Raw genomic sequence first — 460,816 nt, forward strand, 5'->3', positions numbered from 1 at the left:
CGAGATATCCCTCCTGCATCTCTCTAAGAGTGTTAAGACGTTTGCAAAAGGCATGCCATACCTTTATACTTTTTATGTGACCCTCTGCATGTGACTCTTTAGAGTTATTGTCCTAGTGATGTCAGGCACATGATAATTATCGTTTTATCTCTTGTATGATGATGGTCAGATAATTACAGAAGGGCCAAAGATTCATTCCCACCATATTGTTTAATAAGAGATGGACTCGTCTAGCTATTAGAGCTGTTTCTTTGTTAAAATGATGAAGATGTGGCCATTCCCAGCCTGACGGCTTGCATGCTGCTCCTGGAATGTGCCCCTTAATTTTCATTCCACACTCCGCCCCCTCCACCCGACAAACTGGAGTCAGATACTGTACATTAATACAGCCAAAGAGCAGCATAACTTAGTTGTATCATTGCACCTGGTTGAAGTCACCTTGTGTAAAGGCATTTTATCATTGCAAACTCTTGAGATTACCCACAAGCTGATTGATGACAGACACACACAATCGGAGCAGCACCACTGCTTCATCATATGACCCCCCCCCTTGCATGATGGGTAAACGGGACCAGCTATCCCATTTTTATATATGATTCAGTAAGGCCAGCCCCACCATCTCGTAAATCAAGAGATTTGGCATATAAATCTGAAGTTGCCATTTTTTTCAAACACAGCCAATCCAGGCATCGTATTTTATAAAAAGTACCTCTGCGTGCCTCCAAATAGCAAGGCAGCACAAACCTGCAGCACTTACAGGAGAACACTGTTGGAGTGGGGTGACTGGGCACTGGGGTGAGGAGCGAGCCACGGTTGCTACTCCAGCCACCTCTGGAAATTCCCGAACATAATTCAGAAACAACCCTCATTTAATCACTTTTTTTTTTTTTTTTTTTTTAAATGATCCATATTCATGCCATTTTAAGATACATTCATCTTTTTGGTGCTTTTAAATGATATTACAATATGTTAGGCAGCGATTAAACAAAAAGAAAGGATCCCCCCTCGATACTCAGTATGGGGAAAATTTGAAAAGCTACGCACGGGCATCCATGTGTGCGCGCTACCTGGCACGCACACATGGACGCCGGATTTTATAACGTGTGCGCATGTTATAAAATCGAGTCGGCGCGCACAAGGGGGTGCACACTAGCGCATCTTGCATGTGCCAACGCCCGCAGCCTTCACCCGTTCCCTCCCCCCTACTCTATCCTTCCTACCCCTTCCCCTAACCTTTCCTCCCCCTAGCCCTATCCTAACCCTCCCCCGACCTTTATTTTATCTCTTGCACCTGCAAGCTGCGCGCGCTGGCAGCCTGCCGGCACACGATCCTCCGACGCAGCAGCAAATGGTCAGAGACTGAGAGCGCTGATTATTATGTATCCCTGATGGGGGAGAACTGTTATTTAGCCCCGAGTTGTTTTTCCACAGGACAAGGCTAAAGTCCCTGCTCAGCCCATTAGACTTCCAGGAAGAGATGGACAGAAAGAATTCAGCTCGGCCAGACACAAGGCAGACTCTTTCTGGAAGATTTCCCTCTGCGGTTTCAAAACTGCATAAGCAGAACAGCCACAGACGATTTCACTCTCTGATGTCTTATTGAGTTTTCCCAGATGTCTAGAATTGACGTAATATTCCTCCTAAATGTCAGGCATTTGGATAATAAAAGAAGAAAGAATGGTTATTCCACAAACAAAATAAGGTCCTCACATTTTTTTCTTCCATTCCATGTAAACCGCCTTCCCGGCGATAGTTATCTCTGTTAATTGTGAACCGGAGTGATATGTATTGTATACAGGAACTTCCGGTATATAAAACCAAAAATAAATAAATAAATACATCTTGACGTGGATCCTCTTCTTTAAGTCACAGTAAAGACTATCTTTGATTTGAACACCCACTTAAGACTCCAGTGTTTTCATTGAGAGCTTTTCCCCAATGTGGACTTAACAGGGAATGGATAGACCCTTTTGTGATTTCTGGTTTCTCCCTATGGTGATAATTTTGGATTCCCTGCGCTTATTTTTCACTCTCTGGCACCTCCTGGAACTGTGTGATAGAGAGTGTAAAGTGGGCACAGATGGGCGGATTGGCCTATCCGGGGATCAGGCATCCCCCGGGTGGGCCGGTCGTGGTCTGCCGAGTGCAGCCGTGACGGAGCCGCGCTCAGCAGACCACAAGGTGTCTCCTGGGCGGCGAATCCCTGGGCCGGTCTTCATCGGGAATCCGCTGCTGGGCACAGAGAGAGTGGTAGAAGGTGCCAGGGGCCACAGAAGAGAAGTCTTCCTCCCCGTCCAGACCCGAACCTGGATCCGTAGCACCCCTAATCTAGAATAAAGCACTGAAACGGGGCCGGCCTCATTCTGCCTTAAACTTAATTTTGATCTGCTAACAGCTTCCTGGAGCATCCTCTAGCTCCACTGCTATTTGTAAGGAGAAATAACTGATCGCACCACTCATGCTTTTATAAACTTCTCTCGTATCCTCTGTCGTGTCTTCTCCAAGCTGAAGAGCCCTAACCTGTTTAGCCTTTCTTCATAAGGAGCCGTTCCATCCCCTTTATCCTTTCTGTTGCCCTTTGTTAGTTATGCTGAGCTCAGCAGCTTAGTGATGCATCATTCTTGAGCTGATGATGTCATCGGCGCCACAGGTTCTCCATGTGGTCGGCCATAGCTGTAGTTTTAAATGATTGCAGAAAGTTAAAATTTAGCAGTGACTTGGCCTCGGAAGAAAATTATAAATTGGAATAAGAGCTTGTTTTAAAGCTCTCGTTAAAGGCTTTCCAGAAACGGCCCTGTGGGGTTGCAAGAATTAATGGATTCGGTGTCCGGACTTTCTTTTAAAATGTGTCCCATAGGCTACGATGGTGTTTGTCAAAAGATCAGATGCAACACTTGTTTAAAAGATTTTTCTGTGGAAAAGAGAGAGAATTTAAAATCAGATCAATTAAACCAAATAATATTACGGTGGTCACTGGGAAGTAGTGGATTATATATATATATATGCACACTTTCTGAGATGAAATGCACATTACATACAGTATGGCTTTTTTCCTAGGCATTATTCTAAACTTTTTCCAGGGAACACCCCCTAAAAAAGAAATCAGCAGAAAATCCACAGCGCTGAAGCAAACAAGTGCTGATGATTTGCTTTTTTCAGTAAATAAATTCACAATTTCTAGGATCTCAGTACTTGAATATCCAGTGTGGGGGGGGGGGGGTCTCTAGTTCCAGAAAAGAGGTTGCATTGGCAAAGCTATGCATGGGGGTTTCAGTACTGGAATAGCAGGGGTTGCTGAAGGACAGGACTGAGGTGCATAGATACAGCTGCATGAGAAGTGTGGCACAATGGTACTTGGAACTGCCTTAATGGGAGGGTTTCTTCTCGGAGCTGCCCCAGCTTTTCTTTTTCAGATGCCCCTAAGCTGTGTGCCCCCTTGCATTATAGTCCCCACTGTCTTGGAGATAGCACAATGTCTGCTGCCCCCATCAGCAAAAGCTCGCCATCCATCCTCCCCTGTTTAGTATTCCTGTTTTTTCCCCCCTGATTTCATTACCTGAGCGCTAGCAGATGGCACTGCTGACTGAAGCAGTTTTAATTCTAACACTCCCCCCCTTCCCAATTACCTTCCAGGGGGGACCGCTTGTGTAAAATTTGAAAATAATGAGGGAAATGAGAAAACGCAATTACTAATTTCCGGCTGGAGCTCGGGAATGGTTCACCGCCTCCCCCTTAGCACGAGGCTGCTGCACCCTCCAGTCTTTGCTTAGAGGATGCATTTGGTTAGCTGCCAGAGGAGGACTGTGCAGTCATTCCAGACAGAGAGAGAGAGAATTGGGCAGGTGACAAGGATCATTATCTTTATAATAAGAACATGCCCTACTGGGTCAGACCAAGGGTCCATCAAACCCAGCATCCTGTTTCCAACAGTGGCCAATCCAGGTCATAAGAACCTGGCAAGTACCCAAAAACTAGGTCTATTCCATGTTACCATTGCTAGTAATAGCAGTGGCTGATTTCTAAGTCAACTTAATTAATAGCAGGTAATGGACTTCTCCTCCAAGAACTTATCCAATCCTTTTTTAAACACAGCTACACTAACTGCTCTAACCACATCCTCTGGCAACAAATTCCAGAGTTTAATTGTGCGTTGAGTAAATGTGCCCCATGCTAACTTCATGGAGTGCCCCCTAGTCTTTCTACTATCCGAAAGAGTAAATAACCGATTCACATCTACCCGTTCGAGACCTCTCATGATTTTAAACACCTCTATCATGTCCCCCCCTCAGCCATCTCTTCTTCAAGCTGAAAAGTCCTAACTTCTTTAGTGTTTCCTCATAGGGGAGCTGTTCCATTCCCCTTATCATTTTGGTTGCCCTTCTCTGTACCTTCTCCATCGCAATTATATCTTTTTTTCAGATGCGGCGACCAGAATTGTACACAGTATTCAAGGTGCGGTCTCACCAGGAAGAGATACAGAGGCATTATGACATTTTCCGTTTTATTCACCATTCCTTTTCTAATAATTCCCAACATTCTGTTTGCTTTTTTGACTGCCGCAGCACACTGAACCGACGATTTCAATGTATTATCCACTATGACACCTAGATCTCTTTCTTGGGTAGGTTCCATATTAGGTGCTACTAACTGTGTAATTATGGCATGGGTTATTTTCCCTATATGCATCACCTTGCACTTATCCACATTAAATTTCATCTGCCATTTTGATGCCCAATTTTCCAGTCTCACATGGTCTTCCTGCAATTTATCATAATCTGCTTGTGATTTAACTACTCTGAACAATTTTGTATCATCTGCAAATCTGATTACCTCACTCGTCATATTTCTTTCCAGATCATTTATAAATATATTGAAAAGTAAGGATCCTAATATAGATCCCTGAGGCACTCCACTGCCCACTCCCACTGAGAAAATTGTCCATTTAATCCTACTCTGTTTCCTGTCTTTTAGCCACTTTGTAATCGCCACCTATCCCATGACTTTTTACTCTTCCTAAAAGCCTCTCATGAGGAACTTTGTCAAATGCCTTCTGAAAATCTAAGTACACTACATCTACCGCTGGAACACTACACTAAGTACTCTACATCTACCCACTGGAACACGTCAGACAAGCTAAAGGATCTGCATTTAAAATCTCTCCCTCTCACACAGGTACCTTCTGTTTCTTGCTGCTTCCACTGCTCTCCAAGCCGGGGCTCAGGGCTTGGATTGAGTTCCCCTGCACTCAGCCCTCCGACCGAGACCGCTCCTTCCCTCCAGCACGAGGCTGCTAACCCCTCCCCCGCTGGAACACGTCAGACAAGCTAAAGGATCTGCATTTAAAATCTCTCACTCTCACACAGGCGTCGCACGCCTAAGGAGCGCGACCAAGGAGCTTGCCCCTTAGTGTGCCCATCGTCGTCCGCCCCAGAACTGACGGCAAGATCTGCTTAGACTGACCGGATGCCTCGCAAACCTGATGCACTCTTCCTAACTGTAATTATATTGGCATGCTATGCTCATATTCATTCCTTGATAAGCTGTGCTACTGTCTCACACTGCATTATATTGTATCATTTGCATTGCATTGCACTGTTTTGTACCAGCCTGCTAACATTGCTAATTTCTCCACCCCGCTCCTCACCACACACCTCCCCATACATTCCCTGGCCATCCAGGCCCTGCTCTAATCTGCCATGCCCCCTCATTCGGCCTCCAATTGCCTCTCATATCCCAACCCCCGTATACATCACCCATCACATAGAACACCTCGCTTCCTTCTAGTGGATCCCCCAGCCCAGCGCAAATCCCTCCTGCCTATCCCCCTCTCTCCATTAACACAAATTCTAGGACTCACCACTTTATCCCTAGTCCTCTTTAATGCACAGTCCTTCTCCAAAAATACACACATCCTAGATGACCTCCTCCTAGACTGCAAACCTGATATCTGCGCAGTCACGGAAACCTGGCTCAAGGATACGGACACAGTAATCCTAAACCAACTCCCCACCCAATCCTATGACATATTCTCCATTCCTAGACCCAGAAAAAAAGGTGGAGGCATCCTCCTAGCCACCAAAAAGAACCTCATACTCAAACCACTGAGCATCAGTACCCCACCCAAATACAAAATTGGTCTGTTTAAATCCCTGGAACTCCAAATCTGCCTTGTCTATTCCCCCCTGGGCCTTCTGGAACGCAACCCCCTCCCCCTTATAGAAGTTATATCCGACAACATTAACCTCGAAAAACCCGCCATCCTACTAGGAGATTTCAATATCCACGTGGACTCCACACCACTCTCCCTCTCATGTGAATCATTCCTTGCTGCCCTTCAGGCCATAGGCTTCACTCAAATCATCTCCGCCCCCACACATAAAGCTGGGCACACCCTGGACCTTATTTCATTAATACCTGCATCCACGCACCAGCCCCCGCCGACTGTACTCCAGTTCCCTGGTCAGACCACTCGCTCATCGAGACTCAGCTCACTATAAACTCCCCCACTTCCTGCAACCATCCTCAAAATAACTCCTTCTCCTTCAGAAAATCCTGCCCCTCTGAGGTGCTTACCTCCGCACTTACCGAATCCCTAACCAAACTAGACTGCTCTTCCCCCGAAGCTGCCCTCAGCTCGTGGAGCAACCTCACCCTCGACATAGCCAATAAACTATGTCCTCTCATCACTCGCAAGCAACACCATACACCCTCAAACAAAAAACCATGGTACACCGCAGAATTGCACCAAATGAAACACAACCTCAGACTGAAAGAGAGAATCTGGCGTAAAGACTCAACCCAGCAGCACGCCACCTCTTACAAATTCTCCCTACACACCTACCGCATCTCTATTCAAAAAACCAAACGTGACCACTACGCCGCCAAAATACATCATTACATGTACAATCCCAAAGCCCTTTTCTCATATGTTGCCTCCCTCACCAAATCTAACCCCCCCCTCCCATCGCTGACAATGAAGCCAACACAAAATGTGAGGAACTCGCCCTCTTTTTCCATAACAAAATAACAAACATCCTCCTCAGATTCACCCTCACAGCCCCCCCCCCCCCATGTCTCCTAACTACCTCACCACTCCCAACACCATACTAGACTCTATCGACCTCACATCCTCCAAGGAAATCGAGTCTATCCTAAAAAAAAATCAAGCCAGCTTCACACCCCTCTGATATTATCCTCACTAAAACCCTTCTAACCATTCCCAATACCATTGCCAAACCCCTAGCAGACATCATTAACTCCTCCCTCTCCACTGGTACAGTCCCTGATTCCTTAAAACCGCAGTTGTCAAACCCCTGATCAAAAAACCCTCTCTAGACCCCAAAGATCCGGCCAACTACTGACCCGTTTCAAATCTCTCCCTTATCGCCAAAATCATGGAAAAGGTGATGGACTACCTTGAAGATAACAACATCCTTCACCCATCTCTATTTGGCTTTCGCAGGAACTTGAGCACCGAAACACTACTACTCTCCCTCACTGACGCCCTCCTCACAGGCCTGGAACAAGGTCATAGCTTCATCATTGCCTACCTTGACATATCCGCGGCCTTCGACACGATTAGCCACAACATGCTCATCTCCCGTCTAATCGACATTGGCATCTCCGGCACAGCTCTCCTCTGGTTCAAATCCTACCTGGCTAACAGACACTTCTCAGTCAAACTAGGCAACTCAGAATCCACACACTTCCCCCTCACACAAGGTGTCCCCCAAGGCTCCTCCCTCTCCTCCACCCTATTTAACATTTACCTCCTGCCACTCTGTCAGTTACTATCTGAACTCGGCCTCAAATTCTACCTCTATGCAGATGATGTTCAAATCATCATACCAATACAAGAATCCTTATCCACCACTCTAAAATATTGGGAGAAATGCCTCACATCCATCAACTCCCTACTCACCAATTTACACCTTGCCCTTAATTCCTCAAAAACTGAACTCCTCCTCATCCTCATCCACAACCACCAAACTCACAAACTCCCATCTCCCAACGACTCTGCTGCCAGTACCTTCGCCTCACAGCTTCTTGTACGAAACCTAGGTGTGCTAATTGATCCGCACCTAAACCTAAAAAAATACATCAACTCCGTCCTAAAAGAAGGCTTCTATAAGCTCAATGTCTTAAAAAAGCTCAGACCTCTACTCCATACTCACGACCTCAAAACAGTCATCCAAGCCACCCTAGTTTCCAAACTGGACTACTGCAACTCACTGTACCTAGGCCTCCCCTACTCCCCTATCAAACCCCTTCAGATGTTACAGAACACCACTGCCAGAATAATCATGAACGCATGCAAATCAGACCACATAATCCCCCTCCTAAAAGACCTCCACTGGCTCCCCATCCCATCACGCATCCTATTCAAGACCCTTACCATCATACACAAATCCATCCACAAAAGCAACTCCTCCTGGCTCAGCGAACCCTTCAGATTCACACACTCCTCCCGCCCAACCAGAACAAACCGTAAAAGTACACTACACATCCCACCCCTCAAAAAAGCCCACCTCACATCAACAAGGGACCGTGCCCTATCAATAGCAGGCCCCACTCACTGGAATGCGCTACCGACAAACCTCCGCCTCGAGCCCTGCCCATACAAATTCAGGAAAATGCTGAAAACTTGACTTTTCCACCAGGCATATCCTGACTAGTTCCCTTTACCACTGCCACCTTCACCTCCTCACCTTGCAATTAACCCTCACCGCCCTTAGCACTATGTTAATATGTAAATATCTTTAACGCTTTAGTTTCAACTTTTCAGGCTCACATATATAAAACCACCTTCTAGCTGCAGTTCCTTTGTTGCAATTTGTTACTTTTGTTGCTCCCCTTTCCCCTTTCCCCCTTCCCTGTTTTTTGTATTTTCCACCTTTTGTTCAGATGTAAACCGATATGATGTGCCCTCTAATGTCGGTATAAAAAAGCTGTTAAATAAATAATAAATAAATACCGGTTCACCTTTATCCACATGTTTATTAACTCCTTCAAAAAAGTGAAGCAGATTTGTGAGGCAAGACTTGCCTTGGGTAAAGCCATGCTGACTTTGTTCCATTAAACCATGTCTTTCTCTATGTTCTGTGATTTTGATGTTTAGAACACTTTCCACTATTTTTCCTGGCACTGAAGTCAGGCTAACCGGTCTGTAGTTTCCTGGATCGCCCCTGGAGCCTTTTTAAATATTATGGTTACATTAGCTATCCTCCAGTCTTCAGGTACAATGGATGATTTTAATGATAGGTTACAAATTTTTACTAATAGGTCTGAAATTTCATTTTTTAGTTCCTTCAGAACCCTGGGGTGTATACCATCTGGTCCAGGTGATTTACTACTCTTCAGTTTATCAATCAGGCCTACCACATCTTCTAGGTTCTTCGTGATTTGGTTCAGTCCATCTGAATCATTACCCATGAAAACCTTCGCCGGAATGGGTATCTCCCTAACATACTCTTTAATAAACACCGAAGCAAAGAAATCATTTAATCTTTCTGCGATGGTCTTATCTTCTCTAAGTGCCCCTTTAACCCCTCGATCATCTAACGGTCCAACTGACTCCCTCCCAGGCTTTCTGCTTCGAATATATTTTAAAAGGTTTTTACTGTGAGTTTTTGCCTCTTCAGCCAACTTCTTTTCAAATTCTCTCTTAGCCTGTCTTATCAACGTCTTACATTTAACTTGCCAACGTTTATGCATTATCCTATTTTCTTCTGTTGGATCCTTCTTCCAATTTTTGAATGAAGATCTTTTGGCTAAAATAGCTTCTTTCACCTCCCATTTTAACCATGCCGTAATCACTTCCACCTTTCTTAATGTGTGGAATACATCTGGACTGTGCTTCTGGGATGGTATTTTTTAACAATAACAACACCTCTTGCACACTTTTTACTTTTGTAGCTGCTCCTTTCAGTTTTTTCTAACTATTTTTCTCATTTTATCAAAGTTTCCCTTTTGAAAGTTTAGTACGAGAGCCGTGGATTTGCTTACTGTCCCCCTTCCAGTCATTAATTCAAATTTGATCCCCGCCTCGACCAAATTCAAATTTGATCCCCGCCTTGACCCTTTTAACCTCTACCTTAAGGAAACATTAAGATCAAACAACTTTAGCTAATTTTACCCGCTAAATTTTACCCGCTAAATTAGCTTCCTTGCAAAACAATTGTTTATAGTTGCCTGTTCACATTTCCTTCAAAAGCGTTATCTTAATCGAATTTCTTCTACTTTCAATTGTCCTGAATTACTCTCCCTGTTCATTGTAACTTTCATTCTTATAATTTATGGTTTTCCCCTGGTTTTGATGTAAACCGGTACAATAAGACATGGTCTTGAGCATCGGTATATTAAAATAATTTAAATAAATAAATAAATTATGATCACTATTGCCAAGTGGCCCCACCATTGTTACCTCTCTCACCAAATCCTGTGCTCCACTGAGAATTAGATATAAAATTGCTCCCTCTCTCGTCGGTTCCTGAACCAATTGCACCATAAAGCTATCATTTATTCCATCCAGGAACTGTCTCTCTCTAGCATGTCCTGATGATACATTTACCCAGTCAATATTGGGGTAATTGAAGTCTCCCATTATTACCACACTACCAATTTGGTTAGCTTTCCTAATTTCTCTTAGCATTTCACCATCTTGACCAGGAGGACGGTAGTATACTCCTATCGCTATAGTCTTCCCCGATACACCAAGGGATTTCTACCCATAAAGATTCAATTGTGCATTTAGTCTCATGCAAGATGTTTATCCTGTTGGACTCTATGCCATCCCGGACATAAAGCGCTACACCTCCTCCCGACTGCTCCTCTCTGTCATTGCGATATAATTTGTACTCCGGTATAGCACTGTCCCATTGGTTATCCTCTTTCCACCATGTCTCTGAGATGCCAGTTAAGTCTATGTCATCATTCACTGCTATACATTCTAATTCTCCCATCTTACTTCTTAGACTTCTGTCAGCATACAAACATTTCAAAGTTTGTTTTTTGTTTGTATTTTCATTCTGCTTTTTAATTGATAGGGATAAGTTAGAATTTTTTAGCTCAGGTGAGCTTTTAGTTACAGGCACTTGGACTACTTTTCTTATTATTGGAACATCACTGTCAGGATGCCCTAACTCTAATGCATCACTAGTATCCTTTGAAGATACCTCTCTCCGAACCATGCGCTGCTAAGCGACTGTCTGCTTTCCTCTATGTTCTATATGGGATGAACTGCAGACAACCTGCAGCCAAACGTGTACACCAATAGAATGGAGGCCCAGGGAGACTCACAACTGATCGTATGTCCTCACCAAACAGTAATTGCACATCTTCTCCCTTTTTGTATGAGATATTGAGAATCTAGAAACCTACCTACAGACTTTGAGCTCCAGACAAATGTTTGAGGAACAGGATGAATAGATGTAAAGCAAGCATTAAAATATGAGAGCTCCTGGGACAAGCACAGAAGATCATTAGAAATGGGGAAGTGAGGATGAAGGCGGAGGCTGGATGAGGCCTTCAGTACTGAGACAGGTCAGGGATCAGACAGAATGGGATGTGCTTGGCAGGTGTCATCTGCCACTGCTTCTTCCAGTCTTCAGTTCTTTCCACATCAAGAGCTTTCTTGTGTTCCCAAGCAGGATTTATTTTAAATCTGAGTTTCTTTGGGGGTTTATTTCAAGCACAGAATTCACAACAGGCAGGTTTCCTTCACAACAGGGATTCTGAACATAAATGCACACTCCCTTAGGGCATGGAGCCAGGAACATTCTGGGTCTCTTTAGTTAAGAGCCGGCCACAGTAATGGTTTGGATATAGCAGGCTAAACAAATAATTAACAAGTCCAGTTCAGTTCAAGCAGGAATAAACAGGCATTGAAATAGCACAAGTGTGAAACTTGTGAGCAGCTGCACCAATCATCACAGCTTCAACCCTGGTTAAAATCAGAAAAAATAAAAAAAACAGAAAAACTTATAAGTCAGGTAGCAAAGCAGGAGGCCAGGCAAGCTTTGAGGTTCTGTGGAGCCTTTGTGTTGCTGTGCCTGGGGCTAAGTAGTCCTTTATGTGTTGGGTAGACTTTGTAGAGCAGCAGCATGGGGCTAGACAGCCTTTGAGATCCTAAGTAGTCTTTATGGAACTATAGTATGAGGGCAAGACAGTTTTCCATAGGCTCTGTAAAGCTTGGCAACCATCAAATTACAGAGGAGCAAGGAATTGATTCCTCGGCTCCCGACGCAGTCTGGTTCTTTGAGGGGGAGGGGGGAATAGTTAAAGCCCCCCCCCCCCCCCCCCCATCAGGTTCAATCCCAGGTCTCTTCTCTTGCATAATTTAGGTTTACCAGCACTATCCAGGGGACAGGGCCCCAGTCTCTCAGCAAACCTAATTCAAGGCTGGCTCCCCTCTAACAAATCTCACCTTTGAAAAGTTTCTTTAACTCTCTTTCGGTGTAATATCGACATCTATCCTATTTCTTGATCTACCAACCTTTCACGGTCATACTTGATATAACTGACTTGGCATGTTTTTACATCAGTACTATAGGCCGACATGTATATAGTTACTGGTTACAATCCGAAATGTCTAGTTACTTGTAAACATGTTTTTCATTCGAATGTGTTATATGTAATGATTTGTTTAGAATGTAAACCGGAGTGAAGGCATCTTGCTATACTTCGGTATAAAAAAAGAGTCTAAATATATAAATAAAATAAATAAAGTCAGCTTAAGGAATTTTTTGAGATCTGCAGAGCTGTGCAAGAGGTTTCTACCATAAGGACCACACCTGCAAAGGGGGCATGTGCGGTCTCAACAGGAAAACATTTTTGTGGGTCCTTTAGAGTTTTTGTAGGCTGTGATTCTTTTTAAACAGTGGCCAGTGTGACACCTTCTAATCAAATAAAGAATGAAACTGCTATTAATTAATAAGCAATAGTAGCTTGAGATTTACTTAATGTTTGGGTACTTTCCAGGTATGTGTGACTTGGACTGGCCACTGTTGGAAACAGGATGCTGGGTCTGATGGACCCTTGGTCTGACCCAGTATGGCATGTTCTTATAGACCATTGGGATCTCTAATTTGTAGAGAGAAAACATTGACATGAAAAATATGACACTACAAATTTATCTGGTTATCCCCATCATGCCAAAAAAAAAAAAAAAAAAGACATTCCAAAAACAATAAGTGAGCTGGGAAAAAAAACTATACAGATAATACGGATATCAGCAAGCTGGGATTAGTGCAGGGCCTCTTTATGTAGAACATAGAAGATACCCAGTCCTCTCAATCATCCACCCTAAGAAACTATAGCATTTCAAAACATAGCCTTTTTTTGTATTTTTAAATTAATCAAAATGCAGGTAAAAATATTAGAGCAAAATGATGTCCTAAAAAAAGCAAAGAATGACCAAACAGCCCCGACATCAGCTGATATTTCAGAAATGAACCCTGGTTCAGCAAGTACTTATCGCTTATATAGTGATACTCAAAACAGATCGGCAGATTCAGGTTGAAAAACGAGCTTCTGAATGACTAGAACAGAGGCCATTTAAACCATCTTCAAAACAGCAACTGATGTCACTCCAAACCCAGAACTAAAACATCAAAAAAGTTAAAAAAAAAAAAAAAAGACAGTGAAGTCAAATGATCAGATAAAGAGATACAATCAAAAGGTATAAAAGTAAATGAAATGAAAACCAGTCAATATCTAAAATGAGAAAAAAACTAATTAAAGGAAAACAGACAATTCAGTCTCAGATTTAAGTCCGTCTGAATCTAATCTTTATCTAATCTTTTTAAAGATTATGTTTCTAACAGGATGTTGCATTCAGCTAATAAAAAATGTCTTGATATGGCAACAGCAAAGTATATACATTTTTAGGATACTAACCAACAGGAATTATGTACTGGGGGTGTTGTGCTGTGGAACAGCTTAACTGAGGAGGTGCTAGAAAGAACTGATTTTAAACTTTTGAAAGACAATAAAAGCAGCTTTATTTAGAAAAGTATTTTTGTAAACTAATTTTTGTAACTATTTTATTTTGTTGATTGTGGTATATTTTGTTTTATGTTATTGTTTTATGTTTACTTTGTAATCCAACTACCATGACACACAGTTACTATAGTTAGAATAGAAATATTTTAACTAAATAAAATAAATAAGGTTTTTAAGTGAGATAACTAGATGGAGTGGTTAGAGCAGAGGGCTACAAACCAGGGAAACTAGCATTCAAAACCCAGTGCAACTCCTTGTGTGCTTGGACAACTTGCTTTACCCTCCATTATCTCGGGTACAATTTAGATTATAAACCCTCTGAGGACAGGAAAATACTTACAGCACCTGAATGTAATCTACTTTGAAGTGCTAAAAAATGGAATATATAAACAAAAGGATTCAGCATTACTCGGTCTGAAGAAGATCACGAAAAATCACCACCACACCAAGACTTACAAGGCACCTCAAGGACACAAAAGAGCAGATGTAGGACATAGAGGAGAGAAATCTGAAGGTACCAGGGTGTCACAAAGATTAGTCCCACAAGTAAAAGTAATACAGGAGACATCACAGAAAGCGGCATGTAGTAGCAAAATGTGCCAGTGGCAACACATAGATTTAAAAATGTCCTGGGCAAAGGGAAAGAAAGACAACCAGAAGTGAGGCATTCTCTGCAGAGAAGGATGGTAGAAAAAGCTATGCTCTTGTCAGTGAAACATGCTCATACACATGCTTTTCTTACACAGGTAACGTTGTGCCAAAAATCTGAAATTTAAAATCTGAGAAATTTGAACAAATGCACCATAATCGGGGAAAAATTGACTGATAGGTAAATTTGTCTTGAAGTTATGGGGGTGTGCGCTGTCAAAATTAAGATAGCTATTGTAGTCTGTCAGTTTCAGTATAGAAAAAAAGACAAAATGTCCTGCACTTTTTCTGATAGTTAAATCCAAAAAGATGATTTGTAATGAATGAGCAGTGGTACAGAAGCTTAAGTTGGTACCCAACGAGTTGAGACAAGAAACAAACTGTTCAAACTGGACATGCGAGCCATTCCAAAGAATGAACATGTCATCAATGTAACAATCCAAATATGGATGATCGTGTTGCCAGGTAGCCTCAAAAAAGCCCATATTTAAATTAGCAAGGTTGGGCACCACTGTGGCACCCATTGTGGTCCCATGCATCTGCTGATAGAATTGTAATCAAATTTGCAGATGATACAAAATTGTTTAGAGTAGTTAAATCACAAGCAGATTGTGATAAATTGCAGGCAGACCTTGCAAGACTGGAAAATTGGGCATCGAAATGGCAGATGAAATTTAATGTGGATAAGTGCAAGGTGATGCATACAGGGAAAAATAACCCATGCTATAATTACACAATGTTGGGTTCCATATTAGGTGCTACAACCCAAGAAAGAGATCTAGGCGTCATAGTGGATAACACATTGAAATCGTCGGTTCAGTGTGCTGCGGCAGTCAAACAAGCAAACAGAATGTTAGGAATTATTAGAAAGGGAATGATGAATAAAACGGAAAATGTCATAATGCCTCTGTATCGTTCCATGGTGAGACCCCCAGCTTGAATACTGTGTACAATTTGTTATGACTGTCGCTGCCCGACATCTCCACTCAGCCCTCCTTACCTCTCTGGCGACGACTCCTGCGGTTGACGGACATTTGGCTGCCGCGGCGTCTGCCTGCCGTCCTCTCCGGCATCCCCCGGTCCGGCTTGGGCGCTGCCTCCCGCCATGCTGTCCAGTTGCCTTGGGCGCTCGCGCAGCGTGGCCCTGCTTCAAGTACCTTCTTTGGCACGAACCTCAGGAGCGTCCCCCTGTGATGACATCACGCATCCCGGATACAAATAGCCTATGCGATTGCTAGCTGTCGAGTTAGCAAAGGTTTCCTAACGGATGGGATTCGCTCTCCGTACCTTGCTACTCTGCCTCCACTATTGGACTACTCTATTTGGAGTACCCGCTCCTTGGGGGCCTCTCTCTTCTCTTTCAGGTCACTGTCTGGAACCGGTACTCGCTCCTCGAGGGCCCATGTTCCTGGACTCGCTACCTGGACTTCTCTTCTGCCTGGAAGACACTGCTGCCTATACCATCAGTGAAGTTACCATCTGTGTCTCTGAGCTGTTCCCTGGAACCAGGTACTTGCTCCTCGAGGGCCTGCCTGTACTTCAGCTCCTGTGCTCCATACTGTGTGAGTACTATACCAACGAGGCTCTATTCCTGAACCCTGCATATATTGCTTTTACTCACGATCTCAGTTTCTCTCCACTACAGCACAGCCATTGTGGAATCGCTGTTCCAGAGCCTGAGGGACCTCAAGCCCAGCCGGGCTACATTCCTGCTCACTACCACCTCCTCTGGTGGCTCCTCAATACTGTTTAATAAAAGATCTAACTGTGTGTGTCCTAAAGCTGAGCCTGACCTGTCGCCCCTCACAGGACTTCCCCCCGTGGGCGTGGTCAGCAGCCACAGAGTCCAGGGGTCCACCCAAATCCTTACAAACAATAACACAATTCTGGTCGCCACATCTCAAAAAAGATATAATTGCAATGGAGAAGGTACAGAGAAGGGCGACCAAAATGATAAGGGGAATGGAACAGCTCCCCTATGAGGAAAGACTAAAGAGGTTAGGACTTTTCAGCTTGGAGAAGAGACGACTGAGGGGGGATATGATAGAGGTGTTTAAAATCATGAGAGGTCTAGAACGGGTAGATGTGAATCGGTTATTTACTCTTTCAGATAGTAGAAGGACTAGGGGGCACTCCATGAAGTTAGCATGGGGCACATTTAAAACTAATCGGAGAAAGTTCTTCTTCACTCAACGCACAATTAAACTCTGGAGTTTGTTGCCAGAGGATGTGGTTAGTTCAGTTAGTGTAGCTGTGTTTAAAAAAGGATTGGATAAGTTCTTGAAGGAGAAGTCCATTACCTGCTATTAATTAAGTTGACTTAGAAAATAGCAACAGTAACATGGAATAGACTTAGTTTTTGGGTACTTGCCAGGTTCTTATGGCCTGGATTGGCCACTGTTGGAAACAGGATGCTGGGCTTGATGGACCCCTTGGTCTGACCCAGTATGGCATGTTCTTAGGGTTCATTCCCAAAACATCAGCTGATGTCGGGGCTATGTTTGTTCATTCTTTGCTTTTTTTTTTATACAAGAATTGTATGCCTTATCATTTTGCTCTAATATTTTTACCTGCATTTTGATTAATTAAAAAATACAAAACAAGGCTATGTTTTGAAACTCTATAGTTTCTTAGAGTGGATGATTGAGAGGTCTGGATATCTTCTATGTTCTGCATAAAGAGGACCTGCACTAACCCCAGCTTGCTGACACCCGTGTTATCTGTATAGCTTTTTCACCAGCTCACTTATGTTTTTGGAGTGACTCTTTTCTTTGGCTACTGTTTGGTGACCACTTTTTTTAGGCTTTAGTGAGGTTATTTCCATGATGCAACAGAAAGCATTCATGGTCCATTAATCTCCCCCTCGGGGTCCCTTTTTTTTCTTCTTGGATGGAATGTGAACTTCCCTGGGCAAACTGCAAAGAGTCCACCCATCACCTTAGGGCGGAGCTTCCCAAACCTGTCCTGAGGACCTCACAGCCAGTTGGGTTTTCAGAATATCCACAATGAATATGCGTGAGATACAGGTGCACATACTGAGTCTGCATGATATACAAATTTATCTCACGCATATTCATTGTGGTTGTGGGTTCCCCAGGACACCCTGGGATTTGCTGATGGATCCTGAGCTCTCCAGTTCGCTTCTCTTCTCTCTTATTGTTCCTCCTCAGCACCTCCTCCTTTACTTTCTCTGGGCAAGCACCACCTCCTCTCTCCACCCAAGCGGGATACCAAATGTATTCCAGTCCTTCTCCAACTCTTTCCCAAATGGTTAACTGAGGCTCTCGGACTGAAGGGATGACTGAAACATTTTTCAAAACCTCTCTTTTCTCTATAGGGTAAGAAGGGTGGGTAAAAGTCCCCCCCCCCCCCCCACCCCACCCCAACAAAAATGACACAATCAGTAAACATCTTAAAAAAAAGAGATGTCACCAGTCTCTGGATATGAGCTGGAAATAAATCTCTTAACTGAGTAAGCCAAGGCTTTCAGCCTGTGCTATGCAAACCTAAGAAACTGAAAGGAAAAACTGAGATCCTTTCAACTCCAAACTAAAAAAAAAAAATTCATACAGACACTAGGAGTCGCCATTATATAAAAATAGGAATAATCGATTGCAGTTACCTCCCATGGAGGTGTTTCTCTCATCTACACTGCATGGCCTATCCACTAGACCATAGTAGGGATCCCAATGGGGCCCTATACATAGAAAACATCCCTACATACCCTCCCCAAACCTGCCACCCACCCATGAGCAACTGCAAGACACGCATCTTTAGGTTTTTCTAAAAACCCCACTCTGAAAAAATGACAAGAGGCGGGTGGCACCTTATAGACTAACCAATTTATTGAGGCATGAGCTTTCCAGGACGGTCACTGCATCTGAGGAAGTGGACTCTGACCTTGAAAGCTCATGCTTCAAAAAGTTGGTTAGTGTTTAAGGTGCCACCCGCCTCTTGTCACTAACACGGCTATCCCTCTGAAGATCTGAACCATTATCTGATATCTTGGTATGAACGCCTTTATGTCTGCTGATTTTGTACTTTGCACTATCATGTATATAGTTATAGTTATATTCCATAGCATCTACCCATTGATGCCTGTTATATGTAAGGGCTCCTCCCATAAATTATTTATTTGTTGCCTAGTTCATCATATTATATTATGTTATCTGTTATATGTACGGGCACTGCCCAATGGTTTTTTGTTCACTGTGAACCGATACGATGTGCGAACGGATATCGGTATAAAAGAAATGTTAAATAAATAAAAATAAATAAATTATGTATGAGTTGATAATTATTCAGCCACTAATTTAGTCAGAATAGCACAGAATTATCATTTGTTTCTGTCCCACTATATTCTCCACGTTAAACGCACTATATATGCACTATATATGCATTTATATGGTATAAAGAGAAGCCCATCTGCAATGTGGAACTTGCACTAATATTAGTCAGGTTTGTGTCTTGTGATTCAGTCAAAGCGTGCGTGAGTACATTATGGCAAATTTGTTTATAATTGAATGGAGATAAACTGAGTTCTGGAAGCAGGGCATGACTTTGAACGGTAAGTAGGAAAAGACAGAGACTTCAGAACTGGTGGTACCAGCCTGATTTCGGATGAGAAAGCACCCAGGGGAATAAGTCTTGAGACTGAATTATTATTTCTGGTTCACAATGGTTCACATCAGACCTTGGACGGTAACTTTTAAACAGGTGCGCGGGTGCACATGTGCGTGCGGTCGTCGGCCCATGCCCAGGGATATGACCATTTGATAATATATGCGCGTATATGCATTTGTGTTATAAAATAACCTGAGCACGCGCACATGTGCGTTCAGTTTTAAGTGGACATGTGCCTATGCACTCAAATACCACTTCTGCCTCGTAAGTGGGAGAATTTTAAAAGACGTTGCCTTGACAACAACATTATCAGTTTTATCATTTCATTCCCGGCTTGCCCAGTAAGGAATAGGACTTCTAAATCCTCCTAGTTTAATAGCTTCCGTTCTCCCCTTTTAGCTCCGACCCTTAAAACCCCGACAATCTATCAATTTATCTTAATGTTATTACTTACAGGTCTTCCATAGCAGAAGTAAAGTTACGCAGCAGGGGACCCCGGCGTGCGCCTGTGCGCAGAAGTATTTACGAATCCAGGAACACCCACTCCCCGCCCCTTTTTTGGAAAGTTTCATTTGTGCGCGCAGAGAGAGATGCACGTGAACTCAGGCGGCTTTTAAATCTGGCGCGCACCAGCCCAACATATTCACTCATCTCCCAGTTTTGGCACGCATCGGGCTTTTAAAATTCACCTTTTACTGGAGAGGTTTGAGTGCTACTAGGATGAGGCTTCATGCGCAGGCAATTGAGTTTTGACAAGTGGTGCTCATGAGAGGCAGGATGGTGACTATTAAAAAGTCTGCACGGTTTAATGACCACAGTACATCAACTTGTTACAAGTAAGCTTGATTACTGTAATAGCGTATACCAGAGTCTTTGAGGGCCACAGACCGGTCTGGTTTTCAGGACATCCCTAATGAATATGCATGAAACAGATTTGCATATAACTGAGGCAGAGTGCATGCAAATCTCTCTGATGCATATTCATTAGAGACATCCTGAAACCCCACTGGTTTGTGGCCCTGGAGGACCAGAATTGCCCCCATCCCTGGTTTATCTGAACTTTGCTTGCATTGCTTGAAATTGATTTGGATCAATCGCAGCCCAGTTAATAGTGGGTGCCAAAAGATGTGGCCATATCTCCCCAATCCTTGGCAGCTCGCACTGGTTGCCTATTGGTGATCATATATGGTTTCAAATTCTCTCAGTGACATTCAAATGTCTACATTGAGGTTTTGCTGGCCTATTTAGCAAAGCTGGTAAAGCCGCATAATCCCGTCAGGACTTTGCTTTCCTTTCATAAAGCCCTCCTGGAGCTGCCCGGTCTTAGTGAAGCAGGCTGATTGGTTGCTTGGCCTACGGGATGCAGTCTCTTTGGTTACCACTGGATGTGAGACTGGAAGCTATTTAAAATTTAGAAAGCAGGTGGTGGCTCACACAAATAGGATGAATCCGTCCGATTGCTAGGTGGTGTTTTATTTACTGGACAATATAGTGCTTTGTGCTGAGAGAGAAGGGGATGATGTGGTTTTACTTCACGGGGTTTTTTGAATTGTGAAATATAGTTCATATTTTACTGTGACTAGGAATTGTGGGGGGGGGGGGGGGGTCTCTTTCTTCTTTATTGAACCGCGCTTTGATGTCAGTATGGATGTGATGAGTTTAGTAAATAAGTATTTCTGGGGTGGGGAGGAAGTGATAGGAGGGAGAAGGATGATGGTTATTGTGGGTTTAGAGAGCGCGAGGTGAGGAGAGATAGGAGGGGTGGGGGCAGGGCGATACTTATTACTGTGGGTGGAGAGGATACAGGATGAGGAATCCTGGTATCCTGAGATCTCTCAGAGGGGGGCTGTGTGCCTGCTGCTGAAGCATTCATCAAGGAAGGGCTTTGGGATCCTGCTTCTATGGACGATGCTATAGAAATCCCACCTGCTCATCCTTTTCTCTCCAGCCTCTCTAGTCACCTGTTAAACCCTTGTATCCCTGGACAACCTTTTGTCTTTCTTTCCTCAAACAGGACCCTTGTGAAAACAGCAATGATGTGTGTGGGATCTTTCTAACCCAAGTACGTCTGCCACCACCCTCATGACGTAGGGAAAGGTAAGAAGTGTTTAACCGCCCTGCTGCATGCTGGGAAGCCTTCTTGTTAAGCGATAGTATTTAGCGCTGCCACAGGAATGGTAAGTCAGAGACTGTGCCTCAGGGATGGGGGTGCCTGGATTTGTAAGCACGGAGACGTTACTGCAGAGGGTGTGAGTAAACCATTAGGCTACCTCTCCCATTAACCAGCATCTCATTTATTATTTATTAATTAAAACATTTATATGCCGCATTATCCTCAATTCTAAGCAGCTTACAGCTTTGCCTACTTAGTTAAGCATTAAAATGAACAAAGGGCACAGTAAAAAGAAAATAAGGATAAAACAAAATAAAAGCTACAGCGTAACCATGAGACGATGCAGGAGTAGACTTAACATCTCCTCTCATCTCTCATTCTGACCCACTTTCATCTGACGGTGAAGAACAGGGAATTTTTATGCCTCAGATGTTTCAAAAGTCTCCAGAGCCCTCGGTTCCACACATTAAAAGCCAAACCGAATCGCACGTAGCATTTCTTCACATAAGAGCGAGTGCAGTGGGAGACTTCAATTACCCGAGTATTGATTTGGATGAATGTCGCATCAGGACACGCTAGGGATGCCGTCAATGACTGCTTCATGCAGCAGTTGGGTCATCGAACCAACGAAAGGGAAAACGCAGGGCCCGGTGCAAGAGAAAAAGGTGGTGGATCTGGTTGGAAACGGTGACCATAATGTAATAAAGTTTGACATAATCACTAGAGGGTGAATACTAAGGAAACGTCCTGCAGCAGCATTTAACTATAAAAAGGGAGATTTTGATAAAATGAGGAAGTTTGTTAGAAAGAAACTGAAAGCAATCCAGAAGGTTAAAAACTTGCAAGAGGCATGGGTGCTGTTTAAAACTACCATCCTTGATGCCCAGACAAAATATATTCCATGCATTAAAAAAGGCCGAAGGGAAACCAGACGACTGCCAGCGTGGTTTAATAGTGAGGTGAAAGAGGCAATTAAAGCCAAAAGGGCATCATTCAAAAAATGGAAAACAGACCCAAATGAGGAAAGTAGGGAAGAGCATAAGCAAGGGCAAGTTAGATGTAAAAAAAGTAATTAAGCAGGCTAAGAGAGAATTTGAAAAGAAGCTTGCCAGAGAGGTAAAAGCAAGTAATAAAACCTTTTGCAAGTACATTTGAAGTAAAAAGCCTGTGAGGGAATTAGTTGGGCTGCCAGATGACTGAAGGATTAAAAGAGGTGGTCAGGGAGGATAAGCAATTTGCAGAAAAATGAATCATTTGCCTCTGTTTTACTGAGGAGGATGTCGGGGGTGGGGGGGGGAGGTCATACCCCACACTGGAAACATTTTTTGATGGTGATGACTCTGAGAAAATAGATGGATTCACTGTGAAACTGAAGGATGTAATAACTCTGATAGAATAAAGATTAACAAATCAACGGGACCAGATGGCATTCACTCCAGAAGTCTGATGGAACTAAAAAATGAAATTACAGACCTATTGTTTAAAACAGCCAAGATACCAGAAGACTGGAGGGTGACTAATATGACACCAGTTTTTAAAAAGGGTTCCAGGGATGATCCAGGAATCTATAGACTGATGAGGCTGATTTCTGTGAAGGGCAAACTGATTGAAACTATTCTTAAAAATAAAATTACGGAACACACAAATAGACGTGGTTTAATGGGGGAGAGTCAACATGGTTTTTGCAAAGGGAAGTCTTGCCTTACCAATTTACAAGATTTCTTTTGAGGATGTAAATAAACATGCAGACAAAAGTGAGCGGTTGATATAGGGGCGTAACCCTTTAAAACCCCTCCTGTGCGCACCGAGTCTATTTTACATAGGCTCGGCGACGTGTGCATGTCCCGGGACTTTGAAAAGGGGGCGGGGAGCTGATCTGGGGCGGTCCGGGGGCGGGACCGAGGCCTCCAGCACGGCTGCCGTGCTGAGGGAATCGCGTGCCGGCAGCCAGCCGGCGCGTGCAAGTTACGCTTGCCTAAATAGGACAACAAAGGTAGGGGGGGATTTAGGTAGGGCTGGGGGGCAGGTTAGATAGGGGAAGGGAGGGGAAAGTGGGGGGGGAGCGGAAGGAAAGTTCCCTCCGAGGGAACAGGGAAAGCCATCGGGGCTCCCGTAGGGCTCGGCGCACGCGAGGTGCACAAGTGTGCACCCCCTTGCGCGCGCTGACCCTGGATTTTATAACATGCGCGCGGCTTCGTGCGCATGTTATAAAATCGGACGTAGATTTGTGCGTGCCGGGTTGCGCGCACAAATCTACGCACTCGGGTAATTCTGAATATCCGGCCCATGGTGTATTTGGATTTTCAGAATGCATTTGACAAAATCCCTCACAAAATATTACTCATGAAATTGGAAGGTCCTACTGTGGATTGGTAACTGGATGAAAGAAAGGAAACAGTTTTCCAAATGGAGAAAGGATGTTGTTGGAGTGCCCCAGGGGTCTGTTACTGGGACTTGTGCTGTTTAGCATATTCATAAATGATCTGGAGAAAAGAACAAGGAGTGAGGTGACCAAATTTTCAGGAGACACAAAATTGTTCTAAGTCGTTAAAATGGGAGCAGATTGTGAAGAACTACAGAAGGACCTTGTGAGACTGGGAGACTGGGCTTCTAAATGGCAGATGCAAATTTATGGGGACGAGTGCAAAATAATGCACGAAGGGAAAAATAATCCCAACTGCAAGTTTATGATGCTGGGTTGTGGGTTAGGAGACACCAGCCAGGAAGGGCCAGCGGAAGGATTAGGTGATGTCCCGGGGGGGGGGGGGGGGGGAGCAGCTGCAGCACGCAGCCAGAGCAGAAATACCCTATCTCACAGAAAAAACAGAGATAAAGAGCACAGAATGAAACTCTGCCTGGGAAGGTAGAAACGCAAGCCCACTCTGAGGCGAGCAGTGTCTCAGCTGAGCGCATTAGCACAAAACAGTGCGAGCCAAGGAGGACGGGGCAGAGCTGAACCTCGCGGCCACAGACCTTCCTCACCTGCCACCCCTCCTCTGCTAGGCCCAGACCTGCTGCCGGCCAAGCGAGCCTTTGTCTTGTCCAAGCTGGCTGCAGGGCTCACAGCGTACACCCAGACCGGGCCACACGAACGGGGGGGGGGAGCATGACAGGGTGGCAGGAGCAAGGCAGAAGGTTCACCTACAGCACCTAATTCCCTTGTACCAGCCCTGCACCCAGGAAAAGGACCTCAGAGTCTTTGTGGACTATATCTTGAAATCTCCGGCTCAGTGGGTGGTGGCAGACAAAAAAGCAAATAGAGTGTTAGGAATTAGTGGGAAAGGAATAGAACACAAAACTGAGAACATCACAATGCCCTTGTATAGATCCATGGGGTGACTGCACCTTGAGTGTTGTTTGCAGTTCTGGTTGCTCCAGCTCAAAAAAGACTCAGATGGTAACTTTTAAACAGATGCACATGTATGCGCGAATTCCAGCTTGCTCCAAAGGACATGGCCATTTTATAACATATGCGTATGTATGCATGCATGTTATAAAATAGGCTGTATGCGCATACATGTGCGCAGAACTTTATATGGATGTGCAGATATACGTGCATATGCCGTCTCTACCACGTAAGTGAGGGGATTTTCGTAGACATGCGTGCCGATGCAATTCCCAGTTTCCCCAATTCGCCCAGGTAAAGGATAGGACTTCCTAACCCCCATAATTAGCCTCCCTTTTAGCCCTGACCCTTAAAACCCCTCTGAGAGGCCCAGTATTTTTGGTTTTAGGACTTACACGTTATCCATAGCAGAAGTAAAGCTACAGCGGTAGGAACACCCACCCCCTTTTTCGGGAAAAAAATAATTGTATTGGGAGATAACGCGCGTAGATTGGTGCCTTTTAAAATCCGTGCAGCGCGCCAACCCAACTTCTGTGCGTGTCTCCCGGCTTTGGTGCGCGCTGGGCTTTTAAAATTCACCCTATAGTGGACACAGAAAAGGCACAGAGAAGGGTGAGAAAAATGATAAAGCTTCCTTATTGAGAGAGGCTAAACAGATTAGGGCTCTTTAGCTTGGAAAAGAGATGACTGAGAGGAGATATCATTGAGATTTTATAAAATCATAAGTGGGACGGAAAGGGTAAATAGGGAACAGTTATTTATCCTTTCGGACCAGGAGACACTTCCCTGAAGCTAGCAACCAGCAAATTTAAAACAAATCCTAGGAAGTATTTTTCCACTCAGCGCACAATCAAGCTGTGCAATCTGTTGCCGAAGGACATGATCAAGGCAACTAACATAGCGGGGTTCAAGAGAAGATTGGACAAATTCCTGAAGGAAAAATTCATAACCAGTTATTAGCCAGGCCTTTTATCGCTGGGAACAAAATGTAAGAAATAGATCAACTATTGGGGATCTGACGGGTATTTGTGACCCAGAATGGCCACTGTAGGAGATAGAATTCTGGGCTCAATGGACCTTGGTCTGACCCTTCATGGTACGACATTAGCCCCCAGTAACTTGCTTTGGGACAGCAGCGTCTGGAAATGAGTTGTGTCTGTTTTGCCTGTATCCGTGTGTATGCGTTGATGTGGATTGTGTCTGTTTTGCCTGTATCCGTGTGAAGGCGTTGATGTGGATTGTGTCTGTTTTGCCTGTATCCGTGTGTAGGCGTTGATGTGGATTGTGTCTGTTTTGCCTGTTTTGGTGCATTCTTGTTGATGTAGGATTCGATCTGTTCTGCCTGACAGATCCACTTTCCGTTGCTTTCTCTTGGATTTTGAGGATGAAGGCCTTTCTCCATCATCTCATTAAATGTTGTGTGGATTACTGATTGCCAACTCATATTTTACTTCCAGTGGTGTTAACAGAGAGTCTTTCACTGATCACTTTATCGTAACTAGTTGCTAAAGTTCCTCCTCCTGTATTTAGTTTTCATACTGTGCATTTGGAGTTCTGTATGATATTATTTCTAATGCCCAGCATATAAGTGTAGCATAAAGCCAGCCACAGTGCAGAAGGCACAGAACAGCAGGTCGCGGCCCCTCAGTGATCGGTGACATCAGCGTCCAGTGAGCATTATTCAGCTTTCTCTGTCTTTAGAAGCTCTCCTCTGGATCTCATGATCCCACCATAGCCCATTAACCCAGAGTCAGTGGCTCAATACAGCTACTTTCTCAGTGATGGCACGCTGACCTAGGAATCCAGCTGTTACCTGACCCCGGGTACATGAGAAAGAAGCGTTCTGTGAGCCGAACAGGGAAGGAAGGAGGTGACTGCAGGCAGAGACAGACATGCGAGAGAACTTGTACCCAGGGTGAACTGTTTATAAAGCCATTCAGAGCTTAACAGGCTGCGAAGCGGCAGACCTGTGCAAAAGCAAGGGACCAGCATCCGAGGAAGGGGGTGTAAGAAATGAATACATCATGTCTGGGCTCGGTGAGCTGCAGGGAAAAAGATCTGGATGTGCGACCCCAGGCAGAGAGCTGGGTGAACCAAGGAATGTGACAACGGGCAGACATCCTAACACTTGTGAAGGGGACCGGGAGGAGAAAAAGAAATGATGGAGAGGGGCAGAGCCAGTGCAATGGTATTAGGTGCCCTAAGCAAACCTTCAGACATGAACACAAACACTCCCCCCCCCCTGGGATTTTGATAATTAAACTCAATAATCGTTATCATCCCATTATCAACCCCTCAGAATGATCCTGTGAAACTGCGTAAAGGGATCTGTTTTCAGCCACTGTCCAGCCAGGAACGTTAGCTGGATATTCAGTGGCAGTGCTGAATATACCCAATTATCTTAAAGACAGCCAGATATCTTTATCCGGCTAACTTTAAGACCGCTCTATGGCATGACCAGAGTTAGCTGGCTAACTTACCAGGATAATTTAACTTCGCCCTAAAACACCCCCAGAATGCCTCCAGGTTATCCGGCCAAGCAGTCAAGCAGTGGGGATTTTCAAATCCCATTTGTCCAGCGAAATCCACACTTAGCCAGACAAATGTCGCTGAATAGTGGCCTCAAGACTTTCAAATATTAAGCTATTTACACACATACACGCACACACATATATTCATTTTTCATCCCAATTACTGCATCTGGGCTGAGATATTGAAGGGGGTTCTCTCACATTGCTTGGCTGATGAAGCAGAATTGCTTTGTCATTAATATGACTGAGACTGAAGCCGTGCTCCTGAGCTCATTTCCTTCTGTGGCTGCCCCCAACTGATCTCTTACAATGGTCCTGGCAATTCCATTTTTTTTTTGCCAGTTAAGAAATCGTGGCATAATTTATGAATCAGATTTATCTTTCCATTCTCACATCAACAGTGTCATAAGATCTTCTTTTTATAAATTATGAGATCCACAGACACAGTCCGGCTAGCAAAGTGAAACCACAGTATTGAATCTAGCCGGCTATCTTAAAGTTAGCCAGCTAACAATAGCCGCCTAATTTTAGATCAGCACTTTGGCTGATTAGACTTAGCCAGCTAAGTCATCCGCTAACTCTGAATATTGGAGTTAGCTGGTTAACTTAACTGCCTAATTCAACTCCTTCCAGTTACGCCCCTGGAACGCTTCTAATTCAGCCGGCTAAATTCTAGCCACCTAACTTGTTAGGTGGCTAGAATTTAGCAAGATATGAGCCCAAATATTAAATTTAGCTGGCTAACTTCTGAGTTAAATCAAAAAGAGAACCAACAGGTTCATTCACTGTAAGGATCTATTTTTCTATTATATTAAATGTTATTATACTCTCCTTTTTTCGTATTTCATATACTAATTTTGATAACCTACACGTCAAATGGGATTCAATTATCCCAACACTCAAAAAAATCTTTTAGGGTGGTAGGTTGGGGTTTCATATAATCGTGTAGGCAACCCTGCCTCTTTCGAGCATGTTATAATCATAAACCTGCCAACCTCCTCCCGATGTTTTATGTATGTGTGTTCATGCAAACAAAATTTTTTTTGTGTATTTTTTATGTGTTAAACACTTTCTTAATTCATTCTTAATTCATACGAGGTGCGCGAGACATCCAGAAAAATGTGGTCTTTGATGATACTCCTGAAATACTATTAAAGTGTCACTTCACCACCATAAGATATATTGTAAATCTCTTCTATATGTTTGAAGACGTGCTCTTTCTACGTGATGAGAAACTTTTCTCTATCCATCTTATCACAGTTCAAAACATATATAGTCCCAACATGTACATGTTTCAGACGACCAGCGTCCTTCTTCAGGGGATATACCGGCAAGTGGTGTCCTTCGCTCTGTATGCAAAGATTACAGTGCTGACATTAAAGGGATGTTACTTCCCTTAGAATGTGCGATGAGGCTTCAGTCACAAAAATAGTTCCATGGTTGGTTCATCTTTTTCTGGATAACTTCAAAATATGCCGACATGAATGGCTGTCATCTTCAACTTCCCTCGTCTGGATGTCAACCGAACCTGTGTCCGGAAAGACTCCTTATATCCAATGCGCTATGCGCTGACGAAAACCAATCAGGTGGATTGGCACGTTCCTCTATCCTATGAGAGTTCTGCGGTGTTTTCCTTAAGGGGTCTGCAACCCCACCCACTTGTATGCGCTGTTATGCGTGCTTTGGACCTGATGGAGGACTGCCAAAAGCGATGGAATAGGAGGACCTTGCTGAAACAATCCTATAAGGCTTTTGTGTTTGATGTTAAACCGATCGGAAACATATATAATAATACTGTGGCCAATAGTGGCCAGATTTTCATTAACTTCTGAGTTAGCCAGCTAAATGCTTTTGAATATTAACCTCTACATCTGCTGGGAAGGTTAAAATCATTCTGCCTTTTACAATCCCTCATATTATCTAGGTTAGATTACCATAATACTGTTTATACTGGTTTGCTGACAAATACGGTTGGGGCAGTACAGATTATACAGCTGCTCATGTTCTTAGCAGCATTTCTCTGAGGGACCATACAACCCCTGTACTGCAATCTCTGCACTGGCTCCCTGTTGCTTGGCGCATAAAATATAAAATTGCTTCTATTATTCATTAGGCACTGAATAATGAGGCCCTATTATGTACATCAGGAGTGGCCAACTCCAGTCCTCAAGAGCCACAAACGGGTCTGGTTTTCAGGATATCCACAATAAATATGCATTAGATAGATTTGCATGTGCTGCCTCCATTGTATGCACATATATGATAGGAATGTGCATTCGACACATTCGTTTCGGTGGGTATGCACGTGGGAAATGGAGAGAATGCATTTTTAATAATGAGATACATGCATACTCTCCGTTTCCGACATATACTAGAATGTCAGCAAGGTATGCACATACCCGCCGAAACGGATGTAACGAATGCACATCCCTTACATATCTTATGCCTATTCATTGTTGATATCCTGAAAAACAGGCCTGTCTTTAGCTCTTGAGGACTGGAGTTGGCCATCCCTGATGTACATGATCTACCCTGATCATCTAATGGCCCACCTGCACCCTTCGAAACTGTAGTCAAAGGCATTATGACGTTTTATCGCTTAAATTATTTCATCTCAATGAAGCCCATGAGTGGGCATTCTCTGTCATGGGTCCTACATTATGAAATATGCTCCCTGTTCAACTTCATATTATTGAATGCAATGTTGTTTAAAAAGCATCTTAAAACCTATGTGCTTTAGCAGACATTCAATTTTTCAGCTGGTGTTATTGTCACTTTGTGAGATTAAATGTCATTTGGACATCCAACACTAATGGATGATCATGCCTTTTGTTTAATATTGTGTCTGTTTTAATTATGGATGTTTGTTCTGTAATTCATAGTGAACTTCGGAGTGTGCAAGAAATAAATGTTTTATTATTTCACACACACACACACACACACATATATATATATATATATATATATATGTATATATATATGATTCAGAAATCATGTTACAATGTCTGATGAATGTATCATCTGTGATTTTTGGGGGTAGGCTGCAACTAAAATCAAGACATTCATACATTTATAAATTAAAAGAAATCCATACCACACTGCTTAAGGGTAATCTCTGAAATGGTTGGCTGGGCTGAACTAGGATACTTCCCCTTACTGCTCATCATATAAAAAAAAAAAGAATTCAAATTCAGGTGTCACTTCAGTAACAGTGACACAAATTCCCTCCATTACCAGACACTTTGTGAAGCAACACAAAACCCTGCAAAAAAAAAAAAAAAAAGACACTCAGAACCTCTATAGCAAACCTGCCATACCAATGCAACACTATTGTTTTGCTGTGACTGCAGCTGCTCTATGTCCCCCTCAGAAGCTGCCATCCTAGGTGACCACTTAGTTTGCCTAATGGTTAAACCATCCCTGAGCAGGAAGGAGGTGGATTAAGGAAGGGATTGAGAAGATAACAGAGAGAGAAGGGAAAGAGTAGGGAAGAGAGAGGAAGAAAGGAGAAGGGGTGAGTGAGGGACAGAGTAACGAGGAGGAAGGGAAGTGAAGGAAAAAAAGAGATGTGAGACAGGACTAAATAAAGGAAGAAAGGTGATGGAAGAGGGAAGGAACAAGGAGGAGGGGGAGCATGGACACTGACATGAAATAACCTGGCAGAGGACCAGAGGGAAAGGAAAAAAAACAGAAAAATTTGCCGTTTTCTCTGAAGCGCAAGTAAATCCTCTCCCACTTTGGAGAGAGCAAAAAGCAAACAGATCACTGGCCGAGCGCGCTCCCTTCCTGTAAACAGAGCGCTCCGCTGCCAATCACACTCTGTGGCCGATCTCAGGGGAAGGGGGCCAGCTGCAATCTCACCGGTAAGAGTCACCAGCCAGTCCCAGGGAAGCAAAAGCAATTCTCATTAATAGCAGAAGGCAGGCAACGTCTGGTCTGCACCAAACAACTCAAGCAGGTGCGTAATCAGGGTCACCAAACAGCACCCACCCCCCAGTCCCTCGGTTTTATTCTGCTGGCACTAGCTCAGTGCTGTCCTTTAGCGAGTTAGAATTCGCATCTACTGTGTGTAAGCGGTGAAGGGAAAACCAGGACTGGTCCCCCCCCAAAAGGAGCCATTTAATAACTTTATGCATACAAGGCAACAAGATGCATCATCTCCGGGTAGGGTGGTGGGGGTGGGGGTAGGAGCAGACAGTAACTGGAGTATTACACACTGGGAACAGGAGATCAATCTGTGATCGGCTCCCTCTAGTGGTGGGTAGATGGAATTAGATATTAGTGTGGAAGAGACGCCCCGCTGACAGGAGGCTGGAACAGGTTATCGGTAGCAGGAGCTCCCTCTAGTGACCAGAGAATGGAACAGCATTTTGGTGTTGGTGGTGCCCCTCTACAGACCAGGCACTAGTACTGGATCTCAGGGTGTGAGGTGGTCCTCTACTGACCAGACACTGGAATAAGATAGCATGGTGTGAAGATCTCCCTCCAGTGACTAGAGGGAGAAGGGGGAAGAGAAAGAGGCTGAAACAAGATCTCAATGTGTGAGGAGCTCCCTCTGGTGACCAGAGAATGATGTAGGATCGGATCTCAAGGTATGTGGAACTCTCTCTACTGACCAAGACCCTGGAACAGGCTGCTGACTATCAAAGGGAGGTGGGTATAGAAGTTTCAGGTTATGTGCTGGAGGGAGTGCTCCCAGGAGACTCTCTTTAAATTGTGGACTGGCTAGATTTAAGCTTGCAATTCATTTGCCTGGTTATAGGCATGTCTATACTGAAGATCCATGCTAACTGAATAAATTCTTTAACCCAACCAAACTGTGCCTTTACAATCAACTCTTTTATAACCGGCTAAATTCATGCATTTAGGTGGGCAAATATAGCAGGTCAGAGAGGGAAATTTTCAAAAAAAATAGTGGTTTATTTATCTGATTCCAAAACATAACCATTTGAACCACTAACAAAGACAATGCTGTTTTAAGGAACAAGCTGCTGGGTTAGGACCTGAGGGGCGAGGTAAGGTTAATCAGGCTATGATTTTGGGCAGGGAGAAAAGTCTCTTGGACAGACTGCAGGAGGCAGATGTCAGAGGGACCAGAGACTCCCACAGGAGTCAGTGGCCTAACTGGATGGGGCCCAGATAAGCCGAGGTCTATCACCTAGGTGGGAAGAAACCCGTAAGTAGAGGGGAGGAGTGGCCTAGTGATTAGAGCAGTGGGCTACAAACCTGGAGACCTGGGTTCGAGTCCTACTTTACCCTCAATGCCTCAGGTACAAACTTAGATTGTAAGTCCTCTGGGGATAGGGAAATACCTACAGTACCTGAATGTAATCCGCTTTAAAGTGCAAGGAAGGGAACAGCTCTGCTGCCTGTGCATGGTTTCTTTTTTTTTTTTTTTACTGAGAGGAGAGAGAGAGCATGACACAAGAAAAGGGAACAAGTGCAAGAGGGTAGAAGAGAGAAGAATAAGAATCGAGGACTCAGGACAGGGATGCGAGAAGGATCGGGGGAGAAAGAAAGTGAAAGGCTCACAGCAAGGAAAACGAGATGGGATCAAAGAAAGGAAGAGACAGGTGAAAAGGTGGGTTACGAGAGGCACATAAAAGAAAAAATGAAGCAAAGATAAGAAGAATGGACTAAAGAAGGGGGAAGTAGAGATAAAGGGGGAGAACAGAAAGAACCATGGCAAGACCAAAGCAATGAGCTCAAACAGAAATGCCTTGAGGCTGACAGTCAGACATCTAGGGGCTAACTTCAGGAGTCAGGGGCGTAGACCTGGAAAATTGAAACCGTTCCCTATCCAAGGGCCTGAATTTAAGTGGAATAAGGAATAAATCCCTTCCTTCATTCACCTTTTCTAACTGCCCTGCTCAAGGCCAGACACATGAGAGATGCACATGTTCCTTAGAGAGGAATAGCAGTGCAGGCAAACAGACCTCCTATCTCAGGCACATTCATGGTGAATAACCTGCAAGCTCAGCTGACTGGGGGAGCCTCGAGGACTGGGCTGGGAATCACTGCATGCATGACACACGCACACTCTTACAACCGCAGAAACACAAAGGCCTGGCGTGACACCCACAGGCATCCAGCACACGTTCCTTGGATGGGAGACTTGACATCGCTGTTAACTCTGCGTGAGATTAAAAGCAAAGTTCAGAATGAAATGTCGGAGAAATGTCAGAAACGTGTTCAAGATCCAAGGTTGCAATCAGCAGTGGCGATTATAAAAAGCAACAGAAGAGAGGAGTAAATGGACAGCTTTATATTTCTATTACCCTTTACAGCATTGTGTGAGGGAAGCTTGTGCTACCGCTACCCATGCTGTACTTGTGCTGTGTGTGTGTGTGTGTAAGGGAATCTTGTGTTGCCACTACCCATGCTCTATCTGTGCTGTGTGTGTGTGTAAGGGAAGCTTACCCTTAACAGAAGGCATGGGGGTAACCTGTACAGAGTGGCAGTAACTGCCATAAGCAAACTGCTGGGCAACCAGAGAAGGCTAGTACTGACTTTCTGAGGCAGTGCCCTGAGGTTGCTGAGGTGGCATCTGGAGGTGTGCTGTAAGACTGGCTCTAAGGGGGAAGGCATGAGATCTCAGCAAACAAACTCCCAGAAAAGTAAAGCTATCAGAGTGATAGTGCAGGAGAGAACATGGATATAATAATATTCTGCCACCAGATATCTGCTATCAGTACGGAGGACTAAGAAAAATGACAATAAACTTGTCATGCAAAATGTATTGCTGAATTATTACTGAATTATTCCGCATGTCCTGTTATGAGAAAACAGGCATTATCAGTCTCTGATCAGAGATGACATTGATTGCTTATGTCTGCGCCAGACTCTAAGAGACCTTTGCAATATATCTTAACTTGCACATTAAGGCTGTTTTGCTGCACTAAAAACTGCATTGAATGGAGTAAAGCTTGACTAGGCAGGTTAAAGCCAAACCCCCCCCCCCCCCCCCCCCACACACACACACCCTACTCCCAACAGTGATCACACAAGGCCTTGTCACCAGAATACAGGGGTGGGGGGGGCCACAAGTTTCAAACTTTTCCATGGCTGCTTTCAGGGGTTAAATGCAAGCTGTGTCACCATAATGTTAAAACACCACAGGTGAGAATTACTGCTGCTTATTGGTTGTGTTTCTGGAGTACAGCACTATACCAGGATAGCTGAATGTTATCAGCCCCTTAAAAATCTGCTGTCAGGGAGGGAGGGTCAGGATTCTGGTTTCAATCTGACTTTGGACAGGAATCTTGTTGCTTGCCCAAGGCAGTAATCCCCCTTTTCATTTTCATCTGTCTGCTGCGCACTCATATTCTTATTTATTTATGTATTTATTTATTTATTTAAAAGTATTTACCTGCACCCTCCAAAGTTTGGGGCGGGTTACAATAATGGATTCATAATTGATTCAAGGACACACATTAAAACAATAAACAACAAAAGAGATATAAAAATAGTCTTTAAATTAAAATAACATAAAAATAGACAAAAAGTAAAAATGAAATAGATAAAAGAATATAGGAATTAGTAAGAAACCTGGAGGTTTATGTCTCGCTTAGGTCTGGAAATGCTTGCTTAAAAAGATGGTGCTTTAATGCTTTTTCAAAAATCCTTTATATTGCTTAAACATCCGAGGCTTTGTGGCATCGCGTTCCATAGGATCGGGCCTGCAACAGAGGAAGCGCACCGCTCGCGGGTCATAACTAGTCTGGGGGATTTTGGGCAAGGAATTTCTCCCTCCCTCTCTCCACCGAATCACAATACAGGATCCAGAATACAGCAGCCCTGAACTGCATCATCAGAAGGAGGGGGGGGGGGAGAGAGAGAGAGCATGTGGGCATATCCCACAGAGATCAGAGAGGTGGTGGGGAGGGAGGGCGGTGGAGTGAGTAGAGGGAAGTATCAAACCGCTTTCAGACAGCAAAGGGGTGGGCAGGGGGAATACGAGCAGGGTTTCCAGATAGCAGCGATATGGGGAGGGGGGAATATCAGCAGGGTTTCCAGATAGCAGAGATATGGGGAGGGGGGAATATCAGCAGGGTTTCCAGATAGCAGAGATTTGGGGAGGGGGGAGTATCAGCAGCATTTCCAGATAGCAGAGATATGGGGAGGGGGAATATCAGCAGGGTTTCCAGATAGCAGAGATATGGGGAGGGGGAATACGAGCAGGGTTTCCAGATAGCAGAGATATGGGGAGGGGGGAGTATCAGCAGCATTTCCAGATAGCAGAGATATGGGGAGGGGGAATATCAGCAGGGTTTCCAGATAGCAGAGATATGGGGAGGGGGAATACGAGCAGGGTTTCCAGATAGCAGCGATATGGGGAGGGGGGAATATCAGCAGCGTTTCCAGATAGCAGAGATTTGGGGAGGGGGGAGTATCAGCAGCATTTCCAGATAGCAGAGATATGGGGAGGGGGGAATATCAGCAGGGTTTCCAGATAGCAGAGATTTGGGGAGGGGGGAGTATCAGCAGCGTTTCCAGATAGCAGAGATATGGAGAGGGGGAAATATCAGCAGCGTTTCCAGATAGCAAAGATTTGGGGAGGGGGGAATATCAGCAGGGTTTCCAGATAGCAGAGATTTGGGGAGGGGGGAGTATCAGCAGCGTTTCCAGATAGCAGGGAGGGGGAGTATTGGCAGAGCCTCCAGAGTTCAACCCCAGTATACCCCAGTTTAGGAACGAGTTTCATCCCTGCCAAGGTATGCGCAGCACAAGCTCTTTTGGAGACAGTGCCCCAGAGAGGTGGGGGAGGGGGAGGATCAGCACAGCCGCTCCAAGCCATGAAAGGTTAATGTATACAACTATTTGGCAGATGAAATGTAATGTGATGCATGCAGGGAGCAATAACCCTAACGATATATACCCAATGCTGGATTCCAGAGTAGGAGTCGCCACCCGGGAAAAGGAGTCATTGTGGAAAATACATTGAAATCCTCAGCTCAGTGTGTGGTGGCAGTCAGAAAGGCACATTGAATGTTGGGAATTATTCAGAAAGGAACAGAGAACAAAACTGTGAATTTCCTAATGCCTCGGTGTAGATCATGGTGCAATTACACCAGTAATTACACCAGTAATTGCACCATGGTTGCCCCATCTCAAGGAAGACAGAGCGGACATAGAAAACATACATAGAAAGGCAACCAAAATGATAAAGGGATTGGAACATCTCTCCTATGAAGAAAAGCTAAACAGGTCAGGGCTCTTCAGTTTGGAGCTTTTAAAATCATGAGTGGGATGTAACCGATAAATAGGGAACTGTTATTTACCCTACGGCCCTATTTTTGCCACACTAGGCCTGCAGGTATCCTCTCCATCCTACCCTGCCCCATACACATGGGGGGCAGAGTACCATCACACCCGTGACCCATCCCACAGAGCACCCCCATATACACAATCCATCCCCCAAATGCAGCAGCATCTGCAGTGAGCAATGTGAATTCCCACACTTACTCTCCCCATCCCTTCCCTTCTCTTTGCCTGCTCCTCACCAGCCCTGCTGATATCCCTCACCCAACTGCCAAGCTCCTGCTGCTCTGCTCCCACCAGTCCCCACTGTCCATGTTCCCTGTAAAGTGTGTGTGTGTGTGTGCGCACGCACATGGATCGTGAAACGAGCGTGCACAGGAAAACATAGCACATACAAGGAAAGGAAAATAGAATGGCGCTTCAAAGCACACTGCGCAGAAATTGCTACACTGCTGCCTTGCACAGAAGAACTTTTTCGTGCATACAGCCCACAAAAGGTTAAAGGGAACATTGCACACAGTTGCACCTTTCACCAAATTTGGAAAGCACCAAAAACCCAGGTCAAAGGGGAGCCTGTGTCTGCTTGCTTTGGGGCCATGGCGCTGGGCCTATGGGCACCAAAATCCTAAATCTGGCCCTGAGTCCCACCCACAGTTTCATAGGATAATCCATATTCACACAGACACATATATATGTGCTGAGCCGTACACGGTCACACACAAACACACGATCCAATACATTTACCTACCCACTTACATGCATACACACACCCATACACATGTATGTAATGATCCGTGTGCATACATAGACAGAAATATACTGATTCACTGGTACACATTGTATCAGAGGCTTTCGCTTTTACTAGAGAAGGGGTAGGCAAATCCAGTCCTAGAGTGCCACAAACAAGTCTGGTTTTCAGGACATCCAAAATGAATATACATGAGGTTTATTTGCATATACTGCCCCCGTTGTATGCCAATCTACATATCTCATGCATATTCATTGTGAGTACCCTGAAAACCAGACCTGTTTGTGGCACTCCAGCACTAGAGTTGCCTATCCCTGCAGTAGCAGAATGTCCTAATTACGCAGAGGGACCTGGCCCATAATAACCCCCCCCCCCCCCCCCCCCCCCCCCCCCCCCCCCCCCCCCCCCCATATATTACTTGTCAGAGGTGCCCCTGAGCTGCTGTAGAGTTTGCTGGCAAGTCTTTAGCGAGATATTAATTGCAGTAATTATCAGCTGCGGGACACTGGGGAAGTTATAAATACGGTGTCCATTAGCTTAGCTGAAGAGTACAATTTAAAATGCAAATAACCTACCGCAGGAGCCATAGATCATTCCCTCCTGACAGCTGCACTGAGGACGAGGTGGAGAGTCCCCACTGAATTAACAGATGCCTGAAGTATCACGTTTCCAGCATGAAATGCACATACACATGCAAGCACAACATAGCTGCCAGCACTAGGGCTGCAGCAAGGGCTTGGGCACCCCCAATATTAAGCAGGCTCCTTTGCTGTGTCCAGGGAAGGGTAAATTGTGTCGTTAAGCACCCCCAGTCATTGGCTCCTATGCCTTAGGTAGAGTTTGCCCTACTGCAGTAGAAAGCAAAAATAAGCAGAGACAAGGGTCAGCCTGGAGGTCTTTATTTAATTGAACGTCAGGGTGGACCCAAGAGTGTGAGATGTTTGTGTGGGGCATGGGGAGAGTGGTGTCCCAAGACACAGAGGGCCCGGGTCACTCATTCACAATCATGGGTCCTTTAAGAGTGCAGTATCTAGAATAGGTTTTAAAAAATCTTCCAGTGAAAATGGAATAGAAATGGCTGAGTCTTCTTCAAATATGCATACACTGTAAGATGAAAGCAGGAGTCACCCTTTAGTTTCATGCAATAAAGAACTACATAGATTTTTCTTAGAAACTCCCTCTCTTCCCCTTCATTTTCTATTCTGTCAAACCTAGGGGTGTAACAGAGTTAAACAAAATAATAATTTATTGCTGGACCCCTGAAGAATGGTGCTGGGAAAGAGAGAAGCAGAGCTGCATTAGCTCTAACAGAGAGATCCTTTTTTTTTTTTTAATTAATTGCATGCTTGCTGACCTGTAAAGTGTTCTAAAGGAAGGAAAGGAAAGTAGAAAAGTAAAAGTGCAGTTGAGCTGAGCAGGTCTCCTGTTTTATTAGGGATGTGCATTTATTTCTTCCAATTTGGCGGTATGCACCTACCTTGCCGACTTTATAGTACACATGGGAAAACGGATAGCATGCATGTAGTTTCACATACTATCCATTTCCCCACATGTACTATAAAGTCAGCGAGGTACCTGTGTACCGCCAGATTGGAGAAAAGAAATGCACATTGCTTCTGCATGTGGAAAAAGAACAATTTGGAGCCAGATTGCAGAGATTTGGAGAGGACCAGAAGTATGCCTGTAGCTGCAGCTAGTGAGAAAAAGAAAAGTATTTTTTTTTGGTCAGAAAGTAAAAGAAATTATTTGCTGAAAGTCCTTAACCCTGACAGATGTGGGTTCAGCTCTACTAGGAAACCAGAACCTTTGAAGAAAAGGTAAGTAAAACAAAAAATTTGTGTGAAAGGAAATTTAAAGTTAAAGTTTACCAGCAGAGACATGTAGAAGTAGTAATCTGCTGTAGTTAAAACTTTAAGTGCAGAAAAGCTCGAATGGAATCTGTTTAGTTGTGAATTTGGAAATTAAATCTGATTCATTCAGTCAGAGGCTGGCATTAAAACCTGAAGCCGTAACCATTGACTGAAGGACAAGTGTCCTGGCAGAGTGAGCTGCGTTTGTAAAAGGGCAGACCTTTCTTTGACACCTGCACAGGGTTTGATGGGAACTGAATCTCCCAGTTAATAACGAGAAAATCTAAGGAAGATTTCTCTGCTAACTAAAATCCTTCTGTACTAGAGCTGAATGCCAGTATGCCTGACAGGCACGTAATCAGAGAAAAAAAGTACATTTGAGTAGCTGGCAACAATTAGATAGGGACCCACAATTTTCATTGTTAATTTTTTTATTAGCTAGTTCACAATCCAGTTTAGTGGGTCCAGCAAATGAGGCATAAGCATTCCTAGGTTCTGCTGGAAAGAAACTCACGTAAAGAGTAGATAGTCTCTCTTTTTGATTTGGTAAAGCTCAGGATAGTAGATGGTGAGGCCAGACACGGACACGGGGATCAGATGATGAAAGATTTCAAGAAGAAAAAAAAGCTTGCCAGTGCATAACAGCAGCAAAAGTAAGATCTATATCTTGCACACCTGTTACAAAGGCAGCACATTTCTGGCCAGAAACACAGAGAAGCACAGACAGAAATACTCAGGGACACACAGGAAGTGGTGCACAGAGTGAGGCTGAAGGAAAGACTGACAGAAATGTGTAGTGCCCTCACATCATGAGTACTGAAGATGTGATTTTCTGAGTAAGACTGAAGCCCACAAGAAACTGAGTGAAAATATTTTTGAGAAATGATTTGCACTGCAATTTTGTGTTTATCATTTGAACTGAAACTTATCTGATTTTTTTTGTTGTCGGTGAATCCATGTACCCTGCAAAGTAAAAGATAAGAAAGAAAATTAGTATTTGAAGTTCTTTGAAAAACCTGGACAGGGAAAAGAAAGTTAATAGTGAAGCTTGCTTGTTGAATATTTCACTGGAAGTTGATAAAGTGTGTTCCAAAAATACGTTTTCTTCATTTCCTGTTCTTTTCTTGAATAAATTCTATTGAATTTGAGACAAGATATTTGTTGTTGTTGTGAATTAAAACTTATTGTACTTCAGGATTTTATTATTGATTATTTTTCTACAACCAAATCTCGTGGCACTTACTTCTCTCCCCTACCTCTGAGGAAACCACTTGCATTGTTAATAAGCACAATTCGGAGGATAGGTGTTCTTTTTTTTGCGAGACTGCCATTGGCAGAAAAGAGAGAGAGAGAGGTTTGTTCCCTTTTTGCCCCATGACAGTTCTAAAGCTCTCCACCTTTCCTGTCCCACCCGTGCGGGTTACAGGAGAAAATCTGCCATAAGAATGGAAACAAGATAGCATAACAGATAATAAGTTGCACATGGATGTTTCTGACAAGACTTGCTATGCGTGTAAAAAACCAATTTCAGTATTCCCTGCTGTAGAGGAAATAAACCATCTCGAACTTCCTTTGAAGAAGGGGAAGTAAAGGAATGCATCAGATTATCTAATTGGAATATCTCCCATGAGATGCCGGAAACCTGAGCTCACAGCCCACAGCACTAGCTGGAGGCAAGCAAATGTGTACCAGAGCAAGTGGCACCCGAGGGGAAGTTGGAGAGGGGGGAGGGAACGTTTAGCTGGTGCCAGGAGCGACGGAGTGAAGCCCATGCACAGCCCCGGTGGAAATGACGCAAGACGATCGGTAGGTAGAAGAGGGAAGGAGAACAAGAAAGGGGAGAGAAAAGATGATGCAGCAGTGAAGGGAAAGGAGAGAAGAGAGGGCAGACATAAAAGGGAGTAGAGAGGAGAAAGGAGAGGGGGGAAGAGGAGAGAAGAGAGATGGAAGAGAAGTGGGAGGAAGGGAGGGAGAGAAGAACATTTTATTTTAAAATCTATGACCCACCAGTTCACACATACAAACATAAGAAGTGCCATGTAGTCACCTTATGTTTTTGAGATGTTTTGTGATCATTCTTTGTTGTAATGTTTTACGTTTTGTTAGGTACTGTTTTTATTTTATATATCTTAGTCTCACTTTTTACTATGTATTTATTTTATTAATATTATGTGTATATTTTTGTACACCACTTAGGCCTTTGGATTCAACAGGATATAAATGTTTTAAATAAATATAATGCTATGTGCCTTTGTCTCCTATAGAACATGTGTTGTGTAAACGTACATGCACTGATTTTGTTTGCATTACTTGCAATAGTAATGCATTGTGGGTTTTATTGTATTGTATGTTTTTATTTTCTGCTTCCCATCCCTGGGAGACCTTTCAGTTGTGGGGGATGTGTCACAAACGCCCATTCTAGATCCCACTGACTGAGAGGTGGAGTTATTTATATAACCCTCCCTGCCATAGCTGGTGGGGGGTTTACACTTTTAAATACTCACTTTCCTAGCAGAATTGATCCTGGCACCTCGGTAACCCAATCCCTCTGCAAGCTTAAGACAAAACCTGAGCTTCTCCTTATTTCGAGTCCTCACAGGCCAGCAGATGCAGCCTCTGCTATCAGGCCTCCCTCAGGGTTCAAGGGGGGTATTCTACAGATCTTTGGAATCTGCAGCTTCTTCCTGATTGCCCACGTGCCCTACACGAAAACTATTAGGTTCTCAGTCACTCTTGCCTATGATCCAGTATTGAATTCATGCCCCAACCTGTTTTTTGGGGAGTGGGGATGGAAGTACTGTTTCCTCTGATCTAGTATGTACCCGCTGGAAATCTCTAATCTTTAAGGATGCAACTTAGATTTTAGAAAAAATCAGTTTTAAAAATGGAGGTACATTTTTGCTCGGAGCACTGCCGAGGTCATGGCTGGGGGTCCAGAGGTGAGGAGATTTCACTGCTGCCCGGTTTTTTTTTGTTTTTTTTTGTGGCATAGTGAATGCCTGAGCTCATGTTCTGCTGCTGATTAAAGCAGGACAACATCAATCTGCTCTCCTGGGCTGCCTCCAATCAATACTGCCTATAATTTAATAATAAAGATGTTTTTAGCTGTCTGCATAACATAACTTAATTCCCTTTCTTCAAGCGAGACGGATGAAGGCTGCTGAGCTGGGGGAGGGGATACAGATGTAAAGCCTTCCCATTGATGTCTCGGCTCATTGAAGGGGGAATTGGGTTGCTACACTAGGCAGCTCTCAGGCCTTCCATACTACATGCACAGTGGCCGAATCCACACACTGTTCTAACAATGCACTCATTGGCACCAGCACAGTGGGTGCTTGAGCACCCACAAAACTGAGCAAACTCCTTCACTGTGGTTGGGGAAGGCTATTTTGTGCTGAGTTTAGCACCCCCAATCATTTTGAAAAGTTGGCTCCCATGAATGCGCTTCACTCCTACCTTGGATACTCCCCCTGTCGCCTACTGTTGTGGTACTGAGATCTTCCTGGCCAACGTACCTCAATCCTGACTACAGCACCTCCTACTATTCCAGTACTTAGATCTCCATGCACACCAATGCCAATGTCCCTCACTCCTGTCCTACAGCACAGTGGAGATTCCCCGCGGCTCTACCTCATTTGTGCTCTGCAGCACCCTCTGCTATTTCAGTTTGGAGGCCACCCTCCCAAAACACACACACACACACACACAGGCCGATGCAATACCGTGCGCTAGGTCTGGCGCACCGCATACCACGTGTTTTGAATGCACGTCCCTAGCCCCTATGCAATACGGGGATCAGCGCGTCCAATCGAGTGCATAGCTAATAGCGCTCACCACTTGCAAATTCCATGAGGATGAGGCTATTAGGTATTACGCCGCAAAGCCAAAAATTGCCGCGCGGCCAAGGCGCCCATTTTAACGAGGCAGATTTAACGCCTGCCCGGGGGCCAGCGTTAAGATATGCCACACATCAAGGGCTCCCTTAAAGACAAAATTCCTGCTTCCTGTGATTCCTCCTAATAGTTTCGGCGCAATACCAAGTAGGAGGAGCCACAGAAAGCGGAATCGTGTGTAAAAAAAAAAAAAAGTAATGGGGAAAAAAATTCTGGGCGCACGATATGAAAGCACAATATACACGTTCCAGGCTGTGTATATTGTCCCGGTAGCGGGAGAAAACGCTTGTATTGAGCGTTCGATTCCTAACCCGCACTGACAGCCACTTTCCTGGGCGCCCAATGCAAAAGAGGGCACTAGGGACGCACCAGTTCATTTTAATATTAAATCGCGCGCCCGGGAGAGGCGGATGGGCACACGTTAGGAGAGCGGGCGCTCAATCGCCAGCACCCGTTTTACACGCGCGCCGATAGTTGCATCGGCCTGACACATCTTTGCCAGGATGTCGCCCTCCGGCCCAGCGGTGAGCTCTGCTATTCCAGTGCCCGCCTCCTACAGAACAAACAGTGCTGCTTGCAGCGGGGTTGAGCCAGGATATCTCTGTGCAGTTTATCTCGAGCAGTGTATAAAATATTAGTTATATGGATGGACTTGCACAGTAGAAATGTACCGGAATGCAATATTACCCCCACCCCCTGCTCCTCCATCACTCTGACAGATGGAAAACAAATTGATGTATTTATAATCAAGTAGTTACCAATCAGCCCCTGAATGCAAATAATACATCTCAGGTGACAAAATCCCCATCTCTGGGGGCTCCCGGCCAGGAAAACAGCTCCATCATACGTTGGCGACAGCCTGCTTCCCAGCACTTACAAGGACTGACTCCAACCAACCAATACATTTTGTGCCGTTCTGAAGTGGATTTGCAAACCCCACTAACCCCCTCCACCTGCTTTTTCACCCTTCCCTCCCCCACCCAGTCCGCTCTCTGACGGGTCTGTTCTTCTAATTACCACAATGTAAAAACTCCTTTGGTGAGAGAGTGAGTTCCTGCAGGCAAAGAAATCACTTTCAAACGGGTAAAGGATTGGATTGCTTTTTGCCTGGAGCTGCCTCATTCATCAGCCAGGAGAGGGGATGGTAAGCATAGAGGCTGGGAGCAGAGGATGTTCATGCCAGGCTGGGCCTGCATTTAGAAGGGCTTCCAGGAGGCAGGTGAGACGGAGAGAGGAGGGGAAAGTCTGGCTCCCTTAATGGAGAAGCAATCCCAGGAAACACTGGCATGGTCGAATTTCTCATTAGGCACCTGCCTTGCCATGCCTCATGCCCTTCATGGGACGGGTCTGATAAGAGACAGGATCGCCCAGAGGAAGGAGGAGGCAGTGTGAAAATGTATAAAGAAATGTGGAATAAAGGCCAAAAAAAAGCCCAACAGCAATTATTTCAGTATAGAATAGTTTGCCTGCCTCAGGTGTTTATCTTAGGTTCCAAATACGACCGTCCCAATATTTAAACAAAATCACATTTAAGTCTCCAACAGGTCAACCGGCAATTCAGTACCGTAGGACAGGAGTAAAGTACATTGGCGTTTGCTGTGCATGGGGTCCAGGTACTGGAATAGGAGGGGATGCTGTAGGTCAGGATTGAGGTGCATTAGCAGAGTGTAGTATGGGGGTCTCAGTACTGGAACAGTAGGCAGGGGGTACTCCAAGGTAGGAGTGAAGTGCATTGTTAGAACTGTGTGTGGGATTCAGCCACTGGTGTGTGTAGTATGATAAGACCTGAGAGCTGCCATATTCAATTTAATCTGTCATTCAGAGGCCCAGTCTCCTAGTCTTGCAAGACCCTTCTGCAGTTCCTTGCAATCTGCTGCTGTTTTAACAACTTTGAATAATTTTGTGTCATTTGCCAATCTGATCACCTCACTTTAGGATTTTGTGTGATTAATCTTGAATTATCTTGGCAGAGACCAGGACTTTGCCACAGTTAGAACAAAGGTGAAAACTGATGGCTTAATTGCAGACATGGACTGGTTTCTCATGACATGTTCTTCCCTCAGCTGTACCTTTGATGGTTAGTTTAGGACCATTTTCAGTTGACAGCAGCTGTTTTCAGATCATCTTGATCTCATTTTCAGGATATACACTAGTGACAAGCGCCCAGATTGTCTGGTTCAGCAGGCAGATGCAGTTCCTCAGCTACAAATGGAACAGGTACCACTCTCCCTTGGGTCCTGCAGAACTTCATCACAGCTTCTCACTTTACTCCTCTTGAAACAATTGCTTTTATACCACTCTGATACCTTCCCTTATTGGACTGAATCACACCGTCACTCATACACTGGCACAGTCTGCCACGCGCTCCTCTTGACCCCTAAAGCTGGAAAATTCCACATTTTAACATATAGGCTGCATTCACTCTAAGCAATTTCTAATATCCACATGCCATCTAGTGGCCAGAGTGCCACACTACAACAGACAGACTGACTGACTGACCGACCGACACAAGTCTTTGCTATATGAACAGCGATATAGTAAATGACAACCATTTTCAAGGTTTGTTTTCCTCTTCACATACATTAAAGTTAGGGGTTCCCCAAGGATCTACCTTATCCCCTTTTCTTTTTAATTTGTTTCTTACCCCATTGGGTAATTTCATACGATCCTTTGGGTTTACCCCATTATTTATGTCGATGATATACAGATTTTGGCTCATTTTGGAAATTCACCCAAGGAGGTTGAAAGTAGATTGAACTCTTGTCTATGAAGTATTTCTCAATGATTTGTTGAAAACAAGTTGATTCTTAATTCTGAAAAGACTGAGTTTTATTGAAAATTGGATCTGGGGATATTCCAGTAGGTCTCTGCTTGAACAGATCACAATTAACATTGAAGGATCAGGTAAAATCTTTGGGGGTGATTTTGGATTCAGAATTTTGTTTGGAAAAACACATCTTGCATGTAATTCCTATCCCAGGTTGAAACTACTAAGGCAATTGAGACCATATCTGGGGCAAACAGCTCTTAAGGCAGTGGCTTTTGCCTTGGTTCTTTCACAATTGGACTATTGCAATGTGATATTTTTGAGATTGCAGGGAAAAGTGATTTGTAATTTACAACTTATTGAAAACACTGCTGCTGGAATTGTTATGGGAAAATCTCGGAGAAATTCAGCTAAACCGTTGTTATGAACATAAGAACATAAGAAATTGCCATACTGGGTCAGATTAAGGGTCCATCAAGCCCAGCATCCTGTTTCCAACAGAAGCCAAACCAGGCCACAAGAACCTGGCAATTACCCAAACACTAAGAAGATCCCATGCTATTGATGCCAGTAATAGCAGTGGCCATTTGCATTGGTTACCAATTGAGGCTAGATGCATGTTCAAAAATTTAGTGTTGGCATTTAAAATCCTAAATGGCTTAGGCTCTCCTTCTTTAAGGGGGTTTTCTACAATGGCATGTACCTAAAAGAAATGTACCTTCTTCCGGAAGACGATAGCGGCAACCCTCTTTAGTGAACAAATTTAAACATTCTCGCTTGGATGTTAGATCATTTTCTAATGCAATTCCAGATTTATGGAACAGGCTACCACTGGATGTGAGAGATGAGGAAAACTTATTAAGATTTCGGAAGAAATTAAAAACCTGGTTTATGTCTACTAATTGATTTACAACATTAATTGATTTGTTTGAGCTGTCTCATCGGGATGAAGTGATGGGGACAAGAGTTGGTAACGAACTGCTGCATTATATGTTTGTAAGTCATGGCATTTTAAGTTTTATGTTATGATTTTTATTATGTAATTGTAATTTTATGTGTTATTTTGTGTACATCGCTTTGGGCGATAATTTTTATCTGTAAAGCGAGTAATAAATGACAATAAATAAATAAAAACCAAAATGGTCTATCCCGTCTGCCCAGCAAGGTTGTTTAGGATAATAACTGCCCATCTGTGCAGAGTACCCCCACGCCTTCTTTTAAGTGTAAAAACTGCTGCTCCGTGCAGGTTACCCCCCAAGCAGAAATGTAAACGTTAGGTGTAACAGAGGTTACCTTATTTCTTCATTTCTATTCTCTAGCCTCTAGGGTTCTTCTATGTTTGTCCCATGTCTTTTTGAATTCCATTACCATTCTTGTCTTCACCACCTCTTCCTGGATTCCATGCATCCGCCATCCTTTCCATGAAGAAATATTTCATGACATTGTTTCCGAGTCTTCCCCCTTAGAGTTTCATATCGTGACCCCTAGTTTTACAACTTCCTTTCCACTGGAAACGTTTTGATTGTTGTGCATCATTAATTGTTTTCAGGTATTTGCTAGCCTGTATCATATCTCTTCTGTCTCTCCTCTCCCCCAAGGTATGCACATTTAGATCTCTCAGTCTCAATTATAAGTCTTCCTGTGCAGATTCTACACTGTTTTAGCTGCCTTTCTCTGGACCTTTTCCCTTCTGTCCTTATCCTTTTTGAGATATGGCCTCCAGAACTGAACACAGGACTCCAGATGAGGCCTCACAAAGGATCTGTACAGTGGCAATATCACCTCCTTTTCCCTGCTGGTTATGCCTCTCCACAGCCCAACATCCCTCTAGTCTTAGCCATCACTTTGTCACATTGCTTTGTTGCCTTCAGATCATCAGATACGATCACTCCGAAGTCTCTTTCCCAATCCATGCCCACCAGTCTTTCATCCCCCATCACATACAACTGCTTTGGATTGCCGCACCCCAAATGCATGACCTTGCACTTCTCGGCATTGGATCCCAGCTGCCAAATCTTCTACCACTCATCAAGTTTTCCTAGGTCACTTCTCATTCTCTCCACTCTAATGCAGATCTTGGTGTCATCCACAAAAAGAAAAGCTTTACCTTCTAATCCTGCCGCAATATCACTCACAGAGATATTGAACAGAACAGATCCTTGAGGAATTCCACTTATCACTCTTCTTTTTTCAAAGTGGTTTCCATTTACCATTGCACACTGACGTGTGTCAGGCAGCCAATTTGTAATCCATTCCACCACCTCGGGACTCACTCCCAGGCTTCTCATTTTATTTATGAGCTTCCTATGCAGGACCGTATCTTCCTTGATCCAGGTCTCTAGTCATACAATCAATTTGCTTGACAGGATTTTCCTCTGCTAAAACCATGTTGTCTCGGATCCTATAACCCATTGGATTAGAGATAGTTCATTATCCTTTCCTTTAGCAGTCTCTCCATTAATTTTCCCACCACCAAGGCATAGCTAACCGCCCTTTGGTTTCCAGCCTCTTACCTGCTACCACTTTTGTGGAAAGGACCACAACCTCCCTTCTCTAGTCCTGGGGCACTACTCCAGTCTCCAAGCATCTATTGAACAGGTTCTTCAGGGGACCCACCAGCCCTTCTTGGAGCTCCCAGAGTATCCTGGGATGTACCGGTATCTCATTCAGACCCATGGCCTTGTCCACTCTCACTTTTCCTAGCTCCTCTATAAATGAGGATGTAGCTACCCCATTCATCTGAACTCTTGCTAGCCAGGGAGGGCCCTTCTCCAATGCCTTCCTTAGTGAAAACCGAACCAAAGGATTTGTTTGATATTTCTGCTATATCTTCATCTTTTTCCACACCTTGCTCCTTGTCGCCTTTCAGTCTTACAATGCTACCTCTGGTCTTCCTCCTTTCGCTGATTTATCTGAAAAATGTTTTGTCACCACGCTTTATCTCTAAGACTAATGGGTTCCTGCAGGAAAGACAGGAAACAGAGAGTAGGATTAAATGGACAATTTTCTCAGTGGAAGGGAGTGGACAGTGGTGTGCCTCAGGGATCTGTATTGGGACCCTTACTGTTCAATATATTTATAAATGATCTGGAAAGAAATTCGACGAGTGAGATAATCAAATTTGCAGATGACACAAAATTGTCCAGGGTCGGCGCACACAAGGAGGTGCACACTTGTGCACCTTACGCGCACCGAGCCCTAGGGGAGCCCCAATGGCTTTCCCCATTCACTCGGAGCGGCCTCAGAGGGAACTTTCCTTCCGCCCTCCCCTCCCTAAAACCCCCCTCACCTTTGTTAAAGAAGTTAGGTTGCGCATGCCGGCCGAGTGCCGGTGCACGATCCCCTGACCTAGAGGCTCTACGGAGGCCTCTGGCCATGCCCCGCCCCTTTTTTCAAGCCCCAGGACATACGCACATCCCAGGGCTTGCGCGCGTCGCTGGGCCTATGCAAAATAGGCCCGGCACGCATAACCCCCCTGCTTGGCGCGCAGGACTTTTAAAATCTGACCCAGAGGCTTTTATGTTGGGAAGGATAAATAAGCCTTCTGACCTCCATCGCCCAGGTGCCCTATATTTTATGTCATTTTTTACCCTTTCAGACCAATGCAGGGAGGAGAATTTTAGAATCATTAGCAACTTTTTGGGAAGAGAGTAGTCTATTTTGGCAGCATGGGCTGTGTTGTAACCAAAAATGGAACCCGTTTGTTGGCGCTAATAATTAAAGGAGAGAGAGCAGCTTTTAAACTGGATAATGGGAGGGATATCCGACTGCTCACAGCAGTTGCTCAGGAGCACATAGTTCAGAGCAGGGTATCCAAAAAAGGGAAATTAGATTGTCCTGATAGGAAGTGGGAAAAGCTGATTCCAAATTACTTGAATCAGCTGCTGGTAAGCAGGTTGTGTAAAAGAATAAAATGAATACATTTAGATGTCTGTATGCAAATGCCAGAAGTCTAAACAATAAGATTGGAGAGTTAGAGTGTACAGCACTAGATGAAGATATTGATGTAATAGGCATCTCGGTGGAAAAAGGACAATTAATGGGACACAATATATGGAAATGACAGAGCAGATAGCAGTAGTGGCAGAAAGGTTCTATATGTTAAGGAGTCCATGGCAGCAAGCAGGTGTAGAACAGGTGAATAGAGAGAGGACATTTACAAGATGTGCATTTGTTTCTTCTACACGCATACCTCGCCATCTTTCCAGTACATGCGAAAAAATGGATATTATCCGTGTATTTTTAATAATGAGATGTGCATAATATCCTTTTTTTTTTTTTTTTGCGTGTACTAGAAAGTCTGTGAGGTACACGCGTACCCCGCCGAAACACAAGAAGCTAATGCACATCCCTATTATTTACCTTTTCAAATAGTATTAGGACTATTTTGTAAATCGTTGTGATCTTATTTTGGAACGACGATATATAAAACACCTAAATAAATAAATAAAGACTATGGGACAGGTCCATTAATACTTATTAGCCTGGAGGCCCGGGGCTAACCACCTACATCTGGGAATGAGCACCAGGAAGGTGATCCTCCGGGTACTTCCAAGTCTGACCCAGCCTGGCACTCGTGTTTTTCCTACTCCTCTTTCCCCTCAGCAGTTCCTGCATCTCTTGTTTATTGCCCCTGCTTCTCTCCACCCCACCCCATCCCTGAGCGAGGCGGGATAAGAAAGAATGCATCTGATGGAGGCCAGGGAAAATTACAGGATGCCAAGAGGTTCGCAGTGCCTGCGTGAGGTCCCTGTCTATGAAGGACGTACCCGATGCTGCTGTCCCTTTATCCAGGAGTTACAGCCATGGGATTGTGTTTTGCTGCTGCTCTGTATTCCGTCCCATGGAGCCCTGACGTTGTTCCCAAAGGAAGAGAGTTATGATAACAGCAGCTTGGTCAACAAACCTCCGATGGTGCCATCAATAAAAGCCATTATTAAACATCGCTCTCCGGGCTGGAGCTGGGTCTGAGGACGGCTTTGTTAAATAAACATGCTATTTCCCATATGTCCAAGCCAGATGGCTGCAGAAAGCAGAGCCAAATTCCAGTAGGGCTGTCTTATACTGTTCAAGATCTGCAGAATTTTAAAGCCTTAATCATGGCTGGAAGCTTTTTTTTTTTTAGCAGGAAGTTTGATTCTCCTTCTTTGGCAATGATCATAAGATAATTGTGTCCCCAACTGGAGGGGGAGAGAGGTGCAGAATCACATGGCAAAGTGTAACAACCCCCCCCCCCCCCCAGGGTTGCCGCCTCATCCCATCAATGGGAAAAATGAGAGCTACAAATTCATGCATGCACAGGGGCAAAACCAGGCCTGTTTGCTTGACCTGGGGTGAGACAGCAATTTTATTAAGCACCTCCCCGCACCCCATATTATGCAGGTTCTTCATCTCCACCAAAAGACCAAGAAGGGACGATTCTCGGCTCATGACTTAGACCTTGCACTTGAATCTTAGCCAAGAAGAGGCTGAGAAGTAATCATTTAATCATGACTGGAGTTTCGAAGAGACCTGCCTTTCCCACAGGCTATCAATTTCCTGGGCCTGTCGATACACAGTTTTAAAGGAGATTTGGATTTTTAGTAGGGATGTGCTTTTGTTTAAAACAAAATGGGAAATGTTAACGACATTTTCTATTTTGTTTTGTGTTTCATTTTGGAAATGAAACAACAGAAAAACTAACAAAACTTTACTTGTTTTTCATCTTGTTTCCTGCCTGTCCCACCTCCCCAAGTTTAAAAGTGAGTTGCAACAGACAGGGCTGCCCACTTTCTCCGCTTTGATTTGACCATTGAACTTTTGCACAAAACGTTAGACAGTTGACATCAGTCTGGGGGTTTAGGTTCCACAAAAGCTGAATATAACATTTTCTTGTATGCTGACAAAATTCTCATACCTGGCTGCACCCCATGAGTCATCTAAAGAGCTAGTGAAGATTCTGAAATCTTCGGGGACCGTGACAGTGTCCTAATTACAATTTTCTCTTTGGGCCTTGGACGATAATTCCTGATGGTCTGCCTGAATTGAAACTGGCCCACAGTGGGCTGCAAAATGACAATATCTGGGTTGAAAAGAACTTTTGTGGTCTACATATTTGTGCTAATTATTTCCTTGTAATAGGGATGTGCATTCGTCACATCCGTTTCGCGGTGTTGCACGTACCTCACTGAATTTCTAGTACACACAGGGAAACGGAGAGTATGCATGTATTTTTAATAATGAGAAAGTTGGCAAAAATACACGCATAACCACCAAAACAGATGTAACAAATGCACATCCCTACCCTATAATACAAAATGGGCCAGATATTCGTACCTACGCGCGGGCGTAGATTTGTGCGCGCAACCCGGCGAGCACAAATCTATGCCCGATTTTATAACGTTATAAAATCCGGGGTCAGTGCATGCAAAGGGGGTGCACACTTGTGCACCTTGCACGCGCCGAGCCATAGGGGAGCCCCGATGGCTTTCCTCGTTCCCTCCACCCCCAGCCCTACTTAAATCCCCCCCACCTTTATTTTTTTATTTACACCTGCCGGCCAAGTGCCGGCACGCGATCCCCAGGCCCAGCGGCAGTGGAGAGGCCTCTGGCCACGCCCTGTCCCCGGACCGCCCCGCTCACCCCCCCCCCCCCCCCCCCCCCATTTTATCAAGCCCCGGGACTTACACGCGTCCCGGGGCTTGCGCGCGTCGCTGGGCCTATGCAAAATAGGCTTGGCGCGTGCAGGAGCAGGTTTTCGGGGTTATGCATGTAATGTACGCGCATAACTCTTTTAAAATCCGCCCCTAAGATTTTAAATCTAGTCCAGTAAGATTATGGGCAACCAGTGTAGCTCAATCAAATATGGTAAAACAGAATCAAATTTCTTAGCTCCTAACAGTAATTTAACTGTAATATTCTGAATAAGTGGTAGCTGTATAAATAAACAAGTAGTGAACCTGGCAGATGGAGTAGGCCAGATTGTCACACTGAAGAGTAGCAAATCACCCGGACCAGGTGTCATGCACCCCAGGCTTCTGAAAGGACTCAAAAATGAAATGTCAGATCTATTACAAGTAATTAGTAACCTATCATTAAAATAATTGTACCTGAAGACTGGAAGGTGGCCAATGTAACCCCCAGATTGAAAAAAAGCTCCAGGTGATATGGGAAACCATAGACCAATGAGCCTGACTTCAGTGCCAGGAAAAATCATGGAAACTATTCTAAAAAAACAAGCTCACCCAACATATAAATAGACACGGTTTAATGGACACAGCCAGCATGGCTCACAAATCTGCTTTTTTTTTAAGGCGTTAATAAACATGTGGATAAAGGTGAGCTGGTAGATGTAGTGTATTTGGATTTTCATAAGGTGTTTGACAAAGTCCCTTGTGAAAGGCTCCTAAGAAAATTAATAAGTCATAGGATAGAAGGCGATCTACCTTTGTAGATTGCAAACTGATTAAAAGGAAACAGAATATGATTAAATGGTCAGCTTTCTCGGTGGAAAGAGGTAAACAATGGAGTGCATCAGGGATCTGTACTTGGACCAGCACTTTTTAATATATTTATAAATGATCTGGAAAAGGGAATGACGAGTAAAGTGATCAAATTTGCAGAGGACACAAAATTATGCAGAGTAATTAAATCACAAGCAGATAGTGATAAATTGCAGAAGGACCCTGCGAGACTGGAAGATTGGGCATCCAAATGGCAGATGAAATTTAATGTGGACAAATGCAAGGTGATGCATATAGGGAAAAATAACACATTTATTTATTTTTTATTTATTTGATGGGTTTTATATACCATCATTTGGTGTAGCCATCATAAAGGTTTAACAGATTTAAATACAGGTAAAATAAAACCTAATAAAGATAAAATACAATAAGATTCAAAATAAAAGAACAAGTTACAAAAAGATTCAATATAAACATTTAGGTACAAGTTACATATTAAAAGGCAAATAATATTAAAAAGCAATAAGTACTAAGCGAAATAAATATTAAAAAAGGTCTTGCAGTGTAAGAGTAGGAGGGAGGGGATGTGTAAGGGTCATGCTGTAGTTACATGATGTTAGGTCTTGAGTACTGTGTTCAATTCTGATATCCCATCTCAAAAAATATATAGATGCCCTGGAAAGTATATAGAGAAGGGCGACCAAAATGGTAAAGAGGATAGAACAGCTCCCCTATGAGGAATGGTTAAAGATGTTAGGGCTGTTCAACTTGGAGAAGAGACGGCTGTGGGGGAGATGATGGAGGTCTACAAAATCATAAATGGACTAGAACAGGTAACAGTGAATCGGTTGTTTATGCTTTCAGATAACAGAAGGACTAGGGGATACTCCATGAAGTTAGCAAGTAGCACATTTAAAACAAATCCCAGAAAATTATTTCATTCAACGCACAGTTAAGCTCTGGAATTTGTTGCCAGAGAATGCAGTTTAGGCAGTTTAGAAAAGGTTTGGACAAGTTCATGGAGGAGAAGTCCAAAAACTGCTATTAGTCAAGTTGATTTAGGGAATAGCCACTGCTATTACTGGCAATTGTAGTATGGGATCTATTTAATGTTTGGGTACTAGCCAGGTACTTGTATCCTGGATTGGCCACTGTTGGACCCTTGATCTGACCTAGTATGGCATGTTCTTATGTTCTTAATCCTTGATAAAGACATTACAGAGGTTGAGCCTTGAAAGGATAAGTGAATGGACCAGAGTTTGCAGGTCCTTCTTATTGAAATAATAATGGATCTGACATTAAAAAAAAATGCAAGTAGAAAAAAAACATTTAACTACTGCCAAAATGCGTTCATCCCTTTTTGAGGAGAATTAATGGAAATAATCCAATTATAGCTCTCACACTGAGAATATGGCAGGCAACGGGGATGTTTTGGGGTCTTTAAGCAGATAGACTGTTTTTTATTTCTCCACTGAAAAGTAACCCCAATATTGCCATCTGCTATCCTTTTAATCCCGGAATTGTTGGCCTAGTAAACTAAAAAGCTGAAAAATGTTTGGCAACTTTCTGATGACCAGCGCCTACATACTTTTGGCTCACTAGAGTTCAAGAATCTGCTGAGATAGAGGAGGAGTTGTCTTAGGAGCAGATGTCTGAGAAGCCCCAAGAAAAGGGCATTCTTGTCCCAAGAGCTGACCTGTTTGGGAGAGCAGGAGCCTGAGATGTATTTTTTTGTGCTTTTTTTGGACTTTGTGTTACTATTTGACGCACTACTCATTGGTGTATCATTTAGTGCAGACTTTGGTTTTCCTGCCATTAATACCAGTAATTTTTTATTTTTGAACAATGGTTTTGATGTCTGACTTGTTTTTCCTGGACTGGGTTGATGAGAGAAGAGCCCCAACGAGGAAAAACCCTGAGGGCCTTGAAAAATTGAATCTCTTCCAACTATGGAAGAACTCCAGGAGGTCACAGGGCCTGATGTAGGCCGTGAACCCCTGTGCCCTAGCCAGGATCAGGGCACATCTGCATTAGTATTCTTTATGGAGTATGGTAATGTAACATCTTGGGCAAGTACTCACAAGTATTGTGACGATTATGTGCTGTTGGATTCGTGTGCTGTGACAATGTACTGTCAATTTGTTCATGCCTGCACTAAACCTTTTAAAAGAGAAATGAACCACAAAATGTGTAAAACATACTCCCGTCCCCAATGGGGTTTCCGAAATATCTCTCTCACCCCTACTGCCCCTAAGTGGCTTCCCCCTGACGAAGAAGCAATTCGAATCTGGGCCTTGTTGGGGCATTCGTCGCCAATAGTCTCGTGAAAGTTCTTGGGATTGAAACATCAAAGTTAAGTTCCAGTCTGAATATTTTGGTGAACTGTGATCCTCTGTTATGCTTTTCATACATCTATATAATGATTTTTAAGTAAAAGCAAAAAAAAAGGAAGAAAAAAAAAATTTGAAGAAAATAAAAAGGACTATAGGGTGGACGGTGGTGCTCATGATTAAGAAAATGTAATAAGGTACACCCAGATGGTGCCCTATAAATTTTATGAAGCATCACTTACACTCTTTAAAAATTTATTTAAAAATGTATTCAAAAATTTATCTAACATTGTTTGGGTGTGAAAAGCATTTTTTCTTAAGAACATAACTTAGGGAACATGCCATACTGGGTCAGACCAAGGGTCCATCAAGCCCAGCATCCTGTTTCCAACAGTGGCCAAAACCAGGCCATAAGAACCTGGCAATTACCCAAACACTAAGAAGATCCCATGCTACTGATGCAATTAATAGCAGTGGCTGTTCCCTAAGTAAATTTGATTAATAGCAGTTAATGAACTTCTCCTCCAAGAACTTATCCAAACCTTTTTTCTTAAAACAAAGTTGCGGAGTTTTAAAGGAATACAGTTGGGAAAACAATGAATTGAAAAATATTAGTAATATTTAGATTTAATGAGTTTAGTGGTGTGGGTTTATGTGACGTGACCTTCCTCTGAAGTGGCAGAATAGGGGAGTTACGGTAGACATTCAGCTACCTCCTAAGGTTCCATTGCACAGGAAATGGGCCTTTTTAAACAGAAAGGAGGCACTGGTACAAGGGGACATGGGTTGAGGGTGAAAAGAGGTTGAATCAGGAGTAATCTAAGGAGATAATTTCTTTACAGAGAGGGTGGTGGATGCATGGAACAGCCTCGCATGGAGGTGGTAGAGACAAGGACAGTATCTGAACGCATGGGTTACGTGCGGAGGATCTCTGAGGGAGTGATAGGGATTGTAGAGCTAAGCAGTTGTTGTGGATGGACAAGACCGTACGGCTTTTTTTCTGCCGTCATGTTTCTATGATTCTGTGTTTCTTACCTTACCCCATAGCTGCGGTGCCCAAAGCGGGTAGGAGCGATCCGCCGTTGCTCTGTCCTCTGCTGGCAGCTGCAGGTTGAAACCAGGAGATTTTGCAGACAGACCACGCCATGAGGGAGGGACGGTTCCAGGATGGGCTAGCGATTTCTGTTGCATTTTTCTGATGAATCTGATTTATATTCTGCAGTTTAGTGTTAGGCTCGTATGTAACAGGCGCCAAGCGTGGGTTTGCCTGCGAAAAGGTGCGAGCAAACCGACATTACATTCATGATTTTAATTGTGAGGATATACAACGCAGAGAGGGCATTGCTGTGTCCTGGAGTCCTCAGACATTTAATGGGCAACCTCCAAGGCACTGCTCTAAGCAGTTCTGAAGAAAACCCTGGGAGAATTCTCATTAAAAATGAAATAAGAAAGAGAAACGGTGAGTCTGATTCATCTCCTTATCAGCTTCTCATTAGTTTCAGGTTTTCCTGGAGGCAACAGTCTGGACAGTGGTTACAGTTTCAGGGTTTAAGGAGAGAGAGAGAGAGAGAGAGAGCAAAGGAAGCCCTTCAGTTGCAGGAGACCTCCAGCGTTTGAGAGGTAAATGCAACAACATTCAGATCAGATAACCACACAAACCTTCTCTTGTGAACCAAGAGAAATCTGCCTGTCTCGGGGATCATCTTGCTTCAGACCTACCTTAAAAACAACCTGGATTATAGCCTGAGTTCCAGCAGCCACAAGAAAAGTTGCAAAAAAACTCAATTGAACGGTGCGATTCCACTAGGCGCTGTTACAGAGGGGCAGCCCACTACCATCGGGCACTTAAAGAAAACTACATCTTGTGAGAAAAAGACACAAAAAAATAGTAAAAATGAACTGAGATGTTAAAAGAGAAAATCAGCGATGTGAAGACTCGCCCCCCCCCCCCCGACGTCATGACGACCAGCCAGCGGCGACCCGATTAACAGCGCGATTACACCAGGCGTCGCGTGCCGGGCGTGACAAAGGGGTTTTCCCCTTTGTGCTCCCCTTCATGCTAACCTTTGTGCTCCTTCTAATATAATTATATTTATGTTTATGTTAATAATTTAACTTTTATTAATGTTATTTAGCTTTTTGCTTTGTTTAAAATTATTTCATTATTGACGTTTAAATGTATTAGACTAAGGAATGTTACTTCCTGCTCATTCTGTTTCATTGTAAACCGGTTTGATATGCATTTTATGCAGGAAAATCGGTATAAAAAAACTTTAAATAAATAAATAAATAAATCCAAACAATGCTGAAATCAGAAGCAGCTGAAAGTTCTTTTTAGAGTCTCAGAGTCCCTTTATGCAGAGTTGTTCTTCAGCTTAAGTCTTCTTAACTCACTTTGAAGCACCTTGCTTCCCCCACCCCCCACCCCGACTTTCTGCTGCTTAGGGCAAAGAAAAGGTAGAGTGCTTGCAATTCCACACCCGCCCAAGACAAATCTTCCCACTCGGTCCCTAAGTTAACCCTTTACCTTCTCTTCTATATGAGAATGCAGACTGGAAGCCCAGGCCAGACCATAGCTCCTCGGTGCCCTGCCCCCTCCCGGCTCCCTTCAAAACACAAAACGCCACTCTCTTCTTCCAAACCCCTTGAGATTTCCACATGACTCCTGGGGGGGGGGAGGGGGGGGGCTTGGTGGAAGCACCCTTTATACCTCCTGTTGTCCCATCCCCTTTGGGGGGAGAACCCTTCTATCAATCACCATCCAAACAAACTCCCCTCTGAATCTCCTACTGCTGGAAGATTCCTCCTTTGAAAGAATAGAGAGGCTGACTCTGTACTAATAAGGGCTAAGCAAAGATCTCTTCCCTGCCTCTTTTATCTTCTGGCCTTGTGTCTTTGATGGTAAACATTTTCCGAGTGGTTTTCCTTGCCCGGTACTCTATAGAATTTACCTCCTGTCCTACTCGGGGAAAAGTGCATACGAGCACAAGGCAACGAGACAGAAAGGGGCTGAATGAAGCCCTTATACAGCCCAGGTCCCAGCGCAAATCCTGCTTCCCTTCTTCAGGGGCGTAACCAGGGCCAGATTTAGGATTTTGCCGCCCTGACGCACAGAGGTGCAGTAGTGCCCCTTTCGAAGCTGTGCTAGCCCATGGCCCTAAAGCAGGAGACAGGCTCCTTTTTGGTCTGCATGTTTGGCCACCTTCAAAATTTGGTGCCCTGGGCAATTTCCTATGTTACCTATCCCTAAATTCGGGCCTGAACTTAATCCAGGTGGAACGAGCAGGGGCAACTGCCCTGGGGGGCAGCCCAGAAGGGAACATGGAGCTCTCCTTGCCGTCTGCCACCTGCCCCCGCCTTGCGGTTCTTAAGGTGGGAGAAGGAAGCCTGTGGTGAGAGAGAGGCAGGGCCTGTGGTGAGAGAGAGGCAGGGCCTGTAAGTGTGAAAGACCACAGTGGGGGTGGAGGCCAGAGCACCAGACACAAAAATCTCTCGTGCCACTGCTCCCACCTGCCATATTTACCTATCTGACTAACGCACTTGTCCCCAAACCTGTTCTATTGAGTCCCATAGCCAGTCCGGTTCACAGGATATCCACAGCGGATGTGGGTGAAATATATAACATGAGTAAGGGATCCCTGTCAGGTTTAACACCTTTTTTTTTTTTTTTTTAAGATGAGGGAGTACCTTCTAGGGGCCCTGAAGAGGTAGGAAGTGGGTAAAATAGAGGAACAGCAGGCAAAATTACAAAGGTAATATCCAAACATCTAAATAATCCTTGTCATGGCTGAAGATGGCACCAATCACCCAGGGAGCATAATATAAAATCACACCGAGGGCCCACTGTGTAGAAATCCCTGGCAAATATCTCCTGCTAGAAATATTAGACAGGTATAAGATTTATTAGACTATTAATTCAGGAGAAGAGAAATCATTTGTGCAGCTATCTAGAGAACAGACTGCAAAAAAAACAACCCCAAAATGAGAATGGTGGAGATCCTCGCAACGAAGAGCCTGTGGGCCACAGTCAGGTTCCAGGCACAACGGAGGTGCACGGGAAAGCAGAAAAAAAACAGCAGGGCTGTTTGCTTGTACGGCTGTGTAATATCACATCTTAGGCCTAAGGATTTCATTTCCTTCAACTTCTGGAAAGAGACTAAAGCCACAGGGAAAATAATTAGACCAGCAAATTGTACTGGCTGGAGGAGAAGAGGGTGAGAGGAAGTGTGCTAGGAGCATTGTAATATCTGACGGGGGAAGGTGACATTGTCCATAAGAGGGAAATTCAGGGGGTCATGAGGCAGAGGTAGCAGCAACCAGGCAAATCTGTCTACAATGCTTTCAGAAACGGAGACAGGAGCAGCACTATATGCAAAAAAACCCAAAACATTAAAGCAACTGAAATGCAGATAATACGGGGAAAGAAGTTGGCGTGCTGTGGGCTATCTTAGGGTGGGGGGGTGACCCTTTCATTTACCCTAGCGTGATCTGCAGACCTCCAGCACGTGCAGAAGGCACACGCATATTTCTGGGGTGAAAGGGGAGGCGTTACTGAGGGGAGCTCTGAATCGGAGCATCCCATCTGCAGAGTCACTTGGAAGTAGGCTGGGTCCGGCCCGCTAGTTCACTGGTAGTGCTCTGACTTGGGTCATCTCCTCCTCAGGCTGCCGGGATTGGGGATGCTGATGGAGGCAGCCTTCATTGCCCCTAGGAGTGGAAATGTAATGGGGGGAGGGGGGGGCGGAAGGGAGTTAGAGAATAAGAAGAGGAGGTAAAAGTATTGACAGTTGACAGTTGTGATTGCTCGCCTTAGATGTGGGCCAGTAGAGGATGCAGTGACAGTTTAAAGGTCTGCCAGCCTCCCATAACAAAATCCAGAGGTTTGTTTGGCCACCCTAGAGAAGGCTGAGCCAAGCCTGTGATTTTTTTTCCCTGTTGCATCACTGGACTTGTACTTTCTCTTGGAAAGGCAATCCTAATACACCATAAGGAGGGAAAGGGAAGGGAGTATACATAAATAGCACTGGACGGTTCTGGAAGCATAAGATTTCGGTCTCTATGTATATATGCAATTGCCTGGGGGGAGGGTCACAGTGTCGCTGGGGCAGCCTGCTCCCTGCTGCTCCTGTGTGGGTTGTGATTTAGAAGCAGGGGGCAGCAGTAAGACTCCACAGGATGGTGTGTGAGGTCTCCAGGGGCTCTTTCAGACGTACGCTTCCAGCAAAACTGCTCCAGAGATCGTGTTTTATGTGCATGTTTTATGAGCACAAATGGCAACCTCACTGCTTATAAAACAGCTAAAAGGGAATTACAGGGCCAGAAATGTACACTGTAGAAATAGAGAGACCTATGTGAGACTGCCATCAAGATCTGAGGTATAAACTATTTATGTGGCCGTAGTGTAGTTCCTCTGCCACCCTCGCAAACCTGCTTTGCAGCACCCCCTGCTCTGCCAGAACTGAGACCCCCCCCCCCTCACAGCTCTACCAGGGCACCTTAATCATGAGACCCCCCCACACACACCCTGCCCTGTCAATACACCTCATTCCTGCCCTGCTACGAGGAGGGGAGGGGGGGTGTTTGTGAGGAGACTATGATTGGAAGCGCAGTACATAGAAGCCTTGGGCATGGCTGCTGCTGAGAGCATGAAGGAAAGAGACAGTTTGCTGGATAATGTAGAAAACGCCCTAAAAGGACAGAAAAGAGAAAGCAAACAAAATGGCAAGCAAAGCAGAGCTAGATGTGTCCCGAGATGCTCCTATAGGGGCGAACCTCCGGCTACCTCTCTGACACACTCTGGATCTGTTAGCTCTGCTCTCCAGGATGGCACTGCCGCTTCCAACCTTCAGTCCTGCACAGTTCTCCGACCTGTTCTTTTGTTTTTCATCTTTCAGTTCCTCCTGCTCCTTTTGGGCTACCCACTTAATTGAAAGCAGCTACCTGGGGATTTATCCCCTATTTCCTATACTCTCCCTTCCCCAGGGTATCTAGTCTGGTCATTACAGTGATAGTGCTGGGCTGAATCTGGACACTAGGTGTCACCACTGTGCAATGACCGGGACTCCCAACCCCCAGAGTCAAACCGGGGAGAGGGAAACCTGAGCCGCACATTACTGAAGGATGACTGTAAGATGCTAGTAGCTAAGATCCTGCTAAGTGGTCTGTCCTCAGTGACTCCATCCCTCATCTCCCCAGAGCAGGCCTATGCTGTTAACTCATTGTGTCCCAAATTTTTTTAAGAAGCTATCCTCCAAAATAGGACACTGGGACATCATGGGTTAAAGTCAGGCAGATCACCAACTACCTGGCAGGGAGGAGAGGAATTCTCTTCTATTTTATTTATTTATTTATTTAAAAGTTTTTTCTATACCACCTATATAATATATAGGTCTAAGCGGTTTACAATGTTAAACATACATAATTAAAAATGACATCACAAGAGAATAAAAAATTAGAAAGCAATTAAAACAAATTAAATAAAAAGACTAATTCTGGATTAGGAAAAGGGCTTTGATCGAGTTGACTATAACTACCTGTCTGAGACATTGTGGCATTGCATAAGAAATTGCCATACTGAGTCAGACCAAGGGTCCATCACGCCCAGCATCCTGTTTCCAACAGAGGCCAATCCAGGCTACAAGTTCCCAAACACTAAGTAGATCCCATGCTCTTGAGGCCAGTAATAGCAGTAGCTATTCCCTAAGTCAGCTTGATTAATAGCAGTTCATGGACATCTATTCCAAGAACTTATCCAAACCTTTTTTAAAACCAGCTGCACTAACCACATCCTCTGGCAACAAATTCTATAGCTTAATTGTGCATTGAGTGAAAAAGAATTTTCTCTGATTAGTTTTAAATGTGCTACTTGCTAACTTCATGGAGTGCACCCTAGTCCTTCTATTATCACATATCATTATCACATTTACCCATTCTAGACCTCTTATGATCTTAAAGACCTCTATCATATTCCCCCCTCAGCCGTCTCTTCTCCAAGCTGAACAGCCCTAACCTCTTCAGCCTTTCCTCATAGGGGAGCTGTTCCATCCCCTTTATCATTTTGGTCGCCCTTCTCTGTACCTTCTCCATCGCAATTATGGATAAAGGTGATCCTCTATCAACTCACTATTATCCAACCTCCACCTTGCACTAAATGCAGCAAAAACTGAGATAATCATTATACCCAATCAACATGAACACACAGCTCTCACCTCCCTCCCTCTCCCCAACTCAACCCTATCCCCATCCCCTGCTGTGAGAGACCTGGGAATCGAACTGGACCAGCACCTCAACTGTAAACCACATATTAAGTCCGTGCTAAAGGGGGGGCTTTTACAAACTCCACATTCTTAAAAAGTTTAAGCCACTGCTGCATACACAGGATTTTCGCTTAGTCTTGCAGACTACCATACTTTCTAAATTGGATTACTGCAACTCCCTGCTCCTAGGCCTCCCATACTCTACCATTAAACCCCTACAAATCCTACAGAACGCCATGGCGAGAATCTTAACTGACACCCGTAAAAGAGAGCACATCACCCCCATACTAAAGGATCTGCACTGGCTACCCCATCGCTTTCCGCATCCAGTATAAAACCCTCACCATCCTCCACAACCTGCTTCATAAAAACAACTCCTGGCTCAAGGAAATGCCTCATTTCCGCTCAACTAATCGTCCAGCCAGATCCTCCCTTGCAGGCACCCTGCACACCCCATCCCTCAAAATCGCACACCTTCAAAAAAGGCATCAAGACCTGGCTTTTCAGACGGGCCTACCCTGACGTTAACCAAACCTAGACACCCCCAACGCCACCCAGAAATGTGCTGTAGGACTTGGAGCCTTATCTTCCCAACTATCCCCCTAAGCTGATGTAATTTAATGAAACGTTGTAAATAAGTTCCTTCTGCGGTTATGGTTTTTTGTTTCACATCTTCTTGTTCTTTCTGCCCTTTTTCTCCCTCTCTTCTTTCTCTCCCGAGCCCTTTTCCCCTTCTCGTCTGCTCCCGACCCCTACTCCCTGTTCATTGTAATTTCCTCCTTCACTGAGTTAATTGTAAACCGGCGTGATGTGTCCTACGAACGTCGGTATATTAAAAAGCTAATAAATAAATAAATAAATGATATATTTTTTGAGATGTGGCGACCAGAACTGTACACAGTACTCAAGGTGCGGTCTCACCATGGAGTGATACAGAAGCATTATAACATTTTCCATTTTCACCAGTATCTTCTGTTATGGTTTTGAGGTGTTGGAGTGGATTCTTGGGTACTGCGGAGATGGCCACTCCCACGGGGAGGAGCCCCTGAGGAACTACAGTACACGCAAACACAGAGATTTGTCTTTATTATACAGCTGGGTGATACCACCAGAGGTGGCAGTAGTGAGGTGATCCAGTAGTAGCAGTCCAGGGACCCTCGGCAGAGGAGACCCATCTCACAATGATAGATGTTAGCAGCACACGATAGTATAGGGAGCTCTGGTTGCAGCTTTGGTTGCAGCTTCCCAGTGCAGAGATGTAGATGAGACAGACTGATAAAGGTTAGATTACTCACTGACGGGTCGATACAGAAAGTTGGTAGCTGTATAGATGTAGAGCCCAGCAGGCAGAAGTAGTTGGATTACAGGCACCAGGGCAGGGAGAGCAGACCCTCAAGGAGCGAGTACCTGGAATCCCAGATAGGCACCTGAAACAAAGCAAAGGGCCCCCGAGGCGCGGGTACCCAGGTTAGATGAAATACCCCGAAGGGCAGAGAGAGCTTCCAGCGGCAGCACGGAAGCGGCAGAGTAGTTTAAACCGGAGGCGAATCCAATCCTTGCTAACTCGAATTGTTAGCAAATGAAGGGCAGGCTAAATACCCAGATGGCATGATGTCACTCGAGGGGGACGCCCCCAAGGTTCCCGCCATAACGTGGATAAAGACATGGGTGGCGTGCGCGAGTGCACCCTTTGAGGCCCTCAGGAGAAACATGGCAGATAGCTTTGCCATTGCCGTTCTGGGGACGCCGGAGAGAGTGGCATGCAGACGCGACGGTAGCTATCTTCCCAAGGGTAGCGGGGAGAGCAGAATGAAAGGTGAGGCACAGAGGTCGAAGCCATCTGAGACCGACAGACGCAACATCTTCCTAATAATTCCTGACATTCTGTTTGCTTTTTTGACAGCTGCAGCACACTGAGCCGACGATTTCAAAGTATTATCCACTATGACTCCTAGATCTTTTTCCTAGGTTGTAGCTCCTAATAAGGAACTAACATTGTGTAAATACGATATAGGTTATTTTTCCCTATATGCAAAACCTTGCACTTGTCCACATTAAATTTCATCTGCCATTTGGATGCCCAATCTTCCAGTCTCGCAAGGTTCTCCTGCAATTTATCACAATCCACTTGTGATTTAACTACTCTGAATAATTTTGCATCATCTGCAAATTTGATAACCTCACTCGGCGTATTCCTTTCCAGATCATTTATAAATATATTGAAAAGCACCTGAGCCACTCCACTGTTTAATCTTTTCCACTGAGAAAATTGACCATTTAATCCTACTTTCTGTTTCCTGTCTTTTAACCAGTTTGTAATCCACGAAAGGACATCGCCTCCTATCCCATGACTTTTCAGTTCTCTTAGAAGCCTCTCATGAGGGACTTTGGCTAATGCCTTCTAAAAATCTACATCTACAGGTTCACCTTTATCCACATATTTATTAACCACTTCAAGAAAATGAAGCAGGTTTGTGAGGCAAGACCTCCCTTGAGTAAATCCATGCTGACTGTGTTCCATTATACCGTGTCACATGCGTCACATGGTTGGTTGCCTTGTCTCTACCGCTCTGCATGTTGTTCTCTCCATTAATGGATGGAAGGGAGAGAGGTTTAGGATTCGGTTAGGAGTCACACATGGCTGCCCTCTTAGCGTTCTGCTTAATGTCTTTCCCACAAACACTTTATTGAGAGCAGTTCAGCTACCACTTAGTTATCCAGGTAAAACTGTTTGAAAGGCGTCCTCCCCATGTCCCAGTGGACGAGGTGGCATCACTATCACTTTCTAGGAGAGAGTTGTATGACATGACCTCATCCTTAGGAGTTCATTTCATGATGGCCTTGATTTGCCCCAGTGCCCATGAGAGAATTATGTAGAAGTTCTTCAAAGCTAGGGGCACTGCAGCGTCCCAACCTCTATGTGGGACTCCTGTGGCTGTTGATACTAGGGAAAGTCAGCTTCTGTGCTAACATAAAACTGAGAATGAAATCTTGGTAATTGGCCCCACCCTACATGTACTTGCCAGAAGTAAATGATGGAAAATTTTGCTTTCCAGCTACCCCTTTAGCAGTGCAGGATGGGAAGAGGCCACGGAACAATTGTCTGTATCCACACCTAACAACCACCCAAGTAAAACGTATTATATTGGACTGTGGTCCAGTAAACCTCTGCGAGTGTGCACCCTGCGGTTAATCGCCGTGGTAATAAAATCTAAAATATTGCCAGCAGGGTGTGCTCTGGCCCTGAAGAAAATCCACACTCCAACTAGTGAGGTGGTGTCCTTAGTCCTGCATATAAACTGAAAGGGAATATTGTCTCCCACAAACCTGGGGTAACCTCACAGCAGCAGTTTGATGGTAAAAGGGGAGCAATGTGCTGGAAATGACAAATCCCACCCCAACACACACACACACACTGCCCATCAAAAACGACAGGATTTAAGAGTTTGAAATGTCTACCCATTCCTTCTCTCTATAGGAAAGATTCACTCCATGAACTCAGAGCAGACAAAATTTCTCTGTGTGTGTGTGTGTGTGTGTGTGTGTGCGCGCATTTGCTCAGTGCTTAATCCTTTCTTGCCCACACCAGCACAATTAAATTTGCTCCTGGATTTCATCGGTGCTATGTCACCGTGCCATGATTTGTGTCTAGGAGGCCCCGGCATTTTGTCCTGCATGCATTAACAACTTGTCATGCATTCATACACATATTATAATGGAGGCAGCAGAGTGTGGGGATGCAGATAGTTCCAAGTCACCACTTCATAGACCGTTGCAGCCATCTAGAGCTGTCAGCCCCCACTGTGCCATGAATCAGCTCTGAATGTTGTTTTAGAGAGGTGGGGGCTATGGACATCACCCCCTTGTTCTTAGATTTTTCAGCCAGGAATGGGGAGGGGGGGGGGGTGAGACAAGCACCCACCATTTCCCGGGAATCCGTCTAATGATGGGAATGTTTCTCTTGATCCCCTGCTCGCTGTTGCAGTTGATTAAACCTGGCTCTTTGACCGCCCTCTGTAACAGGATGCCAGATCGTTTTTCCCTGCTTTATGTCTGTCCCGGAGGACTCCAGCTCATTAAATGCTTATTCCTGCTGTTAGCAGGGGGTGGGGGCAGCGCCCCCAGCTCCTGTAAGGTTTACTGATTGGCCTTTTAATAACAGCCTGTGCTCCTTCTTGGCGTACTGATGTGCCCTGGGACTCCGAGGGACATTTTTCTTGCACTAACAAAAGCCCTGTACTAACAGCCACAGCCAGCTTGGGGAATGGCTCACGGCATTAGAAGTGCAGGCCAGCCTCCGACCTTCTCCTCCCTGGAATCTGATTGCACTGAATGGAAAATCACTATAAGATTGATTCCTTCCCCTGGGTGGCATAAGCCACAACAGGAAATGACTAGGCTGGTAGAATTTTTTCAAGGTGTAAATAAACATGTAGATAAAGGTGAGCCGGTTGCTGCAGTGTATTTGGATTTTCAGATGTGTTTGACAAAGTCCCCCATGAGAGACTCCTCAGGAAATTGCAAAGAGCTGAGATGGGAGGCAGTGCTCTATTGTGGACTGGTAACTGGTTAAAAGGCCGGAAACAGAATAGTCAACTTTTCCAAGTAGAGTAAGGTCATTAGTGGAGTACCACAGGAATGGATACTGGGACTGGTGCTGTTTAATATATTCATAGATGACCTGGAAAAGGGAACGACGAGTGAGGTGATCAGATTTGCAGTTGACACAAAATAATTCAGCTTTGTTAAAATAGCAGCAGATTGCGAGGTATTGTAGAGAGACCTTGAGAGACCAGGAGACTGGGCAACTGAATGGCAAGTGAAATTTAATGTGGAAAAGAGCAAAGTGATGCACACAGGGAAAAATAATCCCAACTACAGTTATACGAGGCTAGGAGTCACTACCCAGGAAAAAGACTTTGGCGTCATTGTAGACGATGCGTTGAAGTCCACTGGTGGTCAGAAAAAGCAAATCGAATGTTAGGAATGATCGAAAAAGGAGTGGAGAATAAACAGAAAATATTACACTGCCTCTGTATCGAGCCATGGTGCGACTGCACCTTGAGTACTGTGTGCAGTTCTGGTCGCCCCATCTCAAGAAAGACATAGCGGAACCAGAAAAGGTGCCTAGGAGGGCGACAAAAATGATAAAGGGGAGGGAACATTTCTCCTAGGACGATGAGAGGCTACACAGGTTTAGGGTTCTTCAACTTGGAAAAGAGACAGCTGAGAGGGGACATGATAGAAGTTTATAAAATCATGAGTGGGGTGGACCGGGTAAATAAAGGATGGCAATTTACCCTTTCTAATAATACTAAAATGATGGGGCTCTCCATGAAACTAACATCCAGCAGATTCAAAATAGACTGTAGAAATAACTTTTTCACTCGGCGCACCATCAAGCTGTGGAATCTGTTGTCAGAGGACATGATCAAGGCGAATAGCATAATGGGGTTTAAAAGAGGTTTTGGCAAATTCCTGGAAGAAAAGTCCATAACGCATTATTAGCCAGGTAGACTAAAGATAGCTATTGCTATCCTTGGGAGTGACTAAGAGGAATTAGATCTACTTTATGGGATTTGCCAGGTACTTGTGACCTGGTCTCAGGGCCAGTGCTAGCTTTGTTGCTGCTCTGTGCAAAGAATTACGGTATTGCCCTCGCCCCCCCCCCCCCCGATTCATGCATTCTCTGTCCCAGGCCCATCATATAAAGCCCAGCTCCCTCCAGAAATCTATATTTTTAAAAATTGACACCCATCCTCTCCTCCACAGAACCCCTGGTCAAGGGAAAGGTATTACATACCCTAGCGAAGCCTTGCACACCCACACTCCCACACCCTCTATAGCTTCACAAAATGTAATTATGCACGTGTAACACATTTTACATGAAAAAGAACATTAAAAAGTAGAGTCTTCTGAGGCAAAAGATCACTTATAATATATATATTATATCTACATGCACTGCTGTGGTGCCAACCAGAAAACTCAGCAAAAAAGACACTTGAAACTCCCATGGAATTTATAATGGTACCTCAGAAAGCCATGAATAAACATAATTACCATTACAATGTAGTAAACCTCCCATGCCAAAACAATCCTAACTGCCAGCCCTCAAACAGTAGCAAACCTATCTATGAAAAGGCACCACTGCAAATATTACACCAGGCCCTTGAACACCAATACACCTCCTATTAGGAAAATAGAACAAGCCAGGCTGCTTAGATCCCTACACAGAAACTACATGCCAGCAAAACAGCTCACCTCAGTCACATATGCAGAATACAGACAGACCCTGGAAAAATACAGAATAAAGAGTCCAGAAAGAATAAATAAAAACGTGCTGAGAAGAGCTGAACTAGAACCCACAATGAGCCAGTCTCTATATGCAGAGCAACAATGGAAAAACAGAAACATTACCATTCTTCATAAAACATTAAATAATAAAATCAAGAAACAGAAAACATAATAGCAAAATCATATTCATAAAAAATAAATATTTCAAGCTAGTTAATGAATAGAATATCCTAAATTTCCCAAACATCAATACAATATTTTTAAAAATCCAATAATTAAAAATTTTAATATTTCCCAAAAAAACAATACAATATTTCAAAATAGCAAAAACATCAAATTACACCTAATAATTAAAACTAAAAAGGATTTTAAAATCTCCTGCTCTCTTTACCTGGATCTTTTGATTTCCAGTCACCCTGAGATTTTTGTGGATTCGGGGAGATAGGGCCACACAAGCTTTATCTTCTGTCTCTCTCTGACACTCACACACACACACAATAACACATTGATTCTCTCACACACTCCTTGTCTCATGTACATGCCTATGTTCTCACACATATGCCCTCTGTCCCTCACATATACATAATGTGTGTGTTCACATGCCTGGGAGAGCCTATGTGTGATAACATAGGCTCTCACAAGAGAACACACACACATACACATACACACAGGCACTCACAGATATACACACTAGCACCTAGGCTCTCACACAGCCACACACACACAAGCTTTCACCCAGACACACACATACATACAGGCTGTCACCCAGACACACACACACACACAGTCTCACACACAGACCTACACACATAGATAAGTTGTCACACAGACTCAGACACACACATACATGGCCTCCTGTTCTCTTCGGGCCTGGTGGGATGAGATCCACCATGGCCCCGCAGGCTCCTCTTCTCATCAGCCCCACCACAACCCCTGGCCTTCCTGCTCTTGGGGGGGGGGGGGGGGGTAGGGGCTGAAGCGTCAAAAGTTGTACCCTGCCGCACACACGACCTTTTATAGGGAACACTGCTCTATTGTCTCTCAGCGAAGCCTAGTTAGGGTTGCCAACTGGCCAGTATTGAACTGGTCTGGCCATTTTTTTCTGGCCAGGCTGGCTGCCAGCACAAGTTCAAAACTGGTACCATAAAAGCCGGATGTGAATTGCCATCCTCGCTGCTCACTGGCTGTGTTAAGGACGCACAGCCAGTGGGGCAGCACAGAAGGATCTACGGTCCAGACGGGGAGGCAAGAGGAAGCGAACACAGTGGAACGGCTCCGCAGCACTCTCTGCACATGCTATCTCTTGCCAGGGGGAGAAGCTATAGCTGCAGAGTAGCGGCTCTCTGTGCTCCTGGGATTTCAGGCGCTCCATTGTCGGGGGGGGGGGGGGGGTGTGAGGAAGAAAGGAAAGTAGCCATCCCCTCCTTCCAAGCACCAGGCAAGTGCCAACAGAATATTTCAAGCAGCACAGCCAGCAGCACTTCTATTTCACAGACACACCAGGGCACTTGGAAACAGTCAGCAGGATTTTATTAACTGTTCATCTGGTCAGAACAAATTAGAGGAAATTTAACTGACCCAGGCAGCTTGAGGAGGGAGAGAAAAAGAGGCCAGCAGAATATAGGATGGGGGAAGAGGGTGAATCAGCCACACAAATTATTCAAAATTGACTTAGAGCAACAAAATAATATTGTGCTCTGTGCAACAAGGAAAAAGCCTTCTCGTTGTTCATGGAAATAGGCTAGTGTGACTAACTCCCCCGCAGCTTGTACACTGGGAGGGTCCCCGCAAGCCTTCCAGGCCATGCACAGATGAAAGCCGGCTCAAAAGTGCACCCAAAGAAAATTCATTCTGAATTAGAAACAAGGAAAAAGTCCAGCAGAATACAGGCAATAGAAAAACTGTACAAAAATAATATGAGAATCTGTGGCACGGACTGTGATTCTTGACAGGTGAGATGAGGAAATGTACGCCGAGAGATGGGAGGAGATGGAGGGGGAATGATGGGGGGAGGGGTAGTGAAGAGGAGAGGGTGAATGCTTGGAGGTGCGTCCAATCATGAGAAGGGGAGAAGTGGTGAATGGAGTGCATTTGGATTTTCAGAAGGTATTTGATAAATTCCCTCATAATAGATTCCTCAGGAAACTGAAAAGTCAGTGGAATAGGAGGAGGGGTCCTATTGTGGATAGGTGACTAGTTAGAAGACAGGCAACAAAGAAAGGCCTTTTTTTTCCAGATGGAAATAGTTAAATAGTGGAGTTGCCTCAGGAATCTGTACTGGGACTGGTGCTTTTTTAACTTACTCAGTGATCTGGAAAAGGGAGCAATGAGAAAGTTGGTCAGTTTGCAGATGACACAAAAAAAGAACTGCAGAAGGACTTTCCCAGACTTGAAAACTCAGCGTCAAAATGGCAGATGAAATTTTAATGTGGCTAAGTGAAAAGTGATGTACACAGGGAACAATAATCCTAACTGTCGGTACACAGTGTTAGGGTCCATATTAGGAATCACCACCCAGGAAAATGATCTTGGAGTTAGTGTGGAAAATACATTGAAATCCTCAATTCAGTGTGCGATAAAAAGCAAATAAAACATTGAAAATTATTTGAAAAGGAATGGAGAATAGCTTATTGCCTCTGTATAGATCTATGGTGCAACTGCACCTGGAGTATTATATTCGGTTCTGGTCATCCCATCTCAAAAAGAGTGAAACTAGAAAAGATACAGAGAAGGGCAACAAAAATGATAAAGGGGATTGAACACTCCCTGTATGAAGAAAAGCTATAACAGGTTAGGGATCTTTAGCTTGGACTGAGAGGGGGTGAGATAGAGGCTTAACATCATGAGTGGGTGGAACAGATACGTAGGGAATGGTTATTTACTCTTTCAGACAGTATAAGGATTAGGGATGTGCATTCATTTCCTCCGATAAGGCAGTACATGGGTACTAAAAATAGGTGTTTATTGAGATTTTCACCTTGCAAGTTAAATTTTTTGGCACATTTTTAGGTAGATTCAATTTATCATAAATATTCACATGCTGGGTTGCATGGTATATGTATGTGGATAGGGTAGGGGTGGCGGGGTGTGTATGTGGCTGAGGGGATTGGAGTAAGAGTGTGGGGGGTATGGGTAGGGTAGGGTATGTGTATGTATGGCTAGACGCCATTAAGACACTGAAGAGGAGGCTCACCACACCAAAGTTAGTTTAAAAATATTTTTAAAAATATCTTGAAAGGAGTGATATCATCAATTTCGGGTTTCTGTAAAGGTAACCCCTGAAGAAGGATGCCATCCAAAACGTGTACAAGTCGGGTCGATTAACGCTGTATTAAGGAGGATTGGAGAAAATACATTGAAATATAAGGGAAATTCTCAAGCTAAGCATTGATATTATGGCGGTGTTTGAAATGCTTGGATGTCTTTTGCAGGACACAATATAAGTTAGACAAGAATAAATTGGACCCAGCACAAGCAAATTTTACTGTTGGTGATACTATCCCAATTAAATAAAAAAAACCAGGGTGGAGGTGGTGAGTTTATGATTATAATAACGATTATTATGAGGTAACCTGGATGGTCCCCGTTTAAATACTATATGAAACCACCACATTTCACCTCAAAAATGTATTTTTAATAAAAATGGCTTTTTGAAAAATTATGGGTGATCACGGCAGTACAATTTGAGTTACAAATAGGAGATATTGGGATTTGTATGATTGCATATTGGATGTTGAACCCATTACAGTGATTTTTTATATAAAAGTATACATTTGGCTAGAGGCATTGGTAGGATGTGGTGGCTGGAGGAGATGGAAGGGGGTGGTAGGAGTGTGGGGATAGGGGATGGCAGGTTGTTTGTGGCTAGTGACAATGTGTGTGTGTGTGTGGCTTCAGGGCTGGTGGCAAGCTGTGTATCCTCTCACACACTCCCTCTCATGCACACCCGGCTCTCTCTCATATGCACACATATCCTCACAGGCTCTCTCTCTCTCTCACACACACACACAAACACACACACTCAGGGCCTTCCCCTCTTTACAGGCTGTGGTGGGATTAGGTCTGCTGCGGTCCTGACAGGCTTCCGTTCGGGTCACTCTGATGACATCATCCATCCACTGCAGGATGCCTTTCCTTGACTACAGCAGCCGATGACATCAGAGAGCCTCCACGGTTAGCCTAGTTTTCGGGTTTTTCAGGTTAAAACCAAAAAACCCAATTTCCCTATCAGGGGTGTTTTCAGTTTTAACCGAAAATCAGAAGCCCTAATTATAATAAGGAGATCCATTCCATACTGCTCAGTCCCAGCTCCTACCAGTTAGTAATGACATTCCCCAAGCCCACCTGGCTAATAAGTGTTACTGGGCCTTTCCTCCAAAAATCTGTCCAAATCTTTTTTTTAAATCCAGTTATACTATGACTCTCTGGCAACAAATTCCACACCTTCATTGTGCATTGACTGAAAAAAAAATACTTAAATTTGTTTTAAATCTGCTACCAGTTAGTTTCATGGAGTCCTGGTACTATTTGAAAGGGTAAATAGCTATCCCCTATTTACTGGTTTCACATCACTCAAGTGTTTATTTATAAACTGGTGAGAAACAGTGTTGGAAAGGCAAGATTGTAAAAAAAAAAAAAAAAGTCCTGTACTCTTATTTCATCTAAAAGCATTACTACCCTACTATTTCCTGTTACCACTTAACCACAACTCTGTACTTTGCTACATTTAATAATGTAAATAACTGATGAAGAGAAGGCGATCCTGCCTCTGCCACCAGCTGCTTTCCATGGAGCAGCCCACAGTGCATGGTATGTCATAGCATACAACAGGGAAACCAGCGGGAGGGGGCCAGTGGATCCAGGTGTTAGTGAAATGAGGGGAAGGGGTAATCCTGACATTAGGGAGAGCAGGGGAGAGGGAGCAGGTGTACCTCGACATTAGGCGAACTAAGGGGAGAGGTAATCCCAGCAGGTAATCCCAGTGTTAGAGAGACCTTTGGCAAGGATCCCAGCTTTAGAGAAATTGGGGGTCAGGGCGATGGTAATCCCAGCATTAGGAACACCAGGGGGGATGCTAGTGTTAGGGCGACCAGGAGGAGGGGGTGGACGGCTCCAAATCTTAGGAAAACTGGGGGTGGGAAGGGTTATCCTACTGTTAGAGGGTCTGAGGGGTTGACCATGATTCTTGCTTTGCTCTGTAGCTCTGCTCTGGGACTGTGCCTTGTCAGTGATCAGATACAAGAATTGTTTATGGCATGTGTGACAGGCCTTCAGAAATGGAATAAATCACTCCTGGTCACCCAAGCAAAGCGTGTCGATTTCTGTGCTGCGTTTCTGTTGCTATGTGTGGCTTTCTGTCTCTTTCTGGCAATAGCTGATATATCTGTATTGATTTATTGAGCAGCCAGGCCCAGTTGTGAAACTCTGTTTAGTTCTCAGTAAAATGGACGAGTCAATGCGCCACCGTTCTCTGCTCATGAAGAAAGCAATGTGGTCCCTGCTCCCACAAGCATAGTCCACGGAAGCAGAAAGAGAGAACAGTGAAAGAACCAGTTTCTTCCCCTCATTGACCGTTGTCAGGTGTCCACCATTAAAACAAACTGGCATCTCTGTGCTGTGGGCGGCATCTTTTATTGGCCCGACAGAAGAACTATCAAAAGACAATGGTGGGTACAGCTTTTGAGACCACTCATGTCCCTTGTTTGGATGTCGGGGACTTATGTGGTCTCAAAAGTTCATGTCTAACATCATCACCGGATTATTTTTATGTTAAGCCAGCGAAAAAAAGGTATCACGGCCTGCAGCAACAGGAAAATAATTATTGGATTAAACTTGGAATGTGAAAAATCATATCTGGTTCTTTTGACTGAGCAGACCATTAATTTTCCTGGGCAAGTAGCCAGGGTATGGTGTACGGAGGAGTATAAGAAGAGCATTAATCTCTTACCCCCTCAACCATTATCTCATTTAAGGCGCTATCATCTTTCTCCCAGGCTTTGACCCACTCTCAATCATTTTAATACTGGTCTGGCCCAGCGTGCTGCAACCAATGGGCCATCAGAGACATGCCAACCTGTAGCTGTGGCTAGGGGCAGAGCCCAGAGCACATTACCAAGAAGCACCCCCCGTGCAAGACTAGCTGGAGGACCGAGGGGCCTGAGTGGCTCGTTCCATGTACGGATGACATGGCTTACCAAGTATATGTTAAATGAATTTTGCAGCCAAACTGAAAATACATTTTCCCCCTCCTTAAGTCAAGATTTCTTTTTGCAATATTTTAATATAAAGTTGAGCTAGCATGGAGGAAGTCAGCGTATTTAGCTTATTTCCTCTGCCCTGGAAGGCCCCCAGACCACCTCCGAGCTATGAAGATAAGTTTTATCTGGCTAACTATTTAGCTGAATATCTTGGAGGCGGTAAGGGCGTGGGAATTTTAACAGCCGGTGGCTCGTCCGGCTAAATCCTGAACTTAGCCAGACAAACTATTTGAATATTGAGCCTTTAATTTTTCACTTCAACAAAATCCCACTGAAAGAGCCGGACTTTTCCAGACCTTTGTGCATAACTGTAGCACGGTAGAAAGAAAAAGTAATTTGCTGTCTTTGAAGTATGCCAGTAATACCGTAAAGCATCAGTACTGAACACTGCAGGTCTTCGAGCCCTCAGTACGGCATAGTGACAGAACATAGACAATATTCCTGCATTCCTTCACAACACACATACGCTCAATTATTGCCCATTTTTGCCTCCACCACATACTCAGGCAGGCTGTTCCATGCATCTACCAACCTTCCTATAAAACACTTCTTCTGTGACTCCTGAGGCTACATCCTTCCCCTCCACTCCCCCCTTTTTAAGATGCATATAATGTACTTAGAGCATATAGCATAAACTATATGGCAGAAAATCCCTGTTCCAAAGAGTTTACAGTCTGGGTGAACTACAAATATGTAGCAGAGGGTACAGAGTGGATGGTGGTGATAAGAACTAGAATCTGGAATTGTAAGTTTCATGGCCTTCTGCTCTAAGTGTATCAGTGTTGCTGGCAATGTCTGAGCCCTGGAGACCATCTGCATTACATTAGAGCACCATTTATCCGAAGAGACATTACAGAAGCTCATGTGTGGATCTATAGGTAGTTCTTGCCTCCTGCCAGCAGGGTACCTCAGTGGACTATGTGTACTTGTAGCCTAGTCCTTCAGGCTCTATGGCTTGGAGGTCCTGCTGGCGGCCATGTTGTACCATCACTGCCACAATTATAAGCCAGCTTCATACTATGCTCAGTGCCAGAGCCTGGTGTTCCTAGTCTTAATCCCAGTACTGGTCTATATCTTGTTATTGCATTTTGCTCTTGTATCTTAGTCTTGACTTTAATCTTGTAGCCTAAACGTGAGGCCTTACATGCAGCTCTGGATTAACCATTAAGCAAAATAAGCACGTGCATAGGGCACCAAGAGAAGGGGGTGTTGAAAATTTGCATTTTTTTTCTGTGCCCCCTAGTTATAAGTAAATAATTTGCATATATTGCTTACTGCTATTTAGTGTTAAATAATTAAAAATAAGGTTCAGATTTAATATAGTTGTGGGGTCTGGCCTGGAAGAAACTGAATTTTTAATCTTTCATTTCGCTTTCAGCACTTATTGAGTCTCAATTCTTGTCATGGGGCACCATTTTTAGGCTATGCTTAGGGCATCAGTTGGCCTTAATCTGGCCTTGCTTATATAGATATTCTGTGTTCCTGCTTTGTTCCTTTGGTGATCCTGTCTAGTTTTACCAAGTGTTGGTGTATTTGTCTGTTCCTAATTGTTTGTCCTGTTTTTGTTTAGTGGATACCTATTTGAATCCTGTCCCCATGATGGTCCTGCCTTGCTCCTGAGATTGACTTCAAGTTTCCTGGGGCAGCATCTTCAAATATGTTTAATTTGCGCTTACCTTTACAGGGATGAACCTCATTTGTAAGCCAGTCTCTCAGGTTTACTGCTAATGCCCTTCTTAGTACTTGCATCATGCCAAAGAGAGCCTCCAGCTGGGGTTCACAGGGTGTAATGTTTATAGGCCACATATCAAGATGCACTTGAAAACTCTTCTTAATCAGGCCAGTGGCACCCAATATAATTGGAACTATTTCTCTATCTTTCTATCACCTTTTCTTGATCTCTAATTGAATCTCTTGGTACTTAAGGATCTTTGCTTTCTCCATAAAAGCCACAGCATAGTCGCTGGATACTGACACCTCTATCGGCAATGGGGTTCTTGCATTGATTTTCCTGTTGCTGGGAATAGGAATGTCCCAGGTGATCACAACTCCTTTATTTTCTTCTATGAGGGTTGTGCTCCCAGTGTTTGGTGCATCGATGTTATAATATGTGGTATCCCTATGTCACTCCATCCCTGCATAGAACCTACCGTCTATGAGCCTTCCATCCCTTTCAGTCCCTCCCAACCTGCAGGGTTTGGATTGAACGTCTCATCCTATCTGGGCCATTTTAGTGTTCCTTGGAGTCATTTTGATTTAGATTCAGAGCTGTAGATTTAGATTCAGGCTGTAGCTTTTCCGCTCTCTGGTGAGGCCTCCCGACCTCATCAGGATCTTTATAATTTTTAAGAGGATCCTCTCTGTGCACACCCTGCCAGAGGGTTCTCCTGTATTTAGTTGCAATGAGAGAATTTTTTTCCTGATTCCCTTTGGGCAAAAGGGCTCTCAACCCAGGGATCTGAATTCCTGTGAGCCCCTCTGCACCCTAGATGGGGCAAGCACCAGTGACAGATCCTCCTGAGTGACATTTTTGATGGCTAAGATGTATCCTGACTTTTTTTCCTGCTTAAACCTTGCACCCTTTGGAGAAGGCTCCCACTGGATACAAAGGACAAGGGCTAAAGACCTGTGAGCCTTCATCTACACTTTAGATGGGGTAAGCACCAGTGATGGTGAAGCAGCAGCCATCGAGAGATCTTTCAGGATGTTTTGTGGGAGGTTTTGTGACTCCTCCTCTCCACAGCGTTCCAGCGCTGACTTAGCCTGGTTCCCACGCTCTAAGGCTTTTCCTGCCAGAGAAGTCGCCAGTACCAACATCGAGGAGAAGGGACCGAGATTCTGGGAGTTCCCACTCGGATCTCCACCCCATGGGACCAGGTCAGGCTGGGTAACCTCGAATAAACCGGACTCAGCTAGGATTCCCTTTTGACCCGCTGGGAAAGCTTTTGTGCACTTTAAAAAAAAAAAAAGAAAATCACTGTGGGAAGCTTCGCCCAGATACCTGAGAGATAAAGGACACCTACCCAGAAGAGAAAAACACCTTTGCACATCAGTCAGCTGTAATTTCAACCTTATTGACAAATGGACTTAAAATAAAGTTTGCTGATTGGTAATAATGAAATTAAACACCCAGTGCCTTGTCCTGCCTGGTTTGTCCCAGCATCTTACACCCTGGGGTGCAGCAGCTAACACAACACAAGGAAAAACGCACCACCGTCTGGGCCATAAGCGAGAGCTCCCCCCTCCACAGAAAGAATCCACCCTGGGGAGGAAGAGAGTAAAGACATGGGAGAAAGAGAGTCGTGTATGGGAAGAGTGCTGGCCGTGAACCATCTTCACTGGTGCGTTTCTGCAAGCCCTGCCAGCCCCCAGCACCTCAGGGCTCAACCCGAGGAGACGGTGGCCCGCACAGGTAGAAGGTGCCCTGTACCTGTCCCGCTCCTGTTCTGAGGGGAGGGGTCGCAATACCAGCCGCTTGTCGTCAAGCTCGTTATCCATTAAAGAGTCCTGGTCCCCTGGTCCTGATCCATTAGTTAAAAAAAAAACTTTATCTGAAAATTGCTTATGCTTCATGTGATCGGCCATCTAAAATTCTTTAATCAGAAAGCTCTCATTATCTGGAATAATCGCGGTCCCCACCATTCCGGATAAACAGTGCTCTACAGTATCTTTGCTTCGTTAACTAAAGGCTCTCTAGCATCATCACTTACATAGAAACATAGAAATGACGGCAGAAGAAGACCAAACGGCCCATCCAGTCTGCCCAGCAAGCTACGCACTTTATCCTTTTTTTTTTTTCCTTTTTCTCTCTTCCACCTGTTACTATTGGCTTCCAGTACCCTCCAGCCCTAATTCCCCTCCACCCCACCACCAATGTAGAGAGCAGCGCCGGATCTGCATCCAAGTGAACATCCAGCTCAATTAGGGGTAGCAACCGCTGCAACCAGCAGGCCACACCCCTGCTCCATACTCTTACCCACCCCTGTTTTTTGTTTTTTTTTTGGAGATGGCAGCCCTCCATCCTTCCGCTCCGTGAAGGTGGAACACCAACCACTGGCCACTGGCATCCCGCTCCGTGAATGCCTCTGTGGCTACTGCCGCTCCGTGCAGTGTTTTGCTGCCTCCTCTTTATTCACATCCGAAGTGTTGAAAGGTTCACATCTCACTAAGAAATTTAAAAAAAACTCTCAATTAATTTCTCTAGGGTGGTAGACAGGGCTTGGCAAGAATGAAACTCTTGAGGGATAATGTGCCTGCACCAGGCTATGACCTTTCCGGAAGGGCTGTCTGGGCAGGGGGCGTTTTCATTATAATTAGTTCCCCCCCAAGAAAATAGTGTAAAGTCAGAAAAAGCTAAAATAAAGTCCCCGACCAGGAAACAAATGCTGTATCCTGCTGGTCTTGAAACACCAGGGCTGGCGGTTAGGATGCTTATAAATAAATAATAAGATGCCCAGCACTAGGAAGATAAATAACCATAAATAATAATAAAGCCTTCAAGATATTTGGAGACTTTGAGGTATAGAGAAGGATTTATGAGCCTGAAACTAGTAAAGAATGTACTCTGAAAATGATCACTCTCCTCACTCATCCTCTCTGGCTCCCCCCTACCTCCACCCTCCCCTGGCTGCTTCGGGCTTCCACTCTCTCTGGCTTTCCCCCACCCCTCCCAGGCCTCTATCCCTTACGCCCTGGCACATGGTGAGACAGCTGTGATCACTCATGCACAGCCATCATGCTATGCAAATAGGACAGGCAGGCAGGGCTGGGCTTCAGGCTTGTAACAACTCCAGAGATGTTACAGGTTTCGCAAAACTGCTAGAACTTTGGAAAGTGGGAGTTTCATAAAGCACTTTGTATTCCAAGAAACGCTGAAGCTGGGAAAACTATTACCAAGGTACGACCTGGAAAGAAGCGCGGGCAGCTGAGAAGCGGTTTTCCTGTTGGTTATTGTAGGGGGTGGTACTGGAAGAGCTCTTCCCCTGGTTAGAGGATAGGGAAGAGAGCACAAGGATGAAGGGACATGGAAGAAGGTCAGCATTTTAAAAATGTGGTCGTGTTTGATTATCATTTGGCTTTTGAAAAGGACAAGTAGCCATATGGCTACAGTGCAGCGACTGCGGCCTGGGCAGCTGCCATGGGCCACGTAGTCAGGAATGGAGCATTGTGGAGAGCAAGGAGTTAGTGAAAGCTGTGGAGACCCTCCATCCCTTGGGTTGAGAAATGTATCAGTGAGGGATTACGGATGGAGAGATTCACCCTACCAACACCCTTGGAGAGGCCACTGGAACCAAATGTCAGAGAAGGCCACAGATCAGAAGAGAAGTGGCTTATCTTGGCAGTGGGTACCGAAAGCAGCAATGGTGTAGGGTTAGGATTAGGCCCAAAGAGGTAGAATCTGTTACTGAAGGAGAGCAGGTTTTGCAGCCTGATCTGATGGCGGAAGCCAAGAATAAATTGGTCATATGGTCAAAGGCAAGGGTGTTGCAGCTGAATAGTCTGGATGCAAGGTTTTGCTTGTTTGCCCACTGGAGAGAGACTGCATCCCCAGAGCATCCGTAGGACTGGAGCTGATTCAGGATCAGGCTTAGGATTTTGAACTGAGAACAGACGCCCAGAAACAAGCCAGGGCTGTCACTTGTCTTCAGAGATCGATCCATTGTTTGTGCCATAAAGACTCTTATGTTTTCCTCTCTACTAGGGAAATGAATTTGTTTTCTATGGAAAAAAATCATAAAATTATTTAAAATGGTTCCATTCTTTCTTTTAATACTTTCCTTTGCCATTTCTTTGCTGTTTTGATAGTGACTTTGAAAAAATATTCCAGTATTTTGTTTCCACAGGAGATGTCATGGGAGCAGACAACTGTTTTTCCCCTTTGATTGCTTTGTCTTTTGCAGGCACAGATGCAAGCAGCAAATGTGTTGGAAGTTGGCCCTCCGGGGACCTGCATCTCATTCCAAACAGAAATGAACCAAGGAGGCGTGTAGGGAGAGTATGTAGGTGCAGATAATTAATTACTAAGTTAGTCATTTTTCATCCCATTCCAAAAAGGAACACCAGGAGGAGTGTGTGTGTGTGTGTGTGTGTGTATATGTGTGTGTGTGTGTATGTGTATGTGTGTGTGTGTATGTGTATATGTGTGTGTGTATGTGTGTGTATGTGTGTGTGTGTGTGTGCATGCATCTGGCCAGCAGCACCTGAAAGAAATCTGTTTTCATTGATCAAATGATGAAATACAAAGGTACTTTTCTGGGTGCTGAAGAATACTATTGTGTGATATCTATTCAAATGTATAATGTCTTCTATCTTTTTTGAGGGTGATCACTTACAGGCCGATACAGTACAGTGCGCTCCCGTGACTTTTACTGAATCGGCCTGATAGAGAGTCGCAATTTTTTTTACTGCCTGTCGGTGAGTTCACTGTTAAGAACAATATAAGAAGCACCACGTTGGGTCAGACCAAGGTCCATCGAGCCCAGCATCCCATCTCTGAACAGTGGCCAGTCCAGGGCACAAGTACCTGGCAGATCCCATAATGTAGATCTATTTCCAGTTACTCAATCCCAGGGATAGCAAAAGCTTTCTTTAATCTACTTGGCTAATAATGAATTATGGGCTTTTCCTCCAGGAATTCGTCTTAATTTCTTTTAAACCAGGCTATGCTAGTCACCTTGACCACATCCTCTGGCAACAGACTCCACAGCTTAATCGTGTGCTGAGTAAAAAAGTACTAGTGTTTGTTTAAATCTGCTGGTTGCTAGTTTCATGGAGTCTCCGCTAGCTTTAATATTTTTTGAAAGGGTAAACAGATGTCCTTTATTTACCCGTTCCACCCCATTCATGATTTTATAAACTTCTATCATGTCCCCTCTCAGCTGTCTCTTTTCCAAGTTGAAGAACCCTATGCCTGTGTAGCCTCTCATCGTCCTAGGAGAAATGTTCCCTCCTCTTTATCATTTTTGTCACCCTCCTATGCACCTTTTCTGGTTCCGCTATGCCTTTTCTTGAGATAGGGCGACCAGAACTGCACACAGTACTCAAGGTGTGGTTGCACCATGGCTCGATAGAGAGGCAAAATGATCATTTCCATTTCATTTTCCATTCCTTTTCAGCTTATTCCTAATATTCTATTTGCTTATTTGACTACCATTGTGCACTGAGCTGAGGATTTCAATGTATTGTCCCTAAGGTCTCCAAGGCCCTTTTCCTGGGTGGTGACTACCAATGAAGAGCCCAGCATCGTGTACCTGTAATTGGGAGTATTTTTCCCTATGTGCATCACTTTGCACTTTTCCATTAAATTTCAGCAGACATTCCCTCCTATACTATGACTTTTTAATTTTTTATGGAATCTCTCATGGGGGACTTTGTCAAATGCCTTCTGAAAATCCAAATACGCCGTATCCGTCAGTTCACCTTTATCTACATGTTTATTTATAATCTTCAAAAAAATCTAAAAGATTGGGAAGGCAAGACTTTGTCCCGGAGATCTAGGTTTGGCAAACAGGGTCGCCCCAGAGGTAGGCAGGATATACATTTTTAATGAAATAAATAAAATAAGTTGCGTACCTGAAGAGGTGAGGTGGAGACGCAGTAGCAAGGTCAGGAGCTGGAGAATTGCCAGGACAGGATTGCTGGAACTGGACACAAGCAGAGCAGTGAAGCGGAAGGTTTATGGGCAGGAGTGCAGGAATCTTGGAACAGGATACTTCAGCTAGGACAAGGCTTGGAAATCAGGAATCAAATAGGTAGCTCTTCCACAGGGCAGACACCAAAATGACTATTGAACCAGCACTGCATGCTGTCCGAGCATAGTTTATATACTGCTGAGAATATGGGGCACACCCAGCGCTTGTCCAATCAGAAGACTGCAGGGGCGTGTCTGACTCTCCCAGGAAACAGGACAAATGTACTGGAAGTCCTGGGATAGCCAACAGCCTTCGGAGCCTCATGGCAGGTTCACAATCTAGACATCCCAGGGTTGTGGGTTTAAATCCCATTGACCCTGACCCTCTCCCCCATTAAGCCATGTCTGTCTATATAGCCAGCGATTTTGTTTTTAAGAATGGCTTCTACTATTTTGCCCAGCACCAATGTCAGGCTCACCGCACCTTGAATGTCATGTGCACTCCATCTTAAAAAAGACTTAGCAGACATTGAAAAGGGACAGAGAAGGGCAACAAAAATGATAAAGGGGATGGAAAAGCTCCCTTATGGAGAAAGGCTGGACAGATTATGGCTCTTTAGCTTGGAAGAAAGACAACTGAGAGGGAAAGGAAAGACTAAGCCATGTATATTATTTCAATTTCTGACTCAAAACCTGATGTAAGAATTCATTGGACGCTAGGATCATGTATGAAGCAATAAAAGATTATATGGTAAGGCTGGCCTTCATTTGTCTGTGGCAGGAAAGAGGATGCTAAGTGAAAAATTCAGATCATACATCAGGCATTTAAATTATGGAGCAAGTGTGGCAGGAGGTGGCCAGCGAAATTGGCAGGTCACCCCCAAGCAAAATGGAAGTGGGAAGAGAAAGTAACAAAATCAATCACTTCAAAAAAGCAGAAAAGGTGACTAGGAAGAGCAGCTGGAAAGCTATGGCCATAAATTCTCATAGTCTGGACAAAGACCTGCAGGCCCTAATGGTGAAGGTGGACATTGTTGCTGTTACGGAGACATGGTTCACTGAGTATCATGATTGGGATACAGCCATCCCCGGCTATAACTTGTTAAGAAAGGACAGAGAGGACACGAAAGGTGGAGGAGTAGCTCTTTATGTCAAAAACAATATCCAAGCAACTGAATTGCATTATGGACCATTCTAAAAAAAGATGGTGCTTCCATTTTTACTGGTGTGATCTACAGGCCTCCGACTCATACAGAAGAACTGGACAACGATCTGATTGAAGACATCCAAAATGTGAGAAAGAAGATAGAAGTGTTGCTCGTTGGAGATTTTAATATGCTGGATGTGGATTGGAGTATCCCTTCTGCAGAATCTACAAGAAGTAGAGAGATAGTGAATGCCCTTCAAGAGGCTCTGTTCAAACAAATGGTAATGGAATCCATGAGGGAGAATGTGATACTCCATCTAGTTCTCACTAATAGTGATAATGTCTCTAATGTTCAGGTAGGAGCTCACCTGAGCACCAGTGATCATTAGACGGTATGGTTCTATATCTTGAATAGGACACGGAGAAGTCACACGAAGACCCACGTTTTGAATTTCACAAATACGGACTTTGTCAAAATGGGGACATACCTGAACGAAAAACTGGAAGTCTGTGAAAAAAAATGGAACAGTGGGCCAAATTAAAAGGAGTTATTACAAAGGCCACAAATCTATATGTTAGAAAGGTAAGAGGAAAAGGAAACTGATGTGGTTCACAAAGGAGGTGGCTGAAAAAATACAGGCAAAAAGAACAGTGTTCAAAAAGTATAAAGGATCTCAAAAAGAGGAATACTGGGAAGAATGCCTGATGAAGCTGAGAGAGACGAAGAAAGAAATCAGGAAAGCAATAGGTTAAGCAGAAGAAAGGATTGCCAAAGAGGTAAAGTGAGGTGACAAAACATTTTTCAGATATATCAGTGAAAGAAAGAAGGCCCAAAGTGGTATAGTGAAATTGAAAGGTGACGAGGAGCAATACATAGAGAGAGACAAAGAAATGGCAGAAATATTAAACAAATACTTCAGTTTGGTGTTCACTAAAGAAGACCCTGGAGAAGGACCGTTGCTGGCTGACAAGATTGTAGATAGGGATGGGGTTGGATGAAACTCCATTTTTAGAAGGGAATGTATGGGAAGAGCTAGGAAAACTGAAAGTGGACAAAGCCATGGAGTCGGATGAGGTACATCCCAGGATACCGAGGGAGCTCAGAAATGTGCTGGCAAGTCAGCTGAAAGATCTGTTCAATAGATTCCTGGAAATGGGAGTGGTGCCACAAGATTGGAGAAGAGCAGTAGTGGTCTCGCTTCACAAGAGCGTGGTAGCAGAGAGGAAGCTGGAAACTATAGGCCGGTTAGCCTCACCTTAGTGGTGGGAAAATTAAGGAAGGAAAGGACAGTGAACTATCTATAATCAGGAGGCCAGCGAAATTGGCAGGTCACCCCCAAGCCATCCCCTGGTCCAATCCATGCTGGACCTGAGGCAGCATGGATTCACCAGGGGAAGGTCCTGTCAGACAAATCTGATTGATTTTTTTGATTGGGTGACTAAACAATTGGATCAAGGAAGAGCATTTGATGTGAAGGCTTGTGAATAAAATGAGAAGCTTGGGATTGAGCGCCAAGGTGGTAGCATGGATTACAAACTGGTTGACTGATAGGAGACAGTATGTGATGGTAAATGGAACCTACTCTGAAGAGAGAACGGTGTTAAGTGGAGTGCCACAGGGGTCGGTGTCGGGACCGGTCCTGTTCAATATCTTTGAGAGCGACATTGCGGAAGGAATAGAAGGTAAGGTTTGTCTATTTGTGGACGTTACTAAGATCTGCAACAGTGTGGACACACCGGAAGGAGTAGAGAGAATAAAAAGTGATTTAAAAAAGCTAGTCATCTAGTGGTCCAACTGACCTCCATCACATGCTTTTTGCTTTCAATGTGGGGCAGATTTTATAAATCTGCGCACACGCGTACCTTTGTTCGCGCACCAGGCGTGAACAAGAGTACGCAGGATTTCAATAGATACGCGCGTATCCATTAAAATCCGGGGTCGGCGCGCACAAGCCTGCCCAAAATCGGCAGCCTGCGCACGCCGAGCCGCGCAGCCTGCCTCCGAGGCCGCTCCGAAATCGGAGCGGCCTCGGAGGGAACTTTCCTTCCATCCCCCCGCACCTTCCCTTCCCTTCCCCTACCTAACCCACCCCCCCCCCCCCCCGGCCCTATCTAAACCCACCCCCTACCTTTGTCGGCAAAGTTACGCCTGCCGGCTGTCGCGCTCCATGTTCCGGTCCGGGGGCTGGTCCGGAGGCCGCGGCCACGCCCCAGAATGCCCCTGGGCCGAAACCACGCCCGCGGCGCCACCCCCGAAACATCGTGTCACTCGCGACATGCCCCCGAAACGCCGCATCACTCCCGGCACGCCAACACGCCCCCGACACGCCCCTCCATGCAAGCCCCGAGACTTACGCGCATCCCGGGGCTTGCGCGCGCCGCCGAGCCTACGCAAAATAGACTCGGTGCGCGCAGCGGGGGTTTGGAGTAGGTTTTCGAGGGGTACGCGCGTATCTTACGCGCGTACCCCTTTGAAAATCTACCCCTGTACTTCAAAAAGATTTTATTAGTAGTTTTTGCCTCACTGGCAAGCTTCTCAAATGTTCTCAGCCTGTCTTGCTACTGTTTTACACCTGTCTTGCCAGTGCTCAGGCTCTTGTCTATTTTCATCATTTAGAAAGCTTTCCATTTTGCCATATTGAGCCTGTGGTTAGATTTTTGTGGAAGCAACCCTACTTTTTGTGTTTACATAGATTTTGCCATGTTAGAACCACTAATCCAGTTTGGACTGAGCCCTTTACCTGCACTTGGGTTTGCCTGAGGTGAAGGATGTCCACGTTTTTTTTCTACAATTGGCCACTATTTTCAAGAACAGTCCGGGCCACATCCCAATTCTAAATCCAGATTTATATCACTGATGGCAACTCAGCTTCAGTTTCATGAATGTACTTTCACAGAGCCAAGCAGGCCCAAATCTTGCCTAGAGTTTGGCCCCGGCCAGAAATTACAGGATTGTTCTGGGATTCATATATTTGTCTCCAAAATTCTAGGGATGCTGTGTTTTCTTGGTGGGCGTACTGTGCTTTCAGTTCCATCAGTTCCTCCTGAAACTGAGTCACACTGATAGGGCAGCTGCTTGATCATTTAGATGCATCCTGAGGGATGCACTCCAGAGGCAGCTGCAGAAACTTAAAGCATGATTCATACTCATCAAAATCCGTGAATCTCGTCCGAAAGGGGGACTTCCTTTCCTCCAAATAGCTCTGCAATTCTTCAAAATCTATGACTCCATTGAGTTCAGGGCAGTTCAGCAATGGGAAATGCTTTCATTAGTCTTCGGCAGCCACCTGCTCAATTCACAGGTCCAGTTGGAGTCAGAATACCTCCATTTCCTTAATTAAACAAAATCAGCAATGCTCTTGTTATTTTTTTTTTTCACTGCAGTTTCAAGTTCAGTGTGTTCAGATGTCTCGTCACATCAGTAAGAAAGTAAAACCTTGTGAACCACTGGGGTTCCAACAAGTTGGGTCTCTCAGAGCCCTTTAGTCAAAAACACCACAAAAAAAAAGTCCTTGATCTGAGGAAGCAGTTCAGTTTATCTTTTCAACAAGTTTCCATGACTTAGCCATCTGATTGCCTTAAAATAAATTAAATCTCCATACTCTGCTTCTCCTTCTTCCAAATGCCCTATAAACTGGCGATGGTTAAGGGCAAGAGCACGAAGAAATTTCACAGTCTTGATCGCTTCTTTCCATCACATCATGCAGTCTCGTCACACCTGGCTCGCAAAGTTCACAGCACAAACTTTGATGAATGATGCAATGGAAGCCGGACACAGTAACCTTCTCTCTCGACTGGAATAAACTGCTGAATCCTTCCATCGCAGGTGCCCCATCTGTGACATGCAAACTCAGCTTTTCCATTTTAGACCAAAATGACTTAAATTCTGTGCTGGTGGCTTCAAGTACATCACCACCTTGAGCGTGGTCTTTAAGTGGGGACAAGACCAGTAATTCTTCCTGTGCTTCAAAGTTTTCCGTGCCCTGCAATCCAGATGCATAGCTGTGCTGTGTCCATCATGTCTGTGGACTCATGAAGTGCCACACTAAATGCCAGGCAGAAGTTCAGTTCCTTTTTCGGTTGTTCTTCAAATCTACAATTGTTCTAGCTGCCGTTTGTTGGTTCAAGGCCATCATCTTTACTCTTTTGGTCAGTTTTGTTTTTTTTTTTCCTTTTCACTCATATCAAATGCAAGAGCTTCCAGTGCTGTTAACAGGGTTTCTTTCAACATTTCTGCATCCAAAAATGACTTCTTATCTTGCCAGGATCCAAGCACATCCAAGTGTGACAGTCTGAGTTATGTGACCTTCACCTATGAAAAACATCATTTCCCATTCGGAACTGATTCTGCGATTTTTCAGCTTGTAAGGTTTGTGTTGTCTTCTTTGGTGATTCATGACCACTGTTGGCATGTTGCTCAGTTATGTGGGATTCCTGGGGATTTGTTCTTTTTAGCCATTTATCCATCTTCAAAATACATGTCAAGCCCTGAATATAAGTGGGAAACCTGTTAGGTTACTAAAATAAAAAAAAAAAAAATCAGTCTTAGTAAAATAGTAAATAGTAAATGACAGCAGAAAAAGACACAAATGGCCCATCTAGTCTGCCTAGTAAGGGTTTTTAGGCTTGTAACTGCTACTTTGTGCAGATTACCCCCTCGCCTTCTGTTTAGAGTTGTAACTGCCTCTCCGTGCATGTTACCCTAGTGCTTCATTACCATCCTAGGGATCCTCTGTGTGTATGCCAGGTCTTCTTGGATTCTGGCACCAGCTTTTTCTCCATTGCCTCCACTGGGAGAGCATTCCAGATATCCACCACCCCTTTTTGTTAAAAAAAATATATATATATTTCCCAATGTTGGTCCCAAGTCTGCTCCTTTAGAGCCACATTGTATTATTTAAGAGCAATTTCAATTACCATTACTCTTCCCAAATTTTAATTATAAACACAATTATAATTACTTGGTCACAATCTCAGACTACAAATTTCAAATGAACGTGTGCTAGCTAGTTAGATATTTTTGCTAGAAATCTCAGGCGAGCCACACCCTGGAGTCAGGCAGGTTGCATTTGACCTATGGGCCACATGTTGGATGGCCCCCTGCCTGAGGTGAAGGTTGCCAGCCAGTTGGTGTTCGTGAGATGAAGTCACCACTTAGGGAGCTCACTGTTCAGCCACGGAGATGAATCTCTCTCTGTCCAGTGAAAAGATTACCCCGACCGCTCAGCCATCCTTCCTAGCAGCCAGAGAATGTGTTTCCTTCATTAATACTGGTTACATTTTATGTAACTCAAGTTGAGGTTACATTTATTAAGGCCAAATAAAGCTGATGTTTATACAGACAGGTCTCCATCCTTCTTTTATTCCAACGTATTGCTGTGGTACCAAAGACACCTGACATCCAGGAGAGGAGATTCATAAAGGATGGTAAATCTCAGAAATAAAGAGACAGTTGGGTGCTCAGCCCATGGATGTCCGAGAACAAGATGGAGCCAGCTAAGTCTAAGAGAGATGGGATGATAGGAGATGCAAAGCTGCATGGAAAGGATATTTTAAAGCAGGCACAGCCTCCAATCATGCCTCCATCTCCCTGCGAGCTCCTCTCCTTCCCAAGCAACAGATGGAAAGCTACGGCTTTATTACCATGCCAAGAAGGCACCAACCTGGGAGGTCAACTACTGATCCACAGGAGTGGCCGGGCATGCTGAGAGTGATCACCATCCAGAAAGTGGAGCAGGTAGGAGCTGCCAGGTCATGGTGCCACCTTCCATCAGCATCACACAGTTCTCATATCCACAAAGCAACTTCTCCCGGTCCGGCTCTCAGCAGTGCAACTGGAGACAAACTCTTCAGAAGCTCAGAGAGGAGAGGAATCATGCGGTGTCTCTGTAAAGCGTGACTGTGACCCTGCAGAGAGGGGTCAGGCGGCAGCCTAGACGGATCTATACTGCGCTGAATGTTTACCTCCTGCCGCCAATTCCACACAGAGACATTTCTCACCGCTCCGATGGCCCAATCTATTTGATTAGTATTATTTTCACATAAACAACGTGCATTTCCATAGAAACGCCGAAAACCACATTGCATTTAAGCTTAGAAAGCTTGGCTGACTTCCAGGAGAAAGAGACAAATCCTCTTCAGCTTCAGATGTACCCAAGTCTTCATTGGCCTTGAGAAATGAAGCCAAGAGGTTATAATAAGATAATTACTGCTGTGCCCAGAAAGTGAGGCCAATTTATTTGTGTCTATTGCTGGTAAAAATGAGTGTAGTAAGAGGGGCTACCAAGCAGGTGTCTCCCCTTCCTGCCTCCTCTCAGGTCATTCTTCCCTCTGTCTTCCCCTGGTCTCGCGGCTCATTCCCCCCCGCCCATCCTTCCCCCTCTCCGTCCCGCTGGCCTCTCAGATCATTCTGCTCTTCCTCTTTCTGCCTCCTCTCAGGTCATTCTTCCCTCTGTCTTCCCCTGGTCTCGCGGCTCATTCCCCCCCGCCCATCCTTCCCCCTCTCTGTCCCGCTAGCCTCTCAGATCATTCTGCTCTTCCTCTTTCTGCCTCCTTAGCCTTTCCACTCAATTTCCCCTCTGTCGTTTCAGAGAGACATTCCAGTCCCACTACAAAACCCATCACCACCTTCTGCGATCTACCCTTGCACCGTCCCTGCAGCTCTGCGGGGAAGGGATGTGCTTTACTACAATTTACACAGGCAGTCGGTAACACTTAGCCGTTTCCTTTGTACAGTACTGGGTACACAGTGCAGTGGAAAAAAATATATATAACTTAAAGGCCATTGAATTTAGACTGAAGTCTCCCAGCACTCAGGGTCAGCACAGAAAGGAGATCGGGGGTCTGGTTCCTCTGTCTTACTCACCCCCCCCCCCCTCCTCTTTCCCTCCCTCATGCCTGGCCCATCTCGTTTTTGTGCAGTTTATTGGTCAAATCTATTAATTCAGAAAACAGATCAAGCACCTGGATGCACAGCTGGAGTGGTCTGTTTCAGCAGCAGCCCCCCCCCCCCCCACCCTTCCCTAATCAATAGTCTCCACTCCAAGCCATCCACACAATTTACTGCTCTGAAGACATAAGAACGAAGCCACAGAGACAATTAATGACTGAGATACAAAGAGAAATTGTTTCTAATATTAAAATGATAGGCTTGGCACTATTAGTGGTGCAAATCCTGCTTTATGAAGGTTTTATTTATATTGATTTATCTCTGCAGCTGTCAGGGTGCCAGGAAGATAATGAAAGCTGGCAGCCCTCTCACCAGAGTTAAACACGTACACAGATTGATGAAGGGAAGAGGACGAGCACCACTGCTGGAAAGTAACTAGCAAAAAAAAAAGCATGTACTAAGATTGCTATCTCCTTCCCCCAGCATGTGGAGGTGTGTATGTGTGTCTTGCTCTGCTGCTGCCCTTGGTTAACCCGCTCTGCGGTGGGGCTGTGTGTATATGTGAGGGGGAATCTTGTTGCAGGTGCTGCATGCGCTGGTGGGGTTGTGTGTGTACGGAAACAAAGGTTAACAGTGTGTGTGTGTGTGTGTGTGCAAGTGGCCCTGCTGCTTTCGGTGCTGAAGTTGTTCTGCAGACAGCTAAAAGACCTAGAGGTCAATATTCAAAGTGTGTGTTCAGCATTATTTAACCGCGTAAGCATAGGGTGGATATGTACCCATGGTCAGCGGCCACCACTTAGCTGTACCAGTCTCTTGTATGGCTAAAATGTACGCACAAAACAAAGTGGGCAACCATTCGGCAGATCGTGACGGAGCAAGTTAAACGTATAACTGATAAGCCTAACTACCCATACTTGGGCGTATAAGTGTGCATCTAAGCATAGAGCAGGTCTAAGCTTAGCCGGGTAGACATATCCAGCAAAGCAGGCAACACTGAATACACATCGCCGTGCCACTGAATACACATCATAACTTAGTTTATTTATTTATTTATTTATTTAATGTCTTTTTTATACCGATAACCGTTCACACATCGTATCGGTTTACAGTTAAACAGGAACCATTGGGCAGAACCCTTACATATAACATTGCAAACAGGTTAACTTTTGGGCAGGGCCCTTACATAAAATTGAGAACAGCAAAATCACTATATACATATCACCAAAACTATATACAAAAGATAAGTACATAAATAGCCGAGTCAAAGTACAAAATCGATAGGCATACAACGTAATCCGAGAAATAAATCATAAGTCGCGTATCAGATTCTAGGAGAATCACTTATTTAATCAGTAAGGATTTATGTAATGGGAGGTGATGTGTGGTAAGCTTGCTGGAAGAGCCATGTTTTCAGTTTTTTTTTGAAAGTGGGTGTGTATGATTCCAGGCGTATATCAGGAGGCAGGGAGTTCCATATAGAGGGGCCGGCTAGGGAGAAAGCTCTGTTTATAGTGGACGATAATTTGAAAGATTTGATAGGTTGTGCACGTAGGGTTCCTTGGAGGGCAGTACGTGTGGGTCTGTTCGAGGTGCGGGGGAGGAGTGGGGGGTTAATCCAATTCAGGTTAGAGTTCAACAGACTTTTGTGGATGATGGAACAGGCTTTATAGAGAATTCGAGAGTGTATAGGGAGCCAATGAAGTTCGATGAGTGTGGGGGTGATGTGATCTCTTTTTTTCGTGTTTGATAGTATCCTGGCGGCAGCGTTTTGTAGTAGTTGTAGGGGTTTGATATGGGTAGCGGGGATGCCTAGAAAAAGTGCATTACAATAGTCTACCTTAGATAAAATGATAGACTGTAGTACAGTGCGGAAATCAGAAAAGTGTAGCAGTGGTTTGAGTTTTTTTATGGTTTGGAGCTTAAAGAAGCATTCCTTAATGATAGATTTAATGAAAGGTTTGAATGTAAGATGGTTATCAATGAAAACACCAAGGTTGCGAACGTGTGATGGGAAAGTTGTGGAAGAGTATGCAGGTGGGATGTCTGGGAGCGGTGGCCTGTTAGATATAATTAAAAGTTCAGTCTTGCTGGGGTTTAGCGCTAGTTGCATGTCATTTAGTAATTTGTTGATGGCTGAGAGACAGGATTCCCAGTTGCGAAGGGCAGTAAGGAGAGAGTCAGAGAATGGGAAAATAAGTTGCACATCGTCCGCATAAATAAAATGCTTGATGTGGAGGTTAGTGAGGAGGGTGGTAAGGGGGAGCATGTATATATTAAAGAGGGTGGAGGAGAGTGAAGAACCTTGGGGCACACCTTGGGGAAGACTGATGGGGTCAGATTCAGTTGGATAAGTTATATCCGGCTAAGTTACTTGCACGGCCAACTTTGAATATTGACCTCCTAATCTCTTTCCCCTTAGTCAGTTGCTTTGATCGGCACTTAACTACTTTAAAATGTTGGAAAAAAGAAAAAATTGCTTACATATAAAGGTTAACAAAGAGTTATAGGCGAGACCTTTTTATTGGACGTTGTGACAAACTTCCAAGAGCTGCACTCTCTTTGTCTGGTCACGAAGCTTTACTCTGATTTGGTGAAGGCGGCATGGCTCCTAAAAGCGTGTCAGAAATGTATTTTGACCAATACAAATGGTCTCTCCTATAGGCTGCTGGTTAACCTTTACTTCTACACATCTAAGTGGTTGGATATGGCAACCCCTCTTCCCTTTTGGGCTGCAGTGCTCACAGGCTGACTGAAAAAGGTGCTCCAGACAGCAGCTTGCTTCTCCACCACTTGCGACGCCCCTGATGACAAATAGAATACTGGTAAAAAAAAAAAAAAATTGTAATATAATAAATATGTAGTCTGTCACAAGAAGTAATGTGGTATCATTTATCTAAATTATTGTAGAGGTAGATGGTTATAAACATATTAGCTACTATAGAATGTTTCTGTCATTAAAACACATCTAATTAAGGACTTGAACTTATACACTGTGCATTCTCAATGCTATTCCACTGTAAATTTGAACACCGCTGTAACTTAGCTCAATTGCAATTTACTTGTCGTTAAATTCATGCAATCTACCTTGAGGCCATTCATGGTAAAAGGTTGACTATCAAATGTCTCTAACTACTGTAAATCAATAACTAAGAATTATATATATATAACTAAGTACCAGCATAGATGACAGCATTTGGCCCCACTCAGTTTGCCTGTTTTTCCTTGGCTATGCTGCAGTAGCTGTAGATATTTCCCAGCCATCAGCCCTACAACTTTGACCATCTGCAGGATATCGGCATATCATTCCTTATCCAAGTTAATTTTTCTTATGTGCAACTCTGCTCAGACTAGTGGAGGACCAAAGAGGAAAAGATACGTTTCCATGCTTAAACTAACACCTGCTCCTCCCAGCCAAGGCCAGCTTCTGAGATATGTGACCTGTGTGGCCTCACTGAGCGTATGCTCAAGGGGGCACCACTGCTCCCTCCCTCCTGCATCCTTTGAGGCTCAGAGAACACTGTGAAGGAGGAAGGAGGCTTCTGTCTGTAGTGGTAGGTGAAGGATCAACTTGCAAGGAGGAGGAGGGTCCTAGGGGAAGAGGCAGGGGGAAGTCTGGGCACTGGTAGGGGGAAAAGCAGCACAGAGGGCCTACTGGTGCTGGGCAGAGGTGAGGAACGTATTGGGAAGGGGGGAGATGGAGCCACTGTTGCAAGCAGCCTCAATCACCACTCAACACCACCGTATCTGCCTCATTGCAGTATCCCTCTGTTAGTATGTAGGGTCAGTGGGTATGTAGGGAATATACCCTCTGTTAGTATATAGGATATACAATAACTTGATCTGTAGGCAGTATAGTGGGTACATCCTATAGAAGGGAAATCATGTAATATGGAGTAAATTGCAGAGTACTATGTAGTGCAGATAATTCAGAATTTGGCAGCAAGTGCTTTCACTGGCTTGTACTGGTTTGATCACATAACTCCAATACTTTTTTTTTTGCTAAATTGGTTGCCAGTCAAATGGAGAATTATGTTTAAGATATTCACTGTGATTCACAGAGCTTTGAATAATGATGCCCCTTTATGCATTAGCTCTCTGTTAAAGATTTACAGTCCAGAGCATCGTCGGAGAGCTGCAGGACAGTGTTTGTTACATGTGAAGCTTGCTGAGTCCAGGGATCGCCCGTTTGCCATCTCAGGGCCGTTAATATGGAATGGCCTTCCAGAAACTGCGGAAAGAAGCTTGCTTTAAATCTTTTAGAAAGGAAACTGAAAACTTACCTTTTTGGCCAAGCTTTTCAGTGAACCTTGAAGGGCATGTTACACTTCTTTCTTGAAATTCTTATATGGAGATGAACTGATTTATATTTATTTATTATTTGATTTTTTTTCTATGTGTGATAGGCTTGTTCTGTTTTATTTGTATTTATGTATGTTGCCACGTAAGCCGCTTAGAATTGTGCCTAATGTGGCCTATAAAAGCTCTTGTCGACCATTGATCATTTGTCTATACAAAGCTGGACGGTAGGGGTTAACTGCAAACAAAAGGCTGTGAGTAGGGTTCAGGGCTCAGTGCTACCAGCCTAACACTGGCTTATGAAGGTTTTGTGACGGGGGGGGGGGGGGGGGGGGGGGGGGGGGTCTTTCATACCTCTGTCTATACCTATATATACCTTACCTTCAAGTTTATTCCTATACTTCTGTGACACAAATTGTAATGAGTATTTATTATAAATCTGATTGTAGTCGCCTTGAGACTAAAGGCAGCCTATCAAATGTATATGAATGAATAAACGGGTTATAGTGATGATGAGAATTGTAGCAGAGGGGTTTAGTATATGTCTTTAATGGAGTGCTGTGAGGGAAAACCACACAGGGGAGCTTCTTTTGGGGGTTAATATAAGGTGGGGCGCAGCGCCGGAAAGTGCTTTGCCTCTTTGCCACGGTCTTTTTGGGAATGGGGAGCTCCACAGCTTCTGGGATGGCGGCTGGTCTGCTCAGTCCAGCACGGGCCAGGCACGGGAGACCAGAAAAACCATTACTGGGGCTTCCGGGTGGCAACCTAGCAGGATTATGGAACCACAGCAGCCTTGTGGAAATCTTTTTGAAATACTTCTTTGCTACTTCTTTGGTTTTGTATAATAAAGTTTGTTATAACAACAATTTTTATATTGATTAACAAAATAGTGGTGATACTCCCTTAATTATAGGGTTTATTGGTATATATAGATATATTCCAACTGTCCCATTACAAAAGACATTACACCAAGAGAAAGTGAGTTAGAAAACTAGGACTGCATTAATGTTTTATGGTGGGATGGAGCTAGATTAGCATAATATGTGGGGTCTGCCTCATGGCACTCACCAAGGTGAGAATTAAGTTTGCAGTGCAATCCCCAGAGAAACCAGAGAGAGAGCAAAAGGAACAAGGTTTCTTATTTTACAGAGAGTATAACATCATGCTTTGAGCTTCTCGCCTATATGCATTATGAAGCCTGGAAAAGAAAATATTTAATCACCTGTGAATGCAGGGACAGGAAACCAGAATGACCAGCACGATGCAGGTTCTACTCCTACGTATCATCCATAACCTGTCAGAGCATGCACCCAAAACCCTGTAGTGATGCCAAGCAATGGAAAATGAATATCTCTCATCTTAAATAATTTTCCAAGAATTTGTCAATAAAAGTGACTCATCATCCAGCCCAGGATGATTTATATAAGTGTGCCCTGAAACCAGCTCTAAATGTTATTACACTGAAACAAGTCCTACCTCCCTATGAAGGCATGTGTCAGAACTTTCATAAGATTTTTCTTATGATAGGAAAATAGTTTTAGAGCAAGAGCTCATTGAAATAGAACATTTTTCAACCAGAAGAGGGGAGTTCTCATCAATTATTACTGCCACTAAAAGTTTTTCACTGTTGATAGTGGCGGCCCTTATGGCATCTGAAATCTACCTTGCTTATTTGCAGCTGTCATTTTGAATCTAAGCAAATTGGGTGCACTGGTGGTATCAGCATCTCATATAGGTGTCACTCATATACAGACAAACCAGGATGATCTTTTGAAATAGACCCAACAGAGTCTTCTTGCACAGTAACCATTTGAGAATCCAGAACTTCCAGTTTTTAAGACAAAACTGAAATCTGTTCTTGAGAACTCTATAATGCAACAGGAAAACCTTGTTGTTGAGTCATTAACTGACCCAGTTGTGAGGAACTTTTTGTGACAGCTTCCCATATTTTATCCAAAGGTAATAATAGGGGGTCTTAATGATTCAGCACTTCAGTTGGCTGAGCCCCTTCCAGAGATTGAATTAACCCAGTTGATGCCAAAGCAGAAACTTGAGTTCCACCCAGAGGAAGATCTTCCACTGGGTGAGTCTGGCTTCCACGGAGCCAGACTCACTCCCCCTCATGTGGGAGCTGCAGATGCTGACTCAGTTCGCCACGTGATGTCACATGGCTGCGATGAGAAGAAACACATTCACCACCGTCTATCGTCTGGATCCCCAGTTATGAATGAATGCGGTGTTGCTTCAGAGTCAAATATGCATCAGGGTCTGGAGCAGGTGAATGTGATCCTTCATCTAACAATTCACCCAATGTCCTGTCCGTGGAGCTCAGCAGAAGATCCTGAAGCTGAAGAATGTTTATCCATGGGGCCTGTTGGCAATTACACTGCCAAAATCTGTGGATAGGTACAAGCCTTGCCTTTCCTTTTTCACATCGAAGAAAAAATTACGAGGAAATGAAAGAATACAAACAAACTTATTGTAGCAGAAAGGAAGCCTTCAGAACAAGCAACTCAGCATGCAGCCATCTTGGTTCCCCCCCCCCCCCCCCACCACCACCACCTCCCCCAGGAAAAGATCAAAAGAATGGTAAAGACGTTTTGACAGATTAGCCTTGTATGTTTCATGAGAACCCAGAGAGCCTCCCTTCAGGTTCTGCTTTGTCCTGAAGTAGCAGCAGCAGTGATGGACGTTATATGGCATTGCCATATGTCCTCGTTTTATTGATAGTGTCTTGCTTTTGGCTTCTCTGTTTCATGTTGCTGGCTGACAGGGTCTCAGTTTAGCCATACAGCAGATGTGCAGTGAATCAGACTCTGACACATAGCTGGATGAGCCCCTCCAGAGCTGTCCCTGTTTGTGCCATTCTGGCTCAGTGGTACTGCCCTGCTGGCTCTTCAGTGCTGTTGCTAGCAGGGTGGCTAGGAAGGCCCCCCCCCCCCCTTCCTCCTCCATCTGTCTGTGTGCATGGAGATCTTTGGCTGAGGACTCAAGTGGTTCTTCCAGGTCAGAGTTGAACGGTTTAGGTCATTGGGAGCTTGCACTGTGGGCTGTCCTGTTCATCAGCGAGCAACATGGCTACTGATGTTTTTAACTGTGAACAGCAAAAGTACCTGCACATTGCAAAGAATGTGGACAGTAATAAATGCAGGCCTGGGGATGGGAGAGGGCTCGCAGCTCTAACAGACACTGAGGCACTAGTCAGGATCTGTCAAGTGAATCAATTACACCTGTACTGGGCCAGCGGAGATTGCAAACACTCAACTTCAATACAGACTGAGCTTGTAAGCACAAAGACATGTACTGAAAAGGGCAGAGACCAGAAGGAAGGCTATGAGGCTGAACAAGGAGCAGCACTGGGATATTAACAGCATCTTCACGTGCCAGTGCGCAGCTGCTGATGGGGAAACTCTAGTGTGAAAATGCCACCTGTGTCCAAGAGCCATTCCCGACATATGGAGGGGGAGGAGAGGAAGGGAGGAGAAACAGAAACCAGCAGGAACCAAGATATGCGCCTGCATCCGAAAAATAAACCCCCACCCCGTTAGAATGCTCACACCTCCTCCCCCTGATGTAAACGGAAAATGTGGTGTGGAGAGGAACCAAACAGAAATGTTATTGGAGGGACGCACATGCAAAGGAGAAGAGTGAGGAGAAGAGAAGGGGGAAATAGGGAGGAAGTAGTGAGGAAATGCTGGATGTAAGGCCTGGGGTTACCAAGGAAAGGGACAGCACATAGGCACAACTAACGAGGCTTTGCCTGAAACCACCTCTCCCCGTGATCTCTTTCTTCGGCCATGGGTAGCCCCGGAGCACCTCTCAACCCCCCGCTTCTTACAGTTAAAGCAGTGAATCAGTCGGCAGTCGCACTTCAGGATGGCTGCAGGCGTTCGGGAGGCTTGCTGGGGTTAGCGTTGGGCATGGCGCTGTGCCGGGCGCTGTGCACATGCGCAGAACTGTTCTAAGGGAAGACCTCGCAGGAACGCGACTCAGCTCCCACTCTTCGCACCATCAAGGTGAACCCAAAACGATCGAGTAGCCCATTTAGGCTCAAGACACTCAAAATGTGCTCACCGGTGCATAGAAGGGTTAGAGAATATGACAGAAACATTTAAATATTTGACAGGCTTCAATAAAAGTATGGGAAGGAGAAATTTTCCAAAGAAAAGGAAATTCAAGGACTGAGGTTCATGATGTGAAGTTGCAGGGAGGAAGGTCAAAGGAAACATGAGAAAACTCTTCTTTACCAAGACTGTACCGAGTCCGAACCCACTTAGGGCAGAGGCAGCATGGTAGAAAGGGCGGGTGGAGGATGAAAGGGTAACAGGCAGAAGGAATGAGGGAGGGGGTGGACTTGAGTGTTTGCTCTATCATAAAATGTTAAGGGTCAAAGAGGAAAGAAGACAGGCCAACGGGCAGAGGGTGGCAGTGCATGGCTGCATTTGGCTTCCACGAAGGCCGGGGTAACTCGCATGGAATTATAACCCTACCATCAAGAGACAAAAGGCACATGGATGCTTTTGGACAGCAGCCTCACCAGTTCTGGTGGCTGCATGGATTATTACAAAACTTGGTGGTAAGACATGGGAGAGGACCCCGGTTGTGGATTAAGTATGGGTCTTGTAAGAACCTAGCAGGAAGATGACGAGGCCTGGAGTAGGCTACCAGTAAATCTGGTGAAGGCTAAGCCCTGTAACAGAACTTAAACGTGCTTGGGACAGATAGAGAGCGTAGTGGTAGGAGCAGAGCTGAGAGTTTGGGTAAGATACATGGGGAGTCACTGGTGTTGGTCATAAGGATGGAAATATATTACTTGAAATGGTGGAGAACCAGAAAGGAAGGCAGCTGGGAAGATTGGATGGGCCATTTGGACTTTATCTTCCATCATTTACTATGTCATCATACCATCATACATAAAATACTTACACATACACCATACATCATACATATACCATCATACATAAAATACTAAACAATGAACATCAAGGATTAACTGGCTTAAACATAACCCCCCAGAATCCTCAAAGAAACCTACGTTCAAACAACTCAGGACGCTTAAATATCTCCACACCCCCCCCCCCCCATCAGAGATGCTCACTTGACAACAACCAGAGAAAGAGCTTTTTCCATTGCCTGCCCTAAAATTTGGAACTCCCTCCCAAAAGATCTGAGAACCCAGCCTAACCTCAAAACTTTCAAAAAAGACCTAAAAACATGGCTGTTTCACAAAGTCTACATTGACATTCAAACTTCTCATCATCCTAACACCCAAAGGAACTTCCAACCAAATCCACAAAATAACTTGTCTCCGACCAGCTCCAAACAAACCCTCCTCACTCAAAAATGATTCTCTTCTGGACTATAAATGATTAATCTTTTGTGTAATATGCATCCTGTTAAGAGAATTACAATTTGAATCTTGTAAACCGTAGTGATGGCTTCACCGAATGACGGTACATAAAACTCAACAAATAAATAAATAAATGTCCTGTTCTCGCTTAAAGCAGGACTAAAAGAGAATATTAAAAAAGAAACCTCAACTGTCCTGTGCAAAATAGGACCTCCCACTCCCCCTGCCCACTCTAGAGGTAGCACCCAAGTCAGAAACTCTCCTTGTCCAGCAAGATGGAAACTGCAAGAACAGATGGGTACCAGCTCTGGTTCGTGCAGGCTTCAATGGAGTTCACAGAAGACTGCAGCTGGCGTTTATGCCCATCTGCCCCCCCCCTCCCCTGCGCTAGAGGGGGGCTCAAGCCTTCTCTGAAACTACCTGGTCATTCCCAGCTGGGGCAGACGTTAAAACCCAGCAGTGGCCCAAAGTATCAATGGGAACTTGCAAGCTGGGAGCAGGATTAGGTTCCATTGACTGGGTCAGCGCCAGAAAACACCATTACAACGGCCACGGGTTGGGATTCCCGAGAGCAAGAGGGCCCCTGACCTCTGACCTGTCCAGGTGTACATCTGAAGGGAATGTGTGTGTGAGCTAGGAAACGGGAGCGGGAGAAGCTGACACGCCTGCTGTAAATTAACTTCCAAAGTTTTTCTGAACTAAATAAGGGGGGGAAAAAAGTTGTATGAAAGCTCGTGGAAAAAAAAAACCAAACAGTTTAACACTTGTCATGTCACATCACGAGCAGCTGCTGCAAGCACTACATACAAGCTCACGAAGCCCCCAGCAAAAAGAGGAACATTTATTAAATCAACATGCGAGCCTCGCTAATGAAGTGTTGCAGATAAATAAACGAGGATTTGCTGTATTAAGCATGCTGATGTGATGCTTAATTACCCCCACGACGCACTCTGCATGAATACTTCATACACTTACAGCTGACAGTAAATAATTCAGCAGCCATTTGTCAGTGGTAAGAGCAGTAACGGCTTCCCGTACAGGGGGTGTGGGGAAGCAGTTTTCATACCATGACCGGCCTCATAAATCCTTCACCTTTTCCTTTTCATTTATTTTTTAATGAAATAAGGTAATAAATTTAGTGAATTGCGTGCAAGATGAAAAGTCCCACAAGGACACATGAAAGTGCACCTAAATCCTGCCCTCCAGCATCCCGTACTGTTCCACCACCAAGACTTCATTTGTTCTCTCCAACTCCCCTCCCAAACTCTGCTAGTACACCTCAGTCCTGCCCTGCAGCACTTCATGCTCTTCCTGTACTGAGACCTCATTCCCCCTTCTCCCCCCCAGCTCTGGCAGTACACCTCAGTCCTGCCCTGCAGCACTTCATGCTCTTCCTGTACTGAGACCTCATTCCCCCTTCTCCCCCCCAGCTCTGGCAGTACACCTCAGACCTACCCTGCAGGTGCAGGTACAAGGGGGCATGGATGCTGCTGAGAGCATGAAGGAGCAGGGATGGATTTGGGCAGACACCGCCTGTAGGCACCGATTCAATTCCGGTGTCACGCCGCCCCCACACCTCACGTCGGGCAAACCCACTGAGCCCTGCGCCGTGACCCTCTGCACTCCCCACCCCAGGAACGTGATCCTCATGGCGCAGTGAGCCTGAGGGACTAAGCTTACGCTCAGAGGACCCTGCCCCCTATACAGACGTTCAGAGGGGTCAGGTAAGCGCAACTGTAGCCACCACGCTCATCGCACTTTGAGAATTGCCGCTGGAGGCAAGATCCAGGGGGAGGAGGAAGTGATGGCAGCAGCACCTGGGAAATGCACTTTCCAAGGTCTGGAGTTAGGACCCTGGGACAGCAAGGGAGGGCAGGAAATTTGCCACTCTAGGCACAAGCCTAGTAGGCTTGTGCATAAATCCAGGCCTGTGAAGGAGAGAGAATGCATGCTGGAGAGCAGAGAGATAACCCTGAAGAAACATAAGGAGAAAGCCAAGGACATGTCAACTTTCATTTTCAGATCTGTTTAAGCAAGAAAATCAGCCAAGAGCACAGCGAAGCACAGCAAGGTATGTGGTGAGATTCTCCTTTGTGGAGGATACTACCAGCCTTTCCTGGCAGAGAATATGAAGAGCTTGAAGTTTACCACCAGTATGCAAAGGCTCTAACCCTGGCGTCTCGCAAGCCACGTGAGTCTCTCTCTCTCTCTCTCTTTCCACTCTCCTCCCCAGAACTCGAGTCCTCTCTGTGCTGTCTGCGCATGGCGAGCCGCTCCCTTCTCAGCAGCCAGTGCACCGGTGGAAGATGTGTCAGACAGCTGCGGCCCGGGAGGTGGCTGCTGAGAAAGGAAAAGATCACCACCTTCAAAAGCTGCAAGCCATCTTTTCTGCCTCTACATTGGAGTGAGAGGAGGAAGTCAGCTCTTGCTTGTTCCAGGAATTGCTGCTATTGCCGCTGCAGCCAGTACCCTCCCTGACCAGAAGGCCCTGCGCCAGCCAGTGCTGTGCCTTACTCTGCAATCCCTGTGCCCTGGGCAGTTGGGGGGGGGGGGGGGAGAGGAGGATGATAGGGAAGAAAGGGAGGGCAGGGGAAACAGAAGGTGATACTGGGCAGAGTGTGGGGGAGGGAGAGAGGGAAGCAGGGATGATGATAGGGGGGCAACCAGGGTAATTCTGAACCTGCACAACATATGGGATCCTGCACCTACCCAGAGTAGGCAGAACCTGGTCTCGTGCCAGGCCCAACATCGGCCCTGCAGCAGTCCCGCCCCTTTCTCCTGCAGGGTTGGCGCCAGTGGAGGCTTCCACTTTTTAGCAATGGGGAAAAAAGGAAGCAAGTTCAGAAAGGTTCCAAGTTTTCGACCTGGCATGACCTGACAGAAAAGCATCACGGATTATTCCGTCTGTGTGGAATTTCCTGTGACTTCTGGTGTGCTGTCCTCAGAATATGACTGTGTTCCTAGACAGCCGGCTAACCTTTTTTTCCCCCAGCGTCAGATACCAGATAAAGTCAGTTCTTGATTCCCAAAACATTTATTAGAACAATGACGGATTCAGCCCTCACTGTGAATAAGAAGAGACCGTTACTGCTGTGCTATGTTCTCTCTCTGGATGCCCAGTTAGCTGAGAGAGGCAGCTGACAGAAGCTGTGGAGGAATGAGTGGTGAAAAACCGATGCTGTCTCAGGAGCTTGTAGAAGGATACAGAATGAGCTGTTAGCTTGTCTTCTCCTCAACTGAAAATCCTTCCAGGCAATAAGCTGTCCCAGGCTACTTTGGGTCAAGGGACCAACAGAAAAAAGAGGGGGGAAGACACAAGAGAGAGAGAGAGAGGGCAGAAGAGGAACAGATCCAATAGGAAGTTCAAAACATTCAAACAGCGGCTAACAATAACCAATCAAGATAAAGGACTTAGACCCTGCAGAAAATCTAAGCTAAGCAATATCACAAGGTGACACAGGGTGGCAGTGTAAAAAAGAAACATAAATACACTGTGGAAGCACAACATTTGTTCCTAGGGTGGCTCAATATCTGTGCTGACATAAGACTGAAAGTTAATGTTGACAATAATGATCCCCATCCTACAGGTGCATCCCAGAAGTAAATAATGAAACATTTGTCTTGTCAGTTGCCCATTAAACAGTGCAGTATGGGAAAAAGCCATGAAACTTATTTATTATCTATGGACCAACCACCCAAGTAAAATGTATTGTATTGGTCTAGGGGTCCAGTAAGCCCCACGGTTAACTACTGTTGTTGTAAAATATAAAAGATGGCTAGCCAGGTGTTCTCTGAAAATCCACGCTCTGATTAGTAAGGTGGGATTTTCAATCATGAATACAATTTGAGAATGCAGAAATTCTGAAAGGGAATATCTGCATTCTAGGGTAACCTCACAGCAGCATGTGTTGGTGATAATGACTCCAGGCTTTCGTTTCTTTATCTACCATTTGCAAATGTTATAATGTGTTGGTAATGATGACTCCAGGTTGCTTTCTCCTTATGTGTATTTTGTAAATGATGTAAATATGTAAATATTCTGCTGCCTTTCCATAAACTAGAAATATCCTGCTATTCCAGTTTTAGAAACTACCCTTTCCAGCTCTATCAATGCCTGCCGTGATCTGCTCTTGCTTCTATTTCAAATCTCCTGGCAACAGAAGCAAGAATGTAATAGTCTCAAAGCACTAACTGCCCCATTGCTTTTAATCCTGACACTTTTACTTCCTGAGTAATGCACGGAGCTCTGGCCAAGACAGAGTGTGCGCTCCATGTACAGCTGAAATTACCTCCCCAATATTTTCCCCCACTTATTCTCCTCTTCCCTGTTTTTGGTGGGTAACGTCCCATCTGCCGCAGCAGAGTTCCCAGGTCCCCCACCCTCCGTGCTTTATATAAAGGATAAGTAATACAAACAAAACCAAGCCAGAGTCAAACCCGTAACAAAATTACTGCAACGTTTTTACCTGATGAGCAGCCTTCCTGATAATTCAGACAATGCTGCTTGAATGGCCATAGACGCTTTATCCCCAATGTCAATGTACCAGTGCCTCAGACCGTAAAAGTCGGTGTTGGCTGTCTTCGGAATCCAACATCCGTTTTTTCCCCCCGCCCCACCATCAAAACAGAGAGCAGTGTTGCAGTCGTATCAAAATCAAGGCTAATTGGTTAAGTGTAGCAGTCCCCCAATTCCTTCTGGTTAAGTGTACTAACTACTACTTTTCAGAGAGAACTGTGATTACTCTCTCCTTGCAATAAACTGCATTATTCTATTCTCTGGTTTTCTCTTATAGGAGACGCAAAGTTTACCTCTTTGAAGGTTGAACATCCTTGCCGTATTAAAATGCCTCTTCCCAACTCAGCCCTTGCAGTAGCACCCAGTAGTTCAGTACCATAAACCACAGCTGCCTCAAACATGGAAACACGGACACCAAGTGTGGCAGGAAGGTGTTAGCACTGAGTGATGGGCTGGGCCTTTTCTTCTCCCAGGGCGTCGCGAATGAGGTCTGCACAGCATTCCCAGCCCCCCTTATAAGCAGTCCTTGCCAGACATTTGAACCCAGAATTTTGTATTTGCAGCATAAAGCATTAGTACCGAAGCAGGCCCTGCAAGTGCTATTTCCAATGTAGCTCTGAGTGGCATTGTAAGAGTGAGTGGCACTTGTTTCAGCTCTCCAGACTCAGGGGCTGAGTAACACTATAGACATTCTAACCTATTACCATATTACTGACCTTCCAATTGGCAGCACAGAATAGTCAGTAGGCTATCAGGAAGGTCTCATTTTCTAGGAATTTGGATAATAAAACCACAGAGTACTAATATTGACCTTAATTATAAAAGTAACATTGCTTGAAAAGAGAGAAATCATATAGAGAATGTAATACATTAACCCTAAGCAATATGTACTATGTATTTCCAGTCAATAGCAGGCTGATTTAGCCGTGCCGTGTGGGAGCGCATCGCGACCTTCATAGGCGGAGCTTCCCTCAATGAGTCACAGAACTTGAACTCTGTGCATCTGTGCAGTGTGTTCCCGCGTGAATCAGCCATCTCTCCCTCAGTTTCTTTTTTTCCGTGGGCCAAACGCACGTGGGCTTTTTCTCTCAGTGTAAAAATATTTTTCTCACCGTCTTTTTCGCAAATTTTTTCAGCGTTTTTTCTCACCAACATGGCACCTAAACCTTCCGGTTTCAAATATTGCTAATGCGGGAAAATTATGTCCATCACAGATGGACATAATTATTGTTATATTTGCCTCGGGCCCAATCACGACCAGGGATCCTGTCGTGATTGTGGACAGATGTCCCCCCGAGCTCGCTGACAACGAGCGGAACGCATGGACTGGCTCAGGGCATCGGGCTCGTATGCCCAAGCTCCGTCGACGCAGTCTTCGCCCGGCCGGGTGAAGAAACCAACGACGCACCAAAAGCAGGCCTCCTCCCTGGGACCATGGGAGAAGCCTCAAGACATGGCACAGTCGGGGCCCAGTTGTTATATGCCTACAGTGCCCAAACACTCGAAAAAGGGGTCGACTTTAGTTACCCCTGTCGAAAAACAAAGACTGCCTGCGTCGTCCGGATCACAGGGATCTGTCTCCGGCTCTTCGCACCATACGACATCGTTGCCGTTGGATAATATGGCGCATAATTGACATGCGAAGCACTTAACGCATGCCCCATCCACAATGCCATCGACGCATGTTGAACCGTCTACGCGCCTACGACGCATCATGCGGCACCCACGGTGCCATCGACGCATCATGCGCCATCTACGAAGCCATCAATGCATCATACGCCATCTACGACGCCATCGACACATCATGCGCAACCCAAGAAGTTATCGACGCAGCATGCGCAGTCTAAGAAATCATTGACACATATGGCGCCTCCCACAACACCATCGACGCAGGGAGCTCTTATGACGCCTTTAGGGCCACCACCTTCATTAAAACATAAAGAAAAGAGGCATCATCACACACATCTACAGAAACCAAGTAGTTCACACAGTCACCGTGGGCATACGCACAAGTCAATGTCAGCTTCAGTACATTCAGGTCACTCTTCGCATTCCAGAGTAACCCTTTCAGATGTGGATGTGGAGGATCTCTCTGATTCACCTTCTCTGTCCTCAAAGGCAAGTTCCATGTATTCTGATATGTCATCAGTTTCCAAACGGAGGAATCATTCCCCGATTCTACAAGAACCGTTACCTAAGAAACACAAACCTTCTCATGTGTTTCCACCCTTAAAAGTTGTATCTCCTGAAGACGTCTTACTACCAGCAGCACCTACTCGCCCACCTTCCGCAGCAGGACATCCTGTCATGCCGAGCGGAACTTTGGCATCAAAGGCAATGTCTCGAATCTCTCAAGCATTGTCTACATTTTTTGATGACCTAGAATCCTTGCAAGGAAATACTAATATTCCACCACAAGACTCTCCACCACCATCTTTGCCTCAAGAAACCTCTCCTGTAGAGGACCAGGTTCCTACAATACCTATGCCGGATCCGTCTTACAATCCGGAATCACCAATCACATCGGTCTCATCACCCAGCTCCTCAACGGGTCTACCCTCGGACCCGCCAGACACCCTACCAGAGCCCTACTCCCTGCTGGAGGACCTTACATATTCAAAATTTATTGAGAAAGTAGGGGCACTCCTAAATGTGGAAACTGGAAAAGTATCAGACCCCCGTTCTGAGACAGAATTTTGAAGATATTTGACATGCCTCATGAACCTACTGCTTTACCTCCGCATGCAGTTCTAGAGAATGTTCTTCAGAAAATGTGGGAAAAGCCGTTTACCACTGCTTCCACCTCTAGGAAAACGGATTTGAAATTCTGCATGAGGAACCCGCCAACATAAAACTCAGCCCAGCTTCCTCATAATTCAATAATTGTGGAATCCGCAATGTCTAAAACAAAGCGACCAAAACTTCACGCTAATACGCCGCCGGGTAAAGACAACAGGTATTTAGACGAATTTGGCCGGAAATCTTACCATTCAGCAATGTTGTCCTCCAAAATTAGTACTCATCAATTTTATATAACACAATATCTTTTTGAATCCTTACAAAAATTACAGCCTCTCTGCCTTGCAGATGACAGTTCTTTACCACAATCCTTTAACGATATAGAGGAAGGATTAAGACATTTATTGTGTTCCATCTATGAGAATTTTGAAACTTCTGCAAGAAACTCCTCGGCAGCGATTGCAGGTCGTCGCATAGCTTGGTTGCGCGCAAACGCTATACGGGACGATGTCCATGAAAAGTTGGCTGATATTCCCTGCAAAGCTCAGAACCTTTTCGGTGATCAATTTACAGAGACTGTTTCTAAGTTGAAAGAACAAAACTTAGCAGTACTGTCTCTCACAACACCTATGGAGTACCACTCTAACTCCAAAAGGTACAACCCAACTTATCAAAGGAAATCATATTCAAGAAGTCAATTTCACCCTTATCCCTCTATCCGACCGCAACCATTTGCACAACCAAGGTCATCTGCTTCACAATCTTCGCTTCCTCGACAACGTCCCCGTCAGTAACGACCAGCCAGGCAGGGCTCAACACCCCAGCAAAAACAGCCCCTGGCTTTTTGAAGTCGGTCCAGCCACCATCACTCCTACAGATTGGAGGATGCCTGCAGTACTATCAAAACATTTGGGAATCCATCAATTGCACTCACTAGACTGCAAGCGGGCCCTAGCGTATTATAAACGGAGAACAGATTCTAAGACTAGACCTTCTCAACTTTTCCTTTCCTTTAATCCTAATACGCCTGATCAACCAGTTTCAAAACGAAAAATAGCCAACTGGTTATCACAATGCATTCAGTTTTGTTACTCCAAACATTCCTTAAAACTACATACAAAACCTAAAGCACATCAGATTAGAGCCACAGCTACGTCTGTGGCCCACCTCAACAAGGTACCATTGTTGGACATTTGCAAAGCAGCGACTTGGTCTTCTTTACATACCTTCACTTTGCATTACTGTTTACAACAACAATCTGCTTCGGATGCTGCACTAGGTTCAGCAGTCTTGTCAAACCTCCAACACTGATAAGACTGTCCTGAACTTTCCAACCTCCAACACTGATAAGACTGTCCTGAACTTTCCAAAAACACTAGCAGGACACCATCAATAGCTTGGGGCTCCCATACAGCATGGCTAAATCAGCCTGCTATCGACGGGAAAAAGAAAGTTTGCTTACCATAAATAGTGTTTCCGTAGATAGCAAATGATTTAGCCATACGTTCCCGCTCTCCTCCCTAGACAGTTAAAAAAAAAAAAAAAAAAAAAAGAGAAGAAAAAGGACTTAATGACTTCGTTCTATCTTGGCTACAAAGAAATTGAGGAAAAGATGGCTGATTCGCGCAGGAGCATACCGCACAGATGCACAGAGTTCATCTGTGCGGTGACTCAATGTGGGAAGCTCCGCCTAAGAAGGTCGCGACGCATACCCTTACAGCATGGCTAAATCATCTGCTATCTACGGAAACACCGTTTACGGTAAGCAAACTTGCTTTTATTACTAGGGAGGAATGTGGAAATAATTTACAGGCAGAACTCAGACCTGGTGGATTTTCAACCTGTTTCTTCTGCTGATTGTACGGATTGCCTACAGGACTGTCTGTGCCTGAGTAAGCATGCAAAATTTGATATGTTTGATTTTTATTTCTCCAGATCTGATAAGATCCAAAGGAATTCTGATATCCTAGTTTAAAAGTGCTACTTTTTGCGGCATTTGCTTTTTCCACCCAAGGTAAATAAATCTTTCATTGCCATTGGCCCGTGGGAATTCCGCCACCCCCCGCACACAGTCAGTTGCCACTCGCTCCTTGGAGAGAATAAGTAGGGGTCGCTATGTGCTGGGAGGAACAGAAAGTGGCCCCCCAGGATCAGGCCTCGGGCTTAGACCAGACCCGCAGGCCCAAGCCTGCCGAGGACTGTCCCTGAGTTTTGGTCACCTCTCACACTTAATAATCACACAGACCGGTTACACAGTGCAGACATGCTGAGTGGATTTATAGGAGAGACAAGAAAGAAATCTTGTGCAGAACTGAAGAAAAAAAAACAATTAGAAGAGTATGGGGGGCTCTCTTTTTCTCAGATCGCCTCTCCCCCCGCACTCTGGGAATCGGTTTTATAGTGTGTAGGGGGAATTTTTGTGTTGAGCAGGAGGTTTCATTTATTTATTTATAAATGTACTGTATAGCTCCCCTATCTACAGTACTAGGCAGGTTACAAGAAACATGCCTTGTTATTCAAAATTAAGACATTTACAACTAAAAGCAATAAATACCATAACCAATAAGTGCATCAACCAGTAGATATAAATACTAAAATCGAACAAACATACTTCAAGTCAATAAATACAAGTATTAAAAGCAGACATGGAAGTTCCTGCTCATCATCGTGCAACCAACAGGGTTGAATGGCAGGTTCTTAAATTGCGTCCCCCGCCCCCCCCCCCCACTATGATACCGGTTCTTAGTCTCAGCTAAGAAGGACCTGCCCTCACCTCGCAGTTCAGACCCTATGATTGGATCTTAAAGAAAAACAAAGAAGGCCTGGAAAGACCAACGTAGAGGCTTGAAAAACCGAAGAGAGACTCTTTGTAGCGTAACTGGGCCTGCCCACTGTGCCCAGACCGGCTGTCTGTCCAGTGTCTGCTGCCGCTTATGGCACAGAGATCTTCTTTCCTGTTACTGCGCATCGTTTACTCTTTTGGTGCAGACTACAGGAACATCTGTCAGAAGCATCCAGGGCTGCAAAGCAGAGGCCAGGGAACAACTGGTGGCAGCTTACGCGTAGGATGTGGCCATTGAGTCAAACTTGCACAGCTGTTGAAGAAGCTAGCTGCAGACTAGCAGCAGAACAAGCTCCCTCTCCTTTTACCTAGGAGAAGCAGCAGAGCTCCAACTATAGCAAACACACTTCAGCCTTTAGCGGGCTTGTTTATCATGTGCTTATTACCATCCTTTCCAAGGGAATGTGCAAAGTGGGGTACAATAAGATAAAAATCTAAGAGAACATCTAAATCAATATAAACGTAAGATAAAAATAGAATAAAAAAAAAACTAATAAAACTTAGATAAGCTGGAAATTCAATCAGTAAGACCATAAAAATAAGTAAAATGTAATAAATCAGTGACATATTAAAATCAATCGGTAAAAGCCTTAATAAAAAGCCAGGTTTTAATAAGATATCAGACAACTAAAAGGGACTTTTCTGCTCTGGCCTGAACTGGAATAGAGCTATATAACTGTGGAGGTGCAGCTGTATAGTAAGGAGCCCTACCTACCTTACATCCTTTTGGAGTTTTCTGCCTAAAAACACTTTGAACCTTGACTAAGCAGGCATCTTTCTAACATGTTCCCTCCAGACCTCCCCTCCCCCACCAGAGAATGCCATAAGCATTACCGGGATGCAGAGTATGGATGGGGAGGCCCTCCCCTTCTCTCCCCCCCCCCCATGATTGAAATTGAAAAGATGATGGCGGGGGGGGGGGAGACTGAATGTACTTTGTGCTACACTGATGACGTCTCCACTCTTGCGCGGGCCGCACCAACTCCTGGACTACCGGCGGGACTACAACAGCAATGCATGGCTCCTCGAAGTTCAGGGCCCAGGGAGAAGTGGGTTCTAGGGGTGCCTTTGCAATTGTGCCTGTATTGGAGAGCAGTGAAGAGGCCTTTGGGCATGCCGTCCGTAAGTCATTATTCTTGCTTTCCTGGGTTTTTAGTTATAAGGAGCTTTATAATTAGTCATAAGTATTCTATGGCATTTCTGTGCACAGCCTTTGCTAGACAGAAAGACAGACGCTGCATAAAAGCACATGCTAGAAACTGCTGGTGTAACATGGAAAAGTGCTGCGCTATGGCCTATGTTTAAAGTATACCAAGGCCAGAGCTGGCATTCCAGCCAAACGGCAAGCTCAGCTTATACATTGATAGCATTTGCATATTTAATGAGAACATATTTACATAAAGCCACTTGAAATAATTGTTTTCTTAATTATAGCCAGTCATAGAAATATTTTGCCAGTTGTGTCCCTTGGTCTTTGGTTTAGGGGTTAGAGGTGTGAAGAGGTAAGAACCCTTTAAAATGCCTGGCATCAGTAAATAATCTCCGGTGTCCGCGCTTGGTGATCTGTGACTCTCTCTCCATATCTTCTCCTCAAGCTGCTGGCTCTGAGCATTTATTAAACCATAACAAGGGTAGTCACCCTGATCCTCCCTCCTCCCAAGGACACCCCTGCTATGAGGTGTGAAGCACCGACTGGGATCTGTGAATTCATTTGCCACAGGTCTGTGTAGAGATGATGCAGGATGACACATTTGCAAGCCTCTGCTAATCGGAAGCAAAATTAATGCCAGTACAGCGCAAGGTCGTGGGTCAAGTTTGAGGACCTAGAAGTGAGGAACTTGATAGCATGAGATAAGGCAGTGAGTTGCAAACACACTGAGCTTCCTCTAATTATCAGGAAGGATATCCACCATACACGGACATGCAAAGCCACAAAGTAATTCCTCCATGCTGTGATCAGTGCACATAGAAACAGAGAAACGACGGCAGAAAAGGACCAAATGGTCCACCCAGTCTGCCCAGCAAGCTTATGCCAGTATCTGCTTGCACTGTGCAGGTTACCCTCGTGCTTAGCAGTTTCCCAGACCCTAAACGTCAGGGTCCTCGGATGCTGCTTGAATCCAATTTCCCCCAACCCTTGCCAGGAAAGCAGAGAGCAATGATGGAGCTGCATAAAAAATATCAGGCTTTAGTGATTAAGGGTAGTAACCGCCGCACCAGCAAGTCACCCCCAGTTACCCCCATGCGCTCTTTTCTTCATTTCCATTCTCTAGCCTCTGGGGATCCACGGTGTTTATCCCATGCCCCTTTGAAGCCCTTGACTGTTTTCGTCTTCATGCTGTGAACGCCCACTTGTACTTTTATCTGCTCTGAGTGGAAAGATTTTCAGCCAGGGCAATCTATTTACTCAGCTAACAAATAAAAGAAATAGATCACTTTGAGGATTGCCCTCTATATCTTTAGCCCCTCCAACCCTCAGACTGGCGAGAACTCCCTGGAGGCCCATGCATGTCACTGGGGGAGGGGGTAGTGAAGGTGAAGAGGGAACAGGTTGGAAAGGCCACACTCCCAGAGGGAGTCCACATTACCCCCAGCGCTACAGCTCATCTGGTGTGACTGACGCTCCAGCAGCTAGCGCCCTATAACCTGCTAGGGACCTCTAAAGTTTTGTGCGCCACAGCGCCCTCTTGTGGCAGACCCATGTGGCCACAGCTTTCGCACCCCCTCTCTTGTATCGGCTCTCCCAGGCCGGCCTCAGGGTGCCTGTGACCAAGCAGAAGCTCCAGGTCTCTGACCAGCATTGCTGTCTTTCCTGGCACAGCGCCTCCATGCGGCACATACTTCACTGAAAAGAGTCACAGACGGCGAGGCAGAGAAGACCAGGACCATAAGGCATTCTCTTGCAGAAAGACTGCCTAAAAATGGTGGAAAAGCCCTGAAAAATAACAGGAATAACAAATGAATTCTAGGAAGGTTCCATTGCATTGCGGTCTGCTTTCAGAGCTCGGACTGGTTTATATTAAGGATGGCATCTCGGATCCCCGTAGTCTGAGACACACACGTTCCCCTGCATGCCCAGACCTGTTTGTCAGATTCTGTAATGTCCCCTTGTGGCTTGTAACGTCCGCGAGCATTCTCCACATTTCTTGCTGCTGCCTCTCTCCCTGGGGATTGGCTTGAAAACAAGACCCCATAGCACAAACACTGATGCGAAAAGTTTGCGAGCCTGACTTAGGCTACAAGCAGCTAAACAGCTGACAGCAAAATCCACCCATCATGCAGTGGAGAGGGAGCGACAGACAGCTTTTCCAGATTTAATGGGCAGGTCAGAACTGCACAGGAGAAGTCTGTTTGCTCTGTAGCCTGAAAAAGGTTCAGTGTTAATAAAACTCAAACATTGGATGCTTCTGTGCAGAACTGGGAAGCGTGCGCACAAGGTAAGGAAGGTGTGCAGTATTTGCACACTGCTGGGGCCTTCCCTGCCCAAATTCTCATGCTGGCCAAGCGCAGTGCCTGGGAACTCCCCACCATGGCTACAGAATAAATCTCCAGGCAAGTCCATGCCCTTCTCCCCTCTCCACATTCACTGCTTGTGACTATCCACGAGGATTCACCCAGATTACTCCCAAAAGTCCCAGGCGTCTGTTTTCACGTCTATACAACTTTGTATAAAACCATTATACATATCAATTTATTGCTTGAATCCCTTGTACATATCTTATCCCCTTGTGTCTGTTTTCACCCTCCCCCCGCCCCCCCCCCCCCTTTGTCATGACTACCCCTACCCCTCCCTCCCTAAGTTATTTAGTTTCTTGCTCTGTTACTGCATTAGTTTCTTGCTCTGTTACTGCATTTATGTTACATACTGTTACTTGTAAAGGCTTCTGCCTATATATCTTATGGTTGTAAGTTACTTGTAAACCGGCACGATGTGCAAACGGCTGTCGGTATATAAAATTAAATAAATAAATAAAATAAATAAAAATGCCCAGCAAAGCCCAAGATTCTCTGAAACTCACAGTCCCCACTCCCCATAGAATTCTCTAAAAAGTCAGAGACAGTGCCTGGCAACTCCTAACATTTAACAGGACTCCGATGACACTGCAGGTCTCTCGCCCTCACGGCTCGCTTACTCTTTCTGCCACGTCCCCGGAAAGAGACCGAGCAGTGGTGGAGGGCAGCGAGGGCTCGGAATCGGAATCCAGTAAGTACAAGGAGTGACCCTGCCTCTGGGGTCAATGCAATAAAGTGTGCCCAGCCTAGCACACAAGGTTAACAAGTCTAACCCCGATGCATTAAGGGGATCAGCGCGTCCAAAACACGCATCCAAAGACGTAGCTAATAGCACTCATCACATGTAAATACCATGTAGCTGAGGCTATTAGCTATTACCCCCTGATGCAAAACAATTGCCAGGCACCCAACTCACACTTTTCTGCCCTGGAGCTGATGTAAAGTCTTGCCACACACGACAAGGGCTCAACTAAAAAAACAAAAAAATACTGCTTTTCTGTGGCTCCTCCTACTTAGTACCGACATGATACTAAGTGGGAGGAGCCACAGAAAGTAGCATCATGAAAAAATAAAAAGGCTTGACAGAAAATAAAATTTCGGGGCGCACAATATACACCCACAATATACAAAGCCGTGTCTACTGTGTGTGTATATTGTGCCGGTAAATTAGCACCCGCAGATTAAAACAGATACTCGTACAGAGCTTCCGTTTTTGTAACCCACACACCGCCACGTCTCCTCGGTGCCCGATTCCAAGGACGTGCAAGGGTCGCACAACTGATTCCTAGCACCTCCTTTTTAGCGCAGCAGCTGATTTGATTATTGCATCGGGTACCCAGAAGAGGTGGATGCGCGTGCATTGAAAAAAAACGGGCGAGCAGTTTGGACGCACATTTTTATGTGCGTGATATTGCATCGGCCCCTCTGACTTTTTGAGAAGTCTTTGATGGTCCTAGGGAGGAGAGCGACTCCTGCACCTCCCCTCCCCCCCCCCCCATTGTCCTATCAGGCTTGGAACAGCGTCAGAAACAGGAGGCAGTGCTCCAGGAAACAATTACCAATGTGCAATGCATTTGGGTATTTCGTTTTTTTCTCCGTCAAGTTGAGTAATGGCCTCAGAGGGGTAAAGCTCTGGAGATTACAGAGGGAGCAATTATCGAACAGCGCATGTACTTTAGGTTAACTTTCAAGGACAAACAACACGGCTAGTTTCTTTTGGAAAATTAATGTGCAGCCTGCGCGTTAAAAGAGACTGCAGGCTTTGCACCTGCTCTTTTGTGTGGGAAGCTGACAGGTCAATGCAATAATCTGTGCATTAAGAAACTGCTTGCTGGATTTCAGCGCACGGTCTTAAAATTCAGATTAATGTATTTTTAACACCCCCCAATGCAGTAAGTTAATGCTATGGTAGTGCATCAGGAGTTTGTTTTTTTAAAAAAAAGCACATTTTGACTCGTTGGGGAGGGGACAGGGGAATCCCTTGAAACTATCACTGGGAGAGAGTACTAAGCCTGGCCAGATAGCCAGACAAGTCCATATTTATCCTCCAGCTTAACTCCAAGATAAAACAGATATTACTCGCTGGTAGAGGACTCTTCCTGAGAGGAAATTGTCCTTGTAGATAGCTGTGTCCATAATTCCCCTAGGGCTTTGTATAAGTGATTCTTAGTTACACCAGCATCCCTCTTATCAGGAGAGGCCTTTGTGGACTGGAAGACCCTCAGGCCCTAAGGGATATCCCCAGAACCAGGGACAGGTCTTCAAGACTTGGTCTTGCTCCCTTCCACGCTTAAGAGAGACTCTCTTCTCAGTCGGTATCTCAGACTTATATATCCATACAGCTCCACATGCTTACTTAAAGGAATAGAATAGTACTTGTGACCTGGCCTGGCCACTGTTGGAAACAGGATACTGGGCTTCATGGACCCTTGGTCTGACCCTGTATGGCAAGCCAAGCCTTATGTTCTTAAAGATTATCCACACAGAAAGATAAAATGATGGAAGTTGAGCAGTATAGATCAAGTGCGATAAGTTATACCTACAGGCTCCAAATCAAGACCGGAGCTACATACAGTAAGTGTTTTATGCCAGAGAAGGGCAATTTTTACCTGTATAATCACTTTCAAAATGATCCTCCCTGTATTCACCAGTTCTCAGCCACTCACCTCTCCAAAGCCCTGGAGACAGAATGTGCTCCAAGCCTCTCAGCCTTCCACTACCCTGGAGACAGAGAAAGAGTGAGTGCTTAGAATGCAAAAGGTGAGATTACTGTCTCATCCTCATCAAATGAATTAAAATACAGAGCAGAGGCTGAGTTACGTGGTAGCAAGCACCATGAATCAAATATCACAGCGTGAGATATTAGTGAAGGAAGGGTGTCAGCAAGCCGGTAAACTCTTGTAATCATTAATGACAACCGTTCTTCTCAATCATTCACTGGAAAGAGTCTATCAAGCACATTGTGAGACGTGCCAGTCTGAAATAAAGCAGCCTTTTTCAGATAAGTTCATTACTGAGTTTTGTCCCTGACACAGTTGGTTCAACGAAACATTAGCTAATGCTGGGACTTTTAAATGCGCTTAGAAACTTTATAAAAATGTGACTCTTTTGGGTGAATGATTGAGAAGACCGGTTGTCATTCATGCCTACAAGAGTTTACCGGCTTGCTGACATTTCACATTGTGATATTTGATTCATGGTGCTTGCTACCATATAACTCAGAGAGAAGGCACCAGCTCTCTCAGCCATTAACGCCTCTGGTAGCCCTAAGAGACAGAGTGTGCACCAGCTCTCTCAGCCACTCATCCCTCTGCAGCCCTGGAGACAGAGTGTGCAGCAGCTCTCAGATACTCATTTCATCTCCCACCCTTTCAACTATCCTAGTTCCCAAGTGCTGTTGTCTGATGCTAGCTTAAGACTTTCCCTGGCATCAACAGCTCTGTATTGCCCTCAGGGGACCATTTACTGAGAATGTAGATCCGAGAGCCACAATCCATTCATCTGCTGCTCCTCCAGCCTGCTGGAAAGGATGAGGCTTTAAACTCTGTCAGACATCTCTGCCCTATTTCCTAACTGCTCTAAGCATACTTACTGCCAGCTGCCTGGGAGCCCCCTGGCCACTAGGCCATAAATCATGGGTAGGAGTTGTAGCTAATAAGTGAATTTCCTCCGCAAGGCCTTGCCTCATGCATCGGAATATACAATACCAGGCAGGCACTGAAACCCAATAACTCCATGTCCATCAGCCAAATCCACTTCTCAGTGCAGGAGTGGGTAAGGCAGCGTCCCCACATCCTGACAGGCAGCCCCGACTCTATCAGCCCACATGGAGGACCTCATCATCCTCCATTTCTAAAAGTCACAATACAGAAAGGAGCCATTTTGAGGCAGGGCTGAAGACTGCACGGGTAAGTACGGATTCTGGCTTCTTCTTCTTGTGAACTCCTTTTACTGGATCTCACCAACATAAGAATTATCGAAAGATGTCATCCAGATTTCCACGAGCTTTCAAGATCACGTGCGAATTAAAACTGGGTACTTTATTTGTTTTGTCAATGCCAGCCCTAAACAACCCCGGACCTGGGGATCTAGGCTTTCCTGCCGTAAGCTAGGGCAGCCACCCTCACTTGTCCTAGCTCTGTCTCCCCCTAGACAAAAGAAAACCTGCCTGCAGGGCCTCAGGAAATGTGTTCAGCAAAACGTCCGTGCCCGTTTCCGACAAACGCACTCTGTCTGGCCTGTCCAGGCATGCACAGTCCTGTGTTGTTACTCCACGCTCGACTGCAAATCTTCCCAAACCTGCCAAGTTACTCTCTCCCTCCTACAGGCCAATGCAATAAAGTGCGCTCAGCACGTCCAGCACGCGGCTGGACGTGCGGTTTGGATGCGCTAGATTAACACCCAATGCAATAAGGGGATTAGCCCGTCCAAAACACGCGTCCAGACAAACGTGTAGCTAATAGCGCTCATCACATGTAAATGCCATGGAGATGAGGCTATTTGCTATTATTACCCTGATGCAAAAAAATAGCCGTGCGCCCAACGCGCGCTTTTTAACATGGCAGACTTAACGCCAGCGCCGGAGCTGGCGTTAAGTCTCGCCGCGTGTCAAGGGCTCAGCTAAAAAACAAAAAAGTACTGCTTTTCTGTGGTTCCTCCTACTTGGTATCGTCGCGATACTAAGATCTGCTCCTTGCAATGACCAAAAAAATATTAAAACATGAAAGGCTTGATGAAAAAAGAATAATATGGGGATGCACGATGTACACGCTCCAGCCCGGGTATATTGTGCCAGTAAATTATCTGTGGCGTCCGTTTTCCTAACCCGCACACAGCCACGTCTCCTGGGCGCCTGATGCTTTTGAGCTGTAGGAATGCACAATTTATCCCTAGTGCATCCTTTTTAGCATGGCAGCTCATTAGAACATATCACATCTCAAGCCCCGGAGAGGTAGATGTGCGCATGTTGAAAAAACAGGCTCCCAGTTTGGATGCTCGTGATCTGGCATCGGTCTCCTAGAGTTTAAGCTAGGGATGAGCAACTCTGGGCCTCAAGAGCCGCAAATGGGCCTGGGTTTCAGGATAGCCACGACGAATAGGCAGAAGTGATTTGACCTCAATGGAGGCAGCGCAGGAAAATCTCTCTCATGCATATTCATTATGGATATCCTGAAAACCAGACTCGTGTGCGCTTCCTGAGGAATGGAGTTGGCCACCCCTGATCTAAGCTCTTTTAAATCCAAGTTGTTCTTCCATTCTCACCTTACTATGATATTGGACGACATAGTCTTCACCATGGGGAATGTGAAGATAACCCATGCAATGGCTTCCTTAATCTGGAATATTAGCTCAGTACTCTTAAAAGCTGCCAAGTCATTGCCTTCTAAGAGGAAAATTTTGACTTTTCAAATGGCTTTAACCAAGCTGTTACACAAGTAAATCGTGGGCTGAAAATCCGTTGGTAAAAATATCCATTCGTCTCCGATTCCCAGACACACCAGAGATACGATGTGAGCACCTGTAAACTTTAGCATCCCCTTGTGGAGGAAAAACTGTCCAAAGTAGTGATTTTCTATCAAAAGGAGTGAGGGAACAGATTCTAAACCTCCAAAAAAAAAAAAAAAGCAACCGAAGTGTTCTTCTATAAAATCTGTTTTCGCCGCTTGGGAACATATCTCAGTCCCATCTGAGGGACTGTTTAGTGCCAGAGAGAACAATTTAAGTGACTCTAGCAAGAGATTTAGGTTATAGGGGACAAGCTCCGCATGAAGTCATGCAGGCAAGAGTCCTTTTGGGAGATCCAAATTGAGGAGAGAGCTAATATGCAGTTTTGAAAGTTTTCCTTATTTTTTTTTTTATAATATGTCTTTGGGTAATACCTATGTAGCCCTTTCACCCAAATGTGACCCTTAGCTATAACAGCAGGGGGCCCACTGTGACTCTAAATATTGAGGAGATCGGTGGTGAGACACCCCCGAGAATCAGTTGTTAGGCTGGAGATCTCCAGACCACAGGATATCACACAGAGCTGCAGGAGGAGCCTCTGGGCCTGTGACAGTGCCTGCTATTATTATGGGAGCTGTTTGCTAAGCTCCTTGATATTGAGAGCCTACCAGCAAAGCCCCTAGAAGGAATATGAGGAACTGTGCTAGAGGACAATCCCAATGTCCCAGCCTGGTATTGGAGGGATGTTTCCCTCTGATCCTGCACGGATCCAATATCCCAGACTGGTGTTAAGGTATACTCTTCCCTTTGATCCAGTTCTAACCCAAAGTCCAGCATGGTATTGTGGAGACTTTCCCCTCCGATCAAATACTGACCCAATCTCCTAGCATGGAGCCAAGGGGAACTCTTCCTTCTGAACCAGTATTGACCCAGTGTCCCAGCATGGTGTAATTTAAAAGAACATAAGGGACTTTTTCAGATAATCTAATAAGATCCAGCTTCTTTTATGCCAACCCTGTTTTACTTTTATAGTATTTTAAAACATTGTTAGATAACTTACACCTGAGCCACACAATACCAGTACAAACGATGAGTAGAAGGAGGATGAGCGATAAGCAGAGCATGTTTCATGATGCTGCCACTTTAAATCTGAAACAAAATTGTCAGCAATGAGAAGAGAGGTCTGGACATGAGATAGCCATAAGAAATGCTAATGACGACCTCAATTATTTACTTCTTTCTAGAGCAGGACTCAGCAGTGAGGCCTCGGGTGTTGGCGGTTAATATCGGAGAGTGAATAATTCATCGGCTAATGAACTCATTTCTCCATGCTAGAGGCAGAGCTCTCAATGTACTCTTTATCAGTAAGCACAGGCCTCCAAGTTCAGTGAGATCAGGCTGCCCCATCCTGAGGCTCGGTTTATTTAAACTCAAACGATGATGGGTCTTCACACCTGCCTGCTATCCTGATTCAGTTAAGCAGGGTCGGATTTACCTCTAGCGCACCCCAGTACATAGGAGTCGGGGGGGGATGGAAGGAGGGAAGGGTTACCTCTGCTCCACAGTCAATGGGTACATCCTTCTTCCTTCCTTCATGTGACCCTCTTTCATCTTGGATATGCCCCATGGAAGGTCAATGGAACAGATGCAATGTGCCCCTAGACAGATGCCTATTCAAAGTAAGGGAAAATCTGTCTCCAGTCTGTAATCAACCCTGAATTTATTTTACTTCCAGGATCACTGATTTTAGGATTTCCCTGTGTGTGCTCAGGCTTTGATTCCCCCATTTTTCTGCAATCAACCATCTCTCCTGTGCGTCCTTCCTCTCCCGCCATTTGCCCTGTGTATCTTGTCCCTCCCTCCCAATCTTTCATCTCTCCTCTGTATTGCTACCCTCCTTCCATCTTCCCATGTATCCCTCTTTCCTCTTCCATGTCCTCCATCCTCCCTTGGTATAGTTCCCTATACCTATCACCTTTTTTGTCTCTTCCCACACTCCATCATTCCTTTCTGCTCCTTCTACTAAGGCTGCTACCCTACCCCCAGCCTGATCTCACTGATAAAGAGTACATTGAGAGCTCTGCCTCTAGCATGGTTGGATTCAGGGCCTATGGTTGCTCAACCTCCCCTGAGATTACAACTGAACTGATCTGGCCTGGCCTAGTTCTCTACAGGTAAAAATACCAAGCAAGCATCCAATGTTTTGGGAAGGGGGGTGGCAGGGGAAAAGTGAATGTGAGCCAGAGGTTGCCGGGGGCTCTTTTGTCTGGTAAAAATGTTATTTTACTTATTTAATTTGGCTACCACCCTGTCACATAAGACTCTGAGCAGGTTTACAATGTGCATAATTAAATATCCCTTGTAACATAGCATGAACAAAAAATAGAAATTGGGTGATCTGCTGAAAAATGATTAGGAGAGGGGGGAAGTTACCTGCGGGAACAGACGCACATATGTGATGATTTTAAAAGATGAATTTTCCTGTAGGACATGAAGCTAAAAGAAAAACTGGCTATAAAATGAGAAAAACAAAAAAAAAAAAAGGATTTCCTTTGGTGTATGTGCTGCCTGCAGAGCAATTATTAAAGCTGCTTATCCAGGGAAAGTGACCTCGCTGAAACTGACCCTCCTCGGGCTGGCTGAAGAGTGCCCATGGAGCTCACTGGTGCATTATCAGCTGTTCCTTTGGGCGTGTTTAAGTCGGGGGAGTAAAGCAGCATGAGTGCTTGGCATTTTCAAAAGTGTGTGCACTATTTTCAAACATTCCCCCCTCCCCTCCCCACACACAGAAATAGCAGCTGCAAAGTCCCTGGATGCTTTCAGCGTGCACGCTTTACACAAGATCATTTTTCTAAGTACACGCAGTAAATGTTCCCGCGTATTTTGCAGTTATGTGGGCTACTCGAAATTGCCCCCCAGAGTTTTTAACTGACCAAAGACATTTGTTCGTCATTCTCGGCACTTCTTCAGAGGGTCTAGGCCGTCACTGTGCTTACCATACATCCCTCTGTTCCTTTGTAAACCCTTTTCTCAGGGCACACTCTTGAAACAGGCAAAGGGCCAAGCTGGCTGCAACTCCGGATCAGGATTCTCCAGTGAGGAGACTCCAGGCCCGGACTCTCTCAGTGAAAGAAGTCCATGTAAATGGTGTCGTTCCAAAACAAACCATGCATTTTCTGAAGACAAAATCCAAAAAGTTGCAGTAGTACAAAAATAGAGTGCAAACGATGAAATAAATCTTCCTATCCCACTTGAACGAGCAGAAATAGCTTGCTGGTACAGCAGAATCCTGAACAAGTTTCCTATGCCAGATGACTTGGATAGAAACCTTTTTCCTGGACTGCTGGCTGCAAGCCGGATCCCTCCTAGAACCTATTCCAAACAGGTGGAAAGAGCAACCCAGTCTCTCAAAAGGAAAAAAAAGAAGGCAAACTTCCTTCCCCTTGCTGGAGCCACACAGCCCTTTCTGCTTCTCCCTAGCCACTCATTGAGTCACCTTTACAGAATATCAAGACCCAGCCTGTAAGGGACGGATCCTGTCACTCACCTACCTCGGGAACCTCCCAACCTGGAAATTTCCACTTTTCACTCTATGATAAAGACTGGTAGGCTTCCATCTTGCAATATTTTACCAGCTTAGACCACGTCTGGCTTAGGTGGCTTGTGGCCAGCACGGCGGCTCAGTGACAATGCTGCTTGCTGTCATACAGAGGACCTAGGTTCAGGCCCTAGACCAGGTTCTCTGTTCCCCAAAATGAGAGCTGGGGGTGCCACACGAGTTGTGTTCTGAGCCCCTGTGGGAGGGAGTTCTACTTATCCCGCAATGGTGACATGTAACAGCTGGGATGTAGGGCCCATGATCCAGAAGGAGCCCTAGTGAATGGCCCTGGCCCATTGCTGCAATGACTGGGCTAGATGAGTTGGGAGGGGACAGGGAAAAAAAAAATCTCCGAGTTGAAATGAAGACTCGCACATTCCTGGCTCCAGTTCAGCTGGAAGCCCAAAAAGAGGAGCAATCTGCCTATTCCCCTCCCCTCCCTCCAAAAAAAAGACCATTGACGTATCCTTCAATACCTTGATTAGAGTCTGCACGATTTTAAATTTATTGTTAATCATTCTCAGCTTCTGCCTTCTGGTTCCCACCATTTTCATCTTGCCTGACTAGTCTCTCACATAAATCTCTCTGCTGTCCTATTGAATACTTAACCATGTTATCTTATGCTCCCCCTCCCCTAACCCTCTTACTGAATTATTAAAAATGCCTGGGGATACATCACTTTTGGTGACTAATGAGCAGGTCACACATTATTGAATTATCCCAGCGTTTGGCTTCGGGCCTCTGCTAAGGAGAGTGGCACAACGGGGGTAATGCTATTACTTAATAACGTGGAACAATAACCAATAAGCAGCCAGCAGGTACATGGTGGCTTGGGGCCAGGAAGCTTCCTCTGCCCTCCAGGAGATGATGATGATACCCTGTAGGGTTCTCTTCAGGGGTTCCTAGGGAGACAGGAGCCCTAATAAATCAATAGCTTCTACCATCTGGGGCTGTATGGAAGAATTAAGCTGTTTCTGCCCAGCAGACCCCAGCCAACAGTCAGATAGTAGGAAGGCGTAGTCTAGTGCTGTCAACCGCCTATGGAAGCAACGCAGCTTGAGTTTGCTGTGATAATGAGCTCCAGGGCTGGCATTCATTTTTGAGGGTTAAAATCATCGAATAAAGCAGCCAAGTTTGCAAGCCGGCACCAGAGGCCTGCAATTTTTGAAATCAATAAGAGGAGGAGAGGTAATTTTTTACCCTGAAGTCTGAGTAACTTAACCTTTCAGCCTCCTGTAGTGCACGTCAACCACTGTCAGTCCAGCACACCAGAGGGGAGGTGCAGGGGAGATATGATACAGACCTTCAGATGCCTGAAAGACGTTAATGATGCATGAACTTCAAACCTTTTCCGTTGGAAAGGAAACAGTAAAACTAGGGGTCAGGAAATGAAACTCCAGGTAGGGGCAACTCAGAACCAACGTCAGGAAATATTTCTTCACGGAGACGGTGGTGGATGCTTGGAATGCACTCCCGGAAGAGGTGGTGAGGACGAAAACAGTAAATGAATTCAAAAGGACATGGAATAGACACTGAGAATCCTTAAATGCTAGATGTTGGAAATGAAGAAAGAGGTGTATGGGGGTAACCTGCATGGAGCGTCAGTTACTACCTTTAACCAAAGGCATGCAGGTAACTGCACAGAACGGTAACTAATACCATGAGCAACGTGCTGGGCAGACTAAATGGCAGACTGTGTTGCTATGAGATTTGGTAGCCATATTGATCCTGGAGAAAAATATCTTCCTTCCAGACCTTTTCATTGAAGCCACATAAGAACTATTCAAAGGTGTTGGATGTGCATTTTGCAGATCGCAGAGTGTCTTCCTTCATTTGTTACTGCACACCCACTTTCCCAGCCTAGCCAAAGGCAACAACCCAAACTCGGAGCCTCCTCCCACGTTGAGCATCGGAAGAGCCATTTCATAGTGACACAGCCAGAGAGAGAGACAAATGCAACGGAATGCAGCAAGTTATCATTAATCCTGAAGCGTTTTTTCAAACAAGGTCACCAACTCCTGGGAGACAAATTAAAGAGCATTTCAGGTTATTTGGAAAGAATATCAGAGCCAGAGAGGCAACTCAATCACTAACGTAAGGAAGATATCTATTCAAGGCGGAAGCCCATCCATCCGCCTTGACAGCACCATATGTTCAGGGAACTGATGGAGGCTATGAGTCAAGAAGTGAGATTCAGAGGGAGATGGAAGGGAAAATGGGGGCAGGTGGATGGCCACCCACTGAGCTTGTAACAAAATCATAGCAGAAGATTCCCTGTAGGAATTTGTGGTGGGACAGCTCAGGGAAATTGCTTGTCAGACAAATGAAAGAGTCCTCAGTTTTTGCACGTGGGATGTATGAGATGTGTTGCGCTCCCGCCTCAGCCTGTTATGATGTCCCAATGTGGTGTTCAAACGGAAAGAATGGAAGGGCAGTGTAGGACGCAGCCTGGTAAATAAACTTCTTTCCCCAGGAAATAAGACCTGCGGCCAAGGGGAGGTCACAGAAGCCACAGCCACAACTGCAGCATTTTCTAACACCAGGGTTCTGACATTTCCACCACAGCCAGCCCTTATATACCATTCCCTTCAAGTATAATTCTTTCACCATTCCCTACAGTCAGCACTCCTCTGCCATTCCCTACATCCAGTGCCTGCCCCTCTGCCATTCCCTGCTGCCAGTGTTCCTCCACCATCCCCTGCTGCCAGTGCAATGTCAGGGCTCTCCCACCATTCCCTATGGCAGCACTCTTCCCTACATCATACTGTACAGCCAAGACTTCTCCACCAGTTCTTTCCTACCAGCAATCCTCCTCCATTCCCTACACTCAGGACTCCTCTGCTATTCCCTGCATCCAGTGCCCCTCTGCCATTCCCTGCTGCCAGTGTTCCTCCACCATTCCCTACAGTCAATGCCCCTCCCTCATACTCTACAGCCAGCGCTCCTTCCTTTCTGTAGTCTGTCCTATTTAATTCCTTCTTGCAGAAGATGCTTGTGGAAGAAGCACTTTGTTTTCCCATACAAGCAGCACAATCTTCTGCCTTGAACTTCCAAGTTAAAACTGCAGCTAGAATGGAGCAGAGATGGAGGCAGTCAGGCATCCTTTTAAGCTTAGCTGTTCTTCACTAGCCCTTTTGCTCTTACATTTCCTGACTCTTACTGAAATACTGCCAGAAAATATTCAGCATTGCTCTCGCTCCTTTTTTTTCCCTTTACCTCCTGCTCACATTTCCTTCACCTCCATAATAGACTCTTCCCTAATAACCGTCATAACTCAGCATGCAGCTCCTTCAGCCCAAGGAACTGACGACACCTTTAATATGGCTCGGGGATGCAGGGATGTAGTCACTGATACCGCAGGGTTACCAGCCTACAGTATCTTTTAGGCCACCACTAGCTGGGAGGTTAGGCATGCACCAGCTATTAAAATTCGTCCCAAGTGATTTGTGGCTCTGACAGGTTGAATTGTGGGTAAGCAGCAGTCCACAAGCTGCAAATTGCAACTCCAGCTCCTGGCAGACAGCACATTTGTCATGCCAGCCAGAAACCGCCGGTCCTGGATCATCCACCCTCAGATTACTGATGGTTTCTCCGGTGCTCCCATCATTTACGGAGAGCGGCACCTCCGCCTTCCTCCCCCGCTTTTTAATCTCCCTGGGTCGCCAGGTGCTCTGTCACTCCGCCGGCTTGTAAATCGGACCCTGTAATGCATCAAGCGCTGCGGCTGCCTATGAGTGACGGGCGCAGGGAGGGAGGGGGGGGGGAGTTGCTGCTCCACGCGGCCCTGGTGGGGAGGGCTCCTCTGGAAACGCAGCTCATGAATGCGTGCAGCTACGGTGTGGGGCACAGTTAGCAAATTAAGCTGGCGAGCGGGGCAGTGAGATGGAAATGCTCCCTGACAAACTCTAGTAAAGTGATCTTTCATGTATAACACAAGAAAATGCAGGTTTATATACAGTATGTTCTTCCAAATAAATGTATCCCAAACACTTTCCAGTCAGACAGCCCATATTATAGTATAGCTAAAATATATACCAAGCATGAAGCATGCTTGATACAGGTATGAGGACAGGGCTGAGAGATTGGGTAACAACATGGGGGGAATCGGTACTGGTTGGTGATTTAATGTTCGGGATCTTGTATACTCATTTACCCAGGATAGCGAAAGACCAGAGAGGGGAGACAACTCAACTGACATCAAGAAGAAATGGATTTCTCGCAGGTGGTCAAGCTTGTAGTACTGATGGCTGGGAGATAGCCTCACCTAGAGCTAATTCCATCTCCAAAACTGCGACAAAGCCAGGAAAGAAAACTCCCTTTAACCCTTGACTATATGAACCTGACTACTGGAACTTGATCATGAAGACCATAGCATTATCCACCACCGCTGAACTTTCTTCCTCGGAGACTCTCTGTGCCATGGCACTAGGTTCCGGCCCTCCCTAATCAATTGCACTATTGTATCTTTCAGTTACCCCGACTCCCTAAACCATTCCACTCCTTCTGCTCCCCTAAATGACCAATGTCATCCCCCTGAACCTCTAAGCAAATTATACATGTCCTCCTTCCTGTTTCCCTGTGTAGCCCGCGAAGACTGGGTCCCCCCACCTCCTGTCTGACCTGGCATTGCACTGAGCCAGAGAGCAGGAACGGCCAGGTCCAAACGGCCACGGAAGAAGCAGGAAAACACATCCTAGCCAGCAGCAGGAAGAGCACAGTGGCAGTAGGAATGGAGGCAGAAAGCTATAGACCGTAGGGATACTTTTTCAGTGTCTTAGCTGTTGGCAAGGGGAGCCAGGGCCAGTGTAATCTGAGAGGGGACAAGGGAAGGGGGTAGGGATTAGGCAGGGGAGGTTGGAGGTGGAGGAGTAATGGAACAGGTAAAGCATGGCAGCAGCAATAGAAGCTACACACACACATCTGCTCAGGCCGATGGGGCAGCAGGGAGGGAGTTTGGACGCCCCTGGTCAGCTGCAACATTGGAGGGGGACCACCCCTCCCTTATTTGGCCACAACAGTGAAGGGGGGACTCCCCAACCCAGCTATTTTATGTACTAGACCCCCCCCAAAAATGTGATGGAACTGCAGAAGTTCTTGGTCTTGCTTTCTTATTACAGTCATTTTATTCCTCAGCTCTCTACTTTGGTGGAGCTCCTTATGCAGCTGTTGCAGGTACAGGGCCCATTAAGAGCGGCCTTCAGCTTCTCAGGAATATTTTGAGAAAGCGAAAACCACTTGGAGCAGCCCTAGCCCCGATGCATCTGTCCCCTTCCTGGCCCATAGTGTTAGTGCAAGATGCTACCCAGGTGGAAGTGGGGGCCATGTTGGAGAAGATAGACCCATAGCCTAAGCTTCCTGGACTCCTTTTTTTTTCAGGAACAGAGCAGAACTGCTCTCAGCTGGAAAATGAAGCACGGGTGATTATGTTTGCAATAAAACATTTTCACCAATATGTGTATGGAAGAAGATTTGACTTATTGCACTGATCATAAATTGCTGTTTCCGATACTGGGTCCATTAACTTGCTGTGGTTCTGATCCAGTGATGGGCCTTACTGTTATCAGCATATAAATATACGCTGTGATATAGAACTTGCCAGTGAGGTTGTGTTGTCCTAGCTGCCTTTTCAACGGCATCCTGAGGAAACGTGAGGTATCAAGTCAGTCTGTCTCCAGCCCAACCCATGGTGTCCCTGTCAGCTGTCGCAGGAGTCAGACTCTATTACCTGGTTTCACACTAGCAGTTTCTGTTTTGGATTAAGCACAGGTAGTTCCCAGGGGAACTATTCTTGCTTCTCTGGCACCATAGGCAAGAGCTGCCATATTATCAGAATTGTGTGACTTGGGAGCAAAGAGTGGTCATGCCTGTTAGGCTGTGAGCTGTAGTACTGTAGCCACCGCATGAGGGCCATGGAAGAGTAGTGAGGAACAGAGCTCTGGCTCTGGTGGTTGAGGCTGGTGACGGGATGAGAGGCAGAGGAAAGTAGATGAAGCTTGTGGAGGGTGTAAGTATAGAGAATGGATAGGGTGGTCTAAGAGTTTTTGAAAAACAAGGGGAAGCATGAAAGACAGAATGGACATGGGAAGGGGTGAGAGTAGAAGATAGAAAAATGGTAGGTAGGTGAGAGATGAAAAAGGGGAGACTGAGGACTGGAGAATTAGAGAGGGAAAGAAGAGGGCTGAAATTTAGCTATGAATGGATAGAGAAAAGAGAGAAATAGAGAAAAAAGATGAAAGAGAAAGAGTGTCAGAGACAGATATAAGGAAGAAAGGGAAGAAAACAGGAGGAGAGAGAAGAAATGGAAACTGAAGAGATCCTGAAAAAGAATTTAGGAGAAGACAAAAAAAGAGACCAGGCCTAAAGAAACAAAGGTAGAAAAGAAACCATTTTATTTTCCGTTTCTAGAGAGAGCAATATGTCAGCAATGCGCATTTCTTACATCTTTGCTGGTGGAAATGCATTTCTCTTTCTGGTTTTCTTTTCCCATGTTGCACTGCTCATAGAGTTTAGCACCTTGAGGTTTCCATTTCAGCTTTTGTCTGCGTGTTCTTCTAATTTGTGGTGCTTTATTCTGTTTCAGGTAAGGGTCAGTCTGTGGTGAGAGATTCCTCTAGCACGAGGTGTCTGTGTAGAGATCTGTAGCTTGTTCTCTTTCCTCAATAGAGGTGTATTGGTATTCTAGGGCCTGTAGTAATATTTTTCGTGCTGCTCTTTCACAGGTAAGGTTGTTGCTGAGTGTGTTTTTGGCAGGGTTTTGTGGTGCATCACAATGTGCCTGGTAGTGGAGAGAGATTTTGTAGTCAATGAAATCTAGAACATATTTATTTATTTATTTTTAACTTTTATATACCGACATTCTTGCATTAAATGCAAATCATGCCGGTTTACAGTGAAACAGAAAAAGCAGGAAAAAATTCCTTAGTCAAATACAATGAAACAGCTTAGTTAACAAAGGAAACATAAATATAAATTTTTACATATACACAAAGGTTTGCACGAAGGGGTGCACAAAGGGGAGAGCCCCTTTGTTGCGCCCGTTCGGCGTGCGACGCCTGGTGTTGAGGCTGTCTTAACTGTCTGATGTTAGTGACGTCATGGGGGGGCAGGTCTAATGATCGCAGCACTTACATTTAGTTGAATATATTTAAAAAATGCTATAATTCAAAGAGAAAAGGGCATGACGATTTTAAGGCATGCACATTCCTTTTTCAGGATCTACTGCTTAACATGAAAGAGATCATTTTTGAAACAGAATCTGTTGGAGGTAGCTTGTACATTTTATAATTATTGTGTACCACTTAAAGATTTGTTTTTATAACAAACAGTATATCAAATTGAATGAATGGATAAATAATCAGTTGGGTAGAGATTAAAGGATCACATCCATACAGATCTATGGGTCACACTTTTGTGATCAGAGTCACATTTATGTCTACGTATATATTATAAATAAATAATAGTTTTTATAGTTTAAGTTCAAAAAAATGAAAAGAGCCTCCTAGCTCGTGTTATGTATAGAATGAGAGCACTCTTTTTTACTTGGCCATAGGTGCCCAATTTCCTGGCCACGGCGCAGCTTCTCAGCTCTTCTTCTAGCCGTTCCTCGTCCTTCCACCTATGTGTGGCTGGCCCTTCTTCAGCCCAGTCTAGGTCATTCACTCAGTACCCCAAACACCCTGACCACATGCTATAGGTGTCTGCTCCATCATACCCCTTTAGGGTATGTATACTTCTGTCTTTGAACCTTTGCAGACTCTTCTGGAGATGAGACCTCCATGGTGTGTTGAAAGCTCATTCTAATGCTGGTCAGTCTAAGGTTGCAATTCATCCCAGGCTGACCAAATAAGCTGATTCAATCCTGGTTTTGTTCCATTATGGGCATGGACCTGTCGTTATAAGGAAATCAACGGGAGAAGCAGAAGTGCCAACTCCATGCATGCACTGGGGCAAAAACCCTGGTGACATCCAGCAAAGAATACAGGTGAGCGAGAAGGACCATGATTATTTCTAGAATGAACGTCAGTATTTGCTTTCCTAACTTTGCTGGTTGCACATTAAAGTCCATTGGAGGAGATGCAGATGGTGTCTGGGCTTCAGCAGGTGCTGTTTGTTTTTTTTCGGGTTTTGGTTGCTAGTAGAACAGAAATGGATTATGCTTTTAATAAAATGATAAACGATTTGCCATACTTTGAACATAAATGTTGTATCAATAAGGCTGTTTGTAAACTCGGTGAGGACAAAAAATTGATTACACATCTGAAACAGACTCTCTACTGACAGCAGCATTTTATTATTAGAAGACTTTTATGAAACTTCTTTTGGAAAAGGATTTTTCAAAGTCAAGTCTCTCCCTTTCATTGCTCTCCCCCCCCCCCCTCCCCGTACTGCCCATTCTCTCACTCTGTGTCTTCCATCTTTGCCCTCCACCCAGTCTCTCTCTGTACCCACTTCCTTGTTTCTCTTCTTTTTACTGTCTTTTGCCGCCCCCTCTCTGCCTTTCCTAACTCTCTAGCTCTCTATTCCCCTCTCTGCCCCTTCTCTCCTTTCTCCCATCTCTTTATTCTCTCTACCCTGTCTCACCTCCATTCCCTTCTTTTGTTGCCCTCTTTGCCCCCTTCCTCGCCTTCTCTTATTTCTGCCATCTCGATATTCTCTTCTTCCTGTCTCTTTATTCTCCCTATCGTTTTATCCTCACCTATTTTCCTCTTCTTTCACACCATTTCTCTGTTCTCACCCTCCTTCCTTCCAGTCTCCCTTTTCTTCCCGTCTTGGTCTCTCTCAAAGATGCAGTAGTACCATTAAAGGAGCCTTAAAGCTGACATGCACAGGGAGGGAGATGATAAATCATTTATCGATTTATTTAAAATTCACTTTTAGCCTGCACTCTCCAAAGTTCAGGACAGGGTACAATAAAAACACACACAATAAAATAAAGCAAACTAAAAACACATTAATACGACCAAAATTGGGAACCAAGGTAACTCACTAATCAAAAATGATACTAAAAATTTAAGCTTGGTTCAGAGCAGTTAGAGAGAGACGGCAGAAGATGTTTCATATATCAGGTTGCTCGGGCAGTAGATCATTAAAGGCAACTGAAAATAGGAAGGTCTTTCTAAATTCTTTAGGAAGAGAGTACCAAGGGATGGGCTGTCGAGAAGGCCCTTTCTCTAGTAGAGTCAAGTCTGGCGTGTCGAGGATAATGGAATAGAGTGACAGGGGGTGTACAACTTTAAGGTAGGCATTGACCTAAGGGGATGTTCCATTCTGGAGCACGTTGTGAACGATGGCAATCATCTTGTAATGTATGCGCTGTCCTATTGGAAGCCATTGCAGTTGAAATAACCCCAGTTATCATGGAGGTTTGTACCTGTTAGGAGTTGAGCAGCAGAATTCTGGATAATTTGTAGGGCCCTGATAGTATTATTGGGCAAGCCAATATATAGAGCAATACAGTAATCCAGAGAGGAGAAGATAAGTGAGTGGAGAACAGCTCTGAAATTGTATGGGTTCATGAGGGTTTAATATGATGGCATGTGTTCAGTTTTACAAAAGAAAATTGTAGAACAGTGGAAACACGTGCTTTCATAGAGAGTAGTAGGCCAGTTGTAACTCCCAAGATTCCTTTACCTTCCCACCCTACAGGGAAGGTAGGGACTGCTAGGGAGGCAAATGATATAGGATTGGGGCTACTGGGGAGGTGAGAAGGGAGATGAAAACCCCTCCGCCCAAAACATCTGAAATACTGTATCCCGTGCTGGAGGCCACATCTCCAGAAAGATATAATATAGAGATGTCTTAAGAAGGGTTACCAAAATGATGCACAGTCTGCACCACAAGCCCTATAAAATGAGAGTTAGAGATTAAAATATGTGAACCCTACAGGAAAGAAGGGATATGACAGAAAAATTCAAATACCTCAAAGCTACAAATAACGTACAAAAGGCGCACATTTTTCAGTGGAGGAGTTCGTGATATGAAACGAGAGGTAGGTGAATTCAGCAATAACATGAGGAAATATTTCTTCACGGAAAGGGCGAGGGACGAATGGAATAATTTTCCAGGGGAGGGCAGAGAGGCAAAAACAGTAATGGACTTCAAGAAAGCCCAGGATGAGCACAGAGGATCCTTAGTTGCGGAAAAAGAGACCAAATGTAGTGGTTGAGCAGGGTCTGCAGCATGGCAATAGGAAAGGAGATTTGGGCAATGAGATGGGGCTTGCGGTCACAATCTGCTGCCATGGTCTACCTTTCTAATACTTAATGGCGAGGCAACACTTTGTAATTAGGAATTTGCTTAAAGCCTATCTTTTTGCCTTCTAAAGCTGGTGAGGTGAGAATCCAGCAGTTGGGAGTGAAGTCCCGAACAGCAGAAGGGGGGTGCGGGGGCACCTCTTAGAGTCAAGAATTCTTAGTAGTATTGAATGCATTTAAAAAGAGACCAATGTTCACACACCTGAACGAAACAGGAAAATGCACAGAGCCCTAAAAGCAATCAGAAATTAGGTTGAGGGGGGTTTTTTTAGCTTATCTGGAGGAGCCACTAATTTTAACTTTCTACATTCCTTATTTTAATCATTTTATTTGTTTTTATTTCTTTTAACTATTTTACAATAACCGTTTCTTTTATTTCTTTTAATTATTGATAGTTTAGGCTCTAACTGTTTATTATCTCTGTATTGGTTTATCTTATGTATTTCCTTTAAAAATTTGTAAACCGTTGTGATGGCTCATCTGAACGACGTTATAGAAAATCTGATAGATAAATAAATAAATAAATAAGTAGAACGTACTCCTGGAAGGGCCCAGCGTGTTCCAGAGCATAAGGGAGCCTGGTTTTACGAGAAACAGATTTTATCTGGGTAACGGCTTAGCTTCTTGAATAAAATGATTTGAAGAGCGTCTTCCCCAGAACTAGAAAGCTGTAAAAGAGATTTTAATTTAACTTCATCCCTTTGCCGTTTCCTTGCCAACCATTTTGCTTGCCTTAATTCTACATTCGAACATCCAACAGCTGTGCCATACCAGTTGTGTCCGGGGAAATAATGAAATCATTAAATAAAAGTCTGAGCCTCCTGGGCTGAGTGACCCAATTGCTTTAAATAACTCCAGGTTTGAATTAGAGAAGCAGTTAAGATTGTCTGAAGCCGGATAATATAATTGTGCGCGATAATCAGGCTGGCTGCTAATATATGGTCTCTGACCAGAAGTCTCCCTATTGCTACACGATCTGTCCATCCTTCTGTAAATATTTGGAAAACCGATTTTATTTCCAATTGCGAAATGCGGTCCTTACACTTTGCTTAAAGTTTTAATTCGCAATCCATTCCAGGGCGCTTCGCTGCAACAGTTCTTAAGTGCCTCTTCGACAAAACGAATTAAGCGCAAAGCACATGCAAGGACGGGTTTAGGAGACTGCAACATGGCCTGACAGAATCTTGGTACAAGTCAAGAGATTTTCAGACGTCACCGACCCAAATTACAAAATCCGGTTCTAGTGACTGTAAATGCACCCCCTTTGCTTCACTTGCTCTTGAACCAGAGTCTGTTTTACAAAGCTCCCCCAAGGGGATCGAGAAGTGCAGGAAATGTTAAGTAGCGCTGATCTGCCAGCCGCATGCTGGAAGCCCCATCTTGTAATGATCGGTCTTTTCTGATCAATTTTTCCTTCTCCAGGCCGTTTTTAGTCCTGATTGTCCAGAAAATGGGCGCCCCCCCCCCCCCCCCCCAGCACGGATGTGCGGGCATCGCAAATAACCGGGCGCCCGATACACCCGTGCGGGCGGCCCCTCCTGCCTCACCGATGGCTCGCCTCCGGTCAGAGGAGGGAAGGGTCCGACCCCCCTCCCCCGCCGCGTGGTGCTGGAATGGCGCCGGCATCGTGTTGCCAGCGCCGCGAGGTGCTGCGGCACAGTGGCGCCACCTATAACGTCACGCCGGCCGATTGACCCAGCGTCGGGAGCTGCAACGTCATCAGGACCCGCCCCCGATGCTGGAGCACCTGATTGGCCGGGGCAGCACACGACATGGCGTCATGGGAGGTGCTTGGCCAGCATCCCACCTGCTCCCGAGGTCCGGCCTCTTCCTCCTCGGCCCTGACCAGAGCTGTTTCCCCACCAGTTCCCCCCACCCTTGTGTAGACAGAGTTATCTGTTAGATAGCTGGGTTTACACTTATCTGGTAACTTGTCTCCTCAGCCACCAGGAGAGCATTTGTAAAAGCAGAAGCATCACAAGTAAGCTGGGAGGTGCCAATATGTACCTGGGAGGCCTAAGGGCCTTCCCTTGTTGTCACGGATGATCAATGTCGGGCCTCGATGGATCTAGGGCTGATACGAGGGGAGGGGCTCCTGTCAGGCTTGCTTTGTGGCGGCCGGGCCGAGATCCCCTTCGGCAAATGGGCGCCGGCAGGGGGCTTGCTTGTGGCGGTCCAAGCCGGGGATCCCAAACAGTGTTTGGCAGTCACAGCGCCTGTTCCAGGAGCCCGCTAGGGGCAGGACCCCGGGGCTCCGCGTGAGGGGAGATTAAAGAATCGGCACCTGCGCAGCCTCAATTTCCGTAAACATTATGGGCTGGACTCGGCGCCTGATTAGACTTCCCCTGTTAGGGATTCTAATAAGCGGCTGGGGCCTTTGCATCCAAGTTACGTGTCGTGTTTTCCTTGTGTGTAACTGGTGAGACCAGCTGGGGTGGGGGCAGATTGGAGCCCAAGAGTGGCCGGGCTGCACGGTTATAGTTTGTGTGCAACTTAGGAAGACATGAAAGCATACGATTTTCATGTAAAGAAACACAATGGTTTGCTACATTTTATTGACTCCGGACTATCTACAGTCGCTAAATTTAGGCGGCGATTAAAGCAAGGCATATAAAATAGCAGCAGGGTGCTTTTTGTCAGATTAACGTTCACGCTCCATTTAAATGGCCACTCAATCCTGAAACGCCATCACAGCACTGAGAGCCGCATTTAGCAACATCAGAGCTGCGCCGAGAATGTCATCAATTGACTGTGTGAAGGGTTGGCCCCGGGGCTTGGAGGCAAATGCCATGCAGAGGGACTGTGCGACTCAGGTCTTCCGCTTCCCAGGGCCAGCCAGGCCTGGAGATGCTGCAGAGGGGGTACTCACAGCCTCTGGAGGGGTACGGGAGTTATAGTCATCAGACAACAGCGACACCTAGTGGCCAGATTTAGGGCTCGTGATTGTAGGATTCCAGGAGTAGACCTCATATATCTACTATTAAAGAAAATTAAACCCTGGAGTCTTTTATGTCCATACTTATCATTCCTCTGATCATTCAGTAGCATTTCATATCTAATTTTGTATTGGAGGACTCGCATACTTTGCTGTGTTAGATGAGAAATGAGTGTCTAAAATACGATCCACTTCAAGCACCCAATTTAAAACTACGTTAAAGTTTCCAGTGTTAAGACTGCCTTCACATTCATCAGCTCCCCACTGAGCTATCTTCTGGCTTAATAACGTCTGCAAGAGATTTGATAAAACGTCCATTTTCCTGCATTTATTTCTGCTGTGCAGAGGACACAGCCTGATCAATACTTTTACCCGAATAAACCGGTTTTTTTTTTATTCATGCCAATTTACAAAACCTTGGTTGTGAAAATCACTGCGTTCATGTTTTAAGAGGCCTCCGTTCTTACCAATTGCTCTTTTCCCGAAACCTTTCCATTGGCACAGCTTTCTCTGCACATGAAAATGGCTGCAGCACGAATCTTTAGTGATTGTTCAAGCCACTTGTGTTGTTTTCAAGGCAATCTGAGGAAAAACTTTGCCACTTTCTGCGAAATAAGCTTTGTGAGTATTTTGAAAGTAGAGGCAGTTTTGGGATCATCACACACACACACACACACACACACACACACACCCCCTGCCCCCACTGCATGCAGGGACTTGTAGTACAATAGGGAAAGCAGAACTATAATTCCCATCATGCTGTGGGGTAAAATCAGGACAGGATCAACCTATCCTGAAAATCTGGAGCTAGTTAGCAACCCTACCCAGATCCCCACATACATTCATGCCTTTCAACTGGTTCTTCTGGTTTATGCGGTCTGCAGAGCTCTGCTCTGAACTATCATTTACGCCAGGGAAGATGTTTCTCAAAGCCATCGGCGAACTGTCCTCCCTCAGTGCAGCGTTCCCGGGGGGGAGAGAGATATAATGTGTGCAGATGGCATTTTCAAATCCCTGTGCGTTATTTTCCATGAAATCAAGGTGGCTCTTACTATACTGCTTCTCTGTCTAAATTTTTGATTATTTAGTTTTCTATTTTATTTTTATTTATATTATGAAACTATGTATTTACTTCCTTTTCTTTTTGGAAATGCAAATATTTTTAAATGAATATTTGTTAGCTAATGTAAACCGATTTGATATGTTCTCATGAAACATCGGTATTTAAAAGTTATTAAATAAATAAAGGTGGTGCAAAAGGTTGTGGGTACTTGACACCTGTGGCAAATCTCAGAATGAAAGCTCGTGCGCATAGGGTGCAAAGTCCGCGGGTAAAACGGACCCAGGGGCTTTGCCCCAGTGTGGAATGGGTTAAATTTTCCTCTCCCCCTCCCTCCCCCCATTAGTTGTTATTGCTGCTGCTGACTCCATCCCTGTCCTGCACACGCATGAACATTACATGCCTCGTGCACGTGTGCAAAGACATGAATGTGCAGAAAAAGACACGCACATGCACACAGGCACCCGCACACACAGATTGTATTTGTGCCTTTTCTAAACCCAGCTGTAAGAAACAGACTGCATCTTATTCGTAAATATGAAATCAAAATTTACAATGCAAAATAAAACGCTAGGAAGGCGCCGTAAACAGAAAATAAACAAAAGCTTAAAAAAAACAAAAAAAAAACCACACCGCTAGAGTGGCACACAAACAAATTAAAGCCAAATTTATGAGGGCTTTTATCCTTTTCTAAACGGCATGCAGTATTAATTAGGTTCTGTGGCAGAGTTTTAAGTGCCCGGGGGCCTTGCAGTCCAGTGAAAAAAGAATTAGAGAAAACGGTTCAAACTGCAGCCATCTTTAAGCGCCCTCTCCTGGTCTTCTATTCCTTCCCCCTTTCTTCTCTCTCTCAGATTCAGATTGCAGAAAACGTTTGGCCAGTTTGTACCCGTGTGGCCAAAGATTCAGTTGGTGGGGGCGACATCTTCAAAGTAACTTACACGGGTTAAAAAAAGCGTACGGCTAAAGGTCTCCTCCTCCTGCCGCAATGCCGCATCGAGGGGCCGATGCAATAAGACGCGCCCGTCTTCCTAACGTGCACGCCCTCCCTCAATTGCACGTGCACGCCCTCCCTCAATTGCACGTGCACCGCCCTCCCTCAATTGCACGTGCATCACCCTCCCTCAATTGCACGCGATCGCTCAGTACCAGCGTCCGTTTTTATCCCGCTTCTTCTGGCCAGTTCTGCTGAGGTCGCTGACCACGCCCATAGCTAATGGCCTCTTGCTATGGGCGTCTAAATTGTACGTCCAGAAGGATTTTTTTTTTAAATCAGGCTAATGTACATTTACTTTTCAAGACCACAAGCAGTAAATGCAAATGTCACAAGAATACTAAGTAGGAGGAACCACAGAGGATCGTATTTTTAAATTCTCCCGAGCCCTTGACTCACGGATTGACTTTACGCCACCTCCTGGACTGGAGTTAAATTTGCCATGTTAAAAAGTGTGCATTTTCTCATCGGGTGGGTGATAGCCTCATCTACATGGAATTTACATGTGATGGGCACTCATTTGTGTGGGCGCGTGTTTTGGACGTGCTAATCTCCCTATTGCATCGGGTGCTGGTCTAGCGCGTCCAGAACATGCGTCCGGTTCTGTATAAACCGGAATGTTAGGCTGGGCGCACTGCATTGCCTCGGCGCCTGAGAGAAGGCGTTCCCGGGGGGGGGGGGGGGGAGCATAAGTCGGGACGAGGAAAAATCTGCCTGTCGATGACAGTTTCAGCGCCTGGCACGCACTCTACTATTTTGTGCCCATGGTTGGTCTGAACGTGAAAGCATGCCTGCACTTTCATTTTTGAAAACTGGTACAAAGCAAAGCTTTTATGCGAGTCGACGCTCGTGTACCTGTGGATCGGAGGACGGTCAGGGTGGTTAAAGTGTGCCCGGGGATTTTGATTTTCAGATCTCCACCTGTACTCTTCCTGTAGACCTAGCCTGCCCAAAAAGCAAATGCAAAGTCCATGAGTACTTTCAGGGAGGAGGCACAGCCCTAGTGGTTAGAAACCCAGGGAAGACAGGGCTCATATCTCATTTCTACCATTGACACCCCTTCTGACCTTGGGCAAATCACTCGATCTCCCATTGCCTCAGGCACCCACTTAGACTTGGAAGCTCTTTTGGGCAGGGACTTATTTATAGCACTGCATACCTCCAAGAGCTAAGAAATTGCATAATATTATTGTTATGTCCAGAAAAATGGGGTCTGTACTAGAGAGCCCCTCTGGAATAGTGCTGGTTCAGCCTGTTCCTGCTGCTCCGTTGTTGTCTGGCCTGCTGGTATCACATCCTCTGCTATAGGCTCACTGAAAACCAGTTCCTCCAGCACAGTGCATACAGCCTGTATCTCCTGATACTCTGTAGAGAGAACCAGAGGCAGCAGATGGGATGATTTAGGTGCCATCTCAGCAGAGCAGGCATCCTGTGGAACACCATTCAGCCCTGTGCATCTGCCCTGTATCCCCAGGACTGCAAGCACTGTACAATGGCTGTCCCACTAGCAGTATATTGGGGTTGCAGCCAATCTCTTCTAACATAACCCTACTACAACACCCAATCGACCCTCCCTACTTCTCTACTCCCATCACAGGTCCCAAACTCCCAGGACCAAGGCTAGTAGGAAAAGATCAGACTTCCTTCAGAAAGAGTAAACCCATGTCCATCTTGACTCTGATTTATAAATAAAGAGTTAATAAAAAAAAAAGAAAGAAAGAAAGAAAGAGTTAAGCACTTGTCAGAGATGTTATGGAATTTATATATCCCTTTCCTGGTTACACAACCATGCAAAGTGGTGAACAATCAAAAATGCAAACAAAATACGTAATTATAAAATAAATAAAAACTGCAGAAAATAAAACATGAGGCAAGGAACTAATCACTAGCCTTACAAATATAATTACTCAATCAATCCCAGATTATTCACCCATATCAACAAAGAACCACATGTTTCTCCACAATTTCCTCCCATCCCTATTAAAATACTGTGCACAGAATCCAATTGTAAAATGCAGAGAATAAAAAAAAAAAAAAAAAAAAAGCAGTTATTCTGGCTCTTAAACCTTACCAAATCCTTTTCCAACCTGATACCTGCTGGCAAACTGTAGATGTGACCAAGTCTTAGCTGCTGACTCCTCAGGCGCCTCAGCGAGGGTGATCAGGTCCCCAGCCTTCCCGTGGATTCCTTGTCACAGAAAGTCGTACTTTTCAGCCACTCCAGCTGCATGTCATGATCCTCACCAGTAAAGTGTTGTCTGGTCAAGGCGAAAAGAGCACTGGCCAGCGTGGAGCCAGGATCTGTCCAGGCGGAGGGCTGGAGCTGTGGCTCCCTTGGTCAGCAGCTGAGAAAGTGCTTTCCTGCAGCCTCCAGCAAGCCCCTCGAAGCCCCGCCCCAGAGGATCCAGACTGGTCCTGTAGGCTTTCAACAGGGAATTGCTAGCAACACCGCAGATGAGTTGAGCTGTTGGACCCAGAGAGTCCTGTGAGTGCTCGATCCTTTGTATCTCTGTACCTGTTCCTGTAAGTAGAAGAATATTGTGGAAGTCTCATTCAAAGTATTGTGAAGTTCGTCTAACTGTGTCAAATACGTAGAAGACTGACATAATAGGATTGGCTGATCTAGACTGATTCTTGGACTGTGCTTAAGCGATCCCTATGTTATAGAGTCTTACTCTGCTGGTTTTTTATTCTGAATAAAACCCCTGCCTATACTTTAAAAGCTGGAGTGGGATCTTCAACTGGAGACATCTGCACTTTGGGGCAGAGGAAGCAGTCTGTAGCCTAATAAAGTCTCTTATCAACCCTGTAATTGTAGAAGACGGGTCGCATTAATTTCAGATGGGACTTGATCATTTATGGCTAAATCATGCTAAGCACGAGGCGCTGTTATATTACTTCATTCAAGGGAAATGTCCAGTTTTATTCATTGCAAGCTCTCCCCACTGCTGTTAGGTTTTTTTTTCTGAGCGCCCGAGAACTGACTTGGGAAAATTGTGCTTTGCTGAGAAATCAGCTTGCAAATTTAAATCAAGCTGCCAACTTAACAAATCCAGCGTTAATTCTGGAAAGTGGAAAGCTTGTTAAATCGATTAATAAACTGCAATCTGATGCCAAGGTTTCTTGGTAGGAAATATTTTTTTAATTTATTCTCCGACTGCAGTTTTTTATGCTCCTGTTTGTACCATTATTACTCTAATTCTGTTATAAATGATGCCATTTCTATTTGTGATTTGGCTATGCTGTTGCTTACACCGCTTGTATACTGGTGTACAGCAAAGGTATGCTCTACTTGGCTTAATTTAAATAATTATTTGTTTTTTAATTTTTAGTGGGAGGTTTAATCTTCCAGCTTTCGCTGTGGTCCTATAGAGGGTCATTTGCAAAGCATTTCCATGGGGTAAGAACATAAGAAATTGTCCATCAAGCCCAGCATCCTGTTTCCAACAGTGGCCAATCCAGGCCACAAGAACCTGGCAATTACCCAAACACTAAGAAGATCCCATGCTACTGTTGCTAGTAATAGCAGTGGCTATTCTCTAAGTCAACTTGATTAATAGCCATTAATGGACTTCTCCTCCAAGAACTTATCCAAACCTTTTTTAAACCCAGCTACACTAACTGCACTAACCACATCCTCTGGCAACAAATTCCAGAGCTTAATTGTGTGTTGAGTGAAAGAATTTTCTCAGATTAGTTTTAAATGTGCTACATGCTAACTTCATGGAGTGCCCCCTAGTCCTTCTATTATTCAAAAGAGAAAATAACCGATTCACATTTACCCGTACTAGACATCTTTAGTCTTTCCTCATAGGGGAGCCATTCCATGCCCTTTATCATTTTGGTTGCCCTTCTCTGTACTTTCTCCAGTGCAACTATATTTTTTGGGATGCAGCAACCAGAATTGCACTCAGTATTCAAGATGCGGTCTCACCATGGAACAATACACAGGCATTATGACATTTTCCGTTTTATTAACCATTCCCTTCCTAATAATACCTAACATTCTGTTTGCTTTTTTGACTGCTGCAGCAAACTGAGCTGGCGATTTTAAAGTATTATCCACTATGATGCCTAGATCTTTTTCCTGGGTGGTAGCTCCTAATATGGAACCTAACATCGTGTAACTACAGCAAGGGTTATTTTTCCCTATGTGCATCACCTTGCACTTGTCCACATTAAATTTCATCTGCCATTTGGATGCCCAATTTTCCAGTCTCACAAGGTCTTCCTGCAATTTATCACAATCTGCTTGTGATTTAACTACTCTGAATAATGTTGTATCATCTGCGATTACCTCACTCGTTGTGCTTTGTCCATGGAAATGGCTTATTATAAAACTGTCCGCCCAATGTGTCCTGTATGCGCGGAAATTTAGCAGGGCTGAGCGGGGGCTGAGCCAGGGAAGGGTTTGCACTTAACGTGCCAAACTGTTGAATTTTTCCAAAAATATTTTCCAGTGCACAAATTAGTAGGAGCAGCTGTGCTGGGGCAGTTTTGGCAGGATCATTTTCAAACCCCAAAAAAGCATGGCTGATCGGCACAGCCCCGTAACGGTCTGCTGATTGATCGATTTAGGGTGTGCGGCCCTTGCCAGCCTGCTGGGTTCCCAGAGATGGATTTAAGTACTTTTTGCTGCTTTCACACACCCCCACCTCCATAAGGAGCCCTTAAAGGGCTGTTCTCTGCTGAATGAGACTCAACAGATCTGAAAGGCAGCAAACCTTAGCCAGCCTGCTGCCCCTAAATGTTTGGTGCCTATTGACAAATCCAGGGCTAAGTGTTCCTCAGGTTGGGAATCGATACTGTTCAGGTCGGCTTTCACCCCGGCCTCTCCTGGCGCATGCTGAGGGAACAAATTAGTGGTTAAGTCTGAACAGAGGCTCCTCTGATTAGAGTGAGGCTGAAAGTGCCAAAGCTAATGCCTGTGCCTTCTCCTGGTTGTAACTGGTTATGGCTGGGTGAAGGTATTTCCTAAAGGGCAGAGGGCACAGTTGGATGTGAGTTTTGGTCGCACTAGACTAGCACCTGATGCAATAAGGAGATTAGCGCGTCCAGAACACGTGAACAAACAAATGCACGGCCGATAGTGACATGTAAATTCCATGCAGATGAGGGTCTTAGCTATCACCCCCCACGATGTAGAAAATTACCGAGCGCCCAACGCGCACTTTTTAATGCAGAAAATTTTAACTCCAGCCCCGGAGGTGGCGTAAAGTCAATCTGCAAGTCAAGGGCTCGTGAGAAATTAAAAAATACGGTCCTCTCTAGTTCCTGCTACTTAGTACCCTTGTGACACTTACATTTACTGCTTGTGTGTTGTTGAAAGATAAATGTATATTGGCTTGATTTAAAAAAAAAAAATTTCTTCTGGATGAACAATTTAGACGCCCATAAATCGGCCAGAAGCGGGATAAAAACAGACGCTCGTATTGAGCGCCCGTTGCAATTGTGGGCACCCAATTCATTTAAGCGCTAGGGATGCACGAGTCCCACCCCCCAGCACGACCCCTTTTTTACGCAGCCCCCTCATTTGAATACTGCATCGGGCGCCATGGGGATGTGGCGGCGTGCGCGTTAGGAAACCTTCTCAACGCGCGTCTTACTGCATCGGCTCCTTAGTGAGGGAGGCTTTGCTTGCTGCCCAGAGATTGAGAGAGCGTCCTAAGACTGTAAAATAATCTGACTAATGATCCTAGGGAGAGGCCAAAGATGAGTTGCATGCCGGACCTCCTGGTAAAACCCCTGGAGAACGCCTCATGAAGAAGGAGAGAGATGGAGGATATGAGAAAGATATCCAAATACCTCAAGGATATAAATGTACAAGATGTACATCGCTTTCAGAGGAAAGAATGCTCTGGAACACTTTGCAACTTGTAGTTAAGGAGGGAGCACAATATGTAAAATTCATGCAGATGGTTCTCCTTTTTAAAAGGGTTTAAAAAAAAAAACCAGCTAGAAGGCAAGAAGAAATTGTAGGCATCAGTAAAGAGATGACAGCAAATTACCCTGGCATAAGCAGATTTCTGTTCAGGGAGGTTTTCAAATGCCCGTTCTTAGCACTTCTGAGAGCACCTATCTCAGAAGGGGCTGGGTGGTACCCACCATGCCCTCTCCGAAGGCGAAGGTCCGTTCCTGCCACGATGGCCACAAAAACAAAGCCTGGTCCTGAAGGACCAAAAAAAAACAACCCACAGCTGAAAATCTCTCCAGTGCCGATAAAAAATAAAGGCAGCTGTCAACTCCCTCTTCCCTCCCCCCTCCTTTCCAGCATCTGCTTCCCCCCCCCCCCCCCATCACCGTAATTATTCCAAAAGACAATCAGTAATTAAGCCCAAACCGATGATGACAACTCAATCAAAGTTTTCTTGTTGGTTTCTTTTTAATGGAAGGTTTGGTGAGGGCGGCCTTCCTATCATCCCATCAGCAGAAACCCTTCCATCATGTTAAACCCTTGGGAGCACGTTTACCGAACAGAAAACACAATGTCGAACCGCTGCAGCAGTGTTATGTGAAGTCAGCGGATTACACTGACTCAATTCCCATGTAGAGGGGAACATCTGAGAGCTCCTGGGGCTCGAGTCCCCCCAGTCGGGCACCACCTGGTCCAGACACGACTGCTTCACCCATCGGAAGGGGCACCCCCTGCTGCCTCACCAGCAGGAAGTGCACTTGCGTGTCCCTGGTTGTGGTTCTTACCCCCAAAACATGAGAGGGTAACCGTAATCATATTATCAGTAGGAAGGATGAGATCTAATTAGTAATGACACACCAATTATTGATGGGCAGAGGGGGGGCACCGGATAAACCGCATGATTACTAGGTCCCTACTCTAAGGAACAAGTGCATTCGCTGGCTAGATTACAAAGTTTCCGGCTAACTTTACAGGGATGTTCACGGTTGAATATAGCTGGCTAGCTTAAAGATAGCCGGGTAACTTTAACTGGCTAACTTTAGGTCTACTCTTTGGCATGGCCAGAGTTAGTCAGATAACTTATTCTTATTAACTCTGCCCCGGAACACCCCTTGGTATGCCCCTACATTATCCGGCTACATTTTAGACTAAATGCCTCTGAATATTGACTTCAAGGGGGTTAAGTGGCTTGCTGAAGGTCACACGGTAACTGGCACCAGCATCTCACAGTTCCGTGTCCGTGAGAAATGGCAATAATTCTAGTCTCTGTATAATAAGGAGATTTTTATGCCTCTGTCGATACAGCATTTAAGATGTCTGCTGCAGCTGGCTAAACAAAGTTTAAGAACGGTTTAATTACTTATTATCTTAGGTTGTTGTTCTCCCTATTCAAACATGCAATGGAAATGCTGATCCCCCTAGCTGCTAGGGAAGAGGGAAATCCTCCGCAGCTCCCACAGCAGCAGTAACCACAGAGCTAGGAAGGCACCCAGCTGCACCCCACCTCCTTCATCAGCCCCTCACCCAGAAAGAAAGTGCCTGGAGGCTTTATCTGAGGGAGGGAAAGTAATGTTTCTGTTTCTGTTCTATTTCTCAGTTCCTGCACGCAGTGTTTTCTGTTGTGATGTGTGTGCCAGAAAAGATCTGAGTGATGAACTGTAAGTAATGGTGTTGTGTGTGGTACAAGAGAAGTTATAAGTGATCTATGTGTGGAGTAGGTTGTGTAATACGGATATGAATGAATGTAGTGCTGCTTCCTAGTGCTATGAGCACGAAGCATGGCCGAGTCATGCTTCACATTTATTTTTTTGATTCGCATTTATATGCCGCTGATACCGAGGCTTACAAAATAAGCCTACACAATAAAACACAGCATTTAAACAATAACTGTTCAGAATCACCGGATGTGCATTTTGATATCCATTCATGATCTAGACCCTTGGGAAAATGCTGTCTGAATGGCTAAATGAAAGGTGGCTATGTCAGTCTTGAATAAGTCACTTTATCTCCCATTTAAATTGTGAGCTCTTTGGCACAGGGATTGGTTGTACCTGTATGTGATTTGTTACATTGCATCTTGGTTTCAGGGTGCTGTATAAATGCTGAAATGCATAGAAAACAAGATTAGGAGAAGAAAGGTGCTATGAACGTTGCTTAGGATATTGTAGCATTAGGGAAGCCCAAAGCATTATTCCACAGGTGAGCGCTTCTGTCCTAGCTCGGAAAAGCAGTACTGGCCTTTTAAAGGTACCTTTTGCATGGGAAACTTTAGGGACTGAGAAAAACAGTTGTTGTAGCTGGGTTTCGTTTTAATTTTTGTTGTTGTTTGTGAGCATATTTTGGTTAGAATAAAAATGAGGGCTAGGTGAGGAATGATTTTCTATTATTTTCCTCAAGAAAATAGTTTTATAGTGTCAGAATCCAACCCATTGACATGAATGTGCCTCAGGTGGCTGCAGCAGCACTCAAGCCTGGAGTTACTCCTGCCATCACTGTCTGTGTGCGTCACAGACAGCACCAGGACAGCCACTCCGTGTGAACAAGTGACAATTCCATCAATCCCACACGCAGACAACGACAAAAGTAGTCACACTCTCACGCGAAGCTGTGCTACAGACAGGCAGTACCCAAATTCAAACATGTAGCCGGGCACAAACAGAGATCCAGGTTGGCATTCAAAAAAAAAAAAGCAAAATAAACTGTACACGCTGCTCTACAGAACATGATGTGCACAGCTGTCCCCCTGGTGTAAGGCATCCTCCTGCAGCAGCCCCCACCCTACTGTACCCCAACAAACATTGACACCACACCGCACTGGACTCAAAAGTTTCTGGGAAGTAAATAGGCTTCGGATTGTAATTGAATTGCTTTACTCCTCCACAGCTGACGGGGATACTTTGAGAAGTCATTGGGACAGTGACGGCTCATAAAAATAACTATCAGATGGGGCCCCCTGAAAACAATATGGCCGCCAAGGGAATCGGCAAGGAAGACACGGCAGAGGTGATGAAGAGCAGAATGACCATAGACTCAGATGACGTATCGATCAAAGCATTCAGGGAGATGAAAGGGGTGGGATGGGATGTACTAACAAGATTGTACAGAGCAATCTGGAAAGTAGGAAAAATGCCAAATGAGAGTAGGAAGAGTACGCTAGGAAAATTACAGAGGGATAATGCTGATGAGCCAAGAAATGAAGGGAGGAGATTACTGAAAAGAGGACAAGGAGCCTGGTAATGATCAGTGAAAAACTGTTCAGAGTCTGTCAAGGAAGGTCGACCACTGATGCAGTTTTTGTACTGAAGATTCTGCTGGAGAATTATAGAGAAAAGATGAAGGACCAGCACATGGTGGTTATTGATCTTGCCTACAAAACCGATTGATGGCACATGAGAAAGAGAGGTATACCAAAAATGTACATAATTATGGTGAAGGAAATAAACCAGGATTAGAAGATCTGGTCAAGAAGTGCTAATGGGACAAATTGTGGTATTTTGCAACAAAGCAGGTTTCTTAAAATTGACCCCAATCTGCCTAATTGCTGGGTTTCATGGGAAACTTGAGACTGACTCATGCTGGCATCAGACAGTCCTCTGTCTCCAGATGTGTCTACTCCTTCTTGGATGTCAGCATTACCTACATGCCTCTTGACATCCAGAGTAGTGTATTCAGCAGGAGGGATGCAAGGTGCAAAGAGACTTCTATGAAGCAGCTCACTTCCCCAATATTTATTCATTTTGATTTATATTCTGCCTTTCAGGCACTTCAAAATGGATTACATTTAGGGACTGTAGGTACACTACCTGAATGGTAGAATATACAACTAACTAAATAAATAATATGATGAGGGCTTTAACTTACACTCACATGAGCTTGGTTCTTCCAAAGGTCCAGGAAGTCACTCCCTTGGATATGCATATTGGTCATTACCATCACTGAGGGCTGTGGTGATCAAGTTCCCTGGATCCTGCCCACATATTAGGACAGAACCTTTTGTATGATTATGTCGGTAGTCAAGATTTTGAGATGGGGGTTCATCTAGGTAGGTGTGGGAATAAATGAGTTCTTTTTATGCCCTTATTGTTGTGTTTGTAGATAATAGTAACTGCCCATTATTGCTGTAGCTATTCAGTCCAGGATTAGACTCATTTACTCCCCTGCCCACTCTGAAGATCACTACATCAGTGCCCATGGGTTCACCAGGGCAATTGTTGAGTGCACTTCCATTGTTTGGACTCCCTTTCTGTGGTGCAGAATGTATTATATATCCTATTACAATATGCATGGGAGCTTTGACTTTATCCTTGTGACCCGCTGACAGAGCAGCATACACCTTTCGAATATTAAAGGAGAAGCGCCTACCAAATACAAATCCTACTTCATCTGTACTGATCAATTTAGGGAGAATATATTTCAATCTGTTGGCTAGAATGGCCCCGAAAATTTTAATGTCGAGATTTAGTAGGGATATGGGCCTATATGATGCCGGTAAAAGTGGATCTTTACCAGCTTTCGGGATTACTACTGTAACAGCTTCCTTTAGTGAGTCAGGCATACATCCATCATCACTCATTTTGAAATTCCCTCCCCCAATAATTTGTAGAAACACACATCAAGCCCATCAAGGCCAGGGGATTTACGAGAGGGTAGAGTCTTGACAGCTTCAAGAATTTCCGACCCTGTAAAAGGAGTAGTTTAATCTTTCAAGATCTTTGTGGTCTAGGGTCAGTATAGAGATATTATGAAAAAAGTCAACAATCTTATCCGAATCAATCGGGTCCCTTTTGTAAAGATTCCAATAAAAATCTACAAAGACTTATGAAATCTCTTTGGAGGTATGAAGTATGTCCCCTGCACTATTCCTCAGGGCACCTATAAATTTTGAAGTGCGCTGTTGGCGTACCACATTAGATATTATCCTGCCTGTTTTATTCGCGTAACAATAAAACTTAAAGTTAATGTTTTGAATCGATGTATATGCTCTTTGATGCAACAAGTCGTTCATAATTTTTGGAGCACCGTATATTTTTGCCTCAGCTGCACTGAGGGTTGAGCTTTCAAAGCTGCATTACAGTGACATTTGGGTTGCAAGATGGAGAATTTTGGCATTAATCTGTTTCCGTTTGGATTTCACATAACTAATTATTTCCCCACATAAGACTACCTTTGCAGTTTCCCAAAAAAGCACTGTGTTGATCATTAGTTTGTGCAATCACCTGCCATTTATCCCCCAGGAACTCAGAAAAGGAAGTATCTTGTGAAGTTCTGGTAACATACTCCACACTTTTAAGCAATTTTCTTTTTCTTTCTTTCTTTATTTTATTTAGCCATTTTATATACCATCGTTCCAAATAAAGATCACTACGGTTTACAACATGACAAGTACAATGAATTAATGAGGTCAGACAACATACAATTTAAAAATTAACATATACTTTGGATAAAGAATTTAGTTCAGGAGATAGGTTCTTTATGACTTTGTCCTTGAGGGTGCATGTTCTGTATTCAGGTGATTTTAAGTTAGGTTATAGGCATTTTGAAATAACCAAGTTTTTAGGTCACATTTGAATTTCTTTGTTTCTTGAGTCAGTCTTAGATACTTGGGTAGAGAGTTCCATAGCACTGGGCCTGCTATTGAGAACATGCGGTTTCTTATTTTTGTTAGGTGAGTATTCTGTAATGATGGCACAGCTAGAAGTCCTTTGTTTTGAGATCTTAAAGATCTCTGTGGCCTGTATGATTGTAGAACTACATCTACCAGAGTTAGAATGGATGGTGGAGTGTATTAATGTTAGGACTTTGTAGTTGATGAAGGATTGTACAGGTAGCCAATGAAGAGCTATCAGTGAATGTGATATGTGTTCGAATTTCCTTGAACCTGTTAAGAGTCTAGCTGCGACATTTTATAATAGTTGAAGGTTTTTTAGAAGACAGTTGGGAACTCTGAGTGGAAGTGAATTACAGTAGTTTAAGTTTGAGAAGATGAGGGTCTGCAGGACCGTGTGGAAATCTGTGTGAGTCAGCAATAGTTTCAGTCTATGTAATAAGTGCAGTTTGGTATATCCTGATTTGATTAATTTATTTATGTGCTTTTCCATTGATAGGTTATCATTAACCTAAGTCCCTTGCTTGGTCTGAGGGTGTGATGTTGAAGTTACCCATGTCAAGTGTTTGAGGAGTTGCTATAGGTAGATTTCTTCTCAGCAGAATGATTTCAGTTTTATTAGTGCTTAGAATTAGTTTAAGTTTGGATAGTTTATGTTGTATAGCCTTCATGTGTGTCGCTAGAGTTAGTCTTGCATTTTCAATAGATTTGGTGCATGGCATATAGAATTGAATGTCATCAGCATATAGGAAAAAGGCGATTCCTAGATCAGATAGAAGTCTTCTTAGAGGAAGCATATAGATTTTGAATAAAGTTGCCGAGAGAGCTGAAGCCTGGGGGACACCTGCGTCAATCTGGAAGGTGTCAGACATGTGGATGCCCAGTTTGACTTGGAATGACCCTTTTAATAGGAATGAGGAGAACTACTTCATTACATTGCCATCAATTCCGATTTTTCTCAACTGCTGGCATAGTAGGGTATGGTCAACGGTGTCAAAGGCTGCCAAAAGGTCAAGTAGTACCAGGAAATAGGACTCATCATCGTTAAATCCCCGTAATATGGGGTCCGTTAAGAGTACAAGTAAAGTCTTGGTTGAGTGATTTTTCCTGAACCCAAATTGGTTTAGATGTAGAATATGCTGGTCATCTAGTCTTCTAGTTGTGACAGTACTGTTTTTTCGAGAATCTTTGAGAGAAAGATCAGGTTGGATATTGGTCTATAATTTTCCCAACTGTCAGAACAGCTGGTATTATTTTTTAGTATAGGTTTTATCGCTGCTTGTTTTGCCATATCAGGGACAAAACCTTTTCAGAGTGATTGTTTGATTAAGGATGTGATTGTTGGGGTGATAAGAACATAAGAAAATGCCATACTGGGTCAGACCAAGGGTCCATCAAGCCCAGCATCCTGTTTCCAACAGTGGCCAATCCAGGCCATAAGAACCTGGCAAGCACTAATAAATAGTGCTATTTATTAGTTTTAGGGGGCTAAATGGAATGGGGTCATGTGGGTGATTTGCAGGTTTGATTTGTAGTTTAGATACTCTGTAGTTTAGATACTCTGTCAAAAGCAGTCCATTTGGTTGGTTCATATTTTTCTTCATCTTCTATGGTTGGTGAGCAGGTAGAGAATTTAGTTTTTAGTCTAATTATTTTTCTATAAAGTGAATGGCGTATTCATTGCAGGTTGTTGCTCAATTTAGAGGAAGATGGGTCCTTGATTAGGTGTTTAACGACATTGAAGAGTAATTTAGAGTTAAAAATTACCCATTGAATCTGTTTGGCATAGTATTCTTTTTTTGCTTTGTTGATTAGGAACCATTATTGAGAGAGGAGTGATCTCTATTTTCCAAGAGATTCTGAAGTTGGGCTTTTCCTCCAAAGTCTCTTGGATTTTCTCAAAGATTGTTTGGAACATCTTAATTCCTCATTGTACTATGGTTTCTTTTGCTTAGAGGTATATTGATCAAGTTGATTGTTTTTGTTTGTAATGGGCTTAGGTGATTGGCTATTTCTTTAACCATGATATCCCATGCTTCAAATGAAGCAGAGGCGTTGGCATAGTTGAAATTGATAAGTTTATTATTTAATGATTCTGCAAGTAGATCTGATTGTTATTTGTGTTTTGCTTATTTGAGTTGAGGAAGGTTATGTCTGCTTTTAGTAATTGGTGATCAGACCAAAGCAGTATAGCATCAGTTATTATCATACAATTGCTGCGATTGACAAATATGAGATCTAGAATATGACCTGCTTTATAAGTGGGTCTGGTTACGAATTGTGACCATCTGTCCAATTCACTATACAGAGAACAGCGCATAGTCTGATACCACCAGGTTTTTCTATAACAGATTTAGAAACTATGGGAAATAATTTTTCTGATAACAAGATGTGGTCTATACACGTGGAAGTAGAATGTGCCATTGCATGATGGGTGTAATCTTTTACGTAGAGGTTAAGCAATCGCCATATGTCTAGCATTCTTAAATGCTTACAGAGAAATGGTATTCCTTTACTGGAGGACATTGGGGCTTGAGAACTAATTGGGTATCGATCATTGCTGGAGTCAGCTATACAATTCAGATTCCCCCCCCCCCCCAAGAAAAATTGGGGCACTACTCACTTCCAATAATTTGTCTACTGTGGTAGAGAAAAAAAGCATGATCATAAGCTGAAGTGAGAATGACATCCTTCCCCATCAACGCACCTAGCAATATTATGTATTGTCCCCCAGGATCTTTAATTTCTTTTTCTAATCTAAAGTCTATGGCTTTATGTATGAGAATTGCAACCCGCAATGTTTAGAGGAGCCAGAGGCAGCAAAGCCTTATTTAAGATGCTCCTTATCAGGCATGTGCGTTTCTTGTAAACAAACAATCTCCCCATTATTAAGATGTAAAAGAATTTCCTCTCGCTTAACAGATGATCCTAGACCCACCACATTCCACGTAATCACTCTAAGGTTTCATGATATCCTGATAAGAGTATCTGTCTAAACCTATCATTAGGGAGACTACTTGTCCCAAAAGCAACCATCTTGGTTAGGTGAATCACTCTGTGTCATCTCGGAAAGATCCTAAATGACCCAGTATAAAAATCTTTGTTTCCTATGCGGCTCTAACCGGTCGTAAAAGCATCCTAGAGATAAAAATAATGTTTCAGAGTTTCACTAGTAAAGCGAAAAGCAAAATGAAACCGGTTGAGTCATGCGGCACAGTGAGCTTCATGGCGTGCCATCTGCTTTATGCCAGATATATCGGTCTTTCTCTGAGTAGAGATATATTTATCTCATTTGACTATTCCTGCTCATCAGAAGAAGCGGTGTGTTCTGGATAATAAACGCACGGAGGGAGAGCAGCCACACACCACCACCCGCCCTGGTATCGCTGCAGCCTGCAGCACTTAGTCTTACTTTTTCTTAATGATCCCAGGTTGTTAACATAATAAATGAATCAATAGCTTTCTTGGAAGATACATCTTACACTGTAACTACAATCTCAATACCACATCCAGGGTCGCCACGGGAGCACCTGTCAAAGACAAGGCCTCAGGGATAGGCACAGGGATACCCAGGCTCCCCCCGTCACCTCTAGGACTGCAGGCCTCAGGGGATAGACATAGGGTTACAGGGTCTGTCACTTCTAGGCTTGGATGACTTGAGGGTTGAGCGCAGGATATGGAGCTTTACACTGCTAGGATTGGAGGGCTCAGGGGACAGGCACAAGGATACAGAGCTTGTCACCTCATCAATACATATCCAGTTAATGGGTGCTCTCATACAGGCCGATACAGCTTTACCCCTTATTCAGTAAAGGGTAATAGCACGTCGAAAACGCGCGTCCAACCCCCCCCGAGACTAATAGCGCCCGCAACATGCAAATGCATGTTGATGGCCTATTAGTCATTCCCACACGATACAGAAAGTAAAATGTGCAGCCAAGCCGTACATTTTACTTTAAGAAATTAGCGCCTACCCAAAGGTAGGCGTTAATTTCTGCCGGTGCCGGGGAAGTGCACAGAAAAGCAGTAAAAACTGCTTTTCTGTACACCCTCCGACTTAATATCATGGTGATATCAAGTCAGAGGTCCCAAAAGTTAAAAAAAGTAAAAAAATAAAAAATTTAAAATGGGCCCGCAGCTCGCGGGTTGAAAACCGGACGCTCAATTTTGCCGGCGTCCGGTTTCCGAACCCGTGGCTGTCAGCGGGCTCGAGAACCGACGCCGGCAAAATCGAGCGTCGGCTGTCAAACCCGCTGACAGCCGCCGCTCCTGTCCGAAAAGAGGCGCTAGGGACTCGCTAGTGTCCCTAGCGCCTCTTTTTACCGCAGACCCTAATTTAAATAAATTAATTTACTGTGTCACGGGCACAGGAGAGCGGGCGCTCGCCTGCTCTCCCGCAATTTTTACTGTATCGGCCTGATAGTAAATAAAAACCAGAAAAGACATCCCTGGCCCGATTCACCACCACCATTAATCTTTGAAATACCTGCTATCAGACATCCTCCCCCTCCACTATATTTCTCCAAAAGGTGCCTTATAATGCAGCTGGCCCTCCCCCTTGTCCCACCCACCCACCCAGTACCTCTCTCGTGGCTCCTTTTCACGGCCGGACAGTTTTGCTGGAAGCGCCTGGGATCGCATCTTTCTGCCACCCTAGGCCAGCAAAAGGGGGCGAGCAACTCGTATTTTTTTTTTTAATTCTCCGGGGAGGAAGGGCTGCATTATAAGGGATCTTTTCGTTTGGCGGGAGGGGGACTCTAGCAGCAGGGATTTCAAAGATTAATGGTGGGAGCTGGGTGTATTATTACAGTGAAGCCGATAATAGGCCTGTTCCTTGGACTGCATTACCACGTCCGGGACAGTAATGCGCTTGTTCCTTTGGGGGGGTCTTATTACAGCAGGACAGTAACATGTCTGTCTCTTTGGATACAGAAACATAGAACGTATCCGAGTTTAACAAGATGAAGCTGGTTTTGAATTAATAGTTGTGTTTTTTTAATCAGTTTTGTCAGGCTGCGTAACATCCTGAGGCTTCTGCTGCCACGCAGAAAAGCTACATAAATATCTAATTAACTCTGAATCCCTCTCCTTGTGTACTGTATCTTTGGGGGCTTCTATGCTGGCTCCAGTAGCCAAAACTAGAAATAAGTAGCCCCAGGTTGAGAGGACCTTAGGCAGCATGCCATAGCTGTAAAGCTCACATACTGGAGTTGCTGCCCTGCACTGCCACAGACTCCCTGCTCGCTCAGGCTAAGGGCGCCATCCAGTGGAAGCAAAAGATAGTGCACGACAGATTAACTCATTGAATGTTGCAGATGCCACTTGCAAGGGCTTAGAATTTGACTGTTTTGCTAGTAAAATGTAGAATATTATGGCAGATAAAGACTTCCAAGCCATTCTGTTCTGCCCATTTTGCTTTCCTACTGCAATATTGCAGACCCTGCTTGATCTTTGCTTCTCCTCTTGTGTCTCCACAACTAAGGATCCTCTGTGCTTCCCCCAGGCTTAAAAAATCTGATTTTTTTTTCTCTCCCCTTCTTCCCCTGAGAGGCATGGAGCATCATTTCTGTGAAGAAGTATTTCCTTACCTTACTCTCGAGTTTACCCCCTCCAGCTTCATTATAACACCTTGGTCTAGATCTTTCTTTTAAGAATATAAGAAATTGTCATACTGGGTCAGGCTCTGCATCTTGTTTCCAACAGTGGCCAATTCAGGCTACAAGTACCTGGCAAGTACCCAAACACTAAGTAGATCTCTTGCTGCCGCTGCCAGCAATAGCAGTGCCTATTCCCTATTGATTAATGGCAGTTTATGTACTTCTCCTCCAGGAAAGTATCCAAACAAAATGCTTGCCTGTGATATATTAGTTATAGTTTTGATCAAACTTCCAGAGAGATCATTGTATTAGTCAGAAGTGGCAAAAAGAACCTGAGGCTGGTGGTACCTTATAAACTAAAAGATGTATTGAGGCATAAGCTTTCAAGGACAAAAGTCCATTTCCTCAGGTGCAACTGCCACCCTCCTCTATGTGATTTTGAGATATTTGCAGAGCTTTGTCATTTCCTCCTACCTTCTCTCCTCTAGGGTATACATACTTGCCATTAAATCTGAGCAGACAGGGCTTCGGGTGCAGACTTGACATCATTTGGTAGATCTTCTCTGGACTGAACACAATATTCCAGGTGAGGTCGCACGAATGACCTGTACAGAGGCATTATCACCTCCTTTTTTCTACTGGTTATCTCTTTCCCTGTGCACTCTTAACATTTCACTGGTTTATCCCACTGCCCTGTTTGGCAATCTTGAGATCATCAGGTATGATCACCCCGAGATCTCTCTCTTGTTTTGGTTACTCCAAAGGGAATTCTGCACCCATTGTGCAATGCAAAATGTGTGCAGAATTGCCCTGCCTTGCAGAGTTTTATAATTCTCCAAAAAAACATAAGCAGTCACCTGGGCCAACAAGATCCAAAGCAATCAAGCTCCTCACGCTTCATTCCTCCCCTTTCCCAAACCTGTCTCTTCCAGCCAGCCAGTCTCCTCCACTCTCAGTCTCTCCCGTGCTACCCCCGGAACAGCTGATCCCTTCTGGCTTGCCTGCCTCTCAGTGACTTTGAGCTGTGGCCTGCTTGGCCCCTCGTGCTGGTCTTGTGATCTCAGTCTCATGACTGCTACTCCTTCTCCTCATCTATAACCACCACCTCCCCTTCTTCCTAGCCCATGGATGAAGCCAACCAGAGGGAAATGTAAAACTATTTATTTATATCCCTCCTGTTTATCATCCTAAACTGGTTACAATAAAAGCACACAAAACTACATAAAGCAAACAAAAGACAAAAAAACAAGATGACAACTTTCCATGTTAGGTGAAGGATTATCATGTATTTATTAATTTTAAAGAAGAGGTTTCATGGCAGGGGGATCTAGGGGGGGTTGTTGTTTTTTGGTTAAACTTGGGTCCTGATTGAGCACTCTTACCCTATCCTTACATTCTTGCAGCCGATACTGGGCACACGGTAACAGACAGAAAAAAGGGCTGAATTAGCACAAGTCTGAAACTCGTGAGCGGTAGCGCCACGCATCGAGGCTTCAGCCCTGGCTACTGTCCTTTCGCGTACATGCAGTTCAGTCAACCTAAAGACTTGTTCTCTAAAGTTAGCTTGCAGCATTTCACCATTTTTTCATAATTTTGAGGTTCCCATACGATAATTCCGTACTCCAAATCTAGCAACCCCGCCTCTGTCTGAGAAAGTGCTAGAAGTCGCTAGCGGAGGACGGGGAGAGGAAATGGCAACGCAGCAGGTCCGGAGGGGGGAGGGGATCCCTGAGCAGGTTTCCGCCCACCTCGTGCTCTCTGGGGATGGCGAGAGCTGGGAGCTCGCCGTACGGCTCACGGCGACAGCGTCCTTCTGCGATCGATCCAGACCTCGTGCTCTGGCGCACGGCTCGCTTCGGAGCCCAAACCCCTTTCTGAGCATCGAAGCCAGCCTGGGCGCCTTTCCTGCAAGCCTCCTAAGTTTAGCCGCGTACCGGCGGGGGTAGCTTGTGAAGCTGCCTGCCTCTGCGCGGGACTTTTGCTTATTCCACATCTGCACCGTTGGGGCAGGCCGGGTCCTCCGGAAAGCGAGGAGACGTTTCCGTGCTGCTCAGCATTTGGGGTGCATAGCATAGAAATTCTGAAGGGGGGAGAAGCAAACTAACTTTACTTGGTTTTAAATTAAAGTGACTTTTATTTTCTAGAACTAACACGAATTGTCTGTCCAGTGATTTTGCTGGAGATAGAACTGATTTTGTTTGTTTAATCTGCCTTTCTTTGAATCCAGGTTGTCTGCCTGCCAGCAGGAGAGCAGCCTGGTGAGGTAGGAGGCCACACTGACCGCAGATAAAGATCTCAGGAGCCCTGCAGTCATTTGAAGCAAAAATGGGAAATGTTAACACAATTCCCCATTTTACTTCAGTTCATTTTGAAAAAGAAAACCACATTTTAATTTTTGCTGTTTTTAATTTACCATTGTTACTTATTTGACTATGTATGTTTTATTGTAAAATGCCTAGAATTGCAGATATGTGATAAATAAATCTATAACTTTTTTCATTCATTTAATTTTTTTTAAATATGGCTGCCAGTCTGATTTAAAAAAAAACCCCAAAAAACCCTTTCTTTACTCACCCTCTTACCCCTTAATTAAAAATGTCTTCCTGGGTAGGCGTGATCCCCAGTCGCTCCTGCCTGCCCACCGCTACCGGGGATTGCTCCTACACCCCATGAAGACATTTTCAGTTACAGGGTCAGCGGTTGGAGGGAAAGGGCCTAGGAGTGGGGTTTTTTGTTTGGCTAGGTGGGGTTCTGAGTAAGCCACTTCAATTTCAGCTGGAGCCAGAAGAATGGCAGAAACCAGCAGGAAACAACTATCAGGCACCCAACCCTTCTGCCTTCAACACTGGGAAGCCCACCTCTTCCTCATCCTGTTGCGATTGTGAGCAATGCCACCGCTGCCCACTGGCCTTCCAACAGCAGCATCCTCTCCTGTCAGTACGATGTGGGCCAAGTCCTGCAGGCTGCGAGGAGTTACTTTTCTTGTTGGATAATTTCTTTGCTGGATGGTTCGGGGTACCCTTCCCCCTTCTCTGATCCCTTCTCCCTCTCGTGAGCTTCCCTGTTCTGCTGACTGCTAAATTTAATCTTTCCTCCTCAAAACCCCCCTGCCCTTCCTCCTCCTGGCACAAACTCCGAGAAGTCCCAGGGAGCCATCCGATGCAAAATCCATTCTGAATGCAAGTCACAACTTAGCTCTCTCAGCAAATTGGACCAGGATTCCAGCCAAAGCTGGTGCAATCTGAGTTGGGTCAAGGCCATCCCTTAGAACCTTAATGAAAAGCTCTTCAGACCACACAAACTACACCGTCATCAGCTGTGTGACAGCGTGCGCCACCGCATCATAATTCCAGATCAGCAGTAACTGTCTTCACTCTACCGTTTCTCTTTCCTTGACGCAGCTGCTCAATCCCTCTTCATGCTCCACGCAAAGCTGGAGACTGTACCGGCATCCCTGATTTCTCTGTTTCTTTCTTCCCTGAATGCAGAGCTGAATTGCGTGCACAATTTAACCAAAACCATCCTAAGGAATTAGCTGCATTCTAGGATTGAATAAAATGGTGCGATTGTCACGTTTGCCCACTTGGAGATGTAGAAATAAAGGGCAATAAACAAACTGTCTTAGCAGGACTAGCCAGTCCTGTTGCTTCAGTTTCTATATCTTTGCTGATATATCGCAGAAGAAAGTCAAACCAAACCATAGCTACTAATAACAGAACACTCACAAAAATATAATTTGTATAGACATTGAATTCAATTGAATTTGTGGATTGAAACATTTATGGTCATTGGATGCCTTTTGCCAACTTTTTTTCACATTCAGCAGCAGCAGAGATAAGCAGCAAGAAGCAATAGGATTGGTCCATCCTGAGGTCTTCTGAGACCACCCCCATCCCCCAAATTTAAATAAAGGTGATGTCATTCCAGCGTGGCACATCACAGCACTATCTCCCTCAAAGTATCAATTGAATGAAAATTAAAAAGAAATGTACATAAAATGTCCTCTTTCTCATTGTATAAACCTTGATGGTGACCCTGATAGGGATTGAATGACTCACATCTGGGTCACAAATTCAAATCCAGGACAGGGCCTAGGGATTTCAAAAAGGTGGAATATTTGAAATGGATTGGTGGTCTCAGCCCAGTTCCGAGGGTCATATCTAAAGCATTCATACCGTGGGTTGTGTCAGAGTCCCAACACTTGGCCACTAATTTGAGACAAGGACACAAAGATTAAGATGCCAACCCAGTGATGTCCCCCTGCTGGCCAGTAAGAAAACAATGCCAGGTCCATGAGACATAAGGTTGTACTGGAACTCTGAACAGTCCCCTCTCTGCCCCACATACATCCCCCTCTTTCATCCTCTCCCTCGCAAACAAAACGGGCATTTTTCACCCAGCACACTACATAAGAGCTCTCCGGTAACACAGAGGTTAAAAAGAGGATTTGCAGAAGATTGTTGAAGACCATATAGGAAGAAAGAAAATACAAGGCTTTCTCCTGTAATTGAATTCAATCACAGACCCTCCTGGCTGAGATGATCCAGAGTGGAACTGACAGCCCACAATCAGTAAAGCATGGTCTAAACTGCCCTTTCCCAGACACAGCTGTGCATCCGAGGGGGCTTACAGAGTGTGTGACAGTGCTTAATGGGACGCAGACACATTTATAGTTTGCCAAGAGGGGTGGGAGGTGGCAATGGCGGTGTTTTATTTAAGTCTGGATGAAGTGTACAGACCTGGCCCTCTGCAGACTTGCAGCAGGCCACCGCTGACTGGTATTAAGCAGGGCATCGGAAGTCTGTCAGCGCTTTCACCTCCGCTGGGAAATAAAAGTTGGGAAGTTCTGGGTCCTGAAAGCTGGAATGGTACCTGATGATCAGAAATGGTTGGGAGCTGTATCAGACTTCACCTCCTTAACACTATCCCCAGCATGCGCCACACAATAGTTCCAGGGCAAGATGGCAGGTGCTCTCTGGATTAAAAAAAACTTTACTTTTAATGTCACTTGTTTTTGCTGACATCAAGCTGCTGTCCTACAAATTGCCTGAGTCCTCCTGGGAGTAGCCACAGATGTCATAAATAGCATTGCATCCACTTATAGAAACAGAAAAGGACCAAATGGTCCATCCAGGCTGACCAGCAAACTTACGGTAGTATCTGCTGTGGTGTGTAGGTTACCCCCATGCTTATCAGTTTCCCAGACTGCAAAATTCAGGGCCCTCGCTGGGTGCTGAGCCTAATTCTAAGTATCAGGCTTACAGGTTAAGGGTAGTAACAGCCACATCAGCAAGTTATCCCGATGCTTATTTGTTTCCCCAGACCGTAAAAGTCAGGGCCCTTGATTGCTGTCTGAATCCCAGTCCCCTTTTCCTCCTTGCCCCCTGCTGCTGAAGCAGAGAACAATGATGGAGTTGCATCAGCAGTATCAAGGCTTATTGGTTAAGGGTAGTAACCCCGCACCAGCAAATTACCCCCATGCGCTCTTTTCTTCATACCCATCCTCTAGCCTTTAGGGATCCACAGTATTTATCCCCTGCTCCTTTTCACTTTTTTTGACTTCACTACCTCTGGAAGGGAACTCCAGGTATCTACCACCCTCTCCATGAAGAAATATTTCCTAATGTTGGTTCTAAGTCGTCCTCCCTGGAATTTAATTTTGTGATTCCTAGTTCTACTGATTTCTTTCCAACAGAAAAGGTTTGTCGATTGTGCATCATTAAAACCTTTCAGGTATCTGAAGGTCTGTATCACATCTCCCCTGCACCTTCTCTCCTCCAGGGTGTACATATTTAGATCCTTCAACCTCTCCTCATAAGTCATTTGATGGAGACCCCTCACCATTTGGGTCGTCCTTATCTGGACTGCCTCCATCCTATCTCTGTCCCTTTTGAGATATGGGCTTCAGTTCTGAACACTTGTCTCTGATATGATGAATTTTGTGACATCATTGCCATCCACTGTAAGACAGCAGAGACAATAGAGGGGCAGGATGATCCTGGAACAGATTCAGTGTGAGATAGGGGGGGGGCAAGTGTGACTATAACAAATGCACTGTGAAGCAGTAGCATTGTATAATAGATTCAATGTGAGATAGCAAGGCCTATTGCTATGAGGGGGGGAATATAATATAATACAAATTGTATGACAGAGCAGGGACTGTAGGGGATAAGTATTCCGATAATATATACTCTGTGACACAGCAGGGACTGTAGGGGGCTGAATGTTCCTATAATTTATTACGACATAAATTTAATTTATGTGCCTGTATGTAAACTATTGTGATGGTATATAACTTAATGACGGTATAGAAAAGATTTTAAATAAATAAATAAATAAATAATATACACACCTTGATGGAGCAGGTACTGAATGAGGCTGAGTGTTCCCATAATATATACACCGTGATAGAGCAGGGACTGATGGGAGCTGAGTGTTCCCTTAGGGGGTAATTTTCAAAAGGAGTTACATGCGTAAATGTAGCTACTATTGTAGCAATTTTCAAAAGCCATTTACTCAAGTAAAGTGCACTTATGTGAGTAAATCCTATAGACAAGTCAATGGCATATATTGTAGCAATTTTCAAAAACCCACTTACTCAAGTAAAGTGAATTTACTCCAGTAAACCTGGTTTTTACTCGAGTAAATGCTTTTTAAAATCAGGCCCTTAATATATACACCATGACAGAGCAGGGACTGTAGGAGGCTGAGTGTTCCCGTAATATATACACCGTGACAGAGCAGGGACTGTAGGGAGCTGAGTGTTCCCGTAATATATACACCGTGACAGAGCAGGGACTGTAGGGAGCTGAGTGTTCCCTTAATATATACACAGTGACAGAGCAGGGACTGTAGGGGGCTGAGTGTTCCCGTAATATATACACCGTGACAGGGCAGGGACTGTAGGAGGCTGAGTGTTCCCGTAATATATACACCGTGACAGAGCAGGGACTGTAGGGAGCTGAGTGTTCCCGTAATATATACACCGTGACAGAGCAGGGACTGTAGGGAGCTGAGTGTTCCCTTAATATATACACAGTGACAGAGCAGGGACTGTAGGGGGCTAAGTGTCCTACAATTTTACACTGTGACAGAGCAGAGACTGTAGGAGGCTGAGTGTTCCCGTAATATATACACCGTGACAGGGCAGGGACTGTAGGGGGCTGAGTGTTCCCGTAATATATACACCGTGACAGGGCAGGGACTGTAGGGGGCTGAGTGTTCCCGTAATATATACACCGTGACAGGGCAGAGACTGTAGGGGGCTGAGTGTTCCTGTAATATATACACCGTGGGATCTGTGTGGAGGGCAAAATGTTCCTATAATACGTGTACTAAGGTAGCAGAAAGTGTAGAGAAGATTAGTGGATTTGAGTTTTCCTGTAAATAATTGTGTCTCTTCAGAGCGAGTGAATCACTTGTGCCTCTGATAACAGTAGTATGAGATGAAACAGATGATTGTGTTGTGTTCACTGATGTTTCTGGTGATTCTGTGATGTCTTGAGATGGATTAAGCCATCTCAAGTGTATATAGATTCCTTTCCAGGAAGAAGGACTTAACCCTTCCTTTCTGGAGCTGAACTGAGGATGGAACATCAATAGTTGTGGCAGGTAAAGGGGAAGACGTATGGAAACAAAAGTCAAGCATGAGAAAGATCCGCAAAGCAGAGAAGAAACAAATCTTACCAGATGTGGCAGCATTATTTTAGTCAAGAATGCATGACTGCAACACCACCCACCACCACCACCACCACCTCCAGAGAAATGCCTGGGACTGTATTCAAAATATTGCACCAAATGATGTCTCCCAGATTGGAAGCGAGAAAACAGGCCAATAACCTGACAGAAAACATATCATGGTCACTGTCAGGACAACTTTCCTGGAGATTGCAGATCTAGAATGCATACTTGAAACATGTTATTTAGCATTTAGGTAGAAGGCATATGCCGGAAGGAGTAGAGAGAATGAGATGTGATTTAAGAAAGCTTGCATAGTGGTCGAAGAGATGGCGGCTGGGATTCAATGCCAAGAAATGCAGAGTCATGCATCTTGGGTGCGGTAATCCAAAAGAGCTGTATGTGATGGGGAATGGAAGATTGAAATGCACGGACCAAGAGCAGGATCTTGGGGTGATAGCATCTGGGGATCTGAAGATGGTGAATCAATGTGACAAGGCGATATCTAAAGCCAGAAGAATGCTGGGCTGCATAGCGAGAGGAACAACCAGTAAGAAAAAGGAGGTGATGATCCCCTTGTACAAATCCTTAATGAGGCCTCACCTGGAGAACAATGTTCAGTTCAGGAGACCATATCTCAAAAGGGATAGAGACAAGATGGAGCTAGCCAAGAAAAGAGTGACCAAAATGTTGGGGGTCTCCATCAAATGACTTATGAGGAGAGGTTGAAGGATCTAAATAAGCATGCCCTGGAGGAGAGGAGGTGCAGGGGAGATATGATACAGACCTTCAGATACCTGAAAGGTTTTAATGATGCATGAACTTCAAACCTTTTCAGTTGGAAAGGAAACATTAGAACTAGGGGGGGGGGGGAGTGACTCAGAACCTTCAGGAAATATTTCTTCATGGAGAGGGTGGTGGATGCCCGGAATGCCCTTCTGGAGGAGGTGGTGAAGACAAAAACAGTCAAAGTATTCAAAGGTGCATGGGATAAACACTTTGGATCCCTAAATGCTAGAGGACAGAAATGAAGAAAAGAGTGTATGGGAGTAGCTCACTCAGTGTGACAGTTTCTACCCTTATCAGAAGCATGGGTATTACTACCCTCAACCAATAAGCCTTGATACATCTGACGCGATTGCAACATCGCTCTCTGCTTTGACGGCAAGGGAAAAAAGGGGAATTGGATTCGGGATGGCAACCAACAGGGTCACGACTTTTACGATCTGGGGGTACTGACATGCAAAAAGCACAGGACTGCTTCTATAGCCAAGTCCAAAAGCAAAGCAAGTCAGCATTGCCGGAATTTTCTGGAAGGCTCCTCACCCAGTAAAAATGTTGCTAGCAATAAGTTTTTATGGGTTTGACAATTGCTTGGTTTTTGATTGTAAATATTTCTACCTTTATCATAAGGATTGGGGGTAACTGCATGGACTACCCTTAAGAGAAACTGCGGGATTTCTCTGGTTTCTTTACAGATTGAGAAACCACGGTAGATATTACCATGAGAAACTTGCAGGGCAGACTGGATGGACCATTTGGTCCTTTTCTGTTGTCATTACTATGTTACTATGCTATGAAATGGCTTTACTTTGGGACTTTATAGACCAATACAATTTGCTAAAAATGATTACATGAGGGTATCAATGACAGCGTTTCTCTGGGAGTTGATGCTGTCTAAGGCATGTCAACAGAGCATTGCACTGCTTAACTGGGAATCAATGGATTGCCATTTTATTGCCAAGGGATATGTTTGTCTCCTGAGAGACAAAGCAGAGTCCCCTCTTCTTTGTAGGTGCTCTCTCTAAGGAGTCCAGATCAGCTCATTTCAGGTGCTCACTGCTTAGAGGGCAACTAAAAGGCATGAAAAACATTCAAGAGTTGAGAAGGACCTCCAAGATTCCACACTGAAAATGAGGGATCATCACAGGACTTAGTCTGGCTGTGTTTAAGGAAGAAGTAGAATTGAGCAACAATCAACTTGAACCATTTTACAAGTTAAGGTTGTAGTTGATGCACAGTGCTTCATTTAAGAGCCTGGATGAATGGCTGTATCTCAGACTAATGGGTTAAAATGTCAATAGGATGCCTAACTTGTGACATGGCTGCGTACTTCTTAACCCACACAAGCACAACCACTTTGCAAACATTGTGTTTGAAAAGCGCTGTATGGCTAAAAGTGTGTGCATATGCTTACATGTGTTCAATGGTGATGTAAAGTACAAGCGTTATCGACAGGCCTACAACACAAATGCATTTTGGAAAATGAAATGAATACGCATGATTTTATTTATTTATTTTATTTAAAAACTTTTATATACCGGTATTAGTATGCATACATCATACCGGTTTACAATGTAACTTTAAAGGTAGAAATTACAATGAACAGGGAGGGCGAACAAGGAGGAGTATACAAAGATTTCCAAATTTATCTGCAAAATACGCCTCTCCCCCCCCTCCCCTAAAATGCTTCTTTTATATGAAGTCCAACAGAAGTGCAATACTAAACTATGCACATACTTCCTGGCAGCTAAAAGTCCACTTAGCCAGCTATGGCTGATGGGGGGGGGGGGGGGGGGGGGGGGGGGGGTAACTGTATTTTGATCCATGTAAAAGAGACCTAAACCTTTCAGAATTTCACCTGATATGTTTACTTCCTGAGCCACACGTGTGATATGTTGCATAACAATGGGAGTGCTGTACTGTGTTTGGATCAGAGAGCAATGTTGTTGGTTTGTGACTCAGCATTTATTGTATTTAAAAAGATTTGTAGACTGCATGCTCCACACTTCGCAGCGGGTAACAGTCATACATACATAACAAAGTCTGAACACATCAAAGTACGAGCCTTCGAAGGCCACTGGTCTCTGGCTCTAGCTTCAGCAGCTGCGAGTGTACATTTTAAGAAGAAAATTCTGAGCCGATTTTAGCAGGTGCAAGCACCTGTGGACCAGATTCGGTCAGACCTTTTTTCAAAGAGGACTCACCCACATAAGACCACTTTGAAAATCCATGCAAGTTATGCATGGATTTGCCAGCTGAAAATGATGTGCGGTGTTTCAAAGTTCCCCCCACAATAGGTGCAATGTGGAATAGCCTGCCTAGCCTACTGGCATACCTTGAGCTAAATTTCAGAGAGAAACAGGACTTTGCACATGCTGTTTGTACAGGCAAAATAGCATGTGTGCATTTTAAATCCTCTCTCCTCCTCCCCTCTGGGGAATGCCTCTTTTTACAGCAATGAAAAGTTAACAGGCCATGAAAGCCTGCATCGCTTTTAGATTCTGTGAGGGCAACTTTCAGCCAGGTCAATCTACCTGAGTAAATACATGTCTGTTGCCTTTGAAAACTGTCCTCAGTAAATATGCATGAGATATATTTGCATAGTTCAGCCTAAGAGTGAAGTTAATATAAAATAATACACCTCATGCAAATTCATTGTGGATATCCTGAAATCAGACCACTGTGCACTGGGGTAAGAGGAAAGGGGTTGGTGAGTATAGGACCAGGTGCAAGCTGCCTATGGAGAAAAAGATTTAGCACCATGGACAGACCCCTTCAAGCTGCTGTTGCCAAAGGAGACACAGGGCAGGATTTGAAGAGGTACGCGCGGGCGTACATTTGTGCGTGCAACCCGGCGCGCACAAATGTACACCCGATTTTAAAACATGCATGCGCGGCCGTGCACATGTTTTAAAATCCAGGGAGCAGCCTCAGAGGGAACTTTCCTTCCCCCCCCCCCACCTTCCCCTACCTAACCCCCCCAGCCCTACCTAAACCCGCCCCCCCTTATCTTTATCTTATAAGTTGCGCCTGCCTCCGGGCAGGCATAGGTTGCGTGCGCCGGCCAACAGTCAGCCCGCGATCCATAGCGGCAAATGGCCGCTGTGTCTGGAGGATCTGGCCCCGCCCCTCCTACGCCCCGCCCCTTTTTTCAAGCCCTGGGACATACACGAGTCTCAGGGCTTGCACACATCACCGGGCCTATGCAAAATAGGCGCAGCGCGCGCAGGAGCAGGTTTTCGCGAAACCCTTTTAAAATCCACCCCACATGGAATTGTAAATTTGGTATTCAAAAAGAGACCTGTTATATGGATGTCAATAATCTGAGTGTACCTTCATACGATGCTGTAAAAAAAAAATACGGCTATCGTGACTGTGAAGCCTATGTGTAGGCTTTAAAAATCATTAGGTACCCCAGTGTTGGAATGCAAACTTTTGTAGTGCTCACTGTCCACTGTGCAATTGTTGCTGAAATGATCACGTGGATACTGTTGCAATATTCACTTATCTCAAAATTGTAGTCGGTCTTGCCTCAGCCGACATCCTGATGTTTCGGAGGCTGGCTCCTTCTTCAAGGGCTGGATATGTGCAAGAGAGACCACCTCTTGCACATATCCAGCCCTTGAAGAAGGAGCCAGCCTCCGAAACATCAGGATGTCGGCTGAGGCAAGACCGACTACAATTTTGAGATAAGTGAATATTGCAACAGTATCCACGTGATCATTTCAGCAACAATTGCACAGTGGACAGTGAGCACTACAAAAGTTTGCATTCCAACACTGGGGTACCTAATGATTTTTAAAGCCTACACATAGGCTTCACAGTCACGATAGCCGTATTTTTTTTTTACAGCATCGTATGAAGGTACACTCAGATTATTGACATCCATATAACAGGTCTCTTTTTGAATTCATAATTTTTTCATGTTATATTGTTTGGGGTTTATAAATTTAGCATTTATTGTAAATTTGGTGGCATTAAATGAAGAATTATTGAAGAGGACGTACTGAAAAGTGCTTTGGTAGCAGTGAAAATGGAATTCATGAAATGATCATTCTGGGGAAAGCACATTTTGGTAGCAGTGAAGGTGGGACTCATGAGGTTATGGTGCTGGGGAGAGCTCAATTTGCTGACAGTGAGTAGGAAGCCCATAAGAATATGTTTCTGCGGAAATTTCAGTTTGGTCACAGTGGGAGGGGGATCCATAAGGTTATGGTGCTGGGGAGCTTTCAACTTGGTGGCAGCAAGAAGCGACCTATGACGTTACAAGGATAGGTAGCTCTTAGTTTGGTGTTTGTTAGTAAGGAACCTATGAGTTTAATATGCTGGGTAGAGCTCAGACTGGTAGCAGTGAGAAGGGGATCCCATGATATTAAGGCGTTGGAGAGCTCTAAATTTGATGGAAGAGAGTGGGGGTCCCATGAGGTTAAGGTGCAGGGTGGAGCTTAGGTTGTGGCAGTGAGTGGGGGAACCATGAGGTTAAGATGCTGGGGATGGGGAAAGCTCTCAACTTGGTGGCAGTGATTAGGGAACCCATGACATTAGAGTGCCGGGGGGAGCTCAGTGCAGTGGAAGGGAGTGGAAGGCCCACGAGGATAAAGTGTTGAGGACAACTCAGCTTGGTGGCCAGTGATATTATGGCAATGAGGAGAGCTCTTAGCTAGTTGGTAGTGAGCGGGGAACCCATGAGATTATGGTGCTGGGGAAAGCTCAGTTTTTTTGCCTGCCTGTGTGAAACACTTACATAAAGCTTATTCCAAAATTCATTAGCAATAAATGCCAAACAGATGGCAAGTCTGACTGCTTTATAAGAGACAGAAATTGTTGAAACAACGAAGAGTGTGACTGTACTCTACTTAATACAAGAATTATTGCCAAACATGCTGTAAATTGCTCTTTAATTTCATAATTAATAATAGTAACTAGGAATTTACATGGCAGCTTGATATTAACATAAAATAAATATTGGAGGCAGCTGTTAATTACATGGAAAATACACAAGGATTGTCCATTGTGTAAAGGTTTTATTCTCAGTGATTATCAGTAAGGGGAGAAGTTCCGTGACTCATGAGCAGCATAGCTGCAAATTAGTTATACATAGCTCCTCCCTCCATGAGTGAGCTGTGAATAAACTCTTACAACTAATGGAAAAATCCCCACGTTCTGGGACTATACCATGCACTTTCAAATGCATCCAGAAGAGGAGGACTTGGAGACATCTTTAAATCCCCTTTGAAATGCATTGGAGAGAAGGAACTGAAAGGGAAAGGCAGGAGATTCAATGCTAGAAAGCTGACATATTTTGACCCATAAAGACATCTCCCCTCCCATACAGGCCTGGTTGGTTGGCAGTTCTAAATCTGAACAGACACTTAAGGGGTAATTTTCAAAAACCTGTGCATTGCTTGTGCATGAAAAATTGGGACGTAGGCATGTAAGCGGCTTTTGTGCAGACGCGGTACATTCTCTTAGGACAGGGACTGCGCAGGCACCGCCGTTGCCATGCGGCAAAGTGTGTGTGTACCGAGAGGGCATTGTGGGGAGGGGGCAGAAGGTACACGCACACTCGGGTAATTTCTAAGCAAACACGTGAATTTTCAAAAAGGAGTTAAGCGTGTAAATGTAACAGACTATCCCAGCAAACATCAAAAGCCAATTTACCTGCAGTTAAGTGCACTTAACTTGGGTAAACCCATTGGACAATTCAATGGCATATATTACAGCAATTTTCAAAAGCCCACTGACACAGGTGAAGTGCATTTATACATGTAAAACCCAGATTTAAGTGTTTAAAGGCTTTTGAAAATCCGGCCCAAAATGCATGCAAACCTTACCAAACATGCGTGGCACTTTTACATCTGCTAATTAAGTCGCGGTGATTAAATAGGACTTCTCCTTTCTTTACAGTTTCAGAGTGGTGGGTCTGGGATAAGTGGTGGTCAAGTGATGCTTGGACGTGAGTATTTTCATCAGCGAAGCTGGCGCATACATCCTGCAGCTTCACAAAACGCCTGCCTCCATGCATCAACTGAAGGTCGATACGTGCCCACGTTGCAACTATTGTGCGCGTAAGTTATATACATGTGCTTTTATAAAATAGGGATAAAAAACGTACGGGGTCCCACTTATGCACGTGGTTTTACAGACATTATGCAAATATATTTTCGACTCATGCGTGAATATGCCTTGGTGCTCTTTAAGAGACATTTCTACCAGTTTGTTATTGCTTTTATATGATGTGCTGAGCCTTTGTGCTCTGTTTCTATTTTATTTTCCCCCAGAATGTATCAGTTTTTACCATAATGAGAACAAACCTGATATTCACCTGGGAAAACGATGAGTCGTTTTTTTTTTTTCCATTGCTTTTGTGAAGAATGCTGAAAAATTCCTGGGTAACAAAAGAATAAAAAAACTGAGAATGAAGGTCCCTAATTGTAACTAATAATGATTAGTTTGAATCTTGAAGAAAGAACAGAAGCTGTTTTCAATGTTTAAATAATGGGTTGCTTATAGTATACCTCCACCTGCAACCTATGAGCCTGGTGGTATTGCTCTTTAAAATAAATGCAAGTCCAGATAAGAAAGTTATAAGGATGTATTTATTAATGTGCTGCTGACTCTCAGGCTATCTCTGAGATGTTGCAGGGTCCCTTTTAGTAATGTGTTGCAAACTTTTCACAATGGTCTCTGTATGTGGGAAAAGCTTGCAGCTTTATCATGTTGTAGCCTGCACCTGACCCTTTCTGCCTTCTCAGTTCATTCCAGTCTGTTGCCCACATGATAGATGTGAGCCAAGAAGTGAGAGTTAGGTGTAAATGCCAACTGACCTTAACTTTACCAATAGGTTAAATCTATTGCACTAATGAGCAATCAGCTCTTATTGCAAAGCCGTGGCTATAAGCAGTCCATTAACTTACCTTACCCCTTAGTCCATGGCAACAGTCACTTCTAGACTCACACTGGGGCATGTCTCTTTTTTCCTTTGCTCTCTTGGGAAGGATAATGTAGGAGAACTGAGATACTGCATTGTAGCAAGATGCAGGCCCCTGTGGCTTATTTTTTATGCTGGAAGTACAGACTACCTTTTACTGCTAGACCAGTAGACCTCAATGTGATTTGGGCTCCTAAAAGGCATATAGGGCCCTCGGTGAAGACAATCCTGCTTGCTGGTCATCTCTTCTCATTCTCTCCGTCATGCTGAAGATATAAGTGCAGACTTTATCTCTGTGATGGTCTAGGCAGCTGTTTTGGACTTGTGAGTGAAAAGCTGATAGAATTTCATGCTGGGGCTACTGAACACTTATTGGTGGGCTATACTAGAGAACAACCAGGGCTGCCTTTCCATTTATTGGGCTATCAAGCCTCAGAGAGGACTTGGCCATTGAACTGGGCTGCAACAATGAATTCCAGCTCAGACTTTGAAATACTATTCTCATAACAGCAAAATGTTCCTGTAACAGCAGGTTCTGTAAGTGAACTGTTAACAGAGAAGCAGAATGGTCTCATAGCAGGAGTTTCTGATAGGTGGAATATATAGCAGGAGTTGTGAAGTGCCGAGTGTTCTATCAAGCAGGCCTCCGGCAATAAAAGTCAATTTTTGAATATGAGGCCTTCGGGATGCGGACATGAGACTGTTCTGTGACTTACTGCTCAGAGATTGCCTGGGCTGCTGATGAAAGCTCCCTTCGGCACACACACTTGTGGCCGCAAAAGGTGAATAGGCGATTCTTTCAGGGGCTGCGACATTGTTATCTGATCATGTTACAATCCCCTGGCATACTCTTCCGGGGCTTCCCAGGCTCTGGTCATTTGAAGGGGAAATGAGTGGAGAATAAAACAGAAAATATCATCGTAATGCCTCTGTATCGATTCATGGTGCGACGCACCTTTACTGTGTGCAGTTCTGGTCACCCCATCTCAAAAAAAAAAAAAAAAAAGACATAGCAGAGCTTGAAAGGTGCAGAGAAGGGCAACCAAAATGATAAAAGAGATGGAATGGCTCCCCTATGAGGAAAGATTAAACAAGTTAGGGCTTTTTAGCCTGTAGAAGAGAAGGTTGAGACGAGATATGATAAGAGATCTACAAAATCATGAATGGTATGGAATGAGTAAATAGAGAACGGTTATTTACCTTTTCCAACAATACTAGAATTAACGGGTAGCACATTTAAAACAAACCAGAAAAGGTATTTTTTTACTCAGTGCACAAATTGTGGAATTTGTTGGCAGAGGATATGGTGAAAGCAGTTAGCATAGCTGGATTTTAAAAGTTCCTTGAGGAAAAGTCCATAAACCACAGTTAGCCAGGTAGCCCTGGGGAAGCCACTGCTTAGCCTGGTTACGACAAGGATTGACTTTGGGAGCCTCCTGGGTTGGCATTTCTTAAGTTCATAAAGGCACTATATGAACACTATCCCTTCTCCCCTCTCCCTTTAGAGCCGCTGCTCTCCATGCACCCCAGAAGTGACTTCATGACTGTTTCTGATGTGCAACAATTGGGACCAGTGACCGATGTTATCTAAAGGAAAATCCAAATTACTAACAAAACGCCTGCCTCCATGCATCAACTGAAGGTTGATAGGTGCCTACATTGCAACTATTGTGCCCATAAGTTATATACGTGTGCTTTTATAAAATTGGGATAAAAAAAATGTATGGGGGTCCCACGAATGCACGTAGTTTTACAGACGTTATGCAGATATATTTTCGACTTATGTGTGAATATGCCTTGATGCTAAGAGTGGTCTAAAAAAAACCCCCAAACTTGTAAATCATCCAGAACTGTTTCCCCAGCTCTTCTCCGACAGCACTGCCTCCCCCCTCCACACCTCCTCTCTGCTTCCGATACCAACTTTTCCAGTGCTCACTCACTGCACTCAGCTTTCTCTGCTTCTGTTGACAAAGTGCAATAAATACAAAGGGATCCTGGAAGCCCCTTAGTGACCAGAGCACTTGGAGGGCAGTAGTGAGGGGGGAAAGCGCCCTATCACTGCTCCAGGGAACTGAGATATTCACGACTGCGGCTTCTCCAAGGTGCCAGGTATTTACGAGCTTGTTTTCATCTTCAGCTACAGAACAGATTTCTCTCCTGCTAAAATACTGATCAGGAGTCCAGGAATGTGCAGGCAGATGCAACTGACAGGTCAACAAATTGGAATTTAATAAACTATTGACCTGTTTGTTCATTTCTCTCAATATTCCTTCTAAGCCCCCTTCCTCATTCCTCCCCCTCACAAACTCCCTCCGGCACTTCTACCTGTTAACTCTTTCCAGTGAAAATAGAAGTAAGGCATGGGTGAAGTGCCTCAACCTCTGACCTTTGGTGTTAATACAAACCCAGAATCAATCAGGCTAGTGATGCCACTCCCATGAGAATTTCTGCTCCAGGGTTGGAGCTTCGGGTTGTAGGTGACTGTCTGACAAAGCTTTCTCAGCGTTTCTCTGCTCACCCCCAGAAGTTATGAAATGCCCAGTCACAAGCTCCTTCTAGAGTAGACTTCGGAGCTCCAGGTCACTAGCCGAAGGCTTCAGCTAGTGAGCCCTAAGAGCTGCAGCACACCAGCCAAAGGCTCATTCCAAATCAAAGGAATATACATGTTTAAAAATAAAAATCTTGAGGCAATAGTTTAAAAGCAGGCCTGGATCAGCTGGGGGTTGTACAGTGGAGTCAGGTGCTTACCTTCCGAGTGTCTCCAAATCTCATTTGAGGTGAGAAATGGAAATGAACCCATTCCTAGCCCTGTTTGCCTCTATTACCAAGCCCTGGTTTTTGCGTTTTACTTGTAAAATTCACTGGTGATATCAACAATCACTCTTCTCCTTTCCATGGGACATGACACTAAAACGTTCTGAAAACTTCAACATGTCATATAAAGTTGCCAGCTATGCTCAGAGCAGGAGTGTCCAAGTATCCCTAGTCCAGATATCCCATCACTGAGCTCTCAGTGCAGGGCAGGAATGTCCAGGGAGATCTGCTGTAGGTATCCCGTCACTTATTCCCCAAAGCTTTGCCCAGTGAAGGGCAGAACTAGTTTGAGTACCCCTGCTCTAGGTATCCTGTCACGAAGTCCCCAGTGCTTCCCCCAGCCAGGGTCAGGAGGAGGTCCCATTTCCATGCGCATCATAGCTGGAAGAGCAGGCTGGGCTAGGGCCTGTCAGCAAAGATCAATGACTCCTGATAACACACTTGAGGGGAGCATATAAAGGCTTAACAGATCCATGACTGACACAGAAGGAAGAACAATACCTGACAGAGAGAAACCCAACTCCCAGACAAGTGACTTCTGCACCCTGTAAGTATTTGTATCCCTTTTTTCAGCATCTCCTACTGTGACTTCGTCATGCGCTATGCGTTGTAATCAGGAAGGTTGTCATTGATTCTGTCACAGTATCATACCAAATGTTGCAGAAAAAGATGAAATTGGCCCATTCGGTCTTCCCAGTTGAGATCCTTCCACTTGGGGTAGATGGGCATATAAATTTCCGTGTGCAGCTCAATGCCAAATCCCCTTCCCGCCGCCCTCTTATCTTTTACCCGACTTCCCAAGCTGACCCAGAATCCGTTAAGGAATTTGCCTCCATTGCTAGGCCACTTTAGGCCTTGCTATTTTCCTCTGTGATTCTTAAAAGACCGACACTAAATACAAAAGCCAGCTCCCTCACCACTTCTTACCACGAAGCTTCCCAACAATCCAGGCCTGACAAGTCTGGAATCAAATTCCAGCTCAGTTCTGATAAAAGAAAAAATGTCCCATCTTCACATAACCCCTGACTCTGCTGACTTTTTCCTGGAATGCGTGAGTGCTCTGTAAAGCACTTTAAGGAGGCATCCCTTACTTGTACAGTAGCCTAGGGTTAGCAGACCTCTGCACATGAGTTTCTGGCTTTATGCTGACAAGCTCTGTCTGTTGAAACTGCAATAAGCTTCCAGTGCACGTTATGGACATTGTTAATGATCCTTGTCCTTCCTCCTTTCATGTTGAAGAAGCATGGAAGCCCCTGGCAGCACAGAATCAAAGTTCCATAAGAAATGCCAGTGACTGCTGTGAGGACTAGTATCCTAATAGTAGCCAAATACAAAAACATCAGACTGCTGCTAAAGGAAAACTTTGATCCTTTTTTTTTTAATTGCATATTCAACTCTCTAAACCAGTGCTCACTGTGATGTCATCAAGAATTGTTAAAGCTGTTTTCCCATTGGTTAGAGACTCATGATGTAGGAGGCCCAGTTTCCCAGATCCAGTGGGAGCCTCCCACACAAGGAGTCAATCCACTGCTCTTCTGCAAACACCCAGCTTCCAGCAACTCTGACTGTACAGTTCTGTGTACACTGATGAGGCTTTTAAAATAATAATTACTGCTTTATGATTGCACAGTGCTGATAAGTGCCATTTGTGCTATACAGGTATCTACACTCTACAGTGCAGTGCACACAGATTGTGCTTTATAAGTGACTTAAGATGCCGAGTCCCTCCTGGGTTGGAGAGAAATGTGCGCTCTGTTGCACAGTGCCAGAGATTGTGCTTTATCTGTTAAGATTATATTAAAAAGGCAGGGCCCCTCTAGGTTGGCCAGAGATAATCTGTTCCCTCTTCTCCCTAGCTCAGGTCTCACCATGGTCTCCCAGAAGGTGGCAGCTCTTCTCCTAGTTGCGTATGTAATGGTGCTACTGGTGGAGCATTCCGAGGGATTTCTCTCCTTTGTATCTCACAACGATGCCACAAAGATGAAAGTAAGGGGGGACATGACATTTAAATCCTGGTGCCAAGTGGTCAAGTGAAAGGCTGGGGGAACAGGTGCACGGGATAGGGATAGGGATAGGACAAAGTTGGTTAGGAGGAATGATTGAATGGGAGAGTGGGAGAGAGTGAATGGGTTAGGGATAGGGCTAAACAGAGTGAGTTAGGGGGAGAGAGTCAGACTTGAATGTTTGGTGGTAAATAGGTTGGGGGCTGCATTAGGGTTAAGATTGGGGTTGTAGGGCTGGGTTAGCGTTAGTGGGATGGTTTAGAATTGTGATAAGGATTTTTGAGTAATGGGAGATAAATAAGCTCCATAATCAGTACTTAGTAGAGATGTGAATCGGAACTGAAATCGGATCCGATTCTGGTTCCGATTCACATCTATAGAGATGTGAATCGGAACTGAAATCGGATCCGATTCTGGTTCCGATTCACATCTCTAGTACTTAGTGCCTCACCCCCAATTTGTGCTCTGCACTCTGCTCACGTCTCGATGTAACTCTGCTGTTATGTGGTGTGGCTGTGCGACATTTCCTTTATCAGTATTGTTTTGTGTTATAGCTGAGATGACTTTTCTCTCTTTTGGGTTTGCTGTTATATAGAGTTACTGAATATATTTGCCGAATGGCTTGACACTATTTTATGTTTGTTGTTTATGACGTGGCTGAATGATTTATTTCTTTTGTTTGGATGTAGGGCAACTGCTTAAGTTCTTGAGAAATTTCCTGCTGCCATGAGGGCTCAAAAACAAATTAAGTGAATGCTAATTATTTAAATGAAGGGGCCGGTGAGCTTCTAAGTTCATATTCCCCTATGCAGAAAAGGACATAAACTTTCTCCTGGCCACAAAGTTGTGAGAAAGACTAACGCACCGCCCTTGCACAACAGACTTGTCACGCCAGCCTCTTCAGCAGTGGTCACCTAGCTGGTTACTCCTCCCTTTCCCAAACCGAACAAACCTCCTCAGACCCCAATTCTCCACCGTGACCCCCAACGCGGCAAGAGAGGCTGGGAGAGGAATAGGACTGCAAAGGCGCCTGGGAAGGGGTGAGAGAAGCTTTGGAGGTGATAAAGAGAGAGGGGCTGGGTGCTGGTGGGAAAAAGGGAGAGTGAAGGTGAGAGAGTGGCAGAGGCTGGTGAGAGGAGAAAGGGAGGAAAGAGAGAGACTGGTGGGGGAATTCTGAGCCAGAAACTTACAAATTCTGCATCTTTGTGTTGTGCACTATGGTGCTTGCAGTGGTTCTGTATAATGTTTCTCGCAATTTCTGCGGTTCCAGGAAAGGGAGAGGAACAGGATTCTGAAGAAATCGGTGAATTTACAACCACGCTCAGAAGGGGGGGATTACACGGACCTCGTGGACTATGATGGGGATGAAGCAGAAATCATTAAGGTACAACCTCCCCCACTACCATCACCACTGCCAAACTAGAGAAATAATGTAAATCATTGCTGCACAGACAGCACATTTAATATCTTTAATGGCTTCTCTGAGCAGGTCAGCAGTGTGCGTAAATAAAGGGGGTCAGGGAAGGAATGAAGAGGAACATTGGGTAGCTTTGTGCATAGCTGAGTATGTACAGCTCTGTGTAATTGCATGTCTCCCGATCTTGCACATCTACACAGCGCTGGCTGTGTTTAGCCTTACTCCATTACACACACCAAAGTGTCCATGTGCCCACTAGATATTAAAGCTAAGTTCCTGCTGTCCACCAGCTCTAAGTCTCTCCTTCCAACCTGCAAACACACAGGGTGCTGGTGATTGACTGCAGTCCCACCTGTTCTGTGCTGTTTGCTCCTTATCTGCATGTACAAGGTGCTGGCGCCTGCAGACACATCAGTCCACTGTTGTCTCTGCTCCTTCTCTGCACATCTCCTCTTCACATCTCTGGCTTTATTTCGTAGCTGTCTGCTCCCACAGAGTTTGGGATGAGATTGGACTCCAGACAACTGCAGAAGTACTGGCTTCTCCTGGAGATGCTGTTAAATGAAAAGATATCAGAGTCCCAGAAAGGTAAAAACCTTCAACCCTACACTCACTGACTGTTGTGGGGGTGGTTTAATGGTTTGAGTACAAAAGAGAATTCCTAGATCATGAGTTGATGACACCCATTTGCCATTCACCCTTTGTGTGACCTCGAACAAGTCACTTTTGGGAGTCCTATCTACTAAAGCATGTTATCTGATGGTTTTAATGTGTGTAGTAAATTCCACTTTAATGTACAATTTGCTAAAATAGTATGCAAAACATGGCCACACTCTCCAGTATCCCCTGCATCTCATATTAACTCACCTGGAGAAATGTGGCAAATTATCGTGGACTGCAGAGCATCCGGCATAGGTGGACAGTGGGTACCAAAGCAGGGCATCTGTGCCTGCCCCCATCCCTTCAATTCCTGAAGGTATCAATTCCAACCCCCCACCCAAGACAAACGCCCCACACCTTAACCCCACCCTGGCGACTCTGGGTCATCACAGTAGTAAACTACACCTCAACAGGTGTAGTTCAGTTTGCCTCGGCAATGGAGCCGAGATAAAATTAACTCCCACACATAAATATATAATAAATACTGCAGTAATGGCTAATGAGCCTTTTATCAAGTTATTTGCATATTTAGCATAGACAGCTGTGTTAAAAAATGTCCGCAATTCCTCTGTTTTTAATGCAGCCACCTTCTGGGTATGAGCAGGTTATCTGGTGCATGCATTAATGTGCATGTTTAGCTATACTATGGCCCAGGCCTTTCTCTTCGTTAGGAGTTGTCAAACAGATCAGAGACACAAAAACTTGGCAGCCAAGCTTTTCACCTCAGAGGTAGCTGCGTGCATCTTTCTGATGTCGAAATTTGTAAAGCTTACCGAGAACATGTTTACACGAAAGGAACTGTATAAAAATGAAGAACATTCATTGTTGCTTTGCTTTGTTTCTTGTTGTAGCTGACTGATGAGTGCTGGAGCTGACGAGAGACCTCCAGTAATCACCCCACCCTACGCTTAACAAAAACCTAGCCTATAAAGCATTTAAAAAGCAAAGAAAAACTACTAAAGAAAATGAATAAATACTTTGTGAGCTAATTTAAAAGAAAGAATATGTGTCTACAGAATGTGTTGTGTTACGTGCGGAATCTGCTGGGGCAGTGCGAATGGGGACTACTGACCTTGCACTGGGCATCCACAAGGCCTGGTATACTAAGGATTTTCTCCCCTTCCATGTCTATCGGGGAAAAATAATGCTCTCATGCCTACATTTCATCAGATTTTTAATTAAATTTAGGAACCTTACAGCTGAAAATCCACCCATATTTAGGTCCCTAAATGTATTCCTACAATTCATTTGCCTGATTTACTAAGGCTTTTCTTCCATTCTGTGCCTATGGGAAAAATGCTTAGTAAATGAGGATTAAATTAGGTTCCTAGTGCTGCAAATCAGTGCTAAACTCCTGACATTTTCTCCTGCCTTAACTCCGCCCCTGAAGCTACCCACTTTTAAGGCTCGTAAATGTTAGGTGTCTGGTGAAAATGGGCGCTAAATTATCCCTAGTTGGATTTCAATGGCTGATTTAGGTACCTAACTCCAAAAATCAGGCACCTAAACCTTTTGAAAATTGACTCCCTTAGTAAATCGGGACCACATTGTCATAGGTAATGTCAGCAGATTTCAGGGAATCTTGCCCCTACCATTCAGTAATACCCCAAGCACCTCATTTCCCTTCCACTATAGAGATGCTATGGTCCGCTGAGGTCTCGTTTAGGTAATGGAGGTGTCTTTACGTAAAAGTGATGTAAAGTCATCAGATACATGTCTCAGGGTAGGGCTGCTGCAGAGACTTTCAGATCTTCCCCCTGAAGTTCACCGGTCTCCTTCACAGAGAGGGGACTCCAGCAGCTGAGACATCTTCCCAATCTGTGCTGTGGGTGCAAATATCTGGGAACAAGAAAAGGATCCAGGGAATCTGATGGAGTGGCTTCATATCCCTGATTTACACCTTGGGATGGGAAGCATTAATCAATTGTCAAGCTAAAGAAATCAGTAATAGACTATTTTGTAGGAAAACTTATCAATAACTAGGAACTAATTGCTTTTTAAAAGTACTGCCTCTAATCTTGGGTGCTGAGTGACAGCAGACATCACCCAAGACCTCTGCAAGAGTAGCAGAGAATGCAGCTGCCTGTCTCGCTCACCCCTTATAGGCTAAAGGGGAACTCAGGAAAAGGGAAGGAAACTTATTTTACATCAGCAACAGAGGAAAATGGGAGCACAGGCAGAATAGGGGATGCCTCTTGGACAGTGACATGCTGAGGAGCTGGGTCCCCTTCATTGCTGAGATGTACTCCACATCAGCCTCTAAGAGTGGGCTCCCAGCGCATTTCATGGCACAGTCAGCACTTATGGTATTGACATCTGCCTGGATGCTGGGGTGGCGGATAACAGGTTCTGGGAAGCTTAAACCAAGCAAGCTTGCTTTCTGCCTGCTATGCAGCCCCGCTAGGGCTGCGGTGCTGCGAACTTCAGACACAGGATGATCTGGGGTGGGAGGGGAAAGAGGGGCTTGCAGCAACTTCATACAAAATTGGGGGCCTAACCTTTTATCCTCACAACTGAAAACACATAAACGGACAGATTATAAGGCAACCTGATAATGAAAGCATAAAGGGGGCAGGAACAGAGCTACAGAAACAAATATTCTAAGGAAGGTAAGTCGCACTACTGCTAGAAACAGTGCTGGGGCCTCCCTAATCCCTTGTTAACTAGCTTCCTAGTGACCGGTGCCACATAACTCTCCTATATCAAAATCCTCAGCCAAATTCCTCACAAATTGAAAGGATTTTAAGCCCAGCAAATCGCTCATGGTAGTGTCGATGTGTAGGTTGCAGGGTCTGTATGCTCACAGGTAGCAACTTTACGCCGTTTACCGCCCACAAGATTCCTCAGGACAGGAGGACCAAGCTCCAAACAGTTAAATGCAATATTTTGTGTCAGCTCACCTGCTTTGTAAAAGCTGCAGAACTCTCCTTTGGGGAAAAAGAGACTACAGACACAGCAAACACACACACGCAAACAAATAACCCAACAGCACGAACAAAACAGGCCATAAGGGACTTCCAGCACCAGCAAAATCCATTAGTTCTCTACCTCCAGACACCTTATTAAAAGCATTCGCAGCAAAGCCCATCAAACCAAAGCCCTGTGCAAACAGGAAGCATTTCATCCTGTGCAAAATAAGCGCACAGAGCACTCGCTCTGCAGCACATAGCAACTTCATATGGCACTGTCAAGGAGTTGTGTGCATAGTGCGGTGTACTTAGAGAGGTGCCAAACAGGTTGCACATGCAGTGTATGTGATACTAGTAACACTATTTATATTATATCCTGTACCTGTTAGCATCTGAAGTGTACAAAGTGAGATTTCAAAGAGATAAAGGAGTAATAAATTATCAAAAGTGGATGTTTTGGTGCAAACTCTGCCGGTACTTTTGGGTTTGGCACCAGTAATCAAAGCAAGACTACACTGGTAGTTTTTGCTTTGATTATTGCCCAAGGAAAAATTCTGCAGAGAATTGTGCCGGTTTCTCTGTGTAATCTTTCAGCACAAAACAGTGCACATAGACTTGAATAGTCACAACTATGCTTGCTGTTCAGTCCCCCGCCCCCAGACCTGCATCTGTGTTGTTCAACCATGCATGCACTATTATTATTTATTACTTGGATTTATATTCTGCCTTTTTGAATATGCAGTGCACTCAAGACAGATTACAACATATTAGAAAATATCTGCTAACAAATAGGTCATTTGTAGATTCACAACTTGCAGACAAGCAATATTTAAAGCCCCGATTTCTGAGGGTAAAATGTGTTTTTTAACCTTTGGAAAGGGATTGGGATATTGCCTTCAAAGTGACTTGCTCTGAGTCACACACACAGAACTAAAGCACAGGGAGCTAAAGGCGTTGGCGTACTAACCTGTGCTAAAAATCATCGTGTTAACACGTTACCTGCTGATTTTAACTCACAGCTGGTGCACCTGAAGAGGCACGTGTGGCAGTGTTAGCATGACAGTGTTAAAGAGAATGTGGCCAGGTTGGCCAGCTCAGTTTTTTCCCATGCTAACCGAAAAAAGGATGGTTAGTGCTGGGGAAGAACCCATCCAGGTCAAAATAGGGCCTTCTAAGCCCCCTCCCCCCATAGCCAAAATCGAGTTGAGGAGTAGCCAGCCTTGTGATTGGAGCAACAGGCTGAGAAGCAAGGCCACCAGGATTCAAATCCTGCTGCTCCCACGATACGTTTGTGAACTTGGGCAAGTCACTTCGCCCTCCATTGCCTCAAGTCCAACTGAGATTGCAAGTCCTCTTGGACAGGGAAATAAGCACAGTACCTTCAGCTCAGATTTGGAAAAGGCGGGCAATTACAAATCTAAAAATCCAAATCGAGGATGCGAGCCCTTTAACCACCCAAGCAACTCCAAAATGTGCAAGTGAAGTCTTCACGCCTGTCAGCAGCAGCACCAAATTCAAAATTGTGCTGCTTGTACCCTGACCCTTGGCATATGGCCAATGTGCCAGGAGAGTGGGGGATGGAAAAAAGGGGCTTGGCGCCCCAATTTTGTATTTGCGGAATTAATTTGAGAAGTTCAGAAAGTCCAAACTGGTCTTGGGAGAGGGGAGGGAAAGGGGGACTTGAAAGCCTCACTTTATCTTTAAGGGCTGGGGTGAGGGTCTAGGAGGCCCAATTTTGACTTTGGGGGGGAGGGGTGAGAACTCAAGTCCAATTTTCAATTCAAGCTGGTTGGTGGGGGAGAGGAGTGTCAGGGACCTAGATGCTTCCCTAAAATTGCTGGATAAACTATTCCTTCTGAAGTATATTTAACTTTTGGTGCACTAAACCTCAAAGGTATTAATGTTGGATAGTACATCTAGCATTAATATCCAATGAGGCTGTTTTAATATCTTTTTTTTTTTTTTGAGGGAGCAAAATTTGTCTGTGCACTAGCACTACCATCAGGGAACCAGCAGCACATACAAATATTGCACATTAACAAGCATAATATATAATGCTCACATTGGCACATGTTTAATATGGGCATTGATATTAATGCTCATTAGGACACATGGCCCAAACTGACTTCCCCAAGGTCACACATTGAGTTAGCGCAGAGCTGGGATTGAACTGGACTCTACAAAGTTCTCCTGACTCTTAGGTCAAGGTCCTGGCCTGCAGACCTCATTACCTATTTCAGCACTCTTAGGATTAAGAAAGATAGGAGAAGAGGTTTAATGGCTCTATCCAAAGGGGAGCATTTTCCTCTTTTATGGGCTATGTTAAAAAGCTGCTTTAAAGTAATATTCTTTCTGTGCAACAAACCGGAAATTCAATGAATACCTGATAAAAGTCAATCTGCAAAGCGTATCCTTCTGGGACACCAAATGTTATATGCAAATGAGCACTGGACTGCCAAATGAAGAATTTTTCAGTGCAGTAAACCGCAAGAGATTTCGTGGTGCAATGCAGGTTGGATAACAGGGTTTTGTATCATCCTGAATTTGTGTTTAAATGTTCCTCTGATGTTAAAAGTCACTACACAAAATTGAGACCTGACTGCACAATTACTTCCAGTTCAGATCTGCACAGATTGATACCACACAACTACTGCAGAGTGGCAACAGAATACCAAGCTCGGGATATGTTCTGTAACGGAGATCATCATTCATCTGGCATCACCAGATGATGACTGTGCTGGATAAAAGAAGGCTTTTTTCACAATCTTTTTATTAGGTTTTTGATTGTACAACAAATATACAGATAGTGCACATGATGCCATGTTACATAGCAACATATTAATGATGGCAGATAAAGACCAAATGGTCCATCCAGTCTATCCAGCAAGCTGCTTATGGTTGTAACTGCCGCTCTGTGCAGGATACCCCCAAGCCTTCTGTTAAGGGTAGTAACTGCCACTCTACGCAAGTTACCCCCATGCACCCTTTTCTTAATTTCCAAACTCTGGCCTCTAGGGATCTGCAGTGTTTATCCCATGCTCTTTTTTAATTCATTTACTGTTTTCGTTCTCACCTCTTCCAAGAGGGTATTCACCACCTTCTCTGTGAAGAAATATTTCCTAATGGTTCTTGAGACAGGTAATTGTCTGCAAAACATTGAACTGGTTTAATACACCCTTAAAGTGCAGAGACTCTTTTGTCTCCCTGGAAGTCCAGTGGCTTGGGTTCTGGATCACTCAACTCCAAGTTTGTGTCCAGTATGGTGCCTGTAAAAGCAATCAAAAGGTTGAAGGGATAGCTAAATGGAATTTCACCATCCCAGCTACCTTCCGGTCGATGTGGACAAGAGCTGGGCAGGAAAGGGAGAAGGGCGAAGAATCCAAAGGGGTGGTGTGCAGAGGTGAGGGGCAGGTTGTGACGGCAACTGCTAAATAAATAAACAGAAAGGGGAAAGACACAGCAGGGATGAAAAGATAAGAACCTGAAGCCATCAGAGGCTTCTCACTTATTTCCTTAGTCTTTCTTCCAATTCCTTTGGGTGCTCAGCTTCTTCATCCTAAGGCTAAACTTGTAAGTAGCTTCCACAAAGGTGAACCGGTATTTCTTACATACTATTATGTTTTCTACCCCCAAAACGCTCCCATTTTTTTGCCAGCCAACCTTGAGCTCCTGGGCCCTCTATTGTTTTCCTTTTTTTTCACAAGTTATCCTGGGCACCAGTGGTAGCTGGCGTTTCATGTTTGCGCCTAGGATCTGATTTGTCTCGTTGCCCTAATTAAAAAAAAAAGTTTGGGCACCACGTCTAGGTCTAGGCCTGTGATTCTTTTAGTCCAGCCCTTCATCTTTTGCCAGTAAGTCCGGTTTACAGGGCATTCCCACTACTTATAGGCGTCACCCTTTTTCCTGCACTCACAAGTAAGGAGGGTGAAGCGAATTGGGCTTATTCAAGTAGTGCAATTTCACCAATATTAGGCATGAATGGATTTTGTATTGGTGATTCCTTGCAGTTTGTCTTGAATGAGAGCCTGTAATTTAGTTTATGGATTTATCTGTATGGAGAAGAGAGAGAAAGTGTGTCCCACTGGGGATCTGAATGGTAGCTACACCGACCCCAAAACTCAACCATTCCCAGCTATGACCTTCCATAATCGACCTTACCAACATGGCGCCTCTCGGGTACCTGCTCTCCCGGACATGGCCGCCTCGCGCCACGCTGCGCGCAAAGCCCGGCGGAAGTTGGGATTACTTCCGGGTGAGTGGGTGGCCAGCCGTAGCTATGGAGGTACTGTCGGACGAGGAGCTGCGGCAGCAGTTGCGGGCTCTGGGTTCCTCGCCGGGACCCATTACCGCTAGTACCCGCAAGCTCTACCTGGGCAAGCTGCAGCGCCTGCGGGACGAGGCCCGGCCGCAGAGCCGAATCAGCGCCCTGCAGGGTCAGTCGCAGCCCGACGGCCGAGGCCTGTGCGAGAGGCCGTGGAAGAGCGAAGGAGCTTCGGAGGAGAGGCCGCGCTTCAGTAAAGAATTTGCCCGGGAGCGATCGTGGCAGAGGGAGGAAGATTCGCAGGAGGAGTCGTGGCAGAGGGAGGAAGATTCGCAGGAGCGGCCGTGGCTGAGCGGAGCGGCCTCTCGGGAGCGGGACCGGGTGAGAGAAAAAGATCCGCAGGAGCGGCCGTGGCTGAGCGAGGTGGCTGAGCGAGAGAGGCCGTGGAAGAGCGAAGAAGATTCGGAGAAGTGGCCGCAGCTCAGTCAAGGATTCTCCCGGGAGCGATCGTGTCAGAGGGAAGAAAATTCGCAGGAGCGCCAGTGGCTGAGCTCAGGAACCTCGCAGGAGCGCCAGTGGCTGAGCTCAGGAACCCCCCGCGAGCGGCCGGGGGTGAGCTCAGGAACCTCGCAGGAGCGGCCGTGGCTGAGCTCAGGAACCCCCCGCGAGCGGCCGTGGCTGAGCTCAGGAACCTCGCAGGAGCGGCCGTGGCTGAGCTCAGGAACCTCGCAGGAGCGGCCGTGGCTGAGCTCAGGAACCCCCCGCGAGCGGCCGGGGGTGAGCTCAGGAACCCCGCGGGAGCGGCCGTGGCTCACCAGTAGTCGCCGGGACAGTACCGAAAAGGCTAGAGCCGCAGAGCCTGGCCTTTTCTACTCGCTCTGGAAGAAGTGGGGAGGAATGGGGAAGTCGCACCCCGGTGTTCCCCGGCGCCTGGAGCTTTACCTCTCATGGTTCCTGTATAGCGCCACGCTGCTATTACTGCTTGTCTTCGTCGGCATCCTGTGGGTGAAGTTGGCTAGCAGCAGCTGGACAGAACCCAACTGTAAGTTTCTTTCTTGGCCCAGTATAAAGAGTACTGTATTTGGGTCTTGATATATACTGGAGAGTTGAAAGTTTCTAGCCTCTTGCTGAGCTGGTAGTGTGACGCTTAGGCTCCCAAATTAGCTATTTTCTGCCATGGGGAGGGGGAAAAGTTTGAAATGCTGTTTTTTTTTTTTTGAGGGGTGAGTTTAATGCTGTAATTTCTCTCTTGTGGTGTTACAAATGTTACGTTGCATTTGATGGATAAGAGTGCTGAAGGGCTAAGCAGTACGTTTTTGACTTTGGTGGTAAGCAACATCCCTGAGGCATCAACTATTAATTGGTCATATAGTACACCAATAAAACTGCACATTTAGAAATGCTCTGTAATCTTGTTTAATTTAAAAGGGATTTCAGAGGAAAATTATTTCCCTTGCGCTTTCCAATTTTGTGCAACAGTAACAGACACAGGTGTCTGGTGTTCCCTGGTTGGTTGACTGTCTACCATACCAACTGGTGATTAGGGTAAGTCTGAGTATTTGGCTGAGTAGCATAAAAAGATTTTGAGGTTGGATGTTAAAAAGACATTTTCAGGTCTTCACACTAGCCATAGGGCGGGTAATTTCCAAACATCCTGCATAATAGGCTGCCAATACGCTTGTTAGACCAATTTTCAAAGCGGTCCTGCACACACAAATTCTCACCAAATTTACCCTGCATAAGTTACCAGTGGCATAGCCACAGCTGATTTTTTTTTTTTGGGGGGGGGGGGGGGGGGGGGGCAGGGTTAACATGGGTGGGCAGTAGACATACAAGTCTGAGCCCTACCAACTGTAGTCTTATACATAAATAATGGCTTAGAGTGCATCTGACAGAATTTCTAAGTCCAACAGAGACAGAGGTCTACAAAATCATGAAAGGAATTGAACAAGTTAATGTAAATCAGTTATTTACTCTCTCGCAAGCTGATTCAGTACAGTGCGCTCAGGCTGAGCGCACAGTTAGCCCCCGTTTGGACGTGCGTTTTCGACACGCTATTATTACCCCTTATACTGTATGGGGTAATAGCGCGTGGAAAACGCACGTCCAACCCCCCCAAAACTAATAGCGCCTGCAACATGCAAATGCATGTTGATGGCTCATTAGTTAGTCCCGCGTGATACAGGAAGTAAAATGTGCACCCAAGCCGCACATTTTACTCTCAGAAATTAAAGCCTACCCAAAGGTGGGAGTTAATCTCGGCCGGCACCAGGAAAGTGTACAGAAAAGCAGAAAAAATGCTTTTCTGTACACCCTCCGACTTTATATAGCGATATTAAGTCAGAGGCCCCCAAAATAAAAAATCTGCCCGCGGGATGGAAAATGGACGCTCAATTTTGCCAGCGTCCGTTTTCCGAACCTGTGGCTGTCAGCGGGTTCCACAACCGACTCCGGTAAAATGAAGCATCAGCTGTCAAACCCGCTGATAGCCGCCGCTTCTGCCAATAAGGAGGCACTAGGGATGCGCTAGTGTCCTAGCGCCTCCTTATTACCGCGGGCCCTCATTTGCATACTGAATTGCGCGCCCAGGAGAAGGGGCCTGGGCACGAGTCAGGAGAGCGGGCACTTGCCTCGGAGCACCGGCTCTCCCGCATGGTTTACTGAATCAGCCTGTCAGTAGTAGAAGGACCAGGGGGCAATCCATGAAGTTAGCAAGTAGCTCAATTAAAACAAATCAAATTTTTTTTTTCACTTAGCACATAGTTAAGATCTGGAATTCATTGTCAAAGGATGTGGTTACAGCAGTCAGTGCCCAGAAGTCCCTTATGGCCTGTTTTGTTCGTGCTGTTGGGTTATTTGCGTGTGTGTGTTTGCTGTGTCTGTAGTCTCTTTTTCCCCAAAGGAGAGTTCTGTAGCTTTTACAAAGCAGGTGAGCTGACACAAAATATTGCATTTAACTGTTTGGAGCTTGGTCCTCCTGTCCTGAGGAATCTTGTGGGCGGTAAACGGCGTAAAGTTGCTACCTGTGAGCAAAGACAGCAAAATGCTGCAGGCAGGAAGGCGGCAGCTGGGTGCTCCCAGGACCCAGCAAATGCTGATGATGTCAGAGCCCTGGTGGGAGGGGACTAGGAAAGGGGAGGGCCAGAGTAGGTAGAGGAGGGTGAAGGAAGAGTGAGAGTGATGGGAGAAGGGAAGAGATGGAAGCAGTGGGAGAGTGAAAGGGGAGGGGGCTGAGAGTGAAAGGGGAGGAAGGAGAGGTGAGGTGAGGAGAGAAGAGTGCCAACCCTCCCTTACCAACTCCATTGTTCCCCATGCACACACTTCCTACTGTCCCCATCTCCACCGTGCCCAAACACCCACACATATACGTGCACCCTGCCTAGACAGACGCACGCACCCCATACACTCACACATGCAACTACCCTTCCACCCCAACACGCACACCCTCCCCCAATCCCCCCCACATGTGCACTCCCATCCCCCAACTCCTCCCACACAGAGACCTCCCCCTCTATTACCCCACATGCCTGGCCACTCCCCGACATGCACACAAAGCTGAAGTTATTCCCCCACACATTCCAGTCACTCACACCAAACCCATAACACATACACACAACCCACACCCCACATATGCAGGTGGAGGGCAAAGTTGTCATGGGGGACTGTGCACAGACCCACCCAGATCACTCATTCCCAGACCTGCACACACACCCAATTCATCCCTAAAAGCAATCACACCAGCCCCTTACACACACACACACACACAGGGAGGAGGGGGAATCTGTGGAGATTGCAAGGGGAAATGTCCAACACCCCCCCCCCCCACCCCCTCACTCTCACCTTCCCACAACACACACACATGGGGGAGGGGAAGAAAGTGCAAATGCACCCACATGCACACCCACAGGGGAGGAAAGGGAGAGTAGGTGGAAAATGGGAATGGGATCCCCTCCAAACACACACACTCTCCACTCAGCTCCTGATACCACAGCACTTCCAGACAGGTGAGGAGGAGAGGAATATGGGGAGAATGTAGAGAGGGCAATGGGGAAAAGTGCCCACACACCACGATGCGTGCCCAGGAGAGGGGCCTGGGCACGCGTCGGGAGAGCGGGCACTCGCCTCGGAGCACCGGCTCTCCCGCATGTTTTACTGAATCAGCCTGTCAGATAGTAGAAGGACCAGGGGGCACTCCATGAAGTTAGCAGGTAGCTCAATTAAAACAAATTTTTTTTTTCACTTAGCACATAGTTAAGATCTGGAATTCATTGCCAAAGGATGTGGTTACTGCAGTTAGTGTAACTGGGTTTAAAAAAGGTTTGGCTAGGTTCCTAAAGGAGAAGTCCATAAACTGCTATTAATTAATAAGCACCAGTAGTTGGTGATGTATTTAATGTTTGGGTACTTGCCAGGTACGTGTGACTTGGATTGGCCACTGTTGGAAACAGGATACTGGGCTTGATGGACCCTTGGACTGACCCAGTATGGCATATCTTATGTTCTTATGACACTCTGGCAGGTTACCCCGTGTTCTGTTAAGGGTAGTAACTGCTGCTCTGTACAGGTTACCTCCATACATTCTGATAAATGGATCTGAGTTGCTGTGGCCTTTGTTCTCAAAAGGAATTATGTGGATTCAGCTATATCAACCCAGTTCTGTTATGACAAACCCTTCAACTTGCTGATAATCTGAGGGCGGAACGTTTGTTTTAAAAAATAGGTATGTGAAAAAAATATAGAGAGAATGTTATTAAAATTTCTAGGGAAGGAACAGTTTTTCAACAAGACTGTTCTGTCATGTTTTGTTTATTAAATGCTTTGTTAGCTGCTGATAAAGAGCCTAGGTCTCTATAAATAGCCAGAGTTTGTGTGTAAGTTTGTGGGAGAGAAATTTCAGCCTGAAATATGGTGACCATGTTCTGCCTGATGGAGAATGTCAGTTATTTTAATAGGCGTGACTTGACATACAAATCTGTAAATAGGATGCATTTCAACTGGATGACATAAACTTCGGTGAATATCTGTAGTTTCCAAACATATTCCATGCTGAGCTTTCAGGATATCCCTAACAAATACACATGAAATGGTGAAAACCTGGCCATGTGGAGGTACCAGAGGTTTGGAACTATTGGTTTATACTATACAATCATGTACAAAATCCATGTAACATTTCTTTTTAGAACTGAAATATAAAGTCTTTTGTTTATCTGAGACAGGTCTCTGACAATATTTTCCTTTGTCTTTCAGCAAAGCAATTGCCAGTTGACTGTGAGAACAGAAAAGATTCTGTAAGTTTGTTTTCCAGATTTGCATATACACAAAAACCAATTATGAGTAAAAGGTGCATATTATGTTTGTGCATTACTGAGAAATCTGAAAATGTCAGAGGAAGCTGATCAGATGGCTGTAATAATAGTAATAAGCCAGGGCCCAGGTTCATTTTCTAGAGGTAGTGAGTATAGTAGAATAGGACACGCAGAAAGACAGGCATTTGTTTAATAAGAATATTTTAAAAGGTCTGGATGTATAGAGAACTGTGCAGCTGAAAGAGACCATGTGTATATGTATGTTGTCCCTGTTTTTCCTCTGCTAGAAGTCCTTGATCTCATTGTGTTAAGTTTTATGGTTCTTCATTTGCATCTGTCATTGAAGTGCTTTGTCCCTTTTGAAATGATTATACTTTTGGCCCACACCTACAGTGTGATTTTCAGGATGGAAAGCGATAATTATTTTCTTTAAAGTTTTTAAAGAAGTGACTTGAGCCACTGAGTCTGATAAGTAAGGGGCAGCTATAGTGCAGTATAATTTGGAAATTCACTGGGCCTAATCTTATCAAGTAAGCCAGGTATTGTGGCTGTGCCATGATCCTGACTCTGGCCAGTTGATCACTGGGCAACATAAAGACCAGCCAGTTGAGCAATCCTTCCACCTGCTTCCTGATTTGCCACACACAAATGTATCAGGTGTTAATAGCAGTCAGTAGTGGAGTGGATTAATACTTTCAACATTTGTTCCTGGCAGAAGTGCTAAAGAAAAATTAGTGATTGACACAGGATAATATTGCTCGAAGACTGAGGGTAATGTTATCTCGGAGGTCTTTCTTCCCTTTTAGGAGAAGGAATGTCCTAATGGTTCGAGCAACGAGCTGAGACAGTTCAAATCCCACTTCCGCCACTAACACTCCCTCTGACTTTGAGCAAGTCACTTTAACTCCCTTTGTCTTATGAATCCCCTTAGACTGTAAGGGACATTGTAGTTGATTCACCTATAAAGCTGTAAGCTGCCTTCAGCATCATTTGGAAAGGTGAGCTAAAAATCTGAAAAACAAAATGTTAAAATGATCTAGGTACATGTACCCAGGTAACTTTAAGACTGCTCTAAGGCAGTCCTAAATGTATCCAAATAACCTAGCCAGATAACACTGACTATCGATGTCACTTGGATAATTTATCCGGATAAGTTTGGCCTGCCCCAGAATACCCAGGGGCCTAGCTGGATAACTTAGGTACAGGTCAAAAAGGAGGTGAACTTAAAAACCCTTTGAATATGGACCTCTAAGCTTTTTTTCCCCCCATAGGCACAGAATCAGGCCAATGCAGTATAGTATGCACAGCTTTACACGTGATTGGACGCGCGTTTTGGATGTGCGTCCATAAGCCCTGATGCAATACGGAGATTAGCGCGTCCAAACCACCGTGAAGCTAATAGTGCTCATCACATGTAAACTACATGTAGATGAGACTTTTAGCTAATCCCCCCCCCCCCCCCCCCCCCCCATGATTCAAAACGTTTCCCACACAGCCAATGTGCTCATTGCAACACGGCACGTTTTATAGCAGCCCGGGGCTGGTGTAACGGTCTGCCGCGCTCAAGGGCTCATCGGAAAAAACAAAAAATCCTGCTTTCTGTGTTTCCTCCTCTTAGTATCATCAGGATACTAAGTAGAAGGAACCACTGAAAGCAGATCCAACTAAAAAAAAAAAAGTTTTGAATAAAAATTCTGGGTGCCCAATATACATGCACAAGATACATGGTTCAGGCCATATATCTTGTGCCGGTAGTAGGAGAAGATGGACCCTCGTATTGAGCATCCTTTTCCTAACCCGCGCTGACAGCCACCTCTCCTGGGCATCCGATGCCAAGGAGACACTAGGGATGCACAATTTTCCATAGCCACCTCCCTTTTAGCGTGACACCTGCCTCCCCTTATTTAAATATATCACGTGCCCAGGAGAGGTGGCTGGGCGCGCATTAGGAAAGCGGGCACTCGGCATTGAGCACCTGTTTTCTGCTCATCCATATTGCATCGGCCTGAATGTGAGGAATCAGGAATCAGGCCTTAAATAAACTTTAGTTCACGCAACAGTGAAAAGTTATGTGAAGACATGATGTCACTTCCTTTTCTGGAGACTGTTTTAAATGGTCTCAGAAAGCTAATGTATATTACTCACCATCAGAAAATTATCGGTGCCCCAATAATAATTTGTATACATTAAAAATATGATCCGCTGAGTAAAAAAAAAATAAAATATTTCCATGCTCTGAGGCCTGCATCCTTCCTCAAATCAGTGAAAGTGATATTGGACATAGCTCCCAATCTCTCCTCACCCTACTGATTTTGAAAGTAACATGCAGGCATCAGGTCTCCCTCCTATCCGGAACCCCGCAGACTGCTGGGAGCTCGGTATATTTGTACTGCCCCTGGCGATGGGAATAAAGCTCTTAATGGTGGCTGCACCGGTGGGAGCTGCTATTAGAAATGTAAGCTGTAAGGGCCATTTGTGCTTCCAGCCTAGATCACGTCACTGGAAAATCTAATTTTAGGGTTAGACTCCAGATTTACTTCCTTAATACTTTTAATGGGCTGTGGCTCTGAGCACCACCCAGTTCAACTCAAAATTCTCTGCTTAGTTTATCCCAAACAAGTCTACATTTGCTTGCAATGTTCACCTGCTTTTGTTTTATCTGAATTTTGGGAAAAACTAATTTGTCTCAGTTGTGATGTGAATGTTCACATTTGCTGTTACAGGTTAATTCCTCTTCCTTCTGCTCCTCCAATCCCGAGCCTATGGGTTACGTCCCCTCATCCGGCAGTAGGAGGCAGAGTTTGTTTTTTTGTGTGGTGTGTTTTTTTTGTGTTTTGTTTTTAACGTCATATATATATATATGTATGTCAAGCCTAGAACATCCCTAGCCAGTGTTCTGTGCCTCCAGCTACTGAATGGTCGGTTGAAGGTGGATTCATTCCAAGTCAAGGAAAATATTTGATTACTAGGGGCTGTGCCCTTGCTCGCGTCGCTCGCCAACCCTGCCAGTGGGTTCCATGTTTGTGTTTAGAGGGAAAATGCAAGCTGGATAGGGCAAGTGACTCATAATGAAAGGAAGGGTGGGGAGAGTGCAATAGAATTCTCCACCCTGCTCCTCCTTTTCCGTCCCTTGACTGTGAGTGCTTGGATGTTAAGAGAACCCCCAAAAAAGAGAGAGTGATAATTGTATGGCAGTGTCAAAAAGTAGGTTTTATTTATGACTCCCAGCAGCTAGATGTGACCATTATTGGTGTAGTGTACTTATCTGGGGGGGGGGGGGGGTACAGTGGTGAAGGGTGCATGTCAGAAGGCTTGCAGAGGGTGTGTGAAGGTGGGGGTGGGGTATACAGAGATGGATGAGGTACACGCATGTGGTGATGTAGGTGGTATGTGTTGTTGGGTTGGTGTAGGGGTGTGAGTGGAGTGGTGGTGTGTGGGCACTTTTCCCCATTGCACTCTCTACATTCTCCCCATATTCCTCTCCTCCTCACCCGTCTGGGAGTGCTGTGGTATCAGGAGCTGAGTGGGGAGTGTGTGTGTTTGGAGGGGATCCCATTCCCATTTTCCACCTACTCTCCCTTTCCTCCCCTGTGGGAGTGCATGTGGGTGCATTTGCACTTTCTTCCTCTCCCCTTCCCCCCCCCTCCCCCATGTGTGTGTGTTGTGGGCAGGTGAGAGTGAGGGGGGGGTGTTGGACATTTCCCCTTGCAATCTCCACAGATTCCCCCTCCTCCCTGTGTGTGTGTTTAAGGGGCTGGTGTGATTGCTTTTAGGGATGAATTGGGTGTGTGTGCAGGTCTGGGAATGAGTGATCTGGGTGGGTCTGTGCACAGTCCCCCATGACAACTTTGCCCTCCACCTGCATATGTGGGGTGTGGGTTGTGTGTATGTGTTATGGGTTTGGTGTGAGTGACTGGAATGTGTGGGGGAATAACTTCAGCTTTGTGTGCATGTCGGGGAGTGGCCGGGCATGTGGGGTGATAGAGGGGGAGGTCTCTGTGTGGGAGGTGATGGGGATGGGAGTGCACATGTGGGGGGGATTGGGGGAGGGTGTGCGTGTTGGGGTGGAAGGGTAGTTGCATGTGTGAGTGAATGGGGTGCGTGCGTCTGTCTAGGCAGGGTGCACGTATATGTGTGGGTGGAGGATGTGTGTGTGTGTGTATTTGGGCACGGTGGAGATGGGGACAGTAGGAGGTGTGTGCATGGGGAACAATGGAGTTGGTAAGGGAGGGTTGGCACTCTTCTCTCCTCACCTCACCTCTCCTTCCTCCCCTTTCACTCTCAGCCCCCTCCCCTTTCACTCTCCCACTGCTTCCATCCCTTCCCTTCTCCCATCACTCTCACTCTTCCTTCACCCTCCTCTACCTACTCTGGCCCTCCCCTTTCCTAGTCCCCTCCCACCAGGGCTCTGACATCATCAGCATGTGCTGGGTCCTGGGAGCACCCAGCTGCCGCCTTCCTGCCTGCAGCATTTTGCTGTCTTTGCTGTGCTGGTGAGGCTTGGGAATGCCCAACACCCTTCCTTTTGCTGGTGGGGTCCAGGAACTCGCACTGCTATTTTTCTCTTGCTACCTGCTTCGTTGCTGGCGCCACAGCTGCAGTGATTGGCCCTGCGCTGCCAGTGTCCTTGTCCCTTCCTCGCTACTTACAGCCCCTCCTCCTCTCTAACCCTGGAGGCAAAAGGAAGTGGGGAGAGTGGGCATCCCTGATTTCTACCCCTGCCCAGCAAACAAACTTTCCCCCATACCCCCATTGACCTTAGCAGAGGCCCAGCAGTGCGAGTTTTGAGTGGCAGTGCTTCAGCAGTGGCCTACATAAGCAAGCAGGTCGGGCCTCGGGGTTTTTCCAAGGAAATGGATCTGCTTATCACATGCACCAAGACATATCTGTTACAGATTGCAGGACAGAGGAATGTTCAAGCAGAGTTTCTCAGCCAAAATGTATTAGACCCTGGAGAGTGAGAATTGAGTCAGGAAACCTAGTATTAAATAGTATAAAGATGGGACCACATCAGATAGCGTCTAGGCAAGCAGACAGAGCAGGAAAATGAAGAGGTTCTGCAACCGACGCAGAGAGGTCAGCAGTGAAGCAATCGATGCTCTGCAGCAGAGTTGGTCAGGAGACGGTCTCTTGTTATCTGTTCCCTCCAGGGCCTAGAGAAGATAGAGAAAGAAGGAACAGAACTGGTCCTAAAGGCTCCAGGCTGCCCATGGAGGCCGTGGTGCACTGATCTAAAGAGACTGTTAGTACAGCAGCCTCTGCTTCATCAGGGTCCCACTGAATTGGAGGATCCGACTCGTTCTCGCTTTCGGCTTGGACTTTGAGAGGGCAAGGTTAGTTAAAAAAAGGTTCTTGTCCATCAGTAATTGGCACAGTGGAAATAATGTTTCTAACGTACATGGCCTACCTTTGAGACTCTTTGCAGATGGACTAATTTATCTCCCTGGCCTACACAAATTGGCGACGTTCTTTTCTTTTTGTAGAGAGGTCTTGATAAGGGATTGGCCTTAAACTCTCTTTAAAGGTACAATTTTTGTGGGAAGATAAAGGAGAGCCTTTTCTCAGCTGGGTAAAATGGATGCGGCCTCCAATTAGGACCATTTTCCCACAATGGAATTTAAACTTGGGTATTGCAAGCTTTAGCTAAGTCTCCTTTCGAGCCTTTAAGTCATTTGACTATAAAGGGTTTAACTTTAAAAACAGTTTTTCTCATAGCGATCATCTCTGCCAGACGTATTTCAGAATTGCAAGCCTTCTCTCTTTGAGATTCACACGAGATTTGGTCATTTTAAGACCGGTACCTTCCTTTCTTCCAAAGTATTCACTTTTCGTTTGAATCAAATAATAGTCTTCTCTGCATTTAACAAAGGGGAATGCAGGGCATTGCTGGAGCCTCTACGAGTTTTAGATGTAAGGAGATGTCGGGGGGTTTTTTTTTTTATCTTGAAAGAACTAAGGATTTTCGTTGATCGGAAAGATTTGTTCTCTTTGGTGCTCGAAAGGGAGAAGCTGCCAGGTGGATAAAGGACACTATTTCCTCAGCATATTTATTACAAAAAAACAAGCACCAGGAATCATTCAGGCCCATTCGATGAGGGGGTCAGTCGTCGTCCTGGGCTGAAAGAGGTACCGTGGACCTGGGTGAGATTTGCAAGGATGCCACCTGGGCACTTGAGGTCCATGTGTGCCACATTACAGGCTGGAGCTTCTCGCTAGACAGGATACCATGTTTGGTTCTTCGGCCTTAAAAGCGGGATTGTCCTCCACCCACCTTCCACAGGATGGGCTTTGGTACTTCCCATAGGCTTGGGTTTGGTGAGGAAGAGGAAGGAGAAATTGTCTTACCTGTTAATTTCCTTTCCTTTCCTTCTGCTACACCAGCCAAGAACCCCACCCTTCATAATAAAACCAGAAATTGGAAAATAAGTAGGAAGATGAGCTGCCTGAGTTAAGACTTGGCCCACTCTGTAACAGAGAGCGCATTGCTTTGAAGTAAGTGTGTGCTCAAGTTTGCCTCCCAGGCCCATGGGTATTGTTTTCTATAGGCAGTCAAGTTCCATGTACGATTGTTTGGGGCTGTTCTTGTTTGCTTTGACAGTATCCTGGCTGTGGATGTTCTGTTCATGACATACATACAAGGGGTATCATTAAAAACTGAAAAGACCTCTGCCTCCAGCTCCTGGGTGAGGGGACGTAACCTGCAGGCTCTTGACTGGTGGAGCAGAAGTAAAGGAAAGGAAACTAATAAGTAAGACGGTTTCTCCATGGCTGTGGTTCTGTCTAGCGTCAATGAACACGCAATTCTGTAACCAATCAGGTGAATGGATTTTAAAACAATTTCTTTCTTCCTTGTGTGTGACTTTTTATTTCAGTTCTGTCAAGTGGAACAGAAGAAAGTTGTAATGCAAATGTTGTCTGAATTGTATAACTTCCTGGCAGAGCAGGCAGGTGAGTTCCTTTCTGCACCAGAAGAGTGATCTTTACTTGCATTGGGAGGGAAGCTAGAAGGGGGACAGTGAGAGAGCTGGAACGGTGGGAGGGGGCTAGTGGAAGGGAAGAGGAGAGAGTGGGGAGCGGATGGGATGGGGGAAGTAGTGGGAGGGGAAGTGGCGTGAGGCTGGGAAGGAGATGGCGAGGAAGAGAACAGCAAGCATTGCTCACTGCTGCCTGTTAAGAAGATTTCTTGTAATTCTCTCCTTTTGTAGGTAGATTTGAGTGTGGAAATCACTTGCAGCTGAAGAGTAAATGTATTTCTGTGGCAGAAGCCAAGCAGCACGTAGTGGTAAGTTATAGCTGTCCTGTCCCCTCCACATCTGATGTGCATTGAAGGGAGAGATTGAGTCCATAACACCTGTCTTCAGTTTGGTCTTCCAAGTTCAGATCCTCTTCTAGGCAAAACTGGTTCATAATCCTTTCAGGTGCATAAAATGACCACAAGTGCAACTAGATACTTATTATTTTGTAGTACTGCGGATAAACATGTAAATATGATGTTACTAGGGTCCTCGCTCCCAACCCTGCCAGCGGGGGAGGGTACAAGAGTGGGGGGTGTGTAAGGTGAGGGGAGATGTGCAGATGTATGGCTGCCAGCACTTTTCCCCTATCTCCTCGCCCCGGGTGGTAGCAGTGTGTGTGAGATGTGTGTGTGTGTGAGTATTTGGAGGGGGTGGGGGTTTGGTGATAGTCATTTTGGGGGGGGGGGGGAGAAAGTTTGGCGGCATTGTTGGGGTGTGTGTGAGGGGCGGTTTGGTGGTGGTGCGGTGTGTGTGTGAGGGGTTTGGCAGTGATAATGCAGTACGCGTGGGGGGGAGTTGGCGGTGGTTTGTGTGGAAGGGTTTGGCAGTTGGAGGTGGTGGTGTGCGTAAGGAGGGGATTGGCAGCAGTGGTGGTGTGTGTGAGGGGGTTTGACGGTGATAGTAATGCAGTGTGAGTGTGGGGAGGTTGGCAGTGGTTGTGCATGGGGGGGAGTTGGTGGTTTGTGTGGGAGGGTTTGGCAGTTGGAGGTGGTGGTGTGCGTAAGGAGGGGATTGGCAGCAGTGGTGGTGTGTGTGAGGGGGTTTGACGGTGATAGTAATGCAGTGTGAGTGTGGGGAGGTTGGCAGTGGTTGTGCATGGGGGGGAGTTGGTGGTTTGTGTGGGAGGGTTTGGCAGTTGGAGGTGGTGGTGTGTAAGGAGGGGGATTGGCAGCAGTGGTGGTGTGTGTGAGGGGGATTGACGGTGATAGTAATGCAGTGTGAGTGTGGGGAGGTTGGCAGTGGTTGTGCATGGGGGGGAGTTGGTGGTTTGTGTGGGAGGGTTTGGCAGTTGGAGGTGGTGGTGTGCGTAAGGAGGGGATTGGCAGCAGTGGTGGTGTGTGTGAGGGGGTTTGACGGTGATAGTAATGCAGTGTGAGTGTGGGGAGGTTGGCAGTGGTTGTGCATGGGGGGGAGTTGGTGGTTTGTGTGGGAGGGTTTGGCAGTTGGAGGTGGTGGTGTGTAAGGAGGGGATTGGCAGCAGTGGTGGTGTGTGTGAGGGGGTTTGACGGTGATAGTAATGCAGTGTGAGTGTGGGGAGGTTGGCAGTGGTTGTGCATGGGGGGGAGTTGGTGGTTTGTGTGGGAGGGTTTGGCAGTTGGAGGTGGTGGTGTGTAAGGAGGGGATTGGCAGCAGTGGTGGTGTGTGTGAGGGGGTTTGACGGTGATAGTAATGCAGTGTGAGTGTGGGGAGGTTGGCAGTGGTTGTGCATGGGGGGGGGTTGGTGGTTTGTGTGGGAGGGTTTGGCAGTTGGAGGTGGTGGTGTGTAAGGAGGGGATTGGCAGCAGTGGTGGTGTGTGTGAGGGGGTTTGACGGTGATAGTAATGCAGTGTGAGTGTGGGGAGGTTGGCAGTGGTTGTGCATGGGGGGGAGTTGGTGGTTTGTGTGGGAGGGTTTGGCAGTTGGAGGAGGTGGGGTGTGTAAGGAGGGGGATTGGCAGCAGTGGTGGTGTGTGATGAGGGAGCTTGGTGGCAGTGTTGGGGTGGTGTCTCTGGGGTGTGGGGAAGGATTGATGATATGTGGGGTGTGTGTGTATGCGAGGGGAATGCAGAAGGTAGTGGTATGTGTGTGAAGGGGTGGTAGGGGGCAGGGGGTGGTGGGGTTTGCGTGTAAGGAAAGGGGATGGGGTGATAGGGTGGGAGGTTGGTAATCTGGAGGGTTGGTTTGTGTCTGCACTCCCTCAGTATTCCTATTTCTTCATCCCTTTCCAATCCAGTACTCCTTACTGACCTTCCACCCTCCGAATCCAGCTGCTCTCCACTTCTTTCTCCTCCCTCCCACCCCGGACTGCTTCCTTCTAGTCCCTCCGAGGCCAGTCCGGCAGCCAGTCGCGCTCCGCTCCCCCCTTCCCTCACGCCTTGGCTGCTTTCTGCCGCTCGTGCGGACAGAGAAATCCCCCAGCCCTGCTGCTCGGTTTACCTCTTCTGTTGCTACCGGTCATTTTCTCTCTCCTGCTGGTGGGACCCAGGGACAGAGAAACCCCACTTATTTTTTTTTCTTTTCCCTCTCTGGCCCTGCCTCTCTGTCTACAGTGGCAGCCCTGCCCCAGCAGCTGCGGGCAAAGGTCGCTGCACACACAAGCGCCGACTCGCTGTGGTGGTCACCCGGAGCCCCTCATATTCTAACAGAGAGAAATATGTTCAAACTTGATTCAGATCCGAATGATTCATATAGGACGGAGGGATCAGTAAGTTGTTTGCACTATGAAATTTTCCTCACACTGGTGATTTTTATGTCTAAAAGGGGTAAGGGTCTGGATCTTTGTGTGGGACAATTCCAGTAAAATCTAAATAGGGAAGATCAAAAAATCTAATGGAGTCCATGTTAAAAGCTTTTGCAAGCTTCACCTGCCTGCTTTATCTAGATAAGAACATAAGAATATGCCATACTGGGTCAGACCAAGGGTCCATCAAGCCCAGCATCCTGTTACCAAGAATCTGGCAAGTACCCAAAACTAAGTCTATTCCATGTTACCATTGCTAATGGCAGTGGCTATTCTCTAAGTGAACTTAATAGCAGGTAATGGACTTCTCCTCCAAGAACTTATCCAATCCTTTTTTAAACACAGCTCTATTAACTGCACTAACCACATCCTCTGGCAACAAATTCCAGAGTTTAATTGTGCGTTGAGTAAAAAAAAAACTTTCTCCGATTAGTTTTAAATGTGCCACATGCTAACTTCATGGAGTGCCCCCTAGTCTTTCTACTATCCGAAAGAGTAAATAACCGATTCACATCTACCCGTTCTAGACCTCTCATGATTTTAAACACCTCTATCATATCCACCCTCAGCCGTCTCTTCTCCAAGCTGAAAAGTCCTAACCTCTTTAGTCTTTCCTCATAGGGAAGCTGTTCCATTCCCCTTATCATTTTGGTAGCCCTTCTCTGTACCTTCTCCATCGCAACTATATTTGTTTTGAGATGTGTGACCAGAATTGTACACAGTATTCAAGGTGCGGTCTCACCATGGAGCGATACAGAGGCATTATGACATTTTCCGTTTTATTCACCATTCCCTTTCTAATAATTCCCAACATTCTGTTTGCTTTTTTGACTGCTGCAGCACACTGTACCGATGATTTCAATGTGTTATCCACTATGACGCCTAGATCTCTTTCTTGGGTTGTAGCACCTAATATGGAACCCAACATTGTGTAATCACAGTGGTGGGAACAGATAATCTGTGAGTTACTCAGCTGATCCTTACCAGAAACATTGCAGACACCATGCCGATACTTGAAAGCTATTAAAATGGCATCAGCAAGTGCCTCCTAGTGAAGGAGACATAAAAATAGGGTTCTGCGGTGTAATTATGATTGTTGTTGCTATTGTTTAATTTCTGTAGTGCTTTTATCCAAAGAGCTATGTGGTGAAATTAACAAGGAGTACGTAAAACAGAAAACAGATTTTTTTTTCCTAAGCTCTAATTATGTTCTTTCTGAGGGTAATTTCAGCAGGTGTCAGCTGGTACAGCCTGCGCCAATACTGGGATTAACATCTCTGCCCCTGCAGACAGTGCTCTCGGATCTGTACGGAAGACTGAACCGCGGTGCTGCGAGCCGCATAAATCCTCCGGACACTGGGGGCACAGGGGCATTGATCCACTGCTGGTGCAGAGGCTTTGTTTAAAAAAAAAAAAAAAAAGCTGCTTGTATTTGACCTCAATAGAATACAAAATCTAGGGGAAGACAAGTTATTTAAAAAAAAAAAATGCCAATAAGAGTGGGGCATGTCGAGGGTGATATCCGATTGCCTCCTTTGCACTGTAGATGTGCATTTGCCAGAAAACCAAAATACTTGCTGGAATCTTCAAAAATCAACCTTGTTTCTTGCCTCTACTTCCTGTTTTACTTTTAATCTGAAATCTTTCCTGTTTTATCCTAATATTTGTTACAATAAGGTTAGAATTACACTGCTCTTGTCCTCTCCCGCCCAGCTTTCTCTTCTCCCCCAGTAAAAAGAATGCTGCTCGCCTCAGCCCCTCCTCCCACCGCTGCCTCAGGGCAAGCTTTTGGGGCAGGATTGATGCCGGGTCGCTCCAGCACGGTGCTGGCTCAGCCACTGCTCCCCCTATGCTCCCGTGCCAGTCCGCACATGTACTGGAGGGAAACGGCACCCGCTAAGTGGCTCCAGACTGGACAGTACACACAAACAGGTCTGGCAAAAACATTGCGCACCAAACTGCCTTTTATGTAGACAGAGGGATGTATCATTTCCTGTGGAATAAACAATGCACTTTTTATTATGGCCACACCTTCCAAGGCCCACTCTTCAGCTGTTTGCGCTGTATTCATGCTTTACATGCATCAGTTTGGCATCTACCTGGACTGTGATAAAGATCTGTGCTTCACTTGTCCATGCTGTTTTCACACGTTACATGTATCTCGTGTATAATGCTTGCATGGGGCTGTGATGGAGATTAGCATAGTGACATCCAATTTACTTATATTCATGATGGGAGGAACTCTAAGAAACCGTTCCTCAGGACTAAAATGAAAACTTTCTTTTCAGCAAGGAAGAAAAGAAAGCGAGGAACTGCAGCCTTAGGTCGCATTTATAACACGCGCTCCTGCAGTTACACTTGCATGTTACAAACTGCAGTGAGAGCAGCACACTTTCTAAAATACCAGGTTCTACACATGCACATTTTTTAAATACAGGGATGTGCACATCCTTAACTTCTGCTTCTGCTCAGAAACTGGTATTTTAAAAAGCACTTACTTCCAAGCACCAGTTTGCTCAGCCCTCTACCGCGTGTCCCAGAACCCCAGGGAAGAGAGAAGTCAGATTTTATTTCCAGGACCAGAATAGCAGGTGTAAAAAATCTCCAAGCATGTTTGAGGTTTGCATATATTCTACTTCTAAAATCTGTGAACGGGCGCCCACTTTCCAACCCCGCCCCGGAATGCCGCCCTCTGTGCAGACATTTCATAGAAACATGACAGCAGAAAAAGTCCATATGGCCCATCCGCCCAATTAATTTAGCATTATAATTCTCATCACTCCCTCAGAGATCCCCCTGTATTTATCCCATGCTTCCTTGAATTCAGAGACTGCTTTTGTTTTCACTGCTTCCACTGGGGGGCTGTTCCACGCATTCACCACCCTCTCTGTAAAGAAATATTTACTAAGATTACTCCTGAGTCTTCCCGCTTTCAACCTCATGTCCATGACCCCTCGTCCTAGAGCCTCCTTTCCATTGAAAGGGGCTCACCCCTTGTGCATAGAAACCTTTGAGATATTCGAATGTCTCTATCGTATCTCCCCTATCTCCCCTTTCCTCTACATGTTTAGATCTTTAAGTCTATCCCCATATGCTTTAGAACAAAGAGCACTGACCATTTTAGTAGCCACTCTGGACCGACTCCATCCTGTTTATATCCTTCTGAAGGTGAGGACTCCAGTATTCCATGTGAGGTCTCACAAGGGACCTACACAGGGGCAGTATTACCTCCCTTTTTCTGCTGACCACTACTCTCCCTATGCCAGTGATGGCGAACTCTATTCCTCGAGTGCCACGAACAGGCCAGGTTTTCCGGATATCCACAATGAATATGCATGTGATTGCATAAAATGGAAGCAGTGCATGCAAATATTTCTCATGCATATTCATTGTAGATATCCTGAAAATCTGGCCTGTTTGTGGTATTCAAGGACTGGAGTTTGCCATCATTATCCTATGCAGTCCAGCATCTTTCTGGCTTTTACCATCACTTTATCCACCTATTTGGCCACCTAAAGATCATCAGATACAATCATCCTTTGTGCTTAAAGAATTTCACCTCCAATACTGTACCTTTCCCTTAGGTTTTTACATCCTAAATGCATTACTTTGCATTTTTTAGCATTAAATCTTAGCTGCCAGACTTTGACCATCCCTCAAGCTTTGCTAGATCCCTCCTCAAGTTTTCAACTCCTTTCTGGCTGTCCACCCTGTTACAGATTTTGGTATCATCTGCAAAAAGACAAACCTTTCCCAACAACTCTCACAAACATGTTGAAAAGAACCGGTCCAAGGACTGATTCCTGAGGCAGGTCACTAGTAACTCCTCCTCCCCCTCCTCAGACAAAACCCCATTTACCACTACCCTTTGTCGCCTCCCACTCAGTCATTCTAGGATCCATACCAAGGGTGCACAATTTAGTTACAAGTCTTCTATGCAGAACCACGACAAAGGCCTTTCTGAAATCCAAGTGCACTACATCTAGTGCTGTCCCTCGATCCAACTCTCTGGTCACCCAATCAAAGAAATTGATCAGATTCGTTTGACAAGATTTCCCTCTGGTAAAAACCATGCTGCCTCGAATCCTGCAATCCATGGGATTCCAGAATGTGCACCAGAGGTCAGACTGACCGGCCTGCAGTTCCCAGCCTCCTCCTTACTTCCACTTTTATGAACAGGATCCACATCCTCCCTTTTCCAGTCCCCCAGAACTACTCCAGACTCTAAAGAAGTATTGAAAGGGTCAGCCAGCGGAGCTGCCAGGACATCCTTTACTACCCTCTGATGAATCCCATCCGGCCCCATCGCCTTATCTACTTTAAGTTTAGTTAACTCTTCACGATCACACTGTTCTGAAAATCATTGAGGTTTACCTCACTTCCAATCTTATTTGTGTTTATTTTATGTGGTCCTGCTCCAGGCCTTTCCACAGTGAACACCAAATGGAAATATTTGTTAATTAATTTTGCTTTTTCCTGATCAGCCTCTCTACATATTCCTCCTCTTCACCTTTGAGTCTGACAATCCTATTTTTGCACTTCCTTGTAACAACATATCTGGGGGAAAAAAAATACATTCTTGTCCCCCGTTTTACTAGATTTGCTCTTTTTTTTTTTTTTCCATTGCATTCCTGACTACTTTCCCAGCTTCTCTTATCTTTTCCTGTCGTCTTCTTTCTGCGCTTTTGTAGTTTATGAACACTAACCTTTTCTCCCTTACCTTTTCAGATACTTCTTTAGAAAACCATGGCGGCCTCTTTTTTCCTCTTCCCTTTATTTACATACCTAACAAAAAGATGAGTTGCCCTTATGGTATCTCTTTTTAGTTTTGTCCACTCCCCTTCTAGTTCCCCCTAGATTTTCCCATCCAGCTAACGACTCCTTGAGGTACGCCCCCATTTTGAGAGAGTTAGTTTTTCTAAAGTCTAGGACCTCACCTTTGAGTGAACCTTCATCTCTTGCGTCCTAGTATTGAACCACACCACATGGCCTCAGAAGTAAGTGCGTACTTGCTGCCTTTTGAAAGTTCTCTTGGTTCTCACAAAGGCTACTTAAATGCGTATCAAACAGTTTCCAACAAGAGCCCTGAACCTGGTGGTCGGTGAAACAGATAAGTATGGGAAAATAAGTGTGGGAGCTTGCTGGGCAGACTAGATGGGCCGTTTGGTCTTTTTCTGCTGTCATTTCTATGTTTCTATGTCAAGGAAGTGACTGGTGTGTGTGTGTGAGGAAAACAGTCTGGTCATGGGGTCTAATTGGTATGTGTGTGTGTGTGTGTGTGTGTGTGTGGGTGTGTGAGTGACTGGTTGTGGGCCCTAAGGATGAGGACTGCGAGGACAGAGCTTCAGCAGTCACTGCTGCTTCTGGTGAGTGCTATAGGCCTGCAAGGGAAAGGAGTAGGAGAGTTGCTGGAGAGGGTAAGTAAAGGTGGCTTTTTAAGTTTATTTTTCTTGATGACTGCCATTTTAATTATTGGATATTATGTGATGTCTGCTGTTTTGAAATATTTTATTGATATTTGGACAATTTTTAATAATTTTTATGAGTTTTTAATTGTTGGATGTTATTCTGTTTATCAGCTGTTTTGTAACATTTATTAATTTAGCTTTACAATTATTTCTGTGTGGGGCTCTATAGCAGCTTGGCTTGTTCTGTTTTCCTAATAGGAAGTGTATTAGAGTTTAGGGCCTGGTTTAATATTTGTAGTGTTGCCTTTTCATAGATAGGGTTGTTACTGTTTGAGTGTGCGCCATAATGCAGGTGTAACTTTGTACGGATTAGTTTGTGTGCATTATTGCAGATCCTGGGACTGTGTTAGGTGCTATATTTCTCTTGCCATTTCTCCAGGTTTGCCCTGCATGCACATTGGCATTTTTTGTTTTCCATTCCAGTTTCTGTCTCCATATTTATAACTTGTGGTCTTTCTGTACTTGGTGAAGGTCAGCTTTGTTTGTTTGTCTGTCCGAGGTGAGGTATTTTACTAGCATGTAGGCATTTGTATCAATCTTATTTGTTGTATTTTCTCAATAGGACATGCATTAGTGGTAAATTACTGTCTTTTCATAAGGAAGTCTATTGTGCTTGCCAGTAGAGGGAGTTTGTTTTGCTTTTACTGAGATGTCGTCAGACCCAGAATATCTTTTTTTGTATAGTGAGTTGTATGGGTAATGCCCTAGTTCTGCTCTGCACCCATTGTTGGAGATTGAGGAGGTTCCTGAGGATGCAGAATGTATGTTTACATTTTGTCCCGTGACAGTCACATGTTCAGTGTGTCACGCATGAAGAACCATCTTTCAGGTGTGTCCCAGCCGAAAAAAGGTTGAGAACCACTGCTCCAGACTAAGAACATAAGAAATTGCCATGCTGTGTCAGACCAAGGGTCCATCAAGCCCAGCATCCTGTTTCCAACAGAGGCCGAATCTGGCAAGTACCTAAAACACTAAGAAGATCCCATGCTTCTGATGCAATTAATAGCAGTGACTATTACCTAAGTAAACTTGATTAATAGCAGTTAATGGACTTCTCCTCCAAGAACTTATCCAAACCTTTTTTGAACCCAGCTACACTAACTGCACTAACCACATCCTCTGGCAACAAATTCCAGAGCTTTATTGTGCGTTGAGTGAAAAAGAATTTTCTCCGATTAGTCTTAAATGTGTTACTTGCTAACTTCATGGAATGCCCCCTAGTCCTCCTATTATTCGAAAGTGTAAATAACCGAGTCACATCTACTCGTTCAAGACCTCTCATGATCTTAAAGACCTCTATCATATCCCCCCCTCAGCCGTCTCTTCTCCAAGCTGAACAGCCCTAACCTCTTCAGCCTTTCCTCATAGGGGAGCTGTTCCATCCCCTTTATCATTTTGGTCGCCCTTCTCTGTACTTTCTCCATCGCAATTATATCTTTTTTTGAGATGCGGCGACCAGAATTGTACACAGTATTCAAGGTGCGGTCTCACCACAGAGCGAGTCAGAGGTATTATGACATTTTCCGTTCTATTAACCAGTCCCTTCCTAATAATTTTTTTTTTTTTTTTTTTTTTTAAATGCATGGAAACCTGGAAATCTAATTTAAAAAAAAATGCAGAGGCCAACACTCTCCTTGGCAAAACGCCAAGATCATTCCTCGTACCTCACGGCTTCCTTCCTCCAGCCCAGGCTTCTGATGTGTGGCAGTGGCTGGCTCCCCCTTCTCTTGCTGCATGGCAGCTGCCTTTTCTGCCTCCCGGGTTCTCATCCAGTGACGGACTCTTTATTTCCATCTGCGGTAGCTGCCTCCCACCTCCTGTCTCGCAGAGAGAACAGGGAAAGAAGGATGCTGTAGCTCTACAGTTGTCTCGGTTTTTGTCATTTTCATGCTCTCGTAAGAGCTGTCCTCCAAATACAGTGGCTTGCAACGGTATTCGAGCCGCTAAAAAGTCATCAGATTTGTATGGATTACAAATGACACTTTGCATAGATTGTTCTAGACAGCATGTTTATTACAAACCAGTATGAATTTAAAGTAAATTTTCCAAGTCACAATTCATTATTTCTCTGCATTTTTTGTAAAATTAAATTCAAAACTGAAAAATGCTGCTTGCATAAGTATTCAACCCCTCCAGACTAGTACTTGGTAAATCCAAGGTTTGCTGCAATAAAAGCTTTGCCTGTTGGGGTACATTTCTACCAGCTTTGCACGGTGCTTGGGAGTGACTTTTGCCCATTCTTCCTGGCAGATTTGCTCCAGGTTGTTCAGATTGGTTGGATGATGCTTATGAAGTACAATTTTCAAATAGTGCCACAGGTCTCGGTTGGATTGAGCTCTGGACTTTGATTTGGCCATTGCAGAACAGTCACCTTTTTGTTGTTTAACCACGCCTGTGTTGCTTTGGCCTTGTGCTTGGGATCATTGTCCTGCTGAAAGGTGAACTTTCTCCTAAGTTTTATTTTTTTAGCAAACTGAAGTAGGTTGTCTTGCAGGACCTCCCTGTATGTTGCACCATCCATCTGCCCTTTAGTTTTAATAAGATGCCCGGGCTCCTCTGAGGAAAAACATCCCACATAATGCTGCCACCCCATACTTTACTATTGGGATTGTGTTTGCTGAGAAAGGGTGTGTTAGATTTGCACCACACATGTTTTGAATCTTAGCCAAAAATCTACATTTTTGTCTCATTGACCACAAAACATTATCCCACATTTTAGCTGGGTCACTCTGATACTTTCTGGCAAACACCAGACATGCTTTGATGTGGTTTGTCTTCAGTAATGTCTCCTTTCTAACCTCCCTCCCATGCAGGCCATGAGTGACTGGTGCACCTCCACTCCAGTCTCAGCCACTGAGCTCTGTAGCTCCTTCAAAGTGATTGTTGACCTCTCTGGCTTCCCTCACAGGTCTCCTCCTTGTTCTGATGCAGAGTTTTGAGGGACTGCCTTGTCTAGGCAGTGACCGGATTGTATGGTGCAGCTTCCATTTCCTCACAGTTGATCCAGCAGCGCTCACTGGGATATCCAAGCACTTGGATATTATTTTATAGCCTTTTCCTCTCTTGTGCATGTCGATAACTTTAATTTCCTTAGAATGCTCTTTGGTCTTCATTTTCACAGCTTTCCTTCAGATTCACAGTCTGACCAATAGTACTGGAATTAGGGGCTATTTTATTCAGAAAAGCTGTCCTTTTTTAATGATTCACAGGTAGATGCTAATTGTAAGCCAATAGTTATCTTCCGTCTGTGTGAACTTGGAGCTTCCACAGCACAGCACAATATCTTCCATCTGTGTGAACTTGGAGCTTCCACAGCACAGGGACTGAATACTTATGCAAGCAGCATTTTTCACTTTTGAAATTTATTCTACAAAAATTGCAGAGAAATAATGAATTGTGACTTTGAAAATGTACTTTAAGAGCATACTGGTTTGCAATAAACATGCTGTCTGGAGCAATCTGTGTAAGTGTCATTTGTAAGCCACACAAATCTGCTGACTTTTTAGGAGGTTGAATACTTTTGCAAGGCACTATATTTAATAGATTTGTTGGTGCTGTACAACCCATCTTGTATTTTATGTTCTCAACATGAGCTTTTGGTTCTCCCCTCACCAACTCAAAAACAGATAGGAGGCTACGCGGCAATCTGTTTTTAGCTCTTCCCCCCCCCCCCCCCCCCCCCCCGCAGATAAGCAGGCTGAATTAGCCATGCTGTGTGGGAGCGCCCCCTGGCGGCTCGAGGCGGGAAGCTCTCCAAGTGTGTATAGAGTTTTGCTCCTGCGCGGTGCCCCAGTGCAACTGCCTTCCCTGCTTCAGTTTTTGCCTTTCCCGTGCAGAAACAGGCACGGGATCTTCTCTTCTCATCTTTTTTTCCTTTTTTGTCCTCTTTTCACTTCGGTGATCCCCAAAATAGCACTTTTCAGTGCTGTTATGGGCCCCAGAACCCCGGGATTCAAATTTTGCCAATGTGGCAAGATGATGTCCATCACTGACGGACATAATTGCTGCAACTTGTGCCTGGGGCCAGAGCACGACCAGGCGTCCTGCGCAGGTTGCGGTCAGATGTCTCCTCGGGCCCAGCAGCAGAGGGCCATGAAAATAGCCCGACTTTGGGAGCAGGAACAGATGGGCTTCTATGCCCCTTCCCAGCAGTCCACCCAGTTCTGTCCAGCACGAGGGCCCAAACACTACGAAGAGAGAAAACGTTGGCAAAAAGGTGTTCCAAGGGTCCATGCTGACAGCCAGGATTCAACAACACAAATCCTACATAACTCAATATCTCTAGCAATGCCTTCAGGCACTTAAGGGCAGTGAGGAGCAAACTTCCGGGGATAACCAGCAAAGACAGACTATGACCAACCTTGAGGAGGGATTGAGGCCAGAGTCGTACACAGCACTCAAGGTGCGGTCTCACCATGGAGTGATCCCGAGGCATTATGACATTTTCCGTTTTATTCACCTAATAATTCCCAACATTCTGTTTGCTTTTTTGACAGCTGCAGCACACTGAGCTGAAGATTTCAATGTGTTATCCACTATGACTCCTAGATCTTTTTCCTGGGTGGTAGCTCCTAATATGGAACCTAACATCGTGTAACTACAGCAAGGGTTATTTTTCCCTATGTGCATCACCTTGCACTTGTCCACATTAAATTTCATCTGCCATTTGGATGCCCAATCTTCCAGTCTTGCAAGGTCCTCCTGCAAGACTGGAAGATTGCAGTCTGCTTGTGATTTAACCACTCTGAATAATTTTGTATCACTTGCAGATTTGATCAACTCACTCGTCTTATTCCTTTCCAGATCATTTATAAATATATTGAAAAGCACCGGTCCAGATCCCTGAGGCACTCCACTGTATGCCCTTTTCCACTGAGAAAATTGGCCATTTAATCCTACTCTCTGTTTCCTGTCTTACTGTTTACTTGTTTTAATTCATGGGGCTTTTTTGCTTTTTGTGTTTCCATGCCTGTTTGATAATTATATTGTATTTATAGAATTGGATTGTGTTAAATTTGGTTAATTATTTTATGCTGTTTGATTCGTACACCATTTTGATGTTCATATTCGATTAGTGGCATATTAAATAATACTTTATGCCATCAAAGTCCTACAGTGCCAGGCCTTTGATCATGATGTGAGCAGGGACAGCAGGTCAGTCAGTCTGTTTATTCAATTAAATAATTCAAGTGAAAGCAGGTAAAGCTTGTTTGTCAGTAGAGTTAGAGACCAGGCTCTAGATTAGAAGTTCGAATAGCAAAGCTGAACAGTGTCAAGTCTCTAAAATTTTTAAATCAGCAATGACAAATAGGCCTAAATGATGTCTAGAGGTTGAAATATCTGGGGGGGAAAGGGGGGGGGGGAAGAGAATGTTATGCAGTGCTTTCCGGTTCCCGTTCAACAAAGCAAATGCTTGGCTCCAGAAGACGAGATTGCTGAAGAAATTGCAAGAGTAAAGGAATGTACCTGTGTACATTTTGGGAACTGCCCAAAACCCAGAAATTTCTGGAGCCGGTCTATTTTATGCAGACCACTAGCCTTAGACCTCCGGGGTACACGTCTTTGACATCCTGCAGCTAACACTTTTTTACCAGGAAAGTACTGTCCTTAAGCCCCATGACTGTGGTTGCAAAAAAGTGCATCCCAGCTAAATGGCTTCACCAGGACGTACCTCAGTGGCAGTGCGGAGTGAGAAATCAGAGGAGGAGAATTTCATGGAGAAAAGTACTTTTCTTAGATAGCAAATATTTCCTGACGATAACAAGCATAAGTGTATAATCAATACAGAGATAGGAGTAATACAAGTCTGGCGTTGGCATGAGTCTTGTTAAATTTAAGTCATTCTGTTCCAAAGAGTTGAAATTTAAATTGAAAATGTATTGATTAGCTTTGCAATGGAGTAGAATATTAATGCATTGTTTGGGAAATGTCCATTTAGTACAGGAATTTGGTGCTTGTCTCTCTGAGAAGCAGAACTAAACCCATGCGGAGACCCTGACTTGGTGTCCCACGAACACCATGCTGGGACATTGGGTCCATACTGGCTCGGAGGGATGATCCACCAGCATAAAATTCCTGTAGCACTCAGTGTATTTTGGAGGTGTCTTATCCAAGTGCTAAGCAAGCCAACCCGCCTTCGCTTCTGAAATTCTTGGCATCAGAACTTAGCTAGTTTTACCATAAGATACACACCTAATTAAAAACAATGTGCAAAACAAATCTTAAAATATCTGAGAGTAAAGAAAAGGCCTAGAAATAGGACCATGGCAAGGGGGTAACTGGTAAATGCCCCATCCGTCATGCTTGTTTTCCTCTTGGAATAGTTTTGTGTGAAATGAATTGATGCGAATTGCAAAAGAAGCCTTAGAAAATAGTGCAGGAGGTTGATTGAAGAATGTGGACTGACATCCTGTCACACACAGACCCACAGCTGATATTCTCGTGCCTTCTCCCCCATAGAATGTCACTGGGCACCCGCCAGAGAAGTTCCAGGCAGCCCTGCAGTGGATAATTAGCAGTGACAAGGACCTGGGGATCTGGTGAGTGCTTGTTGACAGGGAGCTATGCAAATGCGGCTTTTACTGATTCTCTGCAATTTGCCATCAACTGCTGAGAGCTGCAGTTTGAACTTTTGTAAATATTGGTGTTCTGATGTTGGCAGACAGTGTAAAGCAGCAGGGGGTACAGGGTTGCTGGTTAGAATATTTAGCTGAGAAAGCTAGCTAGCAACTGCAAATGTGTGGTAATAAGATTTTGTGGCAGGATTTCTGTACTGCTGTGGGTGCAGCTCAACCAAAAAGGTGTGCTATCCTGGGAAAGTGGAATATGAAAACGCTAGGACATCTGCCTGCCAAGGAAGAGGTGAGAGCGGTATTCTTCCATGTCCTTGTGCTTAAGTAGGGATGGCAACTAAACTGATTCAAATGAAATTCTGAGGCAAGAAGGATAGAATGGTACAAAAATGTAAGGCTCCTGGAGTCATCCGGAGGAACGGTTCCTGACACGACAATGCTGGCAGTTCAGAGATGCAACGTGCCAAATATATAGCCACCAGGAACACTGTTTTCGGGGTTAATAAATGCAAAGAAAGACTGTGCAGTGGCCAAAAGGAGGGCCCTGCCAAACACCCCAGTACTAGATTAAGATTTCATAAGGGAAACGGCCACCGAAGGAGTGGACAGAGGTGATTCACCCCTTATACTGCGCGTACTGAAGTTTTATGGAAGGCAATACAGGCACAAAAACGGGCGCAAGATGGTGCCATTGCGGCCTACCAGGCAATGTGCTGACCAAGCCTAAAGCAGGGCCTAGCCCATCATGAGGGGGGGGGGAGCACTCAACCTGCTCGGAAGCCCACTTCCCCTTACCCCAATGGGATCGGGAGCGATGTCGGTACGGCATGCCGAGCAATGAGACTGGAGGAAGTCTTATTGAAACCCCTCCAACCTCTCTGAATCAGGAGGAAATCCTCTTCTTCTTTTTTTTTCTTACTGGGGTTCAGTGCTTACCGGCTGAGCACAGAGACAGCTGCTTCAGCAGCAAAATCCACACTGGGAACTGACTACCGGACCAAGGCATACCCTCTGAGGGATCTCTGAAATCACCTCAGGAATTCTCAATTGGGAGAGGGACCTTTAGGTATCACAGCAGGAGAGCGGGGCTCAATCTTTTCTCCAATTTAAAAGTAGAGTTTCTTCTTCCAAAAGGTACAGCGATCCCCATAGGGAAAGCATGTCTGCATCTGCTGGAGACGGAGAAATACTGGGTGTTGTCAGTGCAGGGAGTGTATCTAGGGTAACGTCAGCTTTGAAACCTGATTCCGTCTCCTTCTGTTGGCAGGGGAGCATAAACCCATTGGTCCTGAGTCCATCTGGCTAGGAAATGGCCTCTTTCCTCAAAGTGATTGCCATTTGCCAGCACTCTCTGCTCTCTCAACCGATTTCCCATCCATTTCACCTTCTTGGTGACTACCCCCCCAGGTTGCTCAGTTTACTTATGAGTCTCCTGTGCTGGACAGTCTCACAAATGTTGCTGAAATCCTGGTATAGGATATTCAGTGCATGCCCCTAACCTAATTATCTAGCTACCCTTTCTAAGAATTTGATCACATTTTATTTGACATAATGTTCTCCTACAGGGGTGGGCAAATTTCGGTCCTCAATGCATTGAAGACATTAGGGGTATCCTGAAAACTTGATTGGTTGGTGGCCTTTAATAACTATGAATGTCTGTTTAATATATAATCAGTGATGGGGTTTTTTTTTTTATTATTATTACCAATATCATGAAGCTAGAAAGCTATGTCAGCACCTGCTTTGGGGGGAAGGGTGGGGGGATAAGCAATTTGAGTCTCCTGCCAGTTGATACTACTTTTACTACTACCATTTTTGGTCATTTCTATAGCACTAGCAGATGTATGCAGCACTGCACTGAACCACAGATAACTTAGACACAACAATAGAAGGCTTAGGTTAAAATCCAGAAGGACATAAATGGGGTGGGCTATTGGGTAGACTTGAGGAATGCTGCAAGGGATAAGGCCTATGTCTTCTAAATGATCTGTAAATTAGAAAAGCAGGAAATGGGATTGAAGGGTGGAACCCAGAGACAAATGTGCTCTTGGAAGCAAGTTTTTAATTACTATGCAAATGAAATACTCCTTTCTACACCAAGCCATTACATAACATAACTAAGAGGCCAGTAGTAATCCGGCTTTCTCTGGTTTAGCTCCCAAATGTTGGAATTGGCTTCCAAAAGGCGTGCCTCAGAATATCTGTGTTTTTGGTTTTTTTTTGCAAGCCTGTAAAGACAAGAACAGAAACAGAGAATATGAGGGCAGATAAAGACCGTACAGCCCATCCAGTCTATCTGTCCACATCTCATTCAGCCTGCAAGAATTTTGTTTGCAGTTGCTGAATTGTTCTTTATATTTGTGGACATTGTTTGTTTTTGTTTTTTTAATCTTATCTGAGAGATTAAATTATTATTTTGGGGTTGGTTTGACTTCTCCTTAGGTGTCCATTAATTAGGAGAAGCAAAGTTTATTCTGGTTTCTTTGTTTTTATTAAATTTTGATTTATTATGATTTTATGGGTTTTTTGGGGTTTTTTTATTCTTATTTGCAATTATAAATGGTTGATTTGCTAGGCTCTACCTCACGTTGGGGCTTTAGTGTGATAAGTATGAGTAAAAATATCCACAAATAACTAAATCCAGCTTGCAAGGGGCAAATTGGAGAAGAAAAGCAATTTAAAGAGGTAACTCCTAGCTTGGATCCATACTGAATAACTAGGCCAGCAGAAAGGCCTTGAAACTTACTAGTAAGATGACTTTTACTGAACTACCCAGCTGGCAGATCTGCTCCCTGATTGGAGGTTGCCTTTGGCCCTGCTTCTGTCTTGCAAATGGTATAGGGGTGGAAGGATTAAAGTTTGTCTTAAGTCCCTCCAGCTTCTGCAGAGAGTCGTCATCCCGTGTGCTTTGTGCACTGAAACCTGGCATCCTGCCTTTCCCCTGGCATTCAAGTTCTGACAGGGTAAACACTCAGCAGGATCTCGCTCTGGCTTGCCTAAGCTTTTCTCCTGCACCTGGGCTATTTATTTCTAGCTGCTATAGTCTGGAGCCTTCCCTGCAGGGGGGCTGATCTGGGTACCAGTGGCTGTTTCTCTTTCTCCGCCCTCCCGTTCCATAAACAGAGGACAGCAGGGAAGGGGCAGTGTCCTCCAGCAAAGCCTAATGCTTCCTAACTTAGGAGCCTTTTCAGAAAAAACAACAGTGAAAGGAAATTCTTGGAGCCGGTGAGGTTTTCAGTGGCATCGTTTTGCTCCCTATGATTAAGTCTTTGTGGTCACTTTTTTCAGACTGTTAAAATACATTGCATGTAATTCTGGTTCCTTATCTGCCGACTTGGAAAGGTAAAAACGGAGATTTTACTCTGGCTTTGAAAAGCCAGCCCCTTTCATGCCCCTAGTTTTCAAGGTGCCTTCCCCACTGACTCTTTGCTTTCTCACCAGGCAGCCTCCTATGTTCTGCTATGTGCTCAGACCATCTTGGGATCATTCACTATTTATACTAGATACTGTTCCTTTTTACATAGTTATTGCACAGAGGGTGTGGAAGTTCCCAGTGCTTTGTGAGCTGATGTGGCCTGTCCCTGTTCACTGATGCCACCTGTCTGGTAGTGTCCATTCAGGAAAGGCAGTACTGAGCTGTCTATACTATTGTCACTGTACAAAACTGGTGTCTAATTAAAAAAAAAAAAAAGCCTGTAGCTGATCCCCTGAGTAGAAATCTCTAGGAAGTCTTACAGCAGCTTCATATCAGCACTCCCTCCTCCTAAGGGGGAAAGTAGTACAGACAAAGCCACGCTTGTTCCTCTAAAGTAGCGGCCAGGAGGGCTTGATTTCTGCCTGCTTTTTTTTATTGTGCGTGATTTCAGGCCCCTTTGTACGGGGGATCCGTTTTCATACTGTCACCCTGTTTCTCTGTTTTCAGGCTGAGAGCCGAGGACTCTCAGGAGCCCATCGCAGCTGTGGAGCAGGTGACGTGTCTGGAGTCCTCCCGCCCGCGCATGTGGTTAAGCTGTCGGCTGAGACGAGCCTTCATCACTGCTGTTACCAGCTTATTCACCACCTTTTTGGGTCCGTTTTCTGGCACTCATTGTAACCATAAGAACAGCAGATGAGATCTCTTGTTCCACCTTCTTCCTCCTAACCCCCGAAATATTTATCAAAGGAACCTTGTGAAGTCCACCCTATTGCAGGCGCACATTACAGAAACATTTGGCCTTTATGTTGAGGCCCTGCCATCTCATGCCAACCTCACGGACTAAGCTTCTCTTGGAATAACACTTAAAAGTGCCATAATATCTACATTTCTTGAAATAATGGGCTTCATTCTGCTCTGTTTTAGAGACCTCAGCATGTCTTCCTAATGAGATATTACCTTAGCTCGAAAAAGAACAGGCCTTGGTTGATTTTAGTGCAAAATATGAAAGCAATAGAAAATTATTGTACGCAATAAAGAAACTGATTGTTTTACTCATGCAATTTACAAACTCCTTACAGCATGCAGTACTGCCATGCCCTCCTCAGGGGCTCGTAGTAATACCCAAATTGAGATCACCCGCTGGGTCACCAGGCTGGCCCAACCCTGGCACCTTTAGGATACAGCTGAGGCCAGAGTTAGACGGGCGTATGTTGCTCGAGGTCCGAAAGCTTCCCCCACCCTTTGCATTACTGGGAAGGAAGCTTATGAGGACTGGAGCCAATTGTGTCTTGAGTCGCTCATGTTCTGCCCATAACTAATGCCAGGAAAGGTGACTGGAGGGATGCAACAAATGAAATAAAAGTATATATGGTTGTATGTTATATAACGCAGGTAATCTGTTCTTAGATTTTGTTTTATTATGAATGTGACTGCATGCAGCTTAGTTAGAGCTTCTGCCTCAAGCTGTAAAGAGAGGAATATAACTTTAGCCCTTCCTTACTTCTCATGGTATCTGGAATAGTTCATCTTAACACCAAGAGGTCAATATTCAAAGCCATTTATCCAGATAACTCACAAGTTAATCCATCGACATGGCAAGCCTTCAATTGCTTATCTTAATAAAAGTTAGCCGGATAAGATTTAACCAAGTGAGAAAAGGGCATTTTGGGGGTGTCCAGTTATCCAGCTAACTCCAGTATCTAACTTTAGTCTTAAATGGCCGTATTCAAAAGGTTAAGGCCTGTTAAGTGGCACCGCAGTACTGTGTGGGGAAAAGAAATGCCTCGCAGGCTAGCAGTCCGAATGCCAGGCTCCCCTCCCCAAATCTCTCTGAAAGATTAAATTAAAGACTGAAGTGGTCCGGAGCTGGTCTGCCCTCTTCGTGCTTCCCTCCTACCGCACTCTTCTGATACCTTTAACTTGCAGTTCTCCAGCCCGGGCACGTTATGCTTTACTAGGGGAGTATTAGGGTTGTGGGGGGGGGGGGGGGGTATTTTATCATTAAAGATGTGGAGCAGGGGTGCAGGCAGGCCAGTGCCAGACCAATTATTTATTTATTTAATCCCTTTGAAAAGGGGTTTGGGTGGATGGGGGTTGCATGGCTTGGTAAGTCCAGTTGCCATAGCTTGGGTTGGGCAGGACATTGCCAATTGGGCCACTAGGTCTGCAAGGTTGTTTTAAAGTACTGCAGTGCCACTTACCAGCTATATTCTTTTGAGTATAGCTGCTTAAGGCTAAATGTTATCTGGTCATATGTGGCCAGACAACCTAAAACCTAATCAGCAAGATTAAATGTTATCTGGCTAAAGGGAGCTGGATATCTTTAATCAGGGCTATTCAGTGAGACGTTTATCCTGCTGAATGTCCAAGATAACTTATCTGGCTTAATTCATCTGGGCAAGTTTTCCATTCTAGATTTGTTTTTGGCATATTGGCCTTCTTATGTTCCACTTAAGGTTCAGAGCAATAAGAATAACGCAACTCCATTTTGTAAGAGAGATAACGTCTCTCTCTTCTCCTCTGCTTGTTTTAGTCTTGGCGTTGCTTTGGGGTGTCTTTCTGCTGCTGAAGTATCATTTGCGGAAGATGAAAGAGGACGAGCAGGCCATGTATGAGATTGTGAAGAAAATTATTGGTACGTCTCAGGAGGGAGAAGAGCTTCACGTCACTCTGCCCAAAATAACTCCGATTTCTTAGATTTAACTTGAATGTAATGTTAATTTAATTCCTATTAGTTGATGTGTGCTTGGCTTTGTGAATAGTTGCCTAAGGAAAATCTTCTTTTAAAACACTTCCCAACTCTATCGGCATCTTTGTTGGCTTCCTTTTATCATTGGCATTATTGGATTTCCGAAACCCAAAAATTGACCTCTCCATGGTGGGGTCTCTCCGCTTGTTGTCTTCGCAGCTGTTGTTCAAGATCACTACAAAGACTGGGAGAATCAGCTGGAGACTTACCCGTATGTGGGCATTCTACATGTTCGTGACAGCCTCATCCCACCACATAGCAGGTGAGTCAGTGCTGACCGTTGTATGACTGGGCATTTGGAGATCCTTGCACTCATCCCATCCCACAGCAGGTGCGCCACTGAAAAGTTATCCGTCTAAATGAGTAACTGGGGGTATTAAAAGCCATATGCTGTATAAGTTGGGAGCATTCCGGGGACAGGCAGGAGGCGTTTTGGGGAGGAGCGGAGTTAGCTGCATAGTTATGTGGATAACTCTGGTCGTGCCTTAGGCGCCTAAAATTAGCCGGATATACTTATTCTGCCAGTTTTAAGATAGTCGGGTATATTCAGCGGTGTTATATCTGGCTAACTTAACTAGCCGCTTTGCAGCTGAATCAGCCTCTAAAAGACCCTGGCCCTCCATCGCACAGAATGGGGGAGCCATTGTTGTCCTGTTTCTCTGAGGACAAGGAAGATTTTAAGTCCTCACAGGTAGAGTTACAGGATGAGAGCGAAAGGGGGTAAACTGAGAGTAATCTTAAGGAAATTTCTTTGCAGAAAGGATGGTGGGTCCATTAAGCAAATCCCTGAGGAGGTAATAGAGGCAAGGATCACGTTAATTCAAGGAAAATGATCTCTTAGGGATAGGAATAGAGATGTGAACAGATTCAGGAGTAATCTTAGTAAATATTTCTTTACAGAAAGGTGGTGGATGCATGAAACAGCCTCCCAATGGAGGTGATGGAGACAAAACAGTATCTGAGTTCAAGAAAGTATGGGATAAATATAGGGGATTTCTAAGAAAGTGATGAGAATTATAATGCTAAATTAATTGGATTGATGAGCAAAATGGATGGGCTGTGCAGTCGTTTTTTTGCCATCATGTTTCTAATAGGCAGACTGGATAGGCCAAAATGATCTTTATCTGCCATCATGTTCAATGTTCCTGTGTTTCTGGTGATATCATCCAATGGATCCCAGTTGGTCAAATTTATTTCAGAGTTATGGGTACACTCTCTACTGAGCACACACATGCCATCTTGTGTCACAGTTGTTGTGTGCGGCTCCTTTCTGGATGTCATGCAGCGCCTTATTTAAGAATTTGGCACCCATAGTGGAAGGTGGATGAACCTGGCGATCGGGAAGTGGCTGACATCCCTTTCTTCCTCCACCCCAACCTCCCAGAGTCCCACAGCAACATGGAGCAGGCTACTCCTTGGCACAGTTGCATTCCCTTTGACCTGAGTATTTGGCGCCTTCAAAATTTGGCCCTCTAGGTAATTTCCTATGTTGCCTGTGCCTAAGTCTGGGCCTGATGTCATATGGAGCCCAATACATTTTTTTTTTCCACATGGTGCCTTGATTCACCTAATTTCATGCCTTTTAAGTTCACCGGATAGAGTTTTTGGTCATTCTCCAAGTTTTCTTGATTTTTTTTTTCAGGGGTCACCATGTACATCAGGTGGCATTAGTTGGTGTTTTTCTTAAAATTGGGTCATTTGATTCTGCCTTGTTGATCTTTTGTCTGATGACCCAAAAAGAGAAAAGGGACAGCAGCTTCAACAAGTGCCCTTGGTACAGATTTATAGTGCCTGTCACAAATCCCCATGATAATATATGCTGTGCCTGGGAGATGATCCTGACAGCTGAGTGTTCCATATGCAGGAAGATGAAGGGGGTGTACCTACCCGGAATTGACGGAAAAGTTCTTTTAGGTCTGGCCCATCAGCATTGAAGGGCCCAAGAGTTCTACTAGATGCTGCAACAACATCAAAGAAGCATTGAGCACCCAAAGAGACTAGGTAGCCAGACCATTGTTAAGCTCCCCCCATCCAATGAAAGTGAAGGATTCTGTTTCATCAGTTCTAGCATTGAGTACCACCAAAACTAAACATCGGGTGAATGCTAAGAAGCATCGGCATCTGTCCCCATGTCAGGAGCAGGGAGATTCTTTCTGCGGCCATAAATTCCCCAAAGTGTTCCTGCAGAGAGGACAGCTCATCCTTTCATCAATCATTGGAATGATGACAGCCTCCAAGGGCCACATGACGGCCATTAATCTTCCTCAAGTGTCCCAGGAAGATGTGATGACGACTACTATTTGCCAAGCAGTATTGGCATTGACAGTTTCTGAAGAGGAGCTGTAAAGAAGATTCAAGCAGTGTTGCAAGCATCTCTACATCAGTGTCATTGATAACTTTGCAAATTGAGGTCCACTCGCTACTAGAGACTCTTACATCTGACAGTTCCTGAAGAGTCATCAGCATAGGAAGCTACCACACCATTATCAATTTCAAGTGTGTCGTGGGAGGAAGCTTCCCCAAGGCACAGAAGTTCATCAAGATTTTGACACCAACAAAGGGGTACTCTCACTGAGGCCTTGTCTTCTAGCCTGATGCATACACAGATCACAATGCCAACCCATGATTTGGACTCAATCTGAGTAATCCTGGGAGTATGCTTAGATATTTGAGGACAACTCTGATCAGGTCTCTTTTTGGACCCCTTCCTCCACAGGAAAGGAGAAAGTCTTCTCCAGAAGATCCCTGCTACAAAATCAGTGAAGAGAGAATGGTGGACCCCATGCCATTTAATTTACAAATGGAGGAAGAGCCCAGGGCAGAAATGCTTGAAATCCTCCACTTTGTGGATCCTCACAAGAAAATTGTGGCATGAAATTCTACAGGAGAAAAAGATGAGAATGTGGAAGACCCCCTTGTCTGTGTCACCAGTAAACAAGGAGGCAGACCCATATAGCATGTCCTAAAGACTCCCAGATTCAAAAAGCAACAACTGTCTCATCAGTCATGTGCTTTCGAATCTGCTCTCAAAAACACCTAGAACCCACTCTTCAAAGCCCCTAGAAGGATTCTTGTACACGACCTTTATTGGGAGAAAAGCGTATCAGGATGCTATGCTCAATTCCCGCATAGCATCCTGTCAGCTGTTCATGGGCCAACATAGTGAAAAAAATGAAAGGAGTGTCAAAGCATCTCCCTTAGGAGACCTGTGAAGTCCTAGCGTCACTAGTGGGTAAGGGTGTGTAGTGTGGAACTCGCATGATCCGACTGAGCTGTGATGTTTCTGAAATGGTATTGAAAATATCTGCAGTAGGTCTTGGTTCTTGCAAGGTTATGGGCCTCAGACCTTAGACGAGATGTGCAGGAAAAACTCACTGACGTGCCTTGCAGTAGACAGAATCTATTGGAGATAAGGTCAAGGTAGCAGTGGCTCAAATTAAAGACCATTGTGCTACACTTCAGGCTCTCTTCACTACCCTCTAGACCCACTCTTCTCATCTTGCAGGTATTTGAGTCGACCACTGAAGACACCCTTCTATCCTCCTCTACTGTTTTATCCCAGACAGCAGAGAATCCAAAAGTTATGTCCAGCATCTCAGCCAAAACATGGGATTGGGGGGGGGTTACCATGATTCCAGGAGCACATAGCCCAGTATCTGTTCTAGGGAACCTTCCTGTCAGGGGAAGGTTTAGGTTTTACATAAACCAATGGCCCAGAATAACCTCAGATATTTGGGCTCTCAGTATATCAGAAAAGGATACGGATTACATTTATCGGAAATGCTCTCAAATTACTTTCTATGAAGTTCATGGTTTGCTTCTCCATATCAGGACCTGCTGCAGAAGGAACTCTTTGTCTTAGAGGCCAATGCATTCGAATCTGTTCCACCAAGAGAAAAAGGATGGAGCTTTTATTCTTTTTGATTCTAAATAGAACAGGGGGTACTGTTCCATCCTAGACCTAATGGCTTTGAACAAATTCCTGGTAAAGAAAAAGTTCAAGATTTCCTACCTGGAAAAAGGAGACTGGCTGTGCTCCATGGACTTGAAAGTTGTTTACACTCACATAGAGAGATTTCCAGGACACTGGAAATATTTATTTATTTTATTTATTTGTTTTTATAGACTGACATTTGATATGGAATATCACATCGGTTTACAGAGCAACTCATGGGGATAATATGACAACGGTGTCTTATTATTTTTACATAGTAACAGAATAGCATATTTAACAATTTGCAACTCTCGTTTAATATACAATGTAACAAGTTAACTTATTTAAACAATTTGGAACAATTTCATTTGATATACACAGCAAAAAATGAGATGATGAGGTAGACAGTCTTCTTGATGGGGCGATTAATAGAGACTTGGCATTTTAGGCACTTGAATAAGGACTCGGTGACTGAAGTTATGTAGAGGGGTGGGGGGAGCATCTGTTTGGGGGCTTAGCCCGGGTGTGCTGTGAGTAGGTTGAGGAAAGCAGTGTGTTAGCCATGAAAATGGGGAGGAGTAGAGGGAGTTCATGTAGATGGGGGGGTGTCATTAATATATCAAATTTGTAGTGGGGAAACACAATCTCCAATATTGCGTACTGCTGTTCATCTAACATTAGCACCACATGTAGTCACAAAATGTCTTGCAGTGGTTGCCGTGCATCTACGCAAATTGAAGGTATACATATGTCGTTACCAGGACAGTTGGCTGCTCAAGAACACATCTCAACGAGGTGCCGTAGAATCAATGAGCAAAACTATCCAGGTGTTAGAATTGCAAGGGTTCATCATGAATTATCCCAAATCCCATATGAGCCTGTCATCTCAATTGAAATATTCAAGAGCTCTGCTAGGTAAGACTAAGGAAAAAGCCTTTCTTCCACAAGAGAGGATCATCGTACTGATGTCCACAATGAAAGGGTTAAAATGGAGTTAGCAGGCATCAGCATGAAACATGTTGAGGTTGTTTGGCTTCCTAGCATCAATGGTACACGTCACTCCCTTGGCATGTCTCCATTTGAGAAAAGGCCAACTCAAACTGTCTTAGTAAGGATAAAGCAGAGGATTGCTTCTACGGCCAAGTCCAAACAGCAAAGCACATTCAAGCAGCATTGTCTAAACTATCATGAAGGCTGCTCAGCCTGGAAAAGCAATTGCTACCCTTAACATAAGGCTTGGGGGTTATCTGCATGAAGCGGCAGTTACTACCATAAGAAACTTGCTGGACAAACTGGATGGGCCATGTGGTCTTTTTCTGCTGTCATTACTATGTTACTACCATATGTTAGCTATGGAACCTGGACTGGTGAGCTCATGTAGAGGGGTTCCACACTTAGGTTCTTTGGTCTGCTTAGGAAAAGCTCCTTCACATTTTCTAGAGCTAAAAGTGATACTCTATGCACTAAAGGCTTTTAGAGATTGGCCAACACGCATTCTCTTCATTTAAACATACAATCAGGTAACGATATTCTGTCATGAACACACAAGGAGTAACTGCTTCATACCTCCTGTGTGAGAAAGCTGTCCAAATGTGCACTTGGAATGGTCTTGACTGTCTATGTACCTGTCAGGCAAGGAGAGTGTTCTGGCAGACAGATTGAATCAGATCCTGGAACCACACCAATGAAACCTGGACCGGGAGTAGTAAATTGGATATTCCATGAGTGGGGAACACTCGTAGTAGATCTGCTTACATCTCCTTTGAACAGAAATGTCCCAAATATCTGCTTCAGAAGAAGGATCCAAGGCAGATTAGCCTCAGTTAGCTTTTCCCTACATTGGGTAGAGGGTCTTCTGTGAGGCTAGCCTCCAATTCCTATACTGGCAAATAATTTGATAAAACTCAGAAGAGACAGGGGACCATGAACTTAATAGCCCTCTATACTCTGAGATAAATTTGGTTTCCACTCCTATAGGAGGAGTTCGTCAGGGAACCAGTCAGATTGGGAATTCCCCAACTCATCACTTAGAACCAGGGAACACTGCATCATCTCAACAGTTCTCTCAGCCTAGATGTTGGAAGGACAGCACAATGAATTCCTTTAACCTATCTGAAGTTGTGTCTTGAATTCTTCCAGCTTCTAGGAAAGATTCCTCAAAGAAAACTTATAATTTTAAATGGAGTGGTGTGAGGGAAAAGCCCTGGACTCTTTCTCCTTTTCCACACACAAACTACTAGAGTACCTCCCACATCTTTTAGAGTCTGGTCTGACAGCGAACTCCATTAGGGTTCATCTGATGCTTATCACCCCATGTAGAAGGCAAACCCATTTGCATACAGCCTTTAGTTATCAAACTCATGCAGTGTTTGCTTCAGTCAAAGTCTTCTATTAAGCCTCCCACTGTGTCTTGGGATTTCAGCATGGTATTGCTCCCTATGAGACATTAGACTTTGGCAAGCTGAAGTACCTGATTTGGAAGGTCATATTTTTGGTGGTGATCAGTGAGCTCCAGACTCTAAATGGCTTTCCCACCTTATACACACATCTAAGTTCCTGCCTGAGGACGAGTCGGACTTCCACCTTAACCAGTTAATTGTCCTTCCAAATTTTTTTCCCAGGCTACATGTCCATAGAGGTGAACAAGATTTGCACAGTTTAGATTGCAAAATAGCATCGGCCTTTTATCTGGAGTGGATAGAGCCCTTAGAAAGTCCACCCAGCATTTTGTTTCTTGGATCCCAACAAACCCGAAACTGTTCTTGCCAAGTGTACCCTTTCTAAGTGGATAGCGGATTGCATTTCTTTCTGTTATGCCCAAGTAGGTCTGACTCTAGATGGGCATGTCACAGCTCATAGTATTAGAACCATGGTGGTGTCAGTGGCCCACCTGAGACTGGCCTCAGTGGAAGAGATCCGTACATCTCATTATTGTGTAGATGAAGATTCTCAATGCAGTAGTGAGTTGCTTACCTGTAACAGGTATTCTCCCAAGAGCAGCAGAATATAAATCCTCATAAAGCCTACATTCACCTCCCTTGGAGTTGGTTGTTACATGTTTTTAACTGTATTAAGAACTGAAAAGGGCCTGCAGTGGCTATGATGTACGATGACACACACATGCTCAATAGAGCATGCTAGAAGCTTCTAGAATCTCTGAAATAAATTTCACCGGCTGGCTTCAGTTAAATGATGATATCCACCTGTAGGGAGGGAAAGCTATCATTGGAGAAACCTTGGTACAGGTAAGCAACTTTCGCTATATGAGAAGCCGCTTTGAGACCCTGGTACTAATCCCACCACATAACAGGTGAGCTGGTGCTGTCCTATGTATGATGACTCTTGGATACCTGGACATACTTCTACGATGAGTATCATTCTCCCACTTCTTGTTATACAAATATAAAATATGTCAAGCACTGTAAGGTCTAGTTTGCCCGCTGCCTTACAGTCCCATCATGCTCTTCTCCTCCTTGCATATAGTTTCTCTTGTAGTACGATGTTGGGTACTAGTGGATGAAATCTAAAATGTGATTGGTTAATGGGGATTACTTTATGGTGATGTAGAAGCCATTTTATAGCATCCTTATAAACTATCCCTGTTCGAGCAGTCTGTCTTGCTTGAGTCTGATAACCTGATCCCCAGCTCTAAAAGAAAGCAGTGAAAGCATGGCCCAGAGAGCATGGCTTTCAGGAGGCATCAGCCTGGTCTTCGTCCAGTTCTTGCCCTGAGTCAGACTATACTGCCCTCTGGAAGGCCACCTCAACTTCCAGCAACTGAGGAACAGTATGGCAACTTATCTCCTGCACAGAGCAGGAAGGAAGGTGGCCAGAAAGATTCCTTTCACCCCAGCCTGGTAGAGGCTGCTAGAAGACTCTCCCCAATCTGAGTGAGGCTACTAGAAAGCTGCTCCCAACCCTTCACAGGCTGCAAGAAACCTCTCACCCTCCTCCCTGCCAGCCTGAGGGAGAGTGATTTAGGAGACTTCTCACCTTCTCTCCCACTCTTTTTCTTTTTTTTTAACCACTTCATATATTAGCAGTAACGTTTCCTGAATCTGAAAGCTATGAGAGAGAGAGAGACCCGAGCCCGCTGTCCCCACACCCTCTCATCTGGTTGGTCCTGCTTTTTAGGGAGAGTAGGGGAGAGCAAGTGTGCATTGCTCAAAACTTGCTGACCACTGCTCTAGGATTTCCTTTCACCAAAAATTCTTGCCTTCTGAGGTATTTGTTCCAACCTCCCTGCTCCTCCTGGACATGTGGTTAGTGGATTGTTGCTGGCACTGCTGTCATTGCAGGGCGCAGGGACAAGGATTAGTGTGCATTATCGATGCAGTAATGACAGAGCTTGCTTTATCCTTCCAGGCAGAAGATGCGCAAGATTTGGAACCGAGCGGTAGATTTTCTCTCTGCAAATGAATCCCGGATTCGGACCGAATCGCACAGGATTTCGGGAGAGGACATGCTGGTGTGGCGATGGATACAGTCCATAAACTTCTCAGACTCGGAGCAATAAAGCTACAGGGAGGGTGCATCAGGTCATCCTAGTCTTACTTCACCACTAGGGTCCTGAGATCTGCCGTTCAGACTGCAGGTCACTATCCCTTTTCTGCTTCACAAAAGGACAGCTTTGTACTTGTAGGGAAACTAAGCTTGCGCGGTGAACTCGGCATGGTATGAATTGGGACGAGAAGGGGAGGAGAGCAGAGAAGTACAGTAAAGGAAAACTCTCTGGGTGATGGATTCGGCCGCCGCCTCTAGCATCGGGCCAGATTTAGCTCCATGTGTGGGAGCATGGCAGCTTGGCTGGCAGGAAGGCAACAAGAAAAATTATTTTTTTTTAAATTAAAAAGCCTAAAAAACACTGGGCAGAACTTGACTGGGGCTCAGGAGGTCACCGACAGCCTATTTGGGAAGATGTTTGCCTGGGGTTCAGAGGCAGAGACGAGCAGCAGGTACGCAGCCATACCCATGTTTGATTGCAGGGGACCCCTGTTTGGTCTCGGCTAGCAAGGGCAGAAGTCCCAGTCCCACTGTCACCTTGTGCACAAAAGCAGAGTGGAGGAGTTGGGTGTATGGGAATGCAGCTGCGTGACCTGTGCGTCACTGTTGAGGTGCTCGGATCTGACAGAATACGGTCGGGGGGGGGGGGGGGTGTAATTAGATGGTATGTCCAGGGATAGCGAAGAATGGGGGCCTTGGCATGCACTGCATGTTATAAGAAGTACAAAACCTGAGCTTTTCTTAAACCAAAGTGTAGGCCTGCTCTTCCCAGTTCAGGGCTGAGTTATGGAGGTATCTGGGCAGACATAACCCAGAGCAGTATTCAGTCGCTCCGCTTTTGTGATGTGCTGCCGCCTTATGATACCTTGGCAGCGGGGATAACGTTCATTGTGGGCGCCGATGCGTTTCCTGATGTTGGTACCTCAGCGCATAATGTAATGTAACGCACATACTAGGATATAGTGGCAACGAGTATTTAATTCTGAAAATTCAGCCCCGCGCGATTGGCTCAGACTTCTGTCTCTGCACATGGTTGGGGAGCATTGCCCTTCTCCACTGGCATGGTCCCAATCACATGGTGGTACTGCTGGGGGATATCAGTAATCATCTCCTCAGGCCGTGCGCGTGGTGCATCGTAGCTTGGCGTTCTAGGCAGAATTTGCAGCCTTGTGAAACACCAGGGGGGAGTTTATAGAGAGGGTCGAGGGTTGCATAGACAAAAAGATTACTTTTTATAGCTAATGGAGTAAAGCCACCATCTGTGAGGGTGCTGGCACTATAGGCTATGGAGAAGGGGGCTGCCTTAAACCGAATAGAGGAAGGGCATTGAAGACCTGAGCTGGGAAGAACAATGGAGGAGAAATATATTCCTTACTCCCCCCCGCAAGCACTGAGCTCTTCCCATGCTCCCTTCCCATTCTCTTACGAAACATATAAAACAGGTAGGCTTTTGTGAGTGAATAGGCAGCCTTTGCTATGGTCACATTCTTACAATTCCCGTTTCTTGAGACCCAGTTTTCCATGCTGTTTTGCATAGTAAAATAGAGGATTGTAAGAGACACCTATTGGCTCATCTATTCTTCATGATTATTCCTGCCCACACTGCACTGTTATATCCCAGCTGACAGCTTGTAGGATCTCTCTCCTTATTTAATTCAATTTTTATTTTCTTTTTCACTAGTTTGCTATCATCTGAAGTAGATGACCGTACATGATCTCATATTTAATTCTCTCCACTGTATCTTACCTTAAACTTTGCAGTAATCTACACAACTGCCAACACTAGTGACGTGTTGCCCAAAAATTCTACCTCATTGGTCTCGGGGTCTTGTTGGACAGTACCTGACCAGCAATAATCTGCAGCCACTGACCTGATCCTGCTTCTGCCCACAGGCAAAATTCCAGCTGGGCCAGTCGCTCCTTTTGCACACAGCAAGCCCTTCCAAAGCTCTCACGCTTGGATGCACTGATCTCGTGCATCACGAGATCACGGCTGGCCTGCACATTTGAAAATGCTCATGGTACAGGCGGGTTGAGTGGTGTGCCAACCTCAATGAGCTGGTGGCATGCATGCCAGAGGTGGCATTGTCCATGAGAGTAGTGCAATTATAGCATGTTTTTAAAAATTCACTTTTCAGTGTTTGGCAGCACCTGGGGTGATGATGCTGGGTTATCGGCGCAAGTCCGAACATTCGGCATTTGGTGCTTTTTGGGGTATTCTGCAGTTTTCACTTCCCCCCCCCGATCTCCACTGTGAGAAGGGCAAGGCACATTCCTGCTTCAATCATGACCAGCATCCTGTGGCCAGAGTCACTCTTGCAGTGAGGCAAGTTTAGTGCTTTAATACACAGCAGCAAAGAGGGAAAGGTTTCTTACGTTCTGCCTTGTCAGTGGTACCTAGTGCACCATTTCCTTTTCTGGAGTATGTAGGAATGGCTGGGGGTTTGGAACAGGCACAGTGGACCTGCTGTTATTGGTATGCCTTGCGCTTTGTTCAGTGTTTCTTGTATTATGTGCTTGTGGAATACAACTGAAATACTAGAAAACTCTTTTTTTTTGCCCAAACTGTAAGATCGGAGCTGTTCAGGAAGCGCATGGTGGAACGTTGTCAGATTGTTTTCAGTAGAACTCAGCCTGCCCTCACTATTACTAAGTGTGAGATAATGCATACTCCAGAAACGTCAGTTGAACAAGGGACGTTTGAACCCTACTTCTTGGATATTTATTTGACTTTTGCCAAGATGTTTATATGATGATTTTCTATGCCATGTGTCAAGCACTCTTTGTATGTACCTTTATCAGAGTCAGATATCTATCGCAAAGGGGTGGAGAAAGTCCTAGTGAGCCCTGCTCTGACAGGACATGTTGCTGATCTCTGGTGTATGTGCTCACTTAGCTGGGCAGTGAGTTCAGGGCCTTCCTGTGTGATGTAAGAGCAGAGCTGCGATGTGCTGATATTATACTGCCTGCTTCTGGCATTAAACAAGCACAGCCAACAGCACGGAGCTTCTCTGTTATGTAGTTAGGTAGGCCAGCTTAGGAGGCACACCAAACCAGTCGGGTTTGCAGGATATCCGTAATGAATATGGATGAAATAAATTCATAAACATTGGAGACCCAGTGTATGCAAATCTCTCAGCCAAGTCTGTATTCTTTGTGTCAGTTCTGAAACCCCAACTGGCTAGGTGCACCTCCAGGAGAGGGCTAGGAAATGCAGGTCTAAATCATATTAACTAGCTAGGGATGCTGTTATCGTCTGCACCAGGGGAAGGCAACTCCGGTTCTGGTGTTTCCCAAACAGGTTTTCAGAACATCCCTATGAATATGCATGAGATGAATTTGCATACAGTGCATGCAAATCTTCCTCATGGATTTCCTGAGAACCAGACCTGTTTGGGGAAATCTAGGAGCAGAGTTGCCTGCACTTGGTCTGCACAAAAAGCCACTACATTTTCTGAGTGAGTGTTCTGCCTCTGAATTTTAATCCCATGTTCTTATTAGATGAAGATGGTTTACTTTTATAGTACAATCAGTATTGTGTAATATGAATCGAGAAATAACCTTTGAGATAATTTAATATTTTATGCAATAAATCCTGTGTCTTTTGCACTTTGTTTGTGGAGTCTTTCTGTTTCCAGTATGCAGAATGTTGGAAAGAATTAATAAAAGAGATCAGTATCTGAATCACTACCCGTAGGCTCAGTAACTGCCTAAATAAAAAAAAAAAAAAAAGGACAGAAATCATCAAATTTGGCACGCAGGAAAAACTTGGATGAGCTTGAAAACCAAAGACATTGGGGCAGTAATTAAAGAAAACCAAGCCTCCAAAAAAAAAAAAGAAATATCCCTATTCAAGATTCAAATAACTTTATTGGCATGACAAGCTTACATGTGCTGCCAACGTAGTATACAGAGTACTTAAAATAAAAGGGTAGGAATAGAAGGGAAAATTACAAAATGGAAATAAGTCAAAGGCACCTGTTAAGGAAAGCAGAGCTTCAGGGACAGGTCTCGGGTTTGGTGCTGGCCTGATTGCAGGCTACATGTATTTTGCTGCTATAGCTGCTGTTTCTCCTCTTTCCCTCAGGATTGTAAGAGATTTTCTTGCTCATTCTTTTGTGGGAAGTCTTGGATTTTCTCTGTTAGCTTTGGGAAATGTGCATCTCTGATATCTCTTGCATTTTGCACAGCACAAGAGGAAATGCATTTCTGTTTCTCCAGTCCTGCATTGCATTCAGAGTCTGGCGTCTTGGGGTTTCCAGTTTTAATTTTAGTCTGCAGCTTTCTATTTCTAATCTGTGCTCACTTGTCCTGTATCTGTTTTGTTCTGCAAGCATGTATTTTCTATGTTGGGATCTATTGCTTTCTGTGGGAAAGAGGCTGCAGAGTGTTGACCAGTGCCCATTCCAGAAGGCACCTCCTCCTCCTCCAGGTTTTCTACACTTTGGCACCAGGCAACACAGGCAGAGAGAGTCTGCTGGTTCTCCTCTTTCCTCCAGGATTATACGGAGGTTTTCCTGCTCTTTCTTTTGTGGGAAGTTTTTTTTTTTTCTTTTCTTTTCTCTGTGAGGGTGCTGGCACTATAGGCTATGGAGAAAGGGGGCTGCCTTAAACCGAATAGAGGAAGGGCATTGAAGACCTGAGCTGGGAAGAACGATGGAGGAGAAATATATTCCTTACTCCCCCCCGCAAGCACTGAGCTCTTCCCATGCTCCCTTCCCATTCTCTTACGAAACATATAAAACAGGTAGGCTTTTGTGAGTGAATAGGCAGCCTTTGCTATGGTCACATCTCTTAGAGAAATTCCAGTACTTCAGAGAGCGGTTCTCAACCCCGTCCTCGGGGCATACGAAGCCAGTCTGGTTTTCAGGATATTCACAATGAATATGCATGAGAGAGATTTGCATGCAGTAACAAGGTGGGAGCCCCTGTTCTCCCTCTTCTGCATCTCCTCTCCAAAAGGCAACATGGTGGATAGAGATGAGGGGGAGGGGCTGGAGCAGAGATCGAGGAGGGGGGCACGCTTCGGTTTGCTAGGTCAACTCCCAGCCCCTTCTTTTCCCCAATGGCCTGCCTGCTACCAGGAGGGAGGGGAGGGGAAAGGATGGAGCAGAAACCAGCCACAGGTGAAAGCTGAAAGGTGAGTGAATGGGGTGGGGGTGCAAGAGAGATGTCACACTACAAATGTGCTGGTGGCACAGGAGGACTGCACTTCTGCCAGGTGCCCCCTCCCCTGCTTTGGCACCACATTTCTCTCTGGTGCTCCCCGAATTGGTGCCCAGCTTGCCTGGTGACAGACCCGACTGCTATAGGTCCCTACACAGAAAGTACACACCTAGCAGAATCCCTCACCACGGTCACACAGGCAGAACATAAACCACCACAAATGAGAAGCAGAGCTGCTTCAGAAAAAAGCGGAGATGGAATCTCCAGGCAGTGCCGTGCCAAAGAAATAGGCCTCCTGCGTTGTACAAAATACAAAGGTAGCAGAGATGCGCATTTCCCATAACTGACAGAGAAAATGTGACTTCCCACCAAAGAATGGGCAGGAACACCCCTGTCTCATCCTGGGGGACAGAGGAGAAAGCAGCAGCAGCAGTTGTGGTTCCTTCCATCCAGGCCAGAAGTGGAATCTGAGCAGAATCCTGTAATTTTCTTACTTACCGCCCTTTCTGTAGTTTGTAATTTTAGTTTACTGTTACTATATTTTTTTCTTGTTTTATGTTTTAACAACTTTGGCAACACATGTAAAGACTCCCATGCCAATTAGGATTGCTGCCTGGCTCCATGTCATAAGAGGTAGCACCAGTGTGAGCTTCAGCTCTTTAAATTAAATAAATTCCTGGCTCATTTTGGATTATTTTTTTAGATCTATTAGAGTGGGATGGTGATGATGTGATGAAGCATGAAATAAATTTGCATGCAATGGAGTCAGTGCATGCAAATCTTTCGTACCGGATATCTGACAACCTGACTGGCTGGGGTCGGCGTATTTTGCCCTTCAAAACCACTGTTGTGAGCGCCTGAAGCAGCAGCAGCCTGGGGGGTGGACCTGCTGCCCCTCTCGTCTGCCGGGTTGAATCCAACCCAACCAGCAGTGAGGCACGGAGCATGTGCAGAAGGCTTTGGGAGCGTTGCACTTTGTTTCGGCTTGTGAGGGCTGCTGGCGGAGTTGCTATTGCTCCTTCCGGCCCTGCATCTCCTGACGGTCAAACACAGCCTGTGCAGAAGGCCTGAGAGAGGCAGGCAAGCAGTGAAATGACTCTGTGTCCAAGATCTACCCCCCCCCCCCCCGCTGCATCCTCGCAACCTTGAGGCCACAGATTGGGTTTTACCGACTTGAAGCTATTTTGTGGCCGGTAACGCCCTTTTCTGACCGTCACGAAATCTACTGATAGCAGCCCTGTTCCAGATATTTATTTTTATTTATTTGATTTACATTCCTCCTTTTGGTAATTCAAAGCAGGTTACGTTCAGGTACTGTAAGTATTTCTCTGTCACCAGTCGGCTCACAATTAGTTTGTACCTGAGGCGATGGAGGTCACAGGGAGCAGCAGTGGGATTTGAACCCTGGTTTCCTTCTGCTCTAACCACTAAAGGTTACTGTTCCATTCCCACATGGTTTTTATTCCTGCCTGGGTCAAATGAATTAGAAACCCAAGAGAACAAAAGGTTCCTCAGACCATGCGATTCCTAAGAATTCGTTTAAAAACTTGTACAGTGGACGCGCACTACATAGTTGCTGCCTGGGCCTAAGATTGTGTCTGCGCTCTCTTCCTCTCCTTGATTCTGCCTTCTGCTGTCCCCTTCCCTACATGTGCTCTCTCTCCCAGCTGCCAGTTTCTGCATTCCTCCCCCCCCCCCCCCCCCCACCCTGTCTCCATATCTCTGTGAGTACCTTCTCCCCACACCCTCAGACCTTTTGCAGCTGTCAGCTGCACATAGCGGACCTCTGCCAGCTATTCCTGGGAAGGGTGGCCAAGCTCCTTCTCTCTCTTCTCCTTTTATTTCTTTTTTCTCTTACTCCTTTTTTCCTCTCCCTCTGCATTTCTCCCTGCCCCTCTCTCTCTCTCTCTCCACCACCTGCCTCCATTTCTCTAGCTTCCCCCCTTTCTACTTGCTCCCTATTTCTCCCTCTGTTTCTAAAGCCCCTCCTACGGTAATAGCTCCCCTGTTTTTCTCTCTCTTCTGCTCCCCTCTAGGGCACGCGCTCCCTCTCTTTGCACCCCCTCCCATCACCTTGCTCCCCCCTTTACAGGGAGCACTGGGAACTTTTAGTGACATGGACAAGGTTCGTGGAACTCTGGCAAACAATCTTTGGATTATAAACGCGTCCTTTCATTGCAGGATTGTCCTAGGTTTGCTGGAACAGGACTGGTGAGTATGTGCCGCATGTTCTAGTACTGATTTCTTAGCAGACTGTGAAGGACCCTTTTAAAAAGCAGGGCGTGGGGGGAGCAGGAAGTATCTGTAAAGAAGCGTTTGCTGGTTTAAGTGCACACACACACAGTTTCACCTGTGCACGATTTGAACAGATTCCCTGATTTCGTGACCTTTCCCAAACCCAGCTGCATCGGATGTAGAAGTCAAACAAAGCAGGTTACATGAATCCTAAGACGGAAAAGACCAAGAAATTTTTAGAGAGCTAAGGACAGAGCTGGTGGGGAAAATTACGGGTAGCAAAATGTACGCCGGCCCACGTAGACATCCCAAAGCCACAAATAGCATGTGTGTACTGGCGGGAGGGCGAGATTTCCATCCGACTCCACCGACGTGACGAGCGGCCTGCTGGAGAATGCAGAAAATTGTGGGAGCACAGCCAGAGTAATGGAAGGGAGGTAAAGATTTTAGGGTGCTTTTTGTAAAGCGCTTTTGCAGGAAGCAATTAGCCCCTTCCTCATCCTTTGTGCTCAAGACAGCGACCTCCAGGACTTTACCGTTCCAGTGTGCACCCTGCACAATTTCCTTTTTCATTCCTCTGAGGAGAGCAGGCCACCCTAAGTCACATTTTCTGTTTGTTTTCTTTTTAATATTCCTGAGGGCAAGCAGTGGAGAGGCTGGGGGTTTTAGCAGTGGCTGCTTCTGCTCGATCCATTTATTGAGGAAGAATCAGGCTAGTATCAGACAGCTATGCTGGGTCAGTACTGGGCCGGGCCATGGAGAATCATTCTGATTGGCTTTCCAGTCTTTGGATGGAGTCTGATAGCACCAGCACAGCTGTAATATCAATGGAACTAATATTTTAATTACTATTAATTATAAAACCTGGTACATATTAAGTTTATATGATGTTGAGTTCAGTGTGGTACAAGGTGACAATGGACAAGTGACTACTAATAATAGATGCTTCACACAGATGGGGGTAGGAAATTCCCTCTTATTCTAAGAACCGAATGCTAGGAAAAGAGCATACACGATTTTAGCAGAACTACATATAATCCTTCTCTACCTTACTGGTCCCCTGACCACTCAATGGTGAAAACGGGCAGCTTAATTTAGTTTTGATCATTGCCATGGCTTCTGGAAGATGAGGATGAGGAAGCTGCATGAACAATGGGCCGCAGGATAACAGAAAGGGATGGGTTTATGGTGTGTCCCTAGTTTATACAGTTTCCTAAGCAGATATGCAGTCACTTCTGCGACAGATGGCCTGGCAACCTCGGGGCTGGGAGTGAGAAGGGAGGTAGTGGTTATAAGCCTTTTTCACCTGGGTAGCCATAGGCAGCACAACATTTTCAATGATTAGTAACTAAGCCATACTAGAGATTAGGGTTGCCAGCTAGCTCCATGTTTTCAGGACAGGCTGATCCTGGTTTTAGTGTAGGCACTTGGAGTCTTGCTTTTCTTAGGGACCACACTTGGGAAATTAGAACTCAAGTCCTTATACGCAGTAGGCTAAAAGGAGGACTGATCAACCTGTCCTGAAAATCTGGAGCCAGTTGGCAAGCATCCTAGGGATAGCTGCAGCGCACAGAATTGAGAGTGCCTTCTGGCAATGGATGTTTGTGGGGTGCAGTGCAAAGCCCCTGACTGTTTTTCAGGCACTGACTTTGGCAGTTCACTGCCAGTGTGAGGAAAAGATGGTCAAAGACACCCTAGCCCATTACAGGTCTTCACGTTATCTGGTGGAAGGGAGGACACCTGACCAGGTGAGAGGATTCATTAAGAGTTGAGCAGTGCTTGAAGAGGATGGAGAAGAAAGATCCCCAAGAGGGCAGCTAGCAAGACAAACCCAGACCAGGCAAGAGGTATGGATAAGCCAACACAAGTGGCTCAAGGTAAAATTGCTCTTCTCTGGTCTCCTTGAGGCTTTGTTAATTGTGGATATTTTGTCCAGATGTGGCTCCTTCCTTCCACGCTGAGCTCTTTGCAGTATAGCCCAGGTGCTCTAGAAGCAGGCCTTTGAAAAGGAAGAGAGATGAACTGAAGATACTGAAATAGAAAGGTAGAGAAGGAACTGCAAGATCCATTTTGTTTACCCAATTTAATTCCTGGTGCAGCCCCAAGGCTACACATTCCCAAAAGACATTTGTTAAAGTGAAATAACTGAGCTGATTCCTAAAGATCATTTTACTTTACTAGTGCCAGCTTTGGAAATTTCCTGATCCATGCTTAACATACCCTGATAACCCACCTAAAGAACTCATAGTGCCTGTCGCACTGTGCTTAGTCCACACCAACCACCAGCATACCGCACATGTATTTATTCCATGCATACAGCACGCATGCTGTATGCATGGAATAAATCTCTTGTACACTTACAGCGCACATACAATATGCGCTATGTACACGTGACTGTGCGCTAGCTTGGCTGTTACTACTGGAGGTCCTTCTGGTTACCTCTCTAGAAATATTAAGCTGATGTAAAGTAGCTGTTAAAAAAAAAAAAAAAGCATTATTAAGAAAGCCTTTAGTAAAGAGACCCTAGAAAGGTTACAGAGAAGGGGGGGTATGGAACATCCATCCGAGGAAAGAGAAAAACGTAGGCCTGTTCGGCTGAGGAGAGGTACGATAGAGGTAATCCTGGCAGAGGTGCAGAAACTGAGTAGGGGACTGTTAATACAAGAACTAGGTGCCCCCCATTTAAAACAACCAGCATGGAACCCAACTTTTCAAAATGATTGGGGGGGGGGGGGGGGTGTTAAAACTGAATACAAATGACCTCTCCTTGGACACAGTGAAGGTGGCTGCTCAAGACTGGGGGGTGCTACTGTAGCCACACATCTGGCACCTATGACCAGCAGGGAGACGGTTTTAAAAGAAACTCTTCTCGCAGTTCATAGTTAACCTGAGGATCTAACTTTCTTGTGGAGTAAAATGTTACAACGGTGTTGAAAAGAGATGATAGACAGTCTCGGGCTATTTAACATACGAGTCTGAGGTGTCACCCCAGGTTCAATACATCCCTAAACTATGATTGCCCGAGATTGGCCTGTCTCTCATACACTTCCTCTTAAGCGCCCACTGCTTGCTACTGACAGACAGGATACTGGGTAAGGTGGCCCACTGGTCTGGCCCTGTTTGATGGTTCCTATATTCTTATGCTTCTGTGGGGGCTGAAATAAGAACACAGGATTTATGGATAGGAAGGGTTTGTAGCTGCTTCTGTAAGGGCTGAGATGACGCAGGATATGATGCAAGTCTTGGATTGTAAAGGAGGATTTATGGACAGGAAGAGTTTGTAGCTGTTGTGGTATCAGCTGTGTTCCTGGAAACAGAGTAATTAGAAAAGCAAGAGGGCTAAGGGCAGCAAAATGTGTGTGAGCCTGTAATAAAACACCAGAAGTTCCCACTGGCTGTGTGGCAGTAAGCAGCCTTTGGTTAAACCCAACGCCTCCTAGGAATGGGAAGCATCTTTCAAGCAATGACAAGTTTGAGCTGATCCCCCATTCAGGCCCTGACGACTGTACTGTGGTTTTCAATTTAACCTTGCTCCTTTTCTGAACACTTGTCTAGGACTGAGTGAGAGCAGTCTGCAGCGCAGTAAGTTGTGCTGTCTGATCTGATCTTGCAAGCCTATGGCTGTGAGTATCCTATCATCTGATGATATCGATGGTGCTAGAGAAGGGACTTCCGGAGATTAGGGACACCATTTCCGGCAGTGAAAGCCTGGACAGAGTGACCGACCACAATAAGCCCTGCCATGGGCCTGGGCGTTAGCAGCATCACAGGCCCCTGGCTTGCTTGCTCCAACACTTGTTCAGATGTGCGCTATTTTTGAGGACATGTTCAAGGAATAGGCCAGGAGCAGTGCTGGAGGTGAGGTCTACTATTATTAAATTATTTCTTGCTTTACACTCAATGGCTGTTGAGCATCCCTCTTCGGAGTCTAGTAGATGACTCTGACATGTCTGTGCCAGAAACTGGAGGAGGTGAGACTTGTACAGCCTGTCAGAGAGGAGGGCAAAGAGGGAAGCATCAGAGACCTTCAAATGCCTTACAGGTAGAAACAGTGCACAAGATTAACCCAATTCTGTACCTTGAGCACCTGAACTGCTTGCTCTTTAGGACGCTGTGTGGTATTTTAGCTGTTGTCGGACAATTCCTGCATATGATTATCTAGGGGGTTTGAATAAGGCACAGTTAGTCTGTATATAGGACGCGATAGTGTGCCCGCTTTTCTAAAGAAGTAGCTGCAAAGATAAGGGAGAAAAGGTTAGCTAGCATTCATTAACTACAAGAGATTGCAGAAAGAGGCAGACAGGCGATAATATCTGGAAAATTTAAGGGAAACTGAGGAAGTAGGAATGCGAAAATTCAAAAAGAAGAAAACCAGGGGAGGGGACAACTTTTTTTTTTTTTTTAAGATATGTTTGTGATAGAAGGAAATGCAAAAATTGCATTTTGATAATCTAAGAGGAGGAGTATGTAGAGGCTGATAAGGAAAAGGCAAAATTGCTTAACAAATATTTCTGTTCAGTGTTCATTGTGGAAGGGCCTGAAGCTTAATCACATAAAACAAACACAAATGAGGTTTGCCTCACTTCCAAACTTAATGATTTTCAGAACAGTGTGTTCATGAAGAGTTAACGAAACGTAAAGTAGATAAGGCGATGGGGCCGGATGGGATACATCAGAGGGCACTAAGCTGACCCTTTCAATACTTCTTTAGAGTCTGGAGTAGTTCTGGGGGACTGGAAAAGGGAGGATGTGGATCCTGTTCCTAAAAGTGGAAGTAAGGAGGAGGCTGGGAACTGCAGGCCGGTCAGTCTGACCCCTGTGGTGAGCAAACTAACAATTTCACTGCTAAAACAGAGGATGGTGCAATTTTTGGAATCCATTGGTTTGCAAGATCCAAGGCAGCATGGTTTTTATCCGAGGTAATCTGATCAACGTCTTTGACCACAGAGTTGGATCAAGGAAGAGTGCTAGATGTAGTGCACTTGGATTTCAGCAAGGCCTTGACAGGGTTCTGCACAGAAGACATAAATATTGTGCGCCTTCGTATGGATCTTAGAGCGACTGACTGGGTTAGAAACTGGCTGAGTGGGAAGCGACAAAGGGTAGAGGTAAATGGGGTTTTCTCTGAGAAGAGGGGATGTTAACTAACTGTGTGCCTCAGGGTTTGGTCCTTGGACCGGTTCTTTTCAACATTTTTGTGACCTACATAATGGAAGGATTGTCAGGAAAGGTTTGTCTCTTTTGCTGATGATACCAAACTCTGTAATAGGGTGGACAGCCAGCAAGGAGGGATCCAGCAAAGCTTGAGAAATGGTCTAAGGTCTGGCCAGCTAAGATTTAATGCAGAGTAATGCATTTAGTTTGCAAAAACCCAAGGGAAAGGTACAGTGTTGGAAGTGAAATTCTTCTAAGCACAAAGGAAGAGTGGGATCAAGGGGTAACTGTATCTGATGATCTTTAGGTGGCCAAACAGGTGGATAAAACAATGGTAAAAGCCAGAAAGATGCTTGGCTGCATAGGGAGAGGATTGGTCAGCAGAAAAAGGGAGGTGATACTGCCCCTGTAGAGGGTCTCTGGTGGGACCTTTTTGGAATACTGTGTACAGTTCTGGAGACCCCACCTTCAAAGGGATATAAACAGTTGATGCAAGTCCAGAGGGTGCTCAATGGTCTTTGTTCTAAAGAATATGGGGATAGACTTAAAGATCTAAACATGTGCACCCTAGAGGAAAGGGGAGATAGGGGAGATATTCAAATATCTCCACACACTGGAGGTGAGCCTTTTTCAACAGAAAGGCTATAGCATGAGGGGGTCATGAGATGAGGTTGAAAGGGGGTAATGTTAGGACATTTTGTCTTTACAGAGAGGGTGGGTGATGCGTGGAACAGCCTCCTGCTGAAAGTGGTGGAAACAAATAGTGTCTAAATTCAAGAAAGCATGGGATAAATACAGGGGATCTCTAAGGAGGTGATGAGAATTATAATGCTAAATTAATTGGATGGATGGGCAGACTGGATGAGCCCTATAGTCTCTTTCTGCCATCATATTTCTATACGTGTATATGACTTGCACTGGTTACCCATTGGGATGAGAGTTAAATATAAAATAGCCTCTTTGGTGTTTAAAATGATCAGTACTGAGAATCTTTGTTAGGTCAACTTGATGCTTCACGTGCACAATCCATCTAGAGCCCTGAGAACATCTCGGAAAGGCCTCCTGGAAGTGCCCTCTCTGCACGTCTTGTTGAGACTCTGGAGCGCTCTTTCTGGATGGCTGCCTCTGAACTATGGAATACTTTGCCAATTGAGCTGCTGTTAATAACCTGTAGAAAGCTTTGAACTCGCTGAATTAAGTTCCTTGTTAACTGGGCCCTTGACGCTTGATCATTTTTTATGTTTTGGTTAGAATTGTTATGTTATTGTTCATGAATGATTCTTTGTTCACTGCTCTGGGCATTTATGATAGAGCGGTATACAAATATTTTAGACAGATGTAAGGTGTCCCAGATTCCAGGTGCCCACACTGTTGCTTTCCTGCTGTGAGGGAGGAGAAGGGGAATGGAGATCTGAGAATTTGCTTTGGTCATTGTCTGGTGGGGGGAAGGCATCTGGTGATATTTTGTGTGTGTGTTGGATAAAGGTTGGGGTAGTGCCGTTCCACAGCTCACATGGCACCAGGTGACAGCTGACACGAGAGCACCTGCTTTCTTTTTTGCTATTTCAGGACAGTTTCACCACAGTCTAGACATGGGGGGGGGGGGGGAGATAGAGATAAGCGCTGTTCCTTTGCAAGCACAGGCAGTTTGGGTAAATGTGACCCCTCTCTCCATAGGGAACACGGTATTTGTAGCCATCAGTGGAGACACATCAGGTGTGCGAGAGAGGAATGTCCGGGCCTGGAAATAGCAGTGCTGCCTGTAATCATCCTTAGGTCACTGTGTAATGCCATTACACTGGACTAGTCCCAGCAGTCAAACATGACTCAGCCGGAGAAGCGAGTCCTCTTTGGGATGAAGAAGAGGCAAAGACTGTCTCTTACAGACAGCCGCCAAGCCAGGAGGGAGGATAGAGACACTCTCTCCTCATCCAGGGTCTAGAAAGTCAAAGACAATACCAAGAGAAGGAGAGACAGAGAGAGTACTAAGCACTTCCAGCTACCCAACCTGGAACTAGACAGAAAGACAAAAGGAGAGAGAGAGAGCGCCAACCCTGTCCTCTCCCCATCACACCAATTTGGAAGGATAGACAGAAAAGAGGAAGGACAGAGACACAGTGTGAGACCCTCCCCTTCAGCAACCCAGCCTGGATGCACTGAGGTAAACTGAGTGTTCACTCTCTCCTGCACACCCCACCCGAAAAGACAAATAGAGAGGACAAAGATATAGATTGTGCTACAGCCCCTCGCCTTCTTTCCTGCCTGGGATGGAGATGGAGCTCGCGGACCAACCCTCATGCCCTTCCTTCCCTATAGAAAGTCAGGAGGAAAAATGTTTCACCCTTTAACCACTCACTCACTCACACATTCACACACACACACACACACACACACACATACTCTCTCTCTCACTCTATGCACTTATACTAATTGGTGTAAAAGTGGACCATTATGTACACACATACAAATCTCAAATTATGACTACACACCTATCAACAAGAATACATAACTTTTATTGTTTATAAATACTTCACACAAAATTAAATAGCTCAAACCTGTATATATGTTTCCTACAGTGATTCAGTGAACCTAAAAAATTAGCTAAAATATCCCCATTCATACAATGGGGTGGACTGAAATCAAATAATAACTTATCGAGCGACTCCTATGTGGACGCGGTGAACTGAAAGTAAACATAGAATATCTTATTATCTGAACCATTCCTGTGTGGACACTTTTTGAAGTATGAAGGTGTAACAAAAATATCAACTTGAAATCTCCCATTGTCAACGCAGACGAATTAAGCAAGTCCTGCGTTGATTCACTCCTGCATACAATTGGCAAAAAGCATACGTGGCGTAACAGGACTAGAAAACAGATGGGACTCAGGAAGCATTCACTGAAGTTGGGACTCATTCTATAACAGCACTATAAATTGCTATCTCGCTAAGAAAACGCTTGTTTGGGCTGGATATAAATGGAAGACTTGCATAGAAATAGTTAACTGTTTGCAAAGTTTAATGATATTCTTTGAAAAACATCAAGGTTTTTTTTTTAAAGTGAGTGAGGTGTGTGTGTATGAATGGGGATATATTAGCTAATTTTTGAACCACACACACACACGACAATTTTGAGTAGCCTGCCTAGGTGCCAGGTATAGAGTGACTTTTGTATCAGCGGACTGTGCAGTGAATTTTCTAAGGGAAACGATCATATCCCTTTGAAGATGCATGTGTACAATCATTTACCTTGCATTTTTCTCTGTCTGTGAGTGGCAGATCAGGGATAAAACAACACACATGCATTTGAAAATGCAAAATGTCCATTCGATGTGTACTCCCCTGTCCTGGACACACCACTGAGAATACCTCTATTTATTTATTTAAAACAGTTTTATATACTGTTGCACGGATGGATCCATCTCAGCGGTTTACAATTAATCATAGTGTTAAAAATAGACGGAAAATGGAAAAATTACAATTATTATACGGTATTATAAATATATATCTAAATATCAAATTTTAAAACTATTAATTACATAGTAAAAGCATGGCTAAAAGCATACACACTGCAAGAAACCATGCCACTCTGACATGGGTGATTTTCCCCCAAGGCACTCTAGCTGAGCAGCTATTTATCTAGGTAGTCAGGTGCCTCTGAAAATGGCCTTTGTGCTGTTCAACCGGGGCAGCTGCCCCTTCCCTAGAAGGAAGAACTATTGCATTAACCTCTTGACCTGCAGAAGGCCTGGTTATCATGCTGGCCAGGGCAAGGGTTTGCTGCTGTAGGCAAACTTTCAGTCACAGAATCCCCTTCCCCCGCTTTTCTACTGGCGGCAGCTTCAGCACTGTGCCCCCCTCCTGTTGGCAGCAATGGTTTCCTTTGGCAGTATTGGTTCTGACGTGAAGCTCCTGTGGGCCTCTTGCTAGCAGGAGTTTCTGCCTCCCCCAAAGTTTGGAAGTCTAGGCCACTGCCTTTCTTGCTTAATGGATGCACTGACCCTTGCTTGATTAGGTATTAGGCATAGTCCTTTCATTGTGGGAGTGGGGCCTCTCTAAATCCATATACACATTTCCCAGCATTTGTCACCAGCAGGGGGTTGGACTCGGGACGGTGAGAGTGGTTGCACTGTGCCCGCTTTGAGGAGAAAACATTTCTGTTGTGTTTGTCAGGAATCCGTACGTCCTGTTTCAGAATGCAGTCTGCAGGCTGTCTGATGCTTTATTTATCATAGAGGGGAACAGGGAGATCTGGATTACACCACACAGGATGACCCACTGCAAGCTTGCACAAGAGAAATAGCAAAACACAGCAGGTCATCAGTGGTCATAGACAAGGCACAGCCTATTGGGTTGAGAGGGGGGGGGGGGGGTGATAAATAAAAAGTGAATGGGTTGTTGTAAACTAGACTCCATCATTTTCCAAAACGAGGATATAGAGAAGGGGAGATTGATATCATTAACCCTATGGGGCTGAACGTGAGTGACCTGCTGACCCAAAAGGCAAGTTAATCGTGACTCAGCTGGGGAGGGTGATGTCTGACCTGGCTCATGGAACTGAGCCAGGGAGGGCACTGGATATCTCACCACTGTGAGATTTCCTGCTGGACTTCTTGGGTTGGGTGGGACTCCTGGGGCGATCCTGCCTCTTCACCCTATACTCTTCCCACAGAAGCTGGCAGGTGCTTTGAGAATGAGTGTGTCTGCTCCCAACGAGACCTGATGCAAACTCCACCAAAAAAAATGCGTTGACCCTGGAAAAAATCCGAGTAAGGTGTAAACATCAGGATTTCAGCTGAAAGTGAGGAGCAGCTGTTAGAGAAAAACGGGAGGGACGCCTGAGCCCATGAACGTCGGAGATTGTCGGATCATGCAGCCCACCTGGAGAGGCTGTGGCATATGTGACCAGTGGGTCAGAATAAGGACAGACAGCTAGGCTGGTCCTATTTTAGATAATCTTGCTGGCACTTACCACCTCCCAGAATCATTCAGATCTTTGTTTTCTTTTGGGTTTTTAAAATGTAATGCTGAAGGAGATAACGGTATTGAAATTCTGGCTGCCTTTCTGCTTATCCGCTATGATGAATTTCTGTAAATCGGGGGCACTCCTGTGTTGCTCGGCATCAGGAACCCTCTCCAAGCAGATACTTGCACATACTAAGCATGAATAAATCATGTGTGGGACTTGGCAGGGAATTATCATCCAAATCTGGTGGTGTTAGCCCTTCAGACAACTAACGTGTGATATTTTACCTCAGAAGACAGTGTAATGGCTGCTAAAATGAAAGCGCTGCTCCAATGGTAACCGTTCACACATGATGATATAAATTGTTTTATAAGATTGCCATGTTTCTAAAGATATTTAAATAAACCCATGTACTGAAATTGTCAATGTATAGACCTGTGATGTCAGGCACCACCCGTGCAAAGCAATATAAAAGAGCCTTAATCATCACAAGCTGAGCAGGTGTGTAATAGCTGATGATGTCTTAAAATGGTGATATCACAATGGTTGGTGACATCATAAAGCAACTGTGCTATACTCGCTGTAATGTCACAACAGCTGATAACATGACAAAACACGAGCACTTCTTTAAATGCAAGGATTTATTTTACTATTCAGGTGTTTTGTGATGTCAGAAGCCCATCATAAATAAAACTGATGGGAAGGGGAGGAGGGAGCCCTAAAGGGAAAAAAAAAAGAGGAAGAGAGAAAGATAATGAATTTGAAATAAGGTTTATTAACAAAAATGATTTCAGTCCTGTATTATAGATTTATAACAGAAAAAGGCTCATCTGGTTTAAGGAATTAAGTTCATCCCTCTTGAAAACTTGCAGCTAATCTCTGAGCTGTCTCCTGCAGCTGCAATTGTTATCTGTACAGGATTTGTCATGTTCTGGATTATCTGACAGATAGCCTAACCTAAGGACTACAGAAGAGAAGGCCCAGGATTTTAACAGCTCTGAAGATCCTTATCACTGTGCTGGTGTTAGTGGGCAGGGAATGCCCTGATCTGGGGATCCTGTGGAAATAGGGTCCTTATCACTATCCTGGTGTTAGCGGGCAGGGAATGCCCTGATCTGGGGATCCTGTGGAAATAGGGTCCTTATCACTATCCTGGTGTTAGCCGGCAGGGAATGTCCTGATCAGGGGATCCTGTAGAAGGAGGTATTTCCTGTGTTTAGTGGGCAGGGAATGTTTTGATCCTAGACTTCTTTAGCAGGAGTTAAGAGACAGAAATCTCTCATAGGGCTTTATTATTAACAGGGTGTTATCTAGCAGTTAGTATGCTGATCTGGCCTGATCTGGCCTAAGCTGCTTCAGGCTTTCTGGTCCTCACCCAGCCTTACTGATAATAGCACAGGTCCTCTGAGGTCGCTTGGCTTTCACATCTGACTCCTGTCCAGGTCTATACCCAGGGTCATCAAGTAACCAGCTATGAGCAACTAGTTATTTAGGCTGCAGTGCCCTATTGTCACCATATTGCTGGGAATCCCACAGTCTGTGCTGATTTTCTGCAGAGCAGATCACCGACCTGGCCCCTGTTTCAAATTGTTTTTCCTCTTCCCCATTGTAGCCAGAGTGGAAGGTGAGGGCAGGACCATCACCGGGCTAAAATGACTCCCTGGGCTGTCAGGGGCCTTCCCCCCCACCAGTGATGGGGCAAGGCTGGGAGGCGGTCAAGCTCTGAGCCTGCTCCCACGCAGGAGGTTACCTCTGCCACTGATGCCTCCTCACCCCCACCCCTGGGCTTGGGCGACACTCTCGCCGAGCCCTTCCACTCGCCACTGCCCACAAATAAATATAGTCTAGGCTGCTGAAGTATGCAGGGCCCGGGTAACGGAGAAGAATGGGGGGGGGGGGGGGGGGCATTTTAGAGGTAGAATTTTAATGTGAGAGGGAAGCTGGGGAGAAGGAGAATTTTGGTTGCTGTGGGGGAGAGACTCAGTCTCCAAGGGCACTGACCGGACCCATTCAGCCGAATTGTTGTTCAGCCCCCGAACATCCAGCGCAGGTACAGAGGGGCAGGGGCAGGACCAGGACCCAAAGAAGAAGAACTAGGAAGGGAGACCTTCTTTGTATCGTTAATAAAACCCATGCTCGAGCCCTACGCCAGTACAAGCTGTGGTAATTCAATGGTCAGTTAAACCAAAAGCACTCTCCTCCCCCCTCCCCCCCACACCCCTTTTTTTGTTCATTTCTGAGAGCTCTTTCCTACATAGCTGCCCCTGCCGCTTTCAATACAAGGAAGCCAGGTGCAATTAGGCCAAAGGCTCACAGGGAGCAGTATATTGCCCAGTCAGTAAGGATAAAGCTTTCTGTAGATAGATGTGAAAAAAAGAGGACGACCAAAAGGAGACAAGTAAGAGCTAAAGGGGAGGATGGGTTTAGTGAAGAGGAAGGAAGAAAGCAGACATCTTAAACACAAAGTTTTGTGCCGTAGTCACACTAGGCGAGGATGACAGATCAAAAGCAAAAAAGCACAGACCTAAGGGACTGTGGAATGAGCAAACACATTACCGAGGAGGTAGCCTGCAAAGGACTGGCACAGCTGAAAGTGGGCGAGATACATCCCAAAAGTACTAAAGGAGGTGCTGACTGTGCCCCTCAGCTTCCCAAGGAGAGAGTGCAACCTTACATCAGGATGGGATAAGTAATGGAAATTGCCACTATAGGTTAGAACAGCGCAACACCTTGAAGCCAGCGGCTCGCAGGATTGTAGGCAACCTGATGTCACAAGGGGACGATCTCGCCAATCTTGATTTCTTTGAAGTGACTAGTATCGAGGGTTGCGGTACACGTGGTCTGTCTGGATTTCAGTGAAGCCTTCGACACTATTTTGCATAAGAGACTGAGAATGTTAGCCAGTCCGGGAGTTGGAAAAATAATTCTAAAGTGGACAAGACCTTGGTTGAGCAATAGGACTCAGAGTGGCGCTCAGTGGTGTCCACTCGTGGAAAGAAAGTGACCAGCAGGTTGCCACAAGTATGAGTCCTTGACCCAGTCCTGTCACTGTCTTTATAAATGACATAGTGGAAGGGTTAGAAGGGAAAACATGCCCGTTTGTAGATGGCATGAAAATCTGCAACATGCCAGAGGGGGCAGAAAGGATGAAAGATGACTTTAAAAAAAAAAAATTGGAAGACTGGTCAAATTATATGCCTGCAGTGCAGAGATCCATATTACAGCAGAAGAGCTAGTAGTCACCAAAGAGGAAAGAGACTTGGAGGTCGTCATCTCTGGTGACCTCCAGGTAACCCATCAGTGTGACAAAGAACTTGGGAAAGCCGGTATAACTTTGGGTACATCAAGAGCGAGATATCATTAGTAGAAAAGGAGATGTATTATTATCTCTCTATAGGGCTCCAATGAGATCCTGCCTTCAGTACTGCATCCATTTCTGGGGCCCCCATCTGCAAAAGGAGCCAGCAAAATGGTGCATGCGGAAAGAGACTGAAGGAGCTAAATATGTGCTCCCTGGACGAAAGAAAGGGAAGGGGAGATACGAGACGAACAAAAAAATATCCAGCAGGCCTGAATAAAGAACCAGAATGCAATATTTTTCATGGAATGAGGAAAGCTCAAAAGGAAGTGAGAAAAGTCTTTTTCACCGAGAGGGGTGGTGGACACCTGGAACAGACCTCCAGCAGAGGTTTTTAGGAGCCATAAAAGTGGCAGAATTCAAGCTTGCGTGGAGTAAGGCACAAACTGACCCTAGTGGTGGTGGGGATGGGAGTGGGAGAAGACAGGAGATCAAGTAAGCGCTGCGAGAGCACAGCAGGCAGGCAGGCAGGCAAATATGAGCAGACTGGTCCATATCTGCTGACAATGCTTATATTTCTAAAGGTGAGGTCTATCCCATGCCACGCTGCATGCCACCGAAATCTGTGGAGCATGGAATCGCAGCTGGGTGGCCACTACCCTGACCGTAGATAAAGAGCAAGGAATACTAATTTTAAGGCACTCGCACACTTCGTTTCAGCAGCTTGAAATAATCTTTGTTCTTTGGCTTTCAGAGACTCTGCCAGTGGCCACAGGCGTTAAATAGTCGTTAACCTCCACGGAGAAGAGTCTTCCGGCACCTCCAGGGCTATAGCTTCCGTCCTTGCCTCCACCGCTCCTGAGGACCAGGGACCGAGTCCCACCGGGCAAACGGACAACAGTATTGCACATACCATGGTGGTGCGCGATGGCAGGGAGACGGCGGACCCCAGGAAAGGGGTGCTGCTGGAACCCTTCCACCACCAGGTGGGGGGCCACATGAGCATGCTGAAGTACAACGAGCACACAGTCTGCAAGCCACTGGTGTCGCAGGAGCAGCGCTTCTACGAGACCCTCCCCAAGGAAATGATGCGTTTCACACCTCAGTACAAAGGTAAGGCCCTGCTGCTCATCCAGGCTCTCTGAAGATAAAACCTTAATCTCACCCCATATGTATTTGCTCTGAGAATTCATTTCGTCACTGCGCATGCTGGTGGTGGTGAGAAGGTGGTGCATCAGGGCCCCCCCACCGGCTCTGGGTATCAGTGTGCGGTTTAATCCCTAAAATATGAATTTGGAAAACTGGGATATGAGTTCAAATCCTGCTCTCCTACTGCCTGAGTAAATGTAGTGAAATCTCTCAATCTTTCCGGCTTCAGTTCTCATTCTGATTCTGCCATGGATTCTGTGACACTGAGCTATTTATCTTTTCTCCCTGGTTTCACTTTACTCAACCATAATTAGGTAATAAGAAAAGTACCATGCTTTCTACAGCTCTCTGTGCTTTGGAAGGCTTTGTGCAGCCATCTCAGAGGTGCCTGCATCTGTGTTTCTTAAACATTAAATTGTAATGCACTGGGAAACTGCTTTGGAAAAAGGTTCTGAATAAATCCAAATTATTATTATTTCCTACACACTCTTATTACTGCACAGAGGAACTGGACCATAAAGCTCAGAGTGTGTTCCTTCCAGAGCTGAAGTCGGACAACAGATCAATCAGAGCCCAACTTTCAAACCTATCCACGGTAGAGCATTTGTGCGTGTTAAGTGGACGGGTGGAGATTAATGCACATTTCTGCTCCAAAAGTCTGTGCGAGTGTTTCAGTATGAGCGTATAATTCCAGTGCAAGAAAATGCATACTTTCTCTGTCCAGTTTATAGACATGCGCACATATGTTTTCCATGTGAAATAATTGTTACACTGCGTGCATTAAACGCGGAGGCAGGTATTGTATGAGGAATGTACGCCTACCGTTTTGAAGATACTTACTTGCGGGAGTACTTTGAATCCTCCGTTCACAGATACTTCCACCAGCTCATCCCAGTCCTTCTCCAGCTCATTTAGACCCTCTAGCACTTCACCCGGAGCCCCCATCAGTTCACCCAGACCTCTCACTCAAAAGCTACAGACAAAAGTCCAATTTCACTTGCACGAGTCAATTAGCAGGCGTAAAAGTGTACGAATAAGTTCAGTAATGGACACGTGTACACCCCTTACAAAACGACAACTACCAGGTGTACTTTTGAGCCCCTCCCCGGAACGCCCTTAGGCCCTGCCTTTTATCCCAGGTGAAATATACACGTGTCCCCTCGGGGCTTATAAAATAGCATGCATGTACATGCCATTTATGTGACTATTATTATCCACAAAGCCCCCTTTAAAATTCCCTCTGTGTTGTCCAGTGATGCCAGGTCATCTCAGCACAGAACACATCTTGAGCTTTGTAGTTTGCTTTAACTGTGCAGGAGTGAGTGTGCCATGCTGTAACCGCTGATCCAGCACCAGTTGGCACAAAACCCAGTGCACAGCCGTGAGAATCCAGGCAGCAGAACCTGTGCCCTTGTAAGCAACAAGTCTTCCGGGTGCCCAACAGCCTAAATCGGAGCTTTCTTGAAGGCTCTGCTCTGTTTAAGCCTCTTATCAGTAGATGGCTGAGGCTGGGCCACGAGTTGTGTCATCCTGATGTGCTTAACTCTGTGAAATTCTGACCTTTCACTGACTCTCCAAGAATTCAAAGAGCTTGTCGGGTGCCTCTGAGCGCCGGATGAGGTGCAGGAGCAGGGTATCATGGCTCTGCCCACACATTCCCAGAGTGGTTTGACTACCATGGAAAGAAGCAGTAGGAGTGTGGGCACCACCAGATATATATATATATATATAGAGAGAGAGAACGGCCAAGTGATCCAGATCCTGGAGGAAGAGTGCAGACCAGTCCAAGGTTTGACAACCCCTATCATGATGCACACGGACTATGGTAGCAGCAGCCATTACCTGCCTCTGTATAATTCTGAGTTATTACACATGCGTTGTTCTGATTATTACGTGCATAAAATATACGTGTGTAATTTTGAAAAATGAGTAGAGAGAGAATGAGTGCCTGGCATGTCACGCAGTATGCATGGGCTGAAACATACAGGTGGACTTTCGGGGCAGAAATACATGGCAAGTTATAAGCTGCCGCTCCCGCCACCTGGTATCTAAATCTTTGTGGACCCACTGATGCGTGCAAATGTTGTACCACAGACAGTTTTAAAGGTTGGATTCATTATGTATTGTATTGTACTGCTGTATTATTTATATGATGTGTTTAGATTATTGTATTTATTGTTGCACTGTCATCGAGGAAGCGCCTATAAAAGTGTTCAGTGTTATTCAGTAAATTTGATTTTTTTTAATGTTATGCTTTTTCGACACTCTAGCTTTACCCCTTATTCAGTAAGGAGTAATAGCGCGTCAAAAACGCGTGTCCAACCCCCCCGAAACTAATAGCGCCCGCAACATGCAAATGCATGTTGATGGCCCTATTAGTCATTCCCACGCTATCCAGAAAGCAAAATGTGCAGCCAAGCCGCACGTTTTGCTTTCAGAAATTAGCGCCCACCCAGAGGTAGGCATTAATTTCTGCCGGCGCCAGGGAAGTGCACAGAAAAGCAGTAAAAACTGCTTTTCTGTGCACCCTCCGACTTAAGAACATAAGAACATAAGAAAATGCCATACTGGGTCAGACCAAGGGTCCATCAAGCCCAGCATCCTGTTTCCAACAGTGGCCAATCCAGGCCATAAGAACCTGGCAAGTACCCAAAAACTAAGTCTATTCCATGTAACCATTGCTAATGGCAGTGGCTATTCTCTAAGTGAACCTAATAGCAGGTAATGGACTTCTCCTCCAAGAACTTATCCAATCCTTTTTTAAACACAGCTATACTACCTGCACGAACCACATTCTCTGGCAACAAATTCCAGAGTTTAATTGTGCGTTGAGTAAAAAAGAACTTTCTCCGATTAGTTTTAAATGTGCCCCATGCTAACTTCATGGAGTGTCCCCTAGTCCTTCTACTATCTGAAAGAGTAAATAACCGATTCACATCTACCCGTTCTAGACCTCTCATGATTTTAAACACCTCTATCATATCCCCCCTCAGTCGTCTCTTCTCCAAGCTGAAAAGTCCTAATCTCTTTAGTCTTTCCTCATAGGGGAGTTGTTCCATTCCCCTTATCATTTTGGTAGCCCTTCTCTGTACCTTCTCCATCGCAATTATATCTTTTTTGAGATGCGGCGACCAGAATTGTACACAGTATTCAAGGTGCGGTCTCACCATGGAGCGATACAGAGGCATTATGACATTTTCCGTTTTATTCACCATTCCCTTTCTAATAATTCCCAACATTCTGTTTGCTTTTTTGACTGCCGCAGCACACTGCACCGACGATTTCAATGTGTTATCCACTATGACGCCTAGATCTTTTTCTTGGGTTGTAGCACCTAATATGGAACCCAACATTGTGTAATTATAGCATGGGTTATTTTTCCCTATATGCATCACCTTGCACTTTTCCACATTAAATTTCATCTGCCATTTGGATGCCCAATTTTCCAGTCTCACAAGGTCTTCCTGCAATTTATCACAATCTGCTTGTGATTTAACTACTCTGCACAATTTTGTGTCATCTGCAAATTTGATTATCTCACTCGTCGTATTTCTTTCCAGATCATTTATAAATATATTGAACAGTAAGGGTCCCAATACAGATCCCTGAGGCACTCCACTGTCCACTCCCTTCCACTGAGAAAATTGCCCATTTAATCCTACTCTCTGTTTCCTGTCTTTTAGCCAGTTTGCAATCCACGAAAGGACATCGCCACCTATCCCATGACTTTTTACTTTTCCTAGAAGCCTCTCATGAGGAACTTTGTCAAACGCCTTCTGAAAATCCAAGTATACTATATCTACCGGTTCACCTTTATCCACATGTTTATTAACTCCTTCAAAAAAGTGAAGCAGATTTGTGAGGCAAGACTTGCCCTGGGTAAAGCCATGCTGACTTTGTTCCATTAAACCATGTCTTTCTATGTGTTCTGTGATTTTGATGTTTAGAACACTTTCCACTATTTTTCCTGGCACTGAAGTCAGGCTAACCGGTCTGTAGTTTCCCGGATCGCCCCTGGAGCCCTTTTTAAATATCATGGCGATATTAAGTCGGAGGTCCCAAAGTAAAAAATAATTTAAATAAATAAAAAATCAGCCCGCGGCTTGCGGGTTGAAAACCGGATGCTCAATTTTGCCGGCGTCTGGTTTCCGAACCCGTGGCTGACAGCGGGTTTGAGAACCGACGCCAGCAAAATTGAGTGTCGGCTGTCAAATTCACTGACAGCTGCCGCTCCTGTCCAAAAAGAGGCGCTAGGGATGCGCTAGTGTCCCTAGCGCCTCTTTTAACCGCGGGCCCTAATTTGAATATTTTTTCTTACTGAATCGTGTGCTCAGGAGAGCGGGCGTTCGCCTGCTCTCCCGTGAATTTTACTGTAGCGGCCTGTATGTTAACTAATCTGTTTTAATTTAATTTCATCGTTTTTGAATATATATGTTTTGTTATAATTTGCTGAGTGCTTGAAATTGTGCAGACTATAAATGTTTAAATTTAAAAAAATAGGGACTACAAATAGCGCAGAGCCCTGGGATGCAAGTTTAAAAAAAGCCAGCACTGGCCTAAGGTCTCTCGTAGGAGCGGAGTCATTTGGCAGCTCCATATGTAGGGAAAAGGAGGAGTGTGCCATAGTGGCAACGTGCCAAATGCAAGGGAAGGTTGTCGTCTTACTTCATCTGCTGGCCACCACTTATAGCCATCATTTTTGGCATTGTGGTGGAAAGAGGTCTTTGTACAAATGGAACCTCTGGGGACCCCTGGAAGGAGGGCGGTACTTTTCAATGTGCTACCCTGTGTGCCCGAGGCAGTGCTGCTGGGGCATCTGGGTACCCTGGAGGAGGTGCACTACCCTCTCTGTGATACCCCTCTAGTGCAACTCCACTCCCCCACGGGTCTGGTTTTCAGGATATCCTTAATGAATATGCATGAGAGACATTTGCAAACACTGCCTCCTCCGCTGTATGCAAATCTATCTCCTGCATGTTCATAGTGGACATCCTGAAAACCAGACCTGTTTGCTGCATTCCAGGACCGGATTTGCCTACACCTGCTCTATACCCTTCCTGTCCTAAAAGCGGGTGACCCTGAAGCTGCTTTGGGAATGAGAGGAGAGGGAGGGCTTCTTTGTAAACCCTTATCAGATTGGGGCGGGGCAGTATTCTGCATTCACTGTTTTACAATTCAGAGAAAGTGAAATATTTTTGTCTATGTTGAGAGGCAAAGTCTAACCCAGGGCTTCCCAAACCTGTCCTGGGGTCCCCACAGACAGCCGGGTTTTCAGGATATCCACTGTGAATATGCAGGAGATAAATGTTCCTACCATGGAGACTCAGTATATGCAAATGTATCTCATGCATATGCTTTGGGAATATCCTAAAAACTCGACTGGCTGTGGGATCCCCAGAATAGGTGTGGGAAGCCCTGTCCACGAGGCATCAAAGGCAAGTTCCTCCTTCACTGCTGCCAATGCCAACTCAGCGGTGCAAGCCACTCCACCTTATTTATTTTTATTTATTTATGTGGGGTTTTTTATATACCGTTGTTTGGAACTGGCCGAACGTTTAACAAGAAAACATATAATGTTTAACAATTGTATGGCATAGAAGTGTAAATGATTGTAGTTTATGATCTGTGTAGTGGGTTATAATTAAGAGGTAAAGGGAGATTAAAAAGGGTAGAGGTGGTGGTAGTTGGTCAATAATAATTAGTCACCACCTTAGTCACCACCCACTCCTCTGGAGTCCCGTTAGCACTGTCATCCGGGTAACCTGGACTCTAGCAGTGGGGGCAGGCAGGGGGGAGTGGAGAGGGATGGGAAATGGATCAGAGTCTCTCGACCCTGACTCACCGTGGCAGTAAATTCCACGGCAATGCAAAAATAACCTAACTCTAAAGCTGCCGCTGTATCCTGCTTGCACGCTCTGGGGGGAGGGGAGAGGTGGCCCCTGAGATGTATTGGGGGGGGGGGGGGAGGATGTAAATCCTCCCCATTGCTTGGCTTGTCTGGTGAAACTGGAGTCTGCCTGAGATGGAGATAAAATGTCTGCGCTGCAGAGCATCGGATGAGCCACACCATGTGAAAACCAGCGTATTGATTCGCTAATCCGTAACGGGGAAAGTGCCGACAGGACACCCTTCTGAAGGATCATCCGCCCAGCTCCAAAGCCTCACTATGTTGCCAGAAAGGCCAAGGTTTTTTGCATTTTGTAGGCAACACCCCACCCCATCTTATCCACCCTTCCCCTTGTCCCCCCACAGTATTTTCAGTATTTCCCAAACCTGTCCTGGGGACCCACAGCCAGTCGAGTTTTCAGGATATCCACAGTGAACATGCACAAGATAAATTTCCATAGCCTGAGTTTCCATGACATGCAAATTTATCTCATGTATATTCATAGAGAGGTTTGGGAAGCCCTGGTTTAAGGTGAGACTTGTCTCCAAATAAGCAGATCTGCAGCAAAATGGCTGAATCAGCAGGGCCTGTACGGAGACTCAATGGCAGCGCTGCGCGTTGCTCTTCAGGAGACTCTGGTACCGTCCCCATGCCCAGCTAGCACTCCACATTGCTGGGGGATGGCTGAACCCAGTCTTTCTGCCCCTTTGCACTTGGGGTTGCCAGTTCACCCAAGTCACTCCGGACAGGCAGATCCAGCCCTGTTGTTAATCCACTGCATGCATGGAATTGTGGTTCTGTTTGCCCTAAGAAAATTAGGAACTACATTTCCATACATGCAATGGGGTAAAATCAGGACTAGATCAGTCTCTTTGGCATGACTTGGGTGAGCTGGCGACCCTAGTGTTCTCACACTTTAATAGTGCCATGGTCTCATTCTGAATCTTCTTCTGGGTAGGCAGTCCTTCCTAGCTACCCCCTCCCATCAGCTTCCAGAGAATTCCGGGGGTTCAGACTTCAGTAGAAGAGAGAGGATATTTATGAGACTGTAGAGATATGTATGTATTTTACGAGCTTTATACGAAATTGAAACCCTATATTTCCCCCGTCGTCTCTCCACTAAGCTTCATGCACACATGGGCAGTGTGGCAGGGACAGCTGCTGTTTTCATTCTGGTGGCTGAAGGGGTGCCAAGTTCTAGTAAAAACGAATCTTGAAGCCATGCAGACTGTGAGCCCCAAACCACAGTCCCTTCATGTCAGCTGGGTTTCTAGCCGGAAACCAGTTAAAGCTACGGGGGGGAAGGGGGGACATGAGAGATGAGTCGGGCCTCTTCCCTACGGCAGAAATCTTTAAAGGAAAGCTGTCCTTCCAGACCTCGCATGGTATGTGTTGGACTCGCTCGCCTGTAGTGGCCCTGGAGCACTGAAATTCTTTAACCCGTTCCCCATGCAATTCGTGTCACTTCTAGTGTCGTAAATCACATTGCCAAGTCAGAATCTGATTGGTTCATATTTGATGATGTCGTGTATGACATCATGCAAAGCATGACCCCCTTCAAATGCATGTTGATGGGCCTATTAGACATTCCCACGCGATACAGAAAGCAAAATGTGCAGCGAAGCCGCAAATTTTACTTTCAAAAATTAACGCCTGCCCAAAGGCAGGTGCTAATTTCGGCTGGCACCGAGGAAGTGTACAGAAAAGCAGAAAAAACTGCTTTTCTGCACACCCTCTGACTTAATATCATAGCGATATTAAGTCGGAGGCCCCAAAAATAAAAAAAAATTTTAAATGTGCCTGCGGGTCGGAAGACGAATGCTCAATTATGCTGGTGTCCGTTTTCCGAACCCGTGGCTGTCAGCGGGCTCGAGAACCGACGCCGGAAAAATTGAGTGTCGGCTGTCAAACCCGCTGACAGCCACCGCTCCTGTCAAAAAGGAGGCGCTAGGGACGCACTAGTGTCCCTTGCGCCTCCTTTTACTGCGGGCCCTCATTTAAATACTTGATCGCGCGCCCAGGAGAGTGGCCTGGGTGCGGTTGGGGAAGAGCGGGCGCTCTCCTCAGAGCGCCGGCTCTCCCGCGGGTTTTACTGTAGCGGCCCGATTGATTGGAAAAGGTGTGTTTAGCACGGGCCAAACGCACATTTTAACTCGAGAAAAGGGTGGGGGGCCTTGAAACTGGAGAGAGAACGTACTTATCCAGCTAAACTGCGGCCAGATAGCTGGCCAGTCTGTACTAATCCCAGGTAAATGGCGGCAGCTAACCGCCGCGAGATAGCTGGATGAGGTCAGACTCATCTGGCTGAGTGGCAGCGGTTAGCCACCGGTTAGGATTTTGAAAAACCTCTTTTTTTCGCCCGCCCCCCTCAGGTTTTAAGTGCTAAAACAGCAATGCAGGAAACGTTACTCCGCCAGACCAGGGTTAAGGACGGTGCACCTCTCTGCAGAATGCCCTCGTTTACATGGGGTTTCCGTGCGAGGGCGCTGAGCGCTGCTCCTATTTTGTGCATCGGCAGCAAGGTTTGCACTCACAAAATGTGCATTTAAAAGAAGGGTAAAGCTATGTGCTTGGATGAATGCACCTGTCTGTATCCGCCTGGCTGAAGGACAGTTTGAGATGGTCTTAAGTTTGAAAAGGAAAGCTGCCCTCTCCGTGTGCCGCTGTGCGGGGTTTCAGAAGTGCCAGTGCCTGTACTCCCCTTCTCGAAATGATTACGTTTACCATTGTTCCTCTGTACGGTGCTGATCCCTTGGGAACTACCGGGCTTAAGAGGAGCCTTTCATGCTACATGGCAGGGAGAAACCATTATCCAAGGCAGTGTGCATGTACTATGAGCAGTGCTAGCCATGTCAGGGATCAATCAAGCCCTTGAGGCAATGGGATGGGGCTTGCTCTGCGCCGCGCTGAACGTTTCTGATCTCCCGCGGCCGCAGGTTCGGCCGAACACTGCAAGAATCCTTGCTGGGTCCCTTGATGCCATGGTTGTGTTATGATGAACTATTTGGTGGGAACATGCTGTACAGAGCAGGTCCAGGGCTAAAGAAAGGGAAACGAGGGGGCGAAGCCAAGAACAGCCCCCCCAGGCCGCTCTCCGAAGGTATCTCTAGCCAGGGTCCAGAGATGCAGGGCTAAGAGCGTGGGATGCTATCAGTTTTCAGCCGTCTGTGAAACTCTCTAACCTACTAGAGTTACCATGAAAACACGCTCTGACGTAGTTAAGTAATGCATAAGCATGTGATGCGTCATGGCACCTCGCACTTTTATGAGGGCGTGGCAGGGTTAGCCGGGGTGATAACCCAGGGCCGGGAGCTCATTTTTGCCCTGTCTCATGGCCCCCCCCCCCCCCCTTTCCTCTTCCCTCCTGACTGAAGGTGTTATCTCCGTGTCCCTGAGGAAAGACAGCAGGGGCCGTCCCAGTCTGATTGCCAGCCCCCAGGCGGACGGCCATGCCTCCTTCGACATGGGTGCAGAATCGTCCTTGTCAACATGGAGCAAGCTGAAACGGGAGAAGGCCGGTGGCAGCGAGTGCTCGCTGGCCAGCTGGAAAAAGTTCAAGACGAAGACCGTTAATGAGAGGTAGGTCCTGATAGCAGTGGGTGATGCTGACTCGGCCGCTAGTGCACTCCGTACTGAGCTAATTCCATGCAGACGCAGTTAATACTCAGCCTGGGACCTCCTGAAATATGTTTATTTGTTGAGTCTTCGCTCAGTGAGTGGGGAGAGACAGGAGGTGTGGTAATGCAGATTTCTTCAGGAGCTAAGGCCTGACTGTATTCTTTGCACAGATGCACACAGGCCGATGCAGAAGGCTGCATTCAGCCGAATGCATAGTTTAACCCGCACATGAACACATTTTGGGAGCATAAACCCTACTACTGAGGCAACAAGGAGTTTTACAGCTAAGTCAGAATCCAGTCCATAGGTCCCCAAAACCTATCCTGGCGATGCTATTCCCAGTCTGTTTTTGTAGCAATGAATATGCATGGGATACATTTGCATACATTGGAGACCCAATATATGGAAATTTATATCATGTGTATTCATTGTGGATATCTGGCAAACCCAGTTGGATGTGGGGGTTTGGAATCACGGATGTAGTCTAAGCCTTATATTTTAAGCTACGTCAAACAAAGGGAGAGATTTCTGTCCTGGGATTTGCTGAAGTGCCATTCGAGTCCTATCGTTTTCCCAAAACTAAACACATTCATTTGTTTCCTTGCTCTCCCCTTTGCTGCCTCCTCAGTTGTTCAGGGACCGCCCTCCTGAGAGCAGAGTTCCACTTCCAGACAGAGGTCTCCTGCTTTCTGGAAGACTCCGCCAGGACTTCTGCTGAAAGAATCAACTATAACCCCTGGGGTCTGCACTGTCACGAGGAGCAGCTGACGCGCATGTCGTCCGAGTACCACGAGAATACGCTGCACCGTATCCTTTCCTCAGCCCAGCGTGCCCTGCCGGTGGTGCAGCGCCGAAAGGATAATTCTTTTAATTCTGTAAGGGGTGAACTTTCTAGAAGTGAGGAACAGTTAGGAGGGGGACGCTATGGCAGTCGCAGGAATGTGAGCGATGTGGCTAGAAGGGAGAAGCTATTGAAATCTGGGGCAGAGAGCGACCTCGACAGGAAGGTGATCGACTTCCTGTGAGGGTGTCATCCTTGAGTTGTGAAGCTCCTGTTTGCGCAGGGGTGGAGGTAGTTTCCTTTAACTCTGAGCAGGGTTTCTGTTGCTGGAAAACGTGGCTTCCCAGTTCAAGTATCCCTGCATCCTGGACCTGAAGATGGGCACGCGACAGCACGGCGACGATGCTACGGAGGAGAAGAGGGCGCGCCACATGAAGAAGTGTGCACAGAGTACATCAAGCTCACTGGGAGTGCGCATCTGTGGCATGCAGGTAGCAAACGCTCTTCCTTCGAGACTGGAGGGGGATGCAAGGTCTGCACCAAAAGCCCTGTGAGATGAGATTTAAGGGCCTAAATTTGTATAGTCTTGAGGAGAGTAGGGTGACGGGACCCGTGATGTAGACCTTAAAATACCCCCAAGGTATGTGCAAGGCACTAGGAGCAAACCTTTTTCTGTGGAAAGGAAGTTTTAGGTCAAAATATAAAACTCCAAGGCAACAGACTCAGGAGAGAGATTTTTAAAGTATTTTTCCATGGGAAGGGTGGTAGATGCACTGCACTGAGCACATCGTAGAATAAGCAATAAATGAAGTGAAACGGATCGCCTGGCACAGCCTCCTGGGGGAGGTGGTGGCAGTCACAGAATTCATGAAGGATGAGCACAGAGAAGTGAAGGCAAAGCCAGAGGTTGAGTGGGGCCTCTGGCTTGTGACAGGAAATAGTTTGAACAAGACTAGACAGGGCCTTATGGTCCGTATTCCTGGGGAAGAGGCTCATCTGAAGACCTGTTAGTCTTTACGAGCCGAGGATACCATTAACAATACCGTGCACTGCCAGAGGGCCTGCCACAAGCAAGGACGGTGGTCGTACCACAGGATGAGCGGTGCCTTCTCCCGGAAGAGAAAAGTACATGGGGAGGGTAATCATATAACAGCGCACACAGTAATGAAGTCTGCGTGCACACCGCACACGCTGACTTTGCCTGCTATTTTCAAAGCAAACGTGCACAAAGGGAATAACTAATATATGTGTGAGCACACCGATGAAAGCACGTAGATGGGCGCGAATGCGTAATCACACACACTTTGTATCATGCATGCGCACTATATATATAATACGCTTAAATCTACCCAATAACGTGCTTGCCTATCTAAACGTTTTTGCGACAGTGGGATAAGCAGCGGTTTTTGAGACTTATCTGGCTAAGTGGCGCAAATCTCCTATACGAGAGTACTTGCACCTCTGATTTTTCTCACTTACACATGGAGATTTAACTGGAGTATTTATTTTTCTTGGCATGTGTTGACTTTTACGCGTGTAAATCATCAAATTTTGTAACGTGTGCATGTGAAGGAAATGACCGGTCTTACCAATTGGTCACCAGTTTGCCCAGTCTCGCTCTAGGTCATCAAGCCCCGCCTGGTTCTTCAGCCTGAAACCCCCCCGGTTTACCCAGTCAGTATTTTGCTATAAAGATTTTTATTCTCACTCGTGCCAGATGATTAGCAGGTAACAAACGTACTTTGGCAGGTTAAATAAAACAGCAACCTCTGTGGGCAAATGTTGGCCTCTCCCTGGATCGCCCCTGACCCATCCCTTTTTTTATCCGAGCAAATTTATTTGTGCATCGTTGCTTGCACGTGTGCGTTTGAGGTTTATAAAACAGCATTTACATGAATATCTGCGCGCGCATCTGCTACCGTAAGTGTTACGCTCACAACTCTTTGAAAATCCACCCTGTAGGTTTGCTTTGAAAATCCTTGGGTAATCAGCCGCGTACTTGCACAGATGACCTCGCACAGAGTTACACCTGCTCCAAGCAGGGCAATACCTTGTGCGGGGGTAACATACGCGCATACATTATAAACATTTTTTTTAAAAGTCTGCCTGAGTTGCAGCTCTATCCTCCCTCCCCTCTCCCCCCCCATAATGCCTCTCTTCGGTACACGTAAAGTACACACGAAACCGCATTACATGTGCGCTTCTGCGCCCGTTGGCCCTGACTAATTTTCAAAATGCCGCTTACACACACAAAACAAGATTTTGATGCGCATAGATCACTGAAAGCAAGCCCAGAGAGGGCATCTGCCGCTGGTGGGTGGTGCTCTCGCTGCCTTCCCCTCTCCGTCTTGTCCCTAACTGGATGGCTTTGAAGGTCCTGTTGATGGTATGAGGTAGCATAGGGGAGGCAAAAGGACCACGATGAGCTGTGCAGGCACAAAACCTACCTTATCTGCCTGCACAGAGCCTCTTTTAATGAATTGCCTTATTGTAACCCACCTAGCATTGTAGACAGACAGCTCAGAATTTATAAATAACTAAATAATATGTATTACTTTGTAAATAAAATCTTAGAATACTTTTACTAGATGCAGTCCCAGCATCTCATCCCACAGATTAGTCAAAACTTTTGGAAGGCAAAACTTTCTGTCTGTCTGTATTTTAGAATATTCTTATATTGTTAGAATTTAACCAAGCAACAATTACAGTGTCTACAGAACACAGAAGCTCTGGGGGTGTAGTTTGACTATGTCTGCAGGTCTTGGGGACCGGGCTTGCTTATTTATTTATTTATAAAAGTTTACTAATCGCTTTCCAGCTTTTACAATAAAATCTTTCAAAGCAATGCAAACATTATTAAACAAAAAAAAATTAAAACAGTAAAATCATATGCATAAAAAAAACAACAAAAAACATAATACAAAAATAATACCTCAAAACAACCGTCATTATTGTTCATGCATGATCCCTTCTTAAATTAGTCGGCCTCTTAAGTGAAAGCCTGGTGCACCCTGTTTTGTAGTCTGGCTGGCTCTGCTGCTTTATGGAGCGTAGATGAGACGCCATCACAATATCAGTCTCGGCTCTGGTTTTTCTTTCTGCTCATGGAAGCAGAGGTTAAAACCTGCCCCGACTTAGGACAGCGACGGCTCAGGTCATCCATCAGTGTTCCGGCTGTGGCTCGGAAGAGCCTGATGGCTCTTTCTCTTTATGGGTTATTTTTAATTGAACTTGCAGTCCCCTAAGACCGAGGCCATAAATTAGCTTCCCCTGGTGTCCCCGGGAAGGCTGAGGTGGCTTTCCTTTGGCTGGGGTGTATTGATCGAGCTGCCAGCTCTGTCTCTTTCCAGTTGCTTGCTTTCTGAATATTGATCCAGTTCTTATTGCCTTTTGTGTCAGAGAAGCAAGGGGAGCTTAAAGAAGGATCCGCTTGCCTCACGGGCAGCGGTGCTTAAAAGTTTCCTTCCTAAGTGACTTGCTCCACGTATACTGAAAACTGCACGGGGACTTGGGCACAGCACTGAATGGGGAATTGGGAAAACTCCCGGGATGGCAAAGATGTGGACATTTCAGGACCCAAAGCAGAAGTATGGGACTCCTAAGTCTTCCTTCTTCCTGTCTTCCCTTCCCTGTGCAGAAATCCAGGCCTCCACCAGGAGGCCATGCTCTAAACCCTCAAAGTGGGTCTGGTTATCAGGACATCCCAAATAAATACACAACTGAGACGGAGTGAAAAGAGGCATTCCAGGGTACACTGGGAGGATTTAGGTTGGTAAGGAGGAAAGCAACTAACGTAGTCCGAAAATCAAATTCTTTTGCCCTCTTTCTGCTACCCACAGAAACAGAAGGTGAAAAGCACGTGCACCATTCAAGGGAAACTACCAGGCTAGTTTAAAGAAAATCAGCTGCCAAGTTCACGTACACCTTGCAATTAGGCAGGATACTTGAAATTGCCCCCTTAGCTCCATAGTCCCAGGGGGACAAGGTGAGCCAGTCCTGGTTTTACCCTATTGCATGCTGGGAGATATAGTCCTGCCTTTCTTAGGCACCTCAATAAGGAAATCACAACTACATCTCCCAGCATGCAACGAGAGTAAAGCCAGGATGGGCTCCATTTTTCCCTCTGGACATCGAGCTGTAGGATCACAGTATAAGGGGATATTTACTAAACACATAGAGATTTGTCTGTGGTTGTTTAAATGTTTTTTTGTTTTTTTTAATGATGTTTTGGCTATTGTTGTTTTGCTGATGTACCTCACCCTGGGCTTCACCAAAAGGTGGGACATAAGGTTGAGAAATACAGAAACTGATTAAAGGACCATATAGAGATCCAGTGATATATTCACCCCAGAATAACAAGCGAGATAAGGAGGCTCCCTCTCAAGCTCAGGAACAATGGATTTGGACCCCTTTTAGTAGAAGGGATTTTATACTGAAAGAGTGGGGAAATGATGGAACATTTTGTCTAAATAACTACAACAGACTATTGGACAAGTCCTTTTGGAGAGAAAAGCCCATTGGTGGATGTAATGAGACCTCTAGGGAAGAGTACTGGTCCAGTAATTCTGAGCTGATTCTCATATCTGGGGTCAGAAAAGAATTGTTTCACCTTCCCTACCTCGTAGGGAAAGTTATTGGCCAATCAGAGGAAGCTTGGACTTGAGCACACTCTGGTCTTCTTTCAACCTAATTAACTATTAATGCTCCCTCTATCCTGTATGATTAGTATGAATGCTCCCTATCCTGTGTTATTGCTGTTAATGCTCCCCTGTCCTGTGTTATTAGTATTAATACCCCCTCTAGACTGTATTGTTATAAATGCTTGCACTGTCTTGTGTGATTCGTGTTAATGTTCCCTCTGTACTGTATTATTATCCCTTTGTTCTGTTAATATTAATGCTCTCCATCCTGTTGTTACTATTAGTACTCCCTCCATATTGCATTTTTTTTTTACTATTAATGCTCCCTGTCCCATGTGATTAGTATTAATGCTCTCTATGCTGTGTTATTGTTATTAATGCTTCCCTTGCCTTGTTATTAATGTTCTCTGTATTATGTAATTACTATTAATGTTCTCCTGCCATGTGTTACTGCAATTAATGTAATCATGTCTTGTGTTACTATTAGTGCTCCCTATCCTGTGTCACTGATATTAATGCTTCCCTGTTCTGTGTGGCGTTATTAATGCTCCTTGTACTATGTTATTAACTTTAATGCTTCACATCTTGTTACTGATATTAAAGCACCCCGTCTTGTGTATTTTCTATTTATAAATACCCAATCATGTGTTTTGGTTTGCACTGTGAATCCTGTTATAAATAGATAAAGGAAGAGCTTTGGTTTCTAGTGCTGTCCATCTGGTATCCTGACCTTTACCAACATTAAATTCATTAAACAAATAACAAGAGAACAAATTTCTGGTCTTAATATCTTACTGAAATTCATCAATAAACACTGGTATCAAAATATTTTATGATCCTTAATAATATTTCTGAACCAGTCACAGGCTTACTGCATGGTTCATGCTGTGTTCTCCTTTTGTTTCAAGGTTTATCAAGCGGATAAGGGCCACTTCCTCTGCAAAGACAAATATTATGGAAGGAAGCTCTCAGCCGATGGCTTCAGGCAAGCTCTCTACCATTTCCTGCACAACGGGAAGTGCCTTCGGACTGATCTCTTGGAGCCCATCCTGCTCCAGCTGAGGACCCTCAAGTCTGTCATTGAAGGCCAGAACTCCTACAGGTTCTATTCTAGTTCCCTCCTCATTGTCTATGATGGGCAGGAACAAGCAGAAGGCACAGTGACCTTGGATCACCCAGGGTATATTCAGAAGAATGGGTGCGCTTTGCCCTATGTCGTGAACAGTCACCCCAAGGTTGATGTCCGCATGATCGATTTTGCTCACACCACCTACAAGGGCTGCCGGGACAACCAAACCAACGATGAAGGGCCTGACCAAGGTTATATTTTTGGCTTGGACAACCTCTCGCGAATTCTGCAGAGCATTCAAACAGGAGAATGACAAAGGCTGAAAACTGCGGGAGCAGTGTGGTAAGAACTATCAGATGACAGTCAAGCTGGGAAGCTTTCCTAGCTGCCCTTGTAGCTTGGATTCCTGCTGTTGGAGTGCCTTTGAATATCCAACCGTGCTTATAGAAAGATTATATATATACAATATTTGTATATATAAAGGCATAAAAGCCAAAGCAGGACTGAAGCACCGTGCAGGGCTGCAAACCTAACCTGCTGTGCATTTGAACCCCTGCCTCCATTCTTGGGAATGACAGAATTTTATTACTTGAACAAGTCTTAATGGTAAAGGATGACCTCATTATAACTTAAATCCCCAAAATTAATACTCTTACTTAAAAAAAAAAAAACCTAACCTCACAGGGCTGAAAAACTGAGAATGTTTTACATGTAGGAGACAAGTAGGTCAAACATCCAGAGAAGTGTTTGACCAGGTTTTAACAGGTTGCATTGCTAGCGTTCATTCAGCTTTGCAAGGACATGGCAAAGACATTTGATGACTGCCTTCCAATAAACACGCACTATTGAACGCCAGCAGAGACACCATGAGATACCTGGCTCAGAGCTGCGAGCAACAGAGCTAAGAGCTTCGTGCACACCACTGGAACATGTTGCACTCTTTTTTTTTTATACATGAATGTAGATAATGTGTGCTTTGTTGGCCAAAAAGCAAAGACTGCGACATCTTGATGTAATGTTTACAGAATGAACAGACACATAATCAAATGAGAGACAATGGAGTTTCCTTCATTCCTGCTGTAAGAAAACTCCTCCTTACTGGTGTTAGGCATGGTGGGGGTGGGTAATTCACATGAAGTTAAATTCTTAATAAATTGTTTCGTATTATCACACAAGTTTCTCTCATTTAGTGCCATTTTGTGCATATTCGACCGTTCTTTGGGTTTAGTTGCCTGTCTTATAAGAGCTGACCATTTTGGTAGAAGAATAAGTACAGGTCCTTTCCAGGGCAAACCCATAAGAACATAAGAAGTTGCCATACTGGGTCAGACCAAGGGTCCATCAAGTCCAGCATCCTGTCTCCAACAGTGGCCAATCCAGGCTGCAAGTACCCAAAAACTAAGTATATCCCATGTTACTGCTGCCAATAAAAGCAGTGGCTATTTTCTAAGTCAACTTAATTAATAGCAGTTAATGGACTTCTCCTCCAAGAACTTATCCAAACCTTTTTTGAACCCAGCTACACTAACTGCACTAACCACATCCTCTGGCAACAAATTTCAGAGCTTAATTGCACGTTGAGTGAAAAAGAATTTTCTCCAATTAATTTTAAATGTGCTACTTGCTAACTTCATGGAGTGCACCCTAGTCCTTCTATTATCCGAAAGAGTAAATAACCTATTCACATCTACCTGTTCTAGACCTCTCATAATTTTAAAGACCTCTATCATATCCCCCCCTCAGCCGTCTCCTCTCCAAGCTGAACAGCCCTAACCTCTTTAGTCTTTCCTCATAAGAGAGCTAAGGAATAGAGCTTTTTCCACCGCAAGCCCTTCTCTATGGAATTCACTTCCACTAGAACTAAGACAAGACTCTTCCCACCAGTCATTCAAGAAAAATCTGAAAACTTGGCTATTCAGTCAAGCATTTCCCTGACCACTCACAAGCAGCTTTCAATTTGTTATTTTTTTTGTATCTGCCACGCTCTAAAATGCATATCTCCAGCTCCACCCTCCTCTTCATTTTCTTTCCCACAATGGTTCAGTCGATGCACTCAAGCGGAAGTTAGTTTTCCAATGATTTCTGTTTCCAGCAAGACATCTATACATTTAAGAATAGGAATAATTCCTAATACCATGTTTGAGTTAGACATTGTCTTTTGGCCATCTATTTATTTCTTCTTCTTTTATAAAGGCTATTTAAAAGTTTTATTTAAAACATTAAGACATTTAGACATTTAAAACTCAGTGTATTTGTCTAATATATTTCTCTATTTAACTGTTGTTTAAAAAGTTCTATTTATCTGTTTGTTCAAAACGTTATTCGTTATATGTAATTGCTCCCAAGCAAACCTTTCAATAGTTCTCTGTAAACCGATTTGATTTGCATATAATGTAAGAAGACCGGTATATAAAAAACATAAATAAATTCCATTCCCCTTATCATTTTGGTCGCCCTTCTCTGTACCTTCTCCATTGCAATTATATTTTTTTTGAGTTGTGGTGACCAGGATTGTACACAGTACTCAAGGTGCGGTCCCACCATGGAGCGATACAGAGGCATTATGACATTTTCTGTTTATTCACTATTCCTTTCCTAATAATTCCTAACATTCTGTTTGCTTTTTTGTCTGCCACAGCACACTGAGCCAACAATTTCATTGTATTATCCACTATGATGCCTAAATCTTTATCCTGGGTGGTAGCTCCTACTATGGAACCTTACCTCAGGGTTCAGCGCTGTCTGCTACCCTCTTTAACATATATATGCTACCCTTATGTCATCTGCTGGCAGGCCTAGGGATAATACATTACATTTACGCAGACGACATTCAATTAATTCTACCAATAGACGACACAATTGAAAAAACATTAAGTCTAGCTAACATGTACCTAGACATAATTAAACAACTACTAAACCAGATGGAACTGGTTATCAACATTGACAAAACTGAATTCCTTCACCTTGAGAGAAAACATACTAAAATCATTCAAACACCAATAACCCTAAGAAATAACCAAAAAATTGAGCTAGCCGAAAAAGTAAGGAATCTGGGAGTAATAATGGACCCAGAAATCAACCTGAAGCAACACATATCTATAAAAGTAAGAGAAGGCTACGCAAAACTTATGGTCCTCAGAAGATTAAAACCATTACTCACACCTGCCCACTTCAGAACAGTATTGCAAACACTTATCTTTTCTAGCACTGTCTACTGCAACGCACTCTTACTAGGACTCCCAAGCACATCGATAAGACCACTCCAGATACTTCAAAATACTGCAGCCAGAATACTAACTGGAAAAAAGAGGAGGGACCATATAACCGAAACTCTAGCAGACTTACATTGGTTACCCATCGAATACAGGATAAAATACAAAGCCTTATGCACCATACACAAACTAATATATGATAAAGAAGCAGACTGGCTAAACACAGCCTTACGAGTACACGTTCCACAAAGAAACCTCCGCTCAGCAAACAAAGCACTACTAACAATCCCTTCAGTAAAGTCAGCAAAATTAACCCAAGTGAGAGAAAGGGCTTTATCATTGGCTGGGCCCATACTATGGAACACGATGCCACCCGAACTCAAATTACAGAATAATCTCAAAACTTTTAAAAAAAATCTAAAAACATGGCTCTTTAAAAAAGCCTTCACTAAAGAGTGTGGAGGGTAGAGAATGAAAGTACAAGGTAATGTAGATGAGAATGATTTTAATCAATCCTACTTTTAAGAAGTAATATTTCAAAGCGATAGTAACTCAATAATATACCTGGACTTGACCAACATTACTCAAATAATGATTTTATTTATGAAATTGTAACTGAACTTTATTGGCACCTGTTAGAATGTAAGATATCCTACATTTACTTACCTTAGTCTATGTGCCTATTTGTAAACCGTTGCGATGGTATATAACTTAGCGACGGTATAGAAAAGTTTTTAAATAAATAAATAAATAAATGTAACCACAGCATGGGGTATTTTTCCCTATATGCAACACCTTGCACTTGTCCACATTAAATTTCATCTGCTATTTGTATGTCCAATCTTCCAGCCTCACAAGGTCCTCCTGCACTTTATCACAATCTGCTTATGATTTATTGACTCTGAATAATTTTGTATCATCTACAAATTTGATTACCTCACTCGTCGTATTCCTATCTAGATCATTTGTAAATATATTGAAAAACAGAACCCTGAGGCACGCCACTGTTTACCCTTTTCCACTGAGAAAATTGACCATTTAATCCTACTCCCTGTTTCCTGTCTTTTAATCAGTTTGTAATCCACGAAAGGACATCACCTCCTATGCCATGACTTTTTAGTTTTCTTAGAAGCCTTTCATGAGGGACTTTGTCAAATGCCTTCTGAAAATCTAAATACACTATTTGTACTAGTTCACCTTTATCCACATTTTATTAACCCCTGCAAAAAAAAAAAAAGAAGCCCTTCCCTTGGGTAAATCCATGCTGACTGTGTTGCAATAAACAAACAAAATAAACATTTTCCTTCTTACTCCTAGTTATTGATTCCCTGTTACATGTAACTGCTTTTCTGCACCATTGTTCAAATTGTAAAGTTTATTGCACCCCTGTTTCTTGTGAACCAGCATGATGGGACTACCGTCTTGAATGTTGGTATATAAAAAAACTTAAATAAATTAAATAAATAAATAAATGTCTTTCTATATGCTCTATGATTTTGACCTTTAGAATAGTTTTCACTATTTTTCCTGGCACCTAAGTCAGGCTCACTGGTCTATATTTACCTGGATTGCTCCTGGAGCCCTTTTTAAATATTGGGGGTTACATTGGCCACCCTCCAGTCTTCAGGTACAATGGATGATTTTAATGATAGGTTGTAAATTTTAACTAATAGATCTGAAATTTAATTTCTGAGTTCCTTCAGACCCCTGGGGTGCATACCATCCAGTCCAGGTGATTTGCTACTCTTTAGTTTGTCAATCTGGCCTACTACATCTTCCAGGTTCACAGTGATTTATTTCAGTTCATCTGATTCCTCCCCTTTGAAAATCATCTCCCGAACCAGTATCTCCCCAACATCCTCATTAGTAAACACAAAAGCAAAGAATTAATTTAGTCTTTCTGCAGTGGCCTTATCTTACCTAAGAGCCCCTTTAACTCCTCGGTCATCTAATGGTCCAACCGACTCCCTCACAAGTTTCTTGCTTCTGATATATTTTTTAAAGTTTTATCATGAGTTTTTGCCTCAATAGCTAACTTCATTTCAAATTCTCTCTTAGCTTGCCTTATCAATGTTTTACACTTATTTTATTTATTTAAAACTTTTCTATACCGACATTCATAGGACTATCATATCAGTTTACATTGAATAGGGGAACCAGTTAACTTTTGGAAAAGGAATTAGAAGTTTACATGCTTATACTTTTTCCTATTTTCTTCAGATGGCTCCTTCTTCCAATTTTTTAAGGATATTTTTGGCTAAAATAGTCTCTTTCACCTCACCTTTTAACCATGCCGATAATCATTTTGCCTTCCTTCCAACTTTCTTAATGCATAGAATAACGCTGGACTGCGCTTCTAAGACTGTATTTTTGTAATAACTTTTTATTTATAAATTTTTTCAAAATAAGAGGAAATGAGTATGAGACATAGATCAACAGAGTATAGCACACTATTAATTCCAGTATACACTCCTCCAATACAGTATGCATCAGTAGGAAGGTAATCCACTAGATCAAACCAAGAACAAAAGGAAAAGGCATGCACTTTCACTTTTTTTTCTATCTATTTTCCTCATTTTATCAACGTTTCCCTTTTGAAAATTGAGAGTTAGAGCTGTAGATTTACATATTGTCCCCCTTCCAGTCATTAGTTCAAACTTGATCATGTTATGATCACTATTGCCAAGTGGCCCCACCACCATTACCTCTCTCACCAAGGGATGGTAACTTTCAAAGTGACGTGCATCCTAAACCGAGAAAAACATGTAGGGGTAACCTTAAGTCTATCTTGAAAAATGTCAGACTTGCTGATGTTAATTTTGTACCCAGAATCCTCACCATATTCTGACAAAAGATTCAATATGGCCAGAGCGCTCCAAACCACTTTTAATCTCTGCTATGTTAATCCCCTTGACCATGCCCTTATGTATTCAACATTTGATTTATAGGGATACTGAACATTTTTAGTATAACAAAAAATGGCCTTTTTTCTAAATTTGTCTAAAGATGAAAGAGCTGCTCTGAAGAACTTAATGACAGATACATCAATAGTCATTAAAGTAGTTGATAAAGCTAGAGGAAGAGCTTTGATGAATAAACACAAGCATCCAGCTGAAGTCAATAGACAATTATCAGATGCAAATTATTATTTATGGCTAAAAGAAAATCCTACTGCTCATATCCAAAAGATCATTAGATCAATTTTGTCTGAAGGGGTGACTCTTGGACATCTTGCAGATAAAGAATATGGTTTCTTGTATCAATAATTTTCAATCACTCCAACTATTCACCTAAGGTGCATAAATCCATAGACAATCCATTGTCTGCTGAGATGATTCTCTTTGTGAACCATTATCAATGTATGTTAATTTTTTTTAAACCATATGTCACCAACCAAGAATCCTATATTAGAGACTCATCACACTTCACTGAGAAACTATTTATTATGTGATGGAAGAGAAGTGTTTTGGCAACTTTAGATACAGAATCATTGCATATGAATAACCCTTAGGAGACAGCATCGATCCTTATCAGGGAAACATTAGGTAACAGCAATGGAAGCAGTGACGGCTCCAGACGTAAAAAAAAAAATGTATGTGTCAGCTTAGTTAGGAAAATCTTCTGTTCTGGATTGCATCTTCAAAGAAAATGTGATACTATTGATATGGTATAATGGTGACATTACTTGTAATTTGGAAGAGGGAGTTATTATCTATTTAATACAGTAGACAGACACAAACTCCCACTGTAGAATGATTGGAATGCTCTCAGACTTAAGAGCTAAAATTCCGCTGAACATTGGGTTTATAGTATTCCATTTTTCATTTAATTTATTAAAACTTAATAATCCACTTGATAAATCATGTTACCCAAGCGGTCATACAAAGAAAAGACAAACGTCATTTCCAGTAAAAATAAATATGACAACTAACCCAAGCAATACAAAAATCATCATAACTTAGCACAATATAAAATCTAAAATAAAAATAATAAAATACAAGCCAAACAATACAATCATTAAACCAAATTTCTTAAGTGTCCTTGTCAAAATAAAAAAGGTCAACACACCAAAGTAAATTGAACAAAATAAGACGACAAGTTAAATATTATCATATGCCTTAATGAAGAATCAAGACTTCACAGCATTTCTAAAATATATGCCTTGAATGAAGAAAACAAGAAAAACACTATTGAGACGGTCAGTTCCCATTTGGGTCCTGAAAGCATGCATACAACAGTCTTTAAAGATCACACCTCAGGATACACTCACTAAAATACTTTCCAAGCTGTAATTCTAAGGATATTGTACCCATGTGATCTTATTTATATAGATAAGATATGACATCTATTGAAGACTCAGATGAGCAAACATAAAAGTTGTTTTAGCAATGCCATTCTTAAGGCATCATTAGTAACACATCTTATGAGTAATTCACATACAGAAAATTATTTCAATTTGTTATGCTTGAACAGGTGAAATCTAATAACCGAGGAAGTAATGCTTCTGTATCACTTCATGGTGAGACTGCACCTTGAATACTGTGGGCAATTCTGGTTGCTGCATCTCAAAAAGGAAATAGCTGCATTAGAGAACGTACAGGGAAGAGCGACCAAAATGATAAAGGGCATGGAAGGGCTCCCCTATGAGGAAAGGTTAACGAGGTTAGGGCTGATCAGCTTGGAGAAGAGACGGCTGGGGGGATGTGATAGAGGTCTACAAAATCATGAAAGGACTTGAACGGATAAATGTGAATCAGTTATTTACTCTTTTGGATAATACAAGTAGCACATTTAAAACAAATTGGAGCCACCGGTAGAGCACCCTTCCCCCTCTGTGAGTTCCAGGTACCTAGCACCTTTCCCCCGCACGCCCCCCATCCCCGGGCGGCCGGGGAAGGCGGAGGTCTGAAGACTCGAGCGGCCCATTGGTCAAGGAGGTTACTGGTGTGTGTGAGAAAGAGACTGTGTGTGAGTGAGTGGCTGTGGGCCCTAAGGAAGAAGACCGTGAGGACAGAGCTTCAGCAGTCACTGCTGCTTCTGGTGTGTGCTATAGGCCTGCAAGGGAAAGGAGTGGGAGAGTTGCTGGAGAGGGTAAGTAAAGGTGGCTTTTTAAGTTTATTTTTCTTGATTGACTGCCATTTTATCATATTACTGTTATTTTGTTAATATCTGCCTTTCATTTCTTATTCCTTATCCCCATGCATATTTATTATTAAGTTACTAATTCTTGTTCTGTGTAAAACGCCTCCAAGCGTATGTTCTCTGTTATACTGTAAACCGAGGTGATATTTCTGATGAACATCGGTATATAAAAATCTATAAATAAATAAAAATCTATAAATTTTAATTATTGGATATTATGTGATGTCTGCTGTTTTGAAATATTTTATTGATATTTGGACAATTTTTAATAATTTTTATGAGTTTTTAATTGTTGGATGTTATTCTGTTCATCAGCTGTTTTGTAACATTTATTAATTTAGCTTTACAATTATTTCTGTGTGGGGATCTATAGCTTGTTCTGTTTTCCTAACAGGAAGTGTATTAGTGTTTAGGGCATGGTTTAATCTTTGTAGTGTTGCCTTTTCATAGATAGGGTTGTTACTGTTTGAGTGTGCGCCATAATGCAGGTGTAACTTTGTGCACATTAGTTTGTGTGCATTATTGCAGATCCTGGGAGTGTGTTAGGTGCTATATTTCTCTTTCAATGTCTCCAGGTTCACACTGCATGCACAGTGGCTGTTTTGGTTTTCCATTCCAGTTTCTGTCTCCATATTTATAATTTGTGGCCTTTCTTTACTTGGTAATAGGTCAGTTCTGTGTGTCTGTCCGAGGTGAGGTATTTTACTAGCATGTAGGCATTTGTATCAATCTTATTTGTTGTATTTTCTCAATAGGACATGCATTAGTGGTAAATTACAGTCTTTTCATAAGGAGGGCTGCCAGTAAAGGGAGTTTGTTTGGCTTTTACTGAAATGTCATCAGACCCAGAATATCTTTTTTGTATGGTAAGTTGTATGGGTAATGCCCTAGTTCTGCTCTGCACCCATTGTTGGGGGTCGAGGGGGGTCCTGTGGATGCAGAGTGCATATTTACATTTAGCCCCGTGACGGTCAAATGCTCAGTGTGTCATGCATGTGAGAACCATCTGTCAGATCAGCCAAGAACCACTGATCTAGGATGACATCAGCTTTGAAATCTGACTCCGTCTCCATCTGCTGGCAGGGGAGCATAACCCATTGGTCCTGAGTCCATCTGAACTACAAAGCTAGGAAAGTGTTTGTTTTATTCTCCATTCTAAATGTTTGAGCCAGAAATAGGTGACCAGATGCATAACAGCTTAGCTCAGATCAGCAACTCCTATAGGTCAGCTAGCCAGCCCAATGGCCGATGGTTAGGCTGTGTGCTGTGGCTCGATTCCTTCCTGATGCTGCCCATTGCTGCGAGCACGGTTGCACGTGCACCTGGTCTCTGACGGAGAGGGGAGGCTACAACAGGGGAGATGAGGAGACAGGGGCGGATTGGCCTATCGGGGCTTCGGGCATGCCCCGGTGGGCCGGTCACCCCAATCCCGTGATAGGTGTTGGTCGCGGCGATCAACAGCAGCCATCCGCTTAAGTGCTGCTTTTATATTTCCCCCGCGGCACCAGCCCCGGTTTCATGGGCCTATCCCGTGCCCCATCATCACAGAGGCCCCGCCGCCCTCATTCGCGCCTGCCCCGCTTGCGTTTTTGCCGGCGGGAGGCAGCCAGCACGCTTCCTGCCGCTGCCTCACCGCGGGCTGAATGCCTGCCTCCCAGCTCCCACAGCTTCCCTCTGTGGCAGGCTCCTTTCATTCTCAAGCCGCAGCACAACTGCATCTAAAGACAAACAGCTTCAGGGCTCACGTGGCTTAACAGACCTCGGTCCTTCCCACACCAAATGGCCACCCCCTCCCTCTAAAGCAGCGCTTCTCAACCGGTCTCCCCGCTGCCCTTCCCCCACCGAGCGAGAGGGACAATCTTCCACTGCTGCCGTTGCCCGCCCGGGCTATCAGCACGTTCAAGCCTGGATGGGAACGGCAGCAGTGTTAGTGGAGGCTGGCAAATGCGGCTGGGGCCTTTTCTTCTTCCCGCACCTGACCCTACCCTGCCCCGGAACAGGAAGTGATGTGCAGTGGGGGTGCGCGGGAAGAAGGAAGAGCCGTGCCGCACCAAAAAGTAGCGTCGGGCAGCGACAGCCCCGGGCAATAGCGTGCGCCCAAAGCAAAATCAGAAGCAGCCAGAAATCGGCACAGGAGACTGCAGCATGAGCCTCCCGGCGGCCGATGGGATTCTTCTTTCTTGGCCTGCCGGGGCTAGAGGAGGAGGCTGCTGCAGCTACCATTTGTGCTGGGGGGGGGGGAAGGAAATGAGAGAGCCAGCCAGCCAGCCTGTCTGTGGGAGAATGTATGTGTGATTGAAAGCCTGTGTGTAAGTGAGAGCATTTGATTGAGATCATCTATGTAAAGTGTGTGAGAGAGAGCATGTGTGTGATTGAGAGAAACTGGTCAGAGAGGTGATGTGCGTGTGTATATAGGAGAGACAATGGAAGTGACTGGTCAAGGAGATGACTGGAGTGCGTGTGCATGAGAGAGAAAGTGATTATGGGAGTGAGAAGCCTGTATATGTAAGATAGAACATGAAAGTGGGAAGCCTGTGTGTGTGTGTGTGCGTGTGCATGAGAGAGAAAGAGACTGATCGGGAAGGTGACTGGTGTGTATGTAAAAGAAAAATTGGTTGGGAGATGATTGGTGTGTGAAAGACAGAAACTGGTCATGGGGGTGTAACTGGTATATGTGTGTGTGAGAGACAGAGAGACTAGTCGTGGGCCCTAAGGAAAAGGACCATGAGTACAGAGCTTCAGCTACTACTGTTTCTGGTGTGTGCTACTGGCCTGCAAGGAAGAGGAGTAGGAGAGCTGCTGGAGGGGGTTAGTAAATGTGGCTTTTTAAGTTTATTTTTCTTGATTGACTGTCATTTTAATTACTGAATATTATGTGATGTGTCTGCTGTGTTGAAATATTTTATTGGTGTTTGGAGAATTTTAAATAATTTTTATGAGTGTTTAATTGTTGGATATTATTCTGTTCATAGTTGTTGTGAAACATTTATTCTGCTTATTAGTATAGTTATACAGTTATTTCTGCGTTGGGATCAATAGCTGCTTGGCTAATTCTGTTTTCCTAAAAGGAGGTGTATTGGTGTTTAGGGCCTGATTTAATATTTGAAGTGTTGCCTTTTCATAGGTAGGGTTGTTACTGTTTGAGTGTGTTCCATAATACAAGTGTAACTGTGTGTGGATTAGTTTATGTGCATTACTGCAAATCCTGGGAGTATGTTAGGTTGGTTCTGTGTATATGACCGAGGTGAGGTATTTTACTGTATCAGTCTTATTTATTGTATTTTCTCAAGAGGACATGCATTAGTGATAAACTGTTGTCTTTTCATAAGTAGGGCTATTGAGCCTGGTAGTTGGAGTTTGTGTTGCTGTTACTGAGATGACACTAGAACCAGAATATATTTTTTGTAAGGTGAGTTGTACGGGGAATGTCATAATTCTGCTTTACATCCATAATTGTGGGTCAGGGGGGTTCCTGTGGATGCAAACTGTACTTTTACATTTAGCCCTATGGGGGTCATGTGTTCAGTGTGTCACGCATATGAGAACCATCTGTCAGGTGTGTCCCTACAGAAAAAAGGTTGAGGACCACTGCTCTAAAGCCCACAGACTCTCCTCTCTTGGGCCCTGCCTGGATTTTCCCTGACCACCAATGTAAGTAAAAATGTTTTTTTTTACTTATTCACAGACAGAGGGGGAGAAAAGCAAACATAAGTGAGCATGACTGAATGTATGAGGCAGTGAGGGTATGTATGTCAGCATGTGTGAGCATTAAGAGTGCAAGTGTGTCAGTGAGCATGTGTGCAAGGGAGAGAATGACAGCATGTGTGAGTGTGCATAGGTCTGAGCGTGATTGGACAGATGAGTCAGAGTTTGTGTGCCACTGAACATGTGTGAGTGAGACAGGGCGAATGTGTCAGTGAGTGAGCATGTGTGCGAGGGAGAGTGAATGAGTCAGCATGTGTGTGAAAGCATGCATAAGGCCGTGAGTGAGAGCATCTGTGTCAGAGCAAGCAAGCACATCAGTGAGAGGGGGAGACTGTGTGTATGCATGAGTGAGCATATGAGGGTGATGTGTGCTGGAGAACAACTAATTCATGACCATCTCAAGGTGACTGGAATTAAAAGTTCCCAGGTATGGAGAACCAGGGATTTTTTCCTATCCTTATTAGTTTTAATTATTGAATATTATTTGATGCTGCTGTTTTTGAAATATTTTATTGGTGTTAGGGAAATTTTCAAAACTTTTTATATGAGTTAAATTACTGGAGGTTCTGTTTATCAGCAGTTTTGAAATATATATTTTTAGTATGATTTTCCTATTGTGATTCATGTTTTATAGTTCTTGATTTTATCGTTTAATGTTTTATGAGGAATGATGGTATTTTCTGTTTTTCCATTGCTGCATTAAAAACATAAGAAATTGCCATACTAGGTCAGACCAAGGGTCCATCAAGCCCAGCATCCTGTTTCCAACAGTGGCCAATCCAGGCTATAAGTACCTGGCAAGTACCCAAAAACTAAGTAGATCCCACACTACTGATGCCAGTAATAGTAGTGGTCATTTCCTAAGTCAACTTGATTAAAGGAAAATTAGTATCCTTACCTGATAATTTTCGTTGTGCTTTCCAGTTCAGTTTGTCTGTGCATTTCTGTGTATATTTTATGATCCCTTTATTCTGTATTTGGTGGCTCACCAAATTGTATGTGTAATTTGGTACCCATGGGCCAGTATGGAGAAAAATCCCCCGGGCCACTATTTTCCCACAATCTGCCCCTGTGAGGAAATATTGGAGGGCGGGCCTGATGGAAACTTAATGAGAGCCATATAGGAAGGAGTAAGGAGAGAGGTCTCCCTAATAAGGGCCCGATGAGGGCATGCATGTTGTCTGCCTGGTGAGAGCTGTATAAGAAGGAGTAAGAAGAGAGGTCTCCCTGATGAGGGCCTGATGAGGGCACGCATTTTGTCTGCCTGGTGAGAGCTGTATATGAACGAGGAAGGAGGGAGACTGTGCACTGATGAGAAACATATGCAAAGGGGTAAGGAGAAAGAGCCTGCATGGTGACTGCCTGAGAAGAGTCCTGTTAACTTTCTTTTCTTTTTAACCCTTATCTTGCTTCATGAAATACCCCAAGTCTCCTGTCCTTTATGTTTGTCTTATTAGACTGTAAGCTCTCTAGAGCAGGAACTGTCTTTTTGAGTGCTTGTGCGGCGCTGCGGTATGTCGTGTAGCGCTACAGAAATGTTAAGCAGTAGTGGTGGAAGAGCTTGGGAGCTGAGTAAAGAGCGGGCCTGGGCATTGACGCCTGCTGATGAAAGGTAGGTGGGAAGGGGGAAAGGAGAGAGCGTGGGGAACTGGCTACCTCTACCTCCCTATTGCAGGACAAAAATGCAGGCATCTAAGGATGCCGGTGGTGCAGCTGAGCGTGAAGATGACGCATGGGCCCTTAGACTAACACCACGTGGCTGGCCTGGAGAGCATGGGGTGGGTAAGGACTTTCTTTTAAGTTTCCAGCAGGAGGCGAGGGTCATTACATCATCACATCCCCAGTGGGGTTAGGTGGTGGGACACTGACACCTCCCTCCTTTTTGTACAGATTCTTAGTCTCAGCCAAATGGCCAGGAAGGGACCATCCTTATTTCGTAGCCCAGATCCTGTACTCTCATCTTTGGTGGGTACTGAAGGCCTGTCTCTTTGACTACATTTCTATCTCCTTTCTATTAGGATATTTTTGGAAAGCTTTGTATAGATGGTCTTGGTTTAAAGGATAACATGGCTTTGCTTTTAAAATAATTTGTGTTGTATCAGTTTATATTGCATTTTCCTTTTGAGTGTTATTATATTTTTATGTGGCATTATTTGTGTATTTTATTGGTGCTTTGTACATTGCTTGGAGCAAGGGACGAGATTAAAAAATTCTACTAAATAGAGACTGTGAAGCAATGCCGCCCGACTCCTACTGACAGGTTTTATAGTGAATGCATATCCTTTTGTCTGGTGAAAAGCAGCATTTTGAGTTCAACTACCTCACCACAGAAAAACCTACAGTGGCTACCACTGAAAAAAGGATCTTCATGGACCGGTGAGACACTGTTGCCGGAGGATGTGGTCATGGCATCTAGTATAGCTGGGTTTAAAAGGGTTTGGACAAGTTCCTGGAAGGAAAAGTCCATAAACAGTTCTTAGCCAGGTCGATTTGATGAAAAGCCACCACATCCCTGGAAGTGGGCAACAGGAAATGGATCTGCCAAGAACGTCCTAGAGGACCGGACTAGCCGCTGTCGGACACAGGCTACTGGGCTCAATCTCATCCCCCGTGGCACTTCTCATGTTCCTTGTGTGGTCCCACTGCTGCCATTCATTCCTGTGATGAGCTGTGCGTATCTTGCCTTTGGTTTCAGAACTTCTCAATGTCCGACACTTCGTTTACAGACTACAGAGCATGCTCGCCAAACTGAGAAACACAAGGGCAAATGACTCAGACATGGAACAGACCACGTAGCAATGTCTGGGCAAAGCCCAACCTGACGTGCCACATTTATATTGAATTAGGAAATTCCTGGAGATGTACTGGTGGCCAACTCTTCTTCCCTGTTTTGTTTGGATTCTTGTGCAGTGTCTGGGCCGGAAGGTCCAGTTTGCTGACCGAATGGATGTGGGAAGTGCAGCTGCATGCCCTGTGTGCCCTGCAAGGGTGTCCCAGCAGCTCAGAGGACCTGCAGCCTGCATGAGCAGAGGATGCTCTGAGATCCACTGGTACAGGCTTCACATTGGCTCTTTGTCACGTTTGAACCTGAGGCTGGCTGGTCATTAGAAATTATAAGGACAATAGTCTGGAACCGTGATGGTTTTGTGAAGAATTGCGCAGCACAGTATCTAGCTGACCTGTGAGAAACATCACCTTCTTGTTAGGGTAAAATGTGATGCCATAGTGCAAGTCTGCAGGATCTGGGGTCGGAGCCTTGCTAGGGCTGTCGGTGCACCATACAGCCATAAGGTGGCGCCATTACAACACAAAACACAGATGTTAGCTCGTCATTACGTACCTGTGGGCCTGTGGCTTTCTCTTTAAGGGGCTGAGTAGGGAGCAGAGAGCAGTATATGAAGACAGGATATTGTATAAGGTGACCAAGACACTTAGTTTCATGTGCAGCTCCGGATTCCTCCTAGTGTGCAGTTGGGCAGATCGGTAACTTTTCCTGTGAGTAGGTGCCAGCTCTCATGAAGCATACCACACTGATCTTTAGTTCACCATCTGCCCTGGGGCACATGAATCTGGGATTTGCTTCATGGTATAATGTTAGTTTTGTAGACATGCAAACGTTTTCAAGAGCATTTCATGTTTTACAACAGCTTTCGTCATGGCTGTCATGACTTCGGTGGTTTCCAGAGGAGGCCATTTTTTTTCTGTGCGCCAGGGATTTAAGGATAATTATATCAGAAAAAAATGGAAGATCAACTGCTGCTAACTGCTATAAGTATGGCAGAGAATGTAAAAGAAAATCTTTCCGTAGAAATGCTACAACATTTGTAATGACTGAAGAATCTCATCCGTGTGTGAATGATCTGAAGTCCTGGAGCTAGGAAGTGCTGCTCTCACGCTGGGCGCATTGACTGAACACTCGTCCACTGTCGCACACAAAAGTAGCCGTGCATTGTTAACTGCCCAGCGAACGAGGGGCAGAGACGAGACACGTTTCCGCCGAATCTAAGGGGACAAATGCCAAAGGCTTTCCACGGTGATCAGAACGGGTCAGGCGGTATTATTTCACGCGCACGCCTCAGTATTGCATCCACGGTTCAGTGGCCCCCCCCCCCCAAGGAGGTCCCTCCGCACTGAGTGACCTCTCTCTCTCTCTCTCCCGAGGGACAGGAGTTGCCCCGACGTGACACGGGACGAGTGCCGGCTGGGGCTAGCCACAGGCAAGAGCCGGGCCTGCTGCGGGCTTCCTCCCGTTTCAGGCCCGAGGTTCTCTGTGAGAGCAGAGCAGAGGCCTAGAGCCTGTACCAGACACGAAATGCAGGATTTTTCCTCACTCCCAGACGAAATGTTGTGGGTTTTTTTTTAATTTCATGGCTCTGGAATTGTTGGCGCTTCTTCAGGGCTGGGGCTGCCATGCAGTGCTCTTCTCTTTCCCTTGGTGTGCAGGTCGCTTCACTGTTTCACCGTTGCGCAGCACAGCAGGGGAGAGATGTAGCCAAAAACCGTAGAAATGTGAGATGAGGACTAGGGACAGTGGGGGGGGGGGGGGGGGGGGGGTGTGTGTAAAATGGATCCTCAAAACTTATTAGGGTATTTTATATTACTTCTGAGAATTCTGGGGCTTGATTAGCCCAAGGAAATGAAATTACTCCATGCCTCACTCACATTTCACTTAAGCTGAACAGGTGTGTGACGCTGCAGCTTAAACAGTGTCAGGGGCTGGTGAGGATACCCCTGCCCGGGAGCCGCGTGCGGCCTAAAGACGGGATACACTTTCCTGTAAAAGCGACACGGGACAGGGAAGCCAACCATGGCCACATGTCACGAGAGCTGGGGATTCTCTGTTTAGGCCTCGGTGGATCCGAGTTTTGGATCAGATACCAGTACTGAGCTTGGAGGAGCTGGTGGCAGAGATGATTATTTACTTGTGTAGAGTTATTCTGAATTTATCTACACAACTTTTGCACTGTCTTTCGGCACGACTAAAGTTATCTGAATAAATTACCCAAATAACTTTGACTATCTCAGTTATTTGGCTATGTTAGGTGGATAACTTCGACCCAGCCAGAAATGCCCTGGAATGCTCCCCCTTTATCTGGATACATTTTACCCCGATTGGTACTAGCACTGGGGAATGCTCCCTGATACTTACTTGTAGCAGATTTAAAACAAATTTACGAATGTATTTGTTCAGTCAACGCACAGTTAAGCTATGGAACTTGTTGCTAGAAAGTGTGGTTAAGCAGAGTAACTGGGTTTAAAAAAGGATTGTACAGGAGTCTGAAGGACAGGTCCACAAATAATTATGTCAAATACACTTTGGTTTCTCCGTCTCTTAATTTTGGGGAGTGCAACATGAAACAAACTTGCCGGGTACTTCTAGGTGAGCCGGACTGGCCGCTGCTGCAGACAGAATACAGGGCTCGATGGACTATTGATCTGATCCTGCATGGCATTTCTTATAGGGAGCCTCTAATGTATTAGGGGGGGGGGGGGCAGTGATGATGGCAGTGGGTCCCTGCCAGTCCCAGATGGCATAAAGAGCGAGTGATGACTCCACTTCTGCCTGCCTCAGCAGCTGGAGCTAAGGCCCGGCCTTTGGGGACTGAGTAAGCGCTCAGACTCACGGCCTCATAGAACGGTTTGCTCGCTCTGAACGCGGAGGGCACGACACGGAAGGAAGAGGCCAGAAAGGGACTCTGGGAGAAACCGAGGGATCCTGAAGGAGACAATAGCCTGCCCGACACCCTCTGTTCACATTCTGTATGCTCCGTATATTGCTGTCGGGATCTCAGATTTTAAAACATGGCTCCCCCTTTGCAAGCAGTGGTGGTGGTGGTGGTCTCCATTCACAACAGTGCCCTCTCGCAGTGCTCTGAGACAGGCTGGTGGGCACTATGTAAAGAAATAGGTTCAGCGCCACCTGCAATAATCCATCTGAACTTTATTTCTGAGAGATGGCTTTTGTCTCTGAGGGCGTCTCTCTTTTGTAACACGACGTAGATGCTGTTGCCCTATTCCTCAACAGCAAACTTTTGAAAAGCATACGGGGCGCTGCAGCTCTGTTTATCATCAGCCCTTTTTTTTTTTTTTTTTTTAAAGACGCGGTACTGTGCATAGAAAAAAAAAAAAATCAAATACAGCATTAACAAAGCAACAGAGGGCTTCCCATCCTTATAGGGGGGCAGGGTACCTTAACTGCGCCAACTGTAAAAACAGCTCAGGGCAGAATAAACACGTGAGAAATGTGTCACTGTCCAAGAAAAGGGAGGAGAACTTTTTCTAACCGCAAAGTTAAAACCGGTTTCAAACCAGCGCGACAGCTCTCTGCTTTTAATCCTTGTTTATCAATTCACCAGCCATTAAAGAACAAATATTGTAGTGTTTTCAACCACTTAGTTTTATTAGGGACTTAATAAGTTTGTTTGTTAAAAAAAAAAAAAATTTTTTTTCAAAAGGAATTTACCCCTTCCTTCTTAGGCTAAAAAGGTTTATAAAATATCCTATGCACATACTTATAAAACAGAACTGTAAAACCTGTAACCCTGTCTTCTTCACAGTTCTCCTTTCCCCTCGCCAGAGCTCACACATACCGGCTGGCTGGAGGAGCCATCCGTGCCTACGCTGCTTCCCCAAATCCTGTCTGTGCGGGGGCTCCTGCTAATGTCTGAGCTCTCGCAAGGGGGTGAGGGGTCAGCCGAAGCACCACCCAGGTCCAATGGACAAGACAGAAACCTCCCGCCTCAGAGCACCTGCCGAGAGCTGCGGGTTGCCGGCCTCCTCTGAATCAGCAGTAACGGGATTTGTGCCACGGACAGGATTCTGTCGTTACCGCGTTGTAGTGTGCTGCACGTCAACAGGAAACATGTTACCCCAGTCCTGCTCACCCAGTCAAGGTATTTAAGCATTAAATAAGTTATTGTCATACAAGGCACTAAAGGTGGCTGCACTGCCAAAAACATTTCTCCGGTGCATCCTTCAGCTCCAGGTGGTTTCTCTGTCCATTTGCCGCACATCATGGGTATGACCGAGTGAAATCTGTAAGTCTTTCCGTATAGCGCAGTCCGACTCGTCCTAGTTTTCCATGCAAACTCAGTTCACCATATGTGAAGATGCAAGACGCCCTTAGTTGTACCTGGGCAGGTAAGAGCCAGCTGTGCCTCATTAAGGTCCCAGAAAAAGCTGGAACTGCACGACGCAGAGGGAGCCTTCGAAGCGGACAGAATTCGGATCGTCGCGAATCTCCCCAGAGGGCTGCACACCCATGACCCGGGCAGACCGTCGCAATGAGAAGCACGACCCCCCCCCCCCCCTCGGCATGGGTGCTTGTGCAGAGAGCGGCTTCATTTGCTGGTTTCTGCCTGGGACCTGGCCATCTGGGGGCCCGAGTTCTGAGCGTCCACGAAGCCCATGCGCTGCCGACGTTTTCGCTGCTCCGTCATCTGCAGTTTGAAATTAAGAATGAGATCGGTCAGGTTAGACTCTATTACTGGTTAGCAGAAGATCCTAATCCACGGAGGACGCTGCTTTGGCAAGGATGCTACCTGACAGTGGATTGAATTGCGGACCTGCGCATGTCTTAATGCCAGAACACTTTTCACAACATGAAGTTTAAAAATCTCATCTTGGATGTGAACTGTCAGTTTTTTTTTTTTTACACTGGGCTTGTTTTAGCATTTACCTCCAGAACCTTTTAAGAGATGCAAGGTGGGCGGATTCCCTCAGACAAATGGTGGGTGCGCTCCACTCAGAAATCATGTGACCTTTCCAGGAGCATGAATGGAGAAATTATGTACCTGATAATTTTGTTTTCCTTGGTGCAGACAGATGGACTCAGGACCAGTGGGTTATGTGCTCCCCTGCCAGCAGATGGAGAGGGAGCCAGGTTTCAAAGCTGACGTCACCCCTAGATACGCCCCCTGCAGTGACCTCAGCCCTTCGGTATTTCTCCGTCTCCAGCAGATGCAGACATGCTTTCCCTATGGGGATCGCTGTACTATGGGAGCCCTAATATGACAAGCGGCGCAGAGAGCAAGGCGCTTTTGTTTCTTGGCTGCCGGCGCCATTGGCCGGGGGGGGGGGGGGGTAACCGTGCGTTCGATCGGCTCGCGCTTAAAAATTTATGCGCACAAATTTTGAGCGCATCCCGTGCACCAGCTTTTCTTGTGTCCTGCGCTTACTTTATTGTGCGCTTAAGTTACATGCAAGACGTTATGTGCACAGAGCCAACACACCGTACGTACCAAAGTCCTATGGCGGGCAATACGAGACGCACAAAGACGTGCGCAAGATGGCGCCGCCGCAGCCTACCATGCGGTGTGCCGACCAAGTTTAAAGCGGGGCCTAGCCCACCAGGGGGCCGCTCGTAAGCCCACTTCCCTATGCCCAATGGGATCGGGAATGACATCTGTACGACGTATCGTACAAGGAAATTGGAGGAAGTCTTACAAAAACCCCTCTTCTCTGAAGGCAAATCTTCTTCCTCTTTTTTTTTTTTATTATCTGGGCTCAGCGCTTACCGGCTGAGTATTGAGATGATATCTGTCTGTGGGGGGGAGAGAGCTTTGGGCATCGCTGCCTTTCAGCTGCTTCAGCAGCAAAGTCCACACCGGGAACCGGCTACCGAACCAAGGCAGACCCCTCTGAGGGATCTCGGAAATCGCCTCAGGAATTTTCAACTTGGGGAGGGACCTTTAGGTATCACCGCAGGAGAGCGGGGCTCAATCTTTTCTCCAATTTAAAAGTAGAATTTCTTCTTCTAAAAGGTACAGCGATCCCCATAGGGAAAGCATGTCCGCATCTGCTGGAGACGGAGAAATACTGAAGGGCTGAGGTCACTGCAGGGGTGTATCTAGGGGTGATGTCAGTTTTGAAACTTGACTCTGTCTCCATCTGCTGGCAGGGGAGCAAAGCCCATTGGTCCTGAGTCCATCTGGCTACATGATAGGAAATCCCCTGTCTGCGTTACTGCTTACCTTTGTCAGCTGTGCCTCTCCAGTCTGGGAGCTGGGATGGGGAACTGCCCTGCTGCCTTGAATAAGGCGACCGCCACTGGCTGCCCTAGGAACTTTTTCCCCTCTTCCCCCCCCCCACTGGAAGAGGCATTACCTGCTCCTTGAGCTCGTTCAGCTGCGAGGTGAGATGCGTCACCAGCCTCATGGTGGAGTTCAGCTTGTCCTGCAGGCAGCGGATCTCGTTCTGCTCGCCTTCTCCTTCGTTACTGACCAGCGACATGGCTCGCATCCGAGGGAACCAGTCCAAGTTCTTGCTCTGTTAAGAGTGACGGGTAAGGGGGTGTTCAGCCAGGCTCTTTTCCACAGCATTAGGTAGACGTGGACAACCCAAGCTGCCTTCCTGTCCCAGCAGTGGAGGAATAACCGAGCCACCGCAAAGGCCTCTGCCTGTGTACGGGCGCAACGCAGCTTTCAAGAAGCCGGACGTGCCCTGGGAAAGCTGCGGTGAAGGCTGCTCGTGGTGGCCATTGACAATTCACCTTCTGTGCTGACCTGAGCTCAGTCAGGCCGGGCACCAAATAATGTGGGTGCCCCCGAGGCTGAAACTACACTGGAACCTCAGCAGCTTTCATCTGTCCTACGTCCCAGGCAGAATCTGACGCTATAATAATAATGATAGTAATCATTTGGGGATTTTTAGCCCGCCTTTCCAAGTGATGCTCAAGGTGGCTTATGGTGCAATTAGAATTCAGGCACAATAGCCCCCCCTCTCCCCCCCCAATAAGATCTAACAATCTAAGCGGGCAACAGAAGATAAAGAGAGTTGCCCAGGCTCACGAGGCGAGTGAGTGTGGGATGTAGGATTCTCAGCCCACTGTGCTAATCACTGAGCCGCGCCTTCACTACTGTTGGAAATCTGCCTGATTCCACGAAATTAGGAAACTACACAAGGAACGAAAAGCCCCCCCCCCCCCAATCACAATTCACCTTTATCATCTGCGCCACGTAGCTTTCTGGCCCTGTATAGTCCGTCTTATTCTTCACCCGGACAAGCACAATGAAGTACAGATAATTCCAGATGTTGTGTTCCTCTTTAATGTGCTCCTCGAAGGACACCGTCTTGTTATCAAACTTGTCCCGTTCCAGCCCTGGGAGGGAAGATTAACAGCTGGGAAGGCGATTACCGCTAAATTCCTTTCGTTCCTTCAGATCCCCCCCCCCCCCCCACCATCTTACGGGTTGTCCCCCTTCCTCTGTCACCACCACCGCCACGGGAGCAGTTTCTTCATTAAGGAAGGTGTCAGCAGAGAAGGTGGGATATCCTTCGCTGACAATCGACTCCATCATTCAAAGAGCTCCCACGAACAGCTGGCCGTGGCAGAAGGGGGACCGCTGAAGGCTGACAGCATTTTCTAACTAGCGACCAAACTGTGACCATTACTTGTGTCACTGGGAGCTTGCGATCTGGTTCAAAGGCAGAATTTTACTGCATGACTACTGCTGCTTTAAGGGGCCGTGAGGCGTGATCAAGGAGCTGGGGTATCACTTGGGCTATCTCAGGGCTCCAAGGCATGATACATCTCTTAGGGGATGCTGCTTCAGTCCTCCTTCCGTCTCACAGTACAGAGCTTATACGGTACGTATAAATTACCAAGACCTCCTGGACCTCATCCATATTGGGATGGTCTTCAATAGGCGCACCTTTCTTCACCATGATCCCATTTTACTCTAGAGACCCTGCGGGACACAATAATAAGCTCCCCTCCCCCCGCCACTAACCACATATGAAGCAGGTGGTCTTGAGTACTTCCTCTTTCTTCTGTTTCTCACTTCTCAGATCGGCAAACGTGTCAATGATGACCCCAAAGATGAGATTCAGGACAATGATGATGACGATGAAGAAGAAGAGCAGGTCATAGACCACGCGTGCAGGGAACAGCGACTCCTGCAGGGAGAGAACAAGAAGCCGATGACTAGAGCCTGTACAAAAAGGGGAGTCCCTGAGATGCAGCACACCATGTGAAAAGACTGTGAGTTCCTTAGAACCAACAATGTAACGCACAAAACAGGGAGACCCCCCCAAGACCCAGCGTGCAATGCATAGAGACAGACTCTCCAACAGCTACTGCCCAATGCTCTGGGATAGACACTACCTGAGAGCCAGGCCTGAAACCCAGTGCCCAATGTTCAGATATGGAGGGACTCCCTGAGACCAGGGCCCAAACCTTAGAGATGGAGGGGACTCCCTGAAACCCAGTGCCCAATGCTCAGATATGGAGGGACTCCCTGAGACCCGGGCCTGAAGCTCACCCTGAAAACCAGTGCCCAATGCTCAGATATGGAGGGGACTCCCTGAGACCCGGGCCTGAAGCTCACCCTGAAAACCAGTGCCCAATGCTCAGATATGGAGGGACTCCCTGAGACCCGGGCCCAAACCTTAGAGAGGTAGAGACTGCTGGTGCTTAGATGGAGAGATGGCCACACACTGCAAGGATTCCCTTTAAGCTTTGTAGACCCGGTTAAAGTTCATGACATCAGAATGTTAATTAGTACAAGTGTGCTTATGGAAGAGACTTTTTTTTTTTTTAATGGGATTCATTTAGACAATTGGGACAAATTACCTGCTAGCAAGATGTTCTAATTAATGAATGGCCTCAGATGGCTCCATGTCATAAGGGACAGGGCAAGCCAGACTTGGTCTTACCCGATGACACTGATGGACTCCTTCTGCAGGAACTGCAAGCCCACTGACGTAATGGGGTAAACCCACAATTGTCTCGGCCTATCCCTCACTAATAAGGTTCCAGCGAGTTTCCTGCAGAAAAGGCCAAGAGGGGAGCAGGCATGCAAGGAAATGCCACGGTCCAGCCCCAGGCACATCGCCAAACTCACATCTTTGGACGGCTTGCGGAGGATGTCGCCCACGCCGCCCCCGTTGCGCAGTCCGTGGTTCAGCACCGTGACGATGCACATGAGCAGCGTGTCGCAGGCGCGCTCCGAGTCATCGTCCTCCTCATCTGCAAGCCAAGGAGAAGGGAGGGGGGCTCAGAAGAACGGAGGCACAGATCCTGTCTCCAGTGTTAGGGGACCCTTCTCTCTGTACATTCTCAAGGGCAGAATGCGGAGTCCTGGATTGGGGGGGGGGGGGGGGGAGGTACTATCTTCACCCAGCAACGCGCTGCTGAATACTGATTTCTTGCGAAAGCAACTCTCAGCCAGTTTTCTCCCCTCGTGCCCATGCACTTGCAGCTGTATTTTTTTCTTAGAGACATTGTGCAACTTCAGGCGCCACGGGAGGGCAGTACGTGGTCCCTCATGGCACAGAGCTCTTTGGTGACACCTTTTATCCAGAAACTTAAAATGCGCCAATGTTCCTCTGTCTCCACGCTCCCAGGCTGGACGCATTTACAACCTTATTCCACCTCTCACGGGGCTCATGCAGCAGACTCTGCATCGTTTTGGCATCGTGTACCCGCCTCTCTTTGCCATAGGGCTCTCGTCAGGAAGTCATCATGTATGACCCCCTCCCTCCCTCCCTCCCCCCAGAACCCTTGCCCTCCTCTCTCCCAGGTAAAAGCTGAGGACTGCAGCAGTCTTCAGAGCCTGAGGGAGCCGAATGCAGCTCTCTCATGAGTAATTTCCAATGATTCGTCTCCTGCTGCAGGACTTTATAATACAGATGATCACATTTCATGTGCTTTACCTCTGTATTCTTTATTCACTATAAATGACAAGATTAGCATTCTGCTCTTAAGCAGCAGTATTTGCTGATCAGACTTTGTCAGCCCGCTCTGAAATACACAAACTATGTTTCTTTTAACCATCACTGGATTAATTCCTAAGCCATAAGCCACACTGCTGTGCCACCCACCCAGACCTATGACCAATACCCTCTTCCTTCCTTCCCTCTCCATTCCCCCCTCCCCTCCCCCCCCCTTGTACCTCCTGGAGACTCCAGCGCAGTGATGCCAGAGTCGCAACTGTCGCCGATGCACGAGTCCACAAACGCAGCCCCGCCTACAGTCTGCGCCATGCCCAGTGTACCTGAAAGAGACACAGGAGGCGCTCAGCACCAGCATTGCACCAGCTACGGGCGGTTTGAATGTACGACACAAGAAGCACTGGAAGAGCGAGATGTGAGACTTCTGGTTACCTGCTGGACGCTCAAAGCTTCTGCCCCCCCCCTTTAATGCTCACTGCCATCAGAAACCCAGGACGTAGACTTTCCCAAGCCTCTCTCCTGCTCCCGTCCCCGTGCTCAGGCGCTGTAACCCTTAAACGACAACATGAGTAAGCCCAGACCTATAAACCTAACAGGGTAACCAAGTACCCAACCCGTAGCAGGGATGTAACATTGGAAAAGGTCTAGAGTCAAGCATGCATGCATCCTCGGCTAGAGCTCCCTGTACCCCACTGTAGGAATGAGAGTATCAAAGCTGACATTACTGAGAAGGCACTGAATTTAATTGTTAAGGTTAATGGCAGACCTGTGAAGCAGGAAGAGACAAGAGGATTGCCGTATCACAAACTACAGAGAAAGTAATTTATTTTAATAGTGAGACTTCTCCTTTGGGGGTGTACAATGCCAGACTCCCACAAGGGTCTCCCCAGACCAGCTGACCCTTGAGTTGATTTGCTTTCTATGGCCTGACGCTCCTTCCTCCACACAGGAGTTTCCAGTCCAGTCGTATCCTGCCCTACCCTCGCTCACTACCACAAACGATGAGGAGGGAGGGCTTGTATTTCTAACCATCAGGGACTTGTCCCAGATTAGGCCCCGCCCTCTTCCCTCTCTAGCCCAGTGATAGTCCATGCTAGAGCACAGCCCCCCGGCAGAACCTGGTATCCCACCTCAAGGTGTGCAATGGCTGGAAGTCCCTTCCCCCTGAAGGTTTTTTTGATCGCAGCATCCTCAACATCCCCAGTGCCTGTAGGCACCATGAGCAGGAGCCAGTCCAGGAGTCAGAACCTGGCCTCTCAAATGGCAAAGGGTGGCACTGCCAATGAGCAATGAAGCCGATCCTTGCCATGCTTCTCTAATGTCTGTTCCTAAAGGATTCTGTGTTTTGCATTTTTGCTTTGTGTGTTGAAACAATAATATAAAAAAATCCTAAAGTAGGACCAGCTTGATGTCCGTGGAGCCATCTGGTCACAAGTTTTATGTATATTTTAAATTTAATTTGATTTTGATTGTTCTTTTAAAACTTTTATTTTACCTAATGTAAACCATTTTGACAAAATTTATTTTTATAAAGCGGTATATAAATACTTTTAAATAAATAAATAAATAAATACGTTTATAAATGCAAGCTCTAGTGAGAACCTTTTGTGCCAGTTTTGGGCAGGTGGTCCACCTCCATAATGAAGTCATCTTTCAGGAAGAGGAAGCCCACGATGGAGAAAAGGTAGACAAGGATGAGGGCCAGAAGAGCAGTCAGCAGGATGGAGCGGCCGTTGCGGGTCACGCTCTTGATCACATTGAACAAAGTCTCCTCCCGGTAGATCAGGTCAAACAACTGCAGCATGGGAGGGGAAGAGAGTGACAGGTGAGAGAATACAGAGGGCAGCAAAGATCTGCAGTGCAGGAGGTGACCTGTATGAAGCTCAGTTTATAGGAGACCTCAGTATTTATCATCTGGAGCAGAAGTTCCCCAATAGGGTCATCACTCCCATCATCTCCAGGGGGGTCTCCCTTCATGATAAAGCACTCAACCTCTTTACATTATTCTCTTCTGCTAATCTTAACAGCCTCACCCTCCCTCAACTGCAGAATGAATTCCCAGTGAGTCTGTGTCTTCACTTTTAATCACAAAACCCTTTCAGGGAGATTTCTGGTAATAAGAACGGGAAAACTGACATTTTCTGTCTTGTTACAATGCATTCAAACAATCGATTAAACCAAAGCATGCATCGGGACAAGGGGGTAAGCACCTTTGCCAGAGAGGGATGGCATGGTGCCCAGAGAGGCGGGTGGCATCCTACGCCTGAGAGAGATGACATGGTACCCACACCCCAGTCGGGTTGGTGGCCGCCTCCTGCTGACGACCAAAGATGTAGCTTAAGATTGAGCCCCCGAGCAGGAGCTGTGAAAAGGTGGCCCCCCTCGGCTTGAGCGTGATACACACCAGGATGCTGTAGAAGAGCTCGTGCACAAAGATGCCCAGGACACTGGTGAGGATATAGGCGACGTGGTACAGAAACTCCATGTCCATGATCATGGCCTTGTATCCCCGGATGAATGTGCCTCGGTTCCCCACGAAGCTCACCACAAACACAATCTTATTGGTCAGCTGGGAGCCAGTTAAAAGAAAGAGAGAGAGAGAGTGAGGGCATTAGTAAAGTATCGGAACACACCTGGCGCATCCTGTAACTCTGCCGAAAAGAAACATTCACAGGATTTTCTTTCAAAGAGAGAAACTTACAGTTACTCTTTCTAAATATGGGCTCTTCCTCGGTCATGTTTTACAGGCTAGAACTGGTCACAATGCAACAGCTCCCACAGGAGACGGGGGGAGAAGTTGGTGTGGTGTAGACAGCTGGCTCAGTTAAGGCAGCTTGGCTACCACATGTGGCTGCCCGAGCTCCTCCACTGCTCCTGCTCTCAGCACTCAAAGTGAGTCACATCCAGTGTTCAGTGCATGCTCTTTCTTGGTCTTACTCAGTCTGGGGTTAAGACAGAGGCTAGGAGGACTCAAAGGCAGAGAAAATCCTGCATGCAATGTGCGTGCATCACAAGGCAGGCCCCAGCTATCTGTGCTCTGCACGCTACCCATTAATGACCACACTCCAGGATTCATGCTGTAGCTAGGAAGAAGAGGCATGCATGATCACACTTGTTCTCAGAAAGGAGTTCCTACTTTGTTATGTGCCGCCACTTCTGTTTTTTGTTGCTAAGAAGTGCTGAGAGCAGAGCCCAGGTGCTGGCCTGGATGTGAACATCAGGCAGGAGTGACTTTTCTGTGGTGCACCTGATCATATTTGAAGGCACACCAGTTGGGAAGCATTGCCTTAAGGGACAGGCTCTGTAACCCTGTGTCAATTCTATGAGCCATCCAGCCTCTACCTATTTGGAATATTAGGTGAATTCTCAGTGGCCTAAAGGAATATACTCCAATTTTTGAAGTTCGCAACCTTGAAATATTCTGACTTTATGTTGGAACCATAATTTCCTGGGTAGGCGCTTGTCGGATCTGCTGTCACTTACATTGAATGCTCCCAGTAGATTTAACGTAGGCCCGATGCCCAGGTAATACACGGAGCGCAGAATCAATGCCACGATGAGAGGTCGGAGGCCATAGCGCCGTGTAAACAGGGACATGATGGAGAAACAAATCAGAATCCAGAAGAGCAATGTGGTCAGGGGAGAGTCCAGCACTCCTGGACGGAGAGAGAGAGAGACACACACACGGCACACATAGCAAATAATATTAATTAGGATGGATAGGGAGGGATGCAAAGGCTGCAGCAGAAGAGGGCTGAATGTGATGAGCTTTGCTTCCGCTTCCTGTCCTAAAATACTTAATAAAGCAGATTCCTCAGGGAGGCTGCCGGGATTGCAATGGGCAGTCCAGGAATCTGCTGGGAAGGAGGCCGGTTCTGTGGGGAGCATTAGAGCACAGCTTTCAAAGCACTTTTCATGGGTGAAAGCTTTTTACTCACATAAATCAGCTATTCTGAGAATTGCCTGTGCTAAATAAGACTAAAATTATGTGCGGGGGTTCCACGTCATGTCTAGTTTTAGCCTCACTGAGAGGAGGCCTTCTCAGGGGGAGCGTTTAGGTCGGGGGAGGAAACGTGTGCATGTAATCTGCGCTTTTCACATCTATGCATGCTCTCTTCCAACAAATCTCTACCGGCACAAAAAGCAGGTGCTAGCATCCAGGCATACTTAGTACCTGGGGGAACCTTTGAAAGTCTGTGTGTACTCTCCTTTTGAATTCTGGTGCAAAGCCCATAGGTAAAAAGCAAGCGCTGACTTTGCATCAGTGAGAATTGCTCCCTTAAATACTAAGATGACTTTTCAGGGATCTGTAAGATGAATGACCCCCAGAGAGGTTAAGGGTCAGTGACTGGAAGGGGGGGCCCCTGGAGACACTTCCTTGCAGGTAGGCTGCAAGACTTACCCATCGAGGTAGCCTCAACATACGGGTAGAAGAAGGCAATGATGAGGTTGATGAAGACAGCTAGGTTAAAGGAGATACTTCCCCACAGCGTCATCCTCCGCGAGAACCAGAACATGAGGGGCATACCTTCAGGCACAAGGGGAAAAGGGAGACTGTGTTGTTATTATGACTGGAGCAGCCAAACTTCCCCATTCATGCACTCCATTAAGCTCCACAGTCCTTCTAGCCTCTGCTAAACCTGTGGAAGGGAAAACGCCATCCGCGCGGGCTATTGTCAGTAGCGCGGGAGCACACTGCCAGCTCTTACTGCGCAGTTTCCGTTGCCACTCCATCTCGTTGTGCAGGAAGGACGACTGATCAAAGAAGTCGCTGACTTTGCTGCCCTGCTCGTCTTGCTCGGTGGTGGTGAAGACTCGGTGCTTGGTCTCCTCCGTGAGGAACTCGCAGATGCTGGGAATAGGGAAGACGATCTGCTCCATGCTCCGGTCCAGGCGTACGATCTGTGTGTGGAAGAAAGGAGACATGTCATCTGCTCCTGGCTGCATGCCAAGGCTGCTCCTCTCCGATTTCCCCCGTCTCTGAGCAGTGAGGTCTGTACAGATCCATTGAGTGATGGAGAAAGAAAATATATTCTGTCATATGACCGAAGTCCTAGCGAGCATTCAGGCCGGAATGTTCATAGGCATTTATTTGCACACCATGCTATCTGACCTTTAGGTTATCGACAGAGATCCCAATCACATGAAGGAGGAGGCGCAGGGGAGATTTACCTCTATCTGAGCCGTGTGGGTTTCATAGTAAGCCAGCGGGTCCTCCTCTTCTTCCTGCACGGGCGTCGTAGACTTCAACATCTGGGACAGCTGTTTATTATTTAGACTAAGCTGAAAGAAAAACAATGCCATGAACGGTAAAAGGCCAGATGTGATCACAGCGGGACCGGCCAGTCACAGGTTTGCGCCATTGCATTCTTAAGAATGGGGGTGAGGGTGGGGTGCTGGTTCAGTAAGGCTGAGTGGGGAACTCCAAAAACACACCCGGCGTCATAAGGTGCCTTGCACGAGTCTCACTGTCGGCACTGCCATTATAAAACATTTTTATAAACAATGGCCGGGGAGTGGGGGGGGGGGGGGGGGAATCAGGGCAAAGAGGAAAAGGCTGGGTCAAAAACTAAGCCAAAAGCTGCTAGTGCGGGGCCATGGTAGTTTTGTGGCAGCGCTGGAAGGAGATCGCACAGGACCTACCATGGACGAGATGCTCTCCTCTTCCTCCTGGATGCGTCTCACTGGCTTCAAGAGATGCTGCAGGTGCTTATTGTGACGAGAGAGCTGGAAAGGCAGGAAGGGACACAGGTGAAATTGCTGTCTATCATTTACTTCAGAGTCCCTTGCTCACAAATGTAGTGAGCTTAGAGGTCTCAGCTCCTCAAAATCACTGCAAGCAACAACTAAAAAAAAAAGTAGGGGCAATGCTCTTGTTTCATAAGATGTAGACACGGCCAGAATGGATTTCATTTTTCAAACTGTGAGAAAGGGCTTCTGACCGTTGCTATAAATCTTAATACCATGTCAAGTCAGTAGCCGGAGGCAGAGAAGTCCAGTTCAGGTTCCTCTCTTGATCCCTAGTGCAGAAAATTCCTCTAGCTGTGACTACTGTAGGTGGTAATTAAGATTGTCCACCTACAGCAAATCCAAGGGACACCCCACAGGAGCGGTCATTCAGGTGAGTGTCAGAGAGAGAGTGGAATGCAGGGGTTTTCTGGGACTCTCCAGCAATGTGGTGACAGCTGTAATGCAATCAGAAGACTTGCATGTAGGCGAGCCCCGGTGAATGCTTTATCTGGTCTACCCAACTCTATGACCCCATACCCAACTTTTACATCCTGCGCTGACCACAGTGAGGAGCTTGCCAAGGAATGGCGAGTACTAAGCAAAGATTCCAACCCCGGGACCAACCGTCGATGCCAATCCATAGGGACCAACCCAGGAACAATGACCCTAGATACCAACTCTTAATATCAACTCTCGGCAACAATCCCTAAGTACCAACTCCAGCCCATCAGGTACTCACCTGCAATGCTAAGATATAGATGTTATGTCCGACTTCCCGGGGAGACACCTCTGAGTTCTCACATTCGTTTTCCTCATGATAGGCCTTCTTAATCACATCAACCTTTAAGGGATTGTCAACCAAGAGCAAGACATGAGGCTAGGGGACTGGCAACAAAGAGCATCAATTTATAAAAGAGTGAAAAAAACATATCTGTAATACCATTTATATTCTGTGGTGCACGTCAGGGGGTAACTGGTGGAGCTCTGCAGAGCACACCAATGTTTAAGAGAGGCATGAAAGAATCCAATCCCGACAAAGGCTAATGGGAGGGAGACAACGACCCTGCTTCATTTCCACTGATCCCTATTGATGAGGGCAGGGTGTGGGCAGGAGCCTGGGCCAAGTCAGGTCATCTGCAGGTTCAGGCCAGTGGAGGAGACTGCAGGTCACAGAGGCATCTCCTTTCCGCCTCCCCAGGAGGGGGGCGATTATCAAACGGTCCACATTGGGACAACACTTGTAAGAACTCTGCATCAATCTTCAAAATGAAAGTACGTGTGTATTTTCACTTATTAATCTGCCATGGCTATAACGTACCCATGGACATTGGCACCTGCTTTTTGTGTAGAAAATAATTTACATAGAGGGAGCAGTGCAAGGCATCGCAGCCACAGGACATGGTACACTCTCCCTAGGAGGAGCAGCATAAGGCATCCGCTGCCACGGGACATGGTACACTCTCCCTAGGAGGAGCAGCATAAGGCATCCGCTGCCACGGGACATGGTACACTCTCCCTAGGAGGAGCAGCATAAGGCATCACAGCCACGGGACATGGTACACTCTCCCTAGGAGGAGCAGCATAAGGCATCACAGCCACGGGACATGGTACACTCTCCCTAGGAGGAGCAGCATAAGGCATCACAGCCACGGGACATGGTACACTCTCCCTAGGAGGAGCAGCATAAGACATCGCTGCCACGGGACATGGTACACTCTCCCTAGGAGGAGCAGCATAAGGCATCACAGCCACGGGACATGGTACACTCTCCCTAGGAGGAGCAGCATAAGACATCGCTGCCACGGGACATGGTACACTCTCCCTAGGAGGAGCAGCATAAGACATCGCTGCCACGGGACATGGTACACTCTCCCTAGGAGGAGCAGCATAAGACATCACAGCCACGGGACATGGTACACTCTCCCTAGGAGGAATAGCATAAGACATCCGCTGCCACGGGACATGGTACACTCTCCCTAGGAGGAGCAGCATAAGGCATCCGCTGCCACGGGACATGGTACACTCTCCCTAGGAGGAGCAGCATAAGACATCGCTGCCACAGGACATGGTACACTCTCCCTAGGAGGAGCAGCATAAGGCATCACAGCCACGGGACATGGTACACTCTCCCTAGGAGGAGCAGCATAAGGCATCACAGCCACGGGACATGGTACACTCTCCCTAGGAGGAGCAGCATAAGGCATCACAGCCACGGGACATGGTACACTCTCCCTAGGAGGAGCAGCATAAGGCATCACAGCCACGGGACATGGTACACTCTCCCTAGGAGGAATAGCATAAGACATCACAGCCACGGGACGTGGTACACTCTCCCTAGGAGGAGCAGCATAAGACATCGCAGCCACGGGACGTGGTACACTATTGCGAGATTCTGGGACATCCATGCCAACAATGGAGTCTTGCTCTAGGTGCCATCTCTTCCATCCTGTATTTCTTACCAGTTCTTGAGGTCGGAGGCTGATGAGGATCCTTTCTGCATTCTCACTGTCATGACGGCTCTCCATCAGCGCCAGTAGCAGCTTGGAGGCATTGTCCTGGAAATAGACACGTGAGTAAAAGGTTAAATGCCACCCAACGGCACTCAGCTGAGACTGTACGTCAGCAACTGTACCTAGTGCACCTCCCTCAGTAACTTCACCTGAGCTTCCCTTGGGACACATCTGCACACATACATGAGCACAAACACGTTTGTATATAAACATACAGCCTATCCTATACACACATTAATACAATCACATGCGTCTCTCACACTAGCGCACACATTCATGCATAAACACGTGCACACAAGTGTGTCTCGCACACAGGCATGTGCACACAAACAAAAAGCTTTCCTCTCTCTCTCAAATGCACGTGCACAAAAGCATCCACTGCATCTCTCGCTTTCTCACCCACACACGCGCGCACCACCTTTTACCTTCAGTTGCAACACCAGATCCATGCGGTACTTGCACAGGGGACTGATGTCATTGAGGATGAGAGCAGCAATGATGTCGATGCCATTGGACTCATGCGTCACGATACAGCTCTGTGGGAAAACATACACGCAGGTTACAGACAGGCAGGACACGTATACATTGCCAGTGCGGGACACGCGCACATCAGAAGTATGTGAAATCCACATGCGTGGACACTTTACAGGCCTGGGGAACGTGTGCATGGTGTGGGCCATGGACCGCGTGCATGCGCGTCGCAGGTTCGGTGCACGCGTGCCTGGGTTCCAGGTATGAGGAACACACATGCACACGTTCCAGGTATGGGAAACATGCGACAGACCTGTCTGAGTCCTGGCAGCACCGGTACCTGATTCTCATGACAGGGGCCCTGGCAGTACTCAGTCAGGGTCTCCAGTGTCTGGATGATAAGGGGCACATTGTTCTCGTTGATGTATAGGCCCAGCAGGCCCAGGCCACCCGTGGTGCTGCCACACATGATGTCCAGGAACTGCAGCGTTTCACACACCAAATTGTAGTTGGTCTTGTTGTTCTGGCTCCGCAGAAAATCCTGCAAGGGAAGAAAATGCTCAAAAAAAAAAGATCCCAAAGCTTAAGAGAGGTTGAGCCTGATAGATGGGAGGGCAGAGCCACTGAACGCATTTTGGCTCACAGTCCCACGCTAACTCGTACCACTAATGCTGCTGCCATTTGAGGCACTTTGACCCCAGCTGAAAGGTTTTCTGACTCCATCTGGAGTCCCGACCCACAGTTTGGGAAGCCCGGCTCTGAAGAGGTTACATGCATCAGCCTTGCTACCACATAGGAAAGCAAAGGACAACTGGAGCCTAAGGCAGTGCACCAGGAATTAAACTGGGCAGACTGGATGGGCCTTACTGTCCTTCCTCTCCCTTCTGATCCTACGTTTCTCATGTTAGCCTAATGATGGGTATCACAGCCTGCAAACGATCCTGGATGTAACTGTTCAGTATCTGGAAGACTTATTCACTCAGGATCAGTTGAGTGCCCTTTGTTCGTGACTCCCTGTCCTCATCTCTCTTCGGGGGGGGGGGGGGGGGAGTGAAGAGAAAGCGGCATCTCCCCCATCACATTCAGGTTTGGTCCGCTCACGGGTGCAATGCTCCAGGCTGTCGATGGCACCAGTAATGGAGCACCATAGCCCTTGGCTCAACCTTGTCCTCTTTGCACAGAGGGCATGCCGTGCTGGAGCCTGCAGTCACTCACCTGCAGATCCGGGTTGTGGTTCTCACACAGAAGCTGCAGGAAGCGGAGGATGGGCTCCATGATCAGCACCACCGGCCCCATCTCGTTGCTCTCACCGTGCTCTCCGGCCTCGTGGCCCTTCCGGAAGGCAGAGCTCATGGCGTGGCGGGAGTGGGCATTCAGCGCCAGCAATTGGGAGTTCCGTACTGTGGAGAAATTCAGCACTTACTGTTACAATGTCCAGCACGGCCCCGACGTGAAATTCCGGCTACGTGGACAAAGTCCCAACCCATAGGGCAGTCAGATTCCAGGGAGGGATCCACCATTTGGCACAGGCCTCGGACTGAAGTCAAGACAGTTCTTCATCCCCTCAGGCTTCTCAGAGTTCACCGGGTATAACTGCTCTGAATTTGCTCCCCAGAGGAGAGAAAGCAGTACAGAAAGCGGGCCGGGCTAGGCCCACATGTGCCAGCCCTCATTAATGTAAATTTGAGAGGATTGTCCTGATGGCACCAGGAGCTGAACTTCACATTCCAGTTGCAGCTATTGATGAATGAACGTCCTCCCTCTCTCTCTCCTTTTACCCAGTTATACATTATTTCACCTGAAATTTTTGATAGTTACTGCAGTTTTACATTTAATTCTCCATTCAAGGATGGAGACAGGATGGAAGCGGTCCAGAGAGGGGCAACTAGAATGGTGTGGGTTATGCCCCAAAAGACTTATGGGATGAGACCCAAAGATCTGAATGTGTGTTCCCTGGAGAGGAGGAGAGGCAGTGGGGGGATGCGATACAGACTTTTAAATGCCTTAGAAGTATAAATGATGTACCAGAATTGAGCCTTTTCCAATGTAAAATAGGTTGTGGATGTGGGAGAAGACTCAGGAACAGTGCTGAGAGGCGTTTCTTTGCAGAGATGCCTAAGAAGTGGTGAAGACTGGAACGGTAATGGAATTCAGGAGGGTGAGGGATAAACATAGAGGAAGCCTAGTGGTTAGAGGATGGGGTAATGGAGAAATTACTTACCTGATAATTTTGTTTTCATTAGTGTAGACAAATGGACTCAGGACAAATGACTTATGCTCCCCTGCCAGCAGTTGGAGACGGAGTCAGGTTTCAAAGCTGACGTCACCCTAGATCCACCCATGTAATGACCCTGGCCTTTCAGTATTCTCTTCAAAAGCCACTGTGGTCATACTATCGAAAAAAGTTGATTAAAAATGGATAACCATAACTTCACTCAATCAAACAAACACTGAACCCCAGTAAGATTACAGATACCCTGATCTAGGGCCTGGATGACAGCTTACCCTTAATCTCTTGGAATCAATATCCACTCCACAGGCGAATCCTTGGCACCGTTCTTGGGCAGCCGGGGGCGGGATGCTGAGTCCATCTGTCTACACTAAGGAAAAGGAAATTATCAGGTAAATAATTTCTCCATTTCCTAGCATGTAGCCAGATGGACTTAGGACCAATGGGATGTACAAAAGCTACTCCAAATTGGAGTGGGAGGCTGCCCACGGTCCGGTTAACACTGCCCTTGCAAAGGCTGCATCCTCCCGGGCCTGTACATCCAGGCGAAATAACCTGGAGAAGGTGTGCAAGGAGGACCATGTCGCCGCTCAGCAGATATCGACAGGGGACAGCAGTCTAACTTCCACCCATGAGACCGCCTGAGCCCTAGTGGAATGAGCTTCAACCTGAGAAGGTAATGGCTTTCCTGCCTCCATACAGGCTCCCGTGACTACCTCCTTAATCCAGCAAGCTATGGTAGCCCGTGAAGCTGGTTCACCCTGCTTCCTTCCACTGTGAAGGACAAACAGGTGGTCTGTCTTTCGGTCCAGTTCTGAAATGTACAGATATCGCTTCAAAAGTCTACCGACATTCAAATGACGGAGGAGGCGGTATTCCTCCGCATCCCTATGCTTATCTAGGGAAGACAATGAAATGGACTGATTCAAATGAAACTCCGAGACTACTTTGGGCAAGAAGGATGGAACGGTATGAAGCTGTAACATTCCTGGAGTCATCCAGAGGAACAGTTCCGAACACAACAATGCCCGCAGTTCAGAGATGCAATGTGCCGACCATATAGCCACCAGGAATACCATTTTCAAGGTTAATAAATTCAAGGAAAGACTGTGCAGCGGCCAGAAGGAGGGCCCTTCCAAAAATTCCACAAGGGAACCGTAGGGGTGACCAAAGGTGCTTCACCCCTTTTAGAAAATGGGCCACGTCCGGATGAGCTGACAGAATGGTTCCGTTCACCTCGCCAGTGAAAAAGGAGAGTCGCTACCTGCACCTTCAAGAAGTTAAGGGCCAAACCTTTATTCAAGCCGTCCTGCAAAAATACCAGAATAAGTGTTATTTTGACCGCCCGAGGGGGGACACCACGTTCCTCACACCAGGCCTCACATACTCTCCAGACCCGCACATATGCTAGGGATGTACAGAACTGAGCGCAGAGTAAGGTGGCAATTACCGCCACAGAATATCCTTGCTTCATCAGGAGAGCCCTCCCAAGGGCCAGACCATAACACAGAATCGAGTCAGATCCTCGTGAAGGACCAGTCCCTGCAGTATCATGTCACTGTGTGGTGGGAGGCACAGAGGGGTCTCCATGAGGAGTCTCAGCATTTCCACATACCACAGACACCTTGATCAATCTGGAGCTACTAGTAGGACTAATTCCCTGTGGTACTCGATTCTGCGAATGATCCTGCCCAGCAGGAGCCATGGAGGGAAGGTGTATAGCAACTCTTCCTCCGGCCAGGTCTGAACGAGAGCGTCGATCCCCGGGGACCACGAATCTCTTCTGCAACTGAAGAATCAGGGAACCTTCGCATTGTAAGATGTGGCCAGCAAGTCGATAGACGGGAAATCTACTATCAATTGAAAGGCTTCGGCCGACAACACCCACTCTCCTGCTTAGAAAGTCTGTTCTGGCGTTGTCTTTTCCTGCAATATGTGAGGCTGAGATCTCTGTAGATGTTTTTCCGCCCATTCCATAAGGAGCTCTATTTCCTGAGATATCTACTGGCTCTTGGTTCCTCCATGGTGAATGATGTAGGCTACCATTGTTGCATTGCCCGACCTTGGACATTGTCCGACAGGACAATGGACATTGGACAATGGACATTGTCCGACAGGATCAAGTGGTCTGCATAATATGTAACATTCCTGGAGTCATCCATAATATGCAGACCACTTGATCCTGGAGTCTGTGACTGAATTGCAAGCACGCCAGCCTCACTACCCAGGAATCCAGGTGATTGATGTTCCAGAGGGCCTCTTCCTCCATCCAACATCCCTGGGCCATGAATTCCTGACAGTGAGCTTCTCAGCCTTGGAGACTTGCATCCGTTGTAAGAACCAGCCAGTTTGGGGAGGACAGGGATACCCCTCTGCTCAGATGAGCTTCCTGCAACTACCACTTGAGGTGAGAGCAGATTCCCATCGGTAAGTGGAGCCGAATCGAATAGTCTTGAGACTGCGAGTTCCAACGTGACAGTAGCGAGTATTGAAGTGGGTGCATGTGTGCTCTTGCCCACAGCAATACTTCCAAGGTTGCTGCCATTAAACCGGGAACTTAGAGAAAACTCCACACCGTTGGGCATATTGTGTTCATCAACTGACGCATCTGGGACATCAACTTCCCTATCTGTGTGGTCGGAAGGAAGACTTTGCCCTGCCTGGTGTCGAACCAGACTTCCAGATACTCCAACGACTGGGAAGGCTTGAGACTGCTCTTGTCCAGGTTTACTACCTAACAGAGTTCCTGAAGCAAGGTCACCCTGTTGGTCATCCGGAGACTTTTTTCCACAGACTTGGCCCGGATCAACCAATTGTCCAAGTACGGGTGTACCAGGATTTCTTCTCTTCTCAACGCTGCCGCCATGACCACCATAATCTTAGAAAGTGTTCGGTGGGGGCAGTGGCTAGGCTAAAGGGCAGTGGCTAGGGGGCGGTGGCTAGGCTAAAGGGCAGTGCCCGAAACTGATAAAGACTACCCAGTACAGCAAAGCTTAGGAAGTGTTGGTGTTCTTGACAGATTGGAATGTGGAGATAAGCCTCGGATAGGTCCAGGGAAGTTAGGAACTCTCCAGGTTGTACGGCCATTATCACGATGTGTAAAGTTTCCATGAGGAAATGACTCACTCATAATTGATAGTTGTCCCTATTGAGGTCCAGAATGGGGCGAAAGGAACCGTCCTTCTTGGGTATGATGAATGAATATGTTCCGAGGAGCTCTGTGAAATTCCAGCACATATCCTTCTCATATGACTTCCAGTACCCATTTATCCAAAGTGATCTCAACCCACCTTTTGTAAAAGAGAGACAGTTTACCCCCTATCTCCCCGTTCTGAAGATGGATCGGTAAAATTTCCTTGGGAGGTTCGGGACGATCCTGAACCCGAACTTGCCCCTCTCTTGAGCTGTTGACTATGAAAGGACTGAATTGTTCCAAAGGGCTGAGACCTCTAAAATGTTGAGTTCCTGTAGGGGTGGAAACGTTGAGAGCCCCTGGACCGGCCTCTCATAGACGAGGGGTGCTGCAACTGCTTCCTCTTATCTTCCGGTAGTCAGGAGACTGGAGATTCTCCCCATATACTGTCCAGTTTTTCCAATTCATTTCTGAATAGGAGTGATCTTTTAAAGGGCATCTTTGTAAGGTTGGCCTTGGAGGTTGTGTCAGCTGACCAATTCCACAGTCATAGCTGTCTTCTGGCCTCTACCACTGAGGCTGCTCTTCTCGCTGAAGTATGGACTAAATCTGAGCCCGCATCTGCTAAAAAGGTGGCAGTGGGACTGCTCTGGGGTTCACCCCGAGTCATCCACCTCCTGAGAGAGCAGTAGGCACAAATGTGCTACCAGGGCACAACAAGCAGCAATCTGTATGGTCATTACTACTGCATCAAAGGCTTGTTTAAGGATAGACTCCAACTGTCTATCATGTGCATCCTTTAAGGTCGCTCCTCCCTTCACTGGGATTGTTGTTCGCTTAGAGACGGCGCAGACCAGTGCATCCACTAGACACAATCATCTCGCTACCATGCTCACCATGTCGCCCAAATTCTACAAACTTACCTCCACTAGAACACGTGCTATATCAATCGCTGGGCCAACCCTCTGGAACACAATGCCAGTCGAACTACGACAAGAAGAATGCCTAAAAACCTTCAAACGAAAGCTTAAGACCTGGCTCTTCTCTAAAGCATACACGTAATTTGTTCCTCGCTCTCATCTATGTTCCCCTCAAGACCTCGCTTTCTCTTAAAAAAAAATAAAAAATATATATATATATATATATATTTAAACCTTACTTCCCCCCTCTCACTATAGTGTCACCCTTACCCCCTCCTATCTCTTCTTCCCCCCTTCCCCTCTCTTCCCTCTCACCCCTTTTTTACTCAAATGATATATTTTGTTATTCCCTATCATTGTACATCTTGTAAATACTTACGACCCTTGCTTACAATAATTTAAGAATTAACTTAATACTTAATTCTCCTTCACATTTCCCCCCCCTCTCATTTACTCTCTTGTTAATATGTTATATTTATTTTATGTTCACCTCTATATTTCCCCCTCCTTTTAATCACCCCCATGTTATGTTATATTTGTTTTATGTTAAACTTGTTCGATGTAAAGCGCCACCCCAGGCACTAGTTTATGTTACGCTGTGAACCGATGTGATATCACTGATGAATGTCGGTATATAAAAACGTTAAATAAATAAATCAATCAATCAATCCACTTCAGGGAAACGCAAATGTTATCTCACTGTTGGATCCAGCGGGTATAGAGCTTCTAACGCCAAGCTTCCTTTAAAGCTTGCTTCTGGGGCATCCCATTCCAGGTCAACTCCTGGATGGCTTCCAGTATTGGGAAGTAGTAAGAGGCTTTTCGTAGGGAAATCAAAATGGGGTTCTTTTTTGGTTCCATCATAGATTCCACTCCAGGAACTCCCAGCTTTTTCAGGGTCTGGGAAACCAAGGCTGGCAATTCGTCTCTATGAAAGAACTGTAACATGGTCCGATACGGTTCTAATCCAGGGGGAATTTCCCCTTCTTTCAAGGGACCTTGCTCTTCATCTACTGTATCAGGGTCCCTACTAGGGATACCCTTAGTCAGTCAGGACATGCCTCGAGGTCTGCCAACAGGACTGGGAGAGGGAATGGGGGCCAGCTGGGGTTCTGTCCAGACAGGGGCAAGAGAGGAAGTAAACCGCACCTGTACAAAGGCCCAGCGGCGGACTCACGATGTCGGACCAGCCCGGGTATTCGCCGCCCAGGCCGGCCCAGGACACATCACGTGGTCTGCCGAGCGCGGCTCTGTCACGGCTGCGCACGGCAGACCACGTGACTGGAGCGACCGGCCCACCGGGGGATGCCCGATCCCCCAATGGGCCAATCCGCCCCTGCAAAGGCCTGTAGTCCTTGGAAAAATTCCACCCGTGAAAAGGCTGCCGGGTCCATGCCTAGACCGGGGGGAATTGGGATGGGCCCAGCCGAGTTTCCCTCTCCCATGGAAGACCCAGCCACGGGGTTACTCAGATCCGGAGTACTTCCAGTTAAGGCTGCCAATCCATCATCTGAATTGGGAGGAGTCGAGCTCAGCAAAGGTCAGGGAGGCCAAGCCCCCTTGGGTTTCCTCACACTACTGACACAAGTTGGAATCCAGGTTAGGCTGGGAAGCCTTAATATGACAAGCAGCGCAGAGAGCAAGACACTTATGTTTTTTGGCTGCTGGCGCCATTGGCAGGGGTAACTGTGCATTCGATCGGCTTGCGCTTAAAAATGTATGCGCACAAATTTTAAGCACCTAGGTGGGGCGCAGTGCATGCACAGCCCATGCACCCAGCTTTTCCTGAATCTTACGCTTACTTTACTGTGCATGTAAGTACGTGCACAATGTTATGCACACGGCCCGTGCACAGAGCCAATGCACCGCACATACCGATGTCCTATGGCGGGCAATACGAGACGCACAAAGACTCGTACAAGATGGCACCACTGCAGCCTACCATGCAGTGCGCAGACCAAGTTTAAAGCGTGGCCTAGCCCACCGGGGGGGGGGCGCTCAACCCACTCATTAGCCCCCTTACCTATGCCCCAACAGGATCAGGAACAACGTCGGCACAGCGCACCAAGCAAAGAGACCGGAGGAAGTCTTACCAAAATTCCTCTTTTCTGAAGGTAAACCTTTTTTCTTTTTAAACTTATCTAGGCTCAACGCTTACCGGATGTGTACAGAGATGATCTCCGGCTGCAGAGGAGAGGGATTTGGCTGTCTCCGTCGTGCTCAGCTTCTTGCACCCACTGCCTTTCAGCTGCTTTAGCAGCAAAGTCCACGCCGGGATCCGGCTACCGAACCAAGGCAGACCTCTGAGGGATCTCAGAATCACCTCAGGAATTCTCAACTGGGGGAGGGACCTTTAAGTATCACCACAGGAGAGTGGGGCTCAATCTTTTCTCCAATTTAAAAGTAGAATTTCTTCTTCCAAAAGGTACAGCGATCCCCATAGGGAAAGCATGTCTGCATCTGCTGGAGACGGAGAAATACTGAAGGGCTGAGGTCACTGCAGGGGTGTATCTAGGGGTGATGTCAGTTTTGAAACCTGACTCCATCTCTAGCTGGCAGGGGAGCATAACCCATTGCTCCTGAGTCCATCTGGCTACACACTAGGAAATTCTCTCATTTGATTATGTAGCATTGGGATATTACGTTTTGAGAAGCCATTTGTTTCTTTGCTGTTTACTTAATTTTAGGTGCAACATTTCTGCATGGGGGTAACCTCTAAGGAGCAGCAGTTCCTACCCTAAACAACTTGCTGATCTGACTGGATGGACCATTTGGTCTCTATCTGCAATCATAAATTATATTATTTTAAGTCCTTATGGAGGTAGAGAGGGGCGGCTGCAGTTTAAAATGTCTGAAAATTGCTCTTTTGAATTCCGGTAACGTGGTGGGTGGGTGCGGGGCCTCTTTCGCTGCTCACCTTTTGGTGTGGGCTCGTTGCTGGTCTCTCTGTCCTCCCGGGACTTCATTCCTAGGTCATTCATGTTCACAGACACAGTGGATTTGATCTCCTGCTGGGCGCTCTTTATCCGATCCTGCAGGACCTTGAAGAACTTCTCGGACTTGTTGTCGCCTTTCATCAAGTTGTAGAAGGAATTCTGCAGAGTTGGGGTTCATAGAATCAAAACCTAGCTTACATGTACCCTCACCAGCCCCTGCCCTTAGTGCTAGGGTCCTGAGAATGCATCACTATGGTTACTTCCATCCTTCCTGCCTTTTTATCCACACCCCTGGCTGAAGCAGGTCCTTCCTGTATCTATGTCCCAACTGTTTCGAATGGTACCTTCCATCCACCTCTGTCTCCATATTTCCCTGGCCCCTCAGATATCTTTCATGCTGCCTGTTCCTCTGTGTTCCCCACAGTCGTAGTGGTAGTTTCCATCATACCTTAATATCTATGTACTCCATCACCAGCTGTAATACTACTTTCCACCCTACTGGTATCTCTAGGTCCCCGCCTTCACTGATCCCCCCCATCTGTAGTGGTATTTTCCATCCTACTTGTATTCCTCATGACTGAAGTAGTACTTTCCATGTTACCTGTACCTCTGTGTGTCCCGTCCCCCCTCCCCCTGGCTGTGGTGGTACTTTTCATTCTACTGGGTCTTCCTGGTTGCAGTGGTACCGTCCAATCTACTTGTAGCAATCTGAACCCCCTTGTGGGGAGATATCTCCTGTTTACCACTGATGCACCAATTATGAATTAAAATAGACAATGTACAGGCCAAATTCTGACAGGCACCAGACACTGTCACACACAGCAAAAGAAAGAACTTTGCCCAGGTACTTTAAAACCTTGTCGCTGTGGAAAATGAAGTGGCCTTGTCCTGATACACTGAAGGATACCTTATCAGATGTGCCTGTTTGTCAGAGAGGCAAGGACTTAAGATCCCAAGCAAGTGTCAGGGACAGCAAGGAAGAAGAGACCCTCAGCCTTAGATGGAGGGGGGGGGGGGAGAAGCAGACTGAGATGGAGAAAAACACTCTGACACACAGTTTGGCATATAGACGTGGCAGTTCTCCCCCCGAAGGAATGGAGGGAGGAAAATGCAATGCGGCAAAAGACCCTCCACTCACCACGAGGTTCTGCATGATGTTATGCATATTCATCAGCTGGGAAGTATAAGACGGGGGGGGGGGGGGGAGAGAAATGGCCCTCCAGGGAGGGCGACCCCGAACCCAAAAGGAGAAAAAGGCAAGCAATGGACCCCTGGAAGAAGAGGAGGCACAAACCCTGAACGCAAACCTGTGCTGAGGAGTCCCTGGAAGCGAAAGGGGGGGGGGCCAGAGGCAAACCAGCCCTCCCAGCTATTGAGAAGGGAGAAGACCAGGGGTGGCCAGGTGATCTGAGAGAGGAGACCCCGGGCTCAGGTGCGGGGAGTGACACAGACGGGGAAGGGTAAGAACCAGCCCAGGCAGCCGGCAAGCACCAGAGCCAGAAGCTAGCCTCCTTCCTGGGCAGCCTGCCCACTCTGCCCTCACCAAGGCCAGGAAGCAAGCCTCTCCCCTGCCCACATTCTCCAGCTCTCCAGCCAGAACTTGCTTCAGAGGTGAACAAAGGTATCGCCTGAAGTTGGAATCAGGGGTAAGTAAGTTATAGCCATAAGTATTAATATCCTAAGCAGGCTAAGGTTTATGGCATGTTTTGTTACCACTCATGATACAGAACCTTCTTTAGGGAAAACTGGTGCTTAGTGGCCAGGATATCAGAGATAGGAATTGTTGCTATTTTCTAAATGCTATGTCCTGCCAAATCTGATAAATAAAAGTCTATTTCTGAGGAGAATACACATTGGTTTTTCCCTGACTTAGAATCGTAAGTAAGGTGGGAGGGCAGCTGGCAGTGTCTTGTAGGAGATAGATCCTGGTTGTAGTAGTAGCAGCTTCCACCATACCTGTATCTCTGTGTTTCCCCCATCCAGCAGGCGGATGGTCAACAGGATGCTTTCCTGGAAAATCTTGTCATTCTTGCTGTTCATAATGAGGTCAGCCACCAGCTTGGTGGCCCCCTCCCTGTCCAGCTTGCACTGGATTGCAGCAATGAGGGACCAGTCGTGGTCTTGACCTGCACAACGAAGAACGGCAAAGGACTGAGGACTTCCTGAACCTTCCCTCACTCCCATTCCCTGGCTACAGCTGACGTCCCCATTGTCACAAGTTCCCATTCCATTCCCCTATGTTTGCATCCGTTTTACAAAAAAAAAAAAAAAGAGGAGAGTTAAGTCAGGGGACTGGAAGTACGTGCAGAGATTTAATTTTCAAATCACCATGTGTATTTTCTGACGGGTACTTTGTTCCTTCTCCCATGTAGATGCAAAATGCACACGTAGTTTAGTACACACGTTGTGCATGCTGGCCGTGCTTTCAAAGGGAAGTGCCACAAGGAAATTGTAAATGCGGGAGTGTATGCTCCAGGGGGTGGTTTCTTATTACCCTCTCTGCGGGCTGGAAAACACCCTGTCTAGATTTTAAAATTCCAATCTACGAGGCATCGTTTTTCAACCCTGCCCTACACATGCGCTTAGGGTCACTTCCCCTCCATCCGACTACAAATGCATGCACTATGGCTAGTTTAGCCGACAGGGGAGGGTCATTCTCGTAGCCAGTCTCCCCAGATAAAATTGCTCTCTGGGAGGACAATTTTCAAAGTGATTTACAGGGGTAATGAGCATTTTATCCCCGGTAATTGGACGTCCAAAAGCTGCCCTCCCTCAACGCAGCTAACAGTTTGCAAGTTGTTCCCCAATGCACGCACCGTGAGCCACATCGAGAGGCGGTGACCCCGGGGTCATCAAAGCACGCGTGCATATGGCAGTTTCAAATGGTCACGCATGCTCTTCTACCTGCAGGAAAAGCGGGTGCCTTGGATCGCACATGCTCTGTACCCAGAGCACGCGCGCAATTCACTTTGAGCCTTGCTGAAAAGAATGCAAGTAAAAAGGATTTTGCCCCAGGTCGCACAGCTTGAAAACTGCCTCCGTAATGAGGACATCAAGGTGGCAGGGAGAGAGAGAAAAAAGGAAAAAGAAAGGGTGATGGAGCGAGGTTTGTCTGCCGGCGTTTCTCACCTCCGATCCCACTGTCTATCACCTCTCCTTTGGGGCTGGATTTCTTGCTTTGCAGGTAGTTTGCTAGGAGCATTTTCCTCAAAGTATTGCCCTGTCACCAAAGAGAGAAAAAGCGGTTATAAACTACAGGAGGGTCCTGCAGTGAGGAAAGAGTGCCCTGCAGTACCTCATGCAATACTGTTGTGTGTGTGCAGACCCCTCCTGTGGGGTCTCCCGGGTCCCTGCTCATCCTGTCTCCCCAGAATTCCTCCATGCAATACTGTGTGTGTGTGCAGACCCCTCCTGTGGGGTCTCCCGGGTCCCTGCTCACCCTGTCTCCCCAGAATTCCTCCATGCAATACTGTGTGTGTGTGCAGACCCCTCCTGCGGGGTCTCCCGGGTCCCTGCTCATCCTGTCTCCCCAGAATTCCTCCATGCAATACTGTGTGTGTGTGCAGACCCCTCCTGCGGGGTCTCCCGGGTCCCTGCTCACCCTGTCTCCCCAGAATTCCTCCATGCAATACTGTTGTGTGTGTGCAGACCCCTCCTGTGGGGTCTTCCCTGGTCCTGCTCACCCTGTCTCCCCAGAATTCCTCCATGCAATACTGTGTGTGTGCAGACCCCTCCTGTGGGGTCTTCCCTGGTCCCTGCTCATCCTGTCTCCCCAGAATTCCTCCATGCAATACTGTGTGTGTGCAGACCCCTCCTGTGGGGTCTTCCCTGGTCCCTGCTCACCCTGTCTCCCCAGAATTCCTCCATGCAATACTGTGTGTGTGCAGACCCCTCCTGTGGGGTCTTCCCTGGTCCCTGCTCACCCTGTCTCCCCAGAATTCCTCCATGCAATACTGTGTGTGTGCAGACCCCTCCTGTGGGGTCTCCCGGGTCCCTGCTCATCCTGTCTCCCCAGAATTCCTCCATGCAATACTGTGTGTGTGTGCAGACCCCTCCTGCGGGGTCTCTTTGGGTCCCTGCTCACCCTGTCTCCCCAGAATTCCTCCATGCAATACTGTGTGTGTGCAGACCCCTCCTGCGGGGTCTCCCGGGTCCCTGCTCATCCTGTCTCCCCAGAATTCCTCCATGCAATACTGTGTGTGTGCAGACCCCTCCTGTGGGGTCTCCCGGGTCCCTGCTCATCCTGTCTCCCCAGAATTCCTCCATGCAATACTGTGTGTGTGCAGACCCCTCCTGTGGGGTCTCCCGGGTCGCTGCTCACCCTGTCTCCCCAGAATTCCTCCATGCAATACTGTGTGTGTGCAGACCCCTCCTGCGGGGTCTCTTTGGGTCGCTGCTCACCCTGTCTCCATAGTTATTCTTTTTCACAAGCATCTGTTGCAGGGTTCTCAGCACCTTGATGCACAGCTTCTCCTCGCAGGACATCAGGTTCTTGGTGTGCTGGATCAGCCTGGACGGGGTGCAGAGCAAAGCAAAAATATTCATCTCCTGCCTGTTCCAGGACTGGCTACCCTAGCACTGAGGGTCACGCTTTAAGATTTTGGCACAATAATGCAGACGGCCTGCGAAGCAGCGAGCCCGTACGGCACTGCTAAATGTAAGAATGCTGTGAACCCTGCATGCACTTGTGAGGGTAAATTTAAGACCAGGCCAGTTTACCTTGAGTACGCAACTTTGAAATGTGCTCTCGTTGGAGGGGTCATTTCTGTGTATATGGCTTGGTTTTATGCATGTAAAATGGTTGTGCTAAATTAGGCCGGTTCTGGGTTTGTGTAAAGTTATCTGCACATAACCTGGTTCTGCACGAACGTTTTTCCACAAACTGGGGGGCGGGGGGGGGGGGGGGGAGAGGGCAGAGTCGAAGTGGGATCCAGACTTGCGCTCAGGCGTTCTGATTTTCAAAACGTCGTGCGCGGGTTCGGCTGCACGAGTTACGCCCTCCTCGCTAGAGCAGACGAAACCGCGCGGGTGGGTTTCTACACTTGTCCGGGCACTTCTGCGAAGCGATGCACCGAGTTTGCTTAGAAAATCAGCAGTAAAGTCTGCACGTGAAAAAGGGACACGCAGACTTTACTTCTAAACTGACCCTCCTGAAGGCTGCTGAAAATTGACAAATCAGCACATGGTGCCGACCTGCGCGCATAGGGGTAGATTTTATAAATCTATGCCCGCGCGAACAAAAGTATGCGGGATTTTATAAGATACGCGCGTAGCCGCGCGTATCTTATAAAATCCGAGGTCGGTGCGCACAAGAGGGTGCACATATGTGCACCTTGCACGCGCCGAGCCCTGCGCGCGCTGCCCGTTCCCTCCAAGGCCACTCCGAAATCGGAGCGGGCTCGGAGGGAACTTTCCTTCCACCCCCCTGCACCTTGTCCTCCCTTCCCCTACCTAACCCACCCCCCGGCCCTATCTAAACCCCCCCGCCACCTGCGTTTTAAAAGTTATGCCTGCCAGAAGCAGGCGTAGATGGCGCGCGATTCCCCGGCCTGGGATCCGTTTCGGAGGCCTCGGCCATGCCCCCAAAACGCCCCCGGGTGGCACCACGCCCCCCGGAACACCCTGAATGTCACGTCGTCCCCGACACGCCCCCCCTAGCGAAGCCCCGGGACTTACACGCGTCCCGGGGCTTGCGCGCGCCGCCGAGCTTATGCAAAATAGGCTCAGCGCGTGCAGGGGTTTTTAAAAAGTGTTACACGCATAACTTAAGCACGAAACCCTTTTAAAATCCGGCTCATAGTGCCTTAAGGTTTTGGAAATTTCGCCTTGAGAGTGATACTGTGGTTCTGCCTCTGTATCCAAGATGTGGGTAAGCGGCATCTTACAGCACGGCGGGCAAAAGACGCTCCATGTCGGGTGTAATCACAGCATTTTGACACTAACATTCAGTCTGTCCAGTTGCCGCCTTCCTGCTGTCATTACCACAGACCCTGCTTGATCTCCGGTCGTCGCCCTCCCCTGCCTCTTCTACCACCCCCCTCTGTGTCTGTCCCGAGCATGCTTGAATGATGCCACCTCTCATTACGGAGCTCTGAAATGGGTTTCGGGGCTACCCCCTGGCCCGCCAGTCTCCCCCCATCCTTACTTGGAGATGAAGCCCCCACTCTCACATCTCAGACGGACGTCGGTCCCTTCCATGAAGAGCAGCTCCGGGCGGTGCAGGACGTCCACCAGCACAGAGAGCTCTGCCTCCACCAGGGGCTTCAGCCGCTCCTCCAAGGTGTTAATGATGTCCTAGGAGAGAAGAGGACCAGCACTTCAAACTGTGACATCGGTCTGCAGCTCCCTGCCGCCTCGCCTTCTCTCCACCTCCCCTATAATTTGGCTGTACCGCCGTCTCTCTATCTCTCTCTGCCTCGCTAACCTTCCTCCTAGAGTCAAATCCATGCCCTGAATCTCTCCCTCGAGTCTGGCTGTGCCCCGGCCTCTCCCTCTTTCATAGAATCTGACTGTGCCCCTGCTGCCCTCCCCCCTCTCATGATCTGGCCTTGACCATGATCTCTTTCTTCTTGTTCTCCCGCTGTACCCCGCTTTTCTCTTGTCCCGTACCTGCAGCTTCTCCACAATGTTCTTGTAGTCCCACTGGTTCTGGGTGGTGGTGACGCGCGGGAATGCTCTGGTGGCCGTGGCTTTATAGGTGGACGGGTTTCTCTGTAAACTGCTGTTGGAGCTGTTCAGCAGGGAGCTGACGTGCGAATCTAGGTCCATTGGCAGGGCGATGGAGCGACTCTTGGCTTAGGAGCAAAAGCGAAGCAAGACAGAGATGCTCAAATTAAAAATGGCGCCGCTGCGTGGCGGCTGCTGATGGCTCTCGCAGCTGGTTCTCCTGCGAGGAACCTCGCCCATGACATCGCAGGCGGGATGTGATTGGTTCGTCCTGGCTACGATGTCATCACAGACACTGTGAAGCAATCAAACCCTGCTGTGCATGAGGTCACTAGTGTGACGTCGCTGGAGGGGGGAACTGCAGGGGGAGCAGCGGGAAGAGGCTGCAAGAATCACAGTCTCATAGCTCCATTTTTAATGGACACAGGGAGGGAGGTGCTACTGGCCACAACGATTTCTGGACTGTTAGAGAGCAAGTATAATTCTCTTCTAAATGTGGCTGAAAGGGAAGATCGGGAGACGTTAACTTCTGCCCCCTCTATTGATTTGTCAGAGGACGTGCAGACAAGGAAATGCCCTCTCCTTACCAACCAAGGCCAGGGCTCGGATGCAGGCCTCCACGGAGCTCCGGTGCTGCTGCTGCAGCCAGGGGCACTCCAGGAGCCTCATGGTGGACTGAAGGAGCTGAACCACGATGGTCTGGTGGGTCTGCAAGGGGAAGAGAGAGACGGGTCACTTTCCTGCTCCCTCACTTTCTAGACCGGACCTACCCCCCACCCGTGCCGCACGCCGTGGCTCTCTCCCCTCCGCACGCACCTCCCCTGCGAGGTGTCCCACCTGTTCTGAAGAAGAGGACCAGGCGACACCCCCCCCCCCCCCCGAAGAAGTGGTGCTTCGGGAAAATGAAACAGGCTGCACGGATCGGCCTTTCAGAGGAGGCAGGCGGCAAATGCAGGACCAGAACTCAAGGAAGCCTGGGATAAGCTCAGAGGAGCCTTAGCAGTGGGAAGGTAAAGGGGTAAAGCCTGGGATCCAGCAGGCTCAGCAGTATTGCAGCAGGGTAGAGGAAAAGGCAGTCAAGACTGGCCATAGTTACTGTCCTGTTGCATGCTGGGAACCACTTTTTCTTTTACCTGCTATGCTTAATAAACAAGCACCGCGAAAGTTCTGTCTGACTAGATGACAGAAGGTTGAAATATCCCCTAACTGCACTGCGGAGAGTAAAATTACGCCAAGGATATGGCGCAAGCATTGCCAACGGGATCCATTTTTTCCTGGTTTGCCAATGCAGTCCTGGTTCTACCCCCTCACAGCATGCTGGGAGGTGTAGTTCTGCTTTACTCGGGGAAGCAATAGGGAGACCAGATCTGCACGACCATGCAGGAATGGAGTAAAGCTGGGTCTGAGCTGGGCTATGCTGAAAATGGACGCAATTGCTGACCCTATACACTACCCTACTGCCCTCATTGCCTGAGTGACAATGAATATTCAAATGGGTTACCTGGACTTTAGACGACCAATATTCAATAGCAGTGATATTAAATGGCTGAACATGCCCGTTTTGCCATTTAGACGGATAAATGGCTTTTGAATACAGACCTCCAGATTGTGAAGGCAAGGCTCAGAAGATGAATAAATGGTGTGAGGGGGAGAATTAGAGACAACCCTTGAGGGTTACATTTGGCTCAGAGACGCCTGTTGCTCTGTTCCCTCACCTCTGAACCTGGGAGCTCTCCTATTGTCGACCTTTGACGCTCGGGGCCCACCCTCTCCTTACCTGCAGGGAGGTGCTATTTTCAGAGAAGGGAGAGTTGAAGAAGGATCGGATGGTTTCCAGGACAACTGTGAGAACATACTTCTCCAGGGTGGGGTCCGATAATCGCTTCTCCCGCCTGTTACACACCTGAGGGGGAGAAAAGGTAAACACCGCAGGTTATCCACAGGCAGCAGCGACGGTGACGGGTGGGGGGAGATGCAACTTCTCTGCTTCTCTCTAGGGACAAAACTCAAAGGAACAGCTGCCACCTGCAGGTGTGCATGCGCCCCCCGGCACTGCACCGAGATCCACGCTGCCAAGATTACAAGACTTAACCTGTGTTATACATGTATCATCATCTTACACTGAAACGCCAACACAGCACATTTAGTAGGCACAGCCTGGGTGGCAGCAGTGCAAGCTTTCCTCACTCACACACACATTGCCCCGGCACAGCACAGGTACAGCCTGGGTGGCAGCAGTGCAAGCTTCCCTCACACACACACACACACACACACACATGCACACCTGGGTGGCAGCAGTGCAAGCTTCCCTCACACACACACACGGTCCCACCACAGACAAGGTTCAGCATAGGCCACAAGCTATGCCCACACTTTTCCTCCTTCGACCTAAGTACGTCCTCAACTCAACGTGGTACAGGCTCTTATCCGCACCGAGGGTGGGAAATTATCAGATGTCCAATTAAATCCTTTTTACCCACAGAAACATCTTTGGAAAAAGTCGTCCTCCTCCTGAAGGCAGAAGAGAGAAAGTACCTACCCTGGCCATGTCCAGCGTGAAATTCTCAAAGAGCGTCCAGATGTGGTTGCTGGTGTAGATCTCCTTCATCTCCACCTCTGTGTCCACGTAACAGTGGTTCACAAAGTTCACGTAAGCAATTTTCACCTGGAGTTGAAACGGCAAAGGATTCCATGACGTAGGGAGACAGAAAAAAGGAGAAAAAAAAGAAAATGAAGACTTTTCCAGTGTTGAAGTCGGCTCGGTTTGAATGTCCCATGCTCACTGCACCTTTCCCCCCCCCATGCATTCTCCCATGGTCCCCCCTCCACCTGCAGGCACTCCCCATTCTCATCCCACTGCTTCTTCAAGCCTCCCTTGCAGCATTTCAGAGCCAAGACTTTTACAGTCTTACTAATTACTCTAATGGTTATTAGAGCTGCGAAAGATTAGGCACAGATAGACCCAAGTCTCACATAAAGCCAACGGGCAGGGTTGGGATTTTCTCTCCGAAGTTCCTGATTGCTGTCCCAGGATTCTAACCACCAGACCACATCATCACCCCATGCTATCAACCCAAGAGACACAGTTGCTTTCACTCTGTCTCTCCCTTTCTCCGTCTTCTTTTCTATTCCATCTCCTCCTCCGTCTCCTACTGTTGCCTCCATTTCCATCTTCCCCTCTCACCAACCTCATCTCCTTCTCTTACTGTCACCATTTCTGATTCTCATCCTCTCTATATCCATCTCTCTCTCTCCCTCTCTCTCTGGAGGTAAAACGTCAGTAGCTCCAGGGCGCTCTCGCTTTCCCTCCGCTCCCCCCTCCCAGTACCTCGGTGATGCAGTCCTCGTGGGTGACGACACGCACTACGTCCTCCAGCGGCAGCAGCGAGGTGCATTTGATCTCCGTGTACACGTTCTTGCCCTCAGCGCAGGCGGCCAGCAGCTCCACCAGCGAGATGTGGTACATGAGGGGGCTATTCTCCTCTACGCCCTCCCGCGCCACCGCCATCATCTCCAGCATGCCGGTGAAGGACGCCTTGTCATTGTAGAAGATCACAACGTCCTCTCCAGCGTTGGTCAGCTGTGGCACGGAGCAGGGGAAAAGCGTGACCCAACGGGAGAAGGGAATGCAGGGGCAGCCATGACCACGCCACCCCCCCACAGCAACAAGAGGGAGGATCAGCCCCCGAAAATTACACCCCCCCATCTCAACGTATTTCAGCGGCCCACATCAGTACCCGGGTGGCTAAGGATCGCGCAGGCTTAGCCTCCGGTGCTAGAGGAAGCAGGCGCTTCTTTGTCCTGTAATTAGGGACACATTTGGCATTTTCCAGTTGTTCCCTTTGGATAATGGTTTTCCAATGTTCTGAAAAGCCAACCACAAGCAGATGCCATGTGCCAAAACCATCAGGCGATACCGCACATGGGTCACGTGAACAGGCCTGGGAAATACCTGGGCATCCCCCACTGACGTGGGAAAGAAAGAAACAATCCAGGCTTTTCTTTACTGGAAGGTGAATTACTTTTCATGTTCCTATTCCTGCTCCCCAGGAGCTCGGATAAAGCACCGCGCTAGGTGGGCTGATGGGATGCACCCTTCCCCCCCCAGAACCCCTCCCCTCCCTCCCCCCACCACCACCGCTAACACGCAGCAGGTCGGTCACCTCTGTCATGATCATGTCCTGGCACTTCTTGATGTACTTTCCTTCCGCCTTGATGATGGTGTGCAGGAAGTCCAGGTACTGCACGTGGCGGCCGTGGGTGGCCAGGCAGTGGACGAAGTGCTGCAGCACCGTCTCCCCAATCTCGGAGCACAGCTGGTAGTTGTTCAGGAAGATGTGCTGCATCGTCTCGGCCTCCATGAGCTGCGGAGAAATCGAAGGCCCCCCCAACACTTAACATCAGGCTGAAGATCCGGCTACAGGTAAAATCTGCTGTGGCGTTTTTAGCCGCACTTAACCCAGCTGAAAATTGATCCCTATAAGTAGTGCAACATATAGGGGGTAATTTTCAAAAGGAGTTACATGCGTAAATGTAGCTACTATTGTAGCAATTTTCAAAAGCCATTTACTCAAGTAAAGTGCACTTATGTGAGTAAATCCTATAGACAAGTCAATGGCATATATTGTAGCAATTTTCAAAAACCCACTTACTCAAGTAAAGTGAATTTACTCCAGTAAACCTGGTGTTTACTCGAGTAAATGCTTTTTAAAATCAGGCCCATAGTGTTCAGAAGACGGAGCTGTAAATCAGGACCTTCAGTAGGTCACTTGAATGCCTTTTCCATGGGTCTTTGATGTTATATGCAAACATACAGATCCAGGGATCCAGGCTCATCCCCTCTCATTTCTCTATCCGCCGGGTCTCTAGCTTTACCCTCGCTTTCTTGAATTCCACTACCTTTTTCTTCTCCCCCATAACCTGTGCTGGGAGAGGTTGTGTCATGCGGCCACCACCTTTTTCCTGTGAAGAAATGCTTACTCCTGAGGTGCCCCCTGCTCCCTCTCCCCCCCCCCCCCCCCCCACGACTCATATCCAATGTCCATCCTCCAGCCTCCAGTTCTCTTGTTCAAGAACCTCTGTCCCATTGAAGAATGCAAGCCTTTATTTACATTTGTTAAGGCATTCGAATGTCTCTCTCGTATTTCCCCTTTAGGTCCTTATGGTGGAAAATCTGCACCGTTTTGGTAGTTGCCCTGTAGGCTGTCTCTCCTCTGTCTCTGTCCTTTTGGAGCTACGGCCTCCAGAACTGGACACAATACTCCAGCTGAGATCTGGTCAGTAACTTGCACTGAGGTGTCCTCAGCGCTGGACAGAACTCTCCCTGAACCCTCTGGCTCTCCCGGCTGCTTTGTCACCATTTGACTACCCGGAGGTCATGTTTTGGTTTTAAAACCTGGGCTATCACACTGCTGGGCATTGCTGAAGCCGAGCTTAATCTAGCTGATTTTGTATCGCTGTCTTTTGTTTTCATTGTTTTCAATGACTATTTTATCACTCTTCAGTTGTTATCGTTTTAAAATATCTTTCCTGTCTTCCAGCTCCCATGTTTTCGCTCCCTGTTTGATGTAACTTTTTACCTTCTATACAGTTGTTAATTGGTTTCCCCTGTTCTATTGTAAACCGGTACGATAAGACCGCGTCTTGAGTATCGGTATAGTAAAAGAATTTAAAATAAATAAAAATAAATTAAATCTCGCCCCCTTTTTTAACCCTAGACGTGCCCGCCCAAGATCTTAGCATCATCTGAAAGTTAAAAAAAAACAACCCAAAACAGCTTTCCCTATTAGCCACCCTGCAGGGTCACCTGCAGACTTTCACCTTTGAAAATCTGATCCCACGGACTTCGCTCCTGAGCAAAACAGGATGCGGAGTTGAAGTTAACGCTCCCTGGCTCTGTGCGATCAGAGCAGGGGGCACCTTCCCAACTTGTTCAGTTTCCACAGGGGTAAAACCCGAAGAGGTGGAAACCGTTCCCCGGTTCCTTCTGCATCTTATCAGACATTTACCGGAGAGGGTGGGAGAACATGCATAGAGAATTCATTACCCATTTATTTTATCTGCAGGTTTTTATACCCCGCAGATCTCAAGGAAGGGGGGGGGGGGGGAGTGGCATGCACTACCAGTCTGCCTTCCGATCTCCTCCTGCAGAAGGGGACTTGTCCCCCGAGGTCGAGGAACAGCTGGAGGTGGGGACTCTCCCCCCTCTTCCACCCCTGGAAGTGTTGTCCCTGTCCCTCCTCCCCCCTCTCTTACCCCCGGGGTGAGGAACAGCTGGAGGTGGGGAGTCTCCCCCCTCTTCCACCCCTGGAAGTGTTGTCCCTGTCCCTCCCCCCCCCTCTCTTACCCCCGGGGTGAGGAACAGCTGGAGGTGGGGAGTCTCCCCCCTCTTCCACCCCTGGAAGTGTTGTCCCTGTCCCTCCTCCCCCCTCTCTTACCCCCGGGGTGAGGAACAGCTGGAGGTGGGGAGTCTCCCCCCTCTTCCACCCCTGGAAGTGTTGTCCCTGTCCCTCCCTCCCCCTCTCTTACCCCCGGGGTGAGGAACAGCTGGAGGTGGGGAGCCTCCCCCCCCTTCCCCCCCTGGAAGTGTTGTCCCTGTCCCTCCTCCCCCCTCTCTTACCCCCGGGGTGAGGAACAGCTGGAGGTGGGGACTCTCCCCCCTCTTCCACCCCTGGAAGTGTTGTCCCTGTCCCTCCCCCCCCCTCTCTTACCCCCGGGGTGAGGAACAGCTGGAGGTGGGGAGTCTCCCCCCTCTTCCACCCCTGGAAGTGTTGACCCTGTCCCTCCCCCCCCCCCCCTTACCCCCGGGGTGAGGAACAGCTGGAGGTGGGGAGTCTCCCCCCTCTTCCACCCCTGGAAGTGTTGACCCTGTCCCTCCCCCCCCCTCTCTTACCCCTGGGGTGAGGAACAGCTGGAGGTGGGGAGTCTCCCCCCTCTTCCACCCCTGGAAGTGTTGACCCTGTCCCTCCCCCCCCCCTTACCCCCGGGGTGAGGAACAGCTGGAGGTGGGGAGTCTCCCCCCTCTTCCACCCCTGGAAGTGTTGTCCCTGTCCCTCCTCCCCCCTCTCTTACCCCCGGGGTGAGGAACAGCTGGAGGTGGGGAGTCTCCCCCCTCTTCCACCCCTGGAAGTGTTGTCCCTGTCCCTCCTCCCCCCTCTCTTACCCCCGGGGTGAGGAACAGCTGGAGGTGGGGACTCTCCCCCCTCTTCCACCCCTGGAAGTGTTGTCCCTGTCCCTCCCCCCCCCCTCTCTTACCCCCGGGGTAAGGAACAGCTGGAGGTGGGGAGTCTCCCCCCTCTTCCACCCCTGGAAGTGTTGACCCTGTCCCTCCCCCCCCCCCCTTACCCCCGGGGTGAGGAACAGCTGGAGGTGGGGAGGCTCCCCCCTCTTCCCCCCCTGGAAGTGTTGACCCTGTCCCTCCCCCCCCCTCTCTTACCCCTGGGGTGAGGAACAGCTGGAGGTGGGGAGTCTCCCCCCTCTTCCACCCCTGGAAGTGTTGACCCTGTCCCTCCCCCCCCCCCCCTTCCCCCCGGGGTGAGGAACAGCTGGAGGTGGGGAGTCTCCCCCCTCTTCCACCCCTGGAAGTGTTGTCCCTGTCCCTCCCCCCCCCTCTCTTACCCCTGGGGTGAGGAACAGCTGGGGGTGGGGAGTCTCCCCCCTCTTCCACCCCTGGAAGTGTTGACCCTGTCCCCCCCCCCCCCCCTTACCCCCGGGGTGAGGAACAGCTGGAGGTGGGGAGTCTCCCCCCTCTTCCACCCCTGGAAGTGTTGTCCCTGTCCCTCCTCCCCCCTCTCTTACCCCCGGGGTGAGGAACAGCTGGAGGTGGGGAGTCTCCCCCCTCTTCTACCCTTGGAAGTGTTGTCCCTGTCCCTCCTCCCCCCTCTCTTACCCCCGGGGTGAGGAACAGCTGGAGGTGGGGACTCTCCCCCCTCTTCCACCCCTGGAAGTGTTGTCCCTGTCCCTGTCCCTCCCCCCCCCTCTCTTACCCCCGGGGTGAGGAACAGCTGGAGGTGGGGAGTCCCCCCCCTCTTCCCCCCCTGGAAGTGTTGACCCTGTCCCTCCCCCCCCCCCTTACCCCCGGGGTGAGGAACAGCTGGAGGTGGGGAGTCTCCCCCCTCTTCCACCCCTGGAAGTGTTGACCCTGTCCCTCCCCCCCCCTCTCTTACCCCCGGGGTGAGGAACAGCTGGAGGTGGGGAGTCTCCCCCCTCTTCCACCCCTGGAAGTGTTGACCCTGTCCCTCCCCCCCCCCCCCTTACCCCCGGGGTGAGGAACAGCTGGAGGTGCTTGTGTAGCAGGGCTTGGTTCTCCAGGTTTCCAGCGCAGAATTTCTGCAGGAACTGGTGGGTGTATCTCAGGATTTCCAGCATCTTTGTGTCGTTCTGCAAGCAGAAGAAAGAAAAGGTAACGCAAAAAAGGGTCAACGTGATGGGCGGGCAGAAGGTGAGAGCGGGGAGGAGGCACAGCAGGACGCGGCAGTGAGAGGGAGCGCACAGCCTTGGACAGGAGGGTGGCCAGGGGCCTTCCTTTGCACAGCACAGGCCCATTTTTAAGAAATTTTCTTATGTCCTGATTAAGCAGGAACAGCTTCAGAGCAAAAAAATCAATTTATTGAGGCATGGAGCTTTCCAGGACAGAGTCTGCTCTATCAGATGCATGAACAGGGGTCACAACTGTCCTGTTTTTCAATCTGACCATATACAGAAAGAGAAACTCAACTGCATTTCATATAGGACACATATAGACAGATTTAAGAGACATATATATAGATATATATATATAATTTTTTTGGTTCCAGACCCAACAGTTTCCTTCAAGGATCCTGGGGGGCCGTGAGCCTTCGCTCACAACTAACCAGGGATCTTTCCCCTGTTTTATGCAGCCCCTGCCCCAATGTACCTAGTCTGGCCATGGCAGTGCCAGTTCTTCTGGCAAGGGGCCCATGCACCGGAGCTCCCTCTGGAGTCCTGCAATCATGGACCCTGAATCTGACCATTAGGTGTCACCCTTGAGCAATGAAGGTGACTTCTGCCCCTCCCCCTCATTCTGGGGGCCTGTGAACGCGATGTCTGAGGCATACCTAGTGCTAGCCAGCTCAGGGAGCAGAAGACCCGACTCGGGGCTCGAACCAGAGCCCTTCCGTATTTCCCTTTAAATTTACCCTCTCCTCCCCCTCCGCACCTACAAAGTCCTACATCTCCCCCTGCTCTTGCATTCCTCTCTGTCCCTCCCCGTCTTTCCCTTAGGTTCTTCTACATTTCTCTCCTTCAGCCCTGACTCCGTCTCCAGCTGGCAGGGGAGCACCATAACCCATTGGTCCCGAGTCCATCTGGCCAGACGCTAGGAAACTAAAATTACGGCCGGGACGAAGCTTGGTGGTGAAGAGGTTGAGCTCGTCTCAGGACAGAGAGCTGGTCCGTGGTGCTCCCTGCCTCCTCGGCTGCTCTTCCCTCATCGCCAGCGCTCCCCTTGTTAATGGGGGAGGAGACTGGGAGTGCGTGCTTACTGTGCGCCCCCCTGCTCCTACCACCGCCGACGCTGATCTGCCTGCCAGGAAGCAGGAGAAGGCGGTACGGCTTTTGCCAAGGGGTGGGGTGGGGGGATCTCCTGTATTCTGGGGATGTGTCGGCGGCCGCCTTACTGACCTCACCAACTCAAAAAACGCAACGCGCGGCGGCAGCGGTCCTGAGCTCTCACCTTCTCATAGGGGATCTGCAGAAGGTCCAGCATCACTTTGTGGGCGTCCATGTTCTTCAGCAGCCGCTGCTGCTTCTTCCGCACCTGCTCGCCCACTCCGCACATCTTGTTCAGCCTCTCCAGGATCTGTGGGGGCCCCACACAACAGGCGGGTGAGAGCTTCAAAGGGGCCGAGTACTGACCTCTGTCAGCCTGAGCCACAACATGGGGGGCGAGGAGGGGGGGGATGTTACTCTTTCCAACAAAGGCAGCAAAGTTACCTCCCAACTCCCTGTCCTTCCGTGCAGAATCCCATAGGAGATGGGGAGGGGTCAGGTGCTTGGATACTCTTCGCCCCCGTGCACCTTCAGCACATTCTCAAAGACAACAGCACACTTAAGTTTCTTTTTAAATGTTTGTTAAAAAAAGGTGCACTAGCACAAAAGTAGCTGCATACTTTGCACGCTGTGGTCGAAGGCTTGGGGGTAAAACCAGGCGCGTACATTGGAGAAAGCAAAGTAGGTGCATGGTTTTCTAGCCCCCCAATTCAGACATGCCGCAGGGGTCACCTCCTTAATCCGGCTGATAGTCCAGGTGCTGTGAAAACAGCCCGCTGCGCACGGGTTAAAATTTCAAACGTCCATGCTAGCCGCCCAACCCCCAAAAGTTTGCCAACCAAATCTCTTCCAAAACTGAATGCGTGAAGCCGCTGTCATTAAATAGTCCATCTAACGGCACCCCACCTTCTTCCCATTAGTAAAAGGGGGTACTTTTGTTACTCATTTTTAAAGGGAAATTACCCGGGGGTGGGGATGTTTCAAAATTGTCCTCCCCATGTACAGAGATTTCTTCTTTAACCCAGTTATGCCTCCGGGAATGCTTTTTTTTTTTTTTATAACTGCAACTAAAAAAAAATGTAGTCTTGGTAAAAGTAGGTGGCCACTTTTAGCAGCTGAGAAGCCACTTTGATGGATTCAGCCATTCTGCCCACACAGACCCCCCCCCCTTCCCACCAGGTCATTAATCTTTAGCCCACGTTAAAAAAAAATAAGATTAAAAAATCTACCCTTGGAATTTTTTTTGTAATGTTCAATTTGTTTGTGTCCTGTACTTTTATTTTGTTGATTGTTTGTATTTTGCCAATTTTAATGTGTGTGTTTATTGTGATCCGCTAAGATTTTCGGATTAGTGGACTACACATTTTTTACATAAATGAAGAAAATAAAAAGTGGGTGACTGAGGGTCATTCTGCGAGCGGAGGTAGGTGACTGGGGAGGGGCGCCTCGGGCCTGCACGATCACAGCTCGGTGCTCCAGACACAACGTTGCAGTGACGGCCCGATTAAAGAGGAAATCCTACATGTAACAATCTGAAGAAATGCCCCCCTCTCCCCCGGCAGGGTATTTCTTATTCCCTCTTTCCAGCAGACAATTCCCACTGCCTCCCTCTTATAGAGAGGGGTCACTGAGCTTAATGTCAGCCTTGGGTCACTCTAACCTTCAGCCAGTGGATTTCCACTTCTAAATGCAGTCGTTCAGTCAGAATTCAGAGGAAGCCCATTTATCTTCTTCACTCCTGAGTTTTATAACGAAGCTACTGAAGTAGGTGCAGTGCGTGATTTTAAAATTTCGCTCAGTATTGGGTAATAATGTGCCACCCTATTCGCTAACTGATCCTCCGTGGCCTGGAAGACGTCACACGTGACCTCACACACCGTGGATCTGATTGGCCAACGCTGTTTACGGCTCCTTTCACGCTGTGCTCTGGAACGTTCGACCAGCGATCCCCGCTTCCACTCTCGCTATCCCAGACTGCGTCACTTACCCCTTTCACTATCTGGTAGTTCTCGCTGCTCCTCTCACCAGCAGGTTTCATGAAAGCCTCTTCGTCTGCAGCGCCCTAAAACAGGCAGAAAGAGGAGGTGAGGGATGCAGGCAGACAGGAGAGAAGGGTGTACACAGGGAGAAGCGGGGGATGACGACGGGCAGGGGATCGCACCAGCTTCTGATAGTCAGAACGCTTCAGTTTGGGAAAGTTTGTTCCGCTGTCAGGGAACGTCACTACACCTTGGGGTAGATTTTCAGACGAGCGCGAATAGCCTACTTTTGTTTGCGCTCCAGGCGCAAACAAAAGTACGCTGGATTTTAGTAGATACGCGCGTAGTCGCGCGTATCGGCTAAAATCCTGGATCGGCGCGCGCAAGGCTATCGATTTCGTATAGCCTGCGCGCGCCGAGCCGCGCAGCCTACCCCCGTTCCCTCCTAGGCCGCTCCGAAATCGGAGCGGCCTAGAAGGGAACTTTCCTTTGCCCTCCCCTCACCTTCCCCTCCCTTCCCCTACCTAACCCACCCGCCCGGCCCTGTCTAAACCCCCATCCTACCTTTGTCGGGGATTTACGCCTCCCGGAGGGAGGCGTAAATCCCCGCGCGCGAGCGGGACTCCTGCGCGCCGGGCCGCGACCTGGGGGCGGGTACGGAGGGCGCGGCCACGCCCCCGGGCCGTAGCCACGCCCCCGTACCCGCCCCCAAAACGCTGCCGACACGCCCCCGAAACGCCGCGACGACCGGGCCCGCCCCCCGACACGCCCCCGACAACGCCCCCCTCCGAGACCCCCGGGACTTACGCGAGTCCCGGGGCTCTGCGCGCGCCAGGAGGCCTATGTAAAATAGGCTTCCCGGCGCGCAGGGCCCTGCTCGCGTAAATCCGCCCGGTTTTGGGCGGATTTACGCGAGCAGGGCTCTGAAAATCCGCCCCCTTCTGTTTCACCTTGAAATTTCCAGTGCTGGAGAAAGGGTGGACTTCTGCACCCAAATGCATGAGAATCTTGATACAGATCTTAGGGAGAGGAGCCTGAAATATTTTTCTGTGTACCAAGACTACATTTTTCTGTGACCCCCTCGGGACCCTCCCAGCCCCGTGATTCTACCCCTGAGATGCGTCTCCCTCACGTTACCCCCTCGGGACCCTCCCAGCCCCGTGATTCTACCCCTGAGACGGGTCTCCCTCACGTTACCCCCTCGGGACCCTCCCAGTCCCGTGATTCTACCCCTGAGACGCGTCTCCCTCACGTTACCCCCTCGGGACCCTCCCAGCCCCGTGATTCTACCCCTGAGATGCGTCTCCCTCACGTTACCCCCTCGGGACCCTCCCAGCCCCGTGATTCTACCCCGGAGATGTGTCTCCCTCACGTTACCCCCTCGGGACCCTCCCAGCCCCGCGCCTCCCTCACTTTACCTCTTTTTTCTCCTTCTTGCTCTCTCCGGTCTCGCTGCCCCCTGAGATGCCCTTTTTGTCCACCCATAACTCTGATTTCTCCACCATGGTGCGTAGACGATCCAAATCTGACTTTATCACTTTATAATTGTCAACATCCTGGGCAGAGATCAGAAGCTGAACCTGAGGCAGGGAGGGGAAGGAAGAAAAGAAAGAGGCACAAAGGGAAAAGAGAAAAAGAAGGAAAAAGAGAGAATGAAAAAGGTGCAATGAGAGAGAGAGAAAGTGGGAGGGATGAGAAGAAAAGCAGGAGGAGGAGGGAAAAGGAATGAAACAGGAGAGGAAGAAGTTTTGAAGGAAGAAAGGCAGGAGGAGACAGCGGGGGATAGAATATGTCAGACTGTTGTCAGTGCATTCTCACAGATTCTAAAGCAGGTAAACGTTTAACATTACCCCTACCACCCGCACAGATAAACCACCTGCACGATCACATCCATCCACCCGAATACAAAGAGATACACACACACACGCATACACAACTCCATGCACCCATACACTTACAGATATAAACACACACACACACACACACACACACACACATCCACTCCATTGTATGGGATACCCATGTATAGTGTTTGGACTTTTTAGGAACAGGGGGTCTGGAGATTCCTGTACAAAAGGTGTGCTTTGTCTGCCTGTCACTGGCGATGCATCCTGTCACCAGTATAAAGATGCACAGCTTCCCTGCCTGTCACTTGTCAAAGCTGTGCATCTTTATATCTCAAAGGTTTCCATGCATAGGGGTTGAGTCTTTTTCAATGGAAAGGAGGCTCTAGAACAAGGGGTCATGAGATGAGGTTGAAAGGGGGTAGACTCAGGAGTAAACTTAGGAAAGATTTCTTCACAGAGAGGGTGGTGGATGTGTGGAACAGCCTCCCCATGGAAGTGGTGAAGACAAAACAGCATCTGAATTGAAGAAAGCGTGGGATAAATAGAGGGGGTCTCTAAGGAGGTAATGAGAATTATAATGCTAAATTAATTGGGTGGATGGGCAGACTGGATGGCCCATACAGGCTTTTTCTGCCACCATGTTTCTATGTTAAAGGTTCGCTGTGTGCCTGCCTGTCACCTGCATAAAGATGTGCCCTATCACCTGTATAGAAATGCACCGTGTCTCTATTTCCTGTGTAAAGATACATCATTTCTCTGCCTGTTACCTGTATAAATGTGCCCTGTCACCTGCCGATCACCTGTACAGAAGTGCACCGTGTCTCTATTTCCTGTGTAAAGATACGTCATTTCTCTGCCTGTCACCTGCATAAAGATGTGCCCTGTCACCTGCCGATCACCTGTACAGAAATGTACCGTGTCTCTTTCCTGTGTAAAGATACGTCATTTCTCTGCCTGTCACCTGCATAAAGATGTGCCCTGTCACCTGATGATCACCTGTACAGAAGTGCACCGTGTCTCTATTTCCTGTGTAAAGATATGTCATTTCTCTGCCTGTTACCTGTATAAATGTGCCCTGCGCCCGCTGCCTATCACCTATAGATAGGTGTGCTGCATCCTCCTCCTGGTACCTACCTGTTTGAAGGTGTGGAGGACCTCTTGCCTCTGGCTGAAGTGCTTGAAGAGGAGCTGCAAGGAGCCAGAGATGAGCGAGGGATAATCATTCATTGTCAGGTGGATCAGGACTCGCAGGAACATCCTGCCTCCTTCATCATCAACCTCCAACATGCTGGTACTCTTCCTGCAAGTAGAGTCAGAGCCTCACAATAACACGGCCAGAGGAGACAGAGAAGTCACAAGCTCACCACAGCACAGCACATCGAGAGAAGGCAGGGGAGTTGCAGCCTCACAACAGCAGAACGAGAGGAGGCAGGGGCGTCGCAGCCTCACAGCGAGAAGAGGCAGGGGAGTCGCAGTCTCGTAACAGCACAGCAAAACCAAAGGAGACAGGAGAGTCACAGCCAGACAACACCAAAGCAGAGTGAGAGGAAGCAGGGGAGATCACAGCAACAGAGCGAATGAGAGGATGCAGGGGCATCACAGCCTCACAACAGCACAGTGAGCTGGAGGCAGCAGAGACCCCCACCATATGAAGATGAATAGGAACCAGCTGCAGAGCAGGTCAATCACCATTCTCCGGATAGGAAGGGGTCAGGACTGAAGCCCACCAGGAGCATTTCCTGATGAGAGACAGAGGGAAGGAAGTTATTGGGCTGAGTCTGATGGCTCTCTGAGGAGAGCTGAATGCCGTGGAGTAAGGAGAAAGTGCATGTACAGTGGTTCCCTGTTAAAAGCCTGCTAGGCAGAAGTGGGGAGACTGGCCACGTATGATGCTTCCTTGATAAGAGCCAGACAGACAGTGGTATGGTGGCCCCCTCACGACAACCAGAAGTTGTGTATGCTATGCTGACTCCCTGAGGATGTGAAGGAGGATGGAAAGAGCTGGTCCGTGATGGCTTCCTGAGGAGAGTCAGATGTAAGGACTAATGAGAGGGGGAGCATATGTGAGGCCAGACAGACAGCATGAGGTGCTGAAGGAATAACAGAGATACAGATAAACATTTCTTTATTCCTGTGGAGCCTGCCCACAGCCCCTCACCAGAGCAGAGCAGAAAAAGCTGAGTGAACTTACCTGGACGCTACCCAGTAAGAGTAATGATGGTAAAGGTACAGTGAGCGAGAGGCTGCAGAGGCAAATGGGCATGAGACGCCAAGCTGAAGAGGCACCCTTAGCCTTGGAAGAAGAATGAGGAGCCAGCTTGTTTCAGAGGCAGAGGGGGCAAGCAGGTGAGAAGGTGTCCAGTTAGTGCAGCATAGGAAGGACAGCACGGTTACCGGAGTGCAGAGGGGGAGCCGGGAAGCACGCCACTCACCCGACGCCAAACATCGCCTCTGCCTGCTCCCCGATGCGATCCAGGTTCAGTGAGGCACCTGTGGAGTGAAAGGGGCAGGAGGGCTCAGAGGGAGGAGAGGCAGGAACAACCTGTGCGTGACGCAAGAGGACAGTCCCCAACCTCCCACTGTTGTGTGATTTTAAACTGAAAGTGAAGCCCAGTCCCTTCCAAAAAAGATGGGCAATGGCTGCCTCTTAACCCCGGCACACGCGGTGCAGTCAGTGAGAGAGGCAGGTAGGCTACAGGAAGGACCCTTATCCCCTGTACACGTACTGCGCACTCAGTGAGCGTGGCAGGGGGCAGGGTTGGGGGGAGGGGGGGGGAGAGGGAGAGGTGCAGGCTCTGTGATGTCACACTGGCTCAGGATTACCCGCTGCTCGCAGGCTTTGTGATGTCACAATCTCCCTGCCAATCACCAGGTCTTTGCTGCCCCTTGCACTGCAATCTTAACACAGCAGGGATTCCTGGGGATAAGCACAGAATTCAAGGGGAGGAGCCTATTCAGAACTAAAACTGGACATCTGGACATAGCCGTTCCGCCTGCACATAGTCCAGGACAGTATCTGTTCAAACACGGCCCCGGTGAAGAGCATATGACAAGCGTAACTTATAGACTGCCAAGCTGGGAGGGCGTCTCAGCTGCAGATGAGAGATGTTTACTTGAGGAGTCGAAGGCTGGGGCGGTGCCATCAGCGCCGCTGTCCTGCATGGGGTAAACCTCCACGAACTCCTTCTTGAAGACAGAGAGCAGGTACGAGATCCTGTAATCCAGGCGGACATTCAGGATAAACTGCAAGGGCAAAGGCACAAGGGTGAGACAGGTGGAGGCCATCAGGGAAGCACCGGGGGGGGGGGGGGGGGGGGGGGGGGGGGGGGGGGGGGGGGGGGGGGGGGGGGGGGGGGGGGGGGATGCAGGAGGAAAGCTGTCCGGGAACAGGGAGGCGCCAACGCGAGGAGGGCATGGAGAAGCACAGCGAATGAAGGGTGGACTAGCAAGGGAGAAGCCAGTGGGGCAGGGAGGGCAGGGACTAGGGAGAGGGGAGTGAGTAGTGTAGGAGAGGGTGGTTTAAGAAGAAAAGTCAGTGGAGTGAGAGAGGGGACGAAAGAGGCGAATTATGCAGAGGGGGTTGTGCCAGTAGGGACAGCGCTCTGACAAGGGGGGCAGGACAAAAGGGAAGGAGCAGGGAGAAATTTGGGGGAACAACAGGGAGAGAGGGGCATCTCCCTGTGGCACAGTTTATTCCTCCATAAAAGGAGAAGACGAGTAACACCGATATTTTTCATGCAGTCTGACTGCCAGGAATGTGCCTCCCAGCCCCTGCCCTCCAGAGATGACTGAATGGCCATTTCTGAGGTACTGAACTGTAAAGTGCCCCGGGGACCCTGCCAGGACCACGGGAACACTGTAGGATGGCACGGAAAGAGGGGAGGAGCGCCCACCTGCAATATCTCCAGGATCTTCAGCTTGGTCTCCATCACACAGATGTCGGTGCTCTGCACGTTCTTGGGCTGCGGGGGAGCCTCAGCGTTGACGACGGAGCTCAGGCTGGGGACGGAGAACAGCGACTGCTTGCGGCTCAGCACCACGTTGGACATGATCTGCCCCACGCCCTGGATGGACCTTCTCACATTCTTCCCTGACAGACCGGCCAGGCGGGTGGGGGGAGGGGGGAGAAAAAGAGATGAGCAGAGAGAAAAAAAAAAAAACGAATCACAGACACCCCCCTCCCCCACCCGCCTAACAGGAACAGGCCCTGCAGGAGATGCTATTGTGGGGGTCCAGAAGTGCTGTGTTCAGGACCTGAGGCAGGGCTGGCAAGAAGGAAAACACAGCCCCAGAGCCGCGTTTGGCAGCCAACGATGTCCTGGCCCATCCAAGTCTGCCCAGCTGCCCCCCATGCCCGCCGCGTCTTGGCAGATCAGGCAAACCCTGATCCCCCAGGCCGCAAACCGATGCAACTTACTGAATTCCACAATGAATATTCATCAGATAACGGCACAAAAAGCCAAGCTCCGAAATCTAGGTACCGATGTTAAATATTTATTTTCAGCCAAACTTAGGGCCCTAAGTTTTCAGCTGAAAAGTCACCTAAATTCAGGCCTGCTATTCATTTCCCTGGATTTAGGTGCCCAGTGCTGAAAATCGATGCTCAGCTCCTAACTTTCTTTCCCTGCCCTAACCCCGCCCCTGTTTAGTCTCCTAAATTTATACTCGCAGCCCCAGTAAATGTTCAAAAAGGGGCCAAGTCAGGAGCCTAATTCCCAAAGCTAGGCACCCAACCCCTTTGCAAATCGAACTTATTATAGCCAAGGACCAGGTTAACTTGCAGAAGTTCCCTGTCATTAAAAAAAAACAAAAAAAAACCCCCCAGAAACGTTTGTGGCGTTTGAGGACCAGAGTGAATGTGGACGGGACAAAGCCACTGAGAATCTCATTTCCCCCTGTCTCAACACGAGCAAGAGAACCTACTCAAACTGGGGCCATCGGGAAGCTTTCCTCTCCCTGATGCACTATTCCCAGTGTCACGAGCCCAGGGCACCTCCGAAGCAAAGGGCTTCTCTCTCAATAGCACACTGACCCCTCCCCCACCCCCCACCATGCTAGCCACGCCCCTCTCTCACCGCCAAGCTGTCCGCTCTCCACCATGCTGGGACATGGTGGGGGAAAGATGGAGAGGATAGTGAATTATCTTCAATCAAGTGGGTTTCTGGACCCAAAGCAGCATGGATTCACCAAGGGAAGGTCCTGCCAGACTAGGGTCCTGGGTGACTAGAGAATTGGATCAAGGAAGCGTGCTCGATGCGGTTTACTTGGATTTCAGCAAAGCTTTCGATACTGTCCTACATAGGAGGGTCGTGAAAAAAATGAGAAGTTTTGTGTGGGCATCAAGGTGCTGGAGTGGATTATTAACTGATTGACAGATGGGGGGACAACAGATTATTTATTTATTTATTTATTTATAGTTTTTTATATACCGCGGCACGTAATGCACATCACCTCGGTTTACAGCAAACAGTAAAAGATTACAGTAAGTGGAACCCGCTCTGATGCGAGAATGGTGTTAAGTGGAGCGCCTCAAGGATTAGTTTTGAGATCGGTTCTGTTCAATATCTTCATTAGCGACACTGAGGCGGGGTTAGAAGGGAATGTTTGCCTTTTTGTGGATGATAGCAGGATATGCATTAGAGAGCACACCTGAAGGAGTAGAGAGAGAATGGGAAGTGATTTAAGAAAATTTGAAGAGTGGCCGAAAATTTGGCAGCTGGGATTCAATGCCAAGAAGTGCAGAGCTGTGCATCTGGGGTGTGGTAATCCAAAAGAGCTGTATGTGATGGGGGTGAAAGACTAATGTGCACGGATTGGAAGAGGGACCATGGGTTTTGGTGATCTGAAGATGCTGAAGCAATGTGACAAGGCGATAGCTAAAGCCAGAAGAATACTGGGCTGCTTAGAGAGAGGAATAACCAGTAAGAAAAAGGAGGTGATGGTCCCCTTGTACAGGTCTTTGATGCCTCACCTGGCGTACTGTTTTCAGTTTTGGAACCCGTTTCTCAAAAAGGATAGAGACAGGATGGAGGCGATCCAGAGAAAGGTGACCAAAATGGTGTGGGGTCTATATCAGAAGACCTACAGGAAGAGGCTGAAGGATCTGAATATGTGTACTCTAGAGGACTGGAAGTGCAGGGGAGATATGATTCAGACCTTCAGATACTGACACATAATAATAATGCACAAACTTTGAACCTTTTCCGTTGGAAAGGAAACAGTAGAACTGGAGTCACAAAATTAAACTCTAAGAGGAACAACTCACAACCTCACAATATCAGGAAAATTTCTTCATGGAGAGGATGGTGGATGCCTTAAATGTCCCTCCGGACGAGGTGGTGAAGTCAAGAACAGTAAATTAATTCAAAAGGGCATGGGAGAAACACTGAGGGATCCCTAAAGGCTTGAGGTTGGAAATGAAGAAAGGGGTGGTGTAACATTTCTGCATTGGGGTAACATGCACGGAGCAGCAGTTACTACCATTGCTGGGCAGACTGGATGGACTATTTAAGAACATAAGAAAATGCCATACTGGGTCAGACCAAGGGTCCAACAAGCCCAGCATCCTGTTTCCAACAGTGGCCAATCCAGGCCATAAGAACCTGGCAAGTACCCAAAAACTAAGTCTATTCCATGTTACCATTGCTAATGGCAGTGGCTATTCTCTAAGTGAACTTAATAGCAGGTAATGGACTTCTCCTCCAAGAACTTATCCAATCCTTTTTTAAACACAGCTATACTAACTGCACGAACCACATTCTCTGGCAACAAATTCCAGAGTTTAATTGTGCGTTGAGTAAAAAAGAACTTTCTCCGATTAGTTTTAAATGTGCCCCATGCTAACTTCATGGAGTGCCCCCTAGTCTTTCTACTATCCGAAAGAGTAAATAACCGATTCACATCTACCCGTTCTAGACCTCTCATGATTTTAAACACCTCTATCATATCCCCCCTCAGTCGTCTCTTCTCCAAGCTGAAAAGTCCTAACCTCTTTAGTCTTTCCTCATAGGGGAGTTGTTCCATTCCCCTTATCATTTTGGTAGCCCTTCTCTGTACCTTCTCCATCGCAATTATATCTTTTTTGAGATGCGGCGACCAGAATTGTACACAGTATTCAAGGTGTGGTCTCACCATGGAGTGATACAGAGCGATTTGGTCTTCATCTGCCATCATTACTATGTTACTATGTTATATCACTCTTATCTGTCACATTTTCCCCAGCCCCACCTGGCAGTCTCCCCTACCACCATGTCCCATCACCTTTCACATTTTCCTATGCCCTACCCTCAACTGGCACATCCTGCCCTGCCATGTCCTATGCCCCATTATCCCTACATGTGCATCATCTTTTACAACCTTCCAAACCCTCCCAGCCCCCCACCCTTATCTGACATGTCCTACCTGTCTATGTCCTACCCTCACCTTTTATAACCTCATTCATGCCCACCCCACCAACACCCTCACCTGATACGTCCTCGCTGTACAAGGTGGGCAGCATCATATGCGGGTTCTGCACACAGTCTATGATGCCCAGCAGGGTTCGCGTCAGCCTCAACAGCTCACTGAAGCTGTAGAACCCAAAGTAGATGAGGTGGCGGGCAAGACTGACAACCTGCAGGGGACAGACATATGGATGGGGAGTGGTCGATGACAAAGCATTGTGTGCACACAACTCTAGTAAAACTCATGAATATAAAGCTGCTTCACTATACAGCTGACCATTGAAATCCTCTGGTGATGCACCACTAGGGTGACCAGGTACTGCATGTAAATCCCAACTCTACACCCTTACCGGAAAGCATGGACAAAATTGGGTTACACGCATATTTTTATGTGCACCACCCTCACACAATTTTGTAACAAGCTATTTTCGCATATTTACCTGATTTTATGCACATAAATGGCTTTGACAATTATCCCCCTAATGACTAATGGATACCATGATCTAATCACACCCATGAATAGAAAGAAGGTGCCATCTAAGTAATAAAGCAGACAACGGGAAGGTACCGTTTAATAACAATAGTGGACAATAGGAAAGATCCATCTAATAATAACAGCAGACAATAGGAAGATACCATCTAATAGTGACAGTGGACAACAGGAAGGCACCATCTATTATTTTATTTATTATTTTATTATTTTATTTAACATTTTTATATACCGGCATTCGTAGGACACATCATGTCGGTTCACAATTAACTGAGAAAGGAAATTACACTGAACAAGGGGGTTTAACTGGGAGAAATTGGATAATAATTGGATAAAAAGAACAAGGTAAAAAGCGAAGTACGAGAGAAAAGAGAAAGCAAGCATGGATAACTTAATTGGAAAGATATGGGTTTAAAATTACATATTACATATGTGAACTTATTTACAGCGTTGGGGGGAGGGGAGAGGGAAAGGGGGGGAGAATATATGCGAAAGAAGGATCCATCTATTAACAATGGCGAACAACAGGAAGGTGCCATCTAATCATTTCAGTGGATAAGAGGAAGATGCCATTAAATATAGAGTAGACAACAGGAAGGCGTCATCTATTGATGATTGCAGACAAAAGAAAGGCATCATCTAAAGGCAGTAGACAACAAAAAGCCCCCATTTAATAATGACAGTGGATGACAGAAAGGCACCATGTAATAATGGCAAACAACAGAGCTGCCATCTAATAATGACAGTGGACAACAAGGTGGTACCATCTAATAACCAGTAGATAAAAGTAAGGCTCTGTCTAATGACATTTTTAGACAACAGGAAGGATCCTATAATGGCAACAATTCCTGGAAGAATCATTCTCAGCTTCTGAATACTTTCTTGATTGCTGTGTTTGAACTCAAAAACTATTTTCTAATGCATTCACTGAGAAGATAACTGAAATTTATAAAGCAGATCTTCCCAACATCATGTTCACAGTATCACTACAGGAGCGCTCAGAGAGGCCTCACTATGAGCTTGTGGTATTAATAGGATCTCCCAATTTCACAGGCCTCCAGCACAGTGCCACCCCCCACCCCTCCCAACCAAGGCACAGGTGTGATAATCATTCTGTATCCCCAGGGAAAGCAACTTGGCGTCAACAGCAAATCCATAAAGGGCAAGTTTCCACATCAGACAGTGTAACCTGCAATCTGCCATGGCTGCTGGTCTCCGGTGCAGCTGTTCTGGGGGGCAGGGGAGCACGGGACCCCCAGAACTGCAGGGCTTACCTCAAAGGTGAGCTTGTTCTTCTCATCGTTGGCGAAGGGCATGGCGTCATTCACCACGTTGTTCAGGTAATCCTCCACAAACTCCATGGTGTTGGCAAACGTGTTCTTCTTGTCGTCCCGTGAATCGTTCATGTTGGAGTCATAACTGGACAATGAATAAAACAGGGAGAGGGGGGACGTAAGGAGGCAGCGTCACCTGAAGGAAAGGCCGAGCGCCCATGGCATCTTGACAGTGAAGAGCAGAAGATTGGGAAAGAAAGAAAGAATCCTGCACGCTGTGCGTGACTGAAAGCAGATGTGGCTTCTCTGGTGGGGGGGGGGGGGGTCCTCCCCCCTCATGTATGCAGGACATGTGGGTAGAAAGCTTTTTGCCTGCATGCATTGGCCACTTGAAAGTGACCCTCCCTTCAACACAGCTATAAGTTACCATGACACGCACATTTTTAAGCCGTGTGGAGACGAGGCGTATGTTTAGGGTCGGGAAGGAAGAGTTACAAGTGTGGAGATTGCATTTTCAATACAACTGTTCCAGCAAAACTGTGCAAAAAATCAGGGGTGACTCGTGTTGAAAAGGGCTGGGTCCAGGGGGGGGGAGGGGGAAGCTAGCCCACAATACGCAGTGATCACATGTTAAATTTTCTCCATGTGTGGTTTATGCCATGGACTTTGTCTTTGCTCTAAGGCAGGTGCAAAGTCCTCGGGTATCAATGCACTTCTGGAGTTTCAAAGTTGCCCCCAAAAAGTACACTCAGACTTTGCACCAATATGGGCAATTTGAAAATTGTCCTCAACCCCCATTCAATATGATTAAATGTGCACTATAACTTCTCAAGTAAAGTTTCCAAGGAGGAAGAGCATCCCCTAGCTCCATGCTGGGGCATTGGATCAGTGCTAATTCAGAGGCAATAACGTTCCCTAACATGCTTAGCATTGATACAAAAACAGTGAACAGCAATGCCAATCATGATCATCTTAATAAGGTGCAAACATCTTTCCATCTTTTTGGGGGAAATTTTCAAAGATAAACCCCCTCTCCCCCCATTTGAAACCTGCCCCAGGACTCTGCTGGGAAAAGTACAGGCGATGTCAACAGTGCACATACTTTTCCCTGTGGGAGAAAAAAAGAGAGGTGCTAGAAGCAGGGTTAGGGTGGCCGCCGGAAGAACGCAGGGGAGATTTCATTTTGAAATCCCTGCACATTCTTTTCCCGTAAAAAGTATGCGAAGCACAGAATTGATTTAATTAAATTTATTTGATTTATATTCTGCTTTTCAGGCATTTCAAAGTGGATTATATTCAGGCACTGTAGGTATTGCCGCAGCACCAGCTGCCTGGTGGATTTTGAAAGGGAAACTCCATAGGGAGTTTCCCTTTCAAAATCTGCTTGCAGGCCCGGGGACACACAAACTAAACAGGAGGCCTGAAAGTAGACCTGAACTACACAAAGGCTGAGAATATTAGCGTTTTTAGAAGCTTGAAACCATATTGTAAACCGGTACGATAAGACCGCGTCTTGAGTATCGGTATAGTAAAAGAATTCAAATAAATAAATAAATAAATAAATAAATAAATTTAAGAATTGTTCAATGTGGGTATTCAGCACAAGGACTGTGGGTTATGTAAGTTATTGTCCTACAAAGACAAATAGGATTCACACCCACTGATCTGGCCTTTAAGGTCCTATGAGAGGAGGAGCAGAGGACACAGATGCGACGTCAGAAGAACTTCAGTCCAAGGGAATTTTAGAACTAAGTATATGTTTGGGAGGACTGCCGTGTTACTAACAAGCATTAGCATATGGATTCCAGTTCAGAATTGGGGAGGTCGCGCACATTTTGTAATAGAGATCGCGGGGTTTCAGGAAGAGGCTCCCTTGTAATCAGGACAGGTGAATAATAGGCCTTTTAACCTCTCAGCTCAGGGGTCTCAAATAAGTAGCACTTGCCACCTCTTAGAAAGCTCTGGAGTGACAGATGGAGAGTTTGCAGTGGGGGGGGGGGGGCGCGCTACAGGAGACGTCCTTACTCTTTGATGGTGATGGCAGTGGGGATCTCAGTCCAGAGGCGTGCGAATTTCACAGGCGTCACCAGCTCCTGGGGGTCGCGGTCCACGTGGACGTGTAGCATGAGGTGGCAGAAGGAGGCCCGGATGTCAAAGGGCAGCATCTCGTCCGCCATGCACAGGAAGATGAGGTCCACACCCAGCTGCTTGGAGATCTCATCAATTGCCAAGTACTGGCGGTCCAGGCACATGCGGGCAAAGAGCTTCAACTGGTACCTGCCAGGGCATATGGAGAGGGGCATATGACAGGAGAGAGAAGGGTAGGAGAGGGGCATGGACGATGGATGGCCATAGAGAGAAATAAAACACACAGATGAAGGGGGGGGGGGGGGCGGCAGAGAGTGAGATGCACACATGGACAGAGAAACCAAGAAAAAGAATTTAAAAATGGCACAAAGGAAAATCAGAGGCAGAGAAAAAAAGCAGATGAGAAAGGACAGGACAAAGTGAGGCAAAGAATGCCAAGAAGGATAATGTGCGAGGGAGGTGCATTTGTCACATTCGTTTCAGTGGGTACGCACGAATGTATCTCATTAAAAATACACGCATGATCTCCGATTCCCGCGTGTACTAGAACGTCGGCAAGTAAGGTGCGTACCCCCCCCAAAAAGGATGTGGCAAATGCACCTCCCTATAAAGTGTGGGAGGAAGAAGAGAGGAAAGAGGGCAGAAGAAATACAAAAGAGGAGGAGAGACAAAATATGGCAGTGACTAGAGAGGGGACAGCAGGGAGGGTATCAAATAGCACAGCACACACCTGAAATATATGTCAGGGAGCACAGCACACACCCTTAACATGAGATGGTGTCAGGGAACATAGCACACACCTGTACTACAGGAGAGTGTCACCCCTGTTATATGTCAGGGAGCACAGCACACACCTGTAATATGGCAGGGAGCACAGCACACACCCCTAACATGAGATGGTGTCAGGGAACATAGCACACACCTGTACTAAAGGTGAGTGTCACACCTGTAATATGTCAAGGAGCACAGCACACACCTGTACTAAAGGTGAGTGTCACACCTGTAATATGTCAGGGAGCACAGCACACACCTGTATTACAGGAGAGTGTCAAACCTATAATATGTCAAGGAGCACAGCACACACCTGTACTAAAGGTGAGTGTCACCCCTGTAATATGTCAGGGAGCACAGCACACACCTGTACTACAGGAGAGTGTCACACCTGTAATATGTCAGAGAACACAGCACACACCTGTAATACGTCAGCACGTTCTCATCATGCGCATTTCCTGCTCGTGCCTCCTGCGACAGCTGTCGGATGCTCTTCTCATGAAGCTCATTGTTTTTGTCTGTCCAGATAAGGTACACTTCCTCTTCGCAGTACTCTATGCTCATGTACTCCGGGGACTGTGACATCTCCTTCACGGGTCGCAGCCTGCCAGGGAACAACGCAGCACCATCAGACCCCCCAACTCACCCATGCTGCAGAAACCTTGCACTCTCAGGGTCTGGAAAAGCCTAGTGTGTCACTGAAAAGCTCTGCTCACATGGAACAGGCCCTGCGGAACAATTTTATCTGCTGATGTTGCAGGCTCCTGACAAGGCTTAAGTTTGTAAGGTACAGGTGTGCACAGGGCTCTGCAGGAAATCCTGCCTAATGAGTCCCTGCTTCATACAGCTTGGCTCACGTAAATGAAGAGATCTCTGTCTACACCAGGAGTCGATCCCAAAACACCCTTAAATGGGGCTATCCATCCAGCCAGGCGTTCCTGCCCCTGTAAGCGGGACAGGCTCCAGCTGGTCTCCCTGAAACAGTGAAGGCAATGCAAAGGAGACAGGAAGGGATCAAAACGTCCTGTTTTCCTTCATCTGCTGTACTGTCCCCAGCTCGGTCATCCGTCCTCTGGCGCACAACTAAATCACCTCCCAAGGTACAGGAGATGGGGGGTCACTAACTCCTGCCCCTTCATGGTAAGGTCCTCCAGAGTTATAGGAGATGGCGTCAGTCAGGCCTCTTCCCTCACGGTCTCACCTCCTGGGGTGACAGGAAATGGGGAGAGTCAGGCCTGCCCTCTCATGGTAATAAGGTCCTCCAGAGTTATAGGAGATGGCATCAGTCAGGCCTCTTCCCTCACGGTCTCACCTCCTGGGGTGACAGGAAATGGGGAGAGTCAGGCCTGCCCTCTCATGGTAATAAGGTCCTCCAGAGTTATAGGAGATGGCATCAGTCAGGCCTCTTCCCTCACGGTCTCACCTCCTGGGGTGACAGGAAATGGGGAGAGTCAGGCCTGCCCTCTCATGGTAATAAGGTCCTCCAGAGTTATAGGAGATGGCGTCAGTCAGGCCTCTTCCCTCACGGTCTCACCTCCTGGGGTGACAGGAAATGGGGAGAGTCAGGCCTGCCCTCTCATGGTAATAAGGTCCTCCAGAGTTATAGGAGATGGCGTCAGTCAGGCCTCTTCCCTCACGGTCTCACCTCCTGGGGTGACAGGAAATGGGGAGAGTCAGGCCTGCCCTCTCATGGTAATAAGGTCCTCCAGAGTTATAGGAGATGGCGTCAGTCAGGCCTCTTCCCTCACGGTCTCACCTCCTGGGGTGACAGGAAATGGGGAGTCAGGCCTACCCTCTCATGGTAATAAGGTCCTCCAGAATTATAGGAGATGGCGTCAGTCAGGCCTCTTCCCTCACGGTCTCACCTCCTGGGGTGACAGGAGATGCGGGTCAATCAGGTCTGGTAACGCATTCCAAGTTTACAAATACTCACTCTGTTTTGATAAGGATGTCATTGTTCTTGGGGTCCAGCACACACTTGCAGATTAGTTCCTGGGTTACAGGGATGGCAATGTGATTGGACACACATAGGTCAGAGAGATAATCCAAGAACCTGAAGCAAACAAAGAGAAACTTCACAGCAAAAAAACAACACTTTCCAGAAGGGAGATCATCGTATTGTTCAGCAGGGAGGCAATGTGTTTTACAGCAGAAAGGTGAGATGCGGGGATAAAGGAAAAACTAGGGTGTACTGCGTAGGGTTCAGTGTTATACAGAAGGGAATACTGTGCTATGCAGTGGGGGAGAGAGGTAGGGGGCACAAAGTGTTATACAGAAGGGAATACTGTGCTATGCAGTGGGGGAGAGAGGTAGGGGGCACATAGTGCTATACAGAAGAGTGTCATCATATTCTCCCAAATTTAGAGGGTAATTTTATACAAAGCCACTTATGGGAATACAGCCATCGTTTTTTGTGTGCCATGGCTTTGAAAATACCTCTGAGGGGTACCCAGGTGTGAGGGAGGTGGATGCTATGCTAGGGATACTGACACCCACCTCGGCTCGCGGTTCTTGCGCACCAGGCTCACAAAGGTCTCCACCTCGGTCTTGGTGATGTGCTTCTCCAGCAGTTTGCGGTTGTTGTGCAGGAGTGCTGTGATTGTATCCTCCGCCAGGATGTCGTAGCCGATCTGAGACTGCATCACGCCAAACTGCTTGGCAATGTGCTCCTGGGAAGAGAGGGCAGGGTGAGCCTGCGGCCAAGACCAGCGGCAAGACAAGCAACACCCATACGGATTCTCCAAACAAGGAAACGAGTGCTACAGCTTCTGGATACTGGAACCAGGATGGTTGTATCAAGGGACAGGTTTTAAAATCTCAAATGCAACGCCACCCGGAACAAAGTTGTCCCTTGGAAAAGACGTGGGATCCAGATTCTAATTCTAGCTCTGACAATGGACAGGTGGCTGGTCAACTTTATTCAGGGAATGTAAACGTCACGGAGAACAGCACACCAAAGCCATGGCTCTCGTCCCCCACCCCTTTAATGGAGGGGATAGGGCCAGGAGTCAATTAGAACGATCTTAGCACAGGCACAATGAGGCTGTGCAAGCTACCCACACACACACACACTGACACAGCTACAGCATGGCCATCAGCGATGCAAGCTCCCACCTGCACCCCAATCCCCACACACGTGTGCAGGACCACTATCGAAGAGGTACAGCGCAGCAGCAGCGCAGACTTCCCTTGCACGCGTGCACACACACACACACACACACTCTTTCTCTCTCTCTGCCCCAGCAAAGAACAGGTACAGCTTGGTCATAGCTTAGGTCACTGAATGGCCAACAGTAGGCGACACCTTTTTCTCAGTACTGACCTGTGCCAGATCGGAGCCGGCGGAAGACACCACGAGGGCCCAGTGTGACGGATGGCACATACCTGGTTCTTGCGGTAGTCTTCCTGAGAGTGCCGCAGGACACGGTAGCAGAGGCGGAACATGTACTGGTAGGGGGCGTTCTTCTGGTCCGAGAGCTCTTCCAGTCGCAGCAGGGGGCCATCTCCTCCCTTGTCTTTAAATGGAGCCTTCAGGATCCCAAAGATCTAGCGAGGAGCAGACAGATGGAGGTCAGCACTCCCTCTGTGGAGCAACAGTATACGGACTGGCATCCACATTTTGGGTATTTAAAAGCCTGCTGAGCAGATAAAGGTAACCGAGCATCTTTATCTGGATATTCAGTATCACTTATCTGGTTAAAAGTGTGGCTGAATATCCAATTAAATTTAAAAGGACCATCCCAACCGGACCCCTTCTTACCCGTTATGTGTGTGTGAGTGGCAATTTTACCTGCATGAACTTAGCTTGTTGAATGGGTGAGATTTACCCAGCAAACATACGGTTTTAGCCAGGTAAATCTTTTGAATACTAACCCCTATATGGCCCAATGAAGCGTCCGGAGAACTCAGTGGGGCAGAATAAGAATTTTTATGCGGATATTGTTGCATTTTTTGTTGATTTGTTCTATTTACTGATCTTGTAAACTGCTCTGGGTCACTTATTTGAGAATGAAAGTCTATACTTGCAAAGGGATGGTCCAGGAAGGAACCTAATACCTTGGGGAGCAACACTCTCCTTAAAAATCTTTTCTCTTTTTTTTTTTTTTTAATTCCAAACTCCAGACTGCAGGTCTGTACCTCTACCATCTGCTGGAGACAGAGAAATACTGAGGGACTGCAGGTGGCATTCTCGGTTATGTAGCAGTGCCTCAAAGTTTTGTTCTCTGCTGCCATCTGCTGGCAGGGATGCATAAACCCACTTGTCTGGACTGTTCTGGGGTATAAACAGGAATGTTGCATGTTATGTTGATTTGTTTTATTTACTGATCTTGTAAATCATGCAGACTCGTGCAAGGGGGAGAAAAAAAGGATGCACCCATGACACGGGTAGGGTTGAATAGTGCCAAGGTGTCATTAGATCTGATAACTTACTTTCGCAGGGTGAGGCCAAGCCAGTTTTGGAAACGCTATTGCACACATCTGGTTTTTGGAATTTAGAACTCATGAAATCCGTCCAAGATTCCGTAGCCCCTATCTCCAGTCCACATCTCTAGTGCATGGGGCCACAGAATACCTCTCCACAGTGTCTTACAGAAGGCTAACTTCTATAGCACTCGCGTTCCTCAGCCCATCTGCCTGTCCTGAATTCTATAGACCATGCGTGAATACACAGCCACAGCTCCAGGGATTCCTTAAATTAATCAGCCACCACCTTGTTTGCATTATGACCTAAACCCGTGGCCACAATTTTACATCAGAGAGAAGAATCCCTGTAAATTGAGTGTTTATTTTTGCCTTTGCTCTGAGGACGCTCTGTGCTGTTCCAGCTCTGATGTGAGCGGGTGTTGGATCGCTGACTAGGATGCAGACTCTTCCCATAGCTAGTGGCTAGTGGCACAGGAATGCACCCTTTCACGTACCTGCTTCAGGATATTCTGCTCCCGCATCAGTTTTTGCCTCTCCCGGTTTGCTTTGCTCATTACGATATCCAGAACATTCTGCCCATTGTTAGAGACGTCCACCACAAAGAAGACCAGGTCCTCCAGCAGCTTGATTGCGAATCTATAGCAAAAGACCATTAAAATTAAGTGCCTATGTAGACATATAAAAGTGAGTCCCTGATTCATGGAGTTTACAGTCTAGTAGGGATGTGCATTCGTTACATCTGTTTTGGCGGGTACACACATATCTCTCTGACTTTTTAGTACATGTGGGAAAACGGATAGTATATGTGCATCTTATTATTAAAAATACACGCATACTATCTACTTCCCACATGTACTAGAAAGTCAGTGAGGCACATGCATACCTGCTGAATCAGATGTGACGAATGCACATCCTTACAATCTAGTCAAGACCCACAGGCAAGACAAATAAGAGATTAGGGAAACTTTTTGTGTGACGTTTAGGAACTTGATTATTATAAAAATTGGTTAAAAACATGACCATCTGTAGAATGCAGGATGTGGGTGGTTATATTATTATTGTTTTGCCTAAATTTAACAAGCTTGACTTAGGATGTATTCAGAAGGTGGTAGGCTTCAATGGACTCAGCATTCTCACCACTGACGCTGCATCACGTGACTGTACAGCAAATGTGGGAAAGGAAGATGTAAACAACAGATGCACAGGACCTGTGGTGAGGGAATTAAGAGTCACAAGAGAAAGCCAATTGTTTTCTTTCCTTGAACCATATTTTTGGAAATTGCATGCATTTCACAAGACATGCTTCAGATGTGCAGATGAAGAGGGTATAATTTACAGAGATATGGAAGAGAGAGGGAGAGAAATTGTACAAAATTAAGATGATGGCAGAAGTCCAGCAGCAAGAGGAGGGTCTTCTAGTCTTTTGCATCGAGTGTCACATGTATGATTTTTTACCTGCTGGTGAGAGGTTGTATGTGTGCATCTGGTGCAAAGAGCTCCTGCCTCTCAGAGAGCAAGTCCGATCTCTGGAGGCTAGAGTGGTAGACCAGAAGGAGCTGAGGCAGACAGAGAGGAATATAAATGAAACCTTCAGGGTCATGGTAGCCATGTCCCAACTCCATGTTGGCAGCCTTGATGGTGCCTTGAAGGAGAAAGGTCTCCTGGTCGGACAGCATTAACCTGTTGCAGCAGGAAATGATCCTGTAACAAGGACCTGCTCTCTAGGTGATGCATTATCCTCTCGCACTGAGGATGAGTCTCCCAGGGCTACTGCCAGGAAGGAAGTGTTAGATTGGCCGTCATAGTTGGTGATTCGACTATTAGGAATGTAGATAGCTGGGTGACTGGTGGGCTTGAGAATCGCCTGGTAACTTGTCTACCTGGTGCGAAGGTGGTGGACTTCATGCGTCACCTAGATAGGAATTTAGACAGTGCTGGGGAGGAGCCGGCTGTCATGGTACATGTGGGCACCGACGACATAGGAAAATGTGGGAGGGAGGTTCTGGAAGCCAAATTTAGGCTCTTATGTAGAAAGCTGAAATCCAAAACTTCCAGGGCAACATTCTCTGAAATGCTCCCAGCTCCTCAGGGCAGTGGATACAGAGAGAGAGAGAGAGAGGCGGATATGTATCTTACCACTCTCACAGAGTGAACCCAAAACAGTGGGGCAAGGCAAGGAAACTGTAGGATGAATGCGTGGGTACTAGGATGGGAAGCTGTAGGATGAATGCGTGGGTACTAGGATGGGATGCTGAGGGGTGGAGGGATGGGTACTTGGGTGAGCGAGGCTGTAGGATGGAAGAGTATGTGTTTAGGTGGAATGATTATGTGGTGGGGGAGGCTATGGAATAGATATGGTTTGGTCTTTAATAATGAGTATTAAACCAGTATCTCATGGTTTACCAGCTTCACAGAACCAATCCGCAGAGGCCTCAGAGCGAACTTACCTCCGGTCATTCTGGCTAATGAAGCCCTCATTCAGTTTCTCCACGATGCTCGCCAACATGGAGCTGGCATCATTGGCGAAGTCCAGATCCCGGATTTCTGACACCGGAACCGAAACGATGGCAAAAGCCTCCTTATCCTCTTTAGTAGGGCAGGTACCAAGCTGAAAAAGAAAACCTTGGTCACCGAGCAACCAGCAGCAGCGGACCAGAGGAGGTCATGAACATCAGGACAATGCGGCCTGCTCCTGCTTGGTCCATCATGCCTCCCCCTCTTGCATTATTTTAAATCCACCGTTATAAGGCCAGTTTTAGATCTTGACCCCTGCCTACAGCATCATTACATTTTTAACCATTTTCTTAATAAAAGGCATTCCCAAAGCTTCCCTTGCTCTGTGTGTTTGTCCTGATTACATGGTAAGCTCTGCTGAGCAGGGACTGTGTCTGATATATTTCTGTACAGCGCTGCACATGAAGAGCAGAGCTACAGCAGTGATAAGGACCACTAGCTTCAGTGGTTTATAGCTCCCATGTCAGAGAATACTGCAATCTGCAATCTTGCTCTTCTCACTCAGCCAATAAAACTACAATCCCAAGCTGAAAAGCTGTACTCCAATGTACACGGAGTCAGGGGGTCACCCAAGCTAGTAATATCTCTGGTTATAGTCACGGGGAGGAAAAGATCCAGAGCTGGAGGTTTGTGTCCCAGGAATGAGAAAAAAAAACACCTCAGGGCTGGATTTTTGTTCCCCTTGGAAAAGGTTCAGCCCCTAACGCGAGGGAAAGACCTGGAGCTGGATTTCTCTTTTCCTTGGAATGTATTTTAGATTCAGCCCCTAACGCGAGGGAAAGACCTGGAGCTGGATTTCTCTTTCCCTTGGAATGTATTTTAGATTCAGCCCCTAAGGCGAGGGAAAGACCTGGAGCTGGATTTCTCTTTCCCTTGGAATGTATTTTAGATTCAGCTCCTAAGGCGAGGGAAAGACCTGGAGCTGGATTTCTCTTTCCCTTGGAATGTATTTTAGATTCAGCCCCTAAGGCGAGGGAAAGACCTGGAGCTGGATTTCTCTTTTCCTTGGAATGTATTTTAGATTCAGCCCCTAACGCGAGGGAAAGACCTGGAGCTGGATTTCTCTTTCCCTTGGAATGTATTTTAGATTCAGCCCCTAAGGCGAGGGAAAGACCTGGAGCTGGATTTCTCTTTCCCTTGGAATGTATTTTAGATTCAGCTCCTAAGGCGAGGGAAAGACCTGGAGCTGGATTTCTCTTTCCCTTGGAATGTATTTTAGATTCAGCCCCTAAGGCGAGGGAAAGACCTGGAGCTGGATTTCTCTTTCCCTTGGAATGTATTTTAGATTCAGCTCCTAAGGTGAGGGAAAGACCTGGAGCTGGATTTCTGATAAGAAGCCCCTCCCCCCCCGAGCTACAGGCACAGAGGCTCGCACAGACCATGAGGCGGATGGGTCTCTCCTCAGCCACATCAATGGGCGCATTGGTGCTCTGGATCCAGGTGTTGGTGCAGAGGTGTCGCAACCGCACGAAGGAGTTCCTAAAACCATTTCAACAAAGGGGGAAAAAAAAAAAAGGATAAGTATGAGGAGAGCCCCGATGTTCCCCCCCCTCGTCTACAAATGCTTTCTCAGGTCTAAGCCGCGGGATAAGGCCTCAGGAGCTTCTGGAGAGTAGGTCTGTGCTGTCAAGGTGAGGCCATTGTTTCTAAATAATAATGTGGGTTGTCACTGAATGCGTTAGAAATGCCTGCTGACGGTAGAAGATGGCTGAATACTATTTTCCATACTGCTGCATCGGTGGTTAATGTTCTGATGTGATGTTTTTCTCCCTTGCAGGATTGTTGGTGTTACAAATAAAAAAAAAAACCCAACAATAAATAAATAAAAAAGTATGAGGAGAACGAGGCGAGTTTCCCTGGGGACCCGAGTTCAAATCCCGATCAGGACAAAAAAAAAAAAAGGCTGACTCTTGATGCTGTGGCACCGCATCTTGAACCTCTCCGGCCCTCCCTCGCTCCCATCCTCTCCCTCCTTGGTGCTCCTGGATCTCTCCGGCCCTCCCTCGCTCCCATCCTCTCCCTCCTTGGCGCTCCCGGATTCCGACTTCAGAGCTGTGATTTTACACCGCTGCGGGGCCCACGGGAAGAGGCATTTTTTATTTTCCCTTCAGAGCATGTGAGCGCACCCAGAGAAAGTGACTGCGGTGCCGAAAGGGAGCAGGGGCCGTGCCAGCCCAGCAAGAAACAGACAGGAGGGGTTCCAGTCACCCCCACTCATCTCGTACTCGGGAGGCGAACGGGGGGAAACAGTTCAGTTCTGCTGAAGACTCAACTGTCGTACAAGAAGAAATTTAGCAAACAAAATGTAAAAAAAAAAACCACCCGCCATATAAATATACAGGGTGTATAGGAGGAGAAGCCGCCCTTACAGGCCCTCCGCTTCGCCCGCAGACGCGTCTGCAGACACCCATTCAACCCAAATTAATTTTCTTCTGCTCCAGGTCAGCACAAGTCTGGGCCCAAGCGCTGCTTCAGCCATCAGCTTCCATTACAGGGAGAGATTCTGACACTTTAAAAACTTTTTCCGTTAACCATATCAGAAAGGCAGCTGGAACAAACCCTCTTTTCCTACAGATGACCCTCCCCGTAAAAATTAAGACCATTCCCTGTTTTTTTTTTTTGTTTTTTTTTAAACAGAGGCTAAAGTTTTGTTTGGAAAATGGAGAAATTACTTACCTGATAATTTTGTTTTCCTTAATGTAGACAGATGGACTCAAGACCAATGGGTTATGTGCTCCCCTGCCAGCAGATGGAGACAGAGTCAGGTTTCAAAGCTGATGTCATCCTAGATACACCCCCTCTGCAGTGACCTCAGCTATTCAGTATCTCTCCGTCTCCCTAGCAGATGTGGATTGTGTCTCCTATTGGGAACACAGTGCTCCTTAGGAGAAAAGGTTTGCCTTTAAATTTCTACCTTCAGTTGGAGAAAGATCAAGCCCCGCTCTCCTGCAGTGATACCTAAGGGTCCCTTCCCCCAGTTGAAAATTCCTGAGGCGATCTCCAATTTCAGTTGCAGAAGAGATCCGTGATCCCTGGGGATCAACGCTCTCTTTCAGACCTGGCCAAAAGAAGAGTTGCTAAATACCTTGCCTCCATGGCCCCTGCTGGGCAGGATCATTCACAGAATCGAGCACCTAGTGCGAGGCCTGGTGCAAGGAATGTGGTGTTCCCCCTCGGCGGTCAAAATCCCATTTATTCTGGAATTTTTGCAGGACGGCTTGAATAAAGGTTTGGCCCTTAACGCCTTGAAGGTGCAGGTAGCGGCTCTCTCTTGTTTCAAGGCCGAGCTGAACGGAACCTCCCTGTTGACTCATCCGGACATGGCCAGTTTTCTGAAAGGGTTGAGGCACCTTCCACAAGAGATTCCACAAGAGAACTGGCCACCATAGGGGTATGGTGGCCAGTTCTCTTGTGGAATCTTAATCTAGTATTGGAATCTTTGGCAGGGCTCTTCTTTCATCTGCTGCTTGGTCTCTCCTTGTGTTTAATAACCTTGAAATTGGTGTTCCTGGTGGCTATATGCACAGTGTGTCGCATCTCTGAATTGCGGGCATTGTCGTGTCGGGAACCGTTCCTCTGGATGACTGCAGGAGCGTTACAGCTTTGTACCGTTCCATCCTTCTTGCCCCAGGTAGTCTCGGAGTTTCATTTGAATCAGTCCATTTCATTGCCATCCCTAGATAAGCACGAGGACGCGGAGGAATACCACCTCCTCTGTCATTTGAATGTCAGTAGGCTTTTGGTGCGGTATCTGGAAGTTTCAGAACTGGTCCGAAAGACGGGATTGCCCATTTGTCCTTCATGGTAGAAGGAAGAAGGGCGAACCAGCTTCGCGGGCTACCATAGCTCGCTGGATTACGGAGGTGGTCACGGGAGCCTATGTGGAGGTAGAAAAGCCATAACCTTCTCAGGTTAAAGCTCATTCCACCAGGGCTCAGGCAGTCGCATGGGCAGAAGTTAGATTGCTTTCCCCGTGGATATCTGCTAAGTGGTGATGTGGTCCTCCTTGCACACCTTCAGGTTCTATCGCTTGGACGTATAGGCCCAAGAAGACGCAGATTTTGCAAAGGCGGTATTAACCGGAACATGGGCAGCCTTCCACCCTGATTGAGAGTAGCTTTTGTACATCTCATTGGTCCTGAGTCCATCTGGCTACATTCTAGGAAATGGAGAAATTACTTACCTGATAATTTCCTTTTCCTTAGTGTAGACAGATGGACTCAGCATCCCACCCACGGCTGTCCAAGAAGGGTGCCTAGGATTCGCCCGTGGAGTGGATATCGATTCCAAGAGATTACAGGTAAGCCGTCATCCAGGCCCTAGATCAGGGCATCTGTAATCTTACTGGGGTTCAGTGTTTATGTTTGGCTGAGTACAGTTACGGTTATCCATTTTTAATCAAGTTTTTTAATCAAGTTTTTTTCGACAGAATGTCCACAGTGGCTTTTGAAGAGAATACTGAAGGGCAGAGGTCACTGCAAGGTATTTAGGGTGATGTCAACTTTGAAACCTGACTCCCTCTCCATCTGCTGGCAGGGGAGCACAACCCATTGGTCCTGAGTCCATCTGAACTACACTAAGAAAAGCAAAATTATTAGGTAAGTAATTTCTCCATTATAAAGGGTGAGCACTAAGCTTCCCGCTGGGGATTGGGGCTCTCACCATTTAATAAATGCCTGCATCTGTCTTAACCCATTCTCTAGTCTCCACAACATTCGTGCCCGCTCTCTTATCCTATTCTAAGCCTTCCTTCTCTTGCAGTCACACACTCCCCCCCTCCCCCAATCATTGCTCCCTGCACACATGCTTTCAAAATAAAATCCCCGCATTGGTTTTCCCAACCCTTCCCCTGCCCCTATTCCTTCTGGACAGAAGCATAAATGCTGGGGGGGGGGGGGGGGGGGGGAATTTCAATGCAGAAGACTTATCTGGGTCCTCTGCATTTACCCAGGCAAACGCCTTTCAAAACTTCTCTCTTTTTTTTTTTTTTAGGATTCTCCTCTGGCATTTTCAGCCTCTGCCCTCTTCGCGTTCTGCTGGAGGCTCCTCCAGCTCCCGCAGCACTTCTAGCCCTTGCCATGGGCTTGGAAACGGAAAGCTGGGAGCGCGTGAAACGCCTCTACGCCAGCGCCCGCTGTACGTACCGCGGGACGAAGGAGTCCGTCTTCTGCAGGGTGGTGGGGTCCAGTTCGAAGAGGGAAGCGATGTCATTGCCGTGGGGCACAGCCACCAGCCGGTATTTGATCTTCTCTCCTACATTCCTCCTGTGGGTGCGGCTGCTGCCCGCCTGCGCAGGAGACACAAGAGCAGCGGCGTCACGGCACCGGTGAGGGGGCATCTGCACGCTCAGACAAGGTGGTCCTCCAGTGTGGAACGGCCCACCCTCCAAACAAGGGTACAAGGGCCACCATCCCCCCTACGGCCGGACCTTCTAATGGCTCCTACATTAGGGTTACCAGACGTTTCTGATTTGGGGTGGGGGTGGGGTTCTCCAGATTAGAAGCCTTGTCCCGACTGGTCTATGTCCCCAAATCCGTCCCTGAATTCACTGCTCAGACCGGCCAAGAGACCGCAAAAAAAAAAAAAAAAAAAGATGGTTGCTGCCATCTTGTTGAGAACAGAGTCAGAGGTGGAGGACTGAGAGGGAGGTCCTAGGCGCAAGGACTGGAATGGAGCTGCAGTGGAGGCCTGAGGGGCAGATGGGGAATTCCTTTCCCTGCCCTTCTGTGGAGAGCGAGGGGATGGGGGGGTGGAACTGGGAAAGGGAATAAATGTTGGCAGCGTATTGCATTTACTATGATATTTTTTTTTTTTTAATGGGTGGACTATGATGGTTTAACGCGTTCTGTTTAACTGTGGTTTGATATTTATGCTGTAAAAGGCAAGGGGAAAGCAGGGTACGAATGCGGGAACAGAATAAGGACAGAGTCAGCAAGCCACGTGGGATGGCAATGGAAGAAGACCAAAGCTGGCCGATCCGAGATTTGAAGCCACAAGAGGTTAGAGGCACCGCAGCCAGGGCAGGAGGAGCCGGCGCGTCTAGGCCCAGAGGTGGCTGCAGGGGGCAGAAGGGCAGAGGACAGGCCTGAGGCCCGCCAGAGTCAGATGGGAAGCTAGTGGGGCCCCTGCCAGGCCACGAGAGGGGATCACTGTTCTAGTGGGGCCCCTGCCAGGCCACGAGAGGGGATCACTGTTCTAGTGGGGCCCCTGCCAGGCCACGAGAGGGGATCACTGTTCTAGTGGGGCCCCTGCCAGGCCACGAGAGGGGATCACTGTTCTAGTGGGGCCCCTGCCAGGCCACGAGAGGGGATCACCGTTCTTTGACGTGAGGAGTCTTTCTGCAATGGGAGGGTCAGGGGCTGCTGAATGTGACGGAGAGCAGGGTCCTTCCCCTAAGGGGGTGGGGGAAACGTCCCCTGGGTGTTTCCGGGGAGCGTGGAAGAGCGCTGTTCCTGTCCTGGCATCCCAGAGGAAGGAAGCGGCGTGGACTAGAAGCGAGGCGTGAGCACTGGGAGGGGTTTCAGAGGCAGCTTGACACTTTCTCACTGGGGACCTAGCTGCGCCAGCACACTGTGCTTCGGGAACGTCTGCACTTTGATTTTTGGACCATTGTATTTCTCTGGACTTTGAATTTCTAGAATTACTTGAGACTTTGACAGCTTTTTTTTTTTTTTTCCAGTAAACTTTTTTCTGTTTGGCGCATAACTCTTTGTTTATTTTGTGCATTTTGAGCTCTCCTGATGGCCTTGCAGGAGGGATTCAGGTCTCTGCAGGAGAGGAAAGTGTGGGGGTGTGGGGGGTGCACCAGCAGGAGACCCATTGCAGTCGAAGGGGGCCAGAGAGTTGGCAGAAGCAGAAAAGCAGTGTGTGGGGGGGGGGGGGGGGGGGAGGGGGGTCCAGCAGAGGGGGTGAAGCAGACCCCAGAAACTTGCGTGTGGAGCTGGGTAATGGGAAGAGGTTTCTCTAAAGTTAGAGAGCAGCTGTTGGAGGGGGAGGGGATGATGAGGGGAGGGGCCGACGGAACACAAAGAAGGGGGGGGGGGGGAAGAGGTCAGAAGGATGGGGGTGCTGGAATGGGGGCGGCCATGGAATACTCACACTTCCCAGCCTCCCAAACACAGACACCCAACGCTAAGAAACTGCTCACCCTTATTATGTGTCACGGTCAACAGAACCTCACGTGTAGGTGAAGCTCATCCTACGGAGGTGCAGGGCAAATCTGCCAGAGTGGGCTCAAACACCCCCCCCCCCCCCCACCAGATGGGCCCTGGCGGTGTTTGAGATTCCAGGATAGGGCCTGCCCTTAAAATAAACCCGGACTTTAAGAAAACACAGCTTCCCTTCCGGCTCTGTGTGGCACCCTGCGCTGGGCAGTATCTGTGGCAAGCTCCCTACATCCCCCCCCCCTCATCTGAGCGGTGCCCAAGTGCGTTCTGCCACATTCTGATCAGGAAGTGGGGGGGCCATAACTTCAGCAAAGCACTTCCCTCCACCCAGCTCAGCTTCCTGTCCACATTTCACACGTTTTAGGCTCTCGTCTGGCTGCAGTTCACAGAAAGAGAAAACACAACAGACGAGTATTTGGCTGACTGACCCGGAAGGGAAAATACTATCCAGCACTGTCCCCATTTTTTCAGACACCCATGGACAGGAGCAAAGCACCAGTTCCCTCTCCGGCCCTAGGATGAGAGCCACACACCAGTTCCCTCTTTAGCCTTAGGATGAGGGCCACACACCAGTTCCCTCTCCGGCCCTAGGATGAGGGCCACACACCAGTTCCCTCTCCGGCCCTAGGATGAGGGCCACATACCAGTTCCCTCTCCGGCCTTAGGATGAGGGCCACACACCAGTTCCCTCTCCGGCCCTAGGATGAGGGCCACACACCAGTTCCCTCTCCGGCCCTAGGATGAGGGCCACACACCAGTTCCCTCTCTGGCCTTAGGATGAGGGCCACACACCAGTTTCCTCTCCGGCCTTAGGATGAAGGCCACACACCATTTCCCTCTCTGGCCTTAGGATGAGGGCCACACACCAGTTTCCTCTCCGGCCCTAGGATGAGGGCCACACACCGCTCCTTCTCTAGCTGTAGGGTAATGATCTCACAATCTCTCTCTCTTTAGCCATGGGATGGAGGCCATATATTCACCTGGAACTGGAAAGAAGCAGCGATGTAAGTGCTGCGATCATTAGACCCGCCCCCCCGATGACGTCACTAACATCAGACAGTTAAGACAGCCTCAACACCAGGCGTCGCGCAACAAAGGGGCTCTCCCCTTTGTGCACCCCTTCGTGCAAACCTTTGTGTATATGTAAAAATTTATTTTTATGTTTCCTTTGTTAACTAAGCTGTTTCATTGTATTCGACTAAGGAATTTTTTTCCTGCTTTTTCTGTTTCACTGTAAACCGGCATGATTTGCATTTAATGCAAGAATGTCGGTATATAAAAGTTAAAAATAAATAAATAAATAAATATATCACTTCCCTGGTTGGCCCTGTACTGTCTCCCTTTTAGGCCCTGTGGTGGGAGTCACATGTCATCAGAGGCTCTGTTTCTCTCCCTATCTCCCCTGCGATTCATCAGACAAGAGCTGCCTCACTGTTGGGATTCTTTGCTGAGGTTCTCAATTGTCCTTAGCACATAGTTAAGCCCGTGAGCATCAGAAGAAAGGTACAACATTCTGTGCTGTTGCTCTCCAGCTTTTTCTAGTTACTGTGACTCACATCTCAGTAAAAAAAAAAAAAGAGAGAGATGGTGCAGACAGGCAAAGAGACAAGAGACCTCTTTTTTTTCCCTTGGTTCGAGACTAAAATGAAGTTCTGTGCTGAAGTCCATATTCCACGGAGCCCTTGACAGTGCTGTGCGGAGGAACTGGAGTTTCGCTACGTTCTCCTGGCAGCCAAACAGACCCTCCCTTCTCCACCCCCAGCAGTCTCGAGATTTCAGTAAAGTCTAGGCTGCTCCTGATACATCCACGTGTGTGTGGGAAGAGCCCAGGCCAGATTGTGCTGCGTTGCTGTTCGGCGTCTCCCCCCACCCCCCGGGGCCGCTTATCTGAGTCACCTACTGATTCCCCGCTCAGGGGGGTGTGAAGGCTCTTCTAGGGTAAACCTAACACTGGACCCGTTTTTCTGTGCTGGTTTCTGGGAATCTCGCAGCTCTTACGGGGTGCACCCTGTTCATAGGCTTCAATAAAAATATAAAAACATTTTAAAAAGCAAGACATACACAGTGTACAGGACAGGCAGGACAAAAGAAAGAGACTGATTGATTAAAAAAAAAAAAAAAAATAATGCATGCACTCAGAGATTCTCCGCTGGCACAGAGGCTTTACTCACATCCCCAGCTGGGGCTCCGGCTTTGCCTTCCGGGGCATCTCCTTTGTAAGTTGGGTTTTCCTGTGAGTTAAAGCAGAAACAAATCCCAGAGTTGTAACAAGGCACAGAAGGGTGGCAGTGACAGAGACCCTTCTCAGGGTATGTGGGAAGCCCACTCGGGTTTCACGGACTGCGGTGCAGATGCCCACGTCTGTGCCTTTCCCTGAACACTAATGCGCTGCGGGCTTTTTCCGTGGCAGACTGCGCACAGCAACAGACACAGGGCTACGCTGCCCCACCCGCGCGCGGGGCTGCCTTTATCACCCCTCCGAAGTGCGTCAGTTGTTGCACAGGGACCGGGGTTGGCGGTCTCAGAGGGACCCTCAGGGGCCAGCAGGACGGGGGGGGTTGGGGTTCAGATAGCTCGGAGATGGCCCGAGGACTGGCAGTACGGAGACAGGTCAGGGATGCGCAGTATAAGGGCCGAGACTGAAGCCTCACAATGTCCCTTGGCAGTCACTCCCTGCTCCCTGCTCCCAGCTCTGGCCTCACTCCCAAGATGCTAAGCACATCGGACTTGCACAACAAGGGCAATCGCAGCCCTGGAAGGGAAACCAAAGGCCTTATTCAGGAGGCTTTACCTGAAGGGCGAGGGCGCGGGCAGGCACCCCACACCCTGGCACAGAGGAAGACATGAGACAAAGCCTCCCGCCACGATTCACGGCGAGGCGCGGGCACAAGGCCAGCAGCTGGGCTCCTTCCGGGCAACACATTTCAAGGCTGTAGTGACCCACGAGCAGGATACGATAGGGGTGCGCGGGGAAAAGGTTTTCATTTTATTTCGGGCACCGCGTTGGGAGTAAAGTTTGAGCACAAAAAAAACGTGCGCACAACAACATAGAAGCTTTATAAAAATCAGAAAGCCTGCGCGTAAAGTCAATGAAAAACAAACAAAAACAACAAATTTCTGAGGGGGGTTTTTCCATATCATTAATGCAGGGTTTTTTTTTCATAAATGCACATCCCTAGATAAGAGGCACTTTGCATTCAGAAATATTTTATTCTCCTCATCCGCCATGCTTCCCTCCCCCCTCTCTTATTGGCCCTCCCCTTTCACTCATCATTTCTTCCCCTCTCCTCTCCCCAGCACTACCCTTCTCTTCTCCAGCCTATCCCCTCCTCCCATCACTGCTCCTCCCTTCTGCCCCATCCTTTTGTGGCTCCTCCCCCTCTCACCTCTGCTGCCAGGTAGTTGCCCGTGGCAAGGTGTTTGAAGCGGTAGAGGCTGTTCCAGTGGCCAGCGCCCCCTTTGCAGGGATCATGGTGAACGACCTAGAAGGGGAAAAAAAAAAAAAGACAGCGGGAGAAAGGTGAGGGAGAGACCGCACCCAGCTTGTACAGGGGACCTTTGCATTAGTGTGACCCCGAGATCAAAGGACAGCTCGTCTCACTAGACTGAGGCTCGGTGTGACCCCAGGATGAAGGGGCAGTACAGCGTGCCTGGCATCGCCATCACTAAGGCCATCTTCTCCCATTGCTCGCTTCTCCAGCTAAACAGGTCAAAGCGTGTTACGGCACGCTAAAAGTATACATTAGTATACATTAGTATACATTAGTATACAAAAGTATACACAGCGTTTAAGAAAACCGCAGCTGGGTAGCAACTGATTCGTGGCTGTAAACTCACACAAGCTGAGCTGCTCACATTTACAGTTGCATTCTGTGAGTACAGCGTCAGAGGGAGCATCAGTATGCACTGTGAGGAGGGAGGCTGGGTTAAGCAGACTTTATAGTTTAGCGAGGAGAACAGGAGTTCCCAGGGTAATGCTGTCCTTCGGGCAAGTGGCCGGGGGGCCCAAATGACCCAGACGGGTGCTTGGGAAAGCGCAGAGTTCATTTGGAGGGAATTTAGGTATCAGCTCAGGTCGAGCGCGGTTCGGCAGAGCTGTGTTTTTAGGAAGCAGGTAGGTCCGGGCTCTTCTGATATACTTGGTGGTAGGGAGTTTCACAGGGTTGGGACTGCTCCGGGTTAGGCCCTCTTCCTGGTGTTTCCTCGGGGGCCGGGAGGGCCAGCCCAGGCTTGAGGCATTGAGCACAGAGGGCGGGGAGGGGGGTAAGCACTGACAGCGTGAGTGGGCTGCACCAGGTCCTTAGCAGATTCATAAAGGGCGGACAGCGTGCACAGGGACACGCGAGGGTGTGAGCTCTGAATTTCGGCTTAAGTTAGTCAGAAAACCTAGGACTTATCCGACGAAAATCTGGTCAGATAAATGGCTCGGTATTCAGAAACTTGTCAGTTATCCCGTTAAATGCCTTTGAATATTGGCCTCATAATTTATGCAGAAAACATGGTTTATCTGTAGAAATCAGGAGGTCAATATTCAAAAGCCGATGGCTAAACTGGCCAATGGTTAAACTGTCATATTTAAAGACTTCTCCGGCTAAACTCGTTATCCAACTAGAATGTAGCCGGATAAGTCTTTAAATAAGTCGGGGGCATTCCGGAGGTAAGCGGGAGGTGTTTCAGGGAGGAGCGGAGTCAGCTGCATAAGTTAACCTGCTGACTCCGGGTATTATTCAGTGGTGTGACTGCTAGTTAGCTGGATAAGTTTATTCGGCCACTCAGTGACCGAGTAACTTGAGTTAGGGACACAACTTTGTATTCCTAACGTTGTAAACCGCCTAGATCCACTAATGTGTGTATATGCGGTATATAAAAAAAAAAAATGTGTGTATATGCGGTATATAAAAATCAGAAGATCTCCAAATCCTTCTAGTTTACGCCCCTCCAGGCCTGCTAGAGTCAGACACCTCTCCCATTCTAGAAACTATAACTTTACACCTTAACCTTGACTCCCCAGCTATAATCTTGGGCGACTTCAATTTACATGTTGACAAAGTTCCCCTTTCAACGAACTGCGAAGCCTTCCTCACCGCAATGTCCGCAATGGGTTTCAAACAACAAATCAACAAACCCACCCACAAAGGAGGACACACACTCGACCTCTTCTTTACAAATGCCGGCATATCCCAAACAAATCAACCTGACTGTCAACAAGTCCCATGGTCAGACCACTCCTTAATCACCACCAGTTTTTCCCTACCACAACCAGATTTTAAGCCTGACTCAAGACCCGCTTTCCTCTACAGAAAAACATGTAACTCTGAACTCCTCAGCAAAGCTATAGCCCCAGAACTACCATCCATTGATCTTTCTACACCTAATTCCGCTATCCAATCATGGTCCAAAATAACAAAAGAAGTAGCAAACACACTTTGCCCACTGACCACCAAAAAACAGTCTTCAAAGGCATCCAAAAGACAACCCTGGTTCAATGATGAACTGCGAAATCTCAAAAAACTACTTCGGCAGAAAGAAAGAAAATGGCGTAAAGCCCCCTCTCCGGCCTCACTTTCAGACTACAAACGCACACTCCACCAATACAAAATCAGTACACAGAAAACAAAAAGAGACTACTATGCCCGTCAGGTTCATCACATCATCTATGATTCGAAAGCGCTATTCGCCTTCGTTTCCAATCTCACTAAACCCATTACTCCTGATATACCACCTGATCTTTCTCAGACCAAAGCAGACGAACTGGCTCTTCATTTCAGCAAAAAAATCTCTGAACTCCTTAATCAATTGCCATCAACCACTAGCTCTCAAGACAACACATACATTCTCCCTAACAAAGATATCCAACTTAACGCATTCGAACCCATCACTGCCACAGAGATACAATCGGTGCTGAAGAAAATGAAACCTTCAACACACCCGTTTGATCAAATTCCCTCCAAAATGCTACTTCTCATTCCTGATATTATATCAAAATCACTTGCTGAAATTATAAACTGTTCCCTGTCCCAGGGTATCTACCCAGATGAGCTAAAAACAGCTTCAATCAAACCCCTCCTAAAAAAATCGAATCTAAATCCAAATGATCCCAACAACTTTCGCCCTATTTCCAACCTTCCATTCATAGCCAAAATAATGGAGAAATTGGTGAACACTCAACTTTCCAACTACTTGGAAGACCACGGAATTCTGTCTCCAAACCAATATGGCTTTCGAAAAGCTGCAAGCACAGAAACACTACTTCTTTCACTCTCAGACTTCCTCCTCTCCGGAATCGATAAAGGCAAAGCATTTTTACTAATCCTCCTTGACTTCTCGGCGGCCTTTGATACCGTCAACCATTACCTCCTGCTAAAACAACTGGCAAATATTGGAGTGACAGCTACTTCACTAACATGGTTCAAAACCTTCCTGGAAAACAGAGGTTACAGGGTTAAAATACATAATACAGAATCCCAATATCACCCCTCCACCAGAGGGGTGCCACAAGGTTCTTCCCTGTCACCCACCCTATTTAATATATACCTTCTACCACTTTGTCAATTACTCACAAAATTAAACCTGAAACACTTCCTCTTCGCTGACGACGTACAGATTGTGATCCCTTTAAAAGAATCAATCTCGATAACAATGGAATACTGGGACAATTGCCTACTAGAAATCAAACACCTCCTCAACAGCCTAAATTTAGTCCTCAATGCGTCGAAAACGGAATATCTCCTTATAGCACCTGAAAACAACAATACACTTTCAAAGCCTCCAACACTCCTACAAACCACCCATGTAAGAGATCTAGGAGCCTTCTTAGATAATCGTCTTAGCCTCAAACCATTCATTAACAGAACTACCAAAGACTGCTTCCACAAATTACATATCCTGAAAAGAATAAAGCCACTTTTCCACGCGCATGACTTTAGATCAATCCTGCAAGCAATAATCTTCTCCAAACTAGATTATTGCAATTCTCTTCTACTAGGCCTCCCAGCTTCCTACACCAAGCCTCTACAAATGGTACAGAACACAGCAGCCAGAATCCTCACAAACTCTAGAAAAATCGACCACATCTCTCCCATCCTCAAAGACCTTCATTGGTTACCGATCCACTTCAGAATTATGTATAAAACCATCATGATTATCTACAAGAACATCCATCAACACACTCAACTCGACCTACAAATCCCTTTTAAAAAACACACATCAGACAGACCCATCAGGGAACACTACAAAGAATCACTACAGGTTCCACATGCCAAAACCTACCATCATAAATCCTACAGCTCAAGAGCTCTCTCATCAGCAGGTCCAATCCTTTGGAACTCCATCCCACCGGACTTAAGACAAGAACCATGCGCTCCAACTTTTAGGAAAAGACTAAAAACTTGGCTTTTTAAAAAAGCTTTCCCAGATCTGGATTAAATTCCCCACTCTTCATCAGCATAAACACAAAAGTTAGGAACTGTAAAAAAATAAATCCCACTAACTTCACACGCAGTCACACCAAATTTTTATTATACTTCACAACAATATCATATCTGATCATTTTCCTACACACCTATATTTTATATTTTATAATATTATACATATTTATTAATTGATACAGCTGGTTAAAATGCTAATAGTCGTTCTACAATTCCTTCCCTTTCATATCCAAGTTATTTTTCCATGTTTTTTGTAACTTTCTCACATCCAAAATATTGTTATAATATTTGTTAAGTTTCATACTATATTTGTTGTTGTATTGGGAAATGTTCTTTACTTTGTTACTCTCTGTCTTTACTCACATTGTTAATTGTAAACCGGGTTGATGTGATTCAGATCATGAAACTCGGTATAATAAAAATAATAAATAAATAAATAAATAAATAAATAGAAAAATGTCGTGATTCTAACTCACGTTTTGTGCACACAGCTTTTTAGGGGCACAACTTTTATACACACAAATCATATTCTACACACAACGGGCACAAACCCGATTATTTGCAGAAAACATGGTTTGTGCACATAAAATGTGTTTTAAGCGTTCCAAAATTGTCTGCTGCACAGAAAATCTTTTATGGGCACATAAGTCATATTTTATGTGCAGAAAACATGATTTGCTCAAAAGCTGTGCTTTCTGTGCGTAAATCCCCAGTAAAGGGCTCCTGCACCACAGACTCCACGTTCAGCCCCCCCAGACTGGCCCAGGGAACTGTACTCCACCACTGACCAGGAGTTACATTTTGAGCCTTAGCAAAAACACAGGCAGAGTCTTCGCACCCCTCTGCACTAGAGGGTAATAGTTAATGTCTTCATGGGCGTGGGATTTCCATGCGAGGGTGCCAACCAATACGCACAGGTTTCCATGCACGTTTTTCGTGCCCAAAACTCCTTGCCGTATTGGGAGCAAGGTTTGTGCACAAAAAAAACGTGCGTACAACCGCACGGTTAAAATCTGCGCTCTGCTGCATTAAAAGTACCTATACGATTTGCTACTATATGGACTATTCAGAATCATTCCCCAATGTTATTGTGCCCACAGCGATTCTCTTATATAATAAGAGACGCAGTCAACACCCTGCAATAAACTTACCTGATCTACAACTGCACTTGAAGAAGCGCAGAAATGGACACATCTTCTATCAACCCTGTTTCTCTCCTCCCCCACAAAAAAAAAAACACTAAAACATTTTTTTTTTTTAAATCTCTCAGCGGCTGGTCCCCTCCCTCTCTCACCTCCACTTCCCAGAGCGCGTTGGAGCTGGTGGCAGACGTGGCAGACTGGCGGAGCGTGGTGCGCAGGAAGACGTGATGCTTGGCCTTGTACTCATCACAGGTCAGAAACTTCTCCTGCTCAGCGTGAAACAGCCGCACCACATCCCCCTGCAGGGCAAGGAGCAGGCAAGAGAGGCCGTGAGCATGAACCAGAGAAAGAGAGGGGGAAGGGCGGGAGCGTGGTCAGGGCGAGAGACGGGAGTTTGGGGAGACGACAAATCAAGAGGGAGGAAGGGGGCAGGGGACACCAGAACGAGAGAGGAGGGGGGATGGGGGGCGTGAAACACTAGAATGAGGGGGCATGAGATGCCCGAATGAGAGAAAAGGAGGAGGGGGGAGTGACACACCGAGGGAGGGGGGAAGAGAAAAGGAATGGGAGGCATGAAACACCAGAATGACAGGAATTGGGGGGGGGGGGGGTGGAGCATGAGATGCCAGAACCAGGAGAGGAGGGGGGAGAGGGCATGAAACACCAGAACAAGAGAAAGAAGGAGGGAGGGGTGTGAGATACCAGCTTGAGAGGAGGAGGGAGGGGGTGGAGCATGAGACGCTAGAAGTAGAAGAGGAGGTAGGGAGGGGGCATGAGACACTAGGGCAGTGTTTCCCAACCTTCTCCTGGAGGCGCAGCCTAACCAGATGGATATCCATGATGAATATGCATGAGATCGATTTGCATACAGTGGGGACCCAGGATATGCAAATTGGTCTCAAGCTTATTCTTTGTGGCCTCCCAGGCGAGGGGGTGAGAGACACCAGAATGAGAGGACAGGAGGATGGCGCAAGAGAAGGTTTAGTTTCTGTCTTATAAATTGCTCTTCCACCAGGATGCTCAAAGTCATGAAAAGCAGAAATACAAACATGTACAATGAGATGGCAGGAAAAAGCTAATTTCACTTCCGATTATAATACGGATAATTGTTATTATGTAACAAAATGTAAAAAAAAACCCCAAACAGTCACTAACCCACTAACAAAAAATTATAAAACAAAAAACACATGAAACACATCCCACGTCCTCAGAACAAATTACCCACAGACATATTTTCTAATATATGTGTTAGTGACTGTTTTAGTTATTTTTTTTAATTGTATTAAGTAATAAAAGTTATCTATATTAACTTATCATTTGAAGGATTTGTTAATTTTGTGCCATCTTATTATTTATTTGATGGTACTGTATTTTGTTTTTTTTTACAGCAGCATAATTAAATATAATAAAATCACAACACATAAAAATCACTAAATTAAGTATAAGACAACAGTCTGGACAAAGTAATGTACAAGAGAAATTAAATACTGTAAGATCACAATCACCACATATAAACGCAATAGAAATATGCTGTCTGTATCTATTGTATTAGCTTTGATTCTATTTATTTGCTATTGTATGTATCTTATATTATGCTGTGATCCGCTTTGAGCTTTCCAGGAATGAGCAGAATACAAAAGCAAGTTAACTAAATAAATCTATCCATCAAAAAAAAAAAAGCATACAACAATGAAAAAAAGATAAAATCCTTCAGAACAGACAATAAAACACAGTATCAAAACATAAAACATGAGATAAAATAACGCAGAAGAATACGAGTCCATAACCTAAAATACCATTATCTGAAAGTTTGCTTGAGTCCTAAATCTCAAGCAGTCCATTGTGACCCTCGTTTGCTTCCCTAAACGGCCGCGTCACACCAGAACCGGCTCTCGTAGGGTCCCCGGCGACTTCAGCTGAGGGCGACGTGCACAAGATCTCCGCAGACAGGCCGGGATGAAAGATGATAAGGGGGGGTCTCGTAAGCAATCCGGGTCCACTCCATTTAGGGCTTTACCAACCAAACCTAGAGCGTGTAACTGGAACCTAAAGCAGACAGGGAGCCAACTAAAGCTGCTTTATCTTTGGACTAATATTGTCTCACTAATTACTGTTTGATAACACTCAGAGCTGCAGCATTCTGTATCAGCTGTAATTTCCTGGTGCAAGTGGCTGGTGAAACCCCATGTACAGCACATTACAATGGTCCAGACCAGAGATAACAGGAGCCTGCCTTAAAGTTGCCAAGTCTTTCTTATTAAAAAACAAACAAACCCCAGGGCTATAGGTTCCTGTGTCCCGCTTAATGTATAAACCCAGACTTCACGACTGTAGCTATCCCAGACTCCACCATCAGCTTGGAGTCAAACCAGCCTCCCAAAGTGACAGACCTGCTAGCTAAAAGGCAGAGAACAACTTCATTTAGAGTAAAGTGAGCACACAGCGCCGGGCACGGAAGGTTTCCCAAGCCGGATTAGAGAATTTATTTTATACGCACGCATAATGTTCCAACAGGAGGACGATTTTTGGAACTTTTTAGCTGGGAAAACAGGGGCCGTTGAGAAGGGGCCCCTCCCCCCCCTGCGGGTCAAAGCGAACAGTGGGGGTACTTTTACCCCCTACAAAAGATGGGTGGGGTTAGGTCCAGGGAAGGGAAAGTACCTGTGGGTGGGGCTTTCGTTTTGAAAGCCTCATTGCATACTTTCTGCACGGACAAAGCAGATGCAAAATTTACAGGGCCACTAAGCACCCTCGGTGCGTGGCCGGCCTGAAACCCCATGGGGGGGGGGGAGGGGGGGAGGATTCTCTTTGAATAATTAGCTTGCAACCCCAGCAGCCATTCTGGAGTTTGCCCTGATAGTCCCTGAAAAGTAGTGTCGATAAAATAAATGCACAGCTGTTTCGCAGCAGTGTCCAAATGGCTGTAGGAGAATAAACTGAAACGGAATAGTAATACAACGGAGCTAATAAGTAAATATCAAATAAAACAAGGGCCAAAACTGACCCCTGTAGGACCCCACAGTTAAGTAGCCACGGTGTGGATTGAGAGAGAGGAGGGGGGGTGAGATGCTAGAATAAGAGAGAGGGAAGGGGGTAGGAGATGTCAGAATGAGACAGGGGAGGTGACTGCTACAGATCTGCTAGCAGAACCCCCTCACCGCAGTCACACACGCAGAAAACGGACAGGACCCTCACAAAATAAAAGAACAACCACAAACTAGAAACACGCAGACAAAAACTGAACTGGAAACCCTATGAAGCCAAATCCTTCACGCAGTGCAACACAGGAGAATCAGAAACAGAAATACATTTCCTCCTGTGCATTGCAAAAGACAGAGATGTCAGAGAAAATCAAAGACTTCCCACAACAGGATGAGCAGGAAAGACTCTGCATAACCCCCAAAGCGAAACAGCAGCAGCAGCAGTAAAACATGGTGCATCCTGCCACCCCTGTAACCCCTCTTCTCAAGTCGCTACGTTGGCTCCCCATCCGCTTGCAGTTCAAGCTTCTCTTACTCGCCTCTAAATGCATTCACTCTACAGCTTCTCTTTACCTATCTGCTCTTCTCTCCCTATCCCCTTCCTCGTGAACTCCGCTCAATGAGCAAGCTGCTCTTATCTCCTCTGCCACCAATAACGGGCTCCCTGCTTTCCACCTTGCTGTGCCGTACACACCTGGAATAGACTTCCTGAGTCCGTGCGTCATGCTCCCTTTCTGGCCGTATTCAAATCCAGTTTAAATGCTCACCTTTTTGGAGCTGCTTTTTAAATCCTAACCACTTCTGTACAGTAAATGCACTTTAAATAGTCTCGTTTGTCATGCATGTTTGACTTGACTACACTGTAAGCTCCATGGAGCTGGGGCTGTCTCGTTTGTGTTTCTCTACAGTGCTGCGCATGTCTGGTAACACTTTAGAAATAATACCCAATAGTAGTGTTAGTAGTGATAAACTGAACCTCCACTGGAGGCCTCCACCTCAATGCTGGTGAAGAGACTTGCATATTCTGATGATCCCCAGAGCTATGACAGCGGAACATAAGTTCTTGGAAGAGACGCCCTTGCCGAACAGAAGAGTCAGACAAAGAAAGAAGCTCAGCCACTTCAAGTTTGGGTTTATGCTTTTGGTTGGTAAAATGTTCACAGAAAAATGCGTTTGCATGGGCTGGCCTGGTAGCCAGTGCTGTGGGCTGCCATCCAGAGGGACCCAGATCAGGTCTTCTATACCCCTTGTCGGCCAGAGCAGAGGATGCTGCAAAGGTAGCGCTTATGGCCCCTGGGAAAGAGGGAGCTGTGGTCATCAAGAAGGACGACGTCTGGTAGCTGGATTTGGACCCCTGTGATACAGGGCTCCAGAAGGGGTCTTGGTGCATGCTCCTGGTTTCAGGATCATTGCTGCGATGATCAGCGTCTAGGAACAGCAAGGGGGTGGGGAGGGTCTATTGAAATAGGGGAAAACATCCCCAGGAGGCTGCAAAAGGAGGCTCCTGGTACCAAATCTCAGCCGTGGTTCCACCTGATCTGGAAGCCCAGAAGGAGCTTTTTTTTTTTTTTTTTTAACCACTGATTTTCTCCCTTTTTCATTCGTGATAATAAAACACGGATAAATTCCATGGGCAAAATAAAATAAAAACTGAAACTGAAGGTCCCTACCGACATTATACGCCACAGGCCACATCTGGGTATAGTTTCTTGGCTGCAGGAAGCATGTGTAATACCACCCTGAGCTGCCCCTAGCGAACGGATCACTCACCCCTTTCAGGACCTCCTCCATGTAATCCCGGAACTGCATGAAAAGGTTGATCTTCCAGCTGGTGTTGCAGTTAACAGAGTTTACCTGGACAGAGGAAAAGAAGAGATGCAGCGCCATGAGGAGAACGGGGATGGGATGCAGAGGTGGACAGAGACCCCTCCCCCCCCTCCTTCCCAGAATCTCAAGTAAAGGACCTGAAGGGTGAGAGAGGGACAGCGCAGGTAACAAGGGAGAGGTGCATCAGTGCACAGAGCAAGAACACCAAGGGGCAGGCAAAAATACACGTGAACTGCACCAAGCCAAAATACAAAGATCGGAACAATGGGCACAAAAAGTCCACATGTTATGGGGTACCAGCAAGTCGGTGGAAAGTCAATCTGGATTGCAACATTTAAACTGATGCAATAATATTCACCGGTCCACGCAATCATTTAAGCCCCAAATCATATCCTTTTTCATTTTATTACAATTATGCGAGACTATGCATGGTCCGATTTTGAGCAGTTAAGTTGTCTTCCTAAAAAATTATTTATATGTTTCTTCCTGACGCAGGACACTTTCCGAAACATTCAGCTGATGTCGTGGGTATTTTGGGTTTTTTTTTTTAATCTGCAATTACAATTTTTCATAAAACTAGAATACAATTTTGGGGTAAATGATTGAGTGGCCCAGTGAATGTTCATGCAACAGCATTTCTTAATCGCTTTATAGATTAAAAATCGCCCAGTGCATAACCTTAAGTGTTGCAATACAGATTGGCTTCATACTGGCTTGCTGACACCTTAAAACCTTGAGACATTTTGGATGTAAATTTCAAAAGGATTCTCATGCATAAAAGAACTTCTGAAAATTGCTATTTTTATGCGAGTAAGCCCTTGAAAATTTCACTGAATTTTCAAAAGGTTTTATGCGCGTAAATGGGATTTTGAAATTTGCTACAATATATGCTACTTTTATGCATGTAACTCCTTGGCAAATTACCTCATTTTCGTGCATTGTTTGGATATTTGCAATTAAGACTGGTGGGGTTCGTGCATATTTTTAGTCTGTGTTCTTACTTCTGAGCTATTTTGAGGTACACAGAGCTCTTTTTTCCAGTGCTATCAACCCCCAGAGCAACAGTTAATCTAGGAGCAGAATATCAGGTGAGAGAGAGGGACTGTGCAGGTGACACAAGGACAGGTACATCAGTCTCCAAACCTAGAGCAGGTGGGAATGAGGAAATGGGGCGCAAGTTCCATCCCCCTGCCCCATCCCTACCTCCTTGCAGCCAGGGTTGTCACTCAGTTCATAATTGCTGGCATGGAGGGGCTGCCCGGCATTGACTGGGTTCAGGATCACTTTATCCCCCACAACCACCTGGGTCGGGAAACAAAACAAAACAATGAACCACGAGAAGAGGTGAACCGGACCTGATGAGAATCAGATTGTAAAAAGTCATGAGAGAGGCCTGCCTGACGATTCCCATCCGGGGAAGGGCTAATAAGGGTGGTCCTGTGTGACGGAACCCGGGTGAGACCCGATTTGGGGAGTCATGAGAGAGGCCTGCACAATGGCTCCCTGATGTGGGTCTGACGGGGAAGCATCGATAAGACAGGCCCTTGGCCGACGCATCCCGAACAAGACCCAGTCAGGGGGCTGGTGAGAGGACGTCGGTGTTGCTCGTCGGCCACCCCCGGAGTTTCTTGCGCGTCTCTCTCCCGCTCACATTGTCCCCGTTGCTCCTTAGCTTCCAGAAGGGCTGAATGAAGAGCCAGGAGCCCTCGTTGCCCGTGGCGTCCAGCGTCACCCTCATGGCGTTCTTCTCCAGAAGGGCGGGTAGGCGCTTGTTCACTGTCAGATACTTGTTACTCTTCATGTGCAGCAGCTGGAAGAGAGAGGCAGAGGACCCGGTGAGAGAGAGAGAAGATGCTGACAAAAGGAAACTTCCAGGAGCGAGGAAGAGACGGGCCTCGTGACAGAGAGCACCGGAGCCCAGGAATTGGTAGCGATGGAGGGGAAGACCCTGTTACAGAGAGCGTGTGGGGAGTAGCTTACAGGTTAGAGTAGTGAGCTAAGAATTTGGGAAGCCAGGATTCAAATCCCGCTTCTCCCGCTGATGCTTCTAGTGACCTTGGGCAAGAAACTTCAGCCTTCACTGCCTCAGGTACCAACTTAGGTTGTAAAGCCCTCTGGGGAAAGGCACTATTTACGCTTCATGAAATGTAACCCACCGAGCTGAGATTTGAAAAGGTGAGTAATCAACGCCAAAGAAAGAGAGAGAGAGAGGAGATCGAGCTGGGAGAGAAGATACCCCATCACAGACAGAGAAGAGATCCAACTGGGACAGAAAGAGGAGAGCCTGTGAGGGCCGAAGTCCTGCACGCAGAAAGCACAGGCGGACTTCCGCTCTCATCTTCAAGGCCCACTTGTGTGCATAGGTCCGCTTTGAAAATCTGCGGGCACGCTGACGCAGCACATGTGCACACACGCCTACTTCTGTGAGGGCATAAATGCACGTGCGTACGTTTCCGTGCACAGTTTTGAAAATCAACAGTACGTGAGTAGATGGTTTCCCTGCTTCTAACACTGCCCCGCCCCTCCCCCCCCCCCCCCCCCCCCGGCCTAATCCTACCCCGGCAATGCCTCCAGTACAGTGTGGGTAAAAAGTCTGCAATATCTGCCCATGGTCAACTGAAATGGCTTTAAACATTACCTTCCCCATGTATATCACTTTGGCAATTCAAGTAGAAACTGCCACACTACTAAAGTTTCTGGAATATGAATCTGAGAGAGAGGAGAGAGATGCACCCTCCCTGTGAGACAGGAAAGGGAAAGAACCTTACCCTGCTTCTACCTGTGTGGAAATTTAAGTGAAGAGATTTGCTATATCCCACATATTCTTATGTGGCAGGTAAGAGAGGGAGACTAAAGAGGTTAGGGCTGTTCAGCTTGGAGAAGAGACGGCTGAGGGGGGATATGATAGAGGTCTTTAAGATCATGAGAGGTCTAGAACTGGTAAATGTGAATCAGTTATTTATTCTTTCGGATAATAGAAAGAGTAGTGGCGTACTCTATGAAGTTAGCAAGTAGCACATTTAAAACAAACTGGAGAAAATTATTTTTCACTCAATGCACAAGCTCTGGAATTTGTTGCCAGAGGATGTGGTTAGTGCAGTTAGTGTAGCTGGGTTTAAAAAAGGTTTGGAAAGGTTCTTGGAGGAGAAGTCCATTAACGGCTATTAATCAATTTTACTTAGGGAATAGCCACTGCTATTAATTGCATCAGTTTTCTCCAACATCCACTGTTCAAGGGAAACCCTTGTTCGGTGGTTTTGTGCGGTGGCTATATTTCAAGGACAACCCCACTGTGTGGTTGCCCCTCTTAATAGCCCCGTATTTTACTCTTTATTACAAACTCTTCGTATCTGTTTTTTTATTATTATTACTTTTTTTTATCCTTTTTTTGTATATATTGTTTCACTTCTCCCTGGCTGCTTATCCGACCCAACCATCAATTTTTTCTTGTATCATGTACTTATCTAGGCTGCCGCCCTTATTTCTCCTTGAGGGTTCGGATCCACAAGTAGAAATAAGGGCGGCAGCCACCACACAAAACCACCGAACAAGGGTTTCCCTTGAACAATGGATGCTGGAGAATATTTTCACAAAGGGAAAGAGGTTGGTTGGTGAATAATTAATTGCATCAGTAGCATGGGATCTTCTTGGTGTTTGGGTACTTGCCTGGTTCTTATGGCCTGGATTGGCCACTGTTGGAAACAGGATACTGGGCTTGATGGACCCTTAGTCTGACCCAGTATGGCAAGTTCTTATGTTCTTATGCATCTTACCTTATACATACCTGCATGATGGCTAACAAAAGATGCGAGTCATGACGGTCAAGGGAGGGTACATGTCTTACCCTGTACGTACCGTGTGACTGGTAAGGGAAGAGGTCTATCCTACCTCACATATACTTGATGACGGTTAAGGGAATTATGTATATCTTTGCTTGTTCATACCTGGATGACGCTTCCATATTTCACCACTTCCCCATGCACTTTCTTGTTCTCTGTGTCGTTTTGTTTTTGCTCCAGCTGTGCAGCATGCTGAGGAGAGGAAAGAGGAGAAGCAGAGATAAAGATGATGGGGTCAGATCTACAATGGAATCAGGATGCTGTCCGTGGCACCCACAGTGCTATGCATGCTCTGGAGTCAGAAGTCAGGTCTACAGTGGAATCAGGATGCTGTCCGTGGCACCCACAGTGCTATGCATGCTCTGGAGTCAGAAGTCAGGTCTACAGTGGAATCAGGATGCTGTCCGTGGCACCCACAGTGCTATGCATGCTCTGGAGTCAGAAGTCAGGTCTACAGTGGAATCAGGATGCTGTCCGTGGCACCCACAGTGCTATGCATGCTCTGGAGTCAGAAGTCAGATCTACAGTGGAATCAGGATGCTGTCCGTGGCACCCACAGGGCTGTGCTGCCCTGGAGACAGATCTGGAATGGAAGCAGGATGCTGTCCGTGGCACCCACAGGGCTGTGTATGCCCTGGAGACAGAGGTCAGGTCTGGAATGGAATCAGGATGCTGTCCGTGACACCCACAGGGCTGTGCATGCCCTGGAGACAGAGGTCAGGTCTGGAATGGAATCAGGATGCTGTCCGTGGCACCCACAGGGCTGTGTATGCCCTGGAGACAGAGGTCAGGTCTGGAATGGAATCAGGATGCTGTCCGTGGCACCCACAGGGCTGTGTATGCCCTGGAGACAGAGGTCAGGTCTGGAATGGAATCAGGATGCTGTCCGTGGCACCTGCAGGGCTGTGCGTGCCCTAGGGTCAGAGGTCAGGTCTGGAATGAAAGCTGGTGCTCTCCCTAGCACTCCAGGGGTTCAGAAATCAGGTCTGAAAGGGGAGTAAAACACACAGGAAGTGCCCGGGGTGCACACAGGTAGTCCTGCTTTCTGCTACCATTTCATGCTGGGGAGCACAGGTTTGCCTCTCCCTCTCACCCAGTTAGCATTCAGTTGGGCGCCATGTGAGAGCGGTTTACTAGTCATTCTTTTCCAGTGTGCTGCCTGCTGTATTTCCCAGCGGCTCTCACGGCCTTGTCCCCTTCCCAGCTGCTGCCCAGAGACGCGTACAATGGCCTAGCTCTGGTCTCATTTCCCTCTCTCCCCTGTGTCCTCCCCAGCATTCTCACCACGCCAGGCCAATAAAGCCAACCTCCTAGCACTTTAATTAAACTCAGGGAAAGTCGGCCCCTCCTCATGGCACTGGCGCTTTATTTTAATTAAACTGAGATCTTCCTCAGTCTTTCACGTCATTGTTTGCCTTTTAGTGCCGCTTCAGTGGCAGCAAGCGAGTCCTGATGCCTGGATATGAAAAAGCGCTGAGCACGCAGGAGCTTCTCCCCGAATGCATGGTATACCAGAAGGAGGTCTCCAATCTCAGCCCTCTGTGTTCAGGATTATTGCTAAGGCCTCCTGCGGTCCCTCAACCTCCCTCCTCTTGTGATTGCTGTCCTAAGATCCAGACAGACCAGGAACCCCTAGTCCTCACCCGCATAAAATCTATTCTGGTCCTGCATCAATCCTTTACTGATCCACAGGCAGTCTTGTGATAACCCGAGCTCTGCCAGTGACTCTGGGACCTTGCAGCGAGTCGCTTTCCCTCCATGTGCCCGTATGTGTCAGACAGCAGCCTGATAAATCAAAAATGTAATTAACTGTTCCCTACAGGATTTCTATTTTCAGAAAATCATTGCCCTGTTTCTTATCCATTTCCACGAGCCAGTTTGCGGGCTGAGATGCACCTTTGGGCTAACTCAGTCTGGCAGTTTGTGTGTTGTGCTCTTGTATCAAACACTCCGGGGTCTTTTCCTTTAAACATAGAGAGTCTCATTATTTAGAGAACACTTCCAGATTTGGAAATGTGGAGGCTCTGAACTCCCACAATGTTAATTATGCAGCATCTTTGGGCATAATCTCATGACCGACCACCTTTCTCCTCTCTCCCTCAGAGGGCAGGCAGTAAGTATCTCACCTCCCTGACGGTGGCTGTGCCTGACCCTTGAGGTGAAATGATGCGTTAAAACAGGCCAGAATCTGGCATGGGCAGGAAAATCCAAGGCCAAGCCTGGAAGAATATTACAAGCCAGCAAAAAGTAGAGGATAGGTGTTAAAGAATCTCAGGCTCTGACTGCCTTTCATACTATTCGTATTTAGAGCATCCGTCACATCACTGGGATAAAGAGTAACTTCAAAAAAAAAATATATATATATATATATCTCAATATATTGCAAACACCGGCAGAGTTCTGCAGCTTGAAGAAAGTCACTGGAGATGAAAAAGCAAGCCTGTCCAGGGTCATGGAAAAACAGCGAGCACATCAGGAATGCAGAAGCCGGCAATAATCAGTGCGCCCATCATGAAAAACGTGTGCCCAAAACCATGCCAGGAGTTACTCCAAGAAGGAAGCTTAAGAGCCAGGATCGCCTGTAGGATGGAATAATCTTCTCAGCGCCCACAGGAGAGTGAGCCAGGTGTTGTACCTGATCTTGGGCAGCACCTGTACGTAATTCTGCTGCCTCTCCCTCACCTTATCTCTCTGCCAACACATTTAGCCCCCTTCCACCCCCCCTCACAACACCATCATAAGGTAATCTGTGATTCGCTTGTATGTTCAGGTCATATTTGCTTTGACCCTCTCATTCTGTGTTAAGTGATGAAGGGAGCATAACTCCCAAAAGCTAATCAAGCGATGTATTGAGCTTGATCCAAGTATAGGGCATCACCTTATTTTTATTTTATTTTTTTCTGCTTTGTTTCCGCTGACTTTGTACAAACTCCTCTTTAGATAATTCCTATCACTGATGACAGAAGAGATCTCACAGCCTGCGGCGAATTCAGCTTTCTCGGGGGACCAACAGGGCTCGTAGCCTTGTGGGGCACTGGAAAGAAGCTGGGAGCAGCATGACAACGTGACTGGGACGGGCCTGCCGCAGCCTTTTCACAAGGAGGATGCAGCACCCTGGGCTGGTTCCCTGCAGTCGCCCTCGCAGCCGGATCTGGAGCTTCCTGTTCCTAGGAGGGACCCAGGAATAAATCAGTAGCACAGCCCGAGAGTCAGCAGGGCAGCAACTGGGCCCAGGCGGACAATCCTAAGGGAGAAGGAGGCTCAGTCCCACAGCAAGGAGGCTGACAACCTACCATAAAGGTATTTATGACTCCCAAGAAAGCCATAAACCAAGAAAGTGGCTGGATTCCTGCCCTGTTCTACAAACAGCCACCCTCAAAACAGATGTTTATCCTCCTTATCTCAGATTCCCATAATATACATTGTGTATACAAAGAATTACAGAACCCACCAGCATCCTTTGAGCTGGAAATCTACCCCAGCAGGAGGAAACACAAAACCTGTCCAGTCACTGTCTCACAACCAGAGGAGGACAGGGCACACAGGCGCCTCCAGAGTGCAAACAAAGCAGCAATTGATTTTTTTTTTTTTCATTAATATTTATGGTGAATTAAGTGCTCAGTCAAGCTAATGGCCTGACAGATCTGGAAGCTGAAGACTGAAATTACAGCCACAGAACAGGTTCAGCACGGGCAGCAGCAGTGCAAGCTTCCCTCACACACACACACACACACACACACACAGAACAGGTTCAGCACAGGCAGCAGCAGTGCAAGCTTCCCTCACACACACACACACAGAGAACAGGTTCAGCACGGGCAGCAGCAGTGCAAGCTTCCCTCACACACACACACACACACACACACACACACAGAGAACAGGTTCAGCACGGGCAGCAGCAGTGCAAGCTTCCCTCACACACACACACACACACACACACAGAGAACAGGTTCAGCACAGGCAGCAGCAGTGCAAGCTTCCCTCACACACACACACACACACACACACACACAGAGAACAGGTTCAGCACAGGCAGCAGCAGTGCAAGCTTCCCTCACACACACACACACACACACACAGAGAACAGGTTCAGCACGGGCAGCAGCAGTGCAAGCTTCCCTCACACACACACACACACAGAACAGGTTCAGCACGGGCAGCAGCAGTGCAAGCTTCCCTCACACACACACACACACACACACACACACAGAGAACAGGTTCAGCACAGGCAGCAGCAGTGCAAGCTTCCCTCACACACACACACACACACACACACACACAGAGAACAGGTTCAGCACGGGCAGCAGCAGTGCAAGCTTCCCTCACACACACACACACAGAACAGGTTCAGCACGGGCAGCAGCAGTGCAAGCTACGCATATACACACTCACTCTCTCAGCATATAACAGCTACAATATGGGCAACAGCACTCCAACTCCTCAGTGTCCCACACACACACACACACACACACACACACTGCCTCAACACACAGAACAGGTTCAGCACGGGCAGCAGCAGTGCAAGCTTCCCTCACACACACACACAGCCTCAACACACAGAACAGGTTCAGCACAGGCAGCACACTCACTCTCTCGCCACATAACAGCTACAACATGGGCAACAGCACTCCAACTCCTCAGTGTCCCACACACACACACACACACACTGCCTCAACACACAGAACAGGTTCAGCACGGGCAGCAGCAGTGCAAGCTTCCCTCACATACACACACACACACACACACAGAACAGGTTCAGCACGGGCAGCAGCAGTGCAAGCTTCCCTCGCACACACACACACACAGCCTCAACACACAGAACAGGTTCAGCACAGGCAGCAGCAGTGCAAGCTACGCATATACACACACTCACTCTCTCACCACATAACAGCTACAACATGGGCAACAGCACTCCAACTCCTCAGTGTCCCACACACACACACACACACACACACACACACACTGCCTCAACACACAGAACAGGTTCAGCACGGGCAGCAGCAGTGCAAGCTTCCCTCACACACACACACACACAGCCTCAACACACAGAACAGGTTCAGCACAGGCAGCAGCAGTGCAAGCTACGCATATACACACACTCACTCTCTCACCACATAACAGCTACAACATGGGCAACAGCACTCCAACTCCTCAGTGTCCCACACACACACACACACACACTGCCTCAACACACAGAACAGGTTCAGCACGGGCAGCAGCAGTGCAAGCTTCCCTCACATACACACACACACACACACACAGAACAGGTTCAGCACGGGCAGCAGCAGTGCAAGCTTCCCTCGCACACACACACACACAGCCTCAACACACAGAACAGGTTCAGCACAGGCAGCAGCAGTGCAAGCTACGCATATACACACACTCACTCTCTCACCACATAACAGCTACAACATGGGCAACAGCACTCCAACTCCTCAGTGTCCCACACACACACACACACACACACTGCCTCAACACACAGAACAGGTTCAGCACGGGCAGCAGCAGTGCAAGCTTCCCTCACACACACACACACACAGCCTCAACACACAGAACAGGTTCAGCACAGGCAGCAGCAGTGCAAGCTACGCATATACACACACTCACTCTCTCACCACATAACAGCTACAACATGGGCAACAGCACTCCAACTCCTCAGTGTCCCACACACACACACACACACACTGCCTCAACACACAGAACAGGTTCAGCACGGGCAGCAGCAGTGCAAGCTTCCCTCACACACACACACACACACACACACACACAGCCTCAACACACAGAACAGGTTCAGCACAGGCAGCAGCAGTGCAAGCTACGCATATACACACACTCACTCTCTCACCACATAACAGCTACAACATGGGCAACAGCACTCCAACTCCTCAGTGTCCCACACACACACACACACACACACACACACTGCCTCAACACACAGAACAGGTTCAGCACGGGCAGCAGCAGTGCAAGCTTCCCTCACATACACACACACACACACACACACACACACACAGCCTCAACACACAGAACAGGTTCAGCACAGGCAGCAGCAGTGCAAGCTACGCATATACACACACTCACTCTCTCACCACATAACAGCTACAACATGGGCAACAGCACTCCAACTCCTCAGTGTCCCACACACACACACACACACACACACACACACTGCCTCAACACACTGAACAGGTTCAGCACGGGCAGCAGCAGTGCAAGCTTCCCTCACACACACATACACACACACAGAACAGGTTCAGCACAGGCAGCCTCAGTGCAAGCTTCCCTCACACACACAGACCAGGTTCAGCACAGGCAGCAGCAGTGCAAGCTTCCCTCACACACACACACACACACACAATAGGTACAGCACTGGCAGCAGCAGTGCCAGATTCCCTCACACACACACACACACACACACACACACACACACACACACACTGCCACAGCCCAGAAAAGATACAGGATGGGTAAACAATAAACTAAACTATAGCAGTGCATGCTTTTTGGTGACCTCCTGATGAAAACTGGTGGTGAACTACATTTTAATGGTAACCCCGGTCTAATTATCTCAGACTCAAATAAGACAACATTAGAAGCTGAAGATTCTCCTAATACTAGTGATAATATTAACAATAGTCAGGGTCGGATTAACTACGTTCTGCTGTCTCTTTCAGGTACTTTTCTTCCACCTCTTCATCTCCTGCTTTGTCTTTCTCTCTCTCTCTCCTCTTTCCCCTTCTAAATTTCTTCTCAGCCTCCTTTCTCCCTTCTTCTTTCCCTTTCTCTTCCTTCCTCTCTCCTCTTTCCCTCCCTCCCCTCCGCCACCCCTCCCTGTCATTCCGTGGCCTCTCTCCCCACTCTCACCTGCAGTTTCTGAAGAAGGAGTACATCGGAAATTTGGTCCTTGTCCTGTTTGCTTTGCTTGGCTTTCCAGTACTGTTTCTGTGCAGAATAGCGGCTCATGGGACAGACCTTGAAGAGGCAATCTGGGAAGAGCGGGTACAAGATTAGTGCGGAGACCCCGACAGCAGACACAGACCACGCAGGCCCATCCAGTCTGCCCATGTTCTATTATAGTACGCACGGCACGAGGTTCCAGGTACAGTTCTGCAGGCCAAAGACCGTGCAACCCATGCTGTCCCCTGACGTGAACAAAGACAGAAGTTATCTGAATGCTGACTGCTAAAAGCTTCTGCAAGAGAAGAAACAAAAACACTTTTTGCTGAGAACGGTCCGCTGTGTGTGTGTGTGTGTGTGTGTGTGTGCGCGCATGTGCGCCAGAAGACCATTCTTCTGCTATCCCAAAACAATTGCAGACGCACCTCCACGCATACACCATGACCCAGGACTGACAAGGATGACATCCACCCATCGCTGACTGACAGAGACAACACGCTGATGAAACGGTACGAGAGAAATGAGACAAGACAAAGGACCTTCGAAGTCATCGTCATCCTGAAGCTAGCTTGGGCACAGGCTGACCATCTGACCTCCCGTCCATCTGATCTCCAGGAAGCAGCTGGCGGCCTGGACTGATCCTGATACGTACAGGGAACTACATTTCCATATAAATACAAGCTATGCTCTGATTGGTATTGTGTTTGTAGTAATTGCAATAACTTATTTCTGTTTTCCATTTATTAAAAATGTATTTTCCCACACTCGTCTCATAGATGTCGAAGCAGATCACAAGATAAAAACACACATAATCATTTTGCAGACATTATACAAAAAAGCCCCAAAACAATCCCACAATACACAGACTGCACTATAAATAATGGGGTAGATTTTCAAAGGGCTACGCGCGTAAGATACGCGTGTAACCCCCGAAAAGCTGCCCCTGCGCGCGCCGAGCCTATCTTGCATAGGCTCGGCGGCGCACGCAAGCCCCGGGACGCGTGTATGTCCCGGGGCTTCGAAAAAGGGGCGAGAAGGGGGCGGGTCCGGGGGCGAGGCGGTGGTCTGGGGGCGGTCCGGGGTGCGGTCCAGAGTCCTCCGGCACAGCGGCCTGTACCGGGGGATGGCGAGCCAGCGCTCGCAAGTTACGCCTGCTTGGGCAGGCGTAACTTCGGAAACAAAAGGAAGGGGGGATTTAGTTAGGGCTGGGGGTGGGCTAGATAGGCGAAGGGAGGGGAAGGTAGGGGGGAAATCGCAAAAAAAGTTCCCTCCAAGGCCGCTCCGATTTCGGAGCGGCCTGGGAGGGAACGGGGAAAGCCATCGGGGCTCCCCTTGGGCTCGGCCCGTGCAAGGTGCACAAGCGTACACTCCTTTGTGCGCGCCGACCCCGGATTTTATAACATGCGCGCGGCTGCACGCGCATGTTATAAAATCGGGCATAGATTTGTTCACGCCAGGTTGTGTGAACAAATCTACGTCCGCGCATAAGTTTAAAAATCTGGCCCAATATGAGGCCCGGTGGTTCCTGCAGGATGTCAAACTATTTAGGTCCAGCATGAATAGGTCCGCTCCAAGTATATGAGGACCACTGAGCCTGAATTCAGTGCTGGGAAAAATAGTGGAATCTATTCTAAAGATCAAAATCGTAGAGCATATAGAAAGACATGGTTTAATGTAATACAGTCAGCAGGGCTTTACCCAAGGCAAGTCTTGCCTCACAAATCTGCTTCATTTATTTGAAGGAGTTAATAAACATGTGGATAAAAGTGAACTGGTAGATATAGTGTATTTAGATTTTCAGAAGGTGTTTGTCAAAGTCCCTCATGAGAGGCTTCTAAGAAAACTAAAAAGTCATGTGATAGGAGGCGTTGTCCTTTCGTGGATTACAAATTAATTAAAAGACAGGAACAGAGAGTAGGATTAAATGATCCACTTTCTCAGTGGAAAAGGGTAAACAGTGGAGTGCCTCAGGGATCTGTACTTGGACTGGTGCTTTTCAATATATTTATAAATGATCTGGAAAGGAATACAACCAATGAGGTTATCAAATTTGCGGATGATACAAAATTATTCTAATCACAAGCGGATTGTGATACATTAAAGGAGGACCTTGCGAGACTGGAAGATTGGGCATCCAAATGGCAGATGAAATTTAATGTGGATAAGTGCAAGGTGATGCATATAGGGAAAAATAACCCATGCTATAGTTACACAATGTTAGGTTCCATATTAGGAGCTACAACCCAAGAAAGAGATCTAGGTGTCATAGTGGATAAAACATTGAAATCATCGGTACAGTGTGCTGCGGCAGTCAAAAAAGCAAACAGAATGTTGGGAATTATTAGGAAGGGAATGGTGAATAAAACGGAAAATGTCATAATGCCTCTGTATCGCTTCATGGTGAGACCGTACCTTGAATACTGTGTACAATTCTGGTCGCCGCATCTCAAAAAAGATATAATTGCGATGGAGAAGGTACAGAGAAGGGCTACCAAAATGATAAGGGGAATGGAACAGCTCCCCTATGAGGAAAGGCTAAAGAGGTTAGGGCTGTTTAGCTTGGAGAAGAGACGGCTGAGGGGGGATATGATAGAGGTCTTTAAAATCATGAGAAGTCTAGAACTGGTTAATGTGAATCAGTTATATACTCTTTCGGATAATAGAAGGACTAGGGGGGCACTCCATGAAGTTAGCAAGTAGCACATTTAAGACTAATTGGGAAAATGTCTTTTTCACTGAACACACAATTAAGCTCTGCCAGAGGATGTGGTTAGTGCAGTTAGTGTAGCTGGGTTGAAAAAAGGTTTGGATAAGTTCTTGGAGGAGAAGTCCATTACCTGCTATTAATCAAGTTGCCTTAGGTAATAGCCTCTACTATTACTGGTACTTGCCAGGTTCTTGTGGCCTGGTTTGGCCTCTCTTGGAAACAGGATGCTGGGCTTGAAGGACCATTGGTCTCTGGCCCAGCATGGCAATTTCTCATGTTCTAAGTACAACAAGCCCTTTAGTTATACGCTCTCCAAACCAATAGGTCTTCAATGTCTTTTTGAAAAAATGTTGGCACTCAATAGACCTAATACCAGCTGGCAGAGTTCCATAAAACTGGAGCTGCAGTAAAAAAGCCCTCTCTCAAGTGAATTTCAGATGTACTGACTTTATCGAGGGAACTTCCAGCACAGCTTTCCCCCTCAGACCTAAGCGATCCAGTGGGTTTGTAGATCTGCAAGATGGTACTGACCCAGCAATCTGGATCGCCATGGATAAGCCGATGTACCGGAGAGGCCAATTTAAGCTGGATCCCGTACTCAATAGGCAGCCAGCGTAATGAGGACAACATTGGCAATATATGATCCCGCAGAGGTGAGGATCCGAGCAGCCACATTTTGCACAAGTCACAAAGGGCCTAAGGTCTTTGCTGGAAGCCCTGTGTAAAGGGCATTACAATCCTCGAGACTGGTTAAGACCTGCAACACGGCTCGAATTTCACTGGGGTCAAGTAGAAGGCAAAGCTTCCCGAGCATCCAGAGCTTAAAAAAAGGACAATCTTGCAACTGCCTTAAACCACTGGGTCAGGGAAAGATGAGTATCAATAATTACTGCCCAGTTCTTCCCCTGTTGACTAATTTGAGTGGAATGGTTATGGAAATCCCACACAAGTGGAACATCACAGGGTGGAACTCCACTTAAGTTTCCCACCATCTGTTTGGGTGGCTTTCTGGTCTCCTAGAATTGTTTGGTTTTATTATTCCTTATTTTTGGCATTCTTATTGCTAATTCCCCTAACAAACTGGTAGAACCTCAGCCAGTATCCTCCCTGCAGGAAAGCTCTCCATCTTCTCTTCCCTCATACGACGGCAACAACAGCCTGAAGGGACAAAAAAAACCCAGGGGTAATGCAGACACCGGTTCCTGCAGGACAGTGCTGTCAGGGCTTCTTCTGATCACGGCCGGCGGAGCTTTCTGAGCTGATGGGTTCTGCGATGGCGACCTCCTCGGCTTACAGGAGCAAGGAGGGACGATTCGAGTGGGCCCAACAAGGATCGGGGGGATATTTTCCGAGCTTGTATTGAATCTGTCTGTCTGGGTGGGGATCATGTGAGCCAGCCTTGAGACTGGGCTCTCACCCCAAGAAGGCTGACGTGACTGACAATCTACTTCACCCGGGGGGACCCGAGTGCATAGCTCCATCTAGAGGAGCTCCTCTCTTTATTTTGGGCATATCTGTGGTTCGCACTCTTTGATGTTTTTGTATACGCGCGTTCCAAGAAAGCATAGCAACCAGAGGGGCTCGCATCTTCAACGCCTGGGCGCCCTCTACCTCAAAACAGAGTCCAAGGATCTAGGAACTGTAGGGACACCACACTGCATTTACCTAAAAAGTTCACTAGATGTCACTGTTCTTTAACTGTATGTACGATACAATTACTACTACCAGCGCTAAACATTTCTAAAGCATACCAGCCATATGCAGTGCTGTTCCGATACATAAAATAGAGAAAGTACCTGCTTCATGGAGCTTACAACCTAGCTGAGCCACAGACAAAGGCAAATAATTTCACGCGATCACTTAGAGGGGTAATTTTCAAAAGCATTTCTGTGCATAAATGGACTTTTAAAAATGACACCAGGGATTTTTCACATAAAAATCCATGCAAAAGTGATTTCACGTACACTTTTACGCGCATTACAAAGAGGCGTTCTGGGGGAGGGGGAACATGGTTTTTTGGTTTTTTTTTTAAAGTAAACATTACGAGTACAAAGTTACACCCGCTCCTGAGTCAGTGCTGGTCGCGCGCACACCTGCAAATTTTCAAAACAGATTTCTGCGCACAAATCCGCTTTAAAAATGTGGGTTACGGTCTTGGAAAATTACCCTTCCCAGTATTGACGAGATCGCGGACGGCGTCTGGAGAAGACGGGCATTCCAGAGGTTTGCGCTGTCTCCGAGGACAGCAGGCGCCCTCTCCCCACAGCAGCATCTGGAAGAGGCGTTCTCAGCCTTGGTGGTGGGGGGACTCGGCCCTGGATTTGTCAGTAGGCAGCCATTATGCCTGTGCCTGGGCTGGGAAATATTTCGAAGCAGCAGGGGCTGCTGCGGAGAGATCTGCACTGTCAGCTGGGCGTCCCCCTTGGCTGTCATATCCCTTATCACCTCTGATACTCTTTCCTCGTTCTCCTCACTGCTGTAGGCAATGCCTTCCAGATGGGCAGAGCACCTCTGTTGTCCCCACCGTGAACCAGGTACCCCCGGTGGCTCCAAGCCACGGCAGTTTCTGCTGTTTTTGACCGTTTTTCTTTGCTTCCGACGTCCAGCACTAGAACCCTATGATCATGGTGACATTTTGTGACTGGAAGAAAAATTCTCTCTCTCTGTTTTCCCCTGTGTTTGCTCTGCCAAGGTTTGCTCACAGGAGACTGAGCCTGGCTCTTGATGCAAGTGGTGGTTACAGGTTGCTGTGTGATCGGTGGGGGCTTCATGGCACACACTGAGGCAGGATGAGAGAAAACTGGCAAGCTTGGTTATCCTAGCCTCTCCTGCTGGCGCTGGATGGCAGGCTCGACACAGATATCCTTACCTCCTTTTATTTTTTTGCATGAAGTATGCAAACCAGGCTGTTCTGGATCCTGGCCCTCTGCCGCAGACCACCTTTTCTAACTGGCCAAATGATGCAAAACCTTTATGCAACATTTAAATAGCTTTTACCGGGCTAGTCACAGGCAGTGAAAAACAAAAAACCTCAGCTCACTGCAAATGAGCATTAGCGGCTGCAGAGAGCTGCTGGTGTAGCATCGCAGAGGAGGAAGCAAGATGGTGGCCCGGCGAATCTGTGGCATCTGGACCTTCCCGATTTACTTCGGCTTTTTTTTTTTTTTCTTCTTGACGGACGCCCGCGTTCCTTTTTCTTACGGCGAACGCCGACAGACTGTGGAGAGAAAAGGCTGGCGATGCACAAGCGCCTGTGGTCACGGTGGACACTTTGGGGCGGATTTTAAGAGCCCTGCTCGCCTAAATCTGCCCAAATCCGGGCGGATTTAGGCGAGCAGGGCCCTGCGCGCCGGTGAGCCTATTTTACATAGGCCTACTGGCGCGCGCAGAGCCCCAGGACTCGCGTAAGTCCCGGGGTTTTCGGAGGGGGGCGTGTCGGGGGGCGGGACCGAGCGCAGCGGCATTTTCAGGGCGTGTCAGGAGCATTCCGGAGGCGGGCCCGGGGGCGTGGCTACGGCCCGGGTCAGTCCGGGGGCGTGGCCGCGCCCTCCGGACCTGCCCCCAGGTCGCATCCCGGCGCGCTAACGGCCCGCTGGCGCGCGGGGATTTACTTCTCCCTCCGGGAGGCGTAAATCCCCCGACAAAGGTAAGTGAGGGGTTTAGACAGGGCCGGGCGGGTGGGTTAGGTAGGGGAAGGGAGGGGAAGGTGAGGGGAGGGCAAAGGAAAGTTCCCTTCGAGGCCGCTCCGATTTCGGAGCGGCCTCGGAGGGAACGGAGGTAGGCTGCGCGGCTCGGCGCGCGCCGGCTATACGGAATCGATAGCCTTGCGCGCGCCGATCCCAGATTTTAGCGGCTACGCGCGTATCCGCTAAAATCCAGCGTACTTTTGTTTGCGCCTGGAGCGCCAACAAAAGTACGCCTATTCGCGGTATTTGAAAATCTACCCCTTTGATGCTTAAAAGGTACATCAAATTCTTACACTTTCAGATGATTCTTTTTTTTTTTTTTTTTAAAGCGCCCGAATACCTGGCAGCGTTACTCTTGCAGCTCTTTGAAAAGCAAGAACAGGCATGGAACAAGCCCTTGAGACTAAACTGAACTCTAAGATGAAACATGGAAAATGAAGAAAATTCCTGAGAACAAGAGGAAAGCGCGAGTATAAGCAGTGTGACCCCGGAGAAAGGTGACATCTCTTTGCGGAGAGAGTACGAGTGTGGAATATTCCCTGAAGAGTTGCACATTCCCCTCCCCCCCCAAAAAAACCAAAAAAACCTGAAACTTTCCCAGAAACCGAGCTTCTTGAAAAGCGATGCACGTGGCACAGCGTTTGCAAAGACCTGAAGCTGTGTAACTGAGGCCTGTGATACACCGAGCCAGCGGGAGATCATCTTTCTGAAAATCAAACTTTTCGCAGTTCAGCTCAGGAGTCTGGCAATTTAATACGTTTTACTACCCGGTCAAACCTGCACTGCTTTGCTCCTCGGTCTGCTTGGGGGTTTTTTGGCTCTTGAATTAGAGACCGGATTTTGTAAATTTCATGTCAGAAATTGGACTCATCTTGCTAGGGTCAACAGTCAGATGTCTTCCTATTTATTTAGAGCTACTCGAGAAAAAAGAGAGACATTTCTAACCTTTCCGCAAAGAGGAAGTGACTTTGATGCCGGTTTTGCACTGAGAGATCCAACTAAATGCAAGATAAAATTGAAGGACAAATCTCTGTCTTTCTTGGGAAGCAGACCAGCTTCCTTCATTAATTCACAGTAATCTGCCTGGAGCTTGGGGAAAAGAGATTTTAAATTCCAGCTCTGTAATATTTGGATATTTTCGGGCCCTTTTTTGGTTCTGCTTTAACACCACAGAAGAACGTGGACGTCTGAGTTTCCCTGCTCGTTTTTACCAAATCTCATTTCTTTTACTAATTTTTCTATGTGAAAATTTGGGCACTTAACTCTTTTCTTATCCATAAACTGTACTATGATGTCTTAAACCATCTGAACGTTCTCTACAGTTTTGAAAAATAAAAAAAGATGAAAACCCCCCCTCCGGGCTTCCATCTCTGGAAAAGCCTCCAGCTGCTTTTGCCCAGGCTCCGGTTTGACTTGCACTGGAATCACGGATGGTCGGTTCCGGGTGACGAGACGGACTTGGCAACTCGGAAACAACGTGTCTTTACTTAACGCTGGCCCTCAGGGGTAACTGTGTGCAATAGTTTACTTTTTACATGCCCCAGGATGTTTTCCAGCCTTTGGTCTGTTGGGATGGTGGTGGAATCAAAACGCTGCTTGTTTCTCTATCTGGGCATGGTTTCCCCACTACTGCTAAAACTGAACGATACCAAAAACATGGCAAGTTTCTTGTCAGCTTCCTTAGTCACCTGTGAAAGCTCACCTGTTACATGGGGAGGGCTGTTTTTAGCCCCCGTCCCCACACCTAGCTTGCAGTACTCGCAGGCCTAAGAGCCGATTTTTCCAATTTGAAAATCCCGTGTTGGTGCAAAGTGCATGACGCAAAAGAACGGCTGGGGGTTTGAAAATGAAATCCCTATGTGTACTCCAGTCGGCCTGCCCCCAACTCAGCCTCCCAGTGTCATCTTTTTTCCCTGAGGGGAGAAATACGTGTGGCAGTGCACAGCTCGCACACTTTTTCTCTGTATAGAGGGGAGGCAGTTTTCAAAGGGGTATTTTCTATGGGACAAAACACCCATTTACCCCCAGCAATTCCTTTGAAAATTGCCCTCAATAAGAGAAAGCATAACGACTCAGCTGAACTGACAATTCGGCAACACAGTGGGTTAAAAATGGGATGGAGAGGAGCTGATCTTCACTGTTACAAAGGCTGACTCATTCATGAGTCCCAAATTTTCGTGTATTTCAACAGCTGCAACAGGACAGGCAGGTTTAGCAAGAATTCCCAAAAAGGATATGGGCTCCGATACCTTTTGATGCCTCTGATGTTTTCATGGGCTGGACGTAACGACTCGGCATCAACGACACGACCTAGATACTGAATACCAATTTGCTTGAATCGTCCGCGCCATGTATGTCAAGTCACTGGGCAACAACACTATAAGAGGCTTCCACTGATAAGCAGAAAGAAGTTGTAATCGTTATAAATTTTAGTATTTGTCTGATTATGTTTTACATTGATTGAATATGCCTGTTTTTATCTATTTTATGATTGTTACTTTGTAATCCACGCCGAACATTTGATGGAGGCAGCGAAATTAAAGTCTTTTTTAAATAAATAAATAAATAAAATAATGTCATAAGAGAGCACATTACAAAACTAACCGAGGAAAACATACCCCACACTCAAATATAAATAAGAAAGAAAGAAAAATGGGTCTGAATAATAGTTTGGAAAAAAAAAAATGTTCCCATGAGATTACTCACATACATAGGATTACAATAGTGCGGGCACGAATATCATTATTGCCTAGGTATGATGCCACCTTAGAATTAATACTTATTTCAGAGTTTGTGCGTTCATGGGGCCAAGTATGTGAGTGATCTATGAAATGCTTTTCTTTTTATTTAACAGAGTATTGTTAGGACCCACTCTTCTTTTATCTAGTGGACAGCACCCGACATCATGGAGGGCAAGGTCAATTTTGCTCTTTGACTTTACTGAAACATTACTGCTGCACTCGCAATGCCAAAAGGAATCTCAGTTTTTCACTCATGGCTAGAGTATGGTTTGCAGAACATCTGTAGGTACACTTTGAGAGGTCTAATTTTCTCATCTTTCTTTTTTTAACCACCTGCTAATGCTACAGAGAGCGCCTAGGGATTGAACGGTAGGTATCTGTCAGAGTCCAAACATCACTTTATAGTCAGTTCATAATCCCCAAACTGCTTCTGACACAACCACAACTGAAGAAGCCCATTTACTAAACTCAAATGGAAAGAGACTTCCCTCGCCTTGTAATCACTTTGATTCAATCTCCGTAGTGCCTTGAAGCATACGGTACTGGTTGTGGCTTTGTCACATTTGCTTTGCCTCCTGGAATGACAGTAACTTTGACCTGACGGTGTTTTGCGGTTCCCAATGCAATCCTTGAAAAGTGATCGTTTTTTGTTTTTTCCTCTAGCACTGTTTTCAATGTGCTCACAGTAAATATTTTTTAAAAAATATTACTCTGGTCTAACTGGATTTTCCGAAAACATTTTCCACTTACTCTTGGATGCTTTCCCTTGAGTTTGGCTACAATCACGTCAACTTCTGCAGACTTGACTTCTGTAGCTTAACTTTCACATCACCCTGACCGAGCCACCTTAGCCTCTCTCTTGAATGAGTTCTGAACTGATAACTTGATTTGAAAAATCTGACATGCAAGAACTTCTTAGAATACATATCTGCAGGAATGACTGACAGAGTGGCACACCATTGTCCATCTTCATTTCAACTGATCTACCATCAACAGCTGCTATTACCTTTGACACTTGAGGCACAGTGAACCTACCCAGATGATTCTCTTCCTGATCTGGGATGCTCGGGTACACTCAAACCTCCCTCATGCATCTCAGAGCAGCTTATGCAGCCTAGTCAATAGGAACCAGGTATTCCGTTATCTTGCAGAAATCGCTATCCTATTCCGACGGCTGGCTGGGTTATGATCCCCTTTACTGCAGTAGTGATAACTTGCTTTCTTCTGATTTGGTGTGACTCAATCAGCAATGAGTACACACCGATAAAGTTCCTCCATCCTAGAGCGAGGATTTTTAAATTTGGTTCGACCTCAGGTTTGTGCCCAGAGCTCAGATATGACATTTCCAGTTCTGGCAGTTCACGGAAGCGTTTCTCCGACACAGGTTCAGGTCTCTGTGCACAGACGGATCCGTCCCTCAGTGCATCTTTTGCAAGGCTCCAAATACTTAATGTGCAGAGGCGCTTCCATTCTGCACCTTCTGAAGCAATCAAGTACCAGAAGATAGCAGAAGGGGGTCAGAAAGCCAGGACTGGCGTTAAAGTCTCTCTTCAGGAATGGAGTCACTTAGCAGGGCTGCATTTTGTGAAAAAAAAAATATATATATTGGTTGCTTTCTGCCTTGGATTTCACTGATTCAGCTATCATGAGGGTTTCAATGATAATAGTGAAGGCAGAGCTGCCAAGTGAGCCCTTTTCTGGCAGGAGACTTTGGTTTTTGGACAGACAACCCAACGCACGGTGGGATTTGTAGCCCTGCTTCTTCCATGTGAAATCAGTATCTTAGGCAGCAGAATGCAGCAGAAGAAAGGGGTCAGAAAGCTAAGACTGGCCTGAAGTTTTCCTCCAAGAATGTGGACTCACTTGGCAGCTCTGTAAAGAGTTCATCACAAGACGTAATACTTGACTTGCCTGGGGTTAAGAGATCATTAAGTGAGCTGTAAGAACGAGCTCCAATAACACAAACACTGAAACACACTTTTCTGCACTTACCTTTTTTGGCAGTGAGAAATTGTGTAAACCTTGCCACGTAGCTCACAAAGTCCTCTGGCTCAGCATCACACTGATAAAATGGTCCCATCAAATTCATCCTCAACATGCAGAAATAAAGTACACATGGATTCAAAATCCTGGGCACCACAGTTGTGTATTCTCCTCAGAAGGTCACAAGAAACAAGATGTGCTTACTCCTCTACTCCAGGAGCCCTCTCTACTTCAGAACCAGAACCAGGAAAATACAGACATGAGCCATGAAGTCAAGATATATGGCGAATTTTGAGAGGCTCTACAAAACTACATGAATTTCTTAAGTGGTTTTTATGTTGGCCCCTTCTTCAAATCTTACAATGCAAACACCTACAATACCTGAATGTTATCTGCTCTGAAGGGGCTGAAAAGCGGAGAAGAAATCAAATAAATACATAACAAGACAATGTCATCTACTTCATTGCAATATGCACAACCCTCAATGCAGAGCTGCTCTTCTGCCATCTGGAATTGAGCAGAATAAGTGCAGTGCGCATACTCCGCCCATGTCATCAGCTCAAACTACGGGCAAGACGCCAAAAGCACTTGTCCATGCTTCAGTCACCATGCTGCCTCCTTTACATGTCCTCAGAGCCACTTACATGACCCTATGCCATAGGGATCAATGATAAGCAAGGACAAATAAACCAAACATAGAAATCATTCACTGTGAGAAAAATACATTTAATTTTTTAAGTAAATAACAAGGAGTGTTATACAGCAGTCAGGGAAGTATCTCATGTTGAAACAAGAAAACAAACAAAACAGTACTGCAGAGTTTGAGCCAACAGCAGAAAGCTTGCAGTGCAGGTCACAAAATGAATGTGCTCCTGAATTGTTTGAGTGGTTTGGTTCCACTGGGATTCAAATGTGCATGAGGCATGTCTCATGCGGAAGATGTAGCATCGGGGCCATAAGAGCCAAAATCTTCAGTATGGCCCGGGCTGATGTCTGCTGACTCCTCCCGACTTCCTCTACTGCAGACGCTTTGCCTGAGATTCTGCTGGCACGGGGAAAAGCCCTGGCTTGAGTCATGTCTAGCAGAAAACCTCCGAATTCCAACTGAGGTGTCAAGCTGAGATTGGGCTTGGAGTACTTGATGACAATCCACAGAAACTCTAGCACCCGGATGGTGGATTCATCTACCTCTGTCCGAGAGCCGCCATTGACCAGGCATTTGTCCAAGTAGGAGAACCCATGAACTCCCAGTCTGCGTAAAATGCCATAATGGTATAAGATAAGATTGGAAAAGACATCTGTGGTAACCTTGAGTAAACTTGAAACCAATTGGAATAAGGAAATGGGTACTACTGTTTCCGAAAATGATATGGGGAAGTTCTTTGGTAGTATAATTGGCCTTTGAATTGACTCTAAATATCTAGAAAAGCAATTTAAAGTATTGCATAGAAGTTATTATGATACCAAAAAAGCCTTTTGAATGGGTTTGATTGATTCTAATTTGTGTATTAAATGTAAAATAATGCAAGGGTCTTTAACCCATAATTTTATGGTGTGTGTTAAGTTGTATGATTATTGGGGCGCTGTTTTGTTACTAATGGAAACCGTTGTCTCTGTTAAGTGCCCTTTGATGATGAGGCATTATTATTGGGAGCCATGGTTTGGAGGGCAAAGCTTTCTAAAGGATTGTTAAAATTGGTTCAGATTGCTATTTTACTGGCTAAATTTGGATGTTACCTAAACAGCTGGATTCAAAAATTATGCAGAAGAAATTGAATAGAGAATATCATTTTTACATCTAAATGGCACCAAGGTGGTATCACGTCCGCACCATCTTCCAGGCGGGCGGCACAGGGGTCCACTGGGCACTGCTCCTGCCCTTTTGCAAGCAGGATCCGGGAAGGGGGGTAAGCGGGGGCCAGGGAGGGAGCTCCTGATCCCAGCAGTTTTATACAGGGGGAGGGTCCCAGCCTAAGTTCAGGCCTGGGCCTTTTCATGGCACCAACCCCGGGCAGATTTCAAAGATCCTTTTTTTATTTTATTTTATTTTTTTTTTTTTTTAACAGTTCAGGTTTCTTTTTTGGGGGTATTTTTGTGTTTAATGTGAGGTTTTTTTTTTCAGTTTGGCAAATGAACAGAACCGAAAAAAAATTAAACAAGTCAAATAAAAATGAAAAAAAAAATACAAAACCAAAAAGAGCAAACCAAACTGAAAATTTTGGGGGCTGCACTTCCCTAGTCCCTATGAGGATAACTTTCAAACAACTGCACGCGGCGGCATATATGCCTGTATTTGTCCACGTGTAGATTTACTATAGGATTCTTATCATATACACATTTTATTAAATATGTGTATCTCTACCCGCAGCATATACAGATATGTAGGCTTACACGTGAATGCATGCAGTGCATTGAAACCACGTTTATCAATGCACTCAGCAAGTGCACTTCACCTCTACCGTATAAGAACTGTCTTTAAAAATAGTGACTTACACGCGTAACTGTTGGTCCCGCCCAGAAATGCCCCTAGACCTCCCCTTTGTTACACACATATATGTGCGTGCGAAAGTGAAAATAGGCGCGTATTTTGGACTTTTATAAAACAAGGAATGTGCGAGTAGAGGCTATTTTCGTGTGTATATGCTAATTTTTATGTGCTTAGCGTTTTGAAAATTCCCCTTTGTGTGTCTGTCCCATGCATGCTTGAATGCTGCCACTGCTGGAGGCTCCTACAATCTCTGCTGTGAGTTTTTTTATCCAGGTGTCCAGCACCCTGTTGGTGAAAAAGGTTATTTCTCATATTTCTTTTGCGCCTCCATCCCCTCAGCATTATATGATGACCCCTTGTCCTTCAGCTTTTCTCTCTGTGGAAAATTCTTTCCGTACCTTACAGAAGCCTGCTTGGTATTTGAATTGTTTGTATCATGTTTCTTCCTTGCTCAGAGAAACCGAAACTGTGAGACCACAGATGGGGCGATCTCGGGACTGGCTTTGGTTTGTCCATGGTGACATGGAGCCAGTTGCTAACCTCCTTTTCTGGCTATTCTTTCTAGGCCCTCTTGGGTTTTACAACCGGGAATGCTCCGCAGTCAAGACCTGCGCCAAATGCGAGCACGCGCCTGAGCACAGACGCAAATCAACGCACACATGCATACACTGACAGGCATAAATCACACAGACATGCCCTGCCGCTGCAGCGCCGCCTGACATCACCCGTCTGTGCTGGATAGGTCTGAACATTTGTCTCCTTCTAATTCCCGACGTGTGTGGGCATGGGCCTGTAACTCAGGGAAGAACCTGGGGAGAAGAGGAGGAGGAGGAGAGAGAGAAAACACAGTAGGTAGGAAGGTGGCAGAAAGAGGGGTGGCAGAGAAAGCTTTCTGAAAACACAGGTAAAATTCTAGTCCAACAATTTCCCCGATTCGGAGAACTTTCCTGGGCGTCACATTCCCCGTGACAGTGGCAAAGTCGTCCTGTGACTGTGACAGCGACACTCTCTCTCTCTCTCTCTCTGTGACAATGACAGGGTCTCCCTGTTACACGGGATATAGTCATAAAAAAAAGGTATTGTAAAAAAGCAATTCCAACAAAGCTCAAAAGTAAAAAAAATAAAATAGATTAGAACAAACAAAACAAGATTATGAATAAGATAAAAAAAAAATAGACATAAAAGAGGGAAATTGTTATATAGTAACTCCAGCGGTAACTCCTCTATCCCAGGATCTTTCTTTTTAGCTGCTTTCTGTCTCTCTAGCTCTCTGTGTGGGTCTCTGTCTTGTGGCACTTGCTGAGCGCGAGCGCTGCTGGAGGAGCTTGGGTGCCTGGCACTTTTTATTTTTCTGTACGCTGTGTTGTTTTGAGGGGGCTTTCTGTGTATTATTGTGTTTGTCTGTGTAACGGAGCCGACTCTTCTCATCCTAAGATCCAACCCATGGTCCAGAAAGCTGGGGAAAGCTTGGCAGTAAGGCCTGAAGGGAGTCCTAGGTGACGTACTGAGGGTGGGACTTGTACAAGCCAGAGAGGAAGGCGATAGGCCCTGAAAAGGTGGTAAAGGCCAGAACTGTAACGGAGTTTAAAAATACAGAGGGCAGTGGTAAGAACAGGGTTGGAAGGTTAGTAAAAGACAAAGGAGGAAATATTGGACTTCATATCTTCATCTATCCAACGTGGTAGAGAACCAGAAAGCAAGATAACTGCAGAGACTGGGTTGGCCCAACTGTTCCTGATCTGCCATTGTCCACTGTGTAACCCAGAAGGGGGGCAGGGGGGAGGGAGGTTGCCCCTATTTTAAATCCCCTCCCATTTACTCTAGACCAGCCATCCCACGGATGGCCCTTGGCCAGAGACCATGCACTGCAGCTCACTTCAGGATGTGCACTCCTGGAGCCTGAATCCGAAACCAAGGAGCAATGCTGGTGCTCCTCTCCCCCCAGGGTTTGTGGGCTCCTGCTTCCACGGCAGCCCCAGTCCTGACCACCCCTGGGAGCGGGGTCCGGGTCCTCCGTATGACAGCACACATGATGCCGCTGAGTCACCAGGTCAGCCCTCACTGATTATTTATGTTACTGAAGCAATGGTGGGATATAGGGAAGGTGCGGCAACACGTGATTTGCTGGCATTTTACTGCAAGGGCTACTGAATGTGGCAACATGTCAGCCATAGGAGGAAAGTCTACAGCTGGACTGAGCTCTAGAACGCCAGACTAATTACAAGTTAGCTGAGGAAGCACAAAATATCTGAAGCAAAAAAAAGGACATTGATGAATCTGTTGGACGCTAAAAGGTGAATTTTAAAAGCCCGGCACGCGCCAAAACCTGGAGAAATGCGCACAAGTCGGTCCGGCGCACGCCAAGCGGATTTTTAAAACCGCCCATGTACATGCATACTCGCCGCTACGCGCACCAATGGAAAGTTCCAAAAAAAAAAAGGGGTGGGGCGTGGGCATTCTTGTAGTTTTAACTTGAAATTTGCATGTAAATACTTAATCGCACAGGCGCATGCCGGGGTCCCCTGACGCATAACTTTACTTCTGCTTTGGATGGTGTCTCAGTCGTAAAACAAAAAGATAAATTAAACACACATCAGCAGGGTTTTAAGGGTCGGGGCTAACAGGGGAGAAGGAAGGCTATTAACTAGGGTGGTTTGGAAGTCCTATCCCTTACCTGGGTGAACTGGGAAAACTGGTAATGGCGTCAGCGAATGCGTGTTCTAAAATCCCCCTCACACGATAGAAGCAGCGTTTGTGCACACAGGCGCGCATCCACTTAAAATTGCACGCACGTGTGCGCATGGTCAGGCTGTTTTATAACATACGCACGTATACGTGCGTATGTTATACAATGGCCGCGTCCTGACGAACGCTCGCACATGTGTTCCCGCGTGCCTGGTTAAAAGGTGAATACTCAGTTCCAGCATGTAGTTACAAAATCCTTCTTTGGACTTGAGAATGTAAGAAATGCAATAATGGTTCGGACCAATGGTCCATTGAGCTCAGCATCCTGTCTGCTAATCCAGGTAATTAGAAGTACCCAGAAGATCCCAAAGGGTAGACTGAATTCCTTGTTACTCACTCCCAGGTGTGAGCGGTGGCTTTCCCCAGCTCTGTCTGGCTAGTAATTGTTTATGGCTTCCTTCTCCAGGAAGCTGTCCAAACCCTTTTTAAATCCAGCTATGCCAGAGGCCTTCATCTCATCCTCTGCCAACAATCCACAGCTTAATTTTCCAAAGCCAACAGAAAAACTGATGAGAAGGGAAGGACACTTTGCATGCGTGCATTTGCTAACTTACTCGCGCATTTTTACACTTGCTAATTATCTGGCGTAAGTGATATAAAACGTGTTTATTGTGTTGTACTGACAGGGCAGGAGGTCTGGGTGAATTGGAAGGAGTTTAGACTGAAGAACCAGGAAGATCTCGATGATCTGGAGAAGGACATGGGCAAACTGGTGGATTAATTGGTTAAACTGGTTAATTTAATTTATGCATGCATGCTTTAAAACTGGCCGACAATGTATGTAAATCAGAGCTTAGGCAAGTAAGTCCTACTTTACTTTCGCATGTACATTTGTTAAATAGACAGGAAAAGTACGCGTGCTGAATGCACTGATGTATATTATTGTATGCATTCACTCACAAGCATACATATATGTGTATATGGTGTGGTAGAAATATGTGTATTTAATAAAACGTGCATATATCATACGAGGAACTTGAGAATTCTCCAGCACGCAATGAACTGCCCACTGCTGTGGAACAGCTGAAAAATGGAAAAGCTCCCGGAACAGATGGCCTCCCCAAAGAATGCAATAAAGCGTTCTCGACTGTGACTGGGATGCATCTGTTTGCAGTTCTTTTTTTTTTTTTTTTTAATGTATTTTTTATTAAATTTTTACATGGTCAGACAAATGATATAAAGAAGGAAAATCAACTATATTATGCAATGAAACAATTGACATAATACAAACAGTTGTTAATGAAAGTGTTATGACAGGGCAACCTCCCATAACTGTCACCAGCTAGTTCTAGCACTACCTGCGGATGAGAGGGAACCTGTGTCTGCTGTATTCTTCAAGAGGCTTCATCTGCCTCCAAGCTTTTTTATCTTTGACACATCTCATTCCTTTGTACCAGGATAAAGCCTTTAATTAAGTTGATCACAGGTAATTATTCAAGGTTTTAAAGGCATTTGGGTGGGGACCATGTTTTTTTTTTTTCAGGCAGATTAGGTTGCTTTGTTGTAATAATTTTAATCTACTTAAAATTAAGGTAATGCTGAGTTCTACTTTCCTGTGAGTAGAGATATCAGACAGGGATGTTCCATATCTGGAATGCTTTTTTTTTTTTTTACTTCATATTTATTAATTTTTACAAATAACAATCAATTATTTGAATGGAAAATAGGATACAAGCATGAATATGTAAAAAAAACAAACAAACCCCAAAACATACCAATTATGGATTTTTCCAAACATTTGTTTTGAGACACAAAATAGATGTAAACTATTTTTACTGATGCACCAAGATGTGGTGGCCATCAGTGGTGATTTTTTTCTTTGATTCCTGTGCAAATGTCATGTGAAACATGAAGGAGTAAAGTACTTTTTTTTTTTATCCTAAAAAAAAAAAAAAAAAAATTGATGCTAAAATTGCTTTGCATACTGGAAACACTAATGGGTTCGGAGGTGGCTAGCTCTTAACTGCTGTATTTTGTATTTGTCTCCCTCTAATTGTGATTTCTTATTTTCTTCAATTGGCTATTAAGATCAGTTTCCTAATATTCTTTGGATTGCCTTCTCATTTTGGGGACTGAAGAGGGTTTTTTTCACCCATAAACATACAAGCATTGTTCCTCAAAAGAAGACACATAACAATTTTTTTTCATCAGATATGAAGTCAAAAGAGACTAATAGGGTGGCCCAGCACATCACCTCTTCTTGAGAATTCTCCAAAAAAAAAAAAAAAAAGCTGATAAATCAGGCACACCCTGCAATCATGTGCTCGTGCACAGCTTTAGTTTGCCTGTCAGCGTGCATCTTGCATGGCAGATAATACAGTTTCTCTGGAATGCTTTATGGGGGTAATTTTGCAACAGTCCACATAAGAAGGCTGGCGACCGTGCACTTAAGTTCACTTTGGTGTAAACGTATGCGCATTATTTTGAAAATGATTCTCAAATCCAAAATCCAAAAATGTGTGCAAAACTGCAAACCCCTCCCCATCTCCACCCGTGGGAACGTCTCTGCTCACACTGGGTAAAAAAAACGTCTACGCGTGCAGTACATGCATGTATGCGTGTATTTCTCCAAATATCAGGTGGGCAATTTTTAAAACAAGCTATTTCCGCTGGCAAAGCATTGTTTTACCTGTGGAAATACCGCTGAAAATTAAAATTATCCTCCTTATGCCCAATCAGTTGAAAGTGTAGCTCATAAACTTAGGAAACTTTTGACTTTTGACCACACAATTTGGATACTCCGATTTCAGCAGCTGGATTGCAGTGGGAGTGCACCATTTCGATTGTAACCTCCATGGAGCAGGAACGCTCTCGCAGGAGTCTCTGACCAGCACTGTCAATCTAGTAGCGCTATGTAAACAGTAGTTAATCCTCTTCTTTTGTAAACTTTTTTTCTTAATAAATATTCCAAAAGGCAAAGAAATATAAACACAAAAGTAACAGAAACACTTTCATAGACATCGGGCTTATGTATTAAAGGTTTTTCCCATTTTGTGACTACAAGGAGGATGCCTAGTGCATGGGTTCACAGTACCTAAAAGAACAAATTCAGACAGACACCGATCTGAAGCAAATGAAACTAATAGATATTCAATCGACAAATGACACAATATGCAAAGCCAGAAAGATTACAGTAATCCCTAGTTTTGTTAGACTGGTCTGCATCATTTTTAAAGGAACAGTAAGCCTTTCTGCAGTTGTAACTGAGATCTCTGCACACCCGACTTATTTTATTCCGTTTGTTTATTAAACTTGACATAACCCTAATATAAATTCTCTGGAGGTAATTTTCAAAAAGTTATGTGGGGGATTGATCGAGTAAACTTAGCATACGTACATATTACGTGGCAGGTAGACATGTATATGCTACTTTAGAAACTGTGAGAGAATGTGCATCCTTGCAGCGTGGCTCATAAATGTGAATGGGGAAAAATGGGGCGAGGTGGGGCATTCCAGGGCAGGGCCTGGAAATATGGACACAAGTTGCTATTTTGTGAGCGGTATATGTGCGTATATTACCAAACTTGTCTGCACACTGATTGACGCAACTGAAATTGCACTCGCCTTTTGACTGTAGTTTTTGGGTGGGAGGTTTGGATGATCCGGAGTGAAGTGTAGGAGGGTCTGGGTGAACTGGTGGAGGTATGGACAAACTGGTGATTCCAAGTGCGCATATTTTTACGTATAGCGAAAGTAGGCGTGTTCCTGCATTACAAATATAGGTGCGTTCTGATTTAAACACATGTACTTCGGGGCAGAAATATATGATATTTCATGAACTAGTACATATCTCCATGGGCCCACTTACAATTGCATATGATGTACCACGCACAGTTTGGAAACTTGGGTTCCCTAAGTGGTTCACAGTACTAAGCAATTTCAGTGCCCCTCCCATCACCACCCCCATCCATCTAATCATCAGACAGAATAAAATTCTAATCCCACAAATCACAATATTATTTCCTAAATACTATCAAGTTTAATTAATAAGGTCTCAGCTTCCATTGTAATGCATCAATGTTGGCTGCAAGTACCCAAAACAATATCAAACTTTTAATAAAGCCAGGCAAGAAATCCACATCCCAGGTTCTAAGCAAACAAAACTACGCCAGTGAGGAAAAACAAAATAAAAAATCTGTTTTAGCCATTTCTGCTTCAACAGTGCTTCCAAATATCTGAGAATGACATCCACCACGTACGCCTGTGCCCTGCTGAGCACAGCCTCTCCAACATAGCAGGTTTATAGAAGAATTGATCCCAGTGAGAAGACAAGAGACAGGAAACCTATAGCACAAAGCAGGAGGCAAACAAACATTGCACCTCTCCCGGGAGCTCATTTTCCAGATAAGCTCTCAGCTGTTGCTTGTCAAATGAATCTGTAAACCCGAGTTCCAATTATCAGTCATTTTAGTCAGGATGAATTGGAAGTCTCCAGAATGAGGTAAGGCATCACCAAACCCAGATAATTCATATAGCAAGCCGTTGCATTTTTAGAACATAAAATTCTCTCTACATAGGAATATTCTTGGAGGTCTATCCAAGGCCACAGATAACTGACTGTAATTGAAGGTAAAGATACTGTGAATGAGCAGACAAATCCGATTCCATGTTTCCACGCAGGGACTCAGCTCCTGCTCTTGTAAGGAGTTAATATACTAAAGGGAGAAATGACAGGGCTGAAGGCTATCATTATTGGTTAACCATTTAATGTCTGACATCCCTAAAATGCACATACACAGACGCCGACGTGCACAACCTCGCATACACGGACACAGAGGCACAGATGAAGACATGCGGAGAGAGACACGGACCCAGGCACGCCCACGGGAATTCCAGCACACAGCGCACATGCACTTAAAGGTGAATTTTAAAAGCCCAGCACGCGCCAAATTCGGGAGATCCACACATACGTCGGGCTGGTGTGCGCCAAGCAAATTTTAAAAGCTACCAAGATGCACACGTATCTCCCACAGCGCACACATCTGACTTGTTTCGAAAAAGGGGCATGATCTGGGCAGAGTCTGGGGGGAGGGGGGGTATGGACATTCCAGGGCGTGGCCAAGAGACGTGCGCGCAAATACTTACGCGCCAGGTGCCCGCCCAAGTTTACTTCTGCTCTGAAGGAGGTGTAAATTAAAAAAAAAAAAAAAGCAAGCTATATCTGTGGGGTTTGAAGAGTGCAGTCTATTAAATTAGGGGAGAGCAGGGGTTTGGAAGATCTAGCGATCTGGTGGATGAACTGTTGAAACTGGCAATGGTGTGAGTATGTGTCCCTTTTAAAATGCCCCACCTTACAAAGTAGAAGCGTGATTTACGTGGCTAGGCACATGCCCACTTAAACATGGGTACACGTATATGCGCACAAAGGCTGTTCTGTAACATGTGTGCGCACAAGTTATAAAATTGCTGTGTCCCTGGGTGTGCACTGGCACCCATGCACCATGCGGCTCTAACAAATACCCCTGACCCTGGGATCCCCTCTCTCAGCCCTCGCTCCCAAGCCACTCGCTGGTTGCTGCCTTGGATGGATCCAGATCGCAGCACCGTCTAGTTCAGATGCCAGGGACCCTACCCAGCAAAACGCCAGCCTTACTGCACAGGCTAACCCAGGAGAGGAAACATACCTCGGAACTTTTTGGGGGGGTTGTCCAAATCTCCAGCTGCCGGCTCTACCACACAGCGATCGTCCACTAACCTGGAAGAGTAAAACCAGTTACCAACAAGAAGCTAAACTCTGCGTCCCAGTGATGACAGCACATGCATGAGCACTGAGAAGAAAAACAAAAAAAATCCATAAAGTTTTCCTGACAACCTCCTCCTTGCTTGTTCCCAAACTGCACAGCCACGTTACAGCGTCTTCCGCTCAGCACCGGAAGGATATTAAGTGATGGCGCTCATAGGTACAGAGTCTGTTGCAAGACAGCTGCCCTGGGGCAAAGCAGTAAATCTCCCAGTGCCTCGTCCTGCCATCCATGCTCCGCTCTCCATGTGACCTTGGGGAAGCCACTTAATCTCACGGTGCCTCGGTTCTAAGCTCTGCCGCCAACACCACAGAATACATTTTCAAAAGGATTTATGCCACGTAAAAGGGCTTTTGAAAATTCCTACTTTTACACGTATAACTCCTTTGAAATTTCCCTGCATTTTCAAAAGGTTTTACATGCATAAATGGGCTTTTGGAAATTGCTGCGACATTACATATAGTATGCTTTTATTTATTTATTTTTTTTACACACCTAACTTCTTTGAAAATTCACTCCCATGTGTCCAGAGGCAGCAACACTTACCGACTGGCCTAAGAGTGCTTGAGGAAACTGGCGAGATGGGTGGTTGGTGGGGTGGGAAGGGCAGAGAGAGTGAACAAACACAGGGAAAAGCCTGGAAAGCTATAATCCCAAAAGACAGGCAGGGGGAGGCTGCCTTCCAGCCCCGCCCCACCCCCACCCAACAAAATTCTTACAATGGATACAGATAGGACTTAGTTATTTCCTCCTCGTGCTTAGAAAACTGGTTTAATTCAACTTTAGGATAAATGTCCTATTAAATCCCGTGTTATCTCAGGAATACTGCACTATAGTGGGGGCCAAACATGAACTAGTACCTCACTGAAAGGTAGATGTTAAAAAAAATGCGTGAGCGTCCATATGCACGCAGTTCCCAGTGCGCGTGGGGGGGGGGGGGGTGTGTCATTTTTAAAAATGCACGCGGCGACGAACTGGGCCTTTTCCCAGTTCCCTCCCAGTCCACTCCAATAAGGAAAGGCCCAGTTCGTCGCCACGTGCATTTTAAAAAAATGACTCCCCCCCCCCCCCCCCGCGCGCCCCCAAGTGGGCACTCGCACGCACATGTGCGCGCCAATCTAAAATCGAACATGCACGTGCGCATGCGGAGGTAGCAGATTTTATAAGATGGAGACATTTTGCCATCAAATTAAAAGCATTACAATGGCGCCCAGCATTACAATAAAAACAAACAACAAAAACTACATGGGCACCTTTGAAGAACAGTTTATTTTAAACTGTTTTTTGAACTTGTATCGATTTGGATGCCATGCACAGATTTTTATTTTTTTTTAATATATATTTATTTGTATTTATTTTTAATTTTTATATACCGAGGTTCTTGTATGAAATACAAGGCACTTTAGGTGACTTAAGCCTAATTTTTTTTTAATTGAATTAATGAGTGTGATAATGATTTATATTTTACTGCTCATTCTAGTTCTATTGGTATCACTTTTGGATTAGCAGGTGTTTAATCGAGATGAAATATTGTGTCTGAGCATTTCTAGCAAGCCTATGAACAATAGTCCTTTTTTATTGTCCTTTTCTGTGATAACATCTTTGTTCCAGTTGTTATGATTACACACACAGGTAAGACCAATAGACTCTTGGCTCCTGGATAGCCAAACCCCCCCCCCCCCCCCCCATTTAAGCCAGCTTCCATAAGGCTGGAGAAGCTTTAACTAAACCGCTCTGATATCTGACCTGAAAAACGATTCATTGCAATATATATTGAGAAAAAAAGAAAGAAATACTTCCTTAGGTCTGGCAAAACTTACGTATATACTCGTCTTTAAGTCGACAGATTTATGACAGAAAATAAGCACAAAAAAGCTGGGTCAACTTATACATGCATGCCATCAGTTTTATTACGTATACTATGACGTTTCCAAGGTACGCATGTACATATGCGCCAACCGCCAAAACGGAATGAAGTTACCCATTTAACTTATGTGGCTCACTCTGGCGTGGTCCTAAAGTTAGTGCGCCACGTGACTTTTTTTTTTAATACGGACATGACTTTTTTCGAATTCTTATCTTCCTGATAGATCGCTCATTTTACATCTCAACTTATGCATGGGCCAATGGATTTGTGTCTCAAAATTAACCCATCAACTTATACATGAGATCGACATACCCGAGTACGTCTGGTAGTCTGTTTGAACCCTCTGTGATTTTTTTCTACGAGTGCCTTTCTCAGCCCTCATCACACCAGAAACCCAAGGTCATTTGGCATCAGCTGCATCATGGCTGCCAATGACACACCGGCAAACCAGCCTGACAAATTCTGGATCGTCCAGAAGTTTTAAAGGGCCAGTTTTCAAATTGTCTGCTCTGACACAAAATCTGCAAGCACTTTTTTTTTTAGCCATGGACTTTGCATCAATTGTCAAAGCCGAAAGCATGCACGCCCCTTCGTTCCAAAACTTGCCACTGGTACAAAAAGTGCCCTTGGACGTTTGCCTCTGGTCTGGGGTTTTTTTTTGTGCAGATACTTTTTCCAAAACGCCGGCTGCATGCGCTATTTCCCTGAGCCCCTCCCTGACCTAAGCATGCCCACAGAAAGGCTTCCTCTCCATGCAACTAAAAATAAGCATATTTTGGAACAACGTGCCTTCGGCACATTGCCCTCCCTCAATGTTCAGACGGCTGATTTGCACATGCAAATCACTGTTTACCGCATAAAAGGCTTTAAAACATAAGAACATAAGATATGCCATACTGGGCCAGACCAAGGGTCCAGTATTCTGAGTCCAACAGTGGACAACCAAGTCACAAGTACCTGGAAGTACCCAAACATTAAATAAATAGATCCCAAACTACTAATTCTTATTGATTAATAGTAGTTTGTGGACTTCTGCTCTAGGAACTTATCCAAAACTTTTTTAAACCCAGCTACACTAACATCCTCTGGCAATGAATTCCAGAGCTTAATTATGCATTGAGTGAAAAATAATTTTCTCCAATTTGTTTTAAATGAGCTACTTGCTAACTTCATGGAGTACCCCCTAGTCCTTGTATTATCTGAGAGAGTAAAGAACATAAGAAATTGCCATGCTGGGTCAGACCAAGGGTCCATCAAGCCCAGCATCCTGTTTCCAACAGAGGCCAAATCAGGCCACAAGAACCTGGCAATTACCCAAACACCAAGAAGATCCCATCCTACTGATGCAATTAATAGCAGTGGCTATTCCCTAAGTAAACTTGATTAATAGCAGTTAATGGACTTCTCTTCCAAGAACTTATCCAAACCTTTTTTGAATCCAGCTACACTAACTGCACTAACCACATCCTCTGGCAACAAATTCCAGAGCTCTACTGTGCGTTGAGTGAAAAATAATTTTCTCCGATTAGTCTTAAATGTGCTACTTGCTAACTTCAAGTTGTCTATGTCCATATTTACATATGGGGAAAAGCAAAAAGATTGTGGAACAGAAAGATGTATACATGATAGAACTGATAAAGCAACGTTGCTGTTATGTTTTCTGCTGTCATTTCCGAAGAATTTGTTGTAGAGAAACTGAAGTGAAATGGACACTGTGGTAATTCTTGAGGTTGCTTACTTCAGTGGAAGCTTTTTTCCAGATCTTTGAACTGGACAAGCTTGGTCCAAGAGGTTTAAACATGGAGATTTTTTATTTTTTTTTATCAGTTTTAATTCGATGATCTTTTTTCATAATATAATTTTAATCTTTATTAAATTCAAGTCATATACAATAAAGGTCAACAACTCTACCAGCCTCCTTATCATTCAAGAAAGATTCAAGATGCAATGGATCTAAGAACAAAAAATTATTCTTCTGAAAGGAAATCAGGCATTTGCAGGGGAATTTAAGAAAAAAAATGAAGTTCCAATAGATAAGACCCACTTTAACATAAGAAACTGTTTCCTTCTTAACTGAATCGAGACTGAAACATTGAGACATATCTGAATAGTTTGTCCACAAAACTGAAATTGCTTACAGGAAAAGTACTTATGAAAAAACTAATTCTCTCTCTTTTTCTAAACAAAAGGAAACTAGTAAGGTAGCTCTGGATGAGATATTCTCCACTGAAGACTCAAGAAACATTCATTAACAGATAAGCCATCCAATGCTCCTTGCCACGCATTAACTAGCCTCTTGTTCTTTGGAAGATAACAGAAAGTAGACACAAGTGGAATTTTATCCTAATACCTCGCATACATATATTTTTTGAACATTGCGAATGGGGACAACAAATGCGTCATTGGAAAGTTAAAAAAAAAATGGTTCTCAGTATTCTCCAAATGATTGTTCACAGCCATAATATCTTTAACAAATGCAGAATTTAAAGCTTGATCCCCAACCATCTTCAGATTTTAATTCACGGACCCTCCATATTTTGTTTAGAGCCCTCCGTATTTAACTGGCTCACAGCTTTCTCCATTCTTGCCACTACTTTCCAAGTGTCAATCAAGGAAACCAGGCATCAAGGAATCTTCTAACAGCGCCGCCAAATTATTAATAGGAAGAGGTCATGGAGGAATCGAAACTATTCCTCTGCATGATGTGCTCCACAAGTTACTAGGGTTAGCTGCTTCTTTACTCACAGTTACTTTTTCCAAAAGCAAAAGCTCTATCTCTTCTCTCCATGTTCTCAAAGTTATCCGCTCGCGAGCCAATGGATTATCCAATACATCCACATTTTTTTTTTAGAGAGGTCTCCTTTGGAGCTGAGGAAAAAACGGAGACTCCTACTTCAATTCCCTGCGTTGAAGCATCAAGCCTTAAAAAAACCTAAGGCTGTAAAGGGTGAGGAATTGAAAATGTGGCTAAGGGAGGCTCCCAATGGACTTGAGCTCTACCCCGAAATGCTGAAAGGAGCTGGGGCTGATGGACCTATTGATGGATCCATTGGACCTCTAGTTGGTTCAATATATGGTCAGGAGTTTGCCCTATTTGTTTCCTTTCCATAAGCAGGAAGGAATTTCCAAATAATAAAAAAAAAGTTATCCTGCGAGGCCTGCCTCTTAGGGGTGTGCTCCTTCTGAGGGTGCCACACACTCCTCCGAGGTGGGGGAAGGGTTCAGGCACTGGTGCCTCTCTTCTCACATGGGCTCCCCCTTTTTTTAAAATATTCCATTTTTTTGGCACCTCAAAGCAGATTACGTTCAGGTATTGTAGGAGCGGCAATGGGAGGGTAAAGTGACTTATCCAAGGTCACAAGGAGTGACAGGAGGATTTGAACCTTGGATTGTAGCCCACTACTCTAACTGCTAAGCTACTCCTCCACCCCCCTTAATTTGATGATTTTGACAGACTTAACAGCAATATTTGTATAATTTAAGAGGCTTTCTCCGTGCTGGGGACTGTGAAACATTTCTGGAAAAAAGGCATTCCCTGGCTTAGAGGAATAAAACCAATTCTTATTCTATATTATGAAAATGCTGCTGAGACGTCCCACACAGTGCGGAAAACCCAAATAAACCCTCTGGAGTAAAATTATTTGGGGGTGGAGGACTCTTGGTTGCAAAGAAAAAAGAAAGGGACGTGACAGTCAGGGGGCAGAGCACAGCGCATCAATAGTGCATCTATGGTTGCCTCGCCTCCTGCGTGTCCCAATTCTCTTTTGTTGGAGCCAAAACAAAATTTTCTTTTTGAACACCGAATATCTGCTGATGAGATTCTTTTAGGAAAATTGTTAGTTTGCAAAAAGGGAGATTTTTCCTTAGATGATACTTTATTTATAAAAGCTTTATAACCGGCTGTACAAAAATTAGAAACAATCATAATCTTCAAAATACAACATAAAAAATAAACATAATTAGTATAAAAATAAATAAATAAGAACCAGTTTTACATAAACAAATTTTAGAAAAGGTGAATCCTTAGTCTAGCAGCTATAAAAAAGAGTGCAGGTTACTGAACAGGGGGAGGATACCATTCAAATGCAGCCCCGCCCCCTGAGGGTGCAGGATTTTTAAGCAGCTCTCTCCCCCCCCCCCCCCCCCCGTGGTTTGCTTGGAGTTAGGAGGTAGTGAGGAGCTTTTTCTGCATTGGAATCTTCAGGCCCAATCAGAGGAGCCAGGCACACTCTGGCTGGGGATCCTGTTCAGGGTTGGGAGGGTATTACTTCCAGTCCACTCACTGGCTGGTGGGGGAATCCCTCTGGGGCTGCTTTTTTGGGTTCTGACACTTTTTCTTGGGAGGAGCCTTGTGAGACCCTGGATACCACCTGGGCTCAGGGCACTCTGTGTCTGGGGCTGCTCAGGTCAGCGAGGAGGAGGAGGAGGAGGAGGAGGTGACCTGCTGCAAGGAAGAACTCCGGTGTTAAACTTTGCTGAAAGGGAAAAGGACTTGTGTTTGAGATCCAGGAGGAAGGGTTTTGGCTGCCCCTTCCTTCCTGCACTGGAGCAGGGCAAGCTGCCTGTCTCCAGGGGATCCCTCCCATCTGGGATGCAGGCAGTAGAGAGACAAAGAGAGTGCAAGAGGAAACGGGAAGAGCACGGGAGAACTTTGAGGGGGGAGAGAGAGCAGAGTTCTCTGTGCAAAAGGCAGAAGTCACCAATTTTACCAGTCGGGGAGGGGGTTTTCCTGCCCATCAGGGAACTCCACTTAACCAAGCCCTGGAGGGCGGTTCAGAGGTTCATGCACAGATAGAGGGGGAAACGACTTAAGAAAAAGAGAGAGACGCTGTGGTGCAGAGGATTTGGTTATCGCTGCCACTCTGCCCATCAGTAAAGGTTTTGTTTGGACACTAACTCAGTGCCTCCAGCGTGGATTTTTGGGCTGAAAGTGCCCAGACACCAACGTGTATCAGAGACACCCCGGGGGCAACGAGAGAGATGTGCATCCAAGCCGCCCTTAGCACTCTCCAGAGACAACTCCTTCTCCCGCAGAAAAAGGGTCCAGGCCCTGGGGAAGAGAAGCCATGACAGAGCTTAGCCTGCCCACCAGACCTGCAGAGCAGCAAGAAATGTTATGGCCCCACTGGAGCACAGCTCGCTCCCGAAGGGGGGGGGGTTACACATCACATTACTTTTCATTAAAAAAAAACCCAAAAAACTTTTGTTTTCAGAATGAGGTAATCCCAGAAGGTAGGGGAGGGGGAAGGAAGGTTAGAGAGGGGAAAAGGTAATGGAAGGAGAGTGGATAAATAACTGTAAGAGAGAGTTATGGTTGTCGCGCACGATCACACTATTCCTTGCAAAGATTTATAAGGGGGAGACTGCACAACAACAAGGGGGTCTGATCCATTAAGGTGTTTTCTGACAAGGCACGGAAAGAGGCCCTGTGTCATCGTTTACAAGGCAGACTTTTTAAGTGGGTGCCATGTTTTACCGGATGTGCTTAAAAGCCAGGCCTCAGGTTGGGAAATGGCTGAAGACCACTGGCCCAGGCTGTGTGTTCGACTCCCTGGCAGCGGGCGGAGGGGCACTCCTCGTATGACCCGGCCTGGCCCATCCGTCCAATTCATTTAGCATTACAATTCCCATCTCTCCCTCAGAGATCCCCTGGGCTTATCCCGGGCTTTTCTGGAATTCAGATGCCGTTTTGTTGCCTCCACCACCTCCACTGGGAGGCTGTGCCACGCATCCCCCACCCTCTCTGTACAGGGACATTACAAAATAAATCATCCAAGACCACCAGGAACTAACGGCTCGCGTTTATTAGAACAGGAGAAACAAAAATGCCGAACAATTATAGTAGGGGGAGGGAAGGGAAATGCCCAAAACTAAGGAAGCTGGGAAGAATGGTTAAGTTAGGCCTGAGATGGTTGCAGATTGTGTGTGTTACCTGCTGCTGCACCCCTGTACCTGTTCTGTGAGTGTGTGTGTTACCTGCTGCTGCACCCCTGTACCTGTTCTGTGAGTGTGTGTGTTACCTGCTGCTGCACCCCTGTACTTGTTCTGTGTGTGGGCAGGGGTGAGCTTGCATTTCTGCTGCTGTGGTGGGACAGACTGTGTGTGTTTGTGTGTGTTACCTGCTGCTGCACCCCTGTACCTGTTCTGTGACTGTGTGTGTGTGTTACCTGCTGCTGCACTCCTGTACTTGTTCTGTGTGTGTGTGTGTGTGTGTGTGTGTGTGTGTGGGCAGGGGTGAGCTTGCATTACTGCTGCCTGTGGTGGGGCAGACTGTGTGTGTTTGTGTGTGTTACCTGCTGCTGCACCCCTGTACCTGTTTTGTGAGTGTGTGTGTTACCTGCTTCTGCACTCTTGTACCTGTTCTCTGTATGTGCGCGTGAGGGGAGCTTGCACTGCTGGTGGGGCAGACTGTGTGTGTGTTTTGCACTCCTGTACCTGTTCTGTGTTTGCGTGTGGGCGGAGGGGGAGCTTGCATTGCTGTTGCTTGTGCTGGGACAGACTGTGGGTTTGTGTGTGTTACCTCCTGCTGCACCCCTGTACCTGTTCTGTGAGTGTGTGTGTGTCTGATGTGTGTTACCTGCTGCTGCAATCCCGTACCTGTTTTGTGTGTGTGCGACGGAAGCTTGCACTGCTGTTGCCTGTGCCTTTGGTGAGTACTTTCGATTTGCAATGCAGCTGCTCTGGCATCTTTCCAAAGCACTAAATTCCGTCTAAGGAAATCACTTACCAAAGAAAAACAACTCCCACAAACTGAGCTTTAGTTACCCTCAGTATTCCTATTGGCCTCAGGTGTTGATGCTTTGAGGAGAATTTGGCTCTGCACAGACTGCTTTGCACAGCAGCAGCTGTGGGTTCACGTTTTTGTTTTCTTAAGAGGTGCAGTCCGATGTCTGGACAGAGCCAGGTGCAAGTCAAGTCCGTATAATCCCAGATATCCTGGATGCAAATCTATCCACAGCCAGCAAAAATACTCTCACTGCCCTCTCCCCCCTAACCCCTTCCTTTCCTCTGCTGCAACCCCTCCTCATCACCTTGGCATCTTTAGTTACCGCTGGGCCTTGTTTGCCCAACCGTGGCTTGGACCTCACTTGTGTCCGCAGCTCAGAAGAGAGCACTCTAGCAATGGCGCTGGGCAGAGAGAGCCACGGTGCTCGGGGAAGAGACCCCCCCCCCCCCCCCGAATCCCACTGCCGATCACTCCTGGAGCAGGGAAAGAATTTAATCCTTGATTATTTCAAGCGGAACCTCCCGCGGATCTCTTGTTGATCCGGAGTGGTCTCCTCTCTCGGACTGTGATAAGGTGGGGCAGGGGCTGCCCAATCCCTCTCTACGTCTTCTAAACCTATTTCTGGCGCGCACGTTGTGCACCTGGGTCGTGCGATGAGACGGTAGCAGAAGTGGGCAGGATGATTCCAAACGCACTCTGCTCCCCTGGTGATGATCTCCCTGGCACGGCGCTCATGAACGTTGGCGTTCAGCCGCTCTAGCAAATGTTCTTTTTCTGCCTGCTGGGAGCTCAGCGCATGGCAGGTTGGTTGCTGAAAGCTGCCAAAACCCCTCTCTACCCTGACCTGAGGTTACATACCACCTTTCTGGCCCATCCAAAGATCACCCAATAGGATTTTCAGCAATACAAAAATACATAATACCCACTGTGAAAGGTGGTTTCCAAGCAGATTTTTCGACCACTGGATTTCTGTCGAAGCTTTATTGAAGCTTCCTGTCCACCTGTTGCCAAAACATGGTGGCCAAATTTGCTGTGTTTTATTAAATGTATTACTCTTAATGACAGAAGATGCTGGAATGCATTTTTTAGGATTGCTGTGTAGCAGAAATATAGTGACCAGGTGGCCAACGGTGAGCAATGTGGCGTGGCCACCATTTTGGAAACAGGCTGTGCTTTCACAAGGTGGAACTGCACACAGATTTATTGTATAAGCCCATTTCCCTTTGTCTCTAGAACTGTGTCGCACGGTTTTTTTCTAAAGGAGTGCCTACGCCACAAGCTTCCAAGGGCCATTAACTCCTCAGAGTCGCAGCCTAATGGTTAGAACAGCAGGCGGAGATGCAGGGACGTCAGGGTTCAAATCCTACTAACGTCCCTTGTGATTCTGGGCAAGTCACTTCCCTCTCCACTGCCTCAGGTACAAACCAAGGGCCTCTTTTGCTAAGCATTTTTACCCTAGAAGCAGAATGGGAGGAAGGCCTTAGTAAACCAGGTTCTTGGGTTTTGGGGACAGAGAAATACCCTACAGTACTGAATCTGACCAATGAAAAGGCAAAAGCTAAGGCTAAATAAATACTCTCACCGGCTTCCATTTTTAGCTGCTTATGTTTCTGGAGACTGCAAGCCAACCTAAAAATGGGCTTTTACTCTCCCCTGCCAGCATCGAGACCTGGAATGTCCTCCAAGGAACGGAACGTAACCTTTGCTCCTGTTGGACATTTGTTTAGACTGTCAGTTAGCACCCGGAGTGGACTGAGGAGGTCCAGTGAGTTAGACCAGTTTTACAGCCTTCCCCCATGACCCCGCACAGACACTCATGATTTCACAAGGGTCGCTGATAAGCACAGAGCAGGTTATACCAGGTTTTATCGCGCCATACGGGCCCAACACAAGGTAGAACCACTTTCCTCCTGCAACCTGAGACAAGAGGAAATAACCAGCAAAGCATGCCCACGCACTGCCAATGACGCTTGCCACCTGTGCTCCGGCACCTGAAGAGAAAGCCAGCACCTTGCCCCTTCGTCCTTTTATTGCTCACCTGAGTGGTTCAGCAGGAGGGTGAAAGTACTGGGACCAGGGTCCCATCCTACTGCAGAACTGCAAGAATTCCCTCTGTATCATTATATGAGCCTGGCACGGTCCTCAGTAATCTCATTGCAGTGCAGGCCTTCCCGCATTTGCCAGTCACTGTATGTCCCTCCACTGTCTTTCCTCACTCCATCCTGCAACACTTTACACGCTAAGCCCTCAGTACCCTGCCACACTCCTTCACTTAGACAAATGTGCTCACCTCCCACCATAGAATCTGTGTCCATGCCGCACTGTGTCATCTGTGCAATGTGTACCAATACCCCACCAAACCCCCATCTGTGCCATGTATGCCCATACCCCACAACACTTTCTGCACCACCAGTACCCACACATCACCACAACCAACCCATGCTACCTGAACTTTACCACACTGTCTTTCACCATATATCATTACTCCTGTAACTACTGACTCCATTTCTCTCTCTTGCTTACTGAAAATCTTAAAAGCAAACTGGATACTTTCTGAGAATAGCAGTGACACTCAACCTCTCTCAACAAAATGGTTTACTTCTCAGCTATCATTCGTGAAACTCTGCTAACTTCTCCCCTACAGATCCCCTGGGAGCAGCCATGTTTAGAATCGCACCACACATTACCTTCCAGGGAATGGGATATGATTGGTTCATACTGTGTGATGTCACGTCTGACATCAGTATACACAACGCGGCCCACTGAATCCAGAAGGCATGAGGTACTTGGTTAACATGGCAGCTCTTGTTCAGGGGAACATGGGCTGTTAGAAGAATTACAGAAGAAGTAATAACAATAATCAAATGGTGAAGCGCTAGAGGATGTCACTGCTCGTGTCTGAAATACCACAAGGGCTCCCACAGGCACACCATTGCCAGGGAAGGCCAGAGCTAGAATATCTTTACTGCCTCCCCCAACCCTATCAAAAGAAATCTGGAGCCCCTCGTGCATCGGAATTTCCTTTTCGTATTCCTTCGCCTCCCTGTTTCCTAGCCAATGGGAATACATTTCTTAATGCAGGAGGAAGAATGGAACGGAGCTCTGGCAGGCACTCCTATTTACGGCAGACCCTCACAAATTGATCGTATTATTTTAAGTATTCATGGTTCGCACATAAATTAACTTAAGCAATTTGCTCCAGGGCCATAAAAGAAATCTCAGTTTCAGGACATCACGTTCCCCACTTATTTTTCTGGCCCTTGAAGCCATATGGGCAAAGATGTCCATGGAAATTCAGCTAAGAGTTTCCTCAGACTGTGCTCATGTCGGGTCGCACTTGCTTTTTATTACACGTTAAGACGACTCTCAAAGTCTAGGAGCAACGGAGGAATTTCTCTGCACGCAGATATTCATACTCCGAGTAGGAACTGCTTCTCTCTACGAGCCGAAGCACCAAGGCTGCTCTGAACGTGAAAGAGGTACAGCCTATGGCACTGGGACTTCTCTTCTTGTGAGACTGGGCCTCTAAATGGCAGATGCAATTTAATGTGGACAAGTGCAAAGTAATGCACGCAGGGAAAAATAATCCCAACTACAGTTGCACAGAGCTGGTTCAGTGTTAGGAGTCACCACCCTGGAAAAGGACCCCGGAGTCCTTGTGGACAAAACCTTGAAATCTTCAGCTCAGTGTGTGGCAGTGGTCAAAAAGGCAAATACAATGCTAGGAATTATTTGTGAAGGAACAGAGAACAAAACTGAGAATGGCATAGCGCCCTTGCATAGATCCACGATGCGCCCGCACCTTCAGTATTGTGTACAGTTCTGGTCGTCCCATCTCACAAAAGACAAAGCGGATATAGAAAGGGTACAGATAAGGGCAACAATAATGATGAAAAGGGTAGAAGAGCTCCCTGATGGGGAAAGGCTACTCCATGTAACTAGCAACCGGCAGATTTAAAACAAATCCTAGGAAGTATTTTCACTCAGCACACAATCAAGCAACTAACACAGCGGAGCTCAAAAGAAGGCTGGATAAGTTCCTGAAGGAAGAGTCCGTAAACAGTTATTGGCCAGGTAGACGTGGGAAAGCCAGCGCTTATCCCTGGGAGTGAGATACAAGAAATAAATCAACTATTGTGGATCTGACGGGGACTTGTGACCCAGACAGAATGCTGGGCTCAATGGACCTTTGGTCTGATCCAGCAGATCACTTCTCACGTTCTTGGACCTCCTACAGGGTCCACCCCCAGGTCCCTTTTCGTGACAGCATCGCTTCTCGCATTCCTTCTCTACCCCAACTCTCCCTCACTATTCGCCTGTGAGCTGTCCAGCATCAGTGTCGGAAATAGAAAAATACGATGCAGGCAAACATTATATACCTGTCAGGACTGGGGCAGTCAGGGACTCAGCTGGGATGACACTCTCAGGCTGCCCCCCCACCACGTGCCCCAAAAGGTGGCTACTCCAGGTCAGGGGCTATGGCGGCCTCTCTGAGGAGAGCCCGAGGCTTATCTCCCTGGCACCCCTGGAGATGTCCATCAGCACAGGTCAAGGCTGAGCACAGTTTCCATTTCCCATCGTACCAGTTTCCAACCTTACCAGGCAAAAAATATGCAAGAAAAGTGCGTGTTATAAATATCGGAAGCCTCACTCCTGGCTGATGTGTAATAATGATTTCATGAAAGAGGTTCATTCTTCTCCTCCTCCTTCCCCTCAGGCTCCTCCATAACCTGGAGGAGCCTGGAGCTTACGAGCACCTACAAAAGTTGAACGTTTAGCCCTTTCCCCCCCCCATTCATTCTGCTCCTGTTTTCATCCTGCCGCACGAAGTCAAGCTGGCGGGCTGGGAGATTGTTTCCTAGCGAGGCACGGTACCTCTGGGGTCAGCGGGCTTTACAGGCGAGAGTCACTCAGCCCCGACCAGTCCCAGGCCTCCCTCAGAAGGGTCAACATGTTCCCTGCCCCCAGACCGCGGCACAGCAGGGTCACGGACCGGAACCTCGCGCTGCACCAGGACCTTTCACTCCCAGCCGTCCCCCCACCCGCCTCCCCTGCGCGAGTCCCAACCCCACAGCAAAGCCTTTTACTGTCTGCGTCCCGCTGGTACAGGCGCAATCTAAAATCGGGTTTTCATTTTGAGAGGCCCAATTACAAATGAGCCGCTCGGCTGGGCCCCAGCGGAGGAACCCACAGGAGAATTGGTTTCTGCTCCCTCGAGCCAGCAGCTTAACAGGGTTTGCTGCGGAGGCAGCGCTCACAACTTCCAAAAACGGAGGAATCGGGTGGAAAGGGGAAACCCCAAGCCACCACGCGTCGGCGGGGGATTCAACGCGCTTGGGCCCCCGGCTCTGAGGAGTCGCAGGCTGTGGGCCCCCTGCCAAGAAATGGCTGGGGTTAGAGGGAGAAGAGGATGAATCCTAATTTGGGGAAGGGGGGGGGGGGGGAGGAACTAATGAATGATGTGGCCCCACGGCGCCTCAGCCCGCTCCCACCCCTCCACTTCCAGAAATGGCAATAAAGCGGGCCTAAGACAGATTCCGGCCGAGCCGGAAAGTCAGGAGAAAAGGAAGGCGAAAATAAGTTGGAGGTCCCTCCCTAGCCTGAACGGAATCATAGCCCCCTCCCCCCCCCTCCCCCTCCCCCGGCATCTCTTTAAGGAAAGCCAGACTACGAGTCCACAGGTGCGGAGGTCAAATCCGGGTCTGGCTCGCCCCGCGCCTGCTGACCTGGAGTCATCCGGCCACCCTGTTTTGTTTGGTGGGGGAAGCTCCGAATCCGGGAATCCCAGCCCTGAAAGTCGCCCCGTTATTTCAATCACTTTTTTTGTCAGAAGGACCCCCTTGCTTCAGTTCAGCCAGGGGGGCCAGGAGGCCCGACTGGCTCTGCTTTTGCAGGAGAAGCCGATCCAGGTTTGGGTTTTTACCTCGGCGCGTGCAGGGAAATGCCGTTCCGATTTTCCCCATGAAAAAAAAACAAACCACGAGGGCTCCGTGACCGCAGCTTAAGAGCCGCCCTTGCCACAACCCCACTGCGCGCGCGTGTGGAAGGAGAGAAGATAAAAAACGGGACAAAGTTATCTCCAAGGGCTTGCTAATGACAGCTTACGGCATCAGAGGGAAGTACAAAGGAGCCCAAAGGGCCCACGTGTACAATGAGCGTATAACCAGGACCGGTTCAGTCTGTCCTGCAAAATCTGTAGCCAGCAGGTTACCCCTGCAGGCGAGGTGGGTGCTCCTTGTCCGTCCGCATTCCCCACTGCTGGAACAGACGCCACATCTTGGCTTCGGGTTTATCCTGTTCATCCTTTGGCCCTGTCAGTGTCTATTTAATTAGCTTCACCGCTGCAGCTTGGCCCCACCCAGGAAGAGTATTGCACACCCACCCACAGGAACTTTATCTGCTGGGGTTTGGAGGCCAGGGAGGGGGAGGGGAGGGATTGGGCAGGAAACTCAGTGTATCCTTCAAACCTCTTATCTAGCCCCCCTTATCACCTGGCACCTCCTACCTAAGCACTGATTCCCTGCACCTTACCTGTCCCCACCCCTTAAATCCACCAGCTAGCAAAAGCCTCATTTCAAAGCAAGCATTCCAGGCCTGTTCAGTTCTGTGTACACAATGCCCAACCCTCTCTGGCAAGCTCATAGAGATACAGAGAGAGAGAGAGAGCACACAGGAGAGAGAGAAACATGTCTCTACCAGCATGAGAGAGAGAGAGAGAGAGAGCTCGGCCCTATGTGAGGGAAAAAAGTCCCCAGCAGCAGCGGGAGAGAAAGTGAGAGAGCGTGCACAATCTCATGCGAGACAGGAGTCCGTACCACCATGAGAGAGCGTGCAGCTTTCTGTGAGAATGGCAGCTCTACGGCTGCTCAGGGACGTGCGGTGAGGCCCAACGGCTGGTGCCAGTGCTGGCACCTGGCCCGCTGCAGGCAGGGTCCGCCCTCCTGCGAGTCTCCCACACTATTCCAGGGTTTTATCTCGCCGGCGGCTGTGGAAGGTGAATCCCTTCTCCCTACGTTTTTTGGGGTTTTTTTTGGCACAGTCCTTTGTTTCTGGAGCTTGGTCCTGGCCTTGGGAAGAGGCTGCAGTAATCCTGAACACTTGCATCTCTAAAACGTGTGCTGCCCTTAGGGAGGCATCGCCTCCAACAAATGACTGCGTTTTCTTACGTCTCCTCTGAAGACTTCCAGATAGATCTGTGTCATCTACTTGACAATGTTAATAACATTATAGGTGCTGGTAAGCCTGGAAGTGCTGTGTTAATATTCTCAATTTATTTCTGCTAACATTCATTTAACCAGCTGAAGACAGGGTTCAGTACAAGACACACAGGAGCGGTGCCCACTGACCGGATCAGGAATCAGCTGAGGCCTAACACCTTGCCTCATCAGCAGGAGCAAACTGCATGCTCTTAGGGATGCTACTGCCTGCCACATTCAGACCTTGCTACCTGCTTCCTAGCAGTGAGGTGAGAAGGGACCTGTTGCCAGACAGAGGTGCCACATCTAATGAAAAGTCTCACATACTGGAGATTAACTTTTTCACAAGAACTTATGTTCTCTTTCAGAGGCTGCTCTGTGTTGTGTATCTATCACCATCTGCTGCATCAGTGCTCTTTATCCTGGAGAATCGTGTGCTCTCCATCTAGTGCTCTCCATTCTGGAGCATCAGTGCTCTCCATCTAGTGCCCTCCCAACTAGGGTCTCCATCTTATGCTCTCCATTTGGTGTTCTCCATCCTTGGATATTAGTGCTCTGCATCTAGTGTTCTCCAATCTATATTCTCCATCCTTGGGTGGCACATAAGATATGCCATATTGGGTCAGACCAAGGGTCCATCAAGCCCAGAATCCAGTTTCCAACAGCAGCCAATCCAAGTCACAAGTACCTGGCAAGTACCCAAACATTAAATAGATTCCATACTACTAATGCCGGCAACAAGCAGTGGCCATTCCCTATTGATTAACAGTAGTTTATGGACTTCTCCTCCAGCAACTTATCCAAACCTTTTTTAAACCCAGCTACACCAGCTGCCTTCCGGTGCTTAATTGTGCATTGAATGAAAAAGAATCTTCTCTGATTTGTTTTAAATGACCTACTTGCTAACTTCATGGAGTGCCCCTGAGTCCTTGTATTATCCGAAAGAATAAATAATGTTAAACATTTACCCGTTCAAGTCTTCTCATGATTTTATAGACCCCGCGGCCATCTCTTCTTCAAGCTGAACAGTCCTAACCTATCTAGCTTTTCCTCATAGGGAAGTTGTTCATTCTCTTAATACAGTAACATAATGAATTATGGCAGATAAAGACCAAAAAGGTCCATCCAGTCTGCACAGCAAGTTTTGTTTTTTTAGGGTAGTTGCAGCTGCTGCTCCGTTCAGACTACCCCCAAGCCTTCAGTTAAAGGTCGAAGCAGCTTCATCTAATATTATCCATCCTTGGATGTTAGTGCTCTGCACTAAGAGCTCCCCATCTAGTGTTCTCCATCCAAAGCTCTCCCATCTAATGCTCATCATTCTTGGGCACCTGTGCTATCCATTTTAAGAGAAGTAATTTGAACTGAAGGACTCTTAACTCCGATCCATCCTGGTTTGTTTGTTTGTTTGTTTTTTAAATTTTACATTTGTAACCAATAACTCCAAATCTCATAAAAGCATACAGAAGGTATCAACAATTCTCAAGGTGGCATTCTTTCACCTAACAGTGTCTTCATAACATTAATAATCTGAACAACCTTAGCTCGACACTTTACCGTCTCAATCAAACGTGCCAGCTTTCTCCTGCCTTGCAGAATTCTAGCAGCCCCATTGGCCCTGGAGAAAAAAACCTGGTCTCATGAAGACTGCAGCACCATTTATTGAACCAACGAAGGATCAGCCAAGAAGAATGAGGTATATGAGCTTTTGAGACACCCACCTTGGACATCAACTCTGAAGTGAAGGGGAAACATCTGAAGAAGCGCCTGTGGGAGGCTGGAAAGCACTTCTGGGTAATGACTGTCATTCCAATGTAAAGCTTGCTAGGTCTCACTATAGGAGGCGATGTGAAAGCTCCCACTTCTGGGAGTGACCATGCGAATTTGTTGGTGTTCCTGAGCCATCCCCACAGCAAGGGTCCGCCTATGAAAACTATAGGGGCAGGAGGGGGAGAAGTATAAGACGTGCGAGTGTGCATTGCTTGTGCTGGTAAGCCTGGAGTGTGCATGAAGATTTGTCCGATTTACAGGTATAAAATGGTAAACCCATGACACGCACGTTGCTGGTGAGGCCGTCATTATTATTCAATGGGTCTTGTTACGATACCTTTTTGGAGTTGATTTCTTTTTTTTATTCAGTTGTCTGCCTTTTGCAAAGGTTACTCTCATTGCTATGGCTTACGATGGTTTTGACTTGTACTGCCATGGGATAAAAAGTCGCCATTGGGCTCCTTTGTTCCAGGAAGGTAACGGGCAGATTCTCTCACTTCTGGAATACGAAGGTGGGCGTGGGGTTTCCAGGAGAGAGCCCGCCTCGCTCACTGCTCAGGAGATACAGAACCTCATCCAGGACAGGTTCAGCAGCTGCTCTGATACCGTTTAAGACTTGGAGAAGAGGATTTCTGTGTTCTGATTAGGTTCCTGAGGGAGGAGGAGACCCCCTATCAGGAGCCAGTGCAGGCCTAGTTTCTATGCATCTCTGCTTACGTAATCTAAAGTGCTGTGTTTTGTTTTTTTTTGTCATTTTCTTGTTGTCTGAACTTTTGGAGAACTGTGTTTTTTTTAGTGGTTTGTACTTCTGTACCAGTTCTTCGTTTGATTTTTGTCTTCAGAAAAGTCTATTTTTGTTTGGAACAACAATCCACCATCTGAAACCTCTTCCCCCACGTGACTGTGTTTGATCCTCTAGGGCTAGCAACAAATGCTCCTTGTCCTAAGACTGTAGTGAGTTTGCCGGTACTCTGCAGCACCTGAAGAGAGCCCCTTTGCTTTCCATACAGGAAGTGACCTGCGAATGAAGGCTGTGCCAAGAAAAAGCCTCACAGCCTGCAGGAAATCCGACTTCTCTCCAATCAGAACAGCAGTTTCCGGCCAATAATCTGACTTCACCTTGCAGCCAAGGGCTCTTCCAATCTACACCACCAGCCACTGGAAGCTGTGCTGGAGGCAAAACACAGGATCTGGCAGATGCCACGTGGGCCAGGGATTTTTATTGGTTTCCGCTACCTAGTCTAAGAGTCTGTCTCTCATCCCAAAGCCCACAGGAAACACTGCTAAAAATTCACTGACGCTGCAGAGAGAAAAATCAGCATGCAAAGATGGAATCGCTGCCCACTGCCTGCTCACGATTCCCTAGTCTGCTCGTTAGAAACTTTCTCTGCACATTCCCTTGCAGCCCAATGAACTTGCACTGGAAAGCTTGGCCTGTGTTTTTGCCTAACAGGGGTGTCTTCGGACGAGATTTCGGCGTTTTACTTCACTGACGTTGAGAGCACAGCAAAGAACACTAGCTGAATGCATTTGCTACACTTGTCAGCGTAGGGGCAATAAAAGTAAACACAACAGCTATGAGCAGGAAGTCACCAGGAAGGCACATGCCACATCTAATGCACTGCCAGAGTCATTCTACCTAGATAGCTCACTGCCCAAATATACCTTCATAACCCATACCTCATACATATCTCAGCACGGAAGCACATCTACAACCGGTACTGCATCACCACAAGACATTTCCCTGCGGATATCCATTCATAATCCCCCTTCATCACAGCATAGCGACATGTCCTCTCTATCCTTGTGTATCTTCTCGTGTATCTCAGCTCTGTAACACCCCCCGCTTCTACTCACTCCCGTCCTGTATCTCAGACCTTCACATCCCCACAGCCATTCATACCTGTCTTGTATCTCAAAGCTGTAACACATCCCTGCATCCACTCACCCCCCTCCTGCATATCAACACTATAACACATCCCCACACCGCTCATGTCCCCACCAACCCCCCTCCTGTATCTCAACCCCGAAACACATCCCCGTATCCATTCACACCCCTCCTGGGCTGTCATAAGAACATGAAAGAATGCCATACTGGTTGAGACTTATGGCCCATCGGACGATCCAGCGAGATCCTAATGCAGCCATCCGTTCCCTGTTGTTCACCCTCTGCTCCTGGCACTAAGGGACGGTTTTCCCTGAACACGACTGGCTAATAGTTGTCAATGGTCCTGTCCTCCGGGAACTTGGCCAAACCTTTTTTAAATCCATCTGTCCTAATGGCCTTAACCATATCCTCTGGCAACAAATTCCACAGTTTAATTTGTGCGTTGACTGAAAAAAAAAAATAGTTTCTCCAGTGTGTTTTAAATCTGCTACCAGTTAGTTAATTTCACGGAGTGTCTCCCAGTCCTCGTATTATGTGAAAGAGTAAAATAACCGTTCCACTCTACTCGTAATTTTATAAACCATCATGTCCCCTCTCAGCCGTCTTCTGCTCCAGGCCGAAAAGCCTTCCCTCACAGGGAAGCCGATCCGTCCCCTTTATCATTTTGTGCTGCCCTTCTCGGCACCTTTTTCAGTTCCGCTGCGTCTTTTTTTTTAGATGGGGCGACCAGAACTGCGCGCAGAGCTCAAGGTGCGCCAGCACCATGGATCGAAACGGAGGCCTAATGACGTTTTCGATTTTATTCCCTGTTCCTTTCCTCGCATGCTGTCTGCCGCTGCACACTGAGCCTGCAAGCTCTGTCACGCCCACCAAGGGCTTTTCCCGCTAAAACCGGTCCCGTTTGCTTTTCAATTCACGCAGGGGGACTTTTCAAGCCTCCCGCATCGCTGCAAAGGCCGCCGGTCCTTTTTTTTTTTTTTTTACCCCAGTCCTAAATACACGCGGACTTTCCCTTTCAGACTGCCCCAGGAAAAAGCCCCTGCAAAGAATTGCCCCTGCCTTCTCCCAACCAAAACTGCATGCATGGTTTTGAAAATCCAAAATAAAAAAAATGCTGTGCCAAGCCTTCTCCCCTGATCTAACCCTGCCCCGGGAACATCCCCAATATAATGCACCTATTGGAACTACAAGCGTGATTTTATGCACATACAGAGCGGGCAATTGCATCTTCCATCCAGAACCAGACAGCGATTCGTCAAGTGGTTTTACTTTTATGTAAGAGAGTTGTAAGCCACCTATCAATAAATAAACCACAAACCATTTGTGCAGGTAAAATGCCTTTCACTTGTGGGAATCCCTTTGAAAACCCCCCTCTATTTATTTATTTACTGAATAGCATTTATCAGAATCCAAGCGGGTAATTTTATAGCATCGCACGCAGGCGAGCTGGCAAACACGCACATAGCTTCAGTTACGCGCCTGAGTCCACTTTGAAAACGATCCCGGCACATTTCTGCACACACGATTACAGCGGCTGCTTGTGGGCCTGCGTTTTTCCTGAGGGACTTGATGCAGATGCTTTTTTTTTTTTTTTAAATGAAAAAGTAATGCACGAATGCCCCAACCCTGTCCCGAGTCCATGCCCTGGAACACCTTCCCTTCCCCATAGTGTGCATGGGTGTAATTTTTTACACACATGATCGGTCGCACAATTTTCTAAAGGGTCATTCCTGCAGCTAAAGCCCTGCTTTAGCCAGAGAAGTATCTTTGAATATTTAGGAGGTGGAGATTCAAAATATAGCCTGCCCACTGCGCCTCTGAATATACCCAGATAGCGTTTAGTTAGCCGGACACATTTATCTGCCTATCTTTAGACCGGTCTAACTTATCTAGCTAACTTAGGGGTTCATTTATAAAATTGTGTTAGGGCCTTATCGCGGGCGATAAATACCGCATCGCAAAAAATGCATATGCAAATTTTAAATTAGTACGCAAGTGAGAGGAGGAAATGGAAATGAGGGTGGGTTAACATGGCGTGCGATAGCGTAATGCACAGCAATGCAGGTTTTAACAAAATGGTTTTTATCCCAAATGCTGGTTCAGGAGGGGGAGGGGGAGGAGGAGAGGTAGAGAGAGAGAGAGAGAGCCTCTGCGGAGGCGCACATGTAAGTCGTTTTATACCACTGTAAGAGAGGGCATTATGAACTCGGGGTGAGGTCTGGAGGGGGGGGTAGGGTAGGTTTTGGGGGGCTGTTTTACATCCACAGTCATAGGTACGAACAGCACAGTTGCCATCGGTGAAGATTTTTAAGTGATTTGGAACGAGGAAAGGTAAAAGAAAAGTAGATTTGTAAAATGCTCTCTCTACCTAGCTCGATGCACTCTCTACCTAGCTGTAATCAGTCGCCAATTGCGATAAAAACCTTTTCGGTCAGTCGAAGAACATAAGAACATGCCATGCTGGGTCAGACCATGGGTCCATCAAGCCCAGCATCCTGCTTCCAGCAGTGGCCAGCTTGCGATGTGAAAATAACGCGGGTGTGATAAATGTAATGCGTGTTGCAGAAAAATACCTATGCGATGTGGTGCCAGGAAAATTACCCTTACCATGCCCCCTTTTTTTTTTTATCACGGGTGCTATTTCTGTGATATTTATAGCATTTGGATGAATCTGGGTCTTAGCTGAATAGGGCTGAATATTGCTACTTATCTAAGTTAGCCAGATAAATAGTTATCCAGCTACTGAATGTGGCCGGATATTCAGGTGCCTCCACTTAGTCAGGTAAGTCCGAAACTATTAGACAAAGTGACGCTGAATATCACCCCCCCCCCCCCCCCCCTAGTGTTGTAGCCCTAATTACTTCTACTAGCCAAATGTGAAATTTCATTGAATCTGAGTAAAAGAAATCTCTTGCTCTGAAGTGGTAAAGTGAATGACCTTATGATGAGGATGCTAAAATGGAACTTCCAAACCGCCCAGGTCGTTCGCAACTTAAATGATCAGACTCTTTGAAACAAACACAGGGGACTTCTTAAAGACATTAGTTTCCTCAGCCCTTACCAGCTGTAAATCTCACGCTGCTTCCTAAACTTACTGTGTCACAGCTTTGAAAAGAAGCCCCTTCTACACCAGCGCCCCAGTAATGATCTAGAACAATGTTTTCTAAGGCGCTCCCGGAGGCACCCCCTGTGCAGTCGGGCTTTCAGGATATCCACAATGAATAGGCATGAGAGAGATGTGCAGACCTTGGACAGCGTTAGGAAATGCTGCTCCACCTTCAACAGCCCCTGCATTCTGGACCTGTTTTCCTTTTCCTAAATTTCTGCCTTCTACCACACCACCTCTCCTTCTGAGGACGATGATGCCGGTCCCCACTGCTGGGTAAGGAACAGAAGGGAAACCTTCTCTATGGTCGAGCACAATCATAGAGTAGATGATGCTAGATAAAGGCCAACTGGTGCATCCAGTCCAGCCAGATATTCTGCTTTACACTGCCATACAAGTCTTATTGCCTACAGGATGTCATTCCTTATCCAAATTAGTTTTTATTGTGTTCCTTTTAAGTTCTCTACCATCCTTGGCAGATGAGCGTGGAGGTTCGCATACATAATCCAACAGCCAGCTCCTCCCCTATGCCTTACCACCAAGCTTTGCAATAATCAAAACAGTTACCAACACTAGTAAGACTGTTGCCCAAATATCAAGCCTCATAGGTCCCATAGCCTTGCTGGACAGTAACCAGCCATCATCAATCTGCTGGCGTCAAGCCAGTTGGTTTTTGAGTGAGTTTCAACCCGACTACTCCAGAGCTAAGCTATCTCCAGTCCCCATAGACACCAATCTGCTTGGGGGGGGGGGGGGGGGATTCAGGATACCCTTAATGAATATACATGAGATAGATTTGTATACCACACTGCTTCAATTGTATGCAAATATATCCATGCATATTCATTAGGAATTATCTGATAACCTCAGCAAGCAGGGACTGGAGGTTGCCTGGCATGACTTCCCTGACCTGCAGTGTCATTAGTTCTCGTTTCCTTTATCTACTCCTTATGAATCCCTCAATGGATCCCCCTTGAGCCAGCAATCAACACCCCCTTGCACCGACACCCCCAATGAAGCACCTGGGAATCATTTATGTGTCCCAACTAGACCCTGCCTTTCCCAACAGAGACAGCCCGATACTGTAAAACCGCGGGAGAGCGGACGAACGCCTGCTCTCCCGGCAGACGCACCGGCCCTTTGCCGGTGCGAGCTATCCAGTATGCAAATTAGGCGACTCGGTGCAAACGAGGGAAAGGAGGCGCTAGGGACACTAGCGCGTCCCTAGCGCCTCCTTTTGGCCTGGAGCGGCGGCTGTCAGCGGGTTTGACAGCCGACGCTCAATTTTGCCGGCGTCGGTTCTCGAGCCCGCTGACAGCCACAGGCTCGGAAACCGGACGCCGGCAAAATTGAGCGTCCGGTTTTCGGCCCGACAGCCGCGGGCCGAATTCAATTTTTTTTAATTTTTTTTTACTTTTGGGGACCTCCGACTTAATATCGCTATGATATTAAGTCGGAGGGTGCACAGAAAAGCAGTTTTTACTGCTTTTCTGTGCACTTTCCTGGCGCTGGAAGAAATTAGCGCCGACCTTTGGGTCGGCGCTAATTTCTTAGAGTAAAATGTGCGGCTTGGCTGCACATTTTACTTACTGGATCCCGCGCGCATACCTAATAGCGCCCTCAACATGCATTTGCATGTTGAGGGCGCTATTAGGTGCCGCGGGTGGGCCGCGTGTTTTCCTCCCCTTACTGAATAAGGGGTAAGGGAAAACACGCGTCCAGAGCAGGCTGACAGTGCGCTCCGACGGAGCACACTTTACTGGATCGACCTGATAGGTTGTAGGGGTGTACAGACACATTTTTTTGGTTTCTTTGTGTTTCGTTTCCATTTTTATATTTCGTTTCATTATTTTTTGTTTTAGTGTGTGTTTTGTTTTTTTTACACGCACCAAAACTATTTTAGGACACGTTAAAACATGCTAACATGCACTAAAATGATTTTAGAGTGTGTTAAAACCATTTAGCACGTGTTTAAAGTTTTAAGATTTTTATTCTGCACTAAAAACATTTAACGGGCAGAAAATGAAACGAAATAAATGATCAGCAGCAGCACATCCCTAGGAGAGGACATGTAGGGAGCCCCCCTTCCCTGACAAGTCTTCCACAAAAGCTCAGCCATACCTATTTGGGCCTTCCAGGACATACTGCACAGTGACAAGAGCTTATGAAAATCAAGCTGTCTCCATTTTGCTTTCAATATCAGAGTAGCTTAATGCATTATTTGCCTCATAACATACAGATAAATCCCACACCTCAATAAGCAAAGCAGCCTTTGCCAGTGTGTGACCGCTGACTACATTTACAAAAGCTTTTTTTTTTTTCTACAGATGTTTGAAATAAACCCCTTTGAAACAAAAACTGAAGAAGAAGAAAAAAAAAAAGAGAGTGGTTCAGCAAACTAAGCAAACATATAATCCAGAAAAGCACAGTCAGATGCAGCCTGGAGGCCCGGGATTTACAACATGACTATTCAACCACAGACAGGACTGGGTAAGGCTCTCCTGGCAGCGTAGGCCATTTCTCATTTGCAGCACCCTCCCCCCCCCCACTCCCACCCCCACTCCCGCCCTCATTCGTTCCCAGCATGACACAGCGGGTGGTAATGCTGACATAGATGCCCCTCCCAAGTCTGCTGCTCCAGCCAAAGGACTGTTTTATCTGGATCCTCATTATAGGAGAACCTCACGCACAGCCTCTGCACCTCAATCCTGCCCCGCAGCACACTCTGCTCTCCTAGTACTGAAGTCAGGCCTATCTAATCGCTAGGCTAACTGGCACCCATGCAGGCCTGGAAGGGGGAGGGGGGACAGTGGGAGTAACCCCTTCCAAACTTCCGGCCAGCTGAAGGGAAAAGGGCTCTCTAATGCTGAAGCCAGCTAGGGTCCCCTTCTGATGATTGCGCTGCACCGCAGCAGCAGTGGGAGGGCAGGCTCTACTGTCAGTGTGGTCGCAGCAGCAGTAGCACCAGTAGCAGCATGGAGCACCGGCATCCCACCCCCTACTGAGGAGCCTTTGCACTGCCGGTTGTTGCCCATTTCATCCACCCCTTCCAATGGCACCGAATGAGATCTCCATGCACACAGCTCTGCCGATGCACCCCCAATCCTGACCTGCAGTACCCCCTATTATTCGAGTAATGAGACCTCCTCACCTCCACACACACACACACACACACACACCTCTGCTAATGCACACACACACACACACAGCTCTGCTAATGCACCTCTTCCCTGCCTACAGCACTCCCTCCTATTGTAGTACTGAGAATGCCACACAAACCACTGCCAACACATCCTAATCCTGATCCACAGCACACCCAGTTATTCCAGTACTGAGATCATGCTTGTTCCTGGGCTAACTGGTGCTCAGGCAGGTCTGTGAGGGATGAGGGAGATGGGGGGGGTGTCGTTTCCCCCCACCCCCGAACATCCAGCCAGCTGCAGGGAAGGGAGCCCTGTGATCCCGAAATCAGTTGGGGGTCCCCCTCTGATGATGCAACTGCACTGCCAGTAGGCCTGGGAGATTGGGCCCTACTCACACTGTAGCAGCAGCAGCAGCAGCATGGGGCACTGGTGCCCCTCTCCCCTTCCCGGGCACCATGGTGCTCCAAGCGGTCGCTCATCTTACCCACCCCTTCCGATGGCCCCAACTGAGATCGCCACACACACACGCACCACAAGCCTGACCTACAGACCCTCCTGTTATTCCAGTACTGAGATCTCCCCCCCCCCACACACACACACACACACATGCACACACACACATGCACCACTCTGCCATTGCACCACAAGCCTGACCTACAGAACCTCCTCTTATTCCAGTACTGAGATCTCCCCCCCCCCCCCCCCACACACACACACGCACACACACACATGCACACACCCCTCTGCCAACCCCGACCAGCTGCATCTCATGTCATTTACAAATAACATTTTTATCTCAGGATTACTGTGGCAAACGGGCAGCTCTGTGTTCCTTTGAAGAAATTAAAGCATCTTTCCCAGTTAATCAGAACGGTGAAACAAGACAGAAGGGTGGGTGCTGACAGAGGAGTTTTGGTGGTGATAAAAGAGACCCCGGGAAAAAGCTTGCTCCAAAAAAAAAAAAAAAAAAACAACAAACCCCAGCACAGGAAAAGCCTGCAACAGAGAGCTCTTTGTTTCTTGAACGCTAACCCCTGCAGAGCAATTTGAAAAGAAAAAAAAAAAGTTACACAGATGCTGTACTTGTGTGTGTCCTTGTTGGTGTGTATGGGCACAAGTTTTTATGTTTGCCCACGGGTGTAACCGGGTGAGCCTGTTCTCGTGCGTGCACACGTATGTGTGCCTGTAAACATGTGCGCTTGTGCGTGGCTACACATACATACATGTACGAGTGTGAGTATGTGTGTGTGTGCGCGCTCGCGGGACAGGATGGCGCTGAGAACGTGCCACGGTACCCTCGGCGACATCCCTTACAAACGCCACCATTTGAAACCTCAGCAGCGGGTTCTCTTCACGTTTTACGAGGGAAACGTCCATGCGCTTATGCCAGGCACACGGCAGCAGCCTAGTGGGGTGCCAGGGCTTCTGAGCCCATATGCACTATTTACTCTTTCAGTAACTTTTGTTTTAATTACTTGTTAGTTTATATGGATTTTGTTAATTCTTTATTACTGTTTATGGCAATGGTGTGGTTCTTTAAGTTATGTTTCTTAGCTCATTGATGTGGACTTTTAACACAGCACGCCGGAAGGGCATTTTATCCCTCAAATCTTTTGATTGCTTTAAACTTTTGTTGGTAAACGTTTGAAATGCATTGTGGAAAAGACCCATCTACACAGAAGTAAGCATGCAGCACCAAAGAGCCCCCTAACACATGCTGGACCGCTGGGCTCAGTGCTAGCTCACAGGGAAGAGTCCACCCTAAGGCCACGCCAAGACACTGAGTCAATACTGGCTCTGTGGGAGAGTATCGCCTAACAACCTGCGGGCTCAGTGCTGACCATACTGGGGAACTGGATTAGTACTGGCTCAGAGGATGAGTTCCCCTTAATTGTAACGTCATACCGGGACAAACTGACACCTCGCCCTACCACCACCACCGCTTCCTGCAGTGTTCCCTGCAGCTCTCATAATGTGAGTGGTGGACTCTATAATCTGCTTTTAAGACCACACAGCAGCAGGGCACAGGGAGACTCCGATGCCTGTTATTCTCCTCACAGGCTTTTCTATTGTGTTTATTCAAATCAGGAACTGCTCAGTTATTTCATGCCAATTCTGCCTTTCCATAAAAGACACCAGAGCCCCTCGTGGGCTTACACATTTCCCCCATGATTCCTAGGGGTTTTACCTCTCCTATAAAACCCAGGACCTGTTCAACACAGCCCTCGTGCTATGAGCTGGTCTTCCTACAGAGACTGCTGGGACTGCACCTTAATAATGAGAATTGCTCAGTGCTGGGAGTGGGAGAAAGATGCATCTGTAAACAGCAAGGAAATAGTATTGTTTGCATACCCTGCTCAGCTCCTGCCCTGGTTCTACCCCTTCCAGCTCTCCTTAGGAACCCACTTCACACAGCTTCTCTCCTCATACATCCTGAGTAATATCTCCCCAGGGAGCCGTCAAGCATGAGCTGAAGCATCGATTTGCTTTGCCCTGCATCCTCCTTTAATAGGCTAAATGCCAAAGAATCATTCTTTAGCTGATGACGGGATGCATCTCCTTACAGACATACACCCAGTGCTGCCCTTTCACTGGCCATTAGGTGTCACCCCAAGCACAGTGCTGGTCGTTCCTCTTCCCCAGCACTGCCTTGCGCTCTTTCAGCAGGATTCTGGGAACTTGGGAGAAGACTCCAAACGCAGGTCTTCTCCCGCAACATCAGAAAAGCAGCAACGCGCCTCCAGCATTGGCGCCTGCACTAGAGGTGAATCTCTCTTGGCAGCGGCAGGTGTTAAAACCGCTACCCCGCCGCGTTTCAGGTCTCGGTCACGAAAGGGTGTTCACTGTCCTGGGCACACTGGAACAGTTTCTCCTTCCAACAGCCGAAGGGCTGAAAAGGGCCAGCGGGAACACAGCCCTGCTGTGTCCAGCCAGCGAGAGCGGAGGGCGAGATTTACATTCTAGGGGAGGATACACTGGCACAGAGTCACAAGATCCATTCCAGAGAATAAAAGGCCCCGGCTTCTCAAGGAAAGCACAACAAATGCCGCCTATTCTCCAGAAACTGGCGTGGGCGTGGTGTGGCTCTGGGGAAGGAGAGGGCCCCTGATCCTCGGCCAAAAACTTCTGATCATCTCATTTTCACAAAATAATCCTGTCCACTCCTAAAATTTCTGCCCCAGCACAGGGGTGGGTTAAAGAAGTGGGGAAAGGACGGCCACTGGGTGGGGAGTCTGCCCCAGGATCATGTCCACAAGCTGAAAAACTCCTTCTCTCACCCTCCCAAGAGATCACATCACGCCCGTCACCAAGGAAATCTGCCCCGTCGCAGCGGCAGCAAGGCCCCTGCACTGCCACGCTGCACTCCTGAGAACCATGAGCAGCAAAGGCTCTGCACTGCCACACTGCACTCCTGAGAACCATGAGCAGCAAAGGCTCTGCACTGCCACACTGCACTCCTGAGAACCATGAGCAGCAAATGCTCTGCACTGCCACACTGCACTCCTGAGAACCATGAGCAGCAAAGGCTCTGCACTGCCACACTGCACTCCTGAGAACCATAAGCAGCAAAGGCTCTGCACTGCCACACTGCACTCCTGAGAACCATGAGCAGCAAAGGCTCTGCACTGCCACACTGCACTCCTGAGAACCATGAGCAGCAAAGGCTCTGCACTGCCACACTGCACTCCTGAGAACCATGAGCAGCAAAGGCTCTGCACTGCCACGCTGCACTCCTGAGAACCATGAGCAGCAAAGGCTCTGCACTGCCACGCTGCACTCCTGAGAACCATGAGCAGCAAATGCTCTGCACTGCCACACTGCACTCCTGAGAACCATGAGCAGCAAAGGCTCTGCACTGCCACACTGCACTCCTGAGAACCATGAGCAGCAAAGGCTCTGCACTGCCACACTGCACTCCTGAGAACCATGAGCAGCAAAGGCTCTGCACTGCCACACTGCACTCCTGAGAACCATGAGCAGCAAAGGCTCTGCACTGCCACACTGCACTCCTGAGAACCATGAACAGCAAATGCTCTGCACTGCCACACTGCACTCCTGAGAACCATGAGCAGCTAATGCTCTGCACTGCCACACTGCACTCCTGAGAACCATGAGCAGCTAATGCTCTGCACTGCCACACTGCACTCCTGAGAACCATGAGCAGCAAATGCTCTGCACTGCCACACTGCACTCCTGAGAACCATGAGCAGCTAATGCTCTGCACTGCCACACTGCACTCCTGAGAACCATGAGCAGCAAATGCTCTGCACTGCCACACTGCACTCCTGAGAACCATGAGCAGCAAAGGCTCTGCACTGCCACGCTGCACTCCTGAGAACCATGAGCAGTAAATGCTCTGCACTGCCACGCTGCACTCCTGAGAACCATGAACAGCAAATGCTCTGCACTGCCACACTGCACTCCTGAGAACCATAAGCAGCAAAGGCTCTGCACTGCCACACTGCACTCCTGAGAACCATGAGCAGCAAAGGCTCTGCACTGCCACACTGCACTCCTGAGAACCATGAGCAGCAAAGGCTCTGCACTGCCACACTGCACTCCTGAGAACCATGAGCAGCAAAGGCTCTGCACTGCCACGCTGCACTCCTGAGAACCATGAGCAGCTAATGCTCTGCACTGCCACGCTGCACTCCTGAGAACCATGAGCAGTAAATGCTCTGCACTGCCACGCTGCACTCCTGAGAAGCATGAGCAGCAAAGGCTCTGCACTGCCACACTGCACTCCTGAGAACCTGACCAGCAAAGGCTCTGCACTGCCACACTGCACTCCTGAGAACCATGAGCAGCAAATGCTCTGCACTGCCACACTGCACTCCTGAGAACCATGAGCAGCAAATGCTCTGCACTGCCACACTGCATTCCTGAGAACCATGAGCAGCAAATGCTCTGCACTGCCACACTGCACTCCTGAGAACCATGAGCAGCAAATGCTCTGCACTGCCACACTGCACTCATGAGAACCATGAGCAGCTAATGCTCTGCACTGCCACACTGCACTCCTGAGAACCATGAGCAGTAAATGCTCTGCACTGCCACGCTGCACTCCTGAGAACCTGACCAGCAAAGGCTCTGCACTGCCACACTGCATTCCTGAGAACCATGAGCAGCAAATGCTCTGCACTGCCATACTGCACTCCTGAGAACCATGAGCAGCAAATGCTCTGCACTGCAACACTGCAGGCTCCCACAAAAGACCCACTTACACCCTCAGACCATATTTTTAAATGAGAGGAACTCTTTTTTTTTTTTTTTTGCAGGGCGGTGGGGGGGGGGGGGGGGGGGGGAAGACAGTAGTTCTCTCCTTTTTCTTCCAGTTCAATCAGAACTAGGACAGGGTTGCTGGTGCCGAGAGCCTTCCTTCAGAACAACCCAGGCATCATTTGCACTATTTTAACAGTTCCTCCCACTGCTCCTAGTCCGGTCATTGTAGCAACGGTCAAGAGGCCAGGGGCCATACACCAGGTCTCCTTCAGGAGCCCCGTATAATGGGCTCTGAATGCGGCCACCAGGTGTCGCCCTTAACAGTGACCATGACTGCCTCCAGCCCCAGCGGACCTAGGGTGAGAAGACCTTGAGGACTGAATTGAGGAGCTTCCACACGGTAGTGCACAGCACAGCCACTAAGCCACCAGGCCCAAGCCCATCCTAAGCCCTTTTTGATATGTACTGGAGGATAAGGCAAATTTTCCATCCTCTCGGACTGCTAAAGGATTGCAAGGCAGCAGGTAGCAAAAGTACCTGGTCCTCTGTTGTGGCTTTCACACCTCTCTGCCCTGTGCTCAAGGCTACATCCTGCTGGCAGAATTTTGTTCCTGTCTGCCATCCGCACCCCTCCTTGGTCAGATTATCAAATGCTCCACAGGGAGCAGAAAGCCCTGCAGGACCTTTGGCTTTATCCATCAGACAGCTCCCTTTGCAAATAGATTAAAGCTTTATTTTGTTCAAGCTTTGGCTAAGTGACCTGATCTAAGTATGTGCTGTTTTGGTAAATCTTTATCATTAATTTTATGTTTTTATTATTCGGTTTGTAATTGGTTTATTTTGATCCACCTAAAACAATTTATTGATTACTGCAAAATATATATTAAAAAAAAAAGATGGTGAAATAAATAAATAAATGGATAAAAACCAGGCATCTATCCCTCAGCACTCCTTGCACAATCATTTCTTCCAAAAATTGCAAGAACTTTTAATTCTTGCACAAAATTTGTGTCATCCCAAAACTGGACAAGAAAATCGACTTGCTGGACTTTTCTTGACTTTGAAGTCTGAAACTCCAGTCTGGTCCTAGAATTCCATCTGGGGTGTCAATGAGAGCCATCTCCTGCATCTCCTGCATGCAGGAGATGGCTCTCATTGATGCCCCATGGTCCGCTGCACTGGCTGGACACAGCAGGGCTTAAGGCGTCTGCATAAGGGGAGAGCACAGGGACGCATTCTAGGGGCAATCTGGCTTTCCTTGGATCCTAGGATTTGCAGGTCGGATGAGAGGCCTGGACTATGCTGACCAGGCGAGATCCTGGCCTCACTCCAGGGCTCTGCCATGACTTCTTGTTGGTCAGTGGAACAGGTCCTGGTCCACTTCCCCACCAACTGTTTCTTCACAGGCAGGACTGCCTTCATCCAAGATGGATTTAGGCAGAGACTTGCTTCTATGTAACCTCTGATCAGCGGTCTGCTAAAATTCTCAATCAGCTTTCTAATTCGGAAGCAGAGGTGAGTGTGCACTCATGCTAAGCTCTCAGGTGCAGGGGCTCTCGGGACCTCTGCTTCCTAGCTCAGTCTATATGCTGACTGCTCTTGGGTTTTCTTTTCTGAGCCAACTCCTGCCTATAGTCACTGGTACACTGTGCACTGCTACCCTGCCTCCCCAAAAAAAAAAAAAAAAAAAAAAAAGGCAGAATAATGTGATGTATGTGTTGCGCCCAGTCCTAGTTTCCTCTCGTCCCAGCACAGTCGGATCCTGGTTGCCCTCCGGAATGCATGGAAGACCAGAAATTAAATCCTGCCCTATCACAGCAGCCTCCCGGGGTTAGAAGGGAGTCACTTTCTGGCTGCATAGCAAGCGAGAAATCATTTCCTTAGCAGGTAACACCGGGCACTACAAACCCCGCCCTTCCTCAACACCCCAAAGAGCTCGTAAGCCCCTCCCAGACTGACCCTATCCCTGGTTCACCCCAGGCTGCTAAAGCCCTGGCTCGCGCCAGGACTCACCCCAGGGTGCTGATGAAGCTGCAGCCCCCTCTCTCCCAGGACTCACCCCAGGGTGCTGATGAAGCTGCAGCCCCCTTCCCCTCTCTCCCAGGACTCACCCCAGGGTGCTGATGAAGCCGCAGACGGAGCCCTCGGCGTACAGCGACACGATGTCCCCCACATGCAGGAAGCTGGCCATCTCGCTCATGTTGCTCGCCTCCGAGCTGCCGGGGCTGGGGGAGAGGGAGCAGAGGCGGCAGTCCTGTGGCCCTCGGGGGGAGGCGCAGAGTCAGCCTGGGGTTTGCATGCGGCTCTCTCCGGGCTGCTCCGTCTCCTGCCCCAGCTCGAGCTACCTGAGCCAATGGCAGGGCACCAGGAAGGAGCCGCGACTGCATGCAAATAGCGCCTGCCCAGACCCCACCTTCTTCCTCCCTCCCTCCCTCCCTCTCCCCGGGAGTCCTGCCCGCCCGCCTCACTGCATCTCTCCCTCCCGTCTCGTTCCTGCACGCCTAAACTTTGATGTGCAACCCACCGGAGACGGGCAATCAGCTGTGTGAGCCGCCTCCCAGGGCCCAAGGGGTAACCACCCCCCCCTCCCCCCTGAGCAGTGTGCACAGAGCCCAGGACCTCCTCTTCATACGTGTGCAGTCACACAGGAGTAAACGTGTGTGTGTGTGCGCGTCTACATGCGTGCTGGGGTATTAAGGCTGCACCAGCTTGCTGCCGGGTCCTGGGCTGCTGTACCCACCCTGCTCGCCGTCACATGAGTTCCCGGGTAACCACAGCTTTTGCCATAGTCTGCAGCTGCTGTCACATGGAGCCGTGAGTCACTGCCATTCTGCATACGGTCCCACTGGTTCCTGTGAACGCATGACTCACTGGCTCACCGGTTTCTCTGTCACCAGGGCTCGCTGTACCTTTGCACGCCCTCACACACGGTTTCCTGTGTAGCCAGGACTCGCTGCCAATGGTAAAAGCAGGGGGGGGGGGGGAGAAGCAAGGTAAACGAAAGGGAGCTCCTCCCTTTCGTTTCGTTCAGGTGTGCAGACTTTTATGCTCACTTACACAGAAGAGCAGAGCGCCAAAAGGAGGCTACAGCATGCGCAGAGCAGCAGTACAGAGAGAGGTGAACGGTATGGGGAGGCAGATAGGGAGATGATTGGTCGCCCAGCATGAGTAGCAGGCTGACATGGCCCCAGGTAAGGTGAAAAAAAAAAAAGAATAAGGAGCAAACTCCTGCAGGCGATCAACCTGGTACAACTGACAGCTGGGAGGGGTAAACGGGGCAACCGGGTAGAATGAAGGAACCAAATGGCCCTGTGTTGTGGTGGTTCGCCAGGACCACATTACCACGCCATGGCTTGTGGGCCATCTGCACGGTGTCACACCAGTCCCTGTGTAACTGCTGTGTCCCTGCACACTGTCACACCGGTGGCTCCTGGACGGTAGCCACAGTCTCCTGTGGCTCCAAAATGGCTTGAATCTCCTTCACCTGGCAAATGTGGGCGCTATGCTTACCCGACCTCCCCCTCCAATGTGGCCAGGCAGTGGCCGTGGGCAATGATTTATGGCTACAACTTTCCCATAAAGCACATGTCATTAGCAAGCATGCAACCCGAGCTGGAAGAGAAAAGAAAATTGCTTCCCTTTTGCACATTGTGAGGACTAACGTGAGTTAGCCAGGGTTGACGCTGCACATGGTTTAAGAAGACCACATCGATCCTGTCTTCAGATGTGTTAAAACAAAATAAAACCAAAAAAAACCCCCAGTATTTTGACTGGAACGCAACTAAAACAAATCCTGCACCCACTTCAATTCCCCAACTTTAAACCCATTGAATTGTTGTTATGTAAACCTTCTGTATCAATTCATTGGCACGGAGCTCCTGCAGTAATAGCCACCATGACTCCTGTTCAGCTTTCTACTTGTAAATCCTGTTATTTTACTTGGGTATGGCTCTGCAGGTGGTCCATTCATAGGCCGATGGCCATGATTGCATGCTAGTAATTATCCAGTGACTTCTGTGAGGCGGGAGAAGGGGATGGGCAGTGCATCCTGAGCTCACTCAGCAGGTCAGAGGTACTGACTGAGCATTTTACCATGCAACACAGAATGGGGAACAACTTTTACTCCATCCGAAGAGGAGGACAATTTTTAAAGCTATTTAGATGGGTAAACAAGGACTCAGCCTTGTAATCTGGCCATCTTAAAACTGCCCACCCTCAAATCGGCTAAAAGTACGCACAGAAGGGACATGGCATGGGCAGGATTGGCAGATTCCATGCATTAATTGTATTTTCAAATCTAGGTGCACAACTTTATATGGAAACTCTACCCATGCAAAAAGCAGGTGCCAGGAGTCCTTTCTCTTTGAAATTTGAGGCATCTGCAGGTAAAAGGTACTCATGGACTTCATCCCAATGTGCACAGTCTACCCCTTTAGTCAAGTTAGCTCTGGCTTTTGGAGTCATTTATTACTTTGTTACATATATTTTTGTTGTTAAGTTTATTATTTTTGATGCTTAGGTTTATTTATACTTTATATAATGTTTTGGGGATTTTTTTTTTTTTTTTTGCTGTATTATTGGGTTGTATCTGAATGATAATGTATTTTTATTATCTGTAACACCCACTGAGTACAGTTTTCTATATAAAGCACACAACCAAACGGAGACTAGAATATAGTGTTACTCCTGAAAGCTGATCAAAAAATGTATTGTTAAGTTGAACAAAAAGTTACAGCTTTTTAATTCTGTTGACCTCTATTTCTGCTTATTCAAGTAGACTTGTATGGCCACCACACTACTTTTTTCAAGGAAATCAATTGGGATGTCACGTCTGCAAGTCCATGCATGCAAAGAGGTAAAACCGGGAGTGAACCAATGTTGCCTTCTGAATGGAAATAAATACATCCTTAGTGGGAGGCATAAACCCAGCACATGGCATTACATGCGAGGGGCTGGATTTTAGGCAGAGGACTGGGGCAGGGGTTTCCCTCCCCTGAAATCACAGAGTAGTGGGAAGGGGGGGGGGATGTCCCAATTTTTAGGTGACTTCAGAATCTAGCTCTCTAGGAATGTGCTATGCCTAAATCTGGCCCAGTAATATATCCTCAGGAAGAGGCTAAACCCAATCCATAGCACTATTCCTCCTGTAGAGGGGAAATAAATCTAACCTGTTGCACTATTTATTTTATTTAAAAATATTTCTATACCGTCTTTTCAAACGAATTTGACCAAAACGGTTTACAAAAATACAGATTATAAGAAAACAAAATAACCAAAAAATTACTTTAAATAAAACTATAAAATAAAATAAATTAAAACCAAAAAATAAAATAGAAGAAGAAAATTTAACTTAAAGGTTGGGAAAATAAACCTCAAAAATAACACTAGACACTCTTAAGAAAGCAAAGTGTTCTCCGAAGAAGCTCACCAGTCACACACATGGGTCACATCATGACTGTGCTTGGTGCTGAACAGGATTCCTCTAGAGCTTTCTGGAAAGGTACAAAAGTCTTTCACTGTTCATGTGCTGTAGTTCCCACACCACTGCCGCCCCCCCCCCCCCCTCCCTGGTTCCTCTGGGTTGTATGGACAAGGAGGAGGGGTCCGTGTGACTTCAGGGAACACCTGCTACAGGAGAGGACGCACAGCTGGGACTCCTGAGCCAAGGGATGTCTTCAGCAAATCAGTGCAAACACCACCAACAGATTTCGGGAAATCTATTGGATAAAAGGGCCTTAGCTAGGCTGGGTCTGGAGAAGCTGACAGTCCCAACCTATGCTGCCGGGAGGCTGGGTCTGGACAGTAATGGGATGTGAGTGAAGGAGAAACGGATTCGACAGTCTTGGTGGGCACAATTAAGCTGAGGAACGAGGTGAGGCAGTCGGAGCAGCGCTGGAATTAGCATGCACGAGCAGTGAAGGACTTTTACAGCTTTCCAGAAAGCCCCGGAAGAATCTGTCCCTCAGGCACCAAGCTGCATGCTGACATGACCTATCCATGGGACTACAGTGAACTGCTTGTCTTCTGAGAAGGAAAAGCAAGTCCAGCCCAGCAAGACGCACCATAAGGAGGTGGAAATGCACTCAACACGTTGCAAGCTGCACCCTTACCGAGTTTAATCCTTCCTCCTTCCCCCCCCCCCCCCCCCCGGCCCGTGCTGGTGGGGAAGTGTCCCAGATTGACTCGGCAGAGGTTTGGCGCTCCACCACCATCCAAAGAGGCGTTACAGCTCCCAGCACACATCAAGCCTCAAATTATAGAGCGAAGAAAGACATGGCGTAGCACTGCGGGTCAGCTCATACTCCCCTAAGGAGCTCCTCAGTCAAATTTTGCATCAGTTAAGTAGTAATGCCTCAGAGAAGCATTTATTTTTATTATAATTATTTTACAGCGAGAAACGAAACAATCTGCTCCCTTGTAACAGCCAGCTGTGCACGTACAGTCCCAGTGGAAAAGCAACTGGTAACTTTACGACTCAAAAGTATAACTTCTGCAAGTTTTCTAGAGGCCTCAGCCTGGAATGGCTCCTGGGCTGTTTCTTGATTCTGTGGCGGTGGGGGTTGGGGGGGGGGTGTGCCTGTGATAAGGGGATGAAAAGCAGCCCAGCAGCACCGTGCAGGGCTTGCCTGTGTAATGGAAAGAGTGCAACCCCCTTCCACACAGCAGCCTGCCCGCTTCTTTCTTGGTCTTACTCCCAGGTCTCCTCTCAGCTTTTCTTCTTTATTTCTAATCCACAATTTTAAAACCTATCCAATGCAGAGTACAAATTATTTGCACAATAATGCATCAAACAATAATCATACAGACAATAACAATAAAATACAGAAACAGTAAATAAAATTACATCATAAAGGCTTGTTTAAAAAGGACAGATTTCAACATGTTATGGAGCATTAAATAAACTGGTTGCATAGAATTCCATCTGAGCCCCATATAGAAAAATACTTTTTTCTAGTTATTTATTTATTTCTTTAACATTTTTCTATACCGAACTTCATGACAATCTTCATATCAGGCCGGTTTACATCAAACTTAGGGGTTAACTGAACAAAACCATATAACAGGAAGGCCGAAGCGCAGATACAAATAACAGGGAGAGAGAACTTGGGGGCTAGAGTAGCCAGGAAATAAAGAACAGAAACAACTGGAGAATGAGAACATATGGATATACAGTGGCTTTGGAGTGGATTTGGAGTGAGGAAAGGTACACACAGATGAGATCTATACAATGCACTCTCGACCCAGCCCGATGCACTCTCTACCTAGCTGCTATCAAGCTAGGGTGAAGAGTACAATTAGTTACACCTAATTTATATTTTCTAATGCATTCTAATTCGTTTTCTTTTTGTTTTACATTTCCCAGCTGTTTGGGTCGGCACCTTTGATTATGACCACGGCTGGAGGTTAAAGAAAACATCTCCTGCTAAGGTCACTCAGGGTTGTTTCCAGGAATTGGTTCCATCAACTAGGAAGAGACTAGGACTACATTTTACAAATGTCATCGAAAGCAGTAACAAGATTCTAGGAGGCAGTGTAAAAGTGCCGTCAAGCATTCCCCAGGAGCAGTGGGCTTTATGCTTCCTGCCTCCCCTCTTGTGCAAGGAGCGACTGCATCAAGAGTAGGTTTCCAAACCGTTGGAGTCCAGGATCCAGGGGCTCTGGCAATTTGAAGGGATGACGATGTCCCAGTGGCACCTCAGGAAGAGTGAAGCAGTTATGCAACCAAAGAAAGCAATAAGGGATCTTTTTCTTTTTTTTTTTTTAAAGAAAATGAAACCACAGTTGGACCAATGGTAGCGCACTCGAGATCCGTCTCTGGCAGTTTTATCCTCTCTGTGTTCTTCTCTTGTAAATGAATTATCAGCTTTCCAATCTTCTTCCACCAGAGATATCAAAGAATTCTTTTGTTTCGGAAATGAATTCAAAATCAGAAGAGGTAGAATCATAGAGATGGGTTTCTGATCTTCCTGTTTACTAAATTATTAAACACTTTCCATAGGAGTTTATCTAACACAAGGTCCCAAAAGCATTCACTTGGTTAATCAGAGATACTCAGAACTTATGACAGAGGCTTTTACAGACTTAAAAGGCAGGACAAGGAAAGGATGTTGTATTCGAGGGGTTTTGTGTGCATCACAGTATGTGCACCCCAGTGAGAGAATTTGCTGTAGGGCAGGACTGAGTGCACTGGCAGAACCATGAATGGGATCTCAGCACTGGAATAGCAGAGGGGGCTGCAGGGCAGGAGTGAGGTGAGTTGTTTATGAGGTCCCAGGTATTTTTAGTTTATTTAAATAGCAACACATCTACATATTTGGATTATTAACAATAACCAACCTAAAGCATCCTGAAATCGTAATAGGGCAGGATCCAGGCGCATTGGCAGAGCTGTGTTTGTGTGCGCGCATTGGGGGGGGAAGGGGAAGGGTCCTCAGTATTGGGGCAGGACTGAGGTGCACTGGCTGAGTTTGCTTGTACGTTCCGAAATAATGTTGCCTATGTCTAATAGCACTATAGGAATTATAAATTATAGCAGGGGGAAGTGCATTTGGTAGACAGAGTGGTAGGTGGTGGACGTTTACACAATACCTAGTTGCACAATGCCTGGATATAGACAGATTCAAATCTAGTTCAGCTCAGCAGCTGGGAGGGACTCATGCATGCTGACTTGGCCATGGGAGTGGGAAGGGAGAATGCTAGGAGAGGGCCGGGGGGCATGAGATGCTGGAATTGTATTCCATCCCTTAAACGAGAAAGCTCCACCCCCTTTCCGCCACCACTGCAGCAACAGGATGCTCTCAGCCTAGCCGGCTTATCTCTGAGCCTGAGGATCTCTCTACAGCCGCTACTGCTGCCTGTCAGCACATGGCTGGGGGAGATAGAGTTAAAAATGGATTTCCCATTTCCCTTCCTCCTCTCCCTAAGAGCAATGATGAATAGAACTGGAATTTCGGCAAACCTCACACTCCACAGTAGGCGAGTGACTAAGTGTAATAAACGCCCCAGATTAAGGAGTGGCTGCAGCATCAAACAGAGCTTCATATTTATAAAAATCCACAATTAGCGGCAAATTTAACAAGGACATAATTGAAAGCGGAGTCTTCCATTGGTTCAAAGATTGGCTATAACGTGAGCGGAAACAGTTGCAAGCCACGCACGCAGGCACGCCGCAGAGGCAGCAGCAGTGCAAGCTCCCCCTCCCCCTACGTATACGCTTAAAAGTGAATTTTAAAAGCCCTGCACGTGCCCAAACCGGGAGATACACGCACAAGTCGGGCCAGCGCAGGCCGAGCGGATTTTAAAAGCCGCCTGAGGTTGCCTACTGCACACACAAGTATAAAGTTTCTTAGGCGGGTGGAGCATGGTCTGGGAGGGAGCGTGGGCATGTCAGGCTCTGGCCAAGAGGTGTGTGCGTAAATACTTACGTGTCCTTGTGCGTGTCAGTGTCCCCTCTGCATGAATTTACGTCTGCGTGTAAGTAGTAACATAAAAAAATATAGGCAAGGCAGCAGGGTTTTAAGGGTCGAGGTTAACGGGGGGTGGCTATCAAATTAAGGGGGTTTGCAAGTCCTATCCCCAAACTGGACGAACTGGGAATGAACTGGGAAAACTAGCTATGGTGTTGGCGCGTGTTCCTCGTAAAAATGTCCCCACTTGCGTGGTAGATGTGGGAACTGCGCGCACGCGAGCGTCCATTTAGAATTGTGCATGCATGTGCGCGCGTCCAGGCTATTTGCACGCATGTGCACGCGTCCAGGCTATTTGCACGCATGTGCGCGCGCCCAGGCTATTTGCACACATGTGCGCGCGCCCAGGCTATTTTACTCAGACAGGAACCCTGCTTCTTGTCATTCAGAAAAAAACTTAAAACCTGGCTCTTTCAACAAGCCTTCCCCTAACCCAGACAATTGGTTCCCCTAACCCAGACATATTGGTTCTCATCATTCCTTTCAGATCGCCCCCAACAAGTTAATTATAATCATCACTCATCCTCTCTCTACATTATCAATTCCGGTGTTCCCCAAGGTTCATCTTTATCCCCTATTTTGTTCAATATATATCTCTTACCGCTTTGCAACATCTTATCCTCACTCAATCTCCAATTCAAAATTTATGCAGATGATATTCAGTTCTATGTCCCTTATAAAACATCTTGGTCAGCAACATTATCCCTGGTTTCCCTCTATCTATCCACCATAAATTCCTGGTTTTCTCATAACCGGTTAAAACTAAACTCCTCAAAAACTGAAATTATACATTTATCATCAATTTCAGATACTTCAATAGGTCCACCATCACACTTATCAATAAACAATACCACCATACCCATAACACGTCAAGCTACAAACCTAGGTATACTCATAAACTCTGATCTTTCCATGAAGCAACATATCTCATCACTTACCAAAAAGTCATTTTACAAACTACGGCTCCTAAAACATCTTCGACCACTGCTATTCTATCGTGACTATCGAACTATTCTCCAATCCCTAGTCTTCTCCGGTCTCGATTATTGTAATGCTCTTTACCTAGGACTACCAGACTCTTCAGTATACCCCCTTCAATTAATTCAAAACAGTGCAGCCCGAATTCTAACAAGAACACCTTTACATCATCTTATCACTCCTATTCTTCAATCTTTACATTGGCTCCCCATAAAATTCAGGATAAAATATAAAATTCTTTCCACTATTCATAGCCTAATCCATAACCCAACTTCCACCTGGCTCTGCTCATTACTACGGATATACAAACCAACAAGACACTTAAGATCACTTACCCAAAATCTTTTAGACATTCCCTCACCTAACAAGCCAGATTAGACGTCACCAGAAAGAGAGCTTTCTCAGTAGCCGGTCCCATCCTTTGGAATTCACTCCCAAACCCACTCCGATCTATATCAAATCCGTCTCATTTCAAAAAATCACTCAAAACACATTTGTTTCAACTCGCATTTCAAACATCCACTCAAGAACAAGTTTAATGCTCATCCATCTATTTCCATATTTACCAGATTCATCTCATTCCTTTTCCCTTTACCATTCCCATACTCGCCTACTAGCTACATTCCATTTTTTCATAGCCCCCCCTCCCTTCCTTCCTTCCCCTGACATGAAATCCATGGCAACATATTTTTATTACTTTGTTTTTAAGTAATTAATTTGATTTATTTTTTAAGCTAATTTCTTAGCTATTGACTAATTTTTGTATATTTTAACTTATTTTTAATTTGACTTTTTTTGATTAATTTTATTTCCATTATGTAAACCGTTTTGACAAAAATCTCTTTTATAAAACGGTATATAAAATTTTTAAAATAAAATAAATAAATAAATATCAACTATGCCACATTAGCTATACCTCAAATACCTCAATTCATGTACTAAGGCCTTCTACGGTATTTAACGCAAACCATCGCAGACATTGTATCTGATCAATGCACGCCATCTCAAACATTGTAAATGATCTACTATAGTTACCGAGTTTCCTATCTACTACAGCTTCTTCATCTTCCGAGTTCCATTACCCTTGTTTTATTGTAACTTTTTGCCTCTTCGTTGTGATTAATGTTATGGTTAATGTTAAATCCCCCTGTTTCTTGTAAACCGATATGATATGATCTGTATCATGAATGTCGGTATAAAAAAGTAATAAATAAAATAAATAAATAAAATATGCACGCGTACGTGCGCGTATGTTATAAAATGGCTGTGTCAATGGGCACGGGCCGAACGTCCCCGCACGTGCGCCCACGCACCAGTATTAAAGTTACCATCATAGCGCCCTAGCAGAGAGTAGGTACAACTGGGACAGCAGCAGTGCAAGCTTCAGCAGTCCCGGCTGAGCTGGCGTAACCGGTAGGTTCCCTACTCTGCTGCGCATTGTTAGGTCCAGCCACCAGGTGGCACCCAAGTGTACTGTTTTAGCTAAAGATAGACCCGCACCTCTAGAGTGAACTCCACAATAAAACTTATGTTAATTATACCTTTCCCCACCGACATCAGGTAATGACACAACTATTGCGCTACAATGGCTGCATAGCCTTGCCAAGCCTCACATAAGCTGGAGGAGTTAAAACAGAACATTTCGTAAAAGATTCATCTAGACAAGTCAGTCCTTGAAAGCAAGGGTGCCGCTCACGTTTGCAGCCGCTTGACAAAAAAAAAAAAAAGGGCTATGACACCCAGCGCCGCGTCACAGCGCAAGAAGAAAATGCATTGTGTTGTGTCAGTGGAAATAACACGGAGACTGCAGCCGCCAAGCAAATCACTTGTCAGTCCCAAAAAAAAACGCAAGAAAAGACAAAGTCCCATGTCAACGTGTTCTTGTGGCGGTGGAAAGAACAACGCTGGCGTCACGCCAAGTCAAGCATGCCAAACGTCACTTTTGTAAGAAGAACAGGTCACGCTGAGCGGGTCTGCTGCGCACAGTCCGAGATGTTAAAGGGAAAACGGGTGCGGCACGCAGGGCCGGATTTGAGCGCAGGCAGCACGGGCATATGCCTAGGGCGTCAGATCTTGAAGGTGCCCAAAATCCGGGACTGCCCCCTGCTGCGCTCTGATTTCCAAGAGGAAATCCCTTTGCCTATGGGTGCAGTAATTTTTAAACCCAGCACGGGCAGGGCGCAGCAGGGCCTCTTCCACCCATGATCTCGTCAAAGGATCGCAGCCAAAGCCATTGCAAGGGGTGGGGCGACCGGCCCGGGTGCAAAGCCAAGGCGGCTGCCACACCCACCTCGCTCTGCCAGCTCGAGAGGGAACACCGAAAGCAACACTTGCCCGGGCTGCTGTTTTGCCCAGGCCCCGCCTCGATTGCGTCACCGGTTCTGAGTGGCAGAGATTCTCGATGGGTGAATCGGCTGAGATGAAAGAGGAACTGAGAGCAACATTCATCCTTCACCCAACAAGACACGTACAGAGCACTCTGGTCTCGGCACTGGCCCAGAATTACAACCGTCAGGCATCAGGCTATGCAACTGCCAAAAAAAACATCACGAATGTAGTGCGAGCGTAACACGGTAACAGACCGAGCGTAAAGGCCTGCTTAAATTAAAGGTCACAGGCATTTTCACAGACAAGGACACGGTACAATCCATACACAGTGCTGGGCTGCCCCTCTGGTTTCCAGATCCAAGGAGAGAGAGAGAGAGAGAGAGAGAGAAGCAGGGTTGATACATCCATTTGGCAAACTAGTGATTGCCTAGCGCACCAAGCTTTGGCAGGATTTTGCTGCCCCTCCAGTGCCAGGCCCTGGGCTGTCAGCAGAGCCCATCCCATCAGTGACTGAACAGGAGGAAGGGCCACTGGCAGCCAAAGCAGAGGAAGGGGTCTGGGGCCACCGGCAGCCAAGGAGTACAGGAGGACAGCTGGCATTAAGAGAGAGAGAACGCAATGAATGCTGGGTAAGAGAGAGCAGGTGACGAGGCAGAAGATGCTGAGTGGATGGGGCTGGAGAGAGAGAGAGTGCTGGGCAGATGAGGGTAGGATGAAGAGAGAGAGGAAGCTGGTCCTGTGGAAAAAGAACAGAATGGTTGGGTTGACCCTAGTGAGCTAGTCATGGAGTGGAGGGGAGAGGGAAGAATATTGTGGAGGAGGAGAAGAAGAGAGTAGAAGAGATGCTGGACCCTAGGAGCTAGAGGTGATGGGAGAGATCGAAGGGGGGGGGGGGGGGGGGGGGGCGCTAGGCCACAGTCATTGGCACCGAAGAAAGGAGCACTGTCCTGAAGCTGCAACCGGTAGTTAAGTCCTGGGGGGTGGGAGTGGCACAAGAGTGGAAGTTCACCTAGGGCGCCCGATATCCTGGAGAGAAATAACTCCCTCAACTCATCACTATGCCAGACGAATTAGGAGGAAGTTTGCGAAGTGCCCTGCAGAACTCTTGGGAGCCGTGGGCAGAGATGGGCTACGTGAGTGCAGAAATGTTTATGATTTAGAGCCTAGACAAACAAACCAGCACTATATTTATTTTGCATTATTTTATGCTTTATCAATGCCCTGCTGTAGACCTTAATTCAGTAACATCAGTGCCTCGCACAATGGTTCTTCGCAAATTTTTTTTTTTTTTATAAGGTTTCGGTGTTTGTGAATGAGGTAACCTAGGATTAATTTATATCAAACCCAGTGGAACTAAATTAAAGCTCACACTTTATGAGGTTTCTACTCACTCAAGCAGACGTTTTTATTGGCAATGAATACTCTTTGATATATTATTGAAAACACACAATTATTATTATATATATTTGTTTGGGATATGAAGGGAAATAAAATCAGATATGCCTGTATCTAGCACCCGCAGTGTGTTTGAAACTTAATTATAATTTTGGCTTCTCTTACAAGTATTATTTTTCGAGTATAAAATAATATGCTATAAATGTCTCTCAGCTGATTATAAGTCATGAAGTTGAACACTTTAAATACTGCCTGCCTTGCTAAGCTGTTATAGTAACTGATTTCAGCGTTTTATTGGGCTTGGGTTATCAGATTATCATGAAAGTTTACACTAACTGGTACAAGGCCAGGCCTGTGAAATTTCCGAGGGCTGTTAGCTCATTTTGTAAGCTGGGCATTATCTGTTCTGGCTTGAAATGTTAACAATGTCTTTATTGTCGCAGGCAGGCTCAGAAGAGGAGTTGATCAAGATCATTCCGAGAGGGCGCTGGTGCCACTTTGCTGAAGCTGGTTAATGGCTGAAGATAAGAAAGTATTTCTTTTTTTAGCATGGCCAAGAAGTTTTTGGCTTACTGAACTGATTAATGGCCTCAGGCAAAGAATGTGTGCGCTAATTGCCTTCTGGTTTTCTACTGCCTCTACTTACCACTTCTATAGTGCTGCTCGGCGAGTGCGGCGCTATAGAAAAGCGGGTAAGATGCAGTCCCTGCTTGGAAGAGCTTACAGTCTAATCAACAACTGTACATAGTAAGAGTTGAAAAGCTAAAATTTGAGCCTCTTTGCATACCTTTACTACTGGCGCTCTCATATTTGTTCATTTCCTTTTTTTTTTTTTACCCAGTTTGCCCCTTCTTTTATAAAACTCAGCAATTGATGGCATTCAGGACAGCTGCTTTCAGAGGACCCTCCTCAGCATAACAGCCAAGCCAGTCCAAAACCATATGTCCAGCAAGCAACAGCAAAATCTTCAATCTAAAATCTAGAATCAAATAAAGTTCCTTATTTTATCTTCTGAACAGTGACACAGAGGTTTGGTCATATGCGTTTCTGGCATGTACAGTAATAAGCAGCTTTCTTGGCCACATACTAAGCCAAATTGTCTGATGATGTTCACTGATAAAAATTAAAGGCAAAGAGGAAAACTGTTTGTAAGAGAGGCTTTTTTGATCAGGAAAAAAACGATATTGATTGCATGGAGAGATACCATGGTGCCTTTTCTCTGGCATTGGCAGAACTTACTCCACAATTTGATGCAGATGGAAAATTTGGCTAGCAGACCTTTTCCTTCCAAGGAAAGTCTTTTGCTAATATAAGAAAAATACATTCAAGAATTTCCTGCAATATCTTGCAGTGCAATTTTAAAGCATCAGTGAATGCATGATTATAATAGAGAGCGTGGTTCAGGAATCCGTAACAGTACTACTTGTGTAGGTAATGGAACAGGCTCGAAAGCCGGGGTGGAGAAAATGAAGATATTGTCACGGCTTAGTGTGCATAAGAAACAAATACAAAACAACTGCCTGCTATGCAACATCCTTTTCTGCAATCAAAAAACAAGTTTAAACATAAAAGCACTCCAGCATGTCTTGCTTGGGAAGGGAGGGGAGAAGCAAGAGCTGAGGTGGGAGGCAAATAATGGAGGGGACACTGGATCTGTTGGGAAGTAAGCACATGGGGCATCATTGTTAGGCTTTGCTTTCATACATTTTTTTTTCTTGTATTGTGCAAAGAAAGATAATTTTTTTAAAAAAAGCAAGCAGTACAACGACCTGCATAAACACGTGGGAGGGCAGATATACAAACATGCCCCTAGGAGTGTTTCATCAGGGAGTAGTCCCACGCGGACGTGAGTCTGCTATAAATACCCTCCCCAAAGCAGGCAGCAGGGTGGGTACGGAATCCATCCCACAGAATTAAGCAGTAAAACACGGATGAAGGCCGACTTGTACCATTTACACAGTTCCCTACCTCTTATCAAAGGTGAGTTTTATTCCTCCCAGAAACATAGGGGAGAATTTTGCAAGTGGTCGGGGAGGTTGCAGGTCACCGGCGAGCTTGTCCCATAAAATGGATGGCCTAGGAAGCGGAAGCTATGGTCTGGGATTTGAATCCAGGTCTTATGCCGCATCAGGCTGGCCTAAAATTCTCTAGAACAGATCTATTTATTAAAAAATTATTACCCCTGTAGATTCCAATAAATGTATTCGCATGACAATTTTATATGTATTGCTATAGTAATAAATTAAAATAAAAGGGCAAGAAAATAAGTAATAAATTACAAAACACTTATACATAAAAAGTTACAGGTTATGGAAAGAATGGCATTACAGACATATCAGGTTATTGTCCTGGGCAGGTTACCACAGATTTTGCAGCTATAGCCGCTGTTTCTCCTGTTTCCAGCCTGAGAGGAGCATCAGCTGTACAGAGAGTAGGCAGAAGGAAGCATTCCCAGCACCTGGGCATGCAGCAGGGAGAGGCAGCAACAGTCACAGCACCTGGGCATGCAGCAGGGAGAGGCAGTAACAGTCACAGCACCTGGGCATGCAGCAGGGAGAGGCAGCAACAGTCACAGCACCTGGGCATGCAGCAGGGAGAGGCAGTAACAGTCACAGCACCTGGGCATGCAGCAGGGAGAGGCAGCAACAGTCACAGCACCTGGGCATGCAGCAGGGAGAGGCAGCAACAGTCACAGCACCTGGGCATGCAGCAGGGAGAGGCAGTAACAGTCACAGCACCTGGGCATGCAGCAGGGAGAGGCAGTAACAGTATGCAGCAGGGAGAGGCAGTAACAGTCACAGCACCTGGGCATGCAGCAGGGAGAGGCAGTAACAGTCACAGCACCTGGGCATGCAGCAGGGAGAGGCAGTAACAGTCACAGCACCTGGGCATGCAGCAGGGAGAGGCAGTAACAGTATGCAGCAGGGAGAGGCAGTAACAGTCACAGCACCTGGGCATGCAGCAGGGAGAGGCAGCAACAGTCACAGCACCTGGGCATGCAGCAGGGAGAGGCAGCAACAGTCACAGCACCTGGGCATGCAGCAGGGAGAGGCAGCAACAGTCACAGCACCTGGGCATGCAGCAGGGAGAGGCAGCAACAGTCACAGCACCTGGGCATGCAGCAGGGAGAGGCAGCAACAGTCACAGCACCTGGGCATGCAGCAGGGAGAGGCAGTAACAGTCACAGCACCTGGGCATGCAGCAGGGAGAGGCAGCAACAGTCACAGCAACCTGGGCATGCAGCAGGGAGAGGCAGCAACAGTCACAGCACCTGGGCATGCAGCAGGGAGAGGCAGTAACAGTCACAGCACCTGGGCATGCAGCAGGGAGAGGCAGTAACAGTCACAGCACCTGGGCATGCAGCAGGGAGAGGCAGTAACAGTATGCAGCAGGGAGAGGCAGTAACAGTCACAGCACCTGGGCATGCAGCAGGGAGAGGCAGTAACAGTCACAGCACCTGGGCATGCAGCAGGGAGAGGCAGTAACAGTATGCAGCAGGGAGAGGCAGTAACAGTCACAGCACCTGGGCATGCAGCAGGGAGAGGCAGTAACAGTCACAGCACCTGGGCATGCAGCAGGGAGAGGCAGTAACAGTCACAGCACCTGGGCATGCAGCAGGGAGAGGCAGCAACAGTCACAGCATCTGGGCATGCAGCAGGGAGAGGCAGCAACAGTCACAGCACCTGGGCATGCAGCAGGGAGAGGCAGCAACAGTCCACAGCACCTGGGCATGCAGCAGGGAGAGGCAGCAACAGTCACAGCACCTGGGCATGCAGCAGGGAGAGGCAGCAACAGTCACAGCACCTGGGCATGCAGCAGGGAGAGGCAGTAACAGTCACAGCACCTGGGCATGCAGCAGGGAGAGGCAGTAACAGTCACAGCACCTGGGCATGCAGCAGGGAGAGGCAGCAACAGTCACAGCACCTGGGCATGCAGCAGGGAGAGGCAGCAACAGTCACAGCACCTGGGCATGCAGCAGGGAGAGGCAGCAACAGTCACAGCACCTGGGCATGCAGCAGGGAGAGGCAGTAACAGTCACAGCACCTGGGCATGCAGCAGGGAGAGGCAGTAACAGTAATGCAGCAGGGAGAGGCAGTAACAGTCACAGCACCTGGGCATGCAGCAGGGAGAGGCAGTAACAGTCACAGCACCTGGGCATGCAGCAGGGAGAGGCAGTAACAGTCACAGCACCTGGGCATGCAGCAGGGAGAGGCAGTAACAGTATGCAGCAGGGAGAGGCAGTACAGTCACAGCACCTGGGCATGCAGCAGGGAGAGGCAGTAACAGTCACAGCACCTGGGCATGCAGCAGGGAGAGGCAGCAACAGTCACAGCACCTGGGCATGCAGCAGGGAGAGGCAGTAACAGTCACAGCACCTGGGCATGCAGCAGGGAGAGGCAGCAACAGTCACAGCACCTGGGCATGCAGCAGGGAGAGGCAGTAACAGTATGCAGCAGGGAGAGGCAGTAACAGTCACAGCACCTGGGCATGCAGCAGGGAGAGGCAGTAACAGTCACAGCACCTGGGCATGCAGCAGGGAGAGGCAGTAACAGTCACAGCACCTGGGCATGCAGCAGGGAGAGGCAGCAACAGTCACAGCACCTGGGCATGCAGCAGGGAGAGGCAGTAACAGTCACAGCACCTGGGCATGCAGCAGGGAGAGGCAGTAACAGTCACAGCACCTGGGCATGCAGCAGGGAGAGGCAGTAACAGTATGCAGCAGGGAGAGGCAGTAACAGTCACAGCACCTGGGCATGCAGCAGGGAGAGGCAGTAACAGTCACAGCACCTGGGCATGCAGCAGGGAGAGGCAGCAACAGTCACAGCACCTGGGCATGCAGCAGGGAGAGGCAGTAACAGTCACAGCACCTGGGCATGCAGCAGGGAGAGGCAGCAACAGTCACAGCACCTGGGCATGCAGCAGGGAGAGGCAGTAACAGTCACAGCACCTGGGCATGCAGCAGGGAGAGGCAGTAACAGTCACAGCACCTGGGCATGCAGCAGGGAGAGGCAGTAACAGTATGCAGCAGGGAGAGGCAGTAACAGTCACAGCACCTGGGCATGCAGCAGGGAGAGGCAGTAACAGTATGCAGCAGGGAGAGGCAGTAACAGTCACAGCACCTGGGCATGCAGCAGGGAGAGGCAGTAACAGTCACAGCACCTGGGCATGCAGCAGGGAGAGGCAGTAACAGTCACAGCACCTGGGCATGCAGCAGGGAGAGGCAGTAACAGTCACAGCACCTGGGCATGCAGCAGGGAGAGGCAGCAACAGTCACAGCACCTGGGCATGCAGCAGGGAGAGGCAGTAACAGTATGCAGCAGGGAGAGGCAGTAACAGTCACAGCACCTGGGCATGCAGCAGGGAGAGGCAGTAACAGTCACAGCACCTGGGCATGCAGCAGGGAGAGGCAGTAACAGTATGCAGCAGGGAGAGGCAGTAACAGTCACAGCACCTGGGCATGCAGCAGGGAGAGGCAGCAACAGTCACAGCACCTGGGCATGCAGCAGGGAGAGGCAGCAACAGTCACAGCACCTGGGCATGCAGGGCCGGTGCAAGGGGATTGGGCGCCCTAGGCACCTTCAGCCTTGCGCCGCCCCCAGCCGCAGCTCCGACTCCTCCTCCCCGCCCCCCAAAAGAAAACTTTTAAATACCTGGTGGTCCAGGTGGGGGCCCGGGAGCGATCTGCCGCTCCCGGGGCCTCGGCTGCCACTAAGCAAAATGGCGCCGGTGGCCTTCAGTCCCTACCATGTGACAGGGGCTACCGGTGCCCCCTAAATCACAGCGCCCCAGGCACAGGCCTAGCTCGCCTAGTGGTTCCTCCGGCCCTGTGTGCATGGGAAGAAGATTGGCCATCCGGATCCATTGTATGAAGTAATAGGCTAATGCAGTCCTGATTTTACCCCAGAGCATTCTGGACTCGTAGTTCCAATTTCCTTAGCATATAAATAAAAGGTTAACACAAAAAAAATCTAACATGAGACCTTTTTCATGCACTAACAATCATTTCTTGGTTTAGCTTGCAAAAGCTGATACTCCTTCCTCAAGTCCCAACAGAATGAGCAAAAGATGACATTTTCTTAGGAAATCAGAGGGAAGATCAGCTCTATTTTAGGCAGCTGGGACGAGTCATCAATGCGAGCTTAGTTCCCTTTAATGAAAGGGGAACCAAGAAAAAAAAAGTCAGTCTAAAAAAAAGTTCAAAGAAAAACTGGTTGTAATGTGAATGCAACTCATAAAACAAAGAACTGTACACAGGATATTTAAATGTTTAAACTCCATCAGAAATATTATTTGATTTATATTTCACATTTCAGCTACTTCAAAGTGGATTATAATCAGGTGCTGTAGGCATTTTCCTGCCCCCAGAAGGTTCCCAGTCTGTAACAGAGGCAATAGAGGGGGAAGGGACTTGTCCCAGGTCAGAAGGAGCAGCAGTGGTGACCCGGGGACGGGGTTGAGACCCCCTGCCTTAGGACAGGGAGTCCTAGCAGGGGAGGGAGCACCATTTCCAGCTCACCCTGAACCTCTTCTTTTGTATTCCATCTCCCATTTTCTCTCTCGTTGAACATTATCTGGTCATCTTTTTTTTTTTTTCCACAGCATCAGCCGTCTCCTTCCTTGGCTTTCTGCAAATTCAGAGCTGGATTCCTTCAAATTCGGGCCTTGCAAAACAAGATGTTCACCAAAATTTGGCAAATATAAATAGTCACATCCTGTACTTAAAATAATGCAGCTCCGAAGGCCTATGTATCTTGCAAAAAAAATGAATAAGTCCCCTATATACATGAAGCACAAAATTCATTCTCTTTTGACATCTGAAAGAGGTCAAGCAGCTTTCTCCCACCATGATGTTGGTTCAAACTAAGGGCAAGCAGCCAAGGCCACTTACCCACCCTTCAGTCACCACAAGGCCTCCTTTATAGATGGGCAAAAAGCACTTATGCACTTTAATGTCACTACAATGTGTAGTGCATGGGAGATCATTATTCAGAGCTTAATGCAGCGTGTGCCACTGAATGATGATTTCCCTTCCACCACATCAGAAGCTCAATCAGGAAATGGTCACATTTAGCTAAAATGCAGAAGCAACAATGAGAAACTAAGCTGTCTCCCCCCCCCCCCGCAGGGTACTAAAAAGCATTTGTAAACTCTTTTCATCCCTCAGCGCTTACAAATGGATGGAAAGCCTCCCGTTGACACAGGACCGTTGATAACGGAGCCGCCACTATAAAATACAAAAGATTTTCATTCACATAGGTTCCCAAAACACTGCAGTCTCGGAGTCTGTAGCGTGGCCTCAGAGCCTGTCAAAGAAGAGGACGTGTTAGCCTCCGAAAGAAGGTAACACTGCAGCCTCCGAACCCCCAGAAGTGTGTGACATGGCAGCATTGGTAGCACTACAGTCCCAGAGCCCGTCCCCCCTCTCCACCACCAGCAGAGGGCGACACTGGCCCAATAGCAGCAGACTTCCACTCTGTGCTTAGCAGCAGTGACTGTGCTTGAGTTCTCAAGGGATAGGTTTTTGTGTTTCCCAGCTTTTGTGCACAGCTGTCACTCAGTCAGGGTGTTCACTTCCTTGCATAGAAATCCCAGATTAGCAGGGAGCGCCTGCCAACTGGCAGCTGCTGCGAGCTTGCAGTCTTGTCAGGAAGACCTCAGCTTCTTCCAGAAGCTCTGTCTAAGCAGGAGCAGAGCCCAGCCAGAGGTCCTGAAAACTTCCTGAGGTCACAGGTTCAAACTTTCCTACCTCCACTTCTCACTGCTTGGGTGGGTGGGTGGGGGCAGAGGGGAGGATTACAATCTGAAATGCATGCACTCTCTCACATGACGTGTGAGAGAAAGGAATGTCAATAACACTGGGGGGCCTACTAGCGATCTTACTGATCAGCAGTAAAGCCGAACCCATTCCATATGGAGAAATTATGACTTACCTGTTAATTTCCTTTCCTTTACTTCTGCTCCACCAGTCAGAAACATCCGGGTTTAGTCCCCTCACCCAGCAGCTGGAGACAGATCTTTTAATGACATCACTTGTATGTACACTAAGCTCGACTGCCAAAGCTTTACAAATAAACTAGAATAATGAAACCTAAAATAATTATAAACCCAATCAACTTAGATATATCGCTCCTCTACAGAGTAAGTTTGAACTTCTTTTTCTATCTTTGTTCTTTTTTTTAAATGAACATGACATCCTTGAAGGAGAAAGTTCCCTTCCTTCAGAGTATCTGCTTAAACCCTACTCGAAAAATTCTTAATATATCACTAAAGCTCAGTAACAAAACAAGCATTTCAGGAGCGAGTTTCCTGACTGGTGTAGCAGAAGTAAAGGAAAAGAAATTAACAGGTAAGTCATAATCTCTCCTTCCTTTTCCTTCTGTTCCACCAGTCAGGAACATGCGGGAAGCTCATTTATTTAGAGTAGGTAGATCTTAAACCCTCTTTGCTCCAAAAACTGCATCCAATGTTGCACAAACATCTAACTATGATGTCTGACAGATGCACTTAAAAGTCGTCCATGTTGCTGCGTTACAAATGGCATTTGGACTAACCGCCCCCATTTCAACCCATGATGTAGAGTTGTAGACTGTGCTCTCGTTAACTAATTCTGGCAGTTTTTGTAAGAGATATGCTGAACATAGAGGAGTATATATTCAAAGCTGGCCATGTAATAACTCAGCCAGCTAAGTTACAATGTTTATTCAGTGGCATGGCAAAGCCGGAGTTAGCCAGATACTTATACGGCTAACTCTGAATATCATATGGCTAACTCGCTCTGCCCCAATCTGCCCAGTAGACACCTACATTTTGTGCATGTAACTTTTAGCTGTATAAGGGACTTACAGAGCTAAGCAGTAGTCACTGAATGTGGGCGCATATACTCCCACTTATCCAGCTAAATAGCGCTGAATGCGTTTTGAATAGTGGGCCCATAGCTTCCTTAATCCATCTCATAATAGTAGGCCTAGAGGCTGCCTCCCCCTTGCATGAACCCCTTGAACACCACAAACAAACAATCTGACTTATGGAACTCACCAGTTACCGCCAAATACTTCTTTAGACAACATTTAACATCCAACTATCTCAAATTCTTATTATTTCCTTTACAATCATTCTTGCTAAAAACAGAACAATCCTCTGATTTAGACGAAATGGAGAAACAACCTTAATAAAAAAGGAAGGAACCAGCTTAACACCACTGATTCCCTATTGAACCTCAGAAAAGGTTTTTGAGGAGACAAGGACTTTTAACTCTGAGATCCATCTAGATGACGTGATAGCTAAGTGTTACGGGCCCTGGAGTCCGGGAAACCCACCTGGGGAGTGGCATGGGACTGCAAGGCAGGACACGAAGCAAAACAAAAGCCAGTCTTCTGCCTAGCCAGTGCCCTCCCCAGAACCAGGTTGAGCCCTTGGGTTCTGGGAGCCAGTAGGTCTCTGCTGCTCCAGTACCTTACAGTGCTGAATCCACATAGGCAAGGCAAGGTTGGATACTAAGCAGGACCTAGAACTAGACAAGACATGGGTGAGATAAGGCAAGGATAAGACTCTGGCTCAAGCAGGGCTGAAGACTGGAAGAAACAGGGCAAGACCAACAAGGCAGATTGGAGCAAGACTTTGACAAGAGAAACACAAAACAAAGAACATAGAAGCCTGAAGGCACAAAGGCAGCAAGGCTTGAAGAGACAAAGTAGGCACGAAAGCCCCGAGGCAGGATGCAAGAAAGAATAGGCCAGAAACCCTCAAGACAAGACCAGGCAGAAGGCCCATAGTATGCAAAGCAAGGCAGAAGGCCCATAGGCCACATGAACAAGAATCAGGTCATGGAGCCAAAAGTGACACCCTGGAAAGACAAGACTACTAAGGCAGGACAGGTTTACATAGGGCTGGGACTTGGGCGTGACAAGGGCAATGAGGAGTTTAGCAAGACTAGTGATGAGAGCCCCTGCTGGTGGGAAGGCGACATTGCAGGAGACAAGAAGGTAGGATAAGGTTGTGCAGCAGGCAAAATCCTAACACGCTGATTTCAAAGTTAAATCTTTTAATGTCAATTGATCTAAAAATTCGAATGGATTGAGTGCTAAAGACCTTAATACCATATTCAAATTTCATTGGGGAATTATTGGCCTGACCGGAGGACAAAGATGCTTCATCCTACTCAAAAAACAAGAAATAATCCTTATTCGAAGCTATAGTTTGCCCTTTAATTTTTCCTCTGGAAATTGAAATCACTGTCACCTGAACCTGTAAAGAATTAAAAGCTAATTCTTTGTCTAATCCCTTTTGTAAAAAGGTAAGGATACATCCAATCTGCAAACACCAAGGTGAAACTGATTTATAATTATAAAAATTATCAAAAGAATGCCAAATCCTAATATATGCCATAAAGGTTGATCTCTTTTTTTAATTCAATATCATTTTAATTATCAAGGTTGAATAACCCTTTTTGACCAATCTTGCGCGTGCAAGAGCCAGGCCATAAGAGAAGGGAGCTGGGTTCTCCATTACAATTGGCCCTTGATGCAGGAGACCCCTGATTCCTGGTAGCTTTAATGGGTGGTTGTATATCAGTCTCTTTAAATCCCCCGGACTCCTGGTACTTTAATGGGTGGTCGTATATCAGTCTCTTTAAATCCCCCTGACTCCTGGTACTTTGATGGGTGGTTGTATATCATAGAAACATAGAAACATAGAAATGACGGCAGAAGAAGACCAAACGGCCCATCCAGTCTGCCCAGAAAGTTTCACACTTTTCTTTTTCTCATACTTATCTGTTACTCTTGGCTCTTAGTAACCTTTTGGTTCTATTTCCCTTCCACCCCCACTATTAATGTAGAGAGCAGTGTTGGAGTTGCATCTAAGTGAAATATCTAGCTTAATTAGTTAGGGGTAGTAACTGCCGCAATAAGCAAGCTACACCCATGCTTATTTGTTTACCCAGACTATGTAATTCAGTCCTTATTGGTTGTCTGTATATAGATCCCCTTTTCTTCATTCCCTATGCCATTGAAGCAGAGAGTTATGCTGGATATGCATTGAAAGTGAAGTATCAGTCTTTCTCCCCTGCCGTTGAAGCAGAGAACTATGCTGGATATGCGTGAAGTATCAGTCTCTTTAAATCCCCCTGACTCCTGGTACTTTAATAGGTGGGTGTATATCAGTCTCTTTAAATCCCCCTGACTCCTGGTACTTTAATGGGTGGGTGTATATCAGTCTCTTTAAATCCCCCTGACTCCTGGTAGCTTTAATGGGTGGGTGTATATCAGTCTCTTTAAATCCCCCTGACTCCTGGTAGCTTTAATGGGTGGGTGTATATCAGTCTCTTTAAATCCCCCTGACTCCTGGTACTTTAATGGGTGGGTGTATATCAGTCTCTTTAAATCCCCCTGACTCCTGGTAGCTTTAATGGGTGGTTGTATATCAGTCTCTTTAAATCCCCCTGACTCCTGGTAGCTTTAATGGGTGGTTGTATATCAGTCTCTTTAAATCCCCCCAACTCTTGGTACTTTAATGGGTGGGTGTATATCAGTCTCTTTAAATCCCCCTGACTCCTGGTACTTTAATAGGTGGTTGTATATCAGTCTCTTTAAATCCCCCTGACTCCTGGTAGCTTTAATGGGTGGTTGTATATCAGTCTCTTTAAATCCCCCTGACTCCTGGTACTTTAATGGGTGGGTGTATATCAGTCTCTTTAAATCCCCCTGACTCCTGGTACTTTAATAGGTGGTTGTATATCAGTCTCTTTAAATCCCCCTGACTCCTGGTACTTTAATGGGTGGTTGTATATCAGTCTCTTTAAATCCCCCTGACTCCTGGTAGCTTTAATGGGTGGTTGTATATCAGTCTCTTTAAATCCCCCTGACTCCTGGTACTTTAATAGGTGGGTGTATATCAGTCTCTTTAAATCCCCCTGACTCCTGGTACTTTAATAGGTGGGTGTATATCAGTCTCTTTAAATCCCCCTGACTCCTGGTACTTTAATGGGTGGGTGTATATCAGTCTCTTTAAATCCCCCTGACTCCTGGTAGCTTTAATGGGTGGTTGTATATCAGTCTCTTTAAATCCCCCTGACTCCTGGTAGCTTTAATGGGTGGTCGTATATCAGTCTCTTTAAATCCCCCTGACTCCTGGTAGCTTTAATGGGTGGTCGTATATCAGTCTCTTTAAATCCCCCTGACTCCTGGTACTTTAATGGGTGGGTGTATATCAGTCTCTTTAAATCCCCCTGACTCCTGGTAGCTTTAATGGGTGGTTGTATATCAGTCTCTTTAAATCCCCCTGACTCCTGGTACTTTAATAGGTGGGTGTATATCAGTCTCTTTAAATCCCCCTGACTCCTGGTAGCTTTAATGGGTGGTTGTATATCAGTCTCTTTAAATCCCCATACCACAGCTTCCTTGGCCAATTGGGTGCTACTAGAACTAGTTGTACACCTTCCTTCTCTATCTTATCGTTTGACCTATTAGCAGCCATGGTGGAAAAATATAACATTTTCTCCTCGGGCCAATAGTGGACTAGGACAGCTATCACTTTGCTTCTAAAACCCTTACATTGGCTGTTAAACCTTTTTACATTTTTGTTCTTTTGTGGGACGGCTTCAGATCCATCTGATGCTCCCCCCGGTGCTGCACTATCAGCTGCTAAGCCCAATGATTGATCATTCCCTCTCTGTGATCTCTGTGTGTTTTTTACGTTACGTTATGCTTTACACTCCTTGTTATTTGTAAACCGGGTTGATGTGAAGCCTATCATGAAACTCGGTATAACAAAAACAATAAATAAATAAATAAATAAATCTATTACAATTCTGCATAGGAAATCTGCTATACCTTGTCTGGTAATTGAATCAGATTCTTTTCTGCCTATGAGAACAGCAGATCTGTCTCTTAGGCTGTGCCATGACTTAAGTACCTCCTTGGTTGTTCACATATGCTATTGCTTGTAGCATTGTTGCTCAAAACATTCACTGCTTTCATTTATCGGGTGAAAATGGTATAATGCTAATCTGAATGCCCTGGTTTCTAAACGATTTATAGACCAGGAACTCTCGTCTTCTCCCAAATCCCTGCATGTACAAGTCTTGGCAATGGGTATCCCAACCCTTCAGACCGGCAACTGTTGTTACTAATCTCCAGTCTGGATATTCCAGACATTCCTTTTACAAATTTTGAGTGTTTGACCACCAGTCAAACACTGCCTCTGGAAGGGGTAGTTGAATATCGTATACTTGTGTTTGGGGTTTCCATCTTGTCAACAGTGCTGAGTCCTTTTTCAGGCAACCAAATCCCAAGTGGATGCCATAGAACATAGCAATTGGAGATAATCCCATCGCACCTGCCCACTTATTGAACTGCACTTCCAAATATTCTATTACTTGGTTCCATGCTTAATATACATACAAGTGATGTCATTTGAAAAACTGTCTCCAGCTGCTGTGTGATGGAACTAAATCCATAAGTTTCTGACTGGTGGAGCAGAAAAGGAATTCATAATACAGATCTAGCCATATACATTCTGCTACAGCAGGATATAGACATAGGATTCATAAGTAAACTTGCTTGTTACAGCGGTTTCTACCCCAAACCAAATAAGCCTGATACTTCTCTTTCAATGCATATCCAGCGTAGCTCTCTGCTTCAACGGCAGGGGGGAATGAAGAAAAGATTTATATTCAGACAACAAGAAGAAGGACTGAATTATATAGTCTGGGTAAACAAATAAGCATGGGTGTAGCTTGCTTGTTACGGTGGTCATATCCAGCATAGCTCTCTGCTTCAATGGCAGGGGGGAATGAAGAAAAGTGGATTTATATGCAGACTATAACCAACAAGGACTGAATTGCACAGGCTAGGTAAACAAATAAGCGTGGGAGTAGCTTGCTTATTGCGGCGGTTACTACCCCTAACAATTAAGCTAGATTCTTCACTTAGATGCAGCTCCAGCACTGCTCTCTATATTAATGGTGGGGGTGGAAGGGAAATAGAACCATAAAGTTACTAAGGGCCAAGAGTAACAGATAAGTATGAGAAAAAAAACAAGTGTGAAAGCTTGCTGGGCTGATTGGATGGGCCGTTTGGTCTTCTTCTGCCGTCATTTCTGTTTCTGCTGGAAATTTTAAGTTCAAATAGCCTAAAAATAATACTTTAATTTAAAGATGACTTCAGCATAAGCATTCAACTCCAGATGAGGTTTCACCCACAGACAGACATCATCCTCTGTTTCCCACTGGTTGAACCCAGCATTCCTCTGGCTCAGGACCCCTCCTTCTTGCACTGTTTTGCAAACTTAAGATCATCCAATGTGAACATGCAAGGTTGCTCTCCTGATTGGTGCACATCTGTATTCCATACCCATCATCCACTGCTCCCTTGGATTTATGCACCCCCAAATGCACGTTGCCTCCTATTGTCTGCTCCCTCCCAGAGCATCCAATTTGTTGAAGATCTTATCATGATCTGCAAAAAGACTAACTTCACCCACTAACACCTTTGAATTGTATTGAGAATGTGTCAATGGCTGACATTTCATGGCAACATCCTGAAATTTAACCATTTTGGAAACTAATTATTAAGTACAAAGCAGCAGGAAGAAATCTCCAGCTCCAAAAAAAAAATAAATTAGAGAAATGACAGACATTCATCTATCTCTATTTATATGTCACTAGGATATACATGTGAGAAATATAACCTGAAGGATAACGGAAAATTGGTTCTTACCTGATAATTTTCGTTCCTGTAGTACCACGGATCAGTCCAGGACAGCTGGGTTTTGCCTCCCCTCCAGCAGATGGAGACAGAAAAAGGCTTCGCGGACTCTGTCCTATACTCCTGAGGTGCCACCTAGTGTCTGTCAGTATTATATTGAACCCAACCAGAAATTAGAAAAACCATAAGGGCAACCATCAAACCACTTCCCTCTGAAGAGCAGAGGAAATGAAAATACCTGAAACTTCATGAATGAACGAAAACATGCCCAAAACCTTTCCCTGAAAAGGGGGCATTCAATAAAACTTGCAGAAAAATTGATCAGCTACTGGCCGAGCAGACTCTCCATTTTCCTCCCGGGCGGGCGTCTGGATTGTTCCGTGGTACTACAGGAACGAAAATTAGCAGGTAAGAACCAATTTTCCTTTCCCTGTACGTACCAGGATCAGTCCAGGACAGCTGAGATGTACCAAAGCTTTCCTAAACAGGGTGGGACTGAGAGAGTCCCGCTCGGAGAACACTGGCTCCAAAAGAACCGGGCTCTGGCGAAAACGGCATCGGAAGGAAGGTGGGCCGATGGACCTTCTCCGCCTGACAAACAGGCAGTGAAGACCCCAGCGCGGGAAATCCGCACGTGCGCTCTGCCACAGGCCGAGCAGGCCGCACCACGAGGCATATCCCTGGCCTCAATTTTGGCTCTCCCCGAAAAAAGAACTGCGACGAACGGACGGATTTCCCGGTCAAAATCCGGGCCGGGAAAGCGGCAAAAATCAACGAAAATGGAGCGGACGCACGGCCGGAGAGCCCCAAACACAAAATTTTATTTCTATATACATATTTATTTATTTATTTTTTATCTGGCTGAAGACAGGCTGGCTGAGGGTGAGTGAGCCGGGACCCCCGGTATCAGCCCTTGCCGCGGCAGTTTCAGGGTTCCCAACCCTCTGCTCTCCAGCCTCGAATACCAGGGGGGATGGTCCTACCAGGACCTGCCAACCCCCCTGGGAGGCTATTTGCAACTGCTCTAACTAAACTTTTTTTTTTAAAAGGGATCCTTAAACTAAGATTCCCTTGTAAAATCAAGCACTAAGAGACTAAAGTCAGACCAAATCCGACCCTAAAGCACCTCTATCAGACACTAGGTTTTGCACTTCCGCCATCTGCTGGAGACAGAAAAATACTGACAGACACTAGGTGGCACCTCAGT

The 460,816-nt window shown here is 46.4% G+C and overlaps 4 protein-coding genes across 8 annotated transcripts; 3 read left to right on the top strand and 1 right to left on the bottom strand.

Moving 5' to 3' along the window:
* The first annotated feature begins 140,979 nt into the window (after positions 1–140,979).
* Positions 140,980–178,947, top strand: MLN (motilin). 3 transcript variants are annotated; one of them, XM_029572817.1, is made up of 6 exons: positions 140,980–141,090; positions 170,051–170,211; positions 175,745–175,874; positions 177,162–177,275; positions 177,788–177,896; positions 178,820–178,947. In XM_029572817.1, exons 2-6 carry the CDS (start codon positions 170,090–170,092, stop codon positions 178,825–178,827), a joined length of 483 nt encoding a protein of 160 aa, XP_029428677.1. In that variant the 5' UTR covers positions 140,980–141,090; positions 170,051–170,089; the 3' UTR covers positions 178,828–178,947. The 3 variants fall into 3 exon arrangements, with proteins under 3 accessions (XP_029428677.1, XP_029428680.1, XP_029428678.1); XM_029572820.1 differs by having other exon boundaries at positions 140,985–141,090; positions 175,750–175,874; XM_029572818.1 differs by lacking the exons at positions 140,980–141,090; positions 170,051–170,211 and adding an exon at positions 174,359–174,435.
* Positions 178,948–185,037: 6,090 nt separating this feature from the next.
* On the top strand, positions 185,038–230,429 carry LEMD2 (LEM domain containing 2). Its single transcript, XM_029572816.1, has 9 exons — positions 185,038–186,180; positions 190,386–190,426; positions 197,317–197,392; positions 197,650–197,726; positions 212,107–212,186; positions 216,142–216,287; positions 218,168–218,269; positions 218,543–218,645; positions 226,683–230,429. The coding sequence occupies exons 1-9, from the start codon at positions 185,040–185,042 to the stop codon at positions 226,831–226,833; spliced, it is 1,917 nt and encodes a 638-aa protein (XP_029428676.1). The 5' UTR covers positions 185,038–185,039; the 3' UTR covers positions 226,834–230,429.
* A 3,325-nt stretch (positions 230,430–233,754) lies between these two features.
* On the top strand, positions 233,755–265,501 carry IP6K3 (inositol hexakisphosphate kinase 3). 3 transcript variants are annotated; one of them, XM_029573810.1, is made up of 6 exons: positions 233,755–234,197; positions 248,393–248,751; positions 258,049–258,253; positions 258,921–259,099; positions 259,389–259,564; positions 264,622–265,501. In XM_029573810.1, the coding sequence occupies exons 2-6, from the start codon at positions 248,553–248,555 to the stop codon at positions 265,093–265,095; spliced, it is 1,233 nt and encodes a 410-aa protein (XP_029429670.1). In that variant the 5' UTR covers positions 233,755–234,197; positions 248,393–248,552; the 3' UTR covers positions 265,096–265,501. The 3 variants fall into 3 exon arrangements, with proteins under 3 accessions (XP_029429670.1, XP_029429671.1, XP_029429672.1); XM_029573811.1 differs by lacking the exon at positions 233,755–234,197 and adding an exon at positions 237,563–238,079; XM_029573812.1 differs by lacking the exons at positions 233,755–234,197; positions 248,393–248,751 and adding an exon at positions 250,555–250,612.
* A 17,718-nt stretch (positions 265,502–283,219) lies between these two features.
* On the bottom strand, positions 283,220–433,084 carry ITPR3 (inositol 1,4,5-trisphosphate receptor type 3). Its single transcript, XM_029572208.1, has 58 exons — positions 432,848–433,084; positions 399,703–399,773; positions 377,696–377,817; positions 370,937–371,023; positions 368,644–368,802; positions 368,196–368,294; positions 366,936–367,019; positions 362,337–362,483; positions 357,002–357,097; positions 355,787–355,846; positions 351,594–351,736; positions 347,829–347,928; positions 346,383–346,543; positions 344,430–344,571; positions 342,895–343,056; positions 342,007–342,179; positions 341,444–341,563; positions 339,932–340,114; positions 338,677–338,928; positions 336,652–336,796; positions 334,910–335,057; positions 331,339–331,535; positions 330,559–330,688; positions 329,878–329,935; positions 328,580–328,745; positions 327,017–327,178; positions 325,607–325,681; positions 323,804–323,929; positions 322,366–322,488; positions 318,273–318,473; positions 317,438–317,689; positions 316,649–316,774; positions 315,887–316,012; positions 314,697–314,817; positions 314,053–314,237; positions 313,589–313,737; positions 311,845–311,953; positions 310,573–310,663; positions 309,400–309,569; positions 307,425–307,602; positions 299,440–299,624; positions 298,565–298,765; positions 298,179–298,289; positions 297,703–297,798; positions 295,983–296,084; positions 295,157–295,240; positions 294,686–294,796; positions 294,223–294,415; positions 293,916–294,041; positions 292,997–293,169; positions 291,918–292,082; positions 291,116–291,308; positions 289,735–289,836; positions 288,685–288,809; positions 287,572–287,737; positions 286,780–286,940; positions 285,947–286,108; positions 283,220–284,280 (listed from the first exon to the last, which is right to left on the bottom strand). The coding sequence occupies exons 1-58, from the start codon at positions 432,934–432,936 to the stop codon at positions 284,182–284,184; spliced, it is 8,043 nt and encodes a 2,680-aa protein (XP_029428068.1). The 5' UTR covers positions 432,937–433,084; the 3' UTR covers positions 283,220–284,181.
* Positions 433,085–460,816: the final 27,732 nt, after the last annotated feature.

The sequence above is a fragment of the Rhinatrema bivittatum genome, chromosome 12, assembly GCF_901001135.1.
Source record: "Rhinatrema bivittatum chromosome 12, aRhiBiv1.1, whole genome shotgun sequence".
In the NCBI taxonomy this organism is placed as follows: domain Eukaryota; kingdom Metazoa; phylum Chordata; class Amphibia; order Gymnophiona; family Rhinatrematidae; genus Rhinatrema; species Rhinatrema bivittatum.

What these genes read in the sequence shown, in the direction of transcription:
- MLN (XM_029572817.1), top strand. Translation starts at nt 170,090, where the DNA reads ATGCTTGGACGTGAGTATTTTCATCAGCGAAGCTGGCGCATACATCCT. An exon ending in ACGTTGCAACTATTGTGCGC is followed by an intron (nt 170,212 to 175,744) that starts GTAAGTTATATA and finishes TCTTCTCCCTAG; the next exon opens with CTCAGGTCTCACCATGGTCT. An exon ending in ACGATGCCACAAAGATGAAA is followed by an intron (nt 175,875 to 177,161) that starts GTAAGGGGGGAC and finishes CTGCGGTTCCAG; the next exon opens with GAAAGGGAGAGGAACAGGAT.
- IP6K3 (XM_029573810.1), top strand. Translation starts at nt 248,553, where the DNA reads ATGGTGGTGCGCGATGGCAGGGAGACGGCGGACCCCAGGAAAGGGGTG. An exon ending in TTTCACACCTCAGTACAAAG is followed by an intron (nt 248,752 to 258,048) that starts GTAAGGCCCTGC and finishes TCCTGACTGAAG; the next exon opens with GTGTTATCTCCGTGTCCCTG. An exon ending in ACGAAGACCGTTAATGAGAG is followed by an intron (nt 258,254 to 258,920) that starts GTAGGTCCTGAT and finishes CTGCCTCCTCAG; the next exon opens with TTGTTCAGGGACCGCCCTCC.
- ITPR3 (XM_029572208.1), bottom strand. Translation starts at nt 432,936, where the DNA reads ATGAGCGAGATGGCCAGCTTCCTGCATGTGGGGGACATCGTGTCGCTG. An exon ending in ACAACCCTGGCTGCAAGGAG is followed by an intron (nt 367,020 to 368,195) that starts GTAGGGATGGGG and finishes TCCTCTGTCCAG; the next exon opens with GTAAACTCTGTTAACTGCAA. An exon ending in AAGACTACCGCAAGAACCAG is followed by an intron (nt 342,180 to 342,894) that starts GTATGTGCCATC and finishes CTCTCTTCCCAG; the next exon opens with GAGCACATTGCCAAGCAGTT.
- LEMD2 (XM_029572816.1), top strand. Translation starts at nt 185,040, where the DNA reads ATGGCGCCTCTCGGGTACCTGCTCTCCCGGACATGGCCGCCTCGCGCC. An exon ending in GACAAGGACCTGGGGATCTG is followed by an intron (nt 212,187 to 216,141) that starts GTGAGTGCTTGT and finishes CTCTGTTTTCAG; the next exon opens with GCTGAGAGCCGAGGACTCTC. An exon ending in GATTGTGAAGAAAATTATTG is followed by an intron (nt 218,270 to 218,542) that starts GTACGTCTCAGG and finishes TTGTCTTCGCAG; the next exon opens with CTGTTGTTCAAGATCACTAC.